This window comes from Prionailurus viverrinus, chromosome B3, assembly GCF_022837055.1.
Source record: "Prionailurus viverrinus isolate Anna chromosome B3, UM_Priviv_1.0, whole genome shotgun sequence".
Classification (NCBI taxonomy): domain Eukaryota; kingdom Metazoa; phylum Chordata; class Mammalia; order Carnivora; family Felidae; genus Prionailurus; species Prionailurus viverrinus.
Window position 1 is genome coordinate 47,184,786 of NC_062566.1, and position 485,374 is coordinate 47,670,159.

The window sequence follows — 485,374 nt, forward strand, 5'->3', positions numbered from 1 at the left end:
GAGAGAATAAGAGAGTAGTATCCTAGAGGCCAAGAGAAAAAAGTTTTGAAAAACAGGATTCTGGTGATTAGTGTGCAATTTTAAACATTAAGGTACATGGTTAATGATGCAGGGGAGTGTTACCTGGGGAAGGATGGCTTCTCACGTCCCCACAATGGGGCACTGACCTTTGTAAATTCCCCATTGACCAAAGTCTCCCTCCCAGAAATTCAATCTTGCCCTCACGTGCATGTCACTATCTTTCAGGAACAGAATCTCTTTATCCAAGATCACATATACTAATTTTTTTTAATATATGGGTGTCTCAGATTTTAACTCAAGCTCGCAAATATATTCATGTAGGATATATACCAGAATGCCAATTTATTAATAAAAATACAACTGTTAGACACTTCAGTTAGCCTAACTAGTTAATTCTCCTTTCTCCCTATTGTTTGACACGAAGGGAAGGCAAATTTTCAGTAGGTTGTTTTGTGAGTATGGAATGAGAACAAATAGTTGATCTTAAGAAGTTTCTCAGCTGCCCACTTAAAGCACTCTCAAGGGATATCTTTGTCAAAGAGTTGGCATCTTGAATTCTTGTATTTTAGGTACTTGCTTGCCTGACAAACTTCTTCCTTTTCTCCAAAAGGAGTGCAGTACCACACTTGGATTTTCAAGTTGCAATCCCCATGCAATTCTTCCTGTCTGAAATTCTTCCTAGGAAACTGGTTCTTTTGATGGTTTCCAAATTCCCGAAGGATTGCATTCATTACCCGCTGCTTTTTACTAGTTTAACTCTTAGAGGGCAACTTTTTCCAAGTTTCTGACAAACTCTTCATTGGAACCACCCTGTACAGTATTGCCGGTAGCTATCCAGATGTTAATTATTATGAGGATTAAATGTAAAGCCAACAGATTTGGTAATTAAAGTCATTGGAATAGTTTGGTGTCAGGGGTTTCGGTCAAGTTGTGGGAGTGGACCTCCGGGAGTAGACAAATGAACGGGATTTGAATTCTTTCGTCAGATATTTATTTAACATCTAGGAAATGCTGGGCTCTGGGAGTGAAACATAAGCGAATATGGACGAGGTCCCTGTCCTGATGTGGCTTATTTGAGCAGGAAAGATGTCATTAATAATCATATGTCTAACGGTACAGCGTGTGTTGCTGAAGATACAGACATGTGAAGACATTTAAGAAATGGATCTGACCTAGGGTAGGGGCTCAAGAAAAGCCTGAGGCAATGACGTAGAATCTGGGATGTGAAAGATGAATGTGGTTAAGTACGAAAAGGGGAGCGGGAAGAGGCTTGTGGAGGGAAGGAGCACAGAGCTTTGAAGCGCCCCCCAAAAAAGCATGCGTGGCTACACTGCGGGGAGCGAGGAAGAGAACGGGGCAAGGCGAGTCCGGGAAAGTAGAAATAGTAAATCTCCCGGAATACGCAGGAAAGGGCGGGGAGAGGCGGCTCCACTTATAAACTACAATTCCCAGGAAGCATCTGCCAGACGGATGTGAGGTGAGGTGCGAGCCGCGACCTTTGAAGGAAGAAAGGAAGTGCTTCGGCGTCGCAGAGTCGGACAAGCGCGGTAAGGTAGGTAGGGGCGCGGTGCGGGACGGGCGGCTGGGGCGCGGCGGGCTGCAGTGGCCGCCGAGCGCCGCGAGGCTCCGTGTCGTCATAAGGCGGCGGCCATTTTCCCGGGCGGAGGCTGCCCGAGCGGGCGCTCGGAGAGCGGGGGCGGGCGGGCCTGAGGCGTTGCGGCGGCCGGGCGGCCTCGGCCCCCCCGGTAATCGCGTCTTCTCCCGGCGTCTCGTTTGCAGAGGGAGCACTATGTCCGCGGAAGTCCCCGAGGCAGCCTCCGCGGAGGAGCAGAAGGTGAGTGTGCACGGCGAGCGGTCCCGGGGGCTCGGAAGGCCCAGAGGCGAGCCTTCTGCGGGCCGGGCCTGCCGGGTGGCCTGCTCCCGCCGTGTGCGGAGGGGCGCGCCCTGAGTCGGCCCGCGGGTTCCTGGTGGAGAGAGCTGGAGCTGCCTGGACGCCTCCGCCGTGAGGGCCGAGCTCTCCCAGACCTGCCGCCCGCCGTAACTCTGGTGATTAGCGCCCGCGTGGTGGGAGTTTGAGCATTGTCCGAGTCTTGGCCGAGATTTGCCTTTTCTCAGCGCCTCGGTGTGTCGCCTTTTTCCTTACGCTCGACTGTACATAATGAGCCCAGGACTCCCGTTTTTGTGGTGGAACCTAAGTTTTTCCATGAGCCTCACTTAGCGTAGGAAGTCTTATTTTTCCGTGAAGAACGAACTCTTCCCAACTACTGGTATTGTCGGCATGCTTTTAACTCCAAAGGCGGTATCACGTGTTCGGGTGGCGAGTTAGACCAGGGTTGGCGTTTCCGATCCCGTCCTAGTTTGCCGCGTAACCTTGGCCAGTCGCTAAACTCTTCAAGTTTTCAATCTTCTCATTTGTAAAATAATGCTGATAACACTTGCTTCGTAAAGTTGTTGTGAGGCTTAAATGACGTGGGTAACTTACAATATTTAGGGCAGTGTGTGCTCAGAAATGTGAGCCACTGGGATCCGCATATGGTATTTGACTGAAAACCAAAAGCTTGGAATTGAAAATTTTTTACCAATTTAGTTGACCTGGATTTTTGTAGCAACAGGAATATTTTGTACACTTACTTCTAACATTCTTCAGATGTAGGAAAATAATCCACAAATCAATATGATTCAAATTACGAATGTTAAGACTTTGTTTCGTCTTTGCTAGTTCTTGCCCCTTCCACCGTTATTATTTCTGCTGCCTTGCCCTCCTTGGTACTTGTGGCTGGCCTACAAAGGCCCATATATTGTTTCTTAAATTGTTTATGGAGAGTTGCCAGCACCTTTTCTTGAAAAGTCAGACGGCATTATTATAAATAGGATTTGGTCTAGTACTTGGACTTTGTAAGGGCTCCTTCTGCTTCATGTTCTCCTCATGCTCCTAAACAGGTTAGAAATTTGATTAGTGTATTAGTGTTCTAAACCCACTCCATATGTTCTTAAGCATGGTAACTTTTCTTCAGTTGAATGATTCTGTTATGTTACTTGTAAATATTAAAAAAAAAAAAAGAAAACTGCATAGGTAGTAGGCCAAGTTACCATATTATTCAGGGATATTCCAATGAAGATTATGTTTGGTATTTTTCACACTTTACAAAAACATGGACTTCTAGGACAGAAATATAGTTTAAAGATTACAATCCTGGGGCGCCTGGGTGGCGCAGTCGGTTAAGCGTCCGACTTCAGCCAGGTCACGATCTCGCGGTCTGGGAGTTCGAACCCCGCGTCAGGCTCTGGGCTGATGGCTCAGAGCCTGGAGCCTGTTTCCGATTCTGTGTCTCCCTCTCTCTCTGCCCCTCCCCCGTTCATGCTCTGTTTCTCTCTGTCCCAAAAATAAATAAACGTTGAAAAAAAAAATTAAAAAAGATTACAATCCTAACTATAACATGAAATATCATTTATTTATTGAAAAACATTTATTGTGTTCATAATTGCTTGGGATTTAAGAACCCCCAAAAACAACAAACCCATGTGTGTGCTGTCTTGTCCTAAACACTGACATCAACTTTGGTTTTGACTTCTGATGTACCGTGGTGTGCTATGTAGTTTCCTTTTATGAGATTTTTAGTGTGTTGCCAAAGTATAAAGTGTTGATTTCTACCGGGTAAATGCTTTTATTTGAAACAACCTAATATCAGGTTTAACAATATTAAACATGTCTTGAATGTTTTCATAAAGGTCTACATTAAAATTTTAACTCAAGTCCTTTTGTTTTAGGTCTGTTGTCATTAATACAAAAGTGGGTTGGTAATATAATGTCCCTTCTTGAATTAGGGATTGGCTGTAGATGTTAAGTGTCCCGTAGCATGGATACCATCCCTAAACATGAGGAGAATGTGCAGAGTCACTTCTGTGTTCCTATGGGCCAAATCACCTGTTTCTTCTATTTTGGAAGAATAGATGACTTAAAAAATTGGATTATTCTCTGTGTACCCAGTTGACCTTTCAATTAAAGCCAAAGCATTCAGCTAAAACACCTTTATAATTTTATGGTACGTTGGCCTGTTGCCTCTGAAAAATTAACATAAAGAGATGAGACTGCATGGAGCAAGGGCTAAGTCACTATTTCTCTGAGAAGTGGAGGCCCCTTGTTAAGAGAAGAAAAACTGTATGGGCCACTTTTTTTTTATTGGGATATTAAATATGTATAAACATGAAAATAAGTATAAACATACCTCTTTAACACTGCTTTAAAATTAAAACACGGATGGGGCTCCTTCATGGCTCAGTCAGTTGAGCATCTCACTTCAGCTCAGGTCATGATCTCACAGTTCCTGAGCTCAAGCCCCATGTCTAGCTTTGTGCTGATAAGTGTAGAGCCTACTTTGATTCTTTGTCTTCTCTGTCTCCTCCTCTCTGTCTACCCCTCACCTGCATGTGTGCCTGCGAGCACTCTCTCTCTTCCTCTTTCTCTTTCTCTCTCTCTCTCTCTCTCAAATAAACACACATTGAGGTGCCTGGATGCTCATTCAGTTAAGCGTCTGACTTGGTTTTGGCTCAGGCCATGATCTCACTGTTCTGGGTTCAAGCCTTGTGTCGTGCTCCTCGCTGGCAGTGCAGAGCCTTTTTGGGATTCTGCCTCTGGCCTTCTCTCTCTGCCCCTCCCCTGCTTGTTCACACTGTCTCTCAAAAAATGAACAAAAATATTTTAAAAATTAGGCACCCGGTTGGCTTAGTTGGTAGAGCATGCGACTCTTGATCTTGGGGTCGTGAGTTGGAGCCCTCATTGGACAGAGATTACTTAAAATTTATTTTAGATTAAACAAATTAAATACAAACAAAATTAGTGTGAATTATCCATTGTGGCATAGTATTTTGCTGAAAGTAAATTTCCAACGTATTGAGAATGTGGTAGCAGTTGTTATAGGCAGGGCATTTTGAGTATGGCAAGTTAACGCTTCCCTAGGTCATGTGATGACTCAGTTGTCCTTTTTTTTTTTAATGTTTGTTTTTGAAAGACATGAGAGGGAATGTGAGTGGGGGAGGGGCAGAGTGAAGAAACGCAGAATCCAAATCCAAAGCAGGTTCCAGGCTCTGTGCTGACTCCGACATGGGGCTCAAACTCACTAACCAGTGAGATCATGACCTGAGCCGAAATTGGGCACTTAACTGACCAAGCCACCCAGGCACCCCTCACTTGTCCTTTTTAAGAGTAATCTGTGTGATCATTTAATTCTAGGATCAAAAATACATCATTTACATTTTAAATTCAGCTCTGTTCTTTTCTCACTCTTCTGGACAATTGGAGTAGTATTGCTCAGTCTCCTTCATAAATGAAAGCTGAAATGGAAATCATGTAGCACTTAGATATGAGATGGCAATTCATATGTGCTGGTATATACTTAAACTTTTTCCTTCTGGATTATCACTGAAGTGAAAACAAAACATTAAAAAAATTTTAGCAGAGACCTCATGGATCTATCACCTGTGAATTCCACTTTGAATAACACTAAGCTCAGTCAGACAGGTGTACACTCTTGTCCTGGGGTGAGAAGAGGCATAGTGATGACTTAAAACACATAATTCTATTTTCATTGTGAACATCTTAAAGTCATGGACCCTCCTTTATTTATCTTTTCTCCCATTGCTCCTATCTTACCTGATTCATTCCATTCATTTCATTGTTCAGAAAATACTGGTTGAATGAATTTTTCTCAGAATTTTTCATTTGAAACCATTGCCAAAGTACTATCTAATACAAATAACAAAGCTTGTACTGCAGTTTGAAAGAGGGAAGAATAGACTATAGTAATATAAAAACCTTTGTTTAGACCCAATTAAGAAATCTGAGAATAAAGGAACACGTGTGTGTGTGTGTATTACTGCTTTTAAGTTAAAAAAATTTTTTTTAAATATTTTTGAGAGATAGAGACCGGGCATGAGTGTGGGAGGGGCAGGGGAGAAGGAGACCCAGAATCTGAAACAGTCTCTAGGCTCAGAGCTGTCAGCACAGAGCCTGAAATGGGGCTTAAACCCACAAACCATGAGATCTTGACCTGAGCTGAAGTCAGACGCCCAACCGACTGAGCCACCCAGGTGCCCCCCAGTGGGTTTTTTTTTTCAGTTTATTTATTTATTTTAAGAGAGAGAGAGAGAGAGAGCACAAGCAGGGGAGGGGCAGAGAAAAGGAAAGACAATTCCAATCAGGCTCTGCACCATCATTGCAGAGCCTGACATGGGGCTCAAACCCACAAACTGTGAGATCATGACCTGGGCTGAGATCAAAAGTTGGACGCTTAACCGACTGTGCTGCCCAGGTGCCCCCACTTATAAGTTTTTTAAAAAGAAGATCTGAAGAGCAGGTTTTCTAGAGATTTTATTACAATATTGATCAAATTAAGTTAGTAAGATGTCTTGGAAGAAGCTAACTGAAGTGGGGCTCTCAACTGAAACATTTTTGTCAGTTTAAAAGATAATGCTGGTGCTTTTGTGAGTAGTAGAAAAGGAAGAGAACTATTACGTCCATATATCATCACTAAAGAGTGGGTACAAACTGCTTTCCCATTTTCCCAGTTTTTAAAAAATTGCAGTTAGTATTGACATTTTCAATTTTAATACTACCTTTGGTAACTAAAAGGCTTAAGAGTGTTTTTTTTTTTTTAATGTTATTTTATTTATTTTGAGAGACTGAGAGCAGTGGAGGGGCACAGAGAGAGGGAGAATCCGAAGCAGTCTCCGTACTGTCAGTGCAGAAACCAGTGCAGGGCTCCAGCCCAGAACCCATGAATCATGAGATCATGTGACACCTGGGCAGAAGTCAAGAGTCGGTCAGTCGCCTGAGCAACTCAGGTGCCCCTCAAGAGTGTTTTTAATTTTAGTTTTTAAACCATAACTTTGTTTAGTTTGTGTGCAACCATTGATACTCAGCAATCTAGAAGTAAACCTCAGAAAAGTTTTAAAATGTTTCTTGTTGCTACCTTATCAAATGTGCTATATATACAGCAGCGCTTTAGGCTTGCCTCTGTGTCTGCTACTATAACATGATATATTTCAAAGATAAGCTGATAGTGAAGCTGTCAGGTGTTTGGAAAGTTTCTTAGCTTTATTGAAACAATTGGAGTATGTTGTGTTTGTTCATTCAGTAGGCTTTTATTGAACACCTGTTAAATGCCAGGCACTAGGGAAGCAGCAGGGACTTAATTGGACCACAGTATTTTTCCCTAGAGGTTGATAACAGTTCTGATACCTTCCTGGCAATATCCCAAAGGATTTGTTGGGCTTTCATTAATCTTTTCTACTTATTTATCAATCATTGCGTCAGTGAACATATTGCTGAGCAGATAGAGGAAAATTTGCTTAGAGTTACCAGATTTTTATTGCTGATGTTGCTATGTAACTTCTCTGCTGAAGGTGGAAAAGTGGTATTAATCATTCAGACTTATCAGTCCATGACATAATAATCCTTAATTGTTTGAATGTTCTTTTTATGTTTTTATGCCATATACCCCACCTACTCACAAAAGGGACATCTAATATATTTCAGTAGACTATTTCACAAAAATGCAAGTGCCTAAACAATAAATGTTAAGCTATGTGCTAGGTATAGAGTATACACTGAAGATAAATGTACTTGTCAAGAAGATAACCTTCATTTAAAATACTGTTTTTAAGTATTTTTTTGTATATTATAAGCATATATCTTTGGGTTTCTGCTTCCCCAGTTTGTAGTGTATGGTTAAATGTTCTAGAATTCTAATGATCCTTTTTCTACTACTCTCCTCCCCGCCCAAGGTATTATCAGCATAGAAACTACTTAGCTGATGAATCCTTACAAAGTAGTAAAATTGCTCTGTGACACAGAAGCTTCTTGGAGAATAAAAGTTTGAAAACAGATTTGAGTTTTTCTTAAGTTTATTCTGGGAGACAGAGGGGGAGAGAGAATCCCAAGCAGGTTCTGCACGGTCAACGCAGAGCCCGATGGAGGCTTGAACCCGTGAACCTGTGAGATCATGACCTGAGCTGAAATCGAGAGCCAGACACTTAACTGACTGAGCTATGCAGTTGCCCCCAGATTTGAATTTTTAAAAATACTTCTTGGTTAAGCTTGTCATTTCCATATTTTGTTGATCCCTTTGGTTTTTATTTCATTAACCTCTGCTTTTTATTTTCTCTCATTCTCTTTGGGTTCTGTTCTTTGTTTAACTACTGAAGTTAGATGTATAGCTCATTGACTTTTAGTTTTCTTGTTTAATACATGCCCTTAAGGGACATTTGTTGAATCTTACAAGTTTGGTAAGTATAGAATTTTTATCAGTGAGTTCCATGTGTTTCTTTTTTAATTCCCATTATTTATTAACCATGAATTATTTTAGTAATATATTTTTTAAGCTTATATACATTGCAGTTTTGTTTGTTTTTTAAATGTTTGTTTATTTTTGAGAGAGAGAGAGTGTGCACAAGCGGTGAGGTGGAGGGGGGCAGAGACACAGAGAGACGAAGTCTGAAGCAGGCTCCAGGCTCTGAGCTGTCAGCACAGAGCCCGATGTGGGGCTTGAACTCACAGACTCCAAGATCATGATCTGAGCCGAAGTCTGATGCTTAAACGATTGAGCCACCCAGGCGTCTGCCCCTGTGCACATTAGAGTTTTAATGATTTAAGCTATTTTAGTTACGTACATATTTTAATTTCTGAATAGGGATATATAAATTTTTTTATTGTTGACTTTTGATCTTGTGAATTGTAGTCATAGATGGTCATTTGGATGAAAATGGTTAAGGCTTATTTTATAGCCTATTTAGTCAATTTTTCCATTGTGCTTGAGAAGAATATACATTTCCTAACTATTGGGTGCAGAAATAAAATACGATATCTTGACTACTTTGTCTTTTTCACTTACCAATAATGGAGGAAGGTGTATTGAAATCTGTACTGATAGACTTGTCAGTTACTGTAATTCAGTCAATTTTTTCTTTATATATTTTGAGGCTTTTTATCAGAGGCATGAATATTTAGATTCTCTGCATCCCTAATGCTTTTTGGCCCCCTATCTTTTCTTTTTTTTTTTTCTTTTTCTTTTTCTTATCTCTTGACCTCCCAGGCTTTTGGGTTTTTTTCCCCTCATGATTGATTTTTCTTCTTCCATTTTACCTCTACTGTTAGTATGGGAATTACATACTTCATTTCTGTTATGTAATTGTTTCCCCTTGAAATTTTATCATACATTCTTAATTAAACAAAATGTAAAATTAGTAAACAATGTGGACCATAGAACACTTAAACTGTGTTATGTAGTATTTTTGTTTTTTATTTGTTTTTAAAGTAAATGCTCCTCCTGATGAGGGGCTTGAACTCAAAACCCTAAGATCAAGAGTTGCATGATCTGCCAGCTGAGCCAGTCAGCCTCCCCTTTTGTTTTCCTTTTGTTTTGTTTTTAACCTCGCATATTAAGATATTGAAATTTGAAAAGCGAATGTGTTGATTATATCTCAGCAAAACTGGGAGGGAGTTATTAAAGTGGCTTGTCAGTGTACATTAATGTATTTCAGTTTCTTTGCTATTTCTTTCCTTTTTAAAAAATTTTTTTAAATGTTTATTTACTTTTAAGAGAGAGAGAGACCGTATGAGCGGACAAGAGGCAGAGAGAGGGAGACACAGAATCCAAAGCAGGCTCCAGGCTCTGAGCCATGATCCATGAAATCATGACCTGAGCCGAAGATGGACACTTAACTGACTGAGCCACCTAGGTGCCCCTCTTAGCTATTTCTTTCTATATCTCAAACCTTTTTCAAGATTTATTTTGATTCTAGCTGAAATAAATGTTTTAAGAGTTACTTTGAAGGATGTCCAGAAACATGCAGTCACACCAGTCATTGTGGCCTTTTGCATTTTTTAACATGACTGTAGGGATAAATTGCTTATTTTACCTGATTTTATTGACGGCTTCTGTCCTGGACAGTAGAAACCACTTTGGGTATTTCAAACAGAAAGGGTTGTAATTTAGGGAATTAGGTTACAAATTATTAGAAGGGATGGAGGAATAAAGGGGGAAGATAATGTTTCTACAGGTGCGGATTGTAGAAAGCTGTTGACTCTGCGTAAGTGAGCACTATTCTGAGCAGACCATCCCCTGCACATACTCTCGTGGAGCAGCTGCACTAGCCCCTGAAGGTCTGCCTGATGCCCTCCTGCAGGAACTCATGGGCTATTGCTGGTGTTCACATTGTTGGTCGCATCACCAGGAACAGAGTGGATTCTTTCTCCCATGTTTTTTAATCTGGTGTAGGTGCCATTAGCAGAACCTAATAGTTCAGTCTGGGAAAGGTAGTTTCAGGCTTCTAACTAATTCAGGGGAGTGTTTTAAAGAAGAGTAAGTGTTGGCTGAATGCCAGCGGACAGTCTGCTACCTGATGTGTTATTTATAATTGACTCTACATAAAGTCCAAGCATTTCAACTTGCTTATCAGTAAGGTCCTATAACTGTACATTTGCAAAAGGTTAAGAACGTTTCTGTATGATCCATGAAAAATATTATAGATGTGTTGATGGTATATACTGTGTTTTAAAAATACAGCTTTCGTCGTATTTTTCCCCCTTTTGGTATTAAATGCAGCTGAAATTCTGAATCCAGCTACAAAGTTGCAGCTTGCAGACACTTAACTTTGTGCTATGTATTTGGCAAGAAAGTTCAGTGATTGACTTTGTTTTTTCTAGGACACATTATATAGATCCATTCTAAACCTAAACAATACTTCTGTAAATGCTATTTGCCCAGACGTATTTTATAGTAACCTAACTCGATTTAATTGAACGCGAGTAGTATATATCATGTATAAACATATATGTGAATATATTCTTTATTAAGAAAATAAGGGAATGCCAGATACGATTGTATATTATGTGTAACTTTTTCCCCTCTCTTATATAAAATAAGGGAAACCTGCAGAAACACTGGAAATTAGGGAAAGTTGCTACCTCTATACCAGAAATGTTAAGGAATTTTTCTTAAATATAAAGAACTGATAATTCAAATCAAACAAAGGAAGTGGAGAGCCTTTATTTCCCAGGCAGGTCCAAGAAAGCTGGATGGTTTTAGTGGAAATGTAGGACTTTGTTGACACTCTTTAATTTGAATGTGCAAGAGGGTGCCTGGGTGGCTCAGTCGGTTAAGCATCCGACTTCAGGTCAGGTCATGATCTCACGGTGCTTGGGTTTGAGCCCAGCATTGGACTCTCTGCTGACAGCTCGGAGCCTGGAGCCAGCTTCAGATAAACACTAAAAAAAAATTTTTTTTGAATGTGCAAGGACTCAAAGGCTGTAAATCAAGTTACAGTCTTTTTCAACTAACATCCAAATTCAGTGTTAACCAATTTAAAAAACACAACTGTACAGAGGGACCCAAGAGTAGGTTCCTTCTCCCAGTTCCATCTGAGTAGCACTGATGTGAATACAGCTGGACAAACTGCAGTGACCCCGCCCATCTTCCTGCACTAAACTGGTAACCTTAAATTTACAATATTTCTCTACCTTTTGTGATGAGTTCAATACAGTCATACCTTACACAGGGGTTATATTCTAAAGTTAGTAAGGCAGGAATAGCATATAACTAAATTTACTCTTGAAAAACTCCAATGAAGTCATAATCCATGATTCCCTAATAGTGGAAACAGCCCCATCAATTCTCAGTAGGACAAGTAGTCACTTTAATCCAGTGGTTGAACAGATGTCTGGGCTGATTCTTCAGTTTATAGCTGAGGTAGCAGACTTGTATGTAGGGACTGAGTTTTTAAATACTAAGATGATAAATAGAACATCACTATGCTAAAACTCTGAAAGAGGCCCAGGAGTGAGATCATCATGGAAACGGCAGGTTGGCATCACACACCTTACACTTGAGCTCTCTGAGGCATACTCTTCTTGAATGGGATGACTGGCAGGATCACCACTCATACTGTTTAGAGTCTCTCTGGCAGCATAGTTGAATTTTGTGTACATCAAGTGAGGTGATGTCTTAGACTGAAAATCTAAATAGATGCATGAAACTGTAGCATAAAAAAAGGAGGAAGGTAGAACACTTGAAGCAGAAAGGAGCATACATATAAAGGAAGCCCCATAGAAAAAGCATATTTGACAGCAGCGGTTTTAATATCAAAATCCTCTAAGACTAAAAATGAGAAGACGTAGTAACAAATGAGGTTGCTGGTCAAGATGAAGGAAATACAATGTATAAGGTGAACAGAGCTAGTTATAAAGCATGTATGAATATAATTTTGAAAAATAAATGCAAAAATCATATTAAGTCATTTTGGGCATAAGTAATTTGTTTGCTGTACAAGAATACTAGGCTTGACATTTATGGATATAACATTTCTGCTTTTTGACATTTGCAAATAACCTGCAAGAATCGAGATATGCAAAGGTGTGTGATTTTGTCTAGCTGGTATGCAGAAAAGCGTCCATTAGCTGGAAGGTGTGTGTACCTTGCCATTGCCCAGCATCGCCTATTAGGGCAACTTTTTCTTGATTCATTCTTTCTTCTTCAGTATTTACCATACAGTCATAAACGTTGCTTCCCTATAAAATATGGCTCTTTGAAAGAAAGTAGACTGTATCAAGACTGGTGTTAAAAGTGAATAAGCTTGAGTGGAGGCCTCTTGCTCCACCTCGTGGAGCCCCTTGCTTCACCTCCTCCCCCTGCCACCACCTCGTGCCCCAGGTGGGAAGACCACATGCCCTTGGAAGGGGGAATGAAGAGGAGAGAGAATGGAAAGAGTCAGTGCCTTTTCAACTTGACACATAGTTTCTGTTGACCATGAAGAGGTGGCTAAGACACCCCACTTACTCCAGAGTCTGCAGATGGGATCATGGGAAAACTGACAAAAGTCAGTGCAAGAGAAATGTCCCTTTTTAAAATGCCTGATTGTTCATACCATATACAGAACTATTGTAGATGAGTATCTATTCCCATCTTTACCACCACCTCCTGAAATGAGAAATAACTGTTTGAAAGGACTGACCTATTCCCAGGACTGAGGCTGGTTCAGTGGGTTACTTATCTCCAAAGATGGAGGGACACTGGGAAAAATGAGCAAATAGGCCTTGCTGTTTTCCTCTATTTACCACTCTCAGCTCATACTCCTTTTTGTCCTATCATATTTTTTCATTTTCTCTGTACTTTTGTTCAAACCTAGCATAAAAGTCAGGTTTAAATTGTTTGGTCTTCATCCTTATGAAATCTTCTGTATCACATAAAATTTGTATTAAATAAATCGTGTATGCTTTTCAAAAAAAAAAAAAAAAGAAGAAGTGAATAGGCTCAGGGGTTCCTGGCTGGCTCAGTCTGAAGAGCATGCAACTCTCTCTTTTTTTTTTTTTTTTTTTTTTTTTAAAAAAACATTTAATTATTTTTGAGAGACCGAGCACGAGCATAAGAGGGACAGAGAGAGAGAAAGGAAGATACTGAATCAGAAACAGGCTCCAGACTCTGAGCTTGTGAGCACAGAGCCTGACTCTGTGTTCAAACCCACTAGCAGGAGATATGACCTGAGCTGAAGTTGAACACTTCAGTGAGCCACGCAGTCGCTCCAGGCATGCAATTCTTCATCTCAGGGTCATGAGTTCAAGCCTCATATTGGTTGTAGAGATTACTTTAAAGAAGAAAAAAAAAAATGAATAGGCTTAAAAATATTTATATCATTTGGTCAGAAAACATATTTTTGATAAAGAATGGGACCTTTGGCATGTCATTAAATACAGGGGGAGATTAGGGAATAATGGACATTAATATGAAGGTTGACAAAGATGATGTTTCCCTTTAAAAATACCAAGGTCAGGGCACCTGGCTGGCTCACTTGGTGGAGCATGCGACTCTTGATCTTGGGGTTCCAGTTCAGCCCCACATTAGGTGTAGAGATTACTTAAAAAATAGAATCTTTTAAAAAACAAATAAAAAATACATGGTCTTCTGTATTGAGTTAGGGAATATCTTCTGGTAAATCAGCTGTTGTTAATTCCTATTAAAGAATCTCAGAGCTTCCCAGTCATACATGAATTTGAATTAATAGGAGTTCAAAAAGCTCTTGTATTTTAACATTAAAATGGTTCTCTAAATATAGGCACAGAGCTGATGAGTTCCATGGAAGGTGACTAACTATAAATGTATTATACATAACTGGAAAGTAATGGCAAGCAAGACTTCAGAGCTGAGTTATCTTGATATTTTTATCCAGTGTGTGGGGTGTTGTGTGCATCACAGCTATAATAGAGCTATCACATGGATCATTTGAAAAACAAGACAGAGATGTTTTAAAAGCTTCTGCGCTTGATTTCTTAGTCAGATGCTGCACTATTTGGTATTTGACAACTGAAGTCAGGGTCCAGATATTGAAAGGTGAATTATTTTAAATAAGTGAATTGTAATAGAGAAGTAATTTATTTTAAATTATTTCAGGAAATGGAAGATAAAGTGACTAGTCCAGAGAAAGCTGAAGAAGCAAAATTAAAAGCAAGGTATCCTCATTTGGGACAAAAGCCTGGAGGTTCGGATTTCTTAAGGAAACGATTGCAGAAGGGGGTAAGTTCTTATATATAATCTTCAAATGCTTAAACCCTGAACTCATTGTGCTAGTTGTGATTATGGAAAGGGTGTCTGTGTGTATGTAACTCTGTACTTTATCAGATACAAATATATACATAGATATACATCATTTTTTTCCAATATTTTATATCGTTTACTCTATAAATCTGTATAAGAATGTACATCTCATCACTTTTAACTATAAACTATTTCAAGCATGTAGAAAGTGCAGATAATAATACAGCAGAACTCATGTACCCACCACCCAGATTTAATATATTTTGCCATATTTACTTCAGTTTTATCTTTGTAAGAAAGAAAATGTAGATATAGTTGAAACCTACCACATGTATGTATATATCCCCTGCCCCCTTCTTTCCTTTATCCCACCCCACCCACCCTTCTTTCCAAAAGCAGCGACTATCCAGAAGCTGGCATTTATCCTTCTGCCAATATTTTTTAACTTTTACTTGTTTTAAAGATGATTTCCATGCAAAGGCTAAAAATAATTTTTATTTGGATGAAATGATCACTTGTAAAGGCAGAGCTTATTATCTCCTTTACATAATACATTTTACAGAGTTACTCTAATACAACTTATACATGGTAATTTTAGTAGTTGAGATTACTGAAAATATTTTTTCAAAATCTTACTAATTCTTTGTGAGGCATAAACCATTATTGCTCAATAATGAGATCTGAATTGAGATACTGCTACATGCTTATTCCTTAGGTTTTCTTTCTAACTCCTTTGTAAAAAATTAAAGGACTCCATCTTTGGTTTAAGTACATTTAAATTATTTACCTTACAGGGAACAGGGAAAGAAAAGAATTGTTAATAGAATCAGGTGCCAAATCATGAGTTTACTAAAATAAATACCTTGAATATACTGGTATCTGCTGCTTGCTTAGTAAAAACATGTTTGTATGTATATGTATGTTTATATGTGTAGGTATTGGCAATAGTTACATATGGATTATTTTCTCCAAATTGCAAAAGGCTGTTTTTTCCCAGCTTTATTGAGATACTATTGACATACAACATTGTGTAAGTTTACTGTGTACAATGTGATGATTTGATACACCTACATATTGTAAAATGTTGACCAGTAAGGTTAGTTAACACATCCCTTACCTCACATAATTACCATTTTTTTGTTATGGTGAGAACATTAAAGCTCTACTTTCCAGGCACTTTCAAGTGTACAATTCAGTACTGTTAACTTATTGTACATTAGATCCCTAGAACTTCTTATTCATCTTCTAATTGAAAGTTTGTGCCCTCTGACCAGTATCTCCCCATTTCCCCCACTCCTCCACCCCTGCAACCACCATTTTGCTATTTCTGTGAGTTTAATGTTTTTAGATTCCACATGTAAGTCAAATCATACACTGTTTGTCTTTTTACCAAGAGAGTATTTTAACGGGGCATCCTAGCTGGCTCAGTTGGTAGCATGTGTGACTCTTCATCTCTGTGAGTTGAACTCTGTGAGTTCAAGCCCTGTGTTGGGCATAGAGATTACCTATAAAAGAAAAAATAAAGCTCACCTAATAACAATTTTTACAAAATTATATATTAAATAAATTCTTAGTTTTAAAAGTGGCAAAATACAGAATTTTCTTTGTCTTACGAAAGAATAACATTCACAGCTTTGAAATAATAGGATGGCAGGTTGGAATCATTCCAAATATATAAAAATGTAAAATCTCTGTTTCATGAGAAGTAATTCATTGGGGAAATTGTTACAAAAATGATAGTTAATACCTGTAGTACATAAAAAAGATTTTTCAGATATTCAAGAAAAACATTAAGGTGCCCCTATGTAAAATATTTCATCAGAAGAACTGTTAGAAAAATGTTTATCCGTGGTGGAAATCAGTGAAATGTAAATTATTAGATCATACCATAGTACACGTACAAGTAAATTAGAAAAATATAATAACCACTGGTAAGGTTGAAGTTGAATATAGTTAATATTCTCTTTGCCATGTGTAGCATTTAATACTCATTGTGGAAAGGGATATGGATCAAGATTTATAGAAGTGTTCATATTCTTTGAATAATCTCTTGTGAATTAATCTAAGAATATAATTCAATAGAAGGAAAAAATCGAGTTTGAAGATACTATTTGTAGCTTTATAACTAGAAGCAGCACCGCTGTTCAGCAGCAGAGGAATAGTTAAATTGTAATAAGTCAACAAAATAGAATATTTTGTAGTTATTTACGAGCATTATTCTAAATACCATAATGTAGGGGATAAATAGAAAAAGCAGAATGAGAAACATACTCATTGAGAGCATAGCTATGTAGAATGTATTTGTATCAAGTCTAATTTTGAAATGGTCCCATCAGGTATGGTTTTATTTATGAAATAAATTATATAATCATCTTTGACTATGAAATTATTATTTGGAATTGATTGACTCTTAAGTGTTTAGGAAACTTTTCCTTTGTTAATCTCCAGCATAATTTATGCTTAACCATTCTTCCAACATTTGGGCTGTTATCTTTGTAATTTTCCTCTAGTTTCAACTATTTATGAATTTTTAAGTATCTTCAAATCAGAATTTATAAATCTTGTATTTTGGAATTGGTATTGTAAGTGGTTGTGAAAGGGAAAATGCTGCTTGAATCAAGAAATAGAATTTGAGAAGGGAACTCTTGAATGATTTTGCATTATACCAAAATGTCAATGAATAAGCACTTTTATATTGGGAAATGAAGTCTTATATTCAACTATATCATTTCTTACTATTTTAAAAGAGTTTTGAATTTTTTAGATGTCAGGGTTAATAGGATCATTAGAAACTGACTTTATTACAGCGGGGACAGTCTGCCTAAAATTTGCACTGTATATTAAATTTTTCCTTTTGTGTTTTTTATTGAGAAAGAATTTGGCAGTCTGCTTTGTTCTCCTCTAGAAGCTACCTAATTTCAGGGGCACCTGGGTGGCGCAGTCGGTTAAGCGTCCAACTTTCAGCCAGGTCACGATCTCGCGGTCCGTGAGTTCGAGCCCCGCGTCAGGCTCTGGGCTGATGGCTCAGAGCCTGGAGCCTGTTTCTGATTCTGTGTCTCCCTCTCTCTCTGCCCCTCCCCCGTTCATGCTCTGTCTCTCTCTGTCCCAAAAATAAATAAACGTTGAAAAAAAAAAAAAGCTACCTAATTTCAGAAGTAGCTCTCTAATATGCAGAAGCTCTCTAATATGATACTCAGAAGTTCTGAGATTTTTTTTTCATCCTATTCATTTTTTTTATGTTTATTTTTGAGAGAGAGCTCACTCGAGTGGACAGGGGCAGAGAGAGGGAGACAGAGAATCTGAAGCAGGCTCTGCACTGTTAGCCCAGAGGCCAACATGGGTGGGGCTCGAACCCATGAACCCTGAGATCTTGGCCTGAGCTGAAGTCAGACTCTCAACCAACTGAGCCACTTAGGTGCCCCCACCATACTCTATTTTTTATTTTTATTTTTATTTTTATTTATTTTTTTAACCTTTATTCATTTTTGAGAGTGCAAGCAGGGGAGGGGCAGAGAGAGAAGGAGAGAGACAGACAGAATCTGATGCATGCTCCAGGCTCTGAGCTGTCAGCACAGAGTCCAATGCAGGGCTCGAACCCATGAACCAAACCGTGAGATCATGACCTGAGCCAAAGTCGGATGGTTAACCGACTAAGCCACCCAGGAGCACCATACTCATTTTAAAACATGTAGAAATAAAGCTGCAGCAAGCTTTAGTAGGGTCTGGCCCAAGTTTCCTTGTTAATTGCTCAGTGTGTTAAGTGTATAGTAGCAGTTTCTAGCTTTAGACCCTTTGGCTTTAGGCCTGAGCTGTCTTATCAAAGAATAATAGTCCCTTCAGGGAGGCAGCCACTGAGACCTTTTCCCAGGCCACTCAACAGTCTTAGACCAAGCTGTGAATTCCCAGCTACTTCATTTACCATATGAGATATCCCTGAAGTCTCAAAGAGAATTTTTCCCCCTTTGTCCTTTTGTCAGTGAGGTGCTCATCTCATTGCTGGACTATTCCCTCTTGCCTACTCTAAAAGGTTAAGTTACTCTCTTTTGAGCACCTGTAGCACCTTGTGTACTTAAAACAGTATAATGGTTGGAATACTCGACTATTGTCCATCTTTGTATCTCAAGGATTCACACAGTGCCTCAGGTATAGTAAGCAGTCCGTAAAGGTAGGTTCAACATGAAAGGTAGAAGTTGGAAACCAGGCAGGTTTGTATGTTTTTACTCTGGAACAGATAACTCCTGTAGATTAGCTATATGAAGGTTGATATTTAGCTCTCCTTGCAATTTCTATTTTAGTGATAATAGGGTATCATTGCTACCTTATTCATTCCTCTACCTTAAAAAGTTGTATTTCTTCAGTGTCTTAAGTGAAATATGGAAGTGTGGGATAAGGATGTACATTTTAAGTGATAATTTCTAATGAGTTTTCTTGTCACCCTAGCATTTATATTTTACCCTTAATTTTTATCTTACTGAATTGCTTTCATTCACATAAATGATTTTATTTTTATATATATATAATTTTTTTTAAGTAGGTTCCAATGCCCCATGTGGACCCCAATTTAGGACTTGAACTCTCAACCCTGAGATTAAGACCTGAGCTGAGACCGAGTTGGACGCTTAACTGACTGAGCCACCCTAGCCTCCCTCAAATAAATGATTTTAAATCCTTTTAGGAATATTCATCCTAGGTGACAGGAGCTATAAATAATGTTTTTAATAATTGAAAGTGTGTGGCACATCCTAAATGCAAGATGGTGAATTAAGTGTTTTTATTTTCCAAATAATTTAAGCAAGAATTTCTGGTTTTTATGTTAGTAATTGAAAGTTGTGCTATTTCATGTTAATGTTTTTGTTTAAATTTTTTTAGATTAGCTTATTTTATATTGACAGTTGAGGGTTACATCTACATCTTAAATTCAGTGTGATTGAATATGAAAGTTTTAAACTCCAGTCTGAATTTTTTTTTTTTTTTTTTTTTCCCCTTGTAGCAAAAATATTTTGATTCTGGGGATTACAACATGGCTAAAGCAAAAATGAAGAACAAGCAGCTTCCTACTGCAGCTCCGGATAAGACAGAGGTCACTGGTGACCACATTCCCACTCCACAGGACCTTCCTCAACGGAAACCATCCCTTGTTGCTAGCAAGCTGGCTGGCTGATTAAAAGAGCTGAACTGCATGAATCTTTCAATTCCCATTTTTTCTCCTTAATATGTTACTTTCTCTGCTTTTTATTTCCTTTCATTCACTAAGTCATTTCAGAATGACAGCTTTGCAGGTAGCGGTAGTGTGTGCTGCTATTGTAAGGGAATATACATGTGTAGAGTTTTTGATTAGTTTAACAGTGCACTGATAAAGAGAACATGTTAGAGCAACATAAAGTAATCTACTTGAAAATAATTGTATATATTACCTAACTCCTAGTGTAGGACTGTTTCAACAAGTAACAAGCAAGTTTTACAATTGTAATGTTTTGGCTTTCCTTAACTCATCTTAATTATAGCTTTGTATGTTACTCTTATTTAATATAACCTCTATTGTATTGATTTCTTCTGTATTTTCCTTTTGGATTTTGTAAAACAGAAGTTTAAGACCACAAGTTGGAAGAAAGGTTACATTCTTCAAACAAAAATAGATGGGGCTCTGAAAGATTTGTATCTCTGCTTGAACTTGAATGGCCTTAAACCTGTTTCAGCTTTAACAATAGAATTTTACTTGGGCAATATTTGCCCATTCTGGTGTAACTTATGTGACTCTAGTGCTTAACAGCTGCCGTTGAAGCTAGTATTCTTATTCCATTCTATAGTGTTAGAGTATCTTTTGTTGAAGATGTGAATGAAGTGTGCATGTGCATTGACTGTTGAATTCACTTTTGTGCCATTTTTGTAAATACAATAGTTTTGCACAACCTCTCACAAATGTCTGTATTAATTTCACATATTAAAAAGCAGATGATGTGCCAACCAGAAGCACAAGAGTTCCTACACAAAACTCTGTATGTCATTAGAGCTTTTGTATAGTAAGAGTAGTTTACAGTCTTGGGCTTATAGAATACTAAACTGAAATCTTTGCTTAGTCTGTCATAGACTTAAGCTTTTTCATTTGTTATTAATATCCATGACATTCAGTGGCCTTGTGCAGATATGATATGTTGCTTAGGCATATCTTTTGTCCTATGCAGAACATTTCATTTTGACTTTTATGAAAATTGCAATTCATGTAATTTATATAAACTTTTTTAATGTAGAAACTTTTTACTTCCACAGTCAATTTGGGGAACACTAGAATAAAAGGCTTCGATACTCTGCCTCCTGTGGCCCCTCCCTCCTTTTTTTCTTGCTGCTTTGACTCAAATCTTGTTCACCCGTGCTGTTCAGTCTTCAGAAGCTTAGGTGTCTATCCTCACTCTTGAAATTTACTCTGCTGAATGCTATATTTTATAACAGAATGATGTTTTTCTTATAATTTCTTAGTTGTTAATTAACCATTCTTAATCCTGTATTACTAATATTTGACACTTGTTTAAATAAAAGGAACTTTATACTGAAACATTTACTTGAGCAGTGTGGCCCAGGAACTCATGTCAGGATGAGCTGAATTCTGGTAAATAATTTTAAGTAATTCTAATGAGCTAATAAGTGAATTAGACTTAAGACACTTAGAATCATTTACGTGATAGGTGGAACATACTCGTATTAAAATATTTAGATATTTTACTTCTGTAGATGTCATTTTAATAAAATACCAATTTAATTTTACTTGTGGTTTATCTAGATAGTAAGAATTTAATTAACAGACTTTATTGGGATATAGTTACTGCTCTTTTAGGAGCTCTTCCCATTGGTGTTGTAATGCTATAGCATGACATTGAAGATCAGTAGCCTGAGATGATAGCATTTTTTTTCTTTGTCTTTGACTTGCATTGGCATCCCTCTTTTGGGATCTAGGCATCTTTTCTAGATCTTGGCTCCATCTGTATACTTGCTTTCCTATGACCCCAAATCATTGTAAATGGTGCCTTGAGCACAGCACCTGCACTTAAAGGCTGCCTAGCGCTGTGTAAGGCTTGCTGATTATCTTCCTTCTCCACCTACCCCCAAAAGGCAGAAAAGCAGTGAAATCAGTAATGTTCTAGTTTGTAATTTTAAGGGTCAGTCATATGTAAATATATTTGTTATGGGAGCAAGTAGGTTATTCCACTATATATAATCATTGTAGGATCCATTTAAGAATTATGGAATACCCCAAAGTAGAATTTCTGTAATATGTATTCCTTTTTTTTTTTTTTTTTTGTGACTATTTGCAAGCTGTCACCACTAAATTTACATCAGAGAAGATTAATCTGAAAGATCACGGAAACCATGTTATTCTTGACCATGATAGGACTCTAGGACGCTGTAGTTTACAACAAATGATACAACCTTTGCCTAAGTTTTATTTTGTAAAGTATAATGCTAATATTTAACCTACCTCAAAACTTGTTGAGGATCTGTGAAATACTGAGTAAGTGCCCAAAATAAAATACTGTTGATTGTCTTTTTATTAAAAGTAAGTTTCCTCATTAAACCAACCTGCCTTCTGTAAAGTCACAGTGCTTCAAGTGTCAGGATTTTCCATTAGGGAAAGACCTGTCAATAAGACTTTGTAGGTATAATAGCTTAGCCTCCATTATTGGTGCTTGGAATATAGAGGCTTTTAATTTTTCTATTTTTTGTTCTGCCTCAAATCTCAGTTTATTTAAGATATATTTGCAAATTGTTTCACCATTGCTTGAATGAAGATGTTGACTAGATGAGCTTAATTCTCCATTTCTCTAATTTCAGAGTTGTGGTTTGAAAAATGGCTAATTGTCCTGTTTAATGCAAATGACTGTTGAAGTGAACTGAAGTTCATGATAACAAATACTTGATGAAAATTGGCTAAATCTGAAATAAAGTACCTGTTTCATGTCTAGTAGCTCTTACTTTGGTAGTACTGTTTGAGGAACATTTCATTTTTGAAGGCTATATCTGACTAACACAATTGTAGTTCTTGGCATGTTGGGATAGTAAGGATTGTTGGATTGTTTTGATGAACTGGCAGTAGCATGTTTACAGTCTATTTACAGGTTATTCAATACTCCTGTGCTGCTGACCTAAAAATAAGTCGTAACTATTCATCAAGACAGGCCTGGTGAAGCTTCTCTTTACTTGTTATTACTTCAAAAGTTGGAATTAGTTGCTCTTTTTACTTGATGTAACAAAACCATACCTCTGAGTATTGATACTTTTTACTAAATCGGACATGCATTCTTTCTCAATCAAAATTAGGTTTTATCAAAGCTGAAATGTAATCTCTACTTAAATTGTGCTGTAAACTTGATGTTTGGTGATCCAGGGGCTGGGAGCCTATAGGAAGAGCACACCTGAGTGGCAACTAAAACAAGTTTCTCTTGGTGGCCTTTTCCCTCCCCAGCATTCAAACACATTTCTTGTACTTTTCATTTTCCTTTTTCACCTCATTGTACTTCACCCCACATCCTTGCTTCTTAAGCCTCCAGATGGTGTTTGTTAAATGTTTAGTGCTGATGAAGTGTCAACCTTGAATATCCTTACCAAAATGCCACAATTAAGGACACATTTTTAATTTTCTAAAACACTACCCTAATCTGGATGACTAATTTGAGTGACTGTCCCAACTCTACAACTCAGCGTATGCACTGCCAGTCTTCCCTCATATCCTTTCTCCCCCTGACTCTCCACCACTCCTTGTAGAAAAGAAATCTCATTCCAGGATTGTTAATCTAAGGATTTAAAAACACTGATTTTAATACTGTTTTACTAGTCTGGGCCTTTAAAGTAGGTAGACCTGTGGGTTTTATTCTGCATTCGCTGGTGGTCATGAAACCATTAATGTATATTTGTATTATGTTACTTACCAACCAAATTGCATTTGAAAGAAAACACCTAATTAATAAGGCCTCAGATCTGTTATTGCATCTCATTTGTGATGCAGTATGACACTTTGCCTGTGTTAAAAGGGCCAAGAGTAAATGCCTTTTTTGTTGAACATGTCTATAGAGTTGGCAGTTAATGCTGAAATTTGTCAAATAGCCCTTCCAAAATTATACTTGTGAAATACACAAAAAAATAAATTGATCTGCTTAATTTCTATTGATATAATTTGCAGTTTTTGTCTTATTTAAATGTTACTGTTTTTCAGAATATTTTCTGAAGTCGATACCTTTAGATTTCAGCTACTAAATGCAGAAAGAATTTTGTTAGAGTCTAAGTTTTGTTTTAAATCATGTGTGATAATGAGATTCTAGCAATCTGATGATTGTAAAGGCTTTGTGATTAAGATAATGTTAAATGTTTGCACATTGCAAGTCTTCATCTCATGTATAAAATAAAACACTCTTACAATAATGTCAGAAACAGAAGATGGGTTAGACAAGGAGCTTACATTCTGAGAACTTCCATAATATTAATGCAAGGTAGAAGGTGTTACATCCCTTAAGAGAGGTAGAAATAAAGTTCCAGGAAGTCCAGAGGAATGAGTTATTCAATGTCGGGGATAAATGGGATGAGTGATAGAGGAGAGAATTTTGAGAGATGGGTTACTGTAGGCATGGGTTGGGAGGGGGGGCAAGGGAGCTAGAAGATCATTTTAGGTAGAGGGGATATTGTTTTCAAATAGGCAAGGACTTGGGGAAATGTGGGCTGAATAAGGAAGTTTGGTTGGAGAACATAGCATGTCAAGGAAGAACTTGTGATTTGTCTCCACATTGTTTTTTCTTCCCAGCCGTTGGTAAATGATAACACCATGCATTTATCTACTCAGGTACTCAAATGAACTTGGAGTCGTATGTGATTGCTCAGAGGCCGTGACCAATAGTCACCAATACATACTGAATTTGCTGATTTCTCTCCATTGCTGGCACCATACCCCTGATTAATATTTCTTAGCTGAACACTTTCTGTGGTTCCTAACACATCACTTTCTGCTCCTGCTCTCTTGTCCATGTTGTGCTTCTATACCTTTCCTGGCTTCCACTCTTAATAACCACTTAAAAATGTTCGAAGCTTATTTCTGCCCTATGCTTGACATATTTCTTTTCCACTAGACATTTCCCTGGATTCATAGCTTGGCTGGCTCTATTTCATTCTGATCTCTGCTCAACTTTTAACTTTCTTAGAGGGAGATTTAATTCATTATTGTATCCCAAGCAGTTTATATATACTCAAATGCTTAATAAAAAATGAAGTATTGGGTTGGACATGTAAGTGGAAAACCAGATTAAGGACATGGATGCAGAGAGAGAATGCTGTCTCAGCTGTATCTGGCCTTTCCTTCATTGAGGTAAGTCTTTATACTCAATAATTCTCTGAATGAGGAAGTGTCAAAGAGCTTTTTTCTCCTAAACCTCACATCACTGAAATTGGTATACCTGAGAATTCAAGCTAATGTTTTTAATGACTTTGTCTACTGATGTGAAGCTGACCCTTGAACAGTGCAGAGGTTAAGTCCGTGGCCCTCTGCACAGTGGAAAATACGCAAATAAAACTTTTGACTCCTCCAAAATGTAACTAAGTAAGCCTACTTTTGACTGGAAACCTTACTGATAACAGTTGATTAACATTTTGTATATTATATGTATTACATACTTCGAGGGAAAAGAAAATGTTAAGAAAATCATAAGGAAAATACATTTGCAGTACTGTATTTATTGGAAGAAAGTTCACATACATCTAAGTGGACCTGTGCAGTTCAAACCTGGGTTCAAGGGTAAGTGTTACTGCGGAAGTGATCACTATAGAGCAGCCATATTTTAATTTAAGGGTAAAGATCAAAGACACGCCAGTGGGCAGCTTTCTGCCGTTAAGTTACAGAACACAAACCTTTACTGTTTTTGGTTATTCTCAACCACTTTAACATCAGTATTATGAAAAGCCCCCAATTACTGTGAATGTACTTGCTAAAAGACTAAAAATAATTGGTTTTTTTGTTTTTGATTTTTTAAAAAATTCTTTTTTCTAACGTTTATTTATTTTTGAGACAGAGACAAAGCATGAATGGGGAAAGGTCAAAGAGAGAAGGAGACACAGAATCTGAAACAGGCTCCAGGCTCTGAGCTGTCAGCACAGAGCCCAACGTGGGGCTCGAACTCCCTAACCGTGAAATCATGACCTGAGACAAAGTCGGACACCTAACCGACTGAGCCACCCAGGCGCCCCTGTTTTTGATTTTTTGTAATTGGCAGACAATTACTACTGATTCTAAGACTTCTGCCTTGAATACCTGTAAGTAAGTTAGGTCTGTGGCTCCAGTGTTTGCCAGCTGGGGACATTTAAAATGGTCACACTTAGTATTATTCCTGCCAAGTTTATTTTCTCATATGTTAAGGTTTATATGTAAACTTTAAAGAACAACTCATTATACTTGTTTCATATCTTGTGACTCCTTTATGTTTTGTTACAACATTGTCAGCTAATTGCACTAATTCACATTCCCATGAGAGGTACGTTCTACAAATGTCAGAAGCAAAGAGGAAAAAGTTTCAATAAAAGGAAGATAGTCTAAAGTGGGGAGGATGGCAGAGCAGTAAGAAGGGTGGGACTCAAAGAAAGGCCTGTAGATTTAATGAAAATTTGTATACCTGGTCACTTAAGCAATAGTTTCAGTAGAAAAGGTATGGGTGGGCATGCGGCTGAGAAATAGAAAAGCAATGATAAACAACTAAAGAGGAATTAGTGGTAAGGGTGTGGTTCTTTTGAGAGATTTCTGAGGCACATGAAAGAAGGTACCGTTTTAGATTTGTTTTTAAATGTAAGAATGGTTTGAGTTTGATTACAGGCAAAACAAAAAGTAAGGAAGAAAGACCAAAGATGTAGAAGAGGCAAAAAGGCAAGAAGTAGGATGGAGAGCATGGGTGAAGAGATCAGCCTTAGCATGCATGTCTTTCAAAGAGTCAGAACGAATGACTAAAGTTCAGGTGGGGAAAGGGACACTAGAGGAGAGTGCTCCCCAAGTGACCTTACTCCCATTCATAAGACATGGTTGTGAGGTCACTTCCTGGAGGGGATGAGAGAAGAGGATGGAAGTTTGAGACCCAAAAGGGTCTTTATAACTTTGTAAAACACATATATGTACATTAATACAGATCAGAAAGGACCTAGAAATTTAAAAGTGGTTTCACTGGGATCATTGCTTAAATTCTTTTGTAAGAGAACCAAATGGAGCAGATGGTCTCAAGCAGGGCATCAATCATAGGGTAAAAATATGGAAAACAATGATAGAAGCCAAACTTGGTTCTAAATTGTTACTAAATTTCTGTTCCTTTCAGGTTTTTTTTTTAAAGTTCTCCTGTATGTTATTCTGAAGGTTAGTATAAACGGGACATCGTGAAAAGCTAAGAATCACAATATAGACCTCTACAGGCAAGTTTAGCTTCCCAGAGGGAAAACTAACTGAAACATTCAGTTTTGTGTTTTTTCCTGGTAGTTGGCTCCATACCTCTCAAAAGTACGTTCATATCACTGTTTCTTGATTGCTTAATTTTAGACATAAATTAGTGGTTTTCAAGACTGATGAGGATTTAGTTTACATCACTTCCCTCCCTCCCAACCTCCTTCAAGGATTATAATATTACTACTCTGGGTTCTTTTTATAGACTTCCTTTACAGTGTCTAATATTATTTTTTCACCTTTATTTCTTATTGGCTGTCAACAGTAATTCTTGCCTCTCTGGTAGGTAAAATGACAATATTAATTTCCTGTCTTTACTTTTGACTCTCCCCCCACCCTCAACTTTTGTCATCTCTATTCTTACAGTTACATTATCGAAGTTGGTAACATTTGCATTCTATTTTATAACTATTTTTCACAGTTACCTCAGCTTTATCAGTTGATACAGTTCACTGTAGATCACAGTTTATACTGTGATCACATTTTCTTACATAGTATTTTGGTTTTTGGTGTTTAATTATTTTTTCCCCTTGTACTTTTGGCCTCTATCATAACCACAATTATTTTACTGTCTTTCATTATATTAAGTATTCTCTAAGTCTTCCTTTTGTTCCAGGAAACTTCTTTGCTTCAATCTGAACTCATTGCTTTCTAATTCTTATATACAGCTCTCATCTTGGGACTTAGCTGCTCTCCTGAACTGAATCCATTATTTTCTAGATTCCATATATGGCAACTATTGCTTTTCGCCTGTGTCTTAGGTCAGGTTCCCTAGAAGAAATGGAAGTTCTTTATCTTAAACTTTGCGCATAGTTTATACATCATAAATATCTTTCCGCAGTCTGTGGCTTGTCTTAGTTGGTATTATCTGTTGATACATTCCTAGTTGTATTTCAGAACTTAATTCAAGCATACTTTTGTAAGAATTGAATGTTCACCTCCCCCACATCATGATAATTGTTCCATCCTATGAGACACAATAACCATCTCCACATAACACTGTTTTAACACTTAATCACAGTGCATTCTAGTTGCCTCCATTCAGTTATTCTCCCTTGCAGGAAAATATCTTATCAGTTTGCTCCAGTACTTACTTAGCCCAGGCTTCGTAAGTGCCCAGTATTTTCTGAAAGAAAGCATACCCTTGAATTTTAGCCATTCCCATTAACTGCTGCTATTCCAGTCTATACTGGTCAAGGTTCTCAATCACGAAGCACTGTCTCCTTTAAGCCGAAAAGGATTTATCAGAAAATACATCAGTTACAAAATTGTTGGAAAGGCTAGAGAAACAGTCTTGCAATAACGCCAAGAAACATGCATGTTACAGCAACGGCCTGATAGGCAAAGTGCTGCTGCTGCTTCCGCCGCCACAACCAAACACTAAAAGCCGAGAGTCCAACTTGGATGTAACCACTGTTGTCCCCAGAACTGGACCACTTCTGCTGCTACCTTCCTTTGCAAATGGAAGTTCTGGGAAGAGTCTGTTTTCTGATATCTGCTCCCTCCCATATCCTACACCGTGCAGATGAATCTGATCTTTGTAGACTAGGTCATACAACTACATCTGAGCTGCAAGAGACGTGGGGGATTTGCATCCTGATTTTTCTATCAGGAGGCAAGACTAATGTAGAAATTTCCCCAAAACACAGAAAAGATGACAGGCAAACGAATAAGACAGATGCTGTTATACCTGTGATGCCTCTTCAACACACCACTGCAGTATTGTCTTCCTTAGTGTATGAGAACTTCAGGGAATTCAGTTATTCCCTTACTCATTTCGATTTGACATGCCTCACTCGAAGAGCCTTAGTCTGACTTTGGCTCAGGTCATGATCTCATGGTTCATGACTTCAAGCCCTGCGTTGGGCTCATTAACTGTCAGTGCAGAGCCCCACTTTGGATCCTCTCTGACCCTCCGTCACTTCAGATTCTCAGACACGCCCCTGGTCCCCCACTCATGTTCTCTCAGAAATAAATAAGAAACATTAAGAAAGAAGAAAAAGGCTTAAACTATACAGACAGGCGGTATAGCCAAATAAGTACATTTTTACAGTCCTAATCTTTGAGCTATTCATCCCTTCTGGCTGATCCCTCATTTCATTTTGTTCCTCTTCCAGAATGCTCTTTCAGAAGTCACTCGATTCTTTGTTGGATTTCCACTGAATCCGACAACAGCATAGGCTTGGGCAGTCCAGGGCAGGGACTGAGTAGGTGGGGGAAGAGAAGACTGAAAATTTGATAATGATCTCTTATATAGCACAGTCCACTTTCCAGTACACTTTCTCATTTATTTCATTTGAACCCTTCAATACACATCTAAGTTGCTGATTAAAAGAAGACAGGCTCAGGTTCCTCACTATTGGAGTTTACAGATAAGCCAGGGGAGGAGGCCAGAATGATCCACGTAGTAATAGTCTGAAATTAGAGACATCAGTATGAATTCATGGACAGCTTAATATAAATATAGGCTGCTACATATAGAAATGAGTATAGATATCTCTACATACACGTCAGTATATGTATGTTCTGTGTTCTTGCTCTGTGACTGACAGATCCAAGAAGCAACAATACCCCAGTAACAATGAGTCCCAGATCTTTGTTTCTAATACCATTCCCCAGTGAAAGGAACCAGAGCTCCTCAGAGAAATGGCTGATTCTAGGACTGGAGAGGAAATATATAAGATGAATCTATAGTATCTTGTAGTGCTAGAAAGTAAGGAAGTACTTTAAAACACAAAGCAAAAAACAAAAAAAACCCCACACACAATAATGCAGGTGTGTGTCAAAGGGATGGACACAGGAACCAATGCAAAACTCCCAGTGGCCAAAGCTTGAATGATTTGAGCAACAAAATTAAGTAGTATGAGATTATAACCCAGAGTATAAATATATCCATGAATCCATACTGATATAAATAAATGATTGAATAAATGAGTAAGATGAGACAAATTACCCATGGAAAAGAATTCCAAATTTATGTAAGTACTCTGTCCTCAAGGAGGTGGGGGCATAACTCCCCACTCTTGAAGCATGGCCTCTATAGAGGGATTTCATTCAAGAGTACAGAAAGGGGTCTGTGTGTTAGTTTGCTAGGGCTGTCCTAACAAAGTACCACAGTCTGGAAGGCCTAAACAACATTTGTTTTTTCACAGTTCCGCAGGCTGGAAGTCCAAGATCAAGGTATTAGCAAGTGTGGTTTCTTCTGGGGCCTTTCCCCTTGGCTTGCAGTTGTGTCTCTCCCTGTGTCTTCACATGGTCATCTCTGCACATGTTTGTGCACTAATTTCCTCTTCTAAAGACATCAATCATTGGATGAAGGCCCAAATGACCTCATTTTAAATTAATTGCCTCTTTAAAGACACTCTCAAGATACAGTCACATTGTGAGTTACTGAGGGTTAGAACTGAAAATAAGGATTTTGAGGAGATACAATTCAGCCTGTAACAGGGAAAATAGTAACTTTACAATGGAGACACTTGGCAAACACTACCTGAGCCAGATGGTCTAGGTCAATATCAATAGTAATATCATGTTGATAGTATGGCCCTTGATTTGATGTGATGAAATGGCACGCTCCCTCACACACACACGAAAAAAAGCCCAGTCTAAGCAAGACAAATCCCAACTGAGGAATGTTCTACAACATACTTGATCTTACTACCCAAAACTGTCATCAAAAACAAGGGAAGAACTGTCATCCAAGAAGATCCACATGAGATGATTAAATGTAATCTAGGATCCTGGAACAGAAAAGGAAATGAGGTAAAAACTAAGGAAATTTGAATAAAGTGTGGACTTTAATTAATGATAATATGCCAGTATTAATTCATTGATTGTAACAAATATACTATACTAAGATAATAATAAGGTAAAATGGTTGCAGGGTCTCTTAATCTATTCAAGCTACTATAACAAAATACCATAGACTGGATGGCTTAACAACAGAAATTTCTCACGATTCTGGAGGCTGGGAAGCCCAAGATCAAGGTGCTGACACCTTGGTGTCTGGTGACACAGTATCTTCACATGGTAGAAGGGGTGAGGGATCTTTCTGGGGTCTCTTTTATAAGGGCACTAATGCCATTCATGAAGTCTCCACCCTTATTACCTAATCACCTTCCAAAGCCCACACCTCCTACTACCATCACCTTGGGGGGTAGGATTTCAATATATGAATTAGGCAGGGGTAGGGATGGGAGGGTGGCAGAGGTATAAACATTCAATTCATTGCCCAGGTGTATGACAACTTTGTATTATCTTTGTAATTTTTTCTATTAATATAAAACATAAATTAAAAGTTTATTTAAGGCACCTGGGTGGCTCAGTTGGTTAAGCATCTGACTTTGACTCAGGTCATGACCTCGTGTTTTGTGAGTTGGAGCCCTGCATCGGGCTTTGGGCTAACCTCTCAGAGCCTGCTTGGGATTCTCTCCTTGTTTCTGTCCCTTCCCTGCCTAGTGTTCTCTCTCTCTCTGTCTCTCCACCCCCCTTCAAAAATAAATAAACTTTTAAGAAGTGTATTTAAAGAACAAAACAAAAGAAGGCTCACATGGGCTAGGTGGCTTAGTCCCACATTAGAACTAGGACTAGAATCAAGGTCATTTTAATCTAAGTCATTTTGACTACTGAGGAGCTTCCATCACTACCACATGGAAAGTAGGTGTACTTAAAATCAAGTAATTCACGAAGATCAGGGTAGTATAAAGCAGGTGAATGCTATGGATATGAGTAGAAAGCATTTCAAGATCCAGAACATCAGCTGATGGGGGAATCTGGTACCAAAGAACCAGGCATAGAGATGCAGAGGCTAGTCAAATAGCTGGTGGTCAGGGCACAGGGAGAACACTGGGAACAAAGGGCCAGAGATCACACAGATATTTTAGGACACAGAAGATTAGAATCTAGAATTAGAATAATAGGTACTGAGACTAAAAATAATTGCACCTTTTGAGTTAAGTACTATACTTTTAATCCTCCTTGCCTTGGGAGTCTTAAAGTGTGCCTAGGCCTAAATTCAGGTGGGAGGGAGCTAGAAAAACTGGCTAGGGTTGGAGAAGTGAAGGGGTGGGGAGCTAGTAGTTCCTGATGCCTGCCTTACCATCTTTCTTTCTTTTTTTTTTTTTTTTTAATTTTTTTTTTTGAGGTTTATTTATTTTTGAGACAGAGAGAGACAGAGCATGAACGGGGGAGGGTCAGAGAGAGAGGGAGACACAGAATGTGAAACAGGCTCCAGGCTCTGAGCAGTCAGCACAGAGCCCGACGCGGGGCTCGAAATCACGGATCTCGAGATCGTGACCTGAGCCGAAGTCGGATGCCCAATCGACTGAGCCACCCAGGCGCCCCCTGCCTTCCATCTTTCAAAAGTCTTCTAGGTCTTTATTCTTAATTTTGGCTTTGCTTCATAGCCTAGTTCCCTTATACTATTCTTTTATATATACTTTGATAATAAAAGACCTCTCATACATATCATTATTTGGATCTTCCAGTGAACTATTTGGGGTTCTTTCCCACCCATTCAAATGTCACCCGTGCCCTAGGGTCTAGTCCTCTGAAACACTAAATATTAGGATATATAAATGCCAACTAATTAACCAGTAACACAGTGTTTTGCCTCTGCTTCTAGAATAGGCTAGTCTTACAGAATCAGAATTACTACTTTTTTAAAAAATGTATTTATTTTGTTTGAGAGAGAGAGTGCTTGATCAGGGGAGTGGCAGAAAGAGACAGAATCCCAAGGAGGCTTTGCACCACCAGTGCAGAGCCCGATGTGGAGCTCAAACTCACGAACTATGAGATCATGACCTGAACCCAAACTAGGAATCAGATGCTTAACCGACTGAACCACCCAGGCACCCCTAGAATTACTATTTTCTATGATCATGCAGCATGGACTGCCCCTTCCCCAGCTACTCATTATAGTGAGCTCCCCCAGGTCAAATGCCATATTTCATTAATTTCTGTCTTTATTATTTTAAGTGCTGGCACCTAATAGGCCCTCCATCAAATTATTTTTTTCAATTTGAATAAAGCAATGACCACCCTACTAAAGTGCTAGCCTCCCACATTCTGTTTTCTGTTTAGTTTTTCTTCATTGTACACAGCTATGGGTTGAATTGTGTGTCCCCTCCCCACCTCTAAAAGATGCTTAAGTCCTTTCTACTCCTAGTCCTTGTGAATGAGACCTTATTGGAAATAGGGTCTTTGTAAATGATCATGTTAAGATGAGGTCATTAGGCTGGGCCCTAATCCAACATGACTGTGGCCTTATAAAAATGTGAAATTTAGACACAGACACACATGCACACGGGGAGAATGCCATGTAAAAATGAAGACTGAGATTGGGGTGAGCAGCAGAATCCAATGAATGTCAAAGACTGTAAGCAAACCACTGGGATATAGGAGAGAGGCCTGGAACAGTCTCTCTCCCAGCTTCTGGAAGGAACCAACTCTGCCAACACTTAGATCGAAGACTTCTAGCCTCCAGATCATACAGCACATTACAGTTTAAGCCATGCTATTTGTGGTGCTTTATTAGTGCAATCTCAGCAAATGAATACTTGTCGTCTTTCCCTTCTACCTTTATCATTGTCTCCCTGATTAGAATATAAGCTCCTTGAGGTCAGAGATTTTATCTGTGTTGTTCACTCACAAGTGAACATGTAAAACAGTGTCTGGCACATAATAGCTCTCAATATTTGTTGCAAAAAGTGATACAAATGTTTTGGAAGAGAGGGATTTTTCACATTAACTTGGGCATTGTTTTTATTTGAGACAAACTACATGAAAATGTTGCCAATTATAAAGTGATAATTGAGAACTTCATTAACTTCAAATATACAATGACATCTGGCAACTCTTTGGGAGGGAGGAATCCTAAATCCTGGAAAGTTGTAACTATTGCTAGTTTCCATACTTCACTAATGACAAAGTGCTTGGAACTGTGAATATATGTGATTAAAGTAAGGGAGGTCAGCCATCTGGGTTTCCTTGTTGCTTCTTTTGGCTTTTAAGCCTACTCTTTTTCTGAATGAGGTAAAGTCAAGTCAAGGGTAGAGAATCCTTCTCCTCTTCCTCATCTCCACTACCTTTCTCTTACTGTGGCCCCCAAAATTTGGGTGGTTGAATGCACGTGTTTAGGAATTAGAAGACAATAGTTCTAGTTTTTTGTCTCTCTGTCAAAAAAAAAAAAAAGTCTCATCTATGAGACCCTTTTTAAAGCTTTTTCTTAATATAGGGGAAGAAAAAGTTTTCCTCAACCCTTTTGGAGTCCCTAGCTGTGTATAAAAATTAAACTGACAAAGACCGATTAAGAGGAGAAGTGACATATGTATTTATGTTGTTTTCTGTGACACAGGAGCATTGACCCAAAGAAATGGCAAAACCTATTTGCTTTTACGGTAGGTTGAACAAAGAGAAGCAATTGTGGAAAAGTGACTAAACTCTGTGGGGAGGCGAATGGTAGGTAAGAATTACTTTAACAAAGGTTTGTTGGTGCAGAATTCTCTTGGTCTCAGCTTCTCCTTGATGATAAGAATGTTACTTTCCTTCTGGTATAGGGAGGACATCTTTCCTATAGGAATTTCATGTCCTTCTTTTAAGAAAAAGAATGTTTTTCTTGTATTTGCTGTTTTTCAAGCGCTCTGAACTCAAAATAGTTGGTATGCCAAAGCAGCATACCCTGGGGGGTATGCCGTAAACTCCAAATGTTGAACATTTCTCAACAGTCCTGAGAGGTAAGTATTATCTGAGGATGAGGAAACAGAGTGGTTACCACCTTACACAAGGCATGAAGAATTTATAAGAGGTAGAATTCAATCCTCCTAAATCTCAATCCAGTGCCCTTCCTGTTGTACTGGTCATAGCTACACATTTTCCCTTTTTGTGTCTGGACAAAGGGTGGGACCCCAAAACATGAAAGAGATGTGATTTTAAAATTGGAAGGAACAGAGAATTCTGTGGGTCTTTGGATTCTGTAGCCATTACCTATGGCATCTCTGAGGGGATTGTGAACAGTGAGTAAGGGAAAGACAAGCTTGAATTCCAGGGAGTGAGGACTGGCCCTAAGCCCTCCCCCAACATATCAATGGTCTTCCTTCACATACACATGCTGGATACACACCGGGGCCAGCCTTGAGACATGGTCTTGATAGAACCCATCTCAGATTGCCAGGACAGGCATTTCAGAATTCAAAGAAATAAAATGAGAATAATAAGAGGCTGGGATTAAAAAAAATATGGAGATTAGTCAGCCAGGAGTGAAAGTGGGGGTGCAGAGCAGGTAGAAGGTGAAGACAGTATGGGTACAGGGGGTTGGGGGTGGGAAAAGACCACATTCTTGGGCTTGGTGTGCAAGAATAACAGTGAGCAGATTGAATGGCACTCCTGAGACTCCTTTGACCTTTTGATACAGAGTTAATTTGCAGTATGGACTTTGTACAAAAGCCCCTGCAATCTTCAGGTGGCATCCGGATAGCTTCTGGTGGCACCATGGAACGGATAATCACCAGGGGCAACAGGACTGGGTCGGAAAGGCAGTGGCACCTTGGCAAACACATAGACTTAGCAGAGGTAGGCACCTGGGCTGCCCCCCTGGGGGCATCTTGTTTCAAGAAACGATGCCCGGGCTGATGCCCAAGTGTTAGGGTGATTTTGGTGATCATCTATCCCAGATTACTGGTCCTCACTGTCCAGCTCCCAGTTCGCTGCTCCTAACAGGATCTTCTGTGAGTTCTAGGTTGTTCTGTGGACTTCGAAGAAGCCTCCTCCCAAATCGTTTCTCTAAAATTGCCTGGAAGGATAGGAAAAGCATCTGGAGACTCCTAGTCGTTTACCTGGACACACGCAGTGACACCAGCTATCGCCGCCCCTCTCGGTGGCTGGGCCATTCTGCACCGCCCAGGGCTCGCTGTAGGGGAGAAGGGACGTCCGGGGTGCCACGCGCCCCCGGGGCAGGTGTGCCGCGAAAGAGTGGCCGGGGCGGGCTTCCGGGCCTCGGCGGCGCTGGCTAGCAGGGCAAGGATGCTCGGAGCCGGCAGCCGAGGGGAGGCAGCGTGAGCCGGAGAGAGCCCTGAGCAGCCGCTGTGGCAGCGCCGGAGCGCAGCCTCCTCCCGCTCCCACAATGCACAGGGCGGCGGCGGCGGCGGCGGCGGCGGCAGCATCACCGGCCGCCCAGGGGGCTGCGGCTGCGACCCCGAGGACCCCGGGCACGCGGAGCGCTCGCGCCTGCTCGTGGCGAGCCCGGGAGTGATGGCGAGGTCTCCGCGGGCCGCCCGCGCCTGAGGCGCCCCGCCCCGCCCCGCCCGCCGCTGCCCGCCCCGCCCGGCCCTGCCCCGCGCGCCGCCGGCGGCTGCCTGGGCGCTTCCTAGTTGGCGCGGGCGGCCGCCCAGGCGAGGTGCGGCCTCCGCTCAGGCGGGGGGCGTCGGCGCCGCGGGGCCCCGCCATGGCAGCGTCCGAGCTCTACACAAAGGTGAGGCGCCGCGGGGAGGGGGCCGCGCGGCCCGGCACCGCCCGCTGTGGGGCTAGGGAGGGGCGGGGGCGCGGGGGCCGGCGCGGCTGCACCACCCCTTCCCGATCATTTCAAAACCCCCGGCCCGGCCCGCCTGCCGCAGAGGCGCCTTCCTCTTTCGGGCGCTCGGGGCGCAGGCCTGCCTTGGGGGTCTCTCTGGCCTCTGCCACGCTTCCTGGGCTGGGTGCTCAGCGGGTTTCTGATTGGAAAGGGGGGGCCGCCGCCAGGATTGCCCTGCCCGCCGGTTTGGTTTCGGAAAACGCCTGGTTGCGGGAGATGCTTGATCGGGTGGATCAGATGGTCCCTCCCTTGGGGACAGGCGCTTAAAATAACGTCTTGTGTTGGTATGCGGTGCCACTTCTACCGCCAGCCAGCTGTTCTGTGAGATTATTTGGAGTCCTGCAAACACGGTCGCCAGTCGATTTTTCACCCCTGAAGCCGGGTTTCACATTGCTTCCCTGGGGGTGGTGAGCCCTTGAAGATGCAGCCGGATAAATGCGAGATGATTCATGGGCTCGGATGCTCGGCTCTCATTTGTCCCTGGGAGTTTGCTACCTACGTGAATCCCTTAGAGCCTTGTTATGCTCCATGGCTTCACCATCCTCTGGGGCGAGCCTTAAGGAAAGTGGCAGCCTTTTCTTTCTTACACTGACATCAGTATTCTCCGGGTCTGGTAATCTATGAATGGCATATTTTGGAAAACTGCCCCTTTGAACACTTATGAAAATTTGTCTTGGGCGGTGTGGTGCTTTGTGAATGTATGTAGGTAGTCATGGCATTTTATACTATAACTCCAGTGTACGTAGGTGTTTTGCTAACTGTTAATTACCCTTAATTCCAGTTAACAGAATTGCCTTAACTTTTCAAGTTCACGTTTGTGGCAGAATCTCCATTTAGGATCTTAGAATCATTGCTTCCAAATGTGATGCAAAGTAAACCCAGGACCCAAGTTGCAGCATGTTATAGAAGAAGTCTGAACCCACCATCAAGAGACCTGGATTCTGGCCCAGGCCATTTCACTTACGGTGTGACCTTGGGCAAGTCACTTAACTTCTTTTGTTTGATTGTCTCATATCTGTAAATGGAGTTAATTACACCTGCCCGACATCTCTTACAAGGCTGTTGTGAGATCAGACCTAGTAATAGATGGGAAAGCTTTTGCAGCCTGTGAATTTCTCAACAAATATGAGGTATATGATTAATTTCTTCAACCATGAAATGAGGAGTTTGCTTGAAACACTCTTTAGGTCCCCCTTTTTTTCCCAGCCATACATTTAAAGACTTCACAGTAGGAACTTCTCTCTAAACCTGGTAATTTTCTTAGGCATTGTAGGCCTCTAATGTATGAATGAATGCAATTAGGAACTGATTCTGTTACTTTATTAATAAACATTGATCCAGTGCTAACTATGTGCCAGGTACTGCTCTAAGTGCTTTACAAATAACTCGTTTATTCCTCATAATGAACATATGAGGGTAGGTACTGAGAAGTGCCATGAAGAGATACAGGTCTGTAAACATTCCTTAGTTCCTTTGTATAGCCCTCTACTCTTCACTGTGGTGAGGAGTCCATCAGTGAGCTGCCTAATTGTGGGCTGCTTAACTAGAGACTGGATAATAAATTGCTCTTGGTGTTAAATCAGCTTTTTTTCTCCCAAGATAATTTTGAAGAAAAAAAAAAGTTTTTAAATACTGTGATTTTTAAATTGCAAGGATTTGAGTTTTGGTCATAGCTTCATCACACACTGTTAAAATTTGGCTTTTAGGCATTGTAAAGACAGACTGGTTTAGACATCAAAAGTGAGTTGAGCTTAAATTGCCTTCTAAATACATTTATGCCTAAGTATAATCTCCTCACTTGGCTATTTGTTGGCTAATTCTTTTTGTGAATGGGGCTTAGCTTAATGGTGGGCCAGAATATTTATTGAGCACCTCTTGGGTGCCAGGTACTTTATTTAATATTGAGAGGTTCTAACAACGAACAAGACACAGCCCTTTCCCGCACAGGGCTCACAGTCTGTTTCCTATATTCTTGACCTACTTTGAATATCCAGGAGCATAAATAACCTGTTGTTACCTCCATAGCAGGGAGACAGCTGGTGTGGTATTTATTAGTAGAAATTAGGGAATGGGTTGGGACGTGGGGAAGGTTGGATGATTCTAGAGATAGAAGCTTGGGTAGTGATTATTAGAGGAAGAGGGAAATCATTAGAGGTTAAATCAATGGATAAACACAAGGATTTTTCCCTCACAGAGGATTATAGGGAAGGAAGTTCTGGAGTAGATTATAAGGAAAGATGTATTAGTGACATGCCATAATTATGGTATTCAACGTAGTGGTTAAATCTGAAAAGTGCCCTTTTAAAAAATGTCATTCAGAGTTTAAAGGCAGATTTTGATATGTGATACATATCAGCTCGCATAACAGTGAAAGGCAAGAGATCATTCAGTTTATTCTTTGTAGCTAAAATGATAATGGTTTTCTCATAGTAAGTTATCAGGGCTTCCATTTTGTAAATTTTTCCAGCAGCATAAACATTTTAAGGACAATAGCTAGATTCCCAGGATATAACATTTCTGGAAACTAACATTTTGGTTAAAATGTTTTTATTTTATTTTATTTTATTTTATTTTTAAGTTTATTCTGAGAGAGAGAGAGAGAGAGAGAGAGAGAGAGAAAGCACAGGGGCAGGGGCAGAGAGAGAGAGAGAAGGAGAGAGAATCCCAAGCAGGCTTCGCTGGCAGCACAGAGCCCGACTCAGGGCTCCAGCCCACAACCCATGAGATCATGACCTGAGCCAAAATCAAGAGTCAGATGCTTAACTGACTGAGCCACCCAGGCACCCCTGTTTGTTGGTTTTTAAAATAAAGGCTTTATTGAGATATAATTTACATACCATGCAACTCCCAATTTAAAGTGTACGATTCTTTTTTTTTAATTTTTTTAATGTTTATTTATTTTTTGAGAGAGTAAGCGAGCAGGGGAGGGGCCAAGAGAGAGGCAGACACAGAATCCAAAGCAGGTGCCAGGTTCTGAGCTGTCAGCACAGAACCCACGTGGGGTTCGAACTCACAAATGGTGAGATCATGACCTGAGCTGAAGCCCGATGCTTAACTGACTGAGCCACCCAGGTGCCCCTAAAGTGTACATTTCTTAAATAAGTAAACATTAAAAAAAACCCAAAAACCAAAAAGCTTTCACGTTCTCTCTCTCAAAATAAATAAATAAACATTAAAAAAAAATAAAGTTTACAATTCAGGGGCCGCCTGGTGGCTCAGTCGGTTGAGCATCCGACTCTTGATTTCTGCTCAGGTCATAATTTCAGGGTCATGGGATGGAGCCCTGCATCACGCTCTGTGGAGCCTGATTAAAATTCTCTCTCTCCTTCTCCCTCTGCCCCTCTTGTGTGTTTGTGTGTGTGTACTCTCTCTCAAAAAAATAATATAATTCAGGGATATTTAGTATAATCACAGTCGTGGGTCAGTTTGTGTTTAGATCCACCTGTCTTGTTCCCAAAAGAATTAAAGGTGGCTATGATATCTCATTGCTTTCTGATTTTGAAAATATTTGCTAGTCTTGACTTGCCAGTGGATATTTGAATCATAATGTCACCCATAGATGCTTTCAGTAACTTCGAAGGATTCAGCATTTGTGGAGCAGAGTTTATTAATTAGGCCTGGATAGATCACCAGCAGCAGTAAAATGTCATGGTAGTCCTCCTCACATGAGCTTCCCAAACATCATGGATAACACCATAAATGCCCTAGAATGCCCGAGATTACCTGAAGTCGTTTAATTAGGAGTCCCATTGTGTATCAGGATGCTGAGTTTTGTAACAGTACAAAAACTAAAGCCCCTACTAGAGAAGCAACATAAACTTTCCTAGATGAAACTACAATTTAGGCCAATAGATTGTATATCTGTAATCTTCCTTTCCCACTATATTTCTTCATACCTACTGAAGCCACATGGCCTAGATTTTTTTCTGGGATAGTTCCTGTTTTATATTCTATGCCATTTTCCCCCTACCATCAATCCTGGAAATTCTAATATTTGGGTGTTGAAATTACATTTCTCAGACTACTTTCAGCATCTTAAAGCAGGACAGAAACCTCATGTCTCATCATGTGCCTGATAGAGGATTTAGCAAATACATTCGATTTCCTCAAGTATCCTGTCCTGCCCCTTCCATCTATATTTTCTCCCGATGTCTCTAATGGCAGGGAAACAGACTCTAAATGATAGTTTGAGATGATTAGTTCACTTGTAGGAATGGAGCAGGGTACAAAGAAGTGGTTAAACAAGTAAGCACATTTCCAGGCATGTTGAACAGGATGAGTAATAGAGTGGAGAGCTGGGAGCCAGGGAAACCAAAAAAAAAAAATAAAAAATAAAAAACCCACCAAAAAAAAACCATTGTAGGAAACAAAATAGGAAGTGATGAAGCTCTGGTAGACTGAGGCACAGGCAGAAGTTATGTGAGAAAAGGACAAAGCTGAGAGGCAGGTCTCTGTGATGGATTAGGTACAGGAAGGGAAGGAGAGGGAACAGCATCAGTTAACACCAGTAGCTCTAGATTTGGAAACTGGAAATTAATTCCTATTATGTCATGGAGTTTTGCAGACTCTGTGTAACCTGTAAGCTACTAAGAAATACTTCTTCAGACTGCTTGAGCACAGCAGAAAGCTCATGATTTCCTCTTGAAATTTGTTACTGTCTCTTGAAGTGTGAAAGTTTGGTGTATTGCCCAGTGGCTAAAAGAGTACAAAGGAGTTCTCATTTTAATGAGAGTTGCTACTGCCAGATGAACATTTCAAATCTGGTGCTTTTAGCAGTTCAAAGTAGGGGAATACTGGAGGAAGGTCTATGAATGGGGTTCCTGGGATTTAACCATTACCTCCAAAGGGTTGGGGCAGGGTGGAGGTGCACTATAAGAAAGTGTGGGAGAGGACAGGCAAACCCTCTTTCCTTACATCCTGTCTCCGAAGGTAATGTAGCTTCTTAGTTTTTTACTTTATAATGGATTTTGCCTCCATAGGGAGAATGTAGGGGCACATGGCCCACTGGAGGATAGAGTTTGATGTATTCGTTTCTACTTAGGCAATTCCTAATGAAGTATAAGGTCTTGTGAAAAGTTGAGACTCCTAGCCAGGAGCAGCTAGTATGTAATAAGGCCTGGCCCTCGGTAAAGTATCATGTGGGCAACCCCACTCCTCCCATTCCACACGACTGACAGGTCTCCTTCCCACAGAGTCGTCCCAGACTTTGTCCATTTGTCTCCCTGGGGAGTTTGTCCTCTCCTTTCCTTCCAGCACCTGCCTCTCTGTCTCTCTTTCCAACAACTTTAGTGAGGTATAATTTATATGTAATAAAATTCACTCATTTTGAATGTACAGTTTAGTGAGTTTGACAGATATGTTCTGTCATGTAACCACTACCACAAACAAGATACAGAACATTTTCATCATCCTCAAAAGTTCCTTGTGCTAAGCTTCTTTTCTTCCCCAGTTAATTCTTTGTGGCTAAAAGGATAATTTTTTAAATGAACTCCTATTTACCGGAGTTGTGCTTGCCCAGTGGGGCAGCAGGAAGAGTTGTTTGTTTTCAAAATGTATGTTATGGTTTCACGTTAGCCCAACCAATAGAGAGATACTTAGTCTAGAGGCCTGAACTGAGGTGTCGCTTCTGTGGAGTTTCATTCACAGTGGGAGGTGGGAGTGGATCGAAAAGGATTTTAGGTGATTTATTTAATTTTTCCTTCACACACTTACCCCTTTACCTTTATTGATAGGGTCTGCCTTTGATGCCTTGGGTCCTTAGGTCCTTAGTGTGCTAAAATGCCCGTTGGTCACTTTTGCCTTTTAACAGTTGTCCTGTTCCATCTACCTTGGTTGTAATGTCAGTCTGGGTTTGTGGTGATACAGATTTTTAAACTGCAGAAACTTATCCCTGGCTTCTTCATGCCTCGGACCTTCTCCATTTCTTTTCTAAGCCCTCCTCAGCTGGAAGTCTCCTAAACCAGTAGCCATTAGTATTAAACAGCTCCTTGTACCACAGAGGCTTTTTGCCAGTTGTGGAACTTGGGGATGGTGTGATTATGTTTTGACTTCAAAATAAAGACTCCAAACTTGGTTGAAATCAAGGGAGAAGTACATTGTCCACTTCTAAGTGTTCATGAGGACCATCTGTCTACCTCCTTTGGCCTGATGTGCTGCTGTGCTGTGAACATGTTGTTGTGTTCACAGTGCTGAACTGGAGGGAGGCCGGGCACTAAAAAGACAAGTTTTGTTTCTCCTTAGTCACTCATACAGAAACTTGCATTTTCCTGGCCAGGAATCCTGTGTGTATGTTTGGGGTTTCTACTTCTTTGTAAAAACACACGGAGACTAGAGGAGTTTCAGAATGGGAGAAGTAAAATGATTATGGCAAGAAAGAAGGTAGATTAGAAAGGCAGAACTCCTTAACTCAGAAAGGTGAAGGTGGAAAATGATGAAGTATTTAACATCAAGAATAATAGAAGTTTTATAACATCAAATCTCAGGGATTCTTGTTAGATCTTGAAATAAATAAATATTTTATTTAAAATGAATTTCTACTTGGGGGTGCCTGGGTAACAGTCAGTTAAGCATCCGAATTCGGCTCAGGTCATGGTCTCATGGTTTGTGGGTTTGGGTCCCATGTTGAGCTCTGTGCTGACACCTCGTAGCCTGGAGCCTGCTTTGGATTCTGTCTCCCTCTCTCTCTGCCTCTCCCTGCTCTCATTCTGTCTCTCTCTTTCTCAAAAATAAACATTGTAAAATGAATTTCTGCTTTAAACATTATGTTTACATTTATGAAACTTATTACCTCAAGTTATGATGGCAGCTAGTATGTAGTAGATAAATAAAAAGGGTTTGGATAATTCATACATCATAGTTCTGAGATACTGACTTAACAAACATCTCTTTGACAGTGTTAAACAGTTTACCAGCCAGAGCTGTTTTAGTTGGAAGTAACAGAAACATGACTCAAAGCCAAAAAGGATTTTATTTGCTTCTATGACCTGAACACCCAGGTCCATGGATTCAAAGCTAGAATGTGGTCTCTTGGGCTCTCTGTCACTGACTTTCATGTCAGATTATGCTGTCTACCATTGGTTTCATCCACATGACAGCTCTTTTCATGATGAAAAAGATGGTCAGTGGCACCTGCCGACCACATGATCTTCCAGCTCTGGGCCTGGAGGAAGAGAGTCTGATAGAAGAATCCTGGTTGCCCTTGCTAGGGGTCATGTGCCCTCTCATTCCACTCTGCTGTGTAGGCAGTGGAGGAAAAATACTATGTGTAGTCAAGTCCTGCTCATCTCAGGCCAGGCAGAGGATAAGATCTCATGATGAATAGCTCTGCTCACATCTGGTGGCTGAAAACTGTTGCCCATCATAAAGAATAGTCAGTGTCTGCTATGAATAAGTCACCAAAAATGACAAAGCGATTGAATTCTGCCCCTACCCTTCTGGTCTTTAAGCAGAAGAATGGGAGGATTTTGCATGGACAGAAGACATTGTATATCTTTCCCTAGAGAATCATTTGAATTAAAAAAAAAAGAAAAAAGAGCCATGGAGAATCCATATAAGCAAATGTTACTGAAATCCTATCAGAGATTGAAGATTTGAAAAGTATTTTTCATTCAGTCTTAATTAGGGGGTTATGAACCCTATGTCACCTTTCCTTCTGATCTCTTTCTGCCCTATTTACTCAGCATTTTATTTCCCCTCATTTTCTTCATTTTTTTGCTTGAATACATGATCTCTTCCCTCATTTTCAGCAATGAATACATTGTAAAATTTATTATTCCCGTTTGATTGTCTAACTCATCCTGTATGCATCTTCAATGTTCTTTTTATGCTCTCTTGCCTTCCATTCTGTCACCTACAAGTGTTATCTGTCTACGTCGACAGATGTCCTCTGTCATCTTGATCCCCCTACTCCTTTGTTTTATCTATTCATCCTAGTGCTCTCTTGTGCTTTGTTATAATCAAATACATACACACACACACACACACACACACACACACACACACTCCCCAAAAAGGGAATAAAACAAATTCTTATGAAGTAAATTGTTATTCAGTAACTAATTAGATTGTGGAGGGTGCTTCATTTCCTCAAATCCTTGTACTTCTGCTTTGTTACCATTCTCTGAACCTGATATCACAATAGAAAGTAATTTCTCATGAGTTTACATAAGTTTTTTTCTGTGTATGGGGGTGTCTATGTGTTTTAAACAATTAAACACTTTTGTGTTAGACTAGTTTTTAGTCTAGACTGCACTAGTGAGAACTTAGTTTTTCATTTTGCCCTACTGAAGTATATACAATAAGATGACCAGCTATTTCTTTAAGGATACCATCTTACTTTAAAACATTGTTGTAACAGTATTTTAAAAACTTTATTCAGAATTGGTCTCTATGTGTTCAAGCTGAGAAAAATCTTACTTCTTATTTGACAAGTGTCATGGTCATGCTGGGAGCAGAAGTCCTGGAGATGTTTCATAAAATCAGGAGATGTGTATTTTAATAAGGAATTTGGGTCAAAATGTGGATTCAGTATTTATCAATTCAGAATAAATAGATGGGTATTATCTATCTCTTTAGGTATATATCTATATCTTTTTATAGAAGTGAAAAGCCGCTAGCCACTAGAGCTAATATTGCATTTTCACCCACCCTTCCTGTTTATACTCATTTTTTTCATCTTAGACCAAAATTTCTCAACCTCTGCCCTATTGTCATAGAAGGCTAGATAATCCTTCCTTTCTGCAGGCTTGTCCTGTGTATTCATATGTTTAGCCAAATCCCTAACCTTTATCTGCTAGAGCCAGTAACATCCCACACCCCCAGTTGTGACAACAAACTTTATTATCTACAGACATTGCCAAATATCCCATGGGGGGGCCAAATTCCTCTCCCTACTACCCTCATTTGAGAACCTCTGCCCTAGACCTTAAGGCTTAAACTAGGGTAAGAAAAAGTGGGAAAGAGTTAAAAACAGAAGCAGAGATTTATTGGAAAAACTGTTAAAAAATAACTTTTCAGTAGTTTCTTTTTTGCTTATAGAAATGATACATCATGAACAATTTGGAAAATACAAAAACATATGAAGGAAGAAAATTAAAAATAAACTAATACCATCCAGAAATAATCATTGCCAATTAGTAATTTGCTTCCTTAATTCTTTCATCTGTATGTATGTATGTATGTATGTATGTATTTTTTAATGTTTATTCTTGAGAGAGAGAGAGAGCATGAGCAAGTGAGGGGCAGAGAGAGGGAGAGACAAAATCTGAAGTAGGCTCCAGGATCTGAGCTGTCAGCACAGAGCCTGACTGGGGGCTTGAACCCACGAACCACGAGATCATGACCTGAGCTGAAGTCAGATGCTTAACCGACCTAGCCACCCAGGCACCCCTCATCTGTATTCATAATGTAGTTATTATGATGTTTTAAATGTAATATGTATTGTGAAAAATTTTTTATGATTAAATATTCATTAAGAATGTTTTTAGTGACTGCATAATTTTCCATCATCTGCATGTACCATAATTTATTTACTGCTTGGCCTTTTCACTATTATAAGACAGGGACTATGGTGAGCATCTATGTACATAAATCTTTGAATTAGTCAGTTTTAGTCAATTTTATATTCCACGTCTCCCTGATAAGTGTTATCATTTACATTTATGCAGGGTAGTGTATTCACATTTATTTCATTTTAAAAATAGCACTTTCTATGTACATTGCTTCAGGGCTAGGATGACCAGATGTCCCACTTATGTGAGATGCTTTTTGCCATCCAATGCCTTTATTGTGTTTTGAGAAATCCTCTTAGATTGAAATACATAAATTTATTTCAAAAACTTAACCTTTTGGAAATCTAAACTATTTGCTTTTTCTGACCATTTTCCTCATTGTTGCCCTTATTCATTGTTTCTCTTTGATCTTGGGGGAATCTGGGCCAGACAGAATTATTGAATTAGAAAGAATTAAAATAACCATGAAGCTTTTGTCCTAAGAGTACAAACAATATAATATTAACTTGTAAATTACCTGAAAATATGTTACCATTTTATTATAGACAACATGTCCTCCTGATTAGAACAATTATTTGTCTGGAGTGGTCTGGAACAATTATTTGTTTTCAGTGGATACTCAAGAACCTGAGAGATCTTCCGCACCTGCTTTAAAACAAATAGAATGGAAGTGCCTGGATGGCTCAGTCAGTTGAGCATCCAACTCTTGATTGTGGCCCAAGTCATGATCCCAGAGGCATGGGATTGAGCCCGAGAGTGGAGCCTACTTAAGATATTCTCTCTCTCTCTCTCTCTCTCTCTCTCTCTCTCTCTCTCTCTCCCCCCCCCCCAGCCCCTCCCCTGCCTGAGCTCACTTGCTCGCTCTAAAAAATAAAACAAAAACACAAGTAGAATGGAGCAAAATACACCCAGCATTAAAGATAGCATCCTAGAACAGAATCTTTATAGCACTCAGAAGGTGTTTTGGGGTTTGTGAGGCCAGTGGGTCATTGCTGTGTACAGCAGCACTGCTTAAGGAATGGTAGCCACAAGTGTGGTTGAAAGTTGATTGTTTGGAAATGTGGATATTGAAGCCATAGGAAACTGAGCAGAAGCCTTAGTGTCGTTGGAAATTTCTTCGCTTTTATTCCTCCATGAAAACCTTGATTTTTACCTTCTTTAGTTGTTACTTGTTTTCTTCTAAAAACTGTGGCTTGCATAAATGCATGACTCCATGGCAGTATAATTATCAAATAATCATGGTTAATATTTACTGAGGTCTTACTATGGACCAGACACTATTCTGAGGACTTTGATACAACTGTGTCCTTCCTTGGCTTCTACCTCTTCCAGTGCCTGAAAGAGAGGCACTATATCATAGCAGTCAAGGTATGGACCTATACTTAGAGTTTGAATTGTGGTTGGAATCCTGGATTCTCTGTTCACTTTTTGTGTGACCTTGATGAGCTACTTAGCCTCCATGCGCCTCAATTTCCTCATTTTTATTATAAGGATAATAACACCTACCTCATATGGTTTTAATGATGACTAAGTTTTTTCTTTTTTCTTTGAGAGAGTAAGAGAGAGTGTTGAGAGAAAGAATCTTTGGCAGGTTCCATGCTTAGCATACAGCCTGATGCCGGGCTTGATCTCATGGCCATGAGATCATGTTCTGAGCTAAAATCAAGAGGCAGATGCTCAACTGACTGAGCCACCAGGTGCCCCCTAAATTTTTTAATATATAAAAAATGTTTAGAATAGTAACTGATACATAATAACATACTTAACTGTTGGCTGCTTTATTGCTCTTTTGGTTGTGGCTATTATTCTCTTTTCTGGCTGCTTTGTCTTCTTCATAACCTCAGCAACCTCCTATTACCCCCTAGATATTGGTGCTCCCAGGCTCTGTCTGTAACCTAAACTCCCTCCCACTGTGGCCTGATCTGCTCCTGAAAAGTTAGGTATGAACCTGTGTTGACGACTTGCAAATCTGTTTCCAGCCTATTTGCTTTCCCTACAAACCTAGGTCTCTGTGATGATTGCCTATGGGCATCTTTACAAGCACTTGGAGCCTAGCATATTCAAAATTGAACTCGTCATCTCCCCTTCCTGTTCATCCCACTCTACCCTACTTCTTTGTGTCTTCCTTCCTCATCTGTAGGATGGGGTAATAGTAATATCTACTTCGTAGAGTTATTAAGAAGATTAAATGACATAGTTTATGCATAGCACTTAGAATAATGCCTGGTACCTATTTGAAAAATGTTAGCCACTATAATTGTTACTATTTATATTTCTTGTCTTGTGAATGGCGTCAACATCTATCCATGTACTCAAACCAAAAATTTAGAAATTGTCTTGATTTATTCCCCTTTAACCCCACACCCCAATCACTTACCATTTCCTGGTGCTATCCATGCTTTGTTTGGACCCTTTATTATTTTTTTCTTGTATCTTGTAAAAGTATCCTAAGCAATTCTTGCTCTAACTCCTATAATCTGGTTTTTGTTCTGCTACCAGAGTGATTTTTATTTTATTTCATTTTTTGATGTTTTATTTATTTTTGAGACAAAGAGAGACAGAGCATGAGCAGGGGAAGGGTAGAGAGAGAAGGTGACACAGAATTCCAAGCAGGCTCCAGGCTCTGAGTTGTCAGCACAGAGCCCGACGCAGGGCTTGAACTCATAAACCGTGAGCTCATGACCTGAGCCGAAGTCGGATGCTTAACCTACTGAGCCACCCAGGCGCCCCCAAAGTTTTTGTATAATGAAGATATCATCATGGTACTCTCTGACTTGAAATTCTTTCATGATTCCCTATAGGATATTGTCTTGAGAATAAGTATGTTAGTGCAGTGCTTTCCAAACTTTGGTGTACATCTGAAATCACCTAGTAATCTTGTTAAAATGGAGATTATGATGTAGGTCTGTGATGGGGCCCCAAGACTCTATTTCTAACAACTCCCAGCTGACGCCACTGCTGCTGGATTGAGGACTGCACTTGAGTAGTGAGGCTGTAATATACTGGGCTTTTCCTGATCTGCCTTCACCGTGGGCCTGCCTCCTATCTCATTTTCCCTCATGACATTCAGGTGTTCACTTGAAGTCAGGAGCTCTTCCTGCTTTGCAGCATTCCCCTTGCTTGGCTTTCTCCACTGTTTATTCATGATAGGTCTTTCAGATCCTAGTTTGTGTAAGATGTTCCTTTGTGTTCTTATACGTCTGTCCTGACACAACACTGCATTGCAGATGTTTATCTCCCCAGTGCTTCTCTGAGCCCCTTAAGGAAGGGAAATATCACATTTGTTTTGTTTTGTTTTGTTTTATTTATTTATTTTTTTTAAGTTTATTTACTTTTGAGAGAGAGAGAGAGAGCATAAGCAAGGGAGGGGCAGAGAGAGAGAGAGGGAGAGAGACAATCCCAAGCAGGCTCCATGCTGTCAGCACAGAGCCCCATGGGCTTGATCCCATGAACCATAAGAGGATGTGGGGGCAATCTGGCTGTGACATCTGTCACCCCATTGATCGGCAGTGTTGATTTGGCTGATCTGGCTGGCTAGGCGGGTGTCCCCTTTCTCCCTCACCACTCCATGTGCATCCCTCCTGAAGCTGTGCGCTCGCTTGAAGAGGATGACCTTCCCCGATAGAGGAGGACCGTTCTTTGGTCATGGGTATACGAGTAGCTGTGCTCCCCTGCTAGAACCTCCAAACAAGCTTTCACGGTCCATGAACCGTAAGAATAATGACCTGAGTAGAAATCCAGAGTTGGATGCTTAACCAGCTGAGCCACCAGGAGCCCCTTGTTGTGTTTTAATAACAACTTTATTGAGATATCATTTATATACATTACAATTCATTCATTTAAAGGTGTAATTCAGTGGTTCTGATGTTTTTTGACCTACCATCTGGACTTGGGTTTAATACATATTAAGTAACACCTCCATGATTGAATGAATGAATGAATTAGATAATGTCAAAATACCATTGGAAAATTTTCTCCAGATCTTCCTCTGTGTATCTGTAATTTTTGGCTTTAATGTTTCAGCATTCGAGTCATCTTATTTATTCATCGGTAATTCTTCATGAGCTTCCTTCTTTCACCCCCCCCTTTTTGGCACCAGGATAGGAATGATTTTATTCTTCCCTTGGTCAGTTTTAATGCATCATTATAGATTGCTTACCTGAATTCTCCAGTGCTTCCAGTTCTCTTTTTCAAGTCAGACTTTAATGACCAGTATTGACCTAAAACATAGATCTTACCATCCTGCTCTCCAGCTTAAACCCTCTGGCTGGTTGGGGTGCCTGGGTGGCTCAGTCAGTTAAGTGGCTGACTTCAGCTCAGGTCATGACCTCATGGTTCATGTCGGATCCTCGGATCCTCTGTCCCTCTCTCTCTGCCCCTCCCCGGTTTGTGCACACATTCTCTCTCTAAATGAATGAATGAATGAATGAATAAATAAATAAAATAAAAAACATTAAAAAAAAGAAAAAGAAAACATTAACCCTACCCTAGAGGCAGGGCCAGGTTTAAAACACAAAAACAAAAACAAAAAACATCTGGCTGGTCCCCAGCCTCTCCTCCACTGCCCTATTTATCTACTATAGAATTAACTCTTTCCTTATCCTGGTATTTAAGACTCTTGATCTTTTTCTAACTCTGTCTCCTGGCTTGATCTTTCACAACACTGGGGTTTCTCGGACTTCATATGTAGCAATCATCTGGAGTGCTTTTAAATTGTTAATTCCCGAGTCTTGCTTCCAGAGACTCTGAGTCAGTAGGTTTGGTAGCCCCAGAAATCTGCATTTCTAACCAACGCCATAAAGGATTCTGATGCAGGTAGTCTATAGAACTCCACTCTTTGACATAGAAACGACCTTGCTGCTTGAGCCTGTGTGCCATCTTGGCTTGACTTTGGACTTTGTGTACCATACTTCCTCTTATCAGAATCCCCCCCTCCTTAGTAAATGCTCAATAAAAGTTAGTTGAATTGAACTATTTGTTCAGTGGTGGTGGTGAGTCTTTTTAAAATTAAAAGATGATATTACTGTGGATACATTGTGGGTCACTTTTTTTCCCCCTGACTATCCTTGGTGTTTCACTTTTAATAGAATATGTGAGAACACCAGGCACATGGAAGTGACCCAGTAAATCTTTTTGCTATTTTTAAAGGCAACTGGAAAAACTGCCTCTCTTATATTAAAACTAAATTGGGAATCTTCTATGGTGAAAGATGTTCCGTTACCTTTACTATTAATAGATGTGAAATAGTATAATAAATGACTTGCAAAATTACATTAGAAACTATTTTCCTTTTAAAAAAAACTTTTAAAAAACTATATAAATAATAAATATTCAGTGCAGAGCCTTGGAAAATTCAGAAATACAAAATAAAGGATTGCATGTAATCTCTGTCCTTACATATTCTTAATATTTTGATGTATGCCCTTCTATTTTTTTATGTATATTTTCTCCAACAAAATGGTTTATTTTGTACTATTTTGCAGCAAGATTTTTTTGTCTAAATGGTGTATTCTGCCAATACATATTCTTTTACAATATCTTTTTAATGGATTCAGAATGTTATATTGTATCAATTGGTCATAATGTTGTTCAACCAGTCCCCTATGGTAAATTCCAATTTTTTGACAATTTACATTTAAACTGAAGAGCCAAAAGCCTTTGTGTGTTCCTTTAAAAAGAAATCATTTGTAGTTGTTCATGAATTTGACTATACAGAACATGCTGTTTTTCTACATAACAATATCGGTATAAAAACTTGGTGATTATCATATCAGTGTTAAGAGGATTAACTTATTAGAGTTTAGAAGGACTGAAAAAAACACAGGACTATCAAAGCACTCAGAAATAAATCCTTAAATATTTGAGATCTCTGAGTATCAATCACAACTGCCCACTAGAAGGAAATTCTCCAGCTTATAGATGTAGGTAGATCAAGGATATTAATCAGTGGGCCAGGTGCATTAAGCTGTAGGTTAGCTCCAACTGAGAGGACAATGATTTCCTTCCTCCACCAGTATTTTGGAAGCCATATGGTAGGTAGGATGAATTGTATTGTAATCTATATATTGATATACTCGCTTTTTCTTGTTAGTCAAAGAGGCTGTCCCTGACTAATAAAAGCACTCAGAATTTGTCAAGCATATATATGCATCCATGTTTAATGGCAGGATGGCCTGGTTACTCAGAAACTGTTGGCTTTAGAAATGAAAGTGTTGACTTAGGCTAAAGGGAGAAGAAATAGAGCAGTTGTTGTTATTCAAGAAAAAACACATTTTCCAATCAAGAGAAGTAATGTGGGAGATAATCTTTGAGACATAAGATTGAGCTCTTAAAAGCTCTTAAAAGGAGTATTTTGGTTAATGTATTTCAGTTAAGCCCCCTTGGTTTACAAATACTATAAATGTTTCTTATAATGAGTTTCTACCTGAAATGTCTGGGACACTGGCCAGGGATTCTTAAGGGCCCATTCTTGAGGTATTCTGTCCCCTTGGGGCAGAGGTGGCACATTGTTGGGTCCAAGGATTTTCTAAGTCTGTGTCAGGAGCAGTGCCTTAGTCTTTGAAAAATCTGTGGCCCATGCAAAATTTCCTCTTCCATCACTGCCTGTTAGAGTCATTGAGGTCTAATTTGTCTTTGGGAACTGGGGCCTCCATTATGGTGTGTTTAACAAGGATCTGGACAAAACCTGTAGTGTGCAGCCTAAATGACTAGAGTAAGGATTAGGATGTCTCGTTGGAGTTGATGAAAATATAAGTGATGCGGACATTTAAGTCAGCATCAGTTCACAAATCTGTAAGACTCGGTTGTAATTGGTACCATTCTGTACATTAAACCTACATTCTTAAAATAATTATGTTCATAAGATTAAACATCTCCTATAATCTTCTTGCTCATCTATTGTTGTTTTTCAGGATTTTCTAAAGTAACTGTCATAGACTATGGTGAAATTTAATAAATCTGAGTAAGTAGAGGCCAGATTATTTAAAAATATATGTGGGTGAGATAGATGGAGCACCACTATATATGATTCCAGCTTGAAAATTTCTTCTGTTGGGCAGCAATTTTGTAACTATGAAGTCACATAGATTGAGTCTCTTCAGAATATGGTCAGTGTATAAACAAACAGTCTCAGCGAGAGCACTGGAACTGCTTCTGTGCACGCTTTTCACTATAGTCAGCTTAATTCCTTTGGTTCTCATTTGTCGCTGCCATGGCACAGTGACATCAGATGCAGCTGGAGCTTAAAGAAGGGCCGTGTGAATTAATTCCTGTGAAACAAAAACTGCCTCAAGTAATTAGTGGAGTAACAGTCTCTTTAGAAGACTTTAGTACTTTTTTTTTTTTCAAGGACTAGAGAAGGAGAATGGCACAGTTTGTTCACTTGAGACCATTTTCAGCTATTGATCCGTCTTACAGTCTTCATCTGATGGTTCTGATTTCCACATGAATCATTCAGGCCCTGGAGTGATTTTTCTCTTATTTTCTCTTGAGGCTCTCTAACTTCAGTGACAGTTTTCAAGAGAGCAATCTATGAACTTTGGCTTTGTCAGAATCTAAAAATGGTCTCTTTTATTATTTTATTTATAGTTGTCATATTTTAGTTTAAATACAGTTGACCTAGCAAGCAAAAAAATTGTGTGTACAAGTAGGATAGCAAGTAGGTACAGGTCACGTTGCCTGCTGGGTTATTGGAGAGAAGAAGAGGCTATGTATGTGCCCATTACTGTTTTTTCTTTTTTTAAGTTTATTTATTTATTTGAAAGAGAGCAGCATGCACAAGCAGGGGAGTGGCAGAGAGAGAGGGGGAGAGAGAATCCCAAGCAGGCTCTGCCCTGTAAGCACAGAGCCCAAGGTGGGGGCTCAATCCCATGAACTGTGACATCATGACCTGAGCCAAGATCAAGAGTCAGACACTTAAACTGACTGAACCACCCAGGCACCCCATCCCATCACTATTGGCTTTTTTTTTTTTAATGTTTATTTATTTATTTATTTTATTTATTTTTTTTTTAAATTTTTTTTTTCAACGTTTATTTATTTTTGGGACAGAGAGAGACAGAGCATGAACGGGGGAGGGGCAGAGAGAGAGGGAGACACCGAATCGGAAACAGGCTCCAGGCTCCAGGCTCTGAGCCATCAGCCCAGAGCCTGACGCGGGGCTCGAACTCACGGACCGCGAGATCGTGACCTGGCTGAAGTCGGACGCTTAACCGACTGCGCCACCCAGGCGCCCCTAATGTTTATTTATTTTTGAGAGAGAGAGAGAGGACGAATTGGGAGAAGGCAGAAAGAGAGAGACACACACACAGAATCTGAAGTAGGCTCCAGGCTCTGAGCTGTCAGCACAGAGCCTGACATGGGTCTTGAACCCACACCCTCGAGATCAGGACCTGAGCCTAAGTCCAGACACTTAAGCAGGCAACTGAGGCACCCAGGCGCCCCCCTCCCCCCATCATTATTTTCTTTAGCTAATCATACTGTCAGATGATTTTGCTATTATGAGGTTTTGTTTTGTTTGGTTGTTTGTCTTCCAAATAGTTAGGAAAAAAGGATTATTGGACAAAGATAGCCAGAGTTAGGGAAAACCAAGTCAAGAGATAAGTAGGAATATCCTTTCCCATACGTGGTTATCTTATTTTTCCAATCTAACATTATAATCAGTAGAAACTTTCATTTTATGGCCTAACCTTTAAGGACACTGCTTTCAAGCAAGCTAGAAAGTTTAATCTATTTCTAATTTTAGTAGGTAAAAAGAGAATAAGAGGAAGTTAACATTTAACATATGATATATGGGGTTTTTTGACAAATATAAAGGTCTGGATTTTATTATGTGTTGAAAATATGCTCAGGATCTTATATATGTTCAGTAGCTAAATTTTTGGGAGCATAATAATAAAGATGTAAAGAAAAAGAAAGTAAGGAAATAAAAGTATAAAAAAAAAAGGCTAAAAAAAGGGCAGTTTGAGATTGGGAGATTTGGGTTGGATTACCCAAATGTGTGTTACCATGTATGTGTAGGGCAGTTTTGTCCTAGGAGATAGCCTGATAATTCAGGGAACCAAGACTTGTCTACAAATAATATTGGCCACTGTACTGTAATAGCAAACTCACAGTAGATAAAACAGAAGAGGCATCAGGTCTAATAATAGATGTCTAGTTATGTTTCTACTTGAGTCCTTTGTGCATTGTCTTTGTGTTGTGATGTCTGTTTTGGTTGTTTGTTCTGTGAGGCTAGTTGTAATTTTTACCTAAGATTTCTAAAACTAACTACAAAATCTGTTTTAATTACCCGACTTTAGGTTTTTGAAAGATGTGATTGAAACAGTTTTGCCACGTTGGGATTTGTGTGAGCCAGGTATACTATGAAAAGAAAGTAGAGAAAAGACTATTTACAACATGTAAACAAGAGTTAAACCTGACGCTCAGAGGCGGCAATGGTGTTGGTGACCTACCAGTTCAAGCAACCTACGCTTGAACTGGTTACTAAATTCTAGGACAGAGACCCCAGGATTGGACACTTAAAAATATGTTTATTTCATTACCTGCTTGGATTTGTTTTTTGTAACACACACAAAAAAGAGTTAAACCATCTGAATTTGAAATGTTAAATAACAAGTACATGAAAGGAATGGAAAATACGTAAGAACAGATGAATTAGCAAATAGTAATATGATATAGTTAAAAGCATGATCTCCTGTGTTAGGCTGAGCTTCTTCCTGGGTGATTTGGCAAATTAATGCATGTGCTCACCTCAAAGGACAGCTGAGAGATTATGTATATTGTATGAATGTAAAGCACACATGAATGTGTGTAAAGCACTTAGCTTAGTACTTGGCACATCATAATGGAGTCTGATTCTTAACTCTTAGCTGGTATTATTGGCTTGTCTATTTTATTTTATTTTTAAATGTTTATTTTAGAGAGAGAGTGTGTGTGCACAAGCAAGCTGGGGAGAGGCAGAGAGAGAGGGGGCTTGTCTGGCTTGTCTATTTTAAATGATTTGTAAAAATTCATTTGCTTAAAAAAAAAATCATAGTCCTGATAGATCTCTCCTTATCATACTCTTAATGCTTTTGGAGGATTTCAAGACATGAGTTATGTACACTAATACAATTTTCTCTTCATTCCAGATAGGGTTTGGCTAGTGATTCTCTTTCACGTATCATCTGTCTGTAACTCCACATTGTCAGCATCATCTGACATGGCTGCAGCTTTCCTCCCAGCCCCTTTGAAATTTCTCCATCAGCGTTCTCAACCTTTTTTCTGCCAGTAAGAGGAACTTATTCTAAACGAGGGCTCTTAACAGTCCTGCACCCAATTGTAATTAACTGAGGAACTAGCACTTCATGCATAATATAGACATGTATCATGAACTATTGGTTGAATCTGAAAAGGCAGTCCCAGGCCTTTTTCTTTTGCCACTGTGGAGGTTTAAAAGACAAATATTCCCTTTTCTTACTTTTGTTGAAGTTAGAGCTAGCTGCATAATTCAGTTTTGGCTAAAGTGATAAAACCAGAAAAAAAATGCTTTTCTGATAGAAGGAACAGAAGCAAGAGGACAGTTTGGATGCATATCCTTTTCTTTATTCCACTCTAAAATGTGGAATATGACGTATGGCATTGTGGCAGCAAAATTGCGATCATGAGTCAACATACCTGTGAATGAAGAGTTAACAAGCTGAGGTGGTAGAGCAAAAAGACAGAGTCTGGGTTCTTAGTGATATTATCAAACTGTCAGAACAACCCTCAGATAGCCTTCTTTGGACTTCTGGTTTCCTATGGTTTTAAAGTCCTATCAGTTTAAGCTACTTGGTTAGACTTGTCTGTTCCTTATAGCTGAAAGCATTCCCAACTTAAGTCAAAGCAGCTTTAATGTGAATAAAGTTACCATAAATTTGGGAGATGTTTGTCCAATCTATACAGGGTTATGTATGCACAAAATAAATGCAGGTAACATGGGAATAAAACAGAATCCAAGAGGTGAAACATCTTTAGACATTGCAAAACATGGGCAGTAATATCAAATAACCTAGTCCTAGTCATAATTTCTGGGTTGTCTGGTGACCTCGTGAGTCCTTTCCCACATTATCTATGACTTTTTAAAGTCTTGCTTTCTTCAGGCTTAGAATCCTGAACATGACAGAGGCTGGGACTGGAGTCTGAAGAATAAAGGAAAAGCTGGGTATGAGTGAAGGTGAGGGTGTGGAAGATTTCAATTATAAGATGAGTGTGTGGAGACCAAGCCAGTCTTCCAGCCTTGCTTGTTCCTAGGATATCTTGAAGTTAAGCATTCATGAATTTCAGTGGGGGAAGAAGAGAACAAGACACTAAAAAGACAAAGGAGAAGGAGAAGCAGCAGCAGCCACTGCCATTGAAGGCCTAGAAAAATTAAAAGCCTCTGCAACTTTGGGGTTTACTTGTGCTTCATCTCTCAACTCTTATATGAAAGTTATGGCGAAGCCACACCAACCAGATGCTTAACCCAATCCTATTAAATTTTAGATTATTGAATGGTGTTAAGATTTTTGGTAAGTTTGTCCTTTTGATGTGAATATTTAAAGTGGAGGTAGATGGGCGCCTGGGCGACTCAGTCGGCTGAGCGACCAACTCTTGATCTTGGCTCCGGTCATGGTCTCACGGTTCATGGGTTTGAACCCTGTGTTGAGCTCTGTGCTGATAGTGCGGTGCCTGCTTGGGATCCTCTCTCTCTCTCTCTCTCTCTCTCTCTCTCTCTCTCTCTCTTTCTCTGCCACTCTCTCCCACTCATTGCCTCTATCTCTCCCCAAATAAATAAATAAACTTAAAAAAAAAGAGTGCTTCATAAAAGTATCAAAGTAAAATTTAAAGAAAAATAGAGGTAGGCAAGGAAGGGAATACATATGAGAAAATACAGAGAAGTCCTGTGGAAAAAATTAGAAGATTAAGAAAATTTGACCATGTAATGAGATGAACATGATAGTGATATTTTCCACTGAGGAATTGCTCTCACTTAAATTTGATCATTTAAGACTGTCAAGTCAATAACTTTTTTGCATCTTTTTAAAGTTAATCATAAAAGAAAATACTAACTCTTTGTGTAATTGAGGAAATAACTAAACCAAAATATTGTCTACCAATGGTACAATCAGAGAATTATGCTTTAAATGGATGCTGACACATGCAAACTCCTATACATGTCCGTCAGTCTTTTACCTTGACCAATGAGGCTGATAGCATCATTGTTCTCTCACTAGATGTTATGGAAATGGCTGGCCTTATCACACATTTCTGTAGATACAGCATGACCAGAGGATGTATTATTTCTGGTACAGAGTGAAAAAGAGTTTGTACAGGCACTGTGGGCAGGTATGAGAGGGCTGTAAAGGCTGTGTTACTAGATTTAGACCTTATGTACAAGAGGTATAGAGTAACCATAGGCTCTGCTTCCCACTCAGCCCTCCTCATTCTCTCATGCAGCATTAGACTCTGAGTGTTTTTAATCTTACTAGAACTCATTTTGTCTGGCGTTTTGTGAATTTTTAAAAATTCAGTTTTAGTTTACATATATAAATACTTTTTTGACTGCTATTATAAAAGATAACATTTCATATTGATATGAATAGATGTACAGGATATAGTGTTAAGTAAAAAAAGCAAAATATGTGTGTGTATATGCTATGTTCTAGAAGAGTTTCTATATGACTGCTTAGATTATTGAAAACAGTTATTTCTAGAGGTGTAATTATGGGAATTATGGGAGACTTTTATTTTCTAATTTATCCATATCTATAATATTTAGATTTTATAATCAGTGTATGTTTCTTTTGTAATTAGAAAAAACAAATATTTTCTTTCTTTCTTTTTTAAGTTCATTTATTTATTTTGAGAGAGAGAGAAAGGAGGAGGAGGGACAGAGAGAGAATCCCAAGTAGGCTCTGCACTGTCAGCATGGAGCACAATGCAGGGTTTGAACCCATGAACTGCAAGATCATGGTCTGAGCCTAAATCAAGAGTCAGCTGCTCAATTGACTGAGCCACCCAGGTGCCCCTTCTTTCTTAAGTAGCGTAAACAAAGATGTTTCGAAGAAACATTTCTCAAGTTAAGAAAAGGTGTATGATGGTGTATGTGTGTATATAATATATTTAATATATTAAAATAGTTTATGATATATCTAAACATTGTTCTGTGCCTTTAGAACTAAAGTGTCTCATTCCTGGCCCTTTTTTAGTGTTGGAATTAACATCTTGGATTAGATTCTAATTAAGAACATTATCCAGGTGTGGGGAGAGAAGGAGGGAGGCTACCTGTATAGTGTGATTTGGAGGGTACTGAGAGGAACTGCAAATAGAAGAAAAATCCATAAAGAGCTCTCACAATTTAACAAACTAACAAACAACTTGATTAAAAAATGGGCAAAGGATTTGAATGAATACACATTTCTCCAAAAAAAGATTTACAAATGACTAATAAGCGCATGAAAAGATGTTCAACATTATTAATCATTAGGGAAAAATCTAAACCACGCTATGATAATACCTCCCACTCATTAGGATCCCTATTATTAAAAAGAAAAAACAACAGAAAATAAGTGTTGGAGAGGATGTAGAGAAATTGGAACCCTGTGCACTCTTGGTGAGAATGTAAAATAGTGTGGCTACTATGAAAAACTGTATGATAGCTCCTAAAAAAATTAAACATAGAATTAGCATACAATCCAGTATTTCCACTTGATATATAATGAAGTGAATTGAAATAGGGGAATTGAAAATAGGAGCTCAAAGAGTTATTGTGTACACTCATGTTCATAGCAGCATTATTCATAAAAGCCAAAAGATGTAAGCAACACAAGTGTCCTTCAACAGGTGTATGGGGTGCGTATGTGTGTGTGTATATTATATATACATATGTACATACACATGTATATATGTATACATGTATATATACATATATACATATACATATATGTATATGTGTATACATGTACACATGTATGTATATATGTATACATGTATATATGTATGTACATATGTATACATGTATACATGTATACATACATATATATATATATATATATATATACACACACACACACACATATACACACCCCGCACACACAATGGGATATTATTCAGCTTTAAGGAAGTAAATTCCAACATAATGTACAACATGGCTGAGCCTTGAGGGCATTATGCTAAATGAAATAAACCAGTCACAAAATGATAAATACTATGATACTATGATTCCACTTACATAAGTTACCTGGAGTAGTCAAATTCATAGAGACAGAAAGCAAAATGGTGGTTGTCAGCACCTTCGGGGAGGGAGAAAAAGGGAGTTATTGTTTAAAGGGCACAGAGTTTCAATTTCAGAAGATGAAAAAGTTCTGTGGGTGGATGAAGGTCATGATAGCATAACAATGTGAATATACTTTAATACCACGGAGCTATACCTTTAAAAATGGTAAAGGTGGTAAATTTTATGTTCTGTATACTTTACCACAATTAAAAATGATACAAAAAGAAAGCCCATTAGTGCCTCAGGATCTTCCCTTCTAAAACTATTCCTATGCCTTCTCTTTACAAGCTGTTATTTTGATAGCATAAATATATTTAATGTCTTATGGTGAACAAGTGTCAGTCCTTCCTTCATTGAGAGTGAGGCAGATAGCTAGAGGAGACATGTGGAACTAGGGATGAGGAAAAACTGCTTCAGTAGTAAAAAGTGCAAAGAAAGGAAGAAGTACTTTGGGCTACTAAAAATTTTGCTTACATCACTATTTTGCCTTTTTCTGACTCAGCCCCACAGAGTCTCAAATCCAATAGCATCTCTAGTGTTTTTAAGAATCTTAGATGATATTTTACCTTTGATAAGCTTTATATAATTTCAGACTACATTCCTGGGCAAGACATTTGTAGAGATTCATCAAATCTTTATCCATGCTTTTTCATTAGGGATTAATACAGGTGGTTATTTACATAGTAATCTCAGTATATGGCTAGTATTTCTTAAACATCAAATGAAAGACAAACCATAAAGGAAAAAGACAACAACTCTGCAACAACAATAAAACTAAATGCTGTAAATGACACTAATAGGCAAACTTACAGAACAAGAAAATATTTTCAATTCTTTGATTAAGGGCTTAATATTCTAATATATAAAAAAGTAGTGAAATCTAGAAGAAACACTAACATCCTGGTAGAGAAATAGACAACACTAATAGTTCACCAAATGTGAAACTTAAGTAGCCCATCAACATTGAGAAGGTGTTTCACTTCATTAGTAACCTAAGAAATGCAAATTAAGATGATGAGATATTATTAGTTGTTACCAAATTGATAGTTTTAAAAATTATAGTTATTGTTTAGGGATATGAACATTATCATAAAATGCTAGTGGAAGTAAAATAGGTTCAGTGTTTCTCTAGGGCAGTTTAGCAGTATATGTGTCAAAAGCCTTAAAATTTTTCACAAATAATATATATATATGTTGTTATATATTTATAAGAATTTGTTTTAAGAAAATGAGTATGCCAAAGATGATAATTACAGTGGTATGGAATTGGAGACAATGTAGCTGTTCAATAATAGGGAATTATTTATGAAGATTATGTATCTGTATAAGGCTAGTTTCTGATAATTGTATTAGTATTTTCAAATAACTAACTTGGCTCTATTGATTTTCAGATAATTAAATTGGCTCTATTGATTTTTCTTTATTACACAATTATTATCTAGTTTATTGATTATTTTTGTATTTGTTATTTTTTTCTACTTTCTTTGAGTTTAATTTGCTATTTTTTTCTAGCTTCTTGAAATGGACCCTTAGAAACTGATTTTTAGCCTTCCATCTCTTATATATAAAGACATAAATTTCCTTTAAAGCACCCTTTTGGCTATATTCCTATGGTATTATGTTGAATTTTTATTATCATTTAGTTCAAAATATATTCTTATTTAGCTGGAGATCTCTTTGAATCATGGATATTTAGAAATACACTTCTTCTTTTCCAAAAATTTGGCAGTTTTCTAGTTATCTTTCTGCTGTTGATTTATAGCATAATTCCACTGTGGACAATGAAAATACTCTGTTATCTGTGTACGTTCTTTGAATTTTGTTGAAACTTGCCATCCTAACCCCCATTACACCTGTTACTGGTTACTTTTAAGGCTTTTCTCTTTGTTTTTAGTTTTCTCTTTGTTCATATTTACTCTGATGTTTCCATGGGTAGTTTTCTTTTCATTTCATCTATCATGGGTCCTTACAGCTTCTTGCTCTGGCTTAATGTTTTTCATCTGTTTCGGAAAATATTTGGCTAGTATTTTCTCAGATGTTAGTTCTATTCTCTCTGTACTTCTGGGCCTCAATTATGTATAAATTAGACTATTTCACTTTATTCCTTATGTCTCTGATTCTCTTTTCTTTCTTACTTGTTTTTTCTATTTTTTTGCTCAACGTTATTTTCTGTTGACCTATTTTTTACTTCACAAATCCTCTCTTCTGCTGTGTCTAGTCCATCTACTTACTTGTTAGTTATTGTATTGCTCAGTTCTGTGTATTTATTTATTTATTTATTTATTTTTTAAATCTTTTTTTTTTTAATGTCTTTTTATTTCTGAGACAGAGACAGAATATGAGTGGGGGAGGGGCAGAGAGAGAGGGAGACGCAGAATTGGAAGCAGCCTCCAGGTTCTGAGCTGTCAGCACAGTGTATTGCTCAGTTCTAAAAGTTCTACTTGCCTTCTTAAAAAATATTCAAGTTCTTTGAATAAATTATCAACTATTTGCATATCTTTTAATATATTAAACATAGTTATTTTTTTATTAAAATTTTTTTAACATTTATTTATTTTCTTTTTTTTGTTAACTTTTTAATGTTTATTTATTTTTGAGACAGATACAGAGCATGAACGGGGGAGGGGCAGAGAGAGAGGGAGACACAGAATGGAAAGCAGGCTCCAGGCTCTGAGCCATCAGCCCAGAGCCCGACACGGGGCTCGAACTCACAGACTGCAAGATCGTGACCTGAGCTGAAGTTGGACGCTTAACTGACCGCACCACCCAGGCACCCCTAACATTTATTTATTTTCAAGAGACAGAGACAGAGTGCGTGTTGGGGAGGGGCAGAGAGAGAGAAAGATACAGAACCGGAAGCAGGCTCCAGGCCCTGAGCTGTTAGCACAAAGCCCAATGCGGGGCTCAAACCCACTAACAGTGAGATCATGACCTGAGGTGAAGTCAGACGCTTAACTGACTGAGCCACCCAGGTACCCCAGTTATTATTTTTTTATTGAAGTATAATTGACATATAACATTAGTTTCAGGTATACAACATAGTGACTGAATATTTGTATATATTGAGAAATGATCACCACAATAAGTCTAGTTAACATCCATCACCATGCATAAATACAGTTTGTTTCTTGATGAGGACTTTAAAAAAAATATCTATTTATTTATTTTGAGAGGGGGCAGAGGGGCAGAGAGCAGAAGAAAGAGAATCCCAAGCCGGCTCTGTGCTGTCAGTACAGAGCCTGATGTGGGGTTTGAATTTACGAATCATGAGATCATGACCAGAGCAGAAATCAAGAGTCAGTCACTTAACCAACTGAGCCACCCAGGCACCCCAATGAAGACTTTTAAGATCTATTTTCAGCAGTTTTCAAATATGCAATATAATATTATTAACCATAGCCACCATGCTGTACATTACATTACATTATTTGTTTTGTTACTGGAAGTTTGTACCTTTTGATCTCCTTCACCCATTTTATTCCTCCTTCCCTCCCCCCCAAGCCACCACCAATCTATTCTCTATATTTTTGAGCTTGGCTTTCTGTTCTTCCAAAGTCTGTGTTTAATTGCTGCTATATCTGGGTCACTGTTGGATCCTTTTCTATTGTCTTTTATTCTCTTGGTTTTTGATCATTTCACCTTTTTTTCCTGGCATGCCTGCCAATTTTTTTTTTGTTAAATGAAACACGTTCTGTATGAAAAATTATAGAGTTTCTGGGTGATATCTTCTTGCATAAATGCTTTAATTTTCTCCTGGCAGCCAGACTGATGGCCTTGTCCAGTTAGGGATTGAGATGTGTCACTGTTTCAGGATTTATAAGGGTAGTCAATTTCCAGTTTGGCCTTAGTAGTCTTAGAATATAATGTTTTAAGGGTGTCAGATGAAAGCTGGGATATATTCCCCAGACCTTTTTTTTCTTCCTAGCTCTGAACTCCAATTTTTGTTTCCTCACCAGTTGGGTTGCCATAATTTCTGTTTAGCTGTTTAGCTTCTTAATGGTTGCTTTCTGCTTGGTTTCTCAGCCACTTTTCCTGAACATCTGCATTTTAGAAACTGACAAAATGCTCCAAGGAGAAATTGTGAGCAACTATTTCTTTTCTCCAAGATCCTATCCCCTTCTAGTCTTAGAGTTCAAAGCGACTGGTACAGATAAGTTTTGTTTTCATAGACCTGTGAGACTGCCATAAGTTCTGGGTCAACACACAGTACTCAACCTCCATGCACCATAAGTTGAATTTGCAAATGATCTGAAGGAAAACAAAAAGTAGCAAATGTAGGGCTCACCTAGGTGCGTATCCCTTTTCTCTGGGATTTTGGCCCCTCAAATCATGATTATTTGGTTGCTCTCCAACACCTTTAATCTGCTGGATTTTTTGCATTTTGAAGATTCCATCTTTCTTAGTTTGAGGTGAGAATGTTAGTCTGATGCAAGTTACTCCCTCTTATCTAGAACCAGAAGTCATTTTGTAAGCTATTTTATAAGTGTGTAAGTACTTATGCAGATGCAGGCATTTTTCAAATGGCTTAATTTAACTTTCTTTTATATCATTTTAAGGAACTATTCTGTTAGGTAAAATAACAATCTATAAAAACTTTACTTCAGATATCTTATCAGCTGTTCCGAAGATGCTTAACCCAGCAGATGTGTGTGTGGGTGTGAAGTAAACCCTAAAATACCTTTTCCATTTTTTAAGATGGACTGTTTTTTTCTAATATTTTTGGAATTTTCATATTTTTGTTGGTTGGTATGCAAAATGAAAACTTAATTTTGGCTAGTCATCACTTTATGATGTGTTTATAAAAAAGTTGTTTTGCTTTTTTAAAAAAATAATGTTTCTTAAAGGGGCCCCTGGATGGTTCAGTTGGTTGAGTGTCCAGCTCTCGATTTTGGCTCAGGTTATAATCTCATGGTTTGTGAGACTGAGCTGTGCATCGGGCTCTGTGCTAACCGGGAGGAGCGTGCTTGGGATTCTCTCTCTTCTTCTCTCTGTGCCCCTCCCCTGCTTGCTCTCTCTGTCTCTCTCAAAATAAATAAATAAACATTAAAAAAATATAATTTTTCCTATAAATTTCAGTTTGTTTGAATTTAAAAACTAACTGGGGTGCCTGAGTGGCTCAGCTGGGCAAGTGTCTGATTTTGGCTCAGGTAATTGATCTCACAGTTCGTGAGTTCCAGCTCTGCCTTGGACTCTCTGCTGTCAGCGCAGAGCCCACTTCATATCCACTGTCGCCCTCTCTTATTGCTCTTTTCCCGCACTTGTGTGGACACGCATACACTTTCTCGCTCTCTCAAAAATAAACATTTAAAAAAAAACATTAAAAAAATAAACTTTAAAATTGAGCTAACCCAACCTTAGCTAAAATATTTATTTTTTCTATAACTAAATTTTCTGTATATGTTACTTCCATTAAACAAATTTATTTTTATATTATAAGTATATTGTATATAAATCTTTCTAAGATCTATTATTAAAAATAAGGTAAACTGGGGTGCCTTGTGGCTTAGTTGGAAGAACATGTAAACATGACCTCAGGTTCGTGAGTTTGAGCCCCACCTTGGGTGTAGAGATTACTTAAATAAATAAAAACTTGAAAAGAATAGAGTATAACCTATTTTTTATTTGGAAAATATGGAAAACCCTGGTGAATAATTGAAAAGTAAATAAATGAATAACTATTCTCCAAAGACAACAAATGGTAATTTTTGGATGTAGTCTCTGCTGTAGATACTGTGCTATACTGCCCAGATCTGAATTTCCTCAGATTAGAAGAGCCATTTGCCCAAGAACATACTCTTTTTTAGGGCAACTTATGTCCAATGACTAGTTGATGCAGGGTATGAAGGCCCAGCCTCATGGTGCCATTTCAATTTCATAGCTCTGTGTGCAGTTGACGGAGGTCTTTGTTAGGTCTGCATTGTAGTTTAGCTTCTCCTTCTCCCCAGTCATGTTTTCTTCCCTTCCTCCTATAGCTGTAGATCGCAAGAGTACTCCGTAATAAACTGTGTACTAATAATCTCCATTTCAGAGTGTGCTTTCTGGGGAGCTCAAACTGTGACAGTCTCTTTCTAGCTTTTTCCATTCATTCATATTTTTTTTATATACTCAGGGTTATTTCATATATATAGATCTCTCATATATGTATCTGTGCATCTCTTTTCACTGTTTATGGCATGCGTATTTTTTCTTGTTATTTAAAATTGTTTATTTTTCAGGCTATAATATGGATTAGACATGGTTTATTTAATCTTTGCTTTATCACTGGACATTTAAGTTATTTTCACAGTTTGGGTATTACAATATTTTGAATATTTGTTAAAATACATTTTTATATGTGTTTTAGACCATTTTCATAGAATCAAGTCCTAAAGATAAAGTTGCTGAATACTTTCAAGGCACTTTGTATATAATGCTAAATTGCTTTCCAGAAAAGCTGTACCAGTTAAAATCCCATCAGCAGTATATCAGTATCCTTCACCAAGTGTCCCAATAATATATAAGTATTATCTCTCCTTTCCAAAGAGATGATGTTGAGTTTAACTTAAACTTTTATGAGTAATGGATCATCATAATAAATGTGACTAATAGTGCAAATAATACTGTGAAACTCTCATAGTCTACTAAGGTGTGTAGAAAGTTTGCCCATGTACTAATACATATTACTTCAAGTCAGAAGTTTGAGATGGTCTGCATTGTCCATTATGGGAGTGTAAAATCTTACTTTTTGCTATTCTCTAGTACCCATAATTTTTGCAGCTTCTCTTCTTCTTCAATGGATACTCTTTGGAGAATCTTCATTTTCATTTTATTTGTGGAGAATTTCTTTAATCCCTAGCCATTTTGTATAACTCAGCATCCTCCCTCACCTCAGCCACATGCAACTAGACCAGGGGTGGCAACCTTCCCTATGCTGGCCATTCCATGTTCATTTCCTGGGACTTTCCCAAAGGAGGGCAGCTCACTTTCTATGGTTAGTTAGACCTGTAGAATTGAAACTTGGGAGCTGTGTGGTGGGCATCTTTCACCAGTCATGGGGCCCAGAAAGCAGAGGTTGCAGATGTGAACAGAGGCACAGAGATGAGAAAGTGAGAGGGATTGATTAGCTTTCTCAGCCCTGCTTCTAGTTCTGACTGAAGCCATATTCCTGTCCTTAGGCTTCATGAAGAGCTCCATATCCTTAAAATCCTCCTCACCTAAGTTAATTCAAGTTAGTTTGTTACTTAGGACAACATTACTTTTCTGTCTTTAAACTGATGTGAACTTGGAACAGATAAAACTGTGAAATAAGACTATAGGTAGAGTCTGAAGGAAAACTTGAGGGCTTCTTCTCCAAGTAAAGCTTTAGTGCATGCAAGGGGTTCATTTGGGTCTTCTCTTTTGAACACCCAGAGGCCGTTTTTACCTTTTTTTCTGAATAGTGTTCTGGGTAGTTGCATTTTGGCCCCTTTTAAAGTCAGTTCAATTTCTTTAGTACTTCAGGCAGAAATATATTTTTTATACATGGATCTCAAGAATAAGATTATTGGCTAACATTGGCTTTTGTAAATAGCATAAGGAATACTACTTTGCCAATTGGACATTATTGAGAGCTATGTAATTGTCAACTTTTAACATTTATTTAAAAGTCTCAGCAGTAGTTGGTTTTCTGGGTATTGAAGTGCTCAGGTAGGCAAATTCATTAGAATCGTTAATACTTGCCCAGAGCTTGGCACCTGGATGACATTACAAGAAGTAACATCTTACCTTTTATTTAAGCAAAGTGACTTTTGTCTTGATAACATTTATCTGACAAAATAGTGCAGTATATTTGGGTTTTTTTTTTTTTTTTTTAATAGTGCAGTATATTTGTAACTCACTCCTAGGTGATGACAAAGTGCTTTATAGAGTTGATACGCTTTTCTATTGGTGGGAAAGCTTTGAAGGTTTCAGTGCAGAATCGGAGAGACCCTTGGCCCCTTCCTTGTTCATTTGTAGGCTTTGTTTGGATCTACAGCCCAGAGATTTCATTTTACATTTTTGGTAATACTGGCATTTGGATTATAGTGTGGATGGATTAGTGAAAAGCCATCCCCACTAATAGGGAATGTTTTATTGATGATGAGTCATTGATGATGAGTCAAAATGTCTTTTGTTTGGAAACCAGGGATGGCACCACTTAGTGATGAACATATGTTTTCTTCATATAAGAGAGGGAAGATGTATGAGTCTGTATTAATGATTTAGACTGGTCTTCCCTGCCTCCTTCTTTTCTGTCTGTTACAGGTTGAGCTGTCATATTGTGGGTGTTGGAGCAAGGGGCCAGTCAGTGAAACTTGTTAGGCTGGTAGTTCATCATTGGGCTTTTAGTTTTTTTTTTTTTCCAGCCTTATATAATGCAAGCTAAAATATAGTTTCATTGTATTTGTGTTACAAATAATTTCTTTTTTTTAAAATTTTTTTTTTTTTTTCAACGTTTATTTATTTTTGGGACAGAGAGAGACAGAGCATGAACGGGGGAGGGGCAGAGAGAGAGGGAGACACAGAATCGGAAACAGGCTCCAGGCTCTGAGCCATCAGCCCAGAGCCCGACGCGGGGCTCGAACTCACGGACCGCGAGATCGTGACCTGGCTGAAGTCGGACGCTTAACCGACTGCGCCACCCAGGCGCCCCACAAATAATTTCTTAAATACAGATTTATTTGTAGTTGTTGAGGAAAGGATATATTTTTACCCTTATTTCCTCCTACCTCTTGCATACCCCACCTAAGTAAACCAAAATTTAATAGTGTCTGTGGAGGTTGTGTAGCAATGAGTCAGAATGCTCAATATCTGTGATGTTCAGAACTTGTTGCCAAGGTTTTAGTCACTCTGAGGCTAATGTTTTCCAGAGCATAATATGTGAGTAAGTAGCATGTTTAAGTGCTAAAGAAGACATTTTTGAAATGGAAGAAATATTCTTCATTCTTTGATAATGTGGGAAAGAGTGGCTACATATTTATTTTATGGCTCAGCAATTAATGACTAAAAGTATAGTAAATCTGATTTGCAAATTCTATAGACTATTTAAGATCATTTGCCAGCCACCCTATCTGTGGCTCAATTAACTCACTCTCAAAATTTTGGTTCTGATATATAGTTTACCTTGGACAAGAGGCAACCCTTTTTGTCCCTTTCTCCCAGAACATGTTAACTAACTCTTGAGTGAGTGTCAGGGTTCAAAGCCTATTCACACATGACCTAGGGCAACCTCTCTTCCTTAAGACCTTTGTAGCAGCCCAAGCCTTCTACAAGCTCCAGTTCTCATCCCATCTCATTTTCCTGATTCATAGCCTAAGCATTGGTTCTGAGTTTTCTCCTATGATTAAAAACAAATGCAACCTTTTAGGGGTGCATGGGTGGCTCAGTCGGTTAAGCGTCCAACTTTTAAGTTCAGCTCAGGTCATGATCTTACAGTTTCATGAGTTTGAGCCCCGCATCGTGCTCTGTGCACTGACTGCATGGAGCCTGCTTGGGATTCATTCTCTCTCTCTCTCTCTCTCTCTCTCTCTCTCTCTCTCTCTCTCTGCCCCTTCCCCGCTTGCACTCTCTCTGTCTCTCTCAAAATAAATAAGTAAACTTAAAAAAAAACAAATGCAGCTTTTTATTATGGAAGAATCTAAAAACAGTACAGTAAGTTCCCACATGTCCATCCTCCAACTTCAGCAATTCAACTCATGGCGAATCTTCTGTCCACACCCAGCTCTGCCTTCCTATATTGTTTTGAAGGAAATCCCAGTCATATTGTCATTTCACCACAAGTATTTCAGTATGTATCTGTGCAGAGAAGAGTTATTATTATCAGGCCTGACTGCTGTCCTTTGAAAGGCTTGCTTACAAGTTTGGCCCTTGGCTGGCATCTAGGAACTTGGGTTTCAGGAGGGTTCTCTCACCACCTTAATTGTTAGTGGCTCACTGTGCCTCCAATTTGTGTGCAAACAATATGGTTCATGCTGAACGCCTGCTTTCCTTCTGGAAGTCTGTAATCTTGGTACATGCTAGGCAGAGAGGGCCTAGCCCTCAGGGTAACCAGCCCCCAGTAAAATGTTGGGCACTGAGACTCTAATGAGTGTCTCTGACAGATGACATTTCACAACTCATTGTGGAGGGTAGTAAGCACATCCTGTGTGACTCCAGCGGGAGAAGACTTTTCGAAGCTTGCACCTGGTTTCCTCTGCACTTCACCCCATGTGCCTTTTCCCTTTATAATTTTGCTCTGTATCCTTTTGCTGTAATAAATCCTAGACGTGACAGTATATATTGAGTCCTGAGAAACTTCCTAGGAAATCACTGAACCTTGAGAGTGGTCTTGGAGAACTTTGAAACAGTATCTCTAACACAAGCACTTAAATAAATACCCACAATAGCATTTTATACATAAACATATTCTCAATAACTCACTAATAGCAGCACATTCAAGTCAGTTTGCATTTCCAAATGTATCTTAAATGTCATAACTTTTTTCAGTTTGTTTAAATCAAGGTTAAGATATTGCAATTGTTTGGTATTTCTCTAAATCTCAATCTATAGGCTCCCTCTTTTCCTTTTCTCTTTTTTCCCTTGAAATTTATTTGTTGAAGAAATTGGGTAATTTGTCCTGTAGAATTTCCCACAGTCTGGTTTTTGCTGATGTTCTTGTCATGGTGTAGTTTAAAGTGGTCTATACATTGGTGGTTGGATCTAGAGACTTTTTGTGTGAGTTTTTGAAAGCCAGTGCCTTCGTGTGTCCTGAGGCTATGTCTTAATTTCCATTTGTTTAATGTTTGCCAAGCACTTTGAGGTACTTGGATAAAAGGAGTTCTAACAGTAAATATCTTTGTTTTTGTTCACATGAGACTAAATCTTTTGACACTTGGAGCCTGACTCACTGTCTTTAGAGAATCCCATCAAAACTATATGGGTTGGTGTTCATTACCTGTCTTTCAGGTATTAACCCTGGCAGAGTTCCCTGAACTAAAGCTGGCTTTAATTATCCAGGGCTGCTACAATTCTATGGTGAGCAGATATCATATGTAGGTGGAATTGTAGTTTTAAAAAGCATATCTTACTATTTTTTTTAGGACCCTAAAACATAAAATGGGAAACATCAGAACCCTACTGAAGTCTGAACCCCAACATGTAGTAATTTCCTATTCAACAGAATCCTTTAGTATCTCAGTAACTTAGTTTTAAGTTACTTAACTGAGTTACTAAGTTCCTCTTCCTTTATAGGAATAATCTGAGAGCAAGGGTCCAATGTAGTTATTTATCATAGGTCATCTTTGGAGACGTGCCTTTTTGAAATGACTATGTGTTTGGGCATTTAATAAACATTTAGAATACAGATGTACACTTTAAAAATTTCTATTTTTTTTTTAATTTTTTTTTTTCTTCAACATTTTTATTTATTTTTGGGACAGAGAGAGACAGAGCATGAATGGGGGAGGGGCAGAGAGAGAGGGAGACACAGAATCGGAAACAGGCTCCAGGCTCCGAGCCATCAGCCCAGAACCTGACGCGGGGCTCCAACTCACGGACCGTGAGATCGTGACCTGGCTGAAGTCGGACGCTTAACCGACTGCGCCACCCAGGCGCCCCCAAAATTTCTATTTTTAATAAAATAACATAAAATGTCCCATCTTAAGTGTATAGTTCAGTAATGTTAAGCACATTCATATTGTGCAGCCAATCTCTGGAACTGTTTTCATTTTGCAAAACTCTCTACCCATTAAACAATAACTCCTTGTTTTCCCCTCCCTCCAGCCCCTGACAACCACTTTTCTACTTTCTTCTATGAATTTGACTATACTAAGTACCTTATGTAAGTGGAATCATAACAGTATTTGTCACTTTTATGACTGGCTTATTTCATTTAGCATAATATCCTTAAGGTTCATCCATGTTGTAGCATGTTTCAGAATTTTCTTCCTTTTCAAGGCTGAATAATATTCCACTGTGTGTATATACTACATTTTGTTTATTCATTCATCTGTTGATGGATATTTGGATTGCTTCCACCTTTGAGATATTGTGAAAAATATTACTATGAACATGAGTGTACAAATACTTCTTGGAGACCTTGCTTTTAATTCTTTTGGGTATAAATTATTGCTGGGTTGGATAGTAATTCTATGTTTATTATTTTTTTTAATGTTTATTCATTTTGAGAGCGAGAGAGTAGGGGAGGGGCAGAAAGGGAGGGAGAGAGAGAATCTCTGTGCTGACAGTGAAGAGCCTGACATAGGGCTCGAACCCACAAACCGTGAGGTCATGACCTGAGCTGAAATCAAGAGTCAGATGCTTAAACCAACTGAGCTACACATGTGCCCCCTATGTTTAATTTTTTTAAAGGACTTCATACTGTTTTCCATCACAGTTGGAAATTTTATATTCCTACTAATAGTGCCCAGGAGTTCTAATTTCTCTGCCTCTTCTCCAATATTTGTTATTTTCAGGTTTTTTGATAGTAGGCATCCTAATGAATGTGAAGTAGTATCTCATTGTGGTTTTGATTTGCATTTCCCTAATGATTAATGATGTTGTGCATCTTCTCATTTACTTGTTGGCCAGTTGTATATCTGTTTTGGAGAAATGCCTATTCAAGTCCTTTGCCCATTTTTAGTCATGTTGTTTATTTTTGTTGTTGAATTGTAGGACTTCTTTAAATATTTTGGGTATTAACCCCTTACCAGGTACATGATTTATAAATTATTTTCTCCCATTCTCTGAGTTGCCTTTTCACTCTTTTGATTGTGAACTTTTATGCACATAAGTTTCTAATTTTGATGTAGTCTAATTTATTTGTTTTTTTCTTTTGTTGCTTATGCTTTTGGTGTCATATCTATGACATCGTTGCCAAATCCAATGTAAGGAAGCTTTCCCCTTGGTTTTCTTCCAAAGTTTTTATGGTTTAGCTATTACATTTAGACCTTCTGTCCATTTTGAGTTAATTGTTATTTGTGGTGTAAGGTTAGAGACTGACCTCACTCCCTGAAGTTACACTTCTACACTTTGGCTTAATGATGCATGAATGCACCATCTGGAAGGTGGGGGAAGGGCTCTCAAGTTAGTTACACTATTAACAACGGCTTTTCATGGGAAACTTGCCATAATGCCTCCTTCTTTGGGCAGTTGTTACTGACCTGTCTCATTTTTCTCTAAGACTCTTTCTCAGTTTTAAGAAAGTAAGATATATTGTTAAATAATACTTATTATTTATTAAGTAGTAATTATTTATAATTTTTAGAGTCTTAAACATTTTATTATGAGAAGTTTTCAAACATAAACAAAGAAAAGAGAATAGTAAAACTAATTCCCAAGCACAGAGTTTCAACAAATGTCAGCATTTTGCACATCTTGCTTCATTTACTGCTTTTCCCAACTATTTTTCTTTCTGGAGTATTTTAAGGTGAATCCCAATTATTTTTTCATTCCATTCATATTTATATGCTTAATGTAAATATACAGATCTCTGATCAAATATGTGTTATGTTAAAAGTGTGATTTTCCTGTACTTTATAATACAATACTTGCATAGTTGACCCTTGAACAATATGGGGGTTAGTGTCACTGGTTCTCCACATAGTAAAAAAATCCATGTATAACTTTTGCCTTCCCAAAACTTAGCTGCTAATAGCTTACTGTTGACCAGAAGCCTTACCAATAATGTAAACAGTCGATTAACACATATTTTGTATGTTACACATAATATATAATGTATTCTTAAAATAAGCTAGAGATAAAAATGTTCTTAAGAAAATCATAAGGAAGAGAAAATACATTTATAGTACTGTATTTGTTGAAAAAACCCACAGGGGTAGTTGGCTCAGTTGGTTAAGTGTCCAACTCCAGATTTGGGCTCAGATCATGTCCTCATCATTAGTGAGTTCAAGCTTTGCATCGGGCTTCACGCTGATAGCACAGAGACTGTTTGGTATTCTTTCTCTCTCTCTTTCTCTCCCCACTTCTCTCTCTCTTAAAAATAAATAAATAAACTTTTAAAAAAGAAAAAAAATTCCACGTATAAGTGAACCTGTGCAGTTCAAACTCATGTTGTTCAGGGGTCAACTGTGTAATCAATTCATATTGTTTTAAGCCCTTGGACGAGGATCAAAAGCATAATTTTGATATTTGATATTTGCTGTAGAGTTTCATAATTTTGTGTATTGACTCTATGGCATTGTTTTCATCATATTTGCAATTAATGTGCTGCCTAAGCCTCAGGAACTCAAACTTCAGCTATAGCATTACTCTTTTGGAACATATGAACTGTTTTATAGTTCTCCATGTTACAGTGTGATTTCCAAGAACTCATTATTTACAGATATCAGCTACTTAAATTTATAAACTACTATAATGAGAACTCACAGGAAAGATTACAAAAATATGCTTCTCTTTTCTTACTTTCTCCCTCAGTGTTTTGAGACCAACTGGATATTATATAACAAGGCCAGCCACCTGATCCATTATTCTTTCAGCTCTTTACTTTTTTTTAAATTAGGGAATTTAATGAATTTCAATAAAGTAGGGGATTTTTTGATATAGAGGAAGTACTGTGTCGAAATTAAGAATTCAGATACACATGACCATCGAATTGAGAGATAATCAGGGGCCTCATCCAAGGTTAGAGTTTTCTTCTTAGTCTTTGTATTGCCTGATTGTCCAGTGCTACTAGAACCCAAAGGTGGGCTCCAGATAGATCATCTCAGCAGGCTATTTGAAGTAGGGCTGATTTGGTAATTTGGGGGGCAAGGTTGAGTGGGGCCAGAGGTTCTGAGAGCTCTTGCTGTATAATTAGTTCTTTCAATCAGGAGAATATTGAGTAAGTCTATATATAGGGTCAAGAAACTCCAGAGTGATGGTTAAAGATAATGCAAAATAGAAACCAGGAAAAACTATGGTGCAAAACCCATTTTGGCACACTGTTCCCTACATACCTCAGATAAATAGTTTTGTGTCTTTTAACCTATTTTTCTTCTCTGAGAGCCCCTAAAATTTTAGTATTGAGGAAAAACTCCTTTCAGTCTTCTGTTACGTATTTAAGAAACATTCATATGTAACACAAATACTAACTCATTACTTTCTTAAAAAAGCTCACATTCCCCATGCTGACATTTCAATCTCTGACAATTCACCCACATGCCTAAAGGGGTGTATCTTTGTGGGGAATCTTCCACAGAGCTTCAATTGTGGGCATCTGATGACTCCATGGGCGTGATGGCAGTCAAGTGTGCACACTTGGCCTTTAGAATCAGCCCTCACTCCTCTTAGCCTTTTAGTAAAGCAACAAGGGAGAAAGTGTAAGTCTGTTTTTCTTTTCAACATCATCCTTATTTTTGTCTGTGCTGTGTATCACTTCCTTTTTTTTCTCTTCTTTTTGGAGAAATTTACCTAAGTTAGTATTTGAAAAAAATCTGCAAAAAGCTTTTGTTTGTTTGTTTCTTTCCAACTGGAAGATATTTTCACAATTTATTCATGGGTCCAATGTCTTTAAAAAAATGAAGAAAATGAAACTTCTAGTCTATAGAGAGGATGGCCTCTCAGAAGGTGACATTTGAGCTGAGGTTTGGATAAGAAAGCCACTAACAGCACAATGTAATGGAGAGAGAACAAAAGTTGGGGCTAGACATTCTTGGGTCAGATGCTGTCTCCACCACTTAACTAGCCATGTCATGTGGGCCAAGCTACTTTACCTCACCCAGACTCAGTTTTCTCCATCTTTAAGACAGGGATAACAATGCCCAGTGATAGTGCTGTCAGGTTAAAATGGACCTTGGTTCTTTGGCCTCCTTTGACCTTGATCAGGAAGTGAAGCCTGGCCCTGGCAAGCAGAGAATAGACCATGCCATGGTCCTCCTTTTTTCCGCTTCCTCCTCCACTCCCACCACCAGTTTAACCTAGAACCTTGTTCACAGAGGGACTCAATCAATACATGTAGAATTAAAATTTCATTTGAGGAGCCCCTGGGTGGTTCAGTTGGTTAAGTGTCCAACTCTTGGTTTTGTCTCTGGTCATGAGCTCATGAACCATGAGCTTGAGCCCCCTCATTAGACTCCCTGCTGCCAGCATGGAGTCTACTTGGGATTCTCTCTCTCTGTTCCTCCTCTACTATGCACGCATGTTCTCTTTCTCTCAAAATAAAAAATAAATAAATACCCAATATTACCCAAAAAATAAATAAAATTTCATTTGAATATGGATAGGAAAAATACAGAATAAGAATGATTTAAGCATTTATAAAAATGAAAAACAATTTACCATAGAAATGTTGGTAGGACTGTATTCTCTTGACTGTTTATGGTGACACTTACCAACTTAAAATAATTTCATATAGCTACTTAATGCCAGGCTCTTGAATCATTTCTAAGGTTCAACCTAAAGGATTTTCCATAGTGTTTTCAAAAGAACAACATTCAGAGCTGACAAATAGGTTTGCTTGTTGTTATGGAAAAGATTTAAGAAGTTTAAATATTATTATCATAATGTCAAAAACAGGACAACAGTTTTTTTTAAGTTTATGTATTTTTTTGAAGAGAGAGAGAAGAGAGAGAGCGTGCACATGCAAGCAGAGGAGGGGCAGAGAGAGAGGGAGAGAGAATTCCAAGCAGGGCCCATGCTCACCCGGACATGGGGCTTGATCCCATGAACCCCAAGATCATGCATGACCTGAGCTGAAATCAAGAGTCGGACGCTTAACCAACTGAGCCACCAGGACAGGCGCCCCAGGACAACAATCTTCATTCTTCTATGTTAAGGTTTTGGGGCTTTTCTACCAAAGCTTTTATTTGTTTGTTTGTTTAGTATTTCACCATTCCACTTCCCGGCTGTGGTATGTAAAATCACATTCATACATATGTTTGTATATAGATACAAACGTGTATAGTTAATATCCATGGAAGTGGTTACTTAATAAAGCTAAAAAAAGAAAGTATAAATATTATGCTGATTTATGTTTTTCTTTTTATTTCATTTCAGTACATTGGTCAGTGCTACCTAGGGTAAGAATTTCTAAAAAGACAACTTGTTACTTGAAAATTCAGCATTTCATGATCGAATCAGAGGTTTCATATAGAGGTCAACTGATTTCTTTTAAACAGGTTAATTAACTCCTGTGACAAAACTTGAACTCTCTAGGGGTCCCCTTAATTCAAATAGTATTTGTAAATGTACTCTACTGTATTCAAATTCAATATCCAAAACAGTTTTTGACATTGAAATGATTCATCACCTGATAGTCGTTGTAGTCTTCACATAGTCAACTCTATCTTATTTTATTTTCTTTTAAGATCAGTGTTCTGTCATTAAAGGTCATTAGTAGAGGAGGACTAATTTAAAGTGTTAGGAACTTCTATGTCAGTTGAAGACTGATTAGAAATTAAGATCGTTTTTTACTGACTTAGGTATTTCTTAGCAGAGAAAAGTTCTGTAATTAGTGTCTTTATTATGATCACTTTATTCAGTTTTCAAAAAGGAGTATTAAAACAGAAACTATTTGAGGGAATAAGGATATACCTGCAGTCTTGGTTCTGTCTGCAAAGTTATTTTATTAATTTGGGGACATAAAAATGCATTCTGTATTCTATGGCATCTCTTATAATGATCACTTTGGAGTATTTCAATCTGCAAAAGCCTGTGAAAATTGAAACAGTGGTCAGGGTTAAAGCTTACCTCCTGCCCATCTTTTTCTGATAATAAAAAGAACAAGGAGGGTATGATGCTTTTCCTCTGAATATTGACCTCCTCCCTTCCCAGCTATTGGAACAGGTCCATATTCTTTTTTTTCTTTTTTGAAGGTGTGTGTGTGTGTTCATTCTACTGTAGCTACCCAACTACCTCTTGTATTTTAGTCTTTTGAATTCTAATTCAACTGTACTTTTGAGGAAAATGTAATGTGTAAAAATGAGACACACATATAAAATGTTCAACTTCTTAGAATTGTAGAATATTTTTCATTCTGCCCTTATACTTAGTCATTTAGTGAATGAATCTAATCAATTTAATTTTTATTAAAATGTAACGTCAGAGTTAGCTACCTTTTTCCCTAGCTTGCTTGTCTGTGTGTCAGAGCTCAACAGTCCCAGTGTATACTAACAAATCTTTGCAGAGAGATTTAAAAAAGGAGTCCCTCTAGTTTGGACTGACTACCTAGGGAGGCTTCCAGTGCTCTAGCTGCCCCCATGCTTCCTGATTGAGAGAGGGCTCCTACAATTGCTTTCAGAAGGGATTAGCATCACTAGAAGCAAGGCTTTTGGTCACAGGTATTCATTTCTATAATGGACATTAGTCATATAGATGAAACTGTTTTTCCACATTACTGTGTTGTAATGATACAAGTTGAAGAACCACAGTTAGGGTTATGACAAGGAGGTGGACACAGCCATAAGCTAAGGAAAAGGTTCATCCAGTCTGGTTCATCAGATCCTTGCCACTGTGTCTTTTAAGGTCATTTGATCAATGAAAATGGCTTCAGAACCTAGGATATTGGGGATTGGGAGTCAGGTGTTTTTCTAAATCATGAGATTAGAGTAAGTGGGAAAGAATGCTGGGCCCTAAGGATGGACTTTTCAGGAATGTCTAGGTGTTTCTTGACTGCTAAAGGCCTCACACACATACTTTTTATACTGCTACATCTCAAATACCACCCAGAGGCCACTTTTTCCATCTTCCACCCCTGAGACTTCTGCCAAGGGATTGCTGTCATCAGTATATCATAAATGAATTCACAGTGCTTGCCATTACCCACAGTCCCTTCAAAGGGTATCTGTCACTCCCCCACCCAGCACTCTGGATTTCTGCTGAGAACCACGTGACCCAGCCCTTCTGGCCAACCTGACTGGATCAGGGGAGGCCCTGACCAAGGATAGTTCACTCACAGGCTGGCAAGGGTCTTATGATGTTGCCTGGTCTCAAAAGTTCAGTCTAAACAGAGGCAGCAGTATTTAACTGAGCCATTCATATGTCCTGTTTTGGGAATTGCAACTGAAGATGATAGAAAAGATAAACCAGAGAAGAGTGGTATAGACACCTGTATGATAATGAACCCATTGTAGTGGTACATCAGAAATGCCATAAATCTCTAATGTTGAGCTTCCTGGGCCTGTCTTGAAATCACCTATGCTTCAGTATTGGTGTCTGTGAAATTTAGCTCTTCTCTGGTTCCTTATTCTTATTTTACCCCTGTGTACTTAATGTATGCTCTTCTTGTCCTTCACTTAAATGAGCTTAAGTGAGTCTCATGTCAACCCCTTATAATCATAGGAGCCCAACCATAGGCCTTTAGATGCCTGGAGGAGCAAAAAACAGGTGTGTGGTCCAGGGGCATCAGGGGTCAGAGTCACAACTCAGGGGCAGGGGATTAGGAGCCTGGCCTCAGGCTCCCAGTCTTGAGTTGCCTCAACTTCTATATTAATGGACAAGTTTCATTAAAAAACAAAACAAAAACCTACATTTTATATTTTAGAGCACTTTTAGGTACATAGTAGAATTGCATAGGAAGTACAGGGGATAGGTACATATGCCCTTGACGCTATGCATATATAGCCTTTCTATTTAAAAAAATAGATGACCTATAAACAAAAAATCAAGAGAGAAATTTCACCATGATGAGTTGTTTTTGAGTGTCAGTGTACTAAAGTTGTTAGAATTTATGACTAGTAGTGATGGTGTCTGCCTCCCTTATTAACCTCACTGCTTCTATATTCTTATACTTCTTGAAAATTTACCCTGACTCAGAGTTCTTGTGTGTTTCAGTATGGAATTGTTAGGGTATGGATTGTGTTGACTTCCTTTTCTCCCAGCCCTGGGTATCCTCTTCCCTTTTCAACAATCACAAAGGACTCAAGTCTGCTCACAAGAAAACAGCTATTAGGAATATGAGTTCTACTCTTTCCCAGTTCAGTTTCCCCTGTGTGATGCCACGAAGAAAGGAAGGTAGAGTCACAGATGCTTGACTTACTTATGTTGGTTGTGTGTACAAAGAGATGGTTGCTATATCCAAGAAGCTCTTAAGCTTACACATTCTGAGCATCCCCCCCTTTATCTTTCTCCATATGATCTCTCTGTCTTCTGTGCAGACACCACCCTGATTCTTCCCTCTCTTGTGGTCACAAGAATATCAAAACTGTCCAGCCACTTCCTCTTTATGATGCCTGCATCTTCAAGTATCATGCTGAGTGAGCCATGTTCTTGCTGACTGTGTCATGTCCTTGTAATTCTACTGATGTGTTATATTCTGTTTCTCCTAACAAAATAAATATACAAAATATGACCAACCTGTATACCCACATACTCATACCTTTTTCTTGATGAAAGTTCTAGACATTTCTTTTACCAAGTATTTCTTGAATACCTACTATGTGCCAGGCCTTTCATGATCTGAGCTCTGGGTATCTCTCTGGTTTCCTCTCATTTCTCATTACCATGATTCTAAACTCCTTGTATTCCTCACAAATATTTCATCATCTTTCATATATTCACTCACTCATGTTGTCTCTGTCTACAACATGCTTCCCCCATTTGCCTAACTCCTATGCATCCCTCTGTTACCTGTTTAAGTTTCCACTCCTTTGGGAAGCCACTCTGTGCCCTATTTATTTGCCTAAGCTGGGTGATGTGTGCTTCCACTGGTCTCCCATGCCACCTTGTGCATACCTCCACTTCTCATATCATAGTGATCATATCAGCTGGTGCCCTTGAAAGAAGGGACAAAAACACCTTCTCATGTTTGTTTCTGCAGTTCTTAGAACAGTACATGGTATAGAATGTATACATAACCAACACTTGTGGAACCACATCAAATCAGTCATGGCATAATGTCAAATAGAAAATATTGTAGAATCTCTGGGCAATCCATAGTTGCATTAAACATTGTTTTTTACTGCTACAGACCATTTACCCAAATATGCAAGAAAGATGACCCTAGCATCTGTTGCAACAATGTGTTGATCATGAGTTACAGGCACACCACCTGGTTTTTCCTATACAAGGGTTGACCAGGATTTTGGCATTGTGGAGAAATGTACTTGAATCTAGGGTTGTTCCACCTCTGAAGTCAATCAATGGACATGATCATAAAGTCTTACTATAATGAGCATCTATAGTGTGGTCCAGCCTACAATCAAATGCCGTGGCTCTCATGGACTCTCCTAAGTGGATAGGTACAAGAGAACCCAAGCATAAGCCTATCTGCCAGTACAGGTGCTGTGTCTCAGGACCTAGACCTACACCTAGTATAGAACTGGTGTAAACACTTGCTGAATGAATGACTACATATGGTTTGGTGCTTTGTAGCTCTGTATATTTTGATTGTGCTAGAGGCACAGCTAAGGGTTGAAGCTAAGGGGAGATGATGCCAAAGAAAAAGTTTTCCTTTGGGCCTCCATATACCAGTCTCCAACTTAACTCTTTCTACTGGGGGAAGAGTGTGGGTAACTGAGCTATAATGAAGTGCAATTTTTATTAAGCCTTGATTTTGCTTTCCTCATGCCATTTGTGTAGCTGTATAATTTCTTACAGAACTATTAAGCCTGACTCAGAGACAGAGAGAGAGAGAGAGAGAGAGAGGAGGGGGGTGGGGCATGTGAGAGAGGGAGAGAAATTCAGTGAGATGGCAAGCCAGGGGGAGGTGGGGAGGGAGAGAGAATGGAAGGAGGTGGGAGACAGAGACTGAGAGACAGGGAGAGGCAGAGAGCTGGAGCCAGAGGGAACCAAAAAGTCTCAGATCTTGGGGCTCAGGGCATCCTGGGTCTGGTGCTGTGTCTGGTCTGAGCCAGCTTTGCAGTCTAGATATATTACCCTTGGAGCTTTAAGTTTGCTGTGAATGAAATATTTGGACCAAATAATCTTTAACCTCTATTCTAGTTCTAAAATTTCACACTTTCTTTGTGGTTTGAATAGTTAGGGGTTTTCCTAAATTCTGCAGTGTTTCCTGGGTGAGTTAAAAGCTGAATATAAATAGATCAAATTATAGCTGACATAGTTGAGGTTCTTTGGGTTTTAGCTAAAGACTGTGCAGTTGTTTGACAAGTTTCCAGGTGATTAGTATTTAGTTCTTATTTCTTCCTTCACACATGAAAAACAAAATAGACATGCTATAGAAGATTAAAAGAACTGTTTTTTTTTTCCCCTGTCATAATCACTATTAATTCCTAGAATGAACTATGATGTGGAGACAGGCTCATTTGTATAAAATGACAAATTTTGGGGCATCTGGCTGGCTTGGTCCGAAGAGCATGCAACTCTTTTTTTGTTTATTTATTTACTTTGAGAGAGGGTGCGTGTGCTTGATCCCACAACCATAAGTCATGACCTGAGCTGGAATCAGGAGTCAGAAGCTTAGAGATTACTTAAATTTAAATAAATAGATAAACAAATAAATAACAAATTTCAACCAAGTGCCTAACTTTTTGAAAAGACTATTATTTTTTTTTTAAGAGCAGCTTACGGTTCACAGCAAAACCGAGGGAAAGGTACAGAGATTACTCATATAACCCGTCCCCACACATGTATAGCTTTCCCCCATTATCAACATCTTCTACCAGAGCACAATCGAAGAACCTTCACTGACACATCATAATTTCCCAGAGTCCATAGTTTACATTGCAGTTCACCTTTGGTGTTGTACATTCTGTGAGTGTGGAAAATGTGTTATGACATGTAGCCGTCATTATATCACACAGGGTTTTTTCACTGCCCTAAAGATCATCTGTGCTCTTCTTGTTCGTCTCTTCCCCACTCCCACCCTGGCAATCAGTGATATTTTCATTGTCTCTGTCTACGGTTTTGCCTTTTTGAGAATATCATATGGTTGGGATCGTATAGTATGTAGCTCTTTCAGATTCCTCCATGTGTTTTCATGCCTTGATAGCTCATTTCTTTTTACCACTGAATAGTATTCCATTGTCTAGGTGTACCACAGTTTATTTACCATGCACGTACTGAGATGCATCTTGGTTGCTTGCAAGTTTTAGCAATTATGAATAAAGTTACTATAAACATCTGTGTACAAGTTTTTGTGTAGGCATAAGTTTTCAACTCGTTTATATAAATACCAAGGTTTGTGATTGTTGGATCATATAAGAATATGTTTGATTTTGTAAGAAACCACCAGATTGACTTCCAAAATGGCTATACCGTTTTGCATTTCCACAAGCAATGAATGAGTTTCTGTTGCTCTTCATCCTTGACTGTGTTCTGAATTTTGGCCATTTTAATAAGTATATAGTGGTATCTCTTGAATGTCTTAATTTGCATTTTCCTGATGATATGTGATGTGGGGCATCTTTTCATATACTTATTTGCTATTTGTATATCTTTGGTGAGGTGTCTTTTAAGATCTTTGGCCTATTTTTTTTAAATGTTTATTTATTTTTGAGACAGAGAGAAACAGAGCATGAGCGGGGGCGGGGGGGTAGAGAGAGTGAGGGAGACACAGAATCTGAAGTAGGCTCCAGGCTCTGCGCTGTCAGTACAGAGCCCGACCCGGGGCTCAAATCCACAAACCGCAAGATCATGACCTGAGCCGAAGTCAGACGCTTAACCGCTTAACCGACTGAGCCATGCAGGCGCCCGCTGTGGTCCTATTTTTTTTTAATCAGGTTGTTTGTTTTCTTATTGTTGAGTTTTAAGAATTCTTTGTATACTTTGGATAATAATCCTTTATCAATTGTATCTTTTGCAAATATTTTCTCCCATTCTGACTTGTCTTCTTATTTTCTTGACATTGTCTTTAACAGAGCAGAGGTTTTTAATTTTAATAAAGTCTAACTTATCATTTATTTCGTGGGTCATGACTTTGATGTTATATCTAAAAAGATATCACCATACTCAAAGTCATCTAAGTTTTCTCCTGTGTTATTATCTCCCAGGAGTTTTATAGTTTTGAGTTTTACATTTTAGGTCTGTGATCCATTTGAGTTTATTTTTGTGACGTTGTAAGGTCTGTGTCTGGATTCTTCTTCGTTTTTTTTTTTTTTTTTTTTTTTGCATGTGGATGTCCAGTTGTTCTAGCACCATTTATTGAAAAGACTGTCTTTGCTCTATTGTATTGCTACTGTCTTGTTCTTTGTCAAAGATCAATTGACTGTATTTATGTGGATCTATTTCTGGTTTCTCTCTTCTGTGTCACTAATCTGTTTGTTTATTCTTTTATCAATACCACACTGTCTTGATTACTATAGCTTTATAGTAAGTTTTGAAGTCAGATAGTTGTCAGTCCCCAACTTTGTTCTTAAGATTGTGTTGGCTAGCATGGGTCTTTTGCCTCTCCAGGTAAACTTTAGAATCACTTTGTTGATATCCATAAAATTACTTGCTGGATGTTTGGGATTGCATTAAATTTGTAGATCAAGTTGGGAAGAACTGGCATCTTGACAATATTGAGTCTTCCTAGTCATGAACATGGAATATCTCTCTACCTATTTAGTTCTTTGATTTTATTCACCAGAATCTTGTAGTTTTCTTCATATACATCTTGTGCGTATCTTGTTAGATTTATACCTCAGTATTTAATTTGGGGGGGGTGGTTAAAGTAAATGGTATTGTGTTTATAATTTCAAATTCTACTTGTTTGTTGCTGGTGGTAACTTCTTACAGAGTACTAATGTATTATCCATAATTATACATACCTACATGCACATATCATCCACTCATATGCCTGATTGTTCTAGATGATAGAGATGAAACAATAGACAAAAATAGACAGGATGGAACTAACTGGGAAGAGAGAGGCAAATGTCATGTCATAACTGTGCTGAGCACCCAAAAGGGGAGGTTCTCAGTGCTATAAAGGTACACAGAACAGCTAGAGTTGATCGGTCAGGGGCACTTCTCAGAAAAAGGCCAAGTTGAGGTTTGAGAGAAGCCTAGTTGTTAATGAGAGCAGGGAGGAGAGTTCCAAGCAGAGGGCATAGGTTGTGAGTAATCTTGTGGTAGAGAGAGAACTGAAAAAGGCCAGTGAGGTTAGACCACAAAAAAAGCAAAGGGGTGTGTAGGAAGAGGTAAAGCTGGAAAGGAGGACAGGGGGCTGTTCCTCTGTAGACCAAGGCTAGGCAAGGGATATAGAGACTGGGGTAGAGGAGACAGAGTATGGTTAGAACAGTCACTTTCAGAGACCTCTGCATAAGCTTCACTTCCATCACAGGTGCAAACAGGTGGCTTTCTCTCACAGCTCTCTCCTACGAAGAAATAGTTTTATATCTCTTCAGGAGTGCACACACAGACTAATCGGAAAGAGCAAAGCCATACTGAGGGAGAGTCCAGGGCAGGGCCAGGCCCACTGTCCAGCTCTGATCTGCCTTCCAGAGAGAGGTCTTACAAAGGGTGTCATTCATTCATGACTAGGCATAAAGATCAGTGTTCAGATGCCATAGACTTTCGGCATTGTTTACAAAGAGTATAAACCATAAATGTAAATCCGTGACTCCCAAGCCACTCTGTTACATAGATATATGGATGTATATTGAACATTTGTATAGAATCATAAAATGATGCTGTTTTGCAGCCTGTCCTTTTTCAATTAATAGGATCTTTCCATGTCAGTACATATAGACCTACTTTATTCTTTTTTAGTATTCCATTGTACAGATGTACCTTAATCTGTTAACTATATGTTACTATAGTTGTATTAAGCTTTTTATTAATGTAAATGTATATTAACCTTTGTGTCATTTCTAAATTTTCACTTTTGCAAACAATGCTGAAGAACAACTTTGGAAATAATTATTTGTATTTTTCAGCATCTCATGGGAAAAATTTCTAGATATAGATTTTCTGAGTCATAGATATGCATATTTTTTAAACTTTGTGTTTTATTAAAAAAGTAACACATAAAAAATGTAAAATATAGAAGTAAAGTACAAAATCAAAAGTATGTGTTCTTCCCAGTCTGATATCCATCCCTGAAATATAAATTTTACACTGTAAAAGAAATTACCAAATTTCTGTCTAAAAACATTGTGCCTATTTATCTTATCCCCAATATATGAAAATGCCTGATTGTCTCCTTTCTTCCCAACACGTTATTATCAACCCTTTCAGTCTTTTCAAACTCCATATACAAAATTTTAAGTTGTGTTTTAAATTTGTATTTTTTAAAGTATTAATGAGATTAAACACCTTTTCTTATGTTTAATTCTTTTAAGTGGTGCCTCTCTGAGTTACCTATTTTCTTTTGCCTATTTTGCTACTGGGTTGTTTATCTTTTTGTTATTTAATTTGTAAGAATTCTTTATACATTAAGGGAATTAGTTTATTACAAATTTTTTTTGGCCAGTTTGTATGTTGACTTTGTTTATGATGTATTTTGCCACCCAGAGGTTTCTAAATTTTCTGTAAACTTGTTTTGAGTCAGCTTTTCTTCCAAATATAGGCCCTAGGCCAATTTTTTTCCAGCTAAAATTCAGCTAAAAGGATACTTTAAAAAAAAAGTGGGGGGGGGGACTGATGGGATAAGGAGGCACCCTGGAGCCTAGGAGTGCATACTTCCTTTTTTTTTTTTTTTTTTTTTTTAATGTTTACTTACTTATTTTGAGAAAGAGAGAGAGTGCAAGCCAGGGAGGCAGAGAGAGAGGGAGATAGAGAATCCCAAGCAGGCTCCCTTCTATCAATGCAGAGCCCAACATGGGGCTCGAATTCCTGAACTGTGAGATCATGACCTGAACCAAAGTTGGAAGCTTAACCCACTAAGCCTCCCAGGTGCCCAGGAGTGAACATTTCCATTCAGAAGCAGGCCAATAGGGTTCTTTTCCTTAGGTGACTCAACCAGCCTGCAGGGTGTCCTGCTCATTTGCCCTCCCAAAGCTGGCTCACTACAGGGTCTCCCCTATCCCCTTGCTCCTACCCCCCTCCTCCTTACTCCCAAGGCTCTTATTTCCAGGCAAGAATCTCCCCACTAGCTCCCAGAATTCATGAGACAATACCAGCTGAACTGCCCTCCCAGCCCCTGCCTTTAGGGAAAGCTGACTCCCAGTCCCTCTGATGCAAGCCCTATTTGCCTAGTATGAATGGTGTTTTGGAAGCAGTTATGTGTTTATTAGATAAATCTTGTCTACAGACAAAATGTGAATAATAGTAGTATATGGATAATTGGGGGAGGGGAGAACAACTAATCATGAACAGAAGTTGTACAAGATGTGCTTTTTATGATGTTTAAAAAACTGCCAATCAGAAATAGGCTATTAGAAATATCAGTCACTCATTACCCTGCCTAAAAACCTTTAATGAATCCCTATCTTCTGCAGTATAAAGGTCAAACTGCCTAACATGGCATGTGAGGTCTTTCACATCCTGGTCATAACCTATTTTTTTAGCCAGCCAGACACTATCCTGAGCACGTTCATTCCTCACATATTTATTCAGTATCTAGTACTTAACAGTTATTGTTCTAGGTTCTGGAATTAGTGGTGGTCCCTGCTCTTACAGGGGTTTCAAGCTAGGTGGGAAGACAGATAACCCCGGGTAAGCAAAGCAGTTTATAGGATGGCCAGGGAGGACTTTTCTGAGAAGGAGGCATCTAAACTGAGACCTGAATAGTGAGAAGGAACCAGCCATAAGGAGAGTTGGGGGATGAGGGGAGGATGCTCTGGGCAGCAAGCTCAGTAACAGCCTTGAAGTCAGAAAGTTTGGAGTGTTCTAGGCTGGCATAGCGGGAGCTTAGAAGACGACCTTCATGAGGTGATACTAAACCTGGGCTAAAGCACACAGTGCATTATTGATAGAGCAAAAGAATTCAGATTGAGCACAATGAGGTGTTTAAATCTGGAGGTAGGGTAGAGGTAGTGACAATACAACATAATGATTTTTAAACTTTATCTCATTTATCTGCATAACATTATTTTTACTGAAGTGTAGTTGAAACACAATGTTACATTATTGGTTTCAGGTGTACAGCATAGTGATTCCACAAGTATATATGTTATGCCATGCATACCGCCCTACAGCGCAATTGTAGTACCATTGATTGCTGATACATGTATTATTAATAAGTTTTATGAATAATGATCTTGAGAAAGGAAGTTGGATATTTTTCTCAAGGTCACACAGTTGGAAAGTGTTGGCATCTCTATGTCTCTGACTCCAAAGCCCAAGCTCTTAACTTTGACTCTGGATTCTACACTAATTGCTTTATTTTGTAACTGAGAAAAATGAAATTCAAAGAGATTAAAAATAAGTTAGAATGAGTAGGAGGATATGAGGCACTGTTCAAAAAGAAAGTGGACCCCTCAGTCTGGAAGGATAAAGAATGAACTTTTTATCTGGTGGAGCTCAGAAAGCCATAAAGCACATGAAGAGGGCAACATGGACTTATTCATTATATAAGTAAGAACTCAGAGGCATCTTTTGAAGCTCAAAGAAGTAGTTATAGGGTAAATAAAGGGAAGTACTTTTTACACACTGGGTAGTAAATAGAAGAAGCTGATTATCCCAGATACAGACTGAAAATAAAGTAAATTTAGGGTAGCTTTTATGAAGGTCAGTGAGTTAGCAAAACAGAACCTCTTTTGTATGAAGAATACTAAAATACCAGCAAAATTTTCTGTAACAGAAGTGTAAATATCTAAGAAGATTAGGTAAAAATTAGGAGAAATTTATTATTTATTATTATACAATAATAAAAAATGAAAGCAGTTTTAGGTGTGTGATAATTTGGCAATATTTAAAATTTTTAGTTTTTTTCTGTGTTAAGAAGAAAAAAAACTCATGGTTTTTTTTTTTTTTAAGTAAGAAGCAATGGTTGTAGAGGGGTACAAGGAAATAATGTACTTCCTCAGTCATCACAGACCAAATGAAATTCTTATTTCTAGGGAGATTCATTTTGATCTTCTAGAAGGGTGTGGTCAAGTCAGTGCTAGGACACCAGCTTAACCTTTGAGGAAAAGTTTGAGGCACAAGTTCTTCCATGTAAAAAAATTTTTTTAATGTTTATTTACTTTGGAGAGAGAGACAGACAGAGCATGAGCAGGGGAGGGGCAGAATGAGAGGGAGACACAGAATCTGAAGCAGGCTCCAGGCTCTGAGCTGTCAGCACAGAGCCCAATGCAGGGCTCCACCTCATGAGCCATGAGAGCATGACCTGAGCTGAAGTTGGACTGTCAACCAACTAACTGAGCCACTCAGGCGCCACCACAAGTTCTTTCAGAACCTTGGCTTGCTTGTGCTGCATTTGTCTTTCACAGTATTCTCTCAAGATACACAGTTGGAGTAACTTTTGCTCAAAAACACATGTCCTTTATTTCATGACCTATAAAGAGATTTACACCTAAAATCAAGTACCAATTTTTGATTTTTCTATCATCCCCTTTGTCCTGTCAGTTCCTCTCAGTCCTATTGAGAACCCACAACCAGTCAATTATCAAATTGATAACTTCTTTATCAATTCAGTAATATCATTTTGCAGCGTAGGGCTGTCACAGTAGAGGGAAAAGAGTGTCTCTTGGTCTCTCTAGAAGTTTGGGAATTACTGAGTCAGTATTTTATAATCTCAGTATCTAATGATTTCTGCTTCTTGTTTCGCTAGTAATAGTCTCACCATGCTGGCAGTGCAAACATGGCCAGCAGCTCCTTGGATCCAGTCACTTCTGCAGTTCTCTTTTTTCTTTTATAATTTTTAAAAATTTTATAATTTTTAAAAAATAATTTCATCAAAATTAGCATATGGTGCAACAATGATTTCAGGAGTACATTCCTTAGTGCCCCTTACCCATTTAGCCCACCCCACCTCCCACAGCCCTTCCAGTAACCCTCAGTTTGTTCTCCATATTTATGAGTCTCTTCTGTTTTGTCCCCCTCCCTGTTTCTATATTATTTTTGTTTCCCTTCCCTTATGTTCATCTGTTTTGTCTCTTAAAGCCCTCATATGAGTGAAGTCATATGATTTTTGTCTTTCTCTGACTGACTAATTTCACTTAGCATAACACCCTCTAGTTCCATCCATGTAGTTGCAAATGGCAAGATTTCATTCTTTTTGATTGCCAAGTAATACTCCATTGTATATATATGCCACATCCTCTTTATTGATTCATCCATTGATGGGCATTTGGGCTCTTTCCATACTTTGGCTATTGTTGATAGTGTTGCTATAAACATTGGGGTGCATGTGTCCCTTCGAAACAGCACACCTGTGTCCCTTTGATAAATACCTAGTAGTACAATCGGTGGGTCATAGGGTAGTTCTATTTTTAGTTTTTTGAGGAACCTCCATACTGTTTTCCAAAGTGGCTGCACCAACTTGCATTCCCATGTAAGTTTCTTTTAAGCAGTTTTTATGGGGATTTTGTTGATCAAAAAAGTCTACTCAAGGGGCGCCTGGGTGGCGCAGTCGGTTAAGCGTCCGACTTCAGCCAGGTCACGATCTCACCTTCCGTGAGTTCGAGCCCCGCGTCGGGCTCTGGGCTGATGGCTCAGAGCCTGGAGCCTGTTTCCGATTCTGTGTCTCCCTCTCTCTCTGCCCCTCCCCCGTTCATGCTCTGTCTCTCTCTGTCCCAAAAATAAATAAACGTTGAAAAAAAAAATTAAAAAATTAAAAAAAAAGTCTACTCAAGCTACAGGCAGAATAATAGGTAGCAGATAAGAGAAATGTGAATACTTTTTACTACCCTAAATGCTCTTCATGTTTATTCATGTTCTATTCTTCATTTTTAAAGTAAGCTCCTATTAAGAAATGCTCTTTCATTTGGGCAAGCCAGCTTGTATTTTTAAGTGTGGATGACTGGGTTATTCTTTTCCACTCATGCTTGTATTATTACACTCATGGTTATTATTGTTATTATTTTAATGTGTATTCATTTTCGAGAGAGAGAGAGAGAGAGAGAGAGAGAGAGAGAGAGAGACACGAGCATGAGTGGGGGAGGGGCACAAAGGGAAGGAGACACCGAACAAAGCGGGCTCCAGGCTCCACGCTGTCAGCACTGAGCCTGATGCAGGGCTTGAACTCACGAAACGTGAGATCATGACCTGAGCCGAAGTCAGACTCTTCACCAACTGAGCCACCCATGCACCTCTAATTAAATTATTTTCAAATCTCTTCTATGACTTCTGCCTTGACTGGCTCACTGCATAACATTCCTTCACATTTCAAATCTGTGAAAGCTCTGTGGCTCCTAAAGACTCGTCTATTTATTTATTATTCGCTCAACAGACATCTCTTGAGCATCTATCTGCTAAGCACTGGGCCAGGTATGGAGATGATGCCAGTGGATAAGTCATAGATCTTTTCCTCAAGGAGGTCACAATCTAGTTAAAGAGTTAAAGAGGTGGGCATGTGAAAAAAAAAAAGAATGTGGCAAGTGCATAGATAGAGATAGAAACCAGATATTATAGACAGTCCAAGCATGAGCCCTGCCTCAATGTGCTGGTCAAGGAAGGCTTCCTGGAGGTCATAACACTTAAACTGAGTTGGGTTTGTTGGGTTGTTGTATTATTAAAGTTCTGCCTTTTTGCAGAAGCCAGATCATGAAAGACCTGTAATGTGTTGTTAGCACCAGACCGTGATTGTAGCCAGAAGTGTCTGTCCCTAAAGCTGGGATCAAAGCAAAGGTAGCCACCTGTTATAAATGGGATGGAACTATTTACTGGTGCCTGCTTACCTGTGTTGTCTCATATAACGTATATGTTGTCCAGTTCTTTCAAAACTTACCATGTTGAGACATTTTATTTGAGATCTAAAAATTACCCATGACTTCTTTCAGCACCAGATCATTTATCAGAATGATAGATATTCTTTTTTTTTTTTTTTTTTTTTTTTTTTTTTAACGTTTATTTATTTTTGGGACAGAGAGAGACAGAGCATGAACGGGGGAGGGGCAGAGAGAGAGGGAGACACAGAATCGGAAACAGGCTCCAGGCTCTGAGCCATCAGCCCAGAGCCCGACGTGGGGCTCGAACTCACAGACCGTGAGATCGTGACCTGGCTGAAGTCGGACGCTCAACCGACTGCGCCACCCAGGCGCCCCCAGAATGATAGATATTCTGTGGGGGAGGAAGACATCTATCTATACACACAGGCCTGTAGATATTTAATATGACCCTTTTTATACTGTTCTCCACATTGGGAGCAAGTGTTGAAAATAGTAGGAAGGTGTGAGTTTTGCTTAATTGGGCAACTTTGGTCACAATCAGGAGAAAGTGGTTTATTTGAATTATGTTGGTTGTATTCTTCCTTATACATTCTAAACATCTTGAAGTTCGAGTTCACTCTGGGTTTGAATCCTGTCGCTGTCATTTATTAGCTGAGTGACTTTCAGGCCAGTTGTTTAACTTTGCTCAGGCTGTTGATTGAGGAACCTCTTTATTAATAACAATTATAAAGAATATTGCAAGAATTAAGTAAAAGACAGGAAAGTTAGGTGTTTTCTTCATCCTAATGAAAGTCCTTCTAATGAAGATGATCAGTATGATTCTTGTCTTTGTTGGTGATTGTTTTAACTTTGTTTTTCTTATTTAAAATTTTGTAATTTATCCTCAAATACCACTAGCTAATTGTGGATAGAAATAGTGATTTTTCTTGATGTGCATATGAAGACTGTGCTTGTAAAGTGAGATCTAGTTCCAAAAATAATCTTTACAGAAATGTTAAAGAACTGCAGTGTCTAAAAATATTCATTCCAAAGCTCTGCCATCTCATGTAAATTTCTAGAGAAATAAGATTATTTAACTTTTGCTTCTTGTTGGTAACAAAACATATCCATTAATTTGAAGAGTTGTTTTCTTCATGAGTTTAAAATCATTTCAATGCCTGCTGGAAACTGACAAATTCAATTTACTTTTAAGTCATGCACATTTCACAGTACATGCGTAGTGACATCAAGAGTTGGAAAAAAAATTAAAAATCTTAAATCAACTCTATCATTTTGTTCATTTATGGAAGTAAGTTAAGCTGGAATCATTCATTTGTTAAAAGTTTTAGTCTTTCTCATCATCAGATGATTTTTTGCTATTATTTCCTCAACTCATTTTTGGCAGAGCCTCATTCTCCTGTCAGAGCCAATTGGAATACTGCAGAATGGATGCCAGGCTGATTACTGTGGATTTGACACATTATCTTAAGTCTTGGATGTTAAGAATCTTAATGTTAAGAAACATTCTTAAGTCTCACCTGATGACATGGACCAGTTTAATAACTGTTTCAGTTATGATACCAAGAGGAACAATTTTGGATTGGGGGAGTGGGTTTCTTCTTTATAAGATGTGCTGTTAGAACAAGGGAGAAGCATGGTAAAGTGGAAAGAATATTTGCTTTTAGAATAGACAAAGACTCTACCACTTTTCAGGTCTGAGCCTCAATATCTATTAAAATGGGTTAATAATGGGGTTATGGTGATGATTAGATGAAATTATATATGTAAAATATCTAGGCCTTTACTGACATAGAGAAAATGCTCAATAAATGTTAGCTGTCATTCCTCACAGTCTTCGTCAAGTTCCACAAAGTGGACTTGGTGTTTGTCTTTTTGCTCATCAGCAGCATTATTCTAGAGCTGCCGTAGGAGCACAGAACACTACCGCTCTTAACTTCAACCCTATCCACCGTGCACCGTGTGTTCACCCCCAGCCCATCTTCTCTTTCCTCTTATTTTAGTGTTACCCCTTACCCTGCTCTTCTAAGCAGGGAGTGAGGAATTTGTGGTCGGGTTGGGAGTGGGGCTGTCTGTTCTAGAAGTGAGTAGTAGCTTCCACTTTTAAACATATGAATCATGAAGGGATAGAGACATGGGTTTTTGGGGAGTGGGGAAGGAAAGAATATTTTATTACTAATCTCCCTACATGTCTGGTTCTTTTTCCTTCTTATAATACCATGATTTCCTACGTAACTCACCTATCTAATGTTGCTTGCATCTTTCTCTATTTCTGGAAATTATAGACCCTTCTAGAAGATTCTGAGAGCCTTTTGCCAATACTTCTTTTAGTCTGCCCTTTTAGAGTATAGTGACTGAAGGCAAGAACATTCACTTAACAAAGGGTCATTCAGAAATTATTATAGGCAGGCCCTGTGTTAAGTGCTGAAGAGACAAAGATGAATGAGAGACACTCTTACCCTGAAGGAGCTCACACTTACTGAAGGGAGATTAGGCATACAAAGTTATCATTTATTTAGGATAAGAATTCTAGTGGAGGATGGTGTGAGGTAATGGGGACAGTGAAAATACAATGCCATCAAATGACGAGGAAAGCTTTCTTTGAGGTGGTGGTACTTTACCACAGATATGAATGATAAATAGGAGCATGCTGGCTGAAAAAGGGGAGGGACTGTGTTCTAGAGGTTGTTCTATGTTGCCAAGCTGCATATGATTTAATAGGGGAGCTAGGAAAGATGTGTAAATGTGCTGTATGAAAAATGAATAATGTGTGTGAGGAGGAGAGAGAATCACATGGGTCCGATTTTGGGGGATTCGGGGACTGGTCCTTTACTTGGTTAGTGCTTTCGGTCTTGTTCCCAAAGTGTCTGAGGCATCAGAAAAACTGCTCTCGGTGCCCACACCTTGGAGTTCCTTGACTGACAGAGTGCAAGTTAGCAAAATTTTCCCTGAGTCATCTGCATTATTCAAGAACCTCTTGAGTGTTGTCATTGTGGGAGGATACGAAAAGAAAAGAAAGATGACTGGTGCCTCTTTACGTGTGCATGGATGGGTGTGATCTCCGAGAAGGTAGGAGGGCTGTGCTAGGCTGAGCCAGCACTGTTTGTGCCCCGCTCTGGCGAGTACCAGTGCAAGCATGTCCCCGGAACCCATCTTTCCAGTGTTCTTCCATTAGTCTCTGTCAGTATTACCTCATCATTGTCAGGCAGGCCTGATTAAACTGTACTGCAGAAGACAGATGGTTTTTATTTTCCTTGTGAGCTATTACGCAAGTTAAATCTGTGCTAGCATTATTTACTCAAATTTTGCCTGTTACCATAAAATTTAGCCCATCTCCATTTTGTCCTTACTCTCCTTTCTAATCAGGAGTTCCTTTGGATTGTCATTAATCTTCTTTGATGTGTGTTTACATTTTAACATGATCTATTTTAAGCCTCTTTATCTTTTCTTCCTGTCCTACAGTGGGTTTTTTTGTTTTTGGGGGTTTTTTTTGGCTTTAGTCACAGTACCTCAGATCCTAAATCCTTGCTTTCCCTTCTCCTACCTGTTCCTACAGCAGTGTTTCCTTTGCTTACTAATTCACGGATCTCTTCTCTTAGTCTCTGACTCCTACCCATCTCAACTGTGCTTAGTGGCTTCAGGAAAAATCCCGAGGTATGCCTGTGAAGTTTGCCTTTGCCACCTCTCATTCCAGTTCTCCCATCTCTTTTCCTTATCTTGTCCTACCTCTGCCTTAAATAAAACCAGCATAAATGTGGTGCTTACCAAACATGAGCCAGCAACTTGGCCAAAATTAGAGAGGATTCCAGGATGGCTTTAAGGAGTATATGGTATGGTGTGGGAGGTAGATAGATCCGTAAATAACTAAGATAAGGTCTGAAGTATCATAAGTGAGATTTTTGAGGGACTCACAAGATAATGAGGGATAAAATTAGAAAAGCATGAGTAGGAAAAGGGAATGAGGAGCATGGCAGGAAAGCCTCACCCTCTACTAGCTAATTATGACAGAGCAGAGTTGCATGACATTGGACACTCCCTAGTCTTGCTGAAAGCTGTGTCCAGTCTGATTCACTTTGGCTAGGGTTATCTTTTGCTAACTGCCTCTGTTTCACCAAGAAATCCTGAGCAGACTTACTAGGTATGTGTGTCCACCCCTATATGTGATTTCTGCCCGGCTCTTGCTGTGTTTCACTTCCAGGTTTCTCGTATGGCTTCGGGGCCTTACCTTCCCACTGCAGTTTTCCTGCAGTTTTCCCACTGGATGTGGCTGGACAAGTTTCGTCCAGTTTCTCAGGGTTGCTCTGTGTACTCTCCTTGGGGGCCTAAGGCAAAAATAGAAAATAGGGTTGGAGGTGACACAGGAAATAGGAAGGGGCATTGTCAGGTTGGAATTTCTCTCGGTTTCAGCAGCTAAGGTATATATATACCTCCCAGACTGACCCAGTTCTGGTATAGTTGTTTTTGCAGAGTCACCAATCTCCTTGGTTAAGACTGAAAAGAACCATAAGAAGACAATGGTAATAACAGACTGAGTTCTGACCTATTTCTCCTTGGTTACTTTACCAAGAGATAGAGATAGGATAATGGGAAGTTTGGTTATCAGGGTGTTGTTTGTTATTTAAATATCTCACCTATGGTGAGTGTAAGGGCCTTAGCCTCCCTCACCTATCTGCAAGTGTTGTTAACACCTAGCTCTTGGAAATCTAGCCTTTGGCAAAGCATGCACCCAGTGTTTCCAAAACACTTGCGGAAATCTGAGCTGGAACTTGCTATTGACAAATAATAGGAAGGTGCTTCTTTCTAGATTTAGTTGAAAATCTCATGTTTGGAGCAGGTTGGTCAAACTTCTGCAAACTCACTTGGACTCATTTTGCTTTTTTCTGCTTTCATTAGTCAGGATAGTACGTCATTTCATGACTCTGAATCTCCTATATGGCCTATCTCTTCTGGAACCAGTAAATCCCTCCAGAGAAAGTTATAGAAATACTGGCTTTCTAGAGTGAGTTTCAGAGTCGGAGTAGTTGGTACACAGAAATGTTTATTGAATGAGTAAAATTTTAGTAAATTGGACAGCTGTTACTCAGTTTATGGACTGTATAACTGGGAAGAAAGCCATAAAACAACTTTCAGTAACATATTTGACATAGAACATTAACAATCATTTCTTATAGAATACACACTTGGTAACAATCTCAACCTGTACTTATATATTGGCTTATGCTTTTCACAAGGTTTCTATGTATGAAAGCCCTTGAGATGATCTAAATGAGTATTGCTGTCACCCCCATTTTACAAATGCCTGAAATAAAGGCTAAGATGCCAGTATGGTAGTCCTGGGATTAGAACTCATAACCTAGTTCAGTACTCTTTCCTTTGCAAACTGTTCAGACAAAAAGTTTGCATGAGTCTGTGATAATAAGAAAAAAGTAAAGCAATGGGTAAGTTTTTTACCATTCTGCTTTTATTCACTTTAAGAAGATGCCCTTTATTCTGAGATTCTCTCATTAAATACTATGTACCCAGCTATGAACCCAGCTATATACACAGGCAGTGGGTATAGTGTTGAACAAGGCAGACATAGAGCTTATGTTCTAATGAAGGAGAAATAATAAATAAGTAAACAATAATATAACAATAAGTAAGTTCAGGTAGTTTTGGAACTCTGAAGAAAATAGAGAAAGGCTGCTGGTGGTGATATTTTTTATATGTGATATATTCCTGAAAATGTCCATCAATGTTTAATGTTCATAATGTTTTTAAGGAAGATTCCTCCCTGAGGAATCCAAGCGGTCATAAAACATTTCTTCAGTGTGGTGTCTGGAGGATTCATTCATTTTAATATATTTTTTTTTCTTTTTCTTCAAAATGGATCTCAAGTCCAAAATAGGCTTAAGTCCAGAGAGTAACTAGTGGAGACTAAAGATTTGCTGCTCCAGGAACCCCTGATGATTGATTACCATACCTTTTTCATGCTATTGAGGCTATGACAGCCAAACTTATTGCTAGCCAAATCTACCATTTCACTCATCTTTATAAAATAATAAAGGCAAAATACTAGACGACAACGCTTTCTTATTTTTTTTTTAGATTAGCAACAGAACTTTCTTCCAAGAAAATTTCTAGATGCCCAGTCTATAAAACAGCTATGACTCCAGGCCACAAGCTTACTCTCCTCTTTGCCACACCTTACTGGCCCCTGAGGAATACTTGAGAAGTCACCAAGTCTTTGCAGAACACAGGATGAAAACCGTAATCAAAAATTCAAATTGTAAATCCACTGGCAGAGCCGCCATACCAGAGCTTCATAGTCACGTTCTGGGATTTTTAAAAGTCCACATTCAATGGAAAAATGGATTTATATGTACATTTTTACCTAAAATTTTATTTTCAGGTAGCATTTCCTATGTAAAGAGAGTTCAAACTTTAATTGTAGCTCTTTATTCAGAGCATACTTTTTCCTCCAATTTTACTGATATAATTACATACACAGTATATTACTTTAAGGTGTACAACATAGTGAATTGACTTAGATGTATTGTGAAATTATTAGCACAATATAGAGCATACCTTTTATATAATGTGGGCAGGATGGTACTAAAATGGGGCTAAAATACTTTTTTTGCTAGTTTAATTTTTTTTTTCTTGCCTTCTAGTTTGCTAGAGTTTGGATACCTGATCCTGAGGAAGTTTGGAAGTCAGCAGAGCTGCTGAAAGATTATAAACCAGGAGATAAAGTCCTCCTGCTTCACCTTGAAGAAGGAAAGGTAAGAATTTTGCTTTTATCTGTTGTCATTGGCATAAAGTGAAGGGAATTCAAAAGTGGGAGTTTGCTGTGACATACCTGACTTCAGATGGAAGTTAAATTTTGAATTGATCTAATATTTTTTACTTATTGAATTGAAGAAAAAAGCAAAATAGCAAACTCAATTTTCTATCACAATTGGTTAGTCAAAATGGCAGAACTGTAAAAATCTGTTATTTGGTCTATAAATTTATTATGATTAGGTTTAAATTCACATCTAATCCTCCCAAAGATATGCCTGTTTATTTTGTTTAGGCTAGCATCAATTATTTCATAGTAACTAAGAAAACATTGCTTAAGGAGCCAGTCTGATATTTGATATTTGTTGCACCTAATCATTTGAAAAATATTTATTGAGAAGCTATTATGTACAAAGCTGTTCACCAGCAACCAAAAAAACTTAAAACCAATTGTATCTCTATGCTTTCTTGTCTGCATTCACTGCATGGGTAGACTCATCTGAGTTGCACCTTTTTATTTATTTTTTATTTTTAAATTATTTTTTTAAGTTTATTTGAAAGAGAGGGTGTGTGTGAGCATGAGTGGGGGAGGGGCAGAGAGAGAATCCCAAGGAGGGTCTTGCACTACCAGTGTGAAGCCCACATGGGGCTTGAACTCACGAATCATGAAATCATGACTGGAGCCAAAACCAAGAGTCCAGTGCTTAACCGACTGAGCCACCCATGTGCCCCAGTTGTACCTTTTTAATCTCTCCACTGCATTTGACAAGGCATGCCCCACTTTTTTCTTAAAAACCTTTATGACATTAATTTTCTTTAAACAACGTATAGTCTAGCCAAGGAAACTGGATACAAATACATGAAAAGTTACGTAAAATGTAGGATCTAAAGAGTAGTTCAACACCACAATACCAAAGATGTCAAAAGATTATGATGAGGTATTACCACATGAGTATTACTATCCCAACAGTTAGCTGTACTGAGCACTTACTATCTGTCACACATAGTTGTAAGTGCTTTATTTGCTCTAACTCATATAATCCTCACAACGATCCTATGAAGTGGGGCGGTTGTTGTTACACTTTATGGATGAAGAAACCAGTACTCAGAGAGATGCTCAAGATTATATGGCTATTAAGGAATGAAGCTGGGATTTTAAGCCAGAAAATTTGTCTTCATGATTTGTGCTCACAGCCACTCTGCTATGTTGTAAAGAAAGACAGTAATGACTTTAGGATCTTTAAGAGGAAAATTTCATTACAGGCTGCTTTGTCAGGGAAGGCTTCAAGGAGGAAGAATGATTTTGACTGGATCTTAAAAGGTAGATAGAATGTGGACTTACAAGGAGAAGGGGATAGACCTTATGAGGATTGGAATGTATTTTGGAGATAGTGAATATAGCAAGTTGCCTGGAGCAGACATTTAGGTTTGTGTTCAAGTTCTGGGCTTGCATATTAAAGTATCTGCTAGATATCATGTTGGCAAAAGGTGCTCTCTGACATCAATGTCAGGTAAGAGAAATAGATATATTTATGAATAGTATGGCATGTGATATAATGAAAATAAGGAACAAAAGTAGAACAGAGTAGGGAGTGATCAGACCGGCTGGTGAAGGTCAGGGTTCAGAGAGGCATTGTCTGAAGAATGAGTAGACCAGCAGAAGTGCAATTAAGGGATCCAGAAAAGCACGTGCAAAGGCAGGGAAGCATGCACAGTAATGTGCATTTGGGGAGGTACATAAGTTCCATGTTGTTAGAATGTGAAGTAAGAGTACAGAACTGGCAAGAGAATGGGGGGTGGGAACCAGATCACAGAGGGCCTGGTGATCATGTTAAAACTCTTGGACTTCAAGAGATATGCGATGCGGAATGATTGTAGTATTTTTAAACAGAGGAAGGATGTCTGATTTGTGTTTTAGAAAGGACTCATTGGTTGAAGCACAGAGGATGAATTTCAGGAGAGCAAAATAGAGGCAATGTTAGTTGGGAAAAAGGCAGGGAAGAATTAGGCCCGATTAGGAGGACCTTGAATGTCAAATTAAGAAAATAATTTATTCAACTGCTCTGTGTTAGGCACAATATTAGGCACTGTGAGATATATTTTCTTATGTTAATTCTCACAACAACCCTGTAGGTTGGCAGGTAGTATTATAACTATTTTGCAAATAAGGGAAGCCATGGCTCAGAGATATTAAGTAGTTCTGCCTGAGATTACATAGCCAGAGTGGCTTTTGTGTATTGCAGAGACTAGTGCAAGGACCATTCAATTTGGGGAAGGACATTATATCCTAATAAACAGGCAGGGAGAGATTGAGGAGCAGATTATAAATTCCTTTCCATTTAGCATGATTCATTCCAACCTATTTTGAATATTTGACCTCTATATCTCTGCAATGTTAAGAAAAGTGGCTTTTTACAAAACCAACTAGTCCTTCTCTATAATTAAATTACATTTTTTTCCTTTTTTATTTGTCATATGTTATTTGCCCTTAATACATAGTTGAGTGATAATTTCCATGCTTGGCTTTGTCATAAAGCCATATTTTCCTTGGCTTTATTTTTTTTTTTAAAAATTTTTTTTCCAACGTTTTTTTAAATTTATTTTTGGGACAGAGAGAGACAGAGCATGAACAGGGGAGGGGTAGAGAGAGAGGGAGACACAGAATCGGAAACAGGCTCCAGGCTCTGAGCCATTAGCCCAGAGCCCGACGCGGGGCTCGAACTCACGGACCGCGAGATCGTGACCTGGCTGAAGTTGGACGCTTAACCGACTGCGCCACCCAGGCGCCCCTTCCTTGGCTTTAAAGTGAGTAGTTCTTCTGAACTTTTGGAGCCAATCACCTCATTAAAAATCAAATGAAAACTATGAACTGTAATTCCAAAAGCAATATACATATGTATGTATATTTACACATGTGCACATATGCACAGTTACAGTTAATTTCAGGAGATTCTTGAACCTCTCAGGGTTCAGGGGTTCCCAGGTACTTACAACATGCCATGCATTGCCTCATTTAATTTTTATCACACCCCTGTGAGCTATTTCTCTTATGCCCTTTCTACAATGGAGGATTAAGATTAAATAACATACCCAAGGCCACAAAAGAAGTAAGTACCAGTTTCAGGATTTGAACCTGGGTTGATCTAACTCTAAAGATAAGCTCTTGACCACTCTTTATTGTCTATTCACTTACCACAGGTGAAGAGAAAGAGAGAAAAAGAAAGGTTATTTAAAGATTAAAGACTTCTGGTTCCATAACGGGTAAAAAAACGTCTAGGCTTCTCAAACTATATTAGCAAAAATTATTAATACAAGTTAATACATCTAGTGAAAAAGAAGACTCTTTATTTCCACCATTTTCTGTGGCTTTGGGAAATGTGCCAGCAAAAGAATGCATTTAATAGTTGAGAAGCAAATGAGGAATAGGAAATAAGCAAACTGCATGGACTTGTTTCACTTTTATTGCCATGATTTATCCAGATGCTGTACCTTATGCATTTTCAGGATTTGGAATATCGTCTAGATCCAAAGACTAAGGAACTGCCTCACTTAAGAAACCCTGACATACTTGTGGGTGAAAATGACCTCACAGCCCTCAGCTATCTTCATGAGCCTGCTGTGCTCCACAATCTCAGAGTCCGCTTTATTGACTCCAAACTTATCTATACATATTGTGGTAAGTGTGCCTTGCTTTCTGAGTGGACCATGAACTCTTCCCTCTCATGAACGTACCATGGAAATATTGTGCATGGGGAAAGAAGGCTGTCGTTGGATTTCCTCCTAGAGAGAGGATCACTTGAGTTATCAAAAAAGATTTACCAGTGTTCATTAGCTCATTGCATTTTGTGCTGAATAAGCTCTTTTGTAAATTACATAATTTTGCTCAAAAACAAAACAAAACAAAACAAACAAACAAACAAAAAACCCTGAGCTGGGCCAGGCCCATCTTCCAGATTTTCTTCCTTCCAAAGAAATTATTTGCCAAATTCAGTGACAGTTTGGTAGTTATTTTCATCTCTTACAAGAACTGCTATATGAAGAGTAGAAGTCCAGACTTATCTTTGGAGCAAGTTCAAGTTTAGTGTTCTCTTGTTCTCAGTGCAGGACTGACAACTCATAGTAACTATTCTTGCTTGATGTGTTTGTCTGGACCCATGCTCGCTGCATTGTTAGCTGCCAGTGACCCAGCTCAGTAGTCTTTTTCTTTCTCTTGGAAACTAAGCACATGTACATTTGGGTTCTTCCCCCCTTTCCTTCTTTTGTGTCTCTATTTTTTTCTTAACTTTTATTTTCTCCCTTGTCCCTGGCTCTTTTCTCTACTGACTTCTTATCTTTCTTTCACTAATTATTCTCCCCCACCCTCAGGTCTGGGATTTCATTCATTTTCTTCTAAGTCTATTTGCTTGGTGTAACCAACTCAGCACCTATCATTTCTTCCTTACTCTCCTGCTTTGGACAGGGACAACTATCTTTTCTTCTTAAAGGAATTTATATCTCTTGTATCCTTGATGCTAACTCTTTTTCTTCTCTATTAACTATTTCTGATTGTCAGTTTTCATTTCTCCGTTTACTTTTTTCTTGCATATATGTTACCTTCTCAATAAAGCCTTCGCAGCCCACCTCATCTAAATCATAAACCCTTTTCCCCTTCTAAGTTTCCGTGTTCTTTCTCTGTTTAATTTTTCTCTTTTTTCCTTTTTACTATCTAACCTGTGATATTTATTTTTTTTTAACTTGTTGTTTGAGTTTCCTACTAGAATAGTAAGGGTAAAGATTTGTCTTTTTTTGTTTACTGTTATAAACCTAGCACTCAGAAAAGACTTGAGACATACTTGGAACTGAATAAATATTTGTAGAATGAAGGGCTTCATTAATTTAAAATATACTTAGTATAAAATTTAAGGAAACAAAAAAAAAGGTGTTTAAAAACGAAAAATATATACATGTAATTCACTACTGAAAAAAACCAGTATTATGTTTACATATCCTATATGTGTGTATATGTGAGAAAGTATAAATAGATATGAAATTAGAATTAGTCTGTTGATAGTTTTGTGTCATGTTTTCCTATTACTTTTAATATTCTTTATAAACATGATTTGTAGTGGTAGCACAAATGTCTACCATGTCTGTTATAGGGATGTAAGAAAATATTTAGCTACTCTTCCTTTATTATATAGTTTGTTTCTGCTTTTCACTACTGTGAATAATATGATAAACATCTTTATGAAAAAAAACCTCTTTGCTTAAATCTCTGGTTATTTCATTTGGATAAATTTCTAAAAGTGTAATTTTCAATTTAAATACTATGAAAATATTTATGTTTCTTTTAACATTGCCATGGTTTTTATCTTTAATAACCTAGGCCAGTTTTTAAATGATGTTTTAGTTAGGTCTGGGTATATTGTGTTCAGAGGCAAAGGCTGTGATATATTTCGATCTTTAACAATTTGTTAGTTCAAGATTAACTCAAGTTGAAATTTGTGTTAACTGTGATTCTCGCTTTACCAAGTTTGATATGTCCATTAGTGTATCACTGACTTCTTCTTTTGCTTTTTTTACCCCTCCCCTAGGTATAGTCCTTGTAGCTATAAATCCTTATGAACAGCTGCCTATTTATGGAGAAGATATTATTAATGCATATAGTGGTCAGAATATGGGTGATATGGATCCACATATCTTTGCAGTAGCTGAAGAAGCTTACAAGCAAATGGCCAGGTTGGTGGGAGCTCTATTTCTTTTTTCATGACTCTTACTAGATGTGATAATTTCTTCTTTGCTGAGTCACAGATATTTTAAAACACAGTTAAGAGCAACTGGTAAATTATTATTAAACAAACAGACTTGACTATTTCAGATGGCCTGCATTATTATTAAAATAACTTCTTATTTATAAAAGAACATCCAATTTTTAAAAACTGACTTTGGGGAGTGCCTGGGTGGCTCAGTCGGTGAAGGGTCCAACTCTTGGTTTTGACTCAGGTCATGATCTCATGGTTCGTGAATTCGAGCCCTGCATCAGGCTCCACACTGACAGTGCAGAGTCTGCTTGGGATTCTTTCTCTCCCTCTCTCTCTCTCTGCCCTTCCCCTGTTCCTGTGCATGTGCTCTCTCTTTCTCTCTCTCTCAAAATAAATAAATAAACTTAAAAAAAAACCTGCCTTTGGAATTTCCTCATGATCCTGTGACTATGTGCAAAGACAGATATTATATTTACAGAAGAGCGGATCAAGGGTTGGTGGTAATAAGTGATGGGTTCACTATCATTCAACTAATGAGTGGCAGAACAGAAATAAAAGGGCTGGGGCGCCTGGGTGGCTCAGTCGGTTGAGCGTCTGACTTCAGCCCAGGTCATGATCTCGCGGTCTGTGGGTTCGAGCTCCGCATCGGGCTCTGTGCTGACAGCTCGGAGCCCGGAGCCTGTTTCAGATTCTGTGTCTCCCTCTCTCTCTGACCCTCCCCTGTTCATGCTCTGTCTCTCTCTGTCTCAAAAATAAATAAACATTAAAAAAAAAAAAAAAAGAAATAAAAGGGCTAAGGACAAGAAGAAATCTGTCTGTATCTTAGAGAATTAAATCTCAAGGAAACTGAATTTAACGTTAGTATTATGTTCTAGTGTCCAGTGATCCTGAACAGCATCAGTAAAATGTCTTTGATGTTAATCATGGAACCCTAACACTATGACAGTAGAAAACCAGAGGAAAAAGCTACTTTCAGGACTAGATTAGACTCTTAATAATGTGATGTAATACAAAACTATGGAGGTATAGAAGAGTATATATTCATATCTCCCGTCTTCAGGTAAGAACCAGCATATATCCTCAAGCAATTTATGAAGTGGAGAAAAACTAATACTGCAGAGGTTTTATTTTCTCCTTTCCAAGCGGGGAGAGTGTTTGTACATAATTGGACTAGCATGTGACAGAATTTTAGAATTATTTCATTGACAGAGTCCATAGAAGTCATTATGCCCTTTTATTAATAAATTATTATTTCTAATAATAGCTATTAAGTACTCTGTCTTTGCAACATACTGTTTAATTGCCTTCAATTTTTTAAGTAATTTTATCCTCACAGCAACCTTCTGAAGTTAGTATTATTATTAATCTTCATTTTACAAATGAGAAAATATAAGCAATAAGAAGTTACTTAACTTTCTTAAGGCCACATAACTAGGAACACTAGCTTTCAAATTCCATTAGTCTAACACTGTGAAATATTATCATATTAAATACAAAATGACTAAATATAGTTTTGTACTACATAACATGGTGTATTATACCAGATTCTGTTATAAAATAGGAACTAGTATCAAAAGTGTAAGAAATGTTACTTTTTGAGGCTTTTAAATTCCATCTATCAGCATAATTTCCCCCTAAAATTAGAAAAACCCACCAATATTCGATGTGTATAATCCTGGAGCATTGCAATACAAGTGAGCACTGCACAAGTACAGCCAGAGAACTATCAGGCAGAGAGGGAATTGCATGGAGTGCTAGGCCCTAAAAATTATCTCTGAAAAATGATATGCTGCTCATAGAGAATTATATGACTTCTTTGAAAATACTAATCTGAAAAATACTGATATGAAGGTCTGGTTCTCCGCATCTTTGTCACAGGAAATTCAGAAATAGTGTTAGGTTTGTATGAATATTTCTGGCTTTTCAACCCTAGATTTACTTTGGTTTCCTAACATTTCTTCCCTCAGGATTCCCCTGTGACTCAGTCAATGTGATTTCTTTACTATAGGTTTGCTGGTTTCTTTTCCTTTTGCTTAGTTTTGTTTTTTAGGCAGTTTTAAAATACGCTTCAGTTATGATTTTATGTTCACCATTTATAAATATATTTCTAAGTCTGTACACAGAAAATGTGCTACAGCAGCTAAGTAGACCACGTCTCTTAGGCTTATAGTTGGAGATAGATATTGCAGGATCGTTTCTTGGCATTTTTTCCTTACCAAGTGATGAGGTGCCATGTTTACCAGATGTGAATCCTGGAGTTTCACATTTCCAGTACTCTTAGAGGCCCCTTATATCTTCAGGGAAGTTATAGACACTTGTTCAGTAGACCTTTACTGAACACCATCCAGACACTGTCCTGGGCATAGGGGACACAACAGCAAACAAATGAGACAAAATAGACAAAAGTTTTTACCCTCATGAAGTGAGGCAGAAGATACACAGTTTTTCACATATTAATAAGTACTATCCTGGAAAATAAAGTTAGGAAAGTAGGTAAGGAATGCCAGGTAGGCAAGAGGGTATATGTAATAGTTTCAGGGAAAGCCTCATTGTAAAGCTGCCCTCTCTGTTTTTTCGCAAACTTAAAAAAACCTTAAACTTACAAAGAGGTTGGAAAAATAGTACACAGAGGTACTGATTTCCTTACCCTCACATTTCCTCTCATGTTAACATGTTATGTAACCATTGTAAATAATTGAAACCAGGAAATGTACATTGTATAATACTGTTAAGTAATCTAAAAACCTTGTTCACTGTTTATCATTTCCCCTCCAATGCCCTTTTTCTGGTCTAGGATTCAATCTAGAATCATACATAGTACCTTGTGTTTCTCCTTAGGTTCCTCCAATCTAGAACTATCCATTAATCCTCTTTTCTTTCATGATTTTGACACTTTTGAAGAATACATACTGGCCAACTATCTTGTAGGCTCTGAGGACACAGCAGTAGAAAAATTAGGCAAAATAGACTCCAAAAATTCTTACCCTCCTGAAAGTTTGAGTTTTTTTTCCTGATTGAGTAATTGAGGCTAGCCACACATTTTGGACAGTCATATCACAGAAGTGATGTGCCCTTCATCATATAGAGGAGATATAAGATACTGATTCCTGGGGATACTAACATTGATCACTTAGTTAAGGCAGTATCTACCAGATTTCTCTATTTTAATTACTATTTTAAACTTTGAAATTAATAAGTGTGTTATGGGAAAATACTTTTAGACCATGTAAATATCCTGTTTTTCATCATACTTTCACTTACTAATTTTAACATCCATTGATGATTCTTGACTGCAACAATTTTTACTGTGGTGTTGGTCAAGTGGTCATTTGCTATTTTCTACTGTAAGGAAGAGCTGTTACTTTCCCCCATTTATTTAGTATTTATTTTTTATTTCTATCAGTATGGACTCATGGATATTTATTTTAGTCTATGGATTATCACTATTTATTTTGTTCAAACTCTATCAGATTTTGTTCAAACTCTATCAGATTTATTTTGTTGAAACCTTGGAGCTCTTTTCAAGTGTACTTTCAACAGCCCTTTATTATGTTTTGATCATTTTCTTACATTTTAGCAACATGTGGCTCATTTTCTGATTTCCTTACCCCAACCCTAGAATCAGCTATTTAATTTCTTCAGGGAGCCCTGGTTTCTTTTTTGGAATGGTACTGAGAAACAAAGATCTTTCTGCTAGGAATGCTCATTACTATTGGGGCATCATCTTTAAGCCCAGTTCACAGAGCTAGGAAATAAAGGTTTTCCCATAGCCTTACCAACAGGATGTGTTGTCATACTTTTAAAATTTTGCCACACTGACAGGTGATAAATGGTATCCCAGTGTTGTATTAATTTGCCTTTCTCTAAATATAAAAGTTACACATTTTTACACACACACACACACACACACACACACACACACCCCGATACATGTCTGTATATATTATTATGTCTATCTGTATATATATTAAAAAAACTTGAGGGGCGCCTGGGTGGCGCAGTCAGTTAAGCGTCCGACTTCAGCCAGGTCATGATCTCGAGGTCCGTGAGTTCAAGCCCCGTGTCAGGCTCTGGGCTGATGGCTCAGAGCCTGGAGCCTGTTTCCGATTCTGTGTCTCCCTCTCTCTGACCCTCCCCCGTTCATGCTCTGTCTCTCTCTGTCCCAAAAATAAATAAACGTTGAAAAAAAAATTTTTTTTAAAAACTTGAGTTCATATTGATACATCCAATTCCAGTTCAACACCACAGTTTTTATTTTTGCTTTCTCTTTTTCCTTCATTTATCTCCTTTCTTTGGTCTTTAGAAACCTGGTCTCCTTATCCTGTATGTATGTGTATACACACACACACACACACACACATGCACACATATATACATATACATATATATATGTATATTTCTTTGCTCAATCCTAGAATGTTCATAAAGTAGTAAAGTAGTTCTAAAAATATTATCCCATACTCCCGTGAGAAGCAAATTTACCATTCAAGTACAATATTTGTGTCCAATTCATTTTGTCTTTAGCCTTATGGTATATAAAGTACTGATTTCCAAAGTTACTTAGGTTAGTTCTTTATCTTACTCACTTTATTAGTTTATTCAACCACTTTCCCATATGTGGTCATTTAGATTGTTTTCAACATTTTAAATTCAACAACATTTAAACAATGCTGTAATAACCTGGTGCATATGTATTTATGTATTTTTGGAAATGTAGCTTAAGGTAGGTTGCTAAAAGTGGCATTGCTAGGTCAAAAGGTAGGTTTAAATGTAGTTTAGTAGGTATTTCCAGATTCCCTCTAGAAGGGTTATACGGGTTTTTATTTCTGCCAAAAATGTTCAAGAATGCCTGCTTCCCCATAGCCTCATCAACAAAAAATATGTAGTTTTTCTTTGCAGTTCTTCACTATCCAATGGTATTTCAAGGTTGTTTATATTTGTATTTCTTTAAATATGAGTGAATTTGAACATCTTTTTGTATGTTTAAAAGCCATTTTATCAATGTGTTTGTGTCTTTGTTTATGCAGTGAACTGTCCATTTATGTCTTTTCAGTTTTTTGGTTGTGCATTTAGTCCTTTGGTCCTCAATTTTAAGAGTTAAAAAATACATTAGGGATATTAGCTCTTTGTGGTATATATTGTAAATATCCCCCCTCCATTTATAAGTTTTCTTTTGATTTTATTTGTGCTGTTTTTTTTCCATGCAAAATTATCAATCTTTTATTTTATTACTAGAGATTTTGAGTCAGTATTAAAAACCTTTCTCTAGGGGTGCCTGGGTGGCTCAATCAGTTAAGTGTCTAACTCTTGATTTCAGCTTAGGTCATGATCTCATGGCTCATGGGTTCGAGCCCTGATCAGACTCTGTGCTGACATGGAGGAACCTGCTTGGGATTCTCTCTCCTCCTCTCTCTGCTCTCTCTCTCTCTCTCTCTCTCAAAATAAATAAATAAACTTAAAAAAAAAAAACAACACTCAACGCCTTTTCCTATACCAGGGTAAAAGAGGAATTTATCCATGTTTTCTTGTTTGTATTGTTTTGTAATGTACCTTTAGGTCCCTGATCCCATTGAAGTTTATTCTTTTGTATTATATGAGATATGGATCTAAATTTATCTTTTTTCCAAATGCTTACCTAGTTACCCCAGCAGCACTTATTAAGAAACCTATTTTGCCCCAGTTATTTCAGATGTCACTTGTCATATCCTAGGTTTTCTCATGTTTTGGGGTCAATATCTTGGCTCGGTTCTTTTCACCTCCCTTTATGTCTTCATGTCCCAGTACCACACTGGTTTTTTTGTTTTTTTATGTTTATTTTTGAGAAAGCGATAGAGAGAGAGAGCAAGCGAGCAAATGGGGGAGGGGCAGAGAGAGAGAGAGAGACAGAGGATGTGAAGCACACTCTGTGCTGACAGCAGAGACCCTGAAGTGGAGCTCAAACTCATGAACCGCAAGATCATGACACTTTAACTGAGTGAGCCACCCAGGCGCCCCCTCACTCTGTTATTCATTCATTCATTCATTCATTCATTTATTTAAAATATGAAATTTATTGTCAGATTGGTTTCCATACAACACCCAGTGCTCATCCCAACAGGTGCCCTCCTCAGTGCCTATCACCCACTTTCCCCTCACATTGTTTTAATTATAGTGGCTTTGTAGTATTTTTTTTAATGTTTGGTACCATTAAACCCTCTCATAGTTTGTCTTTTTCATTATTTTCCTAGCTATCTTTAGGTGTTTGTTTTTCCATAGAGACTTTGATATCAACTTACCTAACTCCATAAAAACTTAAGCTGTCTTTTGAGTAATAAAATGAAAGAAAGGGGGCGCCTGGATGGCTCAGGTGGTTAAGCATCTGACTGTTGATTTTGGCTCAGATCATGATCTCATGGTTTGTGAGTTCGAGCTCTGTGTCGGGCTCTATGCTGACAGCTCAGAGCCTGGAGCCTGCTTGGGTTCTTTCTCGCCTTCTCTCTCTGCCCCTCCCCCATTCATGTTCTCTGTCTCTCTCAAAACAAATAAATAAAACTTAAAAAAAAAATAACATGAAGGAAAGGATAAAGCAAGTCATTCACATATCTGGGGAAGAATATTCCAAGCAGAAAAATCATCAACTGCAAGGATCCTACCAAGAGGTGTGGGCTGTCATAGCAAATTTGACTTATCTGAGTGTGGGTTTTGAACAGAGGAATGGCCTCATCTTGCAGCTATGGTAAAAATTGACCATAAATTGCTGCCAAAAATACATATCCTAAATCTAATCAGGAAGAAACACCAGAAAAACTAAAAATGAGGAGCATTGTACAAAATAACTATAGATACCCTTCAAAATTATGAAAGTCAGAGAAGTCCAGGAAAGGCTGAGGAAGCATTTAGATTAAAAGTGATGAACAATACATGCAGTTAAATGCAGTGAATATTCTGAATTGAATCTGTGATGATGGGAGAGGTAAGGTAAACTGTAGAGAACATTGCTGGATGGTTGATAAAATTGGAATATAGATATCTGTGAAATAAATAATATTACTATGTCACTGTTACATTTCCTGATTTTGATTACTATAGATGTATAAAAGCATGTCACTGTTCTTAAGAAATATAGTACTCTAAATTATGTAGGAGCCATCATGTCTGTAACCTACTCTTGAATATTTCAGAAAATATAAGAGAAATAGAGAGGTTAATAAAACAAACAGGCAAAACCTAAACAATTGGTGAATCTGAGTAAAGCATATATGGGAGTTCATCTTACTAGTTTTGTAATTTTCTGTGAGTTTGAAATCAGTGGGGAAAAAAAACCAGTTTGAAATCATATCAAGACTAGTTATAAAACAAAAGCAAAAATTAAAAAAACAGTTGGTAGTAGGACAAGGGTAGAATCCAAGAGACTAGTTAGGAGGTTTTTATATTGATCCAATTAAGAAGTAATAATCCAGTTGAAGAGTATATTAATGAAGATGGTAAGAGTGGATGGATGGATTCTGGATATATTTTTAAGATAGAATGGACAAAGGCTTGCTTATGTGAGGGTATGAAAGAAAAAGAGGAGTCAGGGATGGAGGCAAGGTATTTGGTCTGAGCACCAGAAAGTGGAAGTTGCCATTTACTGAGATGGAAGAGATTGAAGGAAGAGCAGGTTTTGTATGTGGGGTGGAAGGGAGGGAGGAGGAAGGGTTGGAGTTTCATTTTAGGTATCTATTCTCAAAACAAAACTGATACAAATGATTCTTCCCCCGTAGGCATATGTCCAATGACAATAGCAATAACCAGGATCCTTGCCTCAGGACTCCTTTCTAAGCTTTTATGGAGAGCAGTGCCCTCACAGAATACCTTCATAGTCTAGCCTCTTACTTTTAATAGTCCCTTTGACTTACAGAGGAGATGTGCAAGTGTCAGTGGGCTGCTGTGTCTGTTTTTCTTCTCATGTTCTTGTTTCCCATTCTTGCCAGTCTTTTCTCATGCTGGCACTGATTGCTCTTTGGTAACTAAATGACAGTAAATTTTCCTTAACACATAATTTTTTTTCTTTTATTTCCTTAAAACCAGGCAATATTGATCAATTTGGTTTATTTTCTTTCCATTGTAAAAGGTAAATAAACTTTTTTGACTAAGTTTCATTTGTAGGTTTTCTTTTTTTAAAAAATATTTTGAGAGAGAAAGAGTGTGCATGCAAGGCAGGGGTGGGGAGGGGGGGCCTGGTCAGAGGCAGAAAAAGCAAGAAACAGAGGATCCAAAGCAGGTTTTGCGCTTGTGAGCACAAAGCCAAATTCAGGGCTCAGGCTCACAAACCGAGTTCATAAAGTCCTGGACTGAGGTCAGAAATTTAACTGACTGAGCCACCCAGGCAACCCTGGGTTTTCTTGACATAAATTAGTTTATATGCATAACCTTGGTATAATGAAAAAGAGCTCTGTACTAATCACACATGCATCAATAAATAACCATGTAAGGTTCAATCTCCTCATCTGCCTTAGTCTCAGTTTTATTACCTATAAAATGGAGCAATTTCACTGGATGGTTTACCTTGACACTTATATAGTATTCTGTGGTATGCGTTTGTTACCTTGTTGTTTCATGGAGACTAATACATAAGCATTTTGCTCTTCCTAGTAGAGAGCAGACTATGATAAGGAGTTGTGTAGTAAAGCAGAAGGAGCATGGTATAGACTTTCTTCTTGGAAATCAGGGGGTGTGGTATGTGACATTCGTAGAGCTCTGTTCTAAACTTGGATAAGCCATCTAACCTCTCTGTGTTATTTTCCCCAATAAGGAAAAAAAAATACCTGTTGTGCTTACTTCAAAGGTAAAAAGTATATTAGATGATAAACATAAAAGCACTTTGAATAGCATAACATAAAGACTTAATGAATCACTATGTTGTACACCTGAAACTAATGTAACATTCTATGTCAACTATACCTCAGTTAAAAATTTTAATAAGTATTTAAGTATAGGCTGTTACTATCATCAGTCCTCATCATTATGAAGTCTTAGGTCTATATTCTCTTTTCATTTACTTTAGCCTCTCATCTGGTTATATTCTTTAAAAAAATTTTTTTTAAATGTATTTTTAGTTTTTGAGAGAGAGAGAGAGAGAGAGAGAGCGCGCATGTGTGTGCATGTGTGTACAAGCAAGGAAGGGGAACAGAGAGGGGTTGGGGGGAGGGAATCCCAAGCAGGCTCCATGCCCATTGTGGACCCCAACTTGGGGCTTGATCTCATGACCATGAAATGCAACCTGAGCGGAAATCAAGAGTCAGATGCTTAACCAACTGAGCCACCCAGGCACTGCCCCCCTTTTTTTGTTAATTGTTTTTTTTAATTATTTTTTTTATTTTTATTTTTTAGAGAAAGTGTGTGCAAGCAGGGGAGAATGGTAGAGGGAGAAAGAGAAAATCTTAGGCAGGCTTTACGTTCAGCTCATAGCCTGTCATGGGACTTGATCCCATGACCCTGGGATCATGACCTGAACTGAAATCAGGAGTCAGACACTCAACCAACTGAGCTCAACCAACCCAGGCACCCCTATTACTCTTGATTATTTATTGCTAGGCCTTTTCTTAGGGTGGCTCCTTCTTTCATTTGGCTAGGCACTTTTCTTTTTAATATTTTTTTTCAACGTTTATTTATTTTTGAGAGATGGAGAGAGACAGAGTAAGATTGGGAAGGGGCAGAGAGAGAGGGAGACACAGAATCTGAAGTAGGCTCCAGACTGTGAGCTGTCAGTACAGAGCCCGACATGGGGCTCAAACCCACGAACTGTGAGATCATGACCTGAGCTGAAGTTGGACACTTAACTGATTGAGCCACCCAGGGGCCCCTAGGCAGTTTTTCTGAAGGCTTCTCTGTCCTGAGTTTCATTGGCCTGCTATTATAGATTATAAAATCTCTCCTGTTACCAACTGTGACTCTGCTGCCCTGTGGTACCAAGTATCCTATTTATGCAAATAGACTTGAAATAATATATGCTACCTGATAAGGAACTTTAGGTATGATATATAAAGGTAGATTAACTTGTATTAAGAGCTACCAGGTTTAGATGTCTGCTGTGCAAGCATGGGAGCAGACATCATCACCCCTGCCTTACAGGTGAGGAAACTGAGGAAAATAACTTGTTCAGGCTGTCAGCCTAATAAATAGAATCTAGGAGCTGGTATTTGGTTCTAGCTTTGAGACTCCAAAACCTTTCTTCTTTGTCATTTTCTTATTTTCTTTTTTTTTTTTTTTTTAAATTTTTTTTTTTCAACGTTTATTTATTTTTGGGACAGAGAGAGACAGAGCATGAACGGGGGAGGGGCAGAGAGAGAGGGAGACACAGAATCGGAAACAGGCTCCAGGCTCCGAGCCATCAGCCCAGAGCCCGACGCGGGGCTCGAACTCACGGACCGCGAGATCGTGACCTGGCTGAAATCGGACGCTTAACCGACTGCGCCACCCAGGCGCCCCTGTCATTTTCTTATTTTCAATTACACTCCCCTATTCTAATACATTTACTCCCTCAAATTAACATTGCATACATAAATTTTGCATGTTTTATTCAGCTTAGAATTTCCTTCTCCATGCTCCTGTTTCTGCCCGATTTTTATGTATTCTTCATGATCCCACTCAAGTTTTACTTTGAGACTACCTCAGCTCCTTGTATATGACTGTTCTTCAGGATTCTTGAAAAATTTGGCACTTAGTGGGTACTAGCTGCCCCGTAAAGTTGTAGAAGCATTAAAATACAGTAAGTATGAGTCTATAAAAGTTATAAATATATGTAACTGGCTATTTCTGTTAAGGCACCTTTATATTAAGGCTCTGTAGTGATGGAACAGAGAATTCAATTTGACATGAGAGGATCTGATAGCAGTGTGACCGGTTTCTCAAGAATTGAATGACCTTAATTGTCTCTCTGACTCTCTAAAGCACAGCTTTCACCAGTGTGCCAGCACATTCTATTGATAGATTGATTGATTGTGCAAGCAGGGGAAGGGCAGAGAGAGAGAGAGAGAGAGAATCCCAAGCAGGCCCCATGCTGCCAGCATGGAGCCTGATTCAGGGCTGAAACTCACAAACCGTGAGATCATGACCTGAGCCAAAACCAAGAGTCAGATGCTCAACCAAGCCACCCAAGGTGCCCAATAGTTTATTTTTGCTTTTGTTTCCTTTGCCTTGGGGCACTTGTCTAGTAAGAAGTTGCTTTGGCCAAGGTCAAACTGGTTGCTGCCTATTTTCTTCTATAGGATTTTGATGGTTTCCTGTCTTACACTTAGGTCTTTCATCCATTTTGAGTTTATTTTTGTGTATGATGTAAGAAAGGGGTCCTGGTTCATTCTTTTGCATGTCACTGTCCAGTTTTCCCAGCACCATTTGCTAAAGAGACTGTCTTTTTTCCATTGGATATTCTTTCCTGCTTTGTCGAAGATTAGTTGGCCATACATTTGTGCGTCCATTTCTGGGTTATCTGTTCAGTTCCACTGATCTGTTTTTGTGCCACTACTATACTGTCTTGATGATTACAACTTTGTAATACAGCTTGAAGTCCAGAACTGTGATGCTTCCAGCTTTGGTTTTCTTTTTCAACATTATTTTGGCTACTTAGAGTCTTTTCTGGTCCATACAAATTTTAGAATTGTTTGTTCTAGCTCTGTGAAGAATGCTGGTGTTATTTTGACAGGGATTACATTGAATGTGTAGATTGCTTTGAATAGTATCAACATTTTAACAATACTTATTCTCCCAGTCAATGAACATGGAATGTTTTTTTCATTTCTTTGTGTCTTCTTCAGTTTCTTTCATAAGCTTTCTATAGTTTTTAGCGTACAGATCTTTGACCTCTTTGGTTAGTTTTATTCCTAGGTATTTTATGGGTTTTGGTGCAGTTGTAAATGGGATCGATTCCTTGATTTCTCTTTCTAGTGCCTCATTATTGGTGTATAGAAATGCAACTGATAGCTGTATGTTGATTTTATATCCTGTGATTTTGCTGAATTCATATTATCAGTTCTAGGAGTTTTTTGGTAGAGTCTTGGGTTTTCCACATAGAGTATCATATCATCTTCGAAGAGTGAAAATTTGACTTCTTCCTTGCCAGTTTGGATGTCTTTTATTTCTTTGTGTTGTCTGATTGCTGAGGCTAGGACTTCCAACACTATGTTGAACACCAGTGGTGAGAATGGACATTTTGGTTGCGTTCTTTTTGTTTGTTTAATTTTTAATTTTTTATCGCTTATTTATCTTTGAGAGAGAGAGAGAGAGAGAGAGAGAGTGAGAGAGAGAGAGAGAGAGAGCATGCACCAGCAGAGGAGGGGCAGAAAGAGAGGGAGGCACAGGATTCAAACCAGGCTCCAGATTCTGAGCTGTCAGCACAGAGCCCAATGTGGGGCTTGAACTCATGAGCCGTGAGATCATGACCTGAGCCAAAGTCAGATACTTAACTGACTGCACCACCCAGGCACCCCTTCCCTGTTGTGTTTTTGAGCTTAGGGGGAAAGCTCTCAGTTTTTCCCCATTGAGGATGATATTAGCTGTGAGTCTTTTGTATATGTCCTTTATGATCTTGAGGTATGTTCCCTCTATCCCTACTTACTTGGAGGTTTTTATCAAGAAAGCGTGCTGTATTTTGTCAAATGCTTTCTCTGCATCTATTGAGAGGATCTTGTGGTTCTTATCCTTTCTTTTATTAATGTGATCTGTCACATTGATTGATTTGCGGATATTGAACCAAGCCTGCATCCCAGGAATAAACCCCACTTGATTGTGGTGAATAATTCTTTTAATGTATTGTTGGATTTGGTTTGCTAGTATCTTGTTGAAAATTTTTACATCCATGTTCATCAGGGAAATTGGTCTGTAGTTCTCCTTTTTACTGGGGTCTTTGTCTGGCTTTATAATCAATATAATGCTGGCTGAAGCCACATCTTTAAGTCATCACAGTAAAAAACATGGCTTTGGAAGAAAGCCTTATATCACGTGAACATAATATTTCTCTTTTTAACAAGTGATTAAATAAGAAACAATTAGATTGATTGCCTGCAAAAAAGTAAACCTCTAGATTTTGTTTAATGCAGACATGTTCACTTATAAGCTAAAAATTAGATGCAGGTGCTTGTACACTTACCTAAAGTAAATGGCAACACCCAGTGGATGGCTATCAGAGAGTCAACATCAACATGGGTGGATATATTAAGTTGTGTTCCGCATGAGTCAGGTCTGAGGTTGGCATTACTTAGCTGAGTCATGAATGACAAGGATGTGAATGAGAAGTATGCTCATTAAATTTGCAGAGAAGAGGTTGATGGTCTTAGAAGATATGAATAGTATTCAATATGACCATGATGAACTAGAGAGATTACATTTTTTAAAGGGTAAAGTTCAGAAGGAAAATCTATAAAAGAATACACCTGATATAAAATTAAAACTTAATAGATACAAGAAAAGGTTGGGGTGACCAAATAGATACAGGTATAAAGACTAGATAGATATAGATACTGAAAACCAAAGAAGGAAAATGGACTACGATGTAACTCTTCTCTTTCATTAACCCAGAGTGGCTATTCTATTCTTGAATATTTTTTCCCCTGAGATTTCAGGTGTCTCTATATAATTTAATTCCCATTGCCTTCTTCCTATACAACCTAGTTTTTCCTAATCATGTAAAAGTCAATTAAGGCATCACCTTTTCAAGAAAGTATTTCCTGACATCATCTTCTTACATCTCCCACCAATTTCATATCCTTCCTCCCTTGTTTCATATTCTCCTGGATAGACCTCTTTTCTAGCAATTACTTCCCTATATTTTAACTATACTTTCAATAAGTACAATTCTCTCTCAATAAACAATGGCCCCAGAGTCTTTTATCTTCATAAAATGATTGGCACATTGTGGCTGTTCATTACATGTTTTTTTAATAAATGAATGAAACAGTATTTTTAGGTGGGGGCTTTTAGTTCACATTAGAGCCCCTGCAACCACCATTGATAAAACAGGTCAGAAGAGCTTACCTCCAAGACACTCAGTACCCAGGTATTTGGTATTATTGTAGAGGCCCTTGAGAGAACTGGCCAAGCCGGAAATCATAAATCTTTGGTTCACGCAGCCTTAAGATGGTCCAGATTGATCTGTCCTTGATGAAGAGTGGAGAATCTCTGTTCTTTAACTTGGTTTTGTCTGGCTTTTGAAGTGATATCTATATCCTTCAAGTAGAAAGAAGGTTCTTGTAATATAAGGACAAGAGTACTTGAAGCATTATAAATACTGACTGATCAGATAGTCAAAATTTCAAAGGACTATAAATTATTATTTACACATATATAACCATTTAAAGCTCACAGCTCAAATTAATAGGAAAGGGTAGCCTATGATATTCACCTTGAACCATAAATTTTTAAAAATTTTTTATTTATTTTATTCAAGTAAAAATAACACAGTGTTATACTAGTTTCACATTTACAATATAATGATTCAGTAATTCTATACATTATTCACTTTTCATCACGATAAGTGGACTCTTAATCCCCTTCACCTCCCACCCACCTCCCTTTTGGCAACCACCAATTTGTTCTCTGTATTTAAAAATCTGTTTTCTTTTGGCTTTTTTCCTTTGTTCATTTATTTTGTTTCTTAAATTCCACATGTGAATGACATTATGGTATTTGTCTTTCTCTGACTGACTTATTTCACTTAGCATAATATCTTCTAGGTCCATCCATATTGTTGCACATGGTAAGACCTCTGTCTTTTTTATGGCTGAATAACATTCCATTGTGTAAATATACCACATTTTTATCCATTTATCTATGGATGGATACTTGGGTTGCTTCCATATATTGGCTATTGTAAATAATGCTGTAGTAAACATAGGAGTATCTCTATCTCTATCTATCTATATTTTCAAATTAGTGTTTTTGTAGGGTTTTTTTTTTTTTTTTTTTTTTTGTTTTTTTTTTTTTTTGCTGAATATCTAGTAGTGAAATTACTGGATCATAGATAGGGTGATTCTATTTTAAAATTTTTGAGGAACCTCATAGTGTCTTTCACAGTGACTTCACCAGCTTGCATTCCCACCAACAGTGCATGAGGGTTCCTTTTTCTCCACATCTTTGCCAACATTTGTTGTTTCTTCTCTTTTTGCTTTTAGCCATCTGACAGGTGTGAAGTGATATCTCGTTGTAGTTTTGATTTGCATTTCCCTGATGATGACTGATGACGAGCATCTTTTCCTTGTGTCTGTTTGCCATCTCTATGTCTTTTTTAGAAAAATGTCTATTCATGGCTTCTGCCTATTTTTAAATTGGATTATTTGGGGGTTTTTGGTATTGAGTTGTATAAGTTCTTTAAATAGTTTGGATGTTAACCCCCTTATTGGATATGTCATTTGCAGATCTCTCCTCTTATTCAGTAGGTTGCCTTTTTTGTTTTATTGTGCAAAAGCTTTTTATTTTGATGAATAAAAATAGTTTAGGGCACGTTGATGGCACAGTCGGTTAAGCCTCTGACTCTTGATTTCAGCTCAGATCATGATCTCACAGTTCATGAGCCCCACATTGGGCTATACGTTGTTAGTGCAGAGCCTGCTTGGGTTTTTCTCTCTGCCCCTGTCCCACTTGCACACACACTCTCTCTTTTTCTCAAAATAAATAAATACACATTAAAAAAATAGTTTCATTTTGCTTTTGTTTCCCTTACCAAAGGAGACAGACATATCTAGAAAAATGTTTTCTACAGCTGCTGTCAAAGACCTTACTGCCTATGTTTTCTTCTAGGAATTAAGGTTTTAGGTCTTTAATCCATTTTGCATTTATTTTTGTGCATGGTCTAACCAAGCGTGAACCATAAAATATTTGTCCCTGATGGTTTTGTCTGTTTTCTCCTCATCTCTGTCATACTTTTCCTGTTTTTCCTTTTGTGTGTCTTTATTATGTGTTAACCTTCTCTCATCTGTGTCTCTGCTTGGCTCCCCACTTCTACCTATCTCGCTCTTGTTCTATCTTTTGGGCATTTCTTCGTATGGCCACATAGAACTGAAAAACATTTTAAAACTTTATTGTACCTACAAATTTCTACTTCCTGTGTTTAATTTAAAAGCATTTAATTGCATTGCCCGGGTAGGTCAGTTGGTCGAATGTCTAACTCTTGATTTCGGCTCAGGTCATGATCTCATGGTTTTGTGAGATTGAGCTCCACGTTGGGCTCTGCACTGGCAGCATGGAAACTGCTTGGGATTCTCTCTCTCCCTTTCTCTCTGCCTCTCCTGCACTTGCACTCTTTCTCTCTCAAAATAAATAAATAAACATTTATAAATAATAAAAGCAGGTGAATTGATTATTTTACATTTTTCCTCATTGTAGCCCTTTTTTGATTTTGGCCATCTTAAATTCAGGGATCCTCCAGAGAAGAAATGTTGCTCATTTCAAATATGGCCACTCAAGACCATCTGAGTGTCTATAGGTCTGTCCTTTCCCAACTATTCTGGGTCCTAAGAGTTTACCTTGGCTAGAGTGCAGGCTGTAGACCACCCAAGATTTGAAAAATCCACTCCAGAGTTAGACTTTTAGATTATAGTACTTTAGAATTTGAGAAGGACTTTGGGTACTATTTAATCTTAAAGATGAGAAAACTGTGACCCATAGAGGTCATGCAATTGTTCTAAGCTACGTACCTGGTAAATGACAGATCTAAAATTAGAACCTGGATGCAAAGGAGCTTATGTAATGAAAGAGTGGTGCTTATTTATATATTGGAATGCTCTACTAACCTTGGTAAAAAAGGGAAGCCTGCCAAAAAGTCAGGGAAATATAAAAGAAATAATAAAATCCCTTTAAAATTTTTAAAAACTATTGATCATATGGATCCAGGATCCTATATCCTAGAAAAGGAAATGTATATGGCATGTGCTTTATATCAGTGCATATATGTATGTATTTGTCCAAATCTCTGTTCATTTGAATAGTTTTTGATCTTATCATCTTTAATATTTTTCTTCTTCCCCAGATTATAGGAAAGGGCTATTTCACATGAACTTTTAGATTTTTGATATAACATTTTGATATTAAGACTTGGAAGTAGCCTTTTAAACGCAGTACAGTTTAGAATAGCAGTTCCCATTAATAATTTCGTCAGACTTGTGGAAGCCTCCTCACCTTGTTTGCTCTTGGAAGGAGTCCTGTCACACAGGCACAGTGACAGAACTGATCATGCAGAAATTACAAAGAGATAATTTTTCCACTCATACTGTAGAAGGGAATCCAAAAACTATTGATACTATGCCTTGATTAATGTATCGAAAAAAGGTGAATTCTGGGGACATTTTAAATGACTAAAAGAAAGTGCACTGGCACCAAAATGAGAACTGTTTTATTAGATGATTTATTTTGAAATCAGCCATGAATCAACAGAGGCAATGGGAGTATTCAGTTCCATCTGTAAATTCAAATAAAAAGAAAGATGATGAGATGATGAGTATGAGATTCCATGATGTGTCATAAAAATGGGGATTACATGCAAGCTTGTACTATACAAATTAAACATTCCTTAGTGTGTCACCTTGATCCTCCTGATTTTCCCCACAATATGGGAGTCTGGGTGTTAGGAATAGGCTGCTATCTGTCCTGGTAATGTGATGTAAGTGTGCATACTCAGGCCTGAACTGCGTACTCCTACTGTATTTTTTTTTTTTTTAAATTTTTTTTTTTCAACGTTTATTTATTTTTGGGACAGAGAGAGACAGAGCATGAACGGGCGAGGGGCAGAGAGAGAGGGAGACACAGAATCGGAAACAGGCTCCAGGCTCTGAGCCATCAGCCCAGAGCCTGACGCGGGGCTCGAACTCACGGACCGCGAGATCGTGACCTGGCTGAAGTCGGACGCTTAACCGACTGCGCCACCCAGGCGCCCCTCCTACTGTATTTTTCAAGGTCTATAAAATAAGACAGTTAGCCTCATTTCTCAAAAGAAAAAGAAACTTTTCCTCAGAAAAGTCCTAAATTTCTACTTTGAAAATTTACTGCCAAGTACTGTGGATTCTATCACTTTGGTGTCTCTGAAACCCATCTACCTCTCTCAGTCAGGACCACCACAACCTTTACTCACACTTTGATAATTTTACATCTGGACACCCTGCTGCCCATAGTCCATATTGCTGCCAGAGTGATTTTTACTAATTAGATTGTGTTATTTTCTGTGTAAAACCCTATAATGGCACTCCATCATTTTTAGGTAAACTTCAGATTCCTTAACCTCTCATGTAAGAACTTTGTGATCATGTTCTTGGTCATTTCTGCAACCTTATCTGTCATAACTCCATGTTCCAGCAAAATTGAATTATAACTTCTCATTATAATTATAATTATAACTTCTCATGCTTCTGAGCTTTTATTTTGTTGTCTCTTTTCCCTGGTATGTTTCCTTTCTGACTTCCTCGTCCCTTGCTTTTTCCTAGTTATCATTCTAGACCTTGTTCTGATATCTTCTCTAGGGAGCCTTCCCTGATCACCTCTTCCTCCTTTCAGTGCCCCATCACAAGTATTATAATCTTGAATTACTAGGTCTCTCATTCCTGTTAGACCGTTCACCACTGAGGACACGGATCCCAGCTTATTTAATTTGTATCCCTAGTATTTAGCACAATGTTTGGCATGTAGTAGGTGTTTGATAGGTGTAGTAGGTATATTTGTTGGATAAATAAGTCTCCTTTTAAAGATAAAAAGATCATCTTCTATAGTAGAATAACCTCCCCATCTTGTGGCCTTGTAGGATAGTCCCACTAAAAATCTTTGATATCATCCTGATCCTGTCCCTTTGCAAATTAAGGGCAAAAATGATACCACCTTTATGTACTTGTTCTGTTATTTTGATAAAAAGCTGATTGCAGGTTCCATCTTAGGAAGTACAATTTCCTACTTCTGTCCTAGTAGAAATTGTAGTCTAAACAGAAAGATTTATTCTTAGGCTAGGTTGCTCATTGAAGTTTTATTTACTTATAATCAATACACATTTATTGAGTTTCTGTGATGTGTCGGGCTCTGGATTAGGTGCTGGATATTAAAGGTAAAGATTATCTAGGTCTTTATCCTCAAAGAAATGATAGTCTTATGAGCAAGTATATCAGAGTTTTTGAGTCATTGTGTGGGTGAATTAAAGAGGTAATAGTAGTTTTTGAGTTGTGACATATTTGAACAAATCACCAACAAATAAATGAAGCGTTTCTTCTCTACTAATGAGGACACTTTCAGCAGAAGCTGGAGTTCGTGGGAGACATTACTTTAAGGACTGTTAAATACTAGACAATTTATAATTTTAATAGGATTTCTTTTAAATTCCCTTGCTGTGGCTCCTTTCTCTTCTGAGGTGATTGACAACAGTACTGTAGTATACTAGAATTATTATCCAGAAATTAAATAATGTGTTTGAGACATGTACACACAAAAAATTCAGAGACCCTCTATTACAGGTTCACCTCAGATGTGATGTTCTCTGATTCAATGCTTTATATCTTCTTCCCTCTCTCTGTTCATTACTAGTTTATGAGTAGTTATTTTTTTAAGTTTATTTATTTATTTATTTATTTATTTATTTATTTATTTAGAGAATGCACATGTGTGTAGGGGAAGGTCAGAGAGAGAGAGAGAGAGAGAGAGAGAGAGAGAGAGAATCCCAAGCAGGCTCTGCACTGTTAGCACAGAGCCCACTGTGGGGCTCAAACTCACAAACCTGTGAGATAGTGACCTGAGCCAAAATCAAGAGTCAAATGCTTAACTGACTGAGCCACCCAGATGCCCCTGTAAGTAGTTACTTTTATTAGGAAATATCATTCTTATGTTCCTTCCCACATTGCTGGACATATGAACCAGGAGAAATTCACCATGGCTCTTTGATGAGAGCACAGAGGAAATAATGTTAATAACATTCAGGAGTGGGCAGCACTGACAGTTACTCTTCTTTGTTTTACAGAGATGAACGAAATCAGTCCATCATCGTAAGTGGAGAGTCTGGGGCAGGGAAAACAGTTTCAGCTAAGTATGCCATGCGATACTTTGCAACTGTAAGTGGTTCTGCCAGTGAAGCCAATGTTGAGGAAAAGGTCTTGGCCTCCAACCCCATTATGGAGGTAAGACAGCAGCAGCCTTGACCTTGCTACTATATTTTCTTAAGAAACATGCCCAAAAAATTGAAACAGCACATGTAAGAAAGTTGAGGATGTCCTGGCCACTAAAAGTAGGAAAATACTTTTCCACATATTAGTAAGAAGAGACCTCAGAAAAGTAAAAAGTCAGTAAGGTAGACATTTGAGTAAAGCCCAGCTATGGAGGCATTTACTTTATTCCATAATCCTGCACTTTTAACCTACCTTTGAATTGTTGCCTCTAAATAGCTGGTAGTGGTATTTCATTTTCTAAATTTCTATTCTCCGAGTTATTTGACTCCTATCTATTGTTCCTTGTAGTAGAAGTGTGTTCCTCATTTCCCTCTAATTCTGAGTTCATAGGATTCTCCATGCTCAAGCATGAAGAATTTTATCATCCCTTTGCCCACATTTCATTTTCTATACTTAGTACAACCTGTTAGCCTTTTCTATATTTTTCCCCCAGATTTTAACTATAAGCTTAAGTCATGATCTTATGAACATTTTTCTTCTTGTTTTTGTCTAGCATATCACAAAGCTGTAGGCTAGAAAAAGAAATTCAGTACAATTTAATAAATTCCTGAGAAAGGACAACTACAAAAGGATGTGCTTTAAAAGGTGAAATATGTATACAGAGTGGAAATGCTCATTCCAAAGAAAGTGGACCTGTTTGTGTGAGAATTTGAATATTCCAGGATTTGTAGTTAGATAATTATCTGTCTATTAATACGATTTTAAGAAAGTCAAACATTTTTGCAAGTAGTCCCATTAAATGGAGAAAAGTATTTCTCATTAATAATGGAGAGAAATTATTTTAGACAGGAACAAACCTTTCTCATTGAGAATTCAAGTCAGCATTGTTTATTCCTGTTTTTTTCCTTTGTCAAGCCTTATTTGTCACCCAAACACAGACGGAGTTTAGAACTGGCCTGGTGCACCTGTGGTACAAGTGGTTTTTGCAATAATCAGTCCAGAGGTAATTGTGCCTGGTTTGCAGTGCCATGTGTGACACTTCAGAACAGAGTGCTGTGACCCCTTGCCCACAGGGCTGTCCTCCAGAGCAGCGGAACTTCTGTTCTTGGGATTGAGAGGACAGGATATGCTGGGGAAGTTATGGGGCTTCCTGGGCTAAGTGCACTGTGGAAAGAGAACTGGAGAAGCTTTCTGAAGTGGCACAGACTGGGGGAAACAGAGGTTTATGCCAAAAAGAGTAGTAGAGAATTTAAGCAGATATTAAGATTTCGAAAGAATTTAAGCTACAGATGCCAACTGTAGTGCTGGATGCCACAGTTAATATTGGGGAAATATAATCTGTAGAGCCATGTTTTGGGTTTGGGGCAGAAAACAACAGGCCTTTGCTTTGCTTCTTACCATCAGTTTGACTGTTTTTGGTCACAACAACAAATTCTCTGTATTTGGCAATAATTTAGCTCATTCTTAGTCCCTAATGTCAGAATATCCCAGTCTAAGTTGTGATGGCATCCAGGAACCCCACCTTTTCTAGGCCTGGACCGTATAATAATGTAAGTCCAGAATGAACCTTCTAGAATATGTCAAGTTGATTGACATATTTTATGACTTTGCTATATTCTCATTCAAAAAATAGTACATCAGTTTTTCCACAATACATAGTTCACTTGTGTTAGCAGGAGAGATAGTAGAATGGTCACAAATACTATTTTTTAATATGTACTTAGAAAGAATTTACTTTGTTTGCTAGACTGAACAAAAAAATTATGCTTAGCTATTCCCTTCTACGTTGTGTAGTTTTTCAAAAGGAATTTGGATTAAGAAAGTTTGGCACAGAGAGAACTAATTTTCTTTTTTTTTTTTTTAATTTTTTTTTTCAACGTTTATTTATTTTTGGGACAGAGAGAGACAGAGCATGAACGGGGAGGGGCAGAGAGAGAGGGAGACACAGAATCAGAAACAGGCTCCAGGCTCTGAGCCATCAGCCCAGAGCCCGACGCGGGGCTCGAACTCCCGGACCGCGAGATCATGACCTGGCTGAAGTCGGACGCTTAACCGACTGCGCCACCCAGGCGCCCCGAGAACTAATTTTCAATAACTACAAATGAGGGCATACCAGTTTCAAAGATTAAAGTGGAATGTGGGGCTTAAGAATGGTACCAAAGGGTTTGCAGTCATAGGAGGAAGACAGATGAAATATTGAGTATGTGACCTAGAAAGTTTGTAACTTTAAACCTGCTTCTCAAGACTGCATCTCTATATCAGAGTCCTTTACTGTGATGTCAAGGATGGCATGTCTGGGTCTCCAGTGATCTGAAACTCCTGGGATAATGAGCGTCCTACATTAACATCACAGCCCAGTGGCTAAGGGGATTTCCACATTATCCTCTAGAAAGCAAGCTCATTCTCAGCATAGGCTCCTTTGGCAAAATACAAATGAGGCACAGAGAAATGAATCTTTTTTGCTCATTTTTTCATGTTTTCTTTTCCTCCTTTTCTCTAGGAAATTTTCATCCTAAGATGGGGACAGGGAAATATTCTTGGGGCATACTGGATCTTAATAGTTCTTTTACATCTTTAATAACCATAGTTGAAGACTTTTATGTGCTTTTAGTAAAGAGGAGGAACTCACTCAACACTTCACTGAAATCAGTAGTACAATCAAGACCACAAAACTTTTCCTTAGAAGTTTCTTGCTAACTGAAATGAAAATAGCATTAAGGGGGTCTGTTGTAAATATAGTACTTAAAAGGCAGAGGGAGCAATTAGAGGGAATGAACAAAAGGTATTGTTTGTATATAGGACCTTTCCTTACCAGGTTCAAGGCTTAGCATCATATAGTTTTAGTTTTGAAAAGGACCCTGGAGCTCATGTCACCTAGGCAGTTTACACTTGGAGTCACTAGCATTTCTCAGAGGATTAAATGTTGGCAAGTTGGTAATAGGGCCTGGTCTAATACCCAGATCTTCAGACTTCTATTTCATTTGCTTCTTCTACCATTCTTTGCTCTATGTTTAAATACATTTCACTCAAAGACAGAGGGGAGGAGTTTGTTTCAACCCTGGCCTACTCACTGCAGATTCTCATAGAGTGTAGTGCTGTTTTGACAGCTTGGCCTCTCTGACTCCCACTCTGAGTAGATAGGAGAGAGCTGGCATCTGGAAGGTGGAATAGAGTCAGGGAGGAAGGAGTGGCTGTGGCGCCCCCTTCCCCAGCTTCCTTAGTTGCTGGCAGAAAGGTGCTTGGGACAGTGCCTGGTAAACACTCGGTGGCTATTACTGCCATTGCCATAATTACTACATCGTCTTCCTCTGCTCTGTGACAGAGTGGTGAAAGAAAATCCTGCATTTATCATTAATTTCCTTTTCTAAATAAAATAAAAATAACTGGAATATATGGAGATTTTTTGGTTGTACTTTTCATGCCATCAAGAAAGGGAATATCTAAGTAAATGTATTGTTAAATTATCTTAGGCTATATTAGTTCACTCTTATTTTGCTTGGAAGATAGCTTTCCATCACTCTTTCCATTTAAAATGTTAATCTGAAATATAGCAGTGTTCTCACTGCCAAAGCAAAATAGAACAATATCTGCCTTGTATTTCACAGAGTGAAAATGTACTTTCTTTGATCAGAGAATCTAATGTGTTGATTTTTTGTGGCTATGTTATTACTGTTTTCATCACTTATATTTGTATTGCTTTTTTAATACACCAGAGCATTTTCACGCCTTTCTCTCTGCTACGACTTTAATATATTAATTCTGATAGTCTTAGGCTTTGTACAAGTAAATGGTATTAATCGTATGTGAAATTGTTTATTAAACATTTAATATATGCATTATGTGAACACTTGGTTTTCTTACTACACTTGTTTTTTGCTTTGCCTTGAAACAAAACTTTATGGAAGCATGTTACCTAAGTCAGAAAGTAGTACGTATGAGGGGCATCTGGGTGTCTCAGTCAGTTAGGCATCTGACTCTTGATTTTGGCTTAGGTTATGATCTTGGCTCAGGTCATTACCTCATAGCTGTGAGACTGAGCTCCACGTCAGGCTCCATGCTGAGCATGGAGCCTACCTGAGATTCTCTGTCTTTTCCTCTGCCCCTCTTCCCCATTCTCAAAATAAATAAATAAACATTGAAAAAAGTGGTACGTATGTTACCTTAATTTTTATAGTTATATAAAAAATTAGCAGAAAGTTACATTCTATGAATTCTATAGCAGATGTTTTGCAAGATAGAGAAAACTATCAAATTCCAAGGGCAGATTTTAGTATGTCTGGTTTCAGAAAATGGCTTTGAATTGAGTGGGTAATTATTAATACTCTGCTAATAAACAGTCCAACAAGGCCTTTGTTGTCACAGGGTAAAATGATAGAAACTTCTAGCTAATGAGGCTCTGAACACCGGAATAGCATCTCCATGAAAATATTAATTTGTCTTAACCAGCTTATTTATATTACACAGCCCAAGTTTTTCAGGAAATCCAAACCCAAGTGTATAACTAAGAGGTCTTGCCTTGGCAGCCCCCATTCCCATCCGTTTCTTTCCTTGTTGACTTCAGTGAGCGTGTTCTGATACCACAAATGGTGTGAAAATCCCCTAGCCACTGTGCTCAGGTTTGCTGTTTCTGAAAATAATTTGTGAGAGAATAACAAGACAGATATGAACTATTAGTGAGTATCTGTGTGGTTGCACAGTGGGCAAAGCATACCCTGGTACCTGCAGGGGCAAAATTGGTTCTGTTCTTAAAAGAATCAGTTATAAAGGGTTGTGTTCTATTCTGTCTTTTCTCTCCCTGAACAAACTCTGTAAATGTCATGTCATGAACTATACTTCTAAAATATTATTTTTCCCTTTGCTTCTTAGTCCATTGGAAATGCTAAGACAACCAGGAATGATAACAGTAGCCGTTTTGGGAAGTATATTGAAATTGGTTTTGATAAGAGATATCGAATCATTGGTGCCAATATGAGAACTTACCTTTTAGAGAAATCCAGAGTGGTATTCCAGGTAAGCTGGGCAGATACCCATAAGTACTTGTATTAGATTGCCAATTTCAGAGCTCACGCTTGCTGGTGTGCATTTTTTTTAACTATTTTTTTTTTAGCGTTTATTTATTATTCAAGGAGAGACACAGAGCATGAGCAGGGGAGGGGTAGAGAGAGGGGGAGACACAGAATCTGAAGTAGGCTCCGGGCCCTGAGCTGTCAGCACAGAGCCCGACGCGGGGCTTGAACTCACAAACTGTGAGATCATGACCTGAGCCGAAGTCGGTCGCTTAACCAACTGAGCCACCCAGGTGCCCTGCTGGTGTGCATTTAATTTGCAGATAACTCTTGAACTTATAACTTATAAGTCTTGATAACTTATGACAATATTACTACAGACCACATTTGGACCACAGTATGTAAAATGGTACCTGTCAGAGGCAGGACAGTACCTATTAGACTAATAATCTTTGGGACTCAGCACTGGTCTAGGTTTAATGGTTTTGACTTTTCCTACAGATGCTGGTAGGGTAAGCTTATTTAAAAAAAGGTGCTTTTAGTTTAGTCTTAACTCTCATATTTCCCAGTTGATAGGGAAGACATTGGGATATGCTTTCAGTGACTTACAGTTTGAACTCAGTTCCTTGTCCTCTTAACCTTCCTTCTCCTCTCTTAGAATATATTGTTTAGATAGAATAATGAAAGTTAAAAAATCTTCTTTACCAGAGGTGCCTGAGTGGCTCAGTCGGTTGAGCATCTAGTTCTTGGTTTCGGCTCAGGTCATGATCTCATAGTTTGTGAGTTCGAGCCCCACGTCAGACTCCATGCCAACAGTGCAGAGCCTGCTTGGAATTCTCTCTCTCTTTTCCTCTCTCTCTCTCTCTCTCTGCCTTTCTCTCTCTCTCAAAATAAATAAATTAATTTAAAAAATCTTCTTTACTAGACATAAGCCCCCTTTGGGCATCAAACCTGACCTTGAGGACACACTATTTTTTAGTCAACTGAATACACTACAGAATTCAAGGATTTGGTGGTGGTAGAGTATAAGGATTCAGTTTTACTACGGTTATATTTTTTTTAAAGTATGTATGTAGAAAAAGGACTGTCAGGAAATACTAAGAAATGATATTAGAATTGTACATGATTTATTTTCTATTTTGTAAAATACTGATGTTAAAATATATAAACTAAAATGATATGGATGGTGTAGTACATTTGTGGATTTCTTACAAACAACCACAGTAGGTGATCTATTCTGACATATGGCAAAGATGGAATATTCTTTTTCATTTAAAGTGTTAAGTAGTGGGAGCACCTGGGTGGCTCAGGTGATTAAGCCTCCTACTTCAGCTCAGGTCATGATCTCATGGTTTGTGAGTTCGAAACCCATATTGGGCTCTGTGCTGACGGCCTGGAGCCTGCTTTGGATTCTGTGTCTCCCTCTCTCTCTTCCCCTCCCCTACTCACATTCTGTCTCTCTTTCTCTCAAAAATAAACATTAAGGGAAAAAAAATTTTTTTGTAAATAAATAAATAAAGTGTCAGGAAGGGGCGCCTGGGTGACTCAGTTGGTAGAGCCCCTACTCTTAACTTGCACTCAGGTCATGATCTCACAGTTGAGCCCACGTCAAGCTCTACACTGACAGCATGAAGCCTGCTTGGGATTCTCTCTCTCCCCCTCTCTCTGCCTTTCCCTGTGCTCACTGTCTTTCAAAATAAATACACATTAAAAAAATAAAGTGTTAGGAAGACTATGACTTTGAAAGGTACTGTGAGAAAATACTGAGTACAGGTTTCCCCCGCTATCCAAAAGCAGATTGTTCGTATGAAAACTTTTGTAAGCTGAAATGGTATAAAGCAAAGAAAAAATACCATTAATTTACATGGAAAAGTTTTTGAGCATTGCTAGACCCCAAAAGTAACCGCTCTTAGGCTTTTCTGATGCCTTGGGACACATCTTGCTAATGGATGCACAAAATAAGTCAAGATGAAGCACAGATGTTCACAAACACAGTTCAGAGGTATGGCAGGGTGATGCTGAGATGCTCAGCGTAGTTCCCTGCCAAGGAGCTGGGCGGGGCCACCCTCGCTGCTCTGGGTGTGTGCTGCCTCTAATGGCTCACTGAAAACAAACACTAAACACTGTTTAGCTTTTCTGTAAAAAATCCTCTGTGGATTTCTTTTGGTTAGTGAAACAGGTACTAATGTAGGCCTTTTGCAAAAGTGAAGTGGTATAATGTGAATGTTAGAAGAGCAGAGGAGAAAAGACTTAAGGGAGACCTAGGGAAGATGCCGGTGTAGGAGGACGCTGGGCTCACCACGTCCTGCTGATCGCTTAGATTCCACCCACATCTGCCTAAATAACCCAGAAAACTGCCAGAAGACTAGGAGAACAGACTCTCTGGAGCCAAGTGTAGACAGGAGTCCCACAGAAGAGGGACCCCTCCCACAGGAGACCACCAACAGCAAAGCGAGCTAAGCCTGCCCCTCCCGCCCCTGTGCACCTTGCGGATTCACCCCAGCTAATACGCCAGATCCCATCGAAGCAGCACCACAAGCCTGGCAGTGTGCAAGTAGTCCAGACAGGGGCCACACCACTCCACAGTGAGTCCTGCCCCTGGGAGAGGGGAAGATAAGGTACACACCAGTCTGATTGTGGCCCCAGTGGTGGGCTCCGGGCAGACATTGGGTCTGACTGCGGCCCCGCCCACCAACACAAGTTACTCTGGACAGTACAGGGGAAGTGCCCTGCAGTTTGGGGACACCCCAGGGACTACCCAAAATGACAAAACAAAGAATTCTCCTCAAAAGAAACTCCAGGAAGTAGCGACAGCTAACAAATTGATCAAAATCAATTTAAGCAATATAATAGAACAAGAATTTAGAATAATAGTCATAAAATTAATCGCTGGGCTTGAAAAAAGTATAGAGGACAGTAGAGAATCTATTGCTACAGAGATCAAGGGACTAGGAAATAGTCATGAGGAGCTAAAAACTGCTATAAATGAGGTGCAGAATAAAATGGAAGCGACCACAGCATGGATTGAAGAGGCAGAGGAAAGAATAGGTGAATTAGAAGATAAAATTATGGAAAAAGAGAAAGCTGAGAAAAAGAGAGATAAAAAAATCCATGAGTATGAGAGGAGAATTAGAGAACTAAGTGATGCAATCAAACAGAACAGTATCCAAATAATACGAATTCCAGAAGAGGAAGAGAGAGAGAAAGGGGCTGAAGGTGTACTTGAACAAATCATAGCTGAGAACTTCACTGATCTGGGGAAGGGAAAAGGCATTGAAATCCAAGAAGCACAGAGAACTCCCTTTAGACGTAACTTGAATTGATCTCCTGCATGACATATCATAGTGAAACTGGCGAAATACAAGGATTAAGAGAAAATTCTGAAAGCAGCTAGGAATAAAAAGCCTTAACTTACAAAGGTAGACACATAAGAGTAGTAGCAGACCTGTCTACTGAAACTTGGCAGGCCAGAAAAGAATGTCAGGAAATCTTCAATGTGATGAACAGAAAAAATATGCAGCTGAGAATCCTTTATCCAGCAAGTCTGTCATTCAGAATGGAAGGAGAGATAAAGGTCTTCCCAAACAAACTAAAACTGAAGGAATTCATCACCACCAAACCAGCCCTACAAGAGATCCTAAGGAGGACCCTGTGAGACAAAGTACCAGAGACATCACTACAAGCATGAAACCTACAGACATCACAATGACTCTAAACCCACATCTTTCAATAAGAACACTGAATGTAAATGGACTAAATGCTGCAACCAAAAGACATAGGGTATCAGAATGGATAAAAAACCAAGACCTATCTATTTGCTGTCTACAAGAGACTTATTTTAGACCTGAGGACACCTTCAGATTGAAAGTGAGGAGATGGAGAACTATCTATCATGCTACTGGAAGTCAAAAGAAAGCTGGAGTAGCCATACTTATATCAGACAAACTAGACTTTAAATTAAAGGCTGTAAGAAGCGATGAAGAAGGGCATTATATAATAATTACAGGGTCTATCCATCATGAAGAGCTAACAATTATAAATGTCTATGTACCGAATACGCCCACCACCAAATATATAAAACAATCACAAATGTAAGCAACCGTATTGATAAGAATGTGGTAATTGCAGGTGACTTTAATACTCCACTTACAACAATGGACAGATCATCTAGACACAGGATCCATAAAGAAACAAGGGCCCTGAATGATACATTGGATCAGATGGACTTGACAGATATATTTAGAACTCCACATCCCAAAGCAACAGAATATACTTTCTTCTCGAGTGCACATGGAACATTCTCCAAGATAGATCACATACTGGGTCACAAAACAGCCCTTCATAAGTATACAAGAATTGAGATCATACCATGCACACTTTCAGACCACAATGCTGTGAAGCTTGTAAACAACCACAGGAAAAAGTCTGGAAAACCTCCAAAAGCATGGAGGTTAAAGAACACCCTACTAAAGAGTGAGTGGGTCAACCAGGCAATTAGAGAAGAAATTTAAAAATATATGGGAACAAATGAAAATGAAAATACAACAGTCCAAATGCTTTGGGATGCAGTGAAGGCAGTCCTGAGAGGAAAATACATTGCAATCCAGGCCTATCTCAAGAAACAAGAAAAATCCCAAATACAAAATCTAACAGCACACCTGAAGGAATTAGAAGCAGAACAACAAAGATACCCCAAACCCAGCAGCAGAAGAGAAATAATAAAGATCAGAGCAGGAATAATATAGAATCTAAAAAAATTGTAGAGCAGATCAATGAAACCAAGAGTTGGTTTTTTGAAGAAATAAACAAAATTGATAAACCTCTAGCCAGGCTTCTCAAAAAGAAAAGGAAGATGACCCAAATAGATGAAATCATGAATGAAAATGGAATTATTACAGCCAATCCCTCAGAAATACAAGCAATTATCAGGGAAAAATTATATGCCAACAAACTGTTCAACCTGGAAGAAATGGACAAATTCCTAAACACCCACATACTTCCAAAACTCAAACAGGAAGAAATAGAAAGCTTGAACAGACCCATAACCAGTGAAGAAATTGAATCAGTCATCAAAAATCTCCCAACAAATAAGAGTCCGGGACCAGATGGCTTCCCTGGGGAATTCTACCAGACATTTAAAGCAGAGAGAATACCTATCCTTCTCAAGCTGTTCCAAAAAATAGAAAGGGAAGGAAAACTTCCAGACTCATTCTATGAAGCCAGCATTACTTTGATTCCTAAACCAGAGTCCCAGCAAAAAAAAGAGAACTACAGGCCAATATCCTTGATGAATATGGATGCAAAAATTCTCAATAAGATACTAGCAAATCGAATTCAACAGCATATAAAAAGAATTATTCACCATGATCAAGTGGGATTCATTCCTGGGCTGCAGGGCTGGTTCAACATTCGCAAATCAATCAACGTGATACATCACATTAATACAAGAAAAGATAAGAACCATATGATCCTGTCAATCGATGCAGAAAAGGCCTTTGACAAAATTCAGCAATCTTTCTTAATAAAAACCCTCGAGAAAGTCGGGATAGAAGGAACATATTTAAACATCATAAAAGCCATTTATGAAAAGCCCACAGCTAACATATCCTCAATGGGGAAAAACTGAGAGCTTTTCCCCTGAGATCAGGAACACGACAGTCATGTCCACCCTCACCACTGTTGTTTAACATAGTGTTGGAAGTTCTAGCATCAGCAATCAGACAACAAGAGGAAATCAAAGGCATCAAAGTTGGCAAAGATGAAGTCAAGCTTTCATTTTTTTGCAGATGACATGATATTATACATGGAAAACCCAATAGACTCCACAAAAAGTCTACTAGAACACATGAATTCAGCAAAGTCGCAGGATACAAAATCAATGTACAGAAATCAGTTGCATTCTTATACACTAATAGTGAAGCAACCGAAAGACAAATAAAGAAACTGATCCAATTCACAATTGCACCAAGAAGCATAAAATACCTAGGAATAACTCTAACCAAAGATGTAAAAGATCTGTATTCTGAAAACTATAGAAAGCTTATGAAGGAAATTAAAGAAGATACAAAGAAATGGAAAAACATTCCGTGCTCATGGATTGGAAGAATAAATATTGTCAAAATGTCAATACTACCCAAAGCTATCTACACATTCAATGCAATCCCAATCAAAATTGCACCAGCATTCTTCTCAAAGATAGAACAAGCAATCCTAAAATTTGTATGGAACCACAAAAGACCCCAAATAGCCAAAGTAATATTCAAGAAGAAGACCAAAGCAGGAGGCATCACAATCCCAGACTTTAGCCTCTAGTACAAAGCTCTAATCATCAAGACAGCATGGTATTGGCACAAAAACAGACACATAGCCCAATGGAATAGAATAGAGACTCCAGAATTGGACCCACAAACGTATGGCCAAATAATCTTTGACAAAGCAGGAAAGAATATCCAATGGAAAAAAGAGTCTCTTTAACAAATGGTGCTGGGAGAACTGGACAGCAACATGCCGAAGAATGAAACTAGACCACTTTCTTACACCATTCACAAAAATAAACTCAAAATGGATAAAGGACCTGAATGTGAGACAGGAAACCATCCAAACCCTAGAGGAGAAAGCAGGAAAAGACCTCTCTGACCTCAGCCGCAGCAATTTCTTACTTGACACATCTCCAAAGTCAAGGGAATTAAAAGCAAAAATGAACTATTGGGACTTCCTCAAGATTAAAAGCATCTGCACTGCAAAGGAAACAACAAAACTAAAAGGCAAGCAACGAAATGGGAAAAGATATTTGCAAATGACATATCGGACAAAGGGCTAGTATCCAAAATCTATAAAGAGCTCACCAAACTCCACACCCGAAAAACAAATAACCCAGTGAAGAAATGGGCAGAAAACACGAATAGAATTTCTCTAAAGAAGACATCCGGATGGCCAACAGGCACATGAAAAGATGCTCAACGTCGCTCCTCATCAGGGAAATACAAATCAAAACCACACTCATACCACCTTACGCCAGTCAGAGTGGCTAAAATGAACAAATCAGGAGACTATAGATGCTGGAGAGGATGTGGAGAAACGGGAACCCTCTTGCACTGTTGGTGGGAATGCAAACTGGTGCAACCGCTCTGGAAAGCAGTGTGGAGGTTCCTCAGAAAATTAAAAATAGACCTACCCTATGACCCAGCAATAGCACTGCTAGGAATTTACCCAAGGGATACAGGAGTACTGATGCATAGGGGCACTTGTACCCCAATGTTTATAGCAGCACTCTCAACAATAGCCAAATTATGGGAAGAGCCTAAATGTCCATCAAGTGATGAATCGATAAAGAAATTGCGGTTTATATACACAATGGAGTACTATGTGGCAATGAGAAAGAATGAAATATGGCCTTTTGTAGCAACATGGATGGAACTGGAGAGTGTTATGCTAAGTGAAATAAGTCATACAGAGAAAGACAGATACCATATGTTTTCACTCTTATGTGGATCCTGAGAAACTTAACAGAAGACCATGGGGGAGGGGGAAAAAAGGGGGTTCAAGAAGGAGGGAGCCAAACCATAAGGGATTCTTAAAAACTGAGAACAATCTGAGGGTTCATGGTTGGTGGGAGGGAGGGGTGGGTGGGGATGGGTATTGAGGAGGGCACCTTTTGGGATGAGCACCGGGTGTTGTATGGAAACCAATTTGACAATAAATTTAATATTAAAAAAAATAAATAAAGACTTAAGGAACATAATGAAAAACAAAAACAAAAACAAACAAAAAAGAAAAAAAGAACAGCAGAGGATACCTGTTTCCCAAAAACATGGTTTTAGTTTTCCCCAAAGATAATGATCTCTTAAGACAATGGCATATATCAAGCTGTTCTTTACTTCCAAAAACATCATTATCAGATAATTTTTGTTGAATGTAACTAATAGATACATACTCATATATGCACATAGCTAATCATAAAATTTAATAATCATAATCCTATATTAGCAAATTTGGGAAGGGACAACTTATTGCACTGAATTAAATATTAAAATTTTTTGTGATTGAATTTTATGAGTTTTAGGTTAAAATGCTATAATTGAAAACTCTTCTTATTTCAAAGGCAGAAGAGGAGAGAAACTATCATATCTTCTATCAGCTTTGTGCTTCAGCAAATTTACCTGAATTTAAAATGCTGCGATTAGGTATGAATATGGGGTTAAATTTATTGTCCTGGTATTGTTTTCTATTAATTCCCAAGTTCATAAACTTATTTGGTAAAAGGGAGATTATCTCATACTGAAATATTTATGAATAAAATGATAACAAGTCTGTAATTGGCTTCACGATAACCTAGGGATGGAGAAGGGGTGAATGACTGTGTAAATGAAGCAAGATTGGCCATGTGTTGATACCTGTTTGAGTACTGAGTTGGAATCGAACTCCAGACTGTGTACACTTATCTGTGCTATCAGTGCCTCTACTTTAGAGTGGACATAAAGGTAGAAGTCAAAGCTTTTTCATAGACTGCAAATCTTTTTTTTCCTTAATTACAGGAAATGCAAATAACTTTCATTACACAAAGCAAGGTGGCAGTCCTGTGATTGAAGGAGTTGATGATACCAAGGAGATGGCACATACCAGGCAGGCCTGCACTTTGCTAGGTAATGTAATTTTATTTTTGAGCTCTTGTGAGCAGTATCTCTCTGATTTAAACAACCTTTGCTTGGAATATTGGCTTTGCTTTGTATTAGGCTGTAAGTGTTGTTGGGAGATTTAACATTCCTTATAAAACACCTTTGGACATCAAATGGGCACAGAGTTTCTTTTTGGGGTGGTGGGAATTATTCTAAAATCAGATTGTAGTAGTGGTTGCACAAGTAATCACTGAATTGCATACTTCAAACCGTGAATTTTATGGTATGTAAATTATCCCTCCATAAAGCTGTTTAAAGAACAATTTGGGGGCATTAAAGTAAGTAGGACGAACTGTAATTCTTTAAATTTTCACAGAATCTGAAACCTAAAGTAAATGTTATGGTTTCCCGAACAAGCTCACATTTTGTAGGGTTTTTGTTTTTGTTTTTCTGGGGTCTTTTGTGGCTGGGAAACGTGGTGAGCTGGTGTAGTGACAAAACTTTGTATTATATGTAGATTATTCTAACATTTTAAAAATGAGATGTCACTGTCTTGTTTCTGAGATTTAAAAAATGAGGTCTACATGTGAGTAAATTAATCTTTAGAACTCTAATGTACAGCTTTAAGTGGTGGATTATTTATTTTAAAGACCTCAGAATATTAATAACTAAATCATGTGTTGGTATTTTGAGGAATACCATGAGGTGAGCTAATTGATTTAAAAGCGTTGTTAATCAGAGTATGGTACAGAACCATAGTGAAGCTTTCAAAAATTCAGAAACTCAAACCTTATCTCAGACCTACTGAATCAGAATCTGTATGTTAACAAGATCCATTGGTGATTCATATGCATATTTAAGTTTGAAGAATACCGCTTTACTTCTAGGGCTGAATATATTTGTAAATAGAAAATGGCAAATTAATAAAAGCCATAATGTAGGTGTTAATGAAAGCATTCATTATGAGATCAACTCTCAATTACCTCGTATATGATTATATACTTGGAAATAATTTTACTACTTTTACTTCCATATAATTATATCTAATGTTCAGGAAATTCTTACCTTATTGAAGAATGAAGCCAGATCAGATAAAAAGCCAAGGGCTGTAACAGCTGTCTCATCCTGCCTCCTCTTTCAGTTCCTGCTCTAATGCATTTAGATATTCTCTCATCAGGCTGGGAGACAGCACCAACCTGAACACTTCTAATCTTGGGATTTCTTTGACTTATACTTGGTCTCTAGTTAGAAGTAATTAAATAATATGAATCAAAACAGCCTTATTGGGCTGCAAATTGCATTTGGAGTAGAAAAGATAATAATGTTAATAAAATACTTAATTCCAGTGTATGATGGTGATAATTTGTTTAGCATTTACCACGTGTCCCATAGTGTGTTAAGTATACTACATGACTACTTGAATTTTCTCATTTAATGTTCACAGACACCCTTTGAGATACTCACTACTATTCCCATATCTCAAATGAGAAAACAGAAACAGAGAAGTGTGATAGTACCTGCCCATGTGAGATGGCAGGTCAGGAGCAAAGCCAGGCCTTGAGCCCAGTCGTTGCTCCACAGCCTGTGCTCTCAACCTTGCTGCTGAACTGTGATACATGTTAATGTCAGTAAAGGTGAAAGTGTTGTTAATGATGACATGTTACTATCTGCACATCTGGCAATATTCAAGAGTTAAAAATAGGCTTAAAATTGTCTGTTGTAATGGTTTGTAATCACTTGTTCATTTACTCTGCTGTTTCAGGAATTAGTGAGTCTTATCAGATGGGAATTTTCCGAATACTTGCTGGCATCCTTCACTTAGGCAATGTTGCATTTACATCTCGGGATTCAGACAGCTGCACAATACCTGTAAGTTCAGAATATGCTTAGTGTGGTAGCGGTTTATTTGTGTTTCAGTTTTGTTGATTCTTTATGGAAGCAGTATATTTGAAGTATCTCTATTAATATTATCAGAGAGATAATTGTTAGAAGGATAAATTACTCCAAGTAGAATCTGGAACTGAAAATAAAGAAATATGGTTGCTAATCCCTGGTGCACAGTGATTGTGTGTGTTAGGGATAGGAGAAGAGAGAACTTGGATACATTTCTGGTCCATATGAACAGAGGTGGGAAGTATTAGATGTGAAAGTTGGATTGGGGCCATCTAGAGAGAAGGGTTTATTTGGCCTATGGCACAAGTACTAATAATTGAAAATTTTGTGTCTTCAGCTATGGAATTGTAATACGGTTTAAAAGTTATTGAGGAAACTATTAGTAGTAGTTACTCCTGGGAAAATGAACTAGATGGCTGGGCGATAGGGTGTCTTCACGAGGATTTGCATATTCTTCCCCACATAGTGATAACTGCATCTGAGAATTAAAACCCAATTCCATATGTGAAAACAATTGTTTAAATTGTAACAAAATCTGACAGTCTGATTATCCTCATTGGGCATTTATGATTTGCTGATCACCACCATCAAATCTTTCTCTCTCTCTCTCTCTCTCACACACACACTATATTTTTAGGTGTTTTTTAATTTTATTAAACTGGAGGGAGTTTTGATATAATTAATTGTTATTTCATCCTGCTTTCTCAAGATTGTGATAGGAAACAATGTTAAGATTTATGTTTCACTGTTTAGATACCCAAGTTGATATTAGCAAAACTATGTGTAAATTAATTCATGTGATTTAGACTTTAGTTTTGAAATATATGTTTCAGTGTCTCTGCCTGGATCCGATCCCAGCTTTACTGTTTACTCACACTAGGTTTTTTGGTGAGTTACTTAGCTTCTCTGAGCCATCGTTGCCTCATCTGTAAAATGAGACATTCTTTTCCAGCGATTTTTGACTAGGTACTCTGATTGATCTTCATACTGGATAAATTATGTGCATATTTTTTAAAGATTTCATTTTTAAGTGGTCTCTACACCCAGTGTGGGGCTTGAACTCACAACCCCTAGCCAGATCAGGGATTTCATGCTCCATTGACTAAGCCAGCCAGGATAAATTATATATTTTTTAAAAATTTAGTAAATATGTAAAAACTACTCAGATGTCAGAATTTAGTGAAAATAGGAACTATGAGAAAGGAGAACCCTGAAGTTAGGACTCGCCATAAGGTATTTGCTGAACCTAGGGACCTTGAGCTTTTGTTTTCATAGCCAAGTTGAGTTCAGAAGACAAAACACAAAGTCTAGGACTCATATAAACAGGGGAACTCCTGACTAAAGCTGAGACCCTAAATGAGAAACTAGTAATAAGCTTGCCCACCACCTATTCCAAGAGTACAAAGAAAAGGTAACTGGTTTGAGCAAGCCTTGGTGCTAAGTGAAGGAGGAGAAATAGTTCCCTAAAGATTTGCAACAATGAACTGACCCTCACACTTCCTTCCAGACTGATTTTGTAATTCCTAGATGGTTCCAGAAAGCTAAACACAGAAAACTTAGCTTAAATTGGTCCTGGACTGATGGTGCCTTAGATGGCTGACAGAAGCACATGCAAGTCTACTTTGGATGATCCACCTTCAAACCAGGCCTCAGTGGAGTCCCCTGAGAAAAGTTACAAGAAATATTGGCTCACAGTCAAAAATCACAAATTCCACAAGGAAACAAAATAGAAGGAGCTAGGTGAAACAACAGATAAGAGTCAGACCTATTTGGAATGCTGAAAGTAATTAATAGCAAATTTGACACAACCGAGGAGAGAACTGATGAGCTAGAAGAGACATATAAAGAAATTTTCCAGAATGCATGACAGGACTCAGAGATGGAGCACTTAAAACAGGAGAGATGAAGGATAGAGTATTAAAATCTAATTTTAATCCAATGAGAGTTCCTAGAGGAAAAAAAAAAGAATGAGGCAGATATAATACTTGAAGAGATAATTACTAATAAGTTTCAGAAATTGTGAAAATGACACTAAACCTCAGATTTGGAAAGTCTAAAAAAATCCCAATTAGAAGAAATAAAAAAAAAAGTCACCCCTAGGCTCTCCATAATGACACCAAAGGTAGAGAGAAAAATTTTTTCTTTTTAAATTTTTCAGTGTTTATTTCTTTTTGAGAGAGAGAGAGAGAGAGAGAGAGAGAGAGAGAGAGAGAGAGATTGAGAGAGAGCGCGCACAAGTGGAGGAGGGGCAGAGACAGAGAGGGAGTAAGAATCCGGAGCAGACTCCAGGGTCAGAGCTGTCAGCACAGAGCCCCATGTGGGGCTCGAACCCATGAACTGTGAGATCATGACCTGAGCCAAAGTCGGACCCTTAACCGACTGAGCCACCCAGGTGCCCCAAGAAAAATCTTAAAATAGGAAGAGATAAGACATACTACTTTTGAAGAAATAGCAGTTAAACCCATAGCTCCCTTCTTAACTAGAGCAATAAGAGCCAGAAAACAGTGTTACTGTCTTCAGTGTTCTAGAGTAACTATTAACTTAATTTGTGTATCCAGTAAAAATATCTTTCCAGGATGATGGAAAAAAAGAAGTATTTTCAGACAAATAGAAATTGGGAGATTTTGTCACCAACAGGGTATTCACTAAAGGAAATATTGAAGGATGATGTGGTTTAAGCAGAAGGAAAGTGATCCCAAGTAGAAGATCTAAAGTCAGAGAATAAATAATGGATCAATAAACTAGAAAAGCATGTGCAAATGTAGGTAAAATTTCATTAATTAAACAGTAATAATAATGAATAGTGTATTGGGCTGGAAAAGACAGAACTCCCCACAAAATACTTAATAGTTTCAAAGGGAATGATAGCTCTCTTTACAGTGGAGAAACTTGGCAGACATTTCCTTAATCTCTTGACCACAGTTGACAAGACCAGTAATGAGACCAAACAACATCATTTAACTTATTTTTTTTTTATTCTTTTTGTTGTTGTTGTCATTTGCTTTTAAAAATCCTCTAATGGGGGGCGCCTGGGTGGCGCAGTCGGTTAAGCGTCCGACTTCAGCCAGGTCACGATCTCGCGGTCCGTGAGTTCGAGCCCCGCGTCAGGCTCTGGGCTGATGGCTCAGAGCCTGGAGCCTGCTTCCGATTCTGTGTCTCCCTCTCTCTCTGCCCCTCCCCCATTCATGCTCTGTCTCTCTCTGTCCCAAAAATAAATAAATGTTGAAAAAAAAAATTAAAAAAAAAAAAATCCTCTAACGGTATTTCTTTATTTCTCTGGTTTGTAGTTTATAGTGAACATGTTTTTAAGTTTTTTATCTTAATTCCAGTATAGTTAACATACAGTTTTATATTAGTTTCAGGTATACAATATAGTGATTCAACACCTCCATATGACACCTAGTGCTCATCACAAGTGCACTCCTTAACTCCCATCACTTATTTCACCCATCCCCCCATCCACCTCCCCTCTGATAATCAGTTTGTTCTGGCTTGTTTCTGTCTCTCTTTTTTTCCTTTATTTGTTGTTTCTTAAATTCCACATAGGAGTAAAATCATGTGGTATTTGTCTTTTTCTGACTGACTTATTTTGCTTAGTGTTACACTCTGTAGCTCCATCCATGTTGTTGCAAATTGCAAGATTTCATTCTTTTTCATGGCTGAATAATATTGTGTGTGTGTGGGGGGGGCACATGTTCCTTATCCGTTCATTAGTTGATGGACACTTGGGCTGTTTGCATAGTTTTGGTATTGTAAATAATACTGCAGTAAACATAGAGGTGCATGTATCCCTTCAAATTAGTGTTTTTGTATTTTTTTGGTAAATAGTAGTGCAATTGCTTGATCATAGGGTAGTTCTATTTTTAACTATTGAGGAACCTCAATACTGTCTTCCACAGTGGCTGCACCAGTTTGCATTCCTACCAGCAATGCATAAGGGTTCATTTTTCTCCACATCCTTGCCAACACTTGTTGTTTCTTCTATTTTTGATTTATAGCCATTCTGACAGGTATGAGGTGATATCTCATTATAGTTTTGATTTGCATTTCCCTACTGATGAGTGATAATGAGCATCTTTTCATGTGCCTATTGGCCATCTGGATGTCTTCTTTGGAAAAATGTCTGTTCAGTATCATATAACTTCTGATATGGTGCACTGAGAGGGTAGCATCACTTCTCTGGTATTCCTGCCAAGAAGGCATGACCCAAATCTAATCATGAGGCAGCATCATACAGACCACATTGAGGGATATACTATTCAAAAATGTCAAGGTCACAAATGAAAGACAAAAAAAAGAACAAAGTCCTGTTCAGATTAAAGGAGGCTAATGAAACGTGGCAACAAAATTCAGTGTATGAACTTAGACTGGATCTTAGACTATAAAAATATCTCCCCCACCCCTGCATAGAGATTGATTAGATCAATCAGGGAGAAATGAATTAGATCTATAGGTTAGATAATAGGGCTCCATCATTGCTAATTTTCAAATTTTTTTCATGATACCATAGTTATATAAGATAATATCTTTGGTTTTTAGGAAATGCATACTGAAATATTTAGTACTAAAATAGCATCATGGTTGCAACTTGCTCTCAAAGGTTCTGAAAAATTAATGTGTATGTACATGTATATAAGAGAGGATGATACAAATGTGGTAAAATGTTACTGTTTAGGGAATCTGGGTGAAGGTAATTCTTCCTACCACTGGTAACTTTTCTGTTAGTCTAAAATTAGTTCAGAACAGGGGGATGGGCCCTGAGGAGGGCACTTGTTGGGATGAGCACTGGGTGTTGTATGGAAACCAATTTGACAATAAATTATATTAGAAAAATAAAAAAATAAAACCAGGAATCCAGGAATAAAATAAATAAATTAAAATAAATAAAACCAGTTCAGAACAAAAAGTTAAAAAAATAAAATGAATCACCAGCCCCTGCTCCCCTCAAAAACCTACAACTAGGGGCGCCTGGGTGGCTCAGTCGGTTAAGCGTCCGACTTCGGCTCAGGTCACGATCTCGCGGTCCGCGAGTTCGAGCCCCGCGTCAGGCTCTGGGCTGACGGCTCAGAGCCTGGAGCCTGATTCCGATTCTGTGTCTCCCTCTCTCTCTGCCCCTCCCCTGTTCATGCTCTGTCTCTCTCTGTCTCAAAAATAAATAAACGTTAAAAAAAAAATTAAAAAAAAAAAACCTACAACTAGAGTGCTAGATAACAATAACTGGTTTAAGAATTCAGCTATATACTTTTGAAATAAGCATTCCTAAAACATAACGGTACAGAAAGTTTGAAAATTAAAAGTTTAGAAAAGACATGCATAATAACTAGGGAAAAATGGCAGAGCCTGTATCAATATTGGACAAAATAGACTTTGTCCAAAAGCACTAGAGATAGAGATAGAGTACTATGTAATGATAGAGATTTTATTCAACAGGAAGATGTAATGGTTCCAAACTTACATGTACTTAAAGGCACAGCCTTAAGATATGTAAAGCAAAAATCAACAGAAACCACAAGAAGAAATAGACATATCTATCATAGTGATAGATTTTTGACTTCTCTCAATTATTAGAGAAGACAAAGAGAAGAGACAGATGTAGAAGGCCAAAAATTAGTAAAACAGAAAATTTGAACAAAGCAGTTTATAGCCTTGATCTAATATTATGGTATAGAATATGTTCAGATAGTACTGATCCAATTCTAAATGTTGTCAAATCATTCATATTTATATGAATGAAATTAGCTGCTTAGTTAAGGGAGTTGTAGCATGCTGTTGGTAATGGTGCTAATTTGTATATGAATTGATGGCTTGAGAGGAGGGAGATGAAAGATGGAAAGGACTGCTTCAGTGGGAAGGGTCAGGAGGTGAGGGTGTCAGGACACCCAGGTTCTCTTTTTTTTTTTTTCAATATATGAAGTTTATTGTCAAATTAGTTGCCATACGGCACCCAGTGCTCATCCCAAAAGGTGCCCTCCTCAATACCCATCACCCACCCTCCCCTCCCTCCCACCCCCCATCAACCCTCAGTTTGTTCTCAGTTTTTAAGAGTCTCTTATGCTTTGGCTCTCTTCCACTCTAACCTCTTTTTTTTTTTCCTTCCCCTCCCCCATGGGTTTCTGTTAAGTTTCTCACGATCCACATAAGAGTGAAAACATATGGTATCTGTCTTTCTCTGTATGGCTTATTTCACTTAGCATCACACTCTCCAGTTCCATCCATGTCGCTACAAAGGGCCATATTTCATTCTTTCTCATTGCCAAGTAGTATTCCATTGTGTATATAAACCACAATTTCTTTATCGATTCATCAGTTGATGGACATTTAGGCTCTTTCCATAATTTGGCTATTGTTGAGAGTGCTGCTATAAACATTGGGGTACAAGTGCCCCTATGCATCAGTACTCCTGTATCCCTTGGGTAAATTCCTAGCAGTGCTATTGCTGGGTCATAGGGTAGGTCTATTTTTAATTTTTTGAGGAATATCCACACTGTTTTCTAGAGTGGCTGCACCAATTTGCATTCCCACCAACAGTGCAGGAGGGTTCAGGACACCCAGGTTCTAATAACAACCCTGTTATAAATTGGCCACGCGATGTTTGACAAGCTGTCCTCTTGGATTTCATTTAAAAGATAGCAAAGTTCATCCTGCCTATTCTCCGAGAATGTCATCGGATTCAGTTGAAACATTCTAGTGAAGATGTTAAAAAATATAATGCACTCATAAGGATTAAATTAAACAAGTATTTATTGAATGTCTGCTCAATGCAAGGCCTACAGAAGACATTGTAGGGGATAGGGACATGTAAGTCATTAAAGAGATTCCAGTCTGAGAAGTCATGCAAGTTACCTGTTTCAAACCCTTCAATAGTTTCCCTTTGCTCTCAGGATAAAGACCAGCCATGGTGTAGCCTCTGCCTGTCTCTCTGGTTTCAACTCAGACATTTTCTCCCTCATTCAGCTTCATTCTCTCATACTGCTAATTTCTCTCCAACCACAGGATTTGTATACCAGCTGTTCCCTCAGCTTGAAGACCCTTTCTTCACCCTTTCACTGAGTCACTGCCTTCCTTCCCATCCTTCAGATCTCAACTCTGTTTCTCAAGGCAACAGGCCCCTGCCTCTTGAATAGGGCATGCTTTTTTTTACATGGAATCATAGTATAGTGCCCTTGTTCTTTGCAGTGATTTTATGTTTTAGGGAGCAATCATTTGATTAATATCCATATCCCTTAGTGACTGACAATAGGGGCCATGTCTGGTTTTATTTACTGGCATATCGTCGGCACTCAGTAAATATTTGTTGACAGGCTGACAGATCTTCTGATCAACTGACTGAATGAAGGTGCCTGAAGACAGTTACAAACAAATGCTGTGAAGAGACAAAGGAAGAGATAGTTTGTGAAATGAGTCCTAAAATAGACTGTAAAATGCTGCCTAGATGCTGGTTTGATTGATGATTGTGATTATCACTGATCAGCTTCAAGTGATCTGGACATTCATTATAACAAAGTTGCTGGGTTTTTTTTTTGTTTGTTTTTGTGGTTCTTTTTTGTTTGTTTGTTTTGTTTTGTTTTACCTCATTTTAGTGTTTTCTAGTAAATTCTATTGGAAATAACCCACTCTCTTTTGTCAGCCCAAGCATGAACCTCTCAGCATCTTCTGTGACCTTATGGGTGTGGACTATGAAGAGATGTGTCACTGGCTCTGCCATCGGAAACTGGCTACCACCACGGAGACATACATCAAACCCATATCCAAGCTGCAGGCCACAAATGCCCGTGATGCTTTGGCCAAGCACATTTATGCCAAGCTCTTTAACTGGATTGTAGATCATGTCAATCAAGCCCTCCATTCTGCTGTCAAACAGCACTCTTTTATTGGAGTGCTGGACATATATGGGTAAGTATATTTGGCTTAGCGGTCTGCCACAGACATTTCTTTCTAGAGATTACCTAGTAACTCTAAGTGGCTATTAGATTCTGTCTCCTACTGGTAAGGAGAAAAGAACATTAGAAGAGCATTTCTAAAAATCTTATTTCATTTGGTAATTTGCCTTCTGTGGGTACCATCTTTTAACTGTTAAAACTTTTCCTGTATACTTGTGCTTTTTGATGCCTAATATTTTTATTATCTTGTGTAGTTTTGCAAAAGAACCTATGAGATCTCTATTCCCATTTCCCCTTTCTTATGTGAGTGTGAATCTGTAAAGTGACAGGAGCAATTGCTTTGTCGTAATTCTGATTGTTCCCCCACTTGGGGATGAATTAGCCCTCAAAAACTCAAACTGTTGAACACCTCTGCATGCTGGACCCTTAAAAAGAAAATCTCTCTGCTACATGGCTGATGCTTGTCTGCTGGGTACAGAGTCCATATTACTGACTTATAGATCTTTATCTTCACTGATGTGGAAAGAAAGTTTTACAATGTTAGAAAATTTCCCACTTCTTTCTTGCTAATGTGTATATTTTAAATAGTTTAAAAAACTATTTGTTTCTTTTTTTCTCTTCACATAATATTTTTGGTTTTACAGATTTGAAACATTTGAAATAAACAGTTTTGAACAGTTTTGCATAAATTATGCAAATGAAAAACTACAGCAACAATTCAATATGGTAAGAATTTTCTTTTTTAACTAATATCCTACCATAAATTATTCTTTTGAATTTTACTCTGTCTTTAAAGTCTGGTTTCTGAAGTGAAGTTGTAAATTACAATTATTATCTGGGGTTTAGAACAGCTGAGGTGATGAGGAACTTATGATTAATAAGTAAGTGCAACACCAGAAATATGTTTATGGCCCAGATAGGATTCAAAGTGATCTTTATATTATAGTCTGAGTATAGTGAAAATTTGGTCAAAATAAATTGAGTGAGGTATGCAGGAAGTATGTTAGGTAGTAACATAGGCAGTATGAAGTTCTGAGCCCAGGATATCCTTCAGTGTGTTGTTCCTATGGAGTTAGGACTATCTTAACTCTTACTTGCTGTATCAGCAAAATGCCAGAATAAAAAATCAGAATACATTCTCTTTTGTACATATTTTTTTACATATGCTGTTTTACATATTCTCTTCAGCAGTCTGAGACATTCACCAGGACAATGGCAATGGGAATATTTTGAGAGAGGCTCTTGTGGAGTAGTAATGTCAAATATCTTCAAACATTATCATGGTATTGGGGGATTTCAAGGTATTTAAAAATGAGGGACGGTAGATTATAATAGTGAAGAGCAAAAAGTAGACCCCCAAAAGTAAACTGCTTGCATTGGAATCCCCTTCTCTGTTGATTACTCAAGGGACCTTGGGCAGGTTAATTGACCTTCCTGGGCCTTAGTCTTCTCATATATATAATGGGGATGATGATCATACTTACTATCATGGTTGTATAGATTAAATGAGTTAGAATATGTAAAGTGCTAAGCAGATGCAAGGCACAGTTCTAACAGCAAGATTAGGGATGGTTATTAGTACTGATGAAAGAGGATATTAAAAATGAGCCACCTATAGACATTGAAGATGGGAAAGAAGAGAGCTGAATGACAGGAAAAGAGCCTTTAGTATCCTTATCTTATAAAGAGAGAGGTCAAGTGGTATGGTCTATAGTTGATGAGGACAAAAAATAGAAGTTTAAAGGTATTATTTTAAATTACAAAATTAATAAAAATCAAAAGAAGATCTAAAGGTAGCAATATTTGGAGGACAGGAGAGGAGCAGTGGAGAGGTGATATATATGAATTTAGCCTCATCTGTCTCATCAAGAGATCAGTAGATGATTTTTCCAATGAATAAATAAAAGAATAGCAGATAAACATATTCTTTAGAGGTTAAGTACCAGAAGAAACAGCTAAGGTGTTGTCGAGTCACTTGATTCTTGTGCCAGATGCACCAAAGAATTAGAGACCTGAGACCAGAATGGGGAAGTAGAGTTTATTGAGTAGATAAGTACAGTGCGCTTTGAAGAGAGAAAGTGGGCCACTGCCAGAGCAACAGTAGCAATGGCCCTGACAAGCTCCAGCTGCATCCTTTTAAGTCTGCCTTGTGTACATGTAAATTTGACTTTGACGTTTTTGATGGACAACCGGTGGTTTATATAACATTCTGGCATCTGCGCATGTGTCTACCCGTGATGCCTTCTAATTTTTTCTGTATTATATATTTATTAGTTTCCAATGGGCTTTGTTGTGACTTTGTGTAACCTAAGGGCAAGTTGCATCTTTTGTGTGCATGCTCCGTTCTTGAAAGTCCCCTTGTGGCTTTTGAGCCCGCTCTGTGGCTAGGACTTTCCTGTTCTGTTACCCCTTAGAGGTGGCTCTGAAGGTAGCTCTTAACCCTCTGACGTGGCTCTGAGCCTGTGGCTAGCATCTGCTGTATTTCTTCTCACTCATGCCTGCCTAACTGCTTAACGAAAGGAGTTAAAAATGGTTTTCTCCAGAGAGTGAGACTGAGTTGGGGAGGGATGGGACAAGGGATTGTTGCTTGTTATCACCAAACCTTTAGAATGTTTGATTTTTTAAAAAAATAGTGCGTATGCTCTGATAAAAATTTGGACCATCTTTATTTAGCAAATTAAGCTACTTGGCATAAGGAAATAATGCAGAAGTGATCTTCAAACCTTAGGCTATGACTATTTCCATAAGAATATAATTGGTGTGTTTTTCATCTCTGCATAAGGATCATTAATAAAAACCTACCAGAGACTAATTATTCTGAGTTTCTTCATACTTTGTTTTGTTTTGTTTTTTTAGTTTCTTAATACTTTAATCACAGCCACAGCCTCTGCTCTTTCCTAGTATGTTTTGGCACAACGTGACTAGAAATACAAAGAACCAACACCGGCCTTCATTAGGGACTGGCTAGTTTGTCTATTTCTCAAGGATGCCCTGTCTCTCTCTGCATGTGTGTTTCTGATTCCCTTGTTTCTCTTTCTCTTTCCCTCTGTCTCTATTGATCTGTTTCTCCTTCTTCTCTCTCTGTTTCTCTCCCTCCCTCTCTCTCTCTCTCTCTCTCTGTCTCTCTGTCTCTCTCTCTCTCTCTCTCTCTCTCTGTCTCTCTCTCTCTCTGTCTTTCTCTCTCTCTCTCTCATACACACACACACACACACACACACCCCATACTGCATCTTAGCTTCTCTCTGCACAGCTGCTCCACTCCCTCTTACTATCAGATGGCATATTCTTCCCTTCTGTTCTGTATATATTTCCTCCCCACTTACTTCAAGCTTCCTGTGAATCTACCAGTGGTTGTATTGCTCCTCTCATCCTCTTAACTCGCTTAGTTCCCATTCATCTTGACTTCTTTCAGCCTCAGCTTACACTGTTAATTGCCTGCTTCCCAGTTCTTAACAGCTGAGGAAGAGATTCTGATTAACTTTGTTCATTTCTTCTTCAGAGATCTCTAGCAATTAACCAGCTGTGACTAGGAACTTGGGGTCTCACAGTGAAGAACTTGTCTGCTTTGAGCCACTCCCTTGGTAGGGATTATGAGTGGGGCACTGGGTGTGAGAAAGATGGTGTTTGGCATGTTTAGTGCTTGGAGGCATTACTTTTTGACCAAGGATCTCTCGCCATGTTGAACCTCATGCCAACATTATCTTTTTGACAACTAAGTATCTAAAATTTTTGAGGCCTCATGGACTTTTCCAAATTAGGCAGAGAGATATGGAAGAGAAACAAGCTCTATTTAAAATCTGGAGCACTGTTTCTGTTGTCATTGTGGAGACTGCATATACATTATTGAATTAAAAAAAGACATGGCTCATTGTTTTGGGAAATATTGGTACCATCAGTCAGGGTATCCTGCTGACACCTGGTGTCCCATTTGCCTTCTCATTCATCAAAAGAACAGAAGAAATTTACTTTCTGATTAACATGACATAAATATTCTTATGGATGTTTGTTTTTTTAATTACTAAAGCTTATTGCAGCTGGTAAATGCTGCAGGTGAGCCAGGAAGGGCATTATAACAAGTACAGAATAAAGTGAAAAAATTCCAGGTGCATAAGGAAAATATGTTTGAGAAATCAGAGTGACACCTAAGTTTCATGGGGTTTGGGGTCCTAGAAAATATGTTGTATGGACATAGCCACAGAGGGCTATTCTTTCCAGAAAAAAACATCAAGATGTACGAGAGAACAAGGGACACAAAAGAGACAAAGGAAAGCAGAAACCCCCAACAACGATTGAGTCAAGGCCATTAACATCTTAGAAAGATTAGAAGTTGTGGGTTGCTGCATTGGGCAGCCCGAAGCAAGAACTGTACCAGTGGTTGGCTTGCCCTTCTGCCTAGACTAACTTAACTACCATTCATCTGCAGAGCTCATGTCACACAGTAGCTTTTCCTCAGGAAAGCATTCCCTCCCCTCTCCTGTGTTCCCCCCACCCCCACCCTGTGTCCAAACTAGATAAGGACTCTTGCTCCCTTATTTTGAATTATTTTCCTTTGTAACACTACAGTTTCTGATCCCATGTGATTATTTGATTTCTATCTGATTTTCCACTAGTCTGCAAACTCTGTGAGGTCAGAACCCGTGTCTACTTTGTTAATGGTGTGTGGTAATTGCACATAGAGAAGGTGGATACTTATTTTTGTCTGAACGAGTAAACGAAGATAAGCAGTGGTGAGGTTGGTGGCCAATGCCTTTAGCAGAAACAGTGGTACCTTGCTACTTGTTGCAGCTGCTTGCAGCAGTGGATGTAGAATCTGGAAAAGTGAGCTGTAGATTCCCTGATGTGGAAAATAATGGAGGCAGACACAAAAGACTGTTAGCTAATTCTGAGGCACATGAACTTCAATATCACCATCCCTTAAGAGCATTACTTCCCCATGCTGTAAGCATCGCCCAGTGTGGTTTAGTAGTCTAAGGGGCATCTGCTCTGCATGGTTGTTCAAGCCAGCTATGGCATTGTTAGAAGCACTGTGCAATAATTTGAGGCCAAAAAGTGTATTGTGCAGTGTTGGATGTATACATACAAAAAATAAATTAAAAAGACTGCTACATTTGTCAGCTATTTAACACATCCACATATCTAGATTTACTTGTTCACCAAGAATCGTTTACAGCTGAAATTTTACTGTCTCTCATTTTTATTTGCTTCTTATTATTGTTCTCTGTGTGTAAATCATGTTTCTCCCATGAAATTATTATTGTTGGAAGCCATGGACTATCTCAAATTGTCAGATTTCCTCTTAGAGTGTTTTCTGTAAATGTTTTTTCTTGACTAACATTATTTATAATGATTCGGTAATACCAGTTTTTCTTTTTCATTTCAGCATGTCTTCAAATTAGAACAAGAAGAATATATGAAGGAACAGATTCCATGGACACTCATAGATTTTTATGATAATCAGCCTTGCATTAATCTTATAGAATCTAAACTAGGTATTCTAGATTTGCTGGATGAGGAATGCAAGGTAAATATGGTTTTCTGATGTACTCAGTCTATCAGAAGAGGTATGTCTTTGAAGTTAAATGAGTTTAAGCAGAGATTCATTCGTATACCATGAGGTGCCACCGTGGCAAGGGGGGGAGGGGGGGTGTCACCCTAGCTTGCATTTTGAAGAGTCACTAGGCCCAAATGGTTCTAACTACAATTGAAACTTGGAGAATTTCCTTTCTCTTTTCAGCTGCTTCTAAGTTGTGTGAAAAATTAACATTAGACATAACTACTACCCAGTGTTAGCCACTTCTGTTTTCAGTATGCTTATATTTGGTATTTTTGTTCAGCGGTATGACATATTTAAAGAAATGCAAGAAATTGTACAAAAGATATTCTGAATAGTCCTAAATATCTGTGATTTAAAAATTGACTGCTTATTCTTTATTACTGATAGATATGGTAGAAAGGGAGTTTTAGCTTTAATATTTATAGACACAATATACTGGGAAAATAATGGATCTCCAGCTTTACTACTAACTGAGTGATCTTAGACAAATAACCTATCCTTTCTCTTAACTCCTCTGTAGTTTGTATGCCATAAGTTACAACTTACCATAGATTGGTTCTCCTAAGCATCCAGATTTCCTACAACATTAAGAATGAATATGATGCTCAGTTTCACTTGAAATTTAAAAAATGCAAATGAGGGGCGCCTGGGTGGCTCAGTCGGTGGGGCGTCCGACTTCAGCTCAGGTCACGATCTCGCAGTCCGTGAGTTCGAGCCCCGCGTCAGGCTCTGGGCTGATGGCTCAGAGCCTGGAGCCTGCTTCAGATTCTGTGTCTCCCTCTCTCTCTGCCCCTCCCCCGTTCATGCTCTGTGTCCCTCTGTCTCAAAAATAAATAAATGTTAAAAAAAAAATTTTTTTAATAAAAAATGCAAATGAAAACAAAAATGGGATACTGCTTTTTACCTATAAGATAGGTGAGTTTATTTTTTATTTATTTATTTTTTTAACATTTATTTATTTTTGAGACAGAGAGAGACAGAGCATGAATGGGGGAGGGTCAGAGAGAGAGGGAGACACAGAATCTGAAACAGGCTCCAGGCTCTGAGCAGTCAGCCCAGAGCCCAATGCGGGGCTCGAACTCACGGACTGCGAGCTCATGACCTGAGCCGAAGTCAGACACTTAACCGACTGAGCCACCCAGGCGCCCCAAGATAGGCGAGTTTAAATTTGATAATACCTTTCACTTGATAATACCAAATGAATGTTTATTGCCATCTATACTCTTGAGGAAGGGCATGAGTTAATACAACATAGTTTTGAGGAAAGTTGACAATATTTATCAAAACTATAAGCACATGTACCTTTTGACTCAACAGCGGAACTGTTGGGAGTTCACACTATGAGTATGCTTGCAAAAGTATCGAAGGTATATGTGTGAAAGAAGTAATGGTGACCATTTTATAATAAAAAAAAAAAGAATAACAACCTGGTGGCCATAAATACAAGAATGCTATCATTAAGAAAAAAATGCAAGGAGCTTATAGAATGATCCTATTTGTGTGCATGCCTTTAGTCAGAAAGAAAAAAGTTGGTGCAAATGATGAGAGATCACTCTTCATTTTATACCTTTCTGAATTATATAAATATTTCACTCTGTGCAGCTGTTAAGAACTTAAAAAAATACATGATATGGGGCACCTGGCAGACTCAGCCTGGCAGGCTCAGTCTAATGTCATTAGAGCACGTGACTCTTGATCTCGGGGTCATTAGTTCAAGCCCCACGTTGGGCGTATAGCTTACTTAAAAAAATACGTGAAATCATAGTAGTTCATCTTTTATTTGTCAGGCTTTTGTTGTGTTAAAAACAGATAGAATATTTATTTGATTATTCCTGGTATAGGCAGATGGAGTTGCCCAAAGATTGGGCTGACTCACCCGTGGGAAGGTCTCAATCAATGCTTTTCATTAGTAATTGATTTTGGCATCTAAATGAAAAATGTGGAAGGAATGAGTTCCTAATTGAATATAAAAGTTGTTGGAAAAGCAAAAAAATGGTCTCTTGGTTAATGCATGAGAAGAATCTCATAACAATATTTACCTTGGCTGTTGTTGGTTTTCTTCTTAACTCCTCTAAATGTAGATGCCTAAAGGTACAGATGACACTTGGGCCCAAAAATTGTACAACACACATTTGAACAAATGTGCACTCTTTGAAAAGCCCCGTCTGTCAAACAAAGCTTTCATCATCCAACATTTTGCTGACAAAGTAAGGAAGCTTTATTGTCTTTTTTCTTTCTGAATACTTAAGTTCAAAGAGGAAAAAAATCAATAGTCAAGCGATACCAATTTTTTCTTTGCTGAAGTTTGCGTTCTTTAGGACCTTATAGGAAATGTGTTGCTTTGTCAGTTTTCCCTTCCTTCAACCTAGATGGAATTATATCATGAAATAAATATGAGTCTACAATCCTGTATATTTCTGCAAACCAAGAAACTCTGAAAGTTAAAAAATCTTTTCATCATTTATTTCTTGGCTAAACCTGATCTGTGACCTGAACTAACATGAGGTTATATATAGTATTTATTTATCCCAGTAAGGCTGGATATTTACGTACTTCAGTGTAGAAATGTTAATGTGTTTGATTACAGATTGCTGCCTCAGATTGCTGAAAAATTTGGAGGGGTCAGAATAGAGCCTGTGGACTTGTGTCCCCCTCTGTGTTTGAGTCAGTTGGTCCTTGCTGACAGTGCACGCAGACTCGCTGCTTCACAAGTTCAGTAGTGTACCTAGAAAATCAAGAGCCATGATACTAATTTATATTTCAAGGAAGTGTAAATAGGCATTGGGGGTAAGCTTTCTGGGGTCTCCTTCAGGAACTGAAGACCTTCTGAATCTCCTTAATCCTCTCTGGAAGCCTAAGAATGTGACTTTAGGTCACCTAAGGGCTTTGCGGTATTGGCTGGGGAGCACCCTGAGTGGTAGGTAGATGCCTGAAGTCGTTGGCGTTTTGGAAGCAGGAACAGTCCCTTCTCGAGTAGTTCCACTTACCAGTCATATCGTATTTACCCAGCCTCCACCTCAGCTCTCAGTCAGGCAGCCATTTGTTCCTTCTGATCTCTCTCCCAATTTAATCTCTTCTCTCCCAAGAGGACTACCCTTCCTGGATGGTGATCTCAGTCATAAGAAAATACATTGGGTTAGCCTTGGAAGAGCTCTTTTCAGCCAGCATGGGAGATGAGAGTCAACTTCTTATGAGTCTCATTACCCATGTATTGGGGAGATCTATTAGACCACAATTAATCACTACTACCACTGTTCCCTAGGAAAAACAGTATTTGAGGAGTTTTACTCTAGAGTTCACATACTTCTTCCCAAGAATGGTACTGATTTCTTAGAATAAAACCCATTCCAGTTTGCTGAGAGCCAGTCATATAGCCTGAGCTAAAAAACATTTTTGTTGTCGATGACAATAATATCTGTTCAAAAGTTCTGTTAAGGAGATTTTGCATGTGTTTTCAGGTGGAATACCAGTGTGAAGGCTTTCTGGAAAAGAATAAAGACACTGTTTTTGAAGAACAAATTAAAGTTCTGAAATCAAGCAAGGTAATTATGTATATACATGTAACTATGTATATACTGTCTCTAATCGCTAATAATCTTAAAGTGTTAAGTAATAAAACATTAGGTTTTTATTTTTTTAAGTTTATTTTTTTAATTTATTTTGAGAGAGAGAGAGAGAGCAAACAGGGGAGGGGCAGAGAGCAAAGGAGACAGAATCTCAAGCAGGCTTCCCACTATCAGTGCAGAGCTCGATGTGGGCCTCAGACTCACAAACCATGAGATCATGACCTGAGCCAAAATTGAGAGTCGGATATTTAACTGACTGAGCCACCTAGGTACCCTGAAACATTAGCCTTTTAACAATAACGATGATTTTTCTAACAGAATCAGCTTTACTGTGAATTTTTAATTTATCAAATACATAACAGTGTGTGTCAGGTCTTGTTTTAAATGCCTTAGAAATGTTAACTCATGTAATTTTTATAATGAGGTGATATTATCATCACTCCCATTTTACAGATGAGGGAACGGAGGCACAGAGATTTCATAGCTAGTAAGTTTTCAAGTCAAATTAAAATGCAAGCTGTCTGGCTGAGTCTGTGCTCTTGACCGTTATGCAATGTTGTCTTTCAGTTGTATGTGAAATTGCTTTCTCCACACTGGTTCTAGATTCTCTTATGCCATTGTGAGAGACTATGAGAGAAAACAGGTTTTTTTTTTGCTGTATCATTTTAAAAGGCTGCTCTGGAAACATGGCCTTAAGCGCTCCATCCAGATGGAGATTGATCTTTAGATCTCGGAATACAGTTGCAAGTGTGGCCCAGAGTACTTTCAAATTATTTTCCATAGGCATATATACTAGAAAGAGTGCTTTCTGGTTAGAAATGAATATTCCTGATTGCAGAGAATGTGATGACTGCAGTCGATTGGTTATTAGGTCGGTCTCAAACTCCACTCTTTGACTCTCTTCAGGAAAAGTTGGGGAGGAGAACACTGTTCACTTTCATCCTGGGGAGCAAACCAGGAAGCCAGTTACTTAGTTCAGCAAAATGAATATTCAATTGTTCAGTAAACAAACAAACAAACAAAAACTAAAATTATTCATGTGAATCATTCTAGACTATTGACTGGCACTTTTGTTTTCCTCGTTTATTCTAAGAGAGTCTTTTTAAGTTCAGTGGAATATTCTGTAAACATTTTTACTCTTGTTTTTAGAATTAGAACTTTTACTTTCAATTATTTTGATAATAGAAAGATCATGTAAAGACTAAATTCCAGTTTTAATCCCCAGAAAAGTAATGACTTTAAGTAAAAGTTTTTCACTTATAAGCACTGGGCATTAATGCTTTATAACTTATAGGACTGATGTATAAGAGAACAATCTTTCACAGTGCCTTTCCCTGAATATTATTCAGTTAGATTATAAATCATTTCTATTTATGAATAGTGATAAAAACCATGAAATTCTTGTATTAACTACTCTGCCTAGGTAATTTAGCTTAAATGGAACATTCACAGGCACCTGTAATCAGTTGTAGCTTTATTCTGACTAACTTTTCTGATTGGCTAGTGGATCCTTAATTATCAGAAGGTAGCCATGCATTCTGAGGGGTTGTTTGGAGAGACTCCAGTCTATGTAGCATTGTTGCACTTGGAGTTGGGAGATGGTGTATGATACACATAGCTTGGGTTTGCAAATCAAAACTGTTAGGAACTTTTATTTTACCCCTTTGGAACACAACTTTAGCACTGTAATACAAGATAGTGGTACAACATGTTTTCCTGTTTATAGACAACCAAACTAGAATATATTATTTATTTTGTAAAGCAAAGGATACATTCATTTGTGTAGCAAACAGCCATTATTGATATGTTTTATATAACAATTTGTTTTATACATCATGAGTTATTTCCTAAATTACCCTTATGATTAATATGCACATCAGGAGCAAATGAAATTTTATGATTTTTTTTTTAATGTTTGTATTTATTTTTGAAGGAGAGAGTGAGACAGAGCATGAGCGGGGGAGGAACAAAGAGAGAGGGAGACACAGAATCTGAAGCAGGCTCCAGGCTCTGAGCTGTCAGTACAGAACCGTGAAATCATGACCTGAGCCAAAGTCGGACACTCAACCGACTGAGCGACCCAGGCGCCCCATGATTTTGTTTTTTAATGAAACGGCTCTCTTAAGAAAATTATTTTTTCGGCAGATATGCCAAAATTTTAGACAAATAATTGGTAGTTGCAATTATAATTTGAAGGATTTATTTTATGTGGAATATGGCACTCTTTTTTTTTTTTAAATTTTTTTTTCAACGTTTATTTATTTTTGGGACAGAGAGAGACAGAGCATGAACGGGGGAGGGGCAGAGAGAGAGGGAGACACAGAATCGGAAACAGGCTCCAGGCTCTGAGCCATCAGCCCAGAGCCTGACACGGGGCTCGAACTCACGGACCGTGAGATCGTGACCTGGCTGAAGTCGGACGCTTAACCGACTGCGCCACCCAGGCGCCCCAATATGGCACTCTTTAAAAGATACCTACATATATCAAGATTTTCTTGTGGATTAGTTTGAAGTCTCTTTTATTCCATAAAATTTCTCCTAACCATATTGACTAATACCATCCATCCACTTGTTAAGTGCCAGATCTTTTTTTTTAAATATTTGTTTATTTTTGGAGAGTGCAAGTGGAGAAGGGTTGGGGGATGAGGGGGAACAGAGGATCTGATAGGCTAACATTAGTGAGCCTAATGTGGGGCTTGAACTCATGACCTGAGATCATGTCCTGAGCTGAAGTTGGATGCTCAACCAACTGAGCCATCCAGATGCCCCATGCTAGATCTTTTAATAGTCTTTCATAGTGCTAACCTGGTACAACACAAGATTGATTGCAGGAATTATGCAATCAAGTTATCAATCCCTTGAAAACAAGTATAAAAGGTTACAGGACAAGGACAGGGCTTTTAAGTTTTTTCCTTATAATCTATGCTATTTTCTAAAATTTATTATTAATTCATGATTATTTTTCAATCTTATGATATTAAAAAACTAGTTCATGACACCCTTCTTGCTGAGATCTCCAGTGATTTTTTTTTTAAGCTGGTGCTTACCATTTGAATTAATAGACAGTTGAAACATGATGATAAAACATTTTGTGGAGCTAAGGTAGTAAGATAGGACTTTCAATTAGTATTTTGCTCATAAAATAATTAAAGACCAGTAGTATGTTTATAGTGGCCATTTCCTGTAGATTAGGATTTCAAGTGTTACTGGAGTAGTTTTGATTTTGTTTCCCCCAAACATGGTCATAGAATCGTTGCTTTTTTCCCCTATATTTTTGTAGCATTTGTGTCACCTTCTTCTGTCTTTAGCTCCTAACACATATATTGATTATATTTGAAATGGGACTCTCAAAGGAGTTACTTAAGGAAGGGAATCACTGTGGATTCCAAGTCTTCAACATTGTTTCTGTGAAGGTTTACATTTGTGTTTATTTAGAGTGTAATTTTCTTTTATTGTTTCTGACTCAGTTTAAGATGCTTCCAGAACTATTTCAAGATGATGAGAAGGCCATCAGTCCAACTTCAGCCACCTCGTCAGGGCGCACGCCCCTCACCCGCACTCCTGCAAAGCTGACCAAAGGTAGACCAGGCCAGACAGCCAAAGAGCACAAGAAAACAGTGGGGCACCAGGTGAGTTCAGGGAGCTGCCACTGCAGGGCTCCTTCCCCTCAAGCTCAGCTGAAGTCTCAGATCTTCTTCTGTTAGCACCCCAGAGGAGGTGAAGAGAGACTAGAGCTTTTACTGTGAGAACATGTAAAACCCCTCCTGCTCCTCTCCACCAGACCCATGACTGTTTAAGCCTTTCCCCAAATAATTTTCTCTAGGTCTTCATTCTGGAAGTGCATATCCTCCCTCAGACCACTGCTGCCTTTTGTTTGTCCTCTGGTTCTTTCCTCTCTGGATTTGTACAGAGCACCGGCTCACTCAGTGCAGGAGCAGAGGCCTCTCCTTTTTTTTGATGTTCTCGGCTCTGTGGGGAATAGGAGATATTACTCACATATGTAGTGTCTGGACAAAGCTGGGTGCTCTGGATGGGAAGCCAGTCAGCTTGCTTTCCTGTGTGGGGGACCCTATGCCCAGGTAAAATAAGAAACAGGGACTGAGACAGGACCACAGCCTCCAGGCTTGACCCTGTGTCCCTAATGGTAACTCCAAACTGGCTATACGCCCCCATCCTCCTGCTCACTTCCTGTGCTCTTGTAAGTCCCCTGCTTCTTTATTAGTATCTTGCAGCAGAATTTCCACTATACGTAATTAAATGGATTTAATATTCTTAAAGAAAAGTCATATTTCTACTCAAAACTCCCAAGTTCACAACAAAAAGCTACAGAAGCGTGTGTTCAAGGGGTGGGGGTGGGGGTGAACTCTAATGGAAATGATGGACTTTGGGTGAATGATTTGTCAAAGCAGGTTCATCAGTTGTAACAAATATACCACTCTGATGAGAACACTGATAATGGGGGAGGCTGTACCTGTGTGGGGGCAGGAGATATATGGAGAATGCATATAACTTTTTTTTTTTTTTAAGAGAGAGAGAGAGTGTGTGTGTATGTGCAAGTGAGTGAAGAGCAGAGAGGGAGAGAGAGAAAATCCCACGAGGGGCAGAGAGAGAGAGAGATTTGGGGCTTACCTGAAGTGGGGCTCGTGTTTTTACTCAAAGCGGGGATCACCTGAAGTGGTGCATGAGCTCACCCGTTACAGGACTCGAACTCACAAACTGTAATATTATGACCTGAGCCAAAGTCAGATGCTTAACCAATTGAGCCACCCAGGTACCCACATCCTTGTATCTTCTATTTAATTTTGCTATGAACCTAAAACTGCTCTAAGAAAATAAGTCTGTAAAAAAGGAGTGGCAGGGAAAAGTGGTGGGAGGAGAACAAATGTATATTAGTAGAATAAGCCTGTATAAATGGCAGAGTTTAAGCAAATCTTAACCTAAAGCCCTGTATTCTTAAATAGTAGCAGCCCCCCTTTGAGGCTGGATCAAATTCATAGGTGGCAAAATCATCTCCCGTAGTGTCATTAAAATTTTTTTAACTGTTTTATATCATCATTGATTTTGACAAAACCTTGATGTCCCTTTCTGTTCTGTTTTCCATGCAGTTCCGAAACTCCCTTCACCTGCTTATGGAGACCCTCAATGCCACTACCCCTCACTATGTGCGCTGTATTAAGCCCAATGACTTCAAGTTCCCATTCACGTAAGTATTTCCCAACTACTAAATTAAAAAGGGTTCATCTCCCATAAGGATTTCCATACCAACAGAAGGAAAAAAATATTTGGGTAAATTTTGTTTGTTTGTTTTTGTTTTTTAGTTTTTGTTTCCCTTTGAGAATACGATAACAAATTAGCGGTAAATCAGCCGGTGGTCTTTTAAAGATTTTAGAAGTTGAGGTCAACCAAGCATTCCTAGTTCTACCTTCTGTTTTGAATGTATTTTAGTTCAAGATCTTTCTGGGCTTTTGTTAATTTGGGCATTAGTTAACTCCAGAGGTGGATTGGATAAGGCTGCGTTGGTGAATGTTCACAGTTCTCTCTGCTACTTTTCAACTGTTGACGCCATCAGAGAATGTCTACTATTACCAAATGTCTCATCCTACACAAATACCATGTATAAGGGAGAAGTTTTTTTTTCTTTTTCCAAAAATGTAAATATTTATTTCTCTAATTTTGAAAGTAATGCATGTGCATTGCAAAAACAGTTTTTAAGAAATATAAAATAGGATAAAAACAATCGAAAAAACATTCATTATACCCTGAGAGATAACTGGTATTAACTCACATAGATCCTTCTTGACCAACCAACATCCCTTCCTTCTCTGCTCTGAGTTTGTGTGTGACAGACAGAGATAGAGACTAAGAGGTAGAATGAGAAAGAGAGACAGTAATAAAAGGAAGCAACTTGTGCTGTAATTGCTGTTTTGTATCTGCTTTTAACTTAATATGGATATTTTACATGTTAGAAAGTAAAAATCCGTATTATCATTTTAATGACTACATAGTATCTCATTGTATAAACATACCATCATTTATTTAAATTATTCCCTGTTGATGACCATTTAAGTTATTCCAGCGATGCTACAATAAATATATTTTGCCAAACATTCTTTTATATTTGCCTGATTTATCTTCTTAGGACAATATATTTCCAGAAGTGGAGTTTCTGGGTCATAGATTAGGCACATTTACCAAAGGTTGTAATAATTCCCACTCCCACCCTATAATGTATGAGTGCTCATTTTCCTACATCCTGCCGATCCTGTCCTCTGAGATTCTGCCTTAGATGCAGGGCAGTTCTGAATGGTGCCGAGAAGCCCTTTCTGGAGGAAATGGGAGGCAGGAAAAGCTGCCACAGCCAGGGCCACTCTCCTGGACAAACCTAGGGGTGTTACTTTCTATCAGCCAACCCCATCTCCCACCACCAACAGAACGCTTGACAAGACAGCACAGCAGGAGGCTCAGATAGGGTACTCCAGGTTTAACTGGGGGTCTACAAAGAGTGATCATCCAGCAGGAAGCAGGCCTCGCTACTTCCTCTTCTAGTGTCAGTTTAATGTTACACGCCAGTTAACAGCATGAGTAAATATGAGTAAAATAAACATAACATATATAAGATACAATACAAAATAAAAATATTTCTCCTTGATGCGGACACTATAAATGCACACACAAAGTTGAATAGCTTTTAGAACACCACTATATATTTTTTTTTAATTTTTTTTTTCAACGTTTATTTTTGGGACAGAGAGAGACAGAGCATGAACGGGGGAGGGGCAGAGAGAGAGGGAGACACAGAATCGGAAACAGGCTCCAGGCTCTGAGCCATCAGCCCAGAGCCCGACGCGGGGCTCGAACTCACGGACCGCGAGATCGTGACCTGGCTGAAGTCGGACGCTTAACCGACTGCACCACCCAGGCGCCCCAATTTTTTTAAAATAATTAAATAGGGCATATTTAATTTGTTCCTCTTAGAGAAATCTCCAGAGCTGGCCAGTCTTTATTCCAGGTAGGTGTATAGAGTGAGCTAAAGAATTAAGAAAACAGCTCATCAGGCCAAGCCATTTAATGAGTATAGGCAAAATAGAGAGGGGCTTGGGGTTTTTAAAAATATGCTCAGTGGTATTCTTTTTTTTTTTTTTTTTTAATTTTTTTTTTCAACGTTTATTTATTTTTGGGACAGAGAGAGACAGAGCATGAACGGGGGAGGGGCAGAGAGAGAGGGAGACACAGAATCGGAAACAGGCTCCAGGCTCTGAGCCATCAGCCCAGAGCCCGATGCGGGGCTCGAACTCACGGACCGCGAGATCGTGACCTGGCTGAAGTCAGACGCTTAACCAACTGCGCCACCCAGGCGCCCCTGCTCAGTGGTATTCTTATGGGTCTGTGGTATGAGCTACAGATAATGTTTACAGCTCTTAATCTTTCCTGCTGATTGTCTCCTCCCCACTGTCATACAGAGTTTTCCCTGTTGATCACTGCTCCAACTTTGGAATGTTTTCTAATTTATCCATTTAATTCTTTACAAAAGAATTTATTCTCTGGACTGAGGGGAGTACTTTGTGGCTATAACCAGGCTTCTTTGTGTATTACTGATGCTCGCTTTTACACATAGGTTTGATGAGAAGAGGGCGGTGCAGCAACTGAGAGCGTGTGGTGTCCTGGAAACCATCCGCATCAGTGCAGCAGGCTTCCCCTCACGGTGAGTGTGGCAGTTTTGAAATATAAGGAATCTTATGGGAGACATTCTTACCTCTTTAAATAAGCTGATGTGAGTTTCTTTACGTAGGTGGACTTACCAAGAATTTTTCAGTCGCTACCGTGTCCTAATGAAGCAAAAGGATGTGCTGAGTGACAGAAAGCAAACATGCAAGAATGTTTTAGAGAAACTGATAGCGGTAAGAAAGATTTTCACTTAACTTTATCTGAACAGGTATTGGCCAAAGGCCTTGTGATTGTAACATTTGAATGCCCTGGGAAATACCACTAATCCAGATTATTTGGGGGTGAGAAGGTGGGGGGCACACTGTCTTAGAGGTCGAGGCTCATTGTGTTTAGGATGCTAGCCCTAGTGAGGGTGATGGTCTACTATCAGGAAACAGAATGAGGCCTGGACCCAGACTTGAGACACATTCGTTTTAGAGTTTGATCATTATCAGTAAAAGTTTACCTCGTACTTACTTATGGAAGATAAAAGACCAGGTACTGTGTGATTAAAAAAAAACTAAGTCTTGTCCTAAGGCAACATAGTCTGTGTTGGAAATTCATTCATTTTAAGGTAAGTATAATATGCCTAGTGTCTATCAAATACTAAAGAAATCAGAGGAAGGCAAAGCACATCCCACGTGTGCTACGGGAAGGAGGAACAATTTCATGGAAGATGCGTGTTTTGGTCAGGCCCAGAAGAATTGGTAAGATTGTGTAAAAGTAGAAGGATATTCTACTAGGGGCAAGTGTGAAGAAGTAGGAAAGCCTAGAAATTGCTCAGAAAATGGCAAAATGTGTTCATTTTGCTATATAAGATTGGTGTATGGCGCAGTAGGGAAATGGTTAAGAAATGTAGGTTGGTGTTTGAAAAGTCTTGTAGGCCAAGCTAGGGAGTTCTCAAATTTCAGAATACGTCAGAGTCATCTGGAAAGCTTGTCAAAATACAGATTTCTGGGCCCCATCTCGCAGAATTTTTTATTCAGTGGGTGTGGAATGAGCGCAATAATACGCATTTCTTTTTTTTTTTTTTAATTTTTTTTTTTCAACGTTTATTTATTTTTGGGACAGAGAGAGACAGAGCATGAACGGGGGAGGGGCAGAGAGAGAGGGAGACATAGAATTGGAAACAGGCTCCAGGCTCTGAGCCATCAGCCCAGAGCCCGACGCGGGGCTCGAACTCACGGACCGCAAGATCGTGACCTGGCTGAAGTCGGACGCTTAACCGACTGCGCCACCCAGGCGCCCCAATAATACGCATTTCTAACAAGTTCCCAGGTGATGCTGATGCTGGTCTGAGGACTCCATTTTGAGAACCAGTGATCTAATTCATGAAGAATTTAAGATTCATGAGAGGTTTTCTTAGAAAATATTTTCACTTGTTTGACACTAATTTGGATGGATTACCTAACTTTGAGGTAGTTAGTCCTAATTATTAACTATTAGCTAAATGTAATATCTCTTCTTTGGTAATAAAACCTTTTTTTTTTTTTTTTTTTTTTTTTTTGAGGAGCTAAGGCCACTATCTTTGTAATGTATAATAATCATGTTTTTTGAGTTTGGACCAACTCCTTTCTATCCTGGGTTCAGAAGGGAACAGAGAGCAGAAAGTAGGGATAGTTCTCCACCTCATCACCCAGACCGTGCCAGGCCTGGTTCAGGGCTCTACAGGGTGGTTTGACAGAGGAGGCTATATGGTAGAAGAGAGCAGGGGTGTGGTGGGGGAAGCTGAGATGAGACTCGGCAGGGTGGGGGGTGGGGAGAGGAACCACCTTCTAGCTCTGTTTAAGTTGTTTAGGTCTCCAGCTGGGCTTCCTATGTAAACTTTTGTGATTTAAATTGAAATAATTTTACATGTTTTACGTATATGTGGAGATTTCTGATTTTGCGGGTTCATGTGCAAGATGGATAGGAGATACTTATTTACCCTGAAAAGTAGTTTTCTTTGTTTTCCCTTAGAATTGCAGATCATGGTAGTGATTATTATAAATAAATCCCACTCTTCCTTTGACATGAGCATGGTTAATAACCTGCTTCCTTCTAGATAAAGTGGATCAGAATGCAATAGGCCAAAAATAGCATGCATATCTTGTAATCCAAAGTCAATGAACAATATAAGTGATTATGGTTTTGTAAAAGGAGTTTTGAAATTTGTAGAAGGATTTTAGATACATGTATAGGATTGTGTTTGTTTATTTTTCGATTCTGTTGATAAAAGCAAGAGATAACTATTGAAAACTTAACTCTTGATATGAATATGCAAAATTTTTTGTTGTTCGATTCTAATTTTGTGTGCACGGCTTCCTGCCTTTTTCTTCATGCTGGTGTTTTTGTCCCTTCAGCTTTCTCATGGAACATACAGCCTGATGTAATACTTACAGCCTGAGTCAGTCAGAGGGAGTGTCAGCATCTCCATTTCCTTGAGATATTTAAAATGCAAACATGCAAATAATAGCTGCCTATAACTCACAACCAAGTTTTTGGCCTCTGATAATAATTCCAGGTAGAATTATTCTGGAAAATAACTCTTAAACTGCAGTTTTCCTTACAGTCCCTTCTATTTGCTCAACTTACATAGGATAAAAAATCTGGCTCCATTAGTTAATTATGATGTAGCCCAAGTTTTAGCTACTAGCTTCATCCCTTTACTGATTCTGCTTTTAGATATATTTTTTCTCTTTTAAAAGTTCACATACATGGTCATCATTTCTACTTCTCAGTATACAATTTCTTCCAAAAAATAGGACAAGGACAAATACCAGTTTGGTAAGACAAAGATCTTTTTCCGTGCTGGTCAAGTAGCCTATCTAGAAAAATTGAGGGCGGACAAGCTGAGGGCTGCCTGCATCCGGATCCAGAAGACCATCCGAGGGTGGCTGCTGCGGAAGAAGTACCTGCGCATGCGGAAGGCGGCCATCATTGTGCAGAGATACGTGCGGGGCTACCAGGCCCGATGGTAGGTCTCTTGGCGCCTGTCCACCCTGACTCAGGGCCCCTGGCATTGGAGAGTTCATTGTCCAACTGAGGACAGTTTTGAGTGGTCTTCCCATTTGAGAAGGCAATGCCTCACCTCTTCCTAGTTTCAAAGAATAACAGGTTTACTCACAAGACAGTAAATAGAATAAAATTTCACTCACCCTTATGAATGATGTAGATTCATCTTCAAAAAAATTACAAATTACTGCCTACTCATGTCCCCAGTATTTTTTATACTTTGTACTTTTATGTGAGCTTGAAGAAATCATCTTTAAATTAAAATAATCATGAATATGTGCTTGTTAATAATGATTCCATTGAGGAGTTTTTAGGAGCAGTTAACTGAGGAGATCTGGAGGAGAGTGACACTTCAGTGTGATTACATATGAGGATAATTTTAATTTAGGACTGTCAGTAGGAATGAATTAATGATGAAGAATTTATGCCCAAACAGATAGATTAGGGATAAATAGACACATTAGCAATGGCACTTCTAAGAAAGCTGGTGGTAAGTAAGCATGGGATGACTGTGGATAGCCAGTTGGCTATGTAAAAGGGACAATATGCACTGTTCTAGAAAGAGCAAACCTTTTTCAGCTTCACTTTCTTTATTGTAATATCAGGTAATGTGGGACATCCTACTTTTCTGGGTTAGGGAAGGCTCAAATCAGATAATGAGTGCAAAAATATTTGGGGGAGCTATAAGTTGCTATACAAATATAAGTGATTTAACATGTACATTATTAGAACAATGACAATGGAGGTACTACTTATTATGCTGAAGATATTGGTGCTTTAAGTCTCTACAAAACTTATTCCTGGCTTTGTCTGATTACTGACAACATACTGCTCTTTTCTTTGGCCAGTTATGCTAAGTTCCTGCGCAGAACCAAGGCAGCAACCATCATTCAGAAATACTGGCGCATGTACATAGTCCGCAGGAGATACAAGATAAAACGAATGGCCACTATTGTTCTTCAGTCTTATTTGCGAGGCTACTTGGCCAGAAATAGGTACCGCAAGGTGAGGCATTATTTCCAACTTTGTTTATTCATTCCATGAACATTAATCAAATTCTACGTCTGTATAGAATACCACGGGGGTTCCTGTGGGCATAGAAACTGAAGGGAGACAACCAACAATTGAAATATATTTTTAAATATTAAATAAGTACATATATTTATTAACAGGATAGTGGATAAATTACCTCCTTTTCCCCCTTTTATCTTTGTAATTTGAAAAAAAAGTGTATTAGTTTCCTATGGCTGCTGTAATAAATCACCAACAACTTGGTGTCTTACAAAAACAGGAATTTATTCTCTCAGAGTTCTGAGGCCAAAAGTCTAAAATTAGTATCAATGGACCAAAAACCAAGATGTCAGCAGCGCTGTACTCTCTCCAGAAGCTCTAGGAGAGAATCTGTCTCTTGCCTCTTCCAGCTTTTGCCAAGTGGCTGCTGGTGTCCCTTGTGTTTGTGACTATGTCACTAAAGCCTCTGCCTCCATCTGCACATCATCTTCTCCTCTGTGTGTCTAACTTTGCTTCTTTTGTCTGTCTCTTATGAGAATGCTTATGATGGATTTGAGGCCCACCCAGATAATCTACAATAATCCCCCTACCTCAAGATCCTTAATTTAACCACCTCTGCAAAGACCCTTTTCCCAAATAAGGTAACATTTTCAGATTCCAGGGATGAGGATCTGAGGTCCTTAGGGGCCTTTTTTCAGCCAATTATGATGAGCTGTGAATAGGTAGAATATATGATAGATGGGCATAAGATAGTTCCAAGAATGAAACAACCTTAGAAGAATTTAACATGGTGAAAAGAAAATAAATTACATTAATGTGGTTACAGTTGTATTGATTAGAATATGATGCTTGAGACATTTTTGACAAATAATCTTTATAGCTGGCAATAATCAACATGACTATACATAATGGATCACCAGATTAATCTTAATCATCACGTCTGACAGTATATGATTTTTATCTCTTATTTTGGCAAGGCTTTGAGTCTGTCCTTTAGGATATACTCTACATAAGACAAATACAGTCTGGATTTTAGAGCTCTGTGGTCATCATCGTTAGAAGGAGCATCAGTAGGGTAATTTGAGAGACATGTCTCTGGTCACAGACAATGCGTGAGCATGACCTAGGTCCTATTTATGTGTTTATATTTCTTATTTTGAAATAATTTTAAAGAATAAGGAAAAATGAAAGTTGATGAGACTTGAATGAGCATATTCTATAGCTCTGTTTTAAAGAAAATTTGAAGACAGCTACTCTAGGTCTCTCTCTCTACCCACACCTTCTGGTGCTCTTTCTCTACAAGCATGAGCTTTCAGGGAGGGAATAGCCTTGTTAATCTTGACCTTTTTGATACAACAAACTGGTTACCCTACTCCCTGCCTTGCACTCCCCCACCATTTGCCTCAGGAACATCTGAACCGGGTTGTGGGGCCATTGGTTTAGCAGAGGCAGGCTCTGGCCAATTCAGCTCCCACTGTGACTAGATGTGGCAGGGGTTGCAAGTTAGAGGCTAACTCACGTTTAGGCCAGTAGCACCCCATTAGTGCTTCCTCTAGCTGTGTTCAAGTCCAAGCTTCCCCTTCATGGGATTTGGGGATCTTAAAGGGAGAGCAGGTGTTATTTAATTTTTCTGACTCACTGATGGACCTGAGATTGAGAGTGGAAGCTCTCTATTTACTGTTTCCATTTGACTAAATTTCAGAAATGGACCAATGTCTGAAGTAACGTGGAGAGAAGGAAATGGAATAGGAAAATGGCATTAATAGCTTTGCCACTGTGTGCTTCTGAGTTTTAAATCTGAAAGCCTTCAGTTTCCATCACTGAGTCTAACCCAGTTGGTCACTAGTCATCTGGATGAGATTAGGGGCTCCCTCAGGATTTTGATGTTCTGTGAGAGCTCAGTATGCTGGCTTCACTGCAATGTGAATCACGGCGACTGTACTTAGTGGAACCTGCAGTCTGCCTTAGCATTAGGAGAGCAGCCAGAAAGGGCGGCCTTCAATTGCCAGAGGGACTAGTAAGATCTCCTAAACACCTATGATTTTTTGTATTTGGTCATTTAAAACTTAACAACTTATTTCTTAAATGTATTCTTTAGAATGTTACCTTTTTTTCATTGTTAAATAACCTAAAGAGAGAAGCTATTTTTTTAATGATTTTATTAAGGTACTCTCTCTTTTTGAATAGTTTCAGAGATTTTTACATATAAAAAGTTTCACAAGAGATACATTATGTCCATTTGTAATAATTGCTAATAAATACTTAATTAGGTGTGTACATTTAAACATCATCTATATCACATAAGAGTTATCTCATTAAACCTCAAGGTCCTTGGAAGGACCTCAAGGTTTTGCTAGTTTAACCTGTCTTAAAATTCAAGAATTTTTTCCCTATCATTTCTGGAAATTGTTTATAAACTCCCTACTTGATGGTTGTTATTGACAAATTCATTTCATAAGGCAACTTTTTGTTATAAGTTGTTTGTAAATTTAGGGTAATATAATTTTTTTTAGACAATATGGTATAAAATCAAAATTAAGATTAGTTTACTTCACTTCAACTTTTACTTTTCTTTTGAAGCTTCTCCCTACTATCTTTGCATTTCCTAAGTGGATTCCAGCTACATTTGAAATAGCAATGGGAGATCCTCATTCAAATGGTATTCCTCAAATATGGCAAACAAGGGTGTTATTTTTTTGTTTCTGGGGGATAAAGTCAATAAATCAGTAACAAACTTTGCAGTGCCCCTAGCGTTGGCTTCTGTAGTCAGCTTGCAGGTCATGCCTCATGTTTTCAAGCATCGACCTAATGAATGGTCATATGGTATCAGCAGTAAGGGTGTGGGGGGGGGGGGGGGGGGCGGAGGGTCAGTGTTTTATTTTAATACTACAGGGTTCTCTTCTTTTTATAGGGATCACCTATTGCTAAAAGAAGTCATATACCAATAAGAAACCTAATATGGTTTTTTCTTTGTTTTCAGAATTGTTTTCCTTTTAGTATACACATATACAGCATCTATGTGTATCCTCTGCTTATCATCATTATCATCATATGTATACATATAACATATGAACATAACACAGACTTTTATATGATTCTCAAATCACCTTTCATTTTATTTATTTTGAGGGAAAGAGAGAGCGGGAGAGCACATGTGCACACGAGCAAGGAAGGGCCAAAGAGAGAGGGAAAGAAAGAATCCCAAGCAGCCTGTGCACTGTCAGTGTGAAGCCCAATGCAGGCCTTGATCCCACCAACTGTGAGATGATTACCTGAGCTGAAAAAGTCTGACACTTTAGCACCTGGCGCCCCTGAGTCTACTTTTTAAATCTCCTTTTAAAATAATTTTGTGCCTCCGTATATTTGTGCTATGTACAATCCATATAGCACATTGTTGGTTCAAATTTTGTATCTTTTCCTTTAGATAGTTTATGGATTCCATATAATGTTGAACCTTGAGTCCAGTCCAGGGTCTGACATTACCTGTACTTACCTCTTCTGTGCAGATGCTCCGTGAGCACAAAGCAGTTATCATTCAGAAGTGGGTCCGGGGCTGGCTGGCTCGTACCTACTACAGGAGGAGTATGCATGCCATCATCTATCTTCAGTGCTGCTTCCGGCGGATGATGGCCAAGCGTGAGCTAAAGAAGCTCAAGATCGAGGCCCGCTCTGTGGAGCGCTATAAGAAGCTCCACATCGGCATGGAAAACAAGATAATGCAGCTGCAGCGCAAAGTTGATGAGCAGGTGTGTTTTATTATTTAAAAAAAATTATTTTTCTTAATGTTTATTTTTTTTCTGAGCGAGAAAGACAGACCCTGAGCGGGGAGGGGCAGAGAGAGAGGGAGACACAGAATCCAAAGCAGGATCCAAGCTCTGAGCTGTCAGCACAGGTCCCACTGCAGGGCTTGAACTCACAAACCATGAGATCATGACCCGAGCCGAAGTTGGATGCTCACCTGATTAAGCCACCCAGGTACCCAACCAGGTGTGTTTTAAACAGGAGCCCTGAGAGTGGGGCATGCTTGAAGAACTCCACTGGGATTATTTTCAGCAGTATCTCCCCTTATTTTACTTTTCAGTCGCAGCAAAAAGGTAAAATAATAATGACAGTAAGGAGTACGGAAATAGTAACAAGCTTATAGGTAAGATTATGATTGCAAGGACTAAGGGAGGAAATTTACAGCCAGACCTTAATGCCCAAGAGTCATATTATACTTTATACTTTCTAAATCTCTTTTGTCATTATCATTCATTTGCATAAAGTATAATGTTCCTTTTACAGATGAGTCGTTTAGCATTGAGATGGCAAAAGAAGCAGGAAGACGTCTGTGCTTTGGGGGAGCTTACAGTCTATTTGCAGAGATAAAATTTGATTTCCTAGAGATAGTTACTAAGTAATATTTTAGCACACGCAAATGATACAATGGTAATTGGTAATATATAAATACTGAGGACAGCAAAAAAAAAAAAAAAAAAAAAAAAAAAACCAAAAAACACACAAAAACCCAAAAAACAGAATAAAGCAGGATCTATCAGGAAGGTTTTCTGAGTGGGAGGAGTTTTAAGGTAACAAAACGATTTGTAAGTAACTTGCAATTTTGTGGCCATTTTATCATTTTTAAGAATCACTTGGGAGCATATGGCTTTTATAGAATATGGATTTATTTTCCAAAGCAAGTATAGATGTTTCTATTTCTGGCTTAAGAATAGGAAATTAAGAATTTACTGTGGTACTTACCTTGTGACTGTGAGAAAATCACATCCATGCTACAGAATTAACTGTGCCTAATCTTCTTTTTGTATCCCTAAGAATAGGCCTTAATTGTAAAGGTTGCGGTTAGATACTCTATTGTTGCTGTGATGATACAGCATGAATATGATCAATAAATAAGGTTATCTCAAAATACATTTGATGATACATATGTTTACTTAGTTACTTATGTATATGTTTAAAAGAACAAAGACTACAAATGCCTCATGGAGAAACTGACCAATCTGGAAGGAATATACACCTCTGAGACTGAGAAACTACGAAGTGACTTGGAGCGTCTTCAACTAAGTGAGGAGGAAGCTAAGATTGCTACTGGACGGGTCCTCAGTCTGCAGGAAGAAATTGCCAAGCTCCGGAAAGACCTGGAACAAACTCAGTCGGAGAAGAAATCCATTGAGGAGCGTGCAGATAGGTACAAACAGGAAACTGAGCAGGTAGGATCTAGTTATCATATCCCCATCTACTCCTTTCACCAAGGAAATGTGCTGTCATCATGACCTGGCCCATGTGGCTCAGTGTTGGTTTCAACTGAAGGTGAAATACAAATGTCAGTTTGCTTCCTGTTCCTTATTAGTATTTTCCAAGCATTTCTCCCACATGATGCGTCTTTTAGTAGAATCTTTTGACTCTAGTAAGATTAGAGGCAAAGAAGAGAATTAAAGGCCACGTACCTACTCTCACTCTTACTTTAAATACATAGGTCTGGATGAAGTGTAGACTCCTTTTTCTTCAAAAGAGTTAACATGATTAAGAAACCAATCAAACCGTGAAATGTCACTAGCTGATAGTAGAGATCTTTATGGAAACCCACATCAAGGCTGTGTTAGAAGTCTGAGAGAGAGAAATCCAAATGTGTGCACCCTGAGGGTAGCCAGGAGCTGCTGTGCAGATAGAACAATAACAAGAATGCCTGCATATTGGTGCTTCTACATTACACACATTTATATTAACTTCTATCAGAATTTTATTAAATACGGAAAACATTAAGGTTCTCAGTGATACAATGTATTGTTTAAACAAAAGTACCTCAACATAAAGCTTACTTGAAAAAAGTGATAGATTTTCATAAGTTCCACTAGTATTACCATTTTTAAGTGAAAACAGATTTGACTGTTGGCTGTAACTACTGGCAAAACTCCCAGTTTCCTATGCTTTTTCTGTATTGACTTCTGAATATTAATACAGCCTATGCAGTAAAAACCTTGGAAAGAGCTACGATGCAATTCAGATAGGATAGTGTACAATCTTTCCATGGTGTTCAGGGTCTTAATAAAATACTTCCTCCTCTGTCTCTAGCAGATCTGAGTTCTGTGTACAGAAACAACAATGCCTTTAAAACACGTTATTTTGACATGATAAACTTACTCTATCAGAATTCAGATATGCATTGAAAGGGATATTCTTGAAGCCTAAGAGCTCCTTTTCTTTTCCTGAGCCCACAGAAGCTTTTCAGATTCCTCTGAGTCCATAGGGTATTTAGGCTTGGTAGGAGTATTCTCTTTTCCTCTTCAAAGTTAAGTTCATACCTTTCTAGTCTGAAAGAATAGCACACATGAACAGATTGAGATTTTTCCTTTCTTTTTATTTCATTATCTTCTGCTTTCCCCAGAGAGAGCTATAGGCACTAACATAAATTCTTAAAAAAAATTTTTTTAATGTTTATTTTATTTATTTTATTTTTTTTGAAAGAGAGAGAGAGACAGACAGAATGTGAGCAAGGAAGGGGCAGAGAGATACACACATCCAAAGCAGGCTCCAGGCTCTGAGGTGCCAGCACAGAGCCTGACACAGGGCTTGAACTCACAAGCTGTGAGATCATGACCTGAGCCGAAGTCCAATGCTTAACTGACTGGGCCACCCACGTGTCCCAGTAGGCACTACCATTAATTCTTTTGAGTAGAGTGTAGCGATCGAGAAGAATGAAAAAATTCCACTGTGACAGCCAGCTTTGTGGTCAGAAAAGCTACATTCCCAGCCAGGCTGATCAAGGAGCTTAGAAGGTACACTAGACCTGTGGTTTGTACCCAGGAGTGTGTATCAGAATGTCCTGGAGAGTTTTTAGAAAGATGCCTGGCCAAGCTCTAGGGGTGTGGGCTAGGCACGTGTATTTCAAAGAAGCAGCACAGTTTACTGGTTGCACACCGCTGACAGAGCAACTTCTTTCACAAGCACATAGGGAACTCTCGCCTTTCTACTGAGAGCAGCTATTAAGGCCATATCAGTATGGAGGGAAGAGATTGAGCCATCAGAAGGAATACCTTCTGGACTGACTTCTGCTCTGGCACAGTATTCCTGTCTAACCTCCCTGGTCTTTAAGGATTATCAGTCACAGAGCCCTCTTTCTCTGTATCTGAACTCCGGATAGTTTTCTCTTTATTATTAAAGCTATTGCTTTAACATGTGACTCTTGATTTCAGGGTCATGGGTTTGAGCCCCACATTGGGCATAGAGCTTACTTTAAGAATGAATGAATGAATGAAGCTATCACTTTAAGAGTTCCTTAAATTTATGCTTAGAGAAAGAAATTCAAATTTCACTCATCACAAACACATATTTATTTCAACGATGAACTGAGTAAATTATAGACTTTGCACAGTTAACCTTTGGCTTTGATTTTTGCTTCCTGGGAATCCTTATCCAACTGGGAACTAGAAAGTGAAAGGTCAATGTGTTTTGTTTAGTGTGTGTGTGTGTGTGTGTGTGTGTGTGTGTGTTTCAAAATATACATATACGTAACATAAAATTTACCATTTTAACCATTTTTAAGTGTGCAGTTTTGTGGCATTAAATACTTTCACACTGTTGTAAGGCCAATGCTTAAACATGGAATAAAAGGACCAGTTTGCAACCTTGTAAAACTCTTAAAAGGAGATGAAAGGGAAATTCTCTTTCTCAAGACAGACAGCAGGGAGCTTCAGAAGGAATTCAGTGAATTCCAGAACCAAAATGCCCTTCATATCTTTCTGAACCTTCTTAATCTCTCTTAATACCTGAATCACGAGTACACATAAGTTTTGTGTTAGGCTGTTGAGGTGAGAAGGCATTATCATTCCTTCAAGAGCAAATACTTACTAGGTGTCAGGCAGTTGCTAAATGCTCAAGGTACAAAGTAAAGTAACAGCAGTTATCTCCATCCTCCAGGAATTTCTAGTCTATTGGGGAAGGAAAAGTAAATCATTTATAAGGGCTGTAACAAGGGACATACAGGGTCCTGTAGGAGAGACACCCAACTGGAGGGAGTTTCCAGGAAGGCTGTCTGGAGTAATTCTTGAGCTAAGTTTGAAAGAAGACTAGATAGAACTAGGCACAGAAATGGGGCACAGAGATGTGGAAGTAAGGAGGGACTGCTGTGTGGTCTTTATATTCGGTACTGGGTGTCCTCTGTCTACTGCAGCCACCTGAGTTTATTGTTTTATTTTATAGCTGGTATCAAATCTGAAGGAAGAAAATACTTTACTGAAGCAGGAAAAAGAGGCCCTCAATCATCTTATCGTGGAGCAGGCTAAGGAGATGACAGGTAAGGCTCGCGTGGCCATAACCTACAGTGCTTCAGCCAACCTCAGACCAACGTTTTCTAAGTTACAACTTTGCTTAGAGCTTAAATGTTTTAAAAAGTTGAGATTGTCATCCCTCAACTCAGGAAGTTCCAAGAGGCAAGCACAGTAAGTATTTTGTTTGATTTAGTTGGTGAACTCGTAAATCTCATCTTTCTATGTACGAATGTGAATTCATGTACAGTCACTATCATCTGCAATTAAAAAAAATGAATTGTTCTGCATTTATGATGTTACTTATGACTCATAGGATTCTATTGAATTAGGAAGAAATCGTGAGCTAATACGTATGCATGTCTATTTACTTATTTTTTGCTAAACCAATAGATATTATTCTCCCAAGATAAATTACCTTTTTTCCACCAAAAAAGGAAAAAAAAAAGCAACTCTAATTTTTTGAATAGAAAACTAACTAGATGTGGACATTTACTCCATTTTCCATTTGTATGATAGATAAGAATTATGATAATTTACAAGTAGTCCACATGTAAGTAAACATGGGCTAAGAAGATGTAGATCTAAGCTATAGTAATTGGTGGTGGAGACAGGGAGAAATAAATGGATTGGAGCAAAGATACAGTATATGAAAGAATCACCAGAACATTATCCTTTTTGATGTGGTATTCAAAAAAGGGATAAAAATTTTCTAAAGTTTTGACATGAGCTATTTCAACAATAATGGTGTGTTATTACTAATGAGTAAAATAAGGGAGAAAATACTTGTTTATGAATAAAATTAATGAGATCAGTTGTTAGAATGTTAAATTTTGGATGTCAGCTGGGGCCTCTATATAGAGATGTCCTAAAAACAAATTGAGATTAAAGATTAGAGACAGAAAGAAATAGGCCTTAATGTACCATTAAAGCTATGATGGTAAGAGAGCCCTCTGTGCCTTTTCCCCTACCACCTCCTCCCTACTAAAGGGACTAATGTAAAGAAAAGAGAAGAAATCTGAAATTAAGCTTTATAGGATGTCCACAGGTAAAGGATAAGGTGAAGAAAAGAAACCAGAAAGGAAAATTGATAGGAGAGATTGAAACAGTCACTGAAGACATGGAAAGAAGGCTATTAGGATGCAGAATGTAATGGAAAGATCCAGAATGTTGAGAATACTTCTGGGAAATTGTAAAATGTTACTTGAAATTGGATGAGAAGAACAAAGAAATAACATTGGATTTGCCTAGGGAAAATTTCTTGGTAGCCTCAGGCAGCTTCTGCAAACTGGTAAGAACAAGACAATGTATAGAATGCCATAGGGAGAAGAGATTCTTTCACTCATTCATTTACACATTAGTAGAGTCCTACCTTAGGGAAGCACTGTAGTGGGCACCAGGGAAGCAGTAGAAACAAGGCACTTGCGGCCCTTGCCCTTATGATAGAGCTGATGGGGAAAGAAATGGTGAAGCCATCGAAGCAAGCAGGGCAGATTAAGGTCTAGTCACAAAGCATGAGGATAAAGTGGGCCATATAAATATTAGGAAGCTTAATACATTTATAAATGTGACTGGTTGACTCAGCGAGTTAAAACATACAGCTGAGATCTGTGGCTTTTTTACTTTGCTTTATTTATAGTCAGGGGCTTGTCTCCAGTCTCCAGATGACATCCCAGGCAAATGCAAGCTGCTGGCAACAAAGTGAGCAGAATGGGGTGGTAAACGGAAAGTTCAGGGTGCCCCCCGCAGCACACAGGAGAAGTAACCACACACATGACCAGACATGGGGATCTTATCTGGTTAGAATTGGGAGAGTAATAGGACTGGGGGCGGTTCAGCATGCTGGAAAACGTAAGATCTCAGCCTGGGGACTGAGGTGAGCAGAGAGTTGACTGTAGCAAAGGATAGCTGTGTTCCTTGAGAGTTTGCCACTCCCTCAGAGATCTGAGAACTATCTCTGACTTTTTGACAGAGTACACTAATTTGGACAAAAGAATTTTGTGATAGCCTGAAACAGAATATTGGAATAAAAAATAAATAAAGTACTTTAGTTACTAGACAATGACTAGTAGAAGTTTATCAAGGATGTGCCATAACCAGTGAATGAAGTAATGGCATTGAATCCATAGTATATGGAAGAACTCAGTAGATGATTGTTGTTATTAACAAACAATTTCATTTTTTTTGTCATGGTATTTTCTCTTTCCCTACATTCAATAAGATACTCTTCATAGATCATGGTGGTAAAAAAAATTCTTTGCAGAGTAGCTGGGAGTCAGTGTAAATGTTTGTACTCTTGACTTTTGTAGAGCCATCTTTATTATGCTTTTCTCTCTTCTTTCTTTCAGAGACTATGGAGAAGAAGTTAGTAGAAGAAACAAAACAACTGGAACTCGATCTTAATGATGAAAGGCTGAGATATCAGAACCTTCTGAATGAGTTCAGTCGCTTAGAAGAACGATATGATGACCTCAAGGAAGAGATGACTCTGATGGTAGTGAGTCAAACACTTGATTTTTTTTTTTTAATGAAAAAATTTAAGCACTTATAAAGGCAGATAGAATAGTGGAATGAATCCCCGTGTACTTCATGTACTTATTACCCAATTCCAAAATGGCCGACACACTTCTACCCCCGACTCTATCCCTCCTTCCCACCCTATCCAGTGGATTGAGTTGTTGTAGAGAAGATCCCACAAATCATATAACTTTATTCATAAATACTTTGCAAAGTCAAACATTTTAAAGACTGGACTGTAGGTTAGTATAAAGTCATATAGCTGGACTTCATTTTATGTATTGGATGACTTCATGTAAAATTTGCATGTAAAGCAAATATTTATATAACTGAGTATTTCCTTCACTAGTTTTTGTTACAGTTTCAAAGATATATTCCTACAAAAGGAAAGTTCAGCCTCTATTTGTAACAAATTATTTCATCTATTTCAAGAACTCTTCTGCATCTACCAATGTATCTTTTATACTTTTAATAGTTTCTCACAGCCTCTTACTTCTACTTATCTTGCTGTCAGGAAACAAAGAGTTCCCTAGCTCTCTTGTTCCCTGTAGGTGCCAGCCTTGAAGGTAACCTGATGGTACCCGTGGCTAAAAATGCTCTGAAATATGTCTTATAGAAAACAAGGTAATCAGATATCTGTGGCAGAGAATGTTTGCTTCAAATTTTGCCTTTATCTGTACCCTTTGACAATGTTTTTTAAATATGACATTTAAAAAGGGAAAATAAAGGAGATTATGTAACATACAAAAAAAAATGAAATAAATGTATCACCTTGAAGATGAGAAAATCTAGTCTCAAAGAGGTTAAAAAGCTAATTTGAATGCCAGTTGGACAGTTATTTCAAACCTTGCTACTCTATCCTGATTTGAACGTGGCAAAGAGAAACTATAAGAGTAGGTCACCATTATCCTTATCATTGACAAATCAAAAGGAGCCTCATTAAATCTTGTCTTCCGTGCTCTCCCTGCTGCAATCTTCCTCCTTTACATTCTCCCATCTTTAGCTTTCCCTAGAGTCCTTTTCCTCTGTCTTTGAGTATCATGTTCCCCAGAATTCCATTCTTGGGTGTATTTTTATCCTATTTTCTAGATAACTGTGCCAGCGTTTATGGTTAATTTATGCTTTGGTTAGCACTAAGCTTTGTGTCCCATGAGGTGCTTCTGAAGACACTAGTTACTTGAGATGTTAAGAAGTGGCATTGGGAAAAGAAATGATTGAGGTCAAATAAGTGTGAGAACCACATTTATCTCTGTTGAAAGAGAGATACACAAATTTTTTTCTCCCTCAGAATTTCTGGGATTCTTTAATACTGCATGTCGTGTGAACCTCAGAAAATAAAATGAGACAAGCATGTGCCACGTGTACATCACTTTCTGAGCACATTCCTGGAAATGTCTAAAAAAAGACCCTCCAGTAATGGCCATCCTCCAGCAACTTAGCAGGGCTATTCCTTCCTGCTGAGCAAGTCTCTGCCTGCTACCCATTCTGTTCCCAGAAGTGCTGTGGAAAAAGGAAGATGTAATCAAGTTCCAGGGACAGTTTAGCTGCTTAATTTCTTATTTCTCAGCTTATAACCCTCTCTTTTGTATGCCAATGACTCATTGTCCTTCCTTTTGGGTAACAAAATGGTCAGAAGGAGGGAAGAGGAAAATAGCAGAGGAAGGAAGATGAGAATCTACTTGCTTCCTACTCAGCTCTTCATTAGGTCCCCTTTCCTAGTTCCAGACATAGTGAAGATTGCAGTCTTGGTAGAAAATATTTGCCAAGAATTGCAGAGAATTAAAAAATAGACTTTATAATTTAGGAATAAATAAATAATAGCAATATCTTATTTTAATGTTTAGGTAGGGACTTCGCAACTAACAGATGGGTACTTGGCTAATCTATCATTGACACTGTTCTGCAGATGCAGCTCTCACTGCCATAATGCTTAGGAAGCATTTATGGTAAATAGACTCCTCAAATGGATGGCAGGAAACTTTAGGGAGGGGGAATTGAAAGACTGCTTCAGCGCTTCTGGTAACCTGTGATACATGGGCCAAAGTTAATGGCACTGATTACCAGTGATTACTAGATTTGTTGGCCCTGGTACCAAGAAGTGTTGTCGGATTTTTCTCCAGGAACATTCAGTTGTAGAGCAGAAGGAAGAAAATACTAAATCCAGGGCCAAGGAAATTCAAGCAGACAGTGAAAGGATAATGAGGCAATGGAATACAGGCTTGTGAAGTGTTTAAAGATAAATTCATTCCAAGGAGGGAGTCCTGCGTGTCAACAGTGGGGTCGTTAATCTTGACGAAGGGAGTAAGACAGGTCCAAGAAAAGAAGGAATTATTGGAGAAATGACAGATAAGAGGAGGCATGAGATGCAGATCTTGAAGGAGCACTTGATGATCAAGTAGTATGTTTGTCCTTGTAATTGAATAGCATATGGACTAAAAACTTGGGGAACAAAAGGCAATGCATGAGAGAGTTGTTGCATTACTTCAGAGTCCTAACAATTATGGCAACATCAGTTAACATTAATTGAATCCTTGTTACGTGCCAAAAACCATGCTCTTTACTTGCGCTATCTTATTTAATCCTCACATAAACCCTCTTAGGTAGATAATATTATTATGTACCTTTTTCTGATAATGAAGGTGAGGCCTGGAGAAGTAAGGGACAAGAAAATGGCAGACCTGGAATTCCTACCCAGCTCTCTCCTATAAACTCAGAGCATTTAACCACTGTCCTGTATACAAAAGTTACGTTAAATCACTGACATAGCATTGCTTCTATTCATACCTTAAGCTATTTGTTGTTTGGTAATACACACATGAGGAAAAGTAGGGGTCTAACTCATCTTTAAATAAGCTTATTAAAACCCTTTGTCTCCGTATTTATATGGACTTGGGTTTTTGTTGTTTTTTTTTTTTTAATGTTTATTTATTTTTGACAGAGAGACAGAGTATGAGCGGGGGAGGGGCAGAGAGAGAGGGAGACACAGAATCTGAAGCAGGCTCCAGGCTCTGAGCTGTCAGCACAGAGCCCGACGCGGGGCTCGAACTCACGGACCATGAGATCATGACCTGAGCCGAAGTCGGACGCTCAACCGACTGAGCCACCCAGGTGCCCCTGGACCTGTTTTTCTTAATGACACAACCAATTAATAAACAGCGTCCCATACACCTGTTGGCTGGGGCTAGGAACTTTAAGGTTGCCGGTGTATGTAAACAGAAAGTAAATCTGAGTGCCTTTGACTTTATGTGGAGTGATTGTCCCCTTTAGGGTGGACCCTAGCTGCTAGCTAGTTTCAGAAGTTCTGGTGTTGTTGGATCTTCCTTATGCACCAGAGTACCGGTTGCGGTGGCCTGGAGACTTTCAACGGCCCCTGGATGCTGGCTTTCCTTTAGTCACACAGTTGGGTCTGTTCTCTATAAGCTTGGTTATGGGAGAGAGAGAGAGAGGCAAAGAAGTTCTTTGTGGCTTCTGGCTCTTCCTGCAGCTGGGGGAAGGAGTAAAGGAAATTGGACAGATGAAAAGTTTCCAGAGGTCTTTCTGGACATTTTCACCTCTTCTGAGGTTGGGGGGGTGGGGAACACCCCAGGAGTGAGGGGTACAAAACCCAGCCTTTTTATTCCTTTTTTCTTCAAGTCATTCTCTAACCCTTTCTCCTACACGAAGGAACAGACTGTAATTGCTTAACTTTTGTTTTCCATCAGCTTTCTGAATGCTAATCTCATAAGTACCACATGTCATAGAAATGTCACTTGGACTCCCTGAATCAGTAACTTCAGGACTTCAGAGGATTCTTGGAACAGCTTTCTTACCTCTCCTGTACTGCTCACACTTCCCACTGCTGACTCCAGAAAATCAACTCCATGCACAAAAATGGCAGAATTTATAGTCACCTATGTAGAACCCCTCTCTTTTTTTCCACTTATGCTCAAATACAGTGCAGGAAAATGATTATGCTTTAATTAAACATATTTCATGAGCTTTTTACCAAGTTTTATGTAATTGCAACACTGAAGTCAGTGTTTGGGTACTGAGGTGTTATACCTACACTTCACCCAGTGTGACTGGCTACTCACAACTTTAAAAACCCAAAGGGGGGGCGCCTGGGTGGCGCAGTCGGTTAAGCGTCCGACATCAGCCAGGACACGATCTCACGGTCCGTGAGTTCCGTGAGTTCGAGCCCCGCGTCAGGCTCTGGGCTGATGGCTCGGAGCCTGGAGGCTGTTTCCGATTCTGTGTCTCCCTCTCTCTCTGCCCCTTCCCCGTTCATGCTCTGTCTCTCTCTGTCCCAAAAATAAATGAAAAAAAAAAAAAAAAAAAAAAAAACCCAAAGGGGACTCTGCTAATAATCACAGATTATTTTCATTTGAGTATTTGGTTTTGTGTTCTTGTCATGCCCTGATGGTACATCTTTCTCTTTCTTTGAAGAGTCCAGAAAATGACCTTTTTGTAAAGGTTTGGTAAGGACAACATGGAACATCGTATTTGGGCATGAGAACAGCAAGTCAGTGAGTGGGGATTAGAACCAAGTTAAGGTGGATGCTGTCTTAAGTATGACTTAACTTTTTCATTATGTTGTGTTAATTATTCTTGGTTTATTTGCCTTGCAGAATGTGCCTAAGCCTGGACACAAGAGAACAGACTCCACTCATAGCAGCAATGAGTCTGAATACACCTTTAGCTCTGAAATTGCAGAAACTGAAGATATGCCATTGAGGACAGAGGTACACTTTAGACACCAGGATGTGACCATGCTGTTATTAACAGAGAACATTTCCATTGTGGGGCAGACCCCATTTGCCCTTAAATGTAACAATCATTTCAAACTATACTCATAAGTGACTAATGGGTACTTAATTAGCTTATAAATTATTACTTATATTTTCCTATATGTACTTGCTTACTTACTACATATATTTTTTTGTCAATAGGCATCTTAACTTTTCATGTAATTTTGATGACCAGATTTTTTTCTTTTACAGTTCCCTTCTACATCTTAACATACCCTATTACAAAAAAACATAGCCTGTCATGAATTTATTTCAGACTGAGGTCAATTGTTTTGTCCTTGAATATTATAAATAACCAATGTCCAAGAGTTTAGCAAATCTGCTGCCTCTGTTTGATGACAGTTTTTACCAAAATAATTTTTTTCCACAAAAATGCAAGAAAAATAGCTTATAAATCTGCCTTACTGTTTTGTGTTATGGCACATTACCGTAACTCCAAGAGTATGGTGACTTTAAGTTAGATTTTTGCCAAACTAATTCTCAGATCTTCTTTTCAAATGTGATGTTAGTTTCGCTAATGGATAATTCAGGCACAGCTCTTCTATTTTTATGTCATATTCTGAGAAAATGGCCAAGTCAGAAATAGACTGCTTCTGGCAGAACAGCCAAAGAAAATTGAATGATTCTTTCCTTTTTTGTCTTGGTTTTACTCAGGAATGAAATTTTCTGCCATCTAATTGTGTTCATTTTAAGGAAATATGTCATATAGTTGGAATCTATACATACAAGAAGCCTAAGTTAACTGATCAAAGGTCACAGCTTATAAGTGGCAGACCCGGCATTCAAACTGAGGCTGGTCTGTTAGGAGCTCCATTCTTTACTTCCTCCCATCCAGGGACTTTACACTGCAGTTCCCCAGTGCCATTTCTGTCTATAGCTAACATTAGTCTGGGGACCATTGATAACAGCAGTCTGGCCACTGTGTAGCAGAATAGAGGTGGTTCCAGTTATTCGTTGCCATGTAACAAGCCATCCCAAACTTTGGTGGCTTCAAACAACAGCAATTTATTATTGTTCAAAACTCTTTGACTATTGATTGGGTGTTTCTTCTGCTCCACATGGTGTCGGTTAGAGCACCTCCCAGCCTTAGCTCGGATGCCGAGGTTTTCTTCCTTGGGCTTTTCCATGTGGTTTCTCTATTCAGCAGCATGGCAAATAGGTTCTAAGGATGTAAGAGCAAAAGATGCCCGGGCTCTTAGGGCCAAGCCCAGAACCAACATCGTGTCAATTCTGCCACACTGTATGGTCATAGCAAATTACAAGACCAGCCCAGACTCAGGAGAAGGAGAATAGACTTCATCTCTTTTTATTTTTTTAAACATTTTTTTTTTTAATAGAGCTTGACGGTGGGAGGTGGGGGTGTGGCACAGGGGGAGAGAGAATCTTAAGCAGCCTCCATGCTCAGTACAGATACCCGTGACCCTGGGATCATGACCTGAGCTGAAATCAAGAGTTGGACGCTTAACCGATTGAGCCACCCAGATGCCCTAGACTTCATCTCTTGATAGGAGAAAAGACATTTGTGTTGGGAGGAATCATTGGTAGCTATCTTTGGAGACTACCACAAAGTTAGACTTTGAAGATTTCAAAATTACAGCCTCTGAGCCTCTAGTGGATATGAAGGTTTTAGGATTGCCTGCAGTTGGTCTTAATGGGAGTACTCATTTCCAGCAGTCTGAGGGAAGTATGTTTACAAACTGTTGGCTTCAGTGCAATACCACTTGAGCAGCTGCTGCAGGGAAGGGGAAAGCCATGACAGAAAAGGGTGTTTTTGCTGCAGATTATTTTGTATTAAACTCAGGGCCAAGAGGCATCTTATTGATAGTTTTTCTTGAGGACATTATGTTTTTAATCTCAAAAACTCTTCTGTGCTTTACCTAATTTTTCTACTCTTTTCAAGTTTTGTCCAAATTCTTCCAGATTTGAGGGGAGGGGTAACCTTTTTGTTTCTAATTCTCACCTATATTCTGCTGAATCTTTTCCCAAATAAGAGTTATTTTAGGGGCACCTGGATGTCTCAGTCAGTTAAGCATCTGATTCTTGATTACTGCTCATGTCATGACCTCACGATAGTGAGCTGAGCACAGAACCCACCCTCTCCTTCTTCTCTTTCCCTACTTGAGTGCATGTGCTCTCGCTCTCTTTCTCTCTCTCTCTTTCTCTCTCTGTCTCTCTCAAAAAGTAAAAATAAATTTAAAAAACAGTTATTTTAGAGTGGGATTTAGTACTTTGCTCATCTCTTTTGAATAATGAAGTATGAATTGTGCTCCAGAAATCACAGACAGTCTGGAGCATTGTATATTGTCCTTCACATGCACTGACCATTAGCAGTAGGTCGTGCACCTGGAAATCTTCTGTCACTAATAGGAAAGACTTTTCACTGAACTAGTCATCTTGTTCCTTGTGACTAAGTACATGCATTTGAAATGTAGCCGGCTCTGGTTAGAAAGGCTATCTTGAACATTGGACCGACTACTATAACTCTCCTTCCTGGAACTGAGTCCATAACTTTAGCCTCAGTCTCTCTCTGCCTCAGTTTCCTCATCTGTGAATTGATATGCTATTATTATTATGTTACTTTATAGTAAGTTGATAATTGAGGTAATTCTTAGAAAGCACTTGCAATGGTGTTTGGTACCTAGTAAGTGTTCGATAAGTCCATGTTTTTGTTCTTATCAACAGGCTTCCAGTGAATATCCTACAATTTTGATGAGGTATGGTCAGGATCAGGAGGATAGAAATCTAGGGGTGCCTGGGTGGCTCAGTTGGTTGAGCGTCCGACTTCAGCTCAGGTCATGATCTCACTGTCCGTGAGTTTGAGCCCTGCGTCGGACTCTGTGCTGACAGCTCAGAGCCTGGAGCCTGTTTCAGATTCTGTGTCTCCCTCTCTCTCTGCTCCTCCCCCACTCATGCTCTGTCTGTCTCTCTGTCAAAAATAAATAAACCTTAAAAAAAATTTTTTTTAATTAAAAAAAAAAAAAAAGAATTAATGTCTTTCTATCTTTGCCAAACCTGTGATTTGTTGTTCACGAGTCAGGCTGTCACCTCCACTGCTGTTTCCCTCTGGAGAGCCCACCTCAGCTCCACTTCTGTGCAGCCCTCCCACATGTGCATCTTCATTGTCAGGTGTTGCATTCTCTTGGAAACTTGGCTTCTCCTTTCTTGGTAGCCATTGACAAATAACCCCAGTTCTGCTTCTGCCCTTGAGCTTCCTCACACATGTCAAACCCAGGGAAAAGGTCACCATAACTTTCTCAGCTGTTGTTAGCAATAATTCCAGAATGACTGCAGACCTACGGTGGTAATTTTATGAATAAGTTCTCTTGTCTTCCTCATTTTCCTCAGATGAGAGAATGTTATTTTTTAGGTCAGTTTCAAAGCTTCACTCTCTCAGAAAAGCTCTGGATGACAAAGTCCTTTCTGAGGAAGGAAAGCAAAGCAAAACCCCAGAAACCTCTGAGCCAGATGGCCCATTCTTCCTTTTTGCTCATGTGGTGTAGAGAAGACAAATGGTATCTCTTTGACTAGATATGTCATTAGGGCTAAGAATGGACACCATGCAGAGCACTCCTAAATAATTACCAGTCATTATGCCTCAAGCAGTTTTGTGTTCTTTCATTTCCTATTTTAATATTCCTATCTATAGAATTTTGCTTTTATCTAGCAATCAACTAATCCTTTATGTAGTATTTGGTAATATCTGAAGAGTTACCCCGTCCCATTTTAATAAGAAGATCCCTTTTACTTTTTTATTTATTTTTTTAATGTTTATTTTGGAGAGAGAAAAAGAGAGAGAGAGAGCACACATGAGTAGGGGAGGGGCAGAGAGAGAGGAAGACACAGAATCTGAAACAGGCTCCAGGCTCTGAGCCGTCAGCATAGAGCCTGACGTGGAGCTTGAACCCATGAACTGTGAGATCATGACCTGAGCTGAAGTCGAATGCCCAACCGACTGAGCCACCCAGGCGCCCCAAGAAGATTCCTTTTAAATGAAAATGCCCATTCAAGGCTGAAAGGAATGATTCCCAAATGATGACATTTTGAGTACAATGAGTGAAATATTATACTCATTGTGAGGTAAAGTCTTTTATTACAGTGTAAAAAAAGATTAAATAATTAAAATTTTCAGGTACACATACATCATTAATAGATGAACAAACATTAAAAACACATGAATGGAATGTTTACATTGTAAATAAGCTAATATACAAGTGTTTATGGGATGTATAGAAATGAGTTTTTATATGAAAGTGTGTAATAATTTCGTGTTCAGGCAGGATGTTATGTCTGTTCTGCTAAGTCAGGACAAACTATGGTGAATACCATATACCTAAACTTTTTCTTACTGTTGAACATTAACATTGCAAGAGTGGACAGTAAGCAAAAATCCAGGTCTAACTAGTTTGTGGGTAAATGACCTTGATAGTCTACATATAAATACCCCACTTCTTAGTTTAATTAATTCTTCTTAGATGTTTTTTTACAAATGGAATAACACTGAATTCGACACTACTGACAATTCACAAAAGACCGAAGATAACTAACGAATATAAAAATGATTCAACCTCATCAAAAGCTGAAGAAATATAAATTAAAACTATACTTAAATACCACTTTTGGTCTATCAATTGAGCCTTTTTTTTTTTTTTTTTAAATCCTAACCATCATTGTACCAGGCAAGGTGTTGGTTGCTTGATGGAAGTGTAAGCTGGTCCAACCAAGTTAGCAGACTTTAAAACATTAATATTTGGATATTTATGTACTAGGATATTTATTTTAGTATATTTCAATAGCAAACGATTAGAAACAACTTCAGTGCCCATCAGTAAGGTAATAGATAATCAAATGATGGTACACATGTCAATATAGCTTTTAAAAATTATGGTTTCAAGTATCATATTCTATATTTGGAAAACACTTGTGATACAATGCTAAATTTAAAAGACAATACAAAATTAGAATGAAAATATTCCAATTACTTAAATCTATAGAAAAAAGACTGGACAGAAATTGTAGGTTTTTTCTGGGTATGTGATTAAGGTTTTGTTTTTCTTCTTTGTACTTATTTCCTAAGCTTTCTTCATAAGCTTATTTTGCTTTTACATCAGAAAAAAAATTGTTTTAATTGACAATTTGAAATATAAGATTTACTAATCAGTTAAGAATCACACTTTGACCATTTAATTAAGTTATTGTTACTGTTTTCTCTCTTTGTAACACAAAGAGACTCTTTATCCTCTCCATTAAATCCAATGACACAATTCTTTCTCTTCTTACCTCACTAAAAATTCAAACCTGAAGTAAACCAGGTAAATCACCTATGTCATGATCAGAACTTCCGTGGTAGTGGTTGGTAATTCTTTCCCTTTGCTCACCTTTAGTTAGTGTATCTTTATTTACACATAGTAGTTCTCACTATGAGTCTGTTTTAGAACCAATTGATGTACTTTTCAAATGCTACTCGGTTATATTTCACTTTACTAAGAGCTATACATGTTTTAGTTTTTCGCTTTTCTCTGTCTGATCTCAATATATTTATGGCATCACCTTTTCACAAATCATTTTTCCTAAATAGAAAAACATGTCATGCTCATTATAAACAATTCTAATATAGAAATGTGTAAAGTAGTCAGGGCGCCTGGGTCGCTCAGTCAGTTAAGCCTCCGACTTCAGCTCAGGTCATGATCTCATGGTTTGTGAGTTCGAGCCCCGTGTTGGGCTCTCTGCTGACAGCTCAGGGCCTAGAGCCTGCTTTGGATTTTGTGTCTCCTTCTCTCTCTACTCCTCCCCTGCTCACTCTCTCTCTCTGTCTCAAAAATGAATAAACATTAAAAAAAGAAAAGAAAAGAAATGTGTAAAGTAGAAAATGAAACTTTCCCGTAGCACCTCCCATTCTCCGAGATAACCATCGATGACCTTTTCGAATTTTGTATGCCATGTGCTAGATATATTTAAGAGTCACATGCATTTATTTGTTTCTTTGTTTTTGTAATGAAAATAAGACAATATAAATACCCCTACAACTTGTATATTTCACTTAATGCTTTTATCTAAGACATATTTATCCACTCATGTATATCTATTTCTTTTTTTTTTAACAGCTATAAAATATTTTATAGTGTGGTTATACTATGATTTAAGCAACTCTTGTATTGACATTCAGGAGTTTTTTGCCCATTTTTTACAATTGCAAAACATGCTGCAATGAACATTTTTTTCTATATATTTTTGTGTACCTGTATAAGAATCTCTGCAGGATTAATTCTTAAACACATATTGCTAGGTTAAAGGGTATACACATTTAAATTTTAATAAGTGCAGTTACCTTGCCCTTTTACAAGGCCTACTTATACTTCCATCAGTATTATATAAGACGCTGTTACTAACACATGGCATTCTCAATCTTTCCAGTCTTTGCCAATCTGACAGGGGAAAGTAGTGCTAATTGTTGCTTAGTTTGCATTTCTCTATACATTAGCTAGGTTGGATGTGTTATTTATATACTTTTTGGCCATTTATTTTTCTTCTGTAAGTTTGCTCTTTTTTTTTTTTTTTTTTTTATTGGACTGTTCATTATTTTCCCATTGGCTTGTACATCTTCTGGATCATCTTGACCATCTTATGATTTCTGGGGTTTAGGAGCCAAGTGAGAAGAAGGTACCTCTGGACATGTCATTGTTCCTCAAGCTCCAGAAGCGGGTCACAGAGCTGGAGCAGGAGAAGCAGGTGATGCAGGATGAGCTGGACCGCAAGGAGGAGCAGGTGCTCCGCAGCAAGGCAAAGGTATGAAGTGCTCCTCCAGCCCAGGGCTAAGGGCAAATTGAGCTCTGAGCCTGGGACTTTATGTGCAAGTCTGCAATCTCTTCTTTAATGGAAACCCTGCCCAGAAGTACTTTATCTAAGCAGAATTTGGTTCATTTAGTGAGGGCTCAACTCTCCTCACTATTTTCTGTGGAGCAAGGAAATATTCTGGGTAAAAATGTGACAATTAAAATATAACTACTTATTTATAAAGTTTTTAACTTTACATTTTCCCTAGGAAGAAGAAAGACCACAAATTAGAGGCGCAGAACTGGAATATGAGTCACTCAAGGTAATGGGAAGTTACTGCTCAAGGCTTTGAATATCTTGTTTTGGCAAGTAATCTGCTCAGAGCTTCTGTTTTTCTTACAGAATGTCCTTAAGGGCACCAGAAGTCCTAGCTTCAACCTTATTCAGGCCTTACTTCTAGCCTTGTGTTGTTCCTTTTTGTAGATTCTATTTCACATAAGCTAGAATTGAGTCCAAGCAGATCAGGAGCAGTAGCTGCCATTTGAGGCTATGGATTCTAGCGTCAGACTGCGTGGGTTCAAATGCCAGATCTGCCACTATATGGCTGTGTATAAGTGATGTATCTTTTCTGTGCCTCACTTTTCTCATCTATAAAATGGAGATAATGGTAATATTTATATTATAAGACTGTCTGAAGATTATGTGAAGTAATCCAGTAAACTGCTTAGGATAATGCCCAGCACATAGTAAGTACCCAGCGAATGTTGGTTGCAATCATTATTATCATCATTTTTAAATGCCTATACTTTATGTATTAGCTCTAATTCTTATAGTAATCTTAGAGGTAATATGTACTTTAGTATGCAAAGTATATATTATGTAAAGTACATATTAGCTCTAATTCTTAGAATAATACTGCAAGTGAGTATTTTAGTTCCCATTTTACAGATGGGAAAATTGAGGCTAAGAGATATAAATAACTTCCCTGAGATCACCCCACTAGAAACCAACAGGAACAGGATTTGAACATAGTTATCTTTGGCTCCAAATTCCGTACTCTAACCACCAAACCCCATTGAAACTACGTATTTGTAGAGGAAAATAACTAGGTATTAGTTTGCTAGGTATTACAGTAGAAACATATTCTGTTTTATTTTTTAGAAACTGTTGCGAGGAGGAAAATGAAGGTAAAGAATTGTCTTCTTAATGGTTAAAGGCAATGTCTATCTAGCAGGCACTGTGTGTCCTAGAGCAGTTAAACACAAGAAAAGGCTCTGATTAAGAAGGAACAGGAGTTCTTAAAATACAAAGCATCTTGGGTAACCCAAGAGTTGAGATTTAAAACAAACAAGAGCGTATTTCTTGATAAAGGATAGATGTACTTGGAGAGCCTGGCTGACTTAGTTGGCGAAGCCTGTGACTCTTGATCTTAGGGTCATAAGTTTGAGCCCCACGGTGGGCATAGAGTTTACTTTAATTAATTAAAATTAGTTAAATTAAATTAAATTAAATTAAAATCAGGGTAGGTTGTGCTTCACTCAGCTCCTTCCTTTGCTTTCCAGAATCAGAACCTTGTCAGCCCTGTGAAGTTTGGGCTATCAGGCTATCAGCTATCAAAACACCCCCAGCTTTAAAATTTTTTCTAGGTTATTAATCAGGTTATTAGTCTTAAATTTCTTTTTCTCAGACATTTTCTGCCTATGTTTATTTTTTACTGTTTTCTCCTCTTGTGAACTATATTCTAGAATAGCTAGAAAACTATAGCAAGGTTTATGATTATAACCAAAGCTAAGAATTAGAAAAGCCACAAAATAGCATAAGGAAACACATTATTTTAAAGCCTTTATGTGTATTTGAGAATTCCTAGGGTCTCCCTAAACTGTCATGAGGGTTTTTGCATTATTGTTTTTTTCAGTAATATTACTTCATCTGGTCCTGATACGTTATTTCCTAATACTGTGATGTGGAACATAATTTACATTAGTAGGACCTGTCCTCTGTGGATTTGCAACTTCCTACAGCCCAGAACTGGTGGCTACTGCTTCCTTTTGAGGCTGCACATCTAGGTGTAGAGAATCCCTGCCCAGCCCACAGTTTCTTTAGCAGCCCTCCCCTTGAAGGCAGTTAGAATTCTTCCACTGACCTTTAATAAACACTTTACTGATAATACCTCGTATTTGCTTTACAGTTTGAAAAGTTTTTCCTACACTTTATCTTAGTCATTGTCACAACTTCTCAGATAAGGTATTTCCTTTTTAAAGGATGCTTAGAACATTTAAGAGATTTGCTATCAGGTGAGTAGAACCTGATCTTGAATACCAGACAGTAGGAAACTTTCTAAATACCCTAGGTTCGTAGCATCATTTGTTTGAAAATTAATTCTTACCAAAAAAATGTAGTATTTTAAAATACTCTGAAGAGTAGGTGATGGGCATTGAAGAGAGCATCTTTTGGGATGAGCACTGGGTATTGTATGGAAACCAATTTGACAATAAATTTCATATATAAAAAATAAATAATAAATAAGCAAACGTTAAAAAAATAAAATAAAATACCCTGAAGAACCCTTTTGCCCTTTCTAAATTATAAAATGAATAAATCTGTTCCTTCAGTAATAGCACTACTTGTGACAGTACTTATGTTTTCGAAGAGAAAAAAGGGTGGCAGCAAAGAGTCATCTCTATTATCCTGACTCTTTTGCCTTTTGTACCCTTTGTCTAAAGGACTAACTCACAATATGGGTCATATAAGACAAGGATCATATGGGATGGGGTGGCACAGGCCCATGGAACGTAGGATTGTCATCTCCAGATCACACAAAAATGGACAAATAAAGACATTCTCTGTGGTATGTTAAAAACGGGGCCCAGATCATAAAGTTCCCAGGGATTAGCTTGGTATTTCTCAAAATGTGCTCCCTGGGCCAGCAGCATCAACATCACCTGGTGACTTGTTGGAGGTGCATATTTGTGGATCTCACACCCCAGGGGTGTGAATCAGAAACCCCAAGGGTGAAGCCACACAATCTGTTCTTTAGGTGATTCTGATGCACTTTAAGGTTTGGGAAGCACAGCATCAGACCTTAGTGTCCAAGTAAAGACATTCATATTTTCTCTTGTAGAAAGGAGCAATATGAATCTGATTACCAGGTGATGGGAGACTGGGGATAGGAAGGCTCATTCATTTTCACTTAAGAATAGATTACATCATGAAAGAAAGCATTATATATTCTATAGTAGAAAAAAAGACTATAAATTGTTTTACTGTAACATGTTGACAGGTTTGGTATGGTGCTACAAACCCAAGGTAGTTGCTCTGGAAGAAACAATAAAATATTTTGTCTTTGACACCCAGAATTGTCTCATTTCCACTGTCGTAAGGCCTTATGTGATGTGCTAAACAAGGCAGCATGGTGCTTTCAAATACCTGTCTGCTTTACTCTTTCCCAGCCAGTATCCTGAGACATTTGTATTTCAGTGTCAGAACGCTACTCTGGGCTGCCATTGCCATTGTTTCAGTGGCGTGTGAGAGGGCAATGCTAACTGGTAGCATGGGGATGGCTGGTAGTATGTGGAAGTATGGAGGGGGTAAAGGATGAGTGTGGCCATCTGGATGGCGGAAGGAAGAGGTGACCCATCCCTTCCTCCCAACCTCCCAGGACTTCTGCCAGCAACTTCACAAGCCTGTCACACACATGTCAGTGAAGTTTGAAAAATATACTATTTGTTGTCATCAAAACACTGAATGGAATTTTGTTAGTTTAAATGATATGGTAATTTTTTTTATTAGAAGTTGAAAGTCTAAGATTTCAACGCTCTTTCCATTCTGCTTTACAAAGGAAATAAGAGGATGCTACTTAAGATTTCAGGGTTCTATTCATCTGAACCTTCTGTGAGCAGGAGCACTGCTGGGAACAGGACCAGCCCAGGCCTCTGAAGGCTCTGTGGCACTCCCAGGTCAAAGCCCAGCGGCAGGAGCCCAGCCCTGTCTCTGGAACAGAGCCTACCCACTTCCTGCAGGCACACTCCCACTGCAGCCCTGGGCTCCCACCAGCCCGTGTCCCGTGTCCCCAGTCCTCAGCTAACCCCACCAGGCCCCAATTCATTGGAAATAACCTGACCAGCTGCACCCTCATACCTGCCTTTATATTTACCTGCGAACAAAACCTGGGCTCTAAGAGGACTGGACTAAACTCACCCCTTGGGGCTCAGCAATCCCTCCAGGCCTGTGAACACTCCCTAGGCAGGCCCGGAATAAATGTGACTCTGGAATTTGGTTTGATGAAGCAAACTGCCATTCACCTTGCTAAATCCCTTTTGATGTCAGCTTTCTTAATTTGAAGAACAGAGTTCCCAGTAGAGCCTGGGAAGCCATTCACTAGGGTAACTCTTACAGTCTTTTCCAGCACAATTCTACCATCTTGGGCGAAGAGAGAATTCCAGTGTAAAGTTGAAGATAACAGCAATGAACTATTCTTTGTCTCTTCATACAGCGCCAAGAGCTTGAATCAGAAAACAAAAAACTGAAAAATGAGCTAAATGAGTTACGCAAGGCACTTAGTGAGAAAAGTGCCCCAGAGGTGACCGCTCCAGGTGCACCAGCCTACCGTGTCCTCATGGAGCAGCTGACCTCTGTGAGTGAGGAGCTCGATGTCCGCAAGGAGGAAGTCCTCATCTTGAGATCTCAGCTGGTGAGCCAGAAGGAGGCTATCCAACCCAAGGTAAGCATGAGCAAGTGACCAAAGTTGATGTCTGGGAACCAGCCTCTTTCTTTCTATCCTTTTCCTCCAGTTTATAATGAAGCAAACACTTAGGAGCATTTTTAGTCTAATTAGCATTTAGTCTAAAGGATATTGTCATTTTTTTAAAAGTCTAAATGTTGCTTTAAAACTGTTGAAAATGCCAATTAAAGTGAGCAAAAAATAAATGAAATCCCAAATGATCTTCCAAGTTTCATTTCTCATAAGCAAAGGGCTTTTAAAATTAATCTTGAAGTAGTAATCTGGCCATGATAAATGTTGATCAGAAGTAAAATTTGGAGTGCCTGGCTGGCTCAGTCAGAAGAACATGTGACTCTTGGTTTCAGGTTTGTGAGTTTAAGCCCCATGCTAGGTGTACAGATTACTTAAATGAATAAATAAGAAATAAGATTTTACTCTTTTTTTTAAGTACATAAATCCATAAATTGTCTTGCTGTGGGAAGGTATTAAATATGACTTTAAAATTACTTGTTGAAAATAGCCCTTTTAACTGGAAAGATAACATATAAAAGGCTTAGAAATGAGATCACTGAGTAGAAGTTCCATGGAGATGATTTCTGCTCACTTCAGGGAATTCTGTCTAATAGGGTGAGCTGTCCCAAACCGGGGTCTGGGCCGGGGGGGGGGGGGGGGTGGCGGGAATGGGTGGCAGGTGAGAGGGGCTGCGTGTAGTGATTCCACAGAAAGGACCCATGCCAGAGGGTATACATGGCCCTTCAAAGTCATTGCTGTGAAGCCTCAGGTAATTTGAGACCCAGTGCTGTCATGTGTTGGTGAAAGATGGGCGTTTTTGTCATTTGCCATCAGAGGGACTCTGGGTAATCATCTTAAAACCTAGCCCGTGTTCATGCAGCAAACAAAATGTTACCAAGAATTAGACAATCAAGTAATCCAGCTGCATGACATACCATATGATAAATTAACTGGAAGATCTCAGAGTAATGGTAGTTCTGCATGGTGGTTAAAATACTGACTCTGGCACATAACATTTGGGTTTAAGAAAGGCAGATCGTACCTGAGAGATCAACACTGATCCAGAAAATATCAAATTCTGAAAACAAGATATTTGTGACTAAATAATTTGGTCACAATAATTTGGGAGGGAAATAATAATTTGGAAATATTAATAAATAATTTGGATATGAATATGAATAAATAATTTGGAAATTTGGAAATAATAAATAATTTGGGAGGGAAAAAACATCCCAGCCATAAATAGAGTTATATAAAGAAATGGGCTTTCTTATTTTACAACAAATCACAAACCATTCAGTCTGAAATGAGAAGATCCTGGCAGGGGAATCTTTCCTTTGACCTGGCCCTATACGTCTCACCTTCTCTGTGTCAGTTTGGTTCCCATAACTACCACTGTGGTTGGGCCTTGAGATACAAGCCTGTCTCTGCATACTAGCTGGAGCAGAGTCCAAAATCACAACTCCTCTCTCTAGTTCTTTGGTGACAAAGTGGTATTCTAACAAGAAACTTTAGCTAAAGTTAAGGGAAAGGAAAAGAAAAATGAACCAAGGGACATGAAAACAACCTAGCTAACAGAGCACATAGTTCTGGTATCACACATCCTCACTTACCCAGCTCACAAGTACTCTCTAGCCCCTAATGGGATGGCCGTGTCTCCAACTCTCAGGCTCCTGCTCTCCAATTCCCAGCCTACACATGGCAGCAGCTTCTTCTTTGTTTAGAAAAATGCCTGTGACACAGATAAAGACTTTTCAAACCCCTGGCTGTCGCACTCAGTTTCCAGTTGCAGAGACTCATTTCACAACTCCTTTTCAGGGCAGTAGTGAGTGACATCCAGTGAGCTAGGTGATAATCCAGCCCAGCCATGTCTAGTTTATCTGCTTCACCCCCAAGTATTCTGGGAGGCTTCACTTGGACAAATGACCTCCTATCAGAGCATTACCATAACTCTCACAGACCTAGGATAAGAATTTCACCCCTACACATTAACAGGAGGGTCATTTTCTCACATACTCACAAATGCCCTACAATTAGAAAAACCAAAACAACTCAAATAGGATTTCAAGCAGTTTTTCCTGAGAAGTGAGAACTATCACATATGTATATGCTAATGTCCACCTCATGCCAGTTCCATGAATACTAATTTATTTACAGAGTTGGTTTTAGGAGAGACAACTCATGGGTTTATTTTACAGTTAGCTTTGCTCTGTTATGATGGTGCTCATTGATGGGGTTTATTTATGGAACTATGGGCTTATTGTTTTCTCCATTTGTTCTTTGTGCTTGCTGGCTTGTGATTTTCAGGATGACAAGGTAATTACAAAATTAAAAAAAAATTAATAAATACCTTATTTAACCCAAAGTTTTATTTCCCCAATATATGCAATTGATGCTTCTGGCCACCAAGTCTGTTTTGATATTTACAAATTAATTTTCTATTTGACCCTTATGTGTGTGAGAAGTCAGTGGAAAAATGATGTAGTAGGCTCCAGTCTGGACAACAGAGAGGTCTCCGTGGCTTCTAATTCAGAGTTGGCTCTCTGACTCACTATAGTAGTTATGATAGGCCATCCACAAGCATGGGGGCTTGGGATGGGAGTCCCGTAACTTGGAGCACACCTAAAAGCTCAGTGTGTCCTGCACTCTTGTCTCAAAGCTCTGGGTTTGTTGGCCAAGGGTGAGAAAGAGCCTCAGGAATGGAGTACAGCCTTCCTGGGAAGGGTAGGATTTTCCTACATGGTGCAACCATTTCTGAACTTCTGGTCACTGGCTTGAGGGGAGACAAACTTTGAGCAGTGAGTCAGGGATTTCCTAACACTTGTGGTCCAAGTCTGATCCCATGCCCCACCCACCACTTCTTAGCTAAGATGGACCAGCTGAGGGAAGGACTGGCTGCTTACTACCAGGAAAGCAGCCTATCAAGAAGTTTATCTTTCCTTTACATTAGTTAATAGGATCAAGTTACCTAATTTACTGAAAGTTCGAAACTACATCATATAGGTGTTCAGATATCAGAGAATACATGTGGCATCATTTAATATAGGGATTGGGTCTTTCAGAGTTGCTACTTAAATGTCAAAAATCTGAGTACAGCCCTTTGTAGAATAGAAAAATTTTCTTTCAGGGAAAGAGAAAAAAAGTTTTCTATGAAATATGTACTAAAATATTTAGAAATAATAGGTAAAGAAATGCTCTATGTGGTATTTATGGGAAAGATTTTTAAAATTCAGTAAAACATAAGCTCTTGTTAAAGCTCTTATCAGATTATATTTGGTCTTCTCTGAGGATGCATTTATAAACTTACAAAAAAGACAGCATTAGGAGAAAAGTAGGATTTTTTGAAGTGTGTTTCTTAGCAAGATCTGGTCTTGAACTTAGAACTGGTCTCTAAGATCATGGTATTCGAAATGTATTCTATTAAGTCCACTTCATTGTGAGACCTTGATTTAGAGCAAACATTGACTAACAGATCAGACATATACTATTTAGACAAATAGGATGGTCCCCTGTGTTCTAAAATGTATTATTCTCTAGAAGCCAAAGAACAATAGTTCTTAGTCTATTCTTGCCCTGATTTAGGAGAGACAGAGAGTAGCCAAGTAGAAGCAAGATGTGGAAATTACATTGGTTGTCAGACAGATTAGACTAAAAAGGAAAAATAAAAAAGGAATTAAAAATGTTGGCAGAAAAGTGCTTTTTATACAAAATCATTAGTAATGCTGACCTGCTAGATATGTATTTCAAAAACTTATGTACCATACTATAATGTAACAGACGGAAAAAGAGTTAGTTGAATAACAGCAGATGGTAGATATTTACAGGGAGCTAAATCATTCCCATTTTTATATATTTAAATATGTGAGAAAAAACTTCTAATTTTACTAAAGCATATCATCCACTTTTTTGTACTGAGCTTTTAATGGAAAGATGAGGTTTATGTCAAACTTTACAGTGTTTTACTGGGGCATTTATTTTATTATAACTAGATGGCAAGTAGTAGAAAGAATAGTTTTGATCTTTGTTCATTCAGTGTTGCTTGGTGTTTTTACCTAGTTATTGTTGTAATACTTTATGTATACTTGGAAATATATCTATATCTTTATATATTAAGTATACATATACTTAATATATATATACACACTTTGAAATATATATATTTGTGTTATTATATAGCATTAGAACAATTATCAGGCAAGGACACTAAAGAGCTATTTAATGAAATATATATATATATATATATATATATATATATATATATATATTTGTATACATATATATATATATACACACACACACACACACACACATATATATTTTTACACATCATGTAAAATACACAACAGCCCATCAGTGATTTTATTTACAGGACACTGGTGCTCTAGAATCTCACCACCTTTGTAGTAGAGCAATAGGGATTTTCAAGAGAGGGACTGAAGGTGTCTCTTGCTCTTAGCTGCCTGTGCCAGACCCTCCTCTGTAGTTGCACGGGGCCAGGCCTGGCACTCTGGTGGGACCAGGAGCTCTGGAGGAACACATAAATCCTCTCTTCTGGAGGAAAGAGCAATGTTGTGTGTGGTCTAAAGCTTTCGAGTTGACTGTTAATGTGGAAATGTGTCATTTCCCCCTTCAGAATACAATGACAGATTCCACAATACTTTTGGAAGATGTGCAAAAAATGAAAGATAAAGGTGAAATAGCACAAGCATACATTGGTTTGAAAGAAACAAACAGGTAAGCCCATTTTCTTTTTATTCATTTTGGTTTAATCATAGTCATGTGTATCTTTGTCTTTAAGCCAGTCTTTTGTACAGTAAGTCAAAGTGTTTATATAGACATCATCTGACCTTTATTAGACACCATCTGACCTTCAGAGGGAGTTCAAGGTTTCTAATAAATTCCTCATTAAAATCTCAGTTATAATATTGAGGTAGCATTATTGATGAGAGGGGTCAAGGGGAATGAATGTTCTTTACATCAAGGGATGATATTTCTGTATTATTTAGGGTCTTAGCCTTGAGAGGAAAACCAATTGCTCACTGTTGGACTGTCTTGGGTAGTCACTTTCATATTTTGTTCAGGATGGCTGGTTATTTGTAAAGGCTTATAGGGGCAACTTTAGCTTTCGGTAATTGAAATTCAGAGTGGAGAGAAGTGAGGAAGTATCTGGAATCATATCAGTGTTGGCCATATCATTCTAAAAGAGTACTTAGATGGGACCCTGATATTTAAGACCAAGTATTTGTCACATTTCCTAAGGTGTTTTGAGAAAATCCTAACTCTGATTTTATCTTATTTACCACAAACACAAGTGAAGTTATAGATGGCACTTAGCACCCAAGAGCTTTGGGTAGTCTGACTGAAGGTACAGGATTTGCACAGCCACTAAATGATGAAACTTTACTAAAGACTTCCCCTGTAGCTGAGATTATCACAGAGTGAAGTCTCATCTCTGCAATTCCTTCAGCCTTCCTACCACCCCCACTTCCCAACAGAGCCTCTTTGCCTTTGAACTCTGAACTTACAGGCTACATGCTTAAGAGAACATGTGATGATCACAGAGAAAGATGATTCTGGGGATTTGTGTTACAAGCATGCAGTCTCCTGCTGTGTCGTATCAGGGCTAGTATAAAGAAATACTTTACAGACTAAAGAATATTGCCATACAAAATTTAAGGTACTGTTCTTGTTTTATGGGTAAGAATGGAGAATGCTTAAAAAGTATTGGATTAAACTTAAATTTTAATTTATGGTATAAAGTATAAGCATAACTTCTATGTAAGAATGTGTTAGTATAGAAAGAGCTATATTACACTGTCCACCCATCCACTCTGCTATTCAATCATCAGAGATATGTATTGCATGCCACTTTCATGTTAGGCCTTGTGTCACACACTGGGAATATAGCAGTAAGGAAGATAAATGTAGTTCTTGCTTTCACAGAGTTTGTAGGCTGTTGGGGAGACAGCCAAGACAATATGGACATCACTCCAATGACAGTCAAAGTTGTTGAAATGTTTTAAGTAGGAGAATGATATGATATTAGAATTTTAGAAAGCTAGCCCTAGCTTTTATGTTAGAGAACAGATTATAGTAGAAAGAGATTGAAGGCATAAAGACTAGTTAGGAAGCTATTACTGTAATTAAATGACTGATTACAGTGACTTTGATGTGATTGGTGGCAGTTGAGATTGAAAGGGGACACTTTGAAAGATACATAAGATACATAAGATGAAGTCAGTAAATCTTGTGGCTTGGATGTACAGGTGAGGGATAGGGAATTATGGAGGGTGGCTGTCAAGTGTCTGCTTGGATACTTGGTTGGATGTGGTGATGCCATTTCATGATCCTGGGTCTGTAGTGTGGGGAAGTTCAGGGTGGAGATGACCAGCAGATTTATAAGTAATGAATTTAAGGAGCTAGGAAGACATCTAAGGAGAGAAATCCATAGGCAGTTGAAAATACAGATCTGGAATGGGAGAGGTATATAGACTGAGATACAAATTTTGAAGTCATCAACATATAATAATATAATTGCGACCATGAAAATGGATAAACTCTCCAAGGGGAGATGGTAAACAGAAGAGCATTCTCTGGCCTGTGCTTTATGTACACATCATATAAAGAGAAGTCTAGTAGGAAGAGTAAAAACCTGGACTCTGGAGTCAGATAGCCCTGGGCTCTGCTACTTGCCAGCTGTGTAACCTCCACAGGTATCTTATTTCTAAGACTCAGTGTCTCCCTTTGCAGTGTCGCAAATGATACATGATGGGTTACTAGGAGAACTAAATGAAATCATACACGTGGAAGGATGTAGGACAGTGTCTGATGGCAAATACCCCAAAATATTATTTTTATACTCCAGGTAGAAAAAAACCTGTACTTGACTTTGTCATTATTATTTATTATTTATACATACTTTTATTAAAATGTGTCACATCTCTAAAAGAAAAGCAGTTTCTCCAGATCTTAACGTTAATTTTTGACACAAAAAAATCTTTTTAAAAATCATGTCATAAAAGCTGAGAACTTTGGACATATACTTATTTATAAGTTACCCCTATAAGAATTTCTTAAGACAGTTTTAAAAATAGGAAAGCAGATTTTATTAAGTGGAAACCAGTTTCTACTTAGAAGACTTAAAGCTTCATTCATTTTGAAATGGATTGTGAAGATTGCCCCATGAAGACAGTAGCTGAAGTTTTTGTTCTATGTGTGTGTGATTGTCATGCTTGGTCTCTAATATAATATGTGACATATAAGATCACTCTGCTAGCTGAATAAAATGTTAAAAACAGAACCTCTTTCTCACCTTTTCATTCATTTCAGATTTTGCAGAAAAAGTGCTTCTCACTCCTTGATTGTATTTTGTTTTACTTTCTACCCATTGACATGTGATGTTATATGTTACCCATTTTTTAAAAAATTAACCAAAAATAATTTTTGTGATAATGTCTTAAAGTCATTTGTAATTAATAAAAAAAGTCTCATTGACTTAATTAAGTATTGGAATACCATGTGCTGCTCTTGTCCATCATCATCTCATGACCGTCCTGTATCCCTTTGTGTTTTGCATTGTTGTTCCTTTTGCATGGAAGATCACCTGCTATGGATTGCCATGAGTTGAATGAGGATGGAGAGCTGTGGCTGGTTTATGAAGGGTTAAAACAAGCCAACAGGTTATATTTGTCTCTTCAAAATGGAATGTTATTAATTTGTTGTTTCTCTTACTAACAGTGTCTTCCTGACTTTAACTTCTATGTTTCTTATACATTAATTGTCTTCCTGGGTAAATTTCAGCAAAACTTAGAACATTCAGGCAACACCTTCTTAAAAATCTTCTCCACTAAAGGATGCAATTAAAGCTGAAATGGATTGATAGTGAATATAGGAGTTGCGGGCCATAAGTGAAGGATCTTTCTTTCACACGCTAAAATTTGTGAATCTCCCAGTAGAAGTTGGGAAAAAAGACAAAACCTTTCAACTAGAGCCTAAATTACCGTGGGAGAGATTAATACCTATTACTTAGTGGTTTCTTGTTTGGAATAATGACTAATCTAAAGGACATAAGCACCTGTGGCATTGAGACTGTGCGGTCTTCTATATTAGTACCATGCTGCCTAACAGCAGTGTTGAGTGCATAATTTGGCCTTCTATGTGATTCTTGTGAAATTCTGATATGTGAGACCACAAATCAGGGGGGGTCTCCTGCATTGCTGCAGTTCAAAATAATTACCTAAACTCAACACATTACATGTGTTTAGGGGAAAGCAAAATAAAATTGAAACAACAGCAGCTTTCTAACATAGACATTCATCTGCTCTAGGGATATTTGTATTTTTAAAATCTCATAAAAATACGTTAGTAATTACATTTTTAAAATACTTAACTTCTTTTTCAAGGAGTTCCTGCTTATTCTGCTTTGTTTGTTCTAACCACAAGCCATCATTATTAACTGTGTGGTGTTACTCAGATTCCTTTGAAATTTTATAATTACTAGATATTTTCAGTCTGTTGTTAACAATTTGCTTGCAATGGCATCACTAACTTTTGCCCAGCAGTTGATAACAAAGGAGATTAGGATAAAAGGACGTCATTTCTTTCTTTGTGTTAGTTAATTTGTAACCATAACTTGGTTCTGTGTTTGGAAAAGGGGTGGATGTAGGAGTGGGGGTGCATGGTAAATGGGGGGTGCTGATATTCTCACCACCAACACCCTGGTCTACTTACAGGCACAGCTGACTTGCATGCTTGCTCAGAGAAGCAGTAACCACTTTGTTCATCCTATTAACATCTCTGTTCTAAAACCATGTCTTGTTAGGATTCTGTTATTGATATGGAAGTTTATGGGGAAGAGAGAAGATGACAAATTTAAAATGCATGTATATGAAGTTTTAGAACGATCTGCATTTGGGAAAATCTGTGTATATTTCAGAGTCACACTCAAGCCTTTCTGTCCTTCAGAGATAAGAGTAGAAAGTAGAAATGGGACCCTGGGCACACTCTCTGCCTGAAATTAGTAACACTGAAATTCTTAAAGGCATATTTAATTAGATTGGAAGTTTGTAATCTTGCCCTCTGCAGTGTAGTTACTCTGTGACAAAGGTATTGTCTTTGCCAACTCAAATGCTAGTTTGTAAATGTTGTAAACCAGATTAAAGATGTGTCTTTTAAATTGATTATTTTAGTCATCATTTCTTATAAACTTTTCAAAAGAGCTTAAACTTTTCTATTTGTTAGAGCCTTTGAAGATGATATATTTGTAGCAGGGTCCACAATTCAGAAAGACACAAATATGAGAGCGCTTGTTTCCGTTGCCGGCCCTTGTTTGAGCTTCTTGACTTTAATGAAATCAGAAGTTACACAAACTCTTCCTGCCCTTGCAAGTGAGCACAAAGTGTCACACCCACCGAGCAGAGACTCAGGTGTCCTCTCCCTTTTCAACCTGTGTGGCTTCTCCTCAGGCTCCTGGAATCCCAGCTCCAGTCACAGAAGAGGAGCCACGAGAATGAGGCTGAAGCCCTGCGTGGAGAGATCCAGAGCCTGAAGGAGGAGAACAACCGGCAGCAGCAGCTGCTGGCCCAGAACCTGCAGCTGCCCCCGGAGGCCCGCATCGAGGCCAGCCTGCAACACGAGATCACCAGGTTGACCAACGAAAATTTGGTAAGGAGAGGCACCCAGGTCCGTGCATTCCTTAGTAGGCAGTGCCTGGCCCTCCAGCACGGTCCTAGTTAATTTTTGATCAAACACATCCTTTTTGACTGGGAGAGACTCACTGCCTCACACATGATACCCTCTTTCTCTAGCAGAGATGGAGTAAGGAAAATGTGATTGTGTTGGTAGAAATGAAAAAGGCACGTGCACAGGTTGTGTTTCTGACAGAAGTCTCTGGCGTGTCTGAGCATTCTTAGACCTAGCTTGGAGGGTCTGGGAGATATCCCCTGACTGTGTGCTGGGCTTTTGCTATCCTTGAGAACTCAGGTGACCTCCTTTCTCCACTTCAGCTTCAGACCCTGCCATTATAAGGAGGTTGTTATGTGGTTGTCACAGTAGAGACCAGGAACAAGCTCTTTTGACCTTTGGTCCCTAGGCAGCCACGAAGGCCATTCCTGCCTCCATCTCTAGCAGACAGGTGGGGTTGGAGTGACGGTCAGGAAAGGTGGTTGGCAGAACGAAGCAGGGGCTTTTGGTGGACATTGGATAGCGTCAGCATACCTGACCCCAGGTCAGGGTGCAGGGACATCAGGATTCAAGTTTGTACGTTTTTTATTCTAACAGAAGTGCAATGAATATTTTTTTTTTCTCTTGCCAGATTCTGAGTGCTGGCACAGAGTCCAAGTTATTTCTTACTCCTTTTTTTTCCTCTTTCTTTCTTTTACAGGAAATATTTTCTAAAATATTTCTGTCACAAAATAACTTATTACAGATTTTTTAAACCTACTTAAGTTTAATAAATATATTTATTAAATTAAAAGTCATTGAAAAGTTATAGCTCCACATTTCTACATAAAATCTATATTGTCGTGTCAGCCTAGTTTTGAGAAAAGCTATTAAGACTTGGTAGTGACCGGTCTTTTTTGTTGTTGTTCAGGGTTTAATGACCTTTAATAAAAATAGTTTGGATTTTCTCTGCAGATTTAACAGTCTGAATTACCACTCCGAAACTCCATTAGTGATCATTTATGTTACAAATAGTTTTCTAGTGTCATCTATTCACCCACCTTTTATTAAATTAGACACAAAACCTAAAAGTATTGTTCTCACTGTCTGTCCCTCTGAGGATAGCTTGCTGCATGAGGCTCTGTTGTGGGAATGGGAGAGGCAAGTGACAGCAGGTGTTGGACTCTTTCCAGAGTGACTGAAATATTACTAATTCGTGGGAGAAAGTATTCTGAACCATGGAATATTTTTAAAATGTCATTTTATTACTCTCAAGTGTATTGTTGCTTAAATTGAACTAACAGTGCTTGAATGCTTAAGTATTGATAAATATGCTAAATTATAATGATTCATCAGTGTATAAATGCTGTGCTTGTGAATGATTATCTTAAAATACAAGGTGAAACCATGAAATCAAGATGCTTCTGGATGGCACGTTCCCAGAGTCTTTTTTTTTTTTTTTTTTTTTTTTTTACTAAGTTGATTCACCATTTTTTTTGCAAGCTTGTCTGCAGGATGAATTTTCTTGGCAGTTTTTCATAGCTAATAGAAATCAAGCTTTTCAAATTCTAAGGGGAAGAGACTAGTTAATGAGTTTCTCTGAGTTTTAGAAAAGCCTCCTCAAGTCAGCTGCTTCTCATACCTCACTCTGGAGAATGGTTTCAAACTTAAGTGTAGGGAATAATGCACTTTTCAAAACTATTATACAGTTTCTCATTCGTAATTGTGCATTTCTTTAGGAAACACTTGAGCAGAATAGTAAAGCAGCAGTGAGATCTAGGCTTAGTGTTCTTAGAAACCCTACCCTGCGTAACCCTCTTACCCACCTGCCTCCCAACACGAACACAAAGATGGCCTTTCTCCCTCCTCTTGGAAGCATACTCCACAGGCCTTCCCCATGCTGCCTTTCAGGGAAGGAGGGCACACAGCTTCTCACCAGCCTTTACAACTTCAGACAAGAGTGCCACCTTGCCGTGATTCTCGCTTTCACTTCATTTGCCTTCTTGCCCTTGTCACTATTGCTGACAGCGGAAAAAAAAAAATAGAGCAACTCGTGAGCAGGTCTGAGAAGTGAAATAACAGCTTTATCTGAGGAATAATCGCCACTGCTCTATTTACCTGCTAAATGATGATGCCTGAGCTGTGTCCTCTGAGCACGTGAAATGATGTTGCCTGTGTCCTCTGAGCATGTGAAAATATGTGTATGTGTGTGTATATATATATATATATATATATGCATATATATATAATTAGAATCATCTATACTGGAAAGATCAGAAGGCAATGGCAGAGCCTTTCAAGAATATATACTTTAATTATTTGGGTTTTAAAAATATTTTTAAATTGATTTTGCTGAGAAGTTGAATTCCCCTCAAAGACACAGAGAAAAATATCCATTGTGCCTGTTTTTTCAGTATTTTGAGGAATTATATGCAGATGACCCTAAGAAGTATCAATCATATCGGATTTCACTTTACAAGCGGATGATTGTATGTAAATTCGGAGTGCATTTCTGTTGTCTCCTTTGCTACTTGTAGCCTGTATTATTGAACAGCACACTGCTGCCCGCCCCTCCTCAGGAATCTCTTCAAAAACCTTCACGAAACCTGTTTCTTCCCACAGCTGTCTCGTAGCCAGTGGTGTCACCTCTATCAATGTCTTGCGTCCATTGTCACGTTGGATTTGTTATTAACACTAGGCTTACAGTGTGATGGAAGCAAAATGTGATTTGAAAGATAAAGTATAATCCAGGAAACACAAATGAACACTTTGAAATGTTAGCACCTGTTCCCTTTGACTCAATGGTCTACTATCTAAATCTGTGCTGTCTTAAACTGCAAAGGGAATGAGTATTTGTGTTTGTAAATACTTTTCTTCACCATAACCTGAATAATAACCACGGATATCACTGATTGACTTCTCCCCTAAGCTTCAAGTCTGCTGTTACCCATTTTCTTCTTACTTATTGATCTCTTAACTATGCCTGTGATCTGAGAATTCTGGATTAATTAGCCAGTCATCACAGACTTTTTTACCCCTTCCCCTTGAATGCACTTTTCTTTTCTTTTCTTTTCTTTTCTTTTCTTTTCTTTTCTTTTCTTTTTTTTGGGGGGGCATGAAGCATTAGGAATTGCTCCCGTTTTTCTCTATAAGAAAAATTATATCACCTGTGAAATTTTACGTGTATGTTATGCCACATGCCACTCTTTATTCTTTCTCTGTGGTTATTTTTTCATCTTACCTTTTAATTCCCCAAACTTCTAAGTTATAGGACTGATTTTAGCATCTCCAAAGGGTGGGTCTCATAGAGACAGTGCTTCTCACACACAGGTGTCAAAAGCCCCAGCCTAAGTTCAACCATCCTTAAAACTTCCCACAGAACTTTTTGAGCATTCATCAAAATTTGTTTTGCCTCTTCCCCCTTGAAGAAAAGCATTCCACTGGAAAAGCAGTACATTTTTTGAGCATTTAATTGTTTTACCTACATGGAGTCTACTGGAAAAGACTCCCCAGGGCGCCTGCTCTCCATCACGCTGTAAAGGATCTTATGGCAGTGTGTATTTTAACATTTGGCTTTTCTGGTAGCTGTATTTCCCATGCCTGCCAGTTTTAGCCAGGTGGTGGCTCCACCAGCGAGCTTTTCTGGAGCTTTTATGTAAAACTAACAGTGCTATTCCTGTGATTTTGTGTCTGCTTTCCTTCTCTGCCTTTTCGAAGGCCCATTTTGATTTTTCTATTATATTTCTCATTTTAATCTTTAGGATTTGATGGAGCAACTTGAAAAACAAGACAAGACTGTTCGAAAACTGAAAAAACAACTGAAAGTATTTGCCAAAAAAATTGGTGAACTAGAAGGTATTTAAACATGATTTTATAACAGTTGCCAAATCTTGATTTTATGTTTGTTATACTAGTGGTCTAACAGGTTTGCATGCAGTTATTAAGGATGGTATTAGACCAGCAAACTTGGCCTCTGTAGAGTGGAAATTTCCATTGCTAGTAGGGAAAAATGTTCTTTTCATGGTAGTAGTAATTTGTGAAGAGAGAGAATTCATTCAACAAGCATCTAATGACTGTATTCTTTGTGCCAGACACTGTGCTTGGCAGTATAACAGAGGTTAAGCGCATGGATTCTATAGCCAAGCTTCTTGGCTTCAACTCCCAGCTCTTTTATTAGTCCTCTGATGTCGGGCAAGTTATTGAACCTCTCTATGCCTCAGTTTCCCCCCTTGTTACATGGGAATTATCATGGCATCTATCTGACAGTTTGTGAAGATGAAATAATTAATGTGTATAATGTATTTAGTGTATTTCCTGACCCATAGTAAATGCTATATACAACTTCATTATTATTTTTACTGTTAACTTCTAGTATTAGGGAAACTAAGATGAGTAAAATTAAGTCTGCATCTTCAAAGAATCTAATAGAGAAAATAAGAGAAGTAAATAAGGAAAAATGAATTATGATTATAAAGAAAATTTCTTTAAGCGTTTCATGGTTTGTATATGACGATGGGAAAACACCTTGAAAAAATGATCAAATATCAGTTGTTATTATATACAAATGAATCTTGTCTTTTGGATCAGTATGCTTGTTCCTTCCCTAGGTATGTATCTAGGTGCCAGGGATATAGCAGTAAATGGAGGTAAAGCCAGGTTCTAAGCATATTCTAACAATGTTGTCATTGTTCAAGAGATTTAGAGACCCTCTTTGGAATTGCCTTCAAACCTATGCGATTTTGACCAGAAATGATACTGTGCAGTCTGACTACCCATCTGTTCTCTCGGTGTCACTCTGCATAGTGTTTGCTTGGCTCAAAGGATGAAGAGTCCCCAACACTGGGAATGCTCAGAAGAGTCTACCATGTTAACTCTGTGTGGTTTTCCTTCTTTCAGCATTCCAGGTCTGTCCTGACTGTCCTTTCTGTTTGGTCTTCCATCTTCTCTTGCTCAAGTCCTGCTCATCCTTTGAGACCAGAGTCATATGTCACATCCCCAAGCACAGCCTCTCCTGATCATGCAGGCAGGCTTTATGGCTCTGCCCTCTGTGTACCACGATGGCTCACATTTTTTGTGGTTTTCACAGTCATACTTTTAGCAGTTTTTCTGTTTGAATCACTGGCTTCCTCAATGGCCATGAGCTTCCTGAGCATAGGGACCACTTCTTATTTCTCCTTGTTTTCACAGCATTGAGCATAGTGTCTGACCCACGATAATCATTCCTTCAGTGTTTGTTGAACAAATAAATAAGTTCCAGAAATATTTGGAATGGCAACATAGGTGTTCACTTTGAAGAGGATAATACTCTTTGGGTATACGAATGTTGAAATATTTATTTAGAAACCATATAGATTACTTTGGAGTCATAATTTATTTATAATCATGTAGCATTACATGATTCATATGTTACATTAAAACTTTGAGCCTCCAAATCACACACACACGTGGACTGTAATGTCTGTCGACAGAACTTTAAAAAATCTTTATTTGGAAAACCTTTCTGCACTTAATTCTGCTTTAATTATATCATGAGATGATAATTAGCAGAGTGCCTGAAAGAACTGATTTTAAGGATATTAACTAGCTGATTAGTTTTTTCAACTTCTAATGATTTCTTTGCAATACATTAGTAAAATTTCATAAATAACAAAGCCACTTATTATTTTAAGTTTTTACTCAGCTTTTTTTGTTATGTATACTTTAAATTGAGATAGGTCAGAATACCTCAAGAAGTCAGAAATTTTAAGCCATTATCAATCAGAAATCAATCTCATCAATGAAACTATCTTGCCAGCTATGTTCTCAAACCTATAAGTAGCATTTGAGAAACACTTCATAGATTAAACAAAGACATCATTTCTTCAGAAAAGTTATATTTCGAGTTAAATGATATGTATCTAAAGAATAAAACAAAATAGATGTGTGTGACTTGGACACGTGCTGAGTGCAGTGTCCCTCCCCGCCCCCCCAAATTAGAGAATGAAGGTAAGCAAGCTCTTCTAATACTTTTCATATCTCCTAATCTCCCATTATACAGAAAATACAGGCAACTTTCTACAACAAAGCATCTTTTAAAAACTAAAAGTTTTCTTATATTTTTCTCTAAATATAATATACTTAAATTCTTCTGGTTTAAAATAGCAAGACTCTTGTCTCCTCCTATGGGCTACCCTTAATTAAGGAGACTTTTTTAGAAGCCAGTGTGGCTTTTTTTTTTAAACGCCAACATATATAATTTGATATAGCTAAATTGAGAGTGTTTCAAAATTTGATGTGCTTTGTGCTGTATTTTAATCCAGTAGTGGGTGTTCCATCTCAATTTTCATGGAGTCAGGGAATTTATACCTAAAAGAATTCTGGAAATCAGTTAATTATTTCATGGGAGTAAAAAATGGAGGTCCAGAAACTGTAAGTGACTGCCAAGGTCTCGGCAGTTAGTAGCCAAACTGAAACTAGAACCCAAGCTTTCCAGGAACACTTAACTCTCCCTTTGTGTCATATTTTCCAACACAACCTCTCTTCTTGTAGGAATTTATTTGACTGTCTCTATTAAGCCTGAAATCAAGATATTTCTGGTACCAAAGTGAGGAAAATTTAACTTTTAAAAAATTGTGCAATTTCCTTTCCTTTTCCAGGACAAAAAGGTTCAGAATATTTTATCCCTCAAGTATAACGAATCTAGAAAATAGAAAATAGAGATCGCTTCAGGTCTTCCTAGAAGAAAGTCTGTATTAGATGAAACATTGGACCAAACAACCCCAAGATCTTTTGAGTCTTTGAAAACTGGGATGTCGTCCTGGCTTTATTCTTTGTGGCCTTATATTTTCCTGATGCTAGATAAAGCTTGACATTTTATTTTATTTAGAAGATAGCTTGCTAAATAAATCAAGTTTGTGTTGAGCTTACATCTATATTTTATCTATGCATTTTTATAAAGACTCAAATCTCTGAGGAGAATTCAAAGGCAGAGAGAAACTTTTAATGAAAATATGGCAAATTTTGTCTCTGACATTTTTGTGCAGAACCAAAAATATCTTGGTTAGAGGTTTTGCAAAAGGAAAGTGAAGCTTTCTTTTAAAACATGAAATCTAATAAAAATATTTACTGTATTTCATAAATTCTGAGATATACAGATTTTTACATTTTAACATCTCAAATTTGGTTGCGTCTTTCAAAAATTGTTGATGGGTTGTAGTTTAATTGGCAGTGTTTTTCCTTCTTCAGTGTTATATAAAATAATGGTATATCTCATCATCAATGGATGAAATCAGCAGGTTTAAAACATTCTTTTTGGATTACATAGGGTCCAAATATGTACCTTTACTGATAAACATATAATATATTGAATCTGTTTCCTCTGTTTCCTCTCTCAGAATTGTTTCTATGCCTCAAAGCATCTAGTAACACAGATGGCAGGGGTTTTACTCTTTTGTACCTTACATGCAGCATATGTATAAGCTGTGAAGCCCACTGTGTGCTGATCCTGAGTTCTTCATGGTGTTGTGTTTAAACTGACTCCAGAAGTAATTTGTGTAAAACTATATAGCTTGAATCTCCTGTCTCCTGCATAGAGACATACAGTTTACCATGCATATGAAACACTAGATATCCCAGTCCTGACTTGTCCAATCACAATATGATCACTCTTTAGATATCATAGTGGTGATGGACGGTGGTGATTGTCAGCGCTGGTAATCCCGGTGTGTGATGCTGCAGCATGAGGTGGACGGAGTGTCACTAGGCTGGCTCCCTGCCACTTAAGCCAGAACACTGGCAGGTACTGGTGTTCTCTGTGATAACCTTGTCCTATGGAGCTGGCTTCCCAGAACTAACATAGGGAGTTGCCCAGGGTGACAGGGGAAGCTCTACTGATACCTTGTAGAATCAGCAACATTAAATTTTCTAATGCTTCTGAGCTGCATTTTGTTTGTTTGACACCAGGTTCAACTCAATCTATGCCTAAAGAGATTTCTTAACTGCCCCCTCCCTATAGATAAAAGAAGAAAAACCTGCTTATTAGCACATACTTCCACAAACACCACCATGACTCTGTGTTTCCTTTTCTTCCCTTGCATTTCTCATTTAATTCTCAATTTTGAGATGAAATTGAAGACTTTTTTTTTTAATCCTTAGCATAATCCTTCTCTAGCACCTGCCATTAACAATAGTGACCATTTTTAACATCTAAAAGGGTTGTTAACCAGTGGTTGTACTTTAAATGGTTACAACTTAAGACGTTTAGCACTTGATTACAAACAAACAAGCAAAAACCAGAATAATATTTAGGAAATCATATTAAATAGAAGTGTTTTATCTGCTCATGATTTCTTTGGGGATGAGGGGTAGTAGGAAAAAGTTAGTGCTTTGCCTTATAAGGCCTTTGTGAAAAATGATACATTTCACATCAACTAGTGTGAACAAACACTATTCTGCCATTTATCTTGATGTGGTTTGAACTGATTGCAATTATACAGTGAAAGTAAGTGTTCTTTTTCTTTGATGACTGGATTCATAGAGCTAAATGTGACAGGGAATCTTTAATACTCTTGCTGCTTCTTCCTAGAATATTATATTTTTTCTTCTGTGATTAAAGCTTAAGTATATTTAACCATTATGATGGTACTGATTAATTAACCAAGAAGTTAAACCACTTACTTCAGGGACATTTAATCTTACTACAAAGTAAATTTTATTACCAAAAACAAAAAAAAAATGTTTTTAAATCAAGTAAGGTTCTTTGATATTGATAGTAGCCAAGCATTAGTGGATGTTAGGGTGACATCACCATATAATTTTGCCAAGTGTCCACTCAATTTTAGCAGAAAAAGGTATTTAAAGAGGGAACAAGTAAGTGGCAAATATGACAAGCTTCTGTTGTTATAGAGTTCGTTTAAAATTATTGGGCTATGGAACCCTCTTATCTTTTCTACCTGGAAAATATTTTCTTCTCCTTTTTGTTTCTCATGAAGTGGGCCAAATGGAGAACATATCCCCAGGACAGATCATTGATGAACCCATCCGTCCGGTCAATATCCCTAGGAAAGAAAAGGATTTCCAAGGAATGCTGGAATACAAGAAGGAGGATGAGCAAAAGCTTGTTAAGAACCTGATTCTGGGCAAGTATTTTCTGCATGGGATAAAAGGTCTTTCTGGTACATGCGTCGGCAGTGGGAAAGACTAGTCACTAATGTTTGAAATATTCAACGCTGGTTTCTTTAGTCATCACTGCATACTGTGCGTGATCCTGCTGCAGTAGCATCCTGACCACGTCATGCTGCAGTCAACCTGCAGGGAGACTGGTCTGGAATCCACCTATCAGGATCCTTTGAGGCCTGGGCTTCTCAGCTCTGGCTGAAGATTAGATTACCTGGGGAAGGTTTTGAGAAGTATTAACGTACAGTCCCCACCACAGACTAATTACATCAAAATCTCTAGAGGGAAGAGCCTGACCATGTCTGGTATATGTTTTTCAATCTTTCAAAGGATTCTGAAGTGTAAGCCACAGTTGAACACCCACTGGTCTCAGCCACTGAACTTCCTGAATCTCATTTTTTCCTTGCTTCCTTTGACAACTAAATATGTCAAGAACAACAGTTTGGTAAAAGAGAAGAAACAAAAGAATTAGGGAAAAGATCCCAGCAATGGAAGGAGAGGACTGCACAAATGAAATGGACATGAAGGAAGCATTTCAGAGCAGCATAGGGTTAAGATTGTGTGTAAGTCCCCTGGCTCTGCAAGAAGACTCTTCAGGGGACAGTAGGAAGTGAGTAGGGAGTGCACACAGCCTGAAAGTTGTGAACTGAAAAAGGGAAAAAAACCTCTCTTCTCAGCTTTTGCATAGCATTCCTCCCCGCAGGTGTGGGGTGACAGTAATGTGATTGGCAATTATACTTGATTTAATGTTCCCAGGGTTCATGGCATGAGTGCTATATATAGGTGCAGAGGCACTTAAGTTTCAGCATGATCTTTATTTAGCAAAAATGTTTAGAAGCCACTGGTTTTTAAGCATAGAGTTAACAAAGATTCATCAGTTCAATAACATTTAGTGAGCTCCTACCACATGCTAAGTATTTTCTAGGTACTGGATACTGAACGAAAATAAAGTCCCTATTCTCATAGATCTTACATTGGGGGATGGTGGAGAAAAGAGAAAAAATAGACATATAATGGGGAAAAGGATAAAGAGTAAAAGCAAATGTATTAGTTTATATAAGACTGTCCAGAAAGTTGTCTTCAATAAGGTGATCTTTGAACAGAGATCAAAGGAGGTAAGGAGGCAAATCATCCTGATATCTGAGGAAAGAACATTCCAGGCAGAAAATAGTAAGTACATAGTCCCTGGAGTGGTAGCATGCCTGGCATATTCAACCAACAACAAGGAGATTCATTGTGAGCTGGGGAAGGGAACAGGGCCAGATCACACTGACCATAGTGAAGATTTTTTATTTTATAAATGGATGAGAAGTAACTTGGAAGATTTTCAGGACAAGAGTGACAGGATCTGACCTACATCTTTGTATAGAGTCACTCTGGTTGTTGTGCGAAAAATGTACTATTAGGGAGCAGCGGATGAATCAGGGAAACTAGTCTGGAAGCCATCACTACAGTCCAGGAGAAGAGCATAGTCTATTCTAGGATGGCCAGTAGAGTAAGTAATTGGATTCTGAATGGGTTTTCTAGGTAGAGCCAATAGGACTTATTACTGGATTAGATGTGTGGTGTGAGAAAACAATGAGTCAAAGATGCTGACTAAGCTCATGATTTGAGAAACCAGAAGTCTGGAACTGCCATTTAACTGAGAAGGGGACAGCTCCTGGGAGAGCAGGTTCCAAAGGGATCTAGTGGCTTGGTTTGGAATGGACTCAGTTCGATGTGCCTGAGCAGAGGTGTTAAGAAGCCAGTTGATACATTAAATTGGAATTCAAGGGAAAAGTCAGGGCAAGAGATATAAACTTGGGAGTTGTCATTATATAGACAACTAAGATTCATATGTCCCAACTAAGACTCAAAATTTCTCTACTTAATGAGCTATTAAAATGCTTCTTTTTTTAGTGTGACCTCTTAGCCCTGAATGATTGAATTCTTTCACAAGAACTGTGCTTTTGTATCTTACAAAACATTCCTCATGAAGACTTTCAGTGTTATATAAGATTATTTTTCCTCATTTCCTTTCAGAACTGAAGCCACGTGGTGTGGCAGTCAATTTGATTCCAGGGTTACCAGCGTATATCCTGTTTATGTGTGTTCGACATGCTGACTACCTGAATGATGATCAGAAAGTAAGGTCATTGCTAACATCAACAATTAACAGCATCAAAAAAGTATTAAAGGTCAGTTCATGTTCAACAAAATTCTCATAATTAATCTTAATGATGACAGAATCTGCCCCAAGTTACTTTTCCTTCCTTAAGCTGGAGCTAAGTTGCCAGATATGACACTTTGCAGTCTTCACTGATAACTTCCACTATAGGAAGCATTCTTTCTTGCAACACGTCTGTATGCCTTCTTTTACACTGGGGCTCAGGTTGAACAGTAATCAAAATTAATTTGATATAATTGTACCTAAGTGCAGAGTAAATGAAGTTTCTCCATAAATGGAAATAGTCTGCTTTGAGGTCTTAAAAGTAAATTAAAAATACTTAGTGTGACCCATATATCTAGGAAGTATGTTGCTCTAGTTAGAAAGGTATTAAATAAGTTCAATACCATATGTTTCATTCATATAAAAAGATGTCTGATAAAACATTATAATTTTTCTTCCAACTTTTCTTCCTCTTATTCTCCAACTTACCCCATAATTTTCCTTGTTACCTGAAATGCCTGGTTCCATGTGAGAAGCAACACATAGATACTAACAGAGAGGAAATATTTGGAAACGGCACCAGAATTATGTAATAGAGTAGAAAGCCCTACATAACTCAGTAGTCACTGAGTCACCTTGCATAATACTCCTCTTGCCTCTCTAGAAAAACAATGAACATTATACTTAGCTTTACCTCACGTGTTTCTATGAGGAGCTAAGAAAATGTTCTCCAAGCACTTTGCTTTCTGATTATCTAACTGAAGTTAGATGAGAACTTTTAGGATGGAGGTAAGTAGGTAGTTAACATGCCCAGTGGATGCTTTCAAATCTAAGATGTCTTTAATGCACTATTTTTTAAATTATGGTAAAATATATATAACATAAAATTTACCGCATAACCATTTTTCAGTGCTTAGTTCTGTGCCGTTAGCATATTCACATTGTTGTGCCAACCCTATCACTGTCCACCTCCAGAACTTTTTCATACCCCTACAACTGAAGTTCTGTCCCCATTGAACACACCCTCCCTGCAGTCCCTGCTAGTGAACCTTTGACAAATGCTGGTTCTCCATCCCTGCTGTGCAGATATGCTATGCAGTTAGTTTTATGGTGGTTACTAAAACATGGGGTTTCTGAAGATTTAACGTTTAAAAATTGATGAATGTCTTCTGATATAACTCATTTCATTTTTGGTGTATTGATGCTATATTGCACTTAGCCTGCAAGTTTTACTAATTTGTAAGTCAGCTCCTGCAAAGACCACAAAACCAAAGTGTTTTCTCCCTCTCATCTTAATTGCAAGAAGACATTTCTCTAATTTAACTAATTATTATATTAAATTGTTTAAAAATTAAAAAGGGATGGGTACTAGAATATAACACCCTTTCAATACCGTTTAAAATTGATGTGAGCTTGTCTCACATCCCAGTTTTGAATTGAAGTGTATTTGCCTTGAGTCCCTGTTTTGATTTAGCAACTGGTTGTTTGACATGTGCCCCAGTCCTGATGAAGAGCTATTCAGCTTCCCCTGTCTCCTTTTCTGCACAGGACTTCCTTCATCCCGTTTCTGATTCTCTGCTCAGGAATTGTATCTTACTGTTGACCTGATTTGTAACCTAATCCAGCTTTCAGCGTTTCATAGTCTGTGATTCCCTTTTATGCTTTTAGTCCTCTCTGATCCCCTTAGTAATCCTGAAGGAAGTGAGTTGGGGTAAGCTGTGGCTTGATGAATTTTTTTCTGCTGAAAGGGACCATTAAACTGACATCAACTGAGTGACTGGGCATCCTTTTCTAATGGCAAGAACCTAGATGCCAAGCAAAGTAACAACCAACCAACAAACTCGGTTGAAATTTTCTAGCAATGATGTAAGACTTTGCAATGTGATTTATTTTTGTAATTCTTTATAATTTAACTGAGGCCTTCTGGTATCTGTTCAGTTTCCTTCAGGTTGTTATTTCCCTAAGGAAAAGTGAATTTAGCCTTTTTCTCTCTTTCAGAAAAGAGGTGATGATTTTGAAACCGTCTCCTTCTGGCTCTCTAACACATGCCGATTTTTGCACTGTTTGAAGCAGTACAGTGGAGAAGAGGTGAGAAAACCTTCATTAAAACACCAGTGTGATATACTTTGTGAACTTTTTAGGGAAAAATTGAAAAGCACAAAATGTTTAGCCATTAATTTAGAAGCCTGAGTTCAGAGGTGGCTTGGATGCTGTAGCTTTGTTTGATGTTCATTGTTTATGAAACAGTGATTTAGACAGTGACATAGTTTCTTCCCTCTGAGTGTTTGTATTTTGATGAAGCATAGCAGAAATAAAATGAGCATTTGTCGATGAATTGTTACCAGCAGTGAAACCTCTTGTCAGCATGTGGAAGTGGGCTTTTCAAGGACTGATATGAGAAATATAGAACTATTTAAAGAAATTCATCGATTTGGGCTTTCCAAATGCATGAAAGGTGATCAAGCTAAGGCATGTCTCTCTAGACTGGTCCCAAAACCTGTTTTGCTTTTATTTGTAGTGATATGTTCATCAGGTGTTTACTAGACTTCAAAACTAATATTTCAATACTGTAATCTATTAATAATTACTCTTTATTAAGGTCTGCTCAGTATATATCAGATAATACTTACTCTATGTTATTTAATTCTTGCAACATCTCTGTGAGGTAGGGATTATAACCCAGTTTTACAGATGAGGAAACTGAAGTTCGATGAAGTTCATCATTTTGCCCAGGTTCTCTTAGCCATAAGGAGCAGTGCTAGAATTCTAGGTCTGCTCACCTCCAAGAGCCTGTGCCCCTAACCACTGCCCTCCATACCTCCACCTTGTGCTGGGAGAGCAGCCAGAGAAGCTGAGCGGTAGCATTTTCTGGGCACCAAGAGGCTAGCAGCAGGGGACTATCCCGGCAAATGACGGAAAATATAAATATGAGTAAGACATGCTCCCTGAGTAGGTGGGACAGACAGACTAGAATCCCTCCGAGGGGCCATTAACTGTCCTGTCAGTCCCCACTTCTGACCATGTTGTTAGGTAGTTTTAGGGAGGCACATGCTTGATTATGTGCAGAATCCATCAAACAGGCAATTGCCTTTTGTCAGGCAATGTCTGACAAAAGTACCTGCCTGTACAGTTGGCTTCCCATTTTAGCTCATACCACCAAAAGATTCCATTCAAAGCTTGGATTGAAAATCATGTATGGTTACAATGAAATATAATCAAGGGAAATTTTTTATTTATTCACCAATCTCTGTAGAAGCCAGTCTAGTTTAAGATGATGTATGCCCTTCAGGTGCAATATTTATAAATAGGAAGTTAAGAGATTAGTGCTTTAGGTAATTTACTGTTTGGCAGTAAACCTGCTGCTTCCTAAGTGAAAACACTCATTAATTTTTTTTTTTAAACTAAGTTCCCCCATCTTGTTTCACTGAATGCTAGCTTGCCAACTTTAGATACTATTCAAAAGCTAGTAAGAAGTGGAAGGGGAATATGATGGAAACAAACACCAGCATTTGAGAATGACTGTCTGGCATTCAAGAGCAGAGCAGACAGGAAACTCTTCAGAGGAAAGACAGCAGGAGCCGTCTGATCAAACGAGGGAGTTAGAAGAGAGCTTTTATTTCACGGGTGTCAGTAACTCTGCTTTATGGCTCTAGGGCTTTATGAAACACAACACGTCTCGCCAGAATGAACACTGCCTCACCAACTTTGACCTGGCTGAGTACCGGCAGGTGCTAAGTGACTTAGCCATTCAGATCTACCAGCAGCTCGTGCGGGTGTTAGAGAACATCCTTCAGCCAATGATCGGTAAGGCGAGAGCATTGCTGACATCGAGGTCTGTCTACCTCATGTGCCCACCAGTGGCATTTGTTTCTTCATACAAAGAACATAAAGTAGTAAGACCCAGTCCTGAAATTAGCTGAGGAATCCCAGAACCCCAGCCGTGACTAACTGGGATACATCAGAATCACTGCTTCCATATGATCGAAATGGCAGTATCTAGTTAATCTCCCCACTGTGTGAGTCCTCTCCCTTAAGACCGGGTTATGCTATATACCCATCAATATACCTCATACCTTGTCAAGTTTTCAAAAATTAAAACTTTTTTTTTTTAAATTTTTTTTTTCAACGTTTATTTATTTTTGGGACAGAGAGAGACAGAGCATGAACAGGGGAGGGGCAGAGAGAGAGGGAGACACAGAATCGGAAACAGGCTCCAGGCTCTGAGCCATCAGCCCAGAGCCTGACGCGGGGCTCGAACTCACGGACCGCGAGATCGTGACCTGGCTGAAGTCGGACGCTTAACCGACTGCGCCACCCAGGCGCCCCTCAAAAATTAAAACTTTAAACTCTGGTCCAGGACACTGCTACACTGAGCCTCCTCAGGGCCCATCTAAGACTAAGGAGGCTGGGGAGAGTTTGCACTTTGCCTATTAGGCTACAGTAAAAGGGCTGCGGGGTACCACAGCAACAAGAATAGGTGTCAGACACTCCACGGTGGGTTGTTCATCTTGTGGCCCCTACGGAATTGTTAAAGGCAATTTGGTTTCAAGTAGCATTTTCTCAGTGGATGAGTGACTGGAGTGTGCACGTGTGTGTGTTTCTATATATGTGTATTCAGCTAGGTGTGTGAGTCCACATACCTCTCTTTTATATGCGTATGCTCACTCTGAGTGTGTATTTATGTACTATACTACCTCTATTCCTTCGGAATGGGTAGCATTCATGAAATAGGAATTAGGAGGCATATATAAATTGCAGGATGCTAGTTTTGAATGCATTGAATTAAATTTGTTTTAAGTTATCAAACTCTGTTATCTTCAGGCAAATCAGCAACACCTTCTTAAGGCTACTTCCAGCTACACTTTCTTTTCCTACCTATGTGTTTTCCACATTTCCACAACTTCTTCATTGCCTTTAGTATTCTGTCTTCCATCATAGGCCCACAGTTAACCAACTAGAAACCAAAAAGGCTGAGGAAGCCATGGGAGATAGCAGTGATTTCTTCACGGGACTTCAGTCATCAGTTCTTCAGTTGTCCCCTAAAGGTTGTGTTCAAAGCGACCTAGGTCAGCTACAATGTAAGAGGTGACACGGACACAGAGGTCAACTTCAGCCAATATTTCTTCTATGTTTGCCTATTTTTATTGGCTAAATAAGAAGTTTACCTCCAAGATGCCCCCCTTTAAACTGCTTTCCCCATCTCCCAGTGATGTGATAATAACCACCAGTGTTTTGTGTCATTGTCAGGTGCTGTGGAAGCCACGTTTAGCACTGTGAGATGTAAAATGAATAGGAGAATGTAAAAACTGAATCGGGAATGGCCCCTGCTGTCAAGGCGCTGTCAGTCCAAGCGGTGGTCATCCCACAACCATCCTCGAGGGGGCATAAGCCAAACACTGTGAGGGCACAGTGGAGGGAGCAGCAGTGCCCCAGATTCGAGAAAACTGAGTTCTGGGAGGCTGAGGCTAACCCCGGGGCCTCTCTGCCACTGTGGAAAGTTCAGGGCAAGGAATGGCCCAGTTCTCCAGCCCCACACGACCATCCCCTCTCAAGGCTTCTCCACAACCACTGCCCAATCTCCTCTTGTACTTGCAACTTAATTTGTTTGCCTGTGGGGTTCAGATATCCCTGGAGAATATCTTATCTTCTCCCTAACTGCTACATCTTTCTCAAAAACCCTCCCAAGATATCACACACTTGTGTTGTTATAAGGTTGCTGCTTCCTATTTTTCAAAATACACCATTACGATTTCTTAGTTTCATGGTAAATTTTCACATTTAAGAATTATTCCTTCATTGAAGTTTAAAATCTGGAAGCCCTCTTTTTGGGAAGTTCCTTCTCCCTCTGTTTTGATACTCAGATGATCTTCCTCAATTGAATGTGTGAGAGCATGTGTGAGCATGCGTGTATGCACGTGGAACACGCATCTTCTCTTCTAACACTTGAACTACTCCCGCAGTCTCTGGCATGCTGGAGCATGAAACCATTCAGGGCGTGTCTGGGGTGAAGCCCACAGGGCTAAGAAAGCGAACCTCCAGCATCGCTGACGAGGGCACCTACACACTGGACTCCATCCTCCGGCAGCTCAACTCCTTCCACTCAGTCATGTGTCAGCACGGCATGGACCCTGAACTGATCAAGCAGGTGGTCAAACAGATGTTCTACATTGTTGGGGCCATCACCCTGAACAACCTCCTTCTGCGGAAGGACATGTGCTCCTGGAGTAAAGGCATGCAGATCAGGTGAGCGAACACCAAAGCTGATGGCTTGTTTGAGGTCAGTGCACCCGATGTCTGCTACCGCCAGCCGGGCAGCACAGGAGGACCGGACATGGAGCTGCTTTCACTTGGCTGGCTGGGCTTCTCCACTTTCATTCATTACCGCTCCTGACTGTGCCTTTCAGTAGGCTCTACCCACCACTAGTTGGGAACCCCGCTCCACTGTGACGCTAATTTGTTTGAGGGAATGGAGAGAAGATGATGCAAAATTCTTACAGTTGAGATAGCTGCTTCCTTGCCGTTTGCATGTGTTTTAATTGTACATAACAAAATAGCTAATTCTTTATAATGAAGAGTTCTGATGCTTGACTTCTCTTAGAAAGTTATTTTGACAAAACACTTTTTGTACCATGGTAACAAGAACGTGTCTAATAGATCTGTTACTAACTTCAAATATGCCCCTCATCTCTTAAGAAAATGTGCACTCAGTTTTATGCCCAACTACTCCACCACATAACCTCATACTCATAATAGAATTGATTTTTTTTTGCAAATAAATTTATTTTAAAATAGAATATTTGCCAAGAGAGGAAAAAAGGATTTCTCTTACAAAAGTTAATCTCAGGAAACCTTGGCATTCTTTTCAAATTTTCTAATCTGACGCACAGCCATTGTAGTTAATGTTAGAAAGATAATGCCTCCCACTCAAGTAGTAGGATTTATTTCTCTGTAAGCTTTGTTTATACACGTGAAGCACCATCGTAATAACATACGGTCTCCTATTTGCCTGATTGTGTAGTGCTGCTCATGTGTCCCTTTAGCATTTTAGTATGAAAACCACTGTCGCTTGGTTGACCACCTCTTGTAACCTTGGCGTCTGTGCAGTTTCCATGTCTCTCTCCATATTTGGAGTCTTCGTCTCTTCCAGCGGCCCCCACTTACCCTGCTGTCCTTCCATCCCTGAGCTTCCTCAGGCCACTACCCTATCACCCAGGCTCTTCCCTAAACAGAGCTGGAGCACAAGGTCTGTGCGGAAGGATCTTGTTTTTCTTGACTAACTTGGAATTTAACCTCTAATAAAGAGGAATGGATACTCAGAGGTTATTGATTCTACCCTCTGAAATTGTAAGAGAAGCTAGAAAGTGTTTTCCGGTCAGCTGTTTAATAAGGACACAGCCATATTGTGTGTTCTATTTTGTCTTTCAGCAAGTCATATTTCATAACTTTTGCTGTAATGGCTATATTTCTACCTTCCATTGAAGTTAATTATATTCTCTAGTCACTTACTCTTATATAATTATGATTATAAACCTTATGGCTATAATAAAATTTTAAGCACTGGTAAGATTTAAGAAAATTGAACAAAAATACTGGCTGTCATTTTAACTGAAATTCCTGACAAAGCCATACATAAAAAATTAAGACATTTATGACAACATTCGGTGAATTTGCATTCTCTCCCTCTCTCTTTTTTTGGCACAGGTACAATGTCAGTCAACTGGAAGAGTGGCTGCGTGACAAGAATCTGATGAACAGTGGGGCTAAAGAAACCCTGGAACCTCTCATTCAGGCTGCGCAGCTTTTGCAAGTGAAAAAGAAGACAGATGATGACGCAGAAGCCATCTGTTCCATGTGCAGTGCTTTAACTACTGCCCAGGTAAAACACCTTGCCCTGCTGTGCGGTAAGGTAGCACTCCTCACAGGTGCTGCTCAGGGAAGTGAGGAGGTCTCCTAGCCATTGCTCTGGTCTCTGAGCTGACTTCATATGTGTCAGAGAAGACATATACCTATACAGGTCTTAAAGGAGACTTTACTAGCAACTCAGTCATCCACAGTCAACATTTAATAAATATTTATTTATTTTTTAATGTTTATTTATTTATTCTGAGGGAGAGAGAGAGAGAATCCCAAGCAGGCTTCACACTGTCAGCACAGAGCCCAACGCAGGGCTCATGAACCGTGAGATCATGACCTAAGTCAAAAATCAAGAGTTGATGCTTAACTGACTGAGCCACCCAGGCGCCTCTCAGTAAATATTTATTCATTGTGTATAGTGTTCTGCATAATGTCCCAGGCACTGAGATACAACCAAGAACAAAACAATGTCCCTGCTCTCATGGGATGTACATTCTCTGCATTCTATGGAACCGGTATTCCAAAAAGTAATTTTCCATACTATTTGATAATTGAATGATATTTTAGACTTCTCTATTTTAAGACAGATTATTCTTATTCCTTTATTTCAATAAATGACTAATTGAGCTCCTATCTTGAGGCACCATACCTGTTGCTGGGGGAGATGCTTCAAAAAATAAGAAACAATCCTTGCCTAAAAAGAATTTCCAGTTTAGTAGACAAGGCAGATGTACCTAACTGATTCTACTATAAGAGGTTCTAGCAAGTTCTACAGTAAGATGTCTAAAGGAAGTGCCGAGGGGCAGTCACTGTGTTCGAGGAATGCTCCATTAAGCTGGGTATTGAATTTAAGGAAGTGAGAAGGACATTTGAGGACAGTGGCAACAGCACGAGGCAAGAAATAGGCATAAACCTTACCCATTTTTCTTTTGCCAGTTATTTCTATGCTGACTCTTGGGCTTTCTTAATGTTCTTTACGCATCTCATAACGTAGACATCTTCACAAACTATACATAGAATATGTATAGAAAGCAGCTAGATGGAAACTAGGGACACTGTTAAAAGTTGCCATTTGGGTTAGACTGGGAAGATTGAGTGAGACACTTTTCCTTTTCATGTTGTGTTCTTTTGTATAGTTTGATTGTTTTTCCAGATTTATATTTCTTCTTAAAAGTACAGATAATACATTAATACATTCTTATTTTAAAAATTCACATAGTAAAGGTAAATGTGCCCTTTAGACTAGCTCCCTCTTCCCTCATCCCAACCCAGCCCTGAGTAGAATTATAAACTGTATGCACAGATCCTTTTAGTTTCCCAGATTATCAGCACCCAGTGTGTATTTGGTTATATGCTGAAAACTTTGATCATTTCATTTCTTGCAGATTGTCAAAGTGTTGAATTTGTATACTCCAGTTAATGAGTTTGAAGAAAGAGTCTCTGTATCATTTATTCGTACTATACAGGTAAGATCTCCCAGGCTTTCTTTTCCTTTGATTCACCAACACAGTCTTTTGAATGGAAATTTACAGTTTATTGAAGGAAAGTGTGGTTTTGTTATTGTATTATCTCATTCTGACAGTGCATTAACTTTTGGTAACAGATTATTAGAAAAAATGCAGTGATTTTAAAACAAATATAAACATTCTTTAGCAGTTGAAGACTTTTTGGTAGATTTTTGGTGGGAAAAAAATATTTGTAGATTCAAAGAACTGATGTTCTGTTTTTTGTTTTTAAATCTCAGATGCGTTTACGAGACAGGAAAGACTCTCCTCAGCTGCTCATGGATGCTAAACACATCTTTCCTGTCACCTTTCCTTTTAACCCATCCTCCCTCGCACTAGAAACCATCCAAATTCCAGCCAGCCTGGGCCTGGGATTCATATCACGGGTCTGAAAGTGATGTGATGTCAAGGCAAACAGTGACAGTAAATTTCTTGCCTGAAATAAGAACTCATTATTTCCAGTGAGCTACTGAAAATATGCTCTAAAGAGAAAGTACTGAGTATCTTTCAAACAAGAGGTTATTAACTGGAAATCTCCCTAAATACTTTCATCACCTTGGAAAGACAATTAGGCTTCTTTGTACTGTGTTACCTTTAATTCATAGCAACACTCACCCTTGATCAGTTAGGTATCCTGAGTTACATGCAGGTAAATGGCAGACAGAAGGGGGAAAAGTGTCTCCAGCTGCCAGCATTTATTTTAAATCCTTAGCACTGCATCCTAATAGTATGGTAAAAATATAAATTCCAGCTATGAGCTGTTGTTAGGAAGGCACCAACAAAGAACCTCCTCTGTGTGAACCAGAAGAATTGAAAGAAAAATTGCCATTGAGTACATATCATATCAGTTCAGGAATCAATTATGTTGATATTGTCAAACTGGATCAAAGAAATAAACTGGCAATATGTAAAGTAATTGGTCAAGTAACTTCCTTATATGTGTCACTCTGATATAGAGATATTAAGAGAATGTTGGTTTGCCATATAGCATAGAAGTCCATTTGTACTGTAGTTTACTGAGCATTTTAAATTGCTGCTACATACTGTATACTTTAACATGTAAGCGATATTCTTATTAGGCACTACAACAGTAAGCTTCTCTTTTATCAACTCTGTTTACAATTCAATCAGACCATTTTAACTGGATTATGTGCAAATATATACAGATTCCCCTGCACGAGTAGCGGACACTGGGAAGTCATGTAGTAATATGACAAAATGTTTGACATTTAGGGATAGGATTAGACAAAGTGGCTATTGTTGATGTCGTTATTTATTCAGAATGTATTACATTGATGTGCTCATTAATTTTCCCTGGGTGGATATCACATCAGGGTACAGTGTTCTGTGAAGTGATTTATTTTTAGTTCCCAGATCAGATTCCTGCACTGCATATTTTCAACCCAGCCAGGTTTTCTTTCTTCTTAATTTATTAAGAATTAATCTCAGTCACTATCTAGAGAAGAGTGTCAGCATAGTCATGGTTCGGGTCTTGAAACCTTGATTATCCTATAAATTATGCAAAACAAGGTATATAATAAATACTATGATTCCATTTTTTTAGGCTTTGCAACTTCTATACATGTTCTCAGTACCACTAGATACTTTAAAGAGCATCATACTAGAAATACTTTAAGACTTATGTAAGAAGACTGCTGAATTTTAGAGGATTTGTTTCAGTAAGAGCCAGATCCTAGAAGTTTCATTCTGAAATTCTAATTAAACATATTCTCAGTTTTTCCTGGACATCCTATACAGTAAATCTTTCAGGTTGTGCAAAAGCAAATTCTTAGTTTTCATTAGAAACTCTGGTTCTGAATTACAATCATAGATTTATATAACTTAACTGTTAGATGGTCTATGAAAAATGACATTAATACATGTGCAATATTAATGGAAGTCAAACAGTTTCAAATCAATGATAAAGATTGTTATTAAAAGATAAATACTGTCTGTTAACTTATTTGGGCCTCACATTCCTCATTTATACAGTAAGAGAGTTGGACCCTTCCACATCTAAAATTCTCTCCTTTTGGCTCTTAGGTCCTAGAAAAACTAGATACAGTTACTCAGTGAGTTCACCCTCTAATTGAAAGATCACTGTTTGGTGCCTGTTAATTCTAGGGGTTTAATAAAATGTAAAGCCACAAGTTGGTGTAGCTATAACCTTTCTTAAATGTACATGATTTACATACATGCTTTTAAAAAGTGAATTAGTTTTAGTAATTTTTATTGAATCATGTACTGCCATATTCAGTTTGGATACATTTATTTATTTGCAAAACCAGCCAAAAACACTACTGATCCAATCAGGTTCTCTTAGTTTTCCCCAACTGTCAATGTGGTTTTCAGTGAACAATGAACTCTTACCTCTTGGTTAGTACTGAATGTGCCAGAGTACTGACTCATTGCACAGGGGAAACGCCAAAAAAATGTCATGATGATGCAGGCTGTCCACCTCAGACCTGGAAATCCTCCTGGGCCCTTTCCCAGCTTAGTCCCTGTGTAATGTGCATGCCCTGAATCTTGTCAGGTCTTCAAGAGCATGCTGTAGCTCCTACTGCCGTTGCAGCCCTTTATCTGAGCCCAGACGGCTCATATCCTCAAACATCTCTCTCTTGTCTCCTGCCTTTGTGCTGGAAAGTGCTGAAGCCTCCATTCCACACCTGGGCCAGAATCTCTCCTGTTCAGTGATGGCCACGCAAAGACTCTACTATTCCAGGCTCCAGCTTCCTCCAAGGCCTACCCAGAACCCGAGATGGGGATCGGAATCAACTTCTCTTAGCGACATAAAGATCTTTAGTCATTACAAGACTACAACCTTACAACCAGGGAACCCCAAGACCTGATAAATGACTCCGTGTGCTACTTTCTTGAGGATGCAACAGTTATTTGTTTACTAAGGGTTTCCTTGAGCCCCTCTTAGGACAGCCCACCCTCTCTCCAACCACATTTCCTCACCCAACTTCAAACATCCCTTCCCCAGCCTTCCAGCCGCGCATTCCATTGTTCACTCTTTCCCCTCCCTCAGCCGGACCATACACCACTTGCCTGTCTGCTCAGCTGCTCTGACTATGCTGAAGGCAGTAGAGTCAGTCCTCAATTGCCCCCCTGGCCTGACTTCAGGCCGATCTTTGCACAACTTCTTGTTCTCGCTTCTCAGCAGTACATTCTTTAACATTATCACTAATTTGCTTTTTCATAATTCCCTTGTGACACACAGTAGGGATTCACAGAAAAATCTTGAAAGAACACAGTCCTATCTTCGTAGCCCCTTCTCAATAGTCTCCTCACTCACCTTACCTATAGACCTAGCTCATACCTTGGAATGCAAGGCTGAAAAATTAGGAGCAGTTTTCCTTGTAGCTTTCCTTGGCTTAAGGCTTTGGTCTGCCTGACCTGAGCGTTACTATAAAGAAGAGGGAAAATAAGATCCATAAAGTGATTACTTTGGAAGTTTTGAAAAATATCCATGTACCTGACACTTCTTTTGTCAAGTGCAAAAGTACAAAAAGATACATTCCAAAGCCCACCAAAAGGAAATTTGAGGATCCTGGTCAGTTTGTATGATTTGCTTTATCCCGTTTGGCTCTTTCTGGGTGAGTAATTATGCATAACACAGATCAGATCTTTTAATACCATGTGAGGGAGGCTATGAAAATATTGGGAATTTCAGTGTAGTGATTGTTTTAAGAAATTACTATCCTGGTAACCCTAGGTCAAGGGGTACCTGTCCTATCCTGAGAAATCCTCACATAATATTCATGCACCAACCTGCCCTCCCCACCCCACCTTGTCTGTCTGTCTGTCTGTCTCTCTCTCTCTCTCTCTCTCTCACACACACACACACACACACACACACACACACAGTTACCAGAATGTAGAGTTCCCCAGGAGGCATAATCAAGGATCCTCTGGGTAACTGCAATTGTTTAGAATAAAATAGAAAGCAAAACTTAGCATGTGACCCTTAGATTCTCCTGCTGAAAGTAGTGCAGAACAGGACATTGTATCTGGCTATGCTTTTCTTCAGCGCACTTCCTCTGTTACCTCATTGTGTCCTCACAACAGCACTGGAAGGCAGAAAGGGTAGCTACTATAGTCACTTGCTGATGCTACACAGAAAGAGGTCAGTGACTTGCTGAGGTCACACAGCCCTCCTGCCATGCCGCTTTCCTGAATGTAGCAGTGTCAGTGTGGCAGGTGGGAGCAGGAAAGTAAAAGATCTCGAGGTGACATTTGGTTTCTCCTGGTACCCATGGGGTACCCTGGGTCAACAAGAGGTGCTTTTTTTTTTTCTTATCAAAATTGGCAACGGGCATACGGGAACTGAGCAAGTGCCAAGGACCAGGTTGTCTGTGCTAACGAGATGAAGTGCCCAGAGCCTGGTGGCTTTCTTTTTGTCAGTTACCTTCTATAACTAGGTGTGATTTTTGTAATGAGTCAGAGCTCCCTTGAAAGGTGCAACACTCTGTGCTTAGGTCTTTAATTAGTGGCAGGCTGGCTCAAACTGACTGGAAGCAGTGAAAGCCTCCCAAAAGTTCGGAGGAAAGTCAGTCTCCATACACACACTCCTCAGAGCCAGCACAAGAGCCACCAGACGAGCTATGCAGCCGGCCATCAAGCCCCTGGGTACCTTCTGAGGCCTGTCTGTGGGCAAGCCGTATCCATGTCCGTGTGTTTGGACATTTTGGTGTGTGCATGCTGCCGGTGTTTACTTTGGAGCTAGGAGGTACGCTATGTGCATGCATGTCAGAGAGGCTGTGTGTATTGCTGTGGCCTCCGTTCATGGTTAAGTGCGTTGTAATTTCTTCTCAGGGCGTGCTGTGAGGACCGCCTTAACCCCTGCTCCCTTCCCTCCGAGAGCTGCCTTAAGTTCTCTGGAACTTTTCCTCTGTAAGGGACCGACTTACCTGGAGAGGATATCTTGCCGTGTTTCTCAAGGTTTTGTGAGGGTTTTGGTTGGGTGTGGCCTCCAACCGCTAATTCCTTTTCTTCCTGCATGACTCTCCCCTCCTGTTACTTCTCCTTCTTTTTCTTTTCTGTTATTTCCAAACAGGTGTTGGAACTCAGGCAGCACCAGTCTCAGAGCCAGTGAATGTGGGCTGAGACAGTGTTCCTGAGTTTGGGGGGCTTGGTGTCACAAGTAAGCAAATGAACATATGGAAGAAATAGATCAGTTCACTTCTTGGTAATGCTTAAATGGCTTGTTTTCCCCAGATCTTTTCTTGATACAGGTAAAGGGTACAGCTGTAACACCTTCCATGGACATGCTTTAAAAAATTTTTTAAAGAACCCTGTACTATATGTAAAAGTTTGAATGAAAATAGGGAAGAGTGCTGTAAATTCTATTCCATTGTATTACCCTAAATTAAATCAACCTGGAGTTACAGTAGACTTCTCAACAGATCAGGAACTGAAAAGTAATCTGTAAAATACCTGCCAAAATGCATTTTATACATTTTTTAATTTTATAATTTGGTCTAGCGAAAATGTTCATTAGCTTAACTTAATGAGTGTCATTAGCTTCCTAAAATGACTGAAAACGATTAACATTTCCTTAGTATTGTGATATAGCTTGAAATATTTGAAAGAAAAATGTTCCTTGCGTGGAAACTGGTACGTATAATTTAATGCTTGGTAGGTCAGTACATTTTCATGCATTTTTCAGTCAATAGTTTCAAATATCTTATTGGTACCACATGTTATAAAACTGTAGCCTATATTTCAGGCTCTCTAAATCACTTGAGCCATTTAATATTTTCCAACAAATGGTGAATTTTTCCTTTAAATGTGGATATGTATGTTGTAATTTATGATTCCTAGTTATGTATTTTTGTGGACTCTTGGAGTAATGTTCACTTTTTTGTGTCCTTGGAAAATTTAAATTGCTCTAACAGTGTTACACCGGAATGAGCTCATGAGATTTAACATATTGTATTTTAATTATTAACTTTAATTATTAATTTGCTGTGAAATGGATATGCCTTTTAACTACAATGAAAACGAACATTGAAGTTTTTCAAATATTTTTCCTTGTTGGGTCTGTAAAAGGAATTCTATTTTGATCTACATAGAAAAACATGATATGGTTAATCTTTGAAAAGTTCTTAGGTAAAATACTCATCCATTAGAAAGGAAGCAGAAATACTGAGAAGTGAAAGGCACTATCAACCACCTCTGGTTTTAAACTGAAACCATCCCAGCATATCCCACATGGAATTTTTAAAAATAAGTTAACAATTCACCTCATATCAGCAAAAGCCTTTGAAACCTGGGTTTTCACTAGATATCACCTAGTGATAAGATGAAAACCAAAACAATATCAGATTGACATTTACGCTCTAAATTTGTAGTTGTCTAATGTTGTCCTTAGTAAATGTGCGTCACTAATGCTGTATTCTCCTAGCTATTATAGAAAATTGTTCAAATAAAGATATGGAAATAAAGGATTTTTGTTAGTGTCTTATAAATACACTCACAGCACATGGAACATGAGATACACACCAATGGAGAGCACATTCTGGGCTGTTAAACACACCTTTAATATTTAAGAGGATAGAAATCATATAATGTCTGCACTCAGATGATATTAGGATTAAACTAGGTATCAGTGATGGAAAAATAGCTGGAAAATCCCTAAGTACTTGAAGATTAAACAACATGCTTCTAACACATGGAACAAAGGAGAAATCTCCAGAGAATTTTTAAAATATTTGAACTAAATGAAAATGAAAATATAACATCAAAATTTGTCCAGTGCAGTGAAAGCAGTGCTCAGTGGGAAATTTATAGCATTGAATGCATGCATTAGAAAAGAAGAAAGACCCATACATAATCATTAAAGCTTCTAGTTTAGGAAGCTTAAAAAAGGAAGAAAACATTAAATGCAAAGTAAGCAGAAGAAAAGAAATAATATAAATCAGCAAAAATCAAAGACATTGAGGACAGAAAATCAATGAAACCAAAAGCTGGTTCTTTAAAAAAGATCAATAAAATTGATAAGCCTCTAACCAGGCTAATTAAAAAAGAGAGACGACATACAGCAGATTAGTGGTTACTTAGAGCTGGGAGGAGTTGGATCAGGGGGAATCAAGGGGATGGAGCAGTAACTGAGGGACATGGAATTTCATTTTGAGATGATGAAATTTTTTTAATTAATTTATTTTAATGTTTATTTTTGAGAGAGAGAGAGAGAGAGAGAGAGAGAGCAAGCAGGGCAGGGGGAAGAGAGGGAAAGAGAATCCAAAGCAGGCTCCATGCTGTCAGCGCAAAGCCTGACATGGGGCTCAACCCCACAAACTGAGATCATGACCCAAACCAAAGTCAGATGCTGAACCAACTGAGCCACCCAGGCACCCCAATGATGAAACTTAAAATAAACTGTGGTGACAGTTTAATCTGTGACTCTACTAAAAACCCCTGAGTTGTATACTTTAAATGTGTGAAGTGTATGGTATAAAACTTACCTCTTAATAAAAAAAATTTTTTTTAAGTAGACTTTTCACTTCTGGTATGGCAGACTGAGAGGCTCAGCAAATTCTCTTCTCAAAAAAGTAAGGACAACACTGGACAAAAGTGTCAAAAACAACAATTTTAGGGCTCTGTAAATTCTCCAACAGCATACAACAAATTAGTAGTGTTTATTTATGACAAGCTACTGACCTCTGAGTAAGAACAGCATTTATTTAACAGTCTTACCTGGGGCTGCTCCTATCTTCTCCCCTCACCCAGGTCAGATAGCGTGGTAATTCTACCAGAGTCAGACAAGCTATAAAAGCCAGCAGCTTTGCCTTTGGAGGGGCTCACTTGATTTGGAATGAAGTGCAGTTAAACCCCTTACCCAGCAATAGCAATAATGCTAGTGATTTCACAACTGTGAGGGAATACATTTCTGTTGTTTTAAGCCACCCAGTCTGTGGTACTTTGTTACAGCAACCATAGGAAAGTAACACAGTATTAACCTAGAGTATCTGTGATGAATTTAGATGTATATCTTCATCCCTAGAGGAACCATTAAAAAAATTAATTCAAGAAATACTGTTTTTGGTTTTTTTTAAGTTTTTTTTGTTTTTTTTAATGGGAATTAAAATCATGCACACACAAAAAAGCAAAACAAAAACAACAAAAAACCCACCATCACCAAAAACATAAGGAGAAACAGTAACAAAAAAGACATGAGCCATATAGAAAACAAAATGACCATATCAACAATTACATTAAATGTGAATGGATTAAACACTTCTATCACAAGGCAGAGATTGTGAGGGATATTATAACATACTCCTCTTAGAGGCTGAAAGTTAGAAAACTGACAGTATCAATCGTTGATGAGGATATAAAACAACTGAAACTCATACGCTGTTTATAGAAGTAAATTGATGCAGGGCACCTGCATGGCTCAGTCGGTTAAGCATCCAAGTTTGGCTCAGGTCATGATCTCATGGTTCCTGAGTTCAAGCCCCACATCGGGCTGTCTGCTCTTAGCCCAGAGCCTGCTAAGATCCTCTCTCTCCCTCTCTCTCTCTCTGCCCCTCCCTTGTGTGTGCCCATGCTCACTCTCTCTCTCTCCTTAAAAATAAACATTCAAAAAAAAAAAAAAGTAAGTTGATGCAATATTTTAAAGGCAACAATATCTAGGGGTATCTAGTCAGCTCAGTAAAGCATGTGACCCTTGATCTTGGGGTTGTAAGTTCAAGCTCCACGTTGGGTGTAGAGATTACTTTAAAAAGAACTTAAAAAAATCCTTACATATGTGTGTATGTGTGTGTGTGTATACATATATATATATATATATATACACAACAATATCTACTAACAATATTGAGCATTGCATACCTAATGATTCAGCAGTTCTACTCCTTTTATATATCAAACAGGAATGCATATGTTTGTGCATTGAAAGACCTATGTAAAAATGTTTATAGCAGTGTTATCCATAATAGCCACAAACTGAAATAACCTAAATATTTATCAACAGGAGAATGAATAAACAATAGAATATTTATATAATGGAATACTATCTAGAAACAAAAAATAGCACACTTTAGCTATGTACAACAGCATTGTTACATGTCACGTAACAAGCCAGATGCAAAGATGATACACAAATAATTTCATTTATAAAAACATCCAAAATAGGTAAGACTAACTTACGGTGAAAGAAGTTATAACAGTGGTTACCTTTGAGGGGTAATGACTTAAAGGGACATCAAAGGTTTGGGGATGTTAGAAATGTTCTATATTTGGATCTGGGCGGTGGTTACTTGGATGTGTTGATATGTCCGTGTGTAAGACTACATTAAGCTGTACACTTATTATTTGTCTACTTTCTGTATGTTATTCTTCAATAAAAATTGTATTTAAAGGGGCTCCTGGCTGGCTCAGTTGGTAGAGCATGTGACTCTTGGTCTTGGGTTAAGGGTTCAGGCCCCATGTTGGAAATAGAGATTACTTAATAAAAAATAAATAAAAATCTTAAATATAATTTTTTATTTAATTTTTTTTTAATGCTCATTTATTTTTGAGACAGAGAGAGACAGAGCATGAACAGGGAAGGGTCAGAGAGAGGGAGACACAGAATCCGAAACAGGCTCCAGGCTCTGAGCTGTCAGCACAGAGCCCGACGCGGGGCTCGAACTCACGGACCGCGAGATCATGACCTGAGCCGAAGTCGGCCACCCAACCGACTGGGCCACCCAGGCGCCCCTATAATTTTTTATTTAAATGATAAAAGTGGCTAGACCTCTAGACCCTTCTTAACTCTGAGCAACCAGGTAACTCTTCTACCCATTTTATGCCTTTTTTCTTTATGTTGTTATTTTGGACCAGAGGTACACAACATTAAGTTCATCATAATCCTCTTTTTGTGGCACCTATCACTGTTGGTCTGTGCCAGGTTCTTTGAAATTTTTTTGGTTCCTCTTTTTTTCTTTTTAAGTTTATATTTATTTATTTTGAGAGAGAGAGAGTCTGTGCACATGCAAGTGGGGGAGGGGCAGAGAGAGAATCCCAAACAGGCTCTGCTGCCAATGTGGAACCCAATTCAGGGCTCGAACTCATGAACCATGAGATCACAAACTAGGCCAAAATTGGTTGCTTAACTGACTGAGCCACCCAGGAGCCCCAAGTTCCTCTTTTTTCTTTATTCACCAATCTCATTTCCCTCAACCTCAGAGATATTCACTCTCACATATTTAATTGGATGACTTTGTAATTTATCATCCACACTTTCATTTACATATACTTTTTTCCATGAACAACATATTATTGCAGTCTTTGCTAGTTTTGAAATATATATAAAGACTTGTACTATACGTCCATTCAACATGGCTTTTTACAGCTCTCTGAGTCAATATAAGTATATCACATCCATTCTTGCTGGCAGCTATAGAGTATTATACTATATACTATATATATATATATATACACACACACATACACACACACTATTTATTCATTCTCCTGTTGATGGATATTGATGAATATCTCCTTTGATATGTAACTGTGTTGTGATGAAGATCTACTTAACTTTTTTCAGGTCTATGTGATAATTTATCTGCCTAAACCTATTTTTTTTATTTTTATAGTTTTTTAATGTTTATTTTTGAGAGAGAGAGAGAGAGAGAGAGAGAGAGAGTGGGAGAGGGGCAGAGAGAGGGGGAGACACAGAATTCGAAGCAGGTTCCAGGCTCAGAGCTGTCAGCACAGAGCCTGACACGGGGCTCAAACCCACAACTGTGAGATCATGACCTGAGCTGAAGTCAGATGCCCAACTGACTGAGCCACCCAGGCGCCCCATGCCTAAACCCATTTTTAATTAACATTCTCAAATTGCTCTCTTGAATGGTGTATTAGTATAGCTCCCACCAGTTGTGGGAGCAAAAAGTTATTTTCTCACATCCTAGTTGATGTTTTTCAAGCCGAATATTTTTGCCAATCCAATGAGTATAAAGTTATATCTCCTTGTTTTCATTTGTATTTCTCTGGTTACTAATAAAGTTGACATCTCTTTATGTGCTAACCAGCCATTTGAGTGTTCCCATTGACAAACTACCTATTAATTTCTTTTGTAAATTTTTAAAAATTGGACTTAGTATCTTTTTAAAACCAATTTACAGTAGTTTCTTGTCTATTTTAGATGAATATTATACATATTAATCATTTGTTGGTTGTTAAGTTGCAAGTGTATTTCCCAGTCTGTTGCCTTTCTTTATGAATGGTGGTTTTCCACTGAAAAGAAATCTTTCCTTTTGATGACCGCAAATTCCATCATTTTTTCTTTCTATGATTGTATCTTAAGACATTCTTTCCTAACCCAACATTTAAAAGGTGTTACCCTTCATTTTTTTCTTAAGAATATTATGGTTTTACTTTTAAGTTTTCATCATGAATCCATCTGGAGTTTATTTTTGGATACAGCATTTGCCAAGGATTTGCTTCTTCTCCCCTCCTACACACACACACAATGGGCCCATCTATTAAATATTCTTTTCTTTCCCACTCTGATCCTTAAAGCCACCATATAATGTGGGGCCCTCTTGGGGGACTCCATTCTGTCCCATTATTCATTTATCCATTCTCATGCCAGTATCACACTGTTTTAATGATGATGGCTTTGTGATATCCCTTAATACGTGTGGGGCAAATCTCACTTCTTTGGTCCTCGCTTTGAAGAGTGTCTTGTTATATATGAATTTTACTTCATATAAAATATAGAATAATTGTACAATTTTTCAAAAGTTCTGCTAGGATTTTTATTCCAACTACATTAGACTTACACATTATATTATTAATTTGGGTAGAATTGACACCAGTACAGTATTAAATAGTGCCATCCATGAAAATGGCATCTTACCCTGTCCCCAGCCCTCACCCTCAATTTATTCAGGCCTTCTTTTATGTCCTTGAAGAGAAATTTAAACATTTTTCTCCACAAAGGCCGAGCGCATTTCTCTTAGTGTAATCTCTGGACACTTTATATGTTCACTGATGTTGTAAATATCTTATTTTCCATCTTTCTGTAGTATTTTCTAAATGATTATTGCTCACATAAAGGAAAAGGATTCATCTTTACATTTGATTTTGAACATGGTCACCCGACTGAACTGTCTTACAAGTTCCCTTGGACTTTTCTATGGCAATGGTCATATCTGCTGCTCCTTCCAGTAAACACGCTGCGGACTAAGGAAACTAAAACTTGGACGGGAGCGTCTCAGAACACCTGTTTCCTGCCTCCAAGAGCCAGCGAATCCTGGGCGGACCGCTCCGCACCCCCGCCAGGTGGACCCACTTGACCGCCGAGCCCTGGCCGCTAGGAGGCCCGAGCCCTGCCCGCAGCCCCCGCCCCAGCCAATCGCGGCGCCGACCCGCCAGGCTGGGCCCAAGAACCAATCCGCGACTTCTCTCCTCCAGAGGCCGCTAGCCCCGGGGAAAGTAGTCGTCGCAGGAAAACTTACCCCGCAGGGTGGCCCCGCGCAGATTTACGCGGCGGCCCCGCAGTTACCTGCCCCCGGGTCTCGAAGCCGCGCGCCTAGTCTCGGAGCCTCGCACCTTCGCGGCCCTCCAGCTGCTCTGGCCTGTCTCGCCCATGGCGGTGGCCGCGCTCTACACGCAGGTACCGAAGGGCGGGTGCGCGGGAGGGAAGATGGCACGGCGCTAATGCTGACTGTACCTGGCGCCCAGCCCACACCTGTGCACCTGGCGCACTCGCCGCAGGGACAGGTCGCGGAGGCCCTGGGGATCGGGGGCACCGGAGGGCTCCGGCTCCTGTCCGCGGGGGAAAGCGCCTCCGCCCCGCCCCGGGAGCCTGGGTCCCCTCGGAATGGGAAGACCGAGTGCGAGGGGCTGCCTTCCCGGGCCCGAGCTTCTCGGTGCCCTGGGGTCGCGCGTCCGTCCCCACCTCTCGTGCCTCTCGGCCCTCTTCCCGAGCCACAAGTGAAATCAGAGTTGCTCACAGGGACATAGAAGTCTCAGTCACGGGCAAATAATAGTATCCATAATTCTCCTGGTCCTCCTCAGAGAGCCCTTGAACAAGAAGCTTAGGACCGCGGTATTCAGGATGCTTTCTAGAATTACTGGGTCTTCAGAAATGCCTGCGCGCGCATTTAAGTTCATCTGATGTCCAAAGGTGCGGCTGCCTGCGCGTGTGGGGCAAGCTTCACCGGTGCTAGAAATTGAGGGCTTCTGTGAATCCAGGGGTCACAGGCTCTTCACCTAACACTTATACGTCGCTTCACAATTTATAAAGCACTTCACATACACCCTGATTCTGGGAGTCACTCTAGAGCATTCCTCTGAAATTACCTCTTCATATAAAAAAAAAATAAAAATGAAATTACCTCTTCCCCAGGGCCAAGGACTCCACAGCGTTCTGACACCCAAAACCTTCTGAGATGAGCTTGGCTAATTGTCTGGATGAAAAATAATTTGAAAGTGTTGGCCCTTTTGAAAAAAAATTTTTTTTGAAAGGCTATGAAGGCAGATCCTCTCACACCCCAGTGGAGTAAAATCTATGTTTCCCAATATTCAAATGGATGACACTAGAATCTGTCCATTTCCCCTGAACATGCCCTTGCTTTATATTTAAAAAGGCACTTTCCTGTAGATATAAACAATAGTTGTAAATAATTGTTTCACAACTGTTTAAGCAAACTTTTTTCTTCTACTTTACTGAATTAGTAATACAAGTACAAACCATCCAAATGCCATTGTGCCCTCCAACACCTTTCCACTAACTAGACTTCTAAATGGGCAATGTTTGAACCATGACTCTCCTAGAATAGTTTATCAGTGAGAATGTCAACCATCAGATAGCTGACAGTGCTTCTGAGGTCTTCAACTTACTGGAGGTGAAAGAAAATCTTGGCACAAGGCAATTCTTGGAAGATAATTTGGAGAACAGAAAATTGTTGATGATTAACCTCTTTTAGGTAACATTTTTATTCCAGAAGCAAAAATACACAGGTGTGAGCTTCCCTATCATCAAGACCTTACACTACAAGTGTTTTTAAATAGCAACTAGGTAGCAGGCATAATGTAGGAAAACTGATACGGAAGAGTTTTCTAGAGAAGAGCTTGGAAGGACAGAGAATCTGAGAATCCCAGAGCCAGAGGGAGTCTTGATGGCCCACCCTACCCATTTGGTGTCCAAGTAGACACCTTTGTTCTGAGGCTATCTCTTCTGTCCCAGGTCAGTCAGTCCCCATATTGTCAGTTCCAGAGGTGGGAAGCTCCCTGTTTGTGTAGTTGCCTGTTTAGGTTTTAAAGAGCTTGCTGTGCTAAGAAGTTCTTTCATTTTTTTTTTAAGTTTATTTATTTATTTTGGTTGGGGTTTGGGGGGCGGCATGCGGAAGAGAAAGAGACAGAGAATCCCAAGCAGGCTCCATTCTGTCAGCACAGAGTCCCACACAGGGTTCAAAGCTACTGAACCGTGAGATCTTGACCTGAGCTGAAATCAAGGGTCGAACATTTAACTGACTGAGCCACCCAGGTGTCCCATGTTAAGGAGTTCTTTCTTAAACTGAAATAAAATCTAAGCCCTCTCCCTTGCTTCCCTACGGCTTCCTGCAACCCTCCCAAGTCCACAGATTTAGCCATTTGTCCTAGAATGCTAGCATACAGGATTGGCTTAAGCCAAAGTTTGTGACTGGGACCCTTGGCCTCCTTTAAGCTCCAGAAGTGCTGCTTCTCTGCATAATCTTAGCCACACAACATTTTAAAACAACTTAAAACCCATTTCTGTACCCAGGAGCAAATAATGACTCTGCAGCAGGGTGATGTGTGGACTGTCCATTCTGGAACCCCTGTGTGACAGCCACACCCATCCATGATCTCCAGGCTACCTCATTCAGTCACTATATACACTGCTGTTACCTGCCTATCCCCTGTCTAATCTCCCTTCCTGCTATGCCTTGAAGACAGGCATATTATCTCCCCTAAAACATTTATTTAGCACTTTCTGTACGTGAAACATTGTGCTTGGGGGAGGTTAGAAAGACTTTTTTTAAAGGATAGTCTTTCCTCTCAAGGAGTTTTTGAATTAGTGAGAAATGAGAAAGGTCAAATAATTCAATCTGCTGAAGCCCTAAAGGCATGGAGGAGCCTACTGGGTGATAGACCTGGGAAGGGGAGGGTTGTGCCCAAGAATTAGATCGGGGCTTTATACTCTGGTGAAGATTTTGAGTGGGAAAATATAGGATCAGGGGCTGTGTTTTAGGAATTTGGGTGCACTGGCAATGCCCATGACACTCAGATAGCTGAATTCTCAGGTCATCTTAAGTGTCCGGGAAAGAATTCAGGCTGCAGTATTGGACAGGGCAAAAGGAGACACAATCCAGGGAGGCTGTGGAGGTAGGTGATGATAAGACTGGACTGGGGAGAGGGAGAGGTCAAAGATGACTGTAGAGGTCAGAGTCTGGATGATGAGAGCAGGGGGTGCCGTTGACACAGGCACAGCAGGAGGAGGAGATCTTATGAAAGTCAGGAGGCAGAATTTGTCCCTGCAACAATTGAGGTGGTGAAGGAGTTTCTAGGGGCCAGTGCTCTGGGAGGTTAGAGGTTGGTGGAGAGGTTGGGCCAAGAGTCTTCTGCCCAGAGGTAGTAGCTGAAGCCCAGGGAGTGAGAGCCTTGCCCAGGGTGAGACGAGAGCCAAGACAGGACACTGGGAAATACAACTATTCAGAGGGGCCCAAGATGGAGCCATCACAGGGAGGAGATGGGAGAGCTGGTAGGGGAGCATAGGAAGAGAGGTTCTGAGAAAGAGGGGACTCCTGGGAGGAAGTGTGGTGAGAGTAGCAGTAGCTGCCGGGATGAAGTGTAAAATGACCCATCTCTTTCAAAAGCTATTGGCAACATGCTCTGGAAATGTTGAGAGCATTTGACCCAGAAATGGATTTAAAATCTCGCTGAGAAAAACCGGTTTTGCCATTCACTGTTGGAACCTCTCTGGAGGCCCCTGTCACTTTCAGACTCACTGACCAGCCACAAGGTTCCACCTCTGCATCTCCCCACTGCCTGCCCACTCCTACCTCAGCTCACTCTGCAAATTTCTGGCCATCCCTTGGTGCATTCCTGCTGCTGGTCAGCACTCTATGCCTTGGCTTGCAAGACTCCCTGTGCTTAAAATAACTGCTTTGTTCAGTAGCGCCTCACCTTCCAAATTCAATTTGAGCAGTGTCTTTTCTGAGAAATATTTACAGCCAGCTCCTCTGGACACCTTGCATGTTGATTTGTCAACACTCATTAACTGTCTCCCCCACTGACCAAGAGTTTCCAGAGAACAGGGAGCAGTGGGGGCTTAAGCAACATTTAATGTGTGCGCGCATGCATGAATGAGTTTTTCTGCTTTCAGAGAGAGCTGTGGGCCTGAAGAAGATAATGATGGTTACTTGTATCTTGCAATCATGGAGCACTTCTTCTGTGCCAGATGCCATCCTCAGAACTTTATATACCATCTTTCATGGTTTAATTTTAATAAGCAGTGATATGTGTAGATGTTGGTATACCAATTTTACAAATGGCTCAGGTTAGGTAAATTGCCTAAGATCACATAGAAGTGGAGGAGGAGGCAGGATTAAAAGCCTCTGTTCTTTTTTTTTTTTTTTTAGTGTTTATTTATTTTTGAGAGAGAGAGAGCGTGCATGAGCAGGGGAGGGGCAGAGAGGGAGGGGAAGACACAGAATCCAAAGCAGGCTCTAGGCTCCGAACTTTCAGCACAGAGCCTGACATGGGCCTCAAACCCACAGACTGCGAGATCATGACCCGAGCCAAAGTCGAACGCTTAACTGACAGAGCCACCCAGGCGTCCCAAAAGCTTCTGTTCCTAATACCTCCCACTACCACAACTATGGTTCAACCACCTTTACTATCTTCCTCCTCTTCAAGGGAGCTGACCTTCTTCCCATTCACACAGAGGACTCATGGGAAGTCCATCCACTTTATAGTTGTATATTTGCTATACGTGAGTATGGTTTTTTCATCTAAGATATTGGGCAAAGTGGTAAGTTGGCAGTGAGGCAGAGAACTCTATGGCATGCCTCTAGAGATATTTCTTAAATTGTTCTGGCTCATTAATTGGGACTCAGGTTATACCTAGTTTTAGCCACAGATTCACAAATTATATTACCCTTCAGTCACTTACTACTCTTGCTTGTGAATAAGGACTCACAAGACATCTGCAAGGAAGTTTTGCTAGAACTCAGATGTGCAAGGTGAGAAGTGTCTTGACTAGCAGTTCAGGATCTCTGTCTAAAATAAAGTCAAAGTTCAGTTTAATGGCTTTCCATTTGGCCAATGTAAGAAGCTTTTAGACTTCTATGTATCATTAATAACTCTAGAAAATTAGAGGTATCCATTGTGTTATATATGGGTACTTCAAAAGAGTAAAAAAAAAAAAGTATATAAAGACTAAAATACCAAGTTTTGTCTTTAATTGGTGCAACTAAACTGGGAATTTGAATATTTTGTTTAATAGATGTTTATGGAATGCTGGCTATGGGGAAGTTATTGTATTGGGTTCCAGGATACAAAGACAAGGCTCTTAAAGCTCAAATGCCAGTGAGGGGGGTGGAAAGTTACCTCAAAACCTCTGTGTCCCTCTGGGAAGGGACAGGGAGAACTCTAAAGAGGAAGCATTCAATCCTGCCTGGGGTGGAGAGCAATAGGGAAAGTGCCACCAAGGAGAGGAGTTGTGAGCTGAATCTTAGTTTGCTCACTGGCCAGGAGAGGAGGAGTGGCACCGGGGATGGAAGGAACAGAGCCAAGGAAGAGCTTGGCATGTTCTAGAAACTGCTAGTGGATTGGGTGGCAGCTGGCAGAGGGTGGACTGAAGAGGCAAGGAAGCCTGAGGAGGAAAACTGGCTAGGACAGTGGCTTCCAAGGTCTGGCTGGTCATCAAAATCTATAAGGGACTGGGGGCGGGAATTTTAAAGCTTTCATCTTGCCGGGGCCCACCCATGGAAATTCTGATTCAGGTGCAGGTGAGGGAATCTGTATGACCACAGAAACCTGGTGCTTTACCTGGTTGAGGAAGCACTCAGCAGACTGTGACATCTGTCAAGAGAAGATTGGTGGGGGTGGGATTGGGGGAGGGGGAGCTGATTGACGGCCATGGCAGTGGGATGAATGGGACAGATAGGTGAGACTTGTTTAAGATGTAGGCTTTCCAGCACCTGATAACCATTTGGTTGTTGAGGGTGGAGGGAGGGAAGGGAACCCAGCACTGTCCCAAGTTTTTGATTTGAGGGACAAGAGAACTGAGGAGGAGTGGGTTTGGGATAGACATAATGGTCATTAGAGGTTAGAATTTATGAGTGTCCAAGGACATTTAGGGGCTGATGTGTGGGAGACCACTGGACATGTGGTCTAGACCTGTGGAGAGATCTGGGCTGGAGGTCTCACGTGCACAGGTGCTAGGGCAGTCCCCGAAATCATGGGAATGGAGGACACTCTCTAGAGAAAGCCTGTCAGGAAGAGGGGCTAGGAAGGACACTGGGAGACAGAGGGGAGGCTAGGGAGCCTGGGAAGGGCCTGGAGGGGTGAGGGAGGGGCAACGGAGGGAGCATAATATCACTGCCCTGGCCTGGCTGACTGGGAAAGTGGAGACTCTCCCAGTCCAGAGAGCTGCTAGGAAGGAAATGTGTGGTATTCCCTATTTCCTGTAAAGTCCTCAAGCCCTTTCTGTGGCTGACATCAGTTGATGCCTTCAAATAGGCAGGCAACATGAGAAGATGCCCTCTTCTCTCATCTGAACATGTAGGGTGGGGTATTTGGATATTCCTGAAGACAAATCACTTCCTAAGGGTCCCGCTCCTAAGTCTTTGCCTCATTGTTGAGCCTCCCTTGGCTTGGAAATAAAGGTACAGCACGATTTCCCTTCGTGGGAGGGTATTCGCAGGAAGGGTGTGGGAGGCAGGTACCTCTGCTCCGTGGCCCCCCCTGCAGGCCCGTCCCTTGAGGGCTTGGCAGGCAGTCTGAGTCCGGAGGCTCCTGCTCCACAGGAACGAGTCACACTGGGGAAATCACATGAGAGCTAGTCACACTGTTTGCACAGACTGCGTTTGTTTGTCTAAATTCTGCAAAGCGAACTCTTCCTCCCGGTTGAAGCACTGCCTTGTGGGTCGAGGAATGTGAGGAAGGAGGGAGGGACCCAATGGGTGTAACTGACATGCAACTGGATAAACTTTGTCATGTTTACTTACCAGGCTGGGTTGCAGCTGCAGGGCCCTAGGTGACTGGCAGCATTGCTGGCAGAGGCACCAGGCCTGGAAGGTGTGGGTGGCCTGGAGAGTCGGGGCTGAGGAGGCCGTTTGTATGCACCACCCCTCAAAAGAAGCCAGCTTTCAGTTCCATACATATCCTAATACTGCCTACCATTGAATTCTGCTTTGGGCTGAAACAAACCAGCCTGTGCGCTCTCAAGTAGATGGTTGCGTGTTGAGAGTTCAAGATTATTTTCAAAGCCAGACTTATTTAATTAACAAGCAGTTCAAAGTAGGATTTGCAGGCCCTGGCTCCATGGAATCCTGGCTTTTGAGACTTTGTGTGGTATTTGATGAGCTGCTGACATCTTTGGGGTCAGTAAAACAAAAGGCTTGGATTGGCTTTGGTGACCTTAACATTACTTCTCAGAACTCCTGGCTTCTGTGGGAGGATCTCAGGGATCTCAGCTGTAGCCCCCAACTGGGATCCTCCTCAGAATGCCTCTACTTTCACCTGTTTCACAGAGCAGGCCGCCACCATTTCATTTGAAGTCAGCTTTCTTTGGCTTTAAAAAGAACTATGACAGACAACCTGGAGCAGACGATCTCCCAGGACCCTAAATCTAGGACCTAAAATTCTGTCATGACACTTCATGATATATTGGGATATTCCATTAATGATTTCAGCTTTATGAGATTAGCAATAAATGTTTTTTTTAATTTTTACTTAATTTATTTTTTAAATTTACATCCAAGTTAGTTAGCATATAGTGCAACAGTGATTTCAGGAATAGATTCCTTAATGCCCCTTACCCATTTAGACCATCCCCCCTCCCACAACCCCACTAGTAACCCTTTGTTTGTTCTCCATATTTGAGTCTCTTATGTTTTGTCCTCCTCCTTGTTTTTCTATAATTTTTCTTCCCTTCCCTTATGTTCATCTGTTTTGCATCTTAAAATCCTCATATGAGTGAAGTCATATGATATTTGTCTTCCTCTGACTAATTTCGCTTAGCCTAATACCCTCTAGTTCCATCCATGTAGTTGCAAATGGCAAGATTTCATTCTTTTTGAGCAATAAATGTTTTTGATAGCAGACTGAAGTAGAACATGGTAGCCCATGGCAACAAGTATGTGTGGAGTGGGTGTGAGTGTGTTTATGAGGCTTCTATCCACCTACCTGCATGGACATGTATACCTAACTGTGTATCATTGCCCTCTAGGTCATTCTTCCATTTTCTCTGTCTCTGTGTCTGAAATCTTACCCATACCTCTCTCTCAGCTACCTATCAAGAATTAAAACAACCCAAATGACTTAGGGACTCATGATTGATACCCAGCCAATGAAATATATATTTTTCTTTGCTTAAGTCAATTCATATTAACTAATAGATAAACACCTGTGCTCCTTAATCAACTCGGTCCTAGTCTAGTACTGGCACTCTGAAACTTGTTTTATACTTTTCTTTATTTCCTCCAACAGCATATGAAAATGTTAAGTATACAGTGAAGTCAAAGGGACTTTATAGCGGACATCTGTCCTACCACCTAGATTCTACCATGAACATTTTACCATATTTGTTGTATTACATGTCTATGCTTCTCTCCAGCCCTTGGGCCATCTTATTTTTTAAAGCATCTTAGAGTAAACTACTTACATCGCTACGTGTCCTCCTAAATATTTTAGTATGTCTATTGTTAAGAGTTTCATATTTGTTCGGTTCTTTGTGTAAAATTTTCAGATAGTGAAACACCAGTCTCACGTCTGTGTTCAGTGGTGTTTGAAAAGTGCTGACCACCCATGTAACCCAAACCCTTTCAAGGTATAGAATGTTGCCATCACCCCCAGAACATTCCCATGAGAGCCTTCCCACTCACTCCCCAGCCCTACCTACTCCCAGAGGCAACTGCTGTTCCTATGTTTTCCCCACCTTACATTAGTTTTACCTGTTCTAGCACTTGATTTAAAGGGATTCATACATGGAGGTGCCTGGGTGACTCAGTGGGTTAAGCATCCGACTCTTGATTTCATCTCAGGTCATGATCTCACTCACAGTTGTGAGATTGAGCCCCACATCAGACTCCAGGCTGGGCGTAGAGCCTGTTTAAGATTTTCTCTCTCCCTCTGCCCCTCCACCACTTGTGCTAACGTGCTCAAGCTCACTCTCTCTGAAAAAAAAAAAAGAGGGGGGATTCATACATAGCATACTCATTTGTGTAATGTTTCTGTGATTCAACCTAATGTTTTGGAGATTCATTCATGTTCTTGCTTATATCAGTAGTTGATTCTTTTCATTGGTAAGTAGTATTCCATTGTATGAATATACCACAGTTTTGTTTGTCTTTTAACTCATTCTCCTATTAATGGACATCTAGTCTGTTTCCAGTTTTCGGTTATTATGAATAAAGCTACTATGAACATTTATGTTCAAGTCTTTTTGGTGGACATATATATTGACACTTGCTTTTAAAGATTGTTTATTCTAAGAGTAATACATGCAACTTGTAGAAAATACATAGAACTATAATAAGGAAAATTAAAATGTCATAATTTTATTGCTCAGAATCTTTTTGTGACTGAAAACTCCTGAAGGTACAATCTCTCAACAGAAAGGAATATTTACTCATGGTCACCAGGCACCAGTGGACCACGGGCCTGATGAGCAAAGAGATGCAAATATACACATATGCACACATGCAGCTCCAGGTTAGAGATCGGCTGGGTTAGTAGGGAGACCATGCTGACTAAGAGGGAATGCCTTTCCCTCCGAGTAACTCAGCACATATACATAATAGATGCTTAGCAAGTGTTTAGTAAATGAACGAGTGAATGAATGGACGAGCAAACAGAGGAACGGCCCACTGCAGTAGAGTGTGAGATGTGGGGTCCGGGTGATTACTGCAGAGGGGAGAGAAAGGAATTAATCATGGACCTATGACAGCTGCAGTCTACAGACATGGCAGCCACCTCATCTTCATCTTGAGCAGCATTCAGGTGTCTTGGTGAGTTCTGGAGAGAGACACGGCCCCTCATCAGTGTGCCAGTGTGAATATTAGACATGTGGGTTAGTTGCTAGGGCTGCCTAACAGTATGCCGTGGACTTGGCGCTTAAACAACAGATGCCCATTTTCTCACAGTTCTGGAGGCTGAGAAGTCCAAGGGTGCAGACAGCTGCTTCTCACCGTGTACTCCCATGGCCTTTTTTGGTGCATGCAGGTGGAGAGAGAGCATGCATGTGAGCTCTCTGGTGTCTCTTCTTACAAGGACACTTATCCCATCATCAGATGAGCGCCTTATAACCTCATTTAACCTTCACCCCCTCTTACAGACCCTGTCTCCAAATTCAGTCACATTGGAGATTAGGGCTTCAACATAAGAATTTGTGGTGAGCTCAGGGGTGGGGGGACGTGATCCAGTACGTAGCAGTGTGGTTCTGCCTAAAGACTTATCCACCAGCACTGAGCCAGGTGCCCCCACAGCTACATCTGGATTTCTACGCTTGCCGCAGCAGGAATACTTGGCTTCTACCAACCAGTGCTGAAATAACACTGCTGTAACCACACTTCATAGCATCTGGCAGAGTGCTTTCAACGACACAGTCTAACTTAACCTGGCAGCAAACCTGTGAAGTAGGGACTGTACCCATTTTGTGGATGAGAAGAATGCTGTATAAGAAGTTAAGTGTCTGGCCCACAGCCCCTCAGCCAATCCGTGGTGAACCAAATCCCTCTGCTCCAACTCTTACAGATAGTGCCCAGAGCTTCCCATTAAGGGACTCGTGATTTCCCTTCCATTCCCAGCCTTTTAGTTTCCCAGGAGTATTTAGGAGGCTTTGGGAATTCCGTTGCCTATGAAAGGAAGCAGCTAGGCCTGGTGCACTGTAGACATACTAAAGATTACTTCATAAACAAAAATTAGGTAAAATACTCCTAATGAAGGAACTGAGTAGACAGAAATATCCCTGAGTCTAATTATCTAATGATCTGTGTTTTTGTTTTCCAAGTTCTGAAATTAAGCCTGTTTCATTCTGTTGGTCAGTACAACAGGGTATGGATTCCTGATCCTGAAGAAGTTTGGAAGTCTGCTGAAATAGCAAAGGACTACAAAGTTGGTGACAAAGTCCTGCGGCTTTTGCTGGAGGATGGAACGGTGAGGGTCCTTGCTGGCTGTGGCTGCCACAATGTATGAAGGGTAACTGGGATGTATGTGAAGGGGGCACAGCCCCTGGGGGAGGAGCCTGGGAGAGGGCACATGGGGGGTCATCCAGAGTGCCCGGCTGGTGCTGTGGGTCCACTATTTGTACCGCACCCCCCCACCCCACACACTGCCCTAATGAAGGCATCAAGTGCCCTGTGCTGCATACCTGGGCATCCAGTATGGCTGGGAGAACACTGGAAAGTGATTTGCCGTTTTGTTTAAATGTTTATTTTATTTTTGAGAGGGAGAGAAAGAGCATGTGCACAAGCAGGGTAGGGGCAGAGAGAGGAGGACAGAGGATCTGAAGTGAGCTCTGCACTGACAGCAGAGAGCCCCATTGGGGCTGAAACTCATGAACCGTGAGATCATGACCTGAGCTGAAGTCGGACGCTCAATCAACTGGGCCACCCATGCACCCCAGTAATTCACCATTTTGGTTTCATGGGTCTCAGCATAGACACTGGGCAAAGATGAGAAACTTGAAGAAAAGTGGTTGGAGCCTAAGGCATCAACCAGTAGAGAAAAACCTCAAGATGGGAAGAGGAAGAGAAGTAGAGGAAGGAGAGAGAAATCAGGAAGGGAGAGGGAGGGGTGAGAGGAGAACAGAAGGAGGGAAAGTCCATCTGTAGGTGGTTGGATAGAAACAGGTAAGAATTGGGAGCTCCAGGACGGCGTGTGGCAGGGTGATTAGGGAACTGACGGGAGAAGGGACAAGAGGATAGGAATGCCCAGCTTTGTGTGACGTTGTGAAGAGCCTGTCAGTGCTGGTGTGGCAAAGGATCATGTCAGTGGTGGTTCCTGTGCTGCAGTGTACCTGTGATCAGGCCCTCTTGAAGGCTGGATGTGTCTTTTGATTAACAGCTTCTGCAGATTTTACCACTCCTTTAAGTATCATGAGCTGTCCTTTGCCCCCATAGCCATAATGACATCCCACTGGATCCATAGCTAGCATGAGTCAACTCCCTGGATGCAGAGCTAGACAAAGTATTCATGTTCCATTTGGATGTCAGAGTTGGTCCGGGGAATATCATATGAATATTAAAATGCTGGAATTTTTGAGTCATGCACATGGTCTCTGTAGAAACAGGACACTCTTGGGGCATCTGGGTGGCTCAGTCAGTTGAGCATCCAACTTCGGCTCAGGTCATGATCTCTTGGTTTGTGAGTTTGAGCCCTGCATGAGGCTCACTGCTGTCCACGCAGAGCCTGCTTCAGATCCTCTGTCCCCTTCTTTCTTCCCCTCCCTCACTTGTGCTCTCTTTCTCTCAAAAATAAATAAACATAAAAAAACAAACAAACAGGGCACTCTATTTCCAATCAGACTGTCCTGGATTTGGGAGTCATCTCCTGAGATCCTAGGTAGGAAGATGAGCAGAGCAACTAAAGACACTTCCTCAAGAAACATACTATCTGGATTCAAAGCCTGTGAAGGCCACTTGCTAAGTTTATGACCCTTAGCCTCTAGCTTTCCTCATATGCAAATTGGAGTTAATAATAGCAGGACCTCACAGGGTTGCTGAAGATCAAACGAGATGATCCATGTGTGCAGACCACTGGAGAGAGACACAAAGAGAGGACACTGCTATTTCCATTTAGCCAACCCTTCCCCACCAGTAGCTCTTTGCAGCCTTGTGGAGCACTTCCTGCATGCACTCTAGGTTCTCATTAGGGATCAGGTGTCTCCACGGAGAAAAATCTCAGACTGCAGCTGCAGTGGCAGTTTGCAGCTTTAGTGAAGTCAGCAGGGCTTCAGGTAGCGACATTCCTGGCTCTGAACCCCAGCCCACGAGAGGCAGGTAAGTGAGCAGGTGGCCAGATAGCTCCTTAGCTTTACAAAGCCTGCTTTGTGTAGGAAAATGTCACCTCTGCCTTCAACTGTTAATCTAATGTTCTTTATGTTTTCTCCCCTCCCCCCAATGACTCTCTTGGTTTTCTCTCTCTGTCTCTCTCATACATAACACACACACACGCGTGCGTGCACGTGCGCACACACACGGGCTGAACTAGAAAAGGAGGTTGTTAATTTAAAACAGATAACAGAAGAACTCAAGGAAAGAAGTTATATATGAGCAACAATTTATTTTACTCTCAAAATAAAAGTCTATAGATTAAGAATATTCTGCTTAACTGAACTCCTGTCTTATACCAGTCACAAAAATTAATTCAACATGGATTAATGACTTAAATGTAAGACCCCTAAACCACAACACTTCTAAAAGAAAACATAGGAATAAAGCTCCTTGCCCTAGGACTTTGTGATTTTTTTTGGATTTGACACCCAGAGCACAAGCAACAAAATAAAAAATAAGTAGATGTGACTACATCAAAGTAAAAGGCTTCTGCACATCAAAAGAAGTTGTCCACAAAGTGAAAAGACAACCTACAGAAGGGGAAAAAGTATTTGCAAACCATATATCTGATAAGGGAGTAATATCCAAAATATATAAATAATTCTTACAACTCAATAGCAAAAACAAAACCAAACAACATCAAAAATGAAAACAATACTCACAAAAGAAGGGCAAAGGACCTGAACAGACAATTTTCTGAAAAAGATTTTTACAGATGGCCAGCAGACACTTGGAAGGATTTTTTACATCCCTAGTTCTTAGGGAAATGCAATTCAAAACCACCATGAATATCACCTCACTCCTATTAGAATGGCCATCATCAAAAGGACAGAAAGTCCCAAGATGCCTGGGTGGCTCAGTCGGTTAAGCATCCGACTCTTGATTTCAGCTCAGGTAATGATTTCACGATTCATGGGATCAAACCCTGCATCAGGCTCTGCACTGACAGCGTGGAGCCTGCTTGGGATTCTCTCTTTATCCCTCTCTCCGACCCTCCCCCATTCATTCTCTCTCTCTCTCTCTCTCTCTCTCTCTCTCTCTCTCTCTCAAATATTTAAGAGAAGGACAAAATAACAAATGCCGGTGTGGATGAGGAGAAAAGGGAGACCTGTGTACTGCTAGTGGAAATGTAAATTGAACAGTCACTATGAAAACCAGTATGGAGAACCCTCAAAAAAATTTTTTTTAAGTTTATTTGTTTTGAGACACAGAGAGAGCATGAGTCGAGGAGGGGGAGAGAGAGAGAATCCCGAGAAGTCTCCGAGCTCAAGATGGGGCTCGATCCCATGAACCATGAGGTCATGACCTGAACTGAAATCAAGTCAGAGGCTCAACCCACTGAACTACCCAGGCACCCTCAAAAATTTTTAAACAGAACTACCATATGATCCAGCCACTCCACTTCTGGGAATATATCTAAAGGAAACAGAAACACTAACTCAAAAAGATAGCTGCACCCCCATGTTTATAGAGCATTATTTACAATAATCAAGATGTGGAAACAACCTAATTGTTCATCAACAGATGAATGGATAAATAAATTGTATATATGCAGCACCTGAGTGGCTCAGTCAGTTAAGCATCTGACTCTTGGTTTCAGCTCAAATCATGGTCTCACAGTTTGTGAGTTCAAGCCCTGCATTGGGCTCTGCACTGACAGCATGGAGCCTGCTTGGGATATTCTCTCTCTCTCTCTCTCTCTCTCTCTCTCTCTCTCTCTCTCCCTCTCTCCCTCTCTCCCTCTCTCCCTCTCTCCCCCTCTCCCCCTCTCCCCCTCTCCTCCTCCCCCTCCCCCTCCCCCCTCCCCCTCCCCCTCCCCCCTCCCCCTCCCCCTCCCCCCTCTCCCCTCCCCTTCCCTCTCCCTCTCCCTCTCCCTTTCCCTCTTCCTCTCCCTCTCCCCTTCTCTTCTCTCTCTCTCTCTCACTCTCCCCCTCCCCACCTCAGAATAAAAAAAAAAAAAAGGATACAACATCCAGTTACAAGATAAGTTCCAGGAGTGTAATGTGCAACATGATAACTGTGGATACACTGCTAGGAAAATTAAACTAAATCTTGAGAGTTCTCATCACAATGAGAAGATTTTTTTCTTTTCTCCCTTTATTATTACATCTTTATGAAATGATGGATGTGAGCTGAACCTACTGTGGTAAGCATTTCATAGTATATGTAAAACAAACCATTATGGTTTATACCTTAAAATTTTACAGTGATATATGTCAATTATTTCTCAATAAAACAGGGAAAAACAATATTCTGCTGGGGGCAGGTCCACGAATATATTTGCACTGAAAATGGAGCAGGCAGCTGTCATGATCCAATATAGTTGGCCTAAATTGCCCTGAGCTGCTCTCCAAACAGACCAACCAACTAACAACAAACCAAATCCTCTCAGCATTGATAGGAGGCATTAGGACACATGCTTCAGAGCCAAACATATCCATACTGTGTGACCTTGGACAAGGAGCTTAACCTCTTTGAAGCTGTCTCCTTAGCTGTTAATTAGGGTACTCATGCCCTCCTTGGAAGGCAGTTTTGAGGAGTGCTGACTACATGGCATAGGGTGTGCATAGTGGGCACTTGCGAGGGGACAGCCAGGTCACTTTGTGGAGCTGGTTCAAGACCAGGTATCAGAAAGAAGGCGGCCTGGGAAAGTGGAAGGAAAACAAGCTTGCTGGATAACCTTGATCAAGTCACTTCCCCAAGCTGTGAAATGAACGTAAAGGAAGTTAGAACAGGTGGTCATAAGGTCCCATGATTCTCTGCCATTTGGAGCCCAGTCGTCTGTGGTGTCAGCACCACTAGGCTTGCTAACCTCTACCTTCTACTCAGGCACCTATTTTGGGAATGCTAGGTGAAGTCTACCAGACAAGAGACCATCCCCAGCAAGTTACTCTGCCCAGGGCTGAGGGTAATGGGAACAGGCAGCCTTATAAGGGGGGCATGAGCCCTCAGACAGGAGAAGCACATGGATCTTCTCAAAGAGTCACCACCACTCACATGGGCTCCTTCAGACACTTCTCACCACCCAGCAGAACCCTGTTTTCAGACAAAAACTTGGGTGGCTCTCAACATCTAAACTGCATACAAGTGGAGCCCTGTGATAGCAATGAGGATGGTGTGCCCAGGTCCCTGCCCACATGGCTTTCCTGTACGTCTCATGGAAGCTTCAGTGAGGTTCTATAGCTCTGAGGACCCCTGGTCTGGTCCAGCCAGTCTTCTCACAGATGGGAGAAGAGGGGCCCAGAAAGAGCGAGTGACTTACCCCAGGGCCCATGTCCAATACCCTCGTCCCCTGGCTCCCACTTTCCAAGAGTCAGCCGTGGAGATTATTTTCTCATTGCTACACATAGGTTTGTCTTTCAGAGTGTCAGGGACCACTCCAAACACATGGTAGATAGGACAGAGGACTAGAGTTCAATAGAAACACCAAGGATATTTTACTTCTTGAACTTTAATTTCATCTTTGTCCATAGGAGCTGGATTATTCCATTGATCCAGAATCTCTGCCTCCACTTCGGAATCCTGACATCCTCGTGGGTGAGAATGACCTCACAGCCCTCAGCTATCTCCATGAACCTGCGGTTCTTCACAATCTCAGAATCCGCTTTGCAGAATCCAAACTCATTTACACCTACAGTGGTAAGGAGAGTGATTCTAGGAGAGCAGGAATGACCCGGAAACACGGTGCTTGCTGTCTAGGGTGTCCTGAGGACATTTTATATCGTGTTTATGTTAGAAATGTTGACTTCTGCCAAAATGTGTACTCACAGCTACACCATTGCCCAGATTTCTATCTAACAAGCACAGAGGTTTGATCTTCAAGAGTCTGTTGTAAACAGAAGTGTCTACAGGTGGGGAGAATCTTCATCAAGAATTGATATCAGACTTCCCAGAAAAATATGTCTGGGTAAAGCTTGTGTTTGAGTTTCTCATTGGATTTGATACATTTATGACTTACTTGGGGCAACGACGTTATCATATATTTACACTGAGAATTACAAAACCTTTCAGTTTTAGGGCATTCCCATCCGTCATCTCATCCAACTCTGAGAGTAGCCCAGAAATGTGGGTGGCATCTGTAGGCAACTGAGATTCGGAGCATTAAGTGATCTGCCCAAAGTCACATGGCAGGTTTAATAACTGGTGGAGCTGGGCTTACTCCAGAGAACCTGGAGAAATGGGTGACGGTCAGAACCTCAGCGTTCCATCTGGCATCTTTCCCCAGGAATCATTTTGGTGGCTATGAATCCTTACAAGCAGCTGCCAATCTACGGAGATGCCATCATCCATGCCTACAGCGGGCAGAACATGGGCGATATGGACCCACATATATTTGCTGTGGCTGAAGAGGCATACAAGCAGATGGCCAGGTAGCCGCTTACTGGGTGGGACTTCCTCTTACTCTCCCAACACTCCTGCATTTGCTGGGCCCTCACAGTGGCAGGGAGAAATATGGTGTGGTCTAATTAAAGGTGACCATGCGACCAGAGAGTGAGGGCACTTGGTAGAGCAGACTAATGAGTAACAAATGATTGTATGTGGAACCTGTCTAGACTGAGTTTCCTGGTTTTTCTTCCTTCTAAGTAGTCAAAGGTCAAACCTACCAATCTGGGAAAAGCAGATGCTTCTCTTGCACTGTGTTTGGTTGGAGGAATATTGATTTATTCTCCACTGTGAGATGTTTAAGCTTTATTCCCCATCTAGCCCAGCAAAAAGTTATGATGGATGAGCACAGGTTTTAGATGTAAAAGCTTTGGAGTTTTATCCTCTTTCAGCTTCAATGTCCTCATCTGTAAAGTATGAAGAATAGAGGGGCACCTGGGTGGCTCAGTCGGCTGAGGGTCCAGCTTCGGCTTAGGTCATAATCTCGTGGTCCGTGAGTTCGTGCCCCACATCGGGCTCTGTGTGGTCAGCTCGGAGCCTGGGTCCTGCTTCCGTTTCTGTGTCTCCCTCTCTCTCTGGCCCTACCCCACTTGCTTTCTCTCCCTCTCAAAAAATAAATAAACATGAAAAAAATTTTTTTAGGTATGAATGAAGAATAGAAACACCATCTTATCTTTGCTGATCCTTTTACAGTTTGAAAAGAACTCTCCGGACAGTGGTCTCCTTTAAGTCTTGCAACACCCCTGTGAAGTCAGTTGAGCCACCATCATTGCCCTCATTTCATAAATGGAAACCTGAGGCACAGAATCTGGACCCTACATAATCTAGGCAACCATCTGAGTGTCCTCAGCTTTAGTGTCTTCCCTCTGTGAGCCAGACACTCAGAGAGCACCCATTCTACGTTCCACTGCTTATAATCAGGAAAAAATAATGGTGGTGTGCGTGGTTCTCTCCTACCAAGAAGGCTGGTGGGCATTTTAGAACTCGCATGGCACCTCTCCCAGTCATCAGGGACTGGATGCCTTTTAGATCTTCTGTCCGTGGAGTGAGACCCTCATCCTGAAGGCAAGCTAATACTTACCATCTCCTCCATATTGTTGGCACCAGAGTGTCAGAGGGGAAGTATGTGCCCCTCCTGGTTAAAGAGACTTCCCAGAAGCCCCACAAAGACTTCTGCTCACAGCTCGTCTAGGACCTATTCACAGGGCCATGCCTGGCGGCAAGTAAGGTTGGAATAGGTAGTCTTTCATATGCACAACAGTGTTCCCACTGAAAATTGGGGCATAGTCTCTAAGAAGGAGGGGAGGAGGAATGTTGGATAGAGATTCACCAGTTAATAACCAGTTACCTTGGTCTCTGCTACAGCATATTTCCTCCAAACTGAAAAACACCCGTGGTTTTAGGATTTGCCCTGGCTCCCTATAAGTCTTCCAGGCACTCTGCAATTAAGGTCCATGGCTCATAGCCTGATGGGCCAGGGCTGCTCCTGTACGTCAACAGTATGAGCTCACTGGAGCTATCGGGCTGAGCCAGTTTCAACTTGAAAAGTCCATTTTCTCTGGAGGCCTGTCTGTCTAAATGTGATAGAAGTGAACTTAAGGTAGGTTTGTACTGGACTTGCTGATACTAACCTGGGAGTCAGAAAAGCCCAGCTTTACTAAGCCCGGCTCCATTTCTATCTTGCGGGGGACACTGTAGGTGTCCGTCACTGATCTCCTCAGAGTCTTGCTCTTTTGGGCAGGAACTCCATCTCTGAGGTGGTCCCAGCATTCACAGGGAGGTGCTCTGCCCTGGGTCAAGTCACCTTACCTTTCTGAGTCATTGTTGTACCATTCCATAAAAATAGATACATGTGGCATAGGATTTTTGTGAGGCTTAAATGAGGATCCTTATATTCATGGAGTGCCTTGTATCTATAAGCAGTGCTGGATACATAGAACAGCTTTATAGTACAGTCCTGCTATCAACTTATGATGCGAGAAGTTGAATACATTTAAAAAAAATTTTTTTTAATGTTTATTTATTTTTGAGAGAGAGACAGAGCATGAATGTGGGAGGAACAGAGAGAGAGGGAGACACAGAATCTTAAGCAGGCTTCAGGCTCTGAACTGTCAGCACAGAAATCAACTCAGGGCTCAAACTCTCAAGCCATGAGATCATGACTTGAGCTGAGGTCGGACACTTAACTGACTGAGCCACGCAGGCACCCCCAAGTTGAATACCTTTTTAAAGATCTCCAGCATGTGGGCTTACTGAGCACCTATGTTCCCAAGCATATTTTGAATAATTGCTCTCCAAATAATGCCTTTAAAATGTTTTATGTTTATGTGGGGATACAGAGGAGTTGACCTGGGCCCAAGATGGCTTTCTTTAGAGGCCTGCTTGCAAGGTAGGTATAGGGCTAGCCTCTGGGAACTTGGATTTTAGGAAGTTCCCCACCATTATCCAATTGAGGAGAGAGGTTCATTGTACCTTGACTGTGTAGATGATGTGGTTCATGCTGAGCACCTGCCTTCCTTCAAGGCATCTGGAATTTTGGTACATGCTCTGCCTATGTGACCAGCCCCCAATACAAACCCTGGCCACTGAATCTCTAAAGAGCTTCGTGGTAGACAGCACTTCCCATGTCTTGTCATAATTCATTGCTGTAGTAATTAAGGATTCACACTCAGCTTCCTCTGGACTTGGTCCCATGTGCCTTTCTTCTTTGCGGAGTTAGCCTTTTGGTGTGATGAATCTTAGCCATGAACATGACTGTGTGCTGAGTCCTGTGAGTCCTCCTGGTGGGTCACTGATCTGAGAGGGTCTTGGGGGACCCTCAACATGGGGGACAGGGCAAGAAAGAAAGTTTAGCTTGATCACATAGAAAAAAAGACTAGAAGGGAATTCACTGGAATGTTAAAAAGTAGTTACCTTAGAGTAATGAAACAAAGTTTACCTTCTCTCCCCTTGTCTGTGTTTTTCTTACTGAGTATATATTACCTTTTTAATAGGAAAAAAACAGTATCTAAAAAATCCTTTAATTTACTTGCTTTAGAAACAATAAAAATCAGTCAATAATTGTAAGTGGGGAGTCAGGTGCTGGAAAGACAGTGTCTGCTCGCTACGCCATGAGATACTTCGCCACCGTCAGCAAGTCCAGCAGTAACGCCCATGTGGAGGACAAGGTTCTGGCATCGAACCCCATAACTGAGGTGTGTACCCTGCGGGAGGTGGGGAGTGGGGTCACAGGCAGCAATGTGCAATAATGGAGAAGTGGATTGGTTGTGTATATGTTTCCCTGGCTAACCTGAATCCCTCAGCTTTAAAGACCATAGAAGTGAGGGCCAGAAAGTCTGTTCTCTGATAGGATTCGAAGGAGCTTGAAGAAGAGACTACCCTGCTAAGGCTCTCTCCTCAATCTGCTGGGCTAGAAATCAGATTTCAGGAGTCCTGTGTCTATATTTATATACCAAAGGAAATTTCCTTGACCACAGACACTACTGGTGCACTGAGACCACTGGTGTTCTTCAGCCAATGACCCCAAGTTTCATGAGCTGATTGTTAAATATTCAGAAATTTTTTGGTAAGCTGACTATTAAAATTTTGATAGTTCAACATCAGTCACGGTGGGAATATTTACACTTTATAAATTGGCAAATGCCACATATCAAGGCTCTTCTGCTTCCCTCGCTGAGAGCTGATCCACCAGCCCAACTCTGACTGGGAGAGCAGTGTGAACAAGACCAGTCCTCATGGCACCCAGGAGCAAGGAGACAGCCCTTAAGGAAGAAGGGTCATCGCAAAGACTCAGGAGATGATCAAAGGCCAGCTCTGACTGCTTTGCAAAGTGGGAAAAGGACTGATTTAAATTTATTTGGAAGCATTGCAAAAAATTAAGACCATTAGATTCCTAGACCTCTTCTCTCTGTTTTCTCAAATCAAAATCATCAATGTTTATCAGGCCTATTTTGTTTAAGCCCCTGTACCAGATAATATAGGACGTAATGGAAAAGAATAAGCCCCAGTCCCCAAGTTTTAAGACTCCTCTAACATAAACATGTTTAAAGTTAAATGGAGGGACGCCTGGGTGGCTCACTCAGTTAAACGTTCAACTTCAGCTCAGGTCATGATCTTATGGTTTATGAGTTTGAGCACTATGTTGGGATCTGCACTGACAGCATGGAGCCTGCTTCAGATTCTCTCTCTCCCTCTTTCTGCCCCTCTCCTACTCAAGCTGTCTGTCTCTCTTAAAATAAATAAACTTAAAAAAAATAAATGGAAACATAAACCACAATCTAAGATAGCAGTAGAAAAGTTGCCCAGAGGTACTGCCCAGTGGGTAAATTTGTGTGATTATTTGTTCAAGGTTGGTCTCACCCACTAGATTATAAGCTCCACGAAGGCAGGACCATGTCTTCTTGGTTCACCTTTGTCATCCAAAGACGTGGCACATAGCAGGTGCTCAGTAAATATGTGTTGTCAGAAAGCATGATGACCTGGGCAGGAAGTACAGTATGTGTGCATGAGAAGGGTACTTCCAGATGGAAAATGCTCAGGAAGGGGGAGGGGATGGGCAGAGAAGAGACAGAATTCAAGAGTAGAAGTAAAAAGCAAAAGTCATGCCTAGAATATGGAAAGAATGGGAGAGGGCAGTTTTTTGGTTGAGTGGAAGGTCTGGGTAGAGAAGTGGTAAGAGATAGGGAAAGAAATAAAGTTTGAATGATGTGTTCTTTTAATTGAGCATCTATAATATTTGGGGCATGGATGTGGTGATCCTCCCAACTCCGCAAGCTGCGTATTATTCCCGTGTTACAGATAAGAAATCCAGACTTGGAAAGATGAAATTACTTTTCTAGCATTATACAGACAGCAAAAACAGCCTAGGAACCATGAAACATCAGAACCTGTGCTCGTTCTAATCCTGCTCAGTGTCTCCTAGCAAGATGGAGGAGAGCCTTGAATGGCAGGTAGAGGATGTGTCATGTCCCCTCTGAGCTTTGGGCTGCTTCCCTCACCCGCCCCCCCAACCTTCCTCTGCTAAACAGACCTTCTCCCAGCATACAGGATTGGATTTTATTAAGCAAAGATCTTTTTAACATTATTGAGGGTTCTCTGTTTTGCAGGCTGTTGGAAATGCCAAGACCACCCGCAATGACAACAGTAGTCGGTTTGGGAAATACACAGAAATCAGTTTTGATGAGAGAAATCAGATTATAGGAGCCAACATGAGAACTTACCTGCTGGAGAAATCCAGAGTTGTCTTTCAAGTAAGTATAAAAATATCAGTTAAGTTTCCTTTTTCCCAATTCTTAAAGTACTATTTACACTTACATACTCATTAGACAACCTACATTGCTTTGTGACTTGAAGAATAGAGTTTCCTGTCTTTCATTTGCATTTTGGCTTATTTTTTTCTGTTTCTTAAAAACAAAAAATTGATGGATAGATGCGATATCAGTGGAATGATATGACTCCACCAAAGGGAAGAATTATGATTTTTAATTTTGGGGCATTTAAAAGATCCTTAGTGTTTAACAATCAAGTTTCTCTTTCTAGAACACAAACTGCTTGAAATAGACAAAGATGTTAGACTGGCTTTTCTGTCAGGAAGGGAATGGGCTTACAGCTAGTGGGTGGGGGGTGGGGACTTAGGAGAAAGAGCCTTCTGTCAGTAAAGTGGAGAAAATTCTCCTAGTTTTGGCCCAGGAGAGTAACAGTAAGCCTTATATCACAGGATGTTTCTTAAAATTTTCAACTAGTTCAGGGGCACCTGGGTGGCTCAGTCTGTTGGGCATCTGACTCTTGATTTCAGCTCAGGTCATAACCCCAGGGTCATGGGATCGAGCCCTGCATCAGGCTGAGCATGGAGCCTGCTTGGGATTGTCTCTCTCTCCCTCTCTCTCTCTGCCCCTGCCCGCTGCTAGCTCTTTCTTTCTCTCTCTCTCTCTCTCTCTCTCTCTCTCTCTCTCTCAAAACAAAAATTTCACCTAGTACAAATTACATTATTCTCACTTCGCAGAGTGTTTTCATTTACTAGCATTTTCTCTGGGGTCCTTGTCTGGAAGGCAATCATGAGCCAGCAGCTCTCCCTCTGCCAGTGAGCCAGCAGAGGGCAGCAAGTTGCTCACAGACTTATCAACCAGAGAAGAAACCCATGTAAGTGTTGGTGTCTGTGAGAGCAGAATTGTCAGTCCACGTTAGCCATCTAAGACCCATTCCCTGAAAACCTCATGTTTTTACTGTAAAGGGTTGTCATAACTTCAGGATTTTTCTTTATTTTACAGTCAGAAAATGAACGAAATTACCACATTTTTTACCAGCTCTGTGCATCTGCGCAGCAGTCGGAATTTAAACATCTTAAATTGGGTACGTGGTGGTGATGTATGGAAGTATCTGTCCCTTTTATGTAGGGGATTAAATTCTAGGTTGATTTCTTCTTAGAGTAGTATCACTTAAAGAAATATTCTGTTCCAAGACATAAATCCTTGGGTTTAGGGGTGGAACTGATGCATCTAACTAAGGAGATACATGGAGGGGCAGGGTGGAGACCTTCAACTCCAGGGATTTTTTCAAAGCTCATGGGTGTTCATGATCATGCAGCCAGAACTACCTGAATAAGGCCTCCTGACCACTGGGACTTGGTACTGTAAACCCCTATGCTTTTCTTTACCTGAACTTCCTTGGGTACCCGTTTTTCCAACATGTAAGACATATTTCCTTGTCTTCTGAGACGGAGTACCTCTGTCATAATTTGAGCTTCCTTGATGACTCAAGGTCATTATTATTTATAGTTCTGACTAATTATGCTGCAGGGACAGCAGAACTCTTTGTCCTTTAGCACAAACAGTGGACTCCTGTGCTGTCACAGCTCTCCTCTCTTGGTTGTCTGTGCTATATTGGTAGATAGAATTGTCCAGTAAATTTCTTCACATCTCACATAAAGATAATACCTATGCCTGTCACAGAATGTGAGTAGCAAATGTGGAAGAGCCTTCTGAAGGGTCACAGTCACCTACTATTCAAATATTAGGTGTGCATATGGTTATCCTCTTGATTGTGGTGATGATTTTGTCAAGGTATACTGTATCAAAACTCATCAAATTACACATCTTAAACATGTAGAGTTTATTCTGTGTTCAATAAACCCCAGTAAAGCTGTATAAAATGGTTATATACAGGAACAAACACCATGAGCTTTGTAGTCATGCCCGTGTTTAAATTCTTGCCCTGCTTCACTTTTCGGAGCCTTGGCTTCTGTGTCTGTAACGTAGAATTCTAAGGAATAAATGGATTCCTGTGTGTTAGGTGCTTACCACAGCGCATTACGTGTGAGCTTCCTGCCTTGCTTCTGATAAACACATATGTACAAATGTATGTGTCACAGACATTAACAATCTTTTGATTTCAGGGAGTGCAGAGGAATTTAATTACACAAGAATGGGAGGCAGTACTGTCATTGAGGGTGTGAATGACAGAGCAGACATGGTAGAGACTCAGAAGACCTTCACACTGCTGGGTAAGTTGAAGTGTCCTGAACAAGGTGTGGCCATTTTCTCTTTTAAAAAAAAGGAAAGACAGGGATGTCCAGGGTGCATGTGTTTAAAGAGTCCTAATAAATTCTAATCTTGGGATGAGCCAGTCAGAATATATTTGGAGGCTAAGCATTCAAGACAATGCTTTAACCTTAAAAGATCTAGAAATCAACTCGTTAGCCCTCAGGCTCGCTGATTTGCAGGTGAGAAACATGGGCTGTGCTCCCGTGGCTGCCCCAAAGCTCCTCTGGGCTGACTTCGGAGAAGACTGGTAAATCAGGTCTGGAGGGTCATGTTGCCTCTGTTTGGCCTGATAAAATAGCAGATGCTTACATGGAACTTACCGAGTGCCATGCACCATCCTAAGCACTTTGTTACCTGTATTAGCTTGTTTAGTTTACAAGCACTTTATGAGGTGGATGGGGCATTTCCCCCGTTTTACCACAGGGGAATGGAGAAGTCTTATAACATTTTTATATAGAAAACAAGATCTTGGGTTGCTTGGTCTTTCTCCACTTTGCCTTTCCCACATGGAGCTCACATTTGGAAAGTGTCTATCAAATGACATTGATAATAAAAATTGTCATTCACTTTCTCATAGTGTATCAGTGTAGACTTTAACACCTACCTGCCAGTCAAAGCTTCCGATCTGTGGTTTGAGACGACAGGCCATTTTTACATCTCACAGAGAGTATTTGTTTTACCAGTTTGTTTTCATTATTGTGGCTTGGTTGACTATATTTAAATGTAAAAGGCAAAGAGTTCCAGGTTAAATGTATCAGAAAAATAGGCAAGATTTGGATAATGGTGAATGAAAACTGGTTGGTTTCCTAAGCACAATTAACGATCTGATTTTGCCTCTTCCAAATGCATTAAGGAGAAGGGAAGTTTAAGTATCGTATAATAAGATAAACACTTTGGGTACTGATAAACATTTTCTTAAGATAATTATAGTCATAATTTCATCTTTTTATAATGTGCTCCATTGAGAGAGAACACCGTGTATAAGGAGGGATCAGGTGGCCTCACTCTGGCACGGCCCCTGTGGGACCTTGGTCCACATGCCCTGTCCTCCTTCCCACCTCTACCCTTGCGACACTCCTTCCCAGCTCTATAATGTTTCACCTCACAGCAAAATGATACAAGAGAAATAGAGTAGGCTTTGGGGTCAAATAAACATGACTTGAAATCTAGTTGGCAGGACTCTAAAGGGGTTGCCCTTTCTGAGACTCAATTTCCTGATCTGTAGAATGGCCATATTCCTTACCCACAGGGCTCTCGTGATAACTGGTAAGGAAATGTACTTGAAAGTCCCTGACACCAGGCTGAGCATGTAGCCAGTGCTTGCTAAATATTACAGCCTGCCCTCAATCTCTGTTTGCTATTGTCCAAGCCCTAGCCATCCTTTGAGCAAAATACCCCCTTCTCCATGAAACCTTCCCTGATCATTGGAGACCAGCAGCAGCAATTTTTTTTTTCACTGCCTCACACAAATCAGATGGTTTTCACAAATATCCACACTATCAGGTCCAGGACTAGGGTGAGGAAGGAGAGGCGACTAGAGCACAGACTTGAAGGAGGCACTCAGGTACTCATTCTCAGGGTGACACAAATGTCGGGTCAGCCCCTGGCACCCAGCTTGCCTCACCTTGTTCCACCCAGCCTTACACACCTGGCGTGGGTGTCTTGACAAAGCCCCCAAAGTCTTGTGGGGAGATAGAGTAAAACAATCTACTGCCTCTCATGGCTGTTAATGGTGTAGGCTGCCCGGTGTCAGAAGTGGGTGGGGTGGAAGGAGGTTGGGGCCGTCTTCCCCTGACCTTCCAGGGAGCCCTCTCAGCCTGTTACTGGTGTGGTGGGCAGAATGCCAGGAATGTGATGGACTCTGCACCTGTTTACTCTCTACCAAGCCTGTGACTTAAAGATGCTAGCCCAGTGAATGTCTCCTTTGATCAGCTGTGCCTTGGCCGTTAGACCTCATAATTTAGTAGTAAATTATCTATCATCATGTATTTGCTCCGATTTTTTTCACGTGTCATAAGATGGGTCTGTGGCCTTGCATAGATCACTTACTTTTTTCTGGGCATCAGTTTCCCCATTTGATTACTGAGATAGCACTGAGAATATTCAGTTGTTCCAATTACCAATTGCTTTTTCCCCAAATCTTAGTGGCCTAATATGACACATTATTATTATGTTTCGTGATTCTGGGGTGACTGGGCTCACCTGGATACTTCTCATTTGGGGACTATTCTGTGCTGGTGGTAGGGGCCTGATCTTCTGAAGCCTTCTTTCTCCTATCAGCTGGAATGGTTAGAAGTACTGGGGCCTGGGCGGGCATCTCTCTCTCTCCACAGGAACTTCCTCACAGCACGCTGGTCCCAGGGTAAATGAACTGTGCACGTTGTGGCTAGCTTCTCCCAGAGCTGGTTACAGTAGGCTTGGCGACATCTGTAAGACTTTATGAACCAGCCTCAGAAGTAAAGCAGCATCACTAATGCCATGTGCTAATGGTTAAAAGTGAGTCACAGGGCCAGCTCAGACTCATAACTCATGGTGAGAGAACTGCACCGTACATGAACACTGGGAAGATGATGCACTGGGGGCCATCTTTGGAGAGTAGCAACCACCCACCCACCCCCACCCATCCCAGTAGCTGTTAGAGATGCTGTGAGGATTAAGAGATTATGTCTAAAGTGGTTTATGAACTATGGCATGCTATATCAGTATGCAAGATCAGTATATATATATTTTTTTCTTTTTTTAATTTTTTTTTTCAATGTTTATTTATTTTTGGGACAGAGAGAGACAGAGCATGAACGGGGGAGGGTCAGAGAGAGAGGGAGACACAGAATCGGAAACAGGCTCCAGGCTCCGAGCCATCAGCCCAGAGCCCGACGCGGGGCTCGAACTCACGGACCGCGAGATCGTGACCTGGCTGAAGTCGGACGCTTAACCGACTGCGCCACCCAGGCGCCCCAAGATCAGTATATATTTAATGAAAGCATGACTTCACTGCATGAATCACTAAAAAATGTCCTAGGCCAGAGGTCAGCAGATTGCTGTCTGTTTTTGTAAATAAAGTTTTATTGGAACATAGACACACTCATTTGTTTAAATATGGTCTATGGCTGTTTCCATGCTGTGGTGGCAGAATTGTGATAGACTATACAGCCTGCAAAGCCTAACAAGAAAACATTTGCTGCCCTTTGTCCTAGATGGTAGAGTGAGCATAGTTGATGGATTCCTTAGAGTTTTCTTAAAGTATACAAAGATTCATGGATGGACTTCATGAAGCTATCTTAGCTTCGCCCCTGTGTGTCTCACCAAGGAAGTTCCCTGATGACTGCGTGCCAGGCAAAGAAGTTTGAGCAGACGGCAGAGGTCCATTTACTGTTGTGGAGTGGAACCAGATGACCTCACTGTAACTTTGAGCTTGCCATCATCCTGTGACCGACCCCCCAACCAAATACCTTATTCTGCATGTTGATTTCAGGGTCTCTAAACCTTTGCCATCCAACACAGTAGCCATCAGCCACAAGTGACTGTTTTCATTTCATTTAAATTAAAATGAAATAACCTTCGGGGCACATGGGTGGCTCAGTCTGTTAAGTATCCAACTTCAGCTCGGGTCATCATCTCATAGTTCATGAGTTCGAGTCCCATGTCTGGACTTGTCTGTGCCGACAATTCAAAGCCTGGAGCCAGCTTCAGATACTGTGTCTCCCTCTCTCTGCCCTTCTCCTGCTCACACTCTGTCTCTCTCTCTCTCTCGAAAATAAATAAACATTAAAAAAATATGAAATGAAATAACCTTAAAAGTTCAGTTTCTCAGTTGTATTAGGCATGTTTCAAGTGCTCCTAAGCACATGTGACTAATAGCTACCCTATTGGACAGCACAAATACAGAACATTTCCATCACCTCGGAAAGTTCTAAACAGCAGTACTTCTAACAATGTGTGTGCCTTGTTGATACTGCTTGTCTCACTGCTGTGTTCTCTTGTTTGGGTCTCAGTGTTCTCTTTTTTATTTAAAAAAAAATTTTTTTTAACATTTATTTATTTTTGAGACAAAGAGAGACAGAGCATGAACGGGGGAGGGTCAGAGAGAGAGGGAGACACAGAATCTGAAACAGGCTCCAGGCTCTGAGCAGTCAGCACAGAGCCCGACGCGGGGCTCGAACCCATGGACAGTGAGATCGTGACCTGAGCCGAAGTCAGACGCTTAACCGACTGAGCCACCCAGGTGCCCTGAGTGTTCTCTTTTTTAGATGGAGATCTCCTCAAGGGTAGACCGCCTAACCTGAATTGTATGTAGGTTTATAGCACCTTTGGTCAGACCACCCTTTTTAAAAATGTAATTGCTAAATAAGTACTTGGTTGATTTGTCCATTGCTGTGGTTAGTTATGAAGCTAGTATGGAGAAATTAGCAGTGAGGTCATCTAAGTTCAATATGCGCATACATTTCACAACACATCCCATACATGGGTCTCTGAAGTCTGCTCAAACTTCTTTGCTTGGCATGGGGTTGTCAGGGTCCTTTGTGTTTAGGGTCCACAAAGGGATGTAGCTAGGATGGCTTCACGAACTCCACGGGTCTTTTCACATATTGCAATGGTCGCTGGCCTTAAACTGCTTGGATGCCCAGCGTGTCCTAACCCTTCTTTGTCTTAGTTTCCCCCTCTATAAAATGGGAACCATGATGGTGCTCACTTCATATAGTTGTTGTAAGCATTAGATGAGATGATACATGGAAAGTACTGGAGACAGGGTCTGGCACAGAGTTCCTTCCAGTTCTGCTCCTGAGACACCTTAGCTTGTCATGGATTTATGTCCCGATGAAGCAGAAGGGGATGTACTTTGACCAAAAGCTCCTTTCCTTTGTTCTTCTGATCTCAATTAACTCTTTTATCCTTGCCTGACCGTTTACTCTCTGACAGAATGAATACCCTGGAAAGAGTCAGACTTGGCCTGGACCTCAGGCTCAAGATCCTTGCCTGTTGTCCTTCTCACTGAAGTCTCACTCAGGCCAGCCACACTTTTACATGACCTTGCCTCACTAAAGAGAATTCCTTCACTGAGGTCTTAAGTCCTCTCCTTCACATCCTCGCTTTGGAGTTAGTTCACTTTCGTGGATTCTGGAAGACGTGGAATAGTGAAATGATTTAGTTATGGATCACACAGTGAGTGGGGAATGCCAAAATGAAGATCCCCAGATGGTGTGTTTTTAGTTGCTTTTCCTCCTCACTGACGTGACGCTTATCATGGTAGTGGCCTGGGGCGGGGCGGGGGCGGGGGGGGGGGTTTATTTCTGTTAGACGCATCTGTCTTTCTAGTGGAAGCATTAAGTCCAAACAGAAGGCAGCAACAATGCCTAGACTCAGGCTGAGCTGGAGCCTTCCACATATTTTTGGTTTGAAATCTTTTGCACCTTTGGTTTTGTTTAATCTTTGAAGTAGGGAAGACTGTGTAGGTTCTGAAATTATTTAAGAACATGACCTAGCTGCTATTGAAATAGTGCAGGTGTCCTCAAGGGAGAAGCAGAGGGTGGCTGTGGCCACTCTTACTCAGCATTTAGGACCTGCTGTTTTTTGCTTGGAGGGAGTGGGGGGAGTCACAGGTGATGACAACACCTGCCATTCCCACGCAGACCAGGGAGCATGGATATCGACATGAATGAGCCTGCCCCCCCCCCCTTAGAGTATCTCCAAGCTCCTTGATGCACCACCTGGTGCCTACCCCCACCCCCCACCCTACTCCCGCCCTGGAGTCCTGACCTAGCAAAGCCCTGCTCGCAACTGGCAGGTTCTCTATCGTGATTTGCAGACATTGGACACAAAATCCTCCCTAGTAGCTGGCTAGGTTTATTTTTGGCTCCAGGAAATGTGCTAATGACCTAAGGTGACTGAGTATGTTATATATTCGTAATTTATATGCTACCTACAGCAGTCAGGGTCCCAGTGGGAAATACAGGGTCCACATAAATTAAGATAAAAGAAGGAGGGTTTATCTATGAAGGGACCAACTACAAAGGTGCGGACAGATCTATGGGAGCTATAAGGGGCAGCAAGTAGCCAGGGTCAGGAGCAGAGCTGTTCACTGCTCTTTCCCATTTGGGCACAGCAGTGTCACTGGAGCCAGAAAGTAGGGTTGGGGGAAGTCATCACCAGACCAGGAGCGATGACCTGTCAGTTGGCAACACTGAGAGCCTGAGGCAACTTTGCAGGGAGAGAAACAGGGATGACCTATCTAGTACCTCTCTCCTCCTGATCTCTGATCTCCTGCCAGCAGTCCTCGCTGGTCACACCCAACCAGAGGCCAGAGGGCATGAGAGCCCATTGCCTTCAGCCAGATGGTTCAGCCCCCTGAGGCTGCAGAGGCAGATGGAATCCATCCAGCACCCACCACAAGAAGAATTCAAGGAGCTTGTGAACCAAAAAAAAAAAAAAAGAAAGAAAGAAAGAAAAAAAAGAAACACAATGAAAATAAAGGAAGCATATCACGTCGAATAAATGAGAGCTGATTCTCTCAGGAAACTGACATGAAGTGGTTACTTGCATATTACTTTTTGTGTTGAACTTCTAGCAGCATTGCCAAAAGGGGAAACCTAGAGGGCTGCAGAATTCACATCTGTGTCATTTCAAGTTCAGATCTTGGCACTGATGGCACTAGAGTGTCTTGAAAGAATTCAGGTGCTTATCTTACTAGTGTGAAGTAAGAGAAGAAAGGCAGTAACCCTAATTTGGAAATTTTTTTTCAGGTTTCAAGGAAGATTTTCAGATGGATGTTTTTAAGATCCTAGCAGCCATCCTCCATCTGGGTAACGTGCAGATCACAGCGGTGGGCAACGAGAGATCCTCAGTTAGTGTAAGCCGCTGCTTTGTTTCACCTTCCTGTGTTCAAAGAGTCATGAGTAGAGAGTCTTGTGTTACCCTGCTTCTGCATCTCAGCACCGGGCACAATGGGCCCACCGGGGAGACCTGGTTTCAGGAGAAGAAAGCAAGGATTTCCAGGGGTGGCTTTTAAAGAGTAAAACTTCTTCCTCTTGCAACAGTAGAGGAGGGGGAAAGGCATTCTCTATGTGTTTTCCTTTATTCAGTAAATTTTTACCAAGTTCCTTCTATGTGCCAAGCTCTGCTGTAGGCTCTGGAGAAACAGCAGCAAACAAAGCAAGACAGGAAGCCCTTCATGGGGCTTATGCTCTAGGGGAAGTGGAGGGGAGGAGACACAATAAGTAATTATGGGCTCTGGCAGCTGGTGGTGGCTATTAAAAAGGAAACTGAAGCAGAGTAGGGGGTACAGAGGGGCTGTATGTCTTTGTGTAGAGCATTCAGAGAAAGCCTTGCTGATATGGTGGTGGTGGGCAGAGGCCTGAAGCTGAGAAGGTGAGTTGTGCCTGTATTGGGGGAAGAACATTCAAAAGTAGAGGGAACAGCAGGCGCAGAGGCCCTCAGGCAGGAGGTGTTTGAAAAATAGTAAAAAAAAAAAAAAAAAAAAAAAAAGATCAAGTCAATATATCCAAAGAGGAATGAGTAAAAGGTACATGAGGCCAGAAAATGTGTGTGTGGGAAGAGAGGGTACAAGTCACGTAGGGCCCTGAGGGAGCTGGATATGTTAAGCAGAAAGGATGCCTCCTGCCTCCCAACACTTGCCTGCACTAAGCACCAATGGTGCTGGCTTTCTCTCTGGAAATATATTCCATAGAAGTTTTGTGACAGGTTTCTTTACTTACCAAACACAAAGTTAGTTTATATGTGTGTCTCTTCGACAAAATTATGAGAAGTGATCCTTGGTAGCGGCATGTATTTGGTTATGCTCGTTAATATCCACATCAAGAAGAAAATAACATATAGTGAAAAATGTTTCTATGAAATGTGCAGTCTCTTGACCTTTAAAGCTTGGCATGTATATACACGTCTATCTTGTCAGCTGCCATCACCATAACAAAACAGCATAGGCTAGATGGCTTCAACAACAGGAAGTGGTTTTCTCATAGTCCTGAAAGTCTGAGATCGGGATGCCAGCATGGTTGAGCTCCTGATGATGGCTCTCTTCCTGGCTTGCAGATAGCCTCCTGTTTGCGGTGTCCTCACAGCAGAAAGAGGGAGAGAGAGAGAGAGAGCTCTGGTCTCTTCTTCTTCTTAGAAGGGTACTGATTCCATCATGGGGTCCCACCCTTATGACCTCATCTAAACACAGTCCCCTCCCACGGGCCCTACTCCAAATACTGTCACACTGGAGGTTAGGGCTTCAAAATATGAATTTTTGGAGGAAGCATTCAGTTCATGATCTAACAATGTCCATTTTCATGTTCTCCGAAAGACTCATGGTGACAGTACACTGGTAATTTCTTGGCTCTCTGGTACCTGAAGTTTAGGGCAGAAGAGAACCAAACAGAGTGGATGGAGCATGTAGTTTTTGGCTCAGTGCCTCAGTTCTGTTGTCCTTTGACCAGGAAGTAATTTTCCTCCCTCTCCTCAAGCTCTCACACTAAGTGCCCCTCCCATCCCACCAGTGTCCAGCCCTCATTGGGTTAGTCAGTTCACATGAGACTGGGAGCTTCTGGGAGAGGGGATAGTAGGCCTGGGTAGGAGCCTCTTGTGCATGTGGTGGGTGTTCTTTCTCCCTCTGTACCTTCCCATGTACCTCCGTGGAATGGGCTTCTGCACGCGTTCTTTTCAAACTCCTTAGACTAAAGGTGTGATTTCCACCCAACAATTGCCCTTGCATTGAACTCTGTCCCATGAAGTTTGTTATGAAGGTAGTATTTTGGAGGAAGAGTTAAAACCACTAGACTAAAAATCCTTTGTTTATCAATCTAAGGAGACAAAGTCCTCGAAAAAGATGTATAATCTCCTTTATTGAAATTTTACTTACTTATTTTGAGAGAGACAGAAACAGCATGAGTAGGGGAGGGGCAGAGAGAGAGGAAGAGAGAGAGAATCCCAAGCAGGCTTCACACTGCCAGTGCTGAGCCTGATGTGGGGCTCAAACTCACAAAACTGTGAGATCATGACCTGAGCTGAAACCAAGAGTTGGATGCTTAACTGACTGAGCCACCCAGGTGCCCAGAGATGTAGAATCTTCATAGCAAATTAGAGTTCTATAATTATTGGTCCTATCTTTGGAATATACATACCATTTGTTTGCATCAGAAACTTGAAATATCAGGCAAATACAATCTAGATGAAGTCACCTTTTTAAGAATTGTTGCCCCTTTCCTTCCCCCTGTGGCAGGACCTGTAGCTGAATGTTTTTGACTCAGATGGTTTAGTTCCTTCTTGGAAGGAAGAAGACCCATGACTCTAGCAGTCTGCTACACACTGAAGAGGTCAGGTGCCCGAGTAAAAGCTTTGTGTTCCTGGAATGTTGGTCAGAAGGGGTGTGGGTGGACAGTAAGGAGGTACTGGGACTTTTTAGGTTCTATGCTCCACTGTAATCTGATGCTTTTTAAGTACAACCACATGGTTTTCTGATTGCCTGTGATGATTCTACAGATTAGCCTGCCTCAGAAGTTCCCTTGCCAGAGAGGAATGATACTGCTCAGTCACAGGGTTCACACCTCCTTGCCAAGTGACAAGGACTCCTTGTCCATGCTGGTTGAGGACAAACAGAAACAGACCTTTCCTTGTCTGCTGACCAATGGGGCAGCTCTCATGCCCCAGCTGGGAGAGAAGCAAGATTTACTTTGTGTGTCCAGGAAAAGTCTTTGACACATTCACCCTGTCAGCTGAGAAGCCAGCTCTGTGAAGGGACCCCACCGGGTGCTCTGACGATGACATCTAGGTACCTTAGGACTAAGACCTCCCATGCAAAACCCGAGCACACAGGGAGGGACAGAGTGAGTGAACGTGCAATGGCAGGTGGCCCTGGCATCTTGCAAAGGAAAGAGAGGGACCTTGAGGCTGTGTCCACATGCACAGAAAGGGGAGGATTGCCTTCGTGGCCTTACTCACCCCTGACATTCTTTGGCCAGAATGAAAATCCAGGTGGGATGCAGCCCAGGACTGCCAAGGCCATGTGCAGGCCCCATGCTGCTGTGGCCTCTCCTGCCTTCCTCCCAGGCTTGCCTCTGTCTCATGAGGCCTGGTGATTCTCACGCCAGTTCATCCTTGTCTCTCACATAGGCCCAGATGGAGGCCGAGGGGCCCCTGCTGGGTGGGCTGGAGCTGGGTTGGATGGCCAGATGGCCCTGATGGGGTTTGTGCTTGTTTTTGAAGGAGGATGACACTCACCTGGAGGTGTTTTGTGAGCTCCTTGGCCTGGAGAGTAGCAAATTTGGTCAGTGGCTATGCAATCGGAAAATCATTACAACCTCTGAGACGGTGGTAAAACCCATGACCAGGCCCCAAGCTGTCAATGCCAGGGATGCACTGGCCAAAAAGATCTACGCTCACCTGTTCAACTTCATTGTGGACAGAATTAACCAAGCGTTGCAGTTTTCAGGCAAGCAGCACACTTTTATTGGTGTTTTGGACATTTATGGGTAAGATTCTCTTCTGTGAGCCTGTCTTTTGTCATTTAAATGTCAAATGCTCATTATTTTTAGATCATTTTGTTCTCGTTCCTTTTTTGTGTTTCACATGATCAGAAAGGTGGTCTTCTCTCTGTTTGCATGTATGAATGTTAAGTATGGTCCCCTGGGCTCCAGTGTGTTTTATGTAGAGTGTATTAAATCAGTGCTGAATTAATAATGGCTGACATCAAGAGCTCACCATATGCTAGCTGCTGTGCTGGATGGTTTTCATGTGCTTTCTCACTTTTCAAACAGAAAGGAAACAACCAAGGCTTAGACTCAGAAATGTGTTCGCGGTTGCTCTGTTGGTGGGAGAGCCCAGTGCTGTGTGAAATTCCTGCTCATGTCTGAGATGTGGAGCCCTGACACACCTTTCCCATTTCAAAGGGGCAAAATGACATTCCCAGACGTTCTGGACCTTGCTCATGTTCACAGGGTCCTAGGTCGACCCAAACCCAGGCTTTTGACCAGCCAGCTTCTCACACCAGAATCCTCTTCTGTTGTCAGACCCCAGCCCTTCTCCAGCTCTTCTAATACTGTTGGGGACCAAGTTCCCACCACACTGGAGGCGCTTTTCCTCCTCTTTGCCCAGTCTTCCTTTTCTAAATCCCAGGCCAAACACATGCTCCAGATGCCCACAGAGTCCCCAGAGTGTGAGTAAGTGAGGACAGACCAGCGTGGGAGTAGGCTCTGAGGGTTGGTGGAACTCAGGCTTCTGTTTGTCAACACCTGGCCTTAAATACCCAATGCCTCACCCCTCCCAGGACCAATCCTGGTTTCTCCGTGTGGGAAGGGGCAGATTATTCCATTTGAGGCATCACAGAGTATCCCACCTGGCTTGGGGAGTGTTCCCCCACACCCTGTGAGAAGCAGCCCAACCTCTCTTTCCCATACAAAGAGGAGAGCCCGGCTCTAGGCACCCCTACCCCGGCCTGCTGGAGAAGGGAGGAAGCAGATGGGCCATGATGCTGTTGAACTTTTACCCAGGTACAGAGAAACCGCTTTCCCATAGTTTAATGTGAGACAATGCCTCAAGGGAGTTACTTTGTTTAATTTAGATTCTGAGTTAATGCATGTGACTCCCAATTAATAGCATGTGTCAACAGTTCTAAAATACTGATACATCACTGGGATGGTCTAATAAATGATTTACCTTGTCTTGTTCTAAAAAGAGGATTTGAGCAGCCAGTAAAAATCTAAGTAGACTTTTAAAGTGGTTTTTTTTTTTTTTAATGTTTTTTATTTGAGATAGGGAAAGGGGTAGGGGAGGGGCAGAGAGAGGGAGGGAGAGAATCCCAAGCAGGCTCTGTGCTGTCAGGGCAGAGACCAACTTAAGGCTCAGTCTCACAAACTGAAAGATCATGACCTGAGCCAAAATCAAGAGTCAGATGCTTTACCATCTAAGCCACCCAGGTGCCTCAACCTAAGTAGGCTTTTAAAAACTAATAGTCTTATTTAACAATGGTCTCTTTCATTGTGGTGTAAATACATGATTGTTACAGTAATCTCTCTTCTGTGTTTTTTAATGTGTTAAAAATAAATAGTCCTTTAGGGTATATTATTCCATTTATCCAGCACAATCACGTGTGTGATTGGTGAATGGAATAGGGACATGGCCCTTGTCCTCTTGGGATTTAATCTTAGTGGAAGAGGCAGGCAGGTAATTAGAGATTGAGAGGGTTCTTGTGATGGGAATAAGCAAATGAGCAGATGGATGTGCTGGAGGTTTGGGGGTGGGGGGAGGAGGGCAGCTGAGTACGAACCTCGGTGTGGAGGAGAATGGCTGGCAGGCAGCAGATCCACGAAGACCACTAGCATAAGGAATTTGAAGTTTTGGTTCAGTGAGCAAATTAGAGACAGGAGTAACTATAAATTTATAAGAACTTGTTAGAGTATACTTTAAATTAAAATTTAAAAATTAAGTTCCTCTTCAGAAATTCTAAAAGCGTACTTGCCGCCATCCATGAATTAACAGTGCCTTCTAAAAAAAAAAAAAAAAAGAAGAAGAAAAAGAAAAAAAGAAAGGAATAAGCTCTTCTCTAAGTAACAGTGCTGCCGCCTGGGGCGGATCCTTTCACTACTTTCTCCATCTGGTAAGCTCACGTGGATCAGCCCTTGCTCATGCACACCATGCAGCCTTTGAGGGAACGGGGCTCAATTCCACCTGGAAATACAGCAGCCCCAAAGTAAAAGTTAGCAGCGCTGAAAAGCTGTGAGTCTGGAGGTGTCTGCTCAGAACAACATGAAGACTTGTGGTTCCCCAGCCAGTCGGGCTGGGGTCTGGAGCTATATGCTGGGGTTGGTCTATGTGCTCTGGATCCAGAGTGGGAAGGGCCTGGGGCTAGGAGGCAGAACCCTGGGAGCAAGCATGGCAGCAAACCAGTTGTGTGGCCCTGAGAGAGTCCAAGACCTCTCTAAACCTCAGTTTCTGCATCTGTAAGATGGGACCTCTCTCATAGGGTTATTCTGAAGACCAAATGGAAGAAATTGTGAAGTCGCCTTAAGAACCATAAGCATCATTTAAATGTGAAATGTTGTAGCTGATGTGCTTCTGGCATTTTAAGTCATAGATTTTGGTCTTCCCATGGCTTTTGAACTTTAGATCTGAGGGCCCATTTTGGGGAGAGGGAGTAGGCAGGGAGAGGGCAGGAAAATAATAATATTTGATATTCCATCCCTGCTCTAGAAAGCCTTGCTTTTGGCCCTGGCTATGGGCTGAGGAGCATAACAAGGCCCTTTGGACTCTCCCCCTGGCCTAGCGCTGGTCTGTCCACCGTTTCCAGACCGGCCCTGGGCTTCTGAGGGTATATGTGGAATGGGATCATCAAGAGCTGTGTGGGTTCTGCTCCTGCTCTGATCACCCTGAAGCTGTCCAGAGTGCAATCCAGGCCCTCAACCTACCCTGGAATTCTAACCTGAGCCAAACTAGCTCAGTCAAGTGAGGTTCCCAGGGAACCTGTGGTTGGAGTTGGCAGGAACCACTCAGAATTAAAGCAATTAAGAACCAAGGCTTTGGAGGCACTAAGAGCTGGGGTCAAATTGCATGTCTGGCACTACTCGCTGCTTTGGCCTCTGGCCGTCAGGTGTAATGGTGGGTCTGGCTGGTCCTGCACATGGGGCATTGTTAGGGTTAAGTGAGGTCATAGGCCCTGACCCTCATACCTGCAGTGCAGGAGCGCTCCTGGCAGAAGCGTTCACCTGGCTGGGAGGCAAAAGTCGGTGCTGTGTTTTGTCCAGCCCACATCACCGCTTACAGGGTGAGAGAATTTACATGTGAGTCCAGATTTTCAGCTTCTCTTGTGAGTCGAGCCGTCTGGCATTCAGACCTGCGTTAATCATGGTCACGGCAGATGGAACGGAGTTGCAGCTGCCGCCGCAGGACAGCCTGCTTGTGGTAGCCTGCGGTAAGGCTCACTGTAGTGCTGTCTCCAGCCCGCTCCCTGTTTCTGTCACCGCCTGCCTCCTCTCCAGTCTTGAGCTTGCAACTCCAGAGATAAGTATTTAAAGTCTAAAAGTAGACCCGATGGGGTCTGCTGGGCTGTGGGCCATCGAATGACCTCACCCTTGTCCTCCAAGAACTATGAAGCCAGTCCTTGAGGAGGCAGCTGTGCAACAAAGAGTGAGCGAACAGGAAACAGCATTGCCTTTGACCTGAAAGCATGGGCCTTGTAGTCAGGGAGGCTCATAGTCGCTGCGTGACCTCAGGCACCTTTCTTAATCTCTCAGAGTCCCATTTCCTCATCGACAAAGAGAAGATAATTGGGTGTCAGTGCTGTTGTGTGAATCAAATGATGCATCCTCTTGTGACCAGCCTTCTGGAAGGCCTGCTTCAGGGTTGGTGCCTTGTACACACCAGATTCCTTGGAGAGGCAGCTTGGAAAAAGATGATTTGTAACCTGCCAGGATATTAAAACCAAAAGTTGTGAGGCATATTTAAAATTTGCAGAAGGGTGCCTGGGTGGCGCAGTCGGTTAAGCGTCTGACTTCAGCCAGGTCACGATCTCACGGTCTGTGAGTTCAAGCCCCGCATCAGGCTCTGGGCTGATCGCTCAGAGCCTGGAGCCTGTTTCCGATTCTGTGTCTCCCTCTCTCTCTGCCCCTCCCCTGCTCATGCTCTGTCTCTCTCTGTCCCAAAAATAAATAAAAAAGTTGAAAAAAAAATTTTTAATTTGCAGAAAACATAGCAAACTTCTAAACTGTGAAGTTCATCAAAAAATACTGAGCTATAAACAAATGTGTGTGCCCTTCAAGAAATGTTTTAACTTGTTTAAACCATATTTCAGTTTTGAAACCTTTGATGTGAACAGCTTTGAACAGTTTTGCATCAATTACGCTAATGAGAAGCTGCAACAGCAGTTTAACCTGGTAGGTGACTTTTCTGCCTTCTTTCTTTTCTGCCTACTTCTCAACCCTGCATGCGAGCCAAAGAGCCTCTCTCTCCTCACCTCTCCAGAGTAGTGAAGGAGCCACACGCTGGGTCACTGCACCACCTTGTGGCCATATCTTGAAATCATACTTGCCCATCCCTTTCCTGTTTTTCTAGGCCCCTGGCCAGCTGCTCAGCTTCAGTTCATCGCCTCCCGTGCTTGCTCACAGACCCTCTGTGCAGCTAGACTGAATAATTTAGTTTCCACGGCCCTGCAAGCCTCTTCATCCTTGCACCTGCCCCTCTCGGTGCTGTAACCCACCTGCTCCTGTCCTGAGAGCTGAGATGGTTTGAATCTCAGCTCTCTCACATTCTTCCTTTGGGACCTTGGGCTCAGAGCCTCAGTTTCCTCTTTTTTAAAACTGGGTCAGTAGTCTCTGCCTGTGTAATGTTGTAAGGAGAAGACCTAACACTGACTCATACTCATTAAATGTTTCTTTTCTTTCCTTTTCCTCACTTTGGAATAAATCCATGTATACTGTTGAATTTCATCCCCTTGCAAATTTGTATTTTCTCAAGGATTCCCTGGAAGTTTAACATTTAATAACTACAAGTAAGGTTTATTCCAGGTAGATATGCTACGTAGCTCACTTGAAGTCACCCCACCATTCTTTGCATTCCCCTTAGTCCCCTCACTACTGTGCTGTCTCTGGTCTGAGAGTCATTTGTTTCTCAGCTTCCAATTGGGCTTCTTCTCCTCACTGCCCCTCCCCTCCCCCCACGTGTAGCCAGGATGAGCCTGTCCTCTGGGAAGCCTCCCTGATACCTTTAGGGCCTGAACAAGGAGTGAACAAAGCTCTCCATGTTGTTGGCTTCTCACACTGGCCCCACAGCCAGCATTTGCGAGCAGGCTGGCTTCCACCGGCCAGAGAGGCTGCCTCTTTCTTGGATACCAGTAGTGCTATGAGCAGGGAGGGGTTGCAGGACCACCCTGAGTATGCTGGGTGTTGGGTAAACAGCATGTGGGGTTCCACTCAGACCAGGTGGGAGGATGACGGCTAGACTCACGTTAGGAACTTGACAACATTGATCATGGATAAGGAGGGCTGCCTGTACCTCAGGGTCTTCCTTAAATACTGCAAACCAGTCGGGTGTCTGTATTTTCCAGAGGCTTATGTCCTAGACTTTGGAAGCACACTTTAATGTTTTGTTTTATTTTCTCTATTAACTTCTGGATTTCCAGCATGTCTTTAAACTTGAACAAGAAGAATATATGAAGGAAGATATCCCTTGGACTCTGATAGATTTTTATGACAACCAACCAGTTATTGACTTGATTGAAGCAAAAATGGGCATTTTGGAGCTACTGGATGAAGAATGCTTGGTAACTTATTTTTTTTTTTTCAACTTCCAAGTGGTAACAAATGAGAATATTACAAAATGGATTTTTAAATATACATTTAAATTTCAGATGTGTTACCCATTTGGTTGAGTATTAATGCTGGGACAGGAGTCCGTAGCAGGAACAGCAGAGGGCCGGGTGAGCCTCGCCCTCAGCATGTGTAGCCCACCATTGGGTAACACGCACAACCTCTCAGGCCATGTCCAGCAAGGGGGAACCCTTTGAGCACCTAGGGGTATGTAGAATGGACCGGAAAATGGCAGGTGACTTCATGCCACTTGTTAATGACTAACAAGAATTGAGTTTTCTTTAGTTTCCTCATTCTTGTGAGTCATCCATTTGGAGGTGTAGCTGAAAAATCAACATCATATAATTTGAAAGAAGCGCTCTACTGTTGTTATGTCCTTCTGGGAGGAGCAACTTAACAGTGGGGCAGCCTAGCAATGTTCCTCATGGGACCTCAGGGACAAATAATCCCCAGGGCAGTATTTTGTTTTTGGTTTAAAGATTGTATTATGATGCTTAAACATAGATTTAGTTTCCTCTCCAGAGATTTATTTCTACCAAAAAAAAAAAAAAACATACTATTGAAGAGTTACTGGCATTTTCTCCCCAGAATTGTTGATTCCATGGTTTTACTCATGAATTATCCTATCTGGTACCACAGTGACAGAAGATTAAAGGGCTGGCATCAGGTCAAAGCATTCCGGAATGATCTAATGAGGGTAGGGTGCATAGGTCAACGTAGCCTCCAGGAAATACTTGTACCTACTCTACACAGACATTCCCTAGGTGACCAATGTCATGAAGAAGCATGCAGGAGTTGTTTGGGCACAATGGGATATTAACTTCACTAAGTGTGGATTGAATATAATTGATCACTTGCAAATCACCAGCATCAAGAACAAGTTTTGCAACTAAGCTTTGTTTCAGTAGGTAGTTATTAGTTAAGCAGTAAAACAAAAGAAAATCTATTTTTCTGAGATTGGGCAAAGTGGGGAGGACTATATTTAGGTGCCAGTCTTTCCCCATTCAATGGAGAATAAAAGTCACATTCATGTAATGGAACCCATGCTATTTGTCCCCTGAACCTTTAGACTTCTCTGAGAAGAAGTAATAGGAATACTGCCAAATTTGTAAAAATAAATTTCTTCATTCTTGAGTCATTATAGGTCCATTTCCTTCTAGTTTATAACATTTTGTTTGTCTAAAGGGACATGGATATATCTGTTTAAATGGCACCCTAAAGATTGTTAAGATCAAGGACAGATGTATGCCTAGAGTTGCTTTATAAAAAGGAACCATAGGGGCACCTGGGGTGGCTCAGTCAGTTAGGCGTCTGACTCTTGATTTCGGCTCATGTTCCTCTCATGGTTCATGGCATCGTGCCCCACATCTGGCTCTGCTGACAGTGTGGGGCCTGCTTGGGATTCTCTCTCTCCTCTCTCTTCCCCTCCCCCACTCATGTTCTCCTTCCCTCTCTTTCTCTCTCACTCAAAGTAAATAAATAAGCATTTAAAAAATAAATAAAATAAAAAATAAATAATCAATAAAATAATTTTAAAAAATTAAAAAAATTAAAAGGAGGGGCACCTGGGTGGCTCAGTCGGTTAAGTATCTGATTTTGACTCAGGTCATGGTCTCACAGTTGGTGAGTTTGAGCCCCGCATCAGGCTCTGTGCTGACAGCTCAAGCCTGGAACCAGCTTTGAATTCTGTATCTTCCTCTCTCTCTTTGCCCATCCCTACACACACACACACACACACACACACTGTCTGTCTCTCTCCCCAAAATAAATAAATAAACATTAAAAATAATAAAAATAATAAAAATCAGCTGCAGATCTAATCATCTCACTCTGGGGTTCCAGCTCACTTGATTTGTCAGAATTAGTGCTTTTTTGTGCTTCTTAACCTTTCATCTCCAGTTGTCTTACTTACTATTTGGTTTGCTTTTGTCTTGCAGTTACCACATGGAACTGATGAAAACTGGCTTCAAAAGCTATACAATAATTTTGTCAACAAGAATGCTTTGTTTGAAAAGCCCAGAATGTCAAATACATCCTTTATCATCCAGCACTTTGCTGATAAGGTACAATGAAAGTCTGGAGCAATGCTGTCTGTGCTGGAGCTGTTCCCTGGTGGCAGCAGGCAGGCCAGAAACTTTTCTGATCAGATTCAAGTCACACGGCATATAGCTGTGATGAAGAATACATGCATGTGTGTTTAACGGTCTTTGTTTTTATCGCAAAATATGAGTTTCAACGGTACTGCCTTAAACATGAATGTGGTGCTAGTGGACCTCATTTCTGATTTTGGATTTACTGTGAATTCATTAGTCTCTTATCAGTTTATTTCCTCTATAAAGTTGTCAAAATCAAGGCAGCATAATTGTTTTCTATAATGAAAGCTATATATTTTTTTGAGGTTTTCCTTTGTTATTCAGTTATATTTATTACAGTGGTAACATAGGTTGGCTGAAGATGTGTTTTCTGGGTGGTCTTTATTTTCTTCTTTATAGATCTATGTTTTATGAAACAAATGTACCTTAATAAAAAGACAAAATTGATATAGTGGGAGAGGGGCCAAGATGGCAGAGCAGCATGGAAGCTCTTGGCTTCTCTCGTCACTGAAATGCTGCTAGATCAGCACCAAACCATTTTGTACACCTAGAAAATTGATGTGAGGATTAACCCAACAATCTGTATAACTTAAGCCACAGAACTTGGCGGGTACACGGCACGGAGAGTTCAGTTGGGAAGAGAGAAGCCGTGGAGGGTAGGGAGCTGTTTTTGCAGAGAGAGGACTGAGAAAATGGGGGAGAGTCCAGGAAAAGCACTCCCCCAAAAGTAGCTGGAGAGAAAGAAAAAGAGTGGAAACACCCACAAGTGACTGAACCAGAAAGGGAGAAAGGGAAAGGAGAGCGTTTCAATACCATTAGTACTCTGGAAACAAGGTAGAGCAGAGTCAATATGTGGTGGTGCTCTGATGGGAAGGGCGAATCCCCAGAAGCAGACAGGGAGGTCCAAGGGCTCCGTGGACCACACAGGGAGAAGCTGTTCCCCTGCTAGGAGGGCATTTGGTAGAGGCTGTAGTGTCCCCACAGGCAAAGGTCCCAGCAGACCCCAGAGAACAGCCATGTTTGCTGGTATTGGAACAAAGACACCAGAGTGAGGTGAAACCTGGCATTGGTTGTGTGTTGTGTTTTGCCATAATCTCTGAATCTCAGCTGCTGTGCTATCCCATGAACTTTTTCTGGGGCAGGCAGACACCTGGCCACAATCTCTGAAACTGTGCAATAGCATGACCGCATGAACATTCCTGGGGAGCAAGCCAGCACCTGGTCGTTGCCCAGCAAGACCCTTCCCCAGAGGGTTGGAGCAAGTCGAAGCCACAGGGCTCTTAGAAGTGAGGGGTTTGGTAACACAGCCCCATTGAGATATAATTCAGGAGGGAAGTGCCATCTGGCAGGCTGACAGCTTGGACACAGACAGTGTAGAAGTGGGGAGTGGACAGAAGCCAGAGACAAAGGAGGGGTGCTTGATTGCTGGTCAGTGAGAGCTCAGAGTTCTGGTGCCAGAGACTGGGAAGCTGGGTGATGCCATTTTCACCTCTCTCATGCATCTGCATACAAGTGCTCTGTGCCACACCAATCCACCCCAGTAAACTAAGCAGTGCCACCTAGTAGAGAACGGAGCTGTTACATCAAGCTCCATCCAACTGCACCAACCAAGCCCTAGAGGATGACCAGAAGTCTCTCTGCCTGTTTAGTGTACACACTATAAAATGCTTCAGAGTTTGATTTCTAGAGGAAACTGGATGTAATTTCATTATGTTTGCTGGTCCATCTATTTGAGTTTTTTTGTTTCTTTTCTTATTCTTGGATACAGAAAGAGAAAAAATTTATTTTCTGTTTTTTAAAAAAATATTTAAAAACTTTTTTACTATATTTTTTATTTTTTTGTAAAATTTTAAATTCTATTTTATTTTCTTCATTTCATTTTATTCTGTTTTATTGGGGCTTTTTAAAATTTTTTAAACATTTTCTTACTTTCATCCTTCTTTTCTCTTCTTTTTCTTTCCCTTTTCTCTCTATTCTATCCAACTTCTTTCAACAACCAGACCCAAATACACCTAGGATCTAGATTCCTTTATTTGATTTTTTGTGTTTTTAATTTTTTTAATTTTAATTTTTTATTTTATTAACTCTTTTTCATCTTCCAAAGTGACAAAATGAAGCAATTCACCCCAAAAGAAAGAGCAGGAAGAAATTACAGCTAGGGGGTTGCCTGAGTGGCTCAGTTAAGCATCTGACTTCAGCTCAGGTCATGATCTTGCAGTTCACAAGTTCAAGCCTCACGTTGGGCTCTGTGCTGACAGCTCAGAACCTGGAGTCCACTTCAGATTCTGTGTTTCCCTCTCTCTCTGCCTCTCCCCAGCTCACACTCTGTCTCTCTCAAAAATAAAAACATTTAAAAAAAAATTAGAGAACTCAGTGACTCATTAAAAAAGAAAAACATCCGAATCGTAGGAGTCCCAGAAGATGAAGAGAGAGAAAAAAGGGGTAGAAGGTTTATGTGAGCAAATCATAGCAGAAAACTTTCCTAACCTGGAGAAAGACACAGACATCAAAATCTAGGAAGCACAAAGAGCTCCCACTAAATTCAACAAAAACGAACCATTAACAAGGCATAATATAGTCAAATTCACAAAATACACAGACAAAGAAAGAATTATGAAAGCAGCAAGGGAAAAAAGTCCTTAACCTATAAGGGAAGACAGATGAGGTTCACAGCAGACCTATCCACAAAAACTTGGCAGGCCAGAAAGAAGTGGCAGGATATATTCAGTGTGCTGAATCAGAAAAATATGCAGCCAAGAATTATATATCCAGCAAGGCTGTCATTCAAAATAGGAGCGATAAAGAGTTTCCCAGACAAACTAAAACTAAAGGAGTCTGTGACCACTAAACCTGGCCTGCAAGAAATTTTAAGGGGGACTCTCTGAGGGGATAAAAGACAAAACAAAACCAAAAAAGCAACAAAAACTAGAAAGGACCAGAGAACACCACCAGAAACTCCAACTCTACAGGCAGCACGATGGCAATAAATTCATATCTTTCAGTACTCACTCTAAATGTCAATGGGTTAAACTCTCCAATCAAAAAACATAGCATAAATAGAATGGATAAGAAAACAAGATCCATCTAGACCTAAACAAGACCCATTTTAGACCTAAAGATACCTTCAGATTGAAAGTAAGGGAATGGAGAACCATCTATCATGCTAATAGTCACCAAAAGAAAGCCAGAGTAGCCATACTTCTATCACACAATCTACATTTTAAAATAAAGACTGTAACAAGAGATGAAGAAGGGCATTATATCATAATTAAGGGGTCTATCCACCAAGAAGATGTAACAATTATAAACATTCATGCCCCTAACATGATGCACCTAACTATATAAACCAGTTGATCACAAACATAAAGACACTCATTGATAATAATACCATAATAGTAGGGGACTTCAACATCCCACTTACAGCCTATTTCTTAAATTCCACATATGAGTGAAGTCACATGATATTTATCTTTCGCTGACATATTTCACTTAGCATAATACACTCTAGTTCCATCCATGTTGTTGCAAATGGTTAAGATTTCATTCTTTTTGATCACTGAGTAATATTATAGTGCTTATGTATATATGTATACATACATACCACATCTTTAGACATTCATCTATTGATGGTCATTTAGGCTCTTTCCATACTTTCACTATTGTCATTAACACTGCTATAAACATTGGGGTGCATGTGCCCCCTTTCAATCAGCATTTTTATATCCTTTGGATAAATACCTAGTAGTGCAGTTGCTGGGTTGTAAGGTACTTCTGTTTTTAATTTTTTGAGGAACCTCCACACTGTTTTCCAGAATAGCTGTACCAGTTTGCATTCCCACCAGCAGTGCAAAAGGGTTCCCCTTTCTCTATATCTAGTGTTTCCTGAATTGTTAATTTTAGTCACTCTGACAGGTGTAAGGGGGTATCTCATTGTGGTTTTGATTTGTATTTCCCTGATGATGAGTGATGTTGAACATCTTTTCATATGTCTGCTAGCCATCTGGATGTCTTCTTTGGAAAAGTGTCTATTCATGTCTTTTGCCCATTTCTTTACTAAATTATTTGTTCTTTGGGTGTTGAGTTTGATAAGTTCTTTATAGATTTTGAATACTAACCCTTTATCCGATATGTCATTTGAAAATGTCTTCTCCCATTCCACTGGTTGCCTTTTAGTTTTGTTGATTGCTTCCTTCGCCGTGCAGAAGCTTTTTATCTTGATGAGGTCCCAGTAATTCATTTTTGCTTTTGTTTCCCTTGCCTTGGGAGACATGTCTAGTAAGAAGTTGCTGTGTCTGAGGTCAAAGAGGTTGTTGCCTGCTTTCTCCTTGAGGATTTTGATGGTTTCCTGTCTTATATTTAGGTCTTTCATCCATTTTGAGATTATTTTTGTGTGTGGTGTAAGAAAGTGGTCCATGTTCATTCTTCTACATGTCGCTGTCCAGTTTTCCTAGCACCATTTGCTGAAGAGACTGTCTTTTTTCCATTGGATATTCCTTCCTGCTTTGTCAAAGATTAGTTGGCTGTATGTTTGTGGGTCCATTTCTGGGTTCTCTACTCTGTTCCACTGATCTATGTGCCTGTTTTAGTGCCAGTACCATACTGTCTTGATGATTACAGCTTTGTAATACAGCTTGAAGTCAAGAATTATGATGCCTCCAGCTTTGGCTATTCAATGTCTTTTCTGGTTCCATACAAATTTTAGGATTGTTTGTTCTGTGAAGAATGCTGGTGTTATTTTGATAGGGATTGCATTGAATATGTAGACTGCTTTGGGTAGTATCGACATTTTAATGATACTTGTTATTCCAATCCATGAGCATGGAATGTTTTTCCATTTTTTTTTGTGTCTTCTTCAGTTTCTTTCATGAGCTTTCTATAGTTTTCAGCATATAGATGTTTTACCTCTTGGTTAGGTTTATTCCTAGGTATTTTATGGGTTTTGGTGCAATTGTAAATGGGATCTATTCCTTGATTTCTCTTTCTGCTGCTTCATTTTGGTGTATAGAAATCCCACAGATTTCCATATGTTGATTTTTAAACATATTTTCTAATTTATGAAAATTTATGACAAGTAGATATTACATTATAAACTATGTAAACTAGAGGCATAAACTATTGGAGTTTGAATTTTTAAGCACCCACCCTGGATATGTTATTGTTTGAGAGATTCAGGAAGCCTTATGGATCAGGAAGGGCCATGTGGAGACTTTTTCTAAGCCAAATTCAGGCAATGTGAACATTTACCCACTCTAACCTGACCTCAAGGGCTTTGGTGGCCTTTGAAAGTTTTGTAGTCAGACAAATCTTATTTTCTACCATATTAATGCTGATTTAGGATAGTATTTTGGTTTGAACCCAAAGGACAACACTGAGCTTTTTTCCTCCTGATGGCTTTTTTTTCCTCCTAAGGCAGAGTGAACCTTAAGCCTGGTCTTCTTAGACCTGTGTGTGTATTAACTTCAGACATTGCAGGGAATGACTGGTCACCTGTGGCTAGAGGGAACTGGCAGAAGAATACAGAGTGATCAGTGACAAGTTAGAAATCAAGGCAGTGGGATAGCCTGGCTCTTTCCAGCAAGTGACATATTCCCAGCTTCCGAAGTTTTATATGATAGAGTTTCTGTAATAAACAGAAACAGAATCTGTTTTTAGAAGATTGCTTTTTTAGTGCCTTCATTATTCATTCTTAGAAAAAGAGGAAAACTCCTTGGTCTTAGATGCTGTCTGCTTTTGCTTCTTTGGCAATAATTAAATCCTTTCTCTGCACAGGTAGAATATAAATGTGAAGGTTTTCTTGAGAAGAACAGAGATACCGTATATGATATGCTGGTTGAAATCTTGAGAGCAAGCAAGGTTTGTAAGGTCCTATGATGGTAATTAATGTTATTCATTATATAACTTGAAATGGATCTATATGTGTATCAGGAAAGAGTAAGAAGTGTGTGGTTATGTGTACTGTCTTGAAGTGGCAAACTGTAGCTCATGCTTAGAAAAAATAACTATTTTGGAATTGGGACTCAAACATGTACCAAGCTTCTGACAGCTTGCAGACAAATCTCCACTAGGTGCAATATCAGAAATCAAATATGCAGATGCCAGAGAGGAAGGATAGCTACTATAACCAGTTAAAAGACCACAGTTTACATTTTATTCATTCTTTCACAAATATGTATATAGCACCTACCATGTGCCAAGCACTGGCCCTAGATTCTGGTTATAGCAGTGAGCAAGGCAGCCAGGATGCATGCCCTCATGAAGCTCACTATTCTAGAGGGAATGACATACCCTAACTACATAAGTAGCAATGGCACGTAGTGCTAAGCACATGAAAGAAACCAGGGCAAGACAGAGAGAGGGTGACCTGGGAAGGGAGTGCTGGCTCAGATGTGCAGGCTCCTCGAATCCACAGTTCTATGTGAGGAGTAGGGTCACCAAAGGAATGACTTCTGGGTTTTCCTTTTCCCCTTTGAACATTTCCTTATTAATAGTTGAGACTAAGAATATTCCATACACAAGCCTTCATTTTGTGAACAGTTTAGATCATATTTATTTTTCTTCTTTTGAAAGATCCCTAAGCCTTTGTTCATATTCAAGTATTTTGATAGTTTTCCACATAAGCATGAACACTTCCACTAACAATCATATAGAAGTCGCAGGCATGACAACTTCAGTTATTAAACCGATTTATGATAGAGAATTCAATGTGGAAATGGCCTGCATCTTGTGTACAAAATTAGTTCATTTAATTCACCAATTGCTTACTCATCCCCAAGCATACCCTGGGGTCCAGTCTGGAAGGTGAATGCAGATCACATCAAAGCACAGATGGGTCTCTCTGCTGAGCACGAAAGCTCTCAGAGGCGTGGGAAGTACAGATCCACGGGTTTTGCAGCTGGAGCATACAAGGATATATTAGGCAGTGATTCTCCCCCAAAGGAGATTGTCAGTGTTTGATTTAAAAGAAAAAAAAATGAGTTTTGCTCTAAGAAGTTAAGACATTTAAAGAAGTCATTGATGCATGGTAGAAAGTAATGAATATCTTAGAAGTCACTCATATGTGAAAGATTTTTTTTTTATGTAGAAGAAATTGAAATTAATTTGAATCAGGGCACAATTTTTTTTTACCTTTGTTTTAAATTTAATCGAAGCGAGTGAATGGGGTAGAGCTAGAAAATATTTTAATAGAAACTTGAGTAATGGGTAGAGTTTGGATTTACAGGGATGCGAATATGAGGTAGGAGGGAGGAGAGTCCAGGTGTTGAAACAGCATGAGCTGAGGTAGGGCTAGTAAATGTCTCCACTGTGTAAATGTCCATACAGACATTTAATATATATCTAATATATATATATGGAATATAAATATGACATATAGACATTTGCATGGATTGCCTCTCTGCTTAGATTCCTGGAAAGAAGTTATGCGTCATCCAGGGGGAGGAGTGTCCTCTTGTGGGATTCAGATTAGGCTGTAGAGATTGGTGGAGACCGCTAAACTCATTTTACATGGGGTTCTTATGACCATTTATGAGGTTTGTATCACCTGCTGACTATGAGTGAACACCTTTGGACATTGAAATCCCCTCTGTTCCTTCCAGTTTCATCTCTGTGCCAGCTTTTTTCAAGAAAATCCAGTTCCTCCTTCCCCTTTCGGTTCAGCGATAACATTTAAATCTGCAAAGCCAGTCATCAAGCCAAACAACAAGCAGTTCCGGACCACAGTGGGGAGCAAGGTACACAGAAAGTACCTGAGGATGGGGCCAGGCCCCACAGGGAGCCAGGCAGTGGTGGGGCCCACATTCCAGGCCTGGACATGGGCACTGACCTGGTTCACATCTAGTATATACGTAAATGCAAAGAAAAGTCACAGCTCATTGTCATCATCCCTCAGCCTTCAAGGCCGCACAGGCCTGAGAAAACCACGTGCCCAATAACATGATTTACTAAGTTCTTGCTATTTGGGAGAATTGGTTAGAGCAGAATTCTGTCCAGAACATAGGACATGCTAATACTCACAGTCACAGACTAAAACCTTTCATAATAGATGTTAATGCATGAAGCTAACTCTTTTTCTTAATTTACTAAGGTTGGCCCTTTTGTTTTCCTTGATATGAGTATCAAATTTCAGCATATTTTTTCTCTGACCTTGTTTCCTAGTTCCGCAGCTCTCTGTACTTGCTCATGGAAACCCTCAATGCAACCACACCCCACTATGTCCGATGCATCAAGCCAAATGATGAAAAATTACCCTTCGAGTAAGTGCTTTTATGCAGGAGAGGGAAAACACTGAGGCCATTTCTGTCACAATGTTGGAGAATTTGCTTATGATTCTCTTGAACTTTAGTGTTTCTGGTTTTTTGTTTTGTTTTTTGGCTAAGTACAGTATACTTTAGTGATGGGACATGATAAGGTAGGGCTTCCCAAGCCCCTCCCTTCCTCTGCGGGCTCTGGGATGGAAATTGTGTAGGTTGGGAGATTCTCAGTGTGTTTGGGGATGAGTTGAGGCAAGGACTCCCCACCAGCTGAAGGTCTTTCTCTTCTTCCTGCATTTTCTGGGGTTGGTGATCCAGAGGGCTCTTACTCCTTGGAAGTGACGTGCACCATAAGGTCTTCCACCCAATTGCTATAACCAAATTCATTGTCATATCAGAAAATGAGCTTGACAAAGTGGTCATTGAGAACAATGTCAACCCCAGCATCAAAGGTGAAAGAATGGGTGTAACTGTTAAAGTTGGAAAGACAACCTGGTCGTCAATGAAGTCCAGGATGCCCTTGAGGGGGCCCTCTGATGCCTGTTTCACCACCTTTTTGGTGTCAGCATATTTGGCACCTTTCTCCAGGCAGCAGGTCATATCCACAACGGACACAATGGAGATGGAGCATGGAAGGCTGTGCCAGTGAGCTGCCCACTCAGCTCAGGGATGACCTTGCCCACAGCTTTGGCAGCACCAGTAGAAGCAGAAATGATATTCTGGGCAGCCCCTCGGCAATCATGCCACAGCTTCCCGAAGGGGACATCCACCATCTTCTGGGTGTCATGGACTATGGTCATGAGTCCCTCCATGATGCCAAAGTTGTCATGGATAACCTTGGCCAGAGGGGCCAAGCATTTGGTGGTGCAGGAGGCATTGCTGACAATCTTGAGGGAGTTGTCATACTTTTCGTGGTTCATGCCTATCACAAACATGGGCATCAGCAGGAGGGGCAGAGATGATGACCCTCTTGGCCCCACCCTTCATGTGAGCCCCAGTCTTCTCCATGGTAATGAAGACCCCAATGGACTCCACAGCATACTCAGCACCAGCATTGCCCCATTTGATTTTGGTGGAGTCTTGCTGCTACAAGATGGAGATGGGCTTTCCATTGATGACAACTTTCCCATTCTCAGCCTTGACTGTGCCATGAAATTTGCTGTGGGTGGAATCATACTGGAACATGTAGACCATGTAGTTGAGGTCAGTGAAGAGGTCATTGATGACAACCATATCCACTTTGCCAGGGTTAAAAGCAGCCCTGGTGACCAGGTGTCCAATACTGCCAAATCCATTTACTCCAACCTTCACCATCGTATCTCAGGGACACAGCTGGAAGTTCAGCAGAAGATGCTGCTTTTGAATGAGGAGGAGCAGAGAGCCTGTTGCTGTTTTTTTAATGATTCAGAGCAGTCCCATCCTTTACATATACTGTTAACTAGCACAAGCTCTCTGTTATGGCTAAACCACCTTGTCTCCAGGGTGAAGCAAAGGGGATAGATTTGAAAGAATAGTCTACTACTGAAGTTGATGCAGCAGAGAAAGCCAGAACGTCTCCTTGATTATAAGAAGAATTTGTATATGGCATGGTGACTACAGTTAATAATATTGTGCTGCATGTTTGAAAGTTGCTAAGAGAATAGATCTTAAGAGTCCTTGTCACAAGAAAAAAAAACTGCTGTAACTATGTGCCATGATGAATGTGATCTAGACTTCTTTTGATTGTTTCGCAATATATTACAAATGCCGAGTCATTATGCTGTGCACCTGACACTACTAGAATGCTGCATGTCAGTTATACCTCAATAAGAAAGAAAAGAATTTGTTTTTTGAAAGAAATTCTGTAGAGGAACAGAGGTTTCTTCCTCAAATATGGCATGAGATATTAGACTTGTTCTCTGGGGCCCCCCAGGAAAACCCCAGACCTAGGAGTGGACATTGTAGAGTCTCTTTTAACTGACTAGACCTAAGATGTGTCTGAGGGGCATGCACTGTCCATGGAGGTGGTGTATGTGTCCGTGGGCCACCAAAGGGTCCGACCTCAGCCAGAGGGTACCCTGTAAAGGGAATTCAAACAGCAAATGGGCATTTGAATGCAGTGAGTGGAAATATTTCTTTCACACTGGTTGTCATTTGAAGCTGAACCAAAGGCTACTTCCCCCACAAGACCTTTTCCATTTCCACCATCATAATCCAGCACTCCTTTCTCTGTGACCTCAGTACAGCTTCCTGAACTCTCACAGAGTTGCTGTTTTCATTTGTCCTCTGGCAGGTGTCCATTAAGTAGCTGCTGGGTACCCTGCATGGGGATCACAGAGGCAGACCCCGCTCCTCAGGGCTCACAGTCCAGGCAGGTCTGCTGTACTGCTCATGGGCATATTTGTCCATCATGACAGCTTAACACATATTGAAATCTTCTTCTTTAAGATTCGACTCTAAAAGGATTGTTCAGCAGCTGCGAGCCTGTGGCGTTTTAGAAACAATTCGCATTAGTGCGCAGAGCTACCCTTCCAGGTGGGTTGTCTCTCCTTGTTTTGGGGGGAAAATGCCGACCTTCAGGTCTGCTGAGAACCGAGGGAGAGGCTGCCATGTTTTTTGTCAGGTACTTGCATAAGATGCCCCAAGATATTCCCACTCTTCCCTGGGAAGGCCAGAGGGGGCCCCTGGCGGCCATGTGCCGGTCAGGGGCCACCATCATCCCATCACCTGTTTTCACTGCTAGTGAACATCACCTCCTGCCTCCCCACTGCTCCTGAGAGGAGGAGATGGAGGGGGAGGAGAGCATAATCATCAGAGTAGAGTATTGGCAAAAAAACCACTCCTGGTCCGCTGTGTTCAGGGTGAGGTCAAAGGTCAAAGTTCAGAACAGACTCCCATCTACCCCCACTGCCACCCCAGCAGCAGTGGGATCCACAGACATGCCGTGTTTCCTCACAGCCACACCTCCTCAGATCTTCTTTGACTTTGCAGGTGGACATACATTGAGTTCTACAGTCGCTATGGTGTGCTCATGACCAAGCAGGAGCTTTCGTTCAGTGATAAAAAGGAGGTGTGCAAGGTGGTTTTACACAGGCTCATCCAGGTCAGTCTTGCTCAGCTCCTGGAATCATGGGCTCTTACCCAGATGCCCATCTCCCAAATGTGTTTCCCTACCCACCTGTCCCATGACTGTGTTGTCATGAATGCCAAAGATGAAAGAAAATATGCCCAAGCATTTGAGTGCTAAGGAGATCAGAGCAGACACACTCACAGGGGCATCATCTCCTGAGAGTAGGAGTCACCATTACAGACCCAGGCTTGAACCCTGACCTCCCCCAGAGTCCTCCTATCATACTCTGACCTCCCACAATTTAAGGAACTTCGATGGGCCTGGCTTATATTACACAGTCAACTGAGCCTGCCACTACACCAGGAGGTTCCCAAACATGGCAGTCCGTGTGGACTTAGGTCATTGCTCTGGCAGTGAGTTTGATAGAAAAGAAGTGGGGACAGAGTCACTGTGGCCAGGAAAGGAGGTGGTGAAGACAAACCAAAATAAAGACAGAAACCGGACCTTTCCAGGCTCTGCTCTATTGTAGAAACCACATATGAGAAGCCGAAGCTCCCCAATGGCCTAAGAATCACCAAGCATGCACACAGCCCTCCTACCCCACAGACAGACGCAGACCCCTGAACCTCAAGCTCGTTTCTTCACCCAGTGGCTTTAAACAAGTCACAGTATAAATTTCTAGGTCATAATCAGAAGTTTTCTGCCTTGGGGCACCTGGGTGGCTCAGTCAGTTGAGCATCCAACTTTGGCTCAGGTCATGATCTCACAGTTCACAAGTTTGAGCCCCGTGTTGGGCTCTGTGCTGACAGCTCAGAGCCTGGAACCTGCTTCGGATTCTGTGTCTCCTCTCTCTGCCCCTCCTCCCACCTCTCTCTCTCTCTCTCTCTTTCTCTCTCTCTCAAAAATAAATATACATTAAAAAATTTTTTTAACAAAAAGAATCTTTTTGCTTTATGTCAAGGAACAGGTGTGTCAAAAATAACAATATTTTGGCACCTTGGAATCTCTTAAACATCTTTTCCAAATACTATAAACTCTGAAGGATTTATTTGTGATTCTATCATTTTTCTCTTCCAGGATTCTAATCAGTACCAGTTTGGTAAAACTAAAATTTTCTTCAGAGCAGGACAAGTGGCTTATTTAGAGAAACTCCGATTGGATAAGCTCAGGCAGAGTTGTGTTGTGATACAAAAGCACATCCGTGGCTGGCTCCAGAGAAAAAAGTTTCTCCGAGAAAGACAAGCTGTCCTGACAATCCAGCAGTACTTCCGGGGTCAGCAAACTGTGAGGTATGGCCAGAGCCAAGGAAGAGGTGTGGAATTGTGTGGCCCACTCTCCTAACTGTTCATCGCTGGGGGAGGGACCTGTCAAGGACAAATGGCCTTTCTCCTGGGGGGTGCAGATGTGTGTGGGTGTCCTCCTGGGGCCAGCCGTGAGTCTACCTACCTTAGGGCAAGTAGTCCTGACTCCTCCTACTGTTCCCATGGCAGCGGTGACAACTAGGACCCTGAAGAGAGGAAGCTTCAATCAGGGTTTTGCTGAAGCGAATCAGAATCCCCAGTGAGACCAGGAAGAGGGACTGGGCCCTTTTTCTGTGGGAATTGAAAATGCCTAGGACAGGGCCCTAGGGAAGTCCCTAAGTAAATGCCATGAGTAACCACTGACCAGCCTCCCTGCAGTTGGGGAGGGGGCAGGCCGTGCCTTGGGGGATCCATGGCAAGGCTCTGCCAGCAAACCCAGAGCCCTCTCCCAAGGGATGGCTGAGTGGAGGGCAGGTCCACCAATCCCAGCCCTCACTGAGTGCTCCCACGAGGCTGTGCCGGGCTGGCCTGTGAGATGGCATTCTTCCCAGATAACAGTGTGTGCTTGCCTGTGTCTGTGCTGCCTCCTTCCTTGGCACACTGTGAGGATAGTTGAGAAGGCAAGTATTTAAGAGTCAGACCGTGTCACTGAACCTCACCTCTTCCTGAACTTGAGGCCTGACCTCCAGCAGCATCTGGGCCTGTTTATGTGATTGGCACACCACGGCCTCGGCACACTCCAAACTAGACTCACCATCGCACCTCAGGTGACCATCTTACATACACAGCCAGGCTTTCTCTCCCCTGCCCTGGGTCAGTCAATAGAAGCAGTCTCCAGTGCAGGAAAGCCCAGGGTTCTCTTCTTCCCCAACTCATGCTCCCTTTCTGTTTAGGAATCACCAAAGCCTGACAGCTCTACCCCTGCTTACTTCTTGTGTCTGTCCTATCATTCCATTCCCACACCCTGGCCCTAGATTTGACCTTCACCACCACTTGCTTTATGGTCCTACAACACAGCCTCTACCTGCTGTGTGTCTTCCTGAAGCAGGGCCTGATGGAGCCACTGTCCTCCTCTTGCCTTTAATGCCTCCTGTGACCCCTATTTCTTACATTCAGTCTCTGACATGAGTGTTCAAGGCCCCCCATGGCCTAGATACATTCATAAGAATGGAAGCTCTGGGAGAACCAGGGTCATACTTTCGCACACCATAGTAGGTATTCAGTAAATATATTTTTAAATAACGGGATGCCTCAGTGGCTCAGTTGGTTAAGCGTCCAACTCTTGATTTCGGTCAGGTCATGATCTCACAGTTGTGGGTTCAAGCCCCACGTCAGGCTCTGTCCTGACAGCGAGGAGCCTGCTTGGGGTTCTCTGTCTCTCTCTCACTCTCTGCCCCTCTCGTGCTCATTCTCTGTCTCAAAATAAATAAATAAGCTTAAATAGCAAATGGTTTCTATTTTTCTGACCTCACTGGGTAATTTTCTTCATGTATCTTATTTTCTAGCAATTTCAGAGAGATTCTCTTTTTCTGAATATTTCAGGCATGGCTAGGCCTCCATGTGTTCACTGATCCTTAGCCTGAAATGCCTTTTCCAACCTTCACTGTCTACAGAAATCCCACCTCTCCATCAAGGGCAGGCTTACAAGCCAAATGATAGTTCTGTACAATCTCTTTTACAGATCTTTTAGTAGTTATTTTATGTTTCCTCTTGTCCCACTTGGCCATTTGTAAGTCTGTCTGCTACATGAGGTTGTGAACTATGAAGGTAAGAACTTTGTTCTTCACTTCTAGTCCTCTAGACAGGAGTTGACAAACTTTTTCTGTTAAATCCACAACTACTTCAGGCTTTAGGGGCCTTGCAGTTCCTCTCAACTATTCAAGTCTGCCGTTATTAGCCATGAATGATATACAAATAATAGGTGTGGTTGCATTGCCATAACACTTGGCAATAGCAGCAGGTGGAAGGCTGCAGAGTTGGTCCCCAGGCTATAATTTGCCCTGATCTAGAGCCTCTAGCGTGATTTCCCACAAGGATGGAAAGCCCGGTTTTGTTTCCACATATGTGAGTGATGATGGATGGATCCACCTGCATGTGAAGAATGTGACAGTTGCCACATCGTTCCTCTGGCCTAGAGCAGGTCCACACTCAGATCAGGGTGAAAAGGAGACGTGATGAGACTGATTTCCAGTGGGTGTTAGAGTAAATGAGTTGTAGAGTTTAATGGGTAGATTTGCAAGGCATTTGAATATTCTTCAGTAAAAAAAAACAAAAACCAAACTGCTGGAGCACATGGGTAGCTCAGTGGATTAAGTGTTTGTTCATTTTGGCTCAGATCATGAGCTCATGACGTGAGTTCAATCCCCACATCGGGCTCTGTGCATAGTGCAGAGCCTGCTTAGAATTCTGTCTCTCCCTCTCTCTCTGCCCCTCCCCCTGCTTTCTCCCTCGCTCTCTCTCAAAATAGATATTTTTTTTAAATGCTATGCAAGCATGTTGCTCTACAGTAGAAGTCCGTGCTCTGTGGATAACAGATATACTCTGCATTCTTTTTAACCAAGGAAAGCTGTTACCGCAACAGCCTTAAAAGAAGCATGGGCAGCCATAATCATTCAGAAGTACTGTCGTGGATATCTTGTCCGCAGTCTCTACCAGCTGATTCGCATGGCCACCATCACCATCCAGGCCTACACCCGAGGACTCTTGGCGAGGAGGAAGTATCGGAAGGTGCAGCTGAGATCCCGTGCTTTCTTAGGGCATGAATTTCCCAGGGCTCAGGTTATTTTTCACCAATCATAGTGAGATCTCTTTTTCTGCGTGAAGACCTTCATAGAGAGCAGGGAGTTCTGGTATATGAGTGTCTGTTCACACATGTCTGCTATAGGTGGGGTTTGGTTATTGTTTCAGTGGTCTAGGTATAATAGGGTTCTGTGGGTTGATTACAGGAAATTTGTCTTTTGCATTGTGAAAATATTTTCGTAGTTGCATCACTCAACATTGGAGGAGTTGTGAGAGAAACACTGGAGAGCCAATTTATGTTTCCTAATATCTTGTTTCAAAGATGCTGGAGGAGCACAAGGCTGTGATCCTTCAGAAATATGCACGGGCGTGGCTGGCCAGGCGCAGATTCCAGAGTATCCGACGATTTGTGCTCAACATTCAGCTTACTTACAGGGTCCAGCGTTTGCAGAAAAAGTTAGAAGATCAGGTAAGTGTTTGTAAATGTATCTTTCATACGTACTTTTTCTAACAAATTTATTTTATCCTGGGCCAATTCCTCAGCTAATGCTGTTAAAATTTATGCCTGTGTTAGGAGGTTCAAATAGTTTATGTGGACCACCTGCTCTAGAAAACAGAAGTACACTGTAAAGGGCTGTTACATGTGGTTGTATAGGTTGTACACTGCACAAGGGCCGCTGCCCAACAGTGCAAGTGCAGCTGAAATCCAGCCTTACTTTGATTTTGCCAACCCATGTGTCCAAAGCTGTGCTGCCTCGAGGCAGGGGTGCCTTTTTTTAATCTGCACAAAGATGCTGTCTGCATGCCAAGCCATGCTCCCTCAGGGCTGTGTTGTCTCACAGGAGTTGGCACTTTCTAATTTGCTCAAAGGTCTATATGGTCTAACTGCAGCCCTGCCTCGTTTGGGGAGATTCCTCATACCATTCTCACTGGTAGGAAATAAAATCCTCATGTTCTTAGCCAGTGGAGAAGGACTGTGGAATATGCAGTGTCCAGATCTATAAAACTCACCCCTTGGTCTGCCCGTCTCAAATAATCCCGAGATTCTCCTAAGGTAAACTTGAAACTTAGCCATGAACGATGCTATAGGGGTCCTTAGTGAAGGGATGAGTGTGTAAACAGCTTGAGGTTTTGATGCAGCTTTCATCGTTGTGCTGTGGGGTGACAGGCCTGCATGTTACATGGGTCGTGCAGAACAGCAAAATGCTGCTGTGACAGCTAGGAGCAGGGCCCCTGCAAGTCCCCATGCTGCCCGGACTCCATTCTAGGTGTATTCATTTGCTAGGACTGCCATCACAGAGGCTAGAAGTCCAAGGTCAGGGTATTGGTATAGTTGGTTTCTGCTGAGTTGTCTCTCCTTGGCTTGCAGATAGCATCCTTCTCCCTTTGTCTTCACACCGGCTTCCCTCTGTGTGTCTGTGTCCTAATCTCTTCCTAAAAGGACACCAGTCATGCTAGAATCAGGCCCACCCATATGACCTCATTTTACCTTAATTTTGTCTTTAAAGACCCTATCTCTAAATATAGTCACGTTCCGAAGTGCTGAGTATTAGGCTGCAATGTGTGAACAGTTGTGGGGCGAGCGGGCAGCAGGGGACACAATTCATCCTACAGCATTAGGGTTGTCTTGGAGCTCCAGGAATGGGCTGATCCCACACTAAATGCACCATCAGCTCAGGAAGTTTACCTGAGAAGATCGGCCTTGCTGTTTTCACTGGGATGAAGATGGTCACACATGCCATCATAGTGATACATGTCATGGATTTAGATGCCACATCAGAGATTGTGAGAAACCAATGGAACAGCTTCTTCATTTTGGATAAATCCCTAAACATCTCCTGTTTTTTTCCTCTAGAACAAAGAGAACCATGGGCTGGTGGAGAAAGTGACCAGCCTGGCTGCTCTTCGAGCCGGTGACATGGAGAAGATTCAGAAACTGGAATCAGAACTGGACAGGGCAGCTACCCACAGGCACAATTATGAGGAGAAGGGGAGGAAATACAAGGCTGCCATGGAAGAGGTCTGTGCCGGGTGCGATTATGGAAATATATACGAGTCTTTCCGTGCAAAAGGTCACAGCGCAGCATTTTCCAACAAAGCAGATTTCTGCAGAACAGATCAGATTTGCTGTTGGCTTCCACTACCAAAGGATGGCTAGCTTTTAGGAGAAGGGAGATCAGAGTCCTAGAGTCTGGGTGAAGAGGAGGAGGCTCCTACTTCAAGAAGCAAAACATAAAGTTTCCTCTTTTTTTCACTATTATGAAGTGATGAAAGCCCCTTTAAAGAGAAGGAGCCCTGGCTAGATGCTTCCCTCTCTTCCAGGATGATGTCGGTCCCTGTCGCTTTCCCATCTGGTATGTGTCCTGGCATATGCCTTCCCCAAAATAGCAATGAAAAGCTTGGAGCAGGTTTTCGTGTCTGTAGTGCAATAAAACGAGCAGTAGCTAGAAGTCGGACGTCCCAGGTTCAAATCTTGTCTTCGCTGGCGTCTGGCTGAGCATCCTTGGGCAAGTCCCTTACACCCTCTCTGAACTTTAGTTCCCTCATATGTAAAATGGGAATAACAACAAGGGACTGCCAGAGTTGTTGAAATGATACAATTGCCAGATGAAATAATTTAGCCAAGTGCCTACCATAGAGCCCTGCGCAAGTGTGAGCTACTGTTTTCTAAAGAGGTAGTATTTATTACCCTCCATTCTCATACTTTCTCAAGTTCTACAGCATCCAGGTTTGTGGCAGCCTGGAGCCCCAGGGCACCTTCCCCGTGGTCCAGCGCCCAGCTGATGCCGTTGCCCACGCTGCCGGTCACCAACCTTCAGCACCAAGTGGCCCCAGCTGTCAGCCCAGCAGATATTTTACCAGGAGAAGCTAAAATAATAGAGTTCCTGTCATGATCACACATCCTTACTGCGTAATAACACTCTCAAAGTGTGGATTCACTTTATATATAAATTATTTCTATCATATTAAATACATAAATACCTTGGCTATCTAGAAGCTTCAAGAAAAGGATGGAGGTGCTTTCTTGACTTTGAGGAGACCTTGGATTTGGCTCTTTTTCCTTGATTTCAGCCATTGCTGGGTCAGGTTGAGAGCCAGTGCCTGAAGTCACATGGAGCTCTTGCACGTGAGTGGAGTAGAGACAGCATCTTGCATTGGGCTGGTGCTGGCTGTTCTCTATGGATAGGAGCTGAGCTGGATAGATGGATGGATAAATAAATAAAAATACAGGTTTTCACCAAGAAAGGCTGTGGTGACAAAACTGGAAGTGAGGTTTTCAAAAAAGCTTTTTTTCTTCTCTTCGCTAGAAATTGGCAAAGCTTCAGAAGCTTAATTCAGAACTGGAAATACAAAAAGAGCAAACAGAGCTGCAGCTTCGAGAGAAGACTGAAGAGTTGAAAGGTAAAGCCCAAGGCGGCTCGATGCGAACATTCATGTGCTCACCTGTCTAGTCATTAGGGAAATAACTACTGGGTATGAACGGAGTTTTAGGCAGAACCAGGAATCTGCAATGTATACCCAGGGAAATGAGGGTATTTTTTGCCTCACAGGGAATAACTATATTTAAGTTGTGGTAACTTTACCCTACAGAGGCATCTGTTTTATTTCCATCTTTTGTCAGACAGCACGATAATCCCTGTCTCAGAACCGTCTGGGCCATTTGCAAAATACAGATGGCTGGGCCATAAGCCTGGAGCTTTTCCATCAGAAGATGGGGGCCGGGGGTGGGGGGGACAGTGTCTGTGTGTATGCATGGGTGTGTCTGTGAGTGGTGGTGGCTGGGGTAGTTCAGGCATCTATCTATATTTTTAAAAACCTTTGTGGTGATCCAGATGCACAGTCAGGGTGATGCTGGAGCAGTGTTGTTGCTGGCCGAGGATCTGTAGTCAGATTTCAAATCTGTCCAAATGACTTGGTCTCAGTGGCACCCCCTCCTCTGCTTACTGCCCCGGCTCTGAGTGAAGGGCCCTGCTAAGCACTTGAGCCACATCACCCCCAGGCTGTCAGAGTCAGACCCTTGGAACCAGCGGTATCCCTTTCATTCAGGGATGTGGAGCAGCTTAGCTCTGTCCATCCATAGCTTTCCAACTCAAAATCTGATTGCAAGCTCTTGCTAAATCCCAATAGGAACAGGAACCTGGGGGCTCCTGACCAGATGGTTTAAATGACCACACCCATTTAAGAGGATTGTTTCTGTAAGCTCTGACAGGGCAGCAGGGGAGTGGGAGTTCAGGCCTGGGGGCCCAGCACACACCTCAGGCCCAGCAGGCCGTGGATACACCAGGCCGGAGGAGCACAGGTGCCCTGGGGGTTCAGGCCTGGGAGAGACAGATGTCAGGAGGAGGAAATAAACATCCTGAGTCCTGGCCAGCAGAGCAGGAAGGGCTGTTCAGATGACGCCCAGGATGGGAGTGACCTCCTGCTACAGGTACTGCACATCCTCCACCCTGCCTCTGAGGACTGATGATGTGGGCATTGACTGACACACGAGGTCAGAGTTCTCTGAGGAAACCTTGGACCTGAATTAGGGAAGAGCTTGTCCACCTCCACCTCCTTTATCACAGTACACTGCTCCTGGGTATATTTGCTCTTTCTTCTAACATTAGGTGGATTTTCCCACAAGAAAATTTAAATTCCCACAAATGCATCCTGAAAGTTACATAGTTGATAGCATTGATCTGTTTGGGTCCATAATTTTATATATCCTTCTAAAAAGTGCTTGAAAACTTTCAGTCCCAGTGTTTATAAACCGCTTATGCTCTGAGTGTCCCTAAACATGGCAAACAATGTTTTGTGAAAAGCACCAGCCTTCGATTACCCTGTGACCTATTTATTACTAAGGGTTGTTATCGAATGTTTCCCCTTTTTGAGGTTCCAATGTGGACATCAGCCCCTTGCTCCCAGGGAGAAAATCACATTTGGGCAGCTCTTTCACCCCCTGGCAAATGGCCTAAGATGTAAGCACCAGAACTGAAACCAATTCTGTGAGTGAACGAAAATTAAAATTATATCAAATATGCTGGCTTCTAAATTAAAGCTTAAGCATTTTTCTAGTATTTTCTGGCTGACTCGTGACATTCTGTCGCAGTTATTTTGATTCAGGGACATTTGATACCTCATTTAACAAACTATTAAACTATTGGCTTTTTTTTTAAACCAGTAATTCAGGGTAGTTATCATCACCTCATCTCTGGGCTCCCCTCTGGGGCAGAATTCAGAAATGGGCAGAATTCAAGGATGAGGTGTCAGCTATATACAAATAGAGATATCAGGCTTAATGGACTCCTCCCGTTTTGAAGGGCACCTGTTTGGTGTGGATATGCTGGGAATACAGGCCTGTCACAGCTTCAGAATATCCAGAACCCCAGTGAATGATAGCCTGGCTTTCCAGTGTCCCCTCAACCTATGCTTTGTTGTTAGAGACTCTTGTACTGAATGCAACAGGAGATTTGTTATACTTCCTCTTCCCCAGATAAAGACAGACGCTTCATTATTCTCTTGGTTGTCATGAATGAGTGGTTCTGAGCCAAGAGAACCACTATGGTTCCCCTCTCCCCATCAGGGGACATATGGCCCTGTCTGACAGTTTTGGTTGTCACAACTGGAGCAGAGGTGCCGCTGGCTTCTAAATTGACCATTTTCTTCCCAAAGGAAGAAATCCAAAAGGGTTTCCATGTAGTTTTCATAATGTATATTGTCTCAAAGCCAATATGCCTTTTCAAATCAAACAAATGATCCTCAGACCAAAAAAAGTGCTATAAATGAAACTATTCACACATTCCAACAGAACCAATTTGTCAGAATGATTATCCCCCGCCCTTGTCTGTATTTCTGATTTATAAATTATAAAAGTGACAGTTACCCTCTCAAGTCCTACTAGTCATCAATATCCCATGACTGTTCTCACATTCTCACTTTCTTAAACATGACATGAAACCATGGAAGCGTTGGTTTGCAGATATATTTCAAAGAGCATTCTCTTTTCACAGAAAAAATGGACAACCTCACCAAGCAGCTCTTTGATGATGTGCAAAAAGAAGAGCGACAAAGAATGTATGAAACCTAGTTTGCCTTAAAGTTACTGCCTCCTTCTCTCTCTTTCTACTGTTTTATACTTTGCTTCTCAGCTTGCAGCTAGCAGGTCACAGATACAGGATGGGGGGCGGTGAATCTTTTAGGAAGTGAGAGAGTCAGACGTGTGAGAGCCACATCCCAGTGTGTGCTTTTCAGACACTGCACAGGGTCTGCAGCTGTGGGCAGTGGACCACCATGAAGTTCTCACTTTCCCATCATTGCTAAGACAGGAGTTCAGAGACTGCCACCCCTTTCAACTTCCATCAAGTCCAAGAAGTAAAATTACTGCCCAGGAAACCAACTTCCTCCCTCCCCTGTCTGTTGTGTCTGTTAACTTGACTCTTGTCCTAGATGATAAGGGATGGAACGCACCTCACAACAGTTAAGGCAGGTCCCCATGACCTTGTACGGTACCAGTCCCACCTTCCCTATCTCAATACCAAACCCTTTGTTCATTTCTAAAGACTGCAGTCTGCACTCCCTTCTCTTAGAGTCAACTCAAAGGTTTTAGAGTTCAAAGTAGGGATGCGTGGCAGGGTGCTGGGGAGAAACAAAATATTCCTGGCATCTTTCTCTTCAGGGCTACAAGGCTCAGGCTGCCTGGGGTGATAGGATATATATATATAACTTCCTGTGCATTTAGTTGGCAGAAGAGCCTGGGTCTGCGTAAGGAGCAGGATGGATGCCACAACGTTAGGGGAGGAAATGTCACCAAGGAGCTCCAAGAGTTAACAGATAGACAAAGTGTTTCATGATCCTCTATGAGTTTTAAAATAGGGATATTTGGCTCTTCACCTTGAAATTTTTATTTTCCAGTGAACTCTTAACTTTAAGAGAGGAGCTTGGTTCTTGGCATCTCATGGTGCACTGGGGTTGCTTGGGAGCAATCATTTCAAGAAGGGGTTTGGAGAGGCAGGCCAGGGCCAGGTGACTTTAAACTTATTGTAGTCCTCATAAGCACTCACCTGTAGCTTGATCTGGCCCTTGATCAGCTGACAGGGGACATTTTGGCCCCTGTCACAACCCTCAAGGAGCGTACAGATGCCAGCAGTCTGGGAGGGCGGGGGGCACTCCCAACCAGCTTAGGTACAAGTCTGAGATTCTTTCAACATAGATTCTTGGTTGCAGTTTTCTTCTTTTCAAGGTACTTTACTGGCCTCTTAGGAGCTCTGTGGATTTTTGAAAAATGTAAAAACAAGGTTAAGAAGTTTGTTAGTATCTCTAAAAGTGAATGAAACAAAAACCTATTGGGAATGTGACTCTCTTCCTTGGGATTTTCCCTTTGGGCTGTGAAAGCAAGTCATAAAGTGGACTGAGATGACAGCCTAGCAAGTAGAATGGTGATTTAATAAACTCCTGGAGCCCTAGGACTGCTTCAATTCTGACTACACCCCCCCCCCCCCCAGCCCCGGGCTGTGTCAGGCTGGGCTAGGTCACATCTCTCTCTGGTTATTTATTGTCTTGGTCAATTGTCCCATATTTAATTGAGCAACCATCTCACAAGGAATTGAGTTTCCAGGGACTTTGGCGTACCTGGATTTGCTGTAGTTTAGTTTAGAATGTTTGAGTGGCTGGCCCCTTTGACATGTTAAATGGCTGTATTAACTTATTTAGGAACTAGCCAAACCATTCTAGGATCCTTGGAACTTGGCAGGGGCTAGTACTTGGCAGAATGTGCCAAGGTCTCTGCTAAGGGAAGAGACCCCTCCAAGAGACCACAGGGAACCACACAGAACTAGGATGGATTCAGAAATACAGTATCCCAGCCACCACTGAGTCTTTGAGTTCAGCCTCCCTACCCTGTGTTTCTTGCGTGTGACCACAGTAGAGCCACATTTATCAGATCAGAAGGTATAAGAAACTTCCCTAACCTAAGGGGACAGGAAACAGGTAAAAATAAGGCCATTGTCTATTGGAACTGTCACAGTAGATCCTAATTAACTTGTCTCCTTTCCAAGTCTCCTCTTACTATTTTCAAAATGATGTATTGTTCTAATTCAGGTTAAAGAAATTTAGAGAAATTCTGAGTTAATTATTTTTTTCTTTTGCACCTAGACTTCTTGAAAAAAGTTTTGAACGGAAAACACAAGACTATGAGAAGCAGATCTGCTCTTTGAAAAAAGACATTCAAACTCTCAAGGATGAGAAAATGCACCTGCAGCACCAACTGGAGGAAGAACGTGTCACCTCCGATGCCTTAAAGGGGGAGGTGGCCCAACTGAGCAAGCAGGCAAAGGTAGAAGGGGCTTCTCACTGCCAGATGAGCTCTTGGGCTAAGTTATCTGACCTGCACAGAGGGAGCAGTTTCAGACTCCCACAGGATCAGACATCCAACAGCATCTGTATAATGACCAAAGTCAAAAGGACCCTGATCCCTTCAGTTCTTCCGAGGATGAACCCCCAAGCTGCCTTTAACTTACCAATAATTGGTTTTCCTATTTTAAAACTCAGCTTTCTAACTATTTTGTAATTATATGAAGCTATTCAAATATGTTGACCTAGAGAATATGTTCAAATTAAATTAAAAGTTGATGTGAACCCTTATTATACAACCCATCCCATTGTTGTATTTCTATAAATACCTGTATTAAAATTAAACTACCTTATTATCAGCATCATATATTTTAAATTGTTATCAGAAAATCCACAAAAGCAATGATCCATGTTTGCACAGTCAAGGCGTAACTGAATTCCTTCCCTACCAGAAAACACAAAACTGCATGTCTCTGTGTTCTTCAATGCAAAACATTTCAGTGTAAGTTAAGAAAGCTTTTAAGCTTCCATGAAATAAGTGAAATGCATGTTAGTAGAATATTGTTAAGATTATGCAAATATTCTCTGTAACTGTCACGGAATAGCCATGCATGGTTTTGAAGAGCTTTAGGAATCACAGTCTTCTCTTGACTTCCTGGCAGAACTGTCTGTATTCTCTGGACCCCAGTTTCCTATTGTTTAAAAGGAGGAGTTTGGACTGTGGGATCAGAGAGGATCACATATCGCTCTGACTGCTCCATAAGAATGGAGCTCACATAAGACATGTCAATCTGTGGGAGTCGTATCATCTGGCTAGTCTGCATCTTGGGAAGTCCTATGGCTGCTCTTGGAGTGAGGCATCACTATTTGTCACGCACTTCCGCTTTGGTAGCTAAAACTGTGTTCCAAACTCTCGATGTGATATATTAAGGAGACCAGTGTGATTTTCACAGAAAATGAATAACATTATGATCATATATGACTTGAAAAATTTATTGAAGTGTTACCAAAAGAAGGTCTTTGGGATTGGATGGTCCTGGGGCCCCATCAGCTTGCCATGTGACCCTGAGTGTGCCATTTCACCTTATGGAGCCTCAGCTTTCTGTCTAAACTATTACTGTATCACCACATGGGCCTGTTGTAAGGATTAGGTTGTGTATGTAAAGTGATCAGTAAATGTCAGTTGGATCCGCCTTCTCACCCTCTGAAGAAACTGGAACTCTAGCCCTTAAACACTTAGACTGAGAAAATATCAAGGAGGGGTTATTTCCCTCTGCATGTCTCCCCTAGCTACAAAACACACACGTGTGATTCTTTCTCAGGCTGACCTCACAAGGTAATAAAGGCAAAATACAGCCTCTTCCCCCACAACGTGTGCTGCCTCTCAGTGGACCCTCATCATACCCCCACAGCCAACTCCTAACCTCTTGGGTACCCCTGGCTCTGACATGTGTCACATTAAAACCTGGCAGGAGCCCAAACCCACAATTATGAGGGTAGTGGCTTGTCCACATCCCTGCATCCTAGAGTTCACCATCCAGTGAAAAGGAATTTAGCCTCTTAGGTTTTACTTCTCTTGGGTCCTCTTCCTCCCCACAGCAGCCCACCCCTGTAGTAAGGAGCTATTTCTTCCCTTTATGTGGTAAGGAAACTAATTCTGTTGCTACAACCAACTACATCTGGGAATAGGTAACAATATTTTGAGCAGTTAAACATGCTTCAAGACCTTACTGTGTAGGTAGTGATGATTGAACAAGATTTTAACTGGGTAAGGATGTCTTGGGTAGATACACAACACAGTAAGAGTATTCTCTTTGTCTGACATAAACCATAATAGCTGTTTTTTTCTTCATCTGGTACGGTCGCTGCTGTGATACAGACAATCTCTGAATTTGAAAAGGAGATAGAGCTACTTCAGACACAGAAGATAGATGTGGAGAAACACGTGCAATCACAAAAACGGGAAATGAGAGGTAAGAAAAATATGAGTCACTGAGCCCACAAGTCTGGTTGGTTTGCTGATTGGTTGGATATGTGGTATGTTGAATAGTTGGTTGCCTTCGTAGTTGGATGGTTGGTTAGTTGTTTGGTTGAATGGCCAGTAAGTTAGTTGATGGTATGGTTAGCTGGAGACTCTGTGTGACATCTAGAGAATTGGAACCACATTCAAAAATGTAATTTATATCAGCTCTGCCTCTTCCTCTCAGAAAAGATGTCCGAGATCACCAAACAACTTCTTGAAAGCTATGACATTGAAGATGTAAGAAGCAGGTAATCATTTTTGCATTATCAAATATTTAGGAACATGTAACACATGAGAGAGATGACAGATTTTCTTACCCTTCCTTATTTTCCAGGCTCTCTTTGGAAGATTTGGAACATTTAAATGAGGATGGAGAACTTTGGTTTGCTTATGAAGGACTGAAGAAAGCAACACAGTGAGAAATTCCCCCTCAGAGTTCTTTTTTTATTTTCAGAGATGATAGATAGAGGAAAGTCAAAAGTTTATATTCCACATATTTGACACACAAGGAAATTCCTTACAGTAGGATGATCTAGTAATCACTTGAAATATTTTGAGAATTAAATAATGAGTTGAATAATGGAAAACAATCTTTTTAAAGGATAAACTTTCAAGTAATAAAACCCATAACCTGTACAGTAAAAACAGATTATAACAAATAAGTTAGCCAGGGTTGTTATAGAGATATAACTGTGTTTAAATTTAAGGAGTTTGCTGTAATTTTTTACATACAACCTTTATTTTTAGGACAACTTTAGGTCCACGGCAAAATTTAGCAGAAAGTACAGAGATTTCCCTGGGATTTCCCTTCCCCTGCCCCCATGTAATCAGCATTAGAATCTCCCACCAGAGTGGTATGTCTGTTAAACTGATCTGTCGTTATCATCAAAAATCAGTAGTTTACTTCAGGGTTCACTGTCGGTGTTGTACATTCTATGAGGCTGGATAAATGCATAATGAATGTATATTTATTATTGTTGCATCATACAGAACACATTCTTAAACTATTAACATGCAATTTTAATACTGTCTATAATTTCTTATTATTAACTGCATGTTAATGCACATAATGCTTCCTAACTCACTAGGATTTTATAATCCTGTGTACACAGTTCCATAGCGTGTAACTATGTGTACATAAGTAAAATTAGGTACTTATCATGGCTCTAATTGTGAATTTTTATAACTGTTGCACATGTACACACTCACAGTCAACAACATGGCAGAATAAAAACCAGTGGTTAATTTGTTGACCCGTCCTCTGACAGTGTTTTGGAAAGCCATTTCCAGTCCCAGAAGGATTGCTATGAAAAGGAAATTGAAGCTTTGAACTTCAAAGTGGTGCATCTAAGTCAAGAAATCAACCACCTGCAGAAATTATTTAGAGAAGAGACTGACATCAATGAAAGTATCCGTCATGAAGTTACCAGGCTGACATCAGAAAACATGGTATGGTCTTATCTGTGGGCCCCAGGTGTGGCCATTATTCTAGAGATGTCATTTGTTAGTGGAATAAAACTCAGTTTCTTGGCAGTAAATGATGGATCAGAATTATGCTTTCTAGGAGTGAAATAACTGGGTCAGAGTATAAAACTATAGGGGTACCTGGGGGTGTGGTTCATTCAGTTAAGGGCCCAACTCTTGATTTTGGCTCAGGTCATGATCTCACAGTCCCTGAGTTTGAGCCCCATGTCAGGCTCTGTACTGACAGTGAAGAGCCTGCTTGGGATTCTCTCTCCCTTTCACTCTGGCCCTCCCTGGCTCATCCTCGTTCTCTCTCTCTCTCTCAAAATAAATAAACTTAAAAAAAAAGAACTTTGTTTTTAAAATCAATTAATTATTTTTTACAAAGAAGATAAATCTATAAAATTACCCTAGGCTGGAAAGCACTTTGATGTGAGAGGTGGTTTGTTTACCATAGAATGGGTCCAAATTCTGGTGTGTGTGTGTGTGTGTGTGTGTGTGTGTGTGTGTTTAAACCTATGTATTTTAAGTCTAGCCCTAACCCCTTGGCAAGTGACAAAAAAACCCTAAGGTAAGAAGGGTAACTCTTGAGTGGGACATGTGTTCAGGCCCATTCTTCTGCTTGTGCTGTGAACAGAGATGATGTGCCTCTTATCTCATTTTTTCAAGGGCTTCTCTCTTCCAGGATTCCTTCCTTCTGAGTTTGTCTCATCTTTTCTTCCAACTCAAGCCTCTAGCCACTGAGAAATGCTATAGGAATCTCCTCAAAGAACATCCCTTTCTTAACCCCACATCACCTGCAGTCACCACCCCATTTTTTGGGGGGAGCTGGCCAGACTTCTCAGTGGCCACCTAACTGATTTCTCAACTCATCTCCCATTTACCCCACAGCCACCTTCTTTTTCACCCTCATCTTGTCTCTCAGCAACATCTGGTGACATCATCACTCCCTCTTCATGCCTGCTTTTGTTCTGCCGCCTTCCTGGAGTTTCCTGCCACACTTTCCTGGAGTTTCTCAAGCCACCTCTCTAGAGGCTGCACCTTGTCACCTTTCTTACCATTTCCTTCTCCTCTGCCTAACCTGAGAGTGTTAGGAAATTGCAAGGCTGCGTCCCAGGTGAGGAGACGTGGCCATGGGCACAGCAAACATGTGGAACGGTGATTAAGGCCCTTCGTGTCTTTGTTTGTTCTTTGGATGAAATGTTAGTGAGGAATAATGTGGAACATACATCTTCATGCACAAACAAGTTTTCTTCATTTGCTTCAGAAGCACAGTTGTTCTTACAAATTTGGACAACAGAAAAGCCATTTACCTAACTGAGGGTGGAGGTGAATGACATTTAAAGAAATACAGAAGACAAGGACAGAGGACTGTGAGACATACTGGACCATTCCAGACCTCCACTAACAGAGCACTGCACCGCCTGGAATTCACAGGGCACAGGGGGACCTCTTTGAGATGATTTTCCTGTTCCTGGATGAGGAGATGGCATCTCTGGGCCTTGGCCAAAAAGGCTGCCCTCTGTTTGCTCACATTGCCCTCATCTCAGCAGAGCCCCTCCCCCCTCCCCGTGATGCCCTCCAGACTGTGTACTTCCTTCTTCCCCTGGAGAGAAGGTTGTAGCATGTAAGAACCAGTCCCTCTGAACATGCTGGTATTGCTTGTGACTGTACAGATACTGAGGTATAAAACCATAATGCCAAACCAGTCTAACACCTCAGCTGGCCCTCACACACAACTATGCTAGATGTACGCTCCTTGGGGTTAGACTCCTAGAGGGTTCAGTTTGCTTCTGAGTAGCTCTGAGATTTTAAAGTTCAGAGATGAAAGCGTTTTATATTCAAATATTTCTGATTCTTCTCTAAAGATGATCCCAGACTTCAAACAGCAAATTTCAGAGCTGGAGAAGCAGAAGCAAGATCTGGAAATCCGCCTGAATGAACAAACTGAAAGCATGAAAGGTACCTGCAACTGTCACGAAAGTGCTTTTAGAAGATGGTTTCCTGTGTCCTGGAAGTGACAGAAAAGTCATTGTACCCAGGGATCTCAGACTCTGATTCTCCAGGGGCCCAGCCAAGTGACAAATGTGAGAAGGGGGCTGAGTGGAGGAAGCAGTAAGTGTCCCAGCCTCCAAGCTCCATTGATTGTTGCCATGTAGGCAAATTGGCCCCAGTGTTGTTTGATAGTCTTATTTTTTTAACTCAAAAATTTTTAATTTATTGACAGAGAGAGAGAGAGAGAGAGAGAGAGAGAGAGAGAGAGAGAGAGAAAGCATGTGGGAGGGGCAGAGAGAGAATTCTAAGCAGGCTCTGCACTGTCAGCGCAGTACCCAGTGTGGGGCTCAAACTCAGGAACCGTGAGATCATGACCTGAACCTGAACCAGGAGTTGGACGCTTAACCGACTGAGCCACCCAGGTGCCCTCAATCCTATTTTTAAAGAAAAGCCAGAAATCCATATTTTTGTGTGACATATGACAACTTTAGAATAATGGCTTTAAAACTTTTTAATTTTTTGTCTTTTTATTTTGGAGAAAGAGACAGAGCATGAGTGGGGAAGGGACAGAGAGAGAGGGAAATACAGAATCTGAAGCAGACTCCAGGATCTGAGCTGTCAGCACAGAGCCCGACGTGGGGCTCAAACTTATGAACTGAGAGATCATGACCTGAGTCAAAGTCAGATGCTTAACTGACTGAGCCACCCAGGCACACCTAAAAATTTTTAAACATGGTTCAGACCAAGCAAAACCTCTACCAGGAAACAGCTTAGGACCCCTGATAACTGAAAGCACGACCAAATCCGAATCAGGGTGCCATATAGCCCCCAAAGTAATGGCAGGTCTTCTCACTACAGGAAAACTGGAAGAATTGTCTAACCAGTTGAACCGCAATCAAGAAGAGGAGGGAACACAAAGAAAGTAAGTGTTAATGTGTATGTTTGTGATGTTCATGCTCACGTAAATGCTTTTCTTTTCTGAAATTGTGGGAGATACCAACATATGTTATTAAGCCAAAACAGCAAGGTGCTGATTAAGGTAATATGATGCATTACCATTTAAATGTGAAGGAAAGAAACACATATGGTACACACACACACACACACACACACACACACACACACACACACACACCCTGGGAAAACATACAAGAACCAAAACATCGCCTGCTTCCAAGGAGGGTAACTGGATGGCTGGCACACAGGGGAGGGAAGGGGACTTACTTCTCACCACATACTCTTTTATACTGTTAGAATGCCATGCCACACACACAGATAATCTGTTTAAAAAACTGATGAAATAAGATTGTGTGTGAGAGAAGAGATTTTCTTATAGCAAACCGTTTAGAGTAAGACTTGAAATCTGTGCTGACAGAGAATCTTCACTGTTAATTGCCCCAAATTTGCATTCTGACCAGCAGAGGGCCTGGAGTTCTGGTGGAGCCTCGTGAGGAAAATTTTTGCTGCCAGCTCACTGACATACTTGATTTTCAGAGCAATACATGGACACAATATGTCCTAGAGAACATTTTTAGTCATGTGACTTCATTGGTAGGAGAGGGATGAAATGAGGGCCCCAAAGAGTAGGAAAGTGGGGAGACACTGTCTTGGAACTCTTGATGGGCTGCTGCTTCTCTCTGATCCCTGGCTTTTTGAGAGTCTGGTCCCCAGGCCTTTCATGAAGGAGATAATCATCGGGCTTTCTGTCTTAAGGGCGTGAGTGGGTGTGGATGCCTCGTGGGAGCCCTCAGCAGCCCCTGGCGGAGTGGAGGCAAGAATCTCCATCAGGTTAAGGAGACCAGGGCAGTCATAGACAATTTTATACACAGCCAGCCCTGATCTTTGCCCCCAACCCCACTTCGAGGACATTTCTACTCAAGTACTATTCACCTTATACATACATTGGCCGAAGTATTTTTCTGTCTTTGGAAATAATCAGTTTTTGCTATGACAATGAGTGACTTCTCCATGACAGTCAAACTGTTACGCAATTTCCTTTATCCCTTTGTCAGGACCTTAGAGGCCCAAAATGAAATACACACCAAAGAGAAAGAGAAGCTGATCAGTAAGATTCAAGAAATGCAGCAGGCCAGCGAGCTCTTGAAGAAGCAATTTGAAAGTGAAAGTGAAGTCAAGAGTAGTTTCCGACAGGAAGCATCTCGGCTCACTATGGAAAACAGGGTGAGAAGTTTCCCAATTTGATAAATGACTGTGTGCAGATGTCACTGAAGGGGGGCGGGGGGAACATGTCACCTAACGCATGCAATGAACAGCCACCGTGAGAGCAGTGTGTTTCCTGCTCTCGGGAGACAGGTGGTCTCTGAGGTTACAGCCTGCTGCTGAGCCTTCGGGGCTTAGCACGGGCCACACAAGCAAAGTGTCTGATAAAGTAAAGGGGGATGAGAGGAGACATAAGCACTGTCCTACAGATGGCACCTGTCTCAACCGTTCTGGTCCAGAACACACCGAGAATGACAGGCTGATGTGGGAACTTCCCTAAGCAAGACTTTCCACAGTGAGGGGCCCTCCTTGCTTTGCAGGTGTGCCCTTCCTACAGTTTTTCAAGTCAAAATGTTCTTCTGTGAAATGATCATGATGGTAGATGACAGACACCTTAAATTGTTAAAATCTTCATCACATTTTAAATGCCCTTGTCAGAAAGAAATTGAGCTACTCTAAGTCAGTCCCCAGCAATTCTTTTGAAATTTTATTGGTGTGTGAAACCCACAGCCTAAGAAGTACCATCATGGCCCATGGGCCACTTTCCTGGGAGTCAGACTGCTCGGGCCGTTTCCTGGCCTTTGAGCCTCCCAAGTCTATGACTGGCGGAGGGCTCCCTGGGCAGTGGTCAGCACCCTGGACAGGCTGCATCCCAGGCTCTGCATCCTATTGTCAGGACCCGCCATTTCTTTTTTTTCCCCCAAAGTTTTTATTTAAATTCCAGTTAGTTAACATACAGAATAACATTGGTTTCAGGTATAGAATCTAATGATTCATCATTTACATACAACATCCAGTCCTCATCACGACAAATGCCCTCCTTAATACCCATAACCCATTTAACCCATCCCCCTACCCACCTCACCTCCAGCAACCCTCAGTTTGTTCTCCATAGTTAAAAGTCTGTTTTCTGGTTTGCCTCTTTTTTACCCCCTATGTTCATCTGTTTTGTTTCTTAAATTCCACACAGGAATGAAATCATATTGTATTCATCTTTCTCTGACTGACTTATTTCACTTAACATAATACTCTCTAGTTCCAGCCACATCATTGCAAATGGCAAGATTTCATTCTTTTTCATCGCTGAGTAGTATTCCATTGTGTGCATGCACGCGTGTATGTGTGTGTGTGTGTGTGTCTGTGTGTGTGTGTCTGTGTGTGTGTGTCTGTGTGTGTCTGTGTGTGTATACCACATCTTGTTTACCCATTCATCAGCTAATGGACAATTTGGCTATTTCTATAATTTGGCTATTGTTGATAATGCTGCTATAAACATTGGGGTGCAATGTTTATAGCAGTATTATCAAATATTACAACAGCATTAAATACTCTGAATCAGTATTTTTGTATCCTTTGGGTGAATACTTAATAGTGCAATTGCTGAATTGTAGGGTAGTTCTAGTTCTAACTTTTTAAGGAAACTCCGTACTGTTTTTCAGAGTGGCAGCACCAGTTTGCATATGAGTGAAATCATATGGTATTTGTCTTTTTCTGACTGACTTATTACACTGACCCCCAGTGTAAGGGGGTTCCCCTATATTCACATCTTCACCAACACCTACGGTTTCCTGTGTTGTTGGTTTTAGCCATTCTGACAGGAATAAAGTAATAGCTTATTGTAGTTGTGATTTTTATTTCCCAGGTGATGAGTGATGTTAAGCATGTTTTCAGGTGTCTGTTAGCCATCTGGATGTCTTCTTTGGAAAAATGTCTGTTCATGTCTTCTGCCCATTTTTTAACTGGATTATTTGTTTTTTGGGTGTTGAGTTCTATAAGTTCTTTATAGATTTTGGATACTAACCCTTTCTCAGATATGTCATTTGCAAATGTCATCTCCCTTTCTGTAGATTGCCTTTTAGTTTTGTTGATTATTTCCTTCACTTTGCAGAAGCTTTTTATCTTGATGACGTCCCAATAGTTTGTTTTTGCTTTTTTCCCTGGCCCCAGGAGACCTAACTATAAAGAAGTTGCTATGGCCGATGTCAAAGAGGCTACTGCCTTTGTTCTCCTAGTATTTTGATGGTTTCCTGTCTCATATTTAGGTATTCATCCATTTGGAGCTTATTTTTGTGTATGTTATAAGAAAGTAGTTCTATGTCATTCTTTTGCATGTTACTGTCCAGCTTTTCCAACACCATTTCTTAAAGTGACTGTCCTCTGGTCATTCTTTCCTGCTTTGTCAAAGATTAATTGCCCATATACTTGTGGGTTCATTTCTGAGTTTCCTATTCTGTTATATTGATCTATGTGCCTATTTTGTGCCAGTACCATAAGGACTCCCCATTATCTCACAGAAAACCATGAGGGGGTAAAATCTTATTTTGCAATATCAGGATTTAACTTTGATGAAGAATTATATCTAAAGAAATCCAAAGAGTTTAACATTTAATAGAAAGTAACAAGTTCCAGTCAGGAGCACCTAGATGATGTCCAACTTTTTTTGAGGGAGATAGAACTTTCTCAGTGAATAGCCTGTATTCAGACAGTAGAGAAGCAGCTTCCTACTGAGCACATGTGGGTGGCTGTCCTGACTTCCACAGCAGTGCCTCTGTGTGTCCCTGGGGTCTCGGTTCTGTGTCTCTGGAGAAACACATTAAGAACTTTATCTGTTCGTACAAGTAGGGGTGTGGGTACAGTTCCTTCCCTCCTATCTCAGCCCATCCTAAAATTCATCTAATAATAAAAAAAGTCACCAGTCAATGAGAGCCTGGAGGAAACCACTGTTCACATTTTGATTTATTTTATTCCTTTCTTCTTTTTTCTACCATGGTAATACACATTTTATAAATTGGGGTCATACTACATATAAAGTTTTAAATTCTATATTTTTTCTCACACTATATTGAAGATACTTTCCCATTGTCATTGATAATATGTGCAAGCTGTCATTTTAATGCCTAAGTCATAGGATACACAACAATTTATTCTACCCACTATTGTTGGACATTGGATTTTTTGGCTACAAGTAATAACACTATGATGAACACTCTGAACAAAATCCTTGTTCACCGGGAGAACTGTTGGAAGGGAGAGGTAGCCACAGAGTAGAAACAGCACAGTTTCCATTGGCCCTGAGAGTCCCCAGAGGGCACATGGCTATAGTGATTGTATGGTGGGTACTGCTGGATCTGAGAAGCCTGAATCTTTTCTGGGCCAAAACCTTTGGGATTTAGGAAGAGCCTAAACATTTTGCCCTTTCTAAGACATATTTGTAGGCATCCGGGACCCTGCTGGTTTTTGAGCCAAATTCAGCATGAGCAAGGCCACTCCATTATTAGGAAGGAAACACAAAGGCAGGACCCAAATCTCTGAAGTTTCTCTGCCTCCAGACTCTGATATCCAGAGAACCTATTTTCACACATTCATATTTCTAAATTATCTACAAGGGGCACTACTTTATTAAGAAAAAATAGATCAAGATAAATATGGCATATCCATACAATAGGGTGTTTTTCAGCCACAAAAAGGAATGAAATACTGACACATAGTACAACATGGATGAGCCTCAAAAACATGCTAAGTGAAAGAAGCCAGACACAAAAGGCCACATATTATTTGATTCCATTTATATTAAGTGTCCAGAAGAAGCAAATAATATAGAATCATAAAGCAGATTAGTGATTACCAAGGACTAGAAGGGAATAGGGGAACAAGAGGATGACTGGTGAAAGTTACAGGTTTCTTTTTGGTGTGATAAAAATGTTCTAGAAATCGATAATGGTGATGTTTGTACAGCTGACTTTAGAAAACCATTTGGTGTACACTTTTTGAATGAATTATATGGTATGTGAATTATTGTTCAATAAAACTGTTACCAAAAAATAGATTAAGATGCTTCTAAGCTCATGTCCTTGTTTCTTTTGATTTCTGTAGGATCTTGAAGAGGAGTTAGACATGAAGGACAGAGTGATTAAAAAGCTCCAAGATCAAGTTAAAACTCTAAGCAAAACGATTGAAAAGGGTAGGAAAAATAACATTCCCTTTCCTACTTTTTGGAACTGTCAGCTAAGGTCCACAGGCACCGTTTGATTCCTGATGTGGTCCAGAGTCTTTAAAACTCAAAGGAATGATTGTCAACTGGTGAGGTTGGGGGCTCGGTGATGGACTAATGGAAAAATCCTTTGGGCCGAGGATAGCTCACCAGCCCTCAGATAATTCCAGATGCACTCATGTAATTGCAAGGGACACCCTGAAATGAATACTTTTAACCTCTTCTGCTATTAACTCTCCCCTTTTAAAAATGAAACTGTAATCAAGTTTCAAACATAACTGCTTTGAAATTCTCTTCCTCTCCCAGTTACAGAGGATTAATATCTCCATTTCTCTTAGAAGAAAGAAGTAGAGAGCTAAGAAGCCAGACAGTAGTTCTGAATATGAACTTCACATTTTGAATGTCCTCATGAACTCCTGTGAAAAGGCCCCTAGGTTTTTCTTTCCTTCACCTGCTTCTGAGTCTGAACTTTTCTGACTTCTCTCTTCTAATGTTCTTGACTCTTGTTTCGTATCACTTCCTCTTCCTCCCAAACTGGATCACTAAGTCTATACCTTGAACTCTCTGTTCCTTTTACTGTTTTCACACTTTTGAAGAGCTCCTTTATTATTCTTTATTCAACTCTCACCTCAAACTCAAAATGCCCAACAGCAACATGTGGATTTCTCCCTCAATAATGATAAATCAGGTCTGCCCTCTCAAAGCTCCCACTGTGTCCCTGTTTTTGGAATGAGTGAATGAACTGCCATCTCAACATAAGGACTTCCAAACTCCACCTCCCACTCCTCAGTTTTTTTCTTGAGTCCTGGTCCCTTTGTGTCTCCAAGACTATCTCCTTTGCCTTCCTGTTACCTCCTCCAACTCAATGTGTCTAAGTGGAATACATCAGCTTCCCTTCCTGTTAGTTATCCATTGTCATATAACAAACAATCCCCAAATTTAGCAACTTAAAACAACAAACACTTAGCAACACACCGTTTCGAGAGTCAAGAATGAAGGAGCAATTTAGCTATGTGGTTCTGGCCCTGAGCTGCCTTCAAGTCATCAGCAGGGACACGGTCATCTGAAAGCTTAACGGGCTGCAGTATCATTCTTATCATAAACAGCATTGCTTACTAAAACAGTTGGCGTTCTACCTTTATTAGTTTCCAAGGGAACAGAGCTAATTTATTAAATTAACAGGAGAAAGTCTCGTGCAGTAGTAAGAAAGTTTTGTTAACAGTACTTGCATCACCTTCTTTTTCGCCCACCAGACCCTACTCACCTTTCTTGGCCCAACGGGTGTGCTACCTCCTTCATTTTTTAACAGTTCCAACCCACTTCTGTGTACATTCTCATGGCCCCGTGTGAATTTCCTGTAGCTGCTGTAACAAATCAGCAAAAATTAGTGACTTAGTAGAACACAAATTTATTATCTTATGGTCCTGGAGTTCAGAAGTCCAAAATGTTTTTCACAGAGTTAAAATCAACATGTTAGCAGAGCTGAGTTCCTTCTGGAGGCTTTAGTGGAGAATCCTGTCGCTTGTCTCTCCAGCTTCTAGAGGCCACCCACATTTCTTGGCTTATGGGTCCCTTCTTCCATCTTCAAATTCATCAGCATAGCATCTTCAAATTCATCAGCATAGCATCTTCAAATTCATCAGCATAGCATCTTCAAAATCTTTCTCTCGCTGATTCATAAGGGCATATGTATCCCATTGTTTATAGCAGTGCTTTCAACAATAGCCAAATTATGAAAAGAGCCTAAATATCCATCAACTGATGAATGGATAAAGAAGATATGGTTTATATATACAATGGAATGCTACTTGGCAATGAGAAAGAATGAAATCATGCCATTTGCAGCAACATGGATGGAAATGGAAGGAATGATGCTAAGTGAAATAAGTCAGTCAGAGAAAGACAGATATCATATGTTTTCACTCATATGTGAAACTTGAGAAACTTAACAGAAGACCATGGGGAAAGAGAAGGAAAAATAAGTTACAAACAGGGAGGCAAACCATAAGAGACTCTTAAATACAGAGAACAAACTGAGGGTTGATGGGGGTGGAGGGGAGGGAAAAAGGGGTGATGGGCATTGAGGAGGGTACTTGTTGGGATGAGACTGGGTGTTATATGTAAGTGATGAACCACGGAACCTACCCCCAAAACCAAGACCACACTGTACATACTATATGTTAGCCAGTTTGACAATAAATTACATTAAAAAAAATCTTTCTGACCTCTGCTTCTGCATTACATCTCCTCTCAGAATGGACATGAATCTTTGGTGACCAGAAGGCAGACTCTGGCTCACCCAAAGATGTCCACATCACAGTCCTCAGAACCTGTGGGTGTGTTATTTACACAACAAAAGGGATTTTTGCCAGTGTGATTAAATTGAGGATCTTGAGATGGGGAGATTACCTTGTATTAATCTAGGTGGACCCAGTATAATCACAAGAGACCTCATAAGAGAGGGGCAGGAATGCCAGAGTGAAACAAGGTGATGTGACAACAGAAGCAAAGAGATAGACAGACAGACATGGTGATGGAAGCAGAGGTCAGAGGAAGCAGAGGCTACAATCCAGGGGATATGGGCAGCCTCTAGAAGCTGTAAAAGGCAAGAAGCGGATTCTCCACTAGAGCTTCCAGAACTTAGCTCTGCTGATACTTTGATTGTAGTCCAACATGTAAGATCCATTTCAGTCTTCTGACCTCCAGCACTGTAAGATAGGAAAATTTGTGGTATGTCAAACCACTAAGTTTGTGGTAACTTGTTACAGCACATAGGAAGCTAATACAGCCCCCTTAGGATCATGCAGTTTGGTACTTTGCTCACCTACTGTTTCATGAATCTTGTTTCCTTGACTGTGACATCAGCATCTTGAAGACAGAAGCAACATCTTGGCTTGCTTTCTTATCTGCACTGTGCTGGATTCATACCGGGCACTCATGAGGAGCCCTTCAAGGATCATTCCGCCTTTTCAGCGACAGCTATACTCATTGATATAGTTGCAGATAAGAATCACTACCAGAGGAATTCTTCGGGATTAATCAAGTTTCCATTTATCTGAAAGCCGCAGACATTTGTGTGCAAGCCAGCCAGAATGGGGTGGAAAGAGACAGAGCAGTCTCATTATAAAGCCTGTGGGAGTTGTTTCTGTGAATTTAGCTGATTGTTTGCCTCTGACTATAGGCAATGATGTGCACTTGTCCTCAAGACCCAAGGAGTATCTTGGAATGCTGGAATACAAGACAGAAGATGAGGACAAGCTCATTCAAAACCTCATTCTCGGTAGTGAGACCTGGAAGTCTGAATGTTTGCTCTGTCAGTCATTGCTACCATCATGGGTGGGAGTAGTCATTTCTCTTCCTCCACTGCTGCTTCTCCTAGCCCACAGTCTCCTAACCTCGGCACTGGTGACCAGATAATTGGTTGTTGTGTGGGGGCTGTGTATTGTAGGATATTAAGTAGCATCCTTGACTTCTACTCTCTAGAAACCAGTAACAACCCCTAGTCATGACAATAAGAAACATCTCCAGACATTGCCAAATGTCCCTTGGGAGCCAGAATTGCCCTCAGTTAAGAAGTACTGCCCTCACCCCTTCCAAAGTCTAATCATAGGATCCAGATAGAAGACACATCCTCTCATCTTTGTGTCTCAGCACAGGAGCAATGGCAGAAGTAACTGTGGTTCCATGTCCCATTCGACTTCTGCTGAGAATTTTATTTGCAGGCAATGTGATGGGAGCTTCCCAAACACATTTCAGTTACAGGAATGTTCCAATGTGCATGCTCAAGTGTTGGTGTCTGAGAACCAATCTTACTAGACTGTCCTCACCTGAAAATCATATGGTTTTCCAGTGGGAGAGAGAAAAGCTGCCTTTCTATAAGCAGGTCTCAAGATAAAGCAGAAAGCTGATGTGTAGCCTAACTTCCTCTTCTTCTAGGTGATTCCCCCACCAGAGCACATGAGCCACCTGTACCCTTTCCTTTCTAGCCTCACTTGTGCACAGCTGTGGGGCCTCTTCATTCCTCTGTCTTAATGCAGCCATGGGGAGGTCTTTGTTTGCTTACCTGAGTTTATAAAGTTTCTCTCTTCCCTTTATCCCCAATGTCTCCTCCTGCCATTCTCTTCTTCTCAAGGTCAGCGAGGCCCGCCTCTGCAGGACTATAGTGTGTCTGTTTTCCTGATTCAGGGAAGATGTATGTGATCACTGAGATCGTATCCCATCCTCATCACACAGGCTGGAGTGGATGCATGGACTTGGGGTTTTTCCCTTACATTGGAGGGCTGAAATCCAGGGTCTCCATGCCAGGAAGAAGTACAAATTCTATCTAAAATTCAGCCTTTTTTAAAAAAAAGAGAGAAAGTCTTTTGCAAATGGGAAGTAAGAGGAACAGGTGGTACCTGTATATTTTTGCCAGGAAAAGAGCCAGACTGAATTCCTCAAAGAGAAAAGATAGGCCTGTGCATTCAGGCATTGTATCAAGTACAGAAAAGCAAATGACCCTTGTCCCATAGTCAGAGGCTCCTTATGGGGAGAGCTGGCTATCGATCAGCTGTAGTCCTCATTGACTCTTTCTGTTCCAGACTTGAAGCCTCGTGGTGTGGTGGTGAACATGATCCCAGGGCTGCCCGCTCACATCCTGTTCATGTGTGTACGCTACGCAGACTCTCTAAACAACGCCAACATGCTCAAGTCCCTCATGAACAGCACCATTAGTGGCATCAAGCAGGTGGTTAAGGTAGGAACTGCCTTTGACATTGGCCTTTGGTATTTTAGTTACTTTAAGAACACCTTAAGGGTTCATCCCTGGCCCATTCTTCACCTCTAGTCTTCGGTGAATCACGCGAAGTGTGTCATCCTTAAATTAGTCAGAGGCCCACTCTGTGAAAGAAGTCAAGCTGTTTGGAAAAGACAAGTTAGGTTAGGGATCCCCAAGGATAAAGATGTGCCAACAGACCTCAAAACCTTACCTTCAAGACTACAGCCGGGTAGCCAACACCCCCAGCACTTCTACCCCTTCAGGGTATGAGATGTCTGGCCATGAGGATTCATTATTCATCAGGAGTTAGAATAGAAAATTAACATTTGTCTGGTGCTTTGCGTGCTTTCTAGTCACTATATTCACAAGAGCCACCAGGGTGTTCTGGGAAGAGACCCCCATAAATTGATGTTTTCCCTGTCCATAATTTCATAAATTGGGTTTCCTTAGGACAGACGTGCATTGTGTCCCAGGCCATGGGTACACGGTACTTGCCTCCTCTTGCCACTCTGGAATCTTTAAATATTTAGAAACTAGAAGATGCATGGCATGAGGAATAGAAATCCTTCCTCACCAGCATTTTCCCGGTCAGCTTCCCCAGTGGCTCCCTGCCTCTGCCTCTGCTGGTGTCCAGGACTGCCCCTCCCCAGCTCCAGCACACAGCGCATTAAAGCAGCGCTCACTTGGCCCTGCACCCCCGCATCTCTGTGCCTCTCCATGCACCAAGGTGCTTACATTAGCAGGTTAGTTCCTGCAATCTGGCTTCATCTCTGTCACTGCACAAAAAGATCACCAGTAATTCCTCTTGCTAAATCCAGTGGTTTCTCCTTAATTTTTATCCTCCTCTAAGGGACTGAAGCTTTCAGACCACCTCTTTGAAACCGTCCTACTTTGTCCTTCAAATCCCAGGACTGTCCCAGTTTTCCTCTTACCTCTCTGACCACCACACCTCTACCTTCTTTCTTCCTCTTCTTGTTGCCCCACAAGCGGGGCTGTTCTTCCCAAGAGAGTCCTCGCTTCTGAGCTCTGGTCCCTCCACCCCTTTCCTTCAAGTCAGCATTCTCTCCCCTTCTCAGGAGGCTTTCTCAGCTGCCCTCTTTCATCAGCATCTTTCCATCCTCTGAGCTTTTGTGGCATCATCTATGTCCACCCTGCAGGTGCTCAGCCCCCTATTTAATTGTGTCCTGCATACGTTATGTTATATGCAACATTCTTCCCAGTCAGAATGAGAACTCCAGAAAGCAAGACCCCAGTCTTACCTTTATCAGGCACTCCTGCAGTGCCTGTATCAAGCTTCATACTAAGTGACCTATACAGAAATACTTTGCAAACCATAACCTGCTAAATAAACATAAAAGCCTATCATTACAGTATGTAAATTTAATAAAATCTTGGGTGAATAAAAGAAGAATTCATTTTGACCAAAAGCCAACAAGCTAAGTAAACAGGTGAGATACATCTGTTCTTGGCTCAAAGGTACCAGTAGTGACCAAATCCAACTTTGTCTTTCTTTCTTTCTTTTTTTTTTTTAGGAACATTTAGAAGACTTTGAGATGCTATCTTTTTGGCTTTCCAATACGTGTCATTTCCTCAACTGCCTAAAGCAGTACAGTGGTGAAGAGGTAGGGGCACTCGCCTGCTCTGTGTTCCGTGCTGACTGCTGGTCTAGAACTTCCTTATGAGGCAGAGCCCACCACAGGGATTGGGCATGTCCCCACTTCCTGGGACAGCCTCTGCTCCAAATGGCTTCCTACCTTCCTCCTCAGCCAGGAGGCCAGCTTCACATTACTGGTTGGACAGGATTCACAGCCAGAGACTTCTAGAAAAAGGCCTGGACCTTGGGCATGATAATAAGCCTCCATTTTCCTTGAGTTTTAAATCAATGAGGTAGATTAGATGATTTTTAAGTTTGATTCTGGTTGTGAAATTCTGAAGATTTTAGTATTCTAACTCTAAAATACAACCTTTAGATCAACATGACTGTTTCTTCAGAGAGGATCTGCAGGATTCTCATCTTCCTCCATAATCTGTACATCTTTTGCCATTCCAACTCTGCCCCCAAGGGGCTAACATCATAAAGGAATTCTCCACCTTCAAATACTCAAAGAGCAAAATTTCATTGACCTGAAATAACAAAGTGGCTTTTAGGGTTTTACTGCTCTCCCAATGTTTCTACCATTTGTCCCTGCACACACCCGTGCAGTGTAGAAGTTTCCAGTGTCATACCTTCCCCAACACTTGATATTGACAGACATTTTAATTATTTACCAACCTCATAGGTATAAAATGATACCTTGTCAACTTAAATTGCAATTACTTGATCACTAATGAGGTCAAGAATCATTTCATGTGCTCACTGGTCATTTAGGTTTCTTTTCAAATTACCTATGACATCAGTTCTCCATTTTGTTTAGAGGTGATTTTTTTTTTTTTTACTGATTTGTAGATCTTTATCATGGATAAACCATGGCTTGTCTTATATTTTTCTTTATGGAGTCTATCATACATAATTTCTGAATTTTGGTGTATCAATCCTATCCTTTTATGGTGTGTTTTAGTGTCTCGGTCAAGAAATTCTTCCCTGCCCTGAGATTGTGAATTTATTCTCCTACTTTCTTCTGTATTTCTGTAATTCAAATTGGAGCTCACAATTATGCTTTTACCTATCCAGATTTGGTGTGATTATTTATCCCATGATGTTGAGATAGTGACCTCATATCTTTTTCCATGTGGATAGCAAATTGTCCCAATGAAGGAAGAGTAAAATACAAAAGTAATTCTACTAGTATTACAGAACGAAAGGAGAAACAAGTAGAGAAAACTCAACCTCTGACTAAAAGGAATACCAAAAGGAGCAGGGGGAACAGACCAGCCCATCTAAGACAAACAAGCATGTGTGAGACATTAATGGAAGAGGGTATTATGCAACACCATTTACTTTTTTACCTTTTCTTTGCCCCCATCAGCCACATATACAATGTTCTTTGCTCTATCTGTTCTACATTTTTTTTTTCAGTTGCTATATATTCATTTCTGTTTCTATGGTTCTTTTTCACCTATGCCTGTTACCATTATATCCTCTTCTTGTCTTAATGCTTTCTTTTTCCTTTATTTCTTTGAACATATTGAACATACTGTATTAGGCTGGTGGGCTGTTATGACAAAATACCACAGACTAGAAGGCTTTTAAACCACAGAAATTTATTTTCTCACAGTTCTAGAAACCTGAAGTCTGAGACCAGGGTGCCAGCATGGCTGGTACCTGGTGAGTGCTCTCTTTCTGGCTTGTGGATGGCTGTATTCTCGTTATACCCTCACACAGACTTCCCTTGGTGTGTGGGCGCAGAGAGAGAAAGATTGAACTTTCTAGTGTCTTTTATTAAAGGCACACTAATCTCATCAGATGAGGGCCTCACACTTATGACCTCATTTGATCTGAATTACTTTTTTACAGGCCCCATCTCCAAATACAAGCATACTAGAAGTGAAGGCTCCAACATAGGAATCTGGGAACATCACAAATATTTAGTCCATTGCACACATCTTAAAATATTTCAGATTGATCTATGCTCTATAATCATTAAGTCATGAATCTCATGTATTGTATTACTGACCTCTTAAACCTCTTTGTTTCCTTGGGTGCTTTGCAGTTTTGTTTTGTTTTTTTTATGAGCTTCCATGGAGGTTATTTTCCACTGTGTTCTGTTGGTGCTGGAGGCACATATTTGTAGGGTGAGTACAGTGACAGTTATAGAAAATAAGGGCTACCACACACGTGTAGAGCTCATTTGATACAAATAAGACATTAAGTTCTGAAGTATAGGAGCTGATTATAATGCCATTAGAGAGTATTTTAATTTCGTACATGCCTATAGCATTCTAATATTTATATGTATTTATATGCTCAAATTACTTTCAGGAATTCATGAAGCTTAATAGTCCACATCAGAATAAGAACTGCTTGAACAATTTTGACCTTTCAGAATACAGACAGATTCTTAGCGATGTGGCAATACGAATATATCATCGGTTCATTGTTGTAATGGAAAATAACATTCAACCAATAATAGGTAAGAAAAGAATTGATGACCAAAAAATATTTATGGTAACATTGAAACCTTAAAAAAACAAATCCTGTAGGGCGTGCCTAGATGTCTCACTTGGTTAAGCATCCCACTCTTGATCTTGGCTCAGGTCATGATCTCATGGTTGGTGAGATCTAGTGATTTCAAAGAACATAATTTTAAAACCAGAAAAATGTAACCGTGTAAATGTCTCATTTTTAATTCTTTTCTATTGCTTAAAATGATTGCTTCTCTAAAAAGTACATGGTTTGTAATTTCCTGCCTGGAAGGGTGATTCACCCCAAAGGGAAAGACCAGGGAGACCTGCTACTCCATGTGTAGCTACTCCTAGGTCATTACCACTTTTGAAATCTTAAAGTCGCACTCAGATTCTTGTATACTTTCTTCAACTTTCTGAAATTTAAATACTTCAGGCTTGAAATGGTACAGACCATGAGTTGTGTCGACCCGCTCCCTTTCCTGTGAAGCTGAAAGAAGAGGGAGTCCAAGCCTGCAAGAGGAGCTGCCGCCCTGTTGTACACAGCCATGTGCTCCGCCCACCTCCTACACCCCGTGCTCCCCACTCCTTGATTCTCTTGCTTTCCCCATCACAGCTGCATCCACGGCTAACTCTTGCAGAAAATGTCCCGGGTCCTGGAACAGACCCAAGAGAGCAGTGGGAAATGTTCTCTGGTTGCCCCACCACATGTGCAAGAAATGCCTGTGTTTTCCTCTGCAGTGCCGGGCATGCTGGAGTATGAGAGCCTGCAAGGCATCTCCGGCCTGAAGCCCACGGGCTTCCGGAAGCGGTCATCTAGCATAGATGACACGGACGCCTACACCATGACCTCTGTCCTGCAGCAGCTGAGCTACTTCTACAGCACCATGTGCCAGAATGGCCTGGACCCTGAGCTGGTGAGGCAGGCTGTGAAGCAGGTCTTCTTTTTGATCGGGGCGGTCACCCTGAACAGCCTCTTCCTGCGCAAGGACATGTGCTCCTGCAGAAAAGGGATGCAGATCAGGTAAAACCCATGATTCATCAGTTACACCAAGAAGCAGCTGGAAAAGATGCTTTTAATGTCTAGGGCCACACATTGCTGCCCCCTTCCCATGAGCTGCACTACCTGGTGGGGCGGGGGGGGGGGGTTGTGCAAGAGGACTCTTGGAACTTTGGGGATGTCTGCGGTCAGGTGGTGGCCCCTCCACCCACCACTCTGCACCAGGCTAGCTTGACACTCAGGCCCAGGGCCTTGAGTGGTTAAAGACTAGCAACTAGTCGGGGCACCTGAGTGGCTCAGTTGGTTGAGCGTCTGACTTCAGCTCAGGTCATGATCTCACGGTTTGTGGGTTCGAGTCCCACATCGGGCTCTGTGCTGACAGCTCAGAGCCTGGAGTCTGCTTTGGATTCTGTGTCTGCCTCTCTCTATGCCCCTTCCTGCACTCTGTGTCTCTCTCTCTCTCAAAAATAAACAAACATTAAAAATATTAAAAAAAAAAAAAAAAGACTAGCAACTAGTAATTGTAGATTTTAAATCCTGGCCCTGGGTGCTTATCATACACTCAGCCAGTGTTTACTCACCATCACCTCTGTGAATAGCACTGCCTGGTGGAGGACACAGGAAACAAAGGAAAGAGCAGTTTGATCCCTGCCCTCTAGAAACTCAAAATAGCCAGATAACAATTCAAGGCAAGTCTGATTAAGTCACAAATGAGTGCTGCAGAGAAGAGAGATTACTGAGGACAGAAAAGTTAAGCCTGAGAGCTGTGCATTGAGTGATTTAAAAAGGGAGAAGAACATTCCAGGCAGGAGAAATGAGGCAGGCAAAGGCATAGTGCTGGAACTGAGGAGGACCGGTCCCCAGGCTTTGGTAGGTATCGCTGTCTAGATTAGCAGAGGTTTGTTTTGGGAGCAGCCAGACCAGCAGGCTGAGGACATGGTAATCACTTTTGAGGTGTGTCCACCTTTACTTATCTCTTAGTTGAGGAAACACAAACCCTGAGCTACTGTTTGAATTAATGCTGTCACATGATTAGAAAACACATAAAATAGTGTAGATATTTAGGATTTTTTATAATGTGTACAGGGATTTGATACCTGTGTGTGACATGAAAGCCTGAGGTCGTGTTGATAGTATCTTAAGCCAAGAAGTAAACGAGACATCCATTAAACCTTTTCAGCATTAATGAAACTTGGAATTGGACATCCCCTCAAACCAAGCTGGCAAATTCCCATGATACCAGGTTGAGATTTTCAGATAAGAATGAGTATTCCTGGGATACCTGGGTGGCTCAGTTGGTTGAACATCTGACTCCTGATTTCAGTTGAGGTCATAATCTCATGATTGTAAGATTGAGCCCCATGTCAGGCTCAACACTGATGGCACAGAACCTACCTGGGATTCTCTCTCCCTCTCTCTCTGCCCCTCCTTCCCCCTCTCCCTCAAAGTAAATAAATAAACATTAAAAAAAAGAAGAAGGAATATTCCCAAAGACTAGCCTTTGTGGATCTTTTCCTTTTCATTGAGAAAGGAAAGGGTTCTGTTTATTTCACAAGCTCCAAGAAGAAGCCCTGTAGGTCTCTGAGGTAGGACTCAACCCTATTTAAAGTATGAATACTTTATGAACACATAAACCTGAATGTTTCATTAGAGTCTTGACTAAGCAGTTGTCATTCCTTCTGTGGGTTCTCCATGAGTGAAGATGGTCATAAGCAAGACACGTGACTCTAGGTCCAGTAACAACTGTTCAGAGGAGAGGCAACTTCTGTCCCCATGGGTACCCAGTGCTTTTTCCTTTCACCAATCAAAAGTGGACATCCAGGAAGTAATTCCTTTAGAGTAGGTTGCTCTGAATACCACATGCATTTGACAGGGATTCATTCATTCAGGTATTTATTAAGCCACTGCCATAGCAAGGCCCATAAGGATGTGAGGTGGCTTTGCAATGAAAACACAAGCAACAAAATAATAATACATGAATTCAGGTAAAAAATCAAGACCCAAAGGAAAAAAGGTAGTAAACTGTGGACAAAGTAGCTAGAACACTGTTTATAGCCAATGGGGGCTTTCTGGCTGGCAGGACAAAAAGCAAATGTTGTCATCAGCTCTTTGGTCTTGTTGAGCATGGTGAGGCTGATGTGCTCAGGGAAGATTTAAAGATTTTCCTATTACCTATTTTTTTGTTCCTAGTCATGAAATATAAAAATACTATTTCATGTGGAACTTTATCTCATAATCTCCACAATAGCATTTTTACAGCAAATTTCATCGTGGCTGCTTTGCCCAGTGATCTTTGATAAAAGCCAACATACAGCATGTGGAGACAGTTCTGTTAGGAACCAGAATAACGTGGCCCAAGCACATACATTTCTTGCTGTACTGAGGGAATTTGCAAAGAACATGAAAAGCATTGATTGGGGCCTGAAAGGACAGGCAGAATTTCAGCAGACCAAGACTTAGAAGAATGAACACAGGCCTCAGTAAAGGATAACTGATGGTAGGTATTAATAGCTCCCTTTGAATGGAGTGCCGGATTGGTTACAGAGATAAGTAGAATGCCATTTTCCAGGGTGAGCAGTGCATGCTTTAGTCCCTCAGCAGTGGCAGCCACCATAAGTTGTTTTTTTTTGTGTTTTTTTTTTCCAGAAGGCTTTAAACTATGAATTCATGGGGCGCCTGGGTGGCTCAGTCAGTTAAGCGTCCGGCTTTGGCTCAGATCATGATCTCATGGCTCATGGATTCGAGCCCCATGTCGGGCTTTGTGCTGACAGCTCGGAGCCTGGAACCTGCTTCAGATTCTGTGCCTCCCTCTCTCTCTGCGCCCCCCTCCCCCCGCTCATGCTCTGTCTCTCTCTCCTTCAAACATAAATAAAAACAATAAAAACTTTTTTTTAGATAAACTATGAATTCAATTCCATTAATAGTTATTGGAATATTCAGATTATATATTTCATCTTTGGTGAGTTTTTTAAAGGAATTGGTCCACTCAAAGTTGTTGAGTTTATGTGCATAGACTACTGACAATATTTTCTTATTATTTTAGTTTCTGTAGAATTTGTAGTGGTATCTGCCCCTTTTGATTCCTATATTGGTGATCTGTGTCTTATCTTTTTCTCGTGATCCGTCTTGCTAGAGGTTTATCAATTTTACTGATCTTTTCAAGTAACCAGTTTTTACTTCTATTGATTTTTCTCTATTTTAAAAAATTTAATTGATTTCTATTACTGTCTTTATTATTTCATTCTTACTTTGGATTTATTTTGCTCTTTTTTTTCTAGTTTCTTAGGGGAGAAGCACTGGTTATTGACTTTGAGACCTCTTTTTTCTAACATAAGCATTTAATGCTATGAATTTCTCTCCAAGTGCCAACTTTATCCCACAAATTTGGAAATGTTGTATTTCCACCTTTGTTGAGTTGAAAAGTAGTTTCTGATTTCCCTGGAGTCTTACTGTTTGCCCTGTGGATTATTTAGAAGTATGTTGCTTCTTTTTCAACTGTTCAGAGACTTTCTTGCTACTTGTCTATTACTAATATTTAGTTTGATTCCATATGATCAAAGAACATATTCTGTCAGGCACACTCTTGGAAACAGAAAGGAGAATGGTGGCTGCCAGAGGCTGAGGAGAGCGGGAAAAGGGGAGGTGTTGTTCAGTGGATAAAGAGTTTCAGGTCTGAAAGATGAAAGAGTTCTAGGGATCTGTTGTTGCACACCGTTAACACTACTATACTCTACACTTAAAAATGGTTAAGATGCCGGGCGCATGGGTGGCTCAGTTGGTTAGGCATCTGACTTCAGCTCAGGTCATGATCTCACAGTCCCTGAGTTTGAGCCCTGCTTTCAGCACAGGCTCTGTGCTGACAGCCCGAAGCCTGGAGCCTGCTTCAGATTCTATGTCTCCCTCTCTCTGACCCTCTCCATTCATGCTCTGTATCTGTCTCAAAAATAAATAAACATTAACAAAATTTTTTTGGTTTTTAAAAATGGCTAAGATGGTGGGGTGCCTGGGTGGCTCAGTTGGTTAAGCATCTGCCTCTTGGTTTCAGCTCAGATCATGATCTCATGGTTCATGAGTTCGAGTCCCACATTGGGCTCTGTGCTGACACCGTGGCGCTTGCCTGGGATTCTGTCTCCTTCTCTCTCACTGCCTCTCCTCTGCTTGTTATCGCTCTCTCTCTCTCTCTCAAAAATAAATAAACATTAAAAAAATTTTAAAGTTAAGGTGGTAAATTATATGTCTTTTATCATAATAAAAAAATAATCTCAAGATGCACATAGGTTGAAATATATCATAGATTAAGACACCAGAGTCACTAACCATCCCACTTTGAGAATTGCCCAGGTTTATATGTTAAATAAAAACTTTTAAATATTTTTACATTAAAAAAACTTTGTATGATTTCAATTCCTTTTAAATTTGTGAAGATTTGCTTTTATGCCTAGAAAATGATCTGTTTTTGTGAATGTTCCACATACAGTTGAAAAGAATGTATATTCTACTGTGTTTGGGTGGGACGTCCTACAAATGTCAATTTGACCCAGTTTGTTGATGGTGTTTTTCAGTTCTATATCCTTGCCGATTTTCTGTGTATTATTTCTGTTGATTACTGAGAGGAGTGTTGAAGTCCATCTGTAATTATGAATCTGTATGTTCCTTCAGTTTGTCAGTTTTTGCTTCATGTATTTAATGTCTTCTTAGTGAGTTGACCATCCTAACATTATGTAGGGTCCTTCTTTAGCCCTCTAATGGTAATCTTCTCTGCTCTGAAATCTACTGTGTCTGAAAGCCTACTTTTTCTTTTGATTAGTGTTCTCATAGTGTATCTTTTTTCATCCTTTTACTTTTAACCTACCTGTGTCATATTTGAAATGACTTACTTTACTTCTTTTTTCATTTGAGAGAGAGAGAGTGTGTGTGTGTGCGCGCGCGCACGCGTGAAAGTGGGGAATGGGGCAGAGGGAGGGAGAGAAAGAGAGAGAGACAGAGAGAGAGAGAGAGAGAGAGAGAGAGAGAGAGAGAGAGAGAGAATCCTAAGCAGGCTCCACATTCAGCACAGAGCCCGACCCAGGGCCTGATCCCATGACCCTGAGATCATGACCTGAGCTGAAATCAAGAGTCAGACGCTCAACCAACTGAGCCACCCAGGTGCCCCTAAAGTGACTTTCTTATAGGCAGTGTACATTTGGATCTTGTTTGGTTTAGTTTTGGATTTTTTAAAGCAAGTCTGACAATCTGTGCTTCTTAATTGGAGTGTTTAGGCCATTTCAATTTAATGTAATTATTAATATGTTTAGATTTAAGTCTACCATTTTATTCTATTTGTTCCTTTGGTTTTTATTTCTCTGACTTCCTTTCTCTGCCTTCTCTTGGGTTCTTTGAATATTTTTGATACTCCTTTTATTTTTTTTTAATATTTTTAACATTTTTTCATTTATGAGAGGCAGAGAGCACAAGCAGGGTAGGGGCAGAGGGAGAGGGAGACACAGAATTGAAGCAGGCTCCAGGCTCCGAGCTGTTAGCACAGAGCCCAATGCGGGGCTTGAACTCACAAGCTGTGAGATCATGACCTGAGCCGAAGTTGGACGCTTAATTGACTGAGCCACCCAGGCGCCCCTTAATACCCGTTTTAAATTTATCTACTGTGTTTTTTAGTGGTTGCTTTTTGTGTTTTTATGTTTTTTGTGTTTTTTAGTTTGTTCTAGGGATTACAGTATGTATACTTAACTTCTTCAGTCTATTGAGAATCATTATCTTGGGGCGCCTGGATGGCGCAGTCGGTTAAGCGTCCGACTTCAGCCAGGTCACGATCTCGCGGTCCGTGAGTTCGAGCCCCGCGTCGGGCTCTGGGCTGATGGCTCAGAGCCTGGAGCCTGTTTCCGATTCTGTGTCTCCCTCTCTCTCTGCCCCTCCCCCGTTCATGCTCTGTCTCTCTCTGTCCCAAAAATAAATAAACGTTGAGAATCATTATCTTAACCATGTCAAGTGGAATGTAGAAGCTAACCATCACATAGTCCCCTTTCCCCTTTCCACTTTATGTTATAGTTGTTTTATGTATTATATATACATAATCAAAAACTGTTCTGGATAATGTTATAATTTTTATTTTAAACCATCTAAAATATTTTAAGGAACTCAATAGAAGAATTGCCTATTATATTTACTCACATATTTACCATTTCTGTTACTCCTTCATTCCTAATGTTTCAAGTCTTTTTTTTTCCCCCAAATGTCATGTTAATATCATTTCCTTTCTGTCTGAAGAAATTCTGTCAGTAGGTCCTTGTACAGCAGGTTCACTGGCAATACTTAGTTTTCTTTCACGTGAAAATGCCTTCATTTCACCTTCTTTCCTAAAGTATGTGTCTTAGGACTTAGACTTAGGATGTGTCTAGGTGTGGATTTCTTGGGGTTCCCAAGAATCTCTTTGAGATTCCCTGAGCTTTTTGAATCTGTAGGCTTGTATATCTCACTAAATCTGAGACATTTTAAGCCATTTCTTCAAATATTTTGTCTGCATCTTAATTTCTCCTTTCCTCTGGAACTTCAATAACACAAATGTTAAACCTTTCATTATTATCCCATGAGTCCATAAGGTTCTGTTTATTTTTTCAGTTTTTTTCCCTTTATATTCTTTAGATTAAATAATCTCTATTGACCCCTTCAAGTTCACAGATTCTTTCCTCTGCCATGTCTATTTTGCTATTGAGCCTATTAAGAGAATTATTTTTGTTACTGGATTTTTCACTTCTAAAATTTTCATTTGGTTTTTCTTTATATCATTCTATTTCTTTTCTGAGACTTTCTATCTTTCCAGTTATTTCAAGATAGTTCATCTTCACTTTTTGGAGCATTTTTGCGATAGCTTCTTTAAAGTCTTTGTGAGATAATTCCAAGTGTGCATCATCTCAGAGTTGACACCTGCTGATTGTCTTATTTGATGCAAATTGAGGTTTTCCTGGTTCTTCATATGTCAAGTAATTTTGAATTGTATTCTGGACACTTTTAATATTACACTATGAGATTTTGAATCTTTCATTGTTATGGAGAATGTTGGTATTTTTATCAGATAATCACACCATTTGAGTTCACTTGCAAGTTCTGACCATCCTTGGTGGCTCGTGTTTCCCACGTCAGTTTTCAAAGCCTTTGTAATGCTGTTTGGTTCTGTCTCATGTGTGACACACAGTGGTCAGTCTGAAACTTGCATGGTGCTCTGTCTCATAGTTTAGTCTTCAAACTATGTGTGCTGTTGAGGATCAGATCCATGCATAAGCCCAGAGGAATGTACCAAGGAGTTCATAAACAATTTCAAGGGATTGCTTTCCCAAGTTCCTCCTTCTCCAAATCACCCCTGATACTTTCCAGATTGCTGGAAATCCCTCTTTGGTCCTCCAGACAGAAACCTGGGGCTTTACTCACCTCACTGTGTGGTGTACTTCCTGCAAATGTCTTCATCTGAGGCTCAGTGGTGGCAGAATAGAACAATGGGGGTTCACCCCTTTCTCATGAACCACAGTTGGTCCATTTGGAGAAGATTTTTCTCCCTGAGAATTTTAGCTTCTTCCTGGACTCCATTGCCACCATTGCTACCACAATGAAATTGGGGCTTAAACCTGAAAGAAGAAGGTAAAAGGAGAGGATTTCCACCCTCTCAGGAGCTTTAACACACCTCTTTTCAGCCCCTCAAGCCAGACCTAGAGGGCTCCTTCTGGAGCTCTTTGTTGTCATCAGTACCCACTGCTGAGCTTCAGGCTTCTTTGAGGTCAAGCTAATGAATAGCAGATGGAATAAACTGGTAAACTGATTATCCATTTGGCAATACCTCAAATACTGGTCTTCTTCCCCAATCCATCTGGTACTATTTACCTTTCAGAGTCATCAAATAGCTGCTTCAAGACATTCCATCAAGCTTTTATAGCTGCATTCATTGGGAGGGGCAAAATGGAGTGTGCTCTTACCAAGAACCAGAACTCCACCACTGATTCCCTCCCCCGCTCCCACTTTTTTTTTTAATTGAGGTATAATTAACATAGAGTGTTGTATTAGTTTCAGGTATACAATATAATGATTCAACAACTCTATACATTACTCAGTACTCATCAGGATAAGTCTACTATTAATTCCTTTTATCTGTTTCGCCCATCCTCCCACCCACCTCCCCTCTGATAACCACCAGTTTGTTCTCTGTATTTAAGAATCTGAGGTTATTTTTCTTTGCTTCTTTTTTCCTTTGTTTTGTTTCTTAAACTCCACATGTGAGTGAAATCATATGGTATTTGTATTTCTTTGACTTATTTCACTTAGCATTATAAGCTCTAGGTTCATCCATGTTGTTGCAAATGGCAAGATCTCATTATTTTTTATGGCCGAGTAATATTTGATTGTACATATATACCACACCTTCTTTATTCATTCATCTATGGACCAGATATACACCTGGGCTGCTTCCATATCTTGACTATTTTAAATAATGCTATAATAAACATAGGGGTGCATATATCTTTTTGAATTAGTGTTTTTATTTTCTTTGGGTAAATACCCAGTAGTGGAATTACTGTATCATATTCCACCACTGATTTTTTAAAAATTTTTAATGTTTATTTATTTTTGAGAGAAAGAGAGAGGGAGAAGAGGAGTGGCAGGGAGAAAGGGAGACACAGAATCCGAAGCAGGTTGCAGGCTCTGAGCTGTCAGCACAGAGCCCAACACAGGGCTTGAACTCTCGAACAGTGAGATCATGACCTGAGCCAAAGTCGGACACTTAACCCCCTGAACCACCCAGGTGCCCTTCCACCACTGATTTTTAAGTGAGAGAATTAACATGCTCAACATCCAGATTAAGGAAGTACTGTAGCAGGACCAAATAGAATGGATTAGAAGGGACAAGATGAGAGGCCCAATAGGAATGTATTGTAATAAGGACTCAAACTAGTGGGGCAACATTGACAGTGCAAAAAAGGGGGAAACCAGTGTAAGAGATGGTATCTCATACTCATTACATCCCTATGGAATACTTCAATTCAGCATTGTTGTCCCAGTGTTATAATCAAAGACCCACATAGGGAGTTGCTAATTTAAAAGGTCAGAGCTAGAAATGACCTTAGAGATCACCTAGTTCAAAACTCAATTTTTTAAAGTTTGTTTATTTAAGTAATCTCTCCACCAAATGTGGGGCATGAACCCATGGTCTTGAGATCAAGAGTCACATATTCCTCCAACTGAGCCAGCCAGGTGTCCCCTGTCGATTTTTTAAAACAGCTTCACTGACAGATAATTTACACGCTGTGAAGTTTATCTGTTCTGTAAACCATACCCATATAGTTCAATGGTTTTTGGTATATTTACAGAGTTGTGCAAACATCACCATAATGTGATTTTAAAATATTTCCATCACTTTATAAAGAAACCTTATACCTATTAGCAGCCACTCTTATCCCCTACCACATCCCACCTCCCCAGGCCCCCCTCCCTCAGCCTAGGCAGCCACAAATATATTTTCTTTCCCTATAGGTTTGCCTGTCCTGGCCACTTTTGTAAATGGAATCATAAAATGTGATATATTTTCTTTTAGATATTTTTAAGGGTATTTATTTATTTTGAGAGATACAGAGACAGTGCAAGTGAGGGATGAGCAGAGAGAGAGAGAGAGAGAATATCAAGCAGGCTTTTCACTGTCAACACAGAGCCTGACATGGGGCTCGAACTCACAGACTGTGAAATCATGACCTTAGCTGAAACCAAGAGTCAGATGCTTAACCAAGTGAGCCACCCATGTGCCCCAAATGTGATGTCTATTGTAACTGGCTTCTTGCACTTAGCGTAAAGTTTTCACCACTCATCCATGTGACCACATGTAACACTACCTCATTCCTTTTTATTGCTGAATACTATTCCATTGTATGGACATACCACAATTTGTGTATCCATCAGTTGGTGGACGTTTGGGTTGTTTTCATTTTTTGGCTATTATAAATAATGCTGCAGTGAACATTTGTGCACAGTGTTTTATATGGACGTGCTTTCAGTTCTCTTGAGTATTAGAAGTAGAGTTGCTGGGTCATATGGCAGTTCTATGTTTAACATTTTGAGGAACTGCCAAACTATTTTTCTTAGCAGCTATGGTATTTTACATTCCTACCAACAGTGTATGAGGGTTCTCAACATTCTCATTTACCCAGAGAGGTTGAGTAACTTTCCAAGTTCACACAGTAGATTGGTGGGACTAAAACCCATGCCTCTTAATTCATAAACTTATGAAACAAGAATAAAAACCCCAGTGGACTGAATTAAAGCCTTCTACCAATTGAAAATTTTCTGCCAACTTAGGAAAAGAAATGAGTTTTTTATACCAATGTAAGTCTTCAAATATCACTATGGTTTTTTCCTTTAGTAGATTTTCAAATCCATTATTAAGGGTATTTTAATAGATTACTTTATAAATTATTACAGTTGCTGCTTTTTGCTCAGATTTTCCCCAAAGTTTATAACTGGTATGGCCCCTCACCCCAGACCATCAAGATCCTTAGAACCATGGGTCATGAGAGCTGATCATCTGGTCCAACTCCCTCATGTTACAAATGAAGAAACTGCTGGACTGTGGTCCTAAGGCTGTCAGTGAACTTGGGGACCCTCTCAGTACACACTGGGGGATTCAGCACCCTACTCTGAAGTGTTCTCAATGGATCACCCACTCTTGTCTGTTTCTCTGGCTTTTACTCCAGGTGCAACATCAGCTACTTAGAAGAATGGCTTAAAGATAAGAATTTGCAGAACAGCTTGGCTAAGGAAACTTTGGAGCCTCTCTCTCAGGCAGCCTGGTTGCTTCAGGTCAAGAAGACCACAGACAGCGATGCCAAGGAGATCTATGAACGCTGTACCTCACTGTCTGCTGTGCAGGTGACCACATTTACAGAGTGTGTCCCTGATCTTCACTACCAAATCATGTCACTGATGTCCCCCTTTCTGGCTTAGCCAGCGATAGGGTATATCTGAGGCTCTGTGTGCTCTTTGAGGAGATGTATCTTCCATGGACCACCATCTTATCTAAAAAACATTTATTTAATACTAACTTAGAACTTTAAAACACAGAAGTGCATTCCCTGCCCACAAAACACAGATGTGTATGTATGGAGAATGGGGGCAGTAAGGAAGGAGGCTGGAGCACATGGTTCCTAGAGCCAAATTACAATGTTAAAGAACTATGTGTGGTTCCCAACGGTGCCCAAACCATTGAATCATTATTTCATGGACAGACTTGTCCTTTTTCATGGTCTAACACCATCTTATGTGCTGTTCGCAGATCATAAAGATCCTTAATTCATACACACCTATAGATGACTTCGAGAAAAGAGTGACTCCATCCTTCGTTCGCAAAGTACAGGTATGATCCTTAAGCATGTGCCTTTTATTTTTTATTTCCTTATTTTTTATATTAACTATAATTGATTGTCAAATTGGTTTCCCTACAACACCCAGTGCTCGCCCCAACAGGTGCCCTCCTTAATGCCCATCACCCACTTTCTCCACCCCCCATCAACCCTCAGTTTGTTCTCCGTATTTAAGAAGTCTCTTATGGTTTGCCTCCTTCCCTCTCTGTAACTTTTTTTCCCCCTTCTCCTCCCCGCTGGTCTTCTATTGAGTTTCTCAGGATCCACATAAGAGTGAAAATATATGGTATCTGTCTTTCTCTGCCTGACTTATTTCATTTAGCACAATACTCTCCAGTTCCATCCACGTTGCTACAAATGGCCAGATTTCATTCTTTCTCATTGCCGTGTGGTATCCCATTGTATATATAGACCACATCTTCTTCTTTTTTTTTTTTTTGGTTCATATTTTTATTTTTTTATTTTTTTTAATATGAAATTTATTGTCAAATTGATTTCCATACAACACCCAGTGCTCATCCCAACAGGTGCCCTCCTCAATACCCATCACCCACCCTTCCATCCCTCCCACCCCACATCAACCCTCAGTTTATTCTCAGTTTTTAAGAGTCTCTTATGGTTTGGCTCTCTCCCTAACTTTCTCTTTCCTTCCCCTCCCCCATGGTCTTCTGTTAAGTTTCTCAAGATCCACATAAGAGTGAAAACATATGGTATCTGTCTTTCTCTGTATGACTTATTTCACTTAGCATAACACTCTCCAGTTCCATCCACATTGCTGCAAAAGGCCGTATTTCATTCTTTCTCATTGCCATGTAGTATTCCATTGTGTATATAAACTGCAATTTATTTTTTTTTTGGTTTATTTTTTTCTTTTTTTTAATATATAAAATTTATTGTCAAATTGGTTTCCATACAACACCCAGTGCTCATCCCAAGAGATGCCCTCTTCAATACCCGTCACCACCCTCCCCTCCCTCCCACCCCCCATCAGCCCTCAGTTTGTTCTCAGTTTTTAACAGTCTCTTATGCTTTGGCTCTCTCCCACTCTAACCTCTCTTTTCACAATTTCTTTATACATTCATTAGTTGATGGACATTTAGGCCCTTCCCATAATTTGGCTATTGTTGAAAGTGCTGCTATGAACATTGGGGTACAAGTGCCCCTATGCATCAGCACTCCTGTATCCCTTGGGTAAATTCCTAGCAGTGCTATTGCTGGGTCATAGGGTAGATCTATTTTTAGAGGAACCTCCTAATTTTTTGAGGAACCTCCACACTGTCTTCCAGAGTGGCTGCAACTAGTTTGCATTCCCACCAACAGTGTAAGAGGGTTCCCGTTTCTCCAAGGGATGTGCCTTTTAATTTTCAGTATAAGAAATTGATATTGAGGAGTGCCTGGGTGGCTCAGTCGGTTGGGCATCTGACTCTTGATTTCGGCTCTGGTCATACCTGGGTCATGGCATGGAGCCCCGCTTTGGGCTCTGCGCTGAGTGGGGTCTGCTTAAGATTATCCCTCTCTCTCTCCCTACGCCCCCTCTCCCCTACTTGCACTCTTTCTTTCTCTAAAATAAAAAAAAAGAAATTGATATTGAATTACGGTTATAGAAATCTAAGATTAAAGCACATTTACCAAACATGCAAATGAAAGGCACTTAGCAAAAGCAGCAGGAATTTTCTCTGTCAAATACCCCCACTTTCAGAACCCATTTTAGCCTCAGTGGGAAGGGAATGAAAACACCAAAATCACCACTCAGCTGCTATGTTCCTTCAGGATGTCTTGTTTATTATCAGTCTTCTTATCAGTCTGTGCAAGAGAGCAGAGCCTGAATGGAAACAGAGTCTTGTATACCCATTTTTTTCTTATTTAAATCCCTAAAGTTTCTTCCCCAATCAACTAGCACATCAGTTCTCAAAGTTTAGTTCAAGGATCCTGGGCATTCTAGAGACCCTTTCAGTGAGTCTGCAAAGTTTTCTTTTTTCTAAATATGTATGTGTGAGGCACACTTTTCCTTATAGACTTCAACCAAAATAACATGTCACTATGGATTTAAGGTAGAAGTGGATACAAGTTTCCACCTGTCATATTATGTCAGGCATTAAAAAGATTTACAAAAATATAAAACAATACTGCCTCCTACTAAATTTTTTTGTTTTCAAAAATAGTTATTTTTCAATACATGTTTACATGCATTGGGTTTGTTCTTTTTATTTTAATGATTTAATATTTTGAAGTATTTTAATTACTAATATGGTAAATATCAATAGCTATACCTACATACCCAAAGCTCTTTAGGGTCCTCAATAATCTTTAAAGGGTATAAGGGGTCTTGGGGCACCTGGGTGGCACAGTTAAGTGTTCGACTCTTGATCTCAGTTCATTTCTTGATCTCAGGGTCATGAGTTCAAGCCCCATATTGGGCTCCATGCTGGCCATGTAGGCTACTTAAAATAATAATAATAATAATAATAAAAGTACACTTTATTTTTTTTTTTAATTTATAATGTTTATTTAATTTTGAGATAGAGAGCAGGGCAGGGAGGGGCAGAAAGAGAGGGAGATACAGAATCCGAAGCAGGCTCCAGGCTCTGAGCTGTCAGCACAGAGCCCGATGCAGGGCTCAAACCCATGAACTGCGAGATCATGACCTGAGCCAAAGTCGGCCACTTAACCAACTGAGCCACCCAGATGCCCCAAAAGTAAACTTAAAAATAAAAAGAATTTAAAGGGGTCTTTAGACAAAAAGTTCACAAACTACTGAACTAAAAAGAAGGATAATTGCTATAAGACTTTATCTGTGAGATCTACTCATGTTTGGGTTTAGAATTATGCCACAAGAGTGGATAAGAATAGAAAACAGATCCATTTACAGTCATTCCATCCTGTGGGAAATTAACTTCTGAGGTGAAACAGAGCACTTAAGTAAATATTCATGAGAGCGACTGGAAATCCTGCATAGACCATGTCACCATGGTATTGTGTTGTTAAAATAGTCTTTTGTGTATTCTCTCACATGATTTTGAAAGGAGCTTTTCAGTGAAGCTGGAGTTGTGTTTTCCTTACTCTAGACTTCTAAACAGTCATAAAGCAGAATGCACTGGTTTCCTTATTCATTTTTCTTCTGGTTCTTATTTCAGGCTCTCCTAAATAGCCGGGAGGATTCATCACAGCTGATGTTGGATACAAAATATCTCTTTCAAGTTACCTTTCCTTTTACCCCCTCTCCACATGCTCTGGAAATGATCCAGATCCCCAGCAGTTTTAAGCTAGGTTTTCTCAATAGATTATAGCAGGAGAAAGGAGAGGAAATGTGTGTTTCCCTCAGAAGCCAAATGAAGGTCAAATATGAGGGATGTGGTTGTTAATTGGAACCGGAAATGCTTTGGAATGTGATGTAAAGAAGCAAAGAAGAATTCTCCAAGATGGGCCACATCTTCTCTTGTTCCCCGTGATGCTGCTGCCACTGTCATTTTGTAAGAGTTAACACACACCAGCTGCGGTTGGAAAGGCCATGTCTACCTTCTGAATCACAGCCAGCTTTTACTGGAATTCCTTCAAGGCCCATGTTTTCTTCCAGGTGCCTCTTGTCTAGATCTGTTTTCCATGTTTTCTTCCAGGTGCCTCTTGTCTAGATCTGTTTTGTGACAGGGCTCCCCTCAAAGGAGTATGATCTGGGGACACAGTGCCCCCTAAGTTTACTAATGTTCATGTGAAGCCCAGGTACATTTATGAAGCTGCGAGTGGGTTCCAGGGCTGAGTCTTCCAGGAAATAATCCCATTTGGCCACAATGCCCTGTCGAAATTCCTCTCACCCCATGACTCCTGCCCAGGGTGGGAGGGGTGGGGTTCACTGACTTTCACTAAAAATGCTCCTGCGTGAAAAAATATTTATCATTTAAGAGCCCTCTGGTTTTTAGGCAAATATTCAGTCTGAAATGAATCACGTGAAGTGTTTTATGTATATATCTACCTAAAACGAATATATTATTAAAATTAATTGCCAGGGCATTTACCACCTCTTCTGAAAGAACATTTCTTTATGTTTTATCTGCCAACATATTGGCCATATGTTTTTCATTGTTCAATATCGTTCGTGCAACAGCTTCTCTAAAAACTAAGTTTAAAAGGCAACCTAATTGGTTTTCTCTCTCTTTTCAGCATTCAAATGTTTTTAAATTTTCCCATAAAAAAAAAAACTGAAGAATTATGTCAGTTCTTCCTGTTGAGAAACCAGTATTTCCCAAGTTTCATGAAAACCAACCATCCCTTGTCCCCCCAGACGTTCTCATTCCTTCCTTCAGAGCACATGATGTTGCACTGCTAGCCTGTGGCGTCTGGCCCATTCCAAGAATCCAACCAGCCCTCCTGTCTCTGACAGACTCACAGGCACGAGCTGTGGTTCTGTCCCACAGGTCTATGTCTTAGGAGTGATAATACATGATTATGAAGCAACATCACCCTATTAATATGTAACAATGCCTTTGCATATTATAAATGATTTAGTTCTTTTAGATACATTGTATATGAAGAAATGAAAAAGTAGAACTTTTAAATATTTTAATCAATAAAATAAATTACCAAATGAGTTGGGTCAGGTCTTTTTTAATTGCTGGGAGACTACATTTTTCTTACGTGCACGAGGCTTATGCTTTTCTTTAAGGGTTGTATACTTAAAAATGCTGGGATCTTTATAGATACATAATTTCTCATAAAACGTGTATAAACATTTGGGATACCCGGGTGGCTCAGTCAGTTAAGTGTCCAACTCTTGGTTTAGGCTCAGGTCATGATCTCACAGTTTGTGGGTTGGAGCCCCATGTAGGACTTGGTGACAAGGTGGAGCCTGCTTGGGTTTCTCTCTCTCTCTGTCTCTCTCTCAAAATAATACTTTTTTTTTAAAGTATGTAAATGTTTTAGTCTCTCTCTCTCTTTCTGTCAAAATAACTTTTTAAAAAAGTATATAAATGTTCTTAGAAGGGAAGTAAATATGCCATAAGTCCTGCCTCAGGCTGTGCCTCCATGGGCTCCCAGACAGTGAGAGAAGGAGGGGCCACTTGGCAGAGACGTGAGTGGGTTTCTGATGTGCACTTGTGACCTTCTCCATGCCCCTTCTCTCCGCATCTTCCCTGGGCCACAGGAGCCCATCACCCTTCCTTTTCGGTTCCCACAAGTCAGGGTTCTTGCCTGCTTTACGGCACTCACCCTGGGCTATAGAAGCCAATAACATTGCCCATCTCCTTTGCCACCCTGTGAGCTCCTGGAGAGCTTGTCCACATCTTACTTGTTCCACTGCTCATCTTGATGCTGGTGAGATGGGACAGGGCTGCAGGAGCAAGGTCCTATTAGAGGCAGCAGGATTGGAGGGGAGAGGCTGGTCAGCCTTGAGCAGGAGTAGATCTTGTTTGGGAACAAGACAAGCGGACCTTCAGAGGCTGAAAACTTTATGCATGGAGACGGGAGAGGGGCACTCATCCCACATCCTGCTCAGTCCCACAAAGCTGAAGGTGGGAAGGATAGCCAAAATGAAGACGTGCTGGTGGGCTGAGGACTGAGAAGGCAGGAGGCGCTGGTAACAGTCACAGGGGAATGTTAGGGTTGCTCAGTGGAGCGGGAAATGGATTCGTGAGGGGCAAAGCTGCCACATCTGCCTCCTGTGGAGGGCAGAGAACTGAGCCCGAGACACAGGTCAGTGGAGGTTCTGAGGGCGTCTGGTGCGGATGAGCAGAAGGATGCCATCGGCAGTGCGTGCCCGTGGGAAGGGACAAAGCTGCTGAGTCTCAACACCCAGATAAGGAGATTAGAGGTGAGGCTTCTGCTTCGGCACCTTCCCCTTGGAGCTGCAGGTCTGACTGACTCCTCAGCTGGTCGCTCCAAGTGTTGATTCTCTGGAAGGTATGTATGTACTCACATATATGCAGGCTCTCCCACATGCTCCGAAAGTGTTCCTATGTGCACACACCAAGGTGTTAGGTGGGATTTCTGGGAGGTAGGAGCACAGGTAAGGGGAGGTTGGGGGGTTAATCTGCCTGTTCTAATTGTTCTACAACCTGCATGTGTTTCTTTTGAAATACTAGGAAGGTGTTTTGTTTTAAAAATGTATTTCGTGCTGGCATCCAGGGGGAAAAAGTTAGGCATCTGTAAAGTCATATAATCTGTTTTAAAAATGGATCCAAGTAACACTTTGCATGTGAACATAAGCCTCAGAATGCAGCTTATGGAATAGGAAGGTTTTAATACAAATGTTATATAGTCACATCTGTGAGCTATATCCACACTGTCATGTGCATCAGAGCGTTCTTCTTCTTTATTGCATACCACAGTTTATCCGGTCTGTCGATGAACATTTGGGTTTTTCCATGGGGCTATTCTGGATAAAGCTGCTATGACACCCTTATTCATTTTTTTGAGGGTATAAGTATTTGTTTCTGATGAGTGTATATCCAGGAGTAGAATTGCCAGCTCACAGATTATGTATAGCTTTAGTAGGTCCTGCCAACCAGTTTTCCAAAGAGGTTGTACCAGTTTATACTCCCACCAACAAGGAAAAGGGTCCAGTTCTCCACACCCTTGGCCACGCTTTGAATTGTCAGTCTTTTAAATTTTAGGTATTCCAGTGGGTAAGTACTGGTATAGCAGTGTGGTTTTCGTTTGCATTTCTTTGATGACTAATGATATTGAGCGCCTCTTATATGTTTATGGACCATATGAATGTCTGCCTTTGTGAAGGGTCCGTTCAAAGTCTTGTATTAAAAATAATAATCTTGGGGCCCCCTGGGTGGCTCAGTCTGTTGAGTGTCCAACTTTGGTTCAGGTCATGATCTTGTGGTCAGTGAGTTTGAGCCCCGCGTCGGGCTCTGTGCTGACAGTTCAGAGCCTGGAGCCTGCTTCGGATTCTGTCTCCCTCTCTCTCTGCCCTTCCCCCACTCAGGTTCTGTTCCCTCTGTCTCTCAAAAATGAATAAACGCTAAAAAAAATTTTAATAATTTTTAATGAGATAATGCACACAAAAATGAAAAGCATCCATTTCAGTGGTTCTCAGTATATATGCAAGGATGTGCATTATCTAATTCCAGAGCATTTCCATCACCCCAGACAAGAAACCCCTTACACATTAAGCAGTCACTCCCAATTCTCCCCTCCTCCCACTTACTGGTAACCTTTAATCTACCTTCCCCGTCTGTATGGATTTGCCTATCCTGGACATTTCATATAATTGGAGTCACAGTAAGTGGCCTTTTGTGGCTGGCTTATTTCAGTTAGCATGTTTTCAAGGTTCATCCATGTTGCAGCCTGTAACAGAATTTCAATCTTTTTTTTTTTAATTTTTTAATGTTTATTTTTGAGAGAGACAGAGACAGAGACAGAGCCTGAGCAGAGTCAAGAGCAGAGAGAGAGGGAGACACAGAATCCGAAGCAGGTTCCAGGCTCTGAGCTGTCAGCACAGAGCCCGATGTGGGGCCCAAACTCACAAACTGTAAGATCATGACCTGAGCCGAAGTCGGTCACACAACCAACTGAGCCACCCACGCGCCCCTGATTTCATTCTTTTTTATTGCCAAATAACATTCTACTATATGGGTATACCATATATTGTTTGTTTGTTGATCAACAAATAAACCCATTTGTTGATGGGTTTGAGTTGTTGACACTTTGGGCTTAAATGCTACTACAAACATTCATGTATGAGTTTTTATGTGAACATGTGTTTTCAGTTTTCAGGGGCATATACCTGGGAGTGGATTTGCTGGGTCATATGGTGACAACTCTGTTCAGCTTTCAGAGGAACTGCCAAACTGTTTTCCACAGCAGCTGCACCAGTTTACATTCCACAAGCAAAGCAGGGTGGGGTGGAGGGGGAGTTTTTTTGCCCATTTTACTTTTATTTTATAAGTAAAAACTGGAGATACCCTACATATGCAATAATAGGTTGGTTTAATAAATTATGACAGGACATAGTATAGAGTAATACCAACGCTGTTATCACAAAACAGTTCTGTAAGTACTGACAATAAATGAGGTAAGAAGGCAAATAGCTAACAGCCTTATTTGTGTAACTCACAAAGCTTTACGTATGGTGTCAGAAGAGTCTGGAAGGATATGCACCAAATCTAAATAAGGGGGAAAAAACGCAGAGCAGGTTATAGGGACTTTCACTTCTGACTTTCTATCTTTGGCCTGTACTCTTAAAAATAAATATAGGGTGATGGGTTGTTCAGTAATTTTCAAATTATATATTTAGGTGAAAGATCGGAAGGACATTTTGTGCTTGGCGTGGGATTAGGGGAAGGTTTGAGTTCTATGGACAACCGCAGAACAACTTCATGTCAAGGCTTGTTTTCTTGGTTTTTTGTTTCTTTATTTTTTTAATGTTTTATTTATTTATTTATTTTTGAGAGAGAAAGAGACAGAGCATGAGCAGGGGAGGGGCAGAGAGAGATGGAAACACAGAATCTGAAGCAGGCTCCAGGCTCTGAGCTGTCAGCACAGAGCCCAATGCCAGGCTTGAACTCGTGAACTACGAGATCATGACCTGAGCTGAAGTCAGACGTTCAACCGACTGAGCCACCCAGGTGCCCAAGGCTTGTTAAAATGGGACATTTTTATATTTTTCTTGTCAAAATGTTCACTGAGACACTTGTCCTAGCTGGGAAAAGTTTCCTCACCATAAAAAGGATTATTGACCATAAGTATGGTAGAATGCGCTGAGAATAAATTTAGTCATGATATAGATGCTAAGTGAAAAACACCAGTGTATAAAAATATTAAAACTATAAAATCTATTCTTGCATATGCCAAAATGTGGACAGGAGTCTCTCTGGGCAGTGGGATTGTAGATGATTATTTTCTTCCTTATACCTTTTTGATTTTTCCTGACACTACAATGCCCATGTATAATATTTATAGTTTTAAATACTGTAATATTTCTAATTTAGTTTGTTGCTTGCCTGCTTAATAACCAGATCTAAAATGCTAGCTGTGTGAAGCGATTTAAGGTTGGTATGTCTCAAAACTGGTGGTCTCCATTAGAAAATGGTGTTTTCCAAGAATATGCAATAGCACTATGAAGCAAAAAAACTAAAGTTCAAAATTATACATGGCATACAGTTCCAATTTTTTTAGAGTATAAATATATGCTTATGAAGACACTAGAAGAAAACACAAAGTGTTAACAGCAGTCACTTCGTTAGTATAGGGCATGCAGGTGATTGTCCCTCTTCATGTCCTTCTGTTTCCAATTATTTCTAATAAACATGTACAGCTCTTATTATTTGATAAAGTTTAAAATTTAGTGTCTCCTTCCAAATTTGGAATACTGGCCTTTCTTTTCTCCTTCCCTTTCTCTTGCCTTCCCATAATGCCAAGCCATGCTTGTATTCTTTCTCCACTCGGTCCCTCAGGTTTCTTCTCTCCTTCCATTTCCACAGTTGCTACTCCATCCAGAACTTGTTTCCTCTTTCCCAGAACACAATAACAGTTTCCTAACCTAGTTGATTCTCCTGTTGTACATTCTCTCTCTGACCTACTTCTGGAAGCACAAATGCTGGAATAATCCACTTGAATGACGTTGCTGCCTTGCTGAAAAACCCATGGCTCACCTTCCTAATGCTATTACTTGGAGTCCTCAGCATGACCTAGTGACTGGCAGGTGTGGGCAGTGGGGGGCAACATTACTGGGTCCTCGCCAAAGGCCAGGCTCCAGTGGGCAGGCCCTTGAGTGTTTTATGAAAAGGCAGAGCAGACTGATTGTGCCGGTTCCATGGTAAGTGTTGCGGAGTCCCACTGCACACAGATTCAGGCTCCACCACTGACCTTGAACATGTTTAATCCCCTGGCACTTCCTCAGCTGTAACACAGATGTCTGCTTCCTTCCTGGGGTGGCTGTGAGCAGTTAGGGCCAAGCACTCCATGGTGGTCAGTAGCTGGTTCCCTTCTGATCTTTCATCCTTAAAGGACTGTCCTCTACTCTGTTACTTAGAGATCTCCAGAACTACTATCAGCTGCCCCTTTGCTGTGGGAGAGTTCAACCCAATTTCTCCAGCCCCATGGTGACCTCTGCATGATAGACATCCCGCCTTAGAAGTGTCCCCGCTGCCACCTGCCCCATAAATACATTCTTCTCAAATTTTGCTCTTTGAAATGTTCAGACCAGTACCCCCCAAATATCTTTATATTCAGGGGGTTATTTCTTTGAATCTTGATGTGTCCCACTCTTTGGAACACCTATTAAATCGGCTCCACCGTGATGGCTGCTCCCTCCCCCTCTTACCCTCTTGTCCTCATTTCCAGCAGTGGCACTGCAACACCTAGCTTCCCCAACAGAAACCTAAGAGGCATTGTAGACATCTCCCCCTCCTTGTCCCCACATGTCGCCAAGTCTGGCTCCTTCTTCCTAAGTGTGGTCCACATACATCCCACACCATTGTTTCAAGTAAGGCCTTCATTGTGTTCTGCCTGAAATGTGGCCTTAGGCTCACCTCTGCTTCTTCCACATCTCTAGCCTCCCCCCCGCCCACCCCCTTCCCACTGCTATGCTGCTTTTGCTGCTACTGTAGGCACTCACAGGGCAACTTAACATCTATGGAGCATTCACGGTATTCCAGCCTTGAGCTAAGCTTCATGGATTGTCTCTTCTAATTCCCCTGATGACCCTGTGACAGTACATGTTAAGATCCCCATGTGATCGATTAGCAAAGATCCAGAGAGCTCAAAGTAACTTGCCTAAGTAGTGGGGCCAGGATCTGGTCAGCCAGAGCCAGCACCCTTAGCCACCAGATGGTTTTGCTTCCGTAAGTTTGCTCTCCTTCCAGTGGCCTGGGCCTGTCTGTTGACCTCTTGATGGACAGACAGGGACCCTGGGTCTGTGGCTGTCAAATATTTAATAAGTGGGATGTGTCCCTTGCAGAGAACCAATACTGCGTTTACTCAGCCTTACAGTATTGGTTGAGATCAGACTCTACCATTTTCTGACTCTTTATTCCAAAAGTGTACCTTAGAGGCAGAATTTTTTTAAGTTTTCAATTATAGTATCCATTACAACAATGCTTTCCACTGCAAAGCCCCACAGGATTAATATTGTGCTGCAAAGATTAATTGCATCCATGTCTGAAGCTGCCAAAAGAGCCAGTTAAATGGTAACCCCAGAAAACCTATTGTCTAATGCTTTCTTCCTGATTAAATAAACGAGTTGGTGTTGACCCAGCATGTTGTAATAAATCAAAGGTTATACATTAACTGCATATACTTCATCCCACATGTAGAAGTCTGAGCAACCATCATGATAAAAGGAAGATGAGGTTTTAAAAAGCTGTTTCTGTTGGCTTTTCTCATGCACATATGTCCCTTTCTCTCTTTCTCTCTCTTTTTCAGCTTCATTTTGGGCAAAAAAAAAAAAAAAATGTGTGATCAGACCTTTCTAGTTAACGTATTTGGCTCCTGTGACAAATGTTTCAAACAACGAGCTCTGAGGCCAGTTTTCAAGAAATCTCAACAGCTCAGCTACTGTTCAATGTGTGCAGAAATTGTAAGTGCCACCTTTTAGAAATTTAAGTAGTTACCTGTTTTTAAAATGATGTCTAATGTTTGGGTCCTGTGACATAGGAATTTACACACACACACACACACACACGTACAGCACACATCGGCTCAGTGAGGCAGTACAGCATGGGAGTTCAGGATGTGGACGCTGGTCTCTGACCTCCTGAGTTCAGATCCAAGTTGTGTTCTTTGGTGGTGGTGTGCCAGCAGATCTCTACTCTCTTAGGAGGTAGGTTTTCCTATATGTAAAATAGGAATAATAGCACTATCTCATAAGGCTTTGTAAGAATCAAATGAGTTCATTATATTAAGTATTTATGTTTTTTAAGTTTGTTTATTTTGAGAGAGAGGAAGAGGAAGAGAATCCCAAGCAGGCTCTGCACCATCAGTGTGGAGCCCAATGCAGGGCTCGAACCCACGAACCATGAGATCATGACCTGAACCGAAGTCAGATGCTTAACCGACTGAGCCACCCAGGTGCCCCTGATAAAGTGTTTAAAACAGTAGTACCCGGCACAGGATGTCCTCAATGAATGTTTTGGCTATTCTTATTTTTTAGGACTAATGTTTTTTGCTTCTGCTTTCAACTAGTCTGCTAGGCAAGCAACTAAGATAAAAGGGACTCTGGCAAATAAACAGCCTGGAAGTACCTCTCCAAAGACCTTGGTCCAGCTCTCCCTAGGAACAACTAACTCAATTGAAGACTGAACCCTATAGGGCCTCAGTAGTAAACAATATTAAGTTCAAGGAAAAGTGTTCCTTAGGCCTGAGACTTCAGTGAGGGCTGGGGACTGAATATAAATCCTGACATTTTTCAAAGAACACAAATCAATCCTCACTAGAGGTGACTATGCGTCGGCTTTGTTCAGATCTTGCAGCATAATGCCCATAGCATGGCTGAAGCCCTTGAAATTAATCCTATCTCAGAGGATTTGCAAAGCTGGGCTCAGTAATGTGGCTGAGCAGATCCCCCACCTGGTCAAAGGTGGTAGAGCACTCTTCTCCAGAAGCCCAATAGGAAACCCCCCAATTATCAGCACATTTTAAAAACCATGTATCAAAGAGAGGAGAGGGGAATTTTACATTTTATCCACCTGAAGAGGAAAAGACAGTATTCATCTTCTTGGTTCCATTTATGTTCTCATAAAGCAAATGGCAAGTAAACAGCCCAGAGTGACACACAGTCTTTGGAAAAGCGTAACAATCCTTATGTCACAAGATTCAGGCTTAGTATAACAGGCTTCTACCTGAAGCACCTTGTGTTCTAAACTTAGCTCTGCAAATCGTCAAACCGAGGACATTCAGTTCTTAAAAGAGGCCTGCTTTCCGGCGGCCCTACCATCCTGGTACAGTGCTATTTGTGAATCTAGCTCTTTTGTTTTTTAAACACCTTCTTCTCTGGACACAAGGAGCCCAGAATCCCTGTCATCACATCCTGTAGCATCATAGATTCTCCCAGGTCGGAAGCACTTTTCAGGAAACGGTCACAGGCTATCTCCACCATAAGCACTTGTAGGTTCCCAATTATTCAGACACACTCCTGTGGCTGAGGAGACATCCACGTGACCGACAGCTGATTTTTATCTGGGTGTTTGGGATTGTGAGCCCCCAGTTTCCCTTTTCACAAATGAGGCAACCCTGTAACTCCACTACTACTGAAAGGTAGCAGAACTCAACTTTTCTGCACTCCAGACTCCTTACCTAGAAACAGGAGTGGAAACCAAAGTACAGGAAGGCACTTTGTAAACTTTCCCAGCTATTAAAAAGTTGCATGTCCTCATCTCTAGGTGGCAGACCCTCCAGATTGGGAGATACGTGGGGTTTAGTTTACAGAGAGAACGTCCAGAGGAGGACACGCTCCAGCGTGAAGCTCTGCTCACTCCAGATCACACACAGGCAGACCTTGAGCAGGCACACACAGCCCACGAGGGGCCACGAGGCACCAGCCTGAGGAAGTGATGGGAGGATGCTATCTGGCCAGGCCTTCTGAGGTGATCCTGGTGAGAAGTGTCTCCCATGGCCTAGTGTCTCATTCAAATTACTTCATATGAATTGCTCAAGTGTATCAGGGAGCCTTAATTTTGAGCAAGTACTATGTGTCATGGGATGCTCTACAGGGTTACCCAGGATGAGGCTTTTTGAGGAGGTGTTTTCCATTTATAGAGGAGGAGCCTGAGACCCAGAGAAGTTAAGTAAATCACCCAAGGCCACACAGCACAGCCAGGAGTTATCCTCAGGCAGTATGATCTTGATGGCACCCATGCTTTTACGCTTCTGCTCTACAAACTCTAAAGCAGATATAATAGTTTCACTTTTATAAAGTTGTATATATCTATTAACACATTGATATTTTGTGTATTTGTTTTGTTTTTAATTATACAGTTTATATATTCTAATTTATATATCCACTTGATAAGCTAACATTAACTGAGCACCTACCATATACCATCTATTATGCTAAATACTGAGGATAAGTGATGAATAAACCTGTATCAATGGGGAGCTGGTAGTTAAAACACACCTGCTATGATGGCGGTGTCTGCTAAGAGGTTCACTCAAATTCTCGTATTCAATTCTCACAACAGCCGAAGTAGATGTCCCAGATAAGGAAACCAAAGAGCCCAGAATCTAACCTCCTAGACAACCATGCTTAGATTAATATAGATTACTTCCAACTTTTTTTTAATGTTTATTCATTTTTGAGAGAAAGATACAGAGTGTGAGTGGGGGAGGAGCAGAGAGAGGGAGACACAGAATCTGAAGCAGGCTCCAGGCTCCGAGCTGTCAGCACAGAGCCCAATGTGGGGCTCGAACTCACGAACCGTGAGATCATGATCTGATCTGAAGTCAGATGCTCAACCGACTGAGTCACCCAGGCTACTTCCAACTTTCCTTTGATGAAGAGCCACCCAGGACAAGAAGTGGAAGGAGGGAAGGGTGAGCACAGCCACCAAAATCCTGTTTGGGAATGTTTGCTCTAGAATTTGTAACCTCGATCTGCCTTCCCATTTTGCATGTATAAACACACACACACACACACACACACACACACACACACACACACATGCAAGGTCATGGAGGGGTAAAAGGGAGAAGCCATGGGTTGGGTCCTCCACACTGAAGTCTGGAGGCATGTAGCTGAATAGAGCCAGACTGCCTAGGTCCAAATCCTGCCTTTGCCTCTTTCTGGGAGTGTGACTCAAGCAAATCATTTAAACTTTCCGTCCCTCAACTTCCTCATTTGTAAAATGGGGAGAATAGTGTCCATTCAGGGTGATTGTTGTGGTTTATTAACGTAAAGTTCTTGGAACAGCGCCTCGCATTGCAGAGGACTGGGAAAAAGAGATGCTAGAGCCTGCCTTAAAGTCACTAAATCTGCATCTTTGAGAGACTCCTAGGAACCTTCCATTCTAAGGTGGAGGAAGCTGCCTCAGAAATTACACAGCTGAGATCACTGAGCGTGTGTTCAAAAACGCTGGGTCTGGGCCCCTGAATACTAACCCCACCCCTGCCACCACCTCCTTTTGCTGACCCCAGGCCAGGCACTTAATTCTCTGCGTGAAAAAAAGAAAAGCAAAACCCAGAGTGTGCGGTCTTAATGGCGTACACTACAGCTTCTCAGAAGCCAAAACGAGTTTTATTTTTGTATATTTGAGTCAACGAAGGAGGAAAGTTTCCGGTTCGTTGTGGGGGCGGGTGGGGAACCAGGGCTACCCAGGATGAGGTGGGAATCAGTGGTGGGTGTGGACCGGGCCTCGTTGCCCTCTCCTTGCTCACCTACTCTGCAAGTAGCAGCCACTGCGCAGCCTATCAAGTCCCACTGAGAGCTGATCGGTGCCAGGGAGGGGGCAGGTAGGAAGGCCGTGTCACTGGGACTTCACTGGGTCCCAGGAGCCGGCAGTCCTGGATTGGAATCCCAGTTTGGTCCTTCACTACGAGCGTGTCCTCGGGCAAGTCACGTTATCGACTCCGAGCCTCGGTTTTCCCACCGGTAAAAGGGGCACGACACTCCCTGCTTCTCCGGGTGCTGTGCGCTGCAGCGCCACCGCGGGCATCGCCCCGGGCACAGCGCCAGGCGCGCGCCGCAGGTGCCAGGGCGGGGGTGGGCGCGGAGGGGGCGCGGGTGTCCGCGGGCGAGGCGGGCGGAGAGGGTGGAGTCGATCGCGGCAGCCAGGCTCGCAGCCGCCCGCGTCAGCGCCGGAGGGCGGGGCCGCGCTCGGGGCGAAGGCGGCTGGAGCTGCGCCGGGGGCCGCCCCCGCCCGCTTGCCGGCCTGGCCTCCGCCGCCCGCTCACCCGCCGCCCCGCTCTCCGCTTCGCTCCCCGCCGCGTCCCGGCGCGAAGATGGCAACCGATGGGCTGCACGAGAACCAGACGCTGGCGTCGCTGAAGAGCGAGGCCGAGAGCCTCAAGGGCAAACTGGAGGAGGAGCGGGCCAAGCTGCACGACGTGGAGCGTGAGTGCGGGCCGGGGCGGGGGCTGCGCGCCGGGAGGCGGGCCGAAGAAACCAGACCGGCCCCCCGGGGGAGCGGGGTTGGGGGTGCAGGGCCGGGGGGCCGGAGCCAGGCCTCATGCCCGGGATGGGCTCCCTGGTTCCCGGGCGCCGGTGAGGCGTGGCTTGCGGCCCGGAGCCCCCGGGTTGCGCGGCTGTGGGGCCCGAGCCGGGCGGACCCCGGAGGCGCCGGACACCTTGCAGAGCCCCCGCCCGCTTAGCCGAGGCGGTTCCGCCTCTGGGCGGGGGCGCCTGGTGGAAGCCGCCCCTGGTCGCTGCTCTACCCGGGTAGGGTCTTGAGATGAGTTCCCTCCATCGCCTTCCTGAGAGATGCGAACTGATTGCAGTCCTGCCGGAGCCAAGCAAGGTGGAGGAGGGGGTGGGGTGTCAGCGGTAGCCAGCGCAGCGAGCCCTGTGGGCGCGGCCTAGGGTAAACTCCTGTTTTGTTTTTTAATCATTTGGCTTTCTCCATCATTGTTGTATCTTTTCTCAGTTTTGCTTTTCCGAGGAACCAGACTCTTGAGTTAAAACCTCATTTTTTCCAATCTGCCCCCTTTCCTTGGGGATGGAGAACCGGGTGGGGGAAGGAAAGCAGAGGAGCTTACCAAATCCTACCATTTAGTTAGTTCACTTGAGGCTGTTTAAGAAGCTTTTGAAGGGATGCGGTGTGTTTGGCATAAACGAGCAACAGCAGTCGTAGGTAAACAACATACTTCTTGACCACTACCATAATTCAGAACCGGCTTTGTGATTTTTATGAGTGAGCAATTAAGTAGCCAGGTTAAATGGCTCTTGGCGGGATCCGCTTCCCTTTACTCTGTCAGATGGTTTGTCCTCGGCAGAGTTTGGGCTGAGGGCCAGGCTTGGGGAAGTGGCATTATCTGCTTATTTTTCAGCTCTGAGGATGGCAGCTCCCCTTTGCTGAGCCCAGCCTCCCTATGGTACCCTCAGGCACACCTATACATCCTGCTCCTACACTTCCTATTTGGGGCCACCCCTTTAATATTTTTTGGAAAAGAAACATGGGGTTCATGCTGGGTTGTTAGCACCTGATTCCTTTCTTGATAGAAGCAGATGACCTAAATCGAGAGCGTACTGTGCTTTTGTAAGGGCCTCCTTCGGAGACACGCTAAACCTCTATACCATTTAGGGATGTGTCCAGCTACAATTAACTATAGACCCCAAATGAAGTAGCGAAACAAATTGGGAGCTGTTTTTCTCGTGTAACGGGAACAAGGGTAGGTGATCACCAACTTTGGTTTAGCAGCTCAGGGTGCCATCAGGGACCCACCCTCCAGTCTTTCTTCTCCACCACCCTGAGAACACTGGCATTTGCTGCATGATTACAGTATGACCACCACAGCTCCAAACATCACCTCTGTATCCAGGGCCAGAAGAAGGGAGAAAGTGGCCACCAGCCTCTGTTTCTCCTTCTTACCAGGAAAGCAAAAGTTTTCCCCCAAATCTCCATTCTTCCAACAGATTTTGTACTTTATTGGCCAGAAGTAGGTTACATTGCTACTGCAAGGGACCCTGGGAAAGAGAGAACTGAGCTGGGCACATTGTCATCCCCAAACAACATTGGGTTTCTGTTATCAGGAAGCAGTAGGGAATGGAAATTGGGAGGCATTGGACAAAGTCTGCCTCATTTCACTCTGCAAATTCCTACATTCTGCAAGTGCTATCGATGATGCTGTATGTGTGGTGTTAGTGCCCCTGAGGTAGGTCGTCTGACTTCTGCATTTTACAGAGGAGCGAACTGAGGCACGGCAGGGTGAAAGGACTTGCCAGAGGACTGCAGTCAGTTGGTGGTGGGACCAGGATTCCAGCCCAGACAGTCAGAACTCCAGCCCAACCTCGCTTCAGCTTTTTGCCCAACTACTTTGGGCTCTGTGTAGAGATTCTCCAGAAACTCTCTTGATCAACAGTGAAGACATCCCACTGGGAACCTGTTAGCCTTTTCTGTGACTTGGGAAATGACCTTAAGGCAGAGAGATAGTCAAGGTAGTTTTTCAGCATAGTCCCCTGTCCTGCCAAGGATGCAGTACCCTCAGAAGCCACCAACTTTTGGACCCATAGTGGAAAGATCTATCCCCACCTGCATGTAAGTCAGAATTTTGGAGTTGAAAAGACCAGAAGTCATATGGCCATGTTCCCCTTTATTCCCCCTGCAGCCTCCAGACCACTTCTCCTCTACTCCTGTATAGAACCTTTGCTCCTTTGAAGCTCCTGTCATTCAACTGACATCTGTTTTCCCCTTCTCCATGCTGCTGTCTCCTGACCTCCCAGCCAGGCTGCCTCATTTCTTAAGGAAATTTGGCACATGGCTTGAGCCTTCTTTTCGACCTCAGCCCTGCCCCATCCCTGATATCTTCAGGGTTCCCAAGGGTGACTGTCCTAACCCACTGGCCTCTCTCTCCATCACAGTCTCCTAGATCCCTTTGGTGCTCAGAGCTACTCCTCCTCTTCTGACCAGTCTCCCCTCCCCCCAGAGATCTTCATGATCTAGGATCACTGGGCTCTTCTCTCTTCCAATCTCTCAACCTCTTACTGAGCCTGTCATTCTTACATTTTGGTGTTGTTATATAGATGGTCCTGTAGCCCCTACCCCAGCTTTTCAGGCCACAAGCTAAGATGGCCAAGTCGTCCCGGTTTGCCTGGGACTCTCAGTTTTAAAATGGAAGGTCCTGCATTCTGGAAAACCCTTTAGTCCTGGGCAAACTGGGACAGTTGATCAGCCTTCTGTTAGCTCTGACTTGCCCAAATTCTTGCCTAAAAACACAACAAAATAATAGAGCATGAACTTGGAGGAAAAGCAAACTCTACCCGACTCCAGACCCTCACTTCTTCAGCTCCCCTCCCTTTGACCCTCAGACCAGCATCCATACTGTTGAGCCCTCTTCCCTGAGTCAGACCCTTGGCTAACATTAAATAGAGGAAGTGGCTGATATGGGTGGCCCAAGGGGAAGCCTGGGTAAGTGCTCCCTTGCTTGATTATAAGACATTTTAGAATCATGAGATATAATATATAGCTTGTATTAGTTTCCTATTGATGTTGTACAAATTTCCACAAACATAAGTACTTAAAGCAACATAATTTATTCTTTTACAGTTCTGGAAGTCAGAAGTCTAACTGGGTTAGCAGGGCTTTATTCCTTCTGGAAGCTTTAGGGAAGAGTCCCTTCCTGGCCTTGTCCAGCTTCTAGAGGCCACCTGCAGTCCTTGGCTTGTGACCCCACATCCTCTAACCTCCTTTCTCTCATCACATCTTGACTCTGATCTCCCTGCCTCCCTCTTACAAGGACCCTTGTGATTACAGTGGGCCCACCTGTATAAACTGGGATAATCATCTTCTCTCAAGATCCTTAAGTTAATCACATCTCAGAGCCCCTTCTGCCATGTAAGGTAACATAGTCACAGGTTCCACGGATTAGGACATAGACATCTTTGGAGGTCTTATCACACAACTCTCAAAACTAGAAGGGTCACCTGCTTCAGCCTCAGTCTTAAAGGCACAAAAAGTTTTCTTCTCCTCCCTGCCACCTGTATGGATGAGACCACTGAGATCCAGGGAAGGATTATATTTCTTTTTTAGCTGCCCTAAGGTTCTGCAGCTACTCTAAGGGAGAATGGGGAGCAGACGCCAGGGTTCAGGCTCCTAGGTATAGCTCTCCTCCTCACCCTGCTAGGCCATCACTCAGACAGTTGTGATTTATATTAAAAAGACAAAAAAAAAAAAAGTGGTGGGGGCGGGGCAGGCACCTAGATGGCTCAGTCAGTTAAGCATCTGACTTTGGCTCAGGTCATGATCTTGCAGTCCGTGGGTTCAAGCCCTGTGTCTGGCTCTGTGCTGACAGCTCAGAGCCTGGTGCCTGCTTTGGATTCTGTGTCTCCCTCTCTCTCTGCCCCTCCCCTGCTTACAACTCCGTCTCTCTCTCTCAAAAATAAATAAACATTAAAAAAATTTTTTTGAGGAAACATATCTATGCGTGTATGAAAAGGTTTCAGTATTAAATTTTAAAAAGTCGTAAACAGTATATATAACATGATCTCATTAGCTTAAACAAGAGATGCTTGTGTTATGCGTTGACTTTGTGGCAGGTTACACAAGAAACTGTTACACAAGAAACTGTTATCTCTAGAGAAGGCCAGGGGAGGAAGGGAAGTAGAGGTATTTTTCACTTTATACCCATCTGTGCATTTACTGTGTGTATAATAAAAAATGAGTACTGGAACAGGAGTCAACATCAAGAAAAAAAAAAGAGAGTTCAACTTTAAAGAGTCCTTAACTTGAAATTAAACTGAAGAATGATCTGGAAAACAGGCTGCAAGCAGAGCAGGAGGCATGCTGTGTTTATTTCAGCTACCGTGTACCGGCAGCCTCCTGGGGCTGAGGGGGGCTTCTTCCAGATTCCCAGCTTCCTTGGTGGCAGATTCTCATCTAGTCTAGGAACGAACAACTCAAAGATTTCTGTAATTTTTTTGAGTACAAATCCAGATGACATTTGGGCAAATCATAGGACTTATCATCAGATGCTACTTACTTTTCTATCTGTTCTAAATGTAACTTTGTGAAAGGCTTTACTGTCAAAGATTATTATTATGGCTGGAGCCTTGGACTCTTCTGATTTTATGGTGTAGGGAGAAATCTAGGAAAACTGAATTTCTGGATTAGTCTGAAACAAATGTGTTGGCTGACTTTTTCCACGTTCGAAAGAGAACTACTGTGTCCGGAGGCTAGAAGTGAGTTTCCTTTCAAGCTAATCCTCTCCCTGCTGCTCTTCCACCCGCTGCCCGCAGCCGTGAGAGGCTTTCATTGCGTCTCCCTTTGCTTTGGCTCTGCGTTCCTAATTGCACACAAGCTAGCTAACATAAGTGTCTCCAGGGTACCATCGTAATAAACGAATGCCCACTGCCACATATTTAGAAATATAGAAGACAACAAGCCATTTATAACCCCACCACCCAGAGACAGCCACTTATAACATTTTGGTGTATTTCATAGCTTATGATTTTATGCTTGCCTATATATTTGTGAGCATATTTGGGATTGTACTAGATTTAGAGTTTGAGTCTAGTTTTAAGCTAACACAATGGATTAAAATGCCCCCCATGTCATTTTACTGTTCTTTTTAATGTCAATATTTTGAAATAATTGTACGGAACCATGTAGGACTCCATCTGAAAGATGGTACCATAGCTTAGTCTTTCCACTTTCTAATTAGGGAATTCTGGGGAGGTTTTTTTTCTGTGTGTAGCTAATGGATGTTTTGGAGCAATTCCAAAATCTCAAGCACAAGTGAGGAAATGTGATTGCAGATATTTTCCTACCATCCCAGTGTTTAAGGATTTTGTTTATATCCCACCTCATTCGATCCTGAGGTAAATTCAGGTGGAATGCTTTTTTAAATTGTTTTACCTGTATTGTTTTTTAATTGAAATATAGTTGACACACAGTGTTACATTGGTTTCAGGTGTACAACATAGTGATTCTACAACTCTATAGGTTATGCTGTGCTCACCACAATTGTGTGACCATCTGTCACCATACAATGGTATTATGATATCATCGACTATATTCCCTATGCTCTTATCCCCTTTTATCCCCATGACTTACTCATTCCATACCTGGAAGCCTGTGCTTCCCACTCCTCTTCACCCACTTTGCCCATCCCCCCACTCACCTCCCCCCTGGCAACCATCAGTCTGTTCTCTGTATTTATGGATCTACTTCTGCTTTTCATTTGTTTGTTTTGTTTCTTAAATTCCACATATAAGTGAAATCATATGGTATTTGTCTTTATGTCTCTGACTTACCTCACTTAGCATAACACTCTCTAGGTCCATCCATGTTGTAAATGATATCACCCTTTTTTATGAGAAGTGTTTCATTGTGTGTGGGTGTATAGATACACCACATATTTATCCATTCATCTATCGATGGACACTTGGGTTGCATAATGAGTTTTTTAGAATTAGCTTTGGATAATTTTTCATTTTAAAAAAAATTTTTTTTAATTTATTCATTTTTGAGAGACAGAGAGACAGAGTGTGAGCAGGGGAGAGGCAGAGAGAGAGAAGGGAAGACACAGAATCCAAAGCAGGCCCCAGGCTCTAAGCTGTCAGCACAGAGCCCGACGCTGAGCTGAACCCGTGAACCGCAAGATCAGGACCAGAGCTGAAGTCAGACACTTAACTGACTGAGCCACCCAGGCACCCCAGATAATTTTTCATCTTTGATTCCTTAGATCTTCTACCAAATCGTGGCCATCAAAAGACTGTATATTGGTGCCAAATTTGGAAAGTGGTTCAAGATCATTTTTTAAATGGTTCTGTTTTTCTACTGAAAATGTCTCACTTGTCTTTGAACTTATCTAATGTATTACCAGTCATTTCCACAATGTTCATGTTCAGGAAAACTTTAGATATTGTCTGTGCTTGGGTCACTTTTTTCATGGCCTTTTGGAATGATGAAAAGGACCCTGATGCATGTTTTCACTTTACGAATTTATGTTGTTTGGATTTTCATGAACAGACTTGCACACTATACATTTTACTTTAGGTTCACATGTGCGACAGATTATAAAATAAATAGCAAAATATTCCCTGAAAGTTGACAGGAAGCCACATCTTCATGAAAAATTCATCTTTGCTTGAAACCAGAATTACAGATTATTTCCAGGGCCCCATCCAGATAAACTCTTAACACCCTCGTTTTACAGAGGAGGGCACAGGCTCAGAGGAGACATTTGTTTCCACTAATTTATAAGTTGTGCCTTTCCCTCAGGCCTCACTTTCCTTTTCTGAGAAGTGAGTAGATCAGGGCAACTCACGTACCTTGGGGGCCAGTGGGCGAGAAGTATGCTGAGTACAAATGCTCCTGAGCCTGGCATCCTCCCTCCCCCATTCACCAGCTCAGCTCAGCTCAGCTCTGGCTACTTTCTGCCTTGGGCTTCTGGTAAGGTTTTTGTCTGTGAGGGAAGGTAGAGGCAGACGGGAGGAGGAGCTGATGGCAACTGAAAACCCCTGCTTCATACACTTGCCAAACCTCAGGGTGCCCGGGATTGGTGCTCAGCCTGACTTGTTGAGTTCCTAAGTTCTCTTCTGTTTCTAAATTTGCATCGGTCTCCCAGAGCCAGGATGAGGATGCACTTCTTGACTCCGGACTAGAGTCCCTAACGTGGATCCGTTGCTCTAGTTACATCAGGAAGTAGAGGGATCCAAGTTGGGGGTGTCTCCTAGACTAAGAAGCCATTGTCACCACCTCACTTTGGCCTTGATTTTCTACAGTAATAGAGCCACGTGCCCAGAACTTATGCCACTACAGGAGGTGTTTTCTGTTCATAGGGGTCTGAATGCTTGTACATGACATCCTTAGCCTCTCTGAGCTTCCCCTTCCTTCTTTGTAGAAATAAGGGTTAGCCTGGGTCCTCAGGCTGTGTGTAAGGCCCTCAGCCCGGTGCCTGTTCCCCAGGAAATGTGCACAAAATGGTAGATATTGGCAATATGCATTGAAATCCTCTAAAAATGTGTTATACCTTTGACTCAGCAATGCTATGAATTGGCATTTATCTAAGGAGGTAATGCAGTGCAAAGGTATCCAGGCAGCCCTAGAACAAAGTGTCTTCCAGTAGGGAATTTTAGCGTTGTGGTATATTCAGTAGAATGTCATGTAGTCATTTAAAGTGACAGATAATTATATTTGACATAGACAACCATAAATGAAAAAACTCATCCCCAAAATTGTATGTGAAGTGTAGTCTGCTTGTGTGTGTGTGTGTATGTGTGTGTATATATATATATATATATATATATATGTATGTATATACACACACACACGCATGTGTACACATGTGCAGAGAAAAGGCTTGGAAGGATATAGACCACATGTTTAGAATGGTCAGGCTAGGCAGGACTGTAAGCGATCGTGTTTCTATTTTCTGGTTACTTTCAATGGGTGTGCATTCTCTTCTATAATTGTATTAAAATAAATCAAGAAAAAACCTTCTCCCTATCCCTAACCTCCTCTTTTCACTCTCTCATTCTTTCTTATCCCAAACGTGAAAGTCTCTGTGGCCCTTCCATTTCAGAAGCCCCCCCCCCCACCTCCTCCAGGTTATGTTGTTTCCAGTTTTCAAGTCCCCAGCCCCTAGTACCCTGACTCTCCATCTTTGGTTTCTGGCCTGCCAGACACCTGTCAGGCACTTTAATTCACTTCCCCCATTAAAACTCAGAACACCCCCGTGGATTAGTTCACTGTCTTCCATTTTACTGAATGAGAAACAGAGATATAAAGAAGCTAGCTTCCTCCCTTCCCTTTCCTTACCCGAACTCCTATGGATCCTTCAAAACCAGGTACCTGTGACATCTCCTTCTGATGGCACACCTGTTAGCAGTCAGCCGTGTTACCCTCGGCTCCCCGACACCTCTGTGACCACACTGCCTTGGTGATATGTGTGCAGGCCTGTCTTCCCCCTGCACACTGTGAGCTCCCTAAGAGCAGGGACTGTCTTATTCTTTTCTGTACCCATGCATCCGGCATAGTTCTTGGCACACAGTAGGGGTTCTGGAGACGTCATTTGAAAAGCTGTAACTCTTTAATAGATGTGAGATTTGCCAGATAGAAACAGGATGAGTGGGTGTGGGATGGAAAAATGCAATGAGAAAAAATAATTAATAGTTGGGATGTGGTCAGATTCCCATTAAGTAAGGAGGGCTCTATATGGGTGGGGTGAGCCATCTTTTTAATTAATTTTTTTTTTATTTTTGTGAGAGGGACATTAAATAGCTGTGGTCTTCCTAATGCACAAGTGAGGAAAACAGCAAGAATATCGATGTGAAGTGTCAAAGTAAAACACTAAATAATCTATGCTCACAACTCTGAGCTGGTACAGACATGTCAAAGGCCTGTAAGAATTTAGAAAATTCACTCTGTTTTTAAACATATTAAACAATATGTTTTAAAGAACACATCAGTAAAAAACTAATGTGCTGTTTGTGGCAATAAAGAATGCAGTGTCTCAGCAGAAGTAATAGCATAATAATTGCATATTCAGGTATACTTTTTTTTAAGATTTTATTTTTAGGTAATCTCTCCACCTAATGTAGGGCTCTAGCTTACATCAAGAGTGGCCCGCTCCACCGACTGAGCCAGCCAGGTGCCTCTCATGTAGTACTTTATAGTTAAACCAGTATTTTTTATAGTCTGAGTTTTCACAGAGACTTTTAACTTGTTCACACATTTGTTCTTTTATCACAAAGAAATGGGGCAACTACATGAAACCAAGACTTCTTGGAGAAGTGGCTGATTCGAAGGTCAGAGCAGGGAAAGAACCTGAGTCTGTAATAAGAAGTGCTCAGGGAAAAAAAAAAAAGAGGTTAGAGAAGGAGAGAGCCAAAGCATAAGAAACTTTTAAAAACTGAGAACAAACTGAGGGCTGATGGGGGTGGGAGGGAAGGGAGGGTGGGTGATGGGCATTGAGGAGGGCACCTGTTGGGATGAGCACTAGGTGTTGTATGGAAACCAATTTGACAATAAATTTCATATATTAAAAAAAAAGTGCTCAGGGAATGTTGGGGACGTGTTGGAAGGTCATGGGAGCTTGCCTGATGGGGCCCCCTCTGAGCAAATCAGGCATTGGATGAGCATCAAAATAAATAATTCTTACAGTAAGAATCCATGAGTCCATCTAATATACATGGGTGAATAAATACATTGGAGGGGAGGGAAAACTCCTTTTATTAGAAAGCCAACTAAAGAAAACAAAAAACAGACGGAATGATGGAATTAGGAAAACCTTGCAAACTATCGTAATAAACCATTCAGGCAAGAATCATTAACAGATGTTAAAACTAGAGTTTGAAGAGTGACTGGGTATTTATATAGTCTCAAAGTACATCCCCACAGGATGCTTCTTCATGATAAAAGGCAAAATGGTAACTGTCCAGTGAAGAAACTGGCAGACACCATCTTAACCAAATGGTCAGCGTGAACAGTGCTGGTGATGGTGAACTAATGGACAACAGGTGCCTCCTGACCAGGCACACCGGCAGGAGCTCCTCAGTCTCTGGTGTTCCTGCCAGACACATATTACCTGAATCTAATCTTGAGGAAGCAGGAGACAAGCCCAAACTGGGAAAGTAAGTCAGGAGACTAAAGAAACATGACATATGAGTACAGCACATGATCTTGGGTTTTCTTTTGCAGTAAAGTTATTATTGAGACAATGGAGAGTCTCTCAGTAAGGTCCATACATCAGATGTAGTATTGTTTCAGTGTTACTTTTCTGACTTTGATAATATACTGTGGTTATGTAAGAGAGTGCCTTGTTTTTAGGAGATACACAGTGCAGTGTTTAGAGAGAAGGAAGGGAGAGCCAGCCAGGGAGGGTGGGTTTCTGAGAAGGGCTCTGTTGTCACTGAACTACAGTCCAGTCTGGCCCTCCCTGCCCGGGTTTCCCACAAGGAGGTGGCATTTCCCCCTCAAGTTCTAGCAGCTCCTGGGAAGGAAGAGGGCCAGCCCCCTGGCCTCACATCACCCACGTCACTCTGCTATGCTAAGACACCACACCTTTCCTCGGGCCATCCCTTGCCTCAAATGCCCCCTTCCCTGCTTCTCACCTGCCTGGGGAAATGCCCTGCTGGGAGGTTTGGAGGAAGGAGAAGTGGAGAGGGGGTCAGGAGCCCCAGTTTTCCTTCTGGCACAGCCTCCAACCACAAGCGCAGTGGCACTGCACAAGGGGGAGAAGCCATGGGATCCCCCATCCTCAGTTGCCTCACCTCTGGATGCAGGGCCTGGACTAGATGGTACCTTTGTGGGAACTTGGCTCCTAGTGACACCCCACAGTGATAGCCTCTGAGATAAGCCCCTTGAAAGCTCTATTTGCTTCGAGAAAGAGGCCACGGTCTCAGCACCTGAGAGATTCCTTTTTGAAGCTCCTCCCTTGTGTTGGTTCCTTCTCTAGGTCATGTGTTCAGACTTCTAGAATATTGCTCTCTACTGACACCGCAAGTTTTCAGTAAACCCATGGCTGTACCGGTGGCTCCCTTATGCATTCTTGCCTGCAGCACATGAATGGAGCACCTACACATCCCAGGCCTGTGCTAGGCAAGAGGGGGAAGGGGGGTGGTCATTAGGAGTCACGGTGCCTGCTGGCACCTCATAGGACAGTTTTGTAAAGTCACTTTTCCTTGTGACTGGAAAGGTAGGTGAAAGAACCGGACATCCCAGAGTCACTCCCAGTTAGTTGTATGAACTTAGCCAAAGAACCCTTGTAAGCCTCAGTCTCCTCACCTGTTAAAGGAGGACAGTGATCTCATTCTGATGCTGCCCTGCCTACCTCGCAGAGCTGTCACCCTTCAGTGGGAGAATTGTGTATAGTAAAAGGTATATAGTCTGTAGATATGAGGCAGTCTTGTTGATCCCTCAGCACACAGAGATGGAAATGCTTTGAAAAATGTAGGGTATTAAACACAAAGACAGAACGACAGTGTTGTCTCTACCCTCCACTGAGCTCAAAAGAGAGCGTTGTGAAGGCATTATAGTAAAGAACAGGAGAATCAAGCTGTGGCCACAGAGAAAGACCAGTGTCATCCCTTTGCCAGCATATGGCTCAGAATCTGGTCCTGGGTAACAGAACTGATTGTTGCCTGTCCTTCTAGTACACCAGGTTGCAGAGCGGGTGGAGGCCCTGGGGCAGTTTGTCATGAAGACCAGAAGGACCCTCAAAGGCCATGGGAACAAAGTTCTCTGCATGGACTGGTGCAAAGATAAGAGAAGGATCGTGAGCTCATCCCAGGTACGTGGCACCTGCTATTTGATGGTGAGCATGCGTCTGACTTTATAGCAAAAGAAGAGAGCTTTCCTTTTCAAGAAACCCTTCCTGATCTCTAGGACTCTGTTTATTCTCCACAGGACATGAGTTAGCATAGTTAAGAATTCTCTTGCATACTGTAGAACGCCATTCATTTGGGTAGATTTGGAATTGGTAATAACTGAGACATGAACTGTATTTGACAAACCACTCAAAATTATTTCTTCCTGAGCATATTTCAGGGTCTCATTTGTAAATGAAACCCTTTTTTAGATAGAGGGGTTTTTTCCCCTCAAGTTGGGGACATAAGTGCTTATGGGTTCTTTCACTTTAAGAGTTCAGCAATTTCTATGCCCTAAAGAACAATTTTTTTTTAATGTTTCTTCATCTGAGAGAGAGAAAGAGAGAGAGAGAGAACGAGTCGGGGAGGGGCAGAGAGAGAGGGAGACACAGAATCTGAAGCAGGCTCTAGGCTCTGAGCTGTCAGCACAGAGCCCGATGCGGGGCTTGAACTCATGAACCATGAGATGATGACCTGAGCCGAAGTCGGACGCTTAACCAACCGAGCCACCCAGGCACCCCTAAAGAACAAATTTAAGATACATTTTTGGAAAGGATATTTTTTTCATTCATTCTATCTCATTGACATAGTTTATTTTATATCTTATGTATTAGTGTTATCTAGTGCTGTATAACAAGTTACCCCCAAATTTAGCAACTTAAAACAACAAATATTTATTATGGTTTCTGAGAGTCAGGAATCTGGAGCAGCTTATCTGGGTGGTTCTGGCTCAGGATCTCTGATGAGGTCACAGTCAAGATGCTTGTCAGGGCTGTGATCATGGCACAGCTCCACTGAGGCAGAAATTCCCTTCCAAAATGGCTCATTGGCTGGACGCCCTAGTTTCTCACCATATGGAACTTTCCATAGGGCTGCGTACAACACAGTAGCTGGTGTTCCCCAGAGTGCTAGAGGGAGATGGGGCAGAAGCCATGCTGTCTTTTATGAGCTGGCCTCAAAAGTGACTTTCCATCACTTCTGCTATATTCCACTGGTCACACGGACCAACCCTAATATAATGCGGGAGGGACCTATACAAAAGTATGACTATCAGGAGGCTGCTTATCACTGCCTGGTACTTTTTATGTCTATTTTGATGTAACACGCGTTGAATATAAAACTGTAAACTGAAGTCATTTATTTTTATGGCCAGTTTGGGCTTCTCCCTATCCCTGCCTTCAGCCCAGCTTTTCCAAAGGACAATTTGGGTTTTTTTTTAATTGCCCTTTTAAGTATAAAAACTATACATATTCTAGGGGTGCCTGGGTGGCTCAGTCGGTTAAGTGTCCAACTTCGGCTCAGGTCACAATCTTGCCTTCCGTGATTTCAAGCCCAGATTTGGGAGGCTGTGCTGATAGCTCAGAGCCTGGAATCTGCCTTGGATTCTGTGTCTTCCTCTCTGTCTCTCTGCCCCTCCCCGCTCACACTCTGTCTGTCTCTCTCAAAAATAAATAAAACATTAAAAACATATGCGTGTTCTAAATAATCCACACACTCTAACATCTGTGTCAGGTTGTATTTGATAAGAACAGGTCGTAATTAATCTATATTACCTACAGGTCTAGTATGTCACGTACTTGCTTTCTTTTACGTTCATAAAAATAGTTATCCCTTAAGTATTCTACCACATTTTAAAAAACGCTGAAAAAGAAAACAAAGAAAAGGTTTTACTTCCACCACCCAGTCCCAGCCATTATTACTATTTTAGAGCATTTCTTTCTCAACTTTTTTTCACAAAGTGGTTATCAAGATATACATGTTGCTACCTAGCCTTTTTGACTTTTTTTTTTACCCCTAGAAGTGTAATATATGTTGGATTCTCTGTCACTCAAATACTGTCCTTAGGGAGGAGGTACACTGCTGACGTGCTCCATCCATCCACCTCTGCTGCAGAGAAACTAGAAGCCGGGTGGGTGTGGGAGGAAGCTGGAAACAGCAGGAATGTTCTGGAGCAGACAGAGTGACTCAGAGCAGCCCTGTTCCCTTGAAGGCAGGAGATTAATCAGCCTGACTGCGTGGGTTCGGGTTTAGGGTGGAGGCTGTCTCTCTAGGTACGTGGGCCCCTGGTGTATAAATCCGTGCTTGTGGAGCAGCCCACATTTGGTTTTATGACTGATTTTAGCCTCTTGGGTTCCTTTTTCTCTCCAGAGCACATAGTAGGTGGGTGGTGGGGACAGGCAGGCAGGCAGTGAGGCTTCGGAGGAAGCCACCGAAGGGAACGCCAATTTGGACAATACACTGAGTCCGTCCAGACACTCCCCCCTACCCCCCGCCGGCCCCATGCAGCATGTGGAGCTACAGGTGTGGAGGACCCCAAGGCCTGGAGCCCCTTATCTCTTCTCTGCTCTGTTACCTAATCTACCCCATACGTTGTGCTCAGGGGTTTAGTCAGAGAAGTCAGACTAGAAGAACCAATGTGCTTAGGAGTTTTGAAAAGTCCCAAAATGCCTACTTTGACCTTGTTTCTGGGCACTTTGGCCACAGGCAGCAGGAATATGGAAATCTTCCAGTGGATCATACAAAGCATCAAAAAGGCTAGGTAACAACATGTATATCTTGATAACCACTTTGTAAAAAAGTCAAGAAAGAATGCTCCAAAATAGTAATGGCTGGGACTGAATGGTGGAAGTAAAACAATTTCTCTGTTCTCTTTTTCAGCATTTTTTAAAATGCGGTAGAAAACTTAAGGGATAACTTTTTTTTATGAAAGTAAAAGAAAGCAAGTACATGACATAATAGACCTGTAGGTAATATAGGAGATTAATTATGACCTGTTCTTATCAAATACAACCTGACATAGATGTTAGAGTGTGTGGATTATTTAGAACATGCATATGTTTTTAATGTTTTTATTTATTTTTGAGAGAGACACACAGAGTGTGAGTGGGGGATAGGCAGAGAGAGAGAAAGAGACACAGAATCCAAAGCAGTGTCACTTTGGATAATCAGACCTTACCTGTGCCCCTAAGCAGCATCTCTTCCCCCGCCCTCACCTCATTCGTCAGATTTGGCTCCAAATGGCTTGAATGATTACAAAAACCAAGCCTGCCGTGGATGCTGCAGACTTGCCATCCCGGAGGGTGTGTGGGGGACCCATGTGCTGAAGGAGTCAGCTCAGCCATCCTCTTCCGCTGTTGGGCAGAGCCTGGGGGCCCAGAGGACCCGCACACCAGATGCTAGGCCGGTGACTGCATTGTAGGGACCAGGGCTTATGTGTTCTATCCCCAGTGGGTTTGTATGACAAATAGATGACCTAGTGGTGACTCCCCACAGCCCCAGTGTGGGCTGCAGCAGTGGTGACAGTGAACTTGGCCCCAGCCCAGAACACACCCTGACAGGGAGTGCTCTCTTTGCAGAACAGCTGCCCACAGGGGATCCCCACCATGATGGACTTGTTCTCAGCATAGGTGCAACATGTTAGGGTGGCAACGTTACACTGATCTCAGGCCAGCGCAGCTCCGAGAAGTGGGCCAGGAATGAGGGTGGGGCTCTGACCCGTCCCTACAGGGAGCACAGCACACAGGAGCCAGGATGGCTAGTGGAGGTGGTGAGGAAGAAAGCAAGAGTCCATTCATTGCCTGTCAGGTACCTAGAGGTCGTTTCAGGTTTGTCTTACGCCTGTATCGCTTTCTGACAGGGTATGGTGCGTGATGGCCATGTACCAACAGTTTGTGCTTGGTTTCTAAATAGTATAACAGAAGTCTCCGAGCATTGCTTTTGTCTTTGTATCTGTACAAGGAGTATAACATTGAGAACTGAGCCTTCAATCAGGCTGGGCAGTTGAGCCCCATATTCGCTCCCCTTTTGTTCAAGGATAGATCTTGATTACCCAGATACTCACTCTGGCTTTCTCCTGCACACTGTCCCGCCAGACACAGCTTTTATGAACAATTCTCAGTACTTCCCTGTAAGGACTGGCTGACAACTCCTGAGCTATTTACTCTTTTCCTTCCAGGATGGGAAGGTGATCGTGTGGGATTCCTTCACTACTAACAAGGTAAGGTGTTGTCGCTGGCATGTTGAGCAGCACCTCAGAACCACAGCCCTGGGTCCTCATCCCCTCCAGACACCCCCAGTCACAGTCATCCTTCTTCTCGGGCGCCTTTCTGGGGATGGAAACCCCACAAAAGCCCATCTGTATTCGGACAGCTCAGCAGCCCACAGCAAAATCCATTCCTCTGGAGAGCTAATACCCCTCATTGAGGCTGGAGCATGGAGAGCCACCAGACGGGGTGCTAGCACTAAAACAGGAAAGGGCCTGGCTTGGAAAACTTGTCACATTCACACAGACATGTATTGTTTTTCTTCTGAGGGATGGTAGGAGGTTCCCAAATCCCCAGGTTTCTCTCCTCTCTGTGTCTTTGACCAGACTCCGTATCACTGTGGACATGAGCAGGCAGTGGGCAGGGAAGGTGTGGCTGCAGGGGGTTGAACTGACTATCCTCTGTCTGGCCTGGGCATGCTCGGCTCTGAATTTAGACTCTTAAGAGAAAGGCCAAAATCAATGTGTCGGTGTGCTTACAAGCCTGCAGCATGTTGCCATTTACAGTAATGACTATTGATTCTGTTATTTACTTATAAAGAAAGTCTTCTTTTTCACTATATAAAACACAGAGATCTAGATCTGCCTAAAACTGAACAACATCCGAATTCTGCACTATTGAATGTGTTTAGTAGCTGTTGTGGTAGGCAGTTGCTGTACAACCTGATCAAGGGGGGGCCCAGAACCATCTTTTGGAGCAGAGTCCCTAATGGTCAGGCCCCTGGGAAATAGTAAAAATGGCAACTTAAGAGTTTGCAAAGGGCTTTCCTGTCCAGCACCTCCCTCCATGGAAGCTTCTATTTCTCCCAGCATGCCTTAGCATCTTCAGGAGTGTGTGGGTTTTTGTTATTTCTGTTTAAGCCTTAGAATGTCATTGAGCACACACTGCCTGGTTTCTAAGGGGCATGGTGTTGCCTCTGTGGCCTCCCCGTCAGAGACCATAGTTATTACTTGTAAAGAAGGGGGCCTGGGGTGCCTTGTGCCTAAAGCGACCATTTGCACAGATTATTCTTGGCATTTAAAAGGCTGTAGAGGGGCGCCTGGGTGGCGCAGTCGGTTAGGCGTCCGACTTCAGCCAGGTCACGATCTCGCGGTCCGGGAGTTCGAGCCCCGCGTCAGGCTCTGGGCTGATGGCTCAGAGCCTGGAGCCTGTTTCCGATTCTGTGTCTCCCTCTCTCTCTGCCCCTCCCCCGTTCATGCTCTGTCTCTCTCTGTCCCAAAAATAAATAAACGTTGAAAAAAAAAAAAAAAAATTTAAAAGGCTGTAGATTCTGGGGCACCTGGCTGGCTCAGTTGGTTAAGCATCTGACTTCAGTTCAGGTCACAATCTCACAGTTCATGGGTTCAAGCCCCGCATCGGGCTCTGTGCTGACGGCTGGAGCCTGGAGCCTGCTTTGGATTCTGCATCTCCCTCTCTCTCTACCCTTCTCCTGCTTTGCTCTGTCTCTCTCTCTCTCTCTCTCTCTTTCTCAAAAATAAACATTAAAAAAATTTTTTTAAGGCTATAGATTTCAAGTGACATAATTTTCATGGGCAGTGTCAGGGCCCATGTTTCCCCCACAAAATCACACAGAATCAAACAGGAAAGAAGACCAGCACTCACATGTACTTTAGGAATCATCTAGTCCCATCCTCTCCCTTCACAGATGGGGAGAGACTGAGGGAGGACAAATGGCAGGGCTACATGAGGCTGCACGTCTTGCTGGTGTTAGAACCAGGACCAGGGCCTGTCATGGAAATAAGACCACAAATTTAGAAGATTTTGAATCGTGGCTTTCTTGTTTGCCTGTCTACATGCAGGAGAATGCAGGAGCCAGGAGCAGGAACTGCTACGTCTTGTTCTCATAGCTTCCATGTTACGGGTTCTGTGTTATCTGTGAGCACAACTCAGCATCACCCTGTGCACACCTGCCCCCACTCACACCTTCCCAGGAATGGTTTCAGGCCCCACAGGGCCCAGCGGCTGTCGTACACTCACAAGGAGACACATATGACATACATGTTGAATAATTTAAGAATAGATTTTGAAAATAGGGGGAATTTGAGTAAATAGGTTGAAGAATATAACTGCAGTGAAATTCAGACTGACCTTTCAAAGAAAATGAGCTCCAATATTCATTCACAAGAACGAGGGTAGTACACCATTAAGAAGTAAGTAAAACATTAAGAATATTGTTTTGCTGGTTGAGATTTTTAGCTTTCCGAATATACGACATACTGTTCAGCTGATTATGGGGGAGGCGAGTCTCTTCGTCAGTCTCCAGTTGATCGTCACCTCACATCACTGCTCTTTGAAGCTGTAATGGAATTGAGCAGGAACCTGTATCGTTTCATTTTGTGAAAACTAAAGGTTAATACATGTGTGTAGAAACACTGCTCGTTCCTTCTATGAACCTGGCGTACTGTATTTCAGGAGCACGCGGTCACTATGCCCTGCACGTGGGTGATGGCTTGTGCATATGCCCCATCAGGATGCGCCATTGCATGCGGGTGAGTAGGGGTGACAGCAGCTTTTCAGATGTCCTGTTAGCCATAAAACACCATTCGATGGGCAAAAACAAACACACAAAAACTTGTTTTTGTTATTTACTGGTTAAGTAATGTGTTAACTTCCTCCCTGAACTTTATCAAAAAAGAAACTATAAAAATCTCTTTCATAATTATTTTCACTACAGACTGACAGTCATTTAAGTTTCAAACCTGCCCGCCTCTACTCTCAAATGCTGTTGGTAGGGACTGGAAATCGGTGTAGACATTTTGGAAAACTTGTTGGTAATATGAAAGAAGCCTTGAAAAATTTATAACCTTTGGGGCACCTGGGTGGCTCAGTTGGTTGACCGTCCGACTTCAGCTTAGGTCATGATCTCACAGTTCACGAGTTGGAGCCCTGCATTGGGCTCTGTGCTGACAGCTCAGAGCCTGGAGCCTGCTTTGGACTCTATGTCTCCCTCTTTCTCTGCCCCTCCCCTGCTTGCACTCTGTCTCTCTCTCAAAAATAAATAAACATTAAAAAAAATTTTTTTAAACCAAAAAACAAAAATTTGTAACCTTTGATCCTAATGATGCCACATCTAAGAACTTTGTTCGAAAGGAATGATCCATAATATAGAAAAGCCACATGAGTGATAATATTTATTGTAGTGTTATTTAAAATAAAGCAAAAATAGGGTCAAGTAGGGAAGAACAGTATGTCCATCAAAGGAAATTGTTAAGTGAATTGCGGTACATGAATTGAAGGAAATATTTTATACAACCATCAAAAAGAAAACTTGTTAATTATAGTAAGTGAAAAGAGCATCCAGGAAGCCTGGGTGGCTTAGTTGGTTGAGCGTTCAACTTCAGCTCAGGTCATGATCTCATGGCTCATGAGTTTGAGCCCCACATTGGGCTCACTGCTGTCAGCACAGAGCCCGCTTCAGATCCTCTGTCCCCCTCTCTCTCTGCCTCTTCCTCACTGGTTTTCTCTCAAAATAAATAAATAAACTTAAAAAAAAAAAAAAGAGCATCCAGGTGGCTAGGAAGACTGTTTTATTCCCTATTCTCCTGGAGCTCAGTTTAACAGAGTTGGCACTGGGGACTGCAACCAACCCAATTCCCTTTCCCTGTCTTAAACGGTTCTGGAACCATTCAAAGTATTTCTACAGTAGGAGCCCAGCCATGTTAGGAAAGAGGCAATCACATGTCTGTGATGATCTATACCAGAAAATCCAGTAGCAGTTCTTTGTGGATGATAGGACTATGGGTTTTTTTAAATAGTTTTCTCTATTTTCAAGTTTTAAAAATAATTCTATGTTATTTTTATAATCAGGAGAAAATAGTTTTATTTCAAAAGTGAAAATCCTTGGCCTTGAAACAAAAAGTTTGGAGCGTTCTCCAGCCAGGGTCACACCAGTGCTCATCCCCAATGTCCCTCCCTTTGGGTGGCTGTTTGGGGGCATCTTTCCATTAACTCTCCATTTGCCAAGACCCTGTGTGCCTTTGGAACCCGTGGTCACACACACGTATTTCATATTTTCTAATTATTTAAATAATTCAAGAGTAAGTTGTATTTCCATCTTATAACTGAATGGTAATATTTATATAAAATTCATTTCCATTTACTTCTTGAAATGGTTTGAGGTAAGCACAATAAAAGACACATACATATGTGATTTATATATATGTGTGTGTGTGTGTGTGTGTATGTGTGTGTGTGTGTGTGTAGGTATTTATATATGTCATATATGTAAAACATTTATATGCTATATATATAAAACTTTATATATGTGTATGCACACACACACACACACACACACACTATCAGGTAAGTACAAAGGAGTTCAGCCAGCTGGACAGTTAGAAGGCACAGTCCCCACAAGACTTCTGTCCCTTCAGATACCAGCCACAAATTTGAGAGTCCCCACAACCATTCTCAGGTTTGAAAATTTTCTAGAACAATCACAGAACTCTGGGAAGTGCTATACTTAGGCTCACAGTGAAAGGATACAAATTAGAGCCAAAGAAAGAGGTGCATAGGGCAGAGTCCAGGAGGGGTCCAAACCTGGAACTTCCAGGTGTCCCCTCCCTGTGGAGTCACAGATGGCATCACCTCCTCCTGGCCACCATGTGTGATGATACGCAGAGTATTATCAACCAGGGAAACTCCTCTGAGCCTCTGGTGTCCAGAGTTTTTACTGGGGCTCAATCACATACTCCCTATGTGGCTGACCCTCAGTCTCCAGTGTGTCCTCGAGGTTTAGACTAATACCTTCAGTTTCTAGTTCCTCCAGAGGAGGTCAGAACTTACAGAGATTGGAAGTCACAGTGCATCTCCTAAAGCCCCCACCAGAAATCACACTGTTAAGACTATTGGCCAGAACTGCTCCCATCAGACAGACCATTCCTGGGACTCAGAGATGACCTCCCAGTAGCTGAAGGCAAAAGCCAACCTCTCATTAGGTAAGATCAGTTCTTTCTCATTAGGAATAATAAATATTCTGCATTTTAAAAAACGCTGGAGTAATATGTTTCTAACTGGGCATTGATGTTAGCAGATACATAGAGTTGGGTGAGTTACATGATTTCTGAGTATTTGACACTGAGCTACTAGCTGTCTGGTTCTACTTTATAAAAAGAATATGTTGGGTAGATCCTTCTGCAATATGCAATGGATATAATAACATAGTGAACAAGGTCTTTCACAGTAGTTTAGAAAATGATTCTCTTGGATATGTCTTATTTGAACCCTCACTAAATGGAACCCAGTGGGAACATGTCCATGAGGATGAGGGGCAGGCAGGGAAGAGAACAGTTTTACAAGGCCCAGGTGGACACATTTGTGGTGACAGCCTGGCAGAGAGAAAAAGCTCAGAGAGGAGGGATGGCTGGTGCCTTAATCTCAGTCACATCTGTTTCCCAGCCCTGGCATATGGTAGCTGGTCAGCACCTGCACTGGCTGCCTCACACCTTGTTATGAAACAGAAGTGGAGGTAGTTCAAGGTGTAACTATTGGTGAAATATTAATATGTAAAATATGGGGTCCACTGGATGAGGAGAGAGCATTAAAAATGAAACTGAGAGACTGAATCCCCATCATAGACAAAAGCACCATCTCCCTTGCTCAGACCTTCCTTAGAACTGCCAAGAGCCACCGCGATTAACTTGCCTTTCTAGTGATGATCTAATGAGATGTTTCTCGACTGTGGCTTTGTGACACCCCTGTAACTCCGTGATCACACAGACCCACATCTCTGCCACATTCTCAATTTTTTTTAGGGAATAATAGGGATATTTTTATCTCCATCTGCCTGACTTGTGGGTCTATTTCTTAGTTGCTTCCAAACTTAAAAGCTAAACTCTAACAGTATTGACACAATCCTCTTCTCAAAAAAAAAATGTGTTAATTGATTTTATTTATATGTAAGTTTTTTTTTTTTATTTAAAAGCCAGATCCCCAAGAAGACTTCACTCAGGAATTGTACACTTGATATGAACAACTGTTCACAAGGCACTGGACTGAGTGTCCTGAGGAATTTAAAGATGAATAGGGTAGGGGCACCTGGGTGGCTCAGTCGGTTAAATGTCCCACTCTTGATTTCAGCTGAGGTCATGATCTTGCGGTTTTTGGGATTGAGCCGGACCTTGGGCTCTGTGCTGACAATGCAGAGCCTGCTTGGGATTCTCCCTCTCTCTGCCCACATGTGCTCTCTCTCTCTCTCTTTCTCTCTCTCTCTCTCAAAATAAATAAATAAACAAACATAGTGCCTGCCTCCAACCAAGTAGAATATAAAGATAACAATTATGACCACTTACTGAGTCTCTATCATATGTCTAGAGCCATTCTGAACTCTTTATGCTTCTTCACAATAGCCCCTTGTAAAAGGTGGGTGGCATCCACTCCATTTTATAGTTGAGGAAACTAAGGCTCAGAGAACCTTAACAAACATAAGCAAGATTACAAAATGAGTTAGATACTAAACCAGAGATTCAACACCAGATGCATCACACTGCAAGCTTCTCTGCTTCTCATAGTGCAAATAACTCTAAATAATAAGTATCCCAACAGAGCTACAGAAACTACTCTGAAGCCTCAGCATGGGAGAAAGCCTTCCACCCTGAGGTCTGGGGAAGCCCATGGTCCACAGCATGTTGGTTCAATGGCACAGCCTAACTGCAAATCATTCTTACCCACAAGCTTATGAATTACTGGTAATAGACTTCCCAAGTCCACACCTGCCGCTTTGAGCAGCTGGAAAGGCTAAGGGACACCCTAGCATCCCCAGGGCCTCAGAAGAGAGCTACTAAACATCGTTCCCCACTAAAAGGAAGCAGGGCTCCTTGGAGTAAGGCTGATTTAGGTCTGGACAGGAAAGGAAGGCCTCTTTAGAGCCTCAGGGATTTTCTTGTTCCAGAAAGCAAGGAAATATTCAAGGACCAATGGAGTCCTATCAAAATGAAACAGGAGCTGCTTGAAGGGGCCCCCACTGTCCAAATGTGGGACAATTTGAGCATCACATGGAATAGTGATAGTAATGGATTATAACAGAGTTGAAGAGAAAAAGGAATCCATTTCTTAGGAATGATCAAATCAGAAGGTCACCCTTTTGTACCCCTAAAGTAATATTTGATTCAAACAAGCATAGTCTTGCTGAAGCCATTGCATGAAAGGTTGTTGGAAAGCAGGATATTCACATGGTCTTGAAGTGTCAAACCCAAACTATTACTAATTATAAACAAGTCACATTTACCATGGAAAGATATAATGCTTTGACCAAGTCATCAAAGTTGGCATCACCAATTTTAAGACAAGAGGCATCACAAACCTCTGAAGTGAAGCAGTAAGAAAGAAGTACACAATGTCACCTTTATACTATTATTGCCAAAAAAAGTTATACTTGAAAATAGCCATTAAGAAACAATGTGGAGCACCTGGGTGGCTCAGTCAGTTGAGCGTCCGCCTTCAGCTCAGGTCATGATCTCGCAGTTCATGAGTTGGAGCCCCACATCAGGCTCACTGATCAGCCTGTCGGCACAGAGCCCACTTCGGATACTCTGTCCCCCTCTCTCTGCCCTTCCCCCCCGCTTAAGTTGTCTCTCTCAATAAATTTTGAAAAAAGCAAAGAAACAATGTGACAAGTCCAGATTGTATGTGACATTCTATAAAACACTTGGCCTAAGATCTCTTGTCATGAACAACAACAAAAAAGAGGTAGAGGGTCTGTTCTAAATTAAAAGATCTTAGGGGTGCCTGGGTGGCTCATTAGGTTAAACGTCCAACTTTGGCTCAGGTCATGATCTCACAGCTCGTGAGTTCGAATCCCGCATTGGGCTCTGTGCTGACAGCTCAGAGCCTGAGCCTACTTCCAATTCTATCTCTGTCTGTCTCTGCCTCTCTCCTGCTTGTGCTCTGTCTCTCTCCCTCTCTCTCTCTCAAAAATAAACGTTTAAAAAATTAAATTAAAGGATCTTAAAAAGATACAAAAAACAGTGCAATATCTGAAACTTGCTTGGGCCCTGGATCTTGGGGGCAATTGGGGAAGATTGAATACAGATGGCCTCTTGCACAGTGTTAGGGAATTTGTGTTAGTTTTCTAAATGTGATAATGATTTAGTGGCCACCTAGGAGAATGTTCTGTTTTATAGAAGATGTATATTTGCAAATTGAAGTATTTAGATGTAACATGTCACATCTGCACTTCCCTTCAAATGGTTCAGAATTTGCTCCTACAAATATGGCAAAACCAAAGTTACTAAACATAAGTCAGGGGATCTGGGTGTTCATTGTCATATTTTTCTTTCAATTTTACTGTACATTTGAAAATCTTCCAAGTAAAAGTTGGGGGAAAGTTTACAATATATGATGCTGCCAAAGGGAAACATTTTGAAAAAGTGCATGTGCATGAGAATGTGTACATGTATTCTATTGCCTTATATTAGCATTTGACACTTCTTTCTTTCCATGCTAGTGGTTTGGATAATAAGTGTTCTGTGTATCCACTGACATTTGACAAAAATGAAAACATGGCTGCCAAAAAGAAGTCAGTCGCTATGCATACCAACTACCTGTCTGCCTGCAGCTTCACCAACTCAGACATGCAAGTAAGTAAACGGCCATGTGGTGGGGCAGCCTGCTGGAGAGCAGGGGAAGTGGCAGAGGACTAAGAAGGAGTGGCAAGGAGAGGAAGCTTTCCAGTGTCCTCTATCATTATTACTGTTATTGTTACTGTTATTATTATTATCATCTTGTTCTAGTATAATTAACATACAGTGTTATATTTCAGATGTGCAATATAGCGATTCATCAGTTCTATGCATTTCCCATTGCTCATTATGATAAATGTGCTCTTAATCCCCTTTATTTCACCCCATCCCTCACCACCTCCCTCCCCTCTGGCAACCGCCAGTTTGTTCTCTGCATTAAGAGTCTGTTTTTTGAAGGGCGCCTGGGTGGCTCAGTCAGTTGAGCGTCCAACTCTTGATTTCAGCTCAGGTTGTGATCCCAGGGTTGTGGGATTGAGCCCTGCATAGGTCTCGGCACCGAGTGTGGAGGCTGTTTGGGATTCTGTCTTTCTCTCCCCCTCTGCCCCCTCCCTCACTCATGCACACTCTCTCAAAATACATAAATAAACTTAAAAATAAAGAAAACCATTTCATTTACAATTACATCGAAAAGAATAAAATACCTAGGAATAACTTAACCAAGGAGGTGAAAGCTCTGTACTCTGAAAACTATAAAACATTGATGAAAAAACTGAAGATGACACAAACAAATGGAAACATATTCCATACTCTAGACCCAATATTGTTAAAATATCCATTCTACCAAAAGCAATCTACAGATTTAATACAATCTCTATTAAAATATCAACAACATTTTTGAGAGAACTAGAACAATCCTAAAACTTATATGGAACCACAAAAGACCCCAAATAGCCAAAGAAATCTTGAGAAAGAAGAACAAAACTGGAGGTATCACAATCCTAGATTTCAAGATATACTACAAACTGTAGTAATCAAAACAGTATGGTACTGGCACAAAAATGATGCATAGGTCGATGGAACAGAATAGAGTCCAAAAATCCATCCACACTTTTATGGTCAATCTACAGCAAAGCAGGTAAGAATATACAATGGGGGAAAAGACAGTCTCTTCAACAAATGGTGCTAGGGAGATTTGGCGGTTGGGAAGATGGTGGCGTAGGAGGACGCTGGGCTCACCGCGTCCTGCTGATCACTTAGATTCCACCTACACCTGCCTAAATAACCCAGAAAAACGCCAGAAGACTAGCAGAACGGAGTCTCCAGAGCCAAGTGCAGACGAGAGGCCAACAGAAGAGGGTAGGAAGGGCAGTGAGGCAGTGCGTGCTACACAGACTGGCCGGAGGGAGCCGGGGCGGAGGGGCGGCCCGCCAGCCAAGCAGAGCCCCCGAGTCTGGTTTGCAAAAGCGGAGGGGCCGGACAGAGTGTGTTCTGACAGCAAGCAGGACTTGACATCTGGAAGGTTATAAGCTAACAGCTCTGCTCAGAGAATGGGAGGGCTGGAGGACAACGGGAGGGAGAGTTGTTGAGCCCCGGACGACAGAGCTCAGCTTGGCAGGGAACAAAGGTGCTCAACGTGGCATCTCCCTCACCCATCCCCCAGCCAAAGTCCCAAAAGGAACCAGTTCCCGACACGGAACTTGCTTGCACCGCACAAACACCCAACGCTGTGCTTCTGCGGATCCATCCCTCCGGTGACTCCCTCCCGGTGCCACAGGGCCCCTCCCAAAGCGGACCTCTGAAGGATAAGCAAGCTGAGCCTGCCCCTCCCGCCCCTGTGCACCATGCAGATCCACCCCAGCTAATACGCCAGATCCCCAGCACCACAAGCCTGGCAGTGTGCAAGTAGCCCAGATGGGCCACACCACCCCACAGTGAATCCCGCCCCTAGGAGAGGGGAAGAGAAGGGCCACTGACTGTGGCCCCAGCGGTGGGCTGGGGGCAGACATCAGGTCTGACTGTGGCCCCGCCCACCAACACAAGTTATTCAAGACAGCACAGGGGAAGTGCCCTGCAGTTCTGCACCACTCCAGGGACTATCCAAAATGACGAAAAGGAAGAATTTCTCTCAAAAGAATCTCCAGGAAATAACAACAGCTAATGAACTGATCAAAAAGGATTTAAACAATATAACAAAGTGAATTTAGAATAATAGTCATAAAATTAATCGCTGGGCTTGAAAACAGTATAGAGGACAGCAGAGATTCTATTGCTACAGAGATCAAGGGACTAAGGAACAGTCAGGAGGAGCTTAAAAAAATGCTATAAACGAGCTGCAAAATAAAATGGAAACGACCACGGCTCAGATTGAAGAGGCAGAGGAGAGAATAGGTGAACTAGAAGATAAAATTATGGAAAAAGAGGAAGCTGAGAAAAAGATAAAAAAATCCAGAGGTATAAGGGGAAAATTAGAGAACTAAGTGATGCACTAAAGAGAAATAATCTATGCATAATTGGTATTCCAGAGGAGGAAGAGAGAGAGAAAGGTGCTGAAGGTGTACTTGAAGAAATAATAGCTGAGAACTTCCCTGATCTGGGGAAGGAAAAAGGCATTGAAATCCAAGAGGCACAGAGAACTCCCTTCAGACGTAACTTGAATCTATCTTCTGCACGACATATCATAGTGAAACTGGCAAAATACAAGGATAAAGAGAAAATTCTGAAAGCAGCTAGAGATAAACGTGCTCTAACATATAAAGGGAGAACTATAAGACTTGTGACCGATCTCTCTACTGAAACTTGGCAGGCCAGAAAGGAATGGCAGGAAATCTTCAATGTGATGAACAGAAAAAATATGCAGCCAAGAATCCTTTATCCAGCAAGTCTGTCATTTAGAATAGAAGGAGAGATAAAGATCTTCCCAAACAAACGAAAACTGAAGGAATTCGTCACCACTAAGCCAGCCCTACAAGAGATCCTAAGGGGGATCCTGTGAGACAAAGTACCAGCGACATTGCTACAAGCATGAAACCTACAGACATCACAATGACTCTAAACCCATATCTTTCTATAATAACACTGAATGTAAATGGACTAAATGCACCAACCAAAAGACATAGGGTATCAGAATGGATGAAAAAACAAGACCCATCTATTTGCTGTCTACAAGAGACTCATTTTAGACCTGAGGACACCTTCAGATTGAGAGTGAGGGGATGGAGAACTATGTATCATGCTACTGGAAGTCAAAAGAAAGCTGAAGTAGCCATACTTATATCAGACAAACTAGACTTTAAATTAAAGGCTGTAACAAGAGATGAAGAAGGGCATTATATAATAATTACAGGGTCTATCCATCAGGAAGAGCTAACAATTATAAATGTCTATGCGCCGAATACGGGAGCCCCCAAATATATAAAACAATTACTCACAAACATAAGCAACCTTACTGATAAGAATGTGGTAATTGCAGGGGACTTTAACACTCCACTTACAGAAATGGATAGATCATCTAGACACACGGTCAATAAAGAAACAAGGGCCCCAAATGGTACATTGGATCAGATGGACTTGACAGATATATTTAGAACTCTGCATCCCAAGCAACAGAATATACTTTCTTCTCGAGTGCACATGGAACATTCTCCAAGATAGATCACATACTGGGTCACAAAACAGCCCTTCATAAGTTTATAAGAATTGAAATCATACCATGCATACTTTCAGACCACAATGCTATGAAGCTTGAAATCAACCACAGGAAAAAGTCTGGAAAACCTCCAAAAGCATGGAGGTTAAAGAACACCCTACTAAAGAATGAGTGGGTCAACCAGGCAATTAGAGAAGAAATTAAAAAATATATGGAAACAAGTGAAAATGAAAATACAACAATCCAAACGCTTTGGGATGCAGCGAAGGCAGTCCTGAGAGGAAAATACATTGCAATCCAGGCCTATCTCAAGAAACAAGAAAAACCCCAAATACAAAATCTAACAGCACACCTAAAGGAAATAGAAACATAACAGCAAAGACAGCCTAAACCCAGCAGAAGAAGAGAAATAATAAAGATCAAAGCAGAAATAGACAATATAGAATCTAAAAAAACTGTAGAGCAGATCAACGAAACCAAGAGTTGGTTTTTTGAAAAAATAAACAAAATGATAAACCTCTAGCCAGGCTTCTCAAAAAGAAAAGGAAGATGACCCAAATAGATAACATCATGAATGAAAATGGAATTATTACAACCAATCCCTCAGAAATACAAGCAATTATCAGGGAATACTATGAAAAATTCTATGCCAACAATCTGGACAACCTGGAAGAAATGGACAAATTCCTAAACACCCACACGCTTCCAAAACTCAATCAGGAGGAAATAGAAAGCTTGAACAGACCCATGACCAGCGAAGAAATTGAATCAATCATCAAAAATCTCCCAACAAATAAGAGTCCAGGACCAGATGGCTTCCCAGGGGAGTTCTACCAGACGTTGAAAGCAGAGATAATACCTATCCTTCTCAAGCTATTCCAAAAAATAGAAAGGGAAGGAAAACTTCCAGACTCATTCTATGAAGCCAGTATTACTTTGATTCCTAAACCAGACAGAGACCCAGTAAAAAAAAGAGAACTACAGGCCAATATCCCTGATGAATATGGATGCAAAAATTCTCAATAAGATACTAGCAAATCGAATTCAACGGCATATAAAAAGAATTATTCACCATGATCAAGTGGGATTCATTCCTGGGCTGCAGGGCTGGTTCAACATTCGCAAATCAATCAACGTGATACATCACATTAATAAAAGAAAAGATAAGAACCATATGATCCTGTCAATCGATGCAGAAAAGACATTTCACAAAATTCAGCAACCTTTCTTAATAAAAACCCTCGAGAAAGTCAGGATGAAGAATCATACTTAAACATCATAAAAGCCATTTATGAAAAGCCCACAGCTAACATATCCTCAATGGGGGAAAACTGAGAGCTTTTTCCCTGAGATCAGGAACACGACAGGGATGTCCACTCTCACCGCTGTTGTTTAACATAGTATTGGAAGTTATAGCATCAGCAATCAGGCAACAAAAGGAAATCAAAGGCATCAGAATTGGCAAAGATGAAGTTAAGCTTTTGCTTTTTGCAGATGACAGGATATTATACATGGAAAATCCGATAGACTCCACCAGAAGTCTGCTAGAACTGATACATGAATTTAGCAAAGTTGCAGGATACAAAATCAATGTACAGAAATCAGTTGCATTCTTATACACTAATAATGAAGCAACAGAAAGACAAATAAAGAAACTGATCCCATTCACAATTGCGCCAAGAAGCATAAAATACCTAGGAATAAATCTAACCAAAGATGTAAAAGATCTGTATTCTGAAAACTATAGAAAGCTTATGAAGGAAATTGAAGAAGATATAAAGAAATGGAAAAACATTCCGTGCTCATGGATTGGAAGAATAAATATTGTCAAAATGTCAATACTCCCCAAAGCTATCTACACATTCAATGCAATCCCAATCAAAATTGCACCAGCATTCTTCTCGAAGCTACAACAAGCAATCCTAAAATTCATATGGAACCACAAAAGGCTCCAAATAGCCAAAGTAATTTTGAAGAAGACCAAAGCAGGAGGCATCACAATCCCAGACTTTAGCCTCTACTACAAAGCTGTAATCATCAAGACAGCGTGGTATTGGCCCAAAAACAGACACATAGACCAATGGAATAGAATAGAAACCCCAGAACTAGACCCACAAACGTATGGCCAACTAATCTTTGACACAGCAGGAAAGAACATCCAATGGAAAAAAGACAGTCTCTTTAATAAATGGTGCTGGGAGAACTGGACAGCAACATGCAGAAGATTGAAACTAGACCACTTTCTCACACCATTTGCAAAAATAAACTCAAAATGGATAAAGGACCTGATTGTGAGACAGGAAACCATCAAAACCCTAGAGGAGAAAGCAGGAAAAGACCTCTCTGACCTCAGTCGTAGCAATTTCTTACTTGACACATCCCCAAAGGCCAGGGAATTAAAAGCAAAAATGAACTACTGGGACCTTATGACGATAAAAAGCTTCTGCACAGCAAAGGAAACAACCAACAAAAGTAAAAGGCAACCAACGGAATGGGAAAAGATATTTGCAAGTGACATATCGAACAAAGGGCTAGTATCCAAAATCTATAAAGAGCTCACCAAACTCCACACCCGAAAAACAAATAACCCAGTGAAGAAATGGGCAGAAAACATGAATAGACACTTCTCTAAAGAAGACATCCAGATGGCCAACAGGCACATGAAAAGATGCTCAACGTCGCTCCTCATCAGGGAAATACACATCAAAACCACACTCAGGTATCACCTCACGCCAGTCATAGTGGCCAAAATGAACACATCAGGAGACTATAGATGCTGGAGAGGATGTGGAGAAACGGGAACCCTCTTGCACTGTTGGTGGGAATGCAAATTGGTGCAGCCACTCTGGAAAACAGTGTGGAGGTTCCTCAAAAAATTAAAAATAGACCTACCTTATGACCCAGCAATAGCACTGCTAGGAATTTACCCAAGGGATACAGGAGTGCTGATGCACAGGGGCACTTGTACCCCAATGTTTATAGCAGCACTCTCAACAATAGCCAAATTATGGAAAGAGCCTAAATGTCCATCAACTGATGAACGGATAAAGAAATTGTGGTTTATATACACAATGGAGTACTATGTGGCAATGAGAAAGAATGAAATATGGCCCTTTGTAGCAACGTGGATGGAACTGGAGAGTGTGATGCTAAGTGAAATAAGCCATACAGAGAAAGACAGATACCATATGTTTTCACTCTTATGTGGATCCTGAGAAACTTAACAGAAACCCATGGGGGAGGGAAGGAGAAAAAAAAAAAAAGAGGTTAGAGTGGGAGAGAGCCAAAGCATAAGAGATTCCTAAAAACTGAGAACAAACTGAGGGTAGATGGGGGGTGGGAGGGAGGGGAGGGTGGATGATGGGTAGTGAGGAGGGCACCTTTTGGGATGAGCACTGGGTGTTGTATGGAAACCAATTTGACAATAAATTTCATATATTGAAAAAAAAAACGGTGCTAGGAAAACTGGACAGCAACATGTTAAAGAATGAAACTGTACCACTTTCTTATACCATACACAAAAATAAACTCAAAATGGATTAAAGAGTTAAACATGAGAACTGAAAACATAAAATTCCTAGAAGAAAACATAGGCAGTAATTTCTTTCTCTGCACTGACAGTGCCGAGCCCGATGCGGGGCTCGAACTCATCAACTGTGAGATCGTGACCTGAGCCGGATGCAGAGGTGGATTCTTAACTAAGAATGGAATTGTTTTCTTAATTTCTCTTTCTGCTGCTTCACTATTAGTGTATAGAAATGCAATAGATTTCTGTATATTAAGTTTGTATCCTGCAACTTTACTGAATTCATTTATCAGTTCTAGTTTTTTTGCTAGAGTCTTTAGGGTTTTCTATATATACTCTTATGTCAAATGTATATAGTGACAGTTTAACTTCTTTCTTACCAATTTGGATGCCTTTTCTTTCTTTTTCTTGTCTGATTGCTGTAGCTGGGACTTCCAGTACTATGAGTAAAAAGGTTGAGAGTGGACATCCTGTCTTGTTCCTGATCTTAGAGGAAAAACTCTCAGTTTTACACCTTTGAATATGATGTTAGCTGTGCGTTTTTCACTTATGACCTTAATTATGTTGTGGTATGTTCCCTCTAAGCCTACTTTGTTGAGAGTTTTTATCATGAATAGATGTTGAAGACTGTCAAATGCTTTTTCTTCATCTACTGAGATGATCATAAGCTTTTCCTCCTCTCTCTTGTTAATGTCACGTATCATATTGATTGGCTTGTGAATATTGAACCACCCTGATCTCTGGAATAAATTCTACTTGATCATGATTTTTAAAAATATATTGTTGGATTCAGTTTCAGTTTGCTAATATTTTGTTGAGGATTTTTGCATCTGTGTTTATCAGAGATATTGGCCTGTGGTTTTCTTTTTTTGTAGTGCCTTTATCTAGTTTTGGTATCAGGATAATGCTAGTTTTGTAGAATGAATTTGGAACTTTCCTTCCTCTTCTATTTTTTGGAACAGTTGGAGAAGAATAGGTATTAACTCTTCTTTAAATAGTTGGTAGAATTCACCTGTGAATCCATCTGGCCCTGGATTTTTGTTTTTTGGGATTTTTTGTTTATTATTATTATTACTAACTCAATTTCATTACTAGTAACCAGTCTGTTCAAATTTTCTTTTTTCTTAATTTCTTTATTAAAAGTTTTTTTTTATGTTTATTTTTGAGAGACAGAGAGAGACAGAGTGCAAGTGGGGGAGGGGCAGAGAGAGAGGGAGACACAGAATCTGAAGCAGTCTCCAGGTTCTGAACTGTCAGCACAGAACCCAACCCATGAACTATGACATCATGACCCGAGCTGAAGTCAGACGCTTAACCGACTGAACCACCCAGGCACCCTTGTTCAAATTTTCTACTTCTTCCTGACTCTGTTTTGGAAAGTTACATGTTTCTAGGAATTTATCCATTTCTTCTAGATTATCCAATTCATTAGCATATAATTTTTCATAACATCCTCTTAAAATCCTTTGTGTTTTTCTGGTGTCAGTTTTTATTTCTTCTCCTTCATTTCTGATTTTATTTGAATTTTGTCTTTATTTCTTTTTTTTTTTATGAGTGAGGGTAAAGGTTTATCAATTTTGTTGATCTTTTCAGAGAACCAGCTCCTGGTTTCATCAATGTGTTCTATTGTTTTTTTAGTCTCTATGTCATTTACTTCTCCTCTAATTTTTATTATTTCCTTCCTCCTACTGGCTTTGGACTTTGTTCTTTTTCTAGTTCCTTTAGGTATAAGATTAAGTTGTTTATTTGAACTATTTCTTCATTCTTGAGGTATGCCTGTATTGCTATTATTTTCCCTCTTAGAATAGTTTTTGCTGTATCCCAACAATTTTGGCCTATTGTGTTCTACTTTCATTTGTTTCCATGTATTTTTTAATTTCCTCTTTGATTCCTTAGTTGACCCATCCATTAAATATAGTAGCCTGTTTTTTAGCCTCCATGTGTTCTTTCCAGATTTTTTCTTATGATTGATTTCTAGCTTCATACCATTGTGCTTGGAAAAGATGAATGATGTTATTTCAGTCTTTCTGAATTTACTGAGACTTGTTTAGTGGCCAACATGTGATTTATTCTGGAGAATGTTCTTTGTGCACTTGAAAACAATGTACATTCCACTGTTTTTGAATGGAATATTCTGAATATATATGTTAGGTCTATCTCGTCCGATGTGTCATTCAAAGCCATTGTCGGTTCACTTTCTGCCTGGATGATCTATCCATTGATATAAGTGGGGTGTTAAAAGTCCCATATTATTATTATATTACTGTCAATTTCTTCCTTTATGTCTGTTAATAGTTGCTTTATTTATTGAGGTGCTCCTATGTAGGTGCGTAGATATTTACAATTGTTATATCTTCTTGTTGTTTTTTTTCTTTGTCATTATGTAATGTCCTTCTTTGTCTCGTTAGTCTTTGTTTTATTTTAAAAAATTTTTAAGTTTATTTATTTATTTTGAGAGAAAGAGAGTGCGAGGTATACAGGCAGAGAGAGAGGGGAGAACGCAGAACCTGATGAGGGGCTCGAACTCACAAACCGTGAGATCATGACTTGAGCTGAGATCAGGAGTTGGACACTTAACCAACTGAGCCACCCAGATGCCCCTCTTTGTTTTAAAGTCCATTTTGTGCAGTGTAAGTATTGCTAGTCTGATGTCTTTCTTAACTGGATGGGTGTACTCCAACAGTTGGCTCTAAGAGGAAGCTCCTATTATTTCTCATTGGTTATCATTTTTATTTTTAATCAGCAATGAGGAAAGTCAGGGATACTAATTAATGATAGAGTTGAGATAAACTGCATATCACATTAAACATCCTCCTCTAATTGACTTGGTGGTCATGGGAGTGGAACAGAGAACCTTCTGAATGGGTAGAAATTCCTATCTTTTCAGTCTGAGTGGTGCTTGCATGAGCTGCTGTACATGAGTAGAACTTCAGTGAGCAGCTGAGCCTCAGAGCTGTGAGCTTTACACACCTCACTGTACCTACTTCACACTCCTGTTTTAACAGATGCCAAAAGAAAAAGCTTTCAGTAGTAAATCTGTTTCCTACTTTGAATAAACCACAAGGTGAAAACAATACAACTTCAATACTTTGACTAAGGTTTCTTAACAAGTCATAAAAGGATCCTTAGTTTATTCATTCATATCTATTTAGCAAACCTTAGTAGGTGCCCACCACCCACATTGCCAGATACCACCGGCTCTGGGGGTGGACTTGCTGACACCGTCCTATGTTCTCAGGCCCTTCATGGAAACCATCTGTGATTGAACAGCGGGGGAAGCTGAGAGCTCAGAGCGGGAGGGGTGGTTACAAACTTGCTGCAAAGGGCTGCCTGAGCCAGCCTTGGAGGGGGAGGATGTTGCCAGTGAAGTGTGAGGGCAGCCCAGTGGGAGGCAGGCAGCTGACAGGTAGGCGGGGCCAGATCACAGGGCCCCCTGAATGGGCTGACCCAGAGAAGGGCAGAGAGCCATTGCAAGGGCTGCATCAGATTTGGGTTTCTTTTTTTTTTTTTTTTTAATGTTTATTTATTTTTAGAGAGCATGAGTGGGGACAGAGGGGGAGAAAGAGAATCCCAAGTAGGCTCTGCTCTGTCAGCACAGAGCCCCACACGGGGTGGGGGCTCGATCTCACGAACTGTGAGGTAATGGCCTGAGCCAAAATCACGGGTCAGACACTTAACCAATGGAGCCATCCAGGAGCCCTGATTTGGGTTTCTTTTAATGAGGAGAGCCTCTGAGTCAGATTAAAGCCTTCCATAGCCCACCATGGCTTCAGCTGACTGAGGTCAGCAGGGGATGCGAGGCTTGTAGCAGGGAGACCAGGTGACTAGGTAACTTTCATTGCTGACCAGAGGATGCAGTGTTTGCACCTGTTGCTTACCACCAGGATTCTCAAGGAGCTGTACGGTAGGGGGTGCTGTGGCCTGGGCTGGCTGCAGTGGCCAGAACCAGATGTCTTTGGGCCTGAGGAGCAAGCCACTTAAAGCCACACAGGATGTTGAGTCTGGATGAAGGAGAGCTCAGAGGGAGGCAAGAACAGTGAGTCTTCGGGCATCTGAAGTCCCTCGGGTTGTGTCCCATCACCCTCACTTTGTGTGGCCATGGGTGCTGGAAGTGGGGATTAAATGGGGCATCTGTAAGGTAGAAAGTGCTTTCCTCCTAACAAGCAGCTAGAAGCAGGTAGAGAAGGTCCTGCTGGCTATTCCTGTGGGGATGCAATCTGGAAGACAGAGCAACGTAAGGTCTTGGCTCAGAGTCAGACAGCTGAGATCAAATCCTGGCTTCAACGGCCAGTCCTAAACAAGGTTTTATTCTGTTTTGTTTTTCTTACCTGCAAGTGAGAATGGTAGTGAATTCCTCCCTCATAAGGGTTTCTGAGGATTAAATGAGGTGATTTGTATAAAATACTTAGTATGGCCCCCGGTAAATATCAATAAATTTTAGGTTTTATCACTTTATTATTTATTATTATGAATATTTACACAAAGCTTCCCGGGTGACTCGGATGCATGGCCTGGTTTGGGTACCTTAATGAACCTTAAGCTTCCTTATATTTTGGGGATCAAGGATGGAAAAAGAAAAACTCACGGAGCTGGTATAAGACTATGGTGTTAAACCTACAAAATCTCTACATTCCAGAATAAATGACTGACAGCAAGTTAGAGGTTCTGTTTAGTGCATTTGTCGTGATGACCATTGGGCTTTTAAATTCTATTTTTACTTATAATTAAGATCACAAACATAATAAAATTATTTTTAAATATTTTTTTTTTACTATTAAGGATTTACTCCTAACTTTTAAAAAACTATTCATTTCTTTGATTGAAGAATATGGTATCGAAAATTCCCAAATTAAAGAGCTAGAGTGAGGTAATTGTTTAAAGCAGATTGTTTGGATGCCCCAAAGAAGATGAAGGTTATTGGCCCTTTCCTATAGGACAGGAATGGATGTGGGCCAGGAGGGATGAAAGGGAATTGTAGCATATTGTACATGTAAGTACCCAAATTAAGACCCTGGGTCTTAGACCCAGTCTTAAGACCACAAGTCTTATGTGCTCATAAGTTACTTTTACAAGCCTATGTCATCTTGCCGGGTGTACCTGGGCCTCGTAAAGGAAGCCAAGGAGGATTGAGTCCCGTGGACAGCTGCAGGGGCTTGGCAGCCTTGGAGATTCCCCAAATTTGAGAGCTGCCCCTGAGTGGGAGCTCTGATGAGGGCCTTGGAGGCCACACCCAAGAAACTTGAACTCTCAGAACCCACCCAGCTCTTGCTCCCGGGAAGAGCTCCGAAGTGACTTCTGGCTGCAAGGAGATTCTAGGCCTCCCCACACTGCCTGGCAGGAAACGCGCTCCGAGATAGTACAGCTGGAGGGTGCAAGGCTAGGGTGGGAATAGATTCCACTCCTCTCCTAATTGCAGAGAAAAGATATTCTTTTTTTTTTTTTTTAACAAAATTTATTGTCAAATTGGTTTCCATACAACACCCAGTGCTCATCCTGACAGGTGCCCTCCTCCATGCCCACCCTCCCCTCATCTACCCTCCCCTCCCTCCCACCACCCCATCAACCCTCAGTTTATTCTCAGTTTTTAAGAGTATCTTACGATTTGGCTCCCTCCCTCTCTTTTTTTTTTTCCCTTCCCCTCCCCCATGGTCTTCTGTCAAGTTTCTCAGGATCCACATAAGAGTGAGAACATATGGTATCTGTCTTCCTCTGTATGACTTATTTCACTTGGCATAACACTCTCCAGTTCCGTCCACGTTGCTACAAAAGGCCACATTTCATTCTTTCTCATTGCCAAGTAGTATTCCATTGTGTATATAAACCACAATTTCTTTTTAAGTGCTAGGCCCAGGGTATAAGAGAAAAGGGAAGAGAACAGGAAGCAAGGAGAGGAGGCGAGAACACCACCAGCAGAAGGAATTTGGGGGTGCAGTGCGGTCAGTGGGTGCACTATATGCTGGCAGTTCCTAAAGCCTGGAGCCCATTTGCTTTCCTCAGCCATCAGTAATTTCCACCCACAGAGGGCTCTCTATGTGGGCACTTTCACTGCAAGAGCCACTTCCTGTGTTGTCTTGTCACCTCATTCAGGCCCTGGGAGCAGCAGGAAGGTAGGGCTTGGGAGGCTGTGCTATCCAGAGCTTAGCCCTTGTGGATCCCCCAACCTTTGGCTGCTCAGGACAAGCTTCCCCGGGCCCTGCAGTATGGGCAGCTGGGTCTGAGAGGCTGTGATCCTGGGATCTCTGCTGCCTTTCTCCCAGCCACACGAGGCTATGCTCAGCTAGAGCCCAAGCCTCACACACACTGGCTGTGATGAAAGTTAAGACCCTAACACCCCTCATCCCAGGTACTGCAGGGTTCCTCTCGCAGTATAGGCCGGCCTGTGTACTTGTAAGTACACTTATCAGACGCTGCTTGAGGGGTGCTGCACTGGTCTTAGACAGATTTCCCTAAAATATGCCTTTGATCTTACCCTCTTGCTTCCCACAGCTCGGTCTGGCCTACAGGCTGAAGTCCTCACTCTATACCAGGCATACCTCTCCTTTGGTGCAGAGATAGGCTTTCACCTGCATGCCCTCCGTCCCCTCCCCTTCACCTGGTCAGCTCTCACTCATCCTTGAAGATCAGCTCAGATGTTGCCAGAATGGGTTGATTGCCCCTCCCATGGGCCTGCCTGTACCTCAGCACTTCTCACTCCATTGTGAGTCCTCATCGTCTTGTCTGCCGAGATCCTCAGAAAAACTTGCTATCCAGCAATGTCAAGCTTATTAGACCTAGTGCAGCAAGGGAGAACCCCAAGTTGACAAAATCTCCATAGCATCTCAAAATGAAGAAATCAGGGAAGGATACTTGGAGAGTTTTGGGGTCCAAGCTGGGTGATTTTAAGGTGGGTCTCTCCAGGTAGGAGACTGGTTATAACATTGATAGCTTTGGGTTGGTGAGCCCCACAAAGTAAGAGTCTTGAAGTGAGTCTTGTTGAGCAAGCTGTTAGTCTTGATAAATAAGTTGTTGAGTTGGTTTACAGTCTTATCTTGCAGGAGCAGGTATTTCCTGAAGCAAGCAGCTAGGTTGTTTTTACTTGGTGTCAGTATTGTTGAACATAGCCCGGGGAAAGTCTTCCTGGTCTCAGAATTGTTTAACACAGGGGTAGGGAATTAGTTTGGTGTCAGTTCTTATGGCCAAGTCTGTTGAACTGAGCTCCAGGAGAGCAGAGACCAAAATATAATCTTTGTGCAAACTCTGATCAATGCCTGTTAACACAGCACCTGGACGTCATAAGCACACAGCTAATGCTTATTCAATCCATGAGTGCATGAGTGTGGCCTCATCAGTGGCCCTAGGACCTTCTCGGGCAGCACCCTGCTCTGGAAAGAAGCAGCCACAGGAGAATGTGTCTAAGAAAATGCTGCCTGACCCTGGCTGCTCCGGGTGGGGTCCAGTGATTAGCATTGGTATGACCTCAGATTTTGTGAGAACTGTGGTTCTCAACACCGCCCCCTCAGTGCAAATTAACCTGCATCACGGTGGCTGGGGAGCAGTTGGTGTCTGAGAAGCAGTTGGAGCATCCGGCCTGCTTGTGGGAGGCGCTCCAAGTGCTGTTCTACAGCTACTCACGGAGCACTTCCTGCATGCCAGCAGGCACACAGCCCTGCAGATACAGCGCGGAGGCCTTCCGAATTTCCTGCTCTGGAGGGTGCACAAACACACATCTCAAGGACACTGAGACTGTCAAAAATGACCTTTTTTCCCCTCAGTATAGGAGAAATATTTCTATGCTTGAATCCACATATAGTGAGGCATGTGTCCGTGTGTGTTCAAGGAGGCTCCTTCCCCCTCCACCCACCCCCCATCCAGCTGTAAGCATCTGATTGACTTCCCCTGACAGAAGTCATAATAACAACGCTCTTCCTGTCCTTTTCTGTGGACAGATCCTGACGGCGAGCGGCGATGGCACATGTGCCCTGTGGGACGTGGAGAGCGGACAGCTGCTGCAGAGTTTCCATGGGCATGGGGCCGATGTGCTCTGCTTGGACCTGGCCCCCTCAGAAACAGGCAACACCTTCGTGTCTGGGGTAAACACCCAAGGAAAATCCCTAGGGGCCCTTTTCTCCATGGGAGGCTTATGCTGGCAATTTTGGGGACTGGATCAGACACTTCTCTAGAAGGGGCTGCAGGAATTGTCCTCAGCTCACTTCCACACCCCCGTCTCCCATAGCACTGGCACTGCTTGGGGGGCAGTGACAGTGCTGGGCTGTGAGGGTCTCCTGCTGCCGACATTCAGTCTACAGAGGGATCTGGAATGTTCTCCTAGATGAGCAGTAGGTGGAAGAGTTGACCATGTGTTATACTTAGGTCAGGGGCGAATAAGAACAGAGAACTGAGCAGGCCAACCTGCCTCAGGTCCTGTCTCACTTTAGTCAGGACACTGGTGAGAGAGGACAGTGCTGGACACACCACTGCATGGTGTTTGTAGCTGGAAGACATAAGGGCCCTTTGCTCCAAGCTGCCCATGTGTTAGCGCAGGGCATCGGGTAAGGGCTGTGAGGCCTGTAATCGGCAGGGACCCCATTTTCTTTTTGGGTATTTGGCCCCAACTGTGTATGTTTAATTTCTGTGCCTTTAAATAACTATATTTATCCCTCCTCAACTACACTGTCTTTTCAAATTGTTGTATCACTGTAGATTATATTGTCTCAGGGCCGTAAACTCCCTCTGGTTTAGTGTCCTCAAAAGACTGGAAGACACTCCTGATTGCTTTGCCCACATTCTCATTAAAGATAATCAGAGTGCTAAACCCCCACAGTGGGTATTCCTGAGATGCCAGTTCTGGTACTTCATCGCACTCTTTTCTCTGAGTTGAAACCAGCAACTTAAATACCAACTTTAAGCCATTACTTATTATTTGGCCATTGACAGTCTACGTTGTACTACCCAAGCTTGACAACAGGGTTGCTCTGCAGGAATTTGTCAAATGCTCCTAGAACCATGATAGTATAATGTGAAAACCTCATGTTTATGAATCTCTGGGTCATGTTGGCAACCCAGAGAGAGTGTTTACAGGTATTGAGGCAGAAGCCCAGGATGGTGAGTTGCTAGAGATACCCAACTAACTGCTGGCAAGGTCATGACTCCAGCAGCATGCTGCAGAGGTATAGACGGCCCAGCTCCACCTTTGCTCGGGGCTGCCCCATACACCTGAGATGAAGCTGGGCGGTCCCACTGTGCACCCACTGTATGCCTGCCCTCCCCCTGGGCTGAGAGGCAGAGATAAAGAGGAAGGAAGAAGGGGAAAACAGAACAAAGAAATGCCCAGGAGGAAAGCAAGAAGGAGGCTCTGGAGGGTTTACACCAACTTGGGAAGGTGCAAAAGAAGAAAACATGCTGAAAGAGAAATCTGGGTGCCTTCCTTTGCTCCCCCCACACTCTCAAGACCTGGTTCTGGCTTTCTAAGGGCTTATCAGTTGAGGAAAGCTAGTCTCAGAAAGGCATGTTGTCAGCCATTTACCAATGGAAAGGAAATGGCTCTGTTACATAACAGGAACTCATGCCCATCTGTAGACAGTCCTTGCAGTGGCCATAACTCTGGATAACTTTGCATTTGTAGGGATGTGACAAGAAAGCCATGGTGTGGGACATGCGCTCTGGCCAGTGTGTGCAGGCCTTTGAAACACACGAATCCGACATCAACAGTGTCCGGTCAGTGAGTAGAATGTTCACATAACTTCTCTGTTCTGCTGGTAATCCCTGGCCTGGGGTTCCTGCTCAGCCCAGGAACCACCTCCAGACTCAGTTTACCTGGCTGAGAGAGGTCTCTCCAGCAAGAATGGCTGATTTGTGTGGCACTGAACAGCGTGCCAGATCGCTTGGATATTTTTAATTTAATGGCAGTAGGAGCAATTGATATTATCCTCCCTAAACAGTCAGTATTTCCCATTCACTTATTCAGCAAATATTTATTGAGACTTACATGCTAGACATTGTTCCAGAGACAAGGTCTCTACTTCCCTGCAGGAGGCAAGACAAATACAAATAAACAAATGTACAACTTAATTTAAGGTAGTGATAAGTGTGTTATGAGAAAAGTAAAATAGGCAGATGGGATGGGATGGGTTATTACTTAGGATGATCAGGGAAGACCTCTCTGAGAAAGTGATGTTTGAAAGAGCCAAGGCTTGAGCTGGGGTGGTAAGATGAGATGTGGAGGACTTAACCACAGGCCAGGTAGGGGGTGGCTGACATTGCCTCTGTTTTGCCTTTAAGAGATCACTCCGGCTGCTGTTTGGAGAAGAGAGTGTAGGGAAGCAAGAATGGAAGTACTACGGCCAATTAGAAAGTTGTTGTGTGAGTCCAAGAAAGAGGTGATGGTGGCTGGAAGTAAAGAAGACATTGTAGAGACAGAAAGGTCCAGAATTGTGACATTTCTGAGATTTTACCCTAGCTGCAAGCTATCAATTTAGGCTGCCACAGTTTCAAGCATGCTGGTAGAAGACATGAGACTCCTGAGTGCAAGATTAAGGACAGTTTATTATTACTCCTAGCAATGGCATCAGCCAGGGTATCAGCTTTTTTGATGCTGGTTTCCTGAGCCCCAATTCCACAGGGTGAAATGGAGAGGGCCAGATGACACCTGCACAGGCCAGGGGTTGCATTACAGGAGAAGAACTCTGAGCTTGGGAACCCAAACCTTTTATAAGGGTCAGTAAGCAGTGATCCATTTACTAAGACAGAGAAGACTGGAGGAAGTGCAGGTATGAGTCAGTCATTGCACATGGATGATGGAGCTCTGTTTGGGGATATTTACATTTGAGATGCCTGTATACAATGAAGTGGAGACATTGAGTAGGTAGGGATCTATGAACTGGTCCCAAGAGAGAGGTGAGGACTTGACATGTAAATTTGGAAAATGGCACTGTCAAGACGGTATTTGAAATATAATCACCCAAGAATCTTCATTATACTAGTGAGAAAGCACTAGACTTGTTCTCCTAAAAAGCAAGAACAAGATAACAGTGCTTATTTACGTGAGCAATAGAAATGTTTGCAAGAATTTTCTAGCTCTTTGCCCTCAACTATAGGATAGAGATAAAGGGGAAAGACACTTACTTTTGGCAAATGTGCAGTAATTACCTAGAAAATCATAGAAAACTAATACAGATGGTAAATGAAGTTGGTAAGATGCAGGATAGAATAAAAAGCCACAAAATAAATTGAATCGTTACATACTCACAAAATAAAGCTTTAAAATGCGCATTCTCTCACCCATGCTGTTACCCCTACCCTGACATCTCTTCCTCTAATATCCATTAGGTCTCAATTTAAACTTCCTTCTCCCCAGGAAGCCTGATTACTGAGAAGGCAATGAGTGTAACATTAATAACCATCATTTGCTGAATGCTTTTTATTTGGCACCATGCTCAGTTCTTTGCCTATACTATCTTATTGAATCTCCACAACAGGGAAAATGCATTATCATCCTCACTTTTCAAATGAGGAAACTGAGGCTGGGTGAGATGAAGTCCTTTGCCAGAGGTATCACACTTAGCAAGGGATCATTGCATAGATCTAAGCAAGGCTCTGGGTATCTGATTCCAGCATCTGTGTGGATAATCACTTTCTTATCTCTGAGCTGACCCAAGTCCCAGGAATGAGGTGTGTGATCAACGGAAACTACGGTTACAGGGGGTCTGTTCTGTGTTCACTGCCTGGTGCAGACACACGTATTATCTCAGTTACTCCTCACCCACACTGTGCAAGGCCATTGTCACTGTCCCCTACTTATAGGGAAGAAAACTAGAGGTCAGTAGGCCAGCCAGATGAGCTTCCCTTTCTGGCCTCTGTAAAGAGTGGTCCTTGTGTCCCTAGAAGTGGAGATTCTGATTCCAATTCCATGGGCTTCACATGGAACAACCTTTCAGATGATTTCCAGATGATTCTGATGGACATTCAGAATTGGGAATCACCAGGGGTGCCTGGGTGGCTCAGTCGGTTGGGCGTCCAACTTTGGCTCAGGCCATGATCTCACTGTCCATGAGTTTGAGCCCCGCATCCGGCTCTGTGCTGACAGCTCAGAGCCTGGAGCCTGCTTTGGATTCTGTGTCTCCCTCTCTCTCTCTAGACCTCCCCCACTCGCACGCTGTCTCTCCCTCTCTAAAAATAAGATAAAAAAAAAAAAGAATTGGGAATCACCACTCTAAATAAAGTGCTTTCTACTCAAACTTTGTCCCTACAGATACTACCCAAGTGGAGATGCCTTTGCTTCAGGATCAGATGATGCTACGGTATGTTTCCAAGTTAGAGAGCTTTTCCTATCTGAGAGAGAGATGCAGTGGTTTAATTTTATTTTTCAAAAAAAAACTTTTTTTTTATTACAGTAATGTGAATTCATTGAGGAAAAGTTGGAAGGGGGATTCAAATATCTTAATCTCCTAACCCAAGAAAAATCACAGTTGGGTGAATTCCTTTCTGTCTTTCTTATTTTTTAACAAAGTGCTTTATAATTTGCTTTTTTTCATTTAGCAATAGACTGTGAACATTTTCGTGTGTCAGTAATTAACTTTTCTAAATTATATTTTCCTAGTGATTGAATAGTATTCCATGTTATGGACATGCTATAATGTACTTTAGACAATTTTTGGACATTTAGGTCTTACAGGGATTTTGTTTTCTGTTAAAAAACGCTGCTATAAGTAAATATTTTTGGTACTTATTATTTCCTTAGAATTAATTCCCAGACATGAACTTGCTAAGTCAAAAATAGACCTACTTTTAAGGCTTTTGATACTGTCAAGTTATGTTGACCTATTTTTCTAGAGAAAAAAGTTGCCTTTGGTGCCCTCAAAATATGTAATATCTTATTATATTATAGTGAGTTTCATCTTAATTTGGTCCTATGGAAGAAAGTACAAAGGGGTAGATTGTTTTAACAATAATAAAGATTTAAAACTTCCGTATGCCAAAAAATGTGTAACAAATTATAAGGGCATACATCTAGGAAAAATTCTTGCCACCTATATGACAGACCAAATTGAAATCTATTAGATATAAATGGGGTTGCATAATCAGTAAGATAATACCCTAATTTTAAAAAAAGAGGATACAATGCAGACTGTTTACAAAGCAGTACATCTGACATGGCAAGCACCTGAAAACGTTTTCAGACCACCTGTAACCCAATACATGCAAGTTTAAGTGATCATTGCTCATTTGGATTCACAGTGAAATGCTGCATCGTGGAGGTGATGTGGAAAGGAGCCTGGAGTTAGGACCATTGGTACCACTCTTACAGAGGACAGTTTTGCCATACAAATCAAGAGCTTTTGTAACATCTCTACCCTTTGATCTGGTCATACTATTTCTTGGAAACAGTTTTATTCTAAGGACTGTATTCCTTAACTATTATAAGGAAAACATCAGAGATGTGCATAAAGATTTTTACAGAAGAATGATCATCAAGGGGCACCTGGGTAGCTCAGTTGGTGAAGCATCCAACTCTTGATTTCTGCTCAGGTCATGATCTCACAGTTTGTGAGTTTGAACCCCACATGGGGCTCCTTGTTAACAATGCAGAGCCTGCTTGGGATTCTCCCTGCCTCTCCCCTGCTCGTGCATTCTCTCTCCGCCTCTCTCTCTCTATATATCAAAAATAAAGAAACAAAAAAAAAGAATGGTCATTAACCTTTTATTTATAAAAGAGAAAAATTAGATAACAACCAAAAGGCATGGTTAAACATATTCTGATATATCCACATGAGGAATATGCAACAACCATGTTAGTCATGTGGTTTTGAAGATTATTTAATGATATGAGAAAAAAAACTCCTAACCTAATGTTAATAGAATTATGAGATATCCATTCCATTTAAATACACACACAAAATGGAAATAAGACTGAAGGAAATAGCCTAGATGTTAGTAAATACTTCCAGGATTTGGGGTGGTTTTTATTTCCTTCTTTAGGCATTTCTGCATTTTTCTGTATTTTCTACAATGAACATGTATCCTTTATCAGAAAAAAAGAAGGGTTTCATTTTTGCTTTTGTACCCCAAAAGTCTTCTGTATTTGCTGTTTCTTTGAATCTGTACTGATCCATGCAGATTATTAGGAATCAGAATTAAGGGAGAAACTACTAGGGGAGAAAACTGGAGATATTTCCCTTATCCCTCAAACTACACAAGCCACCAGCACCTGCATATAGCCCTGTGGTCATCTCTTCACCAACCCAGAGCCAGAAATAAGTGCTTCTTTATCTTCTTTGTCACACCAGTGTCGCCTCTACGACCTCCGGGCAGACAGGGAGGTCGCCATCTATTCCAAAGAGAGTATCATATTTGGAGCATCCAGTGTGGACTTCTCCCTCAGTGGTAAGATTTTATTTCAGAAACATTCCTGGGACTGTAAGACAGGACCTAAATGAAACCCAGCTCTCGATCCAGCTTTCAGCTGAACTTCCTATGAACCAGTGTGTTAAGCAATCTACATCTGCACCAGTTTTCTTCCACGACCCCCCACCCCACCTCACCCTACCTGAAGCGGCCTCCCCTATCCTGTTCATTTTAAGGGAGATGAAGGCTATGCCCACCTAATGCTGTTCTTTGAGACAATGCTGTATGAAACTTCCTATCTGTAGTGCCTTTAATTAGTCATTTCCTCCTCCGCCTTCCATTCTCCCCTTCATACCTTCAGAGGTGGAGGGGGTGAAGCAGCAGTTCCTTTCTCAATGCCCCGAAGCTCATGGCTCCTCTGACCTCACTGCTGGGGAGGCTGCTAGTGAAAGAGCAGCACTGATAGAACCATTCAGTTTCCCCAGACACAGCCCCCATTCTGCATCCGTGCTTTTATGCGTGCATGCTGCTATGCTGCCTACGGTGTATTTTGCCTCCCTTCTCTGCCTGGTGAACTCCTACTCAGCCCTCATGAGCCAACTCATGTCCTTCCTCTGCAGTGCCCTCCTTGATCCCCCTTCCTCCATGGTCACACAGCACTTCACACACAGCTAAGCACTTCCATTACAGCCCTTATCATCTAGTGCTACCATGTGTTAACTTAGGTGTTTGTCTGCCTGCCTGCCTGCCTACCACCACCACCACCATCCACAAGGGGCAGCAACTTCTCTGAATCCCCAGGGCAAAGCACAGTGCCTGGCACATAGCAGGCACTAAATCACTGTTGAATGAATGAATGGGCAAGTGACTGCATGAGTGAGTCAGTGAAAGTCATGAAAAGAAAAACAAAGGGAGGAACTGGTTCAGTAACCATCATGTCCTTCTACTTTGAGGTCGCCTGCTGTTTGCTGGATACAATGATTATACCATCAATGTCTGGGATGTTCTCAAGGGGTCCAGAGTCTCCATCCTGTTTGGACATGAAAACCGCGTTAGCACTCTACGAGTTTCCCCCGACGGGACTGCTTTCTGCTCAGGGTCATGGGATCATACCCTAAGAGTAAGAGAGAAGCTCTTCTATTTTACTGTGTGTGTGAGAGGAGAAGTGATTGGCCTTCTTAAAGCAGAGACTGAGGGTAATGTAGGCTGGGCTGTGTCAGCCAGAAAGAGCTCTAATTTCAGCTCTATGGCCACAGAAGGGATGAGTTGCCTGTGCTCCCTCCACAGAAGGGAGATACTGAATTCCCCCTCAATGCAAGTGTTGAGGCATAGATTAAACTGTGTATCAGCATGTAACTGAGGTAATAATTGGGGTAGGTTATCCAAAAGATTCCCTTTGATCCTACAAGTAGGATTCTTCTGATTCTAGCCTTTGGCAAACCACAGAGTGCCCCCAATAGTTCAGGGTTCTTATCCCACGGTGACATAGCCCTGTGAGACCCACAGGGGGGCTTTAAGGGACCCATGAAGCTCTTAAAATTATATGTCATATTTCATGTGTGTCCGTTTTTCTGGTAAAAGTGTCCTCTTGGCTTTCATTAGATTCTCAAAGAGCTCTATGATTTTGTTGGATGTTGGCTCCCCAGAAATATCTCCAAAATAGCCTGTTCATAATGCAAAGCTAAATTTAAGGGACAAAGCACAAACGTGACAATCTTAGTGGCAGTCTTAGAAGGGGATAACAAAGACAGATGTTTATGAGGTGCGGGGCTGGAGAGTCTGATTTAAGACCAGATGCAGGGATTTAATTAGGATTGGACAGATTTGTGGCATAATAGTTTAAAGATTGCTGGACACAGTGTTGGGGGAGGAAGAGGATTTTGAAGACAGTCTTGAAAAATAACCAATCATTTTTGATGCTCTGTGTTGGCCTGAGAGAGGTCTTCTCTAAAGAGAGTAGTTGAGGGGCGCCTGGGTGGCGCAGTCGGTTAAGCGTCCGACTTCAGCCAGGTCACGATCTCGCGGTCCTTGAGTTCGAGCCCCGCATCAGGCTCTGGGCTGATGGCTTGGAGCCTGGAGCCTGTTTCCGATTCTGTGTCTCCCTCTCTTTCTGCCCCTCCCCCGTTCATGCTCTGTCTCTCTCTGTCCCAAAAATAAATAAACGTTAAAGAGAGTAGTTGAGTCATCTACTCTTAGGATAAATACATTAAAGGATTTTTGTGAAGTTCCTAAAACAACAAAGTTTTCTGTGACTTTATCTTCCTGGGCAAGTTTCCTAAATTAGTAGTCATGTTAATGTACTCAGTGTGGGTACAGATGGTTTTGGTACTTAGCCTAAGAGTTATAAGTCCCTAATAAGAAAGCACAGATGCCCTTCAGATGATTAACTAAGCGGGGTTGGGGGAATACGTCCAAAGAAGTACCTTTGAGTTACCAGGAGTAAGGTGTAATCCATCCAAGACATGTGAGTGCTTTATTTTGGATGTGGGGTGTGAGTGTGTGTGTGTGTGTGTGTGTGTGTGTGTGTGTGTGTGTGTGTGTTTAATGTTGATTTTCTCTCTTTAAACTCCAGTTTTGCAAGTCATTAACTACTAAGGGACTACAAATTATCTGTTTGTGTTCGTGTCTTTGCAGGTCTGGGCTTAATCGTCTCTTCACAATGCACACCTGAGAGTAGAATTTGAAATCATCATATGTAAACAGATCTTTCTTCTAGAGGATCTGAGGGCTACTGCAACTTAGCTTAAAGGAGAAACTCTATGGCTGAAGTTCACTCAGCGTCCCCAATATTACCATTAAAACTACCACACTTGGAAAGATACTGGTGTGAGCCTCCAGCACTAGGACACCTTCAAGTACAGTGTCTTGCATTTTTAACACTTTTTAAAATTTATTCATTTTTAAGGTTATTCTAGTTACATGGTCTCATCTCATTCTATTACCAACAGGATTCAGCATTTAACATATCCTGTAGTACTTCCTTAAATGAAATTTGTTTTCAGAGCACTTTAAAATCTGATTCCTCTCAGTGTGCACTGTCTTTGGAACCTTCCTCTAGAAGTGCTGATCTTAATGCACTACATGCAGCAGACTGTGCTGACTAGTCTGTGATAGAAGATTCCAATTCCAAATGTAATTGGAAAATAATCACTTTTTTTAAGTTTATTTATTTATTTTGAGAGAGAGTATATGTGCATGCGTGGGAGAAAGGCAGAAAGAGAGGGAGAGAGAGAGAATCCCAAGCAGACTCTGTGCTGTCAGCACAGACCCCAATGCAGGGCTCGATCTCATGAACCTGTGAGATCGTGACCTGAGCCGAAATCAAGAGTTGGATGCTTAACCTACTGAGCTACCCAGGTGCCCCTGGACATAATCACTTTTTAAAAATTTTTTTATTGTAAAAATTTCTTTTTCAGTCTGGTAGTGTCTTTTTCAGATCAAACATTTCCATCTCTGTGAACAGTTCTAAATGAAGGAGAGATAGGCATTGAGTGGACAGGATGTTTGATTTATGAATTCTGTGATGATGCAATCACTTGGACAGGATATTTCCTGTCATTGAAGAGTACAGCTGAATGCTGTTTGTGACACAAATGCTTCTCAGAGCAACCAGAACCTTTCTGTGCAGGAACACAAGACCGCAAACTTATTTAAAAACCTGTTAGTAATAGTAGTTGTTCTAGAATTAATAGCATCCACTCAGGCTAAAGTAAATCATATCCATATAAAGTATATTCATATTTATTGCATTGAAAAAGTAATTACATATGCAAATTAACTGATAGGTCTTGGGTAATAATGTCTTTGCTGCTCTTATATTGAGAAAAAAGAACATAAAAAAATACCTTGTCTTTATTTGAAATTGAGCATTTCCTTCTGGAAGACACCAAGAATTTTTGTTACGGGATCCCTTTGTCCTTTTTTAAGGTGTTGAGGGCTCTTCTTTCATTCATAAACATGGCATGCATTACTTAATCAAACAGAAGGTCACCTCACACACCAAAAATCATTCCCAGTGGAGGCCTGCCCTGGGGGTGGTCTGGGGTCCTGTGGTGCCCCTTGGGCTTGTGTGCTGAGGGCCCTGGGTCATCCAGTCTCCTCTCTTGGCCCTGCTCCAGCCTGGCCCTTCTCCTAGTAGTAGTTCTGGCCCTGCTGTTCAGAGAGGCCCTCCCAGAGCTGGAGCAGGGCATGGCCATCAGACAGGTCTGGCCCTGGGCTTCCTGCAAACATCAGGGCGTGTGCCAGGCCCGCCCTCAAAGCTACTGGTTCAGGTATCATAATGGGCCAGTCAAAAATCAGCTAGGCTAGCTTTTCCATTAATTATTTTCAAGTAAATATAATGGTTAGATTCAGTCATATTTGCCAAGCAAACATTTTACTGAGGGTTTTACTACACAGCAGGCCTTGGGGTAGAGAGAGAAATGTACAAGGCCCCTGCCTGACTCCAAAGAGCCCAGAATGAGCCACCACCTCTCCCCTTGCCCAGTGGAATCCAGTCTGGGCAAGGGCTCAGGGAAATGGGCCTAGCCAGCTCCTGCCAGCTGATTAAGGGCCAGGCCCCTGAGTGTGTCTCACAGAATTCCCAAGCTGCACTCCCAGAACATCCCAGAGTTTGCTCCTGGTCTCCTAGTTATAGCATCCCCTTCCCTCTCTCCTACAGACCCTTTAGTGTCTCTGCACTCTGACCTGGACCTCCTAGAAGTGAAGGAATACAGGACAAAAGAAAAGTCACCTAGACTATGAGGAGGCAAATTCAAGGTTATGTTTGGAGAGGCAGAGAGCATCTTCAGTATATGTGCAAAAATGGCCCATAACTTTCCAATCAAAAAAGCTTTGGGGGAAAAAAAACGATGAACGCATTCCCTAGAACACTCACTTACCCACGTTGGCAGTAAACCACCGCCCACCGTAAGTATTTGATTTCACAGTGGGTGTTGTTTAGTATTTATTAATGAAATACTTGGTTTGGAATATACCACACCATGTGGGGACTCCAGGGTAACTCCGGTAATAAATTGTATTTTGCATATTGAAAATAAGGCTGAGTGGAGTTTTTTAATCAGTTTTTCTTCTCTTTCCTTTTTTTTTTTTTTAAAGGATTTGGGGGCAAACTACCAAACCAGTTGTGGTGAAGGGTCAATATGGATGTACCCTTGGGTGTGCACAGCTAGAGAATGGTTAGGCAAAAAGGGTGGGTCAGGTAAGGAGGGGTGTGGTGACGGGCATTTATGGGAAATACCTGTGAACTGAAATCAAGGCAGCTGCTTTGGCGTGGGCTGCCGGCCTTGCAGAAGTGGGGCCCAGCTGCCAGCCCTCTTCTGGAATGAGCCAGAGACCAGAGGCAGGCGCTCCCTATCTACTTCCCTCTTTTCACCCCTTGACCTCCTCCACACCTTCCCTAGATTACAAGTGGCTTAAAGGCAGCAAAAGGTCATAAAGGTGTTTGTGCCCCGGACTCTCACAGTTACTTGGCCAGCTGACTGGAAGGTGACACCACTGACACCAGGACCCATCTGTAAGTTAGATGGGGACAGCATGGTGACAAAGGGTGTGCACCTAGGTTCAGACCCAGCTGTACCTCTATCATAGGATACATGATACCTGAATTTCTCAGCCTGTTTCCTCATGTGTAGAATGGGAGAACACTAAAATATGTAAAGCACCTACCTCAGCCTTTGGCACATCTTCAACAACAGTTCCCTGTTTCCCCCATCTGTCCACCATCCTTCCAGCCCCACCACCCCTTCCTATCCCCTGTCTCTCTTCTCTTTTTCCCATGCCTACCCCCTGCCTCCATCTCCTCTGGTCCTCGCTATTTCCCTTACCTTGCTTTTTCTTCACTTCAGCCCTCCCCCCATTTCCTCCCCCTCCTTAAGCAGCCCCCAATCATGTATCAAAGTAGTAATTATCATCCAGTAGAGATTCATCTGGGCCAGTGGTTCTTAAGGTATTTGGTCTTAATGATCCCTCTACATTTTTAAAAATTATTGAGTTTTGGTTATGTGGATTATATCTATTGTATCTATTATCATATTAGAAATTAAAACTGAGAAAATTGTAAAACACAAGAATACAGAAGCCCATATTCCATTGGTGATGCTTTTACCAGATAACAGTAGCCTCTGGATAACTCCCCAGAGAATGGGAGTCTTAAAAGACACAAATACAAAAAAAGAGTATAATTCTGAAAATAGTTTGGACCTTGGGGGGCCTCCTGAAAGGGTCTCAGGATTGGGCCTATACTTTGAAACAGCTGATGGGGCTAACGATCCCTTCTCAAGAACCACTGTGTGAGAACCCCCCCTGAGGGCAGTAAAGCCCTCACGGTAGCTTGGGAAAAAAGGAGGGTGAGGATGAGGATCACTGAAAGGAACTGGAGGAGAGGTCCTCAAAGGAGGTTCCAAAGGGGCACAGAGAGCAGTTGGGAAAGGCTAGAGGCCAACTGGGGCCTGTGGAATGCTAAAAATCTTTTCAGATGAGGGCCACTTGGGATCCTGGGGTAATCCCAGTAGATAGGTTAAATTAACTGGGGTTGGAGTTGGGGCCGTATTGCTGCCAGCTGACTTCCTCCCAAGCCCTATAGAGCTGGCTGAGCAGGGAGGTGTAGATCTGCATTTCCCAAATCTGCCTGCTGAGAAAAACCATGCAGGTCAATAGCAGGTTAAAAATATGGGTCCTAAAACTATAGATATAGTTTCTGGAGATCTGGACTGGGAAGGACTGCAGAGGGCCAGGGATTCTGATGAGGCAAGTTGGGGGAAAGCTCTCAGTGAATCTTCTTGTCTCTGTGGATCCTTTCCAAGAACATGAGGCTAAACCAGTCACCCTTTCACCCGTGATAGGAGAAAATCAAGTCACTCTTTAAAGCGTAGCACAGACCCTTCATTCTCTAGATGGGACGTGGCTGAAGCTAGGCTGGCCTTCAGGACTGATCAGTCTCCAGAGTAGGCTGGCTCACAGCCATTTCTGGTGAAAAAAATGAAATTAGTATGTTTGTGTCATTGTATAAAGGATGCAGACCCTCTCATGAGGAGATGGGCTCAGGAACGATGCTCTAGTTAATTTAACTGCATAAATAAATACGAACAACTAAATATAAGTATGGTATGAACATTTATGCAAAGGTTGTGACAACCGAAAATGCCTATCTTTGAACCAAATACATCACTGGTGAATACTTAACCTTATTGTAAACCAGGAACCATGAACCAGAGGTCAACCCATCTGTGCTCCCCAGTAACAGGCATCTTCACACCCCTAGGTCTGTACCCAAGAGAAATGAAGACCTGCCCACACAGAAACTTGAACACAAATGTGCACAGTAGCCCAAAGTGGAACATCTCAAATGTTCAACAACTGAGGTATGGATGAACAAACTGCGGCGTATCAATATGATGGGATGTTACTCGGCCATAAAAAGGAATGAAGGGCTGACTCATGCCACAACATGGATAAACCTTGAAAACATTATGCTAAGCAAAAGAAGCCAGACATAAAGGACCATGCCGTATATGAGTCCATTTATATGAAATATTCAGAATAGGTAAATCCACAGAGACAGAAAATAGATTGGTGGTCACTTAGGGCTCAGGTTGGGATGAATGGGTAGGGACTGCCAATGGGTATAGGATTTCCTTTGAGGTAAGGGAATTAGATAGGGATGTCTGCACAACTCTGGGAATATACTAAAAACCACTGAATTATATACTTTGAAAAGGGTGGACTTTATGGTATGTGAATTATATCACAGTTAAGCTGTTAAAAAATATATGGAAAAAATAGGTCTGTAGCTATTTTCAGTATTTAACAAAACAAAACAAAACAAAACAAAACAAAACAAAACAAAGAAACCAGATAGGTAAGACTCACCAACATGTCACATTTTTATTTTTGGTTAAAAGTGGTTGGACGAGGGGCATCTGGGTGGCTTGGTTGGGTGTCCGACTTCAGGTCATGATCTCAAGGTCCATGAGTTCGAGCCCCACGTTGGGTTCTGTGCTGTCAGTTCAGAGCCTGGAGCTTGCTTCGGATTCTGTTGTCTCCTTCTCTCTCTGCCCCTCCCCCACTCATGCTCTGTTTCTATCAAAAAATGAATAAACGTTAAAAAAAATTAAAAGTGGTTGGACAAGTGAGCATGGGAAACCCTGGTTAGTTCGTATTAACAATAAAAATTTCTCTGTAAAGAACTTTTCCCATGTGCCAGGCACTGTGCTAAGCACCTTGCATGCACCAACTCATGTAATCCTTGTAACAGCCATATGGTGCAGGTAGGTTATTATTTGCATTTTTTAGATGGGGAAATTGAGCGTAGGAGAGTTGAATAAGTTGCTCATGGCTGCATAGCTTCTAAGTGGCAGAGACCGAATTTTAACCAAATCTGACTGCAAACTGCCTCCTTGCATCCTATGGATCAGAAATTCTGTGTAGAGGTTAATTCGTTCATTTTCTGTTTGGTTCAACTGATAATTATTAGGAGTTAACCAAGGCAGGGCCAGAAGATTTACCACTCACCCCCAAGCTACTCCTAATCTAAGAAAAAACTGTGCTTGCTGCTAAAATATAATGTTCAAAAAGGTAAAATCATGGATCTCTGGCAAATCAAATATGATCACACATCAAAACATTTATTTAACTCAATGAGGGAACCCCTAAGATGTCAAAAACAGTTTGAATCAGAGCTTGATGTACAGAGATTTATACTCCCTTCTCACAAAATTCATTTGGCTCACTATAAATAAATCACTGACGTTGGTACACCAGGCACCCAGCAATACTGCTGGCCAGCTGAACCTTTGTAGGGAGAATTCTATTGTTGCCATACTCTCTTCCTGTTCCCATAGCCTCTTTGTTCACAGACCCTAGAGCAAGCACTGTCATGGCTAGGTAAAGAAGCTCTCCGACATCCACAGACCACAGAATTTTGTCTACCTGATTATTGAGTCTGCTCTGCAGTGGCTGCCCTTTTGGGGCGTTCATATAAGACATGAATATCTTCAGTCTGTACCCATCCAGAGGGATTCGGCCACATTATCTCTTTCCAAGATTTCCTTGTCACCAATCTTCCAATCCTGTTCTTTTCAAGGCCCTGATCATCCAGCCAAATCATTCAGCAACTGCCCAAGAATCAATGTAGATCTGTACTCTGGCCATCTCTCACTCCAGACCTAGTGGACAATCAAATATCTGGCTTGAATCCCTGTCCACTGGGAGGATTTTCCTTTACCACTGTCTTCACAGTCACCCCTGAGTGGGGTTGTGATGCTACAGCTGTCCACTCTCATGTGGTACCAGCACATCATATAGACCATCTGCAATGGGTCCCTCAGTCAACTGATCCTAAGCAATCCCTTGGAGGCCACAGGCATGGAATGAGGGAGGGGGCAAAGCAACAGGAGTTGGTGTTGTAGGAGTCTGAGCCACCTGCTCATGCAATTTACTTGTACTTTATAGACCCCCCCCCCGAGTTCAGGCATATATATATTTACACATGATGACAGATTGCTGCTGTGTATGTCCAATGTATGTCTAGGTAGGTCAGACAACATTCACATAATGAGAGCTCAAGTTACATGGTCAGTACTGTGGTTAGCCATTCAACTTCTACCAAGGTCCAGTAGCAAGCCAGAACCTGCTTCTTGAAAGAGTAGCTACCTGCAGAAGAGGACATAGATTTGCTTTGAAAACCTAGAGGTCTGTGCTATAATTCTCCTATTGGTGTTTGCTGGAGGCTACATACAGCATCCCTATTTGACACATTAAGTATCATGGGATCTATTGGATCATAAGACCCACGTGGTAGACCAGCTTGTACTATAGCCTGCATATGCTACAGAACCTTCTCTTGTCCTCCCCAATCCACTAGGCTGTATAGATGGGTTGAAGTCACACTCATATGTGGTGTATGTTGCCTCCAAAATCCAAAAGGACCTACCAGGTGTTGTACCTCTTTTTTCTTGTAAGTGATACAAGATGCAGGAAACTCATCTTTCACCCTGAACGGGATATTTCAACATACCCCAGACCACTGAACCCCCAGAATTTTCAATGAGGATACCAATTCTGGATCAGTCTGGGTCCAATCAGGAGAAAGAAGCCATACAGTATCATGAACAGAGAAAGGTTAATATAAGAAGTATTAACTAAAATATGGGATCAGAATAATGAGGAATTGACCAATAAAAAGTAAAGAGAATTCTATGCAATATAAGAACAGTAGGTACCAGAAGCAGCCACTATCCTGGAGCTGAGTACTGAACCAATCCAACTATAGTGATAATTAAACCCTACTGTGATGGCTTCTTTCTTTGTTTCATCACTAGGGTTCTTGAGAACAGGGACCACGTGCTTTGTTCTCCATTACATCTCCTGTGCTAACAGGCTCTGAATGAACAAATACAGCCAGCATTGGCACTCCAGCAGCCTGCAGGAGACTTATCCTTTTTCCTGCCGCATATGCCAGATCCAAAGAAAGGTATCTCCAACATACACCTGGGTGCTTCTGTCCAATCGGGAGATGCTGATAATCCTTGCAAGGGAGTCGTCAGTGGAGCGCTATGTGTAGCCTTAGTCAATTTCTTCTTAAAATGAGGAGGCAAAAATCTAGCCCAACTTCCCAGACTGTCCCCTCCGGGCTCTTAGTCCCCAGGCCCAGAGCTAAACAGTAAGCCCAAAGAAGCCTCACTGTTTCTGATCGCTCTGCGAACGCGTGCACACCACTGGACCTGGCCTTTGGGACCAGAACAGGTGCACACGGGATTCCCATCAAAGCCTCCTCTCCAGACCTAGAAAAACAACTGCCCGGCAGAATCCGGGAGGGGCGTGCCGGCCCCTCCCTGGGCGGAGGCGCAGCCAGGCCTAGAAAACAGCGTCGGGTCGGGCCCCCGGCAGCGGTTAGGTCATGGCTGACGCGTTGAGGGAGCGCACGGCGCAGCTACTGACTGACTACCTGGAGTACTGCGCCCGGGAGCCCGGCAGCCCCGCGCGGACGCCGTCCACGCCCGAGGCCGCGGTGCTGCGCTACCTGGCCGCCCAGATACGGCAGCGCCACCAGCGTTTCTTGTCGGCTTACCGCGGCTACCGCGGAAACCGCGTGGAACTGGTGGCGCGGTTGGAGCAGGATTTACTCTCCAACCCCCAAACCCTCAGTTGGGGCCATGTGGTAGCGCTCTTGACCTTCGCGGGGACACTGCTGGAGAGACCGCCGCCGGGGACCTACTTGAACCTGACGCCGGGCCAGCAACAGGAGCTGGAGTGGGAGACCAACGTTGGCCAGGACTGCCAGCACCTGGTGGCTTTGCTCTGCAATCGGCTCACCGGACGGCATCGCGCCTGGCTGGAGGCTCACGACGGCTGGGTGAGGCATGGGGAGGGGGGTACCTGGGGTGTGGGGACCAGGCAGGCAGCCAGGGACGCGCCCACGTGGCCGGCACCGGGAGGGACCGCATGGCGTCAGCCTGATGGGTTCCTTTCAGCACGACGAGGACATTTTGTGTAAAGTCCTGCTTTCTCCTCTCTTGGTGATGACAGATGGGCAGAAACCGCTCTTGCTAGCCGGCTGTCTTATTAGCTCATTATGAAGCAGCGGTGCATGAGCTGGTTTGCACACTTGGGCCTTACCCTTGCAGGGTCCTAGGAGTTTTAGGATGCGCCCACGTTGGGTCTGGATGCTTTGCTCATATAGAGATCCCCAAACTGGTAGAGTCAGCAGTGGAGTGACCCTGGGCCAGGTGGATTCTTTCTCCTCTGCCTATTAAACCTTTGGAGAGACAGGCCCCACAGCGCTGCAGGTTAGAGAGCACCAGCCTAAAACGTTAAGAATGAAAAGGCATCCTGTGGCTGAGCTCCCAACACCACTCCGGAGGAGCTGAGGCCAGAGGTGTTGAAGTGTGTGCAGGCACCCAATGGTGGTATTGTCTCTGGATTCCTTAACTCCAATCCACTGCACCCAGCCCTTAATTGGGTGATAACCAGGTGCTTTGGCTTTCAGCTGTAGGTCATTGATCTGTGGTGTGAGCTAGAGGGGCAGGACATTGCCTTGCAGCTCCTAAATCTATTTAATGATCAAGGAAAGCCCACCACCCTTCAGTAAGAGGGTAGCATGCCTCTCGATTTGAGTTAAACTGTTCCTTTCCTCTCTTCCTACTGAAGTTGAATCAAGGACTGCAGTGACCCAGGTTATAGAATAAATATAACCAAACTATTAAAACCAACAATTAAAATAAAATCCAAGAGGAGCGCCTGGGTTGTTCAGTCGGTTAAGAGGCTGACTTCTCAGGTAATGATCTCAAGCTAGTGAGTTTGGGCCTTGCATCAAGTGAGTTCAGGCCTGGCATCAGTCTTTCTGCTGTCTGTGCATAGCCCCTTCAGATCCTCTCTTTCCCTCTCTCTTTGCCCCTTCCCCCACTCTGTGTGTGTGTGTGTGTGTGTGTGTGTGTGTGTACGCGCACGCGTGCGGGCGCTCAAAAATAAACATCAAAAAAATCTGAAGAGTTAAGGAAGACCCTGCAGGAAATTTAGCCTCCTGTTGGCAGTTGGCATCACCTGTGGTGGTGAATTGGATTCCATCTGTGGAGGAGAGGTAGTATCTGAATCAGAACCTTGACCTTAGATGAACAACTTGAGGTGTTAGCATTAGTTCCTGCATTCTTACTGGTGTGTATGCTGGTCTTCAACCATCCAGGCCTATGATCGCTAAGAAGCCCACCTGAGCCATTTGTCTTAAGAAGGCATTTGGCCCCTGAGGACCCTCTGCACTTCAAGAGGAAACTGGGAGGAGGTCATTATTTTCATTTTGGCTAAATAACATTGACTAAGGAATAATCCTTTAACATCAAGAAGCTCCTATTCCCCCAACTGTGTAAAAGGGACATGCCCACACCTCTCCCCTACAGTTAAAATGCCACTATCTGGACTTCCATTCCTTTCCTCTCTCTTTCTCTGAATGGAGCTGCTTGCTTTATTGTCTTAGGTGATAGTTTTCAACCTAGTGATTTGCCAGTTTCCCAAATGGCATCTGCCCTTTGCTCAGGAAAGAGCATGATAGTCTACCTTCCTCTTAGGTTTTTTTTTCTTTGAATTTTTTTTATTTTTATCTTTTTCATTTAAAATTCCAGTGTAATTAACATACGGTGTTAGATACACACGAACTCAGATGTATACTATAGTGATTAAAATACGGAATGCTTCATGAATTTACATGTCATCCTTGCCCAGAGGCCGTGCTAATCTTCCAGTTTTAATGTAAGTGTTGCCAAAGCAAGCACTTTTTTAAAAAATTGAAGTATAGTTGACATACAATATTATATTAGTTTAAAGGTATATGACAGTGTGATTCAGCAGTTACATTATGGAATTCTCAACATAAGTCTGTCACCATACAAAGCTATTAAATATTGACTGTATTCTCTGTGCTCTACCTTTCGTTCCTGTTTTGTTTAATTTTATAACTATTAATCCCCTTGACCTATTTTGCCTATTTCCCCACCCTGCTCCCCTCTCACAACCACCACTTTGTGTTCTGTGTTTATAAGTCTATTTCTGTGTTGTTTGTTGAGTTCTTTTGTTCTTTAGATTGCACATGAAATGTTTTTTGTCTTTTCTCTGACTTATTTCACCTAGCATAATGCCCTCTAGGCCTATCTAGGTTGTTGCAAATGGCAAGATCTCATTCTTTCTTATGGCTAAGTAATATTCCATTATGTATACATACCACATTGCCTTTATCCATTCATTCGTCGATGGACACTGGAGTCATTCTGTAGTTTGGCTATTGTAAATACTGCTGTAATGAACATAGGGGTGCATACCTCTTTTTGAATTAATGTTTTTTTTTCTTCAGGTAAATACCCAGAAGTGGAACTTCAGGGTCCTATGACATTTCAACTTTGGAATTTTTGGAGGAACTGCCACAGTTTTCTATAGCGCTGCACCAATTTACATTCCCACCAACAGTTCTCTTTTCTATACACTCTCTTTTCTATATACCTGTTCTATACAGCAACGTTTGTTATTTTATGTTTTTGATACTAGACACTCTGTGGTGAAGTGACCTCTCATGATTTTGATTTGCATTTTCCCTAATGATTAGTGGTGTTGAGCATCTTTTCCTGTGTCTATTGGCCATGTGGATGTCTTTGGAGAAATGTCTGTTCAGGTCCTCCACCCATTTTTCATTAGATTATTTGGTGGGAAGGGAGATTGGTATCCTCTTAGCTTTTGAAAACAAGTCAAAAGAGGAGTATTCGTTCTGTGACATAGTTAAGTGTCTCCTATTTCCTTCTTTCTTCTATGTTGGACTATTTCTTACAAATCCTAACTCAAAAGTTCCTAAGTACAAGTTGCCTCCTGGTCAGTATTTACTTTTTTCTACTTTTTAAATTCGGGAGTTATCTTACTATTGAATCCGAAGCTCCAGTGTGTTTTATTGAGTTCAGATGTGGGGCATTATGAAGCCATCTAATTCCCCTTCTCCCTCCCCCTTGTAGGATGGCTTTTGTCTCTTCTTCTCACCCATGCTGCCATCTTCTTGGAGAAGACTGCTGGTCCAGGCTCTTCTGTCATGCTTTACAGTAATGATCTTAATCTACTTCTGGAGAAGATTATTGTGAGTTCTAACATTTTTAGCCCATTTCTACCTGCCTGTGACCAGCCAACCGAATCTGAGATGTGAGAGAATAGAACAGAGTAAACCATGCTCTGAGACATTTTCACCTGCGTTGATCTGAGGAGTCCTGTGGTGATGACTCAGAGTTTTAACTCCTGGCAAGTATCAGAGGTATTAGGACAAAGGTACAAATGGCTCTTCTTTGGGGGAAATGGATTCTCAAGGCTCATTGCTCTAAAGAATTGCGGAAGAAACTACAAATTTTGTTTAGTAGGGAACATGGTGCTTTTTGCTACATTTGGATAAGAGTGAATATGTGTCCACAATTTGTGCTTCTGCTGACTGATTCATCAAGGCAGTCTGTCAGGGGTGAAATACCAAAAGCCCTCCAAGTCCCACTTTGACAAGGAATGTAATATTTAAAACTTTTATAAGGAATTCTTTCTAAATCCTTTGAAACCTAATTACTAATTCTACCTTTCTGGATTTTATATATTTTTCTGACTTCAATAAATTGTTAACTATCTTTAGATATTTAATAAATTTATATCTCTTTTTAAAAATGTTTGTTTTCTTTGGAATTCAATAAGACATTATTCTTAGGAGTAACTTGAATGGATGAAAATTTTCTTTTACTGTCTTTTAAAATATACATATAATTCTGTATTTAAAATTTTTTTTTCAACGTTTATTTATTTTTGGGACAGAGAGAGACAGAGCATGAACGGGGGAGGGGCAGAGAGAGAGGGAGACACAGAATCAGAAACAGGCTCCAGGCTCTGAGCCATCAGCCCAGAGCCCGACGCGGGGCCTGAACCCACAGACCGCGGGATCGTGACCTGGCTGAAGTTGGACGCTTAACCGACTGCGCCACCCAGGCGCCCCTATAATTCTGTATTTTAAATGTTTAATCAATACACAAGCTCATAAGAAGTTCTTTTCTTCCACCTTCTACTCTGCAGTTAATCCACCACCTGCAAGGTGATGGAGAGGAAAACTTTACCCTCTTAGCTTCTCCAGCTGAGGACTGTGAATTTAGCAGACACAAGACTGATTAACAAGTGAAAAATATATGGACCTTCTTTGCTGTTTTTACAGGAGACTTTATAGAAAAGTGAAAACTTCAAAGAAGTGTGTAGATTCAGGACTTACCATTTTAACAAAGAGTGATAAATTGTGAAACAAGTAGGCAAAGGAAAGGGGTTGGACTTCTAGAGGTGGTATATTCTGGGGAAAGTGACTAGGAAATTGATGGGGGAAAACCAGTGGAAGATAAGGGTTATTTTAGTCAAGTTCACACAGATGGTTCTTGGTGTGGATTACCTTCTCCAAGGATGAGTTTTCTCCCCTTCCTGGTATAAGAGGGCATGTTTCTCAGGGCACCTGGCTGGCTCAGTCAGTAGAACGTGCAACTCTTGATCTCAGGGTTTTGCATTTGACCCCCACATTAGGGATAGAGATTACTTCAAAAAATCTTTATAAAAAGGGCACCTTTCTCACAGAAAATTTATGCCATACTTTTAGGCAGAAAAGTGGAGGGCAGAGAGCCCTTCCTGTATGTGCTATTTCTCGGTTGCCTTCAGTTCAAAACAATATGCCAAAGTTTTATATTTTGGAGTGACCTGTTCTAATCCACTTCAGTGGTTCACAGGGCTCACCATTATTCTGTAGCGAGCCGGAATCCACATCCATCTGTCCTTTCTGAGCCCACCCAGGCCCGCTAAGCTTGCCATATCCAAACGGGTACTCTGGAGCCAGTGCTTACCAGGGCTACCAGCAGCCCCAAGAAAAGCACCTATGAGGACCACAGCAAGCTAACCCAAATCTACTTGAACTTCTCCATGGCGAAAGTTGTTGCTGATGCTACCAGAATAAGCCTGGGACCAAAAGGATAAAATGATTAAAGATGGGAAAGGTGATTTGACCATTACGACTGATGGCACCACCATTCTGACACAAATGTAAGTGTTGCATCCAGCAGCCAGAAGGCTGAGGAAGCTGTCTGAGGCTCAAGATAAAGAAGCATGAGGTGGCACCACATTGGTGGTCATCACTGCTGGTTTTCTTAGACTTGAGTATCAAGCTTTTTCAGAAAAGGATTCACCCAACCATCCTTTCCAAGGCATTCCAGAAGGAATTGGAAAAGGAGGGTATATTGAAATCTTAACACGTCTTGACCCATGGAACTAGGTGACAGAGAAACTTAGATATTGCAGCCACTTCATTGATCTGAAAGGTTTTCTGTGTTTAAGTTTGCTTTCTCCAGTAAGTGGAAATGCAGTGAAGGAAGTGAATGACTCAGCCACTGCTACTGGTGTAGATCTTACAGATACCAAAGTAGTTAAACCTTGAGGGCATTGTGCCAAGTAAAATATAGTCTGATGAAGAAAGACAAATACTGATGATCTCTTATAGGTATAATAAAAAAAAACCTGAAAAATTGAAAAAAACCAACATCATTGATACCAGGTTGGTAGTTACCAGGGGCAGGGAATGGGTGATCAGTTTTGTTTTAGTTTAAATAAATGTTTTTATGTATGTATAGATATGCTGTATGTATAGTTATGTATGTATAGTTTATATATAAACTATATATAGCTTAAATGTATAAAGAAACTGGGTGGGACAAATGATGACTGCAAGTTGGTGGAAGGGCTGGTTCTCACCCAAAAGATGAGCTAACCAGATTTGAAAAGGCTAAGATTGGGCTTATTCAGTTTTCCTTATCTGCTCCCAAAACGGATAAAGATAATCACATAGTAGTTTCTGATATGCCCAGATGGGCCCAGTGCTAAGAAGAGAGAGCCTGTATTCTAAATTCAGTGAAGCAAATTTTTAAAACTGGTTGTAACGTTCTCCTAAAGAAGTCTATTCTTAAGAGATGCTCTCTGTGATCTTGCATTACATTTCCTGAACAAATGACGATCATGGTGGCTAGGGATATTGGAAGAGAAGACACTGATGTCATCTGTTAGACAACTGGATCCAAGCCAGTTGCTCATATTGACCAATTCACCAGTAACATGGTAGATTTTGCTGAGCTGGCTGAGGGGATAAAACTGTTCAAGATCACTGGGAAAAAGTTCTAACTGTGCATGGTCCTAAAAAATGGTGACTGAAGAAGCTGAGTGCTCCATTCATGATGCCCTATGTGTTATTTGCTGTTCAGTGAGGCAAGAGCTTTTATGAGAGGTGGTACTCCAGAAACAGAGTTGGCACTATGGTTAACAGAATATCCATGAACATTGAGTGGTATGGAATCCTGTGTTCTAATGCAGCTGTAATGGAAGTCATTCCATCTACACTAACTGAAGCTGCTGGCCTGAATCCCATTTCTGCAGTACTAGAACTAAGAAACTGGCATGCCCAAGGAGAAAAACTACAGGCACTAATGTCCAAAAGGGTGGTATTTGCAATTATTTTGGAAGAACTTTGTTGTCCAGCCTTTGCTGGTTTCAGTCAGTGCACTGATTCTAGCAACCAAAACTGTCTGGAACATTGTACAAATTGATGATGTGGCTAACAGTAATCTGGGTAACACTGGCTGACTGGCATCGTCATGGCCACTGATAGTGTGGCTGGAGTAGGAGACAGATTTGGTGTTCCTTGTTCTTCCATTTGGCATTTGCTTGAAATGGTATTTACACAACCTAACGAAAATACTAAATACGTGGTTTTAAAAAATAGTATGGTATCCCTCCAGGCCTTCCTGGCTATTACTAAAACTGGACCTGCTCTTGTGACTAGTCTTGTGAACCCTTTGTCTTCAGAACATTTGGCTCTGCCTCGCTGTTCTGTCCCAGGCGTCAGCACACAGCCCACTTCAGATCCTGTCTCTGTCTCTGTCTCTCTCTCTCTCTCTGCTGCACCCCCCTCAAAAATAAACATTAAAAATATCCTTGGCAATTTTTGTGAATTGTTTAAAGTGAGTTCTGAAAAACCCTTTATAAAGAATCCATTCAGACACTGCTTTAGAATTTTTATTAGAATGGGAATGGATTATAGATTAATTTGGAAATAAGTATCTTTACAACATTTTGTCTTTCCTTCTAAGAACATAAACTCTTGCTTCATTTTTTTTGGTCTCTTAGGATTTCCTTCAAGAACCTTCCAGGTTCTGTGTTCTTAGGTGTCTTCCAACACTTTGCGTTCCATGGCTATTGCGAATAGAATCTAGAGAGGGTATTTTGTCTTCCCCATTTCCCCTAACACCCTCAGTTTTCTTAGGGGAAACTACCTCTGCTTTGTTCTTAGAACTTGTGGTTCTGGTGAGATTGACTCCTCCCTACGTGACCCTATTTTAAGTTCAGAAGAATGACCCAGACCTGACCTAACAGTGAAAGTAACAGGACTCAATTTTAAGATTTCTGTGGACACTATTAAATGAGACTTTTTCTCATCTGGGGTGTGTTCAGTGCATGGAGAGAGCCTGCCTGGAAGAGAAGACCTCACAGGACAGAAGTCAGAGATTTGGGGTAGGATGGAATGTGGAGAAACAGTAAGAAATTGAATTAGATTCTAAATCCGGCTATTATGAACACTCAATAGTTCTAGCTAATGTTTCTTTCCTAATATTTCTCACTCTTGTCTTGGTTAGTTGTATAGGTTAGTGAATGTGTGTGATAGTTGTTTTCTATGTACTAGAAAATTCCCTTGATTTTGGTTGATGGCCTTCCTTTCTTCCAGCCCTTTTTTTCACTTTTCACAGCATTTTAGGAGGGTGGAGTCATGGAGCCATTGCTCAAATGATAATTTAATCTAGGACCTGTCAGAGTTTTTGAGTAAATTAAGGATTACACACACGTGTTAATTATCTGTAGTAAGAAACAATATCCTAAAGGTGAGCATCATTGACATTGCTGAGTTATGAGGCATTCCACTTTGGGAGAGTGTTGTTGTTGTTGTTTTAAGTTTGTTTATTTTGGGAGAAAGAGAGAATCCAAAGGAGGCTCTGCACTAATGGTGCAGAGCCTGACGCAGGGCTTGAACTCACAATGAGATCATGACCCGAGCTGAAACCAAGAGTTGGACATTTATCCAACTGAGCCATGCAGACACACTGGGATAATGTGTTTTTACTACAGTATCTAACTTCAAGACAAATCATGTTCTCATTGTTTTTAGCATGTGGCTGCTTTATTCCATAAACTAAGTAGTTTGGGCTCCTAAGAGGAAGAGGATTATCATGATGTGCTACTGATGAATGTGACCATTCAAGGCACTTTTGGAGTGCTGAGTTAAAGTGCATTTTCAAGTGATGATCTTTCCCATAAGCCAGTAAAGCATTGGGACTCTTAAATTTTTGCTTAGTCTGTTGCCTACTCAGAAGAATGATATGTCTGTTATGGAAGAATAATATGTTACTATCTTCTCTCAAGTTCTTCCTGCATTTTTAGAATCTAGAGGGGCACTTCGGGGTAAATGTTGTTTGCTTCAAACTCCATTTTCTTCCAGTTTTACCTTCCCTGTAAACTTGAAGTTTTTTAGGATGCTATTTGCCTCTATCATCTTCTTGCTTGTTTTCCCAACTACACAGCTATCAATTCCAGGATGTATTTTTTGTATTTTTTTTCTTTTTTGGGGGTTGTTTTATAATTTAAAAAAAAATGTTTTTTTTAATGTTTATTTTTGAGAGAGACAGAGAGACCGAGAGAGACAGAGTGTGAGTGGGGGCAGAGCAGAGAGAGAGGGAGATCTGAATCTGAAGCAGGCTCCAGGCTCTGAGCTGTCAGCACAGCAGGGCTCGAACCCACGAACTGTGAGATCATGACCTGAGCTGAAGTCAGACACTTAACTGACTGAGCCACCCAGGAGCCCCAAGGGTTATTTTAGGTTTTTAAAAAATATATATTATTGCTTAATTTCAGCATAATTAACATATAATGTTTCAGGTGTACAACATAGTGATTCAACAATTCTATATGTTACTCAGTGCTCATGATGGTAAATGTACTTTTAATTCCCTTCACCTATTTCACCCATCCTTCCATAACTTCCCCTCTGTAACCATCAGTTTGTAATCTGTATTTAAGATTCTGTCTTTTGCCTCTTTTTTTCTTTGTTCATTTGTTGTGTTTCTTAAATTCCACGTGAGTGAAATCATATGGTATTTGTCTTTGACTTCTTTCACTTAGCATTATACTTTCTAGATCCATCCATGTTGTTGCAAATAGCAGGTTTTCACTCTTTTTTATGGCTGAGTAATCTGTTGTGTGTGTGTGTATGTATGTGTACATACATACACACACACCACATCTTTATTCATTCATCTAAACACTTGGGTTGTTTCCGTATCTTGAGTATTACAAGTCAACACTGGGGTGCATCTGTCTTTTCTAATTAGTGTTTTTGTATATTTTGGGTAAATAGTAGTGGAATTACTACATTATATGGTATTTCTATTTTTAATTTTTTCAGGAACTTCCCTACTGTCTTCAACAGTGCTTAACCCAGTTTGCATTCCCACCAACAATGCAGAAGAGTATCTTTTTCTCCACATCCTCACCAACACTGTTGTTTCTTGGTTTTTTATTTCAACTATCCTGACAGGTGCGAGGTGATTTTTCATTGTGGTTTACATTTGCATTTCTCTGATGATTAGTGATGATGAGCATCTTTTCACATGTCTGTTGGCTATCTGGATGTCTTCTTTGGAGAAATGTCTGTTGTCTTCTGCCCATTTTTAATTGGCTTATTTGCTTTTTTTGGTGTTGGGTTGCATATGTTTTTGAATATTTTAAATACTAAACCATTATAGATTTCATTTGCAAATATTTTCTCCCATTCAGTAGGTTGTCTTTGTTTCGTTGTTTCCTCTGCTATGCAAAAGCTTTTTATTTTGATGTAGTCCCAATAGTTTTGTTTCCCTTGCTTCAGATGACATATCTAGAAAAAGTTAGTACTGCCAATGTCAGAGCAATTACTACCTGTGCTCTTCTAGGATTTTTATGGCTTCAGGTCTCACATTTAGGTCTTGAATCCATTTTTAGTTTATTTTTATGTGTGGTGTAAAAAAGTGGTTGTGTTTCATTCTTTTGCATGTAGCTGTCCAGTTTTCCCAACACTATTTGTTGAAGAGCCTGTCTTTTTCCTCATTGCATATTCCTGCCTCCTTTGTCATAGATTCATTGACCATATCATCATGGGTTTATTTCTGGGCTCTCTATTCTGTTCCACTGATCTATGTATCTGTTTTTGTGCCAGTTCCATATTGTTTTGATTACTAAGCTTTGCAGTATATCTTTTTCTTTCTTTCTTTCCTTTTTTTTTTTTTTTTTTGTAACGATTATTTACTTTGAAAAGACAGAGAGTACAAGTCAGGGGCAGAGAGAGAGAAAGACACAATCTGAAGCAGGCTTCAGACTCTCTGAGCTGTCAGCACAGAGTCTGATGCAGGGCTCGAACCCATGTAACACAACATCATGACCTGAGATGAGGTTGGATGCTTAACCAATTGAGCTACCCAAGTGCCCTTACAGTATATCTTGAAATCTGGGATTGTGATCGCTCCAGTTTTGTTCTTCTTCCTCAAGATTGCTTTGGCTCTCTTTATGGTTCCACACAAATCTTAGAATTAATTGTTCTAGTTCTGTGAAAAATGCTGTTGGTATTTTGACAGGGATTGCATTAAATCTGTAGATTGATTTGAGTAGTACGGACATCTTCACAATATACTTCCAATTCATGAGCATGAAATATCTCTCCATTTGTGTCCTCTTCAGTTTCTTTCATCAGTGTTTTATAGTTTTCAGAGTACAAGTCTTTCACCTCTCTGGTTAAGTTTATTCCTAGGTATTTTATTTTTGATGCAATTATAAATGGTACTGTTGTCTTAATTTCTCTTTCTGCTACTTTATTATTAGTGTATAGAAATATAGTGCATTTCTGTGTATTGATTTTTGTATCCTGCAACTTTACTGAATTCATTTATCAGTTCCAGTACTTTTTTTTGGTGGATTCTTTAGGGCTTTCTATATATACTGTCATGTCATCTGCAAATAGTAAGAGTTATACTACTTCTTTACCAATTTGGATGCCTTGTATTTTTTTTATTTTATGTTTATTTTGAGAGAGCAAGAGAGAGAGGGAGAGGGAGAGGGAGAGAGAGAGAGAGAGAGAGAGAGAGAGAGAGAGATCTAGCATGAGCAGGGGAAGGGCAGAGAGAGAGGGAGACCCTGAATCTGAAGCAGGCTCCAGGTTCTGCTCTGTCAGCACAGAGAGAAGGGGAGAGAGAGAGAATCCCAAGCAGACTCCATCCACAAGGTCAGCACAGAGCCCAACGTGGGGCTCGAATTCACTGCAAGATCGTGACCTGAGCTGAAGTCAGACCCCTAACTGAGCCACCCAGGGGATGCAGATGCCTTTTATTTCTTACCTGATTGTGGTGGCTAGGACTTCCAGTGTTATGTTGAATAAAAGTGGTAAGATTGGACATCCTTGTCTTGTTCCCAATCTTAGTTAGAAAAAACTCTAAGTTTTTGATGATGTTAGCTGTGGGTTTTTCATATATGGCCTTTATTATTCTGTCTAAACCTACTTTGTTGAGGGGTTTTTTCATGAATGGTTGTTGCACTTAGTCAAATGCTTTTTCTGGATCTATTGAAGTGATCCTATGGCTTTTATCCTTGTTAATGTGAAGTATCACATTGATTTGCAAATATTGATCCACCTTGCATCCCAGGAATAAATCCCACTTGATCTTGGTGAATGGTTGTTTTTAATGTATTGTTGGAGTTGGTTTGCTAATACTTGGTTAAGGATTTTTGTTTCTATGTTCATCAGAGATAGTGACCTGTAGTTTTCTTGTGTCTTTATCTGGGTTTGGTATTAGGGTGATACTGGCCTCCAAGAATAAATTTGGAAATTTTTTTTCCTCTTCTATTTTTTTTGTAATAACAGTTGCAGAAGAATAGGTATTAACTCTTCTCTTTTTTTTTAGTGTTTATTTATTTTTGAGAGAGAGAGAGTGAGCACGAGCAAATGCACACAAGTAGGAGAGGAGCAGAGGCAGGGAGGCACAGAATCCAAAGCAGGCTCCAGTCTTTGAGCTGTCAGCACAGAGCCCAATGTGGGCTCAAACCCACAAACCGCGAGATCATGACCTGAGCTGAAGTCGGATGCTCAACCAACTGAGCCACCCAGATGCCCCTGTATTAACTCTTCTTTAAGTGTTTGGTGGAATTCACCTGTGAAGCCACGTGGTTGCTCCTGGACTTCTGTTTGAGAGTTTTTCAATTAGTGATTCAATTTCAATCTGTTCAAATTTTCTATTCCTGATGCAGTTTTGGGAGGTTACATGTTTCTAGTAATTTGTCCATTTCTTCTAGGTTGTCCAATATGTTGGCATATAATTTTTCATAATATTCTTATAATCCTTGGTATTCTGTGGTGGTGTTATTTTTCTTCCATTTTTTATTTTGAGTGTGCACTTGCTCATGTGTGCACTCTCTCTCAGTCTGGCTTTTTGTTGATCTTTTCAGAGAACCAGCTCCTGGTTTCATTGATCTGTTATATTTTTTTTAGTTTCTATGCCATTTATTTCTGCTCTAATCTTTTTTCCTTCCTTCTGCTGGTTTGGGGTTTTGTTCTTCTTTTTCTATCGCCTTTAGGTAAATAAGGTTAGGCTGCTGATTTGAGATTTTTCTCCTTGATGTAGGCCTGTAATAAACTTCACTCTTCGAATAGTTTTTGCTGTATCCCAAAGATTTTGGACCATTATTGTCATTTCCGTTTGTCTCCATATGTTTTTTTGAATTCTTCAATTCCCTGGTTAAACCATTGTTTAGTTGCATGTTACTTCCATATTTTCATGTTGTTTCTAGATTTTTTTCTTGTGGTTGATTGCTAGTTTCAGACTTTTGTGCTTGAAAAAGATGACTGATATGACTTATCTTTTTGAATTTGTTGAGACTTGTTTGGTGGCCTAACATGTGATCTATTCTGAGGAATGTTTTATGTGTACTTGAAAAGAATGTGTATTCTCCTGTTTTAGGATGGAATGTTCTGACTATATGTTAGATCCGTCAGGTCTTTGTGTCATTAAAAGCTACTATTTCTGGGGCGCCTGGGTGGCTCAGTCGGTTAAGCGGCCTACTTCGGCTCAGGTCATGATCTTGCCGTCCGTGAGTTCGAGCCCCGCGTCGGGCTCTGTGCTGACAGCTCAGAGCCTGGAGCCTGTTTCAGATTCTGTGTCTCCCTCTCTCTGACCCTCCCCTGTTCATGCTCTGTCTCTCTCTGTCTCAAAAATAAATAAACGTTAAAAAAAAAATTAAAAAAAAAAAAAAGCTACTATTTCCTTGTTGACTTTCTGTTTGGACGATCTATCCATTGATGGAAGTGGAGTGTTAAAGTCCCCTACTGTTATTGTGTTACTTTTGATTGCTTGTTTTGTTTGTTAATAGCTGCATTATATATTTGGGTACTTCCATGTTGGGTGCATAAATATTTATAATTATTATATCTTATTGGATCATTCCCTTCATGATTATATAATGTCCTTTTTTGTTTCTTGTTACAGTCTTTGTTTTAAAGTTTATTTGTCCAGGGGCGCCTGGGTGGCGCAGTTGGTTAAGCGTCCAACTTCAGCCAGGTCACGATCTCGCAGTCCGGGAGTTCGAGCCCCGAGTCAGGCTCTGGGCTGATGGCTCAGAGCCTGGAGCCTGTTTCCGATTCTGTGTCTCCCTCTCTCTCTGACCCTCCCCCGTTCATGCTCTGTCTCTCTCTGTCCCAAAAATAAATAAACGTTGGAAAAAAAATAAATAAAGTCTATTTGTCCAATAAAAGTACTCCCACCCCAGCTTTCTTTTCACTTCCATTTGCCTAATAAATGATATAACATCCCTTCACTTTCAATCTGCATGTCATTAGGTCTGAAATGAGCCTCTTTGTAGGCAGCATAGGTCTTGCTTTTTTATCCATTCTGTCACTCTATGTCTTTTGATGGGAGAGTTTAGTCCATTTACATTCCAAGTAATTGTTGATAGGTGTGTACTTACTGCCTTTTTGTTACTTGTTTATGGTTATTTTTCTAGTTCTTCTCTGTTCTTTTTTGTTCTCTTCTCTCTTGGTTGGCTAGCTTTCTTTACTGATCTCCTTGAATTCCTTTCTCTGTTTTTTGCATATCTACTACAAGTTTTTTATTTGTGGTTACCATTAGGTGTATATATAACATCTTGTGTATGTAATAGTCTATATTAAGTTGATGGTTGTTTAAGTTTGAACCCATTCTAAAAGCACTAAATTTTTACTCCTTCCCCCATGTTTTAAGTATATGGTTTCAGACTCTATGTCCTTTTTTTTGTGAATACTTTGACTGATTTTTATAGATGTACATGATTTGACTGCTTTTGTATTTCCCACTTTTCTTACTCCTGCTTATCGTGTTTCCTTTCCACTCAGAGTCACCTTTAATATTTCTTACAGGACTGGTTTAGGGTGATTAATTCTTTCAACTTTTGTTGGTCTAGGAAAGTTTTTATCTGTCCATCTGTTCTGGATGGGAGCCTCCTGGGTAGGCTATTCTTGGTTGCATTTTTGCAACCCTTCTGACCTACAAAGTTTCTGCTGAAAAATCAGATAATAGCTTATGGGTTTCTCTTGGAGGCAACCGTTTTCTTTTTCTCTTATTGATGTTAAAATTCTTTCTTAAGCACTACTTTTTGCCATTTTACTTATCATGTGTCTTGGTGTGGACCTCCTTGGGTTGATTTTGTTGGGGGCTCTCTATGTGTCCTGCATCTCGATTTCTATTTCCTTCCCAGATTAGGTGACTTTTCAGCTATTATTTCTTCAAAAACATTTTCTACCCCATTTTCTGCCTCTTCTCTTTCTGGGATCTCTATAATACAAATGTTCCTATGCTTGATGGTGTTGCAGAGTTCCCTTCATCTATTCTCATTTTTTATTACTTTTTTCTTTCTCTTGTTTAGCTGGATTGTTTTCCATTACTCTGTCTTCCAAATTGCTGATTTGTTCTGTTTGTTTTTTTTTTTTTTCTGATTTGTAGTCTATTCTCTATAGTGTATTTTTCATTTCAGTTATTAGGTTCTTAATATCTAATTGGTTCTTTTTTATATTTTCTCTTTGTTGAGGGTCTTCCTGAGATCCTCCTCTCTTTTCTTTTTTTTTTTTTTTTTTTTTTTTTAGCTTCACACTGCATCTGGACACTTTTTATTTTTTTTTTTTTCTGAAATTTATTGACAAATTGGTTTCCATACAACACCCAGTGCTCATCCCAAAAGGTGCCCTCCTCAATACCCATCACTCACCCTCTCCTCCCTCCCACCCCCCATCAACCCTCAGTTTGTTCTCAGTTTTTAACAGTCTCTTATGCTTTGGCTCTCTCCCATTCTAACCTCTTTTTTTTTTTTCCTTCCCCTCCCCCATGGGTTCCTGTGAAGTTTCTCAGGATCCACATAAGAGTGAAACCATATGGTATCTGTCTTTCTCTGTATGGCTTATTTCACTTAGCATCACACTCTCCAGTTCCATCCACGTTGCTACAAAAGGCCATATTTCATTTTTTCTCATTGCCACGTAATATTCCATTGTGTATATAAACCACAATTTCTTTATCCATTCATCAGTTGATGGACATTTAGGCTCTTTCCATAATTTGGCTATTGTTGAGAGTGCTGCTATAAACATTGGGGTACAAGTGGCCCTATGCATCAGTGCTCCTGTATCCCTTGGGTAAATTCCTAGCAGTGCTATTGCTGGGTCATAGGGTAGGTCTATTTTTAATTTTCTGAGGAACCTCCACACTGCTTTCCAGAGCGGCTGCACCAATTTGCATTCCCACCAACAGTGCAAGAGGGTTCCCGTTTCTCCACATCCTCTCCAGCATCTATAGTCTCCTGATTTGTTCATTTTGGCCACTCTGACTGGCGTGAGGTGATACCTGAGTGTGGTTTTGATTTGTATTTCCCTGATAAGGAGCGACGCCGAACATCTTTTCATGTGCCTGTTGGCCATCCGGATGTCTTCTTTAGAGAAGTGTCTACCCATGTTTTCTGCCCATTTCTTCACTGGGTTATTTGTTTTTTGGGTGTGGAGTTTGGTGAGCTCTTTATAGATTTTGGATACTAGCCCTTTGTCCGATATGTCATTTGCGAATATCTTTTCCCATTCCGTTGGTTGCCTTTTAGTTTTGTTGGTTGTTTCCTTTGCTGTGCAGAAGCTTTTTATCTTCATAAGGTCCCAGTAATTCACTTTTGCTTTTAATTCCCTTGCCTTTGGGGATGTGTCGAGTAAGAGATTGCTACGGCTGAGGTCAGAGAGGTCTTTTCCTGCTTTCTCCTCTAAGGTTTTGATGGTTTCCTGTCTCACATTTAGGTCCTTTATCCATTTTGAGTTTATTTTTGTGAATGGTGTGAGAAAGTGGTCTAGTTTCAACCTTCTGCATGTTGCTGTCCAGTTCTCCCAGCACCATTTGTTAAAGAGGCTGTCTTTTTTCCATTGGATGTTCTTTCCTGCTTTGTCAAAGATGAGTTGGCCATACGTTTGTGGGTCTAGTTCTGGGGTTTCTATTCTATTCCATTGGTCTATGTGTCTGTTTTGGTGCCAATACCATGCTGTCTTGATGATGACAGCTTTGTAGTAGAGGCTAAAGTCTGGGATTGTGATGCCTCCTGCTTTGGTCTTCTTCTTCAAAATTCCTTTGGCTATTCGGGGCCTTTTGTGGTTCCATATGAATTTTAGGATTGCTTGTTCTAGTTTTGAGAAGAATGCTGGTGCAATTTTGATTGGGATTGCATTGAATGTGTAGATAGCTTTGGGTAGTATTGACATTTTGACAATATTTATTTTTCCAATCCATGAGCAGGGAATGTCTTTCCATTTCTTTAAATCTTCTTCAATTTCCTTCATAAGCTTCCTATAGTTTTCAGCATACAGATCCTTTACATCTTTGGTTAGATTTATTCCTAGGTATTTTATGCTTCTTGGTGCAATTGTGAATGGGATCAGTTTCTTTATTTGTCTTTCTGTTGCTTCATTGTTAGTGTATAAGAATGCAACTGATTTCTGTACATTGATTTTGTATCCTGCAACTTTGCTGAATTCCTGTATCAGTTCTAGCAGACTTTTGGTGGAGTCTATCGGATTTTCCATGTATAATATCATGTCATCTGCAAAAAGCGAAAGCTTGACTTCATCTTTGCCAATTTTGATGCCTTTGATTTCCTTTTGTTGTCTGATTGCTGATGCTAGAACTTCCAGCACTATGTTAAACAGCAGCGGTGAGAGTGGGCATCCTTGTCGTGTTCCTGATCTCAGGGAAAAAGCTCTCAGTTTTTCCCCGTTGAGGATGATGTTAGCTGTGGGCTTTTCATAAATGGCTTTTATGATCTTTAAGTATGTTCCTTCTATCCCGACTTTTTCAAGGGTTTTTATTAAGAAAGGGTGCTGGATTTTGTCGAAGGCCTTTTCTGCATCGATTGACAGGATCATATGGTTCTTCTCTCTTTTTTTGTTAATGTGATGTATCACGTTGATTGATTTGCGAATGTTGAACCAGCCCTGCAGCCCAGGAATGAATCCCACTTGATCATGGTGAATAATTCTTTTTATATGCCGTTGAATTCGATTTGCTAGTATCTTATTGAGAATTTTTGCATCCATATTCATCAGGGATATTGGCCTGTAGTTCTCTTTTTTGACTGGGTCTCTGTCTGGTTTAGGAATCAAAGTAATACTGGCTTCATAGAATGAGTCTGGAAGTTTTCCTTCCCTTTCTATTTCTTGGAATAGCTTGAGAAGGATAGGTATTATCTCTGCTTTAAACGTCTGGTAGAACTCCCCTGGGAAGCCATCTGGTCCTGGACTCTTATTTGTTGGGAGATTTTTGATAACCGATTCAATTTCTTCGCTGGTTATGGGTCTGTTCAAGCTTTCTATTTCCTCCTGATTGAGTTTTGGAAGAGTGTGGGTGTTCAGGAATTTGTCCATTTCTTCCAGGTTGTCCAATTTGTTGGCATATAATTTTTCATAGTATTCCCTGATAATTGTTTGTATCTCTGAGGGATTGGTTGTAATAATTCCATTTTCATTCATGATTTTATCTATTTGGGTCATCTCTCTTTTCTTTTTGAGAAGCCTGGCTAGAGGTTTGTCAATTTTGTTTATTTTTTCAAAAAACCAACTCTTGGTTTCGTTGATCTGCTCTACAGTTTTTTTAGTTTCTATATTGTTTATTTCTGCTCTGATCTTTATTATTTCTCTTCTTCTGCTGGGCTTAGGCTGCCTTTGCTGCTCTGCTTCTAGTTCCTTTAGGTGTGCTGTTAGATTTTGTATTTGGGATTTTTCTTGTTTCTTGAGATAGGCCTGGATGGCAATGTATTTTCCTCTCAGGACTGCCTTTGCTGCGTCCCAAAGTGTTTGGATTGTTGTATTTTCATTTTCGTTTGTTTCCATATATTTTTTAATTTCTTCTCTAATTGCCTGGTTGACCCACTCATTCGTTAGTAGGGTGTTCTTTAACCTCCATGCTTTTGGAGGTTTTCCAGACTTTTTTCTGTGGTTGATTTCAAGCTTCATAGCATTGTGGTCTGAAAGTAAGCATGGTATAATTTCAATTCTTGTAAACTTATGAAGGGCTGTTTTGTGACCCAGTATATGATCTATCTTGGAGAATGTTCCATGTGCACTCGAGAAGAAAGTATATTCTGTTGCTTTGGGATGCAGAGTTCTAAATATATCTGTCAAGTCCATCTGCTCCAATGTCTCATTCAGGGCCCTTGTTTCTTTATTGACCGTGTGTCTAGATGATCTATCCATTTCTGTAAGTGGTGTATTAAAGTCCCCTGAAATTACCACATTCTTATCAATGAGGTTGCTTATGTTTATGAGTAATTGTTTTATATATTTGGGGGCTCTGGTATTCGGTGCATAGACATTTATAATTGTTAGCTCTTCCTGATGGATAGACCCTGTAACTATTATATAATGTCCTTCTTCATCTCTTGTTACAGCCTTTAATTTAAAGTCTAGTTTGTCTGATATAAGTATGGCTACTCCAGCTTTCTTTTGGCTTCCAGTCGCATGATAAATAGTTCTCCATCCCCTCACTCTCAATCGAAAGGTGTCCTCAGGTCTAAAATGAGTCTCTTGTAGACAGCAAATAGATGGGTCTTGTTTTTTTATCCATTCTGATACCCTATGTCTTTTGGTTGGCGCATTTAATCCATTTACATTCAGTGTTATTATAGAAAGATACGGGTTTAGAGTCATTGTGATGTCTGTATGTTTTATGCTTATAGTGATGTCTCTGGGACTTTGTCTCACAGGGTCCCCCTTAGGATCTCTTGTAGGGCTGGTTTAGTGGTGACAAATTCCTTCAGTTTTTGTTTGTTTGGGAAGATCTTTATCTCTCCTTCTATTCTAAATGACAGACTTGCTGGATAAAGGATTCTTGGCTGCATATTTTTTCTGTCTAGCACCCTGAAAATCTCGTGCCAATTTCTGGCCTGCCAAGTTTCAAAAGAGAGATCAATCACGAGTCTTATAGGTCTCCCTTTATATGTGAGGGCACGTTTACCCCTTGCTGCTTTCAGAATTTTCTCTTTATCCTTGTATTTTGCCAGTTTCACTATGATATGTCGTGCAGAAGATCGATTCAAGTTACGTCTGAAGGGAGTTCTCTGTGCCTCTTGGATTTCAATGCCTTTTTCCTTCCCCAGTTCAGGGAAGTTCTCAGCTATTATTTCTTCAAGTACCCCTTCAGCACCTTTCCCTCTCTCTTCCTCCTCTGGGATACCAATTATGCGTATATTATTTCTTTTTAGTGTATCACTTAATTCTCTAATTTTCCCCTCATACTCCTGGATTTTTTTATCTCTCTTTTTCTCAGCTTCCTCTTTTTCCATAACTTTATCTCTAGTTCACCTATTCTCTCCTCTGCCTCTTCAAGCCGAGCTGTGGTGGTTTCCATTTTGTTATGCATTTCGTTTAAAGCGTTTTTCAGCTCCTCATGACTGTACCTTAGTCCCTTGATCTCTGTAGCAAGAGATTCTCTGCTGTCCTGTATACTGTTTTCAAGCCCAGCGATTAATTTTATGACTATTATTCTAAATTCACTTTCTGTTATATTATTTAAATCCTTTTTGATCAGCTCATTAGCTGTTGTTATTTCCTGGAGATTCTTCTGAGGGGAATTCTTCCGCTTGGTCATTTTGGATAGTCCCTGGCGTGGTGAGGACCTGCAGGGCACTTCCCCTGTGCTGTGGTGTATACCTGGAGTTGGTGGGCGGGGCCGCAGTCAGACCTGATGTCTGCCCCCAGCCCACCGCTGGGGCCACAGTCAGACTGGTGTGTGCCTTCTCCTCCCTTCTCCTAGGGGCGGGATTCACTGTGGGGTGGTGTGGCTCGTCTGGGCTACTTGCACCCTGCCAGGCTTGTGATGCTGGGGATCTGGCGTATTAGCTGGGGTGGGTAGGCAAGGTGCTCGGGGGCAGGAGGGGCAGGCTTAGATCGCTTCTCCTTAGGTGATCCACTTCAGGAGGGGCCCTGTGGCAGCAGGAGGGAGTCAGATCCGCTGCAGGAGGTTTGGCGGTTTGGCTCCGCAGAAGCGCAGAGTTGGGTGTTTGCGCGGAGCAAGCAAGTTCCCTGGCAGGAACCGGTTCCCTTTGGGATTTCGGCTGGGGGATGGGCAAGGGAGATGGCGCTGGCGAGCGCCTTTGTTCCCCACCAAACTGAGCTCTGTTGTCAGGGGGCTCAGCAGCTCTCCCTCCCTTTGTCCTCCAGCCTTCCCGCTTTCCGAGCAGAGCTGTTAATTTATGACCTCCCAGACGCTAAGTCGCGCTTGCTGTCGGAACACAGTCCGCCCGGCCCCTCCGCTTTTGCAAGCCAGACTCGGGGGCTCTGCTTGGCCGGCGAGCCGCCCCTCCACCCCGGCTCCCTCCCGCCAGTCCGTGGAGCGCGCACCGCCTCGCCGCCCTTCCTACCCTCTTCCGTGGGCCTCTCGTCTGCGTTTGGCTCGGCGACTCTGTTCTGCTAATCCTCTGGCGGTTTTCTGGGTTATTTAGGCAGGTGTAGATGGAATCTAAGTGATCAGCAGGACGTGCGGTGAGCCCAGCGTCCTCCTAAGCCGCCATCTTGCCGCCCCTCCTCTCTTTTCTTAAGTCCAGTGAGTATTTTTATGATTATTACTTTAAATTCTTTATTGGGCATATTGCTTATCTCCATTTCATTTATGTCTCTTGCTGTGATTTTGTCCTGTCCTTTCATTTGGGACATATTCCTCTGTCTCATTTTGTCTAATTCTTTGTGTCTGTTTCTATGTGTTATAGAAGTCAGCTATGTCTCCTGCTCTTAGAAGTAGTGGCTTTATGAAGAAGAGGTCTTAGGGCACCTGGCTGGCTCAGTCGGTTAAGCAATTGATTTTGGCTCAGGCTGTGATCTCACAATCATGGATTGAGCCCCACACTCAGCCATGCTGAGCATGGAGCCCACTTGGGATTCTTTCTCTCCCTCTCTCTCAGCCCCTCTTGCCCATGAACACTCTCCTTCAAAATAAATTAAAAAAAAGAGGTCCTGTAGGGCAATGCCCCCTATTTCCAGAACCTGGCTTCTCAAGGCTGTCTCCTATGTGCCCTACTGTTGTGGTTGAGCTGTTCTTGCCTTTACTCCAGTCATCCTTAGTGGCTCTCTCTGTCTGTTGGGGGCAGGGTTTGGCCCTTGTGTTGTTAATAGACCAGTCTGGGCCACCACGGGCTTGAGTTGGGTCAGACCAGACAGTTGCCAGAGCTGCAGTTGTATCGAACTGCAGAGTGCTCTGTGTTTTCCCTTGAGGCTTTCATTGTTGTGAGGGCACTGCAGTCAGAAGAGATGACCACCTTCAGCCCACTGCTGGTGCTACAGTGGAGCTGGTGTGTGTGCTTTTCTTCCCCTCTCCCCAGGGCAGGAGTCACTTGAGCCACTGTCAGAGCTGCTTGCACAATGCCATGTTTGTCTCACTACTTTAGAGAACTTCTGTGGAGGGTGGGTTGGATAGTAAGGGAGCACAGGAGAGCATGGGGGTGGGGCACACTGTTAGCCAGTTTTGTGCAAGTTTGCTATGGGAGGAGACCTGGAGCTGCTTTGGAGAATGGGGCAGCATTGTGGGGGGACGTGTGGAGAGGTGAGGGGGGTGCTTGGAGAAGGAGGGGATGAGTATGCAGTAGAGTTCAGGGGTGGGACACACTGTTAGCAAGCTAGAGGGAGAGGTTTGTGCTGTGCTGGTTCCCACAGCTGTTCATGTATCTAGGCTTGGAAGCAGGGGAGCTAAATAGTGCCTACTACCTCTTTTGTTCTTAGAGAAGTCTCCTGAAGATCCTTTCCCTTCCAGTGCCTTCTCTGAGATTAGTAAATAAATCTATCTTCTGTATACCCCAGGCATTTTTCAAACTGCTATTTCTGTGCTCTCAGCAGGGTTGTTTTGCTGTCTCTTTAAGGGTGGAGATGGTTTCCTTTGACCCTCCACCTCTCCCAAAGCCAAGCCACTGATTTTTTTTTTTTAAGTTCCAGGTGTTAAGCCCCACTGACTGTTAAGCCCCTCTGGTTTTCAAAGGCAAATGTTATGGGGATTTGTCTTCTCAGTGCAGGTCCCCCATGTCTGGGGTGCCTGGTGTGGGGTCTTTTCCTTTGCCTTCTCTGTGCTTGCAGTGTCCCTCCTTCCCACAGACCATCCTCTGGGTCTACTTGGTTCTTGGCTACACCTTCACCCTACTATTTTTCCATGTGGCCTCTTCTCTATAATTAGCTCTGGAGAGTCTGTTCTGCCAGCCTTCAGGTCATGTTCTGGGCTATTTACACTGATGTGGGTATTGTCTAGGTATGTAGTGGGACAAGGTGAGCTTAAGATGCTCCTGCTCCACCATCTTTCCCAGAAGTCTACCGTTTCTATTGATAAAACTGTCCTCCATTTATTCTTCCTCTACAAGCTGTTCCCTGCCCCCACATTCCTTTATGACTTTAAAACCACCTTCCATTCTCTTACCACATTTCATCCTTACATAGCAAACCCATCTGCAACTTTGTACGTTGGTTAAGGGTCTGACCAGCTCAGGTCATGATCTCGCGGCTCTTGAGTTCAAGCCCCTTATAGCACTTTGCACTAACAGAACAGAGCCTACTTGGAATTGATTCTCTGTCTCCCACTCTCTGCCCCTCCCCTGCTTGCTCTGTATCTCATAAATAAATAAACCTCAAAAAATGCCTAACAAAAAAAAAGGATATATCCTTCTTGAAGAATCTTTATGGGATCTTATGGCATACAATGGAACCAGTCTAAATCCCCTGGAAGGTTTTCCCTATTCTTCCATGATATTCCTACCAATTGATGTTATCCTTTTTCTGCACCAATTATTGTTCATGCCATTTCTCCAACAATACCACTCTTCTCATCTGCCATAATCACTTGTCAAAATATTTCAATACCCAAATTAAATTTTCTCTTCAGTGAATTTGCAAGAGACCACTTTCCTTCTTGATTATAAGCACTCTTTGTACTCCACAGTTCACTTAAATTGCTTCTTTGCACTTTCTTACTTACTACCCATTCTGTTCTTTCATCTCCATCAAATGGGCTGTAAATTATTAAAATAAGCACCAATTCCTGATGATTGCTACCCTTCCCAATTCATTATCAACACAAAGGCAAGCATATAAAGTGTTCAGAATACTTAATAATGAGACACAGGGTAATAACTGACACAGAGTATTATATAACTTTGAGTTGCACAAAATGATGCTATATTTGTATATATTGCAAATGATCATCACACAAAGCCTAGTCAACATCCATCACCATATATAGGTACAAATTTTTTTAATGTGAAGATTTACCCTCCTAGCAATTTACAAATATGCAATACAGTATAGGCATAACTTGTTTTATTATGCTTAACTTGATTGCACTTCATAGATAACGCATTTCTTTAAAAAATGAAGGTGTGTAGGAGCCCTGCACTGAACAAGTCTATCAGCACCATTTTCCCAACAGCATTTGCTCACTTCATGTCTGTGTCACATTTTGGTAACTCTCAAAATATTTCAAACTTATTCATTATTATTATTATTTGTTAGAGTGATCTATGATCAGTGATGAGGACTCATGAGGTCAGATGATGGCTAGCATTTTTTTAGCAATAAGGTATTTTTAATTAAGATATGTACTTTGTTTTTTAGATATGCTGTTGCACACTTAATAGACTATAGTGCAAACATAACTTTTATATGCACTGGAAAACAAATTTATTTGACTCATTTTATTGTAGTGATCTGGAACTGAACCTGCACTTTATCCAATGAATGCCTGTATTAACTATAGTTGCCATGATGTACATAACATCCCCATGACTTATTTTATAATTGGAAGTTTGTACTTGCTAACAACCTTGACCCATTTTGTCCACACACACCCCTCTCCACCCCTCCTGTGCCCAGTCTGTGGCAACAATCTGTTCTTGTATTTGTGAATTTGGGTTTTTGTTTTGCTTTAGATTTCACATATAAGTGGGATCATAGGGTATTTGTCTTTTTCTGATTTATTTCACTTAGCATAATACCCTAAAGTTCCACCCGTGTTGGTCACAAATGGCAAGTTTTTATTCTTTCTTATAAAAAAGAATAATATACTATTAATAATATTGAACATTGAATATTCCATTACATATATACTACATTTTTTCATGGGTTGTTGTTTTTTTTTTTTTTTGGAGTATAGTTGATAGAATCACATTAGTTTCACATGTACAACTTAGTGATTTGGCAAGTTTATACATTATGCTATGTTCACTACAAGTAGAGCTACCATCTGTCCCACCACATTGACTGTATTCCTTATGCGGTGCCTTTTATTCCCATGACTTACTCATTTCCGAACTGGAAGCCTGTATCTCCCTCTCTCCTTCACCCATGTAGCCCACTTCCTTCACCTTGGCAACCATTAGTCTGTTCCTCTGTATTTATAGGTCTGATTTTGCTTTTTGATTTATTCATCTTTTTCAGATTCTGCTTAGAAGTGGAATCATCTACTGTGTGTCTTTTTCTAACTTATTTCACTTATAATGCCTCCTAGGTCCATTCATGTTGTCTCAAATGGAATGATCTCACCCTTTTTATGGATGCATAATATTCCAGTATGTGTATATGTGTGTGTATACATACATATGTACATATATATATGAATACACACCTATGTATATACATGTAAATACACATACAACATTCTCTTCCTCCATTTGCCTATTAATGGACATTTGGGCTGCTTTTATAATTTGGGTATTATAAATAATGCTGCAGTCAACATAGAGATGCATATTATCTTTTCCAATTAGTGTTTTTCATTTACTTTTGGTAAATACCCAGTAGTGCAATTACTGCCTGATATGGTATTTTTAACTTTTTGAAGAGCTTTCACACAGTTGTCTACACTGGCTTTACCAGTTTACATTCCCACCAACAATGTACAAGTGGTCCTTTTTCTCCACCTACTTGCCAATACTTGTTTCTCGTTTTTTATTTTAACCATTCTGACAGGTGTGAAAGGATATCTCATTGTAGTTTTGATTTGCATCTCCCCAATGAGGGATGTTGAACATCTTTGCATGTGTCTGTTGGCCATCTGTATGGCTTCTTTGGGAAAATGTCTGTTCATGTTCTCTGCCCATTTTATAATTAGATTTTGGGTTTTTTTTTTTCTGGTGCTGGGTAAGTTCTTTCTATATTTTGGATACTAAGCCCTTATTAGATATATCATTTGCAAGTATCTCCTCCTATTCAGTAGGCTGCCTTTTTTTCTAGATAGTTTGCTTTGCTCTGGCAAAGCTTTTGATGTAGGCCCAATAGTTGATTTTTGCTTTTGTTTCCCTTGCCTTAGGAGACCTATCTAGAAAAATGTTGTTATGGCCAATGTCAGAGAAACTACTGTCTGTGTTCTCCTCTAGGGTGTTTATGGTTTCAGGGCTCACATTTAGGTCTTCATTCCATTCTGAGTTTATTTTTGTGTGTGGTGTAAGAAAGTGGTACAGGTTCATTCTTTTGCATGTGGCTATCCAATTTTCCCAGCATCATTTGTTCAAAGGCCATCATTTCGTTGTTGTACATTTTTGCCTCTTTTATCATAAATTGACCACATAATAATGAGTTTATTTCTGTTTCGTTGATCCATGTGTGTTTTTGTGCCAGTACCATACTGTTTTGAGTACTATAGCTTTCTGGTGTATCTTGAAATCCAGGATTGCGATGTGTCCAGCTTTGTTCTTATTTCTCAAAATGGCTTTGGCTATTTGGGGTCTTCTGTAATTCCATGCAAACTTCAGTATTATTCTGGTTTTGTGAAAAATGCTGTTGATTATTTTGATAGGGACTGCATTGAATCTGTAGCTTGTTTTGGGTATAATGGAAATTTTAACAATATTCTTTCAATCCATGAGCATAGAACATCTTTCCATTTGTGGCATTTTCAGTTTTTTTCATCAGTGTTTTCATTTTCAGAGTATAGGTCTTTCACCTCTTGAGTTAATTTTATTCCAAGGTGTTTTATCTTTCTGGTACAATTGTAAATGATATTTTTTAAATTTCTCTTCTATTTTTTTAATAGTGTATAGAAATGCTACTGATTTCTGGATATTAACTTTATTTCCTGTCCCTTTACTAAATTCATTTATCACTTCTCATAACTTTTTGGTGGAATCTTTAGGATTTTCTATGTATATTATCCTATAGTCTGCAAGTAGTGACATTTTAACTTCTTTACAAATATGGATGCACCTTATCTCTTGTCTGATTTCTGTGGCTAGGGCTTCCAGTATTATGCTGAATAAAAGTGATGAGAGTGAACATTCTTGCCTTTCTCTCACCTTACAGAGAGAGCTCTCAGTTTTTCATCGAGTATGATGTTAGCTTGGGTTCTTCATACATGGCCTTTATTATGTTGATGTATGTTCTAATCCCACTTTGTTCAGAGTTTTACCATGAGTTGATGTTGAATCTTGTCAAATACTTTTTTCTGCATCTATTGAGATGATCATAAGATTTTAATCCTTGTTTTATTGGTGTGGTATATAACATTGATCGGTTTTTTTGCAAATAGTGAACCATTTATGCATCCCTGGAATAAATCCCACATGATCATGGTGAATGATTTTTCCATCTATGTTCTTCAGGGATATTGGACTGTATTTTTCTTTTGTGAAGTGTTTGGTTTTGATATCCGAGTAATGCTGGCCTCATGGAATGAATTTGGAAGCATTCCTGTCTCTTTTTTCAATAGTTTGAAGATAATAGGTATTCTTGATTAAATGAGTAGTAAAATTCACCTGTGAATCTATTTGGCCTGTGACTTTTATTTTTTGGTAGTTTTTCTATTACCAATTAAATTTCACTACCAGTAACTGATTTGTTCAGATTGTCTATTTCTTCCTAGTTCGTTTTTGGACGATTGTATTTTTCTAGGAATTTATCCATCTCTTATAGGTTGTCCAATTGTTGGCATACAATTTTGCATAATTGCTTGTATATCTCTAGGGTGAGTTCTGTCTTTTCCAATTTTATCTGGATCCTTTCTCTTTTTTTTGTTGATGAATCTGGCAAAGGTGTGTCAGTTTTGCTGTTTTCTTTTCCCTTTGCTCATTTGTTTCTTAAATTCCACATGAGTGAGATCACATGGTATTTGTCTTTCTCTGGCTGACATCTTTTAGCATTATATTCTATAGCTCTATCCATGTTTTTGCAAATGTCAAGATTGAATTTTTTATGGCTAGATAATATTCCATTGTACATATATACCACATCTTCTTGATCCATTCATCTATTGATGGATGCTTGAGCTGCTTCCATAGTTTGGCTATAGTAAATGATGCTGCAGTAAACACAGAGGTACATGTATCCCTTTGAATTTGTGTTTTTGTATTCTTTGGGTAAATACCAATAGTGCAATTAGTGGATCATAGGATAGTTGTGTTTTTTATTTTTTGAGGAACCTCCATACTGTTTTCCACAGTGGCTGCACCAGTTGGCATTCCCACCAACAGTACAAGAGGGTTTCTTTTTCTCCATATCCTCACCAACACTTGTTTCTTGTGTTTTTGATTTTAGCCATTCTACTAGGTATAAGGTGACAACTCATAGTAGTTTTTGATTTATATCTCCTTGAGTGTTTTGAAGCATCTTTTTATGTGTCTGTAGGCCAGCTGTATATCTTTTTTGGAAAATGTCCATGTATTCTGCCCATTTTTTAATAATTTGTTTTTGGGTGTTGAGTTGTATCAGTTCTTTTTTTTTTTTAAGTTTGTTTATAAGAGTGCATGCACAAGCTGGGGAGGGGCAGAGAGAGATGGGGAGAGAGAGAATCCCAAGCAGGCTCAGCACTGTCAGCACAGAGCCTGACATGGGGTTCGAACTCAGGAAACATGGGATCATGACCTGAGCCAAAATCAAGAGTCAGATACTTAACCAACTGAGCCACCCAGATGCTCCTGTATCAGTTCTTCATATATTTCAGATACTAACCCTTTATTGGATGTCATTTGCAAATATCTTCTGCCATTCAGTTGGCTGCCTTTTAGTTTTGTTGATTGCTTTCCTTTGCTGTGTGGAAACTTTTCCTTTGATGTAGTCTGAATAGTCTATTTTTGCTTTTGTTTCCCTTGCCTCAGGAGACCTATCTAGAAAAATACTGCTATTGCCAATGTCAGAGAAATGACTGTGCTCTCTTCTAGGAGTTTTATGGTTTCAGATCTCACATTTACATCTTTAGTTTTAGTTTACTTTTGTGTATGGTGATAGAAAGTGGTCCAGTTTTATTCTTTTGCATGTAGCCATCCAGTTTTCCCAACGCCACTTGTTGAAAGGAGTGCCTTTTTCCTATTGTATATTCATTCCTCCTCTGTCAAAGATTAAATGACTATGTAATCGTGGGTTTATTTTTGGGCTGTCTATTCTATGCCATTGATCCATGTGTCTTTTTTTTTTTTTTTAGGTTATCCATTTATTTTGAGAGATAGAAGGCATGAGTCAGGGAGGGACAGAGAGGGAGAGAGAATCCCAAGCAAGCTCCACACCATCAGCACAGAGCCTGATTGCAGGGCTTGATCCCATGAACTGCAAGATCACAACCTGAGCCAAAGTCAGACACTTAACCAACTGAGTCACCCAGGCACCCTGATCCACATGTCTTTTTTTTATGCCAATGTCATGCTGTTTTAATTACTACCACTTTGTAATATAACTCGAAGTTTGGAATTGTGATACCTCTAGTTTTGTTTTTCAAGTCTGCTTTGAGTATTCGAGGTCTTTTGTGGTCTCATACAAATTTTAGGCTTGTTCTAGTTCTGTGAAAAAACACTGCTGATGGGGCATCTCAGTGGCTCAGTTGGTTAAGGGTCCACTTCAGCTCAGGTCATGATTTCGTGGTTCATGAGTTCAAGCCCTGTGTCAGGTTTTGTGCTGACAGCTCAGAGCCTGGAGCCTGCTTCAGATTCTGTCTCCTTTCTCTCTGCACCTCCCCCACTCATTGATATTCTCTCTTTCCCCCACTCCCTCAAAAATAAATGAAACATTAAAAAAATTTTTAAAAAACATTAAAAAACACTGTTGGCATTTTAATAGGAAGTGCATTAAATCTGTAGATTGCTTTGGGAAGTATAAACTGTATTTGTTCTAATCGATGAGCATGGGATGTCTTTACATTTCTTGGCATTGTCTTAAACTTCTTTCTTCACTGTTCTATAGTTTTCAGAGTACAGGCATTCACCTCTTTGCTTAAGTTTATTCCTAGATATTTTATTGTTTTTCTGGAATTGTAAAGGGGATTGTTTTCTAAATTTCACTTTCTGCTGCTTCATTATTAGTATATAGAAATGCAACCGATTTGTGTACATTGATTTTGTATCCTACGACTTTACTTCATTTATCAGTTCTAGTACTTTTTTGGTGGAGTCTTTAGGATTTCCTATGTATAGTATCATGTCACCTGCAAATAGTGACCATTTTACTTATTATTTTCCCATTGAGGAAGGCTTTTATTTCTTGCCTAATTGCTCTGGCTAGAACTTGTAATATTATGTTGAATCAAAGTCTCAAGAGTGGGCATCTTTGTCTTGTCCTGATCTTAGAAGAAAAGCTTTTAGCTTTTCACCATTGAGTGTGATGTTAGCTGTGGCCATGCCATATACGGCCTTTATTATGTTGAGGTACAATTCAACATCCATGTAATAAACTCTCAACATAGAAGATCTAGAGGGAATGTGTCAAATTCTTTCTCTGTATCTAATGAGATAATCATGATTTTTATTTTCATTTTGTTAGTGTGGTATATCACATTGATTAGCAGATATGGAGTTATCTCTGCATCCCTGAAGTAAATCCCACTGGATCATGGTGTATGATCCTTCTAATGTATTGTTGAATATGGTTTGCTAATATGTTATTGAGGATTTTTGCATCAGTGTTCATCAGGGATACTGGCCTGTGATTTTTTTGTCGTACAATATCTTACCTAGTTTTGGTATTGTGGTAATGCTGGACTTGTAAAAATAAGTTGGGAATTGTTCCCTCCTCTATGTTTTTGGGAAAAGTTTGAGAAAGATTGATATTAACCCTTCTTTGAATGTTTGGTAGCATTCATTAGTGAAGCCATCTGGGAAGAGACTTTTGCTAGTAGAGAGTTTACTAGGAAGGAGATTGAATCAGTAATCAGTCTGTTCTGACATTTTATTTCTTCTTGATACAGTCTCAGAAGTTTATCTGTTCATAGGAATTATCCATTTACTCTAGGTTGTCCAATTTGTTGGATGTAATTGTTCATAGTTTACTCTCAGGATTCTTTATTCCTATGGTATCAGTTGTAAAGTCTTTCATTTCTGATTTAATTTATTTAAGCTTTCTTTTTCATTAGCCTTTTAACAGCCCTTAGGTGCACAGAATCACATAAGTCATAATCATTAGTTATTGACTCATCATTGATCTATGCCTACATTGACATACTTTTAATGAAACATTGAAATAAGAACCCTGAACCCACCACACAGTATAAAAGCTGGGACCTTGAAGAAAACATACCTAGCTTTTCTTTCCTTCTGTGAGCAATTCTACAAAATGTAGTGCTATGCTCGGAGAGTGTGACCATCTGGACTATCCTAGACTTGAGACTCCAAGAGGGTCTTCATGTGGAGGTGATGTTTGAGTCCCAGGAGGAATGTAGAAACCTGAGTAAAGAAGAGAAAACCAGGAGTGTGACAGAATTCCAAAGGAGAACCTGGGTGGCTCGGTTGGGTAAGTATCTGACTCTTGATCTCAGCTCAGGTCTTTTTTTTTTTTTTTAAGTTTTATTTTCAGAGAGAGAGAGCATGCACAAGCAAGCAGGGGAGAGGCAGAGAGAGAGAGCGAGACAGAGAATCCCATGCAGGCTTTGCACTATCAGGGCAGAGCCTGATGGGGGGCTCGAATTCATGAACTGTGAGATCATTACCTAAGCCAAAACCAAGAGTCTGACACTTAACCGACTGAACCCCCCAGGTGCCCCAGGTCTTTTCTTGTTGTTTATTTATTTTGAGAGAGTGTGTTTGTGTGAGTGGAAGACTGGCTGAGAGAGAGAATCCCAAGCAGACCCCATGCTATCTGTAGAGAGCCCTATGCAGGGCTCAAACCCTTGAACCGTGACACCATGACCTGAGCCAAAATCAAGAGTCAGATGCTTAACTGAATGAGCCACCCAGGTGACCCTCAGCTCAGGTCTTGATCTCAGGGTTCTGGGTACAAGCCCTGCATTGGGCTCCACACTGGGTGTGAAGTCTACTTTAAAAAAAAGTCAGAACTCCTTACCATCAATGTGACAGAAACTGCAGGCATAATTTAGAGCTGAATTGCTTTTGATGGACACATGGCATCAGGAGTGAGTGTGACAGTTTGGATTTAATGGGGCATGGTGTACTGCAGAACCATCAATTGTTGCAGGTGGCAGTACCGAATAGAAACTCAGTGGCATGATGTGCCTGCCAAGAACAAATAAGATGTGTTCTTGCCTAGTGCCAGAACCTCTCCCAAGGTTTAGTTATTGGCACTACTGTAGAGTCACTGAGTCACACCAGGATTTTACCAAGAAGATTTCATCCCTTCCAATATAGCAGATGTGTCTGTTTTATTTTATTTATATACATTTATTATATACATTATATATATATGTGTGTGTATGTATGTATATGTGTATATATGTGTGTGTATGTATGTGTGTGTATGTATATATGTATGTGTGTATGTATATATGTGTGTGTATGTATATATGTATGTGTGTGTATATATGTATGTGTGTGTCTATGTATCTGTGTGTGTGTATGTATCTATGTGTATGTATATATGTATGTGTGTATATATGTATCTGTATGTATATGTGTGTATGTATATATGTGTGTATATGTGTGTTTATATGTGTGTATGTATGTATATATGTATGTATATATGTATGTATGTGTGTATATGTGTATGTATGTGTGTATGTATGTATATGTGTATGTGTGTGTCTATGTATATGTGTGTGTCTATATGTGTGTGTATATATATGTGTCTATATATGTGTGTATGTACATATGTATGTGTGTATATATGTATGTGTGTATGTATATATGTGTATGTATGTATATGTGTGTATGTATGTGTGTGTATGTGTATGTATATATGTATGTGTTTATGTGTGTGTATGTATACGTATGTGTGTATGTGTGTATATGTATGTATGTGTGTGTGTGTGTGTATATATACATACACACACACACAAAGTGGTAGGTGAAGATGAAGCATCTTACAACCAACAAGACTCCATGCAGATAGCTATGGAAAACTACAAAATAAAAAGGTATAAATAGATTTGACTATTATATCTAAGTTGGCTTCTGACAGTCCCTACATAACGCTAATGCAGCAGATGATTGTGCACATTTTTCAATATGTCAGTTACCTAACATTGACCTGCTTACTGCGCTCAGCCTTCGTGACCTGCAACCTATGTCCAGGATCACTGTCCACAACATCTAAAACTCAGAATCAAAAGTGTTGCATTTCAACACTGCCAGAGCTGCCATAACAAAATACCACAAACCAGGGAGTAGAGCACGGGGGTGTAAACAACAGGTATTTCTTTCTGACAGTGCTGGAGGGTCAAGGTGTCAGCAGCATGATTTCTCCCAAGACCTCTCTTCTTGGCTTGCAGCCGATGGCCATCTTCTGTGTCCTTGCTGATGAGGGACAGAAGCAAAAAAATACTCGCCTTTAGCCCCAAAGGCTGACCTATAGCCTCCATAGTTCCCATAAGGATCAAATAGACGCTGGCTGCTACATTCTTAAAGGGTCTCATGACTGCCTTTACATCTCACCAATAGTTAATATCGAGCTGAATGATAAGCACCAAAGAAATCTTGCAAAAGTAGTTTTACGAGGGGTGCCTGGATGACTCAGTCAGTTAAGCATCCAACTTATTTCGGTCCAGGTCATGATCTCACGGTTTGTGAGTTTGGGCCCCACATCAGGCTATCTGTCAGCATACAGCCCGCTTCAGATCCTCAGTCCCCCTGTCTCTGCCGCTCCCCCCTGCTTCTCTCTCTCTCCCTCTCTCTCCAAAATACACGTTTTGAAAAGTATTTTTATGAGTAGAAATTTGAAAAAGACATTTACTATCTAATACTCCCTGCATGTCTCCTCCCTCTTGAGCAACTAAGCATAAAACGACCAGTTTAACACAGCAAAAGTAGAGCTTTTTCTGCCCATGGGTCTTAGCCCTGTGCTAAAATACAAGTACCTTACTCCACTGAGAATGTCTCAAGAATTCTTTCTTACCATTTGTTCCTGACCCCACGTTATTTTGGCACCCAACGTGGGGCCTGTCTTCTCATCTGGACTCGGAGCTTTGGTGTAAAGTTGGTGAGTACTTCCTCTTCTTTTCCTTTCATTTCAGGGGTTTTTCAAGGAATAAGGTCTTACTGGAACACTTACTTTCATGTCAGTTGCTCAGGCTGTAATCCTCTAGCCTGTGGCTGCTCTGTGGGGAAGAGAAAGCCTACCTTTTGACTGGAAGCTAGTACCCTGGCCAGAATGATAATGAGACCTAGAAACTGGATACCCTCTCTTTATTCCTATCCTTACACAAAGCTGTCTTACACACAGGACAGCCACTTAAGTCACTGGGACAGCTGCAAATATTAAGAGTTCCGTGTTAGAGTTCCTCCTCATTGTTCTAATGTGATCCCTTCCACATCCCTAGTCTAGCCACTTCTGGCCACGGCCCTGCTTGGAGTCAGCAGCAATCAATACCAAATTGAAAGGGTGGGGATGGGGGGGAGTAGCAGGGAGGAGGCACCTGGGTGGTTCAGTCAGTTAAGTGTTCGACCAACTCAGGTCATGATCTCACTGTTCCTGAGCTCGAGCCCTGCATTGGGCTCTCTTCTGTCAGCACAGGGCTGGATTCTGTCCCCTTCTCTCTCTGCCCCTCCCCCACTTGTTCTCTCTCTCTCTCTCAAACATATTTTTTAAAAAAACTGGGACCATTTTCTAGAGAAGTCAGCTTTAAAGACTCTATGTATTGGAATGTCACTTAGATCATGATGGATTTCTATCTTTACTGTTTTTTCATCAGTGTCCCCTCCCAACTAAAATTACAACATTGAGTAATTTCCCCATGTAAAATTTTTCTAGGGTTTTCCATGGGTTAAAAATAGTGGGTTCTTCATGGCATGCAAGTTTGGTAACTTCACCAGCACCCATTTGTAGCCTAGGATGCAACGGGGAAGTGGGGAGGACACCAGCATCCCTCCTACAGGGTAAGGCTGTGTCCATAGTCCTTTTCATTTGAGGGATGCCTTCAGTCACTTAGACACAAGGAACCTCTGACATACCCAGCATGGGACATCACCCCAGAGTCATGGGAGAGATTTCCTTGGTCATGAGCCTTCTCTCAGTCCCCATGGACTCTCCCTTGGAATGCCCTCTAATCCAGTGGAAACAATTCAGATTGTAAGATTTAATTAAGAAAAGACTGATCTTCTCTAACATGACATGGCCTCAGTACTCCTTAAGAGATGAGGAAAAATGACCCATTAATGGGACATTAAATTTGAAAACAATCTATCATATCTCTTCTGCAGAAATAGGGCAAATGGACTGAGGCCTTCATGGCCCTAAATCAGGACCCTGACCTCAGGGACTCTTGCCAGAATATGTTCCATAAACCCTCTCCTGACATACTGGATGATGATTATTCAATGGAGGGGATGCTGGCTCTCTCACTGTCCCTCCTTCTAATAGACTCAGGTTATTCTTGTTGTATGTGGGGACGTCTCCCTCATTCATTTCTTGGGTTAATAGCTATGATAATTAGAGCTAATCGTATGTGGTTAGGCTACCTCTGGACAGGGACCTTAAGGTTATTCCAAAGCAGCTGCTGAAACTCCTTTTGTTTCCGGGAAGTTCCCAGTCTTTTCTGGCATGACGTGGACTGACTAGTTTCACTTCTGGTTGGTGGCCAAAAACAAACGTGTCTGTTTTTTCAGGCAGGGAGCCCCCTTTCTCTGCCCTCTGGACTTTTATCATCCTCCAGCCTTGGTGGTGGCACCTTCCCCTCCTCCCGTTTCTGCACCACGATGGGTGCAGCCTGCATCACCAGCTCCTATACCATCCTCTGGGCCTCCAGCACCATCAGCACCATCCTCTGGTCCTCCTGCTCCTACCCTAGCTATCAAAGAGCACCCCTCCCTGGCCTGGAACCATCCATTTCAGATTTCCCTACTGATTCCCCAAGTAAAAAATTGCCAATGGGGAACAAGAAATGAATGAGGGATAAGTCCCCACATACAACAAGAGTCACCTGCCTCTATTAGGAGGAGGGACCCAGGTGCATCATAATTGGCATTTAAGCTAATTTAAGTTAGCTTAATTAAGATAGACCTGTCTTTAGAGTTATTAGCATTAAATATACTTTTATTCTGGGCACCAGAGTGGCCCAGTTGGTTGAATGCCCGACTTCAGGTCATAATCTCACAGTTCCTGAGTTCAAGCCCCACATCAGGCTTGCTGTCAGCCTGCCAGCACAGAGCCTCCTTCACATCCTCTGTCCCCCTCTCTGCCCCTCCCCTGTTTTCACTCTCCCAGAAATAAATATTAAAATTTTAATACATCCTTTTATTCTGCCAAGTTTTACTAAAGACTCATATTATCTCTGTTGCAATTAGTCAGCAAAAAGATGGCTTAAAATGATAGCTAATTCTGTCTCAACATTCTCATGGGTAATTGTTAAGCTAGCTTTCAAGATCTTTGGTAACCTGAAACTTAGAGGCTTTGCTAAGTCAGATGACTGAAATATAGTGGCATGGAAAAACATTTTTAGAAGTTGTGAAATGTATTTATAAATTTGCTGATCTAAAGAATTCTGATGTAAAAGGGTTAACAATTTTCATTAGAAACTAAGGTTTCTAAGAGTTAAAATTCTAATAAATGTAAGTAAGACTGCAGTTTCTTGAGGGAAAAAAAAAGGTAATTTTGTCCTGAAATGGGGCTGGTTGTTTGGGAAAAAAAAGGCTTAGGACAAAATCTGAGTGCAGAAGAAATTTGCAGGTTTGTGAAGGGAAAGTTTTAGAAAAGAATTTTATGTGTGGTCAGGACAGGTAAAGATTGAAATGGATGGATCTTAAAAGTACACTGGTAGGGGCCCCTGGGTGGCTCAGTTTGTTAAGCATCCATTTTTGGTCCAGATCATGATCTCATGGTTCATGAGTTCAAGCCCTGCGTCAGCTCTCTGCTGTGAGTTAGAGCCCCACATTGGGTTCTCTGCGGTCAGTACAGAAGCTGCTTTGGATCCTCTCTCCCCACTTCTCTCTGTCCCTTCTCTGCTCACATGCTTTCTCTCTCTCTCAAAATACAATAAATACAAAAGTTTGTTAAAAAATTAAAAGTACACTGGTATAGGGGTACGTAGGTGGCTCAGTGGATTAAGTGCCCAACTTCAGCTCAGGTCATGATCTAGCAGTTTGTGAGTTTGAGTATGGTGTCAGGCTCTGCTCTGACAGCTCAGAGCCTGGAGCCTGCTTCAGATTTTCTTTCTCCCTCTCTCTCTGCCCCTCCCCAACTTGCACTTGATCTCAATTGCTCTCTTTCTCTCCCTCTCTCTCTCTCAAAAGTAAACATTTAAAAAAAAATTTTTTTTAAAGCACACTGGTATAAGATTGAAATTCTGCTCTCTCACTCTTTAGAAGACAAATTTTTCTTGGATTGCTGGTCTGCTCTTAATAAGAAAATATAGGGGCCTGGGTGGCTCAGGTGGTTAAGTGTCAGACTCTTGGTTTCAGCTCAGGTCATGATCTCACAGTTTGTGAAACTGAGTCCCACAACAGGCTATGTACTGGCAGCGTGGAGCCTGCTTGGGATTCTTTGTCTTCTTTGTGCCCCTCCTCTGTGCGTGTGCTTGCGCCCTCTCGCTCACTCGCTCTCTGTCACATAAGTAAATAAACTTTTAAAAAATCTAAACAAAGTTTATGTGCCAAAAAAAAAACCCACAAAACGTTTCTATGTTTTATGTACTCAAAGACCTGATAAAGACAAGAGAACTGAAATTCTCAATGTTAGAGGTAAGTTTTGCTAACAATTGTATATATAACCTTCTGTAGAATCTGTTACTGCCAAGTGGGTAAGTAGATAATTATTAAATTTATAATCTGTAATCCTATTTAGGCATGAGCTTTAAAATTTGCTGAGGTGTTTAACAGACTCCCTTGAGATTTCAAATGATAAATGACGTCTTTGTGACTAACTAGGCTTATTTTGTATATTAAGTTACTTGGAAAGCACTGTCAAACCAACCGTAAGCCTTAGGTTGTATTATATGGGTAAATGCTATAACTATTGGAGAAAAATAAATGAAATTCCTGAAGTTTTAATACGTCCTAGCATATGGCCATTAAAGTATTGAAATATACCATAAATAACCAGATTTCCTTGGCAATTACATTATAATGAATTCTCAGATCGTTAACCATGTCTATTTCTTTTAATTTTTTTATGTTTGTTTATTTTTGAGAGGACAGACACAGAATGAGAGTGGGTTAGGGGCAGAGAGAGAGGGAGACACAGAATCTGAAGCAGGCTCCAGGCTCCGAGCTGTCAGCACAGAGCCTGAAGCGGGGCTTGAACCCACAAGTTGTGAGATCATGACCTGAGCCAAAGTTGGTCGCTCAACTGACTGAGCCACCCAGGCTCCCCTAACCATGTCCATTTCTGAGTTTTTTGTCCTTTATAGTTAGTGTTCTGATGCTCATGCAAAATGTGTTTGATCTTCAAGAAGGTTCATAAAAAGGACTTCTGACAAATAAAGGTTTTTGGTATCTTTAAAATCAAAACTAAACTAGGTAAGAATTTCCAGAAATAATGGGAAAGACACAAACAACAAATTAATAGCATAGGACTGAATGAAGAGGATAAAATATTCCTTTGTGAACAAATTGAAACATTTAACTTTTTTCTCTACCTGAACCCTTCAGAATCTAGAAGCTCTCAGTATTCTTTCTTCCATGGCAACTACAGTTATTGCTTTAAGTTCAATAAGAATCTGTTCTCCTCATAAGGGACACCATTTGGAAACCTTGGTTATATTACCGAGGCTTTGATGGGAATGTCATATTTGAGAGAGAGATGCACAGACTTAGCTATGACCGACAGTTTTAAGGAATTAAGGTTGATTTTATGGAGCCAATGGAGCCTCTTGGAAATGTTGGGTTGATACTTTGCTTACAGAGTTCTCAGCAGCCTTACCAGATGATTTAAGAATGTTACATCACAGGCATCTCCTGGAGGGACCAAGAGGGCAGAACAGCATGAAACATTTTTTGCCTCTCTCATCCCTGAAAAACAGCTAGATCAACACCAAACAATCTTGCACACCTAGAAAACTGCTTTGAGGATTGACAGAAAAATCTGCACAACTTGAACCACAGAACTTGGCAAGTACTCAGTGGGGAAAGGTGAACTGAGGGAGAGAGAAGCCATGGAGGGTTGGGAGCTGTTTTTGCTTGCAGAGAGAGGAAGGAGACAAGGGGGAGAATACAGGAAAAGCACTCCTCCCATCCCCTGCTGAAAGCAGCTGAAGACAGAGAAAGAGTGGACTGAACAAAAAAGGGAGTAAGGAGAAAAGACAGGGTTTAATTTCCCTTAAGATGCTAGAGATAGGGGAGCTCAGAGTCTGAAACTCTGCACCTTGATACCTGGCATAGCTCCGGTGGGAAGGGTGAATCCCCAGAAACAGACAGCAAGGTACAAGAAGTCCTTAGGCCACATGAGGAGAGGTAGCTTCCCTGCTTCCAGGACACTGAGTACAGGCTGTGCAGCCTCCTCACAGGCAAAGGTCCTAGTGGACCCTGGAGAACAGCTGCATTCGCTGGTGTTGGAACAAGGGTTTTAAGGATGAAGCCTGCTGCCAGATGTGTGTTGTGATTTACCATAGTCCCTGAAACACTGCTGCTACATGATCACATGAAATTTTTCTGGGGTAGGCTGGCACCCAGCTGCAGTCTCTGGGCATCTGCAGCAACACAGTCTTACAAACGTTCCAGGGGGCAGGCTGGCACCAGGGCATTGTTCAGGGAGACCCTCCCCGCAGAGGGTCTGAACAGATCAAAGCTGCAGTGCCCTCAGAAGTGAGGGGTTTGGAAACACAGCCCCATATTAGATAAAACTCGGGAGGAAGGTGCCACCTGGCAAGCTGACGGCTTGGTTATAGACAGTGTAGAAGTTGGGAGTGGGCAGAAGCTAGAGACAGAAGAGTGGTGCTTAATTGCCAATTGGCGAGAGCACAGAGTTCTGATACTTGAGACTGGGTAGGTGGGTGGGGCCACTTTGACCCTTTCCCCACATGTGCATACACACCTACATGCACTGCAAGGATCCACCCCAATAAACTAAGCGCCATCTAGTGGAGAACAGATGCTACACCAAGCCCCACCCACTTGGGCCACCTTGATCTAGAGGAACACCACAAATCTCTGTGTCTGTTTACGGACTATAAACTGCTTCATAGTTTGACTTCTAGGGGAAACTGGATGTAATTTCAATCGTATTTCATTCTGTTTGCTGGTTCATCTATTCAATTTTTTTTCTTAAAGAAAAAATTTATTTTCCATTTTTATAAAAAGCTTTGACTTTTTCTACATTTTTTACTTTCTTATAAATTTTTAACTCTAAAATGAAATAATGAAGGTAAACTATTTTGTTATTGCATTCATTTTTTTAAATTTTCATTTTCTTTTTTTTTTTCTTGCCCCTTTTTTCTCTATCAAGCTTCTTTAAAAACCAGACCAAAATGCACCGAGGAGCTGGCATCCTTCATTTGATTTTTTGTGTTGTTTTTGGTTTTTAAATTTTTTTATACTCTTTTTCTTCCTCTAAAATGACAAAATGAAGGAATTCACCCCAAAATAAAGAACAGGAAGAAATGACAGCCCGGGACTTAACACAAATATAACCAAGATGTCTGGACCAGAATTTAGAATCGTGATAATAACAATACTAGATGGAGTTGAAAGAAGCACAGAATCCCTTTCTGAGGAGATAAAAGAAGTACAAGTCAGGACAAAATTAAAAATGCTATAACTGAGTTGCGATCTCAAGGATGCCTTGGTGGCAAGGATGGATGAAGCAGAGCAGTGAATCAGTGATATAGACAACAAACCAATGGAGAATAATGAAGCAGAAAAAAGAGGGAAACTAAGGCAAAAGAGCACAATTTAAGAATTAGAGAACTCAGTGACTCATTAAAAAGGAATAACATCTGAATCATGAATCATAGGGGTCCCAGAAGATGGATAGAGAGAAAAGGGGGTATAAGGGTTATGTGAGCAAATCATAGCAGAAAACTTTACTAACCTGGGGAAAGACACAGACATCAAAATCCAGGAAGCACAGAGAAATCCCATTAGATTCAACAAAAGCTGACCATCAACAAGACATATCATAATCAAATTCACAAAATAGGCAAGGAAAGAATCAGGAAAACAGGGGGGGAGATCCTTAACCTACAAGGGAAGACAGATCAGGTTTGCAGCAGACCTATCCACAGAAACTTGGCAGGCCAGAAAGGAGTGGCAGGATATATTCCATGTGCTGAATCAGAAAAATATGCAGGCAAGAATTCTTTATCCAGTAAGGCTGTGATTCAAAATAGGAGAACATTTGTATGGAACCACAAAAGACCTCAAATAGCCAAAGTAATATTGAAGAAAAAAGCAGGAGGCATCACAATCCCAGACTTGAGCCTCTACTAAAAATCTGTAATCATCAAGACAGCATGGTATTGGCACAAAAACAGACACATAGCCCAATGGAATAGAATAGAGACTCCAGAACTGGACCCACAAATGTATGGCCAACTAATCTTTGACAAAGCAGGAAAGAATATCCAGTGGAAAAAAGACAGTCTCTTCAACAAAGTGTGCTGAGAGAACCAGACAGCAAGATGAAGAAGGATGAAGCTAGACCACTTACTTACACCATTCACAAAAATAAACTCAAAATGGATGAAGGACCTAATGTGAGACAGGAAACCATCAAAACCCTAGGGGAGAAAGAGAGGGGAAAAAGCCTCTCTGACAGCAGCAATTTCTTACTTGACATATCTCCAAAAACAAGGGAATTAAAAGCAAAAATGAACTATTGGGACCTCATCAAGATAAAAAGCTTCTGCACTGCAAAAGAAACAATCAACAAAACTAAAAGGCAACCAATGGAATGGGAAAAGATATTTGCAAATGGCATATCAGACAAAGGGCTAGTATCCAAAACTTATAAAGAACTCACCAAACTCCATACCTGAAAATCCAGTGAAGAAATAGGCAGAAGACATGAATAGACACTTCACCAAAGAAGATATCCAGGTGGCCAACAGGCACATGAAAATATGCTCAACATCACTCCTCATCAGGGAAATACACATCAAAACCACACTGAGATGTCACCTCACGCCAGTCAGAGTGGCTAAAATGAAACAAATCAGGAGACTATAGATGCTGGACAGAATATGGAGAAATGGGAACCCTCTTGCACTTCTTGTGGGAATGCAAACTGGTGCAGCCACTCTGGAAAACAAGGTGGAGTTTCCTCAAAAAATTAAAAATAGACCTACCCTATGACCCAGCAATAGCACTGCTAGGAATTTACCCAAGGGATACAGAGAGTGCTGATGCATAGGGGCATTTGTACCCCAATGTTTATAGCAGCACTTTCAACAATAGCCAAATTATGGAAAGAGCCTAAATGTCCATCAACTGATAAATGGATAAAGAAGTTGTGGTTTATATATACAATGGAATACTACTTGGCAATGAGAAAGAATGGAATATGGCCTTTTGTAGCAATGTGGATGGAAGTGGAGAGTGTTATGCTAAGTGAAGTAAGTCATGCAGAGAAAGACAGATACCATATGTTTTCACTCTCATGTGGATCCTGAGAAACTTAACAGAAGACCATGGGGGAGGGGAAGGGAAAAAAAAAGAGAGGGAGGGAGCCAAACCATAAGAGACACTTAAAAACTGAGAATAAACTGAGGGTTGATGGGGGTGGGAGGGAGGGGAGGGTGGGTGATGGGCATTGAGGAGGGCACCTGTTGGGATGAGCACTGGGTGTTGTATGGAAACCAATTTGACAATAAATTTCACATTAAAAAAAATAAATTTTTAAAAGACAATAAATTTCATATTTAAAAAAAAGAAAAGTAAAAAAACAAAATAGAAGGAGAGATTTAAAAATTTCCCAGACAAAAACTAAATGAGTTTGTGACTGCTAAACCAACCCTGCAAGAAATTTTAAGAGGGACCCTCTGAGGGGAGAAAAGACAATCAGTCAATCAATAAACGAATACCAAAAGCAACAACGACTAGAAAGGACCAGAGAACACCACCAGAAACTCCAACTCTACAAGCAACATAATGGCAGTAAATTCGTATCTTTCAGTACTCACTCTAAATGTCAATGGACTAAATGCTCCAATCAAAAAATACAGGGTAACAGAATGGATAAGAAAACAACATCTATCAATATGCTGTTTACAAGAGACACACTTTAGACCTAAAGACACCTTCAGATTGAAAGTAAGGAGATGGAGAACCATATATCATGGTAACGGTCAACAAAAGAAAGCCAGAGTAGCCATACTTATATCAGACAATCTAGATTTTAAAATACTGTAACAAGAGATGAAGGGCATTATACCATAATTAAGGGGTCTATCCACCAAGAAACCCTAACAATTGTAAACATTTATGCTCCAAATGCGGAGCAAACAAATATATAAGTCGGTTAACCACAAACATAAACTCATTGATAACAATACCATCATAGTAGGGGACATCAAACCCCACTCAAAGCAATGGACCGATCATCTAATCAGAAAATCAACAAGGAAACAATGGCTTTGAATGACACACTGGACCAGATGGACTTAAGAGATATATTCAGAACATTTCATCCTAAAGCAGCAGAATATATCTTCTTCTCCAGGGCACATGGAACGTTCTTCAGAATAAATCATGTACTGGGACACAAATAGCCCTCAACAAGTACAAGAAGATCGAGATCATACCATGCATATTTTCAGACCACAACACTATGAAACTCGAAATCAACCACAAGAAATTTGGAAAGGTAACAAATACTCAGAGACTAAAGAACATCCTACTAAAGAATAAATGGGCAAACCAAGAAGTTAAAGAGGAAATTAAAAAGTACATGTAAGCCAGTGAAAATAACACCACAGCCCAAAACCTCTGGGATACAGCAAAGGCAGGAAAGTATATAGCAATTCAGGCCTTCCTAAAGAAGAAAGAAAGACAACCTAACCTTACACCTTAAAGAACTGGAAAAAGAACAGCAAATAAAACCCAAAACATCAGAAGACAGGAAATAACAAAGATAAGAGCAGAAATCAATGGTATCGTAACCAAAAAAACAGATCAATGAAACCAGGAGTTGGTTCTTTGAAAGAATTAGCAAAATTGATAAACCACTAGCCAGTTTGATTAAAAAGAAAAAGGAAAGGACCAAATACATAAAATCAAGAATGAAAGAGGAGAGATCACAGACAACACTGCAGAAATAAAAACAATAAGAGAATATTATGAGCAATTATTCACCAGTAAAATGGGCAATCTGGAACAAATGGACAAATTCCTAGAAACATATAAACTACCAAAACTGAAATAAGAAGAAATAAAAAACTTGACCCATAACCAGTAAAGAAATCAAATTAGTAATCAAAAATCTCCCAAAAACAAGAGCCCAGGGCCAGATGGCTTTCCGGGGGAATTCTACCAAACATTTAAAGAAAAGTTAACATCTATTCTTTTGAAGCTTTTCTAAAAAATAGAAATGGAAGGAAACTTTCAAACTCATTGTATGAAGCCAGCATCACTTTGATTCCAAAACCAGACATAGACCCCACTAAAAAGGAGAACTACAGACCAATTTCCCTCATGAACATGGATGTAAAAATCCTCAACAAGATATTAGCCAACTGGATTCAACAATACATTAAAAGAATTATTCACCAAGACCAAGTGGGATTTATACCTCAGATACAGGGTTGGTTCAATATCCATAAAACAATCAAAGTGATATATCACATCAATAAAAGACAAGAACCACATGATCCTCTCAATAGCTGCAGAAAAAGCATTTGACAAAATACAGCATTCTTTCATGACAAAAACCCTCAAAGTAGGGATAGAAGGATCATACCTCAAGATCATAAAAGCCATATATAAAAGATCCACTGCTAATATTATCCTCAATGGGGAAAAACTGAGAGCTTTCCCCCTAAGACCAGGAACATGACAGGCATGTCCACTCTAGCCACTGTTATTCAACATAGTATTGGAAATCCTAGCCTCAGCAATCTGACAACACAAAGGAATAAAAGGCATACAAATTGGCAAGGAGGAAGTCATACTTTAACTCTTCTCAGACTACATGATACTTTATATGGAAAACCCAAAAGATGCCACCAAAAACTGCTAGAACTGCTCCATGAATTCAACAAAGTCACAGGATATAAAATCAATGCACAGAAATTGGTTGCATTCCTTTACACCAATAATAAAGCAACAGAAAGAAAAATCAAGGAAAATTCCATTATTTTGTATCAAAAACCATAAAATACCTAGGAATAAACCTAACCAAAGAGGTGAAAAATCTATACACTGAAAACTATAGAAAGTTTATCAAAGAAACTGAAGAAGACACACAAAAAAGGAAAAATATTCCATGCTCATGGATTGGAAGAACAAATATTGTTAAAATGTCAATACTACCCAAAGCAATCTACATATCCAATGCAATGCCTATCAAAATAACACCAGCATTCTTCACAGAGCCAGAACAAACAATCCTAAAATTTTTATGGAATTATAAAAGACCCTGAATAGCCAAAGAAATCCTGAAAAAGAAAACCAAAGCTGGAGCCATCACAGTCCCAGACTTCAAGATGTATTACAAAGCTATAATCACCAAGACAGTATGGTACTGGCACAAAAACAGACACTTAGATCAATGGAACAGAATAGAGAACCCAGAAATGGACCCACAAACGTATGGCCAACTAATCTTTGACAAAGCAGGAAAGAATATCCAGTGGAATGAAGACAATCTCTTCAGCAAGTGGTGCTGGGAAAACTGGACAGTGACATGCAGAAAAATGAACCTGGCCTACTCTCTTACATCATATACAAAAATAAACTCAAAATGGATCAAAGACCTCAACGTAAGACAGGAAGCCATCAAAATCGTAGAGAAAGCAGGCAAAAACCCCTTCAACTTTGGCCACAGCAACTTCTTACTCAACACATCTCCAGAGGCAAGGGAAGCAAAGGCAAAAATGAACTACTGGGACTTCATCAAAATAAAAAGCTTCTGCACAGTGAAGGAAACAATCAACAAAACAGGTAACCGATGGAATGGCAGAAGATATTTGCAAATGACATATCAGATAAAGGGTTAGTATCCAAAAATCTATGAAGAACTTATCAAACTCAACACCCAAAAACCAAATAATCCAGTGAAGAAATGGGCAAAAGACATGAATAGACACTTCTCCAAAGAAGGCATCCAGATGGCCAACTGACACATGAAAAAATGCTCCACATCACTCACCATCAGGGAAATACAAATCAAAACCACAATGAGATACCACCTCATACCTGTCTGAATGGCTAAAATAAATAACTCAGGCAAAAACAGATGTTAGCGTGGATGCAGAGAAAGAGGAGCTCTTTTGCACTGCTGGTGGGAATGTAAACTGGTACAGCCACTCTGGAAAACAGTATGGCGGTTCCTCAAAAAAAAAAAAAAAATAGAACTACCCTATGACCCAGCAACTGCACTACTAGGTATTTATCCAAGGGATACAGGTGTGCTATTTCAAAGGGGCACATGCAGCCCAATGTTTATAGCAGCACTATCAACAATAGCCAAAGTATGGAAACAGCCCAAATGCCCATCGATAGATGAATGGATAAAGAAAATGTGGTGTATACACACACACACACACACACACACACACACACACACACACACACAATGGAGTATTACTCGGCAATCACAAAGAATGAAAGCTTGCCATTTGCAACTACATGGATGGAACCTGAGGGTATTATGCTAGGCGAAATTAGCCAGTCAGAGAAAGACAAATATCAAATGACTCCACTCAAATGAGGAGTATAAGATAGAAAACAGATGAACATAAGGGAAGGGAAGCAAAAATAATATAAAAACAAGGAAAGGGATAAAACATAAGAGACTCTTAAATACTGAGAACTGAGGGTTGCTGGAGGGGGTTGTGGGTGGGGGGATGGGCTAAATGCGCAAGGGGCATAAGGGAGGACACTTGTTGGGATGAGCACTGGGTGTTATACATAGGGGATGAATCAGTGGAATCTACTCCTGAAATCATTATAGCACTATGCTAACTAACTTGGATGTAAATTTAAAATAAATATTAAAAAAAAAATAATATCACTTCAGAAGGTACAGGAATCTCAGGATATTTGGGGGATCCAGAGAAGAGTAATTTACCCAAATCAACAGTAATTCAGGTAAGTCTGATGACAAGAATTTGACTTGGCTTTCAACCTCAAGAGGCTATTAAAAGTTCAATCTAGAGATTCCTTATAAAAAGTTACAACAAAGCAGATTTTAAAGGATCTATATGATCAATCATTATTCTTGCTAAGCTTATGTAAACAATTAGACCAAGTTTGTTAAAATTGGACTTGTTTTACAAACAAATTAGTTTTGATTTGGCTTGCTATTTCTGGAAATAAGGGTGAATTTAGAGAGAAAAATTATGTTTCAATAACATCCTCATGGGTGTTAGATTCTAGTTTTGATTATCCTTAAATTTTTGTTGCTGGCTTAAGCTGTACAACTTGAGGTAAACTTCAGAGAGATTGCCACAATAACTCTGCTTGTTACTCTGTGGGGATAATAAAAAGGACCCTATTGGCATATGATTATTTAAATAGTTGGACAATGGGATGGACTCCTCAACAGTAGTGTAACTCCACTCTCACCTTGATTAATTCTATATGGCTAGGATAACAAAATCACTCAAAAGTCAGAGTGTACCCTACTCCATGGGGAGAACTATGAAATTGTGGAGATGATGGTCACACCTTCCGTATGACTGGAGTAGAGAATCCATGCGTAAGGATGCCCTTCTCTCCCTAGACAAGTCCTCTCCCACTTGCCAGCAATCCACATTATTAGGATATTCTTAAGGCTAGACATAAGACAAAGAGGGCTTCTTGATGGTTTTATCCCTTACCCATATTTATCCCAGGAGCTACCTCTATCGACGTAAAATGACAGGTAGAGACTTTAGCCAAGCATACTGGGGCCACTTCCAACCACACCCAACATGAAGTGATGCACAAATTTGATAAGTGATCCTCCAAAATCTAATGGCCTGACTGCAAGTGATTGATATCCTGACTGCAAGTGACAGAGGAAATTATTGTGCTAAAGTTGAGACTAAATGTTGCATATATATCCCAGATAACTCTGCTAATGTTTTAGCATATATGCACACCATAACTAAATGGCAACTGTTTTTTACAATAGGCACATTACACTGAGCTACAAAACCAACCTTCATGATGAATTTGTGGCTTACTGTCCACATCAAGCATTTCAGGCCTCCCTTGGTGGGTTTCTCCATTACAAGATACAGACTAGCATTATTAGTATCAGTACATAACTGATATAATACATCACCCAATACCAGCACATACAGGGATATTTTCTTGCTGGTGTAATGGAAAATGTTAGATGGGACTCCCCAGGCTGTAAAAGGCCTTTGTCTTATCCTCAAACTATCAAAATTTTAACTGAATATGCCAACCCACAGATGGGCTCACAGCAATCACAGACAAGATCCGTGTTCCATTAGTGTGAGCATCTAACATCTATTTTTCTTCCATCAGTAGGTTTACAAAATGCCATGGCACATGGAAGTCCTTGATAAATACACAGTTAAGGCCTTAAATGACTGTCTAAGCAGTACACTATCAAACACTGAAATGACCCATATGCATAAAGTAGTTCTACAAAATAGAATGGCATTAGGTGTGTTTTTTTTTTTTTTTCTTGAGAGAGAACATGAGTGGGGAAGCAGAGGAAGAGAGAGAAAGAGAATCTTAAGCAGACTCCATGTCCAGCACTGAGGCCTTTGCAGCCTGGATCCTACTACCCTGGGATCATGACTTGAGCTGAAATCAAGAGTTGGACACTCAACCAACTGAGCCACACAGGCACCCCAAGAATGTGTTAACAGTAGCACAAGGAGGAACATGTGCCATTATTAAAACAATGCTGTGTCTACATTCCAGGTTATAACAAAAATATAATAGGGTGGGATGACTGGGTGGCTCAGTTGGTTAAGCATCCGACTCTTGATTTTGGCACAGGTCATGATCTCTCAGTTTGTGAGATCAAGCTCTACATTGGGCATTGGGCTCCAGGCTAATGACATGGAACCTGTTTTGGATTCTCTCTCCTTTTCTCTGCCCCTCCCACACATACATGCACGTGTATTCTCCCTCAAAATAAATATACTTTAAAATATATATATGTAAAACAGGGCTACTTACTGATATGAATAATCAAATTGGTGCTCTTACAGAGCCTACATTGTCAATGATTGGTTACAGTTCTGGGCAGGGGTGGACTATGGTCTATGCTAAAGGGTCTTCTCATCGCTTTTATTTTCATTGTAATAATCCAATGTTTTCTTTCACTTTGTTTTTTCCTATTGTCCAGATATATGCAAGAAGTCCTTGACTCCTTCACCCAGAGGACAGATGATCCTTACTACTGAAATCCCCCACCTCCCCTGCCCCATGTCCCCTCTAGATTCATAGTTACATGTAAGGACAGATATTGATTGTAGACACTGCAGTATGACTAACCCAATGCCCACTCCCAAATTCCTTCTTCCCTGGACTCCACATTTGGAATTAGAGAAGCTAAATAGTTGCTTTCCCAGGTACCCTTACAGCTGGAAGTGGCCATGTGACAGAGTTCTGGCCAATGGGATGTTACCAAAAGTCTGTAGGACGGTCTGGAAAATCTTGTGCATTCCTTTTTTTTTTTTTTTTTTTTAATGTTTATTTTTTTGAGACAGAGACAGAGCATGAACGGGGAAGGGTCAGAGAGAGAGGGAGACACAGAATCTGAAACAGGCTCCAGGCTCCGAGCTGTCGGCACAGAGCCTGACGTGGCGCTCCAACTCACAGACCACGAGATCATGACCCGAGCCAAAGTCGGACGCTCAACGGACTGAGCCACCCAGGCGCCCCTTGTGCATTCCTATCAAGGCACATACAATGCTAACATGGCCCTTTCTTCCTTCTCCCTGACTTGAATATGAGTTCATATGGATGAATATGGAGCTGTAAATAGTTATCTAGAAGTCATGACAAAATGGCAAAACAATCATAGATGTTATCCATAATATTTTTTATGTTGTCACTGAACCAATTCCAGATGTATGTCTCATGAATTTTTGTTACTTGAGAAAAATTAATCTCTAATTTTTAAGCTTCTATAAGTTAGTTTTTCTGTTACTTGCAGACAAATTTATTCCTGATAGATTCCTGCTCACTGTAGATGCTTGATAAATATTTGTCTGGATCAATTTCATAGAAGGTATGAGAGATTTGAGCCTATGGATGTCAGATGTAAAATTCTCTCCTCTCCAATGGACAAAACTAAAAAAAAAAAAAAAAAAAAAGGAAAGCATCCAGGTCTCAATGTCTTCAGAACATCTATAGAAAAAGGTTAGAGGAGAACCAGGAAGAACTTTTCCTCAAAGTAGGCAGAGAGGGGCATCTGGGCGGCTCATTCGGTTAAGCATGTGAGTTCGGCTCAGGTCATAATCTCACATATGTAAGTTCGAGCCCTGCTTCAGGTGAGCTGGAGCCCCACTTGCAGTGACCCTGCTTCTCCCTTGCTCTCTCCCACTCTCTCTCTCTCTCTCTCTCTCTCTCTCTCTCTCTCTCTCTGCCCCTTGCTCACTTATGCCCTCTCCCTCTCAAAAAAAATTTAAAAAGGAGCAGAGAAAGATACCAGAGAAGTTTGGGGACAATGACAAGAGATCAATGTCATGGCAGGGAAAGAGCATGTAAAACCCCACCGCACCCAAAACCATATTTTCTCTTCACAGACCTAGAGAGTCACAGTATTTGGATAATAGGGGTGGCATTTGTTAAGCAGCAAGGAGGAAAAAGACCTAAAAGGTCTTCCAGAGGAACACTTTATCTAAAATGCAGTCCTATCCATTTGTGCTTTTTGCCTGTTATATGTGTTGAACCAAAATAATAATTAGTCTGTAATCTGTGCTCCCAAGGTATGCCATCCAGTGTTTTAGCAGAGAGAAAAAGAATGGCAGAAAAAATAAACCTTATTTCATTCTAAAAACCAGGCATTAAAATATTCTAGAAACAAATGTTTTTCAGCATGATTGTATGTTTCCATTACCCAAGATATCAAAGAGCTAAAGCAAGAGTAAATTTGATTTAAAAGATATGTATGGGCCCAGAAAAGGCCCAGTTTGGCTATGAAATTGGTTTCCTGCTGACAAGTCAGTCAGGGGTCAGAGAAAGCGGGGCCGTCATCTGCCACAGGATTCTCCTGTACCTTTAGGAACTGGAGTGTTCCCCCCACTGGAGACAGACCATTTCTCAGAAATGAGTCTTCAGGAGAAAGAAGTTGGCTTTACTGTGGTTTGACAGCTCTGACCACAGTTTTTACCACAGCTATTTTTATTTTTAAAGCTGCTTTCCAGTAACTGTGAGTAGACCTCAAAGCTGGCAGCTGTCTAGGAGGTTTTCGACCAGAGTCCCTTCCGCTGAGGCCCAGGGCCTGCTCCACAAGGAGATGGAAGGTGGGGGGTGGGATGGATAAAAGAGGGGGACAAAGGATGGCAAATGACATTGTAGGGAGGGAGAGGGTGGGTTCCTCGTGAGCTCAGGGCAGCCGGGTGACCTGGAGCCGGCTGAGCCACAGCATGGGGCTTGCCAGCATCTACACTGCCTGCTGCGGGCACTCTGATAAAATCCTGCTCTCCACCTGTGTCCCAGCACACCTCCCTCACGGGCACTGAACAGATGAGTTTGGAGAACAGTAACTCTCAGTAGCCCTGGCTCCTTGGATGAAGAAGTACCCTCCTTCATCCGGGTCACTTAGCTCCCCTAGGCTGCTGTTTCCGGGGGCCCCCTTGCGGTGAGGCAGGGTAATGACCTGCCCTAGGATCCCTGTATAAGCAGAGGCAGGAAGATTGCCTTACCTCTAGACTCACAGAATTGGTCTTCTGGGGCCCAAGGTGGTTGGTTTACCCCGCGTCTGCTCCCAGAGGAGAGAATAGGGAGTTCAGAGGTGCACATGTCCCACGATTGCCAGTATGGTTCCTCTGGCTTTTACTGTTGAACCGTTCTCTCTCAATCGTTGCTCTTTACTTGTTAAAGCTAGTTTTTCGACTATTTATGCATTTAACTCTAAGTACAATTAGGTCTCTGCAATTTTTTTACAACTTGGTCCTTTCTATACTCAAAGTTTTCAAACTCCCACCCTAAATAACAACTTGTCTTTAAAATATATTTACAATAATAGAAGGATATGTGAGTAGTTTATACTACTGCAGCTCTGTGTAGCCATTTCACATTACAATTATGATTCTACAACTCCTGGATAGAAACTGGCACAGTCACTTTTTATTTTATTATTTTTAGATTTTTCTTATGGACAATTCCAAAAATAAAAATTTAGAGGAAATGACATAATAAATCGTCACATACCCAATACCCTTATATCCTATCTCTTCACATAAGCAAATCCCAGCCTCTCCATACAAGCTCCTCAGTTCTTTGACACGAATATGCCATAGTGGTCTTTACATGGTCTTGCTTTCTTGTATGACAAAAGGTCCCAGGTTAGTCCTGTACTTTTGCTGTCCCAATGGAATCAGCCATTTCCTTTAAATAAATAGTATTTAGGGGCACCTGGCTGGCTCAGTCAGTTGAGCATCCGACTTCAGGTCAGGTCCTGATCTCACAGTCTGTAAGTTTGAGCCCCACGTCAGGCTGTGTGCTGACAGCTCAGAGCCTGGAGCCTGTTTTGGATTCTTGTCTCCCTATCTTTCTGCCCCTCCCCCGCTCATTCTCATTCTCTCTCTCTCTCTCTCTCTCAAAAATAAATACACATTAAAATTTTTAAATAGATAGATAGATAGATAGTATTTAGAGACCCCAATCTGGGCTCTCAGGTTGCTATTGCTCCTGAGCTGGTCACTGTTTCTAGATTACAATGCCTACTTTGGTGTTCTTTGCAGGCTCTTTTAAATATGTGGACTCATATAACTACACTAGCCCACACTTGGCATTGACTTCACCTAGAATAAGAATTGAAGCACAGGAAACCCAGCATACCAGCCAGGCAGTGGCAGCAATCTTTCTAGGCACTACACTCTCTGCCCCCATTGGAGGAGGTCATTGAGAGGGTGTGGACTGCTGGGTGACCCATGAGCTACACCGGGGAAATCAGAGGTTCCTCACCACCACCCATCCCCTTCATCCGCCTCCCCCGTTCCCCCACCTCACTCCAGTCCTTGGAATGTACACTCTGCCTACCTTTCCCACAATGGGAGCGATTCCAAGGATGTACCCTTGAGAGAGCAAGGTGTTATGGAGACTATCTGGACTGTGCGTGTAACTGAACCCAATTAAGGCCACTGTACAAACTTTTAAGATTCTGGCTGGCAGAGATGTGCTCATCTTGCAGCCACACAAGATAGGCCTTGTAAGTAAGTTCCCTTGCTTATTAAACTTGCCGCCTACTGACCTGGAGTGATTTGCCTCTTTCTTCAGTCTCTCCTTGCCCTCCATGTACAGGGTCCAGATTGCAAACCAACACCCCCATCCCTATCCCCATTCCCACCGTGGGGTTGACAGCTAAAATGCAGGAGGCCCAGTGAAGCCTCAATTTCAGATAAACAATGAATAAAACCCTCCTATTCCAATTGAGAGCCGATATCTCTAGTAACAATGTTATGGGACTAGCTTGCTTCCACGTCCCCACAGTGGACTTGTCCGGCTCCAAGTCATAATTCTCAGGGAACTGCCAAACCATAGCTTCTCACCAGGTCTTTCTAATTCACTCACTGTCCTCACTATCCAGATACATTGGGCCAGTTTTACCACAAGCAATGTTGCCTAACACAGCTGACATCCCACCCTTAGCAGATTCCCAGGAGAACAGAGCTATAGAAAATAAACTCCATGGAGAATTGGAAATAAATTTTTTAAAGATTTTATAAGGTAATCTCTACACCTAATGTGGTTCTTGAACTTACAACCCCCAAGATCAAGAGTTGCATGCTGTATCGACTCAGCCAGCCAGGTGCCCCAAGAAATAATTTTTTTTTAGCCCTTTATATATACAGAGCTAGGACAATGTACAGATAGACAGGTAATAGATGATGGATGATAGATAGTGTAAAGGAAAGACTCAGTTTTCCCCCTGTGGAGAGAAAGCCCAGTTCTTCCTTACTTTATCTTTCTCTCCTTAAGTCTTCTTTATTACTCATACAAAACACTTCACTCCTGACATTTCCCCATACCATGCAATTCTTTGCAACACCAACTGGGTGTCACACAATTCAACTCAATTCTGACACGATCTACCTGATGATAGTGTCAGATCCTACAGGTTAAGGGCTCAGTCCCATAAGATTGTCTTCCCACCCCATACACATATGCACACACACTTTAATGCCAGTCACAAGCCCAGGTTGGTTATCATCTCCTGACCAACATCAGGGTTGGTTCCAATAAGCTATAGATTATAGGTTCCAATGACCTCCTCCTTAGATTCAGTTAATGTGCTACAGCATCTCAGAGAAACATTTTACTTGCTAGATCACCAGTTTATTATGAAAGGATATAACTCGGGCACAGCCAGATGGAAGAGATACTAATGCTGTAATGGGGAAGGGTGGGGAGTTTCTGTGTCCTCTTGGAATGCTCCATCACCCCACCTCTCCACATGGTGGAGATCCCCATTCTTTTGGGGTTTTATGGAGGCTTCCTTGCATAGGCATCATTGATTAAATCATTGGTCATTGTGATTAATTCGACACCCAGCTCCTCTCCCCTCTCCTAAAGTCAGGGGAGTGGGCCTAAAAGTTCCAACCCCCTTATCACGGTTGGTTACCCTGGGCCCCATCCTTTGGTGGAGTCCAAAAGTCACTCCATTAACCTAACACAACATTAAAAGACACCTTTAACCCTCTTACCACTTAGGAAATCTCAAGGGCTCAAGGAGCTCTTTGACAGAAATGGGGATGAAGACCAAAAAGATATTTCTTATAAATCACAATATCAGAGAGAGAGAGAATTTGTAAATAGAGATTGATATGGATAAATATGGATAAATAAAACACATTATGGGTTCATATTGATACTTCCAATTCCAATACAGGATTATAAGGCGGTTATTTAACTATATTCTTTACTTCTGCCTTTCTCTCATGCTAAAAACCCCAGTTCTCAACACACAAATACTCATTTTACTCTTTCACACAATATATACCCAACAGTCTTGAGATAAGAATACCAATGCTATTACTAACAATATGATTACTGAAAACAGTGTAGGCTTTTCTTGCAGTTCTTTTTGTTCTTAGAGATATACAATCAAATAACTATTTATTTTTTATTGTTTATTTATTTTTGAGAGAGAGAGAGTGCCAGAGCACAAGCATGGGAGGGGCAGAGAGGGAAACAGCATCAGAAACAGACTCCAGACTTTGAGCTGTCAGCACAGAGCCTGACCCAGGGTTCAAACTCACGAACTGTGAGATCATGATCTGAGCTGAAGTTCGACGCTCAACCAATTGAGCCACCCAGGAGCCCCTCAAATAACTGTTTTAAGTCACTAGAAAGAGATCTTCTTTATATGGTTATAAGAACTATGACTGATACAAAGTTCATGTTGTTTTTATTTATTTAAGAATTTTTTTAAATATTCTATACATATATAAACATTTCCATCGCTCTCAAGTCAAATCTACAAAGTTTGTTCAGAGAATTCTAGCTTCTATCCCTGACCCTTTGGCCCTATCTCTTTCTTTTCCCATAGGTAAACATTTATTTTTACTTTACAGTTTACCTTGTGATTGTTTACTATAGTTTTGGTCCCCCTCTTAGGAAAAGAGTGGTATATTATAGAATTCTCTACTTTGTTTTTTTTTTTCAAATTTGATTTCTAGTATTACAGCTTTATTGAGATATAGTTCACCATTCACCCATTTCAAGTGTACAACTCAATTATTATTTAGTATATTCAGAGAGTTGTACAACCACAATTAATTTTAGAACATTTTCATTCCCCCAAAAAGAAACCATGTATTCATTAGCTGTCACTCTCCATTTTCCCCAACTTCTCAACCCCAGCTCTAAACAACCACTAATCTACTTCCTCTCTCTTTGGAATTGTCCACTGTAGATATTTCATATAAATGAAGTCATACAGTATGTGACCTTTTGTGTCTGGCCTCTTTTACCTAGCATAATATTTTCAAGGTTTATCCATAATGTAGCATATATGAGTATTTCATTTCTTTTTGTTGCTGAGTAATACTCCATTATAGGAATATACCACACTTTATCCCCTTTACCTTGCTTTTTCCATTTAATATATTCTGGAGAACGCTCTATGGTATTAAACCAAGTTATTTATTTATCATTAGCACACTCTTGGTGCAGAATTGCCATAGTTTATTCAGTAAGTCCCCTATTGATGGATATGTGAGTTGTCTCTACTCTTTTATAAACAGTAGTGCAAAAATCTTTCATGCTTACATCTCTCTGGGGGGCAACAGAAAGCTGATTTATGCCTTGCTATGTCCTCAAGTTTCCTCACCTATACAATGACAATAAATGGGTTGACCTCAGTAGCTGTTAAGGAGCCTTTGAGATTCAAAGATCTCTGATCCAGGAAGAATGACATTAGCATTCTTTGGGGTTCTGGGGGCCTTAATGGTGACTCCTTTCAATGGCAAGCTCTGACTGTATAACCTTCATTTGTTCTCATTTGGGGAGTCTTTATTTATGTCCACAGAATCAATGGGAGCATTTTTATGCTAAGGAATCCCATGAGTTTAAGGGTCAGGGACAGTTGTCACACCTTCACTCCTTCCCCTGAGGAGCAGATACTTGCTTTTGTGCAAATATCCAAAGGTCTGTGGAATATTGGTGGCAATCCCCACTGCTTTCCTTTAGACAGAGCCCCGACCTCGAAAGTGGGTGTTTTCTGGCACTGGCACCCACTGAGCCCAGGAAAGGCAAGCTCACTGTTGTCTAGCAGACATGGCAAAGGCAGGGTAAGACGCCCGGAAAAAACAGAATGAGCATCACCCAGGGAAGGAGAGCCAGTGATGTGACAGCCTAGCACATTCCCTTATTGATAGAGTCAATCAAGAGGGGGCTGGCCTGTAGCTCTCTCCCTGATCCCCAAGACTCTGGGATTGTCCCCTCAGATGCTGACAAGGCCAGGCAAGAAATTAAGTAAGTGATGTGAGCCAGGAAATGCATGAATTATTTAAAAGGGGCAGGTCTGCGAGTTTGAGCCCTGCGTTGGGCTCTGTGCTGACCGCTCAGAGCCTGGAGCCTGTTTCAGATTCTGTTTCTCCCTCTCTCTCGGCCCCTCCCCTGTTCATGCTCTGTCTCTCTCTGTCTCAAAAATAAATAAACATTTTAAAAAATACTTTATTTAAAAGGGGCAGTCCCCCCCCCCCGCCCCCGATTTTTGCCAGGTGGGAACACCTATATCCTCTGTTGTTGTTTTCAAGAAAAGTTGGAAATCGAGATTTTTATATGAAATTTTCTGATTTGTTCCCAAGCTTTACAAATGTGTTTGGAAGTTGTATCCAAACTTCTCTGTAAAAACAGAAAATTAAGGGAACTGACCCAACTGAGGATTTGACTCAGCAAACCCATGAGGGTGTGTCCAAGTTCATGGCCCCTCCCACAACCAGAAGCACACCTGTGGCTTAGGAAGGCGGATTCTCCCACCTGCCTACCCACCATTCAGTCTTCAATAGCTTAAGAGGACACTCCTGGAGCTACAGCCTGATGCGACTTTGCTTTCTCATTTTTACAAAGGAGAGAATAAAGTCAATGACAGTGGCACTGAGCTGTAATCTACAAAGGGCAATGCACATGGGAAGTGTCATCAAGCCTGAACAGTTCTAAAGTGTGTGTTAAAATAATTGAACTGAATCACCTCTGTGGTATCTTATTAAAATTGGGATATAGAGAGTAGATACCATTTTCTTGAAAGATAAAAAGAAATTTGAAAAAACAAAGATTAAAAGTATTATAAGGCAACAATAATCAAAACAGTATAGTACTAATGCTGTAACAAACTAACAAACCAATGGCTACCCCAAGAATAAATCCTAATATACTTAAATACTTAATAAATGATAATGAAATTAATCAATTAGAAAGGCATTAATTTTTTGAGAAATGTTATTGGAAACTTAATCTTTGCAGGGGGGGGAAATCAGCTGAGATATCCACTTTATATTATACACTAAGATCAATTTAAGAATTTTTAAACTGTGATCACAAAAAAACCCTTTCTCTTCATTTACAACTTTCTGAGCATAAAAGCAGTGTAATACATACCAAAGAAAAGTGCTGATAGATCTAAGTACAAAAAGAACTTTTTAACTCCTAGATTTTTTTAAAGCTGTAATTAAAAGTAAAACAACAATCTGGGCAAATTATGAGTGACAAATATAATAAAGAGTGATACCTAAAGACATAAATATTATCATCAATATTCAATACAAAGTGCTCATATGGTTCAATAAAAAACCAAATCCCTGAGCACCTGGGTGGCTCAGTCGGTTGAGCTTTGCGGACTTTGGCTCAGGTCATGATTTCACAGTTCGTGAGTTTGAGCCCGGCATCAGGCTCTGTGCTGATACCACTGACCCTGCTTTAGACTGCTTATCTCCCCCCGCCCCTCTCTCTCTCTCTCTGCCCCTCCCCTGCTTGCTTGCTCTCTCTCTCTCTCTCTCTCTCTCTCTCTCTCAAAAATAAACTTAAAAAAAGAAATAATAAAATTTCTTAAGAGGTTAAAGGGGATGTGTTGAAAAACAAAATAAGAGCAGGCTAAGAGAGACACAAAGAAGGCCTAGGGTTTAGCCACACTGATAGCAAGAGGAATAATACATCTATATACAAGGGACAGGAGTATATCTATGACCTCACCTGTTAAATTAATATTCTAACACCCATATATCTATCCTTATGTAGATTCTTTACATAGCTCATATATCAAAAAGAAAAAACAAAGAAAACGTCAACAGGGGCTATCTGTGGAGGATGGGATTGTGGTGATGGTTTTTTATATTATCTCTTTTTATAGTTTCCTGTATTTGCTAACATGAGTAGGCCCAGTTTCATCATCAGGAATAAAACAATACATGATATTACATGTTTTAAAAAGCACAGCTCCTCTACCCATTCACCCCAAGTAGGGTTTTCTGAAGGGAGCAAGGTTTAAAGGTGTTGAGGGGTCTGACCTTTCTGAAGACACAGCGTTCTTCCACAAGAGGGCGCCGGACCTTCAAGGAAGGAGCAAGCGGAGTCCTGAGTTTGGGGTCGAATTTTAAGGAAGGCAAGCGGAAAGCGTAAATCTTGCATATATCCACCTCCACGCCTAGGAACCACGCACAGAGTGCCTCAAAAGCTTCTGGCAGTCTAAGGCCTGCCCCCTTGGTCACTAATAACCTAAAGTCTGCTTTCCCCGAAATCAGTACATACAGGTTCGCAAGACTCGGGCTCTTGCAAGTGCAAGTCGGAAGAGCACGCTCCTTGCCCTGGGGGTGTTACTAACCAAATGTAGGAGTGGTGACGTCTCTGACTCCATCAGTGGCTCTCCCGGCCCGCACAGTGACCTACCTCGGGGGCTACATGTTCCGGCCGGGGGAGGTTAACGTATGCCCTGATCCGAGTGAGGAAAGGCTTGCTCTGCTCTGGCCGAGTGGCCCACAGAAGGCTCCACTTTAGATAATCAGTAGAGACGGCTGGCGCACAGATGGTGCCACTTTAGATAACTACCCAGTAACCGCACCACCCTGCCCCTTACTCCGTAACAACTGGGGATTAAGGTCCGTTGAGGGATTAGCGGGGAAAGAATAGCTGCATCGTGTCCTGGATCCCGCGCCTGCCATTGTCAGTAAATTACCCTAAAACTCTGTGTAAATGGCATGGAGTGGCTTGTATTGTTTTTCAGTCTCAAAGTGTCTTCTCAGTTGAGGGTACTTTACTGACCTCCTCCACCTTCTGACACCAAACCCCAGAGAACGAACTCACATTTTCACGGGAGTAATCGCTGGGAGAGAAAAGGAGGACTGACTGGAGAGCAAGGGAGAATGTGGCTGAGATCAATCAACGCAGAAGCAAATGTGAATCAGCGGGGTGCTCTTCCATGCTGGAAATAGAGGTGCAGAGAGACGGGAAAGGTCCCCAGGGAGGAAGGAGGCGCCCCGCCCCGCAGGCAGGTGGAGAGGGCAAGAGAGGCAGAGGCACGGGTAACGCTGTGAAAAGCCTCTGACCTGGAGGGTGCTGGGGATTTTGCAACCTAATGACCCCTGAGTTATCAGAAAGTGTATTCCTGACCTCAATCTCTTAGCAAACCTGACCTCCATGAAACCAAAGAGCAAAGAGATCATCTGTAGCTCAAGGCGCTGACGCACTGGGTCTGTTGCTGCCTGCCAATTTGGCTTGCAGGTGTTTACTTACCTGGTCAGGGGAGAAGCTGGATGCGCCCCCGCTTCCATCACCAAGGCTTCCTTTCCAGCTTGCTCAGAAACAGCACTGCACGTCCGGCCAGAAGCAGACCAAGAGGAAATATGCCTTACTCATCCCAGCATGTGATGGGATGGGAAAAAAAAGAGGCCCACGCAGCCCAACCTGGGGGTCAGGGAAGGCTTTCTGGCTGAGATGATACTAGAATGAGTGGGGAAGGACATAGGGGAGTTTGAGAGGAGGAAAGGGTTGCAGGCCGAGGGAACTGCAGGGATGAGAGAGCACGTGGCCTGTGTCCGTGGGAGCAGCTGGGCGTGAACACGTGAAACTGGTGAGAGGCAATGCTGGAGCAGAGGCTGCTTTATTTGGAAGGCGCTGGGAAGCTTTGAGGGCTTTAAACAGTGGAGCTACCTGATCGTCAACAGTTGGCAGAAGTCACTGATGCGCTTTGTGTTGCCAAGTCCCCTGGGTGCATTTCAGCCCACACCTTAGGAGAACACTCTCCTGCTAGTATTGGGTACCACTGCCTTCTCCCTCCACCCTGGAGCAATCTCATGTCTTCTCAGTCACCAAGTTCTCCTGATTTTTCCATCTGCCTCTCTAGTTACTTTTTCCAGCTCCCAGGCTGGCTGTTTCTCCCCTGCCTGGCCTCCGAGAGGTGTTCTTCAAGGCCCTGCTTACTTCCTTCTCCCCATCCGCTCTTGCTCTCAGCCACCCCATTATTCCCATGGCATCACATACACCTACATGATAGTATCAGGAGAGAGGGGAGGATCCGGAGTCCAGGGTCATAGCTCCTGCTGTCCTAGCTCAGTGAGCATGTTCCTGCTGAGTCATGAGCAATTGTGGGATGAGTCAGGGCGGAGAGGTCAGAATGGGGAGTTCGGGTATAAGCAGAGGCATGTAGTAGAGAAGGAGAGTTGCTGATTCGTATAGTCAGTGTCCTGGATCTGAAAGAAAGCAGAGAACAGGGCTCTCACTATCCCAAGCGTTGAGGGAGTGGTGGACACTGATGTGCAAAAAAAGTAGGGGTTCTGAGAAGAATGTGAATGCAGGGAGATGCAGCAAAGATGCGTAGGCCCAACAGGGCTAGCTGACTCCAAAGTCCAGGAAGTCACTGGAGACTGGGATCTAGGCCACAAGAGCAAGACTAGCATATTAAGTGGTGGCCTCTGGCCTAGCATGGATCGCTGCTGCCTTGTGGGCAGGCAGGCATCCAAGGGCGTGCTCTCAGCCTTGGGGACAAAGGCTCAAGGGTGTTGGTGGGCCCTGTGTGCATTCCAGACCACAGTGACACATTCATGGTGAGGCAGGGAAGTCATAAGCTATTCCTGGTCCCTTCTGTTTTCCAACCTCACATGCCCATAGGACAGAGAATTTCTCAAAGCTCCGACATTACAGCCACTGATAAAACAAATTTGTTTCATGCTTCATCAAGACTAAAGTTGCAATTGAGATCCAAAATGTTCTAAAGAAGTTTTTGTGGCATTTACAATTGGGTAGAATATTCAGTAAATGGTGTTAGAGCAATTGGCTTTCTATTTAGAAAAAATTAAGTTAGAGTCCCACCTTAACATCACACACAAAAATAAATCTGATAATTAGTAATTAATTTTAAAATGTATTTATTTATTTGGGGTGGGGGAGGGAGGGGCAGAGAAAGAAGGAGAGAGAGAATCCTAAGCAGGCTCTGTGATCACTGCAGAGCCTGACACAGGGCTAGGTCCTGGGGCTCAGTCCCATGAACTGTGAGATCGTGACCTGAGCCAAAATCTAGAGTCTGACTCTCAACCAACTGAGTCACCCAGGTGCCCCAGTCATTTATTTTAAAACTTTCCACAACAAAAAGCTTAGGCCCAAATGACTTAACTGATTAATTCTACCAAACATTCAGACAAGATCAGGCACGTTCAAGGTGGTATGGCCATAGACTCCACCAAACACTCAAAGAACAAATACCAATCCTTTCCAAACTCTTCCAAAAAATAGAAGAGGAAAGAGTATTTTCCAAGTAAATTTATGAAAAGACAATCCACAAAATGGGAGAAATTATTTGCAAATAATCTATCTTAAGGGAGTTGTATCTAGAATATGTAAAGAACTTTTACAACTCAATAATAATAATAATAACAATAATAATAAACACAACTTAAAAATAGGTTAAGGATTGGGCGCCTGGGTAGCTCAGTCAGTTAAGCATTTGACTTTGGCTCAGGTCATGATCTTTGAGTTTGAGTTCATGAGTTTGAGTCCCACATCAGGTGAGCTTGAGCCCTGCTTTGGGTGAGCCTCGCTTCTCTCTCTTTCTCTCTCTCTTTCCCTGTCTCTCTCTCTCCCTCTTCCTCTCTCTTTCTCTGCCCCTCATGGGATTCACTCTCTCTCTTTCTCTCTCTTTGCCCTTCACTCACTTGTCCCCTATCTCTCTCTCTCTCAAAAAAAAAAAAAAAGGCAAAGGATCTAGGTAGACATTTGTCCAGTGAAGATGTACAAATAGCCAAGATAGACATGAAAATTTCTCAATATCATTACTTGTTAGAAAATTAAAAATCAAAATCACAAGGAGATACCACTTCATACTTACTAGGATGGTTATAATAATTATTTTTAAAAACAGGCAATACTAAGTATCATCAAGGATGTGGAGAAATTGGAACCATCATACATTGTTGGTGGTAGTGCAAAATGGTGGAGCCACTGTGGAAAAGAATTTAGCAGTTCCTCAAAAAGTTACACAGAGAGTTACCATATGATCCAGAAGTTCTACTCCTCTGTAGATATCCAAGAGAACTGAAAACATACTTCCACACCAAAACAGTATGCAGCATCATTCCAAATAGCCAAAAGTGAAAACAAACCAAATGCCTACCAAGTGATCAAAGGATAAACAAATTGTAGTATATCTTCTTATTCAAGGAAAGAAGAAAATGAGGTACTCTACCTGCTACACCATGTTAAAACATTTTGTTAAATGAGGGGTACCTAAGTGTTTCTGTTGGTTAAGCATCTGATTCTTGATTTCTGCCCAGGTCATGACCTCATGGTTTGTGGGTTCAAGTCCCACCGTGGGGCTCTGTGCTGACAGTGGGGAGCCTGCCTAGGATTCTCTCTGACCCTCCCTCACTGTCTCTCTCAAAATATATAAATAAGCTTAAAAAAAAACCCATGTTGTTAAATGAAACATAACGTAAAACATTATGCTAAATGAAAGAAATCATTCACAAAAGATGATATATTGCGTGAATCCATTATATGAAATGTGCCAAATAGGCAAATCTAGACAGACAGGCATAGATTAGTGTTTGCAGGGGAATGGAGAAAGGGTGGACACTGGGGAGTGACTGCTAACAGGAACCTGGTTTCTTTAGGGGAAATGAAATGTTCTGGAATTAAGAGGGTGGCAATGGTTGCACAACCCTGTGAATATAGTAAAAAGCATTTCATGGTATATTTTAAAAAGGGTGAATTGTATGGTATGTAAATTCTATTAAGCTACTGAACAGATAAATAAATCTGAGGTAGGTCAAATATACAAATGTAAAATAAGCCTTAAAAATTAAAGAAAATAAAGAAGACCGGTTCAATAATCTTGGTGCAAGGAAGGCCATTTCAAGTCTGATACAAAACTCAGAATATATAAAGGACAATGTTGCGGCGCCTGCTGGCTCAGTCAGTGGAGCATGTGGAACATGCGACTCTTGATCTCGGGGTCATGAGTTTGAGCCCCACATTGGGCATAGAGATTACTTAAATATAGAAGACTTAAAATATTAGGGGTTTTTTCCCCATTTTTGTTTTGTTTTGTTTTGAGAGGGAGAGCGTGGTAGCAGGGCAAAGAGAGGGGGAGAGAGAGAGAATCACAGTCTCCATATTGTCAGCACAGAGCCTGATATAGGGGCCAGAACCCACGAACCATGAGGTCATGACCTGAGCCGAAGTCAAGAGTTGGATGCTTAACCTACTGAGCCACCCAGGCGCCCCCCAAAACTTTGTTTTAAATAAATAAAGGACAATGTTAACAGATTGAGTACATTGAAAAACAACCTTCAATGAAAAAAGAGACTATAAATTTTAAATATATATATACGATATAAATGTATATAAATCAGGAAAAACTTTTGCAACATGTATAATATATTTAGAGAATGGTCTTTAAAATCATCATGAAAATGATGAACCTCCCAATAATATGCAGCACTGGACAGAGTGAGGGGAAAGGGGCACTTGTATGGAGAAATTTCACAGTGAGTGAACATTGGTGAGGCCTTTTGGAAGGCAATTTGGTATCCAGGAGTGATCTGCAAAACACTGCTGAAATTTGGGCAAGTTACTTATTTTCTCTCCTTAGGTATCCTTAATTTGAGGATGGGGATAATAAATCTACTCTACTTGACTTTATACAGTTGTTATGAAACTCACAAGCTATAGAAGTATGTTCTAAAAATCAGTAAATACTTTACACAAGTCAGAGAATTGTGATGATGGAGTAGACGTATAGATTGTCTTGATGAGCTCAACAAGAGACAAGCTGGTGGAACTTATGCCTGGAGGACCCCAGTGGGTCCAGTTGGACAAGCAACACCCTTCAGAATGGTTGAAAGGTGAATAAAAAATGCGAAGAATGAGATAGTTGATTACCATGTATTTCAGAGACATTTGGGGACAGCCATCTAAATACAACTCTCCTCCCTGCCTCCCATTCTCCATCAAAAAGTTGATTCTGGCAGTAATGTTTCCTCAATACCACTCTATTACCTGCCCATGGTTGACTGGATTAGGGGTGGGCCGATATGATTTCCTTCTGGAAAAACTCTGAACAAGAAGAGAGAAATAGAGGGATAGACAGTCAGACAGAAGAATTCTATACAGCCAGAACAGTTGCACTTGAATTTAGAGTTATGAGCAGCCATCTTTGGATGAGGAAGCCCAGTTGGTCCAGAATGTGGTGGAGATGAGAAACAAGCCAACCTTCTTTAGACTGCTGGTGCCTTGGGCCTGGTTCTGGTTCTTCCTAAGGCCTAGTTCTTGGGTTCCCTGAATCACCTTTGGATTCTGATAAATTTCCCCTTTTTTCAAAGACTAGCATGAGAAGGCTTCTGTTGCCAAAGATCCTTAATATATAATCTAGGCCTGGCTCATTTAGAAGGGTTACAATGAACAGGAATAGTACAGAGGCAGTTAAGAAACAAACCACCTTGGACTACCTTAACTGGGTCCTGAACATATTGTGCAAGCCGGACAGGTCTAGTCTTTCCAAAAAAGAGAACAGGAACACAGGCAAGCAGCTGAGTCAGGAGCAATACAGTCATTATCCTAAACTGCACCCACAATTCACAACACGATTCAGGATAATAAACCTGCCAGACCAGACTACATTTTGTGAGAATTTCTAACTGCTCTTGGGACCTCAACTTAGAGCTTGCCGGTTTGGGAGAGTCACACCTAAGGAATCCAAAATTCATAGACTCCTGCTGCAAATCATAGAAAGTTGGAGAACTATGAAGGCTATAACTTAAACTCAAAACTAATAGTCAAACCCCAGAACTATCCATAAAGCCTCACTGCTCATGAGCCCCATCAATCCAGAAGGAATTTTTTAAAAGGCAGTTATCATTAGCTTCCTTCATGCCCTCCTCAACAAATATTGAGGACTCACTATGTGCCAAGCAGTGTGTTAGGGGCTGAGGATACAGCAGTGAACAAAGCTGATGAAGTCCCTACCTCGAGGATCTTATATTCCACGTGGAGGGAGAGGGACAATATAAAATAAGGATATAACATGTCAGTGTATGTGATGGAAAGAAAAGTCAAGCAGGGCAGGTGTGTAGGAGTGATAGATGTATGTTATTTTATATACACTGGTCAGGCACAGCCTCTGTGATGACATTTGAACAGACTTCTCAGACTCTCTCAGAAAGCCAAGGGCTTTCCAGCCAGATGGAGGAGCTAGTAAGTGCCCTGAGGTGGAAGGCACACTGGCGGCTGGAGCCATGTGAGCTTGGTAGAGTGGAGGAGGGATACCCTGTAGGCCTCAGTAAGGACTTTAACATTTACTGTAAGGAAGTCATTCAGATTTTGAGTAACTAGAGGAGTGATACCTGACTTGATTTAAAAGAATCACTCTGGCTGCCATATGGAGAATATGGCCAGGGTGCCAGTTAGGAAGCTATTGCCATAGTTCAGCATATATATGGTGGTGGGTTAGATCATGCAGCAGTGGGAAAGATGGTAAGAAGTGGCCAGATTCTGGATATTACCACAGGATTCACTGAAGGATTGGATGTGGGTTTTCAGAGCAAGGAGTACAAGCTGAATCCCAGGCTTTTGGATCCCAAATGAAGATGCTTGTTTGGGGTGGGGGTAAGGCAATGGAGTCTTTAGGGATCTGAGAGCTGCCTCGACTGAAGCACTTCAGGCAAGGGGATGGGCTGCAGGAAGGACCAAAAATTGGAGCCAGGAGTTGGGCAGAGCTGATGAGCACTATGGCTAGAACAGGAAACCATTGTAGGTCAAGGCCAGAATAAAGATACTTAGATAAGGGCATGCAATACTGAAAACAAAGTCACGGTCAGAGTTTCAATGCAATTTGGGAGACAATGGCAGTAATTCAAACAGGAGCTGAGTAGTGTTAATTTTTAAAATACCAGGAATTATGCTAAAAGGCTTTGTGTGAGTATCTCATTTAGTTCTTACAACAGCTGCATGAATAAGGTGTCATTAGCCCTATTTTACAAATGAGCAAAACCAAAGCTACTGAATAACCTATACAAAGCTGGTAAGTAGAACACAGTCATAAGGTAGTTTGGATCCGATTGTGTAGCATGTGTGCTTAAAGACTATGCAAGTTTCAATGTCTCACTTGGCAGTGGAAGTCATCTCAGAGGTTCACGTTAGGTTGGTGTGGGAGTGGTAAGGTCGGGTGGAAGCAGAGTCCAAGCACACAGGCAAATATGGATCCAAGTTTGCAGTTTAATCTGGGTGTGATGAAACAGGCTTGGACAGGAGTTTGAACCAGGAGCCCAGGACCTGGCACCCCACCACACTCACCCTACTGCAGCAGCACCAAGAGTCAGGCCAGGCGTGGCAGATGCTGGTGGTTGTAATGGAAGGGGACTATTCTGTGTAGCTAGATTTGTAACACCGCCACTGCATTCTCCCAAGGCATCAAAGATAAATGCGCAAATCCAATGGAATGTGATTGTTAAGCCTCTGCACTGGAAGTGAGACGGTGCTGCAACACGGATAATCAAACATCCCTCTCTTCTGTAAGGTACTTGTTACACATCAAACATTGGAAGAGTTCACAAAGGTCCCTCTCTTCACCTGGCTTTTTTAAAGAGACCCCTCCAGGCAGTAGGAGGAAAGAGCTAAGTGAATTCACACTAGTCTTTGAAAAATAAACAACCTTGGTGTTCTGATATTTTTTATTGTTTTCCTCCATCAAATGGTAAGTGTGCAGTGAACACAAAATTTCATTCTCAATCTACTTAAAAGACACATTAACACATCCAGTCCAATACAGCTATGATAAAAATAAGACTTACTGGCAGTACATACTAGTTCAGGCTAGTCATTGTGGCTATTCCAGTGGGTTAGAATTCAACAAGCCAAGGTCGTGTTCAGTTGTCCCAGGTAGACTGTATTGTTAGGCTCAGTAATTTGCATCCTCTAGTTAATAAGAGACGTAGGCCCATAGAAATAAGTGACACCCAAGTGACAAAGAGTGAATCAGTGGTGAAAATAGATTCAGAACTCTGATCTCCCAACTCCCAGTTTGTCCTTTTTCTTCTCTATCCACAAGATTTTAATGTAAGATACTAGACTTGATTGATAAGCAATCCTAATATGAACAGGCATAGGGTAAAACTACAACTAATATTAGATACATGATAAATTCATTCAGGGCAAAGCCTCTATTAGTTTTGAATTCAACAGGAAACAGGAACTGAAAAAGCTGACATTAGGAGATGAGCAATTCAGAGAATACGACCAGCCACTAATTAAACATGCTAGAGAGTACACAGCACAGCATCTACAGAAAACAGTACTTTTATATAAGACAATAATTTTATAAGGAGCAATAAATGCTGTGTAAAATCTGCACTATTTTAACCTAGAAGCAAAGGTGATACCGTGCTGAATTTTATTTTGAAAACCCCATTTGAGTCACGGTGCTCTACTTTTTACGCTTTAGGTTCCAGTGCAGATCATGTAATTCGCTCAGCCTTTAAGATTTAAACCACCTGTTCCCAAATTACAGCAACTGCAATGGGAAATAAGCACCAAGGCTATCTCATCATAATTGAAGTAGCTGTGTAAGGATCCCTAAGGTGTCAGCATGGCTGTCATGCAGTTGTTTGGAATTAGAAATTTGGATTCCTTTTGTTGTTAAAGTAAACTAAACACAGCAAGCCCGCTAGGGTTAATTGAATGGAAAAGACTTGGTTTCTTGTGTGGGAGGGTGTGGATGGATAAGGACTCTCATATACTGCTGGCAGGAGTGTACCTCAGTACATTTTGGGACAGCAATATGGCATCTCCTAGACTTGAAGATATGCATTGTCTGCGACCCAGCAACTAGATCTATACCCTAAAGATACTCTTATACATGTTTGCAAAAATTCTCACTGCAACCCCGTTTAGAGGAGCAAACTTTTGAAAACAAATGTCATTTTGAATAAAATGTAAATAAAAAAGTGATTAAAAGTGGATAAAAACATTGCAACACAGCAATTAAAATGGAATTAGAGCTACATGTATCAACAGTTATATTTCAGAGACATATTGAGTGAAAAATGCAAGTTGAAAAAAGATTAACAATATGCCATATGGAATTTTAAAACATGCAAAATGTTTACAAAACCATATATAGTAAAAGTATAAAACTGCATGAAAATGATAAAATTCAGCAACATGTCTTCCTCTGGGAGAGGCAGATAAATGTGATGTGGCGGGGGGTTAAACAGAGGGGTTCAACTTTATCGGTAGCTGGTTTATCTGATGCAGATCAACTCTAGATGAACAAAGCAAGTGACGTATATGTTTACTAACAATTCCAGGGGCACCTGGGTGGCCCAGTCAGTTAAGCATCTGACTTCGGCTCAGGTCATGATCTCATGGTCCATGGGTTTGAGTCCTGCGTTTGGGCTCTGTGCTGACAGCTCGGAGCCTGGAGCCTGCTTTGGATTCCGTGTCTCCCTCTCTCTCTGCCCCTCCCCTGCTCATGCTCTGTCTCCCTCTCTCTCAAAAATAAACATTTAAAAATTAAAAAAAAAAATTCTATACACCTTTTCTGTATGCTTGAAATTGCATTTAAAAGACAATCAAAAAAGCGTAGGGGTGGGAGGGTGCGGAGGGAAGTGTACTGGCTCCAAATTAAGCCTAATTATTGAAGCTTAAGAAATAGCTCTAAAAATGGTGATGCCACCAGTTCAGTGACATGACAAATCTGACACACATCATCCCAAAAGTCTGAAAGCTGCACAACAGGTAGAACATCCTTCTAATTCAGAGTAAGTCATTTAAATAGTAAATTATTTTTGGACATAAGATGGCAGAATAGGAAGCCTCAGAACTCACTACCCCCACAGAAACACTGACTTAACAATATATGGTCCCAAAAGACCTCCAGAAAACAGGAAGTCACAGCATACCGGACAAGCTCGACGCCAAGAACAGGTGCACTAAAATTGGAAAGGAAAGCGGTTTCATGTCAATGTCAGTCCCTCCCCCATGTTCCTCGTGATTGGGAGGAAAAGGCCACCTCACAGCTTCTCCCTTGGAAGGGAAAGAGAAGAAAAGAACGGTCATCCAGTGTTCCAGGCTGAGGGGCTACCCAAGAGACTGGCTTCAGTCTGGCCTGACTCAAAGCACTACTTTGGATGCGTGGGGGCCACTGAGAACAATCATGGGTTGTGGCAGAGCCAGAGAACCTACAACACCTCAGACAGCCAAAGGGGTAAGAGACTACCACAACCTCCTAAGAAAGACACTGTCCAACTTGGGGTGAGGAGGAGGCTGGATTATGCACATAAGAACAGAGATGACACACACAGCCCCATAAAAAGTCTGAGATGCCCCCAGAAACTCTAGCTGGGATGACAGGGAAGATCTTCCCCAGTACAAAGCCAGTCTATAAAGAGACAGAGGTGGCTGTTTCTCCACAGGCAAAAATCACAACAAATAACAAGGTACATAAACAGGGAAACAAGGCCCAAAGAAAGAAATCTCCACAAATTGACAGAAAAGAAATGAAGATCTACAAATTACCTGACAAAGAATTCAAAATAATCATCTTAAAGAAGCTTAATGTGCTACAAGAGAACACAGCTAACATCACAACATCAGGAAAACAATGCGTGAACAAAATGAGAAAACAAAGACATCAAAACTATAAAGGACAAACCAAACAGGAATTCTGGAGCTGAAGAATACAAAAACTGAATTGAAAAATTCACTAGAGGGGATCAACATCAGACTCAATCAAGCAGAACAATAAGTGAACTCTAAGGTAGTTCTTTTAAAATTATCCAGTCTGAAGAACATAAAGAAAAAACAATGAACAAAAGTGAAGAAAGCCTAAAGGACTTAATGAGACACAATCAAGCAAACCGTTGCACATGACTAAGAGAAGCCAGTTGAAAAGGCTGCATACTGTATGATTCTAAGTCTACGACATTCTGGAAAATGCAAGAGTATGGAGAGAATAAAAGACCAATGGCTGCCTGATGTTAAGGGAATAGGAAGGGACGAGTGGGCAGAGCACAAAGGATTTTCAGGGCAATGAAATTACTCTGATACTAAAATGGTGGATACATATTAGTATACATTTGTCTAAACATAGAGTACATACAACACCATGAGTAAACTCTAATGTGAACTGTGGACTTTGGGTGATGATGATGTGTCAATCTAGGTTCATCAATTATAACATACGTACCACTCTGATAAGAGATGTAGATAACGTGGGAGGCTATGCATGTGCGGGGGAGTAGGTACATCAAAACTCTTTGCACATTCTCCTTAATTTTGCTGTGAACCTAAAACTGCTCTAAAAAAATAAAGTCTACCTTTAAAAAAGCCCTTGAGGCACCTGGGTGGCTCAGGCCGTCAAGCGTCCAACTTTGGCTCAGATCACGATCGCCCAGTTCATTGAGTTTGAGCCCTGCAACGGGCTCTCTGCTGTCAGTGTGGAGCCGGCTTCAGATCCTTTGTCCCTCTCTCTGCAACTTCCCCACTCATGCTCTCTCAAAAATAAACACTAAAAAAACAAAAAAAAAGACCTCCATTTCTTGACTCAACACCGTGTCCTTTGTTCCACTTTTCAGGGACTCTGTTGACAGGACTTCCTCAGGTAGAAAGGCTATAATGGGGACATAACAAGCTATGTATTCTGGGGTATAGGGGTTTGCCTCTTATTTAAATATGATAACACTAAGTAGAACAGGTTCTAGTACTGCACATGAACAAAGTGGATTATTTTTATTTTACCTTATGCTCAACTAGCATTCTACTAACCCAAAGCTGCCACCATTTTACAACCACCCATTCTATAGCAGATACTGTATATCCCTTGAAAGCAAAGACGGTGACTTATTATTCATCTTTGTATTTCTATCAATGACTATGTAATGCTTTCCATATCCAAGATTACTAATAAATACTTGATGGATGTGTTAATGGTTCCTTTAGAAAATCCTTCTAGATAACTCATTTAATTTTTTGTTTATTTTTATTTTTGAGAGACACAGTGTGAGCAGGGGAGGGGCAAAGAGACAGGGAGACACAGAGTTTGAAGCAGGCTCCAGGCTCTGAGCTGTTGGCACAGAGCCTGATGTGGGACTCAAACTCACAAACTGTGAGATCATGATCTAAGCCCAAACTGGATGTTTGAGCCACCCAGGCGCCCCTAGATAACTCATTATTAAAGGAATATTCTACTTGGCATTATAGCTTACTTGCAGATTTGCATTTTTTAATAAAGTGTGAGATTCATGGAACAAAAAAATAATGAAAATAAAAAATAAAAAAGACCTCAAATCAACAATCTAACTTTACATCTTAAGAACTAGAAAAGGACAAAAAACATCCAAAGTCATGAGAAGGGAATAAAAATTAGAGCAGAAATGGAGAACAGAAAAGATCAACAAAATCAACAAACCATTAGCTACACTGAGAAAAAGAGAAAAGACACAACATAAATCTTAAGTGAAAAAAGGACAAGTTACAACTGATACAGAAATAAAAAGGGGTAAGAGACTATAATGAACAAATTATATGCCAACAAACTAGCTAACCTACAAGAAATGGATAAATTTCTAGAAACATGCAACCTACCAAGAGTGAATTGTGAAGAAATTAAAAATCCAAACAGATCGAGTAAGGAGACTGAATCAATAATCAAAAATCTCCCAAAAGCCTTGGGACCAGATGGCTTCACTAGAGAAATCTACCAAACAGTGAAACAATTAACAATTCTTCTCAAACTCTTCCCAAAAATTGAGGAGAGACTATTTCCAAAGTCATTCAATGAGACCAGCATTACCCTGATACCAAAATTAGACAATGGTGTTATAACTACAGGCCAATATACCTAATGAGTATTGATACATAAAGTCCTAAGACAAAACACTAAGCAAATCAAGTCCAACAGCACATTAAAAGGATTACACGATCATAATCAAGTGAGATTTCTGGAATACAAGAATGGTTCAACATATGAAAATCAATGTAATTCACCACATTAGGGACAAAAACCAGGATCATCTCAATATGTGCAATAAAAGCCTTTCACAAACCACCTTTTCATGATAAAAAAAAAAAAAACCACCACACTCAACAAAATAGGAAAAGGAAATTACTTCAAAGTAATAAAGGCCATATATGAAAATCCACAGCTTAACATAATATCTAATGGTGAAAAGCTGAAAGCTTCCACTCTAAGAGTTTGTCTTTTTAAGGTTAACTGGAGTATAAATTCACAACACGTGACAATGATACTCATCCAGAAAATACCTGTATTTTTTAAAAGCTCTGAGAATCCAAATGAAATCAGTGAATAGGTCACCAGGAAGGTAGAAGTCTGAATATTAATAGAAATGACTTTGTATATAAATAAGGAAGACAAATGGAAAAGGGAGGTTAAAGGAAAAATGATTTTATATTTGATAGGTAAATAGGTAAGTTCTTGAACAAAGGAAACATGATGTACTGTAGAGCAAACACATTTAAAGGAGGTTCCTCTGCGT

At 40.7% G+C, this 485,374-nt stretch overlaps 5 protein-coding genes and 3 pseudogenes across 13 annotated transcripts; 6 read left to right on the top strand and 2 right to left on the bottom strand.

Moving 5' to 3' along the window:
* The first annotated feature begins 1,482 nt into the window (after nt 1–1,482).
* Nucleotides 1,483–23,760, top strand: ARPP19 (cAMP regulated phosphoprotein 19). Of its 2 annotated transcripts, XM_047861127.1 has the most exons (4): nt 1,483–1,573; nt 1,801–1,855; nt 14,460–14,582; nt 19,594–23,760. In XM_047861127.1, the coding sequence occupies exons 2-4, from the start codon at nt 1,811–1,813 to the stop codon at nt 19,762–19,764; spliced, it is 339 nt and encodes a 112-aa protein (XP_047717083.1). In that variant the 5' UTR covers nt 1,483–1,573; nt 1,801–1,810; the 3' UTR covers nt 19,765–23,760. The 2 variants fall into 2 exon arrangements, with proteins under 2 accessions (XP_047717083.1, XP_047717082.1); XM_047861126.1 differs by lacking the exon at nt 1,483–1,573 and having other exon boundaries at nt 1,611–1,855.
* Nucleotides 23,761–36,222: 12,462 nt separating this feature from the next.
* Nucleotides 36,223–228,104, top strand: MYO5A (myosin VA). 5 transcript variants are annotated; one of them, XM_047862541.1, is made up of 41 exons: nt 36,223–36,517; nt 98,616–98,726; nt 102,229–102,400; nt 104,298–104,442; nt 124,402–124,558; nt 129,413–129,556; nt 137,654–137,735; nt 138,087–138,194; nt 139,930–140,036; nt 147,688–147,953; nt 148,585–148,666; nt 153,321–153,461; nt 155,576–155,701; nt 156,953–157,036; nt 160,528–160,689; nt 162,166–162,263; nt 164,676–164,762; nt 164,850–164,958; nt 167,509–167,720; nt 168,607–168,763; nt 172,276–172,515; nt 173,728–173,976; nt 176,966–177,059; nt 179,379–179,527; nt 184,155–184,268; nt 190,974–191,117; nt 191,374–191,427; nt 195,598–195,825; nt 200,471–200,571; nt 203,436–203,516; nt 205,302–205,500; nt 207,912–207,986; nt 209,259–209,352; nt 214,467–214,613; nt 216,673–216,827; nt 218,798–218,887; nt 220,453–220,603; nt 222,760–223,042; nt 224,501–224,675; nt 226,039–226,119; nt 226,398–228,104. In XM_047862541.1, exons 1-41 carry the CDS (start codon nt 36,491–36,493, stop codon nt 226,548–226,550), a joined length of 5,634 nt encoding a protein of 1,877 aa, XP_047718497.1. In that variant the 5' UTR covers nt 36,223–36,490; the 3' UTR covers nt 226,551–228,104. The 5 variants fall into 5 exon arrangements, with proteins under 5 accessions (XP_047718497.1, XP_047718498.1, XP_047718500.1 ...); XM_047862542.1 differs by having other exon boundaries at nt 179,379–179,524; XM_047862544.1 differs by lacking the exon at nt 203,436–203,516.
* Nucleotides 228,105–238,559: 10,455 nt separating this feature from the next.
* On the top strand, nt 238,560–342,854 carry MYO5C (myosin VC). 3 transcript variants are annotated; one of them, XM_047862143.1, is made up of 41 exons: nt 238,560–238,774; nt 249,397–249,507; nt 254,879–255,044; nt 255,631–255,775; nt 258,826–258,982; nt 260,894–261,037; nt 262,055–262,136; nt 263,179–263,286; nt 270,064–270,170; nt 273,524–273,789; nt 277,995–278,184; nt 279,429–279,569; nt 281,553–281,678; nt 287,478–287,561; nt 289,304–289,438; nt 289,863–289,960; nt 292,385–292,471; nt 292,928–293,039; nt 294,084–294,295; nt 296,869–297,034; nt 297,369–297,515; nt 298,902–299,066; nt 300,355–300,448; nt 303,037–303,100; nt 305,177–305,357; nt 307,254–307,347; nt 307,582–307,645; nt 307,732–307,812; nt 308,666–308,846; nt 310,730–310,823; nt 311,715–311,778; nt 312,869–313,037; nt 316,950–317,037; nt 320,249–320,347; nt 321,648–321,802; nt 323,356–323,445; nt 325,743–325,893; nt 326,627–326,909; nt 337,607–337,781; nt 338,185–338,265; nt 341,407–342,854. In XM_047862143.1, the coding sequence occupies exons 1-41, from the start codon at nt 238,748–238,750 to the stop codon at nt 341,557–341,559; spliced, it is 5,337 nt and encodes a 1,778-aa protein (XP_047718099.1). In that variant the 5' UTR covers nt 238,560–238,747; the 3' UTR covers nt 341,560–342,854. The 3 variants fall into 3 exon arrangements, with proteins under 3 accessions (XP_047718099.1, XP_047718101.1, XP_047718100.1); XM_047862145.1 differs by having other exon boundaries at nt 278,103–278,184; XM_047862144.1 differs by having other exon boundaries at nt 254,879–254,942.
* On the bottom strand, nt 290,283–291,271 carry LOC125167680 (glyceraldehyde-3-phosphate dehydrogenase-like; annotated as a pseudogene).
* Nucleotides 342,855–354,013: 11,159 nt separating the features above from the next.
* On the top strand, nt 354,014–407,893 carry GNB5 (G protein subunit beta 5). Of its 2 annotated transcripts, XM_047864261.1 has the most exons (13): nt 354,014–354,257; nt 365,955–366,091; nt 370,123–370,164; nt 372,623–372,699; nt 378,654–378,786; nt 393,767–393,910; nt 395,443–395,534; nt 398,068–398,116; nt 400,103–400,199; nt 401,114–401,280; nt 402,795–403,015; nt 404,821–405,068; nt 407,422–407,893. In XM_047864261.1, the coding sequence occupies exons 1-11, from the start codon at nt 354,146–354,148 to the stop codon at nt 402,804–402,806; spliced, it is 1,062 nt and encodes a 353-aa protein (XP_047720217.1). In that variant the 5' UTR covers nt 354,014–354,145; the 3' UTR covers nt 402,807–403,015; nt 404,821–405,068; nt 407,422–407,893. The 2 variants fall into 2 exon arrangements, with proteins under 2 accessions (XP_047720217.1, XP_047720216.1); XM_047864260.1 differs by lacking the exon at nt 407,422–407,893 and having other exon boundaries at nt 404,821–405,196.
* A 3,024-nt stretch (nt 407,894–410,917) lies between these two features.
* Nucleotides 410,918–415,238, top strand: BCL2L10 (BCL2 like 10). The gene is made up of 2 exons (XM_047863724.1): nt 410,918–411,513; nt 414,644–415,238. The coding sequence occupies exons 1-2, from the start codon at nt 411,058–411,060 to the stop codon at nt 414,764–414,766; spliced, it is 579 nt and encodes a 192-aa protein (XP_047719680.1). The 5' UTR covers nt 410,918–411,057; the 3' UTR covers nt 414,767–415,238.
* On the bottom strand, nt 413,328–413,422 carry LOC125169185 (uncharacterized; annotated as a pseudogene).
* LOC125168047 (T-complex protein 1 subunit delta-like) lies at nt 414,898–418,310 on the top strand (annotated as a pseudogene).
* Nucleotides 418,311–485,374: the final 67,064 nt, after the last annotated feature.

What these genes read in the sequence shown, in the direction of transcription:
- ARPP19 (XM_047861127.1), top strand. Translation starts at nt 1,811, where the DNA reads ATGTCCGCGGAAGTCCCCGAGGCAGCCTCCGCGGAGGAGCAGAAG. An exon ending in CCTCCGCGGAGGAGCAGAAG is followed by an intron (nt 1,856 to 14,459) that starts GTGAGTGTGCAC and finishes AAATTATTTCAG; the next exon opens with GAAATGGAAGATAAAGTGAC. An exon ending in GGAAACGATTGCAGAAGGGG is followed by an intron (nt 14,583 to 19,593) that starts GTAAGTTCTTAT and finishes TTCCCCTTGTAG; the next exon opens with CAAAAATATTTTGATTCTGG.
- MYO5A (XM_047862541.1), top strand. Translation starts at nt 36,491, where the DNA reads ATGGCAGCGTCCGAGCTCTACACAAAG. An exon ending in CCTCCAACCCCATTATGGAG is followed by an intron (nt 124,559 to 129,412) that starts GTAAGACAGCAG and finishes TTTGCTTCTTAG; the next exon opens with TCCATTGGAAATGCTAAGAC. An exon ending in AGCGCAAAGTTGATGAGCAG is followed by an intron (nt 172,516 to 173,727) that starts GTGTGTTTTATT and finishes TATGTTTAAAAG; the next exon opens with AACAAAGACTACAAATGCCT.
- MYO5C (XM_047862143.1), top strand. Translation starts at nt 238,748, where the DNA reads ATGGCGGTGGCCGCGCTCTACACGCAG. An exon ending in GGACTGAAGAAAGCAACACA is followed by an intron (nt 307,813 to 308,665) that starts GTGAGAAATTCC and finishes GTCCTCTGACAG; the next exon opens with TGTTTTGGAAAGCCATTTCC. An exon ending in AGCAGTACAGTGGTGAAGAG is followed by an intron (nt 323,446 to 325,742) that starts GTAGGGGCACTC and finishes AATTACTTTCAG; the next exon opens with GAATTCATGAAGCTTAATAG.
- GNB5 (XM_047864261.1), top strand. Translation starts at nt 354,146, where the DNA reads ATGGCAACCGATGGGCTGCACGAGAACCAGACGCTGGCGTCGCTGAAG. An exon ending in TCACCAACTCAGACATGCAA is followed by an intron (nt 378,787 to 393,766) that starts GTAAGTAAACGG and finishes TTCTGTGGACAG; the next exon opens with ATCCTGACGGCGAGCGGCGA. An exon ending in TGTGGACTTCTCCCTCAGTG is followed by an intron (nt 400,200 to 401,113) that starts GTAAGATTTTAT and finishes TTCTACTTTGAG; the next exon opens with GTCGCCTGCTGTTTGCTGGA.
- BCL2L10 (XM_047863724.1), top strand. Translation starts at nt 411,058, where the DNA reads ATGGCTGACGCGTTGAGGGAGCGCACGGCGCAGCTACTGACTGACTAC. An exon ending in TGGAGGCTCACGACGGCTGG is followed by an intron (nt 411,514 to 414,643) that starts GTGAGGCATGGG and finishes TCCCCCTTGTAG; the next exon opens with GATGGCTTTTGTCTCTTCTT.